At 38.4% G+C, this 540,479-nt stretch overlaps 6 protein-coding genes, 2 long non-coding RNA genes and 1 other non-coding gene across 36 annotated transcripts; 5 read left to right on the plus strand and 4 right to left on the minus strand.

Moving 5' to 3' along the window:
• Positions 1-4,613: 4,613 nt before the first annotated feature.
• HDX (highly divergent homeobox) lies at positions 4,614-52,693 on the minus strand. Of its 8 annotated transcripts, none has more exons than XM_064462853.1 (11): positions 52,072-52,234; positions 48,978-49,116; positions 43,967-44,113; positions 38,289-39,413; positions 33,054-33,107; positions 21,709-21,855; positions 15,604-15,811; positions 12,216-12,295; positions 9,051-9,134; positions 6,295-6,417; positions 4,614-5,268 (listed from the first exon to the last, which is right to left on the minus strand). In XM_064462853.1, exons 3-11 carry the CDS (start codon positions 44,111-44,113, stop codon positions 5,143-5,145), a joined length of 2,094 nt encoding a protein of 697 aa, XP_064318923.1. In that variant the 5' UTR covers positions 48,978-49,116; positions 52,072-52,234; the 3' UTR covers positions 4,614-5,142. The 8 variants fall into 8 exon arrangements, with proteins under 8 accessions (XP_064318923.1, XP_064318922.1, XP_064318921.1 ...); XM_064462852.1 differs by lacking the exon at positions 52,072-52,234 and adding an exon at positions 51,353-52,042; XM_064462851.1 differs by lacking the exon at positions 52,072-52,234 and adding an exon at positions 49,196-52,042.
• A 23,887-nt stretch (positions 52,694-76,580) lies between these two features.
• Positions 76,581-287,632, plus strand: LOC104049411 (connector enhancer of kinase suppressor of ras 2). 4 transcript variants are annotated; one of them, XM_064462859.1, is made up of 23 exons: positions 76,581-76,644; positions 148,972-149,135; positions 173,680-173,882; positions 175,222-175,309; positions 182,741-182,782; positions 187,372-187,491; positions 199,071-199,130; positions 204,153-204,221; positions 216,769-216,915; positions 225,122-225,255; positions 225,844-226,049; positions 230,875-230,961; positions 232,310-232,314; positions 232,424-232,666; positions 261,090-261,151; positions 262,499-262,658; positions 264,151-264,224; positions 271,108-271,179; positions 283,085-283,155; positions 283,909-284,009; positions 285,501-286,008; positions 286,338-286,537; positions 286,923-287,632. In XM_064462859.1, exons 1-23 carry the CDS (start codon positions 76,581-76,583, stop codon positions 287,136-287,138), a joined length of 3,096 nt encoding a protein of 1,031 aa, XP_064318929.1. In that variant the 3' UTR covers positions 287,139-287,632. The 4 variants fall into 4 exon arrangements, with proteins under 4 accessions (XP_064318929.1, XP_064318930.1, XP_064318931.1 ...); XM_064462860.1 differs by lacking the exons at positions 230,875-230,961; positions 232,310-232,314 and adding an exon at positions 228,924-228,925; XM_064462861.1 differs by lacking the exon at positions 216,769-216,915.
• An 8,775-nt stretch (positions 287,633-296,407) lies between these two features.
• APOOL (apolipoprotein O like) lies at positions 296,408-336,812 on the plus strand. 2 transcript variants are annotated; one of them, XM_064462881.1, is made up of 14 exons: positions 296,408-296,500; positions 302,752-302,856; positions 303,463-303,582; positions 304,946-305,000; positions 305,910-306,008; positions 306,951-307,042; positions 308,723-308,809; positions 311,478-311,631; positions 313,414-318,063; positions 319,582-319,749; positions 322,494-322,664; positions 328,094-328,200; positions 330,553-330,786; positions 335,786-336,812. In XM_064462881.1, exons 1-9 carry the CDS (start codon positions 296,489-296,491, stop codon positions 313,509-313,511), a joined length of 822 nt encoding a protein of 273 aa, XP_064318951.1. In that variant the 5' UTR covers positions 296,408-296,488; the 3' UTR covers positions 313,512-318,063; positions 319,582-319,749; positions 322,494-322,664; positions 328,094-328,200; positions 330,553-330,786; positions 335,786-336,812. The 2 variants fall into 2 exon arrangements, with proteins under 2 accessions (XP_064318951.1, XP_064318952.1); XM_064462882.1 differs by lacking the exon at positions 296,408-296,500 and adding an exon at positions 296,791-297,062.
• On the plus strand, positions 335,835-382,921 carry ZNF711 (zinc finger protein 711). Of its 14 annotated transcripts, none has more exons than XM_064462865.1 (18): positions 336,934-341,112; positions 348,131-348,720; positions 349,070-349,202; positions 351,458-351,562; positions 353,113-353,643; positions 360,372-360,530; positions 363,294-363,440; positions 364,044-364,181; positions 365,557-365,604; positions 366,187-366,330; positions 366,803-369,983; positions 370,376-370,463; positions 371,559-371,654; positions 371,904-372,090; positions 372,628-373,557; positions 374,795-374,913; positions 376,471-376,603; positions 377,620-382,921. In XM_064462865.1, the coding sequence occupies exons 4-11, from the start codon at positions 351,484-351,486 to the stop codon at positions 367,978-367,980; spliced, it is 2,424 nt and encodes an 807-aa protein (XP_064318935.1). In that variant the 5' UTR covers positions 336,934-341,112; positions 348,131-348,720; positions 349,070-349,202; positions 351,458-351,483; the 3' UTR covers positions 367,981-369,983; positions 370,376-370,463; positions 371,559-371,654; positions 371,904-372,090; positions 372,628-373,557; positions 374,795-374,913; positions 376,471-376,603; positions 377,620-382,921. The 14 variants fall into 14 exon arrangements, with proteins under 14 accessions (XP_064318942.1, XP_064318935.1, XP_064318940.1 ...); XM_064462870.1 differs by lacking the exon at positions 371,904-372,090 and having other exon boundaries at positions 373,482-373,557; positions 377,620-377,716; positions 380,122-382,921; XM_064462867.1 differs by lacking the exon at positions 371,904-372,090 and having other exon boundaries at positions 373,482-373,557; positions 377,620-377,716; positions 380,125-382,921.
• On the minus strand, positions 375,632-397,138 carry POF1B (POF1B actin binding protein). Of its 2 annotated transcripts, none has more exons than XM_064462880.1 (15): positions 396,546-397,138; positions 390,758-390,796; positions 390,185-390,286; positions 388,119-388,307; positions 386,675-386,805; positions 385,582-385,609; positions 384,511-384,585; positions 381,802-381,894; positions 380,740-380,853; positions 380,416-380,568; positions 380,184-380,294; positions 379,364-379,492; positions 379,019-379,092; positions 378,543-378,657; positions 375,632-376,798 (listed from the first exon to the last, which is right to left on the minus strand). In XM_064462880.1, the coding sequence occupies exons 1-15, from the start codon at positions 397,044-397,046 to the stop codon at positions 376,793-376,795; spliced, it is 1,860 nt and encodes a 619-aa protein (XP_064318950.1). In that variant the 5' UTR covers positions 397,047-397,138; the 3' UTR covers positions 375,632-376,792. The 2 variants fall into 2 exon arrangements, with proteins under 2 accessions (XP_064318950.1, XP_064318949.1); XM_064462879.1 differs by having other exon boundaries at positions 388,119-388,334; positions 396,546-397,137.
• LOC135315336 (uncharacterized) lies at positions 396,009-415,765 on the plus strand. 3 transcript variants are annotated; one of them, XR_010374778.1, is made up of 5 exons: positions 396,009-396,227; positions 398,554-398,820; positions 404,709-404,981; positions 414,535-414,667; positions 415,489-415,765. It is a non-coding gene; the product is annotated as an uncharacterized LOC135315336 (long non-coding RNA). The 3 variants fall into 3 exon arrangements; XR_010374779.1 differs by lacking the exon at positions 398,554-398,820; XR_010374777.1 differs by lacking the exons at positions 398,554-398,820; positions 404,709-404,981.
• On the minus strand, positions 404,887-415,838 carry LOC135315337 (uncharacterized). Its single transcript, XR_010374780.1, has 3 exons — positions 415,760-415,838; positions 412,375-412,413; positions 404,887-405,094 (listed from the first exon to the last, which is right to left on the minus strand). It is a non-coding gene; the product is annotated as an uncharacterized LOC135315337 (long non-coding RNA).
• Positions 415,839-449,227: 33,389 nt separating this feature from the next.
• On the minus strand, positions 449,228-521,628 carry CHM (CHM Rab escort protein). The gene is made up of 15 exons (XM_064462883.1): positions 521,554-521,628; positions 508,759-508,825; positions 499,791-499,863; positions 498,487-498,611; positions 493,722-494,097; positions 491,760-491,876; positions 490,252-490,372; positions 487,597-487,822; positions 472,926-473,003; positions 466,882-466,986; positions 465,955-466,018; positions 464,913-465,009; positions 460,334-460,426; positions 456,763-456,929; positions 449,228-451,354 (listed from the first exon to the last, which is right to left on the minus strand). The coding sequence occupies exons 1-15, from the start codon at positions 521,600-521,602 to the stop codon at positions 451,148-451,150; spliced, it is 1,965 nt and encodes a 654-aa protein (XP_064318953.1). The 5' UTR covers positions 521,603-521,628; the 3' UTR covers positions 449,228-451,147.
• Positions 490,899-490,980, plus strand: TRNAS-GCU (transfer RNA serine (anticodon GCU)). The gene has a single exon. It is a non-coding gene; the product is annotated as a tRNA-Ser (tRNA).
• Positions 521,629-540,479: the final 18,851 nt, after the last annotated feature.

The raw sequence follows: 540,479 nt of genomic DNA on the forward strand, positions 1-540,479 counted from the left end.
CCCCATCCATAGCTTGCGTTTAAGACAAATACATAAAACCAGTACTAAAATAAAAGCCAAGCTGAATGTCTCACACTCAACTAAAAAACAAGCACAAAATTGAAGGATGCGTGTCGGAAATAATTTATTGCCTATAAAACGTTAAAAAAAATGTTTAAGTTCACATTTTCTGTGTGGTTTTAAAGGTGGTGTCACGTTTCAGAGGTAGCGTGTGTGTAAAATGTAATACAGAGTCTGAAAAGAATTATTTACTTAGTTCAGTAATACAGTAAAATGTTCATCAGAACCAAAGCACTGACCTGAAACCATTTTCCTTACAGGAACATTCTTAAGCGTCTCTTTAATCGAAGATGATCGCTCATTTGTTTAAAACCCACAACCACCACGAGCCCAAGTTTCTGCCCTGTTTGTGTCTGTCGTCTTCTGACCGAAGCGTCAGCTGCTGCCTTTCAGGGACAGATAAATGCCTTTAGTCAGAATAAAGCCCTGTTCTGCCACGGAAAGAAACCCCATTTTGTCGTACCACTTATGCTCTTTTTTTTGCTCATAACTTTTACCATTTCACGTTTGGCGAATGTGCGCCAATATTAATTGGGCAGAGAAATCAAACACCATAAACCAGCTCCTGTTTTTTCTAGTAACTACCCGGAGGTTTCTCACTCACCATCCTCTGACTCTGATCAGGCACCTCAGAACCGAGCAACTTACTCAACTGACGATGATTTGGGGCAGAGAAGGCAGAATCTCGAAATGCAAGCAGATGGTTAGACAGCTGCCACTCCTTCCAACACGTCGCGCAGCCTCACGGGCCGCGGGCTGACCTGGAGGACCTGGCAGCGGGACCGGAGGTAGTAAATCAAGCTTTTGATTGTAACGTTACAAGTTACGAATTCTTCACATTTCAGATATTCTGTGCTATTCTGTTTATGCATATTATTGTCTTTCCTTACGCTATCGATACCCTGAGACCAACAGTCAGCTACGACTAGAGCATCTAGGGAAAAATTAGTGCTGTGCTTTAGTTTCTTCTTAATGTTACTAATACGGAAGTGCAACAGAGATCCCAAATCGGATAGCTGATCGATTTTAAGCAGTAATTTCCATGTCTACAACAAGGATGTTCATGATACTGTTGATTCGTCCTATCGTTCCAACTGTATAACCACAAGAGTAGCTATAGCTGTCTCCGTTTGGCGAACGGACTCCATAAGCTGCTTCCCAGCTGAAGAAGATGAAGGTATAACCGGTACATTCCTTTTCTCACTCAGAGGACTGCAAAGCCCCACGATCTACTTGTCGTTTTCAGACTTTTTATTGCCTTAGCGAAAAAGAAATATGTGGAAAGATTAAAGTGCAGTGCTGCTTCAAGAACCAAGCACTCCAGAAAACTGACACTTGTATGGTACAGCTGTTTGTGTACTTCTAAATCTGCCAAAAATTCACCTATTAGAATATTTACTATTACTCACTCCTGTCTATAGACTTGACAGAAGCATCATCTGCAGGGAAATGAAAGGAGGCATAGCTTCAGGAAACAGCTTTCTTAATGATAAGCAAGCTTGCTACCATCAAAGACTTTCATTGCTCCCTAAGGAGAGCGAGCGTCCTGTCTCTAGTTTAAAGTGTCTGTTCTGAACTACTTTTTTCCGCTTTGGTTTCTTCAGAAAGACATACTTCATCATTCATGTTCCGACAGATGCATTAGGAATGAACAACGCCGGGGAAGTCATCTTTCACGGACAAAGCAAATAAGAGCCTTCACAGGAAGACTATAAAAACATCGATATGCGGCACTTCTGCTGTAGCCGTTATTCGAATTACAGAGCCGAACCACTGGAATAGCACGGGGGGCTTATTCCTGTCATCGTAACGCACCGCAAGAGTAGCGCAATCTGTCACGGCAAGTCCATGCAAATGATGAACTGGCACTTAATGCGGGCTTATCGTTACCAGCCTACGAACAGAAGGAAGAACCGTAAACCAGATCCTAACCTGTCATGAGCCCAGAGAGCCATCCCCGTCGTTCTCCCTCACCTGAAGAGCTTTCAGAATTTCATCTGGAAACAGGCGTCGCAGTGACCGCGTATCAGAAGGCGATGCCTGTCAGACGGTTACTAAGATGAAGTTGGAAAGGAACATGCCCAATTCTCTCACCCTGTTCTAAGGCCCAGCTGACCAAGTTACACGGCTCGGGATGCAATCTGCAAACTTGATGAGCACGTTGCGTTGCCCGCTAGGGACGCAAGCAAACCACAACAACCCCCTAAGCTCCAAAGCACGTGTGTGGTGCTCGTCTGACGTGCGATGCTTGGATATGCATTTTTGTAACTCTCAAGGGTTAAGCATTATGTTACAGGACCTCCTAAGCTGCTCTTCAGCCACTGGACTGCAGAGCTATTGTTGCTGCAGTGATTTAAAATACCAGGAATGGTAACATATCATTGAAGTTTTTGTTTTAAATATGGCAGGAAATATACACTGATATAGAAAAAAAAAACCCTGCAGAACAGCCGTACAATATTATCCTATACAGCATTTTGTTATGCAGGAATATAATTTATACTCTTTCTTCCTGAATATCCTGTAATATTGTCAAGTGTTTCAGGGTATGAAAACACAACTCCTCCTCTATGTTTTGTCTTGTCACTCTACCAGAGAAAAGGACCAAAGAACAACATGCCCACAGGGATGACATGGGTGTTGACTGCAGCTCGAGTGTCAGCTGCACGTCCTGAAAAGGATTCCAGCTTCCTCGACAAAAGGGATTGCTTGAATCTGGTAGTAGTTCATTCAAGATTAACTCCTTCGATTTGTTTGGCATATGAAATAGAAGCCAGACATAGCAAAATAGGAATCATCAATGAAAGTTTTCCTTGTATAAAGGCGGATGACTTAATTGACCATAAAAGAAGAACTCTCATTAAAAGTATCTTGCCTTTTGTCATGGGAATTTAAGTGGAAGCAGCAGGAATACAGGGTCCAAATAGTGGCGAATCACAGCACTATTTTTTACTTCACCAAAGCCCACAGAAAACAAGAGGTTTCACTGTCAGTGGCACAGATTTCCTATCTAGAGAGAACAGCAACAGAAAGCATTGTTAGCCCAGTATAGAAAACCCTTTATAAATGTTTTCTTCAGAGTGAGCAGAATTACAGCTGACTCTATCTTACATTTCAAGGATAGTACAGTGATCTTTGCTCACAAACCTTAATGAATTTTAGATTGGTGCTCATTTCAACAGGCGTGTAATATACTGCTCCTCCCTGAGTAAGGCTACAAGGACGTGTCTACCAGCCAGGATGTGACATTTCAGCTCAGGCCGTGAAAGGATGAGTAACCTACCACTTACCTCCTGGTTACACAGCGTGCCTTCCCTCTCTCCTGGGATTCTACTCTGAGTTTTAATACCTAAGCTCAAATACAGGCCCAACAGCTTGCTTTTGCGGGGTTACTCTGTGGAAGAGATGGTAAGAGGTCTTTTGGGAACTGACTGAGTTGTATGGCAGCCACAACTGTGAAACTCTTGTTTTGTTTTTTAAAACAGCTTTTAAAACTGCTACTACCCTTTATGCAGCTGGCATTTAACAATACTGTTAAAAGTTCCCCACACCCAAGGACAACATGGAGACAAAAAAAGCCCTGAAAGAACAGACCTCACAACTGATACTAGAAGTAAAAGCTGTAGAAGTGATTAGGGAGGACCAGACCAGACTGAGAATAACCTAAAATCATGAGTTATTAACAGTATTAAAGAAAAAAAAGTGTTAATTCCCCAACACACTGCATTTTCTGAGCTATACCTTGGACCTCCCACTGAAATCAAGGGGCTTACTTACTGTACTGCATGAATAAGGATTCACCAGAGTAAATGATTATTTGGCATAAAATTGAAAGATCAGGCTTTTTACCAGACTGTGAAGGTATCTGTTTCAAAAATGCGTGCTGAGGAATATTCAGATTAGAAGTCATAGCACATCAATAATACGGGCATGCACCTACATGCCCTACTAAATTTGTCTGAATGTGTCCTCACATCCATTTACTCAGATGCATAAAGGGATTCAATGTCAACGACAGCTGGGAAAGAAGAAATTCATTTCAGCCACTGCCTGCGATCAAGCTCACAGTACAGAAAGGGCACCTGGCTGTTGCCAAAAAAATTCGTCAGACAGGGCCGCTTCACAAACAGGTCACACATTCAGGAAATCTGCAAAACTCAATTCCAAACACTCAAATACCTTCCAGGACGCGATGACGGCTGTGGATCTATGACAGCGTCTTGATAAAATGGAGCAAAATTTGTGGAAAAATATATAACCAGTACTTAAAACAGTGAACAAAACTTTAGCATTCAGACTCTGACAAATGAAAACGGTAACTACATTCATAAAAACCTAAATGGTAGTGTAAACATCTAACCCCACTGCTATTGTGAGAATATCAGAAAGTCGCGCTCTGCAGCAATCAGGTTTCCCATATCCATCTAATTTGTTAGAACACTTATGACTGCTTCTTTACATTAATAATTTATTGATGATAATGCAAATTTTTCAGTTAGCCTTTCAAAGTTTTTTTCAGCTATTTTGGTCAGAAAATGGAAGATTCAACAATCTGAAGTCATATAATGAAAAACACTTTCGTTTAATTTCAGATTTTCAAAAGGGTTCAAGCACAACTCATAAAAAGCCCATCACTCTATTTGGAACCCCAATTTTTAGTCCACCTACCTGAGTAAAAATAGGGAAAAAAATAATAAACAGGACTGGTGAGCAAGCAACTCTGAAGAATTAGCTGTCTGTGTAACAGGACATTTGTTTTCCATCCTTGGATCCCTGCTCAAAAGGACTTTGCTACAGAGCAAGAGTTGTTCTGGAAAGTCAGAAGTTATCTTAAATCAAGGCCAAACTGCTAAAAGCAAAACCTTTCCTCACACAGTTCTTTCATTTACCAAAAACAACATTTGAAATATCTTGACACTGCAAACTGTAGCCATGACATACTACAGTCATCCTTCAGGAAGGGCTACTTCACCTTGGGCTTTCTTTTTTGGACTGAAGAACCCTGGATAGCAAAATGCCGTTCTCTTGAAACCTACGTGTTACGCGGGGTTTCTTTTTCATCAGATTAAAAAAAAAAATAAATCACAAACTGTCTGAGGCATTTTTCTCTGATAAAGACGACAAGCTGAATGAGGTATCATCAGGCTCTGGGGATGCATGATTGAAATCCATTTCTTCTAGTTCCGGAGGTAAGTCTGAGAGCAGTGCCTGTGAGTAAAAAATATTACAATACAATATTAGGTATGTATTTTATGTCAGCATTAAATGTCTGTTAAACATGTCGTGAAAAAAACTCGGTTAAGCTTTTTGGTCAGTGTTGATATTGGATGGGTCAAAAAAAAAAAAGTCAGTATTGCTAGATATTGAAAGAAAAAACATTGTCATAAGACGATGTACCTTGTAACAACAATCCCAGAAGTTGCTTAAGTTATAGTGGAAACAGCTCAAAACAATGCTTCTTCCAAACCAGACGAAACCAGATCATTTGTATTAATTTATTTTATTCATAGATTTAACACGCAAAAGCTTTAAAACACCTAAAACCATGCTGTCCTGTGATCATGCAGACGTAGAACTAGATGCTGCATACAAGATCATAACTGCTACAACGTCGTATCGATTTATCGGAAAGGTTTCAAGTTTACTTCTCTTTATATTCAGTTCACGTGGTTTTATGAAAAAATTATGGAAAACACCCCTAAGCTGAATTTATTTTGGACGTAAAAGCATTCTAAGTTTCCTTCTTGCAAGTGACGGTTTCTATTTTTACACCTGAAAAACCGCAGAATGTGAGGGCAAAAGGAAAAGAGTAGAAGCAACAGAATCTCTTCCGAAATAAAGCACAGACTATTACTTGTATAAGGCGTGACCCAACCAAGCATTAAAAGCCGTGCTATGTATTAGATGCGGTGCAGTAAAACTGAAGAAGCCTGGCTTTCTTCCTAGATCTCGCATCTTAGACCTCAACAGACACATCCCAGTCCCTCAGCCCACCCTGCTGCACCGGTTGTCCCTTCGCAAAAGTCACGCTGCTTTGTCTAGGTCATTGCTTGTGGAGATTGCAAGATCTTTCTTTTGTTTAAAGTTCAGCTTTTCTTTGTCTGTAAGCTGTTCAACACAACGCTGCCCTGATCACGATTCGAGCCTCTGGGCACTATGGAATAAAACCTAAGGGAGTGACAGAACACAAAATGACAAACACCTTCCGTTATTAAAGCCCACTTCAAGACTTACCTGCTGCTGTTCTTTATCATCTGATTTAATAGCAAGTATCAAACTCCGAGTAAATGTCTGTAGTTCAAAATACTTCTGTTTGTGATTCTCCAACTCATTCTCAATGAATCTGACTTCTTCATTCTGGGGGGGGGAATCATATAAAATTCCAGAAATAATAAATAGTACTGCATCTTTTTAACGACACCTAAACGTACTTGCGTTAAAACTAAACGTTTTTAGTGAAAATGAGTGAAAATGTGTTCATTACGATTCCTGCCAAAGCCAGTAGTAAGTAGAACTGAAAGTTCTAAATTATAGAATTCTAGAACAACGCACGTAGGCTTTGGATTCAAACAGAAGTTTCTGATGAGCGACCAGTAGCGCCGCAGGAAACCTGCAAATGCGTAACGCCATTTCATTTCTCATCACCCTCTGCAGGAGACGTGCGACAGCCAACCACGCTACACGCAGGCAGGGCATTTCAGAATTACTGACTGTCATTAAAGCATTAATGACTTGGGCCAAAGTTTACATGAACCTTTTAACAAAGTGCTGCTTGTTATTTTATGAGGATGACCTCTAATTCCATTTTAAAATAAAGAAAAACAAAGCCCAGGTCTCTTCCTAGAAGAAGTGACCTTGCAAAGGCAGGCTGACTGAGAGACAGCGACTAAATTCCATTATTACAGCAGGAGACTTGGCCCAAAGGCCAAGGAAAACAACTCGAAAATTCCTCAAAGCTACCAAAATTAAAATATAGCATCCTCTAGCACAGCCGAGTTTGACATGTATCATGAAATGGCGGCTCACCAACCTCCCCAAGACCTCTCAGGTTACAGAGTAAATAGGAATGTATTTACAAAATGGAGAAGTAGCAACAAAGTGCATGCTGTGACTAAAAGGGCATTTTTCGAACCTTTGCATAAATATGTGTTACTATACTTGCAAATTACTTAATATAAAAATAACAAACTACTTCACTAAAAATTTGGATTTGATACATATTTCAGTTTATTCCAAAACTCTCTTCTCCTCCAAACTTACCAACCGGTTGGTATGCGTGATCAAATCTCTAAATCACTGTAGAGCTAAAATTAATTTTCTCTGGTTATTTACCTTTGCAAAGATCACGTAACCTAAATAAACAGTTCACTTTTCAAGATCAAAGCCATTGTGCGTTTTTGCAAGAGGTGTCTGCATACCAGCACCAAACGTACATCCTCCATGAGGTAATAATGAACAAACCACGCACACAGAAATTGTTAGCAAGGCACAATACCCACAGAAAGTAAGCATTTAGGTTCACAGATAATTCACGGTGAGTGTTGCATTCACCGAGGGGTATCAGAGGCAAGAAAAAACCCACCCTTGCTTATGCAACCATATGATTAATTAGGTTGGCAGTTTTGCATACAAAATGTTCCTTGATGGCTTGTTCTGGTGGCATTAAATCATTACATAAGCAAATTTCAATTGTGAACTTACAAGCTGGCATTTTGTTTTAATGATAAAAGTATTCTTTTTTTAATAACAGAACTGTGCTCTGATATTCATGCTTACATTTGCCAGACTGCCTGTAATTCAGCTTTAGCTGACATAAAAAGGTGAGGCTATGCGATGAGCTGGAAGGTTTATAACAAGCCTTTAAAAATGGTTGTTGGTTTTGTTTTTTTTTTTTTCCTTGAAAATTCACATTTTTTCAGTCAAAACATTGCTCACCATACTGTTTCAGGTTATAACAGCTCTAAGAATGCGAGAGAAATATTTGGGCTGAGATTTTGAGGCTTTCATAAGAAAATGAGCTGAAAGCATTTCTTTCAGATGGAAAGTTCAAAGTTGCCTATTTAGCCGTGGATTTTTCCCAGCCAAAAAGGGATTCAGATTTACGCAGAAAGCACATGGGCAGAAAGAGTAATCACTAATGTCAAACAGCAAACTGGGTTCTGTAGGGCATGCTGTCACAACAAGCCTTTCACTGTGGTGACAGGTGACATTAAGAAAAGGTCATTCCCTCTCCATATTCATTCTCCACTGCCCTTACCGGGAAAACACTGCTTGAGGGAGGATTTTTTGTTCTGGAAAGATGATCTATTTATTATTTTGGTAACTGGTTATCATTAGTAGAACATATGTGCTTTCTAAGTAAAAAAATCAGCTACAAACGTAAAAACATGCTCAATAACAACACAGAACTGTGCCAACCCTCAGGAGAGCAGTAACACACGTCTAACCTTTACCATTTGGCAGAAGACAGCGGCTGTCAGGTATCCAACTGCTTGTCCTGCCCCCCACAACTGCTTCCAGACATGTTCTGCACTACATTGCGAGAATGACTCCTTCTCAGATCCCCCCATTTCATTAGAGGCTTCCAGCTGTCGTGTCCCTTCCCAGAGCTGGCAGCATCACACTGCATGTCAAAGCGTGCCGTAACACTCCAAAGAACAGTTCTCGCACAAAAATAAAGTTTTGGTTTAGAGGCTAAATAAATTGCTTTGTCTGGGGACACGTGGTGGGAGCTGCAGATGGCTACAGCTAGGGTAATGTAACTGCTCTGTAGAAATGGGCTTTTTCCTGCCTCCCTCTGGGTTGAAATATGGGTAATCTGGCTGTAAATGGGCTGAGGAGACGTGACTGAGGGGACGATGTGCGGTACCACGATAAGAGCAGAGGAGTCACAGGCTCCCACATGCCTTCGCTGAATTCCTTACAGATACGCCCGTCTGAACGTTCTGCGAAGGACTATCCTGCTTAACATTTCATAGTTAATTACTCACCTTATAATCCAAAAGAGAACTCATTTGATCCACTTCAGAATTACTTATCATATCGCTTTCTTCATCATCTATAATTTCTATTTTCTGAAACAGAAGCAAACGGTTCATTCCAAATATTCGAATGCATGGATTAGACAAACAAGCAACAATCCGTAACTCAAACTGCCACGAAGGGATGAAGGTAACAGGACCTTTTGCTTGCTCATGAGAAATTTGGAATTGTGGAGCCCCCATTAGATGGCAATCATGCACCTCAGCCACAAGATCCAGGAAGCCTCCAAATTGAAACTGTCCGTGCTCAGAGCTGCTGCCATGGCGACTCAGGCTGTTTACAGAGGAGGAGCTATACGTCACCACGCTTGTGGCATTAAGTTGCATGCTATATCTCATTGCAGCCTACAAAGCCTGCATTTTATTCTGGTAGCCTTTTGTTGAAGACCTCCTGCAGGGTGAAGAAGGTTATGAAAGTTTATTCCCCTGGAGCAAAACAGGCATTATAGTTAAGTGATAGGCAAGTTCTAACTGACCTACTTCTTGCCTAAAAAAAAAAAATGAAGAGGTCTCCTTTGACTCTTTTTGGCTATAGTGCAAGTCAAATGCCCCAAACAGTAGAGGATGTTGATACAAGGGACAGTTCCAAAGGCACACGCATGGACATTTTCACTTAAGTCACAAAAATTCTTGGGAGCTTTTTATATTTGGTTTCTAAAAATACCTAAAGTACAATGTTAAAGGCCGAGCTTAAGACTGTTTAGCACTTAGAAATACATATCAGTGGTATCTCAACTTTTAAAAGATTCACTTTTACATTATTTACTACTTCATGTTCTGTTTTCCTTCCCAGCAGAAAACCTTATGTAAGAAAATCATGTTAAAAGGTTATTTCAACAGGAGAAAGCAAAAAATGTACACAGTTTTAGTGCACCTAGGAAATTTTCATTTTCATTCATATCTAAGCTAGATCTTGAACAGACAGAATGAATTGGAATTAGATAGTAATAAGAATGGCATTTTTCAGCAAAAACTCAGAAGGATGGCTACCCAGATGAAACTATAATTTCACTATGTTTTTGGGAGGGAAGTGGTGGTAGTCTAAGAAGAGGGGTTGGGTTTTTTTTTTTTTACTATTATTCATTGGCAGTTGTAACCATTTATGAGACTCTATATAAGAAGTTAAAGTAAGCTGACTATGTTTTTAGCATGCTGTTTAATTTAATGCAGGCAAAGGCCCAGACTGACACGATACACTCTAACAGTCAGCTCCTGAGGCGTTATTTTGGAGGAGTTTTCTTCTCTGCAGCATGTGTGTGTGTCTCTCCTGTCTGGCTGCAGACCAGTCGTCAGAAATTTCCTTCTAATCACCAAGGAGAAACCCTTCAAGAGAGGTTAACAGTCTCTCACTAGTAGTACCCACCAAGCTCACAAGTATGTGTTGAAGGCAGGGAGGGTAACCCACGTTTGCTGTGCTTCAGTGTCTGACAACCCAGCTGAAGTGATAACATTTCAAAGGCTTCATGTCACAAAGATCTGCTGCTATGTCGTATCCTGAGCAACACTGTGAGTCAAATATTTTTGTTTTTAGACTCAGCTTGAGGAAAGAGTCTTTAAATAAATGCCAAACATTCACACTATTTTTATTATAATTATGCATTTTAAGATAGTAGGGGAAAGAACAGATTAGAATTTCAAATAAGAAAGCAGTCTCTCTTATGCAAGTCCAATGTATGTTAGTCCAATTTTAACTGCATATATTTTAAAAATTTTGTTACAGTGTTTTCAGAACACAGTATGAAAAAGCTACTCCTCTTCCCCCCCTTCTTATTATATCATGTTATATAATGCTGGAGTTCAGGTAGACCGGAGAACCAAGTCTCTCAGACATCATCTTTGCAAACCTTTTACCTTTATCACTTTACATTCTGCATCTCCACAGTAAATGCATCAGCCTGAAACTCAGAGTGGTTACATCTGAGGTCACCGCAGGCCATTAAGGTAAACACAAAGGAAAAAGGCAGCTGTTTCTATTCAGGCAACCACAGAAAATACAGCTGTGAGATTTCAGTTTACGCAAAAGATGATCATGTATTAAGAAAAGAAAGAAAACATTCTCTCCTCTATATACGTATAGAGGGAAGGGGATCTCCTGTTCACTTTCCCACTTCAGGTGCTGTGTGATTAACACAACACAAACGTTCCGTCATGTTCTGAGCTACCGTTGTTTAACTGACTGCAATACAAGTGCAGTTGGGAACTGGAACCATCACCTGTTCATTCTGCAGAGAACTTTTAAGATAAAAATTACCCTACCACTTGGGGTCTTCTCTCCTCTTCCTCCTCTCCTTTCTTCTAATTTGAGAGAAGGCAGGCTAAACAAAGGGGATATATTGCATTATTTGCTATGATTCCTCCCTCTGTCTTTCCTTCCTTGTCTCACTGCAGTCATTAAAAACAGCAAGAACAACTGTGTATGACTGAATGTGAATGCAAGTGAGAAAACAAGAAACATCTAAATAATGCCCTGGCAAGGGTATGGGAACGATGAGGACATACCCACCCCGGTCTGATCTCACATATTTAAGGTTAGCTATAGAGGAGAAACACCAGAGATACCCAACCCCTTCCCTGTGCGGGTGCCAGAGCAGGGGCACAGGCTGCCCAGAGAGGCGGTGGGGTCCCTTCCCTGGAGACATTCACCCCCCGCCTGGACGCGGCCCTGTGCCCCTGCTCTGGGGGTGCCTGCTCACGCAGGGGGTGGGATGGGATGAGCTCCAGAGGGCCCTTCCAGCCCCCAGCAGTCTGGGATTTGGTGACTTTCTTAAAACTACAGAAATTCATTTTCAATTATTATTCTGGGTCTTTCATTCTTACTGTTTTACTACACTAGGTACTTACAGAGCACTACCCAAGCGTTGTGCTTTGCACTCCAGAAAAAGAACACTGGATTGTTGTAACATAGAAAAAGATGTATAATCCAATATCTACTGAACGTGCACAGCTCTGTTTTAGTACTTTTAGTACAATTTTGTTCAGTGCTCAGCTAGTTAGGAAGGGCTCTTAGCACACTCGACTGAAGTTTTCGCCTAGTGAAAAACACCAGTGCTGGACAACCACCACCTCAACATTAGCAATTAAGTCACATTAGTGGGAAAGGAAAGGTATACATACCACATTATCAGTAGATACTGGATTCTGGTCATCGTCTTTGTGACCAATTTCTTCATTTGGAAGAGCTTCATTTCTCTCTTCTGCAGAAATAAATTTGTTTTTCAGATTTCATTCAAATTTTATTCTGAAGGAACGTTAGTAGTCTTTATCATTAAATATGTCACATCTTCTAGATACAAAAGCAAAGTCATATTATCAATGTCTATTCATAAAAAATACTGCATGTCTTACTGAAAAAAGACGTCATATCCTAAGTATTTCAGGGCAAACTCATGCTACCTGCTACCTGAAACAACAGGAAAGCTATCAGTTCCGCTCTTGCAATGTACCAAAGCTCTCCTACTTTTTGGTTAAGATTGGAATATTCAAAGGTGATGAAGAGTTTCACATCAAAAGTGCCCAGAACTTTTTTTTCCATTTTTTAGAATAAATTACGATAGGAAAAATCCTGCATGCCCTGAAATTATAGGATACATATCAGAACGCCACCTCCTCCTTGCCGACACCGACTAGTTTTGAACCAAAAACTGATCAAGCCGATTGTTTCATTGTTGTATGGCAAATGTTTATTCCTAGTGAATCTAAGCTAAGCTGCTCTCTTATGTATAAGCAAAATACACACTTGAAAACAGAGCAAATCTTATCCTTAAATTTCAGCGACAAGCACTGGATGACTCTATCAGTCCTGGCTATGGCCAGCATGACAAAACAAGATAAGCATATTCATCCCTATGTTTCTCAGATTTACTTTATTTCTCCACATATAATATACCATCAAGAAGAAATCAGAAAGTAAGCCGTAACACAGAGGCAAGACAGCTATGACAAAAACCTGAAATGATGTCATTAACAGCTAGGCTATTAATTGGAAATACACTGCTTCTAAGAGCTAGCGAAATTACACAGTTCTGCTGAGGGCAGAGCTTGCATTAAAAGGGTCCAACAGTCCAGCTCTCACACCTAAAGAGGAAAGGAGGCACGGTGGGCGAACGGGCAGCAGGTGCTCCTGCGGGCTACCGAAAGGGAAGGCAGATAATGATGCAGGGGTCTATCACTTCCACACAGACACGGGGGTAATAGGATTTAACTGGAGATTACCAACAGTTGCAAAGAGAGGATAATATTTAGGCCAGACCATACAGAAACAATTATTGTTTTAAATAACTCTTCTACTAGTAAAACATCTCTAAACTGAGCAGATTTTATTTGAAGTTGTTTCAAATAAATTTAATCTGCCACAACTTCAGTGGTAAATTTCTGCCAGCAGCAAAAGCAAACTGGCCCAAATGGGAGAATGGTAAAGCAGGGAGCAATGTACGACCCCATCGTCAGCCTCGGAGCAACGAAGGTCATTAAGGACGTACCTCAGGGACTCCGAAGCAGTCTAAAGCACCAGTCACTCGGTAACCCTGACAGTCACCACTTGGATTCAATAGTTGAAGGAAGCAACTCCCTACAGCACTTTCAACTCTTTAAATATTCATCCGTGGCTAATACAAACCAGCACAGCTATAATGGCCTCCACAGAGCTGTGTTCATTTACACAAAGTATGGATTCAATTAACATATGTTTAAGAAAGGTAAGGCATTATGAGAAACTTAATGCTTAATTTTGTATCAGAGTACAGCTTTTTCTTGTTTTAATATTTACACACTACAGTTTAAAAGCAAGGGACATCAACACTTTCACTTTAATTGGGTGACTAAAAATATCTTCTTCCTGTTTTTGAGAGGTTTTTTGTTCTGCTTTTGGTTTTTTTATAAATTAAGACCAAAAGTTGTAATTCTCAAACATTAAAACAATCACATATCTGTGACTGAATAGTGCATATGATTATTGGTGGAACTATTTTTCAGGAAGTTCACAATAAGCTGAGCTGCAGCAGAGAAACCTAATCCTTTGAATTGGAGAAATGAATAGAAATAATTCTTGTGGTAGAATAAAGGAATGAAAGTGGAATTCCTGGACGCTGTGGAAATCCTGTCGTTCTCTTGCACTTCCTTAAGCTTTGATTCTAATAATCTACTCATAGTCTTACAGCCTTATCCTGTTTTATGAAAGCCTCATTCAATAAGTGTGGTGTTATTCCTCACTTTAAGCTACAGAGAATTCAGACTCTCCCCCGCCACCATTTTCTTTCAAGCAGATCTGACTAAATCAGTTCCTTCCACACCTCAGGCAAATCAAGGACTCTCAGATTCTGCATCTCACTTGGCTTTCAATCACTTGACCCATTTCTTTATCATCTTATTCTCTTTACAGTAGAATATGACAAAGCTATCACAAATTCATTCCCAGTAGTTCTCCATTTTTCTAGTTCTTTCCTTTAAATTGTTCAGACAAAATGACAAGATCAGGTCTGACATATTAAGCTGCAAGAGCATGCACTAGATCCGACTTTCTTTTAGTTCACAGAGCAAAGGCTTTATTGATCTTTTCTAATCAGAAGCACTGGGAGCAATTACTTGAGCTTGTGAAGCGAGTGACTGTGCCGAGCGGCAGTTCATCTGCCCTAGGCCCAGAGCACTAGCGTACAAGAGGGAAAGGGAGAGATCGATTTGACGTGGTCATATAGTTCTGGGAGGTGGAGTAAAAGGCAATTAAGTTCGAGACACTTGTCACTCAAGATCATGCATTTCCCTGAGAACACACAGGCACCCCATGCATGCAGTTCTACGGCTCTCCGAGTGGTCCCCTCCTACTGACTTTGATTGTTTCTGTTGGTTGTATTCGCTTGTCAGAGACCGTACGCGCACCACAGACAGCTTAATGGCACAAGTTCTGCTATGCTTTGACATACTGTGAAGCTCTTTCAGTTCAAGACCAAATCTGAGCTAATATATCTTCTGAACGTATCTCATCAGCATGAGTTTAATATCATGAAAACTGTAAGTACGTAGCTCTGGTCAGCTCAAAGTGAGCAGGTTCGCAGGCACCAGTGCTTGCTTAGATCGGAATTGTTGGTGTGATTTAGGCAAGCAGGAATGGATATTCAAGCTGGCTGTGTAGAACTGGCCAGTTAACAGAGAGCATTTTTTAAAACCTGGCTTCCTAGAGAAGCGAGACTTCGACGTTTGTTCTGTCTGTCTGTCTCTCAGTTGCACCAGCAAATTGTGAACTTGTCATTTAACTTCTGATGAATGTGGCAGAAACAGAAGTCTTGTGGTAAAAGGTTTCTGCAAGCTTTGTGATAACAAAACCAACAAAATTCATATAGAGAGGTAGAAGAAAGAGACCCAACAGTACCTTCAGTATGGCAAAGGTAGGTAACTTGCGATTGTTAGACACTCTTTCAGACATTTTTGAATCTGTACAACAGAGAATCCAAAGCATGCACACTGCACAAAATTAAAATATATGCACAGTAGTAACTGCATTTTCAAATACCTTGTGAGCTTCCTTCAGATAAGCAGATTGATACTTCATCATTCCTATCATTATCATCCCCCACTTCAGTAGCAGTTTCCTCTCCTGGATTAAGTGCTGATTTAGAAACAAATTCAGATTGATCAGAGAAATCAGCAGGACCTCCTCTAGGGGGTGGGACCTCAATCCCCATTAAACGATATTTCCGTCTTCGATTCCCAATCCAAGTCTTGTAAGAGAAATAAACATGAATGCTATCAGAAACTATAACAAAAGCAACAGGCCCACAACCAAGCGAAATTAGCACATCTGTATGACAGGAACAAGAGCGTAGCCAGCAATTCAAAGGAGGTGATTATTCCCCCATATTTGACCCTCATGAGATGCTTCCTGGAATTCTGTGTCCAGACTCAACCTCCAATACAAGGGAAAAGGGAAGGAAGGTGCACAGCAAAAGGAAAAGAAGCAACAGTCACAAGCTGCAGCAAGGGGAGCTGTGACTGGAATGAAGGAAAAAAAAATGCTTTGCAGTGAAGCACTGGAACAGTTTGTCCATAGGAGTTTTGGCATCTCCAGCCTCAGAGGTACTCAACGTTTTACTGGACGACATCTGGAGAAACCTAACTCTGAGGTGACCTTGTAAGGTCTCTCCCCAGCTAAATTATTAAACGAATTTAACATGAGCTCTTTGATTCAGGTTCTCCCACTCTCTAGCTTCCACACGGGACTACAGTATCCAATGACCCAAACAGCCCACCTGTTCTAGGACTTCCTACAGCAGGGAGAAATTGTCCAACGTGGTAGCTCTGCATCACTCCACTTTGATGACAGAACATAACTTGGCAGAATTAAGTTCAGAACAATTTATAAGAGCGTGCTGTAAACAGTGGGGGGAGATGAAACAGGTCCAGGGCCAAGGAGCTTGGAAACCCATTCATGATCAGATAGGTATGGATGCTTGAAGTTCATTTTACATCAATAAAACTGACAGTTTCAAAAAAAAAAAAAAAAAAAAAAAAGAAAAAACCCACATTCAAAATTCTCCAAATGGATCTGTATAGTTATATTAATTAACTTGCTTTCTCCAATAAAATCTATGCTAAAAATTATTAAAGACTCAAAATATAGAATTTAGCACGATGTAACAAGAATTATCTGCAACTCTTCACCTCTTAACTCTCTCCCTTCCCTTGCATTACTCAGGCGTTTGACTTCTCATCCAATTTCAATTCTACTTAACAGCTCTTGCTCCCAGACACTTAATTCCATCCAAGTCAGTTCTCCACTGGCACCCAAAAATCCTTCTCAGAGCCAGGAATCGATTTCTTTGCCAGCTGCCAACTTCCAGTCTTCCTGACCTGGCTCTCCTCCCCCTTCCACACCATCTAAAACACCATGAATAGGAGCACTGGTGGGACCACCCTCATTGCCCCAGGACCTGAGCACATGCTGGCCCTGGATGGATGATGGTGGAGCTTGGCCACGTAAGCTTGGTCACCGTACAGAGCGTGCCTGATCCCTGTGACGACGATGTACGCACAGCATGGTCGTTACTAGGTTCGGAATCATCCTTAGTGCTGGAATTTCTGGACTGCTAAAAACCAAACATATCTCTAGAAAGCATGGGCAGTTCATAAGTTTTCAAATATAGGATCGGGGCATGGCAAAAGCACATCCTTTCCATAAGGTCTATGTCCCAACAGAGTTTACTAAACACATTAAAATATTATAGGATTTTTTTTATTTCAAGATACACTAAACATTGCTCTGGCCTTATTTCAGAAATACCTGCATTGCTCCTCTTCCCCATCACACTTTCTTTAACTACAGTTCTGATATATAGCATGAAAAAGTTTTTTACTAAACTTTTTACTTATAACACCTTGATTATCAAATAGAAAAGTTAAGAAATATTAACAGCAGTTCCAACTACTAAATATAGTTTCATGCTCTGCCAGCCTTGGAAAAAAAATATTTTTTGAAGCTGCATCTCTCTAACTAGCTAAAAGGTGACATGTTTAACACTATTCTTGGCAAATCACTTTTGCTGGGTGATATTTGCTTTCCCAGCTTGCTGATTTTCCTCTTTGAAGGATGCAAAACAGGTACACAGAGAGCTGCCTAGATATTTGTGTACATTATTTACGGATTGGGAAAAAAAATCAAAACCCCACAAGCAGCCCCTTCTAGATCCATGTCTCTTTTTTCCAGTGTATTGCCATTCATTCAATTTTCTCATAACCTTATGATGGTAATAAATAGTGCTAATAACTATAAAATTTAAAAGCAAATCTGCTTCTTTCTTACTAAAAAATTCAGCAAAAATTTGAGGCACTCGGGAAAGGTAGATCTAACTTGTCTTTTTATATAGCTTTCAAAGCAGAAAATCTTTCTTTCAACATACTGAATATGTCATAGAAGATGAACATATTTTTATAGCGTCTCAAATGCAAATGGAAAAGGAAAGTAAGAAGGTTCAACATTCTGCGTGCTACCTTTAACAGTGGATATTCTGGAGCAGTACAATGATGAGTGTAAGAGCAGACTAGCATTTCTAGGTAGGAAACCAGCTTAATAATTCTCATTATATCCCTAAAATATTACCTCCTTAAAAGCCTCAAACAACATCTGTAAAGCGCACGGGATCAGACTCATTAAGCCTACTGACAGCAGCCAGCAATGAACTCAGCAGCAATTTCCCCAGCTGCAGCTGAAGAGGTGACCAGCAAGAGTGAGGGAAGAAAGGCTAGCGCCCAGGCAGAAGGAGCCAGCATATATCTGCCCATGGGCAGCTTGTAAGTAAGTGGACTAGCAGGGAGTCACTTAAAAAGCCTGATTACAGCTCTCCAGATATTGAGGTTCGGGTGTCAACATGCTGGAAAGATTCTAGGCTGGAACCTTCAGAAACCCCACTTAACTGAAAAAAATCAAGATGGAATAATCCGAATTGTTCTTCCAATGTTTCTCTCGATCATAAGCCGGATCCAGACGAGGCCTAGAGCCCCCAACAAGAAGAGCCGTTAGTCAGCTGTGAAGAATGAGTGGCCTTTCTGCTGCAACGGCTTGATTTTGCTGCTAAACTCTGACTGAAGCACTACCTTCAGTAATCCAGCTGTTATCTGATGAGCTGCTAGGAAACAGGAAGAGGTGCCTTTAGCCTGTGGTGGGTGCTTAGGAGCAGCTTTTGCCCTCTTACATATGAACGCTTCATATTCTATTAGTAAAAAAATTAAAAATTGTCATGCATTTTTCTTATATTCTTCATATATATCTGAGGAATTTGAGAGTTGTCATCTGTCTTCCTCAAGTACCTAACGTCTTGCTCCCAAGAAAGTTATTCTGCTTTCAGATGTTATTTTGGTATGAACGAGTAAAATTAGTCAAGAAAAATATAAACAAAAATGTGTAAGTAACTACAAAAATGTAATCAAATGTAATACAAACAAATGTAATCAGCAATAATTATAATGTATACAAAAGAAATATTGGAAGTTTAATAAGTATTGGCCAGAGTTCCCATATTTAAATATGTCATAACTTTTTTGCTGTCTTGGGAATATATGAAAGACCTTTGAGGGTGCAAATGGGCACGATGTTAAGGTACAACCAGCAGTCACTTTGCAGCCCACTCTCCTACTAGAAGTACAAAAACTACGCAATAAAATGCCCTGTTCGACCTTAAAAGATGATATCCTGTGGAACTATGCATAGTGGCAAACGTTATCTTTCCTTGTACTGGAAACCAGATCTGATACTTTCTTTGTACTGGAGACCTTCCAAGCCAGTATGATGTTACAAGCATCAATCATTTGTACTTCTGGAAAAGCAGCATTTTTGGGGACAAATCATGGATTTCCATTATAAAAAAGAAAAAAAGCTATTAAAAGGGAAAAATGGGGGCATGTGTTTAATTGAATTAAAACAAGTGGTATGATATGTATATATAAATATTTTAGTTATTTATGTTGAGATATATTATATAATTTATAGAATATATATTTGTTGGTGTGTTATTCGATATATATGCATTTCCTTGGTGTGTTTTATATATATATATTTATTACTATTTTACCTATGCTACATTTATTTTTTTTACATCACAAATGGAGACACCGTTGCTACTTGCACACTACCTAGAATTGAAGGTACTGTGAAATCCAAAGGCAACAAAGTACAAGTATTGAAAGTGGAAAGCTTTTCCCAGAAGGTTCCCTCAGTCCAACTCTCCTCGGCTGAGCCCCCAGTACAGGGTAGAGACGCTGTGGTTCCCTCATGCCGTACAGCCTCACTGCTGTGTCCTGACTCATCAGGAGAAGACGACCATGCTGCACGCTAACCTCCAGACATCAGTGCTTCCTACTGCAGAAAATGCAGGTTGGCAGGTAAGGAGAGAGGCAGAATACGATGTGCCTATACAGATCCCTAAACAAATTCAGGACAGATCCTCTAGAGCACATGACGGAAAATACCGTCCTACAGCTGGGACACGCGCAGTATGCCTTTGAGGAAGGACAACAGGAAGCGCTGAAGATCATGCATGTCCTGTAGCATCAATTCAGCCCTCACAAACAAGAGAAATAGCGCAGCATGGTGCAGGACCAACCTCCACCTCATTCTTGATATGATTCTCAAGCCTGCCGTATAGAGGAACCAGAGGCAGAGGTAGGACAGATACTGGTAACACCAGTTACTATGAAGAAATCTTTCTGTTCATTCGTGTGTGTATGTTCTACTAAAGGTTATGCTGGAGAGACCTCTGAACTAGATCAGAGCTTAGCACATCTGCCCTGAAGACAAAAGGATTTCAAGCAGGTGGTATTGAAACACGGGTACAGAACTTCATACTGTCATCCTGCGTGTGCCAATAAGGATGTTTTTAAGGGAGCAAAGTAAGGGAGGCAAAGCATGACTGTCAGTCTTACTGTCCTGTGAATAAGGTATTTCATACCCAGGAGATCATTTTGAGGTGCTGTCTGTGGAATCAGCTTCACCTTTCAGAAAGCAAACTGAAGAGCTTGGAAAATATACAGCAGCTTTGATCTCTACAGAGAAAAGAGTAATTCTTTTCAGCCTCCTGAAGTACCATTTCATTTTTTTATAATTCACAAATGCTCAGGAAAGCAAGCAAGTAAATAACCAGATTAGCATTCGATACTGAAAGTAGCTTTGGTACCATTTTGATATACCGACCCAAGAGAGATGTCCACAAAAGAAGAGTTTCAAGTAAGGGCTCCTAGTTCTGCTTTTGTAGCGATGCCAGAATTGTAAGAAAGAGGCAGAAAAAGGGGATGAAGGCTGAAAGGCCTAGTCACAATTGCCATGCCCGTTATGAGGAAAGGAATACTCTAATCGTGTTTTTGTACTGACTGCAAAGACAGTCGGACTATTTTCTGAAGAAAGGAAACACTCTGAGTGAATGAGACAGGTTTGAGAGAGATGATGTATGTCTGGTGATGGGGAATACGGCGGCAAACACCGATGCTGTACCAAAACTTCGCAGCCTCTGGAAGAGATGACGTGGAGTGGTTCTTCAGGATCAGGTTATCTACACCAAACCTGTACTTTCCAAAGCAATCCTTCCTCAACGACACCTATATGGACTATCGAATTGAAGCAATCCAGAATTCTTCGCAGTACTCTTCACCCTCTATCACACCTCAACCTGGCTTCAAGACAGTCTTGAAAAATATTTTTTTCCTATTTTTGATCATTTTCTTTCATACGTTTACAACTATTTTTTCCTGTAGGCATTACTGAGAAATATTTTCCCTGTATCTTTAGAAAGGCTTTTTTGTTTCTTAATAGAAATATAAATAGCACTTTTCGGTCGTCTAGAATAGCCCTAAAAAAAAAAGGTAACACTTTTACTTATAATCTTACTCGAGCCTAAAGAGGAATGTCAGATGGCTCATGGTGCTACTCCTACTGCTGATCAATAAGACTCTTACCTGAGGGCTTTTTTCTATATATAGACTGCAGAAAGAGCAAGAGAGCACTTCCCAACGTGGTCATTCATTATGTAATATGTGAAATCTATTTCAAGCTTCCTCATGAAATTTTTAAAGGCTTTCATCTGTCCTATTTCTGCTTCTACAACAAGATAGGGGAAGACTCTAGATTTCTTACCCGCACTATTTCACAGTCAACATTTAATTCTGCAGCCACAGCTTCAATTTTCTCTCTGCAGACTGAGCCCAGGCTGGTCATGCCATTGTCCCAGTATTTCTTTAGGGTAGCTAAGTCTCGGTCACTAAATTGTGTGCGGTCCTGTAACTGTAAGATAAAAAAAATACTGTTAGGTTAAAAAAAAATTCTGCTTATGCTGTTCATTTAATTTCCAGAGGTCTTGCATACAGTAAGACACACATGTTATTCTGTCTCCATGGCTTTTCTTCTCTTTTAACTCTCCCTTATTAATTTTTTTTTTTTAAGTTTGTTTTCTTATCCAGGGCAGTACAGAGTTCCCTGGGATTTGCTTTAAAGGTAATGGCAGTGCTAACACAAGTTTAAAGTGCTTCAGCGTTGTTTCAACTCCACCTGATTTTTTTATTTTGTTTTATCTCCTTCTATAAGGCCTTACTGAAAATAACTTTTTTTTCCCCCGTGTGCTGTTTACTCTCTCCACCCAATTTATGCAAATTATTCCTTAAGGCTTTTCAAGTTGCTCACCCTCCCCCACCTAAAGTTCTTTTATCTTACTGCAAACTACAATACATGCATAATTCAAAGGGTTCCGAGTTCCTAAAGGGAATACTTTTAACGTTTATTTGGTAAGCTTCACAGTTAAATTGGTTCCACTGTTTGTTTGCGAGTTCCCTAACTCTTTGTATATATTTATCAAAATACGCCATAGTGGATTACTGATACAAAGAGATACACTGAGAAACAGATCCTACACACCCTATCACTTCTTGAACTGTTGTGGGCACACAGTATCATTCACCAGTAGAACTTACAAGCTTTATGAAAAGCTTTTGGCCCAGAATTTTAACCAAAATCTAGTTTCTTTATAGCACCCCACGGTTGCCACCTCTGCTGCTATTAGCAGTACATAAATGCAACAATAAAGTCTGCACCAGTAAGTTGTAGCCACATGTGCCAAATTTGTCAACAGTTGAATTTTCTTAGACATAAATATGATTTCAGTAGTGGAAATGTGGGCTTGCTCATTTAAAAACTGTTAAAAGTTAGAATGAAAGAACTTTAAAATGGAGTAAAAAGGAACTCTGCAGAACTAGAATCATTTGACAATCTTGCACAGTTATCAATTTTCATTTTCGTTTATCTTCAGAATATGGTAATCCTTCCAATTTTCTTCTTTTAAAAATTACTATTTCTCAAAGCGTTAGAAGCACTGGAGTCTCCCTAATATAAAATAGGGGTATCAAAACCTTGTCTCCTTAAATTAATCCCAGGTGGTCCAGTAGCAAAAAGTACCAGTTATATTGAAATATGGTCCATTATTAACTGCTACCCGGCACTGAGATTTTTTTCTTGGCTATCATTTCATACATCAAGCACAGAATCAGAGAAGCTGTTTCCATGCTGCCCATCCATTAGCCGACCCCTTACGCAGGGAGCGCAGGACCCCAGGGGCTCCCCTGCAGAGCGAGGCAGGAGGTGGGAGAGCCCACGGGCACGCACGCGCGGCCGTTAGCAGCCGCAGCACACGAGATGCACTCCCAGACGGCACGCCGTGGTCTATTTTAATCTAAAAGGAATCCAGTTGGCACATTTCAAGGCTGCTCTAGGATAAGCAGCAACGTGCAGCAAGTGGGCTTCACCTCAAGAGCACCCTGCTGAGCAAAGCCAAATCCCTGATGCCTATTCACCCTTAGCAGATGCCGGTTTTCCCTGACGCCTGACCTCAGCTCATCCTACCTACAAGCCATTTTCAAAGAACAAAAGTATAGTTATCTCCTGAATCGCTGCAGCAATATCTCCATTTAGAGCTGTTAGCAAAACGGACTGGAACTTCTGAAAGTGAAGGGAAGAGCTCTGACTGCCGTCGGGGAGCCAAGTGCTAAGGAAAGGGAAGGCAGAGAGGAGCATGATAGCAACGCTCAAACGACACGGAGAAATGAGTCACTCTACCCTATCCCGCTTTCCTGAATGCTCAGGGCAGCTTCACCTTCTAAAGTATACTGAGTGGTTTTTAAACATAAATAAGTAACATTCGCTGATGGTTCTGGAGCGTTCACACTGACACCACCACTGTAACAACCCATCACTCACACAGCTTACTGCGTGTGAACAGAAAATGTCTTTGTATTTAATATGCACAGCTTAAAGAAACCCCTGGAACATGCCATGGAAATTCCCCCTCCCCAGCAGAGGGGTGAAATGAGAGAAGCAAAGGGAAATCTGCTTAATATTACAGCAAATATAGGGGAGTAACTAACCCCGGTTAGCCTTCTCTTCTCTCACCTAGTTTGGTGCAATGGCCAAATCAGAACCAAACGCAAAGAAAGCACAGCTGACGCTGGCATTAAGTTCAGATTTCTGCTTGCCACGTGGTTTTTCAGTTATCTAAGAAAATGCTTCTTCTACTGAAAGAATACAGGGCAAGAATACTTGCTAACAGAAAAGCTTTGTTTGCAGTATGCAAATGGATCCCACATTAGACAAAAGACACACAATAACTGACTCTAGAGTTACCAAAGGGATGATATTGCAGGAAGGGTGCAGGGGCTGCTCAGCTTTTACTTACTAAATACAAGTCGAAAAAACAGTGTTTAGCAAAACCACCTGGCCTTCAAAAATTTATTTAAAAAAGCAGTGTCATATCTTTTCCATTTTAGGTGGAGATATGTTATTTCTGATGATCTTATATGAATGTTTTAATGAAATTGTTATTAGAGAAATCACTGTTCAATGGTTTCCACCTCAACTGCTATACAATTTTGCTACAAGACCAGGGTTGTAGACTCAGTCTCAACAGGTTAGATCAAAGAAGATGCTTTAGAGTTACGGGAGCTGTCCTGTAGCTACATTCCCAAAGAAGTCTTCTGCAGCCACTTACTGTGGAAATGGAGGGGGGAGGATAAAAAAATAACTTTCAAGTTTTTGGTTTACCTCCTTGTCAAAAATTATCCCTAGTGTTTCAGATGGCAATAGGTACGTTTGCTTTTTTGTTGCTCTTGCAGTTACTCCCGCACCAGGTACTTTATCCCTTTACTCGTTCCTGAAGAGCTCGTGCAGCAGCACATGAATCACACTGATACCGATCGCAGATCAGAGAAGGAAATGGAGAACAAGTTTTTTCAGTCAACTGATATGAAAGAAAAAACAAAAAAAAAAACCCACAACACACACCACATGAAAGAGCCCAGAAAGCAGGCACAAAACTGAGGGGAAAACACATGGATGTAAATAGAAGATGGTATGAAAAGTCGAGTCCCCCTCAGGGCTGAGGAGAGCCGCCTTACTGAGATCCTGGCTCAATCCACCCTACCAAAGTCAGCACGTTCTCCAATTAGTACTTCTCATCCCACTTGAACCTTTCTACTTTGGAGTGTGTATCTCGTTTTTGCCACCAAGATCAGCACTGACTAACCTGTTGAACACAGCCAGGCAGGTAGGAACGGAGACCCTGAAAAGCTGAAAGCGCTGTCTTCGGAAAGGTACGTTTTGGCAGCGTAAGCAGTGACTGTAATACAGCTGCTCGGTCTTTGCAGCAGTGAAAGCAGAACCTATTGGGTTACCGGACTTGAATCTTCTGCAGCACTGGTAAAATTTCTCGACGATTAAGGGCACAAAGAAGTTGCTAAGAGGGCAGCAGGCCACCGGGCATGAAGCGACCCGCAGGAGCCGCCCGCCTGCACACCCGCGCACAGCGAACGTGAGCTGCTTTGTGCTATCTCAGAGAGGGCGAAGGAAGATCATTTACTCACACTGCTCTCACTTGCTGCGCGACCGTAACGGGATCGCTCTCAACGCTTACACTCACCAGATGTAAGTAACACCTCAGCTTGTCCAAAGTTTAGATCCAGGCTACCTACCATCGTATAACTGGCTGTGCCATATGCTTGTTCATTAACATCTTGGGGAAATCACAAACTACATTCAATTAGAGGATCATCCCCTTGACAAAGATTATATGTAAGTTTGACTCCTGCATTATAAGGTGCTTAAAAATTACATAATGCTTTCACAAAAGGCAATGTCTTTTGTCAGTAAATAAATGGTAGAATTTCTACATTGAACATGTAAGCACACATCCATCAATTTAGTTACATGCTTAGTATTATCAGAGGAGCTGAGGAAAAAGAAAAAAACCCCACAATCCTACAAATATCATAACTTTGATGGTTATGCATCAGTTAGCATAGGAAAAAAATATCAAAAGATAATACTGAAAAGTTTCCGATTTAGGACAGTAATTTCCACAGCCGAAGACAAGCCTGTAATTCAGTTTATCTTTTTACTTCATTATAACAACTATTATGAATACAATCCTCACTTCCTCTCTTCAGACCCGCTACCTGTCGATTCGAGGCTTGGCTTCATCCTCAGCAGTATTAACTGTTAGCTGAATTCTTTACATTTACCAGTTCTGTTGTCCATAGTTTGAAAAGCAGAGAGAAGCTTCTTCCAGCAGAAAACAGACTATCAACTCGCGATGAAAAGCAATCCTTGGGAGCAAACTGAATCAGCAGTTCTGCCGAGCGCAGGGTTAAACCCTGCTTATCCCCTGACCTCTCAAGTGTAATAACAACACTCTTATAGGAGATGACCCAGTTTATTATAGACATTCCTGGCACTTTGCTGAGCCCCTCGTAACAACCGCTGTGCATCCAATATTTGTGGTGCAAATCTAGTGTCTATAATTGGTATGAATAATTGCATGGCACTGGAGTGTCCTTATCCTGCCTTTTATTAGAGCGTGTTTTTTTAGATCCATTTTTATGCATCAGTTGAAAATGTTTCAGGCCACATGCACGAAAGCAATACACAATCTTCAGATTATTAATAAAACGCAGGTTAAAAGAATGAAAGAGTTACAGCTTTAACATAAATGTAATAACTACTGCATTTATGCTGCTGCTGAGCACTGTACGTTGCTAACAGAAAGTTATGTTTATTTAAATTGCTCTGAAACCATATGAAATCAACAGCTCAGTTCTCATGTTCCTTGATGAAATGTTCTAAGGTAATGGTTATTTCCAGCAAACAAACCTCTCACAACAAATTTTAGTCCCTACCACTCAGACACGCCATCATGGAGAAACAGCAAGAAATCTCACAGATCAACACTTCCTTAGCACCCTTCCAAGGTTATTTAAAGTTTAGTAAAAGCAGAATAGCACAAAGTGACATTTCCTTCTGATACTCCCTAGCGACCCCAGTATCCTAGAAATTGGACACACTTCTTACTTTAAGTTACTCTAAATAAACATGTCCAATCTCCTTTTAGGCCTATCTAAGGCTAGCTTCATTTGATACCCACTTACATGGGAACAAATTACTTTTTACCTGCTTCTCCACACATTTAATATTTTTTAAGATCTCCATCATGATCCTCCACTCCCTCCCAGCCACCTCTTTTCAAGTCTGAAGAGATACAGCCCCTTTGGTTGTTCCCTATACGGCTGTTCCGTGCCTCTGATCACCGTTACTGCTCCTCTGCTGTGTTTTGGGAGGAATGGGAAGGAGAGAAGTGCACACAGCATTCACGGTATGAACAAATCCTAGATTCTTCTAAACAAGTATGGTGCTGTTTTGCCTTGTTCCCCACTCCTAATGATGCCTGCATGCAGCACTCTGAACTTCTGACGCTACTTAATGCCTAACTGATTCTTTCAGAGGATTATCAGTTGATATCTCAAGATCTTATTTGTACATAAGTTGTTTCTGAATCAGTCATTCTACATATGTTCCCCCTTTCCCACCTGTAACATTTAATGTTATTCTTACTCTTTAGTTCATTACTGCCTGATTTCACTGCCCAATACACGTGAGGTCTCTTACTCCTTAGCAAACTTCGTACCTTCTTGTCCAATGATCACCACAGTTTACTTCTTCATGGAAAGGTATGGTCAGTCTTCAGTCATACACATCACTCAAGAGTACAGAACTTGCTTTACCATCACTTATTTCACTCCAAAATTCTGAAGGTCTGTATTTTCCCTTAACACTACCAGAATATTTAACCTCATTAAAGCTACACCAGATTACACGTTCCTTCAGTTTGAGGTTTTAAGTTCAGGTTTCACGACTGTCACACAGCTGTTCCCCCTTTCAGTGACACCCAGTCTCCTGGTGCAGAACCAATCCTGCTGCTTGGGCTAGACGCTGCTGCGCACGCACAGCGTAGCCGCCCGTGCAGGAACAGTGCAGTCAGAAGCATCTTTGAAAGAACTGCACTTTCTGCGGACAGTATGCTGCACACGGTTCCACCCAGTAAAGTTCCAAAAATTCCCAGGCCATACATGATTCTTCCCAGGGGAAGAAGAAATATAAGGCGGCTGGCAGCTGTAACTGCTGGAGTGATTCAGGGAGCTGGTATCTCGACACCGCCCTTCCCCAAGTCTTGACAGGTCCCTTCGCATCGCATGAGCAGAAAAGTGCCCATCACAAGATACCTTCAATCTTCTTACAATGAAACAACGTACCTGAAGGCCCCTAGCAAAGCAAATGGTTAGGAGTGAGTTGCTGCTGCCAGCTTCGTTCACAGAGCAGAAGATACAGCAGCAAGCCGCACAGCCTTCAGGCAAAAAGGTGTTTGGAAATGGACTGCAAGCCGAACGACATCTGAAGGCACCCTTAAACTATTACTACTAACATACTATTAGCACACAAACTGCTGGATTTCTGGAAGAGAGACATTTTGCATCTTTTCCCACTGGTTGGGGAAGCTGGAATTTTGCTCTGATGGAAGCAGGTCTGATAAATATTTCATAGTAATGCAGCTGGAAAAGAACTGTAACTGCTTCAACACCCAGCCAAAATTACATATATTCTGTTAATATGTGCCTCTAAACCAAATACAGCTAAGAAGAAAAAAAGGGAGAAAAAAAGAAAAGATCAGTGCAATAGTCTAGCCAAAAATTACACTCAACTCCAGTCATGTCACTCCACAATGTCTAAAACCAACCTCCAATCCACACAAACTGACAAATCACCCTTCACTTGAGATTTTGAACTATTTTGTTAAATAGTAAAAGTTCATCCTAAAAGTAAACTGATTTTTAGGCAGAGGTTATCATGACTCTTACTTAATCTATTAACGTCTTCCTCATATTTGACTAGAAAGCCTGCTTTTCCAATTCCTGGCCAGATATGACATTCTTTCCAGCCTGCAGGATCACAGTATACAATGCAAATGACGGTGATCGGTGAAACTTTAGTGCAGCATGCCGTACAACAAAAATATGTATTTGGTCTGAATCGATGATAAGCCTTGCCTTCCCTTTGCATTAACTGAAGGATTGGTGTTGGCAGTAGTGAAGAGGGGCCGTTCACAGCACGAAGGTCATGACATACTATGCATGTTATCATCATCTAACGTAAACGTTAACAAAGTGAAATACCTTGAGATATGTGGTGAAATATTTCACAGAAGGAGGAAAAACATTAACCAGTTATCCAAATTACACGGAAGAAAAGGTATGAACAAGGACAGCAGTCACAAGTCAGTCCTGAGGAGATCGTCAGGTTGGCTAGTCAGCCCTCTCGCTGTAGACTGACTTTCTTACTCAGACGTGCTCTAACCCACTTGACTAAGATACAGTTTTCATCCCTCTGCCTTTCTAGGAGAGGAGAGGAATGTCAACAGATGAAGGGAACTGTTAATATTGGTACCAAGTTAATACTGGCATAGTTTTAAAACAAAAGGTACAATTGAAGTGTGCTCTCACTTCAGCTAGTTTTAATCCCTGTGGGTGCTCTTTTTACTTTAAAAGCTGCTCTAAACATCTTTTTCTCCAGTGCATGCAGGCTTACTGCAGCAGCAGCCAGTCTTCATATGATTTTTAGACCTCAGTCCAATGAGGTATTTTCTTCAGCAGTTAGCATGATGTATCTCCCCCACGTAGTTTCTCCACACAACCCAGCTGTCTTCCCCATGCCCACAGCTGTGCCAGCACAACCGGCTGCAGGTCTCACACTGACCTGGGGTTAGATCCTGATTCAATGTGCATCTACAGTACTCTTTCTGTGACAGGCAGGGCTCTGAGGGGAACACGTTAATGCTGCTATCTCCAGAATTTTATTGGAATAGGCAATGTTGAAAGAGCAATTTAAAAAATCAAAATCTAGCACAGGAACCCTCTGCTTATGTCAGGTATTTTCTCCCAGAATACACCCAGCAGACTGAGAGGCCAGAGACCCCAAGCTGCAGCTCTACGCAGGCTCAGCTAACCTACCTACAGTGGGGGTTCCAGGACAGTGCAGAAGTACATCATTCAAGAAGGTATCAAAGCCCTCACTATGATGCAGCGTTGTTCCAGGTAGGGGGGAAAATACAAGCCTGGCTCCCCCTGTGAGTTTCTCCACTGCAAGCAGTGATCCCTTGAAACCTCACACGAACTAGCCCAGACATTAACATGAAAAACAACTTAAGTTTCATTTAAAATCCCATCCAAAATACACAAGCTACATACCAAGCTATTTACTACATCTGCTTCCGAAGGGTGAAGGGCAGAAATAATTCAATGACCTTAATCTGTTATCTTAATGACTTTGTGTTTCAGACTTGATATTAAGACCACTGAAACTATTCTAGTTACAAATTAAAAAAAAAAAAAAAAAAAGAGAACCAAAACCAAATCCCTGCTGTCCTCAAAAAATAAAACTTCACAACTAAGCCAGGCACAGCTTACCCAGAGTCCACACCTATGTGACAAATGTTTTTCATAGTTAGCATACTAAGTGATTAGTACTATAAACACCAACCATTCTGCTAAGAGAGCAGAGGACACACAACTTCAGCACAGTTAGTATGCTCAAGACTTAAATACAAGGACAAAAACGAAGGGATTTTTGCCCCTTTTAATTCTCCTGAAGCAGTATCTTCATTGCTATTTTTGAATACTTGTTATCTTTTCAACACCCTGTGAAAAGCAAAGACTCAATGCATTCGTAAAAGCCAATGCATTGCACATGCACCACGACAGAATGCAGAACTCCGTAATTTCCAAAGACATTCTCATGAATAACTGAGAGGGTGATATTTCTAGACTAATATTCATTAGCAGTCAGGATTACGTCATTTTACAGCATAGCTGAGCAGACTAGAAAGTTTCTGTAGAATTGCACAGTTGTTATTTCTCTATTGATGCAGTTGAAGGACAGGGCAAGGAAAACAAAACATCAAGGCAAAAGATTAAAAATTCAGAGCATCTAAAAGATGATCTTCTCCATTTTAAACAAAATACAGATTAGCCTTTTTACTGTTTGAATGGCAGTAATTGCCATAATCGCAGTTCTACAAATCTATCCATTCTATTCCTGTTCTCTCATGCTCTTTCTTCAAAAGAATTTCACATTCGAAATCGAAGTTTCCTAGGAAGTAGGAGCTTTTTCTCTTTTTGTTTTCTTACACCTGTGTGCATACAGCCGTTTTAGAGCTTCAACTCCTAAACTTGTCTCCTTAAGAAGGCTAATTATGCATCCACATTGGAGAAAGTGAATCCACAAATCTGGAAACAGATGTTGTCAAACTGGACTATATTAACCAATGAGTTTTATGCATTTTATTGATTAAAAGAGACACAGGAGTAAAGGTCTAAGGAAAAAAAGAAATCCCCAATAAACATCCTTAATAAACAGGCATTTTCACATCTTTGAAGGTTTTAAACTTATTGCAGAAATTTCTTCTACAGCTTGTGTCGGATCTCCAGCACGACCACCATGCCTCAACAACCTATGCAGTGCCAGAAAGCTGAGGACAGCATCACACCCCGCTCTCTTCATGGCCCCCAGCCACATGCTCCTGCCGCCCGCTCTGGGCTGGCTCCGGCACTCACTTGATACCTACATTCAACTCATGAAGGACAGCAGGAAGACAAACTCAGCAGAAGAATATGTATCTGACAGGTCAGACGCTTGACCTGGATTACCTGTAGCACCAGCGCTACAATGGGGTGGCAGTGCACCAGCAGCAAGGCAGGGGACAGGAAAGGCTTCCCTATTCAACAGTGATGTGCTGTGGAATCAGCTCAGTCAAAGTGAAACTGTACTCTAGGACACTCGCCAGCTCCCTGATGTTTTAAAGGTCATTAAGTGATAGAGGGAAGGTGCCTTCCAGAAAAGGGCTACATTTAAAAAAGCCTACTCAAGAGAACTAGGACTTCAGAAAAAGGAAAAGGATGGAATGAACAACAACAGGATTTGTATAAAAGTACTGGTTCCTCCGGGAGATGCTCTTATAAAGTGCTCTATATATAAACAGAGATAAGCGATACGACCAAAGTCTGCAGAGACTCGAAGTGTGCTACAGCTGTGACCTAGCAAAAGTCTGAGAGAAAACATGATTAATGTGATGGTCCCTAGATTCCTTCTTATACAGGAAACGCTACCAAACTCACACCCTTTGAAGACTAAATGGAATAACTGAAAATAATGAAAGAAGAAAAAAAGTACTGGGTACAGCAGGGAGAAGGCGGCAAGTAAAGGTTCTTCCATGACCTAGACATCACTGCCAAAGCAGCACACATGATGCTGACAGCTCAATGGTCTGGGGGTTTGATGGGATGTGTTTGGTTATCATGATAGCCACCTCCATAGTTACTGCTTCTGATAGAGCTGGACTAATATGTAACAGCATCTGGAAAGCTTGGTTGTACCATCCAACCTGCAGGTCTGGGGTGTATTTTCATGCTAAGCAAGCAGGATCAACATGTTCTTCAGAGAAGCTGGCAGACTGCTCCTGAACAGAACAGTAATCAAACAGGAGAGTTGGACAGAGGTATTTTCCTGACAAAAGCTGTTTTATACCTCATGTTATGGGTTGGAGTCATTTGTGACTTGAGGACACCAACCTGGCCAATTCTATCTAATGTGAAATGACGTACATGTGGATAAAATTAGACTTGATAAAGTTACTACAGATAGCACGGGCTAATTCTATGCATGTGCAGAGCAGCTGAAGAGGGAGTTACTCCTTTAGCATTCGGTTGCCTCAATTAACAACCATTTCACTTCCAATATAAAAAAAAAAAAGTACTCTGAGCTCTACACTCTCAGTCCTTATCAATTCAGATGTCATTTTACAGCTAGTAGCACAATTCATATACCTGGGAATCATACTACTTGACACAGGATTATGACCTTGACCTGCTTTTAAAGATGCACATCAACTCTACATTAACTGAAACATTGTATCTGCAGATAATGTTTGTATTAGTCAAAGGATAAAGGGAAAAAACCCACACAAGGTAAATAGAACTGACATTTTCAAAAATGCATTTTTATGAACTTTTCGTTCCTTCAACTTGATGTGTTAGGTACTTAAAAGGAAATATACTTACTGCTCTTTTCCTGGAACAACCTGTAATCCAAGGCACAGTAAGGTTTCCTGAAATCTGTAGAGGGGAAGGAGGAAACAGAACAGAAAACAACAACAGCTTAGGTTGCTATGATAGCCAATATCGAGCAGCTTTCACAAGACTTCAGTACCGTGCATTCAATTCTGATAGGAATGTCTTTAAAACAGGTTAAGACTTAAAAGCAACACAAAGTCACACTTAGCCTTACTGTTATAAGACTAAAACCAAAACACTGTTTCTTTGTGAGGGTGAGATAAAATGATGGCAACTTGGGTGTTTTTGTTCTTTTGCTATCTCTAAACCTGTATTTCAGAACACAGGTTTTCATTTTCAGTCTCTCACAGAACTGGTAAGGTCAAGCAGACCGGAGTTAGACAAGGGCCAATGTCTGACACATATTTTTCAATTACATCAGTTAAACTTTCAGAAAGAAAAAAAACCACTATCATGTTAGTAATGTCAGATGTTAAGGATTTGCGTAAAGATTAGGAGAAGAACTAGGGACATCAGGTTGGAGAAGGAAGGGGAAGGGTTATGAAGGCAAAGGTTAGCTGCCTTGATTCCCATTGCTTCTCCATCGTTCCCAGAGGTCAGACTTTATTAAACAAAAATCTTGGACTGTTTTCCCTGGCCATCTGAAACATGTCATAGCCTGGAATATTTCAGGCTTATTTAGGATTCCATGTTCATCTTCTGCTGCAGACAAGCAATGATTGAGAGACTAAACATAGCTCTTGAGAGATTAATCAATCTCAAGTCATTATACACACTATGTATGTGAGGAAGAAAAATCTACACACTTCTGCTGACTCTACCAAACCACATGAATAGTTTTTGTATTTGCAAAGTCCTCCACTAATGAATCTTGCAGCATGAGCATAACCAAATATAGAATACCTGGTACAGTTTGCCTAGTGTACAAGCACGTAAGATGCTTTTATTCGCCAAGCTTTTAGCTGGAAGTGTTTGGAGGTTACCAAAGATCACACACTTTCTCATCACAGCACAAGGCAGGTAGGTTGAGGGGGGGCTAGAAATGAACACCCTCCCCTCCTAAGGGCAAGTCTACATCAGCTTTTGTGTCTAAAATGTTAATTTCTTAGTTGCACACACTCATTTTAGAAATTCTGTATAAACAAGTTATGTCTATTACAATTCTATATCCCACACAACAGCTTCACACCACAGAATCCGCTGTAAATGCATCCTCACTGTCCACCCAGATGGCTTCTCTTCACAAACTTAAAGCGGGGCTACAGGAAAAAGTGCTCTTCTACGTGAATAAAGCAATCAGTCTGGCAGAGCATTAATGGTTACTTGGAAGAAAAATGCACACAAGTTCTGACAGGTATGATGCCAAATACAATCAAGTTTATCTCAATGTAACTACTGGAAAGACACCATGCATGGGAGTATTCTAAACTGGCGATATGGAAAAGGCACAAGGGTTGGGGCTTTTTTTATTGGGGGGGGGGGGGGGAGCTGGATACACACATTATTTCTTTTTTTTTTTTTAGTGAGATGGATAGTGGTCCTGCATCCACAGGTGTAACTCCAGTCCTTGTCCAACTGGGACAGCTACTCTGAGTTGCAAAAATGACAACCTGAAACAGCTGTCTTAGAAACGGCAACTCTGGCAGATGCTAGAGAGAGTTCAAAGGTACTGCAACACTTGTGTATTGCCAATGCTGCACCTTAATCAAAGCGGTTACACTATATGAGGTCCCTACATAATCATTCCCCAATTCATCTGTAGATTTACAGTCCCAAACTCAGTGCACTGGAACAAACCAAGAGCCCCAACCCAGTCCAGGTTGCTCTGTGTCCCAGCATTACTGGAGGCCACGCACTGTGTTTTTGCAGCCTGCTCGTGGCTGCTGTCCTCCCCAGAGCCCCACAGGTTCTCCCCGCTCGTGCAGCTGGAGGTATTTCATCCCAGAAATACAGTGGAGGAATCCCTGTGTCAAAGGTAATTCTGCTTCTGTTACATGAACAGGTATCAGGAAACACTTTTGTTCAGGTCTCTTCAGAGAAGACCATATTGCCTGCCCCAGCAAAAAGCTGTGCTGCCCAAAGTTAGCAATAAAGTCCTCCTCTTGTCTTCAAGTCTCTAGGGAAGTAAACAAATCACCTTGACACGTTAAAAAAAACAACACTAAAACAAAATAATAATGGAGTCCCATTTCCTTCAATAAACTTGCAACTCATTCATATAAAGCAGCTTCCTTAAAATGAACCTTAAAAATAAATATATATCTATCTCCAATTCTGATGTACTGGCTGCAAGGCTTAGGATTTTCCCTTGAAGAAAACAGGGCTAAATTATATAACTGTGGTTCAGTGCGTATAACAAAGTAATTAAAAATACATATACTTTCACCAGAATTTTTGTCCCTTAGGGTTGGGGGGAGGAAACCAAGACTAAATCACGATTCAGCCTTGAGGACCAGCAAGAATAGTCTCTCTAGTTCAATGCACTTAAAGCCAAACCAAGAAAAGTAAATAGGTTAAAGAATTTGTTTACTGAAACTGCTCAGGCATTAAAATTGATCACTTTATTAAATTTACTCTTAAGTTACACTAACATGAATTTGATTAATTGAACCAGTAAGGAAGCTATAACTAATTGCTAATTAGATACCCTACCAATATACGACAGTAATTACTTCATCAAAACACAAATCACACAGTCCTGACTTTGAAGAAGCATCTGCTTGGATATTTAACTACTCCAATGATAATGTAGCTTAGGTTCAGTCTATTTTTAAATTTAGGAAGATTTCCCTAAGTTTAAGGATTTTCAGTCCTGCGCTGATGGATAAAGTAGCTAAACATGGGCAACAAAATTAACAGAAACTGATTACACACAAAAGAAGTGTCATCATGCATAAGTCTAAAAGAATTCAGACAGCACATGTTACAAAATCTATGCCTCTGGAAGTTTAATATATAAATATTATTAAGATGTAAGGGCATTATCTACATGAAATAGCGGTTATACTAGACTTCAATTTAAGGGGAGGACCTGGGGAAGGGGGTTAAACTGGTGCAGAACTGATAATTTTGACAAAATACATTATCAGCCTGGCGGGGTACACTCTTTGTTGCACATGACTCTGAAGGCAGTAAGTGAAATTCTCTTGTTAATGGGATAAATGAGTGTTGAAAGCATCACTGGCATACACTAACACCTCTTAAGATACAGAACCTACTTGTGTATTGTTCTGTAACGTGCTAAAAACTCAGCAAGGAACACAGTGATCTGGAGAAATCCGCACCGTCATTTCTTCAAGGCACTGCGGCATCTGGCCAGGCTGTAGGACAGTATTCCTCTGCAGCTCCCACGGAGCCGTGATACTGTACGCATTGACCCCACAGCTTTTGCCTTCCCTTGTAAATTCTCTGATACTGAAGAGTGTCACCTCAGAGGCTCACAGCATGAATACTTATAGCAGTAAGTGAATGAACAGCCACCTGCCCAGGTTTGCCAAGGTTTAAAACTGGACAGGCAAAGGATACTACAGGGAACAGGAGCTCCCTCAATCCAAGGTGCATTCCCAAATCCAAAGAACATTCCCAAATCCAAAGAACAGGGTCTCCTGTTCCCAGATCGAAGTTATTTCAAATTTCATTTTAAAATTAAAAAAAGTAGTAAGAAATACATCTCTCTGATGCTTTTTCAAGAGTAAAATAAGGTACCAAGAGCACATAGCTGGAGGTATTGATAATATAATTAACTTCATCAAACTTAAGAAAAGTTTCCTTAACTCTATTGTATGCACTTTTGCAGCTTTACCAACCCTTTATTGAACAGATGCGCACATTTACAGCTTTTCTTCTCCTATGAAACTGGGATGTCAAAAGTAAACAGCATTTAATGAATTTTATAACTCAAGTAAGAACAGTAATAGCAAATACTGACAGACTATCTGAGAGAGGGAGAAAAAGAAAGGACAGCTCATCTAAAGCGCTCAGCTTAGAAAAGGTTGTAAATAAGAACTACAGATCTCCCATCTACTACATGGAAACTACTCCAGAGTATATATGCTCCTCAAATGTCAGGTTTACCAAGAAAAGCAGTAATTCTAGTGAAAAGTGGCACTTACTTGAACTCAAAAGCTTTTTTTTCAAATCCTCATGAGATAGGAATACGTCAGAAAAAAGAAAAAAATAAACCATGCTTCACAAAGCATTGCTCCCTACACTAGTGAGCAATGCACAAGAAAAGATGGTATGTTGCTTACATGGTTCACTTCCAGTATAAATTAAAAATGTAATAACAGGCAAATGCACAAAGGTAACACATGCAGTATCACATCCCATCAGTCTTAAGACTTTCATCTCAGTGTCTCCAGACTATGTCATGCCAGAGGGCATAAAAATCCATGAAAAAAAATCAATGTGGATGTTTCCTCTCTTTTCTAGTCATATCAAAAAATAAAAAAATGTAAGCGTGTCAGTGTTGTAGCTTCTTCTGAGCATCTTTTAGTTCTTCAGTTATCTGCATTTAATTTTTCTCTCTCGGTATCACTGAAGGGACACTCTTGCAGGATGAGGAAATAATGGGATTGAATGTAAAACCAATATTTGAATTGGATGCTGTGCGAGAGGAAGAGTATTGCTCACTTAGTGTCTCCCATCAGCCTAACTACCTCGAGGAGGCCCTAAACCCTAACAGAAAACAGATCCAAGAGATTGGCAACTGTGTGGGGGGTACAGGCAGTGATGATGGAAGAGCTAATCCAAGCTGACGTTAATAAGGCCAAGCAACTGCCCAGCACACAAATGATGCCATGATCCCATGTTCTGCCCTGTGCCACACGCGAAGTATGTCTACAGAGGAACAGCCACGGGTATCGCTGTGACACGCGCTGGCAAGCCACGTCCGGACAACACAGACTTGAGCATGCATCAGCAGTCGTAGGTATGACCCTCCTGCAACCGAAGTTGCAGTTCAACCTATGAAGCCCACCACTGATGTTCAACATATGGCTACCCACTGCAGCCACGGGCTCGGCTATCCAGGTAAGAGCGCTACCACACTATAGTCCTACCTGCGCTTTTGTTTAAGGAGGAACTATCGCTACTGAAAGATGTAAATGGAGCACAGCCTGCAGAGGGGTGAACCTATCGCTTACGAGCTACCATCAAAGAAAACAGTACTCATCTCCAACTTTGTCTTCAAGGTTTGAAGACAGAGATAAATTGACAGATTACCTGGTAATTATTTTGGTTTTGTGACAGCCTCAGTTGACTTGAAGATGTAAAATGAGGAGAAAAGGTACTTCTTGATGGATTAGCACTGTTATATAACGTACTGGATGTTGTATGTAATGAGGTCCGTGCAGGCAAGTGGTAGTCTCTGTTATGATACAGAATATTGTCAGGCACGTCCCTGGCATTCACCATCTGTGAACTACAGCTCACATTTCTTCCTGGCCCAGACAAGGCTGCGCTTTGGTTCTCTACTCGAACAGAACTGCTGCTTTCACAGTATCTTGAATAGCTTTGTATTTGTGCTCCCATGGATGCTAGCTCTTCTTCCCTAGCGTATTCATCAACCACGTCTCCCGTTTCCATCGCGATGGACAGACAGCTGCCTTCCCCCGAGCAATGCTTCTGCGTTGCACCTCCTCCCACAATTCTTTGAGGTTGATCTGTAACCGCCAGAGAAAACACTTCACGGATTTCCAGGTTTTGTGTGCTACAAGAAGGGTCCCTGGTGTTAGCCCTTTGTCCAGTGGGCACATGCGATACCAGAGCTGCGTGTTCCGGTTTTTGTAACCTTTGACATCCCACGGGTTCAGCTTTACAGGGTCTGTGGCATATCATCGGTTTCTGAGGTAACACCAACTCCGCAGTCTGGACTGAAGAACCACCGTAGCTTTTTTTAGTGTGACTATATATGGAGTTTGCAGAATTCAGTACACTTGTTTGCCTAGATAAAATAATAGTCTTTTCCCCTACTAATAGGGAAGCATTTTTACAATGTGGTACTTGTCGTCCTATGGGGATGTGCTGCTGTTGAAACTCGGTATCACTTTTTCCTGGTAGTCGTGGAATAGAGGTTTTATGTATTTCTGCCATTGAAGAATTTGTCTGTTTGGTGGATCCTTGCCTACCAGATGAGCTAGCAGGACTGTATATACCAGTAACTATTACATCGTTATTAGAAGAGGTCCAAGAAGACTGCTGACTTTGGGATCGAGCAATATTTACCACATTTCTAACTGCTGCTTCTGGAGGTACTGAGGGAGTAGTAGGGACAGTCCCTGGGGGGGTGCCTCCAGATTCTACAGCACTCTTGCTGCTCATCTTCCTTCGTTTATTGCCAACCCACGTCTGCGAACAACAAACAACAATGACAACAAACACAAAACAAAGCATTAAATAAGCAGAAAAATTAGGCAATTCCATTTTTAGGCAGATCTGATGAAACGTTAAGTATTCAAGCTGAGACCTAAGTTCACAAATATGTAAATCACCTACTGATCATGCAGAGTCTGAACAATGCAGGGTGGAAATCCATGCCTCTTGTGCTTGGGATTTATACACTAACACATGACAACCCCAGTCTCAGTTCCAAAGCCCCAGTTTCTCGAAAACTCTGAAACTGTATTGTGCCTCCTGTCCTGAAGTTATCCTTAAGACTTCATTGACACAGCTGTGACTAACTCCCCCAAATTTAAGTTTTTAATATTTAGCACCTTGGGATCCAGAACCATCACTGAGATATGCAGCTAAACTTCTGTAACCAAGTAAATGAGAGATACGACCTTCAAAACTGCCTTGAACAGAAACTGCCAATTCTTGAACGCAGATGAGAGGAAGAAAAAGAAATCTGTTAGACAATTACAAAATAATTTTGTGAAGCATTCAGACCTATGGACTAACTCCTCCTCTGCCAGCTGCACAAATCAAGATCTGATGTCAAAACCTGCTTCTGAAAGACACTGATAGACAAGATTAGGACTACCGGGATTAGATTCCAACAGAAGTTTGCTATTATGGACATTCTGAAAGTGACAATGACAGTATATGGTTTTGTGTAAAAGATAGTAGAGGAAAAAAATATTTGAAAAATGCAGGTACTATGGCAGTTGTGCACAGGTTAAATGTACTGCTGTTTTAAGCGCTCAGGAAAGCCTCTCCTGCAAATAACACATTAAGATTTAGCTAAATGCATCGAAGGGGAAACATTAACTTCAGTATTTCAAGATAAGGAGAGTTAATCTGGTGGAAGCATAAGGTCTAACACTGGATGCATAAGTGCCACCTCACTACTCTCGGCAACTTTCACAATTAGAGAGACAAGACTTGCTCAACTCTTTCACCACAGTATGTCTGCACTGAACATGAGGGTATAAGCGAGCAGGATACAAGTGCCAAAGAACAAAAAATAAGCTTTTGTATCTGCTTACACTGGTCATGAAAAGAATCAGCTATGCACATAGAGATACAGTGACACAGTTTTCTAGCTTTCTGCACCACTCTGGGTATCATCTGCTGCACATCTAAAACCCAACCAAAGCAAGATCTCAACATTCAGCAACCCAAACCAGTTGATTTTATCAATCAACTCCCTCAATCCACAACCCGCAAACTGCACTGAGTACCTATCTTGGGTTTCCATCTCATCACATGAAAGAAAGTAAGTTTTCTTCACATACCAATACCTGCTACGGAAGTAAACAGATTTCTCTACAGGAAAACACACATCCCTGCCATACAGAAGTATGCTGAAACCTCCATTCCATTCTACTCATTTTTGCTGTCAAATTTTATAAAATGCCTACTTTGAGGCATGATTTATTGTATCCCTCATTTCTAGTGATAAATTTTTTCCTCTCAAAAGCAAGTTTAAATACATAAATTATAGCCACAGGTCTCAAGTTACTTTATTGCATAAAACAAATTTAGATGATCAAATTTACTTTTTCATCATTTCTGCTCAGTCAGTAAACTCTCAAGACAGAAATTATAATTCAATAGAGACATCACAAATTTTGGGCCAGGAAACAAGATTTCACCCCCAACTTTTCCAACTGCATAATACTAAAATCTGAAGTTTTTCCTCATGGTTTTCCTGAAAAGACATGTATTCAAAGAAATGCACTGCTGGACACTTTGGATCAAAATACAGTTTTAGGAGACAGCGCAAGTTAGATTTGCCACTGCTGAAAGAGTCCCATTCTCCTGATCACGTCCCCAGCATCTTGCTCCCACCATTTAACCAAAAGCACCCCCCTGAATGACCAGTGGGAGCAACTCCCCCCAAAGCATGAAACTGAACTGGCACAAAAAAGAACAAAAGTTTTGGTAAGGTTAGCAAAGTTAACTGGGTTAACTCTGAAGTTGAGTGAGTGCAAAAGATGATCAGCGCAAGAAAAAAGTCAGGAGCGAGAGCATTGCACAGCTGGGAGAAGGAAAAGAGTACAAAACCTCCCATTTTTAGCACTGTGAGACATTATCCCAGGGAAGAATTATGTGAAGTTATACTCTTAGACCGAAAGGGGTTACTAGCTTGATGGTTATGGTATTAATTTGGGATGTGACACAGCAGTCATTAAGTACAAAATAGCCTTAAAAAAAGGGCCACAAATCTGTTTCAATCAAGTTCCACAACTAGTAAGTTTGGGGAGCACTTTCATTAACACTGGCAGCGTTACTGAAATTCTTAACTTTTATTTAGGCTGAGAAGAAGCTCCCAGAGGAGATGACAAATGAAAAATCCAGACACTGAGAAATTTACCTGGGATTTAAGAGCCTGATTTTACATTCCCAGTTTGAATCAGGCTGAGCTGGAACTTCAGACTGTCCCACAATCCAGATACACACCCCAGAGGGATTGACAGTGGTCAAAGCATTAGTTTTGACCACAACTTCCACCCTAAATCTGAAAATAAAGTGTCCTCAGGAAACCTTCCAAGAGGTATAAATGAATAACAAAGCTGTGACTGTTCTGACATCTGCTGCTGTGCTATTGGGAGAACCCCACACCACCTCCCTGATCAGTGCTCCCAGACCCAGTGATCCTGTGAAAATCAGATAACTTTTGCAATTTATCAAGTCACATTGCTCACGTTTCATGTAAAGACAAAAAGCAACCAGCAGAGTTATACCAATATTAATGAACAAGACCAGGCTGTTTAAACCTGCATAGCTAGAATGTATCTCTATTAAATTTGAAGAGGGTTATGGTTTTATCCCAAGACTAACTCTACCACGTCTCCTAATTTTGAAAGGGAGAACATATTTTTGTGTACTGCATTAATAAAATCTGTAGAGGTTTCCATCAAATCATAAATAGGACTTTGCTTTCTTCTAACCCAGCTCAAGATTGGAAAAACTGGATGTAGTTCTAGGGGACAAGGTTATAGAAATCCTGATTCGGGGAAAGAATATATTCATAGACTTATGACATTTCAATTATAACAGTTACTTCTAGGGAATTCATGTGACTGTTATAGTCGTATCTACAAGTGCCAGCTGCAACTCAAGTATCATTTTGCTAGACATTGTGCAAAGAAGTACTAATCTCTGTCCAAGACTTTCATAGGGGGGAACAAAAAAAACAGAAAAAAGAAAAAAGGAGGGCATTAGAAGAGGCAGAAAGGTGGGGTGTAAAGAAGAGAAAGATCATAAAAAAATATGACAAATGCTGAGTCCATTTCCATTGCACTTCCCAAGTAGGAAGAAAGTTTAAGTATTGCAGATAAGGGCTCAGTAAGGGAAGAAAACTAAAGGAAAAGGCCATGATATATTATGGCCATAAGGGAAACTGAGAAGGAGAGGAAAATAAGAAGATGGACAGTGAATGAGGACTGCAAGTAGAGGAGAGACGGACTGCCTCCTCTAGGTCCTTCAGTCAGAATAAAAATAGAACACCAGGCCCTGACTGCATCATCAGCATCCAGACTCCTGTTACAACTGTTTGTCTGTTCCAGGGAGCCTGAATGTCTGGCTGACTTTCAGAACTTCCCACCACCTTGAGCTGGGAAAGTAAGTTTTAGTATTTCAGAATATTTTGAGGGAGGGGAATCGAGGTAAGAATCAGGGAGCAGGAGGGGTGGTTGTTGTCAATATACCACTGGTACACCACTTAAAAAAAAAACTAGACTGGTCTTACTTCTTCCTCTGCAGTGTCCAGCGTCGCAGCAGCTCCTGGTAGCTCCACTACCATTGTTATTTTTTCAGCTAATGCTTCATGATTTCTATTTCTGCTCTGAGACAACAGCCATTTTGTTGTCTAGTATTTCACAAAGGGATTATTAATTCCCTTCCCATGGAATTCACAGACTTTGGAAGAGTTCCTGTTAGCACTAGTGACATTCTTCTTTTACAAGAAAAGAATGTACTCACTGTAAATAACCATGAGGGGCCACAATATTTATGATTGTGACACGGAATACAAGCATGACAGAACTCGTCAAAGGAAATACTTCCACAATTATTCCCCCAAATACATTAGGTTATAGAATTTTTTTTAAGGATAGTTTCCTAATAACTTGACCTCTTTGATACAATACGTTGCACAAGGTTTCTGTAGGGCAATCTAACTTGCATTTTAATAAAATTTTTAAAAGAAAATAAAACCAAAACACCACCAACAAAAGACAAACAACAACTAAAAAAACCCCAAACAAACAAAACAAACACATCACTCCTTGTGCAATCCAGGCCCCTGCTAAATACAGCAATCATGTGAAGACATTTCAGCAAAAACAAACTATTAACAGGCTCACTGGATAAAAATGAACATGTCACACGCGCGTACTGAAGTCTGATTTAAAACAAGTATGAAGTTAGAGACTCCAGTCCTCTACAGATATTTTACATAAAGAAATGAATGTGTATAACTTTAACATACAAATTTGGAAGGCCTCAGTACTTACCCTGACTACACTGAAGTCCAGTTTAGTTTCTTGTGCACACTGTAATATGAGCTGAAAGCAATTTTTACTTTGATTTGTCATTCCATTTTCATAATAACGCTGTAATATCCTTTGTTGTTCTACAGTAAATACAGAACGCAGATTCATCTAAAAATAAAAGAAGATACTCTGAAAGTTGGAATAAAAACTGTAATACTTGCAGAATGCACAGGCTCTCAGTTATGCTTGTTGTGATAACGCTAAGTGTTGACATGTTTTCTTTGCAGAGTCCTTTACCAACACTTTTACTTACTTTCCAGAAAAACCTGTTACAGTCAGCATTAGTGATTCCTTTGTGACAGACTCAAGTTGAGCAGGTAAACTACATGTTTGGAACAACACTGACAGTCTTTCATAAATAAGTAACTATTACATTGTGTGGCTAAAACCAAGAGCCTCTAGTTTCAAAGAAAAAGCTTCTCCCTTAAAAAAAAAAGGCATTAGGCAAAAGAGAGTAACACTGGCAGCTCCAACAACATTCGCAGGTCTGTTTCCCCTCCCCTACCAAAAAAAAAAAAAAAAAAAAACCACAAAATCTGAGATAAAATAAAGGTGACTGTTTGGCACAAGTAAAGTTTCCACCACCTCCAACTTCAGCAAATCCTACACTCTGTTATGGCTGGTCATGCTGCTACTCCTGCTGTGTCAGCACCAGCACTTCCCAGCTGCAAAGTCACAAAGATCAAGGACCAGAACTGAAGACCAACGGGGGGGGGGGGGGGGAGGAGGGTGGGATGGGACCCAGAGAAAAGGGCTTTAGGGAGCTCTGGTCCAGCCCACTGCAGTGCTAATGCTCTAATATTAACACGAAGGAGGGACCACCCAAATCACAGCCTGCATTTAGAAAAGTTCAAGCTACTGTGAAATTGTACCCTCAGGCTGTAACTCAGGCTTTTTAAAAACACTTCAGGGTTGTTTCACAGGGGCATAGGCCAATGCTGGCTACAGGACCTCAGGATGCATTCCTGCCCCTTTGCTTTGTCCCAGTCGGTGCTGGACGTTTCAGCACACTCAACCAGAATGAAGAGACCCACGTTCCTCCTGGACCAACAGCAACTCTTCAGGTCTTGTTTTCAGCCTGCTGAGCCAGCTCAGCACTGGGTCCCCCCATGAGAGAGCTTCGCTGTGTGGGGCAGGGCAGCTAGTGACCTGGCAGCCCATGCTGCGGCGACCACTCCACTGTGGTCCAGGCCACCGGGCACCCAGGGGCCCTGCCAGGGAGCAGCGCTCCCTCTGCAAGCCTGCCCTCGGGCCCCCATGCTCCTGATGCGGTGGCCTCTGTGGCAAGCAGCATCACCCCAGGGCAGGCCATGGACAGACCCTTCACGGCATTCCCGCCAGAGCCATGCCCCAGCCGGGCTCAGCACAGGGCTACGGTGGGCAGGAGGTGGCCAGCGATGAGGCGGCCTCTTCTGCAGCAGTTTGATGGACACGTTAAACCAGATGCTGCTTTGTTACGCATCAAAGTTCATGCCCTAGCTTGGAAAAGGCAAACAGCTGAATATTACCAAGTACAGAACAGACTCCCTAATGGCCAACTGAACCTTTATGCTCTTGTTGTATCGTCTATACAGGCAAAGAATATAATCCTCTGGTTTTATGTAAGAAAAGAGCCCCATCGTCACAGGATTTCCAGAACAAGGCGCCTTTATTTTGCCCCACATGGGAGGCCACCAGCAGAGACACTGCAAGCACTGGCCAGGAACAACCTGCCTCCAACTTCATGTCTCAGAACGCAAAAAGTCACCAGCCACAAGGTATTTTTAACACTTTCAGTACATGTATCAAAATAATGCAGAACAAACTGAAGAATAAGAAACCATACCATCATCTTGTAGGAAACTAAAGGGGATGAGGGAACCCTTTGTAGCTACCAAGCTTTTAGTCACTCTTCTTGGAAATTTTGGTTGGAAAGGAGGAGAATAGCAATATACTTAATATTTGCACAAGAACTGCTTCTAATTTAGAGCAGATAACATTATTAAGGGCTCAAAATCATAAGCAGACACCCAACTCCTTTCACGTTATTAATCGAGATGATACCACGCAATGGTAATGGACATTAGAGTTTGACAGGCCTCTCTATAAAGAAAATGATAGATATCTAGAATTTGGAGTAGGCCAGAGCTTTGACTTCAGCATTTACTTTCCTCTGTATGTCAACAATCAGAAAATCATTACCAATCTGTAAAACTTACGGTTTACTTTTCCGTAATACTTAAAACGGAAGATAATTTTTCAATCACATTTTTACCTCTGTTCCCAATGCTTATTTACCCTCTCAAACCAGTGCATTATTAAACACAGCACTACCAGCTGCATTACAAGTCAGGCTTTCCTGAATTACACCTCCCCCAGAATGGGTATTCAGTCACAGTCAGGGATAGGCAAAGGAGACTCTTGCTCCAAATACTCCGCTGTTTAAGGAAATGTATAGCAAGCAACAGAGGAGACAATTATTAGCCCATTAACAAATCAATAAACTTCATAAAAATCTACTTTATAGAGTTAAGAACTGTCTTCAGATCTCCCATGTGGATACGCGTGACAATGCAGCCACCAACTGATTCACGTTACTTTTAAAGAAGACGTTAAGAGTTCATTTTGTGATTCTCCTTCCTCCTGCACGGTTGGCAGGACCGAGCTTACGCCCGTGTGCCTACTACTCTTTCAGTACCAGTGGTCCTGTTTTATTTTGTTGAGATCAGTTCCCACAAATGACCTCATCAGAAATAGTTATGAACCTTCTATCTTTCCAGATCCAGATGAAGTCTGTCACCCAACAGGTCCAGCATTTCTATACATAGGCTTATCAAAAAGAAGCATGCTCTCCAAATAGTTTGTCAGCTGCGATGAGGCCTCCTCCGATTGCAAGATAAATTTTTAGGATCAGACCTGATGACCTGCAAGCAGAGATGCGTGTCAGGTCCTTGACACATTTTTGAATCATGTGGATTTCTGTATCCAAAGTCACTCCTGGGTTGAAATGCTTTCATTGTTGTATTTGACATCTGTAGTTACGACAACAACAGGGTGGAGCATTTTGACAAAAGCTCTTGATCTTCAGATACACCTATATGCCTTGCAGGACAGACTTTGCCTAGCTAAGCTCAAGAAAGGTCATGGTCTGGTTTAATAAACAACTCATTTTTGCAGTTTATTTTAATGACTTGTAAACGACACCTGCCAACCAAAATAGTGGTAAGATTCCTTAGTAACTTCTGCCTTGAATCCAGTCAAGTGCAGCTCAGAGGATCTGTGCAAAGGCCATCAGAAAGTGACTCAAATACATAGACTGCAGGACCCTACAAACACAGGCTTCTGGAAGCTGAGGCATACCTTGAGTTTACATTCCAACATCTAAACTTTCAAATGAGCTGGAGAGAATTTATTAATGATTTCTGTGTTTGAAATATACCGAAATCTACGTCAACAGACAGTTCTGTACCATTTCCCACTGCCCCACCTATCCGCACACATACTGACTAAACCTACAGAAGGGACATTAAAATATTCTTAAAATATCATTAGCTCTACTGCTGTGTCAATCAATCCTTTCATTCTGCTTTGCCAATTAATTAATCCATGTTTTTTTTTCTAAACTGCCTTTTACCAGAGGCAACAGAAATTTAGGGTAAATTGCAGAATAAACCAGACTTGACACATGTTGTTCAGAAGGGCCATGCAGGCAGCTACATCTGCCCAACTTTTAGAAAACTCGGTTCAAATTCTACTCAAAATATTCAACTCAAAGCAAACTAACCGATCCACAGGTTCACTACAACAAGCCCTTCTATCACATCCTGTAATACTTTGAACTACACCACAGTTGTTTGGTACGGCACAGTTATTAATAAATAGACTTTAAGCTCCAGAGTGTGCAGAAGCAACAGATAACCTCAGACGACAGCACTCATGCCTGGCCTAAAGCCCCAGCAAACCCACCCACACCCAGGGAGCTGCAGGGTGGGTTTTGCTGTTTGGGTCGCAGATGTGGCACGACCTCCCAAGGCACATGCTCTGGTCATTGCTGGGCGGGAAACACAACTTTGTGTGAAGATTACACAGCACAAGAGAAAGGAAATTAAGAATCATAAGGGTTTTTGCTTTTTAACTGCCTACATAATAATTTCTAACTAGGTATAAAAGAGCACAAGATTATTACTAGTGTTTCTACTACTAATAGCGATCTCCAAGCACTCAACTCAATCCCATAGGACAAAACAGTAACTGGCATACTGATTTCACACTAGTGTGCAGGACATTTGGTGATACTCCTTCTCTTGCAGGTTAAAAGCCCACTGATAGTATCTTATCTGTAAACTCCAGATGGATAACAGTGTGCTATCAGCAGTTCTTAAGTGCTTATTTAGACTATTTAAAGCAGCACCCTGTGTTGAAGAAACCAAATACTGAATGTTTGGAAGATCCACTTGGAAAGCTACAAAATCCAAAGCCATCAGGTTAATCCATGAAGCGTTGACTCTGCGTATGCCATCTTCACAGGTAACAAGTTTTGGTCACTTTCCACACTTGTCAGACCTCACAATTTATCTACCTTAAAGACACTGAGCATTCAAACATCTATAAGAGCATAACGTTACACTCTCTGAGACTAGATTAATACACATTAATACTGGATTCATCAAAGGATTACAATGGCTTTTCGCTTTTTTTTTTTCTTTGATGAGTGTTAACTATGAAAACTGATGCTAAACAGGCTACACAAAACAAGATATTCTTACGTTTTCTCTAGTATGGGAGATCCCTGACAGTCAGTGGAAATACATACAAACTAAAGATAACTTACAAAGTGCTGATGCCGTGTTAATATCAAGGGAATCAGCAGATCATACACCTTCATAGGGGACTCAGTATTATTCAGAACCACCACAGCAACGTCAAAGGAAATAGACTCCTTTTCCCAATTTGTGTACCTAGGAAGCACTCCCGTTTCTCCAGGATTTCTCACCTTTGTCTCAGACTCCAAGTTAGAAAGCCACACGGATTTTTATCATGATTTCATTTTAATCTTGACTTGTCAAACTTAGAAAACATGCATTTGAGCTTTTGGGAAGCCAGGTATCCAGCTGGTTGGCAACACATTGGCACTGAAAAGAGAGTTTGTTACAGAAGAGCACTCTGTGAAACGTATTCAGTTTGCATATTACTTTGCCTGAATTGAAATACCATGAACACGAGTCTTTTCTTCACTTCAATAAAAGACAGCGGTGGCAAAGCAGTATTTTTAAGGATTCAACACCTGCCTGTTCTGCTAATAAAATAAGGTAGCTTTGGCGAAGTATGTTGCTGCCTGTGTGTCAGGGCAGAGAATAATTTATGACAAACAAAAAAGCAGGTTTCCTGTAAGTACTTCCTTCACCCCCGCTACACGTCCTAGGCCAACTAACATCATTCAACTTTCCCCTTTGGTGGTCTCCCACTCCTCAACCTTCTGTAAATCCATCAAGACAAAGAAGTCGTTCTTCATGCCCTTTCTAATACTAATACTAATTAGAAGAATTTATCATAGCAGCAGAAGAATCCCTTCACTGTACACAGTGGTTCAGGAAACACAAACATAGTCCAAGTGCTAAGTCAGGCACTGGCGACATGTGAGAGATCTGGTAAGAGGAAGACAGGAACTCCGTGCCCTTCAGTTTCCCCAAGACCACTGAGTATGAGCCTCATTAAGGACGATCCTGCTGACACACTGCAACCTGTCACATTGGCTCCTCCTCAGCTGAGATTAAATTTATCCTTAGGGCTGAACTTCTCCAGACTTCTTGAGCTGTTTGAGCAACTTTTCCCACAGTATCCACCTTCTTTCCCTTCCTGTGGCAAAAGTGAGCACAAGTGGAGAAGGGAGAACATAGAAGAACTAAAACCAAGTTTGCTTCTCCAGTAATAGTGCCTTTGCTTCATGAAACAGCAATTAATGTAAGAATTATCTCATACTGTTTGCTGCAAATGCCTAGTCCTTCCACTCTAGTTACTTTATTCAACATCCAAAATTAAGAATCTCTCCAGGGAGACCTGGCAAAGCCCACAGATGTATTTTTAGAAACCAATGAAATCAAATTGGTTCAAGAAGTACCACAAAGGAAAGAGCAACAATAAGAAAATGGGAATAATCCTGTATCAACGAGCCCCTCATTAAAAAAATAATAAAAAAATTCAAGAGTTAGCTGTTCTGCAATGGCTACTTGAAAGATCTGGAGGCAAAAAAAAATAAGAGAAAAAAAAAAGAAGCAGCATAAGAAGGAAAAAAATAATTTCTGTGGTCTAAAGTCTTCCTACAGTGTACAGCAGTATAGTCTAAGTATCAAGAAGTCTCCAAACATTAAGATTGTTGAATCAAGTAAGCTTACCTACAAGGTAAGTAGAATACTACATTAATACTAATTAAATTGAAAGATCAGAAATGAAAACTTAATGATACTCCTCTCATTTCACACAGTAACAGAAACCAGTCTTGGATGTGAAATTATAATTAGTAAAAAATCCCCTCTGAGTACAAGCCAGCACAAAGTGACTAGTAGAAATCTTTATGGTATAAAACATTATAAAACTGTCAGGGATTAACACATAGTGATAAAAGGGAACATATGGTTTCTGAGAGATTATGGTTTTTTTTTAACCTCAGCACCAAACAAGCATTTGTTTGGGAAAAAAGGCATCGTATAAAAGCCTGTAAGCTACGCGTTCAGTCTGTCCATCTGTAACAGGTACAATAAGAAAATCAGCACGCTCCTCAATTTATTTTTTTTTCCCTTTAGCTCCACAGATCTCCAGTGGTACAAAATAACAAGACTCTGCTCCAATATAAATCTGAGACAAACCTGCATCTATAATAAGAAAGCTACCATATACATAAATAAAACAAGACTGCAGCAGTGACACTATTACTAGAGCTTTAGAAACCTGAACTGCATCAGCAATCACCTAATTCACTTTCCACGTCTGCCAAAGGCTCACAATTTTTTTGCACACCCCAAACAGAAAGAAAACAACCAGCCAACCCCGCAACATACACACCACGTGTGGAGATACTGGATGCACATCAAACAACGTTTAATAATCTGATTTTGTAGGTTACTGCCGCTTTCCTACACAGGCCAAAACAGTTACAACTACCCAAATGTAAGTGCGGTAGATTATGCTTACAGTTGGGTAAGTGTAACGTACAGACCAGCTCATAAAACTACTTTTAAATACCCATGACTCGCAGCACAACTGCTTCCCTCTCCACTATTTGTAATATTGTATTACAGTTCTGCCTATAAAATTTAGCGCTTTATTAGGGACAAATTAAGACAGCTCTCAGTAACTTAATAACATACTAACCTATGACCACAACTCTGCAGGTTTATGCATCCCATCCCACTTTACTCATGCAAATGAGACTTCTGCTTCCAACCGTATTAGCCACGTTTTAAATCAAGCACGGGTACACAAGCGTTTGTAAGATATAGGTCAGAAAAAAGGAAAGGAATGCTACAATGCAATTTTATTCTGAAGATGTGAGCTGCTTCAAGACTCCAGTTCGGAGGGTTCAGAGCTGCTTTTGGTTAATTACCTACGGCCTCAGCTATAATACCCGAAGTTCTAGGCTAACAGAATGCACGGGCATGGGGGTTGCCTGCTATTCCCCGCGTGGGGCAAGCCTACGTGGAAGGACAGCACTTCCCGAGGCGAGATCCCCCCTGACACCACCATCCCTGCGGAACGCGGCAGACTGCGCGGCCAGCGCGCTTCTTCCTCCTCATCCCCTTCCAAACGCTTCGGGGCCAAGATCTGACAGCGCGAGGAGGCCCGGTCGACTGCCGCCACGGCCGGCTGCCTTTGGCACCAAAACAGGCCTTTGAGAGGTAAAACTCCTGAGGAGAGACAAGGCTCGAGCTGTTCCGTGACAGGCTCCTGCCGCTGACCGCCTCCTGCCCCACTCACGCGTGGGTGCCCGCCTGCCCCTGCCTGGGCCCCACAGGCCTCCCGCCATGACAAGCTTTCCTCTTACCCGTCCCCCACCGCCGCCCGCACCTCCCCCCAAAAGCCTTCAACTGTACCAGCCCGGACTCGGGGAGCCGCCCCCACACGGGGGCCAGGGGGAGCCCCAGAGCTCGGGGGACAGAAAACAGGAGCAAGCGCCACGGGTGACCAGCCCGCCCGCTGCCCCTCCGCGCATGCGGCCCCGCCGCCCCGCGGGGGCCGCAGAGCAGCGCGCAGGCGCAGTGCGACAGGGGCGGCGCAGGCGGCCCCCAGCCCGGCGGGCCCTGCGGCCGTGCGCATGCGCAGTGCGGCGGCGGGCGGCGGGAGCCTACTGCCTGCCTCTGCGGGGCCGCCGGAGAGGCGCAGTGCGCATGCGCGACCGAGGTGCCTCTGCCAGCGCCAGCCCGCGCGGCCGCCCTCCCCCACACCGGCCCGGGGCATCATCACCATCATCATCATCATCATCGTCGTCGTCGTCGTCGTCGTCCTCCTCCCCTCTCGCCCGCCCGCCGCGCCCCTCCCGGGCGGGGACCCGGCTGCTCCCCCGGGACTCGCCGCCCGCCGCCCACCGCCCCCGCGCGGCGCGCCGGGCTTACCGTGGTGCGCGGGGCCGGTGCGGGGGGCGCGGGGCTCCGGATTCAGCCGGTTTACGGCTGGGTCGGTCCCGGCGTCACACAATGAAATCAGCGCCTCCGATCATTAATTCTCATCATGATCGTGACGTCAGCGCAGACAGCGGCCAATGGGAGCGTAAGATCAGCGCCGGCCGGGACAGTGCTCGCCCCCGCCCCTCGCCCGGGGGGGCGCGCGGGGCCGGGCCGCGCCGTGCTGTGAGGGGAGCGGCGGGAACGGGGCGGGAGGCGCTGCCCCTCAGCCCCGGCCGCCGCCGCCCCTCAGCCAACAGCCCCGTCCTCCCTCACGCCTCCCGCCGCCCGGGGCGGCTCTGCCCCGCCGCCCCCCTCCTGAGGTCCCCTCCCGCTCACCTGCCCGGGGCGCCGCGGGCTCGTCGCCCCCCCGCACCCTTACGCTATCCCCGCCTGCGGGCTGGCAGCGGTGGGCGCCATGGGGAAGCCAACCGTGCGCCTGTAAAGCGATACCAGCGTCTTCAGAGAGAAATAAATCGCGAATAACTGGCTAAATAAAATTTCCCGTGCTTTACAACCTTGTGCTGCTGTGGGCAGGCAAGCAGGTGTGCCGTTCCCCCCCACACCCCCACCACAACTTGCACTTGTGCACCTCTGGTTCCTATATCAGGGCCATAACTTCGTTAATCCCTCCTCACTTTTCACAGTGCCGTCTGGTTGGCTATATATCAACATTCTCCCTCACAATCTCGACATCTGGACAGCCTTAGCACTTTCAGTCCCCTTATTTTTTGTGGGGGGCATCTTCACAGCTCACCCCTCCAAGTGAAGTGGAGAAAACACAACCCAGGTCTAAACATACAATGCGTTGCATCCTAATTCTCATCCTCAGTAACTGCTGAGACAGTTGGCATATATGGGGAATCATTTTGACGCTGATGCACTTTGTTTTCCATTTCCATTCCAAAATCTGAAAAGCTCCACGAAGGATCCAGGTGTAAATGACATAAACGTTGTGGCAGTAAAGAAACAAACTTTTTATCACTTGGGGCAAAGACATTTGGCCTGGGAAGGAAGGAAATGCCAGTCTCTTCAAGTGGGCAGCACAGAGCCGGTGCCCCCGCGGCGGCCAGACACCTCGCCTGTGTCTTGGTTGGAGTTGGTGGTTGTAGCAGCACCACAACACAAACTACACACGCACCTAAGGATTCCACAGCACAATCAGATGTGTTGATGCCAGCCCTCCTTCGGGCTCGGCTTCCCATCCGAAAGGAAACCTAGTCAATAAACGAGTGGGAAGTCCGATACCGTTCATCCATGTCTGATATACATATTTCTATGTGATAGAAGCCATTTATTGGCTCGGCTGTAAGAGCACTAAGTCTGAATCAGAGTCAAGGCTTTGTTGTGTTAATTACAAAGCCTCCAGATACGCCGTGTCCCTGTCCTGAACAGTTTGCACTGTAAATCACAATATTAAAATATTAAAACCAGCAATTAATTTTGTGCAATGACTTTATGACTTTAACCAGAACTATTGGTAAAGATTTCTGCAGGACTGAAATAAAAGAATTGTTACTTGTTATTTGTAGGCAGGGAGGAGAAAAGCAATCAATGTGTATGTTTATTTTAAAATTACAGTAAGTTATTTACATAATTTAAAAATTTTAACACTGACTTGTGACATATTTATCTCTGTTTCTGGCCACTTAAAGTTTTGTCTGTGGTTTTCCATGCAGCTGCAAGATGTGCTGAATGGTTGGTCATCCACAAATAAAACACGCCCTTCTAGGGCATCTGTTAACATCTGTTAATAGTTGAGTAGTAGCTGATGTTCTGTCCACATTGTAACGACATTTCCTTCACCACTCTGGAAAGTCAATCAATCAATTAATAAAGCTTAATCTGAGCTAAAGATCTTAGATTGCTTAAATTGTCTCAGTCAAGTGCCAGTCTTTACTTCAGCTTTCCTGTTTTGTAAAGCAGAGGATGGACCGAGCCAGCTTTCCTCTGGTAATGCTCGTCTCTCCTGGTGTGGCTGACGTTGAGAGCTCTGCACACTTCCAACAAATTCAGACAATATATCAGATATATTGACACTATCTTTCCTTTGTATCACACCCAGTAATTGTGATGCCGAGGGACTGGGATGAATGAGGTGGGCCAGCTGAAAAGACGGTGTTTTTCTGGGTGGGATTGGTTCCCTGCTGGCTCAGCGTGTTGATACAACTTGCCTACTGCAGCACAGTTGCTTGGCCCACAGCAGAAAAGCAGCGTGAGGAAGCAGCTGAGGATGAGGAAGAGGAGGGGGAATCCCTTTGGCTGGCTAGCAGCCCCCAACTGTATTGGATTAGACGCAGTGGTAAACACCCTGAATTTAATAACAGGCTCTTACGGATAGTCCGTGTATTTTAAACCCTAAATCTTGTATTATGTTGCTTCTTCTCCTGGATATATTCCCTTTATCTGTGTGCCATCAACACTCACCTTGTAGAAATTAAATAGAGCAACCATAAAAACCCTACACTGCTTTTATAGAAAATACTGTTTTGGAATTTGCTATGGCATGATTCCAGAGACATTTGGCATGATTTCTTCTCACGTTATCTGGGGCTTAAGAAGCAAAAATTCTGAGACGGTGTCTCTAAAATCCTTTGAAAAAGATACACTGGTGTTTGATAAAATACAGCTTATTAAACTCTTTTTAAATGTTGAATAATAGAAGGTAGTATATCAAGGGCTCTTATCTGACTAACAATGGGCTCACAGGTGCTTTTCCTAGAGTTTATATCAAAAAAGTCATAGAATCTTTCTTAAAGGAGACATCAGCTGTGTATTGAACTCATCAAAGAAACTAATATGCAGACTTGCGACCACATAAAAGATTTATAGATCACAGTAACAGAAATTTCTCTCAGTATAAAAGGTAGGACTAAGAGCTTGAGCAGAAAAGGCTGTACCCAGCAAGCAGAACATGAAAAGAAAAAAGAGGTAAAGGAAATGTGGAAAAATATATTCATGCTAGTGGTAGGAGCAGGGTAGGAGAGGTGCTCTCAACAATACATACTTTACAACAGAGAAGAGTAAACTGAACGTATAGGTTAAAAAAAGCCGCTGATGTTAGCAGCAGTGGAGTGACAAGCTCCAGAAAGAACTTCATACTATTTACCTCCTTCCCTGGTATTGCCTCCAATGAGACAGACCTTGAGGGAGAAACTATGGCAGGATGAAATGACACAAATATTCTGCTACTGCAACCAGATTCACATGCTTTCTCATTCATTAATAACAGATTTAAATTAACAGGGGCTGGCAAATTGGTGCAGTGGTTTAAACAGTAGCCCGGGACATAAAAGGACTCCTTACATGAGGGAATTAGCATCAAAGCGAGACACTCTAATGCAGCTACTTTGTATTAGCTCATTAAACTAATTAGCTCAGCTTACTATTAGTTACTTAGCTCAGTATGGGTTACTGCTTCTATGTGGCAGAGAAAGCATTTCTCCGACATACGTACGCTGGGTTTCAAGCGCTGTGCGTAGGTATTCCCTGCTGCAACGGCAGCTGCGGGGTGCGGCTCTCCCATCATTCCCGCATGGGATATGGAATAGGTCAAAAGCCCTGTTTTGTATTCCACAGTCAGGAACCCAACTGTAAAATCACATAATTCTTCCCCCATCCCAAGATCCCTCCCCTTTTCCAGCAGTTCGCACCATTTTCAGATTTTTAGTAGATGGTGCAGGTAGGAGAGGTCTCTCTAACGATGCCCCAGAAGCATCCCAGAGCGAGGAGCTGGTGTGGGACCCCCGGGCAAGGAATCTGAACAATTTTGGCTGTACAGTTTAGAGCAATGGCTGCTACTTCCATTTCTTGGCTTTCTGTTGAATCTAGAAAACGCTAAGAAAGGCAATAAGGCAAAACCAACCCACTTAATGGAAACTTTTCCTAGGACGGCTCTACTCAGTTCATTTAGCCGTTATTCTGGTGATTCGTAAAGGGCATAATCTCTAAGGCAGACCTGAGAGTGACCTGAGAGTCAGCAGTGTCTCAGGGAGGGGTGAAAGCGGGGTGGAAAGGTGCACAAGAATGTCTCACCAGCAATTTGTGTTGCAATTTGGCGCGATGCTTCCTGATCTCAGATGAGTAATTTGCCTACTGCGTTGCTGTGAGGCATTGAAGGGACCTCATCTTGCCATTGAATCTGTCCCCTTATTCCCAAAAAGAACAGTGTCGAACTTGTGCTTGGGAAAATGAATGGAAGAATCCAATATTGAGAACCGCACAGTTATTCTAGTGCTTGAACATCCTCCCATTAGGAAAATTTTGCTAACATTCCTCCTGAATCTTCGCTAAGTGAAGCCCTCAGAAGAGATCTGTTAAACCTCAGGCTCAAGGCTGACCACAGCAAAACCCCCGCTTGCTCCCTTCATCTGAGCGGAGTTCCTCAGTCAGTTCTGAGGCTTGTTTCACTACAGGAACACCGTGCCTGGCCATGCCAAAAGCTTTGCTCAAGTCAAGACTCTTTCATATCTCTGCAAGGCTTGTTACTCTGTCATGGAGGAAAGTTAGAACGGTTTGACGTGATTTATTCTGGCAAAATGCAAGTTGCCTGTTATTCATGTACATGTTCCGTCAAAACACGTATGCCGTTCTTTTCATATCGACGCCATTGGCTTTGCACAGCTATAAGTTGCTCCGAAAAGTGAGCCCTTTGGTTTCGTTGCCTGCTCTTTCACAGTTTCCTGCTTGATGAACACTTCAAATGACAACAGTGATATTTGACTGTTTTACGGGAAGGTTGTAAAGACATGCTAAAGATTGGGACGCACAAGGGTTTAATTAAATATCTGCTAAATCAGGAGGTTCCTTGTGAAATAGTGATGGAGAAAGGATTACAGTGTGTAAACCTTAGTAAAAATTTTAATATGGAAAATTCCGTGTGGCACCTTTTGCGCATCCAAGAACACAGCCAAAATTAGGGGTCTTACGAGATTTACACATTTTCCATCTTCTTTGCACTTGGTTTTGCCACATTAATTAAAATTAGTTGTTAATGCTCACCCAGTGCATAAACAAAGCCCCCATAAACAGAATCAGCAAATATGTCCCTTATGCTGGTATGTAACAAACAGCCGGTGCTTGTCAAAAAAAAAATATGCAAAAGAGCCTGGCTGGGTATATATTTTAGGGATTTGCTCCACTTTTTTATTTCTTAGGAAATAAGTCAATATTCTTGGCATATTTTTATGAAAATCAGGAATGCTGTTTCCTTTTATTTTTATTACCTTTGAGAATTTTTCTTATGGTGAGCCATGAAAATTATGAACTTGTGGAACACATAAAAATGCTATACATCAAAAACAAAAAAAATAAAAGAGGGAGATAATTACCGAATATTTCTCTTCCACCCATTAATATTCCTAGCACAGAGAGTTTTACAGTAAAAAAAAAAAAGCTAAAATATTTTTAAAATAACAATGAAAACAAAAACCAGTAAAGACAGGAGGGAGCAAAGAACCAGGCAGGGAACCCATCATTTTTTTTCTGCCTATGCAATTGATCTGTTCTTAGAAGCCTTTACAAATTAATCCCATATTCTTCTGGACGGTGGTGCCTGTTGTACAGAGTCCACCAGTCTGCTGCTTCAGACTTCATTACTACAGACTTCCTGAAAGGAGGGGTATTTATTTTCTAAAGTAATAGAAATGTATACTCCACAACCAGTAAATCTTTTTGAAGCCGTTCGGTTTCCGTTGGATGCCTCCGCTTCTTGGCTACACAGGCCAGGACGCAACTATACATTTTCAGTTTGAGTGAACTCTTCAGAGTTTTACTGCTTTTCAGAACATTATAGAAACTTGCTCCATTCCAGTTTTCCTACCTTATAATTCTCACAATTTTCCTTCTACTACTTGAAGGATCACGAGGCCAATCTAGAGACGCATCGAACAAAATCAGACGGGTACGGCTCCCATCTCACTCATGCAGACGTCTATTTGTGATAGCAAGTATCAGAATAAATGGCCTGCAAATCTGTATGGCCCCTCTCTCGGGAATTTAACACCGCACTACAAGCCCCGATTCAGCTGTTAAGGTGATTCACCTAAAGGCGATGCACAAGCAATTATATTTCCCATGACTTTTTGGAAAATCAACTGAGAAATCGTTTGGTTGGAATCTTCAAAGCATTTATTAGGTTAGGCAGTGCTTTCCTTTTGCTTGATTGGTATTTCTCCAGGGATTCAGAAGGTTTGCCTGTTTGCTCAGGTCTCCCACAAGCACACATTCCTCTGCTCCTTTTCTAACTGTGGGTCTGCACCTCTGTTGCCTGTCCACTGAAGCTCGTGCCTATCCCCCTTGTCACTGGCTCCTCACCAGTTTTCTGTACCCCTGCCTGGCCTGAAAGGGCCTGAAATGTGGGCTTTTTTCCTCCAAAAACAGGATAAGCACAATGGTTGCTCTTAGTCCTTGAGAATAAAGGAAATCTCTGTCATCCAGCAGTTTCTTCAAGTGTTTCTCCCTGGTTCTGTTATTTTGTTTGCTTTAGTCAAGCTAACTTCTCCCCAGCCACAGCAAGCCAAAGCAAGGGAAAGAAATGAAATGATAGAATATAGACTAGATTTGATTTGAAAAGATACAGTATCATAAAAACAAAGATGAAGACAAAAGCCATGAGATCAAGTATACAAATAATATTGCAGTACGAAGCATGTCATGTTCCTCAGTAGCTCCACATTCATGTTGAAGAAGGGTGAAAATCTGAGGGATTCAGAGGAAATCTTTTTTTGAAGTAGAAGAGCAAATGGTAAACCTGTTTACTATAATGACTTCCCGAAAGGAAAGCATGGAACTACTAAAACAACATCAACCCCACTATGAGCCCTTCAGTCCTCTTGCTAAACCCGTATCCTTCACATGACCTTCACATGTTTCTAAAAGCGCAAGATCTGCTAAAAACGCCAGTTCTGGCACTACCAAATCTAAGAAGATAAGGAAATCATAGGGACAGTTTCCATCCATGCTCGATGGATCCATCTATCAGTTTGCAGGTGGGAATTCAAGAGAAGGCAAAGAGCTGCAGCCTTTCCTGCATAATCCTGGGATTTCTAATGCAGCTACACCACAACTGTCCCACAAAGCACGTGTTCCACACTGTGAAAGAGCGCCACTGACTTCAAATTTTTAGGCTGCAAAATCAAAGTTTTTAAATTCTTCCTCACCTTTTGTTCAGTATCACGATTAACTCCACTGTCTGCCATCTCAGAAATCTGGCTGTATGTCACACTCATATGCCTCTTGATATTTTGGAAGTGGAAAATCAGCTGCATTCCTGAACTGTTAGTTCCTCAGTTTACTTTTTTTTTTTAACATGGGAATAGCAGGAATTTGGTTTTTTCTTCTGGTCTATAGTAAAACACGTCTTCATCCTTTACTATTTCACAAAATATATTCTTTTGTGAATATTTCTAAAAGCACAGCATGATTCCTGAGGTTTTGTAAGACCAAGTGTCCTGGTTTCAGCTGGGACAGAGTTAATCTTCTTCCTAGGAGCTGATGCAGTGCTGTGGTTTGGATTCAGGATGCGAATAACGTCGATAACACACTGATGGTTTAGTTGTTGCCAAGCAGTGCTTACACTAAGTCAAGGGCTTTTCAGCTTCCCATGCTCTGCCAGGTGCACGAGAAGCCAGGAGGGGAGAGGGCACGGCCAGGACAGCTGACCCAAACTGGCCAAAGCACTCTTCCATGCCCTATGATGTCATGCCCAGTATATTAACGGGGGAATTGGCAAGGGGGTGGCGATCACCGCTCGGGGACTGGCTGGGTGTCGATCAGCAGGTGGTGAGCAATTGCATTGTGCATCAATTTTGTATGTCTTTTTATCATTATTATTATTTTCTCCTCCTTTGCTGTCCTATTAAACTGTCTTTATCTCAACCCATGGGTTTTACTTTTTCCCCCAATTCTCTCCGCCATCCCACCACGGGGTGGGAGGAGGGTGAGCGAGCGGCTGTGTGGTGCGTGGCTGCCGACCAGGGCCAAACCACGACACCAAGCGTATCAGGTGATGTGTCCTCCTTGGGGGAGAGCTGTTGTCTTCTGTAGATGAAATATCCTACTTTGTTCACTCCCAGAGGATCACATATATTTTGCAAAAAGACTGTGTAAGATTAAATCTTGCCACAAACTGCTATCACTCATTAGAAAATTATCCTATTAAGAAATATGTTTACAAAGTAATCTTCCATCTCTGCCTTTGAGATAACAATAAAATTGAAGTATTGATGGTTTGATGCCAAATAATTTTTCCTCTACGCTAACCCTGCTATTTTATTTTATCTACATACAGAGGAATTTGTTTAAAAGCAAATTACTTGTTCTTTCGTGAAAGAAGACAGCCATTTCAAAGCTTTGCAGGCGCTTTTGTATTAATCACTATTTGTTTAACCAATTTCTTTAAATGAAATCCTAATGTAGGATTACATTATTGTTTCCAATCTGTTTTACTTCCTCCATACATAGAATCTTGTTTAATCTCAGTCCAGATAAAATAGACTGATGTAACATTAAAGGGAAGATTTTTTAGGAGGAGGGGGAGGTTATATACTTTTCCCAGTCGCTGCATCTATCTACTGGCAATAGAGTTTGCACTGCTGGGTTCCTAATAGATGCTTCTTCTTGAACAACCATATCTGGAAAATGGCCTTTTATCTCCTTTGAGTTAAGACAGGATGCCAAATCTTTCTTAGATACTGGCCCAGCCGCTGTCACCCATGCTCGTTATCATAAGGCAATGCTGCCGCGGCAATGCACTTGAAAGCAGCATTGGGTGCAGAAAGAGAGTTTTCTCCTTTTTAAAGCAAGATAAGAATACGGGAACACAGGACAGATGTGCTGGATCCTATCAACACCTTTTTAGCCTAATATCCTGGCCCCGACAATGGCTGACAATAGACGTTCTGCATTAAAGAACAGGGGCAACTCACGTGTAGAGTGATCCACTCATTTGTACTTCAAGCCATCAGTGTTTTAGATGATAGAAATTCTGTGTTTATCATGTTTTAATGCACCAAAGATGAGCTGTGGGAGTCTGAGTTTCCTGACTCTATCAGCGTATTGCTGTCCAGGGAATTTCCAGCCATGAAACCTTAATTAATATTAATCACCAGTGCTCATCAGTATCAATAACTAATTTTGACCTCTGTATTTTCCAATGAAAAATCAGTATTTCATACATTTCATTATAAAATAATAATATATTTTACACTCACATCAACATTTTGATCCATTTTCTCCCTAAAGTCTTAGGAATCCGGTTGCTTCATCCAATACAATTCTTCATCACTCATTCTCATTCCACCTTATTCTTTTCCATGCAGTTAATAGAATTAAAGATCAGAAAAGCACCAGTAAACTTCAAAATTAATTCCCTATTTAAGGCTTTGTGTTTCAATAATCTCATTAATATGTCCTTTTTATTATCAGATATATTTTAGGAGAATATTTTATATTACTTGGAATGGCTGTACGTACAACCCAGCAGCATTACATTAGTGGATATGTCAGTGTCAGCCATGGTGTGAGTTGTGTTCTTTTACTTGGTGGTGAATAAAAACTGGGCAACTCTGCATTGCATTAAAGAGAATCTTATTTGCCATATGCTTTGTCCTGAAAACTGACTTTTCCTAAATAAATACAAAACTGCAAAATATACACTGGGACATGCAGATATGCAGATATGTGGAGAATGATGCGTAAACTGCTTCCTCTGTAGCACCATGCCCAGCGACACGTGTGGTCCGGCCACTCTCTTAAATGAAGCCGACACCTGTCGTTTGGAGTATGTCGCCCTTCCAGCATATGCTCAAATGCAATAATTTTGAGTCAGAGGGAGGCCTGCACCACCAACGCTTATGATCTCCTGCCAGTTTGTCAGCTTGGCACTTGGTTTCCTCTAAAAATACCAATAGAAAACTCAAACAAATGTGTATTTGTAAATAAGCACCCAACAAATGTGCGTACGTATATGGATAAATGGATAGTGCTGATTGATGAGGGTGTCTTAGCTCACCCGCAATGACTCAAAAAAATCACTGAAATTAACAATTTGAATCAGAAGAGGTGCAGTGGGACCTGGAAAGAGCAGATGGACTTACATACTCTTGTCTTTCTGAAGTCTTTCTCCTCCCAACCCCATAAGCCAGGACCCCCTGCCAGCCTGCTGGGGCACCTCGGTCCTGGCTGTGAGACCCTGCCCAGTGGGGAGCACCCATTACTCCTGGCCCCCAGGAAGCAGCTGCCTCCACTGTGCCCTAACACATCATATTAAAACAAGCTTTTTTATATAATGTGGGGAAAAAATAGTAGCTGTTAGCAGCCTGTAAAGATCCAAAAGCAAAAGCAGCAGCAACCTGTCATGCTACGTAGCTGATGGATTTGCTTAGCGGACCTAAATCACTGTGTTTATCTTGGATTCACAGCTAATGAAAGGGAGCAGCATGCTGCAAGCCATGGAGCTTAAGCTCCATTAACTAATCAGTTTCTAACTCTGGGACTTAAAAAAACTGAGAGTGAAGCAGTGGTCCACACAATATCGTACTTCTACAATTTCAGAGGAAGCAGTACTTCAAAGCACTGCTTTTTAACAGCAGTGTGAAAACTGGACTACAAAGGAGATGCCAAATATCGCTTTATTTGCTAAGGGAAAACAGGGCAATGAAACAGGCCGATGGATGTCTTGAAGAACTAATGTGCTCTGGAAGTATAAAGCGTGTCATCAGTCAGATGTTGTAGGTACAACCCAGCACACGGCATGTCTCTGATGCTGTGCAGTCAGAGAGATATCCTTTGTATGTCTTAGAAAGGGGAGAGAAAGGTGGCTTTGTGCCACACCGCAAACATATTTTTCCCTGAGCTACTTGATATATCTACAGACACAGTTCAATATTGTGCAGGTATGTCATTGTAGTTTGCAAAAGCAGTAGCGTAGCACCGTTCCCAGGTTAATTAGCTATGCCCTTCAGCAAGGATTAGAAAAGATTTGAAAGCATCTAAAGCCAGGGAGGATTCAAGAAAAGCAAATAGCCCGACTTCTGTGGCAGACTATTGCCAGAGATCTGACTTAATCAGGATCTGTGTCAGCTGCATTGATAGGCCTTCATGTAAGTCATTTTATTTTAGGTAAACATTTGCAAATGAACTTTTTGTACTTGTAGCGTCATTTGGGAAAGGAAAAAAAGGAATATCTTACCAGCAATATTGTTATCTGAACTCTACAGAAACATTTAGACCTTTCAAACTAAATGTCAAGTTGTTCCTATTGAGTCAAATCCGTGCAAAATTTAAGCTAATTAGCATACCCACTTTCCAAGTCAAACCAGGCCCTTAAGCTTTGCTTAAGTGGTGTTAATACATTCTGATTGACACAGCCCATCATTTTATGCCTGTAGGAAGAAAAGGGGAAGTCATGAGCCCGAAGGACTTTTTACTCCAGGCAACAAAACTCTTCATAGACATACAAGTAACTTTATTATGATAATTTTTAATATTATTTTCCTAAACCAACTAGGAAACATGATCCAGCTGAAATGACTGTAAGAGAAGAGACACAACTGATTAGGAAGGAATCCTCAAATAGCAGTTACTAGTTTTTAACCACAAGACTGGCACAAGAGGCCCATAAAGGGTGAAGACCTGAGTTCTAGAAAATGGAAATTTAATTCTGTGTTATTTTCTAACCCCAATCCTCTCCCCGTCATGTCAGTACGCTGCAGAGATGGCCCTGGCAAATGTTGAGCCTTGTGCTTCCGTTAAAACACTTTTCTCTCGGTAGTTGAAGTGGCGAACTCTCAGACTTAGTAAACTCAGGCACTGGGTAAGCTGGTGTGAGGCCGTGAAAGCTTGTCCTGAGTTTGCATCGCTTTCTAGGTGCTACCCTGGCAAAGTGGTGCATGGAAACTGAGATTAAAATCAAGTCATATTTTAGAGCTATTAACTTGATACAGCTAAAATTGTACAAAGGGGAATGCTTATTTTCAGCATAAAATACTTATTTGCCTGAGGAACGTTTTACTATCCAAGACATACATTTGTGATAAGAATTTGAAAATGCTATCTCAACCAGCAGGGTCACGGCCTGTGCAAGCAGTGACACGTCCAAATCTAATCAACAATACAAATCTGGATTTGGTATGAAAAGGCAAAACTCTTCTCTCAGCTAACAATATGACGGGATCACTGCTGGTTGCCAAAAGACCCCTTCAGTTTAGGGAAGAGATCACAAGACTGTTCTTGTAAGCCACACTACATGTGCGTGGAGTACTTGCAATCTTATTTTATATTTACAAAATGTATTATGTTTCAAATTATTCTTAAATGCTGAAAAGTTTCAAATTATTCTTAAATGAAGGAGTTGAACCAAATGGCTTACTCATTTAAATAACAGGAGAATAGAGCTTGCCTGTGCTGGCATGGTAAGAGTGGAGATGAGAAAGTCTTTGGAAAATAAGCTTGGTTTGATATTTTTAGAAAATGTCCTTTAACCAGAATACAGTACTCTAGTTTTGAAATCTTTTCTGTGACAAATAGTGGCAAAACAGTACATTAAAGTCAGATCATGTGCCTGGAAAAACCAGGCACCAGCTGGGTGGCCAGCCAGTGACCTTTTCAGATTCTTCAAGGCAGACACTGCGTCCTACAGCACTGCGCCAGCTGGGCAAGTGTCTGAAACCAAAATATTCAAATATCTTTGCTTAGCTGTCAGTGTTGAAAATGTCCTCAGTAGCCACTTACACTTGTATCCATGGCCCACAAAAAAAAAAAGGTTTAAAAATTTAGATAGAAAACCAGGCTTCCAGCCTCCAAATTATCTATTTAAACTACATGGACAGCTTTTAGATAAAATTCATAGTTAATATTCAGTGCAATTACAAAAATAATTGCACTGACAGAATTGCCATATAAAGTTTTCCTATTCATTAGGCAACTCCAACCACTAGCTCTCCAAGACTTCTTTCTTTTTGCAGCAGGGTGACTTCAGCTATTGAGACCATGGACTGAAGTACTGCCAAGGAGCCTCTCCAGAAAAACACCTCACTTTTGCATATATACTGATTTGAAATTAAGTTTTAAATCTGAAGCGTTCTTTTTGGACATTTTAGTTGTGTTTTATTTGGAGATCTGGAATTGAAACAAAGGATTCTTACTAGAATTGTAAAACCTGTCCCTGATAACTCTTTCCAAAAAATTTATTTGAGCATTTGAATGAACGTGAAAGAAGCCCAGGTTAAATGTCCTCCAGATAACTTGAATAAAGTGCTTGAATAAAGCAAGATTTGCAAAGAAACTTGGAGCCTATGGAGACAAAAGTAAAGCAAATGGGAAACTATGAAGTTATAAAATTACCAAAGGATCCCTTTTTCTTGAGATCAAACTGGAAAGAGAGCAAAAAAGTGAGCCACAGTTTCTGGGAAGTTTTGATGCCAGTGGTATTTTAGTAGCAAAAGAATTAACTTTTACAGTTGAGTGTGTGTATTAGAATTACAAACAGGACAATGTCCTACTAGAAAAGTTCATCAAAGATGTATTAGCAACCCATTTACATGGTTATTTGCAATAAACTAATGTATTTTAAAATTAATCTTTTTTCTGTCACTTTTTCATGGCTCAGAATGATACATATTTTCATTTGAGTGTGAAATCATGTAATTCAGAATTTTAGGGAAAAAAACTTCCAATGAAGCTTTCCGCCCAAACTGTTTTTTATCCTACCATTTTCTGTGAAAAAGGACAAATATGAAAATTAATTGTGCTGTGAAAAAACACTGAAACAGCTTTTCCCCTAGGAGCTTATAAATATCTGTATATATGGGCAGAACATTCAATTAACATGAAAAATGTTCTGCTAAGTTTCATGATGTGGTGTGAGGAAGCAGCGATACAACAAAATTGGGGAGCTATACAAAAGGTGCAAGAACTTTCGGAAAAAGAAACATGACTGTAGAAATGCAGATGTTTATTAAAAAGATACGATGCAGAAATGTTGAGGATGTGGCACTTTTCTGTGGCACACCAGAAAAATGTGCAGGCAGGATTAAACATAAGCAATGGTGTGTGTTTTAGTTTAGAATGCAAAATGAATTTATAAATAATAGATGGAACTAGTATTAATATTTTTAAAGACAGAGGAATGAAATCAATATTTTTTCTAATTCTTTCAAATTAATTTAAGACAGCTGTACAGTTACTCCCCTTCACCAAAGAGCTAAGAAGATGTTAAATGGGTAGCTTATATGATAAAAACTTATTATCCTGAGATAAGCCTTGGAGGAACTATGATGAAAAGCGAGATAATAGTGGAATATACAGCTTCGATTTTTATTTAAATGAGCTTGGTGCTGCAGGTGTGAGCGACATTGCCTTCAGCCGGCCCCTCTTACCCCTCTCTGGTGCTGCGGCTGCTTGTGTGCTGCAGCGCTGTCTCCGGACTCGCATCACCTGTCCCAAATAAAAGAGGAAATTGGCACCAAGTTCAAAGTGAGCGAGGAGGCGGAATATGAGCTGAGTCAAGCAGTGGGAGCCCTGGGCTCAGCTACACCTAGGGAGAAGTTTTTGAGCTACATTTATGATGGTTTATTTCAATCTCCCTAATAATAAAAAGCAGACCCAAGAAGGCATGAGGACTGGAAGCTGAATCCACTCTGAAAATAGAATGAAATAGTCACTAAAATCATTGAGCTTTTCCAGACAGAAGGCACAGGACCTTGCCTACAGGGACCGCGAAATAAGGGTCAAGTTCTTAACAGGTTCCTTGTCTGTCTCACATTTTCACAGCACTGGTTCACAGAGTTAACCACCTACTGAGAGGTTTTGTAGCCAAAAATGTCTGCTGCTGCTGCTACTGCACTGAACTTAAAAACAAAAACACAACAGCTCGAACTGCAGGAGATGTCTTCCTTCAGAGATGTACTGCAGCTGGTGGACTGAATTCAACTGGGAAACTGACAGAAACTTGAGGAACAAAAATAGTAAAACTCAGTGACATGGGGAATTGCTGACAGACACGTTGTGGGACTCCAAGGGCAAGGCTCAGTCATGGTCATCTGTGTTAAACGTGTCTTGGCTCCTTTTTTAGGATTGGCTTTTTGATACTTGCAGCCATTTGGGAGCATTCCTAATCATTCTTATAGGCAAAACACAAGCCCCATTAAGAGAAGCTCTAAAAATGCAGGTTTCTCTTACTCTGAAGGGTCTGTGAAAGAGAAGACAGACTCCTCACAGAGACCTGAAAAAAAATAAAAGCTCTTATAAGGCCTTGGAGGACACAGGTCCTAAGGAAACACTCAGTAGTCTGGATATCATCAGAAACTAGAGAGCATTTGAAGAATTGATGTAACTGTTGAAGACCCTTGAATCAAGGCAAGAACAAAAGACTACTCCCAAATTTTAGCACCAGGGCTGTGGATGGTCTTTGTTGGCTGAAGGACGTATTGTCGAGACTGTCCTCTCACAGGGAACAAAAGGACGACGTCTGGCTGCAGAGCTGTCAAGAGACCTGACAGAAGGGAGGAAACGCCGTGGGCCGGGAGGAGGAGCTGCAGATGGCAGGGGGGTTCTAACAGCTATTGGTATAAACAAGGCTTCTGGGAGGCAGGTCTTTCTTTTGGAGCTGAGCTCATGCAATCTGTGACTGCAGGAGTGTGAGAGAAAAATGAAAGCTGACCCTAAAACACAGCTACAGAGCTTTCCGGTTCTTGGTAATTAGTTTATGTCTACCTCTGCTTGATCAGAGCATGTATTGTCACCATCTAAAATGGTTTCAAATTGTCCAAGTGCATTTTTAAGAGAAAAGGAAAACACGATATTGTTTGCTTCCTAAGCGACCATTGCATGTAAGAGAGGGCAGAGCTGTATGGAATGGAAAGAGCAAAGGAAGAGTCCTGACAAGTGAATTACAGGAGGAAAACTGGTTGCTAATGCAGAGGCTCCTGGTTAACAGTAAAGAGCATGCTGCTGGGGTGTAGTGGCAAACATGACAGAACGTATCACCATCATCTTCTTGGCCTCTTTAAACGTCAGAGCAAGTTAATTTGGGGAGACAAGCTGAAGGGAAGAGACCTTTTCATTCTGCATCCTTCTTTTGTGTTTACTTGTGTCAGTGTATTACTATAGAGAGGATCAAAAACTTCCAGCTCTGCATTTAAACCCGGAGTTTCATCCACCAGTCATTCACAGAATCAAGGGCAGTATAGGAAGCTTCACGTATTAAATTCTCTGGAGTAAACACGGTGACAGCTGCAGCGAATCTTTTGATGTTAGGTTAGTCTGGCAGGCATCAGCGGCCTACATGAATTTTCTTTTTCTAGCTTTCAGGTTATTATATCTTTTTTTCTGTTCACAATATTAAGGCAACAAAAATTTGGCTCCAGTCACGCGCTGGGAATGTCTGTAGTCACTGCACAGCCAGTCCTCCCAGCAAATATTTAGTCTAACTAAACATCATGAATGAAGAGGCTGTTGGAGTATAAAGTAGGAGCATAATCTCTGAGGTTTTAACCAAGGCATTAGAAAGACCTAATAATAGCAGGGCTTTGCAGAGATGCTAAGATAAAGAAAAAACCATCTTGAGAATGCCTTCAAGAAAAGCTTTGCCCGTCACCAGTCACTTGGCAACAGGAAAGACAAGCTTGGACCGAGAATCACACAGAAAAATGAAGACGGCATAATAATAATTGTTGTGATTTTGTGAATCTGGCATTCTCCTTGCCAGCACATCCTGAGTGACCCCGTCAGATATCTCTGCAAGGCAAAACTACTCTTTTAATATTTAAGCCCATGTTCTAATATTTCTGTAAGGCAAATCCTGCCATGGGATGATGGAGAAGATGATGGTGACGCGCAAAAGAATAAAATGCCATTTCTCAGTGGGGTACTCCTCTAGATCACTGCCTGGATTACACTCCCGTGCTCTCCTGGACGCTTGAACTTGAGCTTGTCTCTCCTCTACCACCACAGTGAGCATCCCTCAATGGCAAAACAAGTCCCATTTGCAACGTTGCTGGTCTGTTTTCTTCGAACAATAAATGTTACACAGAATATACAGACCAGGTTCCCTGAATGCATTAGGAAAATCAACAGGCAATTTTGTTTCAGAGCCAACTTTCCAGCCAGCAAATAATGAGTAACGAGGGAATATGGTATCAATAGTTTGGAAGTTTTATTACTGTTGTCAAGTTTCCCATTATTACTGGTTTTTTTCAAAGTAGTATGGTTTATCTAATGTAGTGAGAAGCAGATGGTTTATTGCTTGTAAGTGGTTATATGATTCTTGCAGAGGAAGTATATTGAACACTTTTTCTGTTTTTATCAAATAAATATTTTCCATTTATTTACTAGAAGAAGGGGAAAGGCAAATATAAATTATATTGTATATAAACGAATATGGATATATTGACAGGAAATGAAACATATTGTAGTAAAAAATGTTCTAATATTTTGTTTTCTTAGAAGAAAAGAAGCTAGTGTTAACAGCTGCTCAAATTTTAAAATTCATAAATGCAAAGATGTTAGGGCCAAAAAGAGGAGTTACAAAAATGTAGGCTGATCTATATAATACCTACATAATACAGGCCATTGAGACACACATAATGATTTTGGCATCGCACTGACAATTTCTGTTAAGTTGGAACATATTTTAGAAAGAGAATGTCCAGTTTTGCCTTCAGAAATTCTCACCTTGACCCTGTGGCTGTGGATACTATAAGCCCTATGTTTTGGAAAACTGAATTGAGTGAATACGTTCTGAGTGTAGAATTGTCTGCCCAGTGCAACTGGATCCCCTCTGAAGGTAACAAGGTGCATGTGAAACTCAAATAGACTTGCTGCAAGATATTTTCCTGTTTCTCCTTAATTTAGTTACACTGTCCAGTCAATTCTGGATTTAGCAGGACTTTATAGTTGTTCCTGGAGGAATTCTGTGCAGAAGAATTGGTAACGACAGATCTTTCTGCACTGTTCCCCTGTTTACCAAACTGATGATGGTGAGCTGAAGAGATCACTTATGCAGATGGGGCGCCTGTATTAACAATCCTCTCTGTTTTTCAGCAGCTAAAAGTTAAGTCTTACCCAAACAAACATCCATATCCTCACAAAGTTTACTCTTCCACAGGGAGGAAGCTGCGTCTAGTTCTGGTGGTACAAGTCTCTGTATGAAATCATCCTTTCCCTTGGCTGGGGAGAAGCATGTTTGACAGGCACTTCTTCAAGGTACTTTCTTCTTGTAGCTTTGCTTTGAAGTTTGTCACAGTGATACACAGGTTTGAGCGGGCTCTCTTATTTGGAGCTGTCTGGAAGACTGCAAACATGTTGGTGATATTAGCAAGCAGACTAAAAACAGACCATCCCCTTTCCCTTAACGTGAAAACATTTCAGTATTCTCGGCTCAGAAAAACATTTACAGCCGTTGTCAAAGCTACACCTAGTTCATCTTCTACGGAAAAAAGATATTCCTGTTGTAACTTCACTGTCTCCACTGAAGTCAGTGGATTTCTATTAGAGGAGGACTATATGCTTTATGTTAACTTTTTTTTTTTACTGTTTAAGATACCGTTGATATCAACACACTTAGGGTACATTTCAAACTCTGAATATAGCTGCAAAAAGTTATAATTTTTTTTCCCTAGAGATATGTAATCTAGAGAATCCATCTTATATAAACCACTACTGATGTCGAGGAATTTTAACATACTAAAGGACAACTTCTAAAAAAAACCACCCAGATTAAGTTCTGATACAAGTAGTGGCAAGACCGGATTAAATTTGCACTGCCTCTGTCCGTACTAGATGTGTTTTGTGGCTAAATGGAGGACTTCAATCTCAAGAGATGCTTGAACAGCTTTTTTTGAACGCTAAAATATACTAAGAAAAAGCACTGCACAAACCAACATAATTTCTCTATAATCTTGAAAAACTGAATATTTCTTGCATTTTTGCAATGTTAGCCCTGATTTCCAAACCATTTGTTAAGGGTGTTTTAATACCAAATTAATGTAAGATATCATGTATTATCACTAACGCACATTAATAAAGCAGTTATATCACCTAATAGAGTGTGAAAAATATAAATTTCTAATGAAGCCCCGGGTGAAAACCGGAGTATTAATACAGTACCTCTGACAGAATAGCGGAGACTTTGGTGGGTTCCTATGGAAAACCCCCACCCGAACCAGGGTACCAGGGGACGGCAGCAGTGGAAATTAACCGCTTCCTTCCTGGTTTATAAGGCAAAGAGGCCTGGCTTTGGGAGCCCCAACCCCAGGGAAGGGATCCCGCCCGCCGCCGCCGCCGCCGCCGCCGCCTCAAGGCCGCGGAACAGCCCCGCCGGCGGCGGTACCCCGCGCGCCCCCGCGGAGCCCTGCGCGCCCCCGGCGGCGGGCTGCGGATGGCGGCGCTCCGCGGCCGCCGGGCCGCCAGGTGGCGCTCTGCGCCGCCGGCCGCCGCTGCTCGGTGCCTGCAGGCCTGGCTGCGGGCGGCCCCGGCCTCCCCGGGCACCCCCAGGCTTGCCCTTCCCTTACAGCCGCTGTACGGGCCGCGGCAGGCCTGCTCCAGCCCCGCTGGAGGTAGGGGAGGACAGCCGAAACCCAGCCCTTCAGCTTGCAAACTCGGCGCTAAGTAAGGCGAAGGTTTGTGATTAAATAGGAATGTCCGTTGGTCCTTATGGCAAATGTGAACTGGGGTTTTTGCTCCGGGTAGCACAAGCTTTATTCCAATCGTACAGATTCACCAAAGGCAGTTTTCTTGCCCTCCATCAGAACCACAAGAGTCTTGAGAGTGACAATGCAAAGAGATGCTGTGAAAGCATCTCTTTAATCACGCAGAAAGAGTCCAGTTTAGAACAGAACCAATCAAAACTAATAATTTAGCTACATTGTTTTTTTTAAAAAATGTTCTTTTCCACAAAGAGCAGCTGTATAATACGCGACTGTTACACTATAAAAAACTTTCATGACAACCACAAGTTCAGCGGTCATTTCCTTAGAGATTCTACTTATATTTCCATTAATAATATAAATAATAGATGTCCTAACATTACATACTGCTTTTCCAGGGCATTCATGACTTATTTAACCTGAAACTGCATGCTTATGTTTTCCATAATGGCTATCAAATGCAATGACAAGATTTTCTAAAACTAACCTGCTTATAAAAGACTTATTTCACAACATGCAGGTTATTTCTTCATCAAAGAATATGAGAATAATTGTTACCAAATGAAAACTGCAAGAAATTGCTCTAGTGTTACACTAACTATGTTAACAGGTTTGAGCATAATCATTAATTGGAAAGTTATCACTGGCCATGAAATACACAAGAACATTTAACTGCCTCCCACAGTGCCCATGAAAATACAGAGAATGATGGTTTAATTAGTAATCCCAGAGATACCAGGCAGTGCTCAAAAGCTAAAGAACTACCAGCAATATTGCTAAGAAGGAGGGACTCTAAACCTTCCAACCAGTCTGTTCAGCCTTAGGCCTTCGCTGTCAAAGATGATAGCAGTGATTATGGCCTGTAATTCCCAGATTATCTTATATAGGCCTTTGACAACAACACTACATCATATAGTGAAAGGTCTGTTTCCTTTCACTGTTCCAAATGCCTTACTTTGCTCCAGTGCCTATGCAGAGTTCAGTCAGAAAGTATTTCTCATTTACATGACCTAGATAGAATAATAGTGAGAAAGATGGTCCTTGATCTTATTTTCTGTTGGCTTGCTATATTCAGCCCGGAAGAAAAACATAATCATGGGAATGCATTATTTCTTTTATGTCGGTGTTAGGAAGCAATGCAAGGTAGATTTGGGGATAGATCTAGGAAGATGCCTTGCAATAAACAGACAGAAAAACACATGGAATAGCTTTAGGGGTTACACAGGTTTGCTTATTTTTTGAAAAAGTTCCTTGTTTAGTGTCTTTTCAAACTTGATTTTACTACAGTGACCCATAGCTGACAATAACTGTAAGCGAGGTGTTTGAACCCTAGCACAGCTATGTTTAGAACCACGTCAGTAATAAGGACGGTAGCTCAGTGCAATGGGTGGCTTATTCCACGATTACTCATTTTAGAGTCATTACCTCAGCTGGCATACTGGACTGCCTATATTAAAAAGTGCTATGCACTGACTTGAACTGCAGCTGCAGAAATAGTCTGAATGCGTCTCAACTACATTTGGGCTCAGCTATTGCTGAGTTGTGTCCATTACTGTGGTCAGCCACAGGTTCCTCTTCTGATCTAGACACGGCTTCCACGTTCCTGTGATATTCTTATATGACAGTGTGTGAGAAATAAATCTATCTTGAAATATCAAAGCAAAGAAGCAGAGGAAATACCCAAGCATGATCTTCCATGGACTGCTACGATGAACATACCCATGAGATAAGTGAAAGGACCATTTGTCTGGGTGTAGAATGATTCGTGACACACTACGGCTATGCGCACCAATCCATGCAACGGAAAATGAAGCTGAATAAATCATCTGCTCAAGGAGAGAAACAGAGTTACCGTTTTTAACAACTTTAAATATTTCTTCCAAGAAGTAGTACAAAACATAGACTGTTGCCCAGAAGGTTGTAAAATCCCAAAATATGGATGAACAGTGACTAGTAATAATAAAGAAAACCACAGGAGATTATCTAATAGTCAAGATCTTTCAGATAAATTATAGTTACTGCCAGAACCAGCACCCTGGTGGTGAATAAGAGTATGAATAAACGAAAATGCAAACCATCTTTGTGGTGAGGAGCCTCAGTAACAGGACATCAAAAAGTTTTTTAAAAGTTCTCATTCTGAAAATGGAAGTACTGATTCCAAAGTAATAGTTTTAAGCTACTTTTGTCATCCAAGGACAATTAAAATGAAGGGAAGTATGCCCGCTGACACTGATAGGGTTTGAATTCAGGATCTGTCCTCTTACAAAAATATGTCAAAATATAAAAAAATAGTCTGCCCAGTCAAGCACGGGCAGGAAATGTGAGACAAAAGGACATTGACAGAACGTCTGTCAAATTACAGAAATTAGAGAAATAGTCCAAACAATCACAACTGAAGATTATTTCATGTAATTGTGTCCAAATACTAAATTCATACACAGCATAGCTTATCTCAGATTCTTCCGTACTTGTATTGAACTTAAAGAATTTACAAGAGGTGATCATTTTGTGAAAACAATTTTAAGAAAGCGTAGCCTCAAAACAAGTAGCTTGTACAGTTTCCAATAGCTAACAGAAATATTTATTCTATCTCAATTCTAGACCACTATTGCCTAAAAAGAGAATTATTGTGTATTTGAAATCTTTGCCATTGTTATGTCCATGGTAAACAGCTATTTACAACTAAAGCTACTGAAAGTGGTCTCCCAGAACTCATAGAGGAAGCTGACATGCTGTTCAGCTGGAAACAGCCTTCTTGAAGGAGAATTGATGTGAATCCTTTTGTAAAGGAGATCTGTGCTCTGAGCAGTCAAAATACATCATAGAATACTAATCACACTACTTCCCAAAGCAAAAGAAAAATAAAAAAGGATGGAGTGCATCACTGAACTGAGAATGGTACATCTCTTTGGACACATTTTGGGGGGGGGAGGGAAGGATGCCTGCCTGCATCCTTTTCTATATAGACTTAAAGAAGAACCCTGAAAAGGTATAGCATAAATATTCCATTCGCATATAAAGTTCCCCCACATGAGATAAAAAGGATGGATCTCAGCCCGGGTAAATGAACGCAGCTCTGGTGGAGTGAGGGAGGCAGGGTAAGAATATCATCTTCTTACCCTAATGTGCTGGTGGAACTTGGAGCAGTGCAGGCAGAAAAGGCACAGATGAAAGATTACTGAAAAGAGAGGTGGAACTGCTTTGTTCTGTCTTTTTGTCTGGAATCTGAGTTTCTCCCCCTAAAATAAAATAGCGGGGCTGCATATCTCAGACAATGGATCAAACAGAACACACGCACCTCTTCAACCGCATGATGCAGAACCCGTGCTGCATGAGGTGCCAAGAGTCACAAAAGGGTCCAAAAAGCGCCATTCGGCATGTCACGTTAAAATGTTTCACCTTCATCTTGTAGAAGGGTAGTAAACTTCAGTATTAGGAATATTTAAGACATTCTGTTTCTCCCTAACAAAAGGGAGAGATTGACTGATGGTCCCAGTGCTTTGAATCAAAATACTTGCTATGCTTGTCTATATTAAAGTGCTGTAGTAGTAAAAATTGACTGATGCTGTCATACTTCCACTATAAAATGAGGAGCTCATAGGAGGAAATATATTTGCTCTGCATGTGGCCAGATAAAAGAGTTTTCTTGCAACAGTTTTTTCTTGGGTAAGACTTTTTATACTGTGTTTGACATTCTGAATTACAAGATTATATAGTGTAAGACTCCAGCAACATTTTGCATTGTAAAGATGGAGATGCTCAGCATTTTGCCAGATGCCAAGTGATATTCTGATATTTCTATCTTCTCTTTAAACTGAGTGACAGTCAGCATATTCACAATGAAGCCAAGACAATCTGCTATCAAGTTACAGTAGTGATATTTTCCCTGATGAAGATCCCAGAGCTTGTTGGAATAAAGGTCCTTAAAACTCAGTGTCTGGAACAGCTCCAGCTTGAATTGCTCTCTGTGTAATATAATTTTATATTTGTGCCAGTCTAATAAGTAGATCACTGGGTAGAGGCTTTTGTAAGTAAGTCTATACGTACTGCACCATTTCCTGGCTCCGTGCTCCAGTGTGTTGCAGGCTGTGTGCAGTGGGGGAGGTGCCAGAGCTGATCAAGCAGTGTAATTTTATACATTACTGAATCAGTGCAGGAGAAACCTGGAGGGACAAAGCATCATCTTCTCTTTGGACTGCACTGTAAAATCCTACAGCTCTCTTAGCCCAGCCATGCTCTGAGACATTTTTTCTCTCCTTTTTCTGATTTTGGTGTGAATGATAAAGTGATCTGATGATGGCTCTCGTTATGGAACCTATTAGCAAGTGGACGCCCAAGCAGGTAGTGGATTGGATGAAAGGTATGATCATTTATTGCCATGTATTGTCTGTACTTTGGATCCTGGCAGTTTACATATCTGCTCTTGTGTTCATTGTTTTGGGAAGAGTTTATTCAGTTTTAATCATCTGTGTGCTGCTTTGCACAGTAGTTTTTCAAGACACGACTGAGGAGAGAGGCTGTTTAAGCTGTGCAGCATGTTGTTGGAATTTCTGCTGAGAACTGAGTAGGGATCAAATGCATTTGTTGGTAAAAGCAGGCATAAAGTGTTTGTGTCTCATGGCTCCATTATGCATTGCACAGTGTAATGTTATTATGTTTGGTTGCTTTAAATTTGCCCTGATTAGGTCTGTTTTGCTCATATCAGGTGATCTGATGCAGTGGCTGTGCAGCACTTGTGTGTAGTTTAGGGTACCACAAGGAGCATAAGGTGCCAGTGACTGGACTGAGGAATTCTGCTCCTTTAGTGACAGGTCCTGATTCGTTCAGGCTTCCCAGCTGCTCTTGCTCGTGCCGCTGGTGTGTGTAATGCACCCGCGTCCCCGTCTGTCGCCGGTACTGTGGACAGTGCAGCCCGTGCCGTGCGTGGGGCACGCAGGGGGAACGCACAGGGCTGAGCACGGCTTCGCTGGGGAAACTCTTCCCGATAACTTGACAGGAATGATGATTTCCCAGCACATTCGCAGTTTCACAGCACAGCCATAAGCTGTGACATGTTTTGCCTTACAATGCTCGGCTGTGCTGCAAACAGCTTGGGTTGGATGGGAGGCTGAAGAATTGTTTGTGATGACAAGTGTTTTAAATTTCCCCGGAGCGAGGTAAAATGCATTTCCACAGTAGGATGCATTAGTGTTGTTATACATTGCTTCTGATGAGCTGTCTGCCTTAGAGACAAATAATTTCTACTACGAGGGTTATCCATTATATAAGGAGAAGAGGTGCAAATTTTATTTGTCCATTACTCATGGAAGTAATTTCTGTAATGTGATTACTGAACTTATTGGAGGGTTGAATTGGATGCCCACTGTAACATCCTTAAAGCTTTCAAAGTGTTGTCATTATTAAGGGAATGGTTTTGATTTCGTTTGGCTGAGATACGTCCCCATAATTAACTGAAATTGGGCTGCTTATGTGCTCATCAGATACATTACAGTTATGAGCAAACTGTTCTTTTACAAGCACACAGTTATTATGAAGCTAATGCAATCTAAGGGAATGTATGTAGATTGTTTCTCAGGTGTTTGTGAACTCAGGTTAATTGGGAAGTCTTAAGCAGGTCATTGGGATGGATCCCGAAACCATCAGATATAGGATTGATTCCCATACTCCAGTGTCATTACTTGAAATCAATTCCTAATGTACATGCAGAGGAGAGTTTTCTGATCCGCGCCTTTATTTTCGGTGCATAGAAGATGTAAAAAGTGGCCAGATCATGATGCTATTTTAATTCATTACTTGAATTATAATGTGAATTAAATGCCAAAGTGTGTATAATACTTGTTGCTAAATTTAAAAATACTTCTCCTACTTTTTAATCCTTTTTGATGTAAACTAATTGCATCTTGGGTAACATTATTCCATAACATGTGCAGTGCATGCCATGGGAAGAAAGAAGGTCATGCAAACAAAAGGTTTTTAAATGTATGGAGTTGCCTGACAGTTAAATATCTATACAAAGACTGAATGCTGCATCCGTAGGGACGTCTGGAGTAGGCAGTATTGTTAGTTGTGTGCCTCTGGCCTTAGGCATAAATAAGTATAATGCAGTGAACATTGAAGTATTCACAGATAGGTATTTTCCTTGGTAACATGGATGCTACCGATCCACAAACAGTGAAGTGGCACATTCGTCCACTTTTACAATGCTAGTATTACAAGCCCCTTTTTCATGCCGCTGTTTACCCTTATGAATGCATACTTCAGCTGTAGCCGAAGAAAAGACCTAACAGACAGAAATGGAAGCATACCAAAATCAGTTTAAAACTACTTGTAAATCCCTTACTTTACAGAAATTGCCCAATTGTTGCCACTGTTTACCTGTAATTTTCATATATTCCATCTGTCAGCTCCATTAGCAATAGTCATTCTGCTACACAGCTATTAATGCTTTAGAGATTGAAGGTCTGCATGGGTAATAATATTCAAGTGATAAGATAGCTTTTACGTATGTCTTCTGTACTGAAAGGTACACTTTGACAGCATTAAAAGATATGGTAAAGGCATTTTAGAAAAATTACCACACTACGAATGTGGAATATTATCTTTGCTACAGAAAGCAACATGTTAATAAACAATATAGCAAATATTGCAAGTGTAATATACCTTTTTTTGGCTTAAAAGCATGTAGTCAATTAGTTTTATTTGTAAAGATTGTAAATTATATTTCATAGGGAAATTATAGTAATATGTCCTTTTAGCTTGAATTTATCATAATTATTTAAGCTATCATAACGTACCTTTAAAAACTGTTAGCAAAGTACAGGCTTTGAAATTAACTAGCAGTAAGTACCAGCAAGATCAAGTAATTGAAGAGAAGATGGAAGAAAGCCACAAAAATCACGTTAATAGTTCAAGACCTGGGCCCCCAGAGTGCGTCCTGGTTACAGTGTGCTGTTATCAGAAGGAGCTGTACCCTAAGCCCCGACCAAGAGGAGACGCCCTTCTGTGCTTTTCCTTAAGGAAATGTTACTTGCCAAAACAGTAACAATTGGTAGGCTTTAAGGAACATTATTGTGACAAGTTGGCATCTTGTATTTATCCACAGTTCCTTTCTCAGGGACACATTCAACTGGAATTCAACTTGGGAACGGCATCTGCTGGTGTGGACAACCAGAAAATGCCACGCAAGTCTTTAGAAATTGATTCTGGAGGCTTGTAGAGGATCTAGAAGTTAAGACTCTAGATACCGTTGTGGTAAAGAAATTGTCTTTATACAAAAATATTTTGTAAAGTTTAGCAAATCCACAGAGGAAGGCACTGTGAGTACAAAGCAAGTTTTCAAAGAAGCAGAAAACATTAATTGTGAAAACAATTTTAACAAGAGTTTTAAGTCACTATTCTTTTTTTTTTTCCAAATTTTCCAAAATTGTAAATTTCTCTAAGTGGTTTTAGTTCAGGAAATGAGCAAGTATTACTCCTGGCAGGTACCCACTTCTTACCTAACTTAAATGTTTTCCTGGGCATATGAACTATGGACCCAAAAGGTACTTTAAGAGAAAGAACTTTGCCTTGCTCAAATTCCATTGTGGCATTGTTGGAAAACAAATATTACCCATAAAGCTTAAAAGTACATTAAGAATCAGAGTAGTTTTCAAACTTGGTCAGTTTTACCTTTGATTTTTAACATACTAATGTGAGTGAATGAGAAACTACACTTCAGTATTTACATCTGTAATGCTTCTTCCTGGAGACTTTGAATGCTTTTTGGCCCAGGACCCCCCGCACTTACTGTGAGACTTTGCAGTTGCAAACACATCGTCAGAGTGAGCCCTCCTAAACCAAAGGCCATCTGTTTTAGTGTGCGTGCATGCACTGTGGAAGGTAATCCTGTACAGAATCTGGGGGCTCATGGGGCAGAGGGGAAGTATGATGTCTTACTCCTGACTCTTACTTGCACTTAATAAAAGCATGATGCTTTGCGTTTTCATTGTAAGTAGAACCTAAAAGGTATTCTCTGTACTTCTACAAATAACAGCATTGAAGATTTTGCACTTCCTAAGCGAAGCAGTTTACAAGTAGGTAATTTAAAATGTGAACTCATTTACAGTGAAGTGACACCTCTGTCCAAATAAATACTAACTTTTCAAAACAATGAAAGGAAATACAATGCAATGAAATAAGCTGTGACTTTCAGAGAATGGAATGTTATTAAACAGTTGAAAATTAAAATAGGAAGCTAGTTATTTCTTAAGTACCCATAAGTAATAACTCCACCTGGAGTCAGTTATTCAAAGTCCTGGGGACTGACAGTAAGGTTTGTATGCCAAAACAGCCTGCAGTGGAGGTTTCTCTCATAATGAATGCTCGGCTTCAGATACTCATTTCACAACTGCAGCCCGTTTTTCCCCTTTAAATCTAGAATTTCTCCACTCTCAACAGGAGATGCAGACATGAAAAAATAAAAATTAATTCAGTTGGTAAACTGATTAACTGTGCTGCACTGATCCTGTGCAGAATAATTATATGTTTAGCTGAAGGGTTTTCCTTAGCATGTAATTCCCTGATTTCAAGCTGGCTCATGAAAGAGAAAGGAAGGGAGGGATGGGGGAGCTGAGAGCAGGGAAGCTGATGACGTGAGTGGACTTGTTAGCATTCGTATCACGCAGGGCTCCGGCAAACCCCTTCTCCGTCTTCTTGTGCTTTTCATTAGATCACTACCTGTTCTGTAGCAATATGTCAGAACCAGGGAGTCTCCTCTGTTTACAGAGCGTAATATGTAAGATCTTAAGAGCGTACTGGAGACACTGCTAAATATTATGAACTACTGCAAAAGCAGCCTTATAGGCACTGAGCTGGATGATACTTGGCTTTCTTGATCCCCCTTCACGACCTTAGAATCCCGCAACGCAAGAACTTGACTTCTCAAGATGCAATTTGAAACTTGAGTAGATAAACCAGGTCGTATCTAATTAGAAAAATGTAACTTTTGTAACATCTTCTCAGTTCTTTCTGAAGACAAATAGGTTTGGAAGAGAACTGAGAGCCACAGAGATGCCCTCGGAATTAACGTAGAAATTTCAAGCAGTTCTAAAGTAAAGGTTTCATCATTTTCCTTCTACTCTCACCAGTTTCAGAACTGAAACAATTCACTGGTGTGGCTCCCGCTTGGATTACTGTGCTCCAGTAGTACCACAATCCCAATTGTCGCTAGGAAGTCACTGACTCAGAAGTGTTTGCAATTCCTTACTGATTCCTCTTATGAGGTTCAGTCTGTAATACTTTTTAGTAATAAACTTTGGTGACAATTCATCTGCTGAATGTTGTAAATGAATTGCTTTAAAAGGGTCAGAAGAGCACACCTCAAAGTTGACTACTTTGCAATATAAGTGGTTGAGATCAGATTTCAAGAAGCAGGTTCCCAGTAATAGGCACAGTTAAGTATTGAAATAAGCTGTCTGGGCAGCTTTGGCCATTTCCTTGGTAGGAGGTTTTGAACACAGCTAAGAAGAGCTTAGACAAACATCCCTCTGGAAGAGTTTATGTACCCAACCGGTCCCCAGCAGAATGGCCTAATGTCTTCTCAAGGCTTCTGCCAGTTCAGACAAGATCTTGGGATGGTTTCTAGCATGTATATGACACTCATCTTTGAAACACATGAAGCGGTCCCAAAAAGATGATAGCTCTAGTTTCCCTCTGTATGTTTTATGGTTTATATTTTCCAGAATACCTGTGTGAGAAGGCTGTCCTAGCCGCAGACATAGGTAGACGCCTGGGATGAATCTGCATTTCAAATACTCTGAGAACTCATGTGAGTGAGAAGACTGGGTTTGGGGGCAACTACAACTTGGTTAGGAGAGAATACCAAAAAATCATACACAAACAGTAATCTAAAAGTTCAAGATCTCAGCTCATTGTCTTTTGGAAAGGAAGTCCAGCACACAGGTCTTGCTCTCTCATGACAAATAAACGTGATATGAGGATACAGTGGATTTTTCTTTATTCTCTTTAATTTTTAAATTTATCTTCCATTGACTTGATTTTCTTTAAATTCTTTTTAATTCTCATTTTCTTCTAAAATATATGCATATCACTAAGAATCAGTATTTATAAAAGTTACTGGCCAAAAGACCTGGCAAGCAGGTCATGTTTTTGTTATCACCTACAGTACACATGGAAAATGAAAGCAGATGCAGTCAATACTGACTATGAATTGTAAGTGATAAAGGTATATGTGTAATGTTTAGGCAAAGCAGGAAAAATACTTAACTCCAGTGAAAGCCTAGCAAAACCAAGTCAGAGACAAAGTATTCAAAATCAAATCAGTACTCTGTTCCAAATGACTAAAGTTCAAAAACCTTGATGTTATATTTTATAAGAGGCTAACAGAAACTTCTGCTTCTGAGAGCAGAAGACATAGTATTAATCAGAATTTCAGCATCAGAAACAAATATATACTCATTTTTTACTAACACTTTACAAAAGCCCCAGTCCTTTCAGACTGAGAGGTTAAGATATACAGAGGTCAGGAGACTGGCAGGAAAACTAAGGCCCAGTACCCACAAGGCTGTAACTGTCATCACTTTTAATTCAACCTGTGCACCACTGGAAGCCTGGACAGACAACAAAACACTTTGCCGTTTTGTTGGAGTTTTGTTTGGAGTCCGTTACTCCATTTTCTGCCTTCCCAGTAATAGCACAGCCATGTTTAGTGTCATGGCAGGCTGACCTACAAGCCGAGTAGTGTTGTACAAAGACCTCCATATATCAAGGCTAGCTGTAATATTCTATGGAAATTATTTGGCCAAGGTATTTCTGCATCCCTATCACTATGACCTCATTTTCACTAGGACCTTTTTGAAGACCAATTAAAACCAGGTCTATAAATCTTCCAAGAACCGACCGGATTCGCACTATCTCCATAAAAGATTCCAGCAACATTTAGCAATTTAATGGTCTATATTCATTATCTGGAGATTCAGGGATATGTTCTAAAATTTCCCTATCTATAACACAGATACATTCAGACCTTTTAAATAAATGTAATTCTGCTTGCAGAGGAAAGCCTGAGCTGAATGAATGTCTCTCAAGTCACATTTATCAAGCGTAACGAATCTTCCAGGTCATTAGGTAAAGAATTTATTTTATTGTCTTGAACCTTACTATAGGCAGCCAGACACAGTTGTCATGCATTGCTGTATCTTGTAACCTTACCATATGTTCTTGAGACACATGATGCAACATCCCCAACTTCCTTCCAGTTCTGACCACTGTGGGGAGAACACAGTGGCAATGCAAATTCAGAAGAGATCAACCTTCTCCAGATCTCCATTATTTCACAATGTATTATACTAGAAAGAAAAATTCAGAATAAATTGGATCCACTGGATGACATTTTCAGATCATGTTAAATGAGTCACTGTGTGTCAAGAAACTACAAAGACACTGGATCCTGCTGAGCAATAATATACTTTCATGGTCTCTTCCTAGACATGATCCTGACGGCACTTTCTTGCCCTCCTAATTCCTGATTCTAAATTTTATCTTGCTTTGGCAGGAATGACACCAACACATGTACCATAGCATTGAGAACTCTGTGTGTAACACCTCAGAGTTACTTTTCCAAGTTTATAAAATGTATATTTCTTAGAAAAACAGCAGAACATCTCACTGTTACAGTATTTCTGGCAACCTAAGTTGGAAAGCAGTTTTAGAAACATTACACTGCAAAAAAATGTAGTAGGAATAGAATTTTAGTGTATGCCAGAAAAACACTGGCTAGATGGTGAAGTGCTAAGCAAAGTTCTGTTCCAGTTCCTACATCTCAAAAGCAGTGGGAAGGCAGTTGTGTGCTTTGCGGGTCTGTCCTCAAGGTAGTCTCCTAAATGGATGCTATAGGTCAGACGGACGCTTTGTGTGCTTGAGTAAAAAAATATTCCTACCAAACGAAATTTCCATATTGTCTGTTTCTGACAGGTTTAATGTCTTGCATTTCTATTCGTAACGAAGGAAAAAAATGCATGAGGCACAATAAATATTACAAAGCTTGCATGCACCAGGAAAGTAAAAAGTATGTTACAGTTTGTCCTGAGGTGTTTTGCAAAATTGTTTTAACACCTACAAAGGTTTAAAAGCTAAAAAGGAAAGAAGTTATCCTTTTAATGCCTTTCTTTCTAAGAGCAGCTGTCCTGCCACGCTGGCTTAAATGGAGGTTGTAGTTCTGTGGGTGAAATTAGTGACTCTTGATATTGAATTAAGCATTGCACTTAATAAACTACAATCATCTAGAATATTGCCGAGCAGTAATATACATTCATCCTTGCCCCCCAGAGTAATTTCATAGACATCTTCTAAATGCTACTTTTGTAGTTTAGTTTTTTCACTAAACACGAAACTTTCCCCTGTTCCCTGATGCCATTAAAGTGATGACAGATGAGTTGGAAAGGTGGACCTTAGTGAGTTATCGTTATAAGATTCAGAGAGGAAAAATTGTATGGTTATATTTGTGAAGATCTCTAGTGATGAATCAAAATGAAATTACTTCTGATTAACTAATACTCAGACGGCTCCTAACAAGTATCCTTGTTGACCTTCTATAACGATGCACTCAGAGGAATTCAAGGCCAGTGCAATGTTTGTTTTTTCTTACTCAAATTCTCCACCGTTTTCCAGTAAGAATGAATTATAAAAAGTCTGTGGTGCATGTTAGTTATAACGTGGGTGATATGTTTAAAATAAAAATGTAACAGATAATAATTTTACAAAATATATTCAGCTTTATTCCCTACAAACATGTCCACCTTTTTCGTTCTAAATATTATACAAAGCCTAGAAAAATTCAGTGGATTTCAGGAGTTCTTAATGCAGAAATTGTGTCTTCTATAACTGCACTGAAACTACTACAACTATAGAAAGGATTAATTTGACACATCTTCTTTTAGTTTACATGGAAAACTACCTCTGTTTGAGTTAAGACAGACAATAGTGTTATCAGCCTGACAACTCAGACATAGCAATTATCACCTGAATGAAGAGCATGTTATAGTGCTCTCTCTTCACCAGCTTCTCCTGTTCTCTTTTCATCTCTCCCCTCTTGTTTATTCGTATTATTCTTTAGCAATATGTTTCTGGCCTTTTTCTTAATCAGAGGGAGAGTGAGCATCAGATTGTGAAGGAATTAATTTATTTATTATTAAAAAATTCTAGCTCTGGCCTTATATATCTCAGAGAGTAGAGGGCTGCAGTGATTTGGAAGTGAACTGCATTCAAAATCCAGGTGAAGGCAATGAAGGGAGGGCAATGGGAGAAAGGAATGGAAGAAACAACATGAGGATGATAAATCCCTTTTCTCCCCTCCGCCCAGTATCCTCTGATCAGCATCCAGACCTGCGTGGGAGTTTTTACTGTCCTGCAGTACTGAGTTCAGGTGGTGTGCTAAACGACACAAAGCTCAGCTGCTGGACCTTGCAGTCTGTCCTGAAATGCAAATATTTCTACTTTTTCACAACGTCATTTTCAAAATAACAAAAACACTCCCATTCTAAGCATGAGCAGATAACAGAAACAAAGTGATGATGCCAGCAAGTCTTAATCTTAAGCTTGGCAAACTGAGGGTTCTTCTGTATGTTGAAATGTGTGCAATTCCATCAAAGTATTCCTTTATAAATAAAGGATTACCATTTTGACAGCCTCAGATTAATTAGAGCAAGTTGAAAAGCACCTACCACAAGAGCCCTAGCACAATTTCTGGTAGCTTTAAGGTGCAGCTGGAAGAGGGCATATATTGATGTTTTGTGGATTCTACATTAAAATCACCTGTGAATATCAAGGATGCCTCTAACTTCTCTTTCAGACTATGAAATGTGGCTTCCCTGGAAAACACAGGGGAGGTAGTTCAACAATGGCATCTGTTTAGGAAATTCATTGCAATGGGTAGGAGCATATCTTATACAATATAGGAATATGCTGCACTGGGACATTCCTAAAGCCAGGAAAGACATATGTAGGCATCTGTTATTGATCACTCAGCATGAACAATGAGCTCATAATGAAGATGTCCTAAATTAAAGATTTTAATTGCCCATTGTCAGGAGATTTTAACTGGTCATTGCCAAGTCACACTGAGAATTTTCCTTAGTTATACAGAAAACAACTTAATGGTTTACAGAGGAAAAAACATTCAAAGCAGAGAAAAACCACTTTGACCCTTGCGTTTGAATCATATAGTTGGAGAGAACAGGCAGAGTAATGTAAGAGAAGTTCAGAACTAATAGAGAAGTTTAGAATATTCACTACTTCAATGTCATATAAAAAGAAATGGATCCACTTAATGCAGTAGCTCAGAGACGCTGTATTTCCAGAAATAAATTTTGGAGAATGCAAAGAACTAGTGAATGATTCATCAAAAATACAACAAATAATGAATCTTAATAATAAAACAGAGAAATTACAACCATAAATAGAGAGACATAGGAAACAAAAAGGCAGATAAAGGATATGTTTAGATAATTATAATTTTCTTATGAAAATGGAGGAAAACACTTCTCGAGACTTTCAAAAGGGGACTTAAAAACACTAGGAAATGTGCTAAAGAAACCATCGTGCACTGAAAGAAAGATACGCTGGGGCATCTTATTAGTTATTTCTTGTTTCTCTGATAATTCTCAGAACAAATTATCAATAGCTTTTGTGGTAGCAGCAGAAATCATTATTTGCATATCAGCAGTGAGGAAATAATTTAACTAGAAACCAAATTGCTCAAGAGGTCATTCAATGAAAGTGTTTTAATTCAATCTCTGAATCATTCCAAAAGACATCAATATCACTTAGAATGTGAAAAAAATCTTTACTATTCCCTGTTTATTGTGGGTTGTTCTTTGCATGTTCTTTCCGTTGTTAAGTTCCATAAATTTTATGTATTTAAAGGTAGTTCTGTAGTTATTCATTAACAAGGCCTCCTTCATGAGGTCCTCTAGTGTCAAAATAGTACATTTTATTCTTAAAATATTGTGTATATTTCCATTTTATTTTATGAACAACTTTTGCAATAAAAGAATGTTGATATACGAGGAATCCTGGTATTTGGAATGAATTAATTCCACATAACCCTTGGCATTTTTTCAAAGACATTGGTTTTTGAGGGTATTTAAGTATCCTGTGAATGTCTTTAATAGGTCTCCAGCTTCCATGTCAGACGTCCAGGCAAAAATTCCATGTGAACCAAAGCTGTCTGGTTCTTCTGTGTAATGCCAGACTGGCCTGCTGATTGCTAGGCGTACAAAATTATTCACCCCAGTGCTTTCTTTTTTTTCTTTTGCCATCTAATGTCATACTTGATTTGAATTGCTGGAATTCTCAGAGAATTTATTCTTTCAAATCTCATTAATATCCCATCTTTTGAGGGGAAATGCTAGACAGTATTTCAATTTTTGCTTGTAAACTGGTAAGCTGTCACATAAAAGGACAATGTCACCAGCAAAATTAAACCTTATAGCATACTCTTAAGCCATGTTAACGCCATCCTGGAACAGTCTGTATTTGTTCTCATAAGGAAGGAAACAATGGTGAAAGAGCAGAAGCAACTAAATTGCATCTATGGTTAACACTAGTAGGCATTCATGCAAGGTTGAGTTAACATTATCTGTGCAAGCCTCACCTCGGACTACTGTCCTCATCCTCTTAAGAAAGTTTCATTAAGTTGATTAAGAGAAGGCCACAATTATATACAAAATTCATAAATAACATAAAATACTAAGATAATTATTATAATTTTGTAGCAGTTCAAGATATACCAGCATAAATCATGATGTGTCTATCAGACCATCACTAATTCTTCTGGAGCCAATGGCTTTCTCTGCTCCACAACTACCATCCCCAAAACATGATAATGAAGCTCCATGACTAAGCATTCCCTAAATGATAACAGAATTTGCATTTTTGGGTTTTGGTGCAGGTAAAGAACAGAGATTTCTCAGAAAAAAAGAACCATTTAGTGGACATGTTACAATGTTGGCCAACTTCTTAGTCTAAAAAAGTACATTTTGAAACAGGAACTGTGATTCTTTGGAGAGTTAAGAATAAACAAGGTTGCTAAATTACATCCAAGAAGTATAGGGGAGTTTGAAGGTAAGCTTAGTTCACGTTATTTCAGTCCGAAGGTCATCTTACCACTTTCTGTAGGCAAGATTATTCAGTAAACTTGATTTACATGTCTAGATCACCATTTATGCTCTGAGGCAAATTCATGTGAAGCCTCAGAATTATTGGAAATTGTGTATTTGAAGAAAGCATGTGGTCTTCCCTTAAGGTCCATCCCACAATCTCTTTATCTATAATAATCTTAGGAAAGGGGCATTATCTGAGATTTTTACTGAAAAATTAGAAATCCAATAGTATTTCTAGACTATAGATGCACCATCATCTGTGTTGCTTTCAATCCAAATGACTGTCAGTACCCCTTTTACAGTAAAACAGAACAAGAAGAGCATGTTTTAAGTTTTCTGTAATAGGTATCCTAAAGCTATCTGAAGTTGAGCTCATATTAGTGAATCTTGCATACAGGTAAACCCGCTCCACAAGTCAGTCTATAGATGAAACACATGTAAAAATAACTCCATTATTACAGTATAGCATTCTTTATACAGAAGTGTCAGTGTATCTTGCAGACTGACTGTTCTGGGTAAGGTAATAAAACTGATCAAGCAATATAATTAGGAAATATTCTCAAGGGACACTTTAGATCACAGTACAGTCATGCACTGGTATATTCTAATTTTTTTATTTAGAATTTATAGTGATCTACCAAGAGCTCTCTTGATAGAACCAACTAGCAGCTAGCAAAGAAGCAACTTTTATTAAAGCCGTGCTGATTTCCGTTGTTCATTGTCTTCCATTTTGCCTCTGTGCAATTTCTGTTTCCAGCTCCTCTGTTTTGACTCATTGGTTTGACTCTAAAAATCAATAAATGCTTACAGACAAGGAGGATATTAACAGGAGTTGAAAAAAACCTACCTAGAAATCCATTGAAAGAAGACATAGTGGTCTAGTCCAGTTATGGGCAAATGCAGGTATGACTTCTGATAAAAATATGTAGGCAATTACACCACTGCAATTGTAAATGAAAGTGAAAAGTACTGCTTATCTAAAGGTGCATTGGCCCTTTGTTTGCAGATATATCAGATTGGAAATGCATACACTAATATAAAGGTAAATAGAATGTTTATGATTCAGAAGATTATTTTTCTAAATATATATTGAACCAAGTCATCATAGTGGCATTTCCATTTTTATGCAGATGAAAGTACATGCTAATATGATCTAAACTGAGTTTCCAACAGCCTGAGATGATAGAAAGTGGTCAAAATGCTTTGAAAAATGGTGTTAAAACTTATACCCTCATCCACTCCTATTGAAAGCTAGAAGGTAGATTGCACTGTCTGTTCTCACTGGTTGTACTGCGTGGTTCATTTCTGTTTTAAACCACAATCACGTTTCAGTCCACAGCTGGCATTTCAGTTAAGGATAATGTTGTCCTTGTGCAGCTTTTAGAACAGAGTTTAAAACTTCTGAGACGAGAGGCACTATGTAAAAGCAGGATCATTATTAGCATCCTACTGCTTGTTAGACTCTTCTCTTTTTCAGATCAAGGAACCCGGGACAAAGCAATATTTAATATCAAAGACTAATGGCAACCTTACATACATTGTGGACGGTTAACTTTTTTTAGGCTCTGGGGACTCCCATACAGTGGTATTTCAACACAAATCTCTGCTCTGGCATGGTTCAGGGCATTTTTGCATTGCTAAAGAGAATGCCCACAGTGACAGGCAGAGTTGGTAGGGTCTGAAAGAGATGAGAAGTTCAAATCAAGTATGATGCAGGTAAAGGTTCTGAGCTTTACAGGTACTAAGTATTTCAGGAGCAACAACTCTTTAAAAGTGACAGGGAGACATGGTGAAATGCAGAGAAATGGCAGTTATTACCGTTAGCATCTGTAGCACGTGAAAGTTATAAAATTTCATTTTGGGTGTTTGCACTTGGGAATCACAATCATTGTTCCACAGTGCAGGGAAAGTGCTTCAGGAAAGAAGATCTGGCTGGCAATGGCTTCATTGGGGAAAGCACATCTTCAAGATGGAAGCATTTTTCTGCACACATATAGCCCATTAATCAAGGGAAAGAATTGAAGCATATTATTAATCATATTTTCTGTGTTTGGATTTGAAGTGATGAGTATTGAAATAATGATCTTGACTATTATTATTAAGTAATATGAAATGGTTTGTCTGAAGTAATAAATACAATTGGGCCTGTGAAGGTTCAGACATCTGGTACAACCATATGGGTTGGGAATCATTAGCTAATTGTTACAAAAATACAACAGAAATGACTTTTTAATGATAGAATTGAGGCCTTCCGGAGGACTGCTCCACGTGCTTTCCTCTTGAATGAAAGCTCCTTACTGTCCCTGTTATGCCTTGCAGCTCTCCAAAAGCATATGCAATGCTTGTCAAGTTACTGCGTTTACTGATTTTGAAACATGTTCAAAGTAGAAAATAACTTACAGATCTATTGTCAAAACTAATTATCAGAAAATGCTTTATGTTGCACTGATTTTTGTGTGGTAAATTGTCTTATCTTCTAAAAGTGTGTATGTGTGGATTCATACTGCACTGCAATGTCAAGACTTGGTGTGAATTTACTTAGTACGAATGTACTGATGTAAGTCTTGGTACAAAAGCTCATGTGTATACCGAGAAGGTGTAAGTGGGTACATGACATAATGTACAGACACTTCAGTTTGTATGGTCCAGCAAGCAGTCTAGTCAACAGGGGAAAGGACAAAGGAGGTGATAATTCTGGCACGGTCCCTGAGTCTTCCCTGAGAGAGTTGCTCCCATGGCCATGCTTTCCCACTCCTTGTGCACTTAGAGAGCAACCTGTTTTGCTGAAGGGGCTGCCTCTTATTATGAGTATGTGCAGCATGAACACGAATCTTGATTCAGTAATACATATATCTGATGATTTTTCACCTAATTGTGCTGTGTTGAGTTATTCCCAAGCCATGATGGAGAAGCCTTTACTTGTCTAAGGCCAAACAACCCTTACAGATGTCTTTGATAGGTCACATACTAATTTATGGCCAAGAATTAACCAGGAATCATATATGGAAACAAAATCACATAGTCTGGTCATCACAAGCCAAGTACTTTGTGAACCAGAGCCTATGGGAAGATATAATGTTAATTCTCTGTTCCATTCTTTGTGTATTTCAATTTCATCTTTGATTCTGTTAAGCTAAAACATCTTCACAATTTATTCAACAAGTGTGACTTGGTGCAATTTTCTTTATGCTAGTAATTTAAGAAAAAAAGCCTTGGGCTGCATAGCATTATTAACATTGAGAATGCCTGCTGTTTCTCAGGTAGCTGTCAGTTCAGCGTAAGGAAAAAGCTAATTATTTTAAGCAGGTCAGTCAGGAAGAGATCTGAAATTCTACATAGCAGTTAGAAGTCAGTGTCCGTTGACTTTAGCTGAAATTTGGCACTGCAGAAATATGTGGCTGGAAAGGAATCTATTGGTAAAAATACATAGTGCCAGTATTTAACAATGTAAACTTATCAGGCTTGAAATTAAAGTAATGCATGCAAATTAGCTCCTTGATTTGCATTAGGATGACGCTGAGAAGGATGGTGAGGAAAACAAGAAGATGTGAATAAGAGAAAATAAATCAGAAGTATGTGGGTAGATACCCTCGTTCTTGATATAACGAAGCTTTTCTACAGGAAAAGTGGATAAGAATAATAGAAAACTTCTCAGACACTGGCACAGAAATCCTAGGTAATTATACTCTGATATATTCTGTATTTTTATAAAATATTTATTCATTTTAAAAGGCTTAAATTACACTTGGGAGTGTCAAATCCCTTGGAATTCAAAGGCATTTAAATGCTACAGTCTATTTACTTATGTTAAAGAAATGCTGCTTGATGAAAAACTCAGAAAATTCTACAAAAAACATTAATTTCCTGGATCATGTGGTGCCAAAACAAATTTTAATAAAGTGACATATTTTACTATCCACTGTACTTTTTCCAGTGTTAAATGGTTAGCTTTGATATTTCTTTTATTTTGAAGGATGCAACAGGTTAGACAATTTTACTTTGCAGCAGTTACGATGGACTTTTTAGTAATGAAAGTATTTATTTAGGAAAAAAACCAATTAAAGCAGTATGTTGCTTCATCCTCCTGTCACTCCTACCAGTGTAAATCACTGGTACATTTTCACTATGAGTCACTGCACCCAGCTGTTAATAGATTCATGCTGCATTGCTTATAAAAACTGCTTACAAAAAAAATCTGATTTAGAAACAAAAGGAATTCTACCTTATTAAATGTAAAGGAAAGGCCACTTTCATTCTTCATATCAGATGATTAAAGCTATGTTATTCACCTGCGGGTGACATCAACAGCACGTGCACTGAATGGTCCACTTAAATCAGCAGGACTACTTCCAGGATAGGCTACTAATTAGCATATTATTGTGTCCATGAACAAACAAACTCAACAAATCAATAGTATTTGGTGGAACTGAAGTACCCCAGTGGCAAAGGCATGTTTTTATTTTTTTGAAAAAGAATTAAGGTAAAATTTGTAGACTTACTGAGCCAAACCCCGTGTTGGCTCTGTGAACCTAAAGAGCTCTTGTGGTCATCATTTATCTGTTCCTGTGTACCTCCAGACACCTGTAGGCTGAGTTTGGCTGTAATCCCGTAACTGATTCAAACAGAAGTTCCTTGACTCCAGCAAACTCCCATTTAATAGGGGTTTTACAGTTGTAGTAAATTTTTTTTCAGCTGCATTAATTTCATTTTCACTGCTTCAAGAGAAGAGTCAGATCCACTGAGCTAAACTTGCATGTTAAACTATGCATTATACATATGCTTATGTTTTTTAAATATATACTACCTGAATATTCTTCTTAGAAAGAATAACTTTGTTTTTCCTTTTGAGTGTATAAATGGAGTTTTCCAAAAGTAACTACATCTTAAATATGTCTTACGTGCTCCAGGCTCAAAAGAGATGCAGATACAGCAAAAAAAAGAAAAGCTAATTCAGTTAATGAAAACGATTAACTGTGCTGCATTGATTGTGGCTAGACTGATTACACACTTAGTTTAAGGTTTTCCTTAGCACGCAGTTCCCTGTATTCAAGTTGGCTTGAAAAAGGAGGGGGAATGGAAAGTACAGCAGGGAAGCTGATGACGTGAATGGGCTTCTTAACATTCACATCACACAGGGCTCCGCAAACCCCTTTCAATCTTTGTGCTTTTCATTAAATCACTACCTGCTTTGTAGCAGCTTTTCTCAAACAGCTATTCTCTTACATTTACATAACATAAACGCTAGCAATGTGCTAAGTATCACTGTGGGATTGACGTGCATACAGCCTTCTTTGATGTTATCCTTAAAATTTTACATCAGCACGAAATTCAGAAAGGAGGAGGAGCAGGCTAAGGAAGACATCAAATAAGACAGACGGACAATTCTGGATCGTCATGTTTGGACAGCCAGCTCTTCTGGAAAGATATAGCTGGGTCTTTGCAATATCTTTGATACCATGTAAAAGGCATTGGCCTAGAATGTGAAGATGCAAAGATCAAACAAACGTTAAAACTAAACAGAAAATCTTTCCTCAACCAGCACGTACACTAAGACAATAAATGTAGGCACCACAAGGGAGAGTTACGGCACAATGAAAAATCCTCTGTCACAGAACCGCCTGGACCATACAAAAGCTCTGTCATCCTCTTCATCAAAAATCTTTAGTCTTCCTTTTTAATAGTCCTTTTTTTTTTTTGCAAGGAAATACTGATTTTTTAGGCAGAAAATTATTCTAACAGGACAACACATCTTCTCAGCCAAACTTCCAGTATTCCTTTCTACACTGAGAATCTAACACTTTATCACAAATTCCAACCTTGAATTCTGAAACCTGAACAGGTATTTAATTCCAGACTTCCACATGCTTTGGCTGGGGTGCCACCCTTGAGATGCCAGCAGTAGCTGAAGCCCCCAGGCCATGTGGACACCGGGGACGAGACATGCGCGAGATCGCATGCCTTTTTTGAAGTGACACAGTTACGCTGGTGGTAAAACAGAGCCAGGAAACTTCATTCTCAGGGCAAGGATATCAGGTTATTTTCATATTTCCAGTGAATGATATTTTTTTATCACCATTGAGAAGGTAAAAATAATGGTTTCTTTGTGCATTAATTATAGGTGTGGAACTTCCATAACTAAAGCCATGGGTAATGCCCCAAACCATAATGATTTCAGGGATACGTTGCTTAATATTGCTAAGAAACTTGCCATTTTTCTCATTCTCTTATTTCCCTTCTTAAAACATGGAAGCAGAGAACTCTTTCTTTGTAACCAGTCCTACACTCAAAAATAGTTGTTTTAGCGGTTTAATAAAGATCCTACACTTAATTTCTTTTGAGTTCTGCACTGCACAGACCTTTAAGACAAAAAAAAATACACTCAGTGTTAGGCATTAACTGAATATATACAGTTTGCTCATATCTCTCTTGGTACTCTCTGCAGTATAGATTTTAATTAGGTTATGACTCTAGAAAAGGCACTTTTTTGTGTTTCAGTTCAAAACGGGCTATCCAGCCTATCTCTTTTTTAATTGAAGAAGTACATAAAATATTTTTTTCCTTGTGCTGTAATAAATATGTCGGAAAAGATTGCCATTTCACAAAGACTACAGCTGTGTGCCCTACCATGTGATGATGCCTCTGAGTCATAAGAAAACTCCAGGCAATCCCCTGTGTTTCTTCATATGCTTTACAATACCTCTAATCACAGAATAGATTTTATAGGAATTTCCATCGCATCTCTCCCTCTTGATTCTATTTTTTCCCAGCTGATGTAATCTCACATGCTTCCTTTGCTCTTTGTAGGTAACAGGGGAAAAGAAAAAGAAGAGTGAGAAATTATTCTGTCACTTTTTTCCAGGTTTCTGCCATTTGTCAGACCTTCCACTAATGGTTGTTACAAAATTAGAGGCATGGTTAGAATGTGGAACACTAACACATTACCTCTGAGTTACACAATTTTCACTTCAGTTTTGAATTTCTAGCCAACCACTCTATTTTCAGTGTTCCATCAGGAGAAAATGAAAGTAAGCAATTAAGGAGGGGGGTGGGGGAAGGAATAAAATTACAACAAATTTGATTCCATAAGACATACTTTTTGTTTATTTTACACAGAGTTGCAAGGGCTCATTTCTCAGTACATTTTGTCTCAGAAGACTGGGTGCTTCAAACACAGGAAACAGCTTCCTAGAATACTGACTAAATGGGGACTGGTGTTTATGTTCTCTTCCTAAAATGTCTGATCTTGCTCATCCTGAATTCAGTAGCTGAATTCAGTCTCCTAAGGAGTTCAGCTGAAGCCAAATCAACTCTTGTAATCACCGGTTCATAAAGGTCTTCAGAAACACACAGAAGTCCAAAGTCACACAATTTTTCCATTTTCATGGACCAAGGCAAGAATGTCATCCTAGGCAAAGTCTGCATGAAAGCAGAACCTAATAAAAACATGTGGCTGCTCTGATAGGTAAATACATAAATTATAAATGGGATCTCCACTTTGCAAAAGAGGATTGCTATTATAAGCGTCATAAAAGTGATACCACAAAGCTCTGGGGAGTAACTACAGCAGAAATCAATATATGCAGCAAGTGGGCTTTTATGAGTGAAGCTGCTAAAAGAAAAGACAGAAGGATCATGAGGGGAGGCACAGTCAAACGACTGCTGTACAAAACAAATTATCTGTACTGAGAACCAGAAAAAAAGTGGATTTGAAATATCAGAGAACAACACCTCTCAGAAATAGTACAGTATCTGGCATATTGGAGTTGGGCTTGTCTAGCGGTTCTTTTGGACACTTGCGGTTGTCCCTTCTGATAGATGACAACTACATGGAAGGTCAGTTCAGAAAAAATGATAGAATGTACTTTTCTGTGTAGATTTTATAGATATGCCTTTTCCTAAATCTTAAAGGCTCCCAGCTGACCATATCATTTTTCAATTCCAGAAAAAAACGCAACAGATTTAAAGGTAACCTTCAGTACAGCTATAATCCAGTTGTATGCTTTTCTGTGAAACACTGGCAGGTAAAACAGTACTGTTTACTTCAGAGGCATCTGGTGCACTATTGTGGTCAGCACCTCTTACTGTGTATCTACAACATCTCCACTGTGGTGTTAATTCTTGAATTAATTGGGCTTAATTAGGAACATTTGCAATTCAAAAAAGTACTGAAGTGGCACAGAGGAACTGCCTTACCAGAGCCCAGTTGCTGGGTCCCCACCACATCACTAGTGCCAGACCTACACAGCCTGCCTTGGCAGCTTGAGGTTGGAGTATCCAGTTATCACAGTACTTTCAGCAATTGTGGAATGAATGTGGTTATTATTTAGTGATACATTTACTATGAAATATGAATGGTGAGGTCCTCAAAAGACGTTAGGACCATCTAAAAGAAATACGTTCATAAATGCTTTTATGTTACTTAATGTAAACTGGATCTTTAATTGCCTCAAGTTTTGATACAGTCAGTGTTATGTAATGTATGTGGTCAATGATCTCAGAATTTGTATAAGTATCAAATCATCCATAGCTAACAATCACCAAAACTTTTTCTCCCCAACAGCTAACTTTAGCATTTTACAGCCTCCCAATATTTCCTGTTCACATTTAATTTCACAATATGATTTGGCCAATTTTCAGAATACAGCTATATCTTTTTGCATCAGAAATTACCTTTCTCACCGATAGGACTTGGCTCCAAAGAAATACCTGTGATTTAATACTCTCTGGTGGCATTTGGCTCATCTGCTGGAAAATTAAGATCGGTTTTGCTTACACCTTAAATTCCCAGTAATCACGTTACCAGTTTGGCAGTTAGAATAACTGTTACTGAATTCATTTCCATCTCAGAAAAAGTCTTCTCCCCTGACTTTTTAAGTTCATTCTGGCTGCTGGCAAGAATTCAGTAATGCTTCAGACATGACTGTTTATTTTTTAAATAAGTTTATCCTTTAGGAAAAAAATTTGAAGGTACTTCTCATTCTTTAAGTGTTGTAGGTCTAAATGTTAAGTACGACAGCTGAAAGACCTCTCTTTTTTAGTTTTATGCAGTTTAAATTTGAATTTGTTTAGATGGTTCTTGACCAGTTAATTTGTCTTGACAGCTCTCAGGGTCACATTTAGTTTATCCCCATAGGTGCCTCATTCTGTAGGAGAATAAACTGCATTTGTCTCATCCACTTGCCTTTGATTTCCATATTTGTGTGAATAACTACAAAAACATAATAATAAGAAATCGTTTAAATAATATGTAAAATAGATTAGATAAAATGTTTGTTCTTCCCTAACGTGCTGCCTGAAAGATCCCTTGATGTACAAAAGGACCACTGAGTATACCAAATGCTGAAAACTTCTGATGTTATTGCACCCTTAAAGAAGGAACATATCTTCCTTTATAACCAGTCTCAAATGTTTTCATGGAAATATTTGTTATTGTTACTGGAGCATTTATATGGCTGGGAGAGGACTCAATTTGCCTGAAATGGTGATACCCCAGCATTGGAGGACATCAAGTTACTGTAAAGAAAAAAATCAGAAATCCCATGGACTAATAGCAATTAAATTTAAAATTGGGCAGGCAGAAAGTGTTATGCTTGCTCTCTAAAAAAATACTGAAACCTAAACTAAGCTATGAGGTCATAGAAGATCTTTGAAAAAGAGGTGCACAAAGGTAGGATCTTCTAATATTACAGCTGTTTGTAAAATAAAAGCAAATAATAAGTAGAGTTACTTGAGCCCAGACATCTCATGAAGCTTGTGACAACAGAAAAAGGGTGACTAGAATGGACTGGGTCCACGTAATAACTTTGTAAAAATATATCCGTATATTGATTAAAACCAAAACAAACTAAGAAAAAAAGGTTGATTTACCATTCAAAATGGCAGATTTTTCATACCATGTGCATGGAAATCAGTCAGCCCACTGCACTCTGCAGCCTTTGCTATTACTTTCAGCTGTGTTCTTCCATATACAAAAAAGTGTTGTTCCCTATGACAGCAAACCGCACATCAGCACATGCTATGTAAATCACACCCACTTGAATGCGTATAGGAACATTCAGCAAATCATCTCTTAATAACAGGCGTCTACAGCTGCCAAAGAGGCCTGTTATCACACAACACTTAAAAGACTTCACGATGTCTGCAAAGAAGGACTCCATGGGTTTGCACATGAGTGTCAGTGACATTGGGAAATACAGTCAGGGTAGAACATAAATTTGAATTACATTACAATGGACCTGTTGGAGCTACTCCAGAGGAGGCCACGAAAATCATCCAAGGGATGGAGCACCTCTCCTACAAGGACAGGCTGAGAGAGTTGGGGTTGTTCAGCCTGGAGAAGAGAAGGCTGCGGGGAGACCTTATTGCGGCCTTCCAGTACTTGAAGGGAGACTATAGGAAAGATGGGGACAACCTCTTTAGCAAGGCCTGTTGTGACGGGACAAGGGGTGATGGTTTTAAACTAGAGGGTAGATTTAGACTGGATATAAAGAGAAAAGTTTTTACAATGAAGGTGGTAAAACAAAGGCCCAGGTTGTCCAGAGAGGTGGTAGAAGCCCCATCCCCTGAAACATTCCAGGTCAGGCTGGACAGGGCTCTGAGCAACCTGATCGAGTTGAAAATGTCCCTGCTCACTGCAGGGGATTGGACTAGATGACCTCTAAATGTCCCTTCCAACCTAAACCATTCTATGATTCTATAACTGACAAAAAAGGCTTTATCTTGTGGCCCTTCCAACAGTTTTATTTAGAACAGTTCTACTACAAGAACCCAGACAGTTTGATAGTGTTCCCACCTGTAGGTAAGAAAAGCTCTACATAGACTGAAGATATATGAGTCCCCTGAAACTTAGTGGACTTAAGGATGTTGCTTACACAGAAAACATGAACTTCAACGCAGGTTCCCAGCAGCCTGAATTACACGCAAAGTGAACACCTTTCACTTTTAAGCTGGAAGCAAGAGTGAGTGTACTTAATGAAGGACAATCAGTTCATATCAAGATCACCGCAGCAAGCAAACTGTCCAGACTGTATGCCTGCATGTTTTAAGGGGGGAAAAATAGACTCTACAGAGGATAGGCGTATCTGGCATTTTTCCAGAATAAAGAAGTTAGTAAAAACTGTAACATTTGCCAAAAAAAAAAAAAAAAGAGAACATTAGATAAGTCTTAAGACTATTAATAGCAAGAGAAGCGTATGCATAATGCATGACTGTGAAAGTTGGTAGGCTTAAACAGTGGGACAGTAATCAATAAGATACTGAAAGAGTTGGCTGTAAAGGATAAAAAAAGCAAGATTACGTCATGAGGGCAAGATCTCGGCAGTGCACCTAGGGGGTTCTAACAGCATCATATTTACAACTGGAAAAGAACACACATAAGGTTATGCAGTTAATGCCATAAGTTATACTGTTGCATTAAGTTATCAGCCCCTGAATTGAGAGAAGAATACGTGTAATACCAAAGGCAATCAAAGAGACAGCTGTATTTAACAAAGCAATAATAGCAGCTGACAATATCTGCCTGCACAGATATGTAAATTCTATCAAGACAGAATTTACAGAAACAACTTTCCAGCATTTCAGTCCACTTTTTCTTAGAATGAATACAGAGGCATCAGGAGGAGCTATCCTAACTCAGAAATAGTTAACACTTGGGAATGAACTGAAGAGCTAAAGTTAACTCACTAAGGAAAAAGATCTTGATATCTTTTATTCCCAGCAGGCACAGTGATTAACATAAAAACTTTAAAATGAGAGGCGGTATGTTAAAAAACACATTAATACTTCAGGGATTTACATGCCACCAACTGTAAATACTTGCTGGCTTACACCAGATACAGGGGACTGCCGTTTTCACAAGTAGCTACATATCTTCAGGATTAGTTCCTGTGGAAAGTGAATTCTGAAAATTATCTGGATTAGTTTAAACACTTTTAACCTGGAGTATTTTGACAGTCTAGTTAAGGAAAAACCACACATATGCTTCTACCTAGAAGCATGGGGGAAGGATGAGTAGCCTCTGAAAGAGGGCAAAGAAACATGATGAGAACATGATGACCCACTGGTGTGCTGGGTGGAGTGGGTGCGTCTTAATATGCCATTGAAACACCCAGAATTGCACATCTGACTCTGGACTCAGATCCTAGCTCATTTAGATAGCTTTGGAATTTTACTTTGTTCTTCTAATGTATCTTCAGGCTTGAAGGCTATTTACAAGGTTTCTGATATTCATACTAACACTGAGGGTACCCGATCTTGGTGATGGAAGCTTGAAATCTGACAAGGCTAATCCTTAGGAAGTAACATGGTCTTTTGGTTTGTTTCTCTAGTATGTCAGTGGAGACGGGGAATTATTGCAACCACTGACACAAAAAAGAGCTATTACAGGCAACTGAAATATTTACATAAAATACCAAAGGGAGGAGTGGAAACCCACAAAAGGAGGAATAGAGGAGGTGGAGCTGAGGGAGTCTATGCTGACCTTTTTTGTCAGCTTTCCAGGTAGAGTCAGTGAATGAATTCTGAACACTCTCAAGCTCAGCAGAGAAATGACTCATTGTGCTGTCTTAAGACTACAGAAAGAAAAGCATGCAGGCTGGCTTTTCAAACATATTTGCATGAGAGCGGCTATGCACCAATTGTATGAAGACATCCCTACTAAACTTCATTTGGATCCTTCAGTCCAACTTGGTAAAGTGCATCTGTTTAGATAGTTTTCAGAGGTTACTTAAACACAGTCCAATGGGTTACACATGAAAATTGCTTGCTACAGCCCTGTCACATCCTAGTGGCTCAGCAGCCAGCCTCAGAATGAGGTAGCGGCTAGCAATCAGTAACTTGATCAGGGCTATATGCCTGAAATGCGTTTCACAGGTTGTACTACCATTATTATGCATCTATACCAACAGCTTTTCATGATTTATCAAATTACCAGGTTATTCAAATTATCTTCTTAAAATTAAGTCTACTGGAAAAAAAAACCTGTTCCATTATTTTATTTCATACCTGTTGGCTTAAACCACATTTCTCTTGGTTTATAAGGCAATGAATTAAGAGAGAAGTAGATGCTATGAGATACAAATTCACGTGCATATGTGGACAATTGTATACACGCTATTTTTGCAAAGCTGAAGCGAAGGTTAACAAAAGAACAATTTGGTTTCATAAAGATGTCACAGAAGTAAGAGACAGCTAGTGAATTGTTTAATAATGTAAAAAAACATTGTCTTCTATCCCTATGAAGCCCAGAAATATTAACAGTACAGCCAAGCAGCTTGTAAAATAAATATTGACAAAATATACTTTTCAAAAGGAACATTTTTTTCTTTTCTTTTGTTGCAATAAAATGACCCACAGGCTCTAACAGTTTAGAGTTTGGGGCCTAAATCCCCAAGACTGCATTTGAATAGATCTTTTTTCGTTGACAGAGCTTAAGGCAGCATAACTTGCAGGATCTTATAATAAGGGCAGTATTATTTGCCATTATTTGCCATATCCTAATAAGTAACAATATAAAAAGTTAGGAATAAATGATGCTTAGCATGTGCAACAGAGACAGAGGGCATGAGGGGAAAAGCTAAGATTTTTTTTAGATCATGCTAAGATCTAGAGCTAAGAAAAGTAATGCAAAATAAAATACTGAATTAATGGCAATTTTTTAAATAATTATTTTGTAAGCAGTTCAATACTTAATCTCATAAAAAACCCCAAATGCTCTAACGTGATAATAGGGCCAATGTCCTTTAGTCAATAATTGCTTGAATTTACAACTACACTTAAAACAACGCCCTTGAATAATGCTGAAGTTAGAAAGACCTTCTTTGCATTAAATCATCTTTATGGAATGGGGTAGAGATAATGATGAAAATTATGTTTATAACTATTCTGAGTCAAATAATGTTTGCTTCTGATAAATGCAGAAAATAGTTTGGTGAAAAAGTAGTACTTTTTCCTTGATATACATGAAAATAGTTAACTAGGTCACATTGACTGCATAAGTTAAAGTTTTGTGGGTTTAACATCAGACTGACACTTCACAGCAGCATTGAAAGCATAAATTATTAGAAGTCAGGTTTCAGATAATAGAATTACTTTCTTCAGTTGCAAATAACTGAAGGCACAAAATTATACATATAATTATCTTTGACCACAAAAAATGAGGCTAAGTTAGGGCAAGCGTGAAACCTTGGCCCAGTGATAATTCTATGATTTGCAGTTCTCATATATGGATTTATGAAACTCAGTAAAGGAAATTAGTCCTGAAGAGTCGTATTCAATTTAAACATATTAAAATAGTAGATAGTTCTCCAACAGGACATTCTTCTTCTGTATTCTTGTTTCTTTACTATTTATTCCTACAGTGCAATGGTTCAGGTTCCCAGGATAGAAAAGGAAAGCAAAATAAGAACATAATTCAAATAGTGTGTCTGTATTTGAAACAATTCAATCCTAGGTATTATTTTCTAACGCACTCAACTTACATAAACTCCTAAGATATTTCATTTGGTTGTGTGTATATGTATGTCTCCACCCACTAAACAGTTTATACTTGTGTAAGAGTTCATAAAACTTTTCTTCAAGAAATATTGCATTTCCTACAGGAAAATGGTTTTAAAATTTAGTAGGAAAACACAAATTCCATGATAGACATGTTGTAAATGAAATAGTTTCCTATTTAGTGCTTAAGATCAAGCCATTTATTTACATTTTACATGTATACTATATAGAACAATATTTCATTCATTGTTCTCTGGAATAAAAACTTAGAGTGTCACTCTTATGAAGGTCATATAAATACTCTGCCATACTACATTAGGTCAACACAAGCATAGTATTGATACTGTAGTTTAAAATCAGACAGGCTTTTTAAAATAAGATTTTCTTCTTCAAACTTAAATTTTCATTTATAGAATATTGTAATTTAGAAGAAAACATTTTGGTAAAAAGGAGACTTTTTCAGTGCCAAATCAGCACAAAATGGCTTCTAAGAATAACAACATTACTGTGTGGTAGAAAGATTGTTTCTTCTTTTACCAGGCTCCAAAAATGTAAACTTTAAATTTTACATCCTCAGTTATAACCTCAGGAGTGTGCCAGTGAGGACACATATGGATCATATGTGCTTCATATAAAAATAAATCAATAATTGCAAAGTTGTTCCCAATATTCCAATAATAGTATTGGAAGATACTATTATCCTGGACTTCAAGTGCTTTCTGCAAACTCCTTGACTATGGAGAAACTGTCAAAATTATTTAGCAGATGAGGTCTTTTTTTCATAAAATGAGTGGAGAAGTAAGACTAAATATGTCTTTACTTTTTTTTTATATAATGCCAGTTACTATTCCATCTTGTTACTCCTGACAGCATATAAATATTTAATAGCACTCGAAAGGTAAGTCATCTGGAAAGAAGGACCAACATAAATATATAAGCATGAATTGAGTACTAAGCTACTCAGTATTTGGAAAAAGTCTTACAGTAAACCTAATTCAGTCAGATAATGCACTCATGCCTTATTGATAACTTGCATAGTCATATCCATATCAGAAACTGAATCAATGTCCTTAGAGTTGGGCAACCAAAAGACATATTTCTTGGATTCCTGCAGATACATATATATGTGTGCATTCTTGTATCTCAATAGTGCCGTACATATTTGTGTTTACAGAGATTAATACACATACTCCTGTGATTTGATAATGTCAGATGTTTTATCTTCTTGCTTTTAAATCAAGCAGATTCAATTTTAGACATGCTAGCACAATCTGAACTGATCCAAAGACAAGAATGTCTGTATTTTACTAAGTTGCCCACCATCATCTTTAGTGTGCAGGAGCAATGACTATTTGCAGTGTTTACCTCTCTCTTTTCAGTACAGTTCTTCCACATGAGAGATGGGAATCTTCTGCCTTTTCCTTTTCTGTTTGACAAATTCCTTTCTCCTGAGCTTCCTTCTCCAAAATAATCTGAAAGCAAATGCAATCAAAGCAAGTGAAACATGAAAACAGTGTATAGGTCTCTATCTTATTTGCCTAGCTCTGTTTTCTATATGTCTTGTACCTTTTTGAGTTTTAAAGCAGTATTTAAAAAATCCAAGGAAAAGAAAATCCATGTCAAGAGCCTGACAGCATTTCTCCACTAGGCTAAACTAGGTTGCTGAGTGGTCCTCACCTATCAGCCATTAAATTTCCATAAATCTGTCCATAGTATCTACCCAGCATGTTATAAATGTTAATGTTAGACAAATTCTAATTAAAAAGGCTTGCTTATTTATTTCGTGTTTATTTTCTTCTGAAAAATAGATTTTGTTTAGATTCTCTCAGGCTTTTGAAGCAGATATGTCTGTATGCGAATATTACTATTTTAGATATACAACCAAAATGACTTGGCTACAAGAAACCATATTTTAATGATTATGTTGCACAATAGGTCCCAGACTAACACTGAGCAGCACTCAGGAAATTCAAGCAATCTGCTTTTTGGGGTATACATGCCTTAAAGAGCCAATATCCTGAGCATATAGAAACATTTCAGAGCAGAAGAGAGCCTGAAGATTATGAACCAGTTCTCCCTGCAGCCTCCAGAAAGCTGGTCTGAAAAAGACTCAAAAGAGTCTTTGATCTCCAATACACAGAGCAACCTGTGAGGGGACAGCTCTGTAAAACTCTGTTGTTTCACTACCACCTCCAGCTCTTTTTGAAAAAGCAGTAGCACTCATCGCTGATTAAATAATGCACTCGAACATTTAGTTAATTGTCTCCAAGAAAAACAAAATCTCTTGAGTAAAACCTGCTCCTTATTTTTATATGGATGTCAGGTAGATGGTAGTGCACTTTTTGTGTGTATATAAAATACGATTTTCATTATATAATCTATCTTTTTAAAAATATAGTATTGCACACTAAATAATTCACATTATGCTAACAGCAACAAGATGATGTCAAGACACTTTAAATATGTAAATATAATACGAATACCTATGGCCTCCACATGCTTTTCCTTAAGATTTCCATTCCTACATAATCTATTAATGCGAACAACCACTATGTATTTTGCTGTGCTAAAATATACTGTATAGGATATGGAAAATACAATAGAGACTATACTTAAGAAAACATAATGTGGTTTAGAAATGGGATCACTCCATAAGCAGTTCCTCCCTTCCACAGTTAATTTCATTTTCCTGTTCAGAGAGAAAGGACCCACGAAGCAATTCCATGAGGCCAAACGCACGCCTGTCTTTGAAATGCAGCAATAATTCTGTGCCGTGTCCCCCCGGGAGATGGGGAAATGGCGGCCTGCGGTTCTGCCAGCCAGGCTGCTCGCAGGCAGAGGTGAAAATCGAGGCTCCCTTACCTCTGAGCCTGCCTTAGGGGTGCGATACAGATGGCCCCAGTCACGGTGGCATCACAGGGACTTGGAGAGGAGCATCACAGCTACACTTCCCGCCTCAGAGGGCCTGTTTTGGACAGCAGCCCTGCCCTCCGTGAGGGAGAAGGAGGGTGAGGAGGGGATTCCCCTCAGAGCAGCCTGCGGGACCCCCACACCAGGGACCGCTACCCAGAAAATGGCTGCTCCATTGGAGGATCAAAGCTGCTGGCAGAGGTAGGCCCAAGGGGGCAGGGTCTGCCCCTGGGGCCGAGGTGGGAGGACAGGATGGGGGGCACAACTGCTGCACCTTGGGAGGGGAGGGCTGGTGTGGGACGGGGAAGGTGGAGGGTGCTGAGTGGAGTAGAAATGGAACGCATGCTGCTGGCCATGATGCGGGCCCCCAGGGCAGTACAGCTCGGTGGGAGGGTGGTAGGATGGTAGAGGAGAACAGGAATGTGAGCAAAATGGCAGGGCCTGGGGTCAAGTGGGTCCCTGCAGCTCTTCCAGAGCTTCTCTGAGGCTTCCTCCTTGTGGTCTGGGATGGAGGTTTGAGGGAGGACATTCAGGTTTGTATCTGAGGAGGAGGAGGGTGTATATACATTAGCAGAAAGAATGCCAACAAAGCGTAAGGGCCCAGACTGTGCACAAAATGAGTGGGGAGAGCAGCGTAATGAACAGCTGTGTGGAGGAGGCTTGGACATGGGCCTGGAACGGGAGGATGAGCCGCTGCTGCAACGTATATGTACATGCCTATCTATTTGTGTACTGTGCTAAACAGATATATGACGGAGCTTGCTTAGGGTGAAATAATTCCAGCAAGTGTTTATGTGGGATGAACGCTCGCTGACGAGAGTGGGTGTGAATAGGATGAACAGATGCAATGTGCTGAGACTGAACACATTTGTGCAAATATGTGTGAACGAGATACTGCTGTTGTTTTCCAAATATTGATGAGGAGCTGCTAAAATCATAGTAGTCAGTCACATTGCTTTGTCTGTTTAGTTTCTTAAATTGAGCATAGATTGAGTAAGTACTGGCTGTTAAACAAAAACAAAACCCACAGTCACTTCTAACCTCATCTGCACCTTGATTTCCTACTATAATCTTCTTCCCAACAGTTTTATATGCTTTCTTCCAAAAGGAGCAGCTCACTGAAGTACTTGTAATTTCTCCCTTGGATATTATTGACTAAAAAACTACCTATATTCAGCCCTAGTATATTAGGTATGTGTCTGTTTGTTCATACAACAAGTATGAATAACTCCGTAATTATCTAATGTCCTAAGAGACTGGAATACAATGAAATTCCAAGTCATATTTTATATTCCATATTTGTTGTAAATTTGTGTGTATATAATTTTCTAGAAAGTGATGAGGTATATTCGAGTTAAAAATATACTATTTTTAGCTGTTGAGGAAGGGACTAGTCCATTATTTTCCATTCCTTTTCTAGTTCCTTACAATCTATATGCACTGCAGTTAGGCTTTTGTGATAAATAGCTCTGCAGAGAGTAGAAGCTTGCTCATTTTCTTTGATTTCATCTGCAATCACCTCACAGTTATTCAGGCTGCAGGTGCAGAAACATGGCGCTAGTTCCTCTTGAGCTGCGTGGGTGTGAAAGCAGAGTAGCTGTACTTGATGCAATGCTGCGATACGTGGCTTTTGTGACTTAGGTCAGTGCTCGCTGTGGGATCTCTGCCTTCACAGTCCACAGCGTTCCTGATTCCTCAGTGCTCTGTGCAGCTTAATATGTGTGTGTTTGTGTAACTACTGATTTTTTGCTTCATTTGTGTTACCAGAACTCTCAGTTACTGTGGGTAATTGAAAGGTGATTATGTTTGGTGTTCTGGCAACTTGGTGTGATTTTGGAACAGGTTTTACAGTCATTTTCCCCTGGAAAACTATTGACAGATCTTTCAAATATAGGAGCTGTTGTAGAAGGTTTGAGGGAACTGAGCTAGAACGTCTGTCAGAAACAGCCTGGCATCTTAGGTTCAACCCATATTTCAATTTCACCATTTACCTTAGATAAATTTGAATCAGTTTCAGTCAATGCACATTGACATTTTTGCTTCACAAATAGGTTCTTGCTTCCAAGATGGTATTTTTTCCTTAAAAAGAAATTAAATGTACTTTAAACATCAGAATTTAGGAAACAGTCATGTAGAAAAACAAATATTTTTAAAAGTGAGTTGGGTATTCATAGTCAGACCTGAATCTCTCTTTAACTGTAACAAGTAGTATAAGTGTTCCAGACTGACTCATACTTTGTATGCTTGCCAAGAATGACGTGAGTAAATATATCCCAAAGCCAGCTCTTTTTCAGTAGGCTATTGTTAACTGGCATTTGATATATTATAGCAGCATTCATCACAACTCTTCAGATAAGGTTCAGTCAGGAGTGCAGTTATATTTGTTATTTTTCTTTTTTTTCCCCCCATTTTTTTTCAGACTGTCTCATTCAGCTTTGTTTACAAACTGGAGCACTTGACATGAAATAAAGTAGTGCCACGAAATTTCAGGAAAATGTTGTTATTATAGATATCCACTTAAAGTGTACATTTTAGCATTTTTTCAGCCTATATACCTCAGTAGTAGTGAGTTTTTGAAGCAGTGAATGCCACTGAGGTTGAAAATAAGTTTACCTTATTTAAGATCCAGAAGATAATTCAGGAGTACTTGCATGACTATTCTTAGATATATTTGGTTTCCAGGAGCTAATCCTGGAGTGGGATTTAAAACAAGGTCTGAGTAGGAAGTTAGGCTACTACTTCACAGAGGCTTTTGGGGCAAAATCAATGAAGTTGCATGTTTTAATTCTATTCATTACGTAGATGTAAAATCAAAGCCACGCACCCAAAATCTTTTATTGTTAGAGAATTTCTAAAAGATTTTCTAAATTCAGAATTTCTAAAATACTTCAGTTACAGCTTCATCTTTCCTAGCATATTGTAGGCAATACAATGTTTTAGTAATTTTTTAGGTAAATTATTGGTACAATATCACTAAAAAGCATTTGTTAACAAAGTGAAAGCCGGATCTTCTTAATTTTGGTTTGGGATTGTAATGTATATATTTTGTGTCATTTGAAAACAGGTAGTGTTTTTATTTTAAGCAATTATTAAATGTAAAAAAAATTGGCAGCAGAATGCCAGCATGTGAAAAGAAGGTGTTTGATTCTTATATGTAATTCTTCTAAAATTCTATTGTTATTTCATAAGATAATGAGATGGTAAATCCTACCGAACGCTGCAAACCATGATGTCAGTTTTTGACTCCCACAGTTACTACAGCAGGTTTTCAGATCTCTGGGCACCAGACGAGGAGCTCTTCTTTGAATCTCAAAAGAGATAGCTTTACAGCAGAGATGTGCCTTGAAGCTGGAACATTTATTCATGGATCAATGGGTGGCATTGCTTGAGAGAAGCTAGCAGCCTTGCAGTCTTATTCCTGTCAGTATGTTTTGATGTTAGACTGGAGGACATTTGTCTAACACTTGAAAGGAGTCTTGGGATGGGAAAAAAAAAGGGAAATGAGATCAAACAGAGGCCCGACTATATATTGTTTAAATAGGAGCTTCCGGGGCATATATATAGCAGTTTTAAAATAGTAATCTTATACCCATTATTTTTCTGTGTAAGTGAAAAGGTTATACTTCTATAAGTATACAAACAAGTAATGGCCAAAATGAGCAAGGTGGAGGCCTGATAGGCAAGCCGTTAATTTGATATTCATGGGGGGAGGAAAAGGGCTATTTTACCATATGCCTTGGAGTTTCAAAGGAATGCATCACCTTGGTCCAGTTTACATCCTGGTTAGAGCTATAAGTTACTCCTTTTTATAGGGACAACATTAGCGGGATGTAATTTTTTTGTTATTCTGCTACAGATAGAGGAATATGGAACTCAAGTGCGAGCCCTTTTCTAAGAAAATAACCTACTCAGGGGCTTATACCAGCAGAAGTGTTTCCAGCATAAAATCATGCTCTTTGCTGAAATGGGTACATTAGCACAAAAGCTATGTCTGTATTGGAGCACATGCCAGCAGTCCTGCCAAGAATTTATATTGGGATATTTTTTACTGGAGAAAGTGTATAACAAATAGCTGGTCAGATTTGGTCTGCAACTATTCACTGATAATAGGTCTGAATGAGGGTTACATAGGATTTAAATGTTTCTCAAAGTATTTCCAGATTTTGCTGCGGTGAAAATCTTCCAAATGCAACATAAGGCAGTAGTCTTTTACTGAATCGCTAACAATGCTGCTCAGAGAAATAGCTCTTACAAATCAATCTTAAATGGTGTACAAACTGTAAAGCTAAAATAGACAAAATTTAACACTTTAAACCGCTGCAGAGTGTTGTTGTCAATATCTACTTCTGACAATTTCAGCTAGAACATACTGTTTTTCTAAGACTGGTCTTGGCATTAGGAATTGCTTTTGTCTTTTTTTTAGTTATTTTTAAAAAATGTTCTTGTTTTGGATTTTAGCATTCAGGAAGGAATCCGTGTAATGGAAATAAATGAAATGTCTGTACTGAAAACTGCAGTGTAGCGCACACAAATCTAAAGTAACTTCAGATAAATTGGCAGCCAGCAAAGTTAACTGACCCACAACATCTAGGTTGGTTCTGTTGTTCTAGACAATTTTAAACTCAATCATTTTATTTCTAGGCTACACTGGAGACATCAGTGCAACAGTTTCCAGAAAGACATTAATCATGAACATACAGATGTTGGGAATTAAGACCTTAGCCTTGATTTCTTTAGTCCTGAAGTACAGTTCTCTACTCGAAGTAGAGGAAAGTTTTATTACCTTATGGTGGTAGCAATTTTACATCTTCTTTATGGATTGATCTGAAAAAAGAAGCTGTATGATCTCTCATGTGGAATGAAAAATTAGTTTGAACAGCATGATGGTAACAAGTTGCTCTTTCTTATTTGCTTGGCATCTTATTCTTAAGTTTTTGCAGTCATATCTAACAGCGCAAAAAAACCATGTTAATTATTCAAGAGGTTCAGTGAATGCTAAGAGACTCAATCAAATCTAGGTCTGGAAGCCTAAAACTTAGTTTTTTAATATTAAGATCCAAATGCAACCAGTGATTAACATTCAGTGATTAGCATGTTTTGAAACTTCCTAGTTTTATGGCATGAGCAGTCACGTCCAATTTATTCCTTCAAAGTAAATAAGGATCGCCACATTGGCTGAGAAATTAAATGCATAAGGCTGAACAAAACTCATTCCCAAACAGCAAACAAACTATATTCCGGCTGATTTTTTTGTGTATGGGATATCTGGGGGAAAGGGAGAAGGGGAATAATCTATAATTCACTCAGTGAAGGATAATTTATACATACTTTATGTATATTGTATTTATATATGTGCATGTAATTTATACATAAATACATACTTTGTGCTGCTTGATACATACAGCAACAGTCCCAGATAAGAAAGCTGTTTCAAAACATTAACTGCTGGTTAGAAGCTTTGTCAAGTAGGACTCTGAATGACAGATGCTGACCTATATTTTTTCTGAAAGATCTCTGAAACTTGCTCCCAGTTAGTAGATGGTGGTGATGCCTTAATGGCTTTGTGATTCCAGGAGTTATTCATGCTCCAGTTTTTCCTCTGTGTTCATGCCAGCAGTGGAGCACTACTATTCTCTGAAGAGGGGTTTGAACAACAAGATTTGTATAAATGTAGGTGTGTTTCTATTACAAGACCTTAAACAGGAGGAAATCTGTAATCTTTATCTAGTTTTTTTGTTTCTCAATACATATAAACGGAGCAAACCCAAAATCTAACTTCTATTTTCATGGATTGTGGTATTTTCTCTATAAATATATTAAAGTAACAAGGGAAAGGGTTGAGATCTAAGTAGTTATGCAATTGTTCCAGTTGGTATTTTTATAGAGAGAATTACAGAGAAATTCTAAATGAAATGTAAATTTTTTCCTAATCTCTTTTTTACATTTAGCGTCTATTTGAGCAGATTTTCAGGCTATGTTAAAATAGCTTGAAACCAAACAAAAAAAATGTAAATTTTAAAGCCCATTGCCAACCATTTCAGATGTGTGTTGGCTTGAATCTGAAAGGCTAGGAAGGGGAATGAGCAGATATTTTCCCATTTTAATGCATTTTCTGAAAGCAGGCTTATCCAGGACACAAAATATGAATTAAAAAAATTTATGAAAATATGCAGAATATCAAGTAGAATCATTCTACTCCTCCATATTTTTTTAATTCAAGCCATTTCTAGCGAAGTGATGGGAAGCTGCTGAGTTATATTAAGGAAAGCAAATTACCTGGGCAGTTTTTGGAGGAAAATCAAATAACAATTAATACTGTTTAAAAGCAGTTTTTGTAGTGTTAAAACTCAAAAGCCAGTCTTGCTGAAAGTATTATGGGCTGAATAAGACTTTCTTATTTTTTTAGTTAAGAGAGATTCATATATTTTAATTTTCCGAGTTCATGAAAAACATGTTGAATCAGAATAAAGGAAAATAAACCTAGCACCCATGGTGTTTTTGACCCCAAAGGAGAAAATATTCCTAAACCACATTTATTTGCTACATTTTTTCCTACATACCTATAGCATAATTTAACCACTATGAACTAGTACTCCTGCTATACATTGTTTGTTTCTCCTGCGTGCTGATACAGTGCTTGTTTCAGCCTGTTTATCTGTAAAACACGTAATGTGGATCATACTTGCAACGCTGAATGTAGGATTATGTATTTATTGCTACTGGAAACAATCATGTATTTCTTTTGCTGATGACACTTTTAATTGTAGCCATCAGGCAGTCTGTTCACACTTTGGAAGTGTTGCTAGTTAAAAATGTATGTTTAAAGGAGCCTTGACTGCTTCCACTTTAGAAGTTGGGATAGAAACCCTCTCACTCTATAAATATAAGTCTTCGAGGTGCATGTAGACACATTTACTATACCTCTTCATTTTTAAATAAAATTTTAGGATATAGTGTTTATCTTTGCATTTTTTTAATCATTGGCCTGATAAATGGAAATTATTGAGTACCCTGTGGAAATAGAAAAATTAAGTAGTTTAATTTTGTTGTTGTGAATTATCTGCCTTGACTTAAAAGCAGAATAAAACAGTTGTAAAAAAATGGATTACATTAAGGAAAACTTCTTTTAGCTTCTTACAGTGTGTAAGTGATACAATGCTATATTTTCACATTAAAAATTTTAATTATAAATTAATACATACCAGTGCATGGCATTTACAGTCCATACATTCACTTGTTTCTGGTCAAGATGTGATAATTGGGAAGGTGAATAACCTTGAAAAAAATATCATTCCTAGCATATAAGAGGTGATGCATGCATTTACATTTAATTCTATGTAAATGCAGCAAATTGTGATCATTAAAAGAGTAATTGCCAATTTAATGTTGGTAGTTGGACCTCCCTCTGCAGGGGTCTGTGAACAGGAAGTCACTCAGGCTGACTTCAGGTACCCCTTTTTAAAGAAAAGCAAACCTGTTGTTAATATGCTTAAATTTACAATGCAGCTTTGGAATTTTTTTTAGAATGTAGAAAAGAAATTGAAATCACTGTGGTAGTGTGAAGACTCTGGGCGATTTGATAATTTCAGAGGATTTGTGGGATCTACACAAAAAATCAGATGAAGGTAGAAGTGGGGAATTGGAGTCAGACGGAATGAAAGAATTTAGGAAGAAATAGCTTTTTTACAAGGCTAATGGGAATTTATGAGTGAAAATAACAAAACAGTATAGGGAACTTTGGCATCTTTTCAAAAACAAAGACAGACAGGGGTCCTGAGTAATTGATTTTTCATGGCTGCATTAAATACCGCCTGATTGCGTGGCCAGCAGACATCTGCAGACAATTTTGACAAATTCTACTGACATTTGTGTCCCATATCTGAGGAGTTCTTCTGGACATTAGTTTTAATGCACAAACTGCAAAGCATTATACATTGGAGAATTCTATGTTTATGCAACATTTCTCTGCAAAATATGGAGCACTATGTATAATTTACCAAGTTCCTCATTAGATATTGTATTACTCTTTTCTGTGCTTATTTAGACATGGAACTGAGCCTTGATTTGTTCTGAATACAGTAAACTCATTTTCCCGCTGAGGTACTGACTATTCATTTTTTGGTTTTAAAAAGAAGCTGGCATGAAGCTAGCTTTAGGGATGTGGCTGTGAGTATTTCAGATGAATGCAATAAGCTGGTTTTAGATCTCTCTGTTAACAAGAAAATGTATTCAGGAAGTGTAAATAATGAGCTTGCTAATAATATAGCGGGAAGCTGATTCTCAGGTTGATGTACCTGCTTCTAATAAAAGTTTGAATATAATTTTTGAAATCCTGTTTAATTATGAAAGATGACGTGCTAATGATAAAATCCTCCTATCAGATCAGCTGGAAAATGCCAGATGTAATAGAAATGAAGGACTGACCTTTTTCAGGTGCAAGCTTTTGTCTCCATTATGTGCTTCCACCTGATCTGTTTTTGAGAGGATAAATTCAGGCAGCCCTTTTCTAAAGGTGTGATCATTCTTTAGTAGTTATAAGAATTGCCTGGTGTTTACCCTTTTTAACCACTAAGTGGTTGCTTAGCTGAACTTAGACCTGAGTATGTAGGAGCTTGGAGTAAGAAGGCCTAAACATTTATGTTATGGACATTTTCATTTTTAAGCTGGTTTAAGTACAATATTACTTTGGATGCTTTGTAAAGTAATTCTAGAGATGTTTTTTGTTTACTATTTTTTGAAAATACTTTTTTTCATTCCCAGTAGAGCACTACATACATTTATAACCTTAAAGAGTGTGCCAGTTAGTTTGAGGTTCCTGTGAATGTGTTTTGTTTTCAGTGGATGCTCAGGTGAGTTCATAAACAGGGGACCTATGGTACATGCTTCTGCTCAGAAAATAGGTAGGTTATGTGATATTCACTAGCATTTTCCATTTCAAAGGCTTTCAGTTATGTTTGATAGTCCTAGCTGATGAACAAGGTAAAGTAATTCTAAGAAATATTTTAGAAAAGCTGTGAAAGTGTAAATTTATTTTTGGTTAATTGTAACATCAGAATTAAGTACTCTTACAGGGTCTGGATGGATTTTGATCATTTTAGTGCATACAAATAAGACATTATTCTTCTTTATAATTGCTCTATGGCTATTTAGTTTTAAAAGTGCTTTTTTCAACATATATACATTCATATATTTGTACTACGGTATATGCTATTAGAGAAAAATCTGCTTCATAGTTTTTGAGGTGTGAAATGGATAAATGTTCCTGATCAGCATGTTTGACTTGTGTATGCTAGTTGCATATGCATTATCTAGAAGTATCCTTAAGTAAGAAACAAGCCTTAACAATACATTAAAATAATCTGGTATTGCAATTCAAAAAAATTCTGAAACTTTCAGTTTTCGGTCTAAATAAAGTTCTGTGCTGCTTTGTACTTCAGTGAGAGCATGCCATGTTAATTAACTTTTACTCATCACTGCTAAGTATGGGTTTGTAAGTTCTGTTCCTTTGATCACATATGATAACACTTTGATGTTACTGAAGCATACATAGAGAATATATTTAAAATAACAACTTAGAGACATAAATTCCATTGAAAATGCTAGTTTTCAAGCCAGACTGAGTGCTGATTTAATTAGAAATAGAGACTTTGTTTTACCCTGCATATCACTTGCATCAGAATGCCCTTACTACCTCAGTCACCTGTTCAACATCCAGTTCTGCAAAGGGTCATTTTGCTTTGTTTTGGGATTTTGTCTTTCCTTTAAGAACAGGGGAGTTCCTTACAGTTAAAGTAATTTACTGTGGGGGTTTTGTGGTTCATATCACAGTTAGTAGCAAGAAAGGCTTAGTAAATTTTGGTTGAAATATGAAACTCAGCTACTGCCCCTCTCGGGTATTTCCCATTATTGTTTTAGATTGCGTGATGGAAGTTTTATTGCAACCTTGTTTTAGAATTTTGGATTATGCCTAGGGTTTGCGTGTCTGGATGAAAGGGGATTAAAGCTCTGATTTATTACTGTGCTTGTTGGTGCTTATGAAGGGTCGACTCTAAATATCTCACTGATCTGTTACAGTCTTTTAGCTGATATATGGTTGCTCTAGAACGCCACAGCTCACTAACGCATTTCATTATTTGGAGAAATCCCCTTTGAAGATCTGGAACTCAATGCCAAGTTCCCTGTAGCACGTGCTAAGTATCCTTGTGTGTGTACACCTTTTGCTGAAGCTGTAGGCCTCTGACTGTGGTATTGTATGCAACTGGTCTTACTGGTTCCGTTTGTTATTTCATGAAACCTTACACTTTATCTACTATTAGCCTTCTGAGAAAAATATCTGAAAGTCTGAGCTACTATAGAGTAGAAAACTGTCATTCATTATACACTGGTTGGTTTTGGGTGGGTTTTTGTAGTAACTAGTCCATTACCTCAGAAAGTAAGTGTTAATTATATCAAAGGTACAATTTAAATATATACTATATATAATGTGAATATTATCTCTAGGTATGTATATATTGTATATAAGAAAATGTTATACAATATATTATCATAATATAAAATCTATAATATAAAATAAATAGTGTGGTAAAGAGAACATAAACCTGAGGAGGAATAATTACTATGTAAGATGATAATAGAGCATACAGCCACAAAAACTCCTTTTTTGTGTAGCTAGTAAGCCTCCATTTAGAATTTCATAGTTATGTATGATGTCTGAAAGTCAGATGACTTCATATTTTCTACTGCTGGGTGTTTAGAGCTTGATCTTATGCTTGTTTTAGTTGAAGGCAAATTTTCCTTCTAACATCAGTGATGTTAGACACTGTATTTGATCCCAAACAAAACTAACTGCAAATGTGTGCTTTTGGTTTTTTTTGTATAGGGTTTTCCTAGTCATTGCTACATTTTTATCTTGTTAGCAAATACGCACAATTTATGTTTTTTAGCACCAATGCTGTGCGTTTGAAATTAAATGGGAGAGCAAAGAACATATAGTGAGGAGGCTGGAGACAGTCAAAGAATTCAGCTAAGGAGAATGAGCAAGCACCCTTTCCAGCTTTTTGTCTTTTATTTAGACAATTTGAATTTGTTTTAAGTAATATCTGCCAATGAAGTTTGGTTTTGTACTTTTTTTTTGTACTTTTTTTGTATCAGCCTAAATAGTGCTAGTACTGCTTGTTTTTATATGCTTTTTCTGCATCTAAGTTATGACAAAATGGTGGTTTTTACAGATGATGATATTTCATGCGGACATTATGGTCACTGATGCTTTACTTAAGGAGCTTGGATAGTAAACAATTTTCTCACATACAAAAATTTAGTTTTCACACAGTATTAAACTCAATAGGTATTATTTAATTGAATGAAGTGATTAGTTCCGTAATTCAAAACTCAAAATTTAACTGTTTAACAAAAATCATTAACCCTTTCGGTAACACAAGCGTAGCTATGTTCTGTTTTTGTCATATTCAGTGCTTACTGTAATGCATAGATTTTTAGCATGGATGTGAAATATTTGCTGAAGAGCAAAGATCATCATTTTACCACTGAATGAACACATAAAATATAGTTTCATATATGTTTAGATGAATCTAATTAAAGGTAGATATTTAAATTCAGATTAATCAAATAGGTCCCCATCTCCATGATTGTGCTAGTAACAACTTAACGTAGGGTTTGCTGCAAAAGGCATCACTGGGCTAAAAATGCCTCTTTCCCCTCCTTTTCTTTCTACAGGGTTAATTTTAAGCAAGATCATGTCATTAATCCTGTTTACAACACAGCTTTATGCATACTCTTACAGCTCAACAGATGGCTCATGAATCCTGCAAAGAGGGCAGGGACCTTTTTGAGTGGTTTTGCTGATGGAAGGAAAAAAGTTGCATAGAATCTCTTGGAGGCAATGTCTCTCAGAGCATTTATTTTCATGGCACAGCAATACCAGTTGGGGGGGGGAAGTTCTTTTTGATTTTGTATTTGAATTGCAGGACTATAGATAGCTGTATGCAACCCAGAATTGTACAGATGCCCAACTGTTGGGATACATGGTTAGTAATAGCATAAACTTAATCCTAAACTTCTTGTGTGGATAGAATAGTATGGTCTATACATCTCTGAAATTCTTAAAGTACAGCAGAATTTGCTTTGATCTCATACCACTGCAATGTTTGCTGCTTTTTGCCAATGATGTGAATTGCCTTGCAGAGTTCTGCTTGTCAGCTTGATTTCTGCAGAATACCTGCAGCCTTAATTAGAGCAAAGTCAACATATTTTTTTTTAAGAACTCTGAATTCTGTAAAATTTTGTGCTTTGTCAGCAAATGAAAATTCAAGTTACAGTCTGTTTTTAAAAATCAAGCTCCAATCCTAACCTGAGAGGAAACTCTCTTTCAAAGTGCTGTAAAACTATCACTGTTAAATACTGTATTTATAGTGAACTCTACTTGATTTTAAAAAAGAAAAACAAACAAAACAAACAAAAAACATGGAATAGTGTTGTTGAAAGTGTAGATGAGGATCAACAAAACGATTGAGTCTTAAGTCAGGGAAGAAAAAGTGAAGGTTCTTGATTGAGCAAGGTAATGTTCATAAAAATAAAATCAGAATCCCACACAGCCTATAGAGCACTACTGAGAGCACAGTGTTGCTGTTTGGCTCTTTTCTTACACATCTGATATACTCTCCATCTTTTGGATTTTTTCCCCTCAAACCCAAAACTTTTGGGTTTTCTGAATCTTTTTCCTAAGGCTTGCAGCGGCTGACCTTATCTTCTTGCAGGTCTGCAGTGAGAAAAACTGAAACTGGTAACTACACACACTATTTAAAAATAGTAATAGTAGTAATAATTATGTGATTATGACAAGTACAGCTGATGGAATAACAACTCCAGTTATGGTATTCTGAGATGACCAGTAAGGTTTGTATGCTACATAAAATCTGGTACCCATTTGCAAAGTACTGGCCCAGTAACTTATTTTACTAAAGCAGAAAGGTAATTTTGAAAATATTATGAAACAGATTATCCAGCACTTCTCCAGGGTATTTGTTCTTTTGTTTAATAACATACGCTGATGGGTTTTCAGTGTTCTCTTGTTTGTGTTTAAAAGCCAGCTAATTTCCATCTTTTTGTCTGGCTTTAACTTTCAACCAGTCTTTCACTGCTAAATTAAAGTTCTTCAGTTCCTGATATTTCCTTTCTTTGAACAGGTACTAATATAATTGTAGCTATATGACTTCAGGGGTTTTTTTTGTAAGTCAAATGAATAGAGTAGATTATCTCATGATGTTCCTCTAAATTCTGTACCACTCATATGCATCCTCTCTGATTAGTACTGTTTACCATACTAAAATTGTAGGCATCAAAACTGGGTGTAGTATTTAAGTACCACTTCATCTGGAGGTAAAATTACTTCCCTATTTCTGTCAGTATGTTTTTACATATTTATCCAAGGATCAAGTTATGTCTTTTACCACAGCATTATATCCTGGGACTCGTATTAAGTTACTGGATCATCTCAAGTCTTTTTCAGAGTATCTGAATTCCCTGATGTGTGCCCCTGTTCTGAAAGTACGCCCTACAGTCTTCATTCCTGAATGTGTAAAATTTATTTGGCTGTTTAAAAATGCACTTCTTTGGGTCAAACTTATTAAATGGTCCAGATTGTGCTGCACAATTGCCCTAATGCCATAATTATTTACGCTTTTATTGATCTTTCTGTAATCTGTCCATTTTATTTGCAGTGATCTTATATTTAATACCAGCTGAGATTTCTAATGAAGGACAGAAGGAAATTGTGGTAATTGCTTGTCAAAAATTAATCACCTGCCAATGGATGTGAATAACGAAGATATACAAAAAACTTGGTTCAAATGAAGCAATGGAAAAAAAAAAAAACAAGAAAGGAATTAAATGTGGTTCAAGAATGTCTTGCAATGTGAAAATGAGGATTTTTACTCTTGCAGAAATAGACTAGGTGTAAATACAGGATGCTGGAACGTAACAGGATAGGGAGAAGGCACCACTGTTATTTTTACAGAAAGTAAAAAAAAATGTAAGAAAGACAAAATAACTGAAATTAGACATCTTTGGCCTACTTCTCCCTTTTAAAGGTTAAAATTAAATGTCACCTTTAGTATACTTTTTAAATAAATTTAAAATACACTGAAAAGAGCCAGCGTTCTTTGGATCATGGTTTGGGGATTTCAGGGTTGTTTTTCAGTCATGCATACTATTTCCATGACATGTTAAGCAATGTAAGATTCCTTCCCTGCCTCTCTGTTAATGGAGGAAGCCTGTTGGTGATGGCAGCCTCAGCAATGCTGGGTTTCAGATACTTGGAGTGTGAAGTCACTAGCTTCCTATTTTGATAACTGAATATTTCATATATTGTATGTGTTCAAAGCATGTAATATAGGCTCCAGTTTTATCTACAGTATTTTCTCAATAATTTTCCAGATATGCTTTCTTTTCAAAAGAAAAATAATAAAGAAAAAATCAAATCTTCCCTTGCTAACAGATTGATTATATTCTCTTCGCAACCAAGTTGGAAAGCTTTGTGTATTGTTGTTGAGATGCAATCATGGTTAGACAAGATCATTTCCTAGAGGTGAAGTTTTGCATAATGTCTCAATAGCCTTATTACTCGAACAGGAATCCCCTGGCTTTCCTTTGGAAGTTAATTAGAGTCTGTGCAGGGAATGAGTCAGACTGAATTGTGTGGCTGAGAGTGTGTGTTGATTACAGAACTGAAATCATACTAATGGCTTCTCCTAGTCTGTCGGTAAAAGCAATTACTGGCTGGTATTTTTACAATGAATTTAAAGCTGGGAAATGTTATTTTAAGCAAAATATTTCTTAAAATGACATTATGAAAATATTATACACAAAGAAATGGTGGCCTTCATGCTCTTCCATATTTCTGGCTGCATGTGTGTTGGAGACAATGCTTTCAGGACCTCTATGTGGGAGAGACTTTTGTGAAGGTTTAAAAATTACTTCACTGTCGTGAAAATATTGTGAAGCTGTAAATGCTTTCTAATATTATAGGTCACAGAGATTGGTTCCAAATATTTGTAAAACAGAAGGACATACCTTTTAGGGATGCATGTGAAATTTATTGTGCCCTCTGTTACTATGGCAAGCATTACATTTTAAAGCATGTATTTTGACTCAAAAAAGAGCAAATTCAAGGTTATATCATGAATGAAAATTTTTTGCCATTTCCTTTCTTTCTGTTTGAGAAAGCTTTTGCTTGGGCTTTTTTAGACTCCTGGGTGGCTCTGATTTGCAGAAGTTACCAGTTGGAGACTGTGATGGAAAGCCGAACGCATAAGACTTCTTGGAGCCATGTATTTTACAGGAAGATGAGGATAATTTTCCTATGAAGATTTCACTTACATTAATAATACTTTGAATAATGGTGTGATGGCTGCAGGGCTCTCCCAGATGGTACCAGGATTTATTATCCCATTGATACCCATATATTTTACTTTCCACTGTGTGGTGATCCTCTTCCAGTTTGTCAGTTCTTTCCCTGTATATATCAGCTGTGGTTCAACAAAGGGATATTTATATCTATTAGTGTATTATCAGAAATTCTTTATATATGCATGTATTTTCAAAGAGGGAGAACATTTCTCATTATGATAGCATGAATTTGCACATTACTAATTTCCTCTTATACTAGCAGTTCCTTGGCAAATTAAGTTTCTAGCAAAGTGTATTTAGACGATCCTTAGACCATCACGGCTGTACCAAAATACTATCCCCAGCTTGGACATTATGTTGCTTTGAGTGCTAAATTTGCACTATACTGCAGACAGGTAGTGTTTCTTCTTGTTCAGCCTTTTGCTTAATAATGGGTTAAATCATTACAAGGTGAGAACTCAGGTTAGGCTTCTTTTAAAGAAGGCATAGCCAACTCACAAGCAGCAGGCCAGCCTTGACCATTGCCCCCTAATGTCAGGACCCAGAGGGTGCTGATAAACTTTAATTGCCCTTCCCAGCCTCACCTGGGACTTCCACCCACCCCCTGCCCAGGAGCCTGGGGTAAGCCTGGCCTTGGGCCTTCAGTCTCTGCACCTGCTATGTTGTAGGTGTGCTGATCTCCAGCCCAGCTCCCTAGATGGACCTTGGACCTGTGCTGTAGGTAGCCTGTCTCCTGGCTGGACACCTTGGATCATGTACATCACAATCTTGTCTCTCATCCTGTCTACTTTTTTTGCAACTGGCCTCCCAGGACCTGTTCTTGATGTGCCTTGTCTGTGACTGTTGGTGGACCTTGTTTCCAGCACCCAGTTCTGGATGCTGGGACCTGCTTCCAATTGGTGAGGGCCCTGCTGGTGCTGGGGTCACCCTTGGCTCACAGTTCACCTTCCCTTAGGGAGTAGTTGGGTCTTGTTGCTCCCTGACATATGGGAAAAGTAAAGATCACACTGAAGTACAGATCTGAGTCGGGAAGAAGCTATAATTTTGTAGCACTCACGTAGCTGTAGTTTAAAGGCTTGAAGGTTATGGAATGGCTGATATTTCAGATGAGCCATATAAAGTCATCGTGACATACAGAAGAGTAATTAATATAACTGGCAAATCCACGTTTTCTTCGTAGTGCTGTGATTCATATAAATGCCAGTCAAGGAGGAAAAGGGCATTTTAGGTGCTTTCTTCTTTTCAGAAAAGCGTTATTTTTTTTAAACCAACACTAAGGATTATCCCAGGTTCATATAAGTGGCAGACTGTTCCCTCTGAAGTTTCACTTTGCTGTGCTGCTCCCTGCTCTGTACAGAGTTGCTTCTGTCTAATATTCCTATTTGCTTTACAGAATAAAGAATCTTGGGATATGGATTTCTTTTATCCTCTTTCCAAGCACTGTGGACTACAGTGTCTTAGCATCTGCTGTGGTTCTTTCATCATGCGATCTAGTGCTAGGTTATATAGTCGTCACACAACCCACTACCTATGTCACCCTTGCCTGTTTTTCTTGCCATGTCATGCAGATGTAGAATCTATCTCAGAAAAGTTGAGTAGCTTGTACAGGGAAATCATGGTATATAAATAAAGTCCCTATAGGAGACTTAATTTTAACTCATATTCAGGATTCTGTAATGATTGCATCTTCATATGCAGAGTTTTGGGACATTTCCATATCTGTACAGACCCTTACTTCTCGTGTGTTAACTGGGCTGACAGAGAAACAAAGTCACAAACCTCTGAATTGTCCCACGTCACACTCTGACGCACAGTTTCCACATTCTGTTACATTCCCTATTCCTTCAGAATATTACCTGTAAAACCTCTGAGAGCTAGTGAGCAAAAAAGCTCCATAGTTTGTTTTGCAAAATTTCTGTTTAAAAGTAGGGGTTCTCTCTGTGCTTGCTGGAAAACTCAAATTTCAAGAGACTGCTGAAAAGCAGGGCCTTTTTAGTAAGGTCATTACTATATGTGTTCACTGGAGATTCACTTGCTGTTTACCAAGTATTGGTATGAGGTGTATGTGTCTCTTGATATTTACAGCAAAATTTAGAAACCTTTCAACAGCTGAGATTAGTAATACAGAGGAAATTGGTAATATGTACCACTTGTGCTATTGCTATGTCCCTCTGCCTCCTGCTGCTCTCAAGTTCAGTCATTAGAACAAAGAATTACAAAATAAGCTCAGCATAGAGGTGGGAATGTTGTGACTCAATTTTAGGCTCTCCTTTTTTCCCTATCTTTTCACGTTCGGACCTTGAAAGTACCTATCTCGTGCTTTGCGAAGAAGTCTCCAGCTTTCCTTTTTCCCCTTTCTTCAGCCTATTAATCTGATAACACATTCCCTTGAAACAACTGATTCAGAAATTAAGTTGCATAGCTGAACCCAGAAATTACTTTAGAGATATAAAAATACAGGCAGGTACAAAATAATTGGTGAGTATATGTTACTATGAATTAAGTGTTGTGGCAGGAGACAACAGGTCACAGATGAGCTGTTATTAGATTTTCTTGCTGCAGTCATTTGATCAACTCATTTTTCATATGTTAACAATAGAGTTGCATTTTGATAACAAGTTTAATTTGTCTACTAATGATTCATTTCAGTACTTGGATATCCACATCCATTTAGGAAGCTGTGGCCTGTACGCAGTACAGGAAAAAATATTGAAAAAAGAGCATGATTGAGTTTAAGTGCGGTATTCATCACAACTGTTTTACATGTAATTGCCTAATTTGAGCATTATATGCTCCTCTGTTTAACTGTATTATATATTACATCTTTTGTCTGCTGAGGTGAAAATATAATGTAGAATAAATAACTCTTTACTAGAGGGGATCAGGAGGATATTCTTTACAGGATATGTCTGGAGCAGTGTCTGAAATGGAAGTGTTAGACAGGTTATGTAATAAATTGGTGGACAATAAGAAATTGTTACAAGCTGTTTTACTAAAATAACTCTGAAAGTTCTAAAAACAAACTGAACACCCACAAAACGCAAAGCCTCAAATGTGAGGTAACTGATATATGATCTTTTATTCAAATAAGTCCTAGTACCGGAGGACTAGATGATTGCAAATGAGATACAAATGTTTAAAAGGGATTCTCATGTGACTGTGGTATACTGGAGACATAAATCTGATTTCCCTGCTAGACAAGTTTGGTAGAAACTACTCTTAAGAATCAAGAGTTACAGGAATAAATATGATACAATGGGAAGAACCAATATGGCTTTTATAAATGGACTCGTGGCTCCTAAGTCTGTTGGATATTCTTTGTGGGAGTTGGTGAGCATGCACATAAAGACATCTTTGGTCTAGTTGATGGTATTGCAGATATATTTTTCAGAAGGCTTCTATCAAGACTTTAGAAGATACCAAAATACTTGGGGGGAAGGGGGAAATCCTTCAGTGGATGAGTACTTATTCCTAGTATTCAAGTCCTATATTAAATAAATTATGAGTTTTCAGATTTATGGACTATAACCAATATGATTACTTGAGTTTTGTGTTACGTTGTTTTACATCATCTGCTGGCTATAGGAGAGGGAGGGAGACTACCGGCCTAAGATGGACTTCTAAAGTTGCTGTAATAGGTAATTCTTTCCTGCCTAGCACAGTAAGATTACCTTAACAATTTTTATAGACCAAGTTTAATTGTGGCTGAATGCTGTTAGAATTTTCTTTCACTAAGGAAAGGGAAAAATTTGATTCCATGCCTCACTCATAAGAAAAGGAGAGTCTTTCCTTGGAAAACAGAGTCTGAGACTTTAAAAGACTGGAAATACAAAATTACTGTTTTCAGGTGGAAGAGTTGGAAACCTTATAAAACCTTATATTGAAAATTTACTCCTCGAGTTGTACGTATGTTTGAGATTTTTAATGTATAACTCGTCAGGCTTTGATGGGTGAAAAATGTGTACATTGATGGAAATTGTTCAGAGTCTGTGGGCAGATTTAGACAATAATGCCAATGCTAGATTTGACAATATTGATTACTCCTCTGCAGTTGTAGCTGTCACACTGTGAAGGAGTTTCTGGGAGTTGATCAGGCTTTAAAAATATTTAAAATGAAAATCTGGTTATTTCTCATGTACTTTCTGACTAAGATGTCCTCCAGTTCGGTTTGCTGTTATTGGATTGTTGCATGCTGACTATGAATGACTGGTAGCCTTTAGAAGAAAATTAAAGAATTCAGGATGTGCATAGTAAAAGAATGTTTCAGCCTCTGACATACCTGATAGGAGATTGCTATGAAGACAGTATTACAAACGAGACTAATCGGACATGACTGCCATAGTAACAGATGAGCATTAATGAACTTTCCCTTTTTGCAACAGTAGAATGTCTTTGATGCATAATGGTTGGGTCTCTACAAGTAATGCTTCATAATCTTCTCACCAGTATAGTCCTTAGATTCACTCTCTCCGAAATTTCTCTGGGTGTTCTGTCTTAATGTAGCAGTTATAAGTATCAACTATGAATTTAATTCATCATGTGTAGGGGGATAAAAACCACACGAGCAACTGAAGTTAAATAATCCAGCAGCCAAGTGTACAAGTGTTTGTGTACTGATTATTTTTTTATGTGTCAGACTTGAGGATCAAGTATTTGTAAAAAAAAAAACAAAAAACAAACACTAAATTTTGAAATTACCTTTACATAGCTCTGAACTTGTTTAAACAACAATAAACACAAAACAAAAACCACCTTCTAATTATTAACACAAATATTTGGTTACTTCTTCCAATTCTTGTCTCTTACACTCTGAAACTTTGCTATGTTTTTCCTTCTGTAACAAAAATGCACACTTGAGCAAATGGTTTTGCACTTCCAGGTCTACTTAATGCATTTGTGATATAGTCTTGGTAGTGGTGCACAGTTTCACAAGCCTGAAGAAAGTATACTGAAGTCTGAGGTAATAGCACATAATTTTGTGTTGCGTAATAAGCACTGCAAACTTGCTAGAAAAATGTGTTACCTTTGGTAATCTGATAAGACTGATAAATGTGACAATACTCAGTTTTACACTGTATTAATATAATCTGACATCAAAAGTGCCTGGTTAACCTAGAAATTATGCTAGCAACTTATACTGGTAGTTGTATACATGCTAAATTCAGCGGCAGTGGATTAAATATCTCCTAGGGCACTTGAAACTTGACAATGCAAAGGATAATTCTTCTGAAAGCCTGTATGAGCAGATGTAGCCAGAAGAGTGAACTGTCCCTTTGGGACACCTCACTTGTTATATACAACCCCACTTTATTTTTTTTCTCTTGTGTATAGGTCTGTCTTAAAGAAAAACCTATTGATCCGTAACACTCAAGATTCTGTCATCACATCCTTAGTGCTATTATTCCTTTTTGATTTTTCCAAAGAAGTTTCTTAGATGTAAACCCAGCAATTTCTGATACGTCTTGAACTGAAATCAGAGTTGCAGTGAGTTGTGCAGGTAAATGACAGCACCCTCAATACAAGCATCAAAATTTCAGAAAATTTTTTTCTGGAAAATGAGAAAGTGAAAAATGCTGATGGAGCAGGATGTACTGCATGAAACACCTCGAAGCAATAACTGTGATTCTTCTGAGTGGTGCTGTGGTAAAGTTGTTCTACTGATTTGATTTTGAGCTTTAAGATCTTAGTTGTTAAATAAGAATGAGATTTCATATCCTTTTAGAAATTTAAGCACAATCCTTCAGCTAACAATCCTGTCAGTGGATGGGAGAGTAAGAAGCATCTCCTTCTCTGATTGGGCTGCTCTAGATGCTAGTACTCTTTAGGGAAAGAGGTACTAGAATACTCGAACAAAATGTGGATAAGTAAAATGTCTTGTAGGCTCTGGGTTTAAAAAGAATCCAATGTGGCATTCCAGACTTCTTAAAATAAAAACAGCAAATATAAATATAATGAAAACAATCAGCTTTTAGAGTGCCCTTTAAGTCATTTAAATTTGTGGCAAAATCCAAGAACCATGGTTTTGCTTAGCAGTATTAAAGCTGCTTATTAAGGAAAGGTTGGCAGATCTACAATAGAAAAGGAAATCATGACAGATCTTTGACTAATTTTACTATGAGTAAAATAAAATATTGAAAATATATCTCCTGGTTGGCTTGAGATTTTTATTTACCTTCCTCATTGCTGCCTGGAAGTAATCGCTCAGTCATTAGAGATCTCGGGTTCTTCCCTTTTCACTTCCCCCCCTTCCTCTAACTGATGACTCTCCACACAGTAGCAGTAATCTGTTAATAGTTCCCAGTTGGCATGACCTGTTGTATTACTGTATTTCATTCAATTTCTGGTGGTCTAGTTCTCAAAGTCATGCAGTTCTGTTCAGGCAATATACGAGCCTTTCTATTGGCACAGCCTTTTAAGTTTATTGTTAATGTGTTTCATGAGCATGCCCTGCCTGCTCTGACTATGAAAATGAAAGGGAACAGTTCTGACTGAATGTGAAAGAAGCCAGTTTTAAAAAGCCAGCAGAAAGGAAATGTATGCAGGAGGAAGAGAAAATATGCCATGAGACTTGGAAGGTAAAGTGCTGGAGGAGCTATAAAGAATTTGGAGGTGGATTCCCAGAGAGACTTGACATTTTTCAAGAGAGAAGCTGAGTGTTTGAGATCAAAAAGGACAGAGTAATTAAAGAATAATGAGAGTAAGAGTGGAAAAGGTATTTGTGTGTGTGAGAGAACTCAACTTCACAAAATGGAACTGGGAAGTAAGGGTAAATTTGAGGGAACCTTTAATCAGTTCCTACCGTTAAGTTCAAGAATAGCAGCAAACCCAGCAGCATCCAAATAAAATTCATTTTTAAAGTTCTATAGCAGCCCTTGCTCACGTTTTTACCATTCAGTGTCTGTGAGGTGAGCAGGGTGAAATCTTACAAATCATCCTGGAAGACGAGCATGGAATGAAGAGCCTTTCAGCTGAGGTCTGATGCTCTTGAACACGTTACAGTGACCTTTCACATCAACAGTCATGTTCTTGCTTGTGTTTCTGAAAAGACTGAGCTTGCTCTAGGGTCGGGTGTAGCAATTTGAACGTGAGGGCGCTCTCATCCATGCATGTGGTTAAGAAGGCACTATAACTGAAGAAGCAGCTTATATCTGTTCAGCTTACTGAAATGAGACAGAAACTAGTTTGCTCGCATTGTAGTCCATTTTGGTTTTCAGTTATGGAAACAATGGTGAAATCTTTAATATATTTTTGAGAGGTTATAGCTGTGATTCCTTCCAAAATTTCTCAAACATTTTTTGCTGCAGTCGGAAGCTGACTCTTCTGTTGACTCATCTAGTGATTAGAGATTGAAACTGTACAGAGAGAGTCCTGCAGATTTACTGCAGTAAGAACTCATTGTAGGAGAACTACGATAATGCTTTGGGTTAAAATAATTAAAAACCAAGGACTGAGAAAATTTTTATGCTAGGGCACAAGTAAATTCTATTCTGTATTTCTCCTAAACTTATTTTTTTGTTTTATTAACTTGTTAGGGTTTTGAAGGGGGTGAATTTTGACATAGCATTGGCATGTTCTTTTGCAGGGAGAAAAATGGGAATGCTGCCTACTTGCAGAGTGGAATTAAAATTGTTTAGAAGGGAATAGAGTGGACTGCAAATAGGCATGGGCTGCAAACTGTAATATGTCTGCATTGTTACTGTGCTCTCAGCAGCCACTCAGCTGCACATTAGTAGAAATGGTAACAGAAATGGCAGGTGAGGAAATAGGGGTTAGAGCTGACATTGTGGGATGCAAATGGAATAAGCAGAAGGGTAGTCTAAAAACAGGTCCTGAGATTAAGAAATAGGAGTTCAGAGGACTAAAACAAGACAAGGATGTTAAGATAGCTTTTGCAAAAATGAACAAGAGATGTGTGGGAAAACAAGTCGAGTTAACAAGCGAGCAACAAAATGTGTGAATACATAATACGTAGTCATTTGAATTTTTTGGCATGAAGAATGTGACAAAGATGTGGTAGACCAAGTGGATGTAATTTTCCATGTCTCATTTACAACACTTGGTTGAATTTATTTTATTTATGGAACACTTGTGAACTAAAATGCATTAGAGGAAAATGCGGTTTGAACAGTGCTTATTGCAAATATTAAGAAATTAGTTTCAAAAAAACAGAAGGCAAAGCTTATGTCATAAATTTTCCTTTATTTTCGCAGACCATGAGGGTTTTGGCAGAGCATTAGGTAGTGTGTGTGTTCCCTCTCACTTCTGGTTAAAGAGATTCTAATTCTTCCCAGTTAATCAAGCCCACGCATGAAAACTGAAAAGACATGGGACCTATTTCTGGTTCTCCAACTGCTATTCGGTGTGACCTCATGAACACTGCTTTATATCTCTTTGGTTCAGTTTTCCTACCTGTGAAATAGGGAATTTTAAAAAGCTCTGATCTGTGCTAACAAAAAAAAGTGCTACAATAGGATAAGGCATTATTAATAATACATATAATAATATGCACAGTAATAATACCTATTTAGGTTTATATCTGTGCTCTTTGAGGATTTGTAGGCTAAGAAGCCAGGGCCAACTTTGGAGTATCTCTGGAAAGTAAGTTGTAAATTTAGCAGCTTTGCATCAGGTGTCTAGTGGCACAGGATCCCCGTCAGTTTAAGCTCATCTAACACTGTGCAGTCTCGGATAGGAGTGATTCTGTTGCTGTCCTGGCAATATCCTGCCCTATAACAGGGTTAAAAAAACTTATCCTCACGCATACATTGGTGAACTCTTACAACTCACTGCACAGCTTAGCGATTGTGAGTGTGGGTGCAGGAGAGGGATCAAAATGTGCAGCCAGGGGGTGGAGACAAGCACCACCACCTTTTTCAGCAGGAAGGTGATTGTAAGAGTGGAAGTGCATTTCAGTATAGAAATCTTTCCTTTTTTTTTTTGTTTAGGTGAATTTGAGCTCTCCCATTGCTTTTTTTTGTCTGTTGGACAGGCTTCAAAGAAGAGTTGTCATTTCTGCTGGGTTTAAAAAGATTAACAAAAGAGCTATCCACTCAGAGTTTCTGCCTGTCATTGACTTATCAGAAGAGTTTTGTCAGTATTGTCTTGAAGAAATGAAGTATGGGGAATATTTTGATCAATATTAGACTTTGAACAGAAACAGTTTTCTGAGAAGCTTGTGGAGTTACATGGCTGGACGTTCATATCGAATACATAATCATTGTGAGAAATTATATCCTTAACAATGGGTGAGCTCTGAATTTTGGCCATGCTCCTACCTACCTGGGTTAATCTTCATGCATTTTGAACTACAATTCTAAGATTCTCTCTAAAATAAACTTCAATATTCTCAAAGGGAATTTACTTGAGTCTGAAAACACTCCTCAAACTGGCATGCTTAGATATCTCCATGCAGCAGCAATTGATGGTTTGGAGTAGCTTTAGAACATGTACATGACCATAGAAGCCAATGTTCGATGCCCTTGGCTCAAGGAAGCACAATAAAAAATAAAGTGGTAGATATCACCTTCCTGCTGTTACCTCTGGAAATGGAATTACCTTTCCTGATTTGGTATAGCTGTACAGTGCAGTTTCACACAGATCTTTGTCTGACACTGAGACAAATTCAGCCTTTTTAAGTACAAGAGGAGTTCCACTGACTTGTTCTTCTTCATAAGCAGCAGCTAAATTCAGCTCTTTGGATTAAAAATGAGTAGTGCGAGAACATGGCATATGGCCGTTTGCCTAAGAAACTGTGGCTTGTGTTTACTGAAAGAAATTGTAATGTGTTGGCATTTGTTGTAATTCAGCTTAACTGGGAGCCTGCCAGAATTAAATCAAAATGTGTTCACAGTATATCCAAAATACAGCACAACTGCCAAGTTTGTAGTAGTAAGATGTAACAACCTGTTTCAGAATGAAACATGAAAATTTCCCAATATGCAAAATAAACTCATTACATGTAGTTTTCAGCCTAGGGTTATCATACCCATTTAAAATTTTTTCTAAATGGAACTTAAGTCATATAGAGATACCCCTTACAAGATGACTTCAACAGAAATTGGGTTTGGTTAGGCATTTATAGTTGGAAGGGGGGGTGGGGGGAATGCCTTAACTTGTCCCTTAACAAGCTACACCACCGGATTGCTTGTTCAAACATGTGGTTGATCACTTTAGTGGGTCTGCCCTAAAGGAGCTACTGAATGTGTATCAGTATTGTGGGACACCTGCTCTGCCAGCACAGTAAACAGATACTGTTTTTCCCATCTTTGAGTAACATGAGTAAGAGGTTGTATCTGTTATGATCTGGATACCTGTATGTCACAGACAACCAGAGGTGAATCATCTTCTTGCCCTAGCAATATCCTTATGGCATATTCAGTCCTCATCTAAAACATCAGTATATAGCTCAGTGTACTTTATCTCGGCTTATACACAAAACACTGTTGACCTTGAGGTGATGACATTTACCGATGCTGTAAGACTGAAGTTAAAAGATTGGTTTTGTTTATGGTGTGATTTTTGTCAGACAGTTTTGTGCTGAACTTCATGTTCCAAACTCCTATAGTGCTACTTATACAGCTATTTGGTGGCAATAACCACTGGTACTTCTAAGATGGTGTCCTCCTGGCTCTAGAAGGAGAGGTGGATGTAGTTGAGCACCTGCTTTTTGAAGGTCTGAATGTTCTTAATAAAAACTGATGAAAAGAACATTCATTTAATTACCATCAGTTATCACTCTGGTCTCCAAGGACTTTTCCTTCAGTCTTTGACAAAGCAGCTTTGTGCTGACCTTTTGTGCCTTTCCATATGTAGAGCCAAATCTCTCTTGGTTTCAGTTTGGACTCAGTGTACGTATCAGCCTGACCTTGCAAAGGGAGACTTGTCTAGGGAAAACAGAAATAGTAATTTCTTTCAGCTCTGTGTTTCACGCATATGTCTGTTGGTAGAGCACTGAAAAGTGCAAAATCGGCCAGTTCCGCTTCTCTTGTCTCCTCACTAGCTGTAGTTCTTCAGAACTGACCCAACCCATCAGTCATGGTCTGGGGGAATTTTTTCCTCATCTTCTCATGATCATTATCTTCACTTTGAATGTGACTGGTGTTCTCATGTTTCCCATATCCTGATTTTTTTTCTCAGTCAACAGAAAAGCCATGAGTTCGAGTCCCTAAAAGTTATACAGTATTTTATTGATTAAATTGATATGTACAATTTCAAAGGGTTTTATAATTTTCTCAAAGTATTATTAAAAGGTTATGACAGACGAAGACAACATATAGAGGATGAAATGGAATGAGAAATTTTTAGTGGTTATCTTTTTCTAGAACCAACAACCTACTAGTATTGAATATAATCTTTTTACAAGTAGTTGGTGTTTAAGTCATGTCAATGCCTATCCTAGAGCAGAAGAGACATCAAGAGTGGTGCAACTGTAAGTACTGGAATATGTATATATGCTACCAAAATGCATCTTTACTGAGGAAGTCAGCTCACATGTATATCAGTAAGCATCATGGGAGGCGTTAATTCTTGTAGAGGATTTTTCAAACTGGAGGGAGCTTTAAGTGAGGTATAAATTTTCTGTGTGATGTCCTTCCACAGAGACATGAATTTCGATCTATGAAATTGAATGGGACCATCTCCAAACCTTTAGCCATCGTGGGCTCAGTCATGCAATGTTCAGTGCACTCTGGCGCTGCTCCAGCAATGCACTTAAGTTGGATTTGAATCATGTGAATATTCTTCTGCAAATCAATTGGAGGATTGGCAATATACAGTAAAGTGAGGCTGGCACTTAAGTTCTTTGTTGGATCAAGGCCACACAAATCATCACTATAGTACCTCCTATGTTATATAATGAGTGGTACCAAGAATAGGACCTGCCATGATGGGGCCAGAATTAAATTTTTTAAAAAATTTTTTTTAAATAACTGTGTACCCAGTAATCTTTTTTTTTTGAGAGGGAGTTTCAGTGGAAATTTTAGTACTATCATTTCCACAGACTGCAATTATCTGACAAACATCAAATTGGAGATAAGTCTAATTAGATTTCTACTTTAAAAGGAAGTGTGCTTGTTTTGGTGAGTTAGTCTGCTGTTTCAGTTAGGAAATTAAACATAAGATACATCTTAAGCTGGTTTTCTGTAATTGTCAAGGGTTTAACATAATTCCTAATGCAACACATCAAAATTAACTTCCTTCCATCTTACAGTTTCATTGACCTAGTCTTTAGTTTCCTTCCCTTTTCCTTCATCATGTTTATACAAAAAGGACCACCGGTCCCACCAGAGACACTTGGGACTAAAACAGCTTGTACCTGTTGGAAAAGGGCTCATTTGTTGTGATCTGTGTTTCAGATGCGTTTTAAGAATTTTGCTGTAGTGAGTTGTATCAGTCTTGTACATCAGAATCATCTTTCTTTTCTAAGCCTTTTTATGTGGATCTAGTTGATCAAGCAGCTTTCCTTATCGCAGTCCTGGTTTAAATGGTTGTTGATCCATCCACTTTCTTCTACCTGCATGCTTCCTGTGGCCCTGCAGCTCCTCCTCACCCTGTCTCCTGGGAAAGCTGGCTCTGGTTTCTGTGCCTGTATTGTAAACTGGATCGGAGAATACTCACCTGCCAAGCAATAACCTTTTTTCTTTTATTTCTTCTGGGCTACTGTTCAGATGGATCGGTTCCCCAGTTCAGCTCAACATGCAGCCACAAAGACATTTGGAGGTAGCAGCAAGCGGTGAGCAGCAGAGAAGAGCAGAAAATGACTGCTTTAGCTGCTGAATTTTCAAACCACAGTTGTTTCACAGGCTGTTGACAAAAAAGGTTGAGCTCCCCTTTACCTTCTGCATGCTTCACCTTAAGTTTGCTGAAACAGGCTGGTCTCATTCATTGTGCTGCCATAAAATTACAAATGCCAATGTAAGAAGAGGGGAGAGGAAAAGTTGTTGCACCTTTTGGCAGCAGCACGGTCTGAAGTTGGCTTAAGACCCCATTATGGAACTGCACATTTACTGCCATTTTTATATCTGAAAAGAGAAGAAAAATCATCTTTAGAAGTATAGTTGACACATCAGATACTTGAAAAGTAAGAGCTGCTGAGAGGTAGTGAATAACATATTGGTTAAGTAGTAAGGTAGAAATATAAAGTACAAGTTTTGCAAAAGGATAGAGAGAGAAACAAAGCCTGAATATAGCACAAAATTATCTTGGTGGATCAGGGCCAGGATTTCTGGTGGCAAACATGGAGACAGTAAGGTGATGAAATTTGAAGTCCTGAACTTTAGTTGAACTTTTTATTAGTGTATAAATTATTTGAATCAGGAACTTGATTAGCAAGATTATGAAAATACAGACTTAGAGAAAAAATAAAATAATGGTTTATTTAGTATGAATTTCATATATACATTGTCTTAGAATGTCTTGTTAAATTCTAAATTAGTATTAGTGTAGTATTAAAATAAACTTTAAAGAAAGAAATGGTTTTCCATTGGGAGGAATATTCCAATAAAACATAAAGTTATAATTTATTAACTTCAGCATTTATAGTAAAAATAATCATACAACCATAAATAAATCATAAGTCTCCATCTCATATTTTTGATTTCTTGCATTGGAAGGTGAGACACTAGCCAGGGTAGGATCATCAGACTGTTGTCTCTGCACTTAACTAATCATGATTTTTTTTTTTCCCCAAAGCAGAGGCAATCAGAATAGCAATGAGCCTTTCTGACCCTTAGTAGTGCACTCATTTAGTGCAATATAACTTAGATGACTTGTGAAATAATACAGACCCTGAAGCCCTCTAGAGGAAATAATAATTTTTCATCCTGTCCCTGAAAATGACTAAAGTAAGTCAAGGGCACTCAACTTTTATAAATATAAAGTTTTTAACACAGTTGCAGGTCCCTAGTTTGTTTTTTTTTTTAAAGTTAAGATTTGCAAATTGATCACAGTGAGCAAATAGCAGTTAGATGTGCCTTAAAGGACATCCTAAATTGAATTTTCCCAGTCCTATTTATACATATTTTTTTGGGGGGGAAAGAAACACTGAATAGTACTGTCAATTAATCTGTTATCAAGTTATTTAAACTACATTTGGGAATGTAACTTGTTGTCTGACAAAAGGATAGTAAAGGAAAAATCCAAATTCAACCGTAAGCAGCTACTGTGTTTGAGATCACAATGACACCTCCTTTTAGTTTCTGAAACTCTTTAAATTCTTACTCACAGAGACCATGAACTAGGGAGGGATATGATGATAGTGATTTCTTATCTAAAGTAGATCTTTTGATTCTTGCTTTTCAATGCTTTAATATACTTTATATGTTAAATACATAAATAATTACATGCATTTTCAAATTGAAAAATATTAATTTGTGCTTGCTTCAGAGAAATAGTGCACTTAGCATTTAACCTTTAAAAGATAAAAATTAAGATTGGGTTTTTTCCTAAAATAGTGCAATATGAATAATGCAACCTGAAATTATTTCATACGACTGAATCCATTTCCATAATTTTATTTCATGTACTTGTTTTGCTTTTTGGACTGAGGTTCAAAAAGCCTGGACTTAAAGTACAGCTTGTAAGAATTTTTTTCTGCTGGTGTCAGGGTTTTTCAGGGAGGGGTTTTTCTGTGTGTTTGGGGGTGCATCTTAGATCCATGCTGAGCCAAAGCTGTGCTTCATCTGGAAAAGCATACAATTATAGCCCAACAGTAGCTAAAACTACTAATCAAATCCTCTTATGGCATAAAAATGCATCTATGCTTCTAGCTAAAATGAAGATGCAACTTGCCACCCTTTACCTGTACAATCCTCTTAACACAGGTGTACTGGGCTTCCATTTCCAGATAGCGAAGAAGCAAAGTGTAACTTGAGCTTTGCTAAATCCTCTTAGTGATGAAGCAGCCTGAAATTTTGCTGTGGTCTGTAGAATTAACAACCAAGTTACACTTGCTCTTTGCCTGCTCTTTTGATTGAATATGCCGCGGGCCAGTTGTGTATCACATTCCTCCAAGCAGCCCTGCTCATCCAGCACTTTCCCGAGTCTGCAACACCTCTACTATAGCCTGTTTGTAAGCACTTAATCACTAGTCGTGGGCTGAAACCCTTTGTTATAAATGGCAACATTTCCTTTATAAATTAGGTATTATAACACTCATAGAAAAGCTTTTCGAGTTTTCTTTTTGCTTTTACTAATATATAAAAGTTGGAAAGAGAAAATCTCTTGGATCCAGGGTGCACTGAGCTTTTTTCCCATATTTGCTGAGAGAGATTGGAGTGGCCAGATTTAAGTATTAACTTACCAAGTGATATCACAGGAAAAAAAAATATAGCAGCTATAGGTGACACAATGCATTTTCACTGAGAATTAGTCATATCCTAAGAAATGAAGTTGTCTGTTTCATGTCATATTTCTAGAAGTTCAGAAAACAGCAATTTAGAAAAAGCTAATCATGTAATGATTTAAAGACAATGTTTTGTAAATTTGAAAGTCACATCTTAACAACTCTTCTGACCACTTTGGATTATTTTAGCCTTAATTCCCTGCTTTTTTTTTCCTACCACAGCTTTTCTATTTTATACAGACACCTGCAGTTATTTCTGTACTCACTTCCCCCAGTAACTTACTGTTTCTGTGTTACTCTGCATAACTTGGTCCTGCCCGAGGTTCCCAACCATGTTATCACAGGGTTGCGCTCAAAGACCAGAAGATGATATCTTAGGCATGTCTGTGTCACAGCCTCCTGCCTGTGACTGTGGTATCAGGTGTAGTAGGAAAGTGCAGCAACAGGAGCAAAACACTGTGTGACTTAAGGAGCTGACTGAGCTTTAATGTCTGTCCATGTTTAGTTCTCTGGCATATATGAAAAATAAAGCAGAGTGAACCAAAAGAGGCTTTTATTTTTTTAGACTTTACTGGAAAAGGCTGCTAGAGTAGTGCAGCAGCCTGCTCCCTGAGAAGCCATGAGGAATGTCCCCAGGCGCACTGTTTCATATTCTGCTACTTTTGCTGACATAGGATTAATTTATCCTGCTCAGTTAATAGATTGCATTGCTCCAGGCTCTTGGGTCTGTATTGTTGGTGAGTTAATACATTTACCTTTTCACCAGCAGCTCTGTTTAGAGGTCTTATGGACAGGTCTTATCACTAGCACATTACCATTATGTATCTCTTCCTCCTTGCCTGATGTCTTGAGAAAAAAAGCTACAACTGTTTACCTGTGTAGAACAGAAGAATAACTAGAAATGGTCTGAGAGCTATGTGTGAGTTCTCTCATGTTATCCTTTGGCACTAGTGGGCTCTATAGCTACTCAGTGTTTAGGTCTAGATAGAAACTGCTGGTACTTCCAGTCTGCTTCCTTGTCAAAGAGATTTAAATCTCAGGCACTATCCTGACCTACGACCCTTTTTTGCATGCTACCATGTGAAAGATTTAATCATCTCAATCATATTAAAAAGTAATATTTCAAACATCAGTGTGTGATATCCTATAGTTTTGAAATGTCTCATAATCACTTCATTTTACTTTCCTGTACTGAATTACCAATAACTTTATTGTTTTGCTGGGCAGATTAAATTTTTTATACATCAAGCTGTAATCATATTTTATTCATGGACTTTTGGCTGTATACTTCTTTAGATATGATAAAATTCTTGCTAGTTTCATGTTACTTCATAGAAGTATTTAATCTTGGATAAGCTATGGCCAGATCAAATAGCAAAACATTTAGAATTCAGAATTAAAACAGAAAATAATACTGATTTAAGATGTAGTCATATTTTTCATCATGTAGTTGAAGCCAGGGTCTTAATCTATCTTAATCTGATACTGCATGAAAAGTGGTAATGAACAAAAATGTTTAGCTCTCGTTCTGTTTAATAGCAACTATAATAAATGTGTCTGGCATCATCACATAACATAAATGCCTAGAATAAAAATGGGTAAATGTAAGGGTAGAGAAAAGCTTCTTTTCTCAGTAGGATTTACAGTTTGATTTCTCCTCCTTTTGTGATTTTTTCCTATTTGCCTGGTTTTGCTTGTTTCACACAGTTTGTTTTGATAAAAATAAGAATTCCTAGTATGGGAATTTCCTGACAACCATTGACAGTTCCTGACAACTACTTGACTTCTGAGCTAATCAGATTGCTAGAGCTGATTCCTCCAAACTACTTAAGTAAAGACCCTAATTTAAGATCATCCAGATTTGTAGAGTCAAACAGGACAATGTAAACAGGAGCTGCAGTTCTGTGCATGAAGTCCTCGGTGTCTTCTTGAAATCAAAGGAACAGGAGGTGCATGTGAAACCCCAGATCAGCTGATCCACAGGATTTTCCAAGTCATCAACCAACAGATGCTACCACCAGAGCTTCTGAATATCCCCCCAAAAATCAAATCCTAGCTTTATCTTTACTTCTTGCAACAATCCGAAAGCAGATTCCCAGTGACTTTTGGCAACTGTGTGGGCAGTTCTCAAGCCTACCTTCTGCTTCTAGGATTTGTATCTTGCAGGTGTTTATAAACTATTACTTGTCAGTTAGGTCCTAGACTTGCTGAAGAAATTGTGTTGAGCAGAAGTCATACTTCTTTGGGCTTTTTACTATAAATATCTGCACTGGATTTGGCTGTTCTTTTGATAGCTAGGATTTTTAGTAAAATATGTCAGCAAAGTCAAGACAAAAATTTTGGCACTGAAATATCTGTAGCACTTTCTGTTTGATTCTTCTATGTCGGCTTTCTTATCACCACTCAGCTTTGTAAGCATGAGAGCCTTGCTGACAGAGAACGTGATCTGGGGATTCTGGCTGTCCTGTTACAGGTTTACTTTGTTGATAACATTTTGCAGCTGTATTTATACCTCTGAAAACTTCAGTTTCTTTATACGTGGCTGGTCACTATTCTGAAGCATTTGTGATGCCTGGATAGTTTTGAATATGATTGTGACTGAACTGAATTGAATGTAGAGCCCTATAGGGGTAGGATTCATTTCACCTAACTTTAAATGTCTGACTTACAATTATTAATTTTGTCCGACAATTACTTTTTCTCTCTATTGATTAGCTCAGACTTGTTATCTCTATCTTCAGTATTTTTCTTTTCTTCACATTAAGACAGGGACAAGTAGGGCATATCAATTCTATGAAAATGTGTTTGATGTGATAGTTTTGTTTGATTCTGTATGATATCAAACTGTAGTTTTTTGAAGGTCAGTCTGTGATTAAGACTTTCTTGTGGGGAGTGCGAGGTGGATAAATCCTCAGAAGCTGAAGAAAGGAGCTTTCAGTTATATTTATTCTAGTACTTTTGCTTTTAAGATCAGTCCTTGTATACAAGAACATAGTTAATGCTGTTCCTTCCTTATTAGAATTTCTACCTTTCTAAAATGGAGACAACAGGGGTTTCAGTAAACTCACCTTAATATGCTCTAGTGAAGGAAATGATACTTGATTTCCTAATATTTTTCTTTCCACCTAAGAAGGGTTCCTTTTCGTGGGTGGTTTTTGGTTTCGTTTGTCACTTTTGTTTTTGTCATGTTGTGGTGTCCCCCCCCCCCCCCCCCCATTATCTTTGGCCGCAGGTTAATTGTTACTGCAAATACACCATCTTGGAACTGGAGAACTGGAACAGGCTCTCTGAATCACCTACACCGCTACCCTCCAACCCAGGGAGATGAGAAGACAACCTTTGGCACTTATTGCAAAAAGGAGGAATACAAAACCTGATCACATCAGTTCTCTGCTTCCAAGCAACGCTATCCCTCATGCATGCGGGGTACACGTTACTACTTATAACTGTTATTACTGATCCTAGAGATGTTCAGTCATGACCAGAATTGTTCTGATACAGAGGTATTTGATCTATTTGCTCCTTCATGACTGGGTAGAGAGACTTGAGAATTTGATTATGCTGGTTCTGCATTTTCTTTGAGTATAAATCAAGAAGATTCGTCTAAATATGAATCTATTTCTGCCCTTAAGAATTTATTTTCTACAGTCTTTTTAGCTAATCCTAAAACCTTTTTAAAATGCCAATAGGTATTTCAAGATGTATGGAACAATGGCTGGGATGGTGATCATAAATTTGCCACCTCAGCAAATAAAAGAAAACAAAGTAAAGAATTATTAAATGTGGCTTTCTTATGTGTGGCTTGAAAAGCATGTATGTTGGCAGTAGTGCCAGCTTAAGCACCTGCTCTTTATCCGCTGGTGTATTCCACTTCATTTGTGCCAGTTAAAAATAGCTGATTACAAGAAGGAGATGAGGTAAAACAGAGCAGCCTCTGACCCAATTCACTACGTAGCCGCGCGTGGTCGGACGAAGCGCGAGGAGAGGGATGTACAAGGGTACCGCTTGAAGTTGGAACCAGCGCTTCTGCCAGAACAGGTTCCCATCAAACTGTCTCCAAGAAGGAAAGCAATGCGTTACATGAGTCTAGTGCAGGAAATAGATAGAAGTACTTGTCTTGCACTTGGCCAAAGCAATTCTCTTTTGAAATAAATGTAACAAGGCAGATGCAGTGTCCAACTAGTCTCAGCTTAGTCACACTGGAATGTGGCAGCATGTTATCAAATAAATGGGTGATATGAATGCGCTGGCTTTTAGAGGCTTGCTAGCACTTCCAGGTCATTCTTCAGCCATGCTGCTTCAAAAATGAGTGGAGGCTGTTCATTCACTTGTTATTAATATTGTTTGACACATCCCCTTCCAAAACCTTCTCAGATGCTCTGAACTATTAAAATTTTAACTTCAGCAGAGCTTTTGTCTTGATAATAGAGTTATCTTGGAAAAATGCTGCCAAAAACAGCTTGTAGTTATAGATACTGACCTTATAGGAAAGGCCATGGTTTGGCCATGTTAAATAAAAAAATAAAGTTTTGGTGATGATGTAGTATTCCCGTTGATATCTGCATATGGGATAGAATTTGGGAGGATGATTTGTCTCAGGCGTGTGTTCTTGGCGAAGGGGCTGCGATGTTTGCCCTTATTCACAGAGGAGGACACTCTGGAGGTTGGGGGGGAAGGTATTCATATGCTTAGGAAGAACTTGGTATGGATTTTTACAGTTCTTGAGGATTATGTCCCTTTTACAAAAGGCTCTTGTGGCTGAGGAGATGTGTCATTGCAGGTGAAGCTCTGACCTGTTCTGGGGAGAGGAGAGGAACAGAGGTCAGAAGCTTCCATCTCCCTCCAGCTCGTGCTCTCATAAGACCGCTTCCCTGCTGGCACAGAGGGGAGAAAGCTGCCTAATTCATGCATAGAAAAATACAAGAATAAGGACAATGCGGCAGGAGAAAAAATGTGACAGCTGGAAATGGAAGCTGGCAGTAAATGGTGTGGAAGATACACAGGATTTTGCTAGGGGGAAAAACCTGAAAATTTTGTGATAAGAAACAGGAGGGTGAGAGGACACTTGATTGGGACTCTTGAGGCAGTGATACAGGCTGGCATGTAGGATGTAGCTGAATGATGAGGATGGGTGGGGCTGAGGAGAAGGGAGCCCCCAGTGAAAGGCCAAAAGTGGGAGAACTGGTGTGGCTGGACAAAAGCCCAGCAGTGCTGGCTGGGTGCTGGTGCTTGAGCATGTCTGCAGGGGGCTGACAGGGCAGATGTGGAGCCTGGCCCTCTCGGGAGAGGGGAACAGGAGAATGAGAAGTAGCTTGTGGACGTGCACAGTCTTAGCCAGAGGTGTGAGACAACTGGAAGAGTTTATGTCCGGTAAAGTTCAATCCACTTTGAAGCGTGGAATGGAAGTCAACATTTTTGGTGTCAGTCGATGTCTGGGAAATGTTCATTCAAAGCGCTCATCCTGCTCTAGTTCCTGTTCATGCAGATGATGGATCTGTAAATTCAAGTAGCAGAAGTCTGCCTGTATTTGCATCTAAAATATCCATCTGTCTCTGTGTGAATATTATAGTGACGCAGAGGAAATTCATCCGGGAAGCAGCATTTAAACACATTATACTTGCACAGTCAAGCATTTAAAGGTCAGATAATGCTAGAGCTGGGGGATTTTTTTCAGAATAATTTTAATTCTTTTCTTTTTGTGTGTTTGTGCATTCATGCTGACTTGCAATTTTTTTAATGTAGTTTTTGTATGAAATTTTGTAACCTAACTACTATATTACTATAGATCAGGTTTGTAGCAAGTAGGCTTAAAGATGCAAAATACTGCATGATACTCTCTAGTTTTTAGGTAGACTCTAAACTTCAGGAAATTTTAGGTCCGAAACATTCCAAGCGTGGTGGTTTTTTAGTGTTTCACACACATTCCCTCTGTCCTTTTCTGAATTGGGCGGTGTGGGGGTGTGCAAAGATCCTTTTTTCCAGGCACTCTAAACAGTTTTGTTCCTCCTGAAAGGGCTTAAGAACAAATAGCTAATATTTGAGAGACTACTTAATCCTCAGGACCATGTTCATACTATGCCTTTTCTTTATATGGACTGAATAATTCTTAAAAATCTTTTAAGGTCATTGACAAAAAATACCCACCTGATGATTTTCATTGTTACAAGTTATATAAGAATTGGAAAACATCGGCGGTGCCTAAGCCCAGTGTCATAAATCAAGGGGGTTTTGATCAAGAATACCCACAAATTGATGTGTGTATTCAATCAAATTGCATTTAGGAAAAGGCATGCATTCTCTTCCTACTTCTCTCTGTTAGTCAACTGGTCCATTTCTTCCAGATCTTTCTATCTAGCTGCTAAATACTCATATAGAAAATACCACTTCTTAAAAAAAAAAAAAACCAAAACAAAACCAAAAAACCAAAAACCAAAAACACCACCAGAAACAAAAAAGAACCCCAAACAACTAAGCCAACTTTTTTACTACTGCTTGGACCAAGTCTGTAGATGCTGTTAAACATTGGATGTATTTAAGTAGATCTGCATATGTAAACTCAAGGTTGTGACAGAAGCAGAAATTTGTGCTGCCTTCCCCAATTAATTAGACAATTTCCAGCATAGAAATTAGGGGTTTTTTAACAGTAAATAGCTAATTTTCTGGGTTTGCAAACTGCTTTGCCTGGGAAGAGAAGCCATCGGTGGAATCAGGTGAGGTGTCTTAGGTGTGGTCCTGTTTGGAAGCTCATGTGCAAGGTCATTTGCAAAAACCAGCAGGAATCAAATTATACGTTTCTTCTCTTATGGTTCCAAACCCACTTCAGCAGCCTTCCTCTCTATGCCTTTTCTCAAAGCGCACGCAGTCTCTCATTGTCTTTTACCTTTTCTGGTTCCTTCTTTGCAGTGTTTCTGTTCATGGTTGGTTTGTTTTGGTTTTTTTTAAGCCTTGTCACCCAGAGGCAGTTTCAGTACAGTTAGTTTTCTTTTGAGTTATTAGATGACCCTGGTTGCTCACAACTCGGCTCATGCTCCTGAGACGTATGTGCTGGTGCAGGTGTGCTCCTGTTGTGCATGGTGGTCATATTATACAAGGTGTCTGCCCTCACAGACAAGCGCAGTCACCATTTGCATTTATCTTCACTGAAGGATGCAGCAGCGTTAGTGGATTTCCTCTGACATCTAGCACAACGACATTTGAAAATTCATTTTCTCCCTGTTTCACTTTGGTTTATTGATTTATTTTTTTTTCCGCAAGTTACCGTTTTGCAACAACAGATATGATTGTTGTATAGCTTTTATTAGTCAAATGAGTTACATTAATAGGAATATTAATTTGCTCTTGGCAGACCAAAGTGACAAACAGAACAAATGGAGATAGTGCCATTGACTTTCAGGTTTTGTCCTTTAGACCCGGATTCCAGAGACACTTGTATCTATACCTCGAATTTGCTGTTGTGTATAAGCCTTTGTATAATTGTTAATTTAGTATTCTGCTCTGTGCTTTTTATTTTAAAAATTATTTTAATTGGGAAAAATGTTAAATACTTTCTCAGTCCCTTAATCAAAGTGGTCTTGACTTTGCCAAACTGGCTGTAAGTGGACTCTGACACTTCCTTGCATCAGTGCTAAGCTGCAGAAGTCAGTGGTAAACACATTTCCACTGAGCTGTTTTCCTTCTCTTTCATCCTAGACCCTAAAAGCAGAATGAGCAACGTTGCATTTTTATAACGGAGCGTATCATGTTGTATACCCTCTTCTGTCAGAAGAATGACCTTGTGAGAGCAGTCATGTTTGTGACAAGCTGAACTGGCAAGGACCTTTCCTGTCTGCCCTCCCCGTAACCCCTCCATTTCACAGCCACCATTCTGTTGTTCCTGCCAGCTGCCGTATATTTTCCTCTGGGAATAATGATGTAGTATGAACAAAACCATTGCTTGGTCAGGAATTTTTAGGATAGATTACAAAACCAGCAGAGTTTATAAGTAGTAACAAAAATCCATTAAAATGCATGAAAAAGGAAAAGAGAATAAATGTAATTTATAGAGAAATTTATGAAAAATTGGAAGTGACAGACTTAGAAACTACTTTTGTGACGGATCACGCTTGACAAAGTTACTGTCACCACGTTTCTCCCCTGTGAGAGCTGCCCTGTCTGCATAATTTTACTTCCTGCACAGAGGGCAACAACCTGTGCTTTTCCTTCATTTATTTTTATAGTTTTTTCGATATCCCCGTCTACTGCCAGAGAGAAAGGGACAGATCTTTACGTAACATGGCAACTCTGTTTGTGCTCTTAATGTAAAACAAACCTGATGTTTGTTGACATCAATGGAAAGATTCATTTTCGTCTCAGCGGCTCTTATTGCCCACAATCTGTAGCATCTCTTTTATAATGTTGGCTCGGAGTTAATACTTATATCTGATTTGAGCTAGCTCCACAGAGAATCTTTTTATAACATATCAGTTTGCTTTGTAGTTTTAATGACCCATTTTTTCTTAATCATGCTGTTCAGCAAATAAACATTTTAAAGCTAACTGGCTTTTCTTTTCCTACTGTTTCTCCGTACCTTTTTTCTGCCTCCTTTCTGCTTTGCGTTTCCTTGATTTAAGCAATTTGCTACATGCCTTATTTGCAAAATCATAGTTTGCAGTAAACATATCAGAGATGCTTGTGTCCCTCTACTCCTTGAATACAGAGATAGTTTTCCTAGTCCATGTGGGTGGAATAAAGTTTCTTTATTTTTAAGTAAATGTTTAAGTAAACGGAAAGAAACAATATAAGAGACTTCTCATTGTGGATACTGAGTCTCAGCTTTAAAATAAAGCATACATGTTTAAACCCTTTTCCTTGAATTAATTTATTGCACTGTGAAGGATATATTGGTTAGTTACAAAGTGTACCCCAAACAAGTAAGAACATGCAGAAACAGAACTGCAAGCCTCTGTTTCTTGCCTGATGCTGATGCTGTGTAACTTGGGAATAGTGGTTTAATTTTATTTACTTACATATAAAACAGAGTTAATCCCCCTTACATTGCAGCTATGAATCTCAACTAATTTGTCTTATCTGTAAACAGAATTTATATTGAGAAAATTGCATAAAGAGCACTAATAAGGCCTAAGTGGCTTCAGGAAATAAATATTCCATTTGGCTTTGGTGAGTCAAAGTGATCTCATTCTGTACTCTTTCTAATTGCATCTTTGATATTTCCATGCTAAAAACAATTATAGCCACGATGATAATGACTGAAACTACTGAGAGCTAAATTCTTACTTTGTAACACCTCACATTTATCAAACACAAACTTTTACATTGCAGGAAAAGGAACAAGGGAATACAGTACCTAGCTCCTAGATAGACAAAAGCAGAGAGCAATGGACAAATATTTTTTTTGTGTGTATTTATTAGACGCCGTCATTCAATGAGACAACCTGGTCCTTTAATGATGTATTTCTGTATTCTGTTGTCAACTGCCATACTGTTTGCACCATTAAGTAAATGCCTTCTAAAGATGCCCTGGGGAGCCGTTACAGAGCAGTATGAATACTACAAATTTCATATTTTGCTCTTCTGTCATATATTCTCTCTGGCACAAAGGCACATTTAATACAGCTGGCTACACAGTTTTCATAGACTGTCATGTTCATTTGGTATTTTCTAAAGCTTTCTAACACCACAAATGCTTACTTGTGGCCACTGATACTAAACTTTTAAATTAATTTGCTTCAGTTTTGTTCAATATAATGTAATTTAATTGCAGTTTCAGTGACTTTTTCTGTTGAGTTTTAGGCAAATATTCCTTAAAAGCTAGTTTGGAGTGCATGGGTTTTGGGATTTGCTCTGAAATTGTTTCTAAGAATTGTTCTTGAGCAAGCAGGGAACAGAAACCTGTAACAGTTCTGAATTTCAGGTGATAAATAATAAATGCAGAACTTGCAGTGACCAGTTTTCAACCATTCCAAACTGAAATATTCTTACATTAAATCATTTATTAAATCATTTAAAACCATGAACAGATGCAGAGAAAGTCTCCTGTTTGCAGACCATTCCAGAACAGAGAAAAGGCTTAGGTTGTTAGTCACAAACAGACTGCTGATTTGAGTTAAAAACCAACCAACCAAAAACCAAACTACCTCATACTTATGAATAACAACATAAAATATGACATTTTATATCCCTAATCTAGTTTTGTATGAGATATAGATATGAGTGTCTATAAAGCTGTGTATGTCGCTTGGTAAATGATAAATGAGCGCTATAACTTAACTTTGGACTATCAGTTTACACAGTAAATAACTGAATAATTTTGAAAGATAAGTTAGTTGAAGGAAACTGCAATATACCTTCTTGTATTTATGGAACAGAAGACAAATACATTGTTTTGTTTAATTCAATTCTTGTGTCGTCACAGTCTGTGTGTCTTGACTGGATTATGTTGGCTTAATTGAGATTTAATGTAGTAATATTCAGCCTGCTAAATATAAGGTGTCAGACCTCTCTCTCTCAGGTACTCTGTTTAAAAACCTGAGAAGAGAAAAACATGGACAATATCAGCTATTTTTGTTTACAGGATAGTTTTAAATTTCACCTTTTCTGATTTCAGTTTCCACAAGCTTTCACTTCCCCAGCAGGTGGTTTGGTTACCCTGACCAAGCCCTCCTGTAACTTTTAGAAACTCCCACCTGCAGGCTAACCAACCCGTGCATTCATTGCTGGGGGCTACTGCGTGTTAGTTATGTGGTTAGATAATATTTTCTATTACAATGAAATAGACCAATTTTATTAGTTTGAATCAAATAATTTAATATTATCTAAGAAGGTATGCTTATCAATAGAGTAATAGCTAGTAATACAGTTTTCTAATATGTTTTTGGTGAACTTTCTCCATCCTCTAGTTTAACTCATTTAGCATTTCTGTACTAATTTAAAGCAATATATTTCTGTTCATCATTGCCAAACTGTATCATCTGGTTACTTAAAAGGACCTTTGTGGTTCAAAAAAATGTTAAAATAACTACAGATTTCTCTTTAAAAAGATACTAAGGTACATGATAGAATTATCTGTTTCTATACATTAATAATCCAGGAAGTGAAGACAACATTAACTTTTGCTTTATTTCTGTCTATATGGTATATGTGAGAACTCTTAATCAGACAAATGAGAACAATATTGTTCATATGTCTATTGCTTTCCTTTTCTTTATATACATTGAGTTTTCTTAGTGCTTGCTTGCACATTTTCTCCTTAATTTAACCGTACTGGTAAATTCCTGTGTATTTAATAGAAGGCTGCATGCAGAAATTATATTTCAAAGCTCTATCTTCCTTAAATTCTCCAGCTGGCTATTCCTGTGGTTTCTGGATATCTGTACTTTTTATGGATCTTGGGTTTACCTGCTTCACTGCAGGAAGAATCCAAGTGTTCTACTTACTCTACTTAGTAGATGAAATTATTGAAGCTGAATTTTTGTAGGTCTCTAGAAAATCATATGCATCTCAGGTTTTCATGGAATCTGGTACAATTCTAGGCAGAGTCCTTGAGGGAACTGCATAACCTCACACAGCTTTCATTAGTAGAGTCTTATGTTCAACTAATTGTTCTAGCTGGAAACTTAAAGCATGTGTGGTTCTGAAACAGGTTTGGAGAAACGAAAAATACTTCAATTCATGTTGTTAATCAGTCCCTTCTCTCACCTGAGAAACAGAAAACTGGCAGCTACCAAATCTGTTGTTCTTACCATATCACATTTCAGGGTGAAATGGAATAATTCTTTGTGCATGGGCAAAACTGTATTATTAATCAAAGGTTTTGTAACAAAACCATTTGTAAGTTATAGAGTTTCAGAAAGCAGGATAGTTTGATTTTGGGGGGGGGGGGGAAAATGGCATTGGGTGTAGCAGTTAGCATAGGTGGTTACTGAGCCTGAAAAATCCTCTTCCCAATCAGTGATAGCCCACACCGTATGACTTTGAAGAGCCCTGGAAGAAGGAATACCAGGAAGAATATGCTCCTAATCGCAAGCTAAACTTATATTTATGTCTTCATGATATCATAAGAAAAATGTTTTCTGTAATGTCAGCCTGTGCTTCTTTGTCCTTCCCTTGTCTCCCTAATAAGTACTATGAAGATTTAAAATTAGTATTAAAATATTTAAGAATGTTGAAAATGTCAGTGATGTAAACTTTTCAGTAGTATGTGTTATACTATGTAAGTTAAATTCTAATTTTTGCATGTTTCCCATAATAGATCCAAACAAGGAATTATACTTGTATTCCCAATAATTTCTATATTTTTTAATTTCAGAATTATGATTATTATGCTTCTGTTCTCTGAATGTGTGTTGTTGGCTTTTTTTTTAAATAGGCCTTGATGATTGCCTCCAACAATACATAAAAAATTTCGAAAGAGAAAAGATCAATGGTGAGCAGCTGCTGCACATCACTCATCAAGAGCTTGAGGAATTGGGAGTCACTCGCATTGGCCACCAAGAACTGATACTGGAAGCAGTTGATCTGCTGTGTGCGCTGGTAAGTGATTTCTTGCATCATTCATCTTAATAATCTTGGTTTATAAATTTCCAAACCAAAACCAAATTCTTGTAGACTGGACTCCACAGCTATATGCTTGTACAGACATGGTGGCTTTGCTTCATTAAAGGGCAGACATGTACAGGCTTCTTTCAGCTGTAAAGAAGCCATATATATCCATTTTATGATTATGTATGATGGTCTTTTATTGCTCTTCCTCTAACTTTCTTGGTCTTGCATTCAAATGCTGTTGACTATCACTACTGGCATCCATATGGTTCTGTAATTATATGCCATATGCCCTCGTATTTCACTGACATTTTGCCACGCTATACTAAACCAAGTAGACCGGAGTGTTTTAACCATGCCAGCATTCAAAAGGATGGTACTGAGGAGCCAGAAGGTAATGCTAATTAGACTGGAAGATTGGTTCAAATGAGCTTTAATACAGGATTGGAATGATAAAATTTACTTTGTCTGAAGCACAGACACATGTGTCAACTTAAAGTTGGGTTTGGTTTGGGGTTTTTTTTGTTTGTGTTTTTGGGGGGTTTGGTTTGTTGTTGGTTTTTTTTTTTTAAAAAAAAACAACCTGCAAGCATCCGAATTTGGAAGAAACTGCTTTTTCTTATAACAGGTTATGAATCCAGTTAGTGTCTTAAAAAGTATTTGATGTCAGAAAAATCTTTTTTTTCCTCTCTTATTTAATTCCTACCAGCTAATAAAATGCAACATTTTACCTTAATTCTAAAGAAAAAATTCAGGTGAACAGGTGAAAAGACATTGACAATACAAAAAAGTCGGGTAGTAAAATCACATAGGTAAATTACATATGACAGACCCAACGTTTTACTTCTGTATCAGGAGTTCTGATTTTGTACAAACTAGGTTATCCTGTGGGGTTTTGCTAAGATAAATTGTCTCCAACAGGGAAACTGGCACTTAGCAGTAAAACAGAAAACAAGTGGAAAAAGGCACTTGATGTAAGAAAAAGGCAGTATGAAGTGCCTTTTATTATGCATATGCTTCTTGCAAGTACCTCTAATTGCAAAATACATTTAATGTAGCTCAAGATCTACTCGTACAAACTAAACAACACATCTGTCAGATCAAAGAAATCCTTTTTGGCCTTGATGCAGCCATACCCGTACACTGGTATTTTGCATATATGGCATATTGCATAGCCCAATTATCTTTTATGTTTTGGAAACACAAAATCAAACTCAAGAGTTTCTCCTCTGAAACATTGTTTTCCACATAAAAGGAACTGAAATTCCCTGCAAAGCTACATTATGTTAGCTAAAGGATGATGCAGTGCTGTGCCTTGACACTAGTCAGAAATAGCAGGCCCAAGTTGTTTCCTCTGGAAAAAGAACACCCTTCAGTCAGGTGTGCCCATTTGAAGGACCCTTGCTGATTTTTTTATTATTATTTTGTTTGTGGTTTTTTTTTTTTTTTAAACAAAGAAACTGTACCTCTTAACTTCTGGCCCTGCTGCTGGTCAATAGTGCAGCTCTTCTCTTACTGTGCCATCTCATGACCTGATTTTTTTTTTCTTTTAAAGCACGATGGGGATTTTTCAGCTCCTGGTATAATTTATTTAGCCTCCTGCCTTCAAGTCCTCAACCCTCCTTTCTCACCCTGTCTCCAAAATGCCTACCTTCCCCCCCCCCGCTTCTGAATTTTTATCTTTCTGCCCAGTCCTTGCGCTTTCTGCTGAGCGAGTCTGCTGCCTGCGGCTCTGCTCTTCGGGCTATTCTCTTGCTTCTGACGCTTCTGCCTTGCTGCTACGCACAACACATTCTTCAATTCTTGCAGCTTCTTACTGAGCCAGAATCACAAGTAAAAGTTTTACAAGACTATAATATCGATTTTTTAAAAATCTGTAATAATTTATAAGAATTTTAATCTATATAACCGAAAAGCAACATTAAGAATTTATCTTAATTCATTTAAATTATGACAATAATTGAATGCTAAGCAATGCAATGATACCTTTATTAACAGCTGAAATACACTTCTAAAACATTACAATTGTGTTCTTGTTCTGTGCTAAATCTTGAAATATTAATAGATTATTGCACTAAAATCTCACTACAGGTTAAGTGATCAGTGAAAACTCTGAATTGGAATTAATCACTGCAATGGATTTTTAGCCTATGTAGTCTAACAAAAAAGAGGAAAGACCTTATTTAAAAAGTAATTTAAAAAGGGGGGAGGGGTACTGAGGTATCTGTGTTTTGTTTATGCCACTAAACAGGAACTAACATATAAGAAATTATTTGAATCAGAATATCTTAAGGAGCAGGTCGTTTTACCCCATTTTCCCGAGTTATATTATAAGCAAACTTAATACGGTTAATGGGCAGCTAGAATATAGCCCCAGTCAGTAAGGTGTCAGTACATGAACGCATTGTGTGTGTGTTTGGGTATATGGACAGGGTGCACAGCGTACAAAGTAAGTATATTTGCAGATTCATATAGACATATACTTTTAAAATTTTCTTTCAAAGCTTGTTATGAAAAAAGTTGAGGGGAAAAATCAATTCAAACAATCTGTTGTAAAATTCCACATGTGGCAGAGTGGTAACAGCAGGAGCAATAGTTTATTCTCCCCCTGTCCCTCCATTTGCGCCGTTCAACGTGGCGTCTGTTCCAAGTCCCACACTGGCAGAGCATCCACAATTCTATGCACACTGTTTTCTTCCGATCTGGATCACAGATAGCAGCGTTCCTGTCTGTATCAATATATGTCCGTACTGCTTTGTACTCTGCATATCATCCCCTCGCTGGGCCGGGCCAGTGAGAATTGATTTTTTTTTTTTTTTTTTTTTTAAATTTTTCCATACATGGATTTCTTAGTTGATTTCTGTTTGGCAATTGGCAGTGTCCAAGTTACATGACCTATTTCTTCCAGGCAGTATTAGCAGGATGTTCCACTCCATCTTAGCTAGATGGGTTGTATAATGCTTTAAAAAGAAGCATTTCCAGTGTACTGTAGAAATCTTTCAGGTAAGCTTAGGTTCAGTGATGCATCAGGAATTCAGCTGCACATTGGTCGTGAGTTTAGCCACAGAACAGCTATGTTGCTTCAGGAAACCAGGAGGAATTTGACTGTCTTAGCTCAAGCTCTTGGAATACACTGAAGGTGTGTGTTGTGATGCTGTATTTTCCATATGCGGTCCCTCAGGGCCTGGGCATCAGCCCACTGGCTTTTGCGGGGTGGGGAGTAGTTGTTCAGGGTTACACATGAACGAGCAATGTCTCCGCTTCTGTCATAGTAATGCAAACCGTTACACAGCATATACATAACTAAATGCTGATCCATAATGAGGGTTCTAAGTACAAGAGAAAACAAAAAAATCCTCCTTTGAGGCACCTCCTGTGGTTTTTTCTTCCCTGTCCTAAACCACCTATTAACTAGACTCTCAAATGCAGATTACCAAAGGCAGGGAAGGTTTGGGTGAGGAATCTACTACACATTTGCCTCAGATATTTTATATCCATTTTTCACAAACATGAAAAAATTATAAACTAATATTTTGTCTTGGTTCATTGATTCAAACTGTCATATTATTTCTGAATAAAATTGGAAGAGATGTTGTTACTATGTACGATCACAGATCATAATTTTTGTTTTGAAAGCTGAATTCAGAGCTTGCTTTAGCTACGCCTTACATATGAGAGTCCTATCTAGAAAAGATTCCATACTAGAAGAACTGCAGTAGGAAAGAAGGAGATGTAAGGAATGTAAAAGGGAAAAATACAAGCATGTGATACACCCGTGCATAACAGAAGTGGCAATATGGTGATATAGATGTATATGTATTTTACCTTAAAAAATTAAATAATTTTAAATGTTAGAATAATCTGATTTTTGAAAGGGTAAAATTGAAGTGCAAAAGGTGAGAGTATCTTCCACTGTAAAATGGATAGTACTGGCACTTTCTGGGGTTGCTCAGGGTTGAATTTATGTGCTATGAAAGGAAAAGTCACAGGTGAGCCATACTTTCAGCTTCGATTCTTTGACCATTCTAGAAAGACATTTTTGAGTAGTGTTTTAATTAAGAAGAAAATTGGGAATGATGGCGGGGGGGGTGGGGTGGAAATGCTATCTTAAACATCAAAGTCCTTTCTTACTAGTGTGGTCAGAAGCTGCTCTGCACATATTTATTTGAAGTGACTTAAATAACATCTACAGACTAAAAAGTGCAGGCCATTTAGCATTTAGGCTGTAATTTTATTAAAGCTGAAATCTGAATCTGGGTATATTTTGGAGGACTAGTTGCACAAAGGCATTGGATGACTCTGGAGAAGTAGTAGGGCCTGGGGAAAATAATTCTTTGATAGACATTAAAATATATTGGAAGGAAGGAGGAGTCCTTTTAAGGTCAACATGGGTTGCTGTTCAAATCTATGCAAGTAAATTTAATTTAATTAGGACAGCATTGGAGTCAGTGTGTGGTTAAAGCCCACATAGAAATATAAACAGGCTAGTGGGAAGGAAGACTTTGAGAATGAATGGAAGAAAAAGGAATGTAAAATGAAAAGCATGCTCAAATATAGATTGTATCTGAAGTAATTAAAAGTACTGTTAATTCATAGGCATTCAGCTAGTGAAATTAGGCACTGTGCTGTGATAGCATTCAAGGAGAAATAAAGATTAGAAAACTTCTCTCTCTGCAGCTACTACTGCAAGAGCTAGCAACCTGACCGTGAGAGTTTTTTCTGCTAGAAGGAAAAATAAAGTCACCTGTGGGTCAACATGTTTATAACTGGTGTGAGTTTAATTTGCTTGCAGATTTACTTTTTTTTTTAAACAGTGGCTGGGACATAGCTACCAAACGCATATGATTTGGTTTTTTTCTAACATTTTGCTAACATGTATGTTTATCAGGCATCTCTCTAACAAAATTACACCACTAACAGTATTTTGTTGGTCAGATGCAAAGCAGTTTGCAATAATTTGTCATGAAGTATGCCATGCTGAAGATGAAGCAGCCAGTCTTTCATAGCTGTGTCTGCATCTGTTGTTACGGATGCTTCTTCTGAATTAAAATTTTTCAAATTTTGCTTAAATGAATACTACTTTTTAATGGCCATACCTACAATGATCTCTCTTGAGATCCTTTTCGTCTGTCATTCTGCTGATAAGCTTTTTGATTTGTCAATACTGTGAGTACATTGGGAAGTATTTTCTCTTACTTTACCTGATATGTAATCAAATTTCACCTTTAACAAGTCATTTGATATGTCAGATACTTATTTTCCCCTCGTATTTCAAAGGTTACACAAAAGTAATTATTGCAGACTGAAATCTTCATTTTATTTAGATATTGATGCTTAAATAGCTGGAAATAAATCATCTTTGAAATGGAATGCCGTCTCCCTTAGTGAGAGATGAAGAGATATTCCATCTTCTCCGTATAATGAGGAGCCTGGCACATACATTATTTTTGTCTATGCAAACATATATGCATCCAAAGAGCTTTATTAATCTTAATTGGAAAAGAAGTTCAACTTTTGGCAGTCCGGTGCTATTTATTATCTTGTGCCAAACCACTGAATTGATACCATTGAATGGGTTAGTTAATTATTCCCCATACTAGAAAGGATGGATTATCTTTTGCTTAGTCTAATTAGGTGCTTCATTTTTTAGCCTTTCAAATCATGCAATTTGGAAAAAATAAACTATTTTAAGGATTCTCTGTTTTTTCCCACTTTAAAGTCTGTTGCCAAATTTGCATTTTTTTAAATCTTTCAGGATCAGGATGTTGAAGGAAGGTAATTAAGTTTGTACAAACAGTTCACCGTAGCCTAAAGTTATTTGTGTTCACAGGTATTTTACACACATGTGTGTGTATTAGGTTTGTCAGACTGGTAAGAAGTGAGGAATTCAAGGTCTTGCTAAACTGGTATGCTGAAAAAAAATAACCTGGGATGTAGTTGCATGTAATTTGTGTTGACTACCTAGTACAAATGAAATTCTTTAATTGTGAAATCACCCAGTGTTCCCTTACCAGGTGTACAGGCAGCTACACGAAGTAGAGAACAAGGTTCTCTGTTTTCTTCTCAAGGACCACTACCTCTACACCACTTTTTCCATAGTAGCACATGGTTTCCAAGACTATTGTTTGCACAGTAAGAATATTTTGGAATACTGTAGCATAAAAGCATATACTGTAGTATAAAAGTTAGTATGTAAAATTTTCAGAGGTACCCAAGCACCTGTTTGTTTAAAAGGAATTAAAAACCTAAGTGACTTAAGAATTTGGTGTTTTGTGTGTTAGGCTGCACTAGAAACTTAGGCTTTGGGCTCTTCTGAATACTTTATCCTATATGAATTTATCGTTCTTAGAAGTGAAGGCCGTGTAACTTCTGATGAAGGCACAGAACCCTCTGGTTACATGATGTCTGCATCTCATGTAGCCAAACACAGATTGGAAATGGTCCTATTCAGGCATTCCAATATCTATGTGGTCCCTTGTCGTAAGATGATGTGTATATAGTAGGAAGAGAAAAGAGGAGGTTGCATTCATTTTACTCAAATTTCAGCAGCCTGCATGCAGCCCAAAAGGGGAGGAGAGTAGCAGTGAGTGGACTGCAGGTCAGGTGAATTCCAGTAGACCACAACTAATCCTAATACCACGAGTAATGCATCCAATCTTTGTGGTATTAGCCTATCAAACGTCAGATAAATTACCTCAGACTATAAGTATTTCTGTATTCTTCCTACTGAAGCCTGAGTTTATGTTAAAAATTTCAGGTAAAACAAAAATTTGCTGTATTGACTCCTGTTTTAATTCCCTGAATTTGTGTATGTCATATCTTGCCTGTAGAGCAAGATAATGTGTTTTTCCTGTCTTTTGACATAGTTGAAAGATTTCCTCTTGTCACACAGTAATTCTTTTTCACAAAATAGGGAGGAACATGTTCTATGCAAAGCGTTAAATCTGTTCCAAAGCTTGTAATTTTCTTCTGAAAACACATCTGTTTAAGTACCAGTGAGAATGAGGATCCTAATCCATTGCAGGCTGGGCTGGTGAATAGGCTGCTACAGGAACTACTGCATGCTTGTGAAAAATAAATGTACTTATTTCCATTTATAAATTTCTAAAATAATCCATTTATGATAATCCATCACTGTATTTTACAACTGGTTATGTGTCTGGGTAAACTCAGTGGTATTCTGTCAAGGAATGTTTTTTTCCTTTTCATCTTATGAGTTACTGCACTCACTGGTAGAGAACAGCGCACCATAATATGTGCAATCAAATTGTGTTGCCACATATTAGGCCAATGCAGTAGCAGAAAATTATGCAAATGAATAGGTAGCCTAATGATATGGTGCTGAAAAACCACACGTGTCCAATGCTGTAGACCAGGGCAGGAGGGAAAATACTGGCTGAAATGCAATCCAGATAGTGTTGGTATACATTATAATTTGTGTATATTCTTCTACACCTGCTTTAGGGGATGTTAATGGTACATTCGTTTCTGACATAATTTAGATTTCTTTTGAGCTTTAGATGTGGAAGACAATGGTTTTGTTTGTAATTTCAGCCCTTCTGGATGTTCGGTTTCTTGCAGGCTGATGATAGTGATCACAGTTACTACTAGGGATAAAGGAACGGATGTTTTCCCTGCACAGTGATAAAAGAAAAACCTATATAGGAACACTCTGTTTCACTTCATGGCTGTTTCTGTTGAAGGCCGCTGCCTTAACACTGCGTGTTACAGTGTTAAGTGAATGTTTATTGCTGCTTTTGCTTTGGTTTCTTAGTGTTTCAGAAGGCAGCCTTTATTGCACAGTAGCCTGGTTTGCCGAAATGGGTGGACAGCAAAAAGCGGGAAGGCCAGCTTCTGGTTTTTAACCTCCTTCCCTGCTGCCTTGCTCCAATATTCTGAACTGCTCTGTGTAAGCTCTCCCATGTCCCGAGCCACAGACTAGCCAAGATTTGGATACTTCATTTGTCTGCAGCAACGTGGAGATGCCCTGGGGTCTCCTAAGGATACTTACTTAGCCTTTGAGGCCTAATTAGAATTGACATATCCAATTAATTTATATGAATTATTGCTTTCTCTAGAATTTCGGTGTGAACTGTGTGGAATAGCCTGCTAGTAACACACAAATAAGCTGTGCAGCAGAGGACTCACATCTTCTTTTTCTATCTTTTTCTTTCTACACTAAAGGAATTAAAAAGAAAGACACTTGTAATATTTGTGTCCTGTGTCATTTCTGATCTCGTGATAAAATGTATTGCTAGAGCTCTGCATTGCTTTTGATAACATCAGAGTTTATTTGATTAAAGCTGCCACAGAAAGAAATCTTGTGAGTGATTCTCATCAGTACTACTGCAAACATTAATCTCGGAGATAAAATAGTACTTTACACATTTCTGTTCCATTCCTGAATGATATTTGTGGAGGACTGAGAATGCGGTTATGTTTTCACAGGGCCTTGTGGAAAGTGGGCATTTAATTTTTTGCAAGACTAAGTACAGGAATAAGAGCCAAGCGTTGACCACCTTGAAGGGATGAAGCTCTAAGTTGTAGTGTGGGAACTGGTGTGAGTCCGTTTCAACTTTTTAGGTCACTAGTTTTGTAACGACATTTATTATGTTATAATACCAGTAGCAATGCTGTCATACAAAACCACATGTATGAAACTGGTCAGCTGTCACAGCCTCTTATTTTTAAGAGTCCCTGCATTTATATAGAATGCCATAGGCTACAGAATATCATGTCTTCAGTAAATGTGCTTTTCACATAATGGTATTATGTTATGTGGTGCTCAACACTGAGCAACTGTGTCTTTCATTTCTGTGAAAGTGGGCATGGATTTGGCATTTTTAGAGCTTTATAGCCAAAATGTCCAGATTCACATAAAGGTATACAGCAAAATTAAGTACAGTGAAACTGTTTTGAAAAGTGGTTTAGATAACTGAGCCTTGACAAGTGTGTTTGGGTAAATACTCTAGATTTCAAGAGCTACGGAAATATCACTGGTTCGGGACAGTGCAGAAACACTGGCCAAATTTATAAGTGTAGTCAGACACGTTGATTTGAGATTTGTCTGTGCACTACGTTTAACATTTTGTTAATTTTTGGTAGATGCATTAAATTTTGGAGCTGACTAAAACTTTTCTGTGGTTGAATATAGTGCAGCTCTGACAGTGGGAATTCATCATTCTTCTGCTCTTTATTGGCTGACATATAATTATTGGTGGCTGATGCAAATCCACATTCATTGACTGTGCTCAGACGTCCACGTGTGCACTGACTTGTAAGAACAAGAACCATGTCAGTGGCTTAGATAGTCTTTGTCCTTGTTTGAATTCTTCATGTGCAAGAATTGGAAAACTAGCAGTGGCCAAAAAGTGGTGTTTCAGTACTGGTACCTTTTCAGTTCTATCTGCTGTTGTCTCGCATGTTATACATACTTACTAGACCATTACAGATATATGCTTCCTATTAAATAATTCTTACTGCTGACTTCAAATCATTGTTACAATAAACACATCTGGAAATTGTTGCACTTTTCTCATCATGAGCTTTTGAAAAGTTAGTGCTCCATTCAGTAAAGCATAAAAATACAGATCTTGCAAAGTACACTGTGATTTCACAGAAATGCAGCTAAAACACCATCCTCTGTACAAGAGTTAAACTCAGTAATTTCCAGTTCTAAATTCTGGAGTGCTCAGTTGGTATCTCTTCTGTTCTGATCTTTTATTGCAAACATAGAAATACTTCAAGCAGAGTATATTGAAGGAAAACATATTGTTTTTCTAAAATCATGACTTGCAGCACAGAGGGCTTTTGTGTTTTCCATCAGAAACTAGCTTATGTTTCTGGTGTATTGCTACATAACAACACTTAATTTTCTACTGTTGCATTAAACATTTTAATATATAATTTAAATCCATTAGCCAGCTGAAATTGGTAACTTGGACTTAGCATGCTTTATTACAAGTCTTTGCCAAAGCTGGTTGCATTCCCATACATATTTCGCTGTGAGAAACATCCAAATGTGAATAATTCTCAAAGCAGATGATGTTTTTTGTGATTGTGTTGCCTGTGTCTGCACCAGTTCATCCCTCTGCCAGCCTTAACGGGTTTTGAAAGCTTTAGCTAATCTCAACCCAACTTGATAGAACAGTAAATCCACGAGGATTCCCGCAAGTGCTGCAGTAGTCAGTAGGTCACCAGAGGGGTGTGTCCTAAGCCAGTGACTTTCTGGGAGAAGATGCACTTGATCCTTGGGGTGAGGCACCAGTCTATGGCTAAGGGCAGGTCTGTGCCTCGGGGCGGGCTGGGATGTGGCTCTCCCTGACTCCCAGAGCTTGTGCCATCAGCCTCTATTCGGATGCAAATTGCATGGGAGTCACGTGGAGAAGGGGATGTGGGAATGAACGGGGGGCAGATGGCTGAAAATCAGGCCTTTTCAGTACTGCTGCTCACCGAACAATTTGCTATTCCTTACCCTGTGATTTTAAAGCAGCATGTATAAATATCTGTGTGTGACTACTGGTATGCCAACGTTGCAGGAACTTATGCTTGTGGTGTGCCAGCGCCGCAAACCTTAACTAGAATGTGCAGGCATTGACTGAATTCCGCTAATGGAATATTGATTCAGAGCTAGGTAACTACATTAAATAGTAGGGGAAAGGTATATTAGATTAAGGACATACAGGGTTCTAGTTTTGGAACAAAAAGGAAGAATAACAGAGTGTATTGCAGGAAGAGGTTAACTTTCCCCATGAAATAAAGAGAGTATTATTCTGCTAACATAAAATTTTAATTTCCTTAAAATAACCCAAAAGCTCAGTGAAGTACAGAAATTTTCTTGGTTTGTTCATGTTTTCAAAGTCTTAAGTGTCAAAGAAATTGTCATCTCTGTAATAGTCCATGTGAAATACATTGGTAATGTGTTTTAGTGAAAAATTATTACACTACTATTTGTAAGGTATTTTAAGTAGGTATGAACAATATTATGAACACTTAAAATTAGCTTTTAATGTTTTTCTGAGGCTGTAGATTTTTTTTTTCACTGGAAATGATGACATATCACAAAATCCTCTTCTCTGTGCGAAGGAAATACAGGGAGTACGTCCATGTCAGTTAAGAGTATTTTCCCTATGATGGGAAAAACCTGAAAATTTGCTTTTCTCATTTGCAAGGAGCAATTTCTTCCATAAATTCCCAGTAAGTTATTTTTCATGCCTCTGTGTTACAATATCAATTGCTATAAGCTGCCTGAATACCTGAGTAATTATCTGTGATCAGTTATTGTTATAGATAAATTCATATACATGCAAATATATGTACGCGCACGCATATTTATGTAATGATTGACTGAGTTGCTTGAGCAAACTTCGGCAAATTCATGATAAACATAGATGAACTTTTTTCATACTCTCATTAATGCCCATTCAAAAGAATCTTGTTACTAATTAAATTTTTGTAAGTTCTTCTCTGAATTGTTATGAATATATGTAACATATCTTTCCTGAATAAATATAATTTTTACATGGAATTACCCATTCTGTAAGAACCTAAGCTAAATGTCTGACCTGAATGAAATGGTCAGTGTCAACAATGTATTTCCAAATGACCAGCCTATCACTTATTCTCTGAACATTGAAAAATTCACCACTGTTTAAAATTTCTGATTTTGTGTTACGTACTAAATCTCTTATCCTCTGTAATCTTGCAGTCCTGTCTTATGATTCATTTTAACAGGTACTTTAAAAAAATTTAAGATGATGAGACTTCCTGAGATTGGACAGTTGGTTCTTATACAAAATTACGATTATTATGAAATAAATAGCAAAGTTTAATTGGTCACAAGGTTTTAGTACAAAAATAATAGTTTTGTGGTTATTGGACAGTGCACTACATGTGTATGGCCTCATTAGGTTTTGCTGAGGAGGATGGGAATAAAGATCAAAGGGTGCTGGAAAGGTAAAGGCTTGAGACATTTTGTTCTTGAAGTAAAGCCAGTGGAGTCCCCCGGACTGGCAATAGGAAATTTAAAGAAGATTTTGAGTATAATTTAGGTACTTCTGAAAGAGATGTAATGCATTGGCAGTAGCAGGCAGCGTGGCGCACTCTGGGAAACAGCTGCAGGCATGGTGGTCACAAATGCAGGCAATATTTAGTCATCACTTTTAAAAGTTAGCAGATCATGATCTAATATGTTTTTGGAGGTAATATCTCCTGGGTCATCCTTTGGTCTTGTTTGTTTATCACAGTATCCCCAATCAGCGTATTCCTCATAGCATGTTTTCATACGCATAAGGAAGAGGCCAAGCCATCACAGATGTCTGGCTTGCATATGGTTTTTTAATTGAAGCCATATGCAGATCAGTCCTTACTTAATACTGAAGTAAAGTAATTGGAAACAATTTACCTTGCATTGTGAAAAGAAGCCGCAAAACAGACTAACTTCCTTCATCCTCTCGGGTCTTGCGCTGTCACAGCTTTATTTTCCTACTGGTATTTCTTCTGAGAGTTGACATTGAAGCTATTAAATGTGCACAGATGTCAGCTTGACAGAGGACAAACGATGTAGGGATGGTGCCGTACAGTCACCATTTCATGGTAGTATGTTTATGAGGAGGTGTCGTTATTTCATGCTGCTGTACTATTGAGGTTCTGCTCAAAAATATGAGAAAATGTTAAATGAGTTTTGAAATGGAGAAATTTTTTAAAGTGCAAATTCACTTCCAGGGAGTTTAGATCTAAACTCTTTGTGAAGACAGAGGTGAGCAGAAAATGTGAATTGGAAATATAGTGGGAGAGCAGTTACAAATGGCTCAGAGGGATGCTGCTGAGGTTCAAAGGAAAAGTAGTAAAAGCATTCTCCTTCAGAAAAACTAAAGTACTTTTTAAAGCGTAGGTTAGGATCAGGCTCTCCTGGTTCTGAAACTGCTGGTTCGCTGCCTCTGCAGAAATAACTCTGTTGATGGTTCTGAGGTGTGAATAGCCGTGCTCCACTTTACAACTGAAACGAGACACAAGATCTCCTTTCACAGGAAAACCCGTCTTGCAAAAATTGCCTTTTTAAAAAGCTTTTGTGAGAATGGGCATTAAATAGACAAATAGCCCTTTCAGTGTTTTAGATGATTCTAAGTGGAAAAGTAGAATATATAAAACAGCTGATCTGCAACATGTTTTAGTTCTATTGTTTGAAATGTCAGGTGATTTCAATATGACAGATATCTCTTACATCTAGATCATATATTCTAATCTAGAAAATAAAGGTTTGTTTTGACTGCATATTGTTTCATAAAATCTTAAAACATCATTCATTTCTACGATTGTTCTATAGTCCCTCCTACCCACCTCCAGTCTAGGTTACAGTTTTAAATAGTTATTTATTAAATAGAAATATATATATGAGATATGTAGTCAAGGTACAGGTATTTAGGCTATTTAAAAACAGAAAAATATCGAGCGCTTGTTGAATGACTAATCTAAACCCATGAAAAATATAAAAAAGGTTTTAGAAATTAAAAACCAAATAAACTTTCTTCAAGGGGTAGAGAAAATAAAAGGAAGAAAACAGAAAAAAATGGGGGGGGAATTATATTAAGGTATTCCTTGAACGTGGCCGGCAGACTCGGAGTGGCATGATCTTAAAAAATATATTTGTGTATCACAACAGGAACCTCCTGTATGTTGAAAGTCTCTCTAACCAGTGGCCGGAGTCATCTGGGACCAGATATTGTGGTTGAGGCGTTTTTATTTGCATAAAAGTATGCTTTCTTTATACCTGACATTGTTACTGCAATAAGCAGTCTACAAAATTGAATAGCAGATTTCATGTTTTTACAGATCTTAACCAAAAATTACACCGATGAGGTTTCACAGTGTGCTAGATCATATTGAGTCACCACATAGTTCGGCAAGATAGAATTTTAAAATGCATGTTAAGAAAATACACCCTTCTCACACCGATTAGCCTGACAGAGATACTTGTATATTCGATTTCTGTAGTGTTGTAGGACGTTTTTGAATGCCTGCGCTGTTTGTAATGAATTCATTTTCTCATACCTTTTTGTGTTTTAGATGCTTGTACCATAGCAATACAGTCTCTTTCTCTCTCTGTAGATAGATAAGTATATGTACCTGAACAGAAATGTTGCGATGTTCCAGTTTGTTTAAGCCTGCCCAATTAGAGAGTATTTGGATATTACAGAATTCAAATCACGCTGACTTCATTAGGATTAAGCAGACCAAGAAGGCTTTACCCAGTTTGTTCAGAGATCTGTAGCAAGAGCTACAATGTAAAAGATACTTAAAAACTGTTTAGGTGGGAGAGAACAACAACGATCAATTCCTGATCATCCTAACTGTTTCATAACAGAGACTGGTCTACTGCGCAGATTTAGCCTAGCATAGAGTGGGTCAGGTCTTGGCATAATTAGTGACCCTTCTGAGATCCATGAACAACAAACTGCACACCATGTCTGCGGTCCTCATTTTGTCATCCTTTTTCCACAGCCATTTCAAGGCCCAGTCTAGTCATATATTTTTCATGTCATCAGAGGAGGTATCTGCAGCCCTGTAACTTCATGTTCTGCTTTTCTCTAACTCAGTTCCTCTCACCAGTCATTTGACACTCTTAGCACTTAAAGATAATTTTAACTATTTAAATACCATATTCTGAAAAAAAAAATGTTTCAGAGGCTGGTATTATGGTGTTTTTAAGCCTGATTTTTCAAGGAAAGACTGTCATGTTCTAATTCTTATCTGAAATCAGAAACACATGGCTTTTTCAATAAAATTACTTATCAAGGCACCTTAATTATGCTTGATTTCGCTTATACATATCAATTACAATGGAAATGCTAAAGCTTCTTCTGGTAGTTAAAAATACAATGCAAATGTTAAGTTTTTGAATAAGGTTAAAATATTTAATCTTAGCATTATCTACTTAATGTATCTATTTACAAGATAATAGGAAGGTATATGAAGTGCTTAGAAGCACTGTGACAAGTTCCAAATTATAGACTCGAGAGACAAGAAAGAATTGTGACACAATTTGCTCTGAAAGGTAGGATAATTATAATGGAAGGGAGCACAAGGGGGAGGGAAGCTATGCATAGAAAAGAATTGAGGTGTTTCAGATAATATACTCTAATTTGTATTATGATGTTGCATATTTGCATACTATTACCATAGTTATTAATAAAGTCCATATTTTTATTTTTATGAAATATTGTGTTCTTGAACATGAACTAGGTTATAATACTGCAGTTTTACTGTCATAATAAACTAATAGGCAAATGTTATTAAAGATAGTGAAAAGGATTGTTTTTATTATATAGTGTTGCCAATTTACTGATTTAGAATGAGAAGAGTATTTAAAGAAAAGGCTGAAGAAAGTTTGGACAGTGTTTTACTTCAACTGCAGTCCTCAGCCACTAAGATGGAATGCGTTTTCTTGATAACGTTTATAGTTTGCAAAATGGCAGGGTCTAGCATTTTATGTATTTTTAAAATATAAAAATTATTCTATATTTTAGTTTAAATAGCACATATCCAGGTGTGCCCTCTATTTTTTCCTTTCCTTAACGCAGAGCAAAGCAAATTTATTTAGTAAGCTAGGCTTCTTTTGTAATTTGGGAAATTGATCCTGAGTAATATCAAAATAGGTATAATTTATTAATATATTTTGGTGTGCAGTACAGCATCTCCTTCCTATAAAGTAACTGGAGCGGCCATTATAGTAGTAATTCCACTAGACTTTAACTACAGACAGATAAGTTAAACTGTGCAGAAGTTGGGGTTTGTGATAAGACATTCTGAGAATTAGGTCATGTTGGGTTCAATTGTCTCTTACTCCGATGCCTCACTCCTTTGCTCACAGAGCATGTGATTATGATCATTGCCCAATTAAATGACTACTTTGCAGTGACAAGTCTGACACTGTGTAATGACATCTGACACAGAGTTTCCTTAATAAAACTTACACTGTTTCTTTAATTTATTTTGTTTAACTTTTCATTAAGTGCTGTCATATAACTTGCATTTTACTGTAATTGTCCCATTTTTACCGTTCAGGAAATGTGTTCTGTTTTAGGTTTCCGTCCCTAGGCCTGAACTTGTGTACTGATTCCTATGGCCACTCATGGATTTTCTTAGCTGGTTTTAGGTGGAGGACATTTTTAGGCATCCTCTTAGCTTAAGATTGGAGAGAGGTGGATTTGATGGACAGAGCAGTAAGTGGTTAAGGAGCTGGCTGGATGGCCACATCCAAAGAGTTACAGCCAGTGGCTTAATGTCCAAATGGACAGTAGCAAGTGGTGTCCTTCAAGGGTCTGTACTGGACCAACGCTGTTTAGCAATGACATAGACATGAGGATTGAGTGCACCCTCAGCTGGTCTGCAGATGCCACCAAGCTGAACATTGCAGCTGATCTGTTGCAAGGAAGGGATGTCATCCAGGGGGACCTTGACAGGCTTAAGAAGTGGGCCCATGTGAACCTCACAAAGTTCAGCTAGGCTGAGCACAAGATCCTGCACTTGGGTCAGTAAGGGCCAATATCAGCGTAGACTGGGTGATAAATTGGCTGAGAGCAGCCCGGTGGAGAAAGAGCTGTAGATACTGGTGGATGAAAAATTGGGCATGAGATGGTAATGTGCGCTTGCAGCCCAGAAAGCCAGTCATATCCTGGACTGCATAAAAGCAGTGTGGCCAACAGATCTAGGGAGTTGATTCTCCCCCTCTACTCCACACCCATGAGACCCCCCCAGAGCACTGCATCCATCTCTGGGGCCCCCAGTATGAGTAAGACATGGGTTCCTGGGCTGGAACACCTCTTTTATGGAGAAAGGCTGAGATGCTTTAGCCTGGGAAAGAAAAGCCTCCAAGAGACCTTACTGCAGCCTTTCAATACTTAAAGGGTGCTTATAAGAAAGGTGAAGAGTTTTTAACTGCGCTTCTAGTGACAGGACAAGGGGTAATGGTTTTAAACTGGAAGAAGGGAGAGTTAGATTGGACATAAGGAGGGCATGTTGTACCATGAGGGTGGTGAGGCACTGGAACAGGTTGCCCAGAGAAGCTGTGGATGCCCCATCATTGGAAGTGTTCAAGGCCAGGTTGGACGGGGCTCTGAGCAACCTGGTCTAGTGAAAGATGTCCCTGCCCACGGTGGGGGGGTTGGACTGGATGGTCTTTAGAAGGTTCCTCCCAACCCAAACCATTCTGTGGTTCTTAACCACAGATCTCTAATATCTCAGCTCTGAGCCTTCAGACACCGGGAGTCAGCAGACGGCCACAGGCAATGAAGCACTACGCTCTCCCCGGGACCAGATATACAACATATTTAGTACGGTGACGGGTCAATAAAAAAGACCCCAGTGTGCCGCAGGCGCTAGCTATGCCACAGGTGTAACTGTCAGCAGATTGTAAGTCCAATAGTATTTTCTTCCAGTCTGCACACTGCTCCAGCAGGACTTTAATGCTACCAAATATAATACGCGAATTACAAGGTTTAATTTATTCTCTCTGCTCAATTTATGTCACCTCAGTCCACACAGAATACTGATCTAGATTATCTTCTAGCACTTTGTCTGCAATCTGATAAATACTTAGTGGGTCATATTCTGTGGAACCAAGGCTTAATACATACTTTAATTTAAATGTTAGAGTAAAACATGTTTACTTAATAAGATAATTTCAAAAGAAGGACCTTTGTCATTTACATGAAAGATTTATTTCACCTTGAAATTTCTCTTCATACGAAGGATATTTAGCATGTAAATTCTTTTTAAAGAGGAAAAAATGACGTCTGACAAATACTATTTTGATAACTTCAGTTTTAAGTTGTATCATTAAAATGTCACCATAAAATTTTAACAGATCTACCTGATAAAGTCAAAAAAATGTTTATAGAGTGAAGTATTTTAGAATTAGGTTTTGACTGTGTTTTCTGTTAGCCTCTTAAATTTAAAAATGTACCTTGGGAAAGGAAATCTTTAAAAAAAAAAAAAAAGAGTTTTGATGGTTTTCATTCTATTTAAGCATCAGAACTATTTACGCTAAAATCATAATGTATGATTATTTTGAATTTTTACCTTTATTAAACAGGCTGTGTTTGTTTGGTTTTATTCATTAAGTGCTAAATGACTATCTGCTCTCACAAACACTGTAATTTTCATTGCGAAGATAGGGCCTTTGCAGGAGCAGCGTACACAGCCATGCAGACAGCAGGGAGTTGTTGGAGTCCATCTGGCACGTCATGTTTTCCCAGAGGAGATTCCAAAAGCCCAGAGCTGCTTTGGGGAATTCTCTTTCCCAGTCATCTCAGGGCCCCATGCTGCAACCATGCCTCAGGGAGGCAGGTGGGAAGAGGTCTCCTCGTGCCGTATCGATGGCACGTGAGCGTGTGTCCATGGGGAGCAGGAGGGCTGGCGGGGCGAGCGGGCAGCCCAGGGGGACTGGACCTGCTTTCCCAGCTGAGGAGGGGCAGACTGTCCCCCCCGAGCTGCGTCAGATGTCGTAAGTCCACAATTACTTTAAGTCAATTTACATGTACTCTGAGCATGTGTTGAAAACCAGTCTGAAGTGGGGAAGATGTGCCTGAAGATTAAGGTTTTAAGTTAATTTTCTAATCCTCCTCACTAATCAATGGTGCTGAGATTTGGGAAGAGAGCATGGCAGCATCCCTCTGCAGTGGTTCACAAATACGTCAGCTTAAAGCAACTGGGAAGCTGAGCCCTGAGGAGTGGAGGAGTCCAGGTGTGCTGCCCTCAGGGTGGGTTGGGAGGGGGAGCAGCCGGCTCTGCTAAGCACGTTTGTGTGCCGGGGCAGGATGGCACCCCCAGGGGCAAAGGCACGTTGACCGTGTGGGCTTGTCAGCGGCCCTGAGCTGATCTCTGATACAGACACCTGCAGCTATGGCTACCACAGTTGGACTGGACTGATAAGTTGTGGGGGGGTTCTTTAAGCTTATGCTTGAAACACAAAAATGGGAGTGTAGCAATATTCAGGTTGTGGTACTTTATACGTCTTAACATGGTGAATTTCATGTAAGATGCTTGAATTTCAGTCAGGGTTGTTTCCTTTAATCTCCCCAGTCAGGGTTGTTTCCTTTAATCTCCCCAGTCAGATCTACTGCTCCACACTTTTATCTCTCTGAACCCTACAGTTCAGTGGAAATCGTAATATTCTTGAAATATCACCTGCAGAAAAGGCTGTATATGTGTCCATGTGTTTATACATATTCACACATATATTTATACATGTATCACACCAACTACTTACTTGAATGACAACATCAAGAAAAGCTACCATAATTAAAAATAAATTTGTTTTTAAGGTAAGTTAAAGTCATTACTTATGCAATATAAACCATTTAGCTAAAATTATGTCCTCTGTCAAATAAATTTCGATGTGCATACATGTTTTTTTACCTCTGTATGTCACATTAGAGCAAAATAATTTATATTAGTAACTTTAAGGACATACCGCTGGGTTTTTTTTCCACAGAAGAAATAAACTCTTCTTATATTGCAGGTATTTCTTGCTCTTCTTTTGATCTTCAGGTGTTAGCGTTTACAAAAAATAGATCAGCACTTCTCTTTTTCCCACTGTACTTGCTATTTTTATCTTAATATTTGCTACAATAATTTGGCCTATTTTATCTCAGTAGCTAAAATTTTCATAGATAGTTTTATTTGCATAAAATACTAATTTATGATGTTGTTACATACCTGCAATGAGATACGAAAACAGCCTAAGCCATAGCTGAAGGCTTTTTTTCATTCCACTGCTTTGAATATGTAAAAAACACAGGTGTTAGTGTCAGATGGATAAAAACATACTCGGTTTTTCCGCTGTCTTTTAAAAATGGAACTTCATACCAGAATGTATGTTCAAAACAAGCAGAGTTTTTAGCTGGAATTGTGACACTCATGCATAGTGGGAGGGTTCATAGTCACAGTGTATTTAGCTATTGCTGCGTTTTGGATTTATGACATAAAAAGGAAGAATTATCCGCTTGGATGCAGATTTCCTATTTTTCAGTTTCCAGTGTGTATTTTTAACTATATGAAATACTCAAGCACGTGTATCTTACATTGTATCTTCCACTCTGTACTAGTAAAACCAACAGTCTTTTTCAGGTTGTTCAAAAAAACCCTGGTATTCTCTCCTGTCTTCTGAATTCTGTCAGCCTGACAACAGCCACCTGTGTTTTCTGTACTTCAAAAAAACCGATGGACCGCAGAAGCCCTGGAGGCGATCTGTCCTGTCTCCTCCCTCTCGCCACCCTGCAATAACCATAATCACTAGGAACATCGAAACTGGTGCCTCAAACTGAACAGAGGGGAGCTGGGCGGATGGCAAGGAGTTCTCACTGGTAGTTTGAAAATTGAAGAATTAGAGAATGAAATTGCTAAAATGGAAAACCACATTTTATAGCCAGCAAGCGGACTTGTCCTTAAACCTAAATCAGTTGTACATCTCGTTAACAAGTGTCACTTTAGGCACAGCTTCATCTTGGCATTATTGCTAACGATACTCTTCTATAATAAGCTTGTCTGGATCTGATCTCACATTTGCATTTAATTTCTACCTCTTGAAATCCTTCTTCCTGTCACTGAATAGGACGTCAGGAACTGCTGAGCTCCAACCTAAAATATGCTACCGAGTCAGTCTGTCACTGAACGTGTCAGATAATCTTTGTGCAACTCTTTTGTGTGAAGGTGATAAAGCTATCATATATCACACTCGGTGGATATACAGAATTTCTTACTGTGTGAACAGTGCTTTTCTGTGAAGAGGCTTAAGTAAACATTTAACAGACCTACTAGTCGCATCTTCCTGCGTTCATGATTTGCTGTTACTTTGGCCCTTTCTTCCACCAGTTACCCTTTCTGCAATATACCTGCCAGGCCTGTTTTACTGAAATTCCCACTAAGCAGATCCAAATTCTGTGATAATATGACAGACCGTATGGCTGCGTAGTTCTTCTAGACAGACAGCATTTGGGGTTGCTTTAATAGTCGATATTTGTTCTCTAAACCTATATATCCATTTCTATGATTATGCAACAGCCTTAAGCATCATGAAACAAAATCAGGGAATGGAGCAAACCTCGCTTGGTATTTTTTCCCTTATTCTTGGTATGAAAAAGAATCCTGTCTATGCTAATGGCACCCTCTTGTCCCTTTTAGAGCTTTTTTTCTTTTTTTTCCCCCCATTTTCTTTCTAAACCAGAAATTACATCTAGGATTTACTGTGCAAAAAAGAAATCACCTGCCAGGAGATAGAATTTTACAGGCTCAGGAGTATCATTTCTATGGCGTGTCTCACAATAACAGCACATATTTAACACCGTGAGAGTGGAAGAGATGGCTGTGAAAACTGAAGCCTGATATGGTAGCTGTGACAATGATTTAGTCTGGCAGGTTTGAGACTGTCTCAGTTAGCATCATGCAGATGAGATGCCTACAGGAATTAGAAGAGGTTTGGATACTTGCAGTGTCATGCATACAGAACAAGGCTACCCACCTACCCACTCATCATCAGAAATTGCATCTCTTCTGTCCGTGTTTTTAAGCACTTTCACTGAATCCTAATCAACGCAGTTCAAATTTGTGTGTCTCCCAGCTTCTTTGCTCTTTTCTCCTCTGGAACAATCTCTCTCACATCCCGTCACCATGGTGCTGACTAGGGAAGCCTGAAAGGTTCCTTCATGAACCTTCTTGAAAGCAGCCTGTGAAGCTTCCTTCAAGAGTTTTCTAATGCGGGGCCTGTGGGGCTTCACGGCACCCGAGCTTCAGCCCAGCGAACAGCTTGCACAGGAGGCGGCAGCGGAGAGGGAAGCGTGTGCCGCTGACACGAGGGGAGCTGCAGTGCAGTGCAAGACGAGGTGCTTAGAGGTGATACTTTCAAGAATTATTTGTAACCACTCCTTTTCCCAAATATAGTTGGTCATGGTTGTTTCATTTAAAAATGAAGATCTTGGATTTGAGGCAAGCTTAAATTTGGAGTGTTACAATGTCTCTGTTTTCTACAGACATATTGATTCACTGTCATTTCTGTAATATTTTTATATTTTCCCCTTTATTGTGTCTTGCTAAGTCTTAGCTAACCTGCTGACTTGCATCAGCCCTTTTACTGTGCTGAAAAACTGCAAAATTTCCTTTCATCTCCTGATTATCTCATGGACGTATTTTACCTATATTTTGCTATATTTTAAATTCTATATCAGTATTGATTGAGGTTGCCATCAGCATGTTAATAAAGTTTAAGAAGAAACAAAGAGCTTGGTCACTAGGTGGATTTCCTCAAACACATCTTCTGTTCAATTCTCTGTGTTTTCCAGTGACTTGAGAGGATCGTTCCAGTTGATTACACCACTAGTATCTAGTATAATTTCTTCAAAATTCAGGCATTTAGTCTGTGGTGAAAGTACTGGCTTTTATAGATTCACTGGTCAAACTGTTTCCTTTCCCGCCTGGCTTTTCTTGAAAGTAAACTGACAGCTTCCCAGAGCTTTTATGCAATAATGAATTATTGGGAGAAACATTTTCTGCTTGTTTCCACAGGGATAAGCAAGGTTGGACTTGGAAATAAACCAGATCCTGCTGGTTTTATCAACCTCGTAATTTGTTGTTGAGTGTGCAAAATCAAAGTCTGAGGGGAAACCAAGCACTGAGTAGCTGGTTGCTAGCTGGGAGAGGCATCTCAGTACATCCACTTACTCATCTTGGCACAAGTAGAAGTTGAGAGAAAAATAGAGCAGAGGAGGGCATTACTTCAGTGCTTTAATAAAAGAAAGATTAGCTACAAATATTGAACAGATGGAATATTAATATCAAATATAACCTGCTTTTTAACTTTAAACTTTTCCAAAATAGAATGACTTACGTTAGTGATGCTGTGGCTAACTGTACAGTATTTGTTCTGAAAAAAGATAGAGAATTGTTCTCATCTGTAGCTAAACCAACATAACTTTAATTTGTTTCAGTGTTCAGTCTAAAACTGGATGCTTCCAAACCTCATGGATTCTGATGTTTTAGGCACAATATGTGTATAACAATGAAACTAATTCTGTCCCTAGCATCTAAAATGATTTATTAAATCTAAGTTCTTTGCAGTGAGCTACTAAGATAGCAAAGTGTTTCCATTCCTTGCAGGTTGCCCTCCAAGCTGGAGGCAGGGCGCTTGATTTATTTTTCAGAGTGCACTTTGAGAGGGGGAGTAGCTGGCAGAGAAGGCACGGTCCTAAGTATCAGCTGTAAGCGGTCCAAGCAACTTTACCAGGCATATGTTTGTATTTTGTTTGACTTCTATACAGTCCCATTTCACAAGCTTGTTATTAGTCAGTACATTCTGTAGTGTTTGCGGTTCTTTATTCTCTGTTTTGAGGAAGTAGTTTTGGCAGAAAAATTAACATGTGATATTCATGAACAGTCATCCTCTGTAACATATGCATCGTTGAAATTAGTAGCGGGTAACCAATTTATACTCTGAAAGCCGATTTTGTTTAAATGCTCATTAAATTCTTTCATATGCTACATCCTGTTGTGGCAGCAAGAAATCTGCGTTCGGTTCAGTCTGCTTGAGGCTTTCTATGTGAATTTGAGTGAATTATTTAATGTATATGAGCTGAGATATCTTTGTGCTTGTTACCTGGGTCTGGGTATTGGCTTGATGATAAAAGGACAGAGACATGGATGCAGGAATGTGGGTAAAAGGAAAAGGGAGTTGTGTGTAGAAAACTTAGATTCAAACCACCAGAATTAGAACAATGGAAGAAAATCCATTAAGAACTGTTAAATATGAAGACACCGTCACTGGCTTGAAGCCCCTGAACCGCTAACAGCTGTTACCACATGCCTGCTCTGTGCTCACATTCTTCCCTACGCAGTCATTGGGAGCAGGAATGCCATGTCTTTACTCTGACCTGATTTAACTGTTCCCATATTACATTACATAGGGGACAGCTGCTCACCAACAATAGCAGGGTACAGGAAGGAATTTTCCTGTAAAAGCCTATCACCACGGCCGTATAAAATTTTATAGCTTATTCACAGCGTAAGTGAAAGGGAAGTTCTGCTAAGGTGAAGTTGTTCCAAGTTAGTAGAGGGACCGACACAAACCTGGGTGAGATCTAGTGCAGCGGGACTGCAGAAGACCTGCCCTTAGCGGTAACAAATACACCAAGTAGTGGGTTAACACCCAGCCATAGCCAGAAGGGGATAGCGGCCTGACTCATCACCACTTTTTGAAAATGGAAAGGCCGTCGAGGCCCAGGATATGGGGGTTGGTTTTGCCTCCAGTGACTTAGCTGGACCAATGGGTTTGGGGGCTGTAGCATTTTGAGAGGCTGCCATGCTAACAGGATGTCTGCGTCCTGTATGTTCTAAACAAAGTAGCCTGTTGCTTAGCCTTACACCAGGCATCCATAACCGTCCTATCCTTTCAGCCAATACCATTCAGAATGTTTAACCTCACAGCTTTGTTCATGTAGCAAAGGACACACTATTTCACTTAATTGTCTATCTTCTTCTTTCCCCTCAGAACTATGGTTTGGAGACCGAAAACCTGAGAACTCTGTCTCACAAGCTGAATGCCTCAGCCAAAAATCTCCAGAACTTTATAACGGGTAGGAGGAGGAGCGGCCATTATGATGGCAGGGCCTCCAGACGACTGCCAAATGATTTTCTTACCTCTGTAGTTGACCTGATTGGTGCTGCCAAGAACCTACTAGCCTGGCTGGACAGGTAATTTACTATTCCTTGATCCTTTATGCATCAGAATAATTCTTTGGGTTGTTTTGTATTCACTCAATCTTTTTCTCTTGTACTTTTTTATTCTAATATGAAAATGGCAGTTCTGGAATTCTAGCTCTAAGTTTTGTTTTGCAGATTTCTCCAATTTTGGAAGCAAAATATAGTACCCTTTTCTGTCAGGAGGGTGTTAAAGTTTTGTCTAGTTAATTTTTCAGATTCTTTTCAGTCTGATAGTATTTTGTGAGAAATTAATACTTTTGCACTGCTCCAAGTTGACACCTCACTGCCACAAGTGGTTACGTTGTTGGTAGTTTCAGAAGGAAGGGTAAGGACATAAACGTTGTGGACCTTGAACTGGTCTTCAGCCATGAAAAAGACACAAAAAAAGCTGGAGTTGAGCAAATCAATTAAGACTATTCAAAATAAATTCTAGTACTTGCTTAGTCTGAAAATTAAATTTTCTTATTAGAGTTTTTATCAAGCGTCGGACTGATGTATTAAGTACAGCTGTGGTGTTGGTTAGTGATCAGCAATCAACCACTGGGTTTTTTTAATTTACGAACTGAGAATTTGATTAAAAGTATCTCTCTGAATAAATGTAGTTAAATTTTTGACTGTGAAAAGACAGAAACCAAAACATAAAATAGCATCAGAGCATTTATGGCTTTTTCTCTTTCTTTGGAGTTATAGCAATGGATAGCTTTATCTTGAATCTGAGTGCTCTTGAGTGTATAAATGGCACCTTAGAAATCACAGTGAGAGTGAATCACCCTCCTTTACAGGATTTGTATAATCCTGGTGACATCTTCCTAACCTGATGCCAGCAGTCATATTCTCTCAGGCTATGACCTTGTCAGGTCTTATGAATTCAAATGGGGTCAGATTCAGCTAGATTTTGGAAAGCCTGAAGAAAATCCGAGTGTGCAGGAATCTGTTAGTGACTAAGTAAGCTTTAGTTTGTTCTCTGAATTGAGGTGCTAACTGCTGCTGAAGACTGATGTACTAGAAATGCTGTCTTTTTAATGAGCTGTACAAAGGAAATCTGGAATGCTTACAATTATATGGAAGCTCCTATTTCCACTTTCCACAAGAATGACAATTTCTGATGTTCTGGCCAAAGTCCAGTTTACATCCTTCCTGCCTACATTGTTTCTTGTTTCAAAGGTATATTTTATAGAGGTTGTGTCACTTGCTGCTGGAGATTGTCACAATTAGATGTTTCACATTTCTGTGGTGTAGAACTGGTCTCTATGTTACATATATCTGCTTATGCTGTAAAGATGAGTTATAATCCTTAACGCTGTATAAACCAATCCTTCCCTTGTCACAGGTCTCCATTTGTCAGTGTGACGGAATATTCACTACTGAAAAACAACATTGTTCAACTGTGCCTGGAACTAACAACCATTGTGCAACAGGTAGGAGTGGTTATCTTCTGCTCTGTGTCCCCTTCATACTGTTGCTTAAAAATTGCACTAGTAAAAACATTCCTGAGCTTTTACTTCACCAGAAAAATTGTTTTAGCGTTACCTCTCTGTTATTTGCATATTCTCTTTCTCTGGGAGTGATGGGAAGATTTGTGGACTTTGGTTATCCTCATATGCCTGGATAGATTGAAGGATGGCGTGAAGTTAAAAATCCACTTTGCTTTTGAGTAGATAATTTCATGTCACAACTGTTAAACAAAAGAACAGAGCTTAATTACTGCTAACAGTTTATTACAGATTAAAATATGAATGACCAAAGATTTTTCAGGGACAGATTCTTACAATACATACAAATATATCCAGAATCTGCACTGTGGTGTCTTCACTTAAAGGAGAGCCGGTTACATGACAGCTGTTTAGTGATTAACATGAAATATCCAAAACATTAAACAATCCAATTATGGAACAAATAAGGGTAGTAGTATTATCACCAATGACATTTATTAATTAATTTTAATATAGTACATTCCACAGGTACATAAAACTAATTTATCTGGTCTGTAGTGCTGTGTAATATACAAATAATAACAGCCTCTGACAGTGCCTGCCCCTGAAGTAAGACAAGAGGTGACACACAGGTACAGAAAGACTGAGTGGAAATTAGTTTTAGAAATATTTACAGTGAGCTTCTCTTGCGAGTGGATAAAAATATTGATGAGACAAAATAGTGTTACTGGAATATGTGGAGAGCTTGGAGAACAGGCAGGGCTGTCTTGGAATGAAGCAAAAGGGAAAGATGAAAGTGCTGTAGGAGGGAAGGCAAAGCTTTGCTAAAGCTGTGGTTTTGTAAGCACCTTAAACTGGCCCTGCCTCCAGTATGCAGGGCTCCACTGCCTGCCTCTGTCCTCTGCTGGAACAGTTTTCCATGGAGCATCACAGCAGACCAATCACAGAACTCATTTAATTTAAAAGGCTTCCTGGAGTAGTAGCATTCTGCAAACTGTTGGGTTCCCCCCCCCGCCCTCTTCAATTTCATTTTCGTTCTTGGAAAAAAAGAACTGAGGCTGATAAACATCAGTCTTTGTGTTTTGTGCTATTATCCTTAATTTATAATATTCAGTTTTGTCTTTTATGCATTTCTGCAGTGCAAAACAAAGGTCCTTTTTCTATTCTCTTGGTTTAAAAATTCCAGTGTAGGCATTTAATTATTTATGTATCTTTATTAAGCTTTCTCTTACCAGGTGTTTATAGCACTAGGCTATTTTTGATTTATAGACTAAGCAAAATGTACTTCTCTACAGTATAAAAAGTTCAGATCTGATTCTGCCCTTCAGCTGATATTGCACTTTGTTTGTGTGAGTTTGATTCCCCCCTCCATGGTCTAGGTGAAAATAGTATAATTTTGAATATCTGTCTCCATTTCTGTCATTCATTTCACTGCTTTGGCAGATGAAATTTAGTTCTCCTCTGCCAGCAATAGTTTAGTTCTTTTTTTTTTCATTTCTCCAGCTTCAGTCCCAAAGCTGTCCTCCTTTTGACAACTTAAAATCAATCTATCTGTTACCATAAACTGCAAGACATTCCAAGATGAAAAATGTTGAGTTAGTTCTTCAGGTCAGTTACAAGTTTTGTCTTATTGTCAGATCTGTGTTGTTTGATAGTCATCTATCAAGATCTTTTTACAGTATATTAAACTTAGCACCAGAAACAGCAGATAAAACAAAATCATTCACAGGGAGGCAGTTTGGCTGTTACTAAATCTGAGGAAAACTGATCTTAATGTGTGAAAGCAGAAATGTCTCACCTAAACCAGAATTGCAGTCAACTGTAGGCTAAAATATGAATGGAAAGGCATAACTAATAGCAACCTAGATATCAGATCCTTTCAGATACTCCTTGTTTTATGAATGATATAAATTTTAGATATCTAATTTAGTCAGTGTCAAAGTAGCACTCAAGGCTAGGCATTTGGCACATAAAGTGAGGAATGTCTTCAGCCTAAAGATCTATTTTGTGCAAAATTAACATGCATAACTTACGGCTGCCACTCAAAGTGAGCTTCCTTCTAAATAGGGAGCATTACCACGTAAGCTTAGTTTAATATAGACACTGCTTATGAATCTTCTTGCTAGGAGGTACTGTATGTATCCGTGTGACATACTCTTAGATCTACTCAGGAAGTAGCTTTACTAGCTTTTAGGTCATATTCTTTCTTAGTGTGAGCGTAAAGATGAGCTCTTCATTCAAAATTTAAACCAAACAGATGAACCACAATGTTGAGTATTATTATTTCCATACCGTGTAAATGCTACAATGAATAAGCAGTCACTTGTTTGTCTGTAAATAGTATCTTCTCAGACTGCTTATAAGAACATTGATCTTTATTCTTTAATTTTAGAGAAGTTTTATGCCTGTCCATTTATGCTTGTACTTGGTTCTTCTCGGTTTCCTTATCCCTCATGATCTCACCTTCCCTAAAATAAGTAGGGAAGCTATAAAAGAATAGCATTATGCAGAAAGCTGCAGAAACATCCTGGTTTTGAGGTGCTGTGTCCCATCAAAATGTGTTGATGATAATCTGCAAAAACGCATGTTAGATCAGAGTATTGCAACTGCTTGAGCTCTTTGACTTCATTTTGAAGTATAGCTCTAGCTTCAAGGTAGACTAACTCTCATTTTTGCTCTGAAAATGATCCCCACTAGACTACCTTAACTGAATTTGGATTTGGTCGTGCTCTAGTGCCAATCCTATCCTGCAGGAAAGATAACCGGAATAACTGAGGATGAATAGGTTTGAAATTTTGTCCATAAAATGTATCATTGGTTAATTTTCCATTGAGCAGAAAAAGTTCACTAGTTCTAGAAGTTGGTTTTCTGATTATTTCTTTTCATGATTGTGTCAGGAAAAGCTAGGTGCCTTTGATACGTGCGTTAAACTGCATGAACAAACATTCTCTAAACAAAAAGTTTGTGTCTTGCTAAAGAATGCCAGCGCAACTTAGGCTAATTTTTTTCCAACAAAAGCCAAGCAAATGTTGCTGCTTCTCCCCTTTTTTAAAGTTAATTAATCTCACCAAGATAAATTCAGAGACCATATCAGACTTTTTTACCCTGGTTTTATTCAAGTATTTTGTGTTTAGGATGAAGCTTATGGTTTTTGAAGCTATCTAGGACATACTGCAATTGATAGAAATTGTAGATTCTTCATAGTTGTTTGTATGTAGCCTAACTTTTAAATTAGCCCTCCTCTGAGCAGGTGGTTGGAGCAGATAACCTACAGAGGTCCCTTCCACCTGAATTACTCTGTCATTCAGCAACTGCCATTAAAAACGTGGGTGTTATTTTCAGGTTGAACTTTGCAGACATCAGCGTTCAGCCCCTCAATCTTATTTTGCTTGCATTTTCTGAAGAACATTTTGTTATCAAACATCTGTTCACTGTTTTCTAAATATAGATTATAATCAAGTCTTCACCTTAATTAAACCAAGTAAAATAAGTTACTTTAGTGTATTTGCTGGTGGATATTTGCCTAATTTCAGCATAATCTTGTTCTTTTTAATGTATGAATTCCAGAAGTGTTTGATTTTATGTATGCAAGCAATATACTTTTAAGTATCATTTTGTCATACCCACCTTTCAAAGATTGCACTAGATCTTTACTGCAGTGTTATACTGGGAAATGACATTCAACTGGCAAACACCACAAGGTTTTAAGTTCTCTTCCGAGCTGCTCCTTTACAGGGTCTCTCTTTCTTTTCAGTAGTTGATTTAACTCATGCTGTTTTATTGTACGAAGTTAACGAACTAAATATTTTACATGTATTAGTCTTTTTATGTGTTAAGTGTCCTCAAGACTTGTCATAAAACAGTCTTTATGGTATCTGCAAATTTTGGTAGTACTTGCATTTTTTTCTTTCAGAATTATAAACTAAAATTGTGAATATAGTGTGGGTGAGCAAAAGTCCTGCTGACCTTTTCTCTTTATGAATAGTCAAAAGAATGCTGTTTTACTTTACCAGTTGTGAAGGTGTACTGTACCTTTGAAAGGGTAGTGCAGAAGCTGGCTTGTACGTAATACTGCTGCTGTGACTGTTTTTGCAATTCCTGTATTTTATCATTTTACAGAAGGGAAAGAGAATGCAGCTACTAATTTTTCTAAGTTTTTTAAACTATAAGAAGAAATCTTTTTAACATGTCATCTTGCTTATGGAAGATGTAGAAAGAATATTACTATAACTATTATTTCTTTTCTAAGAAAAATAGATCAAAATTCTATAAATGTTAGTCATGGAAGATTTTTTAAATTTTTGTAATGAGATCCCTAGTGCATTGCTATGTATGAGAGAAAAATAAATCAGAAGAATGTTGTGGCCTACATATCTTAATATTTTAGTATAACAGTGCAAGTGCTTTTAACCTCTCAGTTAAACTAGTCTGATATATTTTTTTAAAAAAGTCAATATGCGTCTCTTTTGGAAGGAATCCCAAAGCCATTAGCATTTTTAATGCTAATGTAATCTTGAATGTGCAACGTAAGTATAGCTAACATTAATTCTGCTCTACAAAACAGTAAAATTTCGGTTTTACCATACATATGTCCTCTATTTTTTGACCTGAAGTAATTAAGTTTGTTCAGAATGAAGCTCATATTGTATTCCTAGTACAGAAATTAAAGGAATAATTTTTAAAAAGGCATTAGCTCTGAAATCAGGCTGTAAGCCCTGCTGTGATAATTTTGTTCTCTTGGTAGTTGGAGGGTTAAAAGGAGATGGTGGATGTGCTGCTTGAAGTGCGTAAAACTTGTAGGAAAAACTGCCTTGGGCATTGCCAACCAAACTGACTAATTGAATTCTCTTTTTTTGTGCTGTAGAAAATAACAGTATGAATACAGAAGAAACATCAAAGGGATACTTGACCATGAAATGCTAATATAAATTCTTCTCTGTGTTCCTTGGCAGTCACGATCTTCTGATTTTAACTTTCTTATTCTGTAGCGATATTCTTTAAACTCTATTCACTTAGAAATTCGTTTATCTACAAAAATGCCAAAACACATATGACCCTCAGAGTTGAGGGTGTGACAGTTGCCTGCTTTCCAGGCTTGTACCCAGGGCTGCGTGGCTTGGACAGGCTGAAGCTGCTCTGCAGCAAGCTCGGAAGGGCTGAGGGACCAGGTCCTCCAAGCAGCACCCAAGGAAGAAGGCTGGAGAGCCGGACACAGCCTCAGTGAATAGAGCATAGCCGAGGATTTGAGCTGCTGGACAAGAGGAGCAGACATCTGCCAGTTAGCCAATATTTCTCTCACAAAGAGTACCACAGCCTAAGCTGATCGTATAGTTACTCTACTTCTAGAGTAAATGGAGTGAGGATGTTGGAATTATTTCATGGGGAGATTAAAGCAATTAACTGTTATTGCAAACATATTAAGATCCAGGAAAGAGGAAATATTGAGAACTATAGGGAATCTTAAGTCACTTGAGGGGATCTTTTAGATGTATCAGTAAGTTAAATTTTATTTAAAAACTTATTCAAGGAAAAAAGATGAATAAACAAGACATTTTTTTTCTTTACTTGTCATATCCCCACCTTAAAAATATGTCCTGAAACCCTTATCTTGCTTTGCAGAATGCTTTTTCCAATGTGACATAGCATTTGGAGAAGTATTTAGCAATTTCCCAACATAACTTCTTCTGTTATTAACCGTTAATTCCCTTAAATGCAAACAGTCAGTGCCAGTACAGCATTATAAACAAGATTGCTATGATAAACGAGGCCCCTGGCGAGGTGAGGATCCCACCTGCCTGGTCCTCAGTGTGTTTTGTGGCGGCCCTTCACAGGGCTCTGGGACTCCCACCAGCCGCAGGTCAGTGTGTCACTTGCCCTGGACACGGGGAGATGCCAGGACATATCAGAAATATTTTTCCCCTCAGATTTGTTATGGAAAAGCACCCCTTTGATGAGGGGTAGGTGCGGCAGGCCCACACTCGCCCTGTAGCAGTGTGGCGGGCTGCCTGCCTCAGGCGAACGGCGGAAGGTTCTGGGGCTGGGGGGAGAGGGAGCCTGACCGCAGGGACTGCGGCTGGCCTCAGAGGTGACCAGGCTTTTGGGGGATTCTATTCTAACCTCACCCTGTCTGGCAAGCTTGAATTTTCTGTACTTTCCTTTTAATTTTATGTTTTAGTAAAATACGGCTAGAGAACCTGTGTGGTGATTTGGAGTGCTGACTGGCAGGAGGAGGGTGGGGTAGAGCTGACTCAGTGCACTTGGGCCATCTCCTGTAGGAAAGGGTAAAATACTGTCTGTGTCTTGCTTTATAGAGGGTTGTATCAAGGAAATCTTCAAAACATTAAAGAGCAATAGAGGCAATAGATCTCTTTTAGGAATCTGTGTGCTTTGTTTCATGAAGGAAAAGTAATATTCTAGCCACGAATCACAGAAGGCAAAATGCAAGTTAAGGGAGTACTGACTCTTTAAGTTAGGTAGCGATAAGATTTATTATTCTTTAACAAAAAGAGGAAAATAACTGCTCTAGAAGTTACAGGTCTTAAGCAAATAAAAAGCTTGATCAGGAGTATTATTTCTCAGGCCTGCTTTAAATTGGTTAATAGCAATGTTGTGTAATGGAAAGCTGGGATGGAGTTGTTCTTTGGGAAGCCTTAAGGCAATGAAACCCCCTGGACATCCCTGCACCAGCGCTGAACACAAGCAGGCCCGTGTCCTTTCTCATCCCTTTCTGGTGTGACTTCTGCCTTCCAAAGTCCAAATATAGAGCAGTTACATGACTTCTCTTAAGAGTTGGGACCACTGCTGTTTCTTGTCCCCTGTGGACGGTGTAGGCAACCAGGGCCTTCAAGCAAAAGATGGAGTGAACCAAACTGATGGTCTGGATACACCACATTTAACATCCTTAGAGTTGTACTTGTCAAAATATTCTGTTTTCTCTTCCTTCCCATGCTTTACAGTAACATAAGCTACCTAGTGGTAGGTCTGACACAAGTGTCTGCACCCCACACAGCTAACAAAAAGCTACAAACGTCCTCCCTCATTTAAGGCTAGGCAATGTATCTCTTGTTCTGCGCATCATTGAGTTTCTGACATGCCAGATTAATTATATTCAATTACTTTTTCTCTCACTATCATGAATCTGTCCCCTCCGCCTTACATTTATATTGTTGCTGCTATTCAGCACGAGGGTGTCATGACTGTAAAGGGAAGAATAGGTCCCTGAGGTTAACCAGCCATGAGAGAAGTCAAGTTTCCTAAGATTATAAAGTAACCTTTTGGTCATGACAAAACTCAAGAGATCATTTGTCTTTTCAGGTACATCTGTAAAAGATGGTTAGCAGCGTAAAGCATTCTTTTCTTTCTTAATAGGAAAATTAAAATAACATGCATTAATTGTTTTGTTTTGTTTTACCACAGGATTGTACAGTGTATGAAACAGAAAATAAAATTCTTCATGTGGTAAGTAATCTACGTACTCTGCTTTGGTATCCTTTAATCCTACCCCATCCGCTTAGATTATTTAAAAAAAAAAATAAATTAAAGCTACCATAGGAAAATAAAGTTCCTTAGTATTTGACACTACTTCTGGTTAATTATATCACTTGCTAAAAAAGTTTTCATCAATAAAATCAAATAGTTAAAAAGTTCAAATCTATTTTCAAGACCAGCAAGAGAGAGATACTCACTTACAGGATGTGAGCCCCTGGAACCAACTAAGTGCAAGTCAGTTGTGCTTCCTACCAGCCAGTTTAATGACTGCTCCAGAGCTCTAGATTTAATAATCCAATGTCTTTTTTTTCATTAGTGTAAAGAAATGGAGATACTCTACCCACACAATATTAATAAAATATTTTTCACCCAAGACATTGTTTCCAGTTTCTCTGAAGATTGGAGGCTTATGGAAGATGGTGTCATTCACTTAAGAACCATTCCTACCAAGCCTTTTTACTCTTTCCTAAATTGGAAGTCTTTCAAGTTTAAGGCTTAAGAATCAGCTTTCCTCTTCTATTCCCAAACTTATGCCTGTTTATTTTAGCAGGCAAGGTCAGATACTCTCTCTCACTCTCTCCTTTCACACAGTTCCCTGGAGGAATGCTCTGTTATACCTACAGTTAATTACAAATACATAATTATTGTTCTCAGAGTGTTTTAGAAGCTTTGCAGTACTCATACTAGTGTAATACTCTTACTAGGATTGCTGGCATGGAATTCCAGCAATGGATCCAGCAGACCTGGTGCATTACTAGCTTCGCTGGTTGTCAGACTGAACACTTCGTGCCTTCAGCACTCAAAAAAATCTAATGATGAAGGGGAATGGAAGAATCTGATACAAAGTTATTGACTAGATATTGGCCTTTAAGTTCAAAAACTTTGTTTTTCTGGTACCAGCACAGAAAACTTTTACTGACGCTGAGATAAAGTTAAAACCTGTGGTTTAAGGGAAATCTCAAAGGATTTACAAGTTCAGATAAGCTTTTGACAAGCTCCAAACAAGTGCCTGACTTTGTTTGTTTGGCTGGTTTTAAAAAAAAGGCTTTTACACATCCTCTGCTTCCAGCGGGGATTAAAACTTGTAAAACATTGATGTGCTGTTAGATTCAGAAAGCATGCAGTGACTTTTGGAAGAAAGCTTACTATTGCAAACCTGATTCTGAAAACAACTTGTAAAAGCACCTGACGTCTTCTGAGATTTGGAGTGCATATAGGGATATATATACACACACACACACACGTATATACACGCACATACATATATACACATCTTTTAACCCACAGTTTTAATGGCATATGACTTCTAGAAATTCATCTTTAGCAGGAATGTTACTTCTTTCTTCTGTACCAGTTTTGGATGGAAGCCTGAAAAGGTAGAAGACAGAGAGAGAAGTTTCAATTTTTAAGTATTCCATAGGCTCAGCAGTGAAAGTGTGAAGAACCCTAAAGAGCCTGAATCCCACAGCAGTAGAACTCATCTTAGCCTGAGCAAAATCACCTGACGCTTCCCAATCCAGAGTATCCACACTCTGAGAATCAATCCATTTATCATCATAACTCTGGGTGAATTGAGAATAACCACTATCTTTCTCATAGCATCTTAAAAAAATAATAAGAATTACTTCAAGGATGCTGAAGTCAAGAATAAGCTTTTTAAACTGATAATTTATTTTATGGTCATTTCAATTAAAATTATTTTCTAAAATAATTTCTAAATTAAATACTCAAGAAAAATAATTGTGATGCTCTAAAGTAAAATTTTATATTTGTAAGAGATAGAATCTATAACTCTTAAACACCATGTGGTGTTTTAGTTCTGAAATATATTAAGAAAGATACACTTAGAAGTAAAGACAGATTTATAAAATTATGATACATGATTGATTTTCTTCATTAGTTACTGGGGAGATTCACTGAGGTGCAGAGAGCTCCGCACTAGGGTGGCACGTGCCCCGATGATGCCAGTGCAGGTGCACAGTTGCCATTCCCTCAGTAACCATATGACCAGGCTGTGTCTGCTCTGCAACTCGGGTATTATGGGAAAAGATAAATTATGGAGGAGTGATCTTCAGGATCACTTAAACCGCACGTGTGAGAGCCAGTTTATCAGGAGTGCATCAGTTCTTTAGACTAATATAGTATACCGATGATAACTAGCAGGTTGTAATTTTTAATTGCTCTTTCTCTCAGCAATAAGTACAGATTATTAACTTACAGTCATTGTACAGTATGGCAGCAGTGGCTGCCATTCTAGTACTTTTTGTGACGTATAAATTTATACGACTTCTTTAAGACTTAGTGGTTTCCTAGACATTCTGTTCTTGTCACGGCCTATTGAGACAAATGTAATCAGTGGGGTCTGGGTGTTGGCCAGCCTGTAAAACTGCATGTAGAGTTCTGCAACAGGTACTGAACCTCTTGAAGAACCCATTTTGTTTGAGATTTTCGTAAGTGCAGTAGTATTGCGCCATCTGGAGAGTGTGCACTTTGCTTCTCTGTGCTTTTGGAACTCGTACACAAGACTTTGGTCCTTTATTTTTTTATGCCAAAAGTACTTTAGCATATGTTGAAGTATCACCTCATATTGCTAGTGCCACACCAGACGTTACTTCCAGAGCCTGTGCTATTATGCATAAATTCTGCTCAGTTGCTCCCATTTACACCATCTCAGCCTTTGCATTATTTATGGTTGGTGTCAGGCCTTTCTTGTAGCTGCTGGACTACTTTTAGAGCACACTGATATTTTTAATTATACCAACATAATTTTCTTGAATATCTACCTGGTGCTAAAATCCTACATAGATTTTAATTAACCTGGGGAGGTCTTAAAGATTCATAAGAGTAAATTTGATTGAAAACTTATTTCTTTGCTGTTTATTTCATTCCAAAGTTTATTTCCTGAAAATGTATTTGCATGTGACAACTATAAAGTTAAAACATTACATCAGAAAGTAGAAAGTGTTGTCTCTGGGATTTGGTCTGCACCTAACTGGTACATATGATCTTAAATGTTAAGGCATGAGAGGTCCTCGGTTCAAAATCATAGTAATATTTTGATATGACAGTAATTCAAAAGCTGGATGAAAGCATATACTCACAGACAGGGTCAGCCATCAGTCGTGTGTAGAACAGCAGTACAACACGTTTTTGAGCAAGCCAGTTTCCATCTCTCTGGCAGGACAAGACAGGACCTAAAGTTTTGTGTCGGGGTTTTGGCCTGAAGCTGAAACTGCTAGAAATATTTGTAAGTTTTGGTGACCTTTAGATGCAGTTGTGCGTACCTGAATGGGATGCCTTGCATCTTTCAGCAGATGTGAAATAGAAATGCCACATCCAGTACTCCAGAGCTGTACTTGGATTTCTGGGTGACTATACAGTGAATTGAGATACAATCTATAAATTCAGCCAGTTAATTTACTCATTGTGACAACTTTATACGTTTAACTTATATGTATAGTGTCAAATGAGATATTAGAAATCTTCATCCTTTTGCAAATGCTTGAAATCCCTGAAGGGATTTCACTACTGTTTGCTGTAATTAGGGAAAATGAGAGTACAGTCCCCAAAGGAAAATAGGTCCATACAGCACAACTTCGACCAGAAGACCGTTCTGATATTCGTCTAAATGAATGCTTTCAGATTAGGTTCAAATATTTTTAGGCGTAATCTTTTTGAAGGAATACTTTAAGCAACACATGCAAACTTGGGACTAAATCTTTAAACATGAAGATTCTCTGAGAGTACAGATCATCTCCCTTCTGATCCACAGACGTACTGTTTGCCTCTGATGGAGAGGGTTAATCTGTCAGTGTCACTGTCACCATCTGTGCAACGGGGTTCCTACTTTGAAGGTGTTTGTGTGGATTGGCATGAAGATTTTGAGACCTTTAGCTGGAAGACAGGGTAACATAGAATTATTGCATAGCTGTAGTGATCTAGAGTATCAGTTAAAGGGTACATTCAAAGGCACGTAAGAATTTTACTTCACGAAATGGATTAACTAAGGCACTTTTCTGCCAGTGAAATTTTTAACAAAGGAAAAATTTTCTAAGCTGTATAATGCAGAATTCACTTAACTATCACTGTTGATAGGATTGCTCTCATTATTTGGTAGCCAAAATAGCTTATTAAGTTATAAAAGTCATTATTTTTTACATATTTCACTCAATTTCCATCGTGTTTATAATGACACATTATAATGACAGACAAGATGAAGTCCATTTTTTTGTGGTTTTTTTTGTGTGTGGGTGGGGTTTTGTTTGTTTTTTAAAAAGTGCATATATTGGAGTGGAGAAGATAGTTTAGATTACAGGTGTTCTCAGTGTACAGTAAAATCTTCTGATCAGAAGAACTGTACATGCATGTTCATTTTCTTGACATTTATGGGTATCTTCTGTTCCTTTAGACTCTTGTTCTTGATGTTCATATATCTAGATTTAACAATGCTAAGAAATAAAATTATCTGTTTATTCTCAGGTAGTTCTCACATTAAGAACTTCTTTGCTACTAGTTTCAGTTTAATATGAGGAATTATATTGACTTGTTTTTCTTTGTAGTGTAAAACCTTGTCTGGGATTTGTGACCACATCATTTCGCTCTCATCCGATTCTCTGGTGTCACAGTCAGCACATCTTGAGGTAGTTCATCTCACCAGCATTATGCCCAGTGAGGGTTTGGTAAGTAGCAAAGCAGTTTGAAGTTTAACTGTTAGAATACAGAATACAAGCCTCAGTTCTTTAAGGTGATCTCTTTTTTTAATTTGTCAAGAAATCAAAATGTATTTTCATCCAGTACCCTACTAGTTCTTTTCTGGTAAGCTGAATCAGATTTCTGAAAGAGGTTTAATTAACATTTATGTAAATAAAAGGATTGTAATTTTTAAAAAAATGAAACTCTATTTTACCTAGGGCTTCATGTGCAACTGGTAACTGTATGAGCAGTTAAAGAAAAATTATAGTCCTTTGATAGCTGTATTGCAGGTTTTGGAATGTACCAAAGTAATCCCCCAATACATACCTATACAAATAAAATTAAGTATCATTAATTAATTAATATGCTTTGAAAATGATTAGTGGAAGGTATGTTTCTTGGGCTTGCATAAAAATAGTTTTATGTTTCCCTAATGATTCAGTTGAAATAAAACTTTCAGAAATATCATCCCAGAAACAAAATTAATCCCTTATATCTGTAAATTGTTCGCTAAGCAGACTAGTCAGGTGTCTTCTGAACATCCCAGCTGCTCTGCATTAGTAATGGATCACACTTAACATTTTCTGCAGAGGTGATATTTTAATATTTATTTGCCTACTGCTTTGAAGCATTCATATACCATCACATTTCTGGGACAAGGGATTTTTGTGATGCTTTAAAGCTCAGTGGGTAAAGATTTCTGTCTCCCCTCTGTAGTCCCCTACTTTACAACCATTCTGATACTGGTAGGCTATAGGAGGATTGTGCTTGGGAACCTCAGATCCTAATAAAAGCTAGAGTGTGAGGTAGCACTGCAGCACTGGGATGTTCTTGCACCTTCTCCTCTAGTGACAGGTTACTTTTCCCAGTGCCATCTCTTACACTGTCTTCAGCTGCCTTCTCAGGATTTTTTAAAACTTTTTTCCCTACAAGAGGAGAATCCAGAAATGTTCCTGGGTTGGACGAAGTAGTCGGAGGAGTCAAGAAAGGGGAAGTGGGAAGAGAAATTGGTAGCCATGAGGCTTACTGCAGAAAATTCCAGAACTGACAAATTAAAATACATTTGAGTGTCACAATACATGTTGTGACATGTTTCTCATGTGTAATTCAGCATGATATACAGATTTCTTTTAAATTTCTGCTAGTTGAGATGTTTTGTATTATTTCAATATCTTACTTTATCTTACTTTTTGTTCTGACATTTGTTAGCAATGAACATCCTATGCAAATCCTGTCAAAGTTACGATAACATTTATTTTGAGGTATAAGTATTAATTTAAGAATGATGTATTTTAATAACATGAGGGGAGTTTGTTATGACTACATAAGTTTACTTTATTCTTAGACTGATTTAGTCAACAAAGAACATTACAGCAGCATAAACTGCACTTAATTTTATTTCTGTGGCATCACAGATGCTTAGCCCAGTATGTAATTCTGAAGATAGACACAATTTGCTTGCTGTGCTACTGCATCCCAGTAGCCAAATGTGTTCCTTTTGTGGCCCAATTTCCCCTCCCAGTCTGATTTCTGAGTTAGTGCAGGGATATCCAGGAAATACTGGGTCAGTATCATTTACAGCTTGAGTAGTATATACGCTGTAAATCTGTTGGTGCTCTCGATTTGCATTAAGACTACCACACCCTGCATGCTAGCAGTCTGGATCTCTGTGCAGCTTTCCTTTCTACCCAGAAATGTAATGTATTCCTGCTGGTCTGTTTAGAGGAAAGCCCACTATCAGTGCTGAAGAGAACACGAACACAGATAGGATGTATTTTCCTCAGAGATGATGGAACACATCAAGCAGGTCTTGGCATTGCCAGTGGTTCCCATTTGGTGATAGCTCTAGATCTAGGGTAGGGGTGTAGGCTGGTAGAAGTCAGAAAAAGTACAGCCTCCTTCAAAAATGGCATGTCCTATAGTGAGCTGAAAATTTAGTGGTGTGCGATGTTAGCCAGGGGCCTTCCAGGAGTTCTTTGCTATGAATGGTGTACTTTCTAAGCAGCTTATCATAAAGTGTCAGAGTATGATTTAAACCCTTAAGGCATGAGCGACCAGGGTGAGAGTTGTTGGCTGCATTGTTGTGGCCTGTCGTGTGGCCCACGTTTTTTTCTGGGCTGCCCTCCTTCCTAACAACACGCCAGGCAGACAGGGCCTGTGCTGTAGTGATGCTGTAGGCTGCACTCTCTCACTGGGTGCAAGAACCACGGTGTAGTTCTCCATCCGCAGTCTACCCCTGAGTTTATAGCCAGTAAGCGGGGCACTGCTGACAGAGGACATGAGACAAATACTGCAGTCAAATATGCCTGTCCTTTTTTTTTCTTTTTTTTTTTCTTTATTTTATTTTAAAATGGAATCACAGTGAATGACTGAGTTTTCTGTGCCTAATTGTGAAGGCGCTATAACATGTTAGGCTGGAAAGTTCCTTATAGTCAATTTTGCTGACGCCATGTTCTGTTTAGAAAAAAATATGAAAAAGGACTATAAATGGGAATAAAAGAAAATCATGTGAAAAGGAAAAGAAAACATTAATCAGAATCAAATATAGAACAGAGTAATGAATTACAAATGGCTTTCTCATGATTGTGTAGCAGTTTTTTTCCACAGGATCTCTGCTCCATTCAAGAGAAAAATGAGTGCTATTCACTGAATGGAAAGTATTCAGAGTTCCATTTTTATCCTTATCATTCAGTGTAGGGGTTGAGGTCTTATTTACCACACTTCAGCTTAGCTCTGCATTCCCTTGAGTTACTAATTTCATCGTGTGATTTGTTTTTTATATGGCCTTACTGAGTGCTTCACAGACACTAATTAATTCATCCTCGCATTTCACAACTTGCAAAAATATTGTAATTTTAGTTTTATAGATAGGACTCTAATGCACAGAGCAATTTGTGTCAAAATCACCAAAAATCTATTTTTCAGGGGAAGCTTACCATATAATTTTTCAGAACACTTGTTACTTTTATAGAATAAGTTTAAAATATCTTTAGATATAAACCAAGTCTTTTGGTTTTAAGTGTAGCTGAGTTTTTCAGAGCTAGTGAGAACTCTAGCTTCAGCTTCATACAGGGTTGGCATCTAGAAAATGAACAGTTATTTGCCATTGGTGAAAAATATGTTGTAAATTACTCAGATTTACATAAGAATTCAGTTATCTGGAATGATATTCAGTTGACTTAATTATGACTCTTTCTCTATTTTCAAAACTCCATCTGCAAAACTGCTTTTATTATATGCCTTCTCATTTCTTCAACAAATGAGCCAGAAATCCTATAGACATTGCATAAGCTTACGCATAAACTGAATTAATTTCCAGGTCTGAGTCTATACAGTTACTACACAGGGTCAGAACTCCTGCGGGGCCGTGTCTGTGTGTTTAATTGTTTAAATAAATTCTGGATCATAAAGCATTTTCACAAAGGCACTGTATGTCATTTGAATGTGTACCTTCAGTTCTAGCATTTTCTGACTTTCTGGCCATGCTTTTACGAGCTTAATAGTCATAATTTTCTTTTTTTCCCTCTCTAAAGTATTATCTTTTTCAGTCTGCTTTATTAAAAAAAGAGTCTTATGCCATGCATTCCCCAGAGCACACTCTCTGCTGGTAGTTTCACGGCAGTTTGCTGGACAGAAGAATTTGCTTGGGAAGCACACATTTTCGGTTCCATTCCAAGTTCCGATGATTGTGTTTGCATCCTGATCTCTGCAGGCATTTGCTGGCCTCAGGAAACATACTGGCTTTTTTCCTCTCTTTTTCTGTTCCTTCCCAAGCTGTACCAGTCACATATACCAGTCAAACTGCTTCCTCTTTTTCCCTATTTAGTCACTGAATTTTCAGTGGCAAATACTAAAACACCTGCCGTATATTTTCCATTTGATTTTGAAGTAACTTTAAGGATTGTAAACCAGTTTTTCTCCTGAATTGTAGTACTAGGTATGGTCATACCATTTACATCTGAAGTGTACTGTGTGATCCGTCTGAATGAGGTATCGAGAAGGCAAAACTTTGTTTCAAACTACCAATTTGACAAACTTGAAATAAACTCTTGTACTAAAAACATATTAGACACTCTTGTACTAAAAACATATTAGACTGTGAGAACCACTGTCAATTCTGACTGTATTGACAGAAAGAGAACATGCATACCTAAGTTTTTATTAAATAGAATAAAATAATTTTAACTTCATGGTTTAAGAAATTGTCAATTGTAGCATGACAAAGGAAATGGGATCATTTTTATACTTACAAATGCTTTTTACAAATTACTTTTCCTTCTGCTTAGAGAGGGACAGGTTTCCCTTCCTTTGCATTGCATGGTAAACTTCCTTTTGAAGTTACAGTAACTTGTGGTAAATGAAAATATGGCATGATTTTAATTTTTAGACCCTGCTCAGTAGAAGCCAAGATTTTTTTTTCTCAAAAATGTGATGTTTGAAAGATCTGCTCCCTCAGAATTTATTGTTTCAAAAGACCCTAGACCAAGTTCTGCATTTACCAGTCCCAACATTTCTGTTCAGTGATTAGACAAAGCTGGTGCAGCAGCACCCACTTTAAAATTCTTGGCTAGATGGACCCGGCTTAAGCAATAGGCCCTTGAGACCAGAGTTTGTGCTGCTGTTTGCAGCTCCTAAGCTTACTACGACATCCTTGAGGGTGAGGGTAGGTGAAAAGCTATGTGAACCTTATGGTTAATTGGCTCAGACTTAAGTCCAGAGCCAGCTTTGGAGCAGTTTTGCTGTCAGATAAACAAAGGCAGGCTGAGGGAACCAGTGTTTTAAGTTAGGTGATGGATATAGAGACCCTCCATAAGATAGGAGCATGGAGGGGTTTTTGAAGTTTGGGGTTTTGTTCTTCCTACTACTCTTGGATGATCAGAGATTGTCAGTAGTGCCAGGTCTGTTTGGTTGGGTTTTTTGTATTACAGCCAATATTATTTTGGACTAAACACTTTATTCTTTTTATCTGCTGAACTTGATGTGCTGTACCTATAGTTAAAGATACTTCTGCATAACATGCAACTTTAATCTTCTTTGAGATCAATGCTTCCTCTTAAGCAGAAGATTCTAAACAGGCAGGGTTTTTAGTGTTTGCTTTTGTATCTTCTGGTGTCTGAGGAACGTTTTGCTTCTGGAATGCAGTTATCACTTTTATTCCTCTTCCTTTCACTTTGTTGTTGTTTTCTCTTGTATCTGAGCTTCCTAATGCTGATAGAAACACTGTAATCTGTTACACTTTAATTAAGATATACTCTGCTGATATCCACAACTTTGTTAATTTTTTCTGCACAGAGGACTTTTCATGTTTCATTTAAGAATTTAAGGAAAGCAGATATTGTGGGATTTAACATTTTTATAAGACCAGCTGTGTATCATTGGAGGAAAAAAAAAAAAACAGACAAGCTGTCAGATGCAAAGACCCTTCTTTTTTAAGGATTATTCATCTATCTAATGGACAGTTACCCTTTCAAATAGCACTGCTCTTTATGTGGAAGTTGTAATTTAAGGTAATGGAAGCCAATCTTTTCCATTTTTATAATAAAGGAATTGTAAGAGAATGTGAGAAGAAAAAGTAGAATACAAAGCAGCTTTTTTGTGGAAATAAACATGTCTTGCCTAAAACTGTTAGGGTGTTAATCCAATTATTTCAGATTGTTTTTAAAGGCTTACAGAAATGTGACAAAGTTACATCATGCTTGACATAGAAAGGTTCTCATACCCTAACTTTTTTGTTGTGCATGGGTTTCTATTTCGGTAGCATTAAGTAAAAGTATTATAAGAAAGAAGAATAAACACTCTTTACGCTCTTTTGAGTAAAGTTGTTCAGATAAATACATAGAGTTGTTATTATATCATATCTATATCTATGCTATATGTGTATTATGCCAGCAAAGAAAATTATATGCCTCTGTCCAAATTTGATAGTTAAAACAAGGTTAAAGAACCATTTTATATTTGGGACAAAAGATCAAGGAGTGTAACACTTCCCTGGCAGTTTGTAGCATTACAAACCTGCATCTTCGCTATTGATGCTTCATTGTGTTATAAAAGTAGAGCCAGCAGTCTTCTCCCTGTAGAAGTGCTGTTGAAACACATAGACCATTTTATTGTAATTTTAAATACCTGAATTTTCCATGCAGAAGTATTTTGTCATATTCCAGCCAAGAAATGGTATGAAAACATGAGTCATCTGATAATAGGTCATTGTTACCCAAAAAGGAATAGTGGCCTGTGGTTGGAAGGATGAGCCAGAAATGCTCATACTGAGAATTTAGTCTCATTGCAAAAGTCAGAGCTCTTCAAACATCATCTGAAACATCCACGGATTAACCTGGGAATAGTTGTTGACACTTAAAAATACACTGTTGTCGTTATCTCCTGGTTAATTAACTAGATGACTCTGCAAGAAATATATGAAGGAAATTCCACTTATAACAGAAACACCGTTTTCTGGGGAATAGTCTCTTTAAAACGGGATTTTAAATGACTGATTCCTTCCCATATGTTTTCAAAGGTCAGATTTTAATTAAAAATCTTGAAGTCATTCTCTCATTAGGGGATGGTGACAGAGTCACTCAGGAACAGTCAGGTTCTTGATAGACAAGCCTGTGAAACATTTCCTTGTTCTGTGGCACCTCCCATATATTAGTAGAATTATTTGGAGTTTCATATCTGACATATCAGAGTTATTAAAGAGCAACTCTGTATTTCTATCCCCCTAACTATTGCCTAGCCTGAGCCACCTTTGCAGAGTTAATGCGAATGCTCAACTCTTGCCCAGAGATAAAGGGTATGGTTTGTCATTGTTCTGCACTCTGCAACCATTTGTGGGATTTAAGAAACTAGCATCAGAATAAAGACCCATTCTTGAAAAAAAGCACAGAAATAATTATGAAAAAGGATTCCAGTGACATTCTTCTTTGAAGGGCAGAAAATAGACCAAAAAGAGGACGGAAGATTGGGAATTGAGGAGGGGATGACGGAGTTAGTTGGGTAGAAAGAACAGAATAGGATGTGATAGCGAAAGATATGGTAGGAAAGCCCTGGAACTGGTTAGAGGAGAGCGGATCTTCATGAGCCAGAAAAGCTGGAAGAAAGGAAGACCAGCCGGGCGGAGAGGGCAACAACTGCAAGTGGAAGGAAGAAGGGAGGAGAAACCTCTACAGCAGGACTCAGTTGCGTAGATGTCGATGCCTGGCACCATTTTAGATGCCCACCTTTCAGTTGCTGCTCCAGAAGGTTCTCTGTCATACTCTTGGTTATTTTGAAGTAACTCAATGTTCTCTGAATATCACTGTTTAAGTAGATGAGTTGCACCCCTTCTGTCTGGATACTGATCCTGGAACTGCATGTGTGGAGGAAAACGTTTGTGGGAAGATTGGGTTTCAGGCACTGACCACAGAAGGAGAGACTAGAGCTGATGGGCAGGGTGGGAAGAAGCTTGTGTTAGAGACTGAATAGGCAAGAAAACTTTGAGAGGGGATAGCCATTCGTGTTGGAGAGGAAGGACCAGAAGACAGAGGGAGGTGGGAGACGACAGGAAAAAAAGCCACTTCCCACTGAAGTCTCCCATCCAGAGCCAAGGCTGGATTCCAGGATTCAGAACTTCCCTTGTTTATGTGCTTTTTGTCTCTGAAACCCACTGACAAAACATTCTTCTTATTTAGTCTTAGCCTGATGTTTTTGCAATCTTTCTTTGACAGCTCATATGGCTGAAATCTATTAAATAGTTTGCAAACAGTTTGTGTAAAGGGTTATATGAGAATAATTAGCTTACAAGAGTATATCTGCATTTCCATCAGATTTTATAACAGAAGTTAATAGGACAAAATAGACGATATGTGGATCCTCTTTTATTAAATTAGTTTACAGGTTAATTAAAGATTACGCCTATGTAAAAATACATTATTGCAGAAGAATGACTCTTGAATATGCTGAATCAATATGACTGCTTTAAGCCACAGGTAAAAGAGAAAATAACTGTAAACAAAATAAATATTTCTAACAGTTCCAGAAGTGTTAGCAGTTGTCACAACAGGATCTACTTAGCTCTTCATATCTGGGCTTGGGAAAAAGAAGCTTGCTGCTTCAATTCTTCAACTGCAGTAATAAATCAGTATTTGCCTGGAACTGACATTATCTGACAGAAAAATTTTCAGAATGTATTTCCATATTTTTTTAGGCTTATTAACCATAAAAAAATGCTTATATTAGTGGAAACAGAATGAAACAATGTTGAATAAAAAGATAGCCAATAGCCCATTAAATTGAAAGCAAGGTCCAGCTCTTTTGCCTAATTCAGACTGTGAATACTTGTGTGCTTTTTCTGGGGTCAGAGAATTAACGGGTCTCTAAGTTTTACAATTTTGGCTATTCCTTATAAGCCAGAGTAGATGATTTTCACTTTTGACTGGAAATTTGATGCAAGTGATCCCCTTAAAGCCTTTCATTTATATCAGTAAACTACTTCATGTATATATATATAGAACTAATTTAAACTTTTGAGGGGGTCTGCTAACCTGTGCCAGTATTGCTTAAAATATGCCTGGAATTCCTAATCTTTCTCTTTACAAATGATAATTCTGAAAAGGAAAATTAGGATGGGGGTGGGGGTGAAGCACACCAGTCACTAAAGTAGGGTTGACACAGATTGTCCTTTAGAAAAAATATTTTTCTAAGTGTCAGTGTCTTTTCATGTTGAAGAATAAATTGTCCTTTAAGAATCCTCCTACCACAGAAAGCAATTGAGAGCTGGATTGAACTGTGCACACTGTGTTACACGCTGCATTATCTGTTGTAAAAGGATAGGCAAGAGCTGCGAGTCAGCATATCGACGACAGGGTTTTTAGGGGAAAAATGTTTACAAGGTTGAAGCAGGGAACATATCTGGCCTGTAGAACAGATGACATAGACTATATAAAGCTGTTTTCAGGATTGGTGTAGGTTTTTCAGGGGGTTCTTTTTAGGAACAGTTTCAATCTTGTTTTGAGTATTACTCAAAACTTTCTCCTGAGTGGAAAAATATTTTTAGAGCTGTTATTTTGTAGATGCTAGATATGTAAAATATATATAGGTAATGCATATCTCTCTTATATTAAATATCTTTCTGTACTATATAAAATAAAAACCTAATATAACAATTTTTGTAGTTTTTAAATAGAAAGTAACCTTTCAAGGTTTTCAGGTATCACAGATATGTCAAGGAGATACAGCGCTATTGTAATGGTCACCAAGAAACAAGCTCGTTATTTTTCTTTTGGGAAAACAGGGATGAAAGCCCTATCTAGGATAATCTGAAGGCTATGAGTCATTCACTAAAATTGTTTATTTTGGTATTTTTTCTTCTTAAAGTTTAATAGCTAAGATGAAAGAAGCAGATAGCAAAATGTAGGGTAATTCTTAGTGATTAGTCAGTTTTTATGTCTCTCAGATGGCATATGCTAAGAGATAAAATTGTAATTTGTTTTTTCCAAAAATACACATAGCTTAACAAGAGGCTAAGAACTTTATGAAGAAATATGTGATAAAATTTAGTGGAAAGTTTAGCACTATGTTCTGTTTTGGCCTTAAAAACCTTAGTCTGTTTGTTCAGTAAGTAGGGAGTGAATCTTGTCAAAGCAAGCAGGGTGTTAGAACTGTGTATTAAATCTGGTATGAAAAGTGTGGCTGGAAATGTGCTACTGAAGTCTACTGTGTGCTAAAGTAACGGAAACCTGTGATGGATGCAGCAATGAGTGTAACACTCTGGTTAAAAGTTCACTGTGGAAATCCAGCATAACACATAGTAGATGGATTCAAATATCTAATTAAGATATTTAATGAAGACTCAATGTCCCATTCTCAGTGAGAACCTTCAGGGTGTTTAATGATCTAGTGTTCTTGTTTATGGCTTTCAGTTGGCAAAGAGAAAGAGAACGAGATGTTTGCCAGTAAGAGCTGAAGGTGCTACAGAGACAATGAAATAGCGAACACTGCTAGAATTAAGCCAGCTGTATAGAAGGGGATAGTGGAAGACTCCCCAGAAACTTCTTTCTTCCAACCAGTCATATTTTATGAAAATGGTTTCAAGCCTTCCAAGTCTTAATTTGGACATCTTTGTTATTTACAAATGAAATAACTTATAAAGCAGTCCCATTTAAAGAGCCAAGTAGTCATAGTGAGGAAAATCTAAAGTGGAGTTTCCTATGCAGCAGAGTTAAGCAACTTTGTCAGTTTTAGTCAGTCTTTACTTTTAAGATTTAGAAAAAGTTAAAACTTGATGAAATGGAACTAGTTTACATTAAGGTAGAAGCCCCATTTTCTCACATTAAAAAGCAAGGCAGCTCTAGGTAGAGCAGGTTGCTCAGGGCCTTGTCCAGTCAAGTTTTGATCATCTCCAAGTCAGAAATTCCACAGCTTTGCCAACCTGTTCCAGTGGTTTGTAATCTTAATGATAAAATTGAATAAAATAAAATGAGATTTCTTCTTTTTTTTTTAACTGAGTCCCAACTGTGTCCCTGGCTTCTCACCCTCCCACTGTGCACTCTCAAGAAGAGTTTGGCTCCATCTTCTCTATACCCTTCCAATATATGTAGTTGTAGAGAGCAATATGATCTTACCTTTGTAGTATTTTTACCTTTTTTTTGGGGGGTGGGGGGAGGTGGTATTGGGGGGGTGTCTGCTTGTGTAAACACCTAACCTGAAGATCTTCATTAGTGTTCAGGAATCCTGAAATTGGCTTCTCTGAACAAAATGTTCTTTCTTATTGCTGGGGGCTCTAAACTTCCATTTTGACAGCACAAGGTGATGCAGAATTATTGAAAGGATAATGAATCAGCAGTACAATGTACCAATTAGATTAATTAGATTTCAAATTTTGATTGATAACCATACTATATGGAGAGATGTGCAGCTATGACTTTACTCCTGAGAGGCACGAAGAGAAGCAATTGAGTCTCACTGACATTTAAGGCGCTGTGTGCGCGTACAGCTAGACAGATACCTACTTAGGTTGTCTCTCTGTATCTTGTCAATTGCTTCCTTGAAGCAGAATTCTTGTTGGACTAATTACAAAGTTCCTGTTAGTTCAACAAGCTCATTTTTCTACATAAATTGATAATATGAGCACTGGCTCACGTCTTTTCTGAGTTAGGCTATGGATTCATTTTTATTGAATGTGTAACTCTCCGAAGATGGGGCATTTAAATTTAAAGACTATTCCTGTTTGTGGCTTTAGTTTTGATACTTCTTTGATGTCACTAATAATAAAAAGAGGTCATGTTAATTATTTCAAATATTGAACAGGAAAGAGCTTTTATGCTGATGCACAGTGTTGAATTCTGCCCAAAAACTTTGTTTGGAATAATAATAATAAAAGCATTAAATGAGAAAACTATGCTTTTTAAAATGGGTCTTGATACATATTTGTATAACTTAGATTTGCAATTGTTAATTGGCCATGGTTCCTTCCAGTCTGTTCAAATGTTACGGTCCTTAAACTGGGATAAACATACTATTTTAATTATCATGCAAACATCATTTCTTTGTTTTCTACAAGTATTAATTACTTCTTTTGCTCTTTTTTTAGGGAATGTATATCAAATCAACATATGATGGACTACATGTAATCACAGGAACAACTGAAAATGTAAGCTTCTTTATTCTAAAAGACTTTTATCGTGCACACAAGTATGTTCTGGATATCTGCACTGCATTTTGTAGTATGAAAACTTGCTCTAAATAAAGCCACTTTATATTAAGAATTTTTTCTTTATCTTTTCTGTACATATATTGTATTACTTGGAACCCTTGAAATTAGACATAGAAAAATATCTATGATTAAGTGACTAATAACTAACAATATAATTAAGTGGAAATCTTAAGCTTCTGTCCTCAATGGTTCTTCCACTAAACCTTTCTAACAGTGTTCATGTATATGTTGTCTCTGGCACAAAAGTGTTTTCCTTTATATTATATAATTTTTTCTCACTTAAGAGCATCACTGTTAGTCTAAAATAATATCTGTTGTTTTTAATTTTTGTTCTTTACTTTAGATAAATCTCTCGGAACATAGGACAGTTCAGGTTCATATAAGAAAGTGTTTTTCTGTCAACAGAACAATAGAAATAATATAACAGGGGGAAAAAATCTGACTCGGGTGTTTATATTGACTAGAGCAATCACAAAATTGCAGTTACTGATAAGCGTAACTTTCCTCTGAGCAGCCCTTAATACGTACAGGCAGATTACTTAATGCAGTGAGTAAATATTGTCATACAGTGATGAATACTTTAATACTAAGAGTTCTTTGTTTTCTTCTCAGAATGAACAGTAATTTTTTTGTGATTTTTTTGGTGTTTGTTCTAATTACGAAATTAATTTTAGAAGAATGCTAGAAAAATTAGACTTTTGGAGATTATGTCTGTCCTAGGATTGACTTGTAGAAAATGAGTAGCTTCTGCATGTCTAAGCAATTCAGTAAAATAGATTGTAAAAGAATAAATTTTAAAATAGTTACAATATCAGCAGTATGATTGGATGTAAAAGACATGGGTAATGGAGAAAGGTAACTTAAGATATTATATTTTATATTAGGCAGGTTACAGAGTAATCTTTGATAAACCAGAAAGTTTTCAAAGCTAGCAGTACTTATGGACAGGACTGTCACTAAGAAGGGAAAAATCGTGGAAAGGAGCAAACAGATTTTGGTACATGAATGGAAGGAGACGGATGATTTCACAGTGTTAAAAAAACAGGCTAACTATCCAAATGACCATTGTGTGAGGATGTACAAAAAGTTATTTTATGAAAATAATCATTCCTGAAAGAATTCTATTAGGACAAGTTAAGCAGCATTGTATTTTCATATTTTCCATCATCCATAGTAAAAATACAGAAGAGACCAAGAAAAATGTGTTGTTATTTTCATTGTAGTCCCAGAAGCGTTAGGCGAATCTGAACCAGAAGCACACAGAAATGCTGCAGCACATAAATCAGTATGACAGATCACAGAAAAACTAAATGCTGTGACAAGAATAATGAGTAGCTTCTAAATATCCTTCTTGTTACTTGCAATTCATAACTATAAATTTGAAAAAAATAAATTGACTTCAACTACTGCAATCTAATTCCTATGACAGGCTTCATAATAGGACCCATCCTTTCTGTTTTCCATACAGTGTTTTAGTCACTCTCTACTCATTCAGCCTTGGATCTATTTAACAGCGTATAGCTGGATAAATTACGAGTTTAGATTTGTAACGCTAATATTGAAATTGTATAATGCTGACACCCAGGGAACATAAAATTAGCCCTGTGCAGCTAACCGAAGATGTAAATACTTGCCGGCGTACGTCAGTGGTCTGCTGGCCCGTACGAGGGAGCTTCATATGTGGTATTTTGTTCTTCTTGTTTTATATATATATTAAGATATTATTGCATCACAGAGATTTTGTCACTCAGTTTTTAGACAATGCAAACCCATGGAAAGCCTGATGATTTTTGTGTCACCATTTGCGATAACAAGTCTAATGCAAATGAAACTTCAACTTTCCTTGTTTGTATTAACGCCACTGGCAGCATTTAGAAGTCTTAAAATAACTATATGTGTATCTTGGATCCTGAAACTTATGAATGATCCATCTTGATTATGTTGTGACAGATATTGTTCATAGATTGAATTACTCATGCTATAATTAATTCACTTTTTTTACTGTAATTCTAATTCATTTTAGAAACATGATGCAGTTTGTAGGGAAAATATTTATACCTTTATAATTGAAATTCACAATAGGAGTTGCTAAATTGCCGGCCTCTAAAGCTTTTTTCCTATTTTGACTAAACTTTAGATGTCAAAAATTTTGGTAAGACACCACCACAAGAAGTTGCTTTTTTGTTTTGCTAAAAGTGTGATCACACATGCAGATAAACCAGCCTCAAAGACCTTTAATTTCTGTCATTTCAGCAAACTGATTTTTTCACTCCTTTTGAAGGGATAATTGACCTTAGAACTAGTGTTTAATTTTAAAAGATAATAAGTAGCTCAGCCTTATCAAAGTCAGGAAAGGAGCTAAAAAGAGAAAGAATCAGGCCTTTGCTTTTAACTGAAGTTACTAATTATGAATGGCAGTGTTTACTTCAGTTTCCTGCTTTCCTTTCTTTCACTTTTTAAAGCTATCAAGTTTGTATTCACATTGAATTCTAGACATATCTTTCTGTTACATGTTTAGTCTTGTGCAAAAGAGCGGTCTGCCAAAATTCTGCAAGTTCCCACTAAAAGGAGAAAGTGACACTGGAGCCAGGTAGTTCTTCACAACATCCTACAAAGTATGTAGGTAAAATCCTGTTCATTTTAGTGCAGAAGGACTCAGATGGCAGGAGTGGATACCTGGCTGTCATGACCAGGCAGTTTAGTTCAAGGGTTGGACTCCCCACTACAGGAGAGGCAGAAGCCCTTATGAAAGAAGAGACCAAGCAGGTGAGGAGTTGGAGCACAGCTTGTGTTGGAAGGTTAGGCAAGGTAAGCAAGCAGCAAGCTGAAGGTAAAAGCTTTGCTTGGAATAACACCTGTACCACATTTGTAATCCCTTTGTCAACTATAGGCTATTGGCCCCGTTGGCTCCTACTGCTCCCCAGCAGCCGTGCAGACTGTGGAATCTGTTGGTTAGCTGGCAAGTGCTGACTATTGGAGAGTGATTTGACCTCCTCATAGATGAGTCTTTTTGGCATTTCATTCAGAAGCAATTGCAGTCATTTCTTACCAGTGGCAATCTGGGGTTTTGTTGTATTGTTTTCTCTTGTCTTTTATTTGTCTTGTCCTTTTATTTGTTTATTTGTTTATCTTAGTTTTTAATCTCTATCCACAAAAGGGATGGAAATGATGGGTGGGATTTGTGCTTGGTGAAGGCTGTCCAGCTGAAGAGCTGTTGCCTGTTTCCTGGAAGTCTTGATTGGTACCCAGTGAGGTCATGAATCTAAGCTTCTGCAAGTCACCTTTCATTCAGATAAATCTTTTCTTCCTTCGCATTTGTACCTGGCTCTCATCCCATGGGCAATTTATGTTATAGGCTGGATCCAAAAGACATCCAAGAGCTGAATTAAGCTTTGAACCTGCTCTGGCACCCGCACAGCAAAGGAGGTTTTTCCTCATATTGAGGTGGAACTTCCCGTGTTCCAACTTGTGCCCGTTGCCCCTTGTCCTGTTGTTGGGCACTAATGAAAAGAGCCTAGTCCCATCGTCCTGACACCCACCCTTCAAATATTTATAGGTATTGATGAGATCCCCCCTCAGTCTTCTCTTTTCCAGGCTGAACAAACCCAGGTCTCTCAGCCTTTCCTCATATGGGAGATGCTCCAGTCCCCTGATCATCTTCATAGCTCTCTGCTGGACTTGCTCAAGGAGTTCCACATCCTTCTTAAACTGGGGGACCCAAAACTGGACACAGGACTCCAGATGTGGTCTTACTAGGGCAGAGTAGAGGGGGAGGATAACCTCTCTCAATCTGCTGGCCACACTCCTTTTAATGCATCCCAGGATACTGTTGGCCTTCTTGGCCACAAGGGCACATTGTCGGCTCGTGGTCAGCTGCTTGTCCACCAGCACTCCCAGGCCCTTCTCAAAAGAGCCGCTTTCCAGTAGTTCAGCCCAAACCATAACTCCTTTTCTGTGAGGAACTTCTTCAACAGTATTAGAGCTAGACCACTCTCTGTAGCTGCAAGTGGCTCTTTTTCTGCCTTTCTTAGCAGTCTGCTTGCTTGGACAGGGAACTTGAGCTGTTACTTGAAGAGTATTTTGCTTTAAACATTTCTGCATTGTTTGAGATGGGACAATCTGTCCTATCTCTGACTCAGTTTCTAACAAGTAGAGTAAGCATTCAACCTTGTCCAAGTCTCCTGGCTGGTCTACTTCCTTAATAGCTAACTTCCACTGTGATTTACTTCTCAAGGTGATGTCTCAGCTCTTTAATTCTTTCCTGATTATTTTCTCTTGAATTTCAATTGGTGTACTCTGTGTCAGTAGAACACTCTTGTAAGCTAGTGCACAATGCAAGTAAGTCGCCATGAATTCCCAGTTCTCCACTCCTGAGTATGACTGCTGATCTCCTGCACACCTTACAGATTTGTCTTACAACTTTAAGATCTGGTTTCACTGAGGCATTTAAAAATGGTTTGCTAAATAGCAGCGGACCATGTTCAAATAGCTTTTCAATGGGTTTGAATCCATTTTAATGTGATTAGAAGATGCTGTCTTTTCTGTTACAGGCACAGTTGATGCAGTCTGGTCCCTGAACATGCAATAAGCTCAGTATTTGTTGACTTTACAGATATGTGATGTAATTTCACTCGGTGTATTCCCAGCAAGATTGTGATTGCTCATACGCCCCACAGAGAGGTAAAGAAGCTAGAATAGTTCAACCAGTCACAAAGGCTGTTCATCACCAGTGGAAGGGGATTCTAGATTATTTTGTCAAATTGCCAGCTATAACCAGGAAAAAACATAGTTCCTTATAAACACAGTTTTTATAAATATGACCAATTATTGTTATTTGATACAAAATACTTCATTGGGCATAGCTTTCTTGTCTCCTTCAACAACCATTGCTTTAATTCCTGCTCTTCCCTTCTCCCTCTGCACCCTTCATGTAAGATATTTATCATCTTTTGTCCTTAGTCTCCTGCTGACCAGTGTAAGAAAATCCATGCTGGTGACGAGGTGATCCAGGTCAACCATCAAACCGTGGTAAGTATTTTGGAAATTCTGCTCTGCAGACTTTGCCTATTCCCACGGCTATAAAGGTAATAATTCTTTCTGGAAGGTAACTTTGCTAACCTAGATTATTATTTATGTATTTTAAGATATGATAAGCTACAGCTTATGCTTAATAAGAAAAGTCACAAGTTGAGTCAGTAATCAGCCCAGGGGGATTAAGTCAAATTTACATTTTCCACAGCTGCTGTTCAACATCGATCTCTTTCTGTAAGGGGATCCCAGAATATTTCACTGAAGTTCTTAGACTTCTCGTTATGGCAAGTTTAACTTTTTCTCTTCAACAGGATTTTGCATTCTGTTAAATACGGGATTCAGATTAAAAATGCAGAAGTGTTGTAATGGCCATATATTCTGAATCTGTTGGGGTGAAAAGCGTAAAGATGATTTAAGTGTTGATAGAAAACAGATTTTGCTTTTGTGCATTCTTGCATGCAGATTTATTTTTAAACAGATGAGCAGTTTTATAAAGTTAGTGAAACATAATTTGTTTAAAATCACATATGTATGTGTATGCACAAGTGTATGCTGAGCTTAAGGTATTGTAGCACGATTTGCGTACTTTTAAACAAGCCTACCATTGCGCTTCTTTCACAGCTGCATGTTCTATTGTATAAGTGTGTACATATAAAACTACATTTCATTTTATGTAGAAATGCAGGAATAATATGTTTCTGCATCATTCATAGAATTGTATCCTCCCTTAAAATACATGTGATTTCACTGAAGAATTAATAATATTTTTTTAGATTAAATTATTTGTCATTGAGCTCTGAAAGCCTATCAGAGTGCCTATCTAAAAGCCTATCAGAGCCTCAACCAAGGTTGATAGATTATATTTTTCTTCCTGTTTTGTGATGACACAGGCTGCTGCCTTCTAACTGATATTAGTTCCAGTGTTGATGATTACTGAAAAAAATGCAGTCATATTTTGTCCCAGCATTATCTTAAGTCACAAGGACTGTCACTTTTAAAAAACTAAAACTATGTTTCAGAAGAATGGAAGCTGTGTTGCTGGAACTGCAGGTGAAAGGAACACTTGTATTTATTACTTATTAGGCATGGGGCAGCATTGTGACAATGATGATAACTTCCTAAAGTGCTTATAATTTAGCCATTTAACTTTGTCTTGCTGAACCCTGTCTACAAACACCACAGCAGCAGCAAAATTAAGAAATCTCTTTGTCATTTTTGTGAGGTGGAAATATGAAAGTCTGACTATTAAAATCTTATGATTAGAGAGCAAATATTTTCTCTCGAAAAGAAGTATAACTTATTCATTTACACTTTAAATGTTAATGCAACACACAGCTCTTATCTGTATTGGAGAGGTTCTTTGAGTTGTCATAGTTACAAGTCAAAATACACATTAGACTGGCTTTCTCCATCAGACATACTCTTCAAGTGACAGACCTGATTTAATCTTCACTCCCATGGCTGAAATCCCCTTATTCAACAGCTCTAGAACTGGTTTTCTGGATAGCAATTCTTTCCATGTGTGTTATTACAACAGGCCCAAGATGTTTGAAACTTGTAAGCCCTTTCCAGCTAAGGGCACAGTACCAACAGCTGAGTCAAGTGCCATAAAATACCTTTTTCTAAAAAACCCCACTATTAATTATTCATTCTGAAGCTTGTAACAAGCTAAGAAAAGAGACAAATGGCAAGCTGTTTCTTCTGGAAATTTATTCTTCCTTTGAAATGGCTGGGAAAACCTCATTCTGTCTTCACTGTGACTTTGGGAAATCAGGCAGTAATACTGAGTGTTTACATGTTTCAGAGATGCACGTCCAACCCCCTCACCTCGTGGATTGGAAGTTTTAATGTTTTAAGTACCCCTTTGATCTTCAGGTGTGCCATTTAAGTCCAGTCACTTCTGGCACATATTACTGCAAACTGCATTTAACTTGGTGAAGAAGGAGCACAGCTATCACAAGTTGTGATGATCAATATCATGCTTGTAATTACCATTCTTTCCATTCATGGACTAGAATAATCCAAAGAAAACAGCTCATTAAATTTCCACGTAATCAATATTTTAATACTAGCAAGACCAGCTCATAAAATGAGGTGTAACCCATTTGAAATTAATGAGGGGCAGAGGGGGCAATTGAGTAACCTTACAAAAGAAAGGCTCGCTTATCTGTGGTGGTCTTACAGGTTTTCCAAAGCTGTAAACTGTTGCTCACCAAGTAGAGGAGCATGGATTTGTGCCTGCACAGAGTCCTCGCTGGAACCCAACACTTCCTCACACAAGCCTTTGACTCCACAGCTTAACAAAAGCAACTGGTAGTAGAAGTAAAATCATAAAAGAAAAATACAAAGCAGTCTGAACATATGCCTAGTCTAGTCTCATGTTATTTTTCCATAGAGACTCTACTTAAAGCATGAAAAGCCTAGCAATAAAAATATAGGTCTTAGTGTTATTTCTTATTCCTACTTTTACCTGTTCATTGGTAAGGGAGGCTCCATGCTTTCATAAAACACATACACAATGTAAAGATGCAGAAGTATACTTTCTTCAGATATTTGTATGCCTCAGAGATCCTGCATCCCACAGATTTTTTTGTTTTCCTAACAAAGACATTTTCTGAAGATTGATGCTTCTGTAGCATTTTGGTAGTCTGTCAAATATAAATCCTGTTCAACCAATGTGTTTTGAAATAATTTGGTCTGCAGATGATTAGATATAGCCACTTTGTATTGCCACGGGTGAAAATACTTTCCTGATTAGAGAAAGTGTGGATCTCCCGTGATAGATTCCAATCCTGTAACTGACTCTGGCATCATTTAATCTCGTGTTGACTGAACTAGGCCAATGTATTTACTAGATAAATTCATATTCACTCATTTAGTAAGATCATTTGAGTTTTAAAACATTCGTTGGTGTTCCCACAACCTGTAATAAATTGTTCCGGTAGTTAATTATTTTTATTGCTGGGGGAAAAAAAATAATTTTATTTGTGTTCTAAGTTTGTCTAGCACAAGCTTCCAGTCCTTTGATCTGGATATGTTTTTATCTATTAGATCAGAAAGCAGGTTGCTCATTCAGGTATTTTCAGGATGCAATCAAATTTTCTCTTCACTGTTTTTTTGTAAGCTAGATAATTTGAGCACTTCCACTTTGTCATCGTAATGCATGACCCTCCTCAGCAGCCTCTTTAAATTCCCAACTGTGATACTTTGCATATTTAACACTGAGTTACAGAGCTGTACAATGAAAACATTCATTCATGGGTAGGGCAGTATTCCTGTGCTAAAACAGTACAAACAACACTACCTTAATGTAGCCATCACCAACTAGCTCTTTACTCTCTTTAAAAGGCTTGTGTTTATTTTTCATTCATACGTAAGCAAAAATGAAACTAAGAGGACTCTTTGATTTGATTTTTTCCCCCTTTTAAAACCAAACCTGACATTTCAATTTGAGTTTCACTCTTTCCATAGGAAGTCCATTTTAAGAGAAGAATCATTATCTGTTTTGAAACTGAGAGAGGAGTAAGCTCTTACACAGGTTTAAGAAGATGTAGACATGGAAATAGTTGTATTGTCCCTGCATTCGAGTGGAGTCAGCACAGATAACAGCATTTCTAATCCTGGAGGCACTTCTCTGGGGTTGTATAACTACAGCAGGGGATTAGGTATGATGACAGTGTCAGTCCCATTGAATTGCTGGATGTGTGGAGTTTAGCATTTTGTGATTGATGTGACTAGAATATTTTGGTTGTATGTTTTAAAAATTATTCTTATTATCTACAATCAATACACTCATTTTATGTAAAGCATTATCTTTATTAAGTAAGAAATATCAGATAGCTAGGAGGTAGTATACTCATACTCATTTTTCCCCTTGAAAGCCGTTATATTAACAAATACATAAAAAATGATAACAAAACAAGACCCCTTGTTTTACTTTACTTTTCAAATAACTTTTTTATGTAGTTGAGAGGTTTTTTTTAAAAAAAAAGAGTTCTGAAAGTATCAAAGGAAAGCAGCTTACAAATTATATAATGCAACAATTGAAAGAGTTAGAAATAAAAGACTTACTATGTGGGATCTGGTCTAACCAAGGAACACTCTGTAATACAATTATAAAGATCAAAGAAAAAATAATAGTACTTTAGGCAAGAAATTAATTAAATCAGGCAATTCACCACTGGCTGTTAAGATCATTTAATCATCCAATTTCCTTATTTGCTTTTCTGCTTGTCCTTCTTGCTTATTATATTTTAATAAAACAGCATAAGAAACTTATAAGTTATATATTCTAAATTACTGCCACACTAACCCTTTCTTTTTTCCCTGCAATAACAACAGGCACCAGTTTGGCCAGTGCCTTGTAGATTTTTACTTCCTCTTTTATAAAATTATACAGATGTGCTAAATATGCCACTGTACATCTGTTTATTTGCAAAATTAATAATTACCTTAGGTTCCATGGATAGTACACTTTCTGCTGCTCAGTTGAAATAGTAAATGTCATATTCTCTGGTTTTTTAAATTTAAGTTTATATATGGGACGCAGTTCTTCTGTCAGAGAATTGGGACTGTCATGCAGTGAAAATAGGGTAAGAGTAGAGCTAAGATAGTCACTAGCCAAGAAACACTTGTTTCTTTCAATTTCACATAACAAGGGTAGTATCAGACATAGACCAAAGAAGTAAACCAGCCATAACAAGTATATAGGTGTATACATATTTGGGATTGAAGCAAAGTTGGATAATTTAATGCTAAATAATCTACATCTCAGTTTACTGAAGAGAATGAAACTTTCAATTGCAAGTCCCTAAGCAAGGATTTTTTAATGAATTGTCTGCTTTAGGGTAACATCGTATGCTGGGGAAATGTAAGCAGGCAAAACTTAGCAGTCAGTACTTCGCAAGACCTTGTATGTGATTTAGAGAGGAAAGGATAACTAAAGACATGAAGGAAAATGGCATGTTATGTGAAATGCAGCATGAACTTATGAAAATTAAATTATGTCAATGTTCTACCTTTGATAATTTTTCAGACAACAGAAATATTGCAGATCCAAACGAGTATTGATCCAGCTGCCTGACCATCTGTAAATACTTAATCTACTTCTGTATAGAAAAGTGTTCGATAAACAGGAGAAAACTGACTTTTCAGAAAACTGTGGGGTTTTTTTTTGGTTTTGGGTTTTTTTTTGAGGATTAGAATTTGAAGGTTATTTAATAGGACAGAGAGCAATAATAATGCTTTTAGTAATTCCTGTTGAAAGCTAGATCTTACTCGAGAGCAACTGGCAAGACTCCAGAAGTCAGAATGTAGTAATTAATCCCAAATCAACTGAGTGCTGTAGAGGCGATGTGACTGAAAATGGCAAAGATTAATTTGGAATTAATCAAGAAACATGTTTCTAGGAGAAATATAGTTTTAATGCCATTGTCCTGACATTGGTAATATCTTGTCTGAAATACTGTGTGATGTTCGGGTCATTTACAGTCATCAAAGGTGTGAAGTTGCATATGAACATTAAAAAAATGTAATGGGTAAAAAAGAAAATATATCATCTGTCTCATATGAAAATAATTTTTTTAAGGACTTCAATTTGGTTAACCCAGCCAGCTAGGTCTGAGACAGAATTCTTCTTTCTTAACAGACAGAGCCTATAAAGGCCAGAAAGAGAAAGAACTCTTTAAGGTCAAAACCAATGTTGTGCAAGAGCAAGCATGCATACAAGCATCTGTAAGTAAATCTGTGGTGGAATTTAAGTGTTCTGCCTAGGATGGTCATTGAAGAACTGATGAAAATGATTACATTGTAGTTGCCTGCAGCTATGCAGAAGAGTAAACAAATGGATGTAGTAGCCTAGAAGGGCTCTTTGAGTTCTAACGCCTTTGCTTTGTTGTGTAATGTATTTATTATGTTACCTCTAAATAGCTCTTGGTTTTAACTAATTTAGTTGCATTTTCATACATGATAAGGTTATTCTTTGGAATTATGGATGCTATGCTTGCAATACTTAAAGGGGGTCTATATGAAAGATGGGGACAGACTTCTTAGCAGGGCCTGTTGCAATACAGCAAGGGGTGATGTTTTTAAACTAAAGGCTGGTAGATTTAGACTAGTTGTAGGGAAGAAATTTTTTACAATGAGAGTGGTGAAGCACTGGCCAGGTTGCCCAGAGAGGTGGCAGAACCCCCATCCCTGGAAACATGCAAGGTCAGGTTGGACGGGGCTCTGAGCAACCTGGTCTAGTTGGAGATGTCCCTGTTCATGGCAGGAGGGTTGGACTAGATGGCCTTTAAAGGTTCCTTCCAACGCAGATGATTCTGTGGTTCTAAGCACACGGTCAGCAGCCTAATGCCCTTTAATACTGTTCATTGACAAATTACATACTTTAAATTAAGTACGACAAGAGCCCCAACACAATGAAGTAATTTTAGCACTGATTTATTGGTCTTAAGATATTTATTGAATTAATATCCTAGGTGTATGTTTCTGAATTGTAAATTTGAGTCTTAATGAGAGCTCATTTTAGATGGAGATAAACCTGTAAATGTAGTGCCAGATAACACTATCTGTGTTTCAGCACACTTTGTGCTGTGAAATACAAGTAGGAAAAGGAAAGACAAAAGATGTCATGAGAATTACAGCTTCTCCCAGAAGATGTCATTCTGTTTCCAAACAAATTGCCACATGTTACTTATCCTCAGGATTCTGCCTTTCAAAAAGGCTTAGTAATGCATGCCCCCCAGTAGAAGATCTTGCATCTTCTTGGAATATTGCTCTATTTCTCCATTAGTTAATGAAAATAACTGTGTAAGATAATGGGAGAACAGTTGTTTTTCCATCACCAATTATTGTTAGTAACAGTTAGGGTATTAATAAGAGTGAATCAGCTACAGGTGTTAATGACGAGCTTCCCATTCAGTGACAGAAAGTAGTCTTATGATCTTCCAGCACATCTTTGTCTAATAATAATTTCTGATTTCCACGTTAATCAAACCAATTCCCTTGATTAATTCCCTAATAAGGCGAAGTGAATTATAGACTTAAAATACGAAAGGATGGTTGTCGGTTCCCTTAAGAAAAAGTTGAGTTTACACAAGCTGTCTTTTTATTTTTTTTAATGCAAATATGAAGGGAGGTCATCATCTTGAGGTTCAAGTAAGTATCCAGATGGCTTTGCTTATGTATTTGAAGAGCCTTGAGGGGAAACATCTGTACTGGTTCATGTAAGGGTTACTGCAGTCAATGTAGAACTACTTGTTTTCAGGTGGTGTGCAAGATAATATGCTCTAAATACTTAGAAAATGTTCTGTACAAGAGCTTTCCAGATCCAAATGCCTACCAAGGTAGTTCTCAAATTCCTGTTTGGTTAATGCTCTGTCTCTCTCCATCCTAGGTAACATTAAAGCTGGCATGTGATACACTGAGTAGAATCCGCAGAAGTCTCACAGACAAATTAGAGTGTAACCTACCTTCCCTCTGTGAGGTGCACTCTGCGTTTTTGTATTTCTTAGAACTTTTTGATTCTTCAGAGTCCTGAGAGACGTTTAGGGTTTGATAAGGCAGTGAAGGAACTGAGGAACCACCTTTCTGCTTTATCCCCAGATTTTTCAGGAAAATCAGAGAAAGGAATATATATATATTCTATCCACTATGCATTCCTAGTTCTGCTACCTGAGCTGTGTCTCCTAAATTTGGACCACAACAAATATGTGTGATGTGTTTTGAAGAAATTGTCATGGCGGTAGATAACTGTGGTGGCGGTTTTGACTACTGGAATCTTCTGATAAGCACCATCATGTTCAACAGTCCAGCTGTTTTTTCAGTTCCTTTTAATAGGCGACCATATCCTGCATTTAATGCCTGTGCAGTCATCCACAAATGCACTGGTTTGTGTTTTCTTCCATCTTTTTTGTGTGTGTGTGTCTATAACATTAAGAATTATTTATGTTTGTTTTTCATACAGATCATCAGTGAGTCATCACTGGCTGGGTAGCCTTTATTTTAAAAGAGGAGAAAAGGTGCTTGTGCAGCATGAACAGAGTTTGGATTTATAAAAATGCCAAAATCCCTATTGCTGGTAGTATGCATTCCAAATCCCATTCATGCAAATCTAGATCTTAATGAGAAGGAACTAAGTAAAAGTCAATATAGGGAGACTCTAAAGAAGATATTGGAGAACTAGAAAGAAAACCTAGTTTACTGTAGGTTAATGAAAGTGAGTTATGTTTTTCTGAACGTATCTGTTTATGCAATCCCAGCTACAAAATTATCAGGTTTAGGTATAAAAAATTACTACAACATTGTGGATATTTAAATCATTATACTTTTATGATACAGGAATTAGTATCATAGGGATTAATATTTTTGGAACTATTATTTTTAAACTTTCTATACTTTTGCAGTTTCCGCTAATTATCTGGCTTGTACTTCCTATGAGGAAACTAAAAAAATCCTTTAACATAGAGAGTAGTATACAATTTTTTCCCTGGAGCCCTTCTTTCCTCACTGAGGATGTAAAAACCAATAAAATTTATTGATTAGAGTGATCCTAAGTGTAAACCACCAAAATCTTAAACTTCCACCTGCCCCTTAACATCTTCATTGACTTGCTTTGCATTCTTCTAGGTTTCTTCCATACTTAGCATCTAAATTTTAAAAATCACAATTTTTGGCTAAAATTAAGCCATGAATCTTTTAAAGCCAATAAGTATCAAAGCTTTGGTGATTCTAATAATTTTACAGACTCTATGTGTATCTGTGGTAGCAATTCTCGTTGCTGGTAGCTGACTGTATTTTGTTTGTCCTTTGAGTTATGAAGACAGACACCTGCAGGCAAGTGATGTTCCACATTCTAGGTTTTTTAGGCCCAGCTTATAAAGAGATGAAAAATAGTGCACTGTATTTCAATATGCCAATATGTTTAGCAGAGAACTGTGACTAGATCGTGACCATGGCTAGAGCTTTACTGTGCTATGCAAAGATGACATAATAATGTCCTTCAGAATATGTTGATTTGAATGCAATGGGTATCCTAATTGCTCCAATTTCCTTTATTCAGGAAAATAAAGAAGTATCACACTAGTATTTTTTTTTTCTTTCATTAGCCTAATTTTAAAATTAACTTTCATAACTCAGTGAAATAGAAGTCATAGAATCGTTAAGGTTGGAAGGCACCTCTAAGGTCAGTTCCAACTGTCCAACCAACACCACCATGCCTCCTAAACCATGTCCCAAATTATTCTTTTTAGTATCTTAACCCATATTGTAGAATCTGATTAACTGAATGTATACGCTAAAAATCTTAAAGGAGCAAAATACCCTTTTGCTAAATACATCTTACCATGGCAAGAAGGTAGTGATTGCTGTTAAGGATGGATTCTTTAAGAATAAATGTCAAAATCTGTCTCAAGGACTGGATTTCAACTAAGATTTTTGATCCAGTGTAATGACTTCTATTTTTCAAAGATATTTTTAGTAATACAATTTATAATAACATGTCCAAATTCCTGAGAGCATTTTATCATAGCCTAGTAGTAATGACTGCAGACTGTTCTCTAATAGATCTTGGTATCTAATGGTTTTGGCATTAAGGTTCTCACTGGAATAATTTATCATTAACTTAATTATTTATCATTCTTTTCTAAAAGGAGCTCACGGAACTCCATCAGTATTCTCAGAATTACATCAATCTATAAAAATTAAAAATAGTTCATTTTTAATTTTATAATTGAGTAAATACATATAGATATATATATATATATAGCGTCCCTGTCATTTCATAAACAAAGTGCAAACTAGAAGAGTTTGTCTGGAACACAAGTTGACACATTTGCACTTGCTTGGCTGTGGCCTGTTTATAATTCCCACCATTTGCTGGTTTCCTGTGGCCAGTGCATTTTTAGAATGTTTTCAATAGAACAGCAACATTAAAAAATAGAATAGAACTTTAAAAAGCTATTAAAATCCTTTTTAGAATTACAACACATACTGCAGTTCTTTCCAAGCCAAATGTTCACACCTGGGATCCCAGCTTCCGGCCCACTGTGGATTCAGAGTAGAACCTTACGGTTTATATCTTAACTTCTCTTCAGCCCTTGTAAGAAGATTTGAACTGAAATCTCTTCAAGGCCGCCTTTATTATTTTCCCTCCACCTTCATGTGTAATCACGCTCCAGGAAGAAGCAATTATAAGCCATACCTGATATAGTAGGTGACGTGTAAACCGCTCTGATTCTGAACGCCTAAAATCTTTTTTTCTTTCTTTAATAGCAGCGGGAATACACATTTTGGTCAGAAGAGCAATGACGATTAAAGTGTTACAGTGAATTCTGAAAGGTCAAACACAGTCAAAAAGCAAAGCAAACATAACGGCACTTAATTCTTGCATATACTTGTACAGTTACTGCTTTTGTGTTCCCAAAGCTTTTTATTCTTAACAGCTCACTTTAAGGCTGCTGTAGTTTGGCCTCGGTACAGTTGTGCCTGGAGAACTGCTGTACGAACACAGCATTCTAATTCCTTTTCAGTACAGCTCTGCTTGACGCTAGGGCTTAAGACTTGTGGTATTTGTAACACTTATGACAGGTCTTTACTATAGTGATTTATTGCTACTGTAAAAATCTGCCATGTTTGAAATAGAAAATGGAGGGAAGAGTCTCATACAGGTGCTGGGGGCTCAGCTTTTATGTGAAAGAAATTGGCTGTTGAAAAAAATATTCTGTGCAGGATTGGATCCATGCTGCTTTGTTTAGCAGAACTGTGGGTAGGAAGTAACCATCACTGTTCAAATTAAAACCTGACTCACTTAAGTAATGTCTTAAAAAGGATGCAATATTTAAAAGGGTAAGTGGAGAGTCTATCTGGTACCTGTTCGCTTGCCTTGAGGGACAAATCTAGAAATCATGTGTGAATAGGAGAAGACGCAAATAAGTAAGGCTAGGAAAATCCTCCAAAGCCCTCCCTGTAAATACTTATGCATGCCTTGCTGTTTCCCAGAGCTGAATGTGAACCAGTAACCTAATTGTCACTTGCAGACAGTAGTTCCTTTCTAGGTAGGCTTGTTCTTGTAATCTGAGTTACTTCAGCAAGATCTTTGGTATACTTGCTGAAGATAAGACGAGACTAAATGGAGGCGATAGCTTAGCCCTTGGGACCCAGGGCTAAGGTTAAGTGTGAGTAACTAAGAGTCTGTTTTAGTCATTCCATTGATCGGATGCCAGTGGAAGAGACAAATTTCAAAATTTGTGGTGTAAGTCTGGTTATCTGCATCAGGTCACAACTACACTGAGAAAAAATACAAGCTTTAGCAGTGAGTGTTAGCAAATCCTGTGAGCATTGCAATATATTTCCATCTGCCAGTACTAATTTGGGTATCACCTAGGATACGTTTTCTGCGACTGTAATATTAAAGAAACTTCTTCAATAATAGAGTTACTTGGGAAACTGGGCAAACCAGCTTTAATGACAGCTCACTGTGAAGTGCCCAGTGGTAGGAATTTCTTGTTTTATTCATAGTGAACAAGCTAATACATCGGTTGCATATAGGAAGGGCAAAAGGACTGCTGAATGGAGCCAAATTTATTCTCTTATTTAAACTAGTACAATTCCACTGATTTCAGTGGTGTAACTTGGAAGAAAGGTTGGTTTAGGTTTAGAACAATGTGAATTTTTATTAATTTCACTTTCAGTTCTGAATTTACATATCTGACTGTGTTGATACCCCCTTTTTTTTTCTCGTGTGTCTGTGGAAATATGGATAGAAATTCAGCAGCACTTAAATGTGTAAGAAACTACTTTTATCATAAACATCTTTATATACTGTCATTTATATTATTATTCAGTGTTAAAGCCTCTTCAACCATTCAGGATAATAGTATAGTGTAAACATTAAAAAATAATCCCATAAAAATACATTTTTTTGTTTTAATGAATAAACAGTTAATGGTAAATTCATATTTAAATAATCAAGAAGATTAAGAAATGTCTTTAAGTAGCTGTTTGCGAGATGGGCTTATAAAATCCTTTCAGTACTACTGATGGGTTTTTTTATGGCTATGTTTGTGATTTATAGGAACTTGAATTGCTCGGCTCTGTGCAGAGGCTGTATAGCTAAATCAGTAAATGATCATTTATCTTCAGTTAGATTCTTAAATCTGCTACACATATGTTACATATGTTGCTTATAGCATAGTCTGTCTTCCTCCTCGGCAGTGAATGTTTCAATCAAGGATCCAGATTAAAATTATATCATGACTGCTAGTCCTCATCTTTTGATTTAAAATGTACAGTGATCTCACAAATTGTTAAAAGAGAGACAGTGTTCACTTATGCCTTATTTTCTTGAGAAATGTAGCTTAAAAAAAAATCCAGCTTCAGCAATATAATTTCAGCCCAACAGAAGTAATAAGAGACACTGTTTATAAAAACTGCTTATGTTTGCAAAGAGTAGGCTGTAACAGACCTTTTCAGTTAATAGAAGACTTCCTTCACATTTAAAGTTAAATGGAAAGCTTTCAAAATTCAATTATGGAATTTTTCCTAGGTTGGCTGGCAGTTAAAGAACCTAGTAAATGCATTGCGGGAAGACCCAAATGGAGTGATTTTAACCTTGAAAAAACGCCCTCAGAATACATTGGTTTCTGCTCCTGCCCTTCTGAAGAACGTGAGGTGGAAGCCTCTTGCACTTCAGGTAAGAAGGCTGTTGCAACACTGGTGTCACGGGAAATCCTTTACCCTGTTCAAGACAAAACACTAGAATTCTTCCTTCCAGTGAAAGGAACAGGAGCCTCTAAAAAGTCCCAAATTCCTTTGAAACTGGGTGCTGAGCTAAGTTTGTGTGGTGATAATTTATGTGTCAATAAGATTGTTTTCCTCCAATGTTTTATGAAGTCGAGAGCCACAAGAATTCATAGAAGGAAAGAACATTTACAAATGGTCTTACTGTAGAACAAGGCAGCCTAGGGTTCAGTAGCTTGCTTTGACTGGCAGAGGCAACATTGCCTCCCTGTTTCCATTATTCCACATTCTGTCAAAACTTTTTGTTTGTAATCAAGTGTGTCAGACCTTTTAAATTTCAGGAAAAATCTGCTTCTGTTCTGTATCTCTCATCAGCTTTGAGTCTTTGGTAGCAATGCTAATAGAACCTCTAATATTTTCTGCATACTTATTCCTTGAAAACCTGTTGACATGAAAAAAAATCAGTTGTGAACATCACAGCTGGTTCTTCCTACAGCATCCAGATGTGTATTAGAAACTGACTGACCGTAAAAAGACCAAACTCAAAATGTTGTTATTAAAGGAAAGTTTTTTGAGTAAGTTAGTAACTAGGCATGTTCAATACTCAATAACATCCTTTAATAAGTTTATGCACTTTCATAATGTGGAAGCTTCACGGAGTTGTTTGGTTTGGATCCCATGATACATGAATGTGTTTCTGAAAAATTTTTAAATTAACAAAACAAAGTAAACCCTTCAAACCTATCCAGGCAAATTTCCTTCCTGCCTGGCACTTCCTGAGTCTTTCATTCCTCCAAGTGCCTAAATCCTACACAGCTGCTTCACTTAAGGAGTTTGTGTAAGCCTTGCAGCTCAGGAGTGCTGACATGTGGGTCTTTCCTTTCTCTGTGACTGCACCTGGGGGAGAGGAAAGGGGTGTTGTGACGCCCAGAGGAGAGTCAAAACTCTTCAGATTCTTCTGTCAGAAGGGTGCAGGAACTTTATTTGCTCTCTAGCAAGGTGATTGTGTATCTACTTGTGAACTTCATCTGAAGCCTCCAGGGCCAGCAAAATGGAAATTGCATTTGCAACAGGACTTCCACAGAGATCCTCTCTTTATATTAGTACATTAAAGAATCATAATTCACAAGCAGCCCTAGTTCTGGAAGTTTTGTCAGTGTGAAAATAATACGTATACATGGCACAGTATTTTCCACCAAACATGCCAACCTTTGTCATGGTAGTCGGGTAAGTGAAAGCGCACCAAGCTATTTTTGTGCAATTATCGACAGTTTCTATTTTTGTGATGTGTTCTCCCTTGATGACCCAGAACACGAGCCCCTGAGGATCAAAGGGAGCTTTAAGTGTTCTTCTCACTAGGATATGTTCCTTCCCTACTGGAGAATAGTGCAGTGAGGGATTTAAATGAAAATATAAATCACTTTGGGAAATAAAAAGAGCATTGCCAGTGTTACTTCTTAACAATGGATTTTGTAATAAGATGTTGGAAACCAACTTTAGGTCTTCTTTAGCATCTCTTAGGTCTTCTTTATTCTTTGTGCCACAGAGTTAAGCTCAAGTATTAGGACCCACATACATTTCAGGATGCAGTTTTTGTTTTGCCTGTTTCCTACAGCTCTCACCTGGATCTAGTATTATTTATTATTGTCATTAATGACTGGGAATAGCATGATTGACTTTCAAGATGATACTAAAGCTTGTGTTTCCTGGACAGCTGACATAACAGCTTGATGCTGGTGGAAAACAGTGATCTCACTTCCCTCTCCCTGTTCTTGGCTGCAGGATGTCCTCGCCTTTGTTTGACTTTGGCATTTTTTAGACTCTCTAGAACAGTTTAATTCGTTGAAATGGTAGTAAGGGTTCTGGTTTTATGTATTTGTTTTGTTTTGTGTTTTTTTTCTGGAGTTTTCTACCACTAATGGATTAAATTGGCTCTCACAGAACAGAGGCCGTCAGAGGCTATGACAGACTTTCAGAAATAAGCACGATATATGCAGCATAGACAGGAGGTTTTATACTTAGACAAAAGTAACCAGCCTCATGGATGTAGGATATGGAATGACCAGTTAAGCAACAATCTGTAGAAAAAAAATCTCAGTTAAGTAGGTCAAAACTGAAACCAATTCAGCAAATGTCAGACTGTCACCAAGAAGGATAACATATATGGATGTGTTATATTTCATGGTGTGTTACATATATGGATCCATATATATTGCTCTGCACGTGTAATTTGTCACGGTGCGTTATTTATATAGATACATATATGGATATACGTAAAGCACCATGATAAATAACACATGCAGAGCAATTCTTCCATTCTGATTTCGTGTTGGTAAAAAACAAAACAAAAGCAGTACATAATAAGGGAAGGAACAAAGGAAGAAGGATTTAAGAACTTGAAATTCAGGGGCCAGAAACAATATTTGTTAAGTCAGGCTGGTGCGCAGCAGGAATGTTTTTAATAAAAGTTTTCATGTTTTCTATTATTGCTTAAGGCACTCAGATGTTATTAATAATTTTTCCACAATAATTATGTTTAAAATTATATCACACATAGTTAATTTATGAATTATTAATGATACAGAATCTGTGAATCCTTACAAAATTTATTTCTTGCTCTCCTTGTAGTATTCCTTTGCTCTATGTAGTTTCCCTTGATGCTTAATTAACAGCAGCAGAATGTTAACATATGCCAAAGTTCCATGCTACAATTATCTTTCAGTGAGACAACATGTCAGTCATACCATTTTCTCATTTTGTCTCTAGTTGGCATTATGTGATATTAGAAGACTCTTTTCATTTTTAAACTCTGTGATTATCTTCCCACTCAATATAAAAGGGTTCTTCCAACTGCAGTGGCGAATAGCGCTCTGTTGTTTTATACAAGTGAGCACACCGGCAACTTCATTTGAATCAAATACAACATCTATTGTTTGGGGTTTTTTTTCTTGACAGAAATTTCCTAATTGGAATAATCCTTCCTGTTATAACTACCTGATCCAGAACATTAAAATTCTGTTATTTAGCTTGAAATATAGAATCTGTTAGGTGATATGAACGGTAAAGCTTACATCAACAGTGACAATGTTATAATAATTCTTACATATTAGAAAATACATGTTATGCTCTGCAGATTTATAAGTATCTTCAGAATAATTCTAGATAAGTAGCTCATTTCAGACTTTGAGAACCATGTGAATTTGGAGAGATGTATCTTTGTACAAAAGAGAAATTCTATAGCATTATGAGAAAAGATGCTTGTAGAGCGAAAAAAGGAGAATAACGGGTTGGTGTATACCACTCAAGGTAGTTGGCAGTTCATAGTTTGGGTACTGTACCCTGATAGAATTGCTCAGATGAACTCTGAAATTATGTGCTGCCCATTTACTTTACTATCTCAGTGAGAAATATCTTGGGCAAAGAAAGACTTGTAATAGCTCAGACAAAGAAAATGCAGCAAGTAAGAAAGTTATGTTCTATTCTCTTAAATGTCTTATATTGGAGCTGAACAGTCATTTCCTTTTCATCTTCATGCCACTCATGCTTTTATTGACTTCTGTATAATTGACAAATATTTCCTTGTATTCTCTTGCTCTGAGGACAAAAATTATTATTTACACATCAAAAAAGCTATATATTTCAGATTTCAAAAAAGGTAAAAATCCCCAAGACTTGAAAACACTGTGAACGTGGCAGCTGTTTCACAGCACAGCTGTACCGACTTAGCAGTATGTGAGAAATACTCAACACTGTTTAGAGTTCTGTTTCTTATTGTGAGTAGTATTTGTGTGTTGAACATGTAATTTATCTGAATAGCAGCTTGTCCAATTAGTCATCTGTGTCACTGGCATGAATTAACCTATTCTGACAAAAATTACACACTACAGGAATTTATAGGGTGGCACGCAGTTACAAAGCCCCATTTTCCCTTACCGCAGGCAACCCAGGTAGAAGAGTGACGCCTGTGTGTTTTCTGTGAATTCACCCATCAGGGGAATTCTGGGGATTGAGTTTATTCCTTCAAGGGAGAAAGCAGAGACTCAGTACCCCATCCTTAATCTTCATACCCCCTCAAAAGGTAAGGGATGTCCATGTTCAAGCCTCTTGTTGCTGTACCACCGGGCTTTGCCACCTTCCTGCATCTTGTCCTGCTGTTTTTTGCAGGATGCGCTGTGGTCATGCTTGTTGTTTTGAACAGCACTTTAAAAATAGGTACAGTATTTCATTATCCCGAATATCTGCAAAAGTCACTCAGAATCACAGCAATGTATTTTGTTTCTGAAACAGAATATTTCTGTTAGGCAAGCATTTGCTTATTTCTGATGAGTGTTGAATTTACCATTTGTCTTTCATTTTTATTCTGGTATTTCAGCATTGCTTAATATTTTACTGATAATTAGCTATTTTCATTAAAAACTTTGGATAACAACAGCAGATACCTAAAGTGTCACTTTTTAGAAGTCCTCTATAAATGAATGTGTGTTCCTTGGGATTTTTTTTCACCTGTGCGTGTATTTGCACACACTGTCAAACATTCACTTGTACACGCACACAGTCGGCATAATCACTTTAAGTAATTGACATACAAGACTTAAAGATTTGATTATGTCTGTTTAATTGGTAGTCCTGGTTGGGATTATATTTACCATTTATTAAAGTTACCTTTTTTGATTTGGTATAATGCTAAAATATTATATTAAATATTCTTATCAAACTGGTGGTTTAATAATATTACAAGACCCCTGTGCTATTTTGCAGATACCTAAAACCACTGCAATTCCACGTCTCATCTCACAGACACATCTGGAGCTCAGCGTGAAGGTGTACATGCTTGTTACCTTCATGCTGAGCTCCAGATCATAGAAGAATTATATGTACTGGAGTGATCTGAATGATAATGAAGGAGGAGAAAGCAGGTGCTCTCTTCCCTTCATTAAAGACTCCCAGGCCAGATGAGTGAAGAAGGTTTCTTGTGAGCAACTAGCAGAATCGCCCAATATGGCTTATTTGGATTGGGTGCATCCTTTGAGAAAGGGATAGAAACTGGAGTTGTTCCAGATACATAAGGGCCAGCAAATTCTTGGAAAGCTCTGAAGACAGGTACTTTTCATAGAGAAGGTGGATAACATAAATGAAGCTGAGAGGGAGAAGGCAGGAGACAGCTCATCTGACAGGAATCATGAAGCAGTGTATTTTCTTAAAAACTTACATCCTTTCTCTAGAGAAAGTAAACTTCAAAGGCACATGTTTCTGTAAACTCAGAGGACGCGCTCTTACGGTATGCCAATCAAAAAGGCAAGAAGAAGAGTGGGTATTTCAGGGTGGGGCACTCTTTGACCATTATTTTTCAAATGCATTTATTGTGATTTATTTAGGAATGAATTGCAGTAAGTTAAAAAACCCAAGAAATATAATGCCTGTCTTCAGGAAGGGGAAATGCAAGAGTCAGGGAATCATAAGTCAGTCGGTTAATATGCACAAACAGTTTGCGAGCACTTGGAAGATAACAGATGAGTAAAATCAACATGAATTTATTATGAAGAAATCATTAAACAGATTTAATGCTCTTATGTGAGCAGTTAACTGGCCTGGTAGATAGGAAAGAAGCTGTATGTCTTACTCTGATATTAATACCTTTTCCCATGATGTTCTCCTAAGTATGGCATAGGGAATTAAGGACTAGGTGAATTTGAGATTGAATGGGTGGAAAATTACTGGAAACCCTTGCCTAACAAATAGCTGTTAATGGTTTACTATCAAACAAGGGATGTCTCATTTAGTATTCAACAGATAGGTGATACGAGTGTGTTTGTTCCGTGTTTTTCTGGCAACCTGAAGGATCTGCTTACTACATTTGCATACAGTGCTAAACCAGGAGGGTCTGCAAATGCAATGGAGTCTTGGTTGGTAGATAAAAATTTGGAAATTCTAGTTTGGAAAACTAGAAAAATGCTCTAAAAATGTAAAGAAATTAAAGAGGGGCAAGTGTAAAGAATTCTACTTGGAAATAATCAACTGCAGTTTTAAAGAATGTAACAATTGAAAAATATGGCAATAATTCCAAATAATGTGGAAATTACAGTAAAGAAAAAGCAAATGTCATGTTAGAAGGAACTCAAATATCTGACTGAGACATAAATAGGAATATGAAACACAAGATAAGTGAATTATAATTGTTGTGCTTTATTCAGTATTCGTACAATCTCAGCTGGGTAATGAGAACACCTACTATGCGCTGGGTTCATCTGGGCTACTCGGAGAGAGAACAGAGCACACTACAGTTCATTAGTGCTTTAGAAAACCAGCCCTATAAGGGAAGAATTAGGGTTTTTTCTTGTTTTCTAGCCAAAATAAAGGGAAACAGATAGTATTCAGAATGTAAACATAATTAAAAAGTTAAAGAAGAGTGAAAAGGGAAGTTCTCACTTTCTGGGACGAGTAGGACAAGAATTTAATTGAAGCAAAAATGATTACATGGCTATAAAGTTAGATTTTTTAAAAAAACCTATCAGGAAGAACATGGCTATCACCCTCCTTAGGGGCAAACTCAACAGTGATATTACCTCTCCACGCCGTTTTTTTCTATTGTCAACCTCATTGACTAACCTGTAACTCTGATGACTGCTGAATATACAACCATGGAAAAGGAATTATTTACAAGAGACTTGGTATAGGTAATTTCTCTTCTGATTCGGAAATGGAGTTTCTGCTTATCTTTCTTTGATGGTGATAATTTATGTTTTGACCCATGTGAAACTATCCAGCTGCAGGCAAATTGGGAGATTACTAGAATATATTTAATCTTTTTACTAATATTGCCACACTGAAATTGCAGAAATAATAGTAGTGTTCTAAAGGTAGTGTTTGATACTGTGTATAGCGTGGTAGGCCCTTATTTCCAAAATTGAGTAGTGAATGATTCTTGTCTTTGGCAGTCACTTCTTACCTATTTATGTTGATAGTATGAAAGAAACCTAAAACATTTCATCAGAGTAGAAGAGGCTTAACAATAAGCACAGAAAAGTAGTATAATTTGGACCTCTGTGCAGACTGGTATTCTCATGAAAAAACATCCTTTTTGGGTATTTAGGATTGCTTTTACTTGGTGAATCACAAAAATAATTTCAATGTTTATCTCTAGAAGATACAAATCCTTGTGTTTTAGAAAAAGATTATAACTGGTCAGCATAGCTTTCATCCTATTTCTAGGTCACTGTGTTTTCCTTCCACCTATAGAAAACTAGTACCTATTTAAGCACAGTTTTGTATTTGAATGGGAATTTTTCATATAGACAGTTGAAACAATAATACTAAATAAAAGTATTTTCTATTTCCTCAATATAAGCACAGACTCTACGTTGGCTGAAAAATATTCTTTGCGTATATATCTTTGTATCCTGCACAGAATATTTCATTGTAGTCCTTATAGCCATTGACTTGAGCCTCCCTATGGCATTTGAGAAAAAAAAAATGTTTAACTTCATTTAAAAATTAAAAAAAAAACCCAAACAAAACACAAAAAGACCCACATACGTTATTAATGCTGCTAATATTTGTGGTGCTCACATTTATTGCTTAGGTTAATTTATATTTCATTGCTAGTCACCACAGAACCTATATTTTTATCATCATGGTACAAGCATCACAGCTATTATTTCAGTAAAAATAGGAAACAATAGATGACTCTGAATTCTCTTTTCTTAAAAAAAATCTAGGTATTCTGTCCTTGTTAACAATAAATCTACTGAAACTGACATTATGGTTATGAACATTTTCATTCAGTGCAAGTATTTCAGAGTTCTGTAATTAATTTTTGTATTAATGGCATTGAATAGTGTATGTCCTTTCTCCCCTTCTAATTGATTTTCTGCATTGGTTAAAAATCATATTTAGATTCTGAGTCCCAGATTTATCTATGAGATGGCTTTTAAATTAATTTCACTACTGGTCTTTCATCAGTTTCTTTCATAACTAGTCTTGAACTCTTCAATAAAACAGTGTTTCAGTAGACATCTTTTTGGCAGAAACTTCAGTAATTCGAAGAAATGGCCACCCAAAAAAAGAGGTCAAGATTCCTAAAATTGTACACGTTGACTTTGTTGTTACTTGTAGCACAGAAAACATTAATTTGTTTTCCATGTGCTTTCCTTTTTTTACAGCCTGTAATTCCAACCAGTCCAACAAGCAGCTCTACAACACCAACAAGTACCATGGGCATATCCTCAAAAATGGAGAACTCTGTGCTCCAGGATGTTTTCATTCTGTCTCCGATGTCAGGACTTTATGGCCCCAGGTATTTACATCCTAATGAATCTGAGGTTTTGAAAAATGAAATTTTACATTTAATTTCACTAGATTAATAAATCAAACAAAGAAAGCACCCCACAATCAAACCAAATCTTTAGTAAAATTAAGAGCTAGAAAAGCATTAAGCAGCATATCATTATTTTAAGAGACTTAACTTTTACTTAGCTAGATACAAGTTGAGCAAAATCTGGTTTTAGTCATAAACCAAGAAAGCATTTAAAGAAGTCTTTAATCATTTAGTTTTGTTTACTTTTCTGTGACCACTTGTATCTTATTCTAAAGCATGCATTTCTGCAAGGGAAACTTTTGCCTTCTCATGTTATACCACTTGTGCTTCCTTTCAGATACTAGAAAACTCCTGAATAACTATATTTTTCTTACAGTTATAATGGAACCTAATTATGATTTCATTAATTTACATTTGTTGTGTTGGGACACTTTTATTAAAATTCTCACATACAGCATTTTAGTTACAGGACTTTTTATTGGTAGTGTTTGGGAGAGACAGTTGTACGCTTTAGCTTTGTCATAAAATGGTTAATATCTCTAGAATCTTCTGGTTTACTCTTTTTAGGGATGAAGTTGGAATAATGTCTTGTGATGACATCAGCAAATTTGGAAAGTCTGGAATGAAAGGCTCTGAGTCTCCAAGCTATTTTCTGGAGCATGAAAGCGGGAAGTACTACACCTTAATTGAAGGTGAAGGCCACCCTGTGGGCTCTGAGTATGAGAGAAGCAGAGCTACAGGAGTGCGGAGAAGAGAAAAAACACCCACTCATGGTAGGCTTGATTTTTTTAACATTTTTAAATTGACTGGATTTACAAACTGTGCTATCAACACTGCAACACCCCAAAATATCCATCAATCTTTGTTACACAGTGACCTGTTGGCTCTGAATACCAGACAAAAGTTTATGAGAAGGAATAATTAGTATAATTACAAGCTAACATTAAGAAGCAGGAGTGTGTAAGTTATTTATAGATTATTTCTGCAGTGCATACTTAAAATTTTGAATGATTCTTGAGTTCATATAATTCAGATAGCTACCATCTTGATTTCCTCGAGTGCGTTGACAAGCTCTTGGAGATTTTTCTAGTTTAAATGTTCTGGACGGTTAAACTTCAGTGGAGGGCCTGAAAAGACTTACTTGTGGTCTAAAAGTATCTATAAGATGCAAGGTCCTCCAAAATTCAGTGCCACATTACATAGATATAATTACATGAGTAGTATCCTGCAATGCATGTGTTAATACCAGAAATATATTTCAAAAACTTGGCATGGGGACTGCTTAAATATATAAGATGCTATTAAAACAAAAAGAAATTCTGGTTTTGTATAGAAATTTCTTGTGTGTGTATATCCATATGGGTATACAGGTATATATACATATGTGCTTGTATATATATTTATCTATATAAAAGGTATTGCTGAAAATGAATTTATGACAATTTTTTTGCTTATCTGTTAAAACTGATTTGCTTGGTGTTTGGTGAATTTTAGAATACTACTGAAATACAGCAGTGTATTCTCCACGTACTTGCAGTGGTTTTCTTTTCAAGGCAGTAAGTTATTTTTGTAAAGTTTACAGATATGAGATAAAAGATTTTTTAAAAAATCTGTAATTATATCTGATTTGAAATGGCATTTCTGAGCCTTGGAGAAAGCAATGACTTCCCCCGATCATAACATACTGTGTGGGTAGGTTCTATATTTGTATATACGCGTGTGTGTGTGTGCGTGATGCCATCAGTAAGTATTTCATTCACCTACTCTAAGTTGGTGGGGTTTTTTTTCCTTTCTTTCATTTTCTTAAAGAGGAGTTCTTAAGTTTTTTTGTCTTAGATATCTAGGAAAGGGAAAACCTCTCACAAGCTCAGAGTAGTAAAGAAAAATGTGTCTGTGAAGAGCACAAGTAATAAAAACATGCTGCAGTTCAATGGAGATAATACCAAAGGCAGATATAGTGGAAGATCCAATAACAGCTAAAGTGGAACACAGTTGGGGAGAAAAAAGAACAATCTTTAAGCACTCCAGGCAGTGATTCCGTTGGTCTGCCAGAGAACTGGTTAGTCTCTGGTGCAGAATTTGATACCATGGATGTTATTAAATGTAGTTTCCCCTGCTGCTTTCAGTTGTTAGTACTTGGAGACGATGCAGCTTTCTCTTCCTTGCTTTCATACTGAGGTGTTCTTAACACCATAGATGTTAGAGAGGGGACAACTGATGGGCCCAGATGCCAAAACAGATTTTGATAGTTAAAATGCACAAGTATTTTCCTCTGTCAATAAATGTGTGCTGAGGTTTTCTTATTATATGTGAGATATCTATGGCATAGTTTACATAACTCACCTGGGTTAAGGTTTCAACCGCATTACCTTTCGGCTTGAGATCAGGTAATGAATGGCAGTTAAATAATTTCACTTGCTGTTTTGAGAGCTGAGAGGGTAGAATTCAACTCTGAAAATATGACAGCTGCAAATATACTCCAAATTATGTCAAGCTGCAGTGATAGTTCACTGCAGCTAGAGAGTGATAATTCACTGTAGTAAGACTTTCCCAACAAAGGACAAAAGCTTTCCACATGTTGTTCTGGTTTTGTCATTCTAATAGTTTTAAAGCAATCTTAGCTTGTGTTTATCAAGTAAACAGAACTTTTGTCTTGTTTTTGTATTTTGCTAACTACAGCCAGATTTATGGTAAAAAATGGCAAAATATTAGTTGTAAAATGGAGGGGATCATGTGTGTGTATATATACACTTACACACACACAACCTTTTCAGACTAGGGAAATTTTAATAGATCTTTGTTACGTGTAGGATATTTTAGTAACTTGTACAACCAGATACTTGATGCTTGAAAGAGCTGTAACACTGAAGAGTAGGATTCAATCTTAAGACTAGTCATATTCAGTCTTTATCTCCCTGATAAGTGACATCATTTTATAATAAAATTAGAATGAAAGATAAATCTTAACTGTGATTAAAATTGGAGCCAGATGGGTGTAACTGGCATGCTTTCATAAATTCATGCTGCATGATGACTCAAAATGTTGGGCTCTGTGCCTGATCCCAGTAATACACAAGATTTTTCTTGTGTTTATGATGGACAGTTCTGATTTTCTGTAACTTAGAAAATTTAGAAGAAATTTTATTTTAAATTCTCAGGAATATGCCTTTCTTTCAAAAGCAATTGTTAAACCAGAATTTTTAAACTACAGATTAAACTAATCTGTCAATTAACAGATTCCCAAATCCAAACTTTGATCTACTATAGTAGACTATTTTGCACTTTTTGACTTAATGTATATCTCTATCTTATGTAATGTATATCTATACATTTGAACCATCAAAGTGACAGTATGTCTTTCAGTGGAAAGACAGGATTCATGGTAGATCCACTAAACACATATCTGATGCTGGAACCAGATAGCCATGGACAAAGTAAGGAAAATAAAACTTCTGAAGTCCTTCATGGCTGAGTAAAGGCTTTCATTATTGCTAGGGCTCGCACAAACCACAGTTCAGAAATTCCTGCCACAGACTTACCAGCATTAAATCAATTATTAGAAAACGGTTTCTGTTGCAGCTGGTAAGTGGAAGGATACCTGACTCTTGGTATTGATAATATATGCAAAATCCAAGGAGGCAAGCAAGAAGTCCATTTACTCAAACCATTTGTGAAAATTAAGTTTGTATTTGTCATTGCTGCAGTGCTGCTTTTTGTTTTTTTAACCAAGAGTTACACCCTGATATTAGTCCAACCCTAACATGCTATGGTATTTAGAGTTCTTGTGGCAATGCATATCAAATCTCTTCTGTTTATATGTTAAAGATGGAAAAACATCATAAATGAGCATTTTTTTTTTCTTTCAGTTTATACTGGTACACAATAATTTTCTACTCCTCAGAAAAATATCCACGTTTCAATGTTAAAACAGTTTATAGGTTACATTTGCCTGGGAAAGACCTCGGAAGTAAAATATGCAGTATACAAAATCACTGGCTCCTTTGTTTGGCTTCTGTGTTTCCTGTCCTAAATTCCTATTTTTTTATGTCAGTCATGCTGTAACACCTGGCATTTGTGTTACAAATCTTTTCAGAGCTTCAGACCTCTTTTCTCTTTACTGAAATACTGCTAAGGTTTATTATGTTGACCTTCATTTGTTATCTGCATTCTTATTTCTTGTTTTTGGTTTGGGGTTTTCTTTTGTTTTAATTTATAAACTTTACTTGTTTCTCATTCTTTTCCATATTACTGATTCATCCTTTCCTTTGATTTGCTGGGATTTTTTATTAATGTTGTTCTTTTAAGACCAAATTTGAGATTAGGAGTTGAATAAAACATCTGTAGTTAAAGACAGTTTCAACTGTTAGGCAGACAGGGAAACTACATATATATTCCATACAATTAGTTATACACTAACTTTCATGGTTTGAGTGACAGTGTAATATGGGAAAATCTCGGTTCTCTCGGTTTATGTTACCCCTTCAATTTTCAGAAAATGATGCTATCCTGAAGCATAGTGGTCATATATACCTGTTTGTTTTTAAATCCTCCTAGCATTTTAGTAGCTAAAGAGCTGCATTTTTGAAAAATGGTGAATAAAAAACCCCTACGTTAACATACACAGAATCCACAGGAAATATTTTGTCGCTCTAATCAACCTGGGGAAATTGATAATGAAAAAGAAACTATTTTCACATTTGAAGTCTATAATTATCCTAGAAACAGAGCAGTAGCAAACTACTTTTAAAAAAAAAATTGCTCAAGTGATAAAGAAACACACTAAATTAGTCAGCTGGCGTACAGAAAAAGGAATCTTTGGCTTTATGGGTCAGACAGAGCTTAACCCATAATCTAGAGGGTGTGTTTCTGTGTTTTGTGATAATAATGACAAGGCCAAAGTGCTAATACTTTATAGTCAGTTTTGTAGCATTCCTCGTTTAATGGCCTGCTCTCGATGTTCTGCTGATGCTATAGTAGGGAATGAACAATGCACAGTAATATCTTGCAGCCACAGTGCCATAAAACCATATTCATTAAAACCCTAATATCCGAATCGGGTTTTTTTTGTTGTTGTTGTTACCAAACTGCACTCTGTGTTTTCTTTTTGAGGCATTTGAAATTAATGTCCCTCAAAACTATGAGATCCCCTCATTACTCACCACGTGATTTACCAGGTCAGATAGGTTTTACTTTTTAACTGACAGATATGTAATGTTGTATCTGTATTAATAATCTTTCTAGTTTTACTAAAGCATATTAAAAACTGCTTCTTTCTTTATTCCAAAACATCTATTTAATGAGTGAACAAGTTTTGACAGAAGAGAGTTTAAAAATAAATTTGTAATCTGCTATAAGATTACAAGTAATTTCAGCAAAGTCAGCAGTACTTCCCTTTGCATTGGCTTATGAAGAGGAGAATCCAGCATCCATGATGTTTAATTGATCCTGAATGCTACAATTTAATAACATACAGGTGCGGATAAAAAGCATTGTTCTGAAGGGTCATGTCATGTCTCTAACTGATAGGCATTACGTACTCTACAGCCTTCTAATTTTAAATTTCAGAAATTGTATTGGTGTATCTTGAATTGTTTCCAGGAGATTTAAGGCCTGTTTCTATGCCTACTGAGTACAGCTGGATAGGGGAGTCAAAAGAGCAAAACATGTACAAGAGGGAAAGCAGAGGTGAGTATTTTTTTTTTCTCTGCTGTTCTCCAAGTTTTTTTTCTGTTACTTAAGAAGCATGAAGGTACCAAACGTATTTTTCTTGATTGCCATGGAGAATAGAAAAAAGCCTTTTTAGTATCTGGGGGTTTGTGTTTCTGTTCCTGAAAATTAAAAAGTTTGTATTAGTAGGAGGATTTACTCTATCTAATTCTAGTATAAATATACATAAACATCAAGGGGAAAAAAATACTTATAAGATTCAGGTATATGTTAATAGCAATCAGTTCTTAATCTTCACGGTTCTAGAAAGCAATAACTGATGTTATAGATGTAATGTCCTTTGAGACACATTTTGATTACTATGAATGAATATTTGAAACCAGAATAAGCAATTGTACTGTCAATGTTCAGACCAGCAGCCCTAATCATATACACCTCTATTGATTCCAGAGGGAATTATGAACTTTGGAAGAAGCATGGTGGTAGAAAAGTTCTTTTTATCCTTTATTTTTCCTCCACTAAAAAGCGAGCATATGATTCAAAAGAATATATTTCAGATATGCAAATATGTTTATTGTTATGCCAATTGTTAAAGATTCTTAAATAAAATATTCTGAAAAAATAGTATTTGGGCACAGTGTGGGTAGCTGAGAGGAGTTCAACTTCACTGCTTATAATATGACAAGATTGAATGATACTGTTGAAAATTAATATAAGATTTTAAACTACCTTTTTTCAGTAATCTTCCATTCCAAGAGAAAATAAATTTCATTTAAGGCACAAGTTTCTTCTGATTTATTCCATATGTGTTGATTTATGTTTAGTTTGTATTTCGCTGTTACAGCCAGATTCTTTTCCTCAGACTTGTTGCCTGGCCAGTTCCCATTTTGACGTTGTGCCCAAGTATGCTGCACATCTCCTGCAGACCATTATTCCACTTTGTCAGGTTCCTTGAAAATTACAATCCTTGTCTCTGGAATGGGCCCAGAGATGCTCCCTGCTTGATATAATTTACAAATACTTTATGTGGACACTCACTTTCACCTCAGATGCCAGGGGGTGCCAGTAAATGTGGTACCGAGTCCAGTGCAAGCCCTCACAATTCACTTGACATTCCCATGACTCTTTCCAATTTAGCAATACCAAGTGATGATCTTTGACATTACACTGAAACCTTTTGGCTGTATTTGTATTTTCTTTGTTATGTAAGCCATGTATTGTGGGCTAGCTTCATACTGTCTGACCTGCAGGGGCCTGGGTCTGCACCACTATCTTCTGTGTGCCCAGGTTTTGCAGCAACTACTTAGTTTGCTCTTGATTGGAACCTTGGCACAAAGAAGTTTCTTTGCAGAGGAAAGAGACTCAGATGAAGTGGGGAATTAACCAAGCTGACAATACAGATGCAGCCAAAATGGTTCTGTTTGTTTCCTCTTACTAATGTTTCTTTTTTCTTTTTTTCCCTCCAACAACTGACTCTGAGAATTCCCTCCTGCGGTATCTGAGTGATGACAAGATACTGGTCATCCAAGAAGAGCCTTTGACACAAAAAGACAACAAAAGGGACACAGGCCGTAGGTCAAGAAAAAAGGGCAAAAACACAAGCCCAAACTACCCTATTAGTCCATCTGTGTTGACATCTACTATTAATGTTAGGATTGAACCTGGACAGCAAGATGTCTTGAATTTCTCACAAGCAGAAAATAATACAGTTCCACTTTATCACGTAAGTACATAACAAAAACATATTACATAATAAGTACATGGAAAAACACCAAAATGTTTTCCTTTTTGGATTGATATAGGTATAAAGGCATATTCTTCTACCTTATGTTTTAATATTGTATTTTATAGTCCAAGACAGTTGCTTGATGTCAGTATCATGATAGCTTTCACGTTAGAGCAGTTGAGACATAATGGAAAAATGCAAGGCAAGGACTATTTGATATCAGATGCTTTAAGTAAAATAGTGCTCTTAATTACTCAGTCTCACTGAGTTTAGTTTAATTTGACTGTATTATTTTTTCATAGGTTCATAAGCATCCCATACTCAGCCTCTGATAATAAATATAGATAAGTTTATATGCTTTTATATTTCCACTTCAATCCTTGTAAAGTCTTGTAAAAACAGACAAACTTAATGGAGTTACTCTTTATTTCAATTGCAGTACCATGGGCACAGTTGAGTAATGTGAATTTGCTCATACTGATAATAGAGGAAATATTTTGGACTAAAAACTATGGAAACAATATAATTCACTGGTTGAATGACTGGCCAGTTCTTATAGCCACCATGAAAAAGCACTAGGTTCTCATGACTGTCAGCTAGTGCAGAATTTCGCTGCACTGATTTGAATGTCCTGAAATAATCAATAGCCTTTCAGAGATCAGCCCTCGCTGTTCATGCTTTGTATGTGTGTATTGTCTTTTATAGAGGCATTCTTAAATTTTACTCATGGTCCCACCTATTGGGAGCAGACTGGCCCATTCTCATGGCACAGTGTAATAGCTTTTGTGCTCAAACCTTGATATCTTCAGGGCAGTTTTTTACTTAAAAAAAAAAAAGCAGCCTGTTTCCTCCCCACATTTGGTATGGAATCTTTTCAAGGTGCATTTGTTTTCTAATCACTGTGAATTTCCTCTTAGAGAGACATAAGTTAAAAAGCAGGACTTGTAGGAAGCTTCTTCAGACTTTTTTGTATTTGGAGCTCCTACTTGCTGTTTCTTTCTCTGAGCAAAATCTTGGGAGATGACTGTATTTGCATCAAGCCTGAGAGCTGAGTAAGGTTCACCTAAGGGGATACATTTGAAATATAGCCAGCTATTCATCTCTGCTGCTGCAAGCTGTCAGCATCTGAGCCTGCCTTCCAGAAATTGAAGTTTTCCTTTCCTATGCCACTTGAAGTTAGTATTTCTGGAAAAGGTGGAAGGTCTTTTTCCCCAACTTCGGAGAAAGTCAAATAGTCTATAAATCAAGTCATGCAGTTGTTCAGTGGGAGTTGTTTATTCTGTCCGTAAAATCTTACAGAGATTATCAGGGTCACAAAGTCAAAGAAAAGGATTTAAAATCCAGAGAGAAAAGCAGTAACTACTTTACTAGGATGAAAAAGAAAATTTTTAAGCAAGTCTGCAAAAAACTAAACAAAATTTAGTAACCTGGTATATAATCAACTGGTTTTAGTTTTTGGAAGTGTGATGATTGTCTGTTGACTCACCTGACTTCTGAAGAAGGGGAAATGAGTCATATGGGGTAAGATGTTAGTTGCACCCTTAAAGTAATGGTAGTTGCTGGTTAAGTTCCCAGAGTCAGGCCTGTTGTCACAAGATTTATTTTTTTATCATCGACACAACCCCTAGTTAAAGCTTCAAGGCAAAATAAATTTCTTGGCAAAGCCAACATATAAGTTGCCATTTAATTCAGATAAACCAGAATTTAACACTTGGAGTTTGTTAGGAAATCACCAAATCAAGTCAGATCTGTTCCCTTTATTGCCTAGCAATGGCAAAAGTTATAACTTCAAGGGAAAGTGTAAGGAGGCAGGTGTTGGGCAACGTATGAGTCTCGCTAAAGTAATCAGAGGTTGATAGTCCTGAAGTGGATACCCTTTCAAAAATAAAAATGGCATTTCTCTTGAAGATTACTGTGTAATACATTCACCATCATTTCAGAACTAAAGATAGATAATCTTGCACGATTTCCATACCGTCATGTGGGCTTTGTGTTCTGTAGAGCAGTTTGCAAATCACTCTATAGAGAAAAACAACCAGTTGCACATTATAGAAATATTAGTTTGTCTTAAAGGTCTGCAATATTATAATATGCAGTTTTAAATTATTTTTGTCAACTGTTTTCTGTTTGTAGGCCACAATTCTGTGGCTTTCACTGTGTGTTAAAAGAAACCCAGCTATTTAAAACAGACATGATAAATTTCAGCCTTGAGAAAAGGAGGCTCAGAGGGGATCTCATCACCGTGTACCAGTACTTAAGGGGCAGCTACAAAGAAGATGGAGACTCCCTTTTTACACGGAGTCCCATGGAGAGGACAAGGGGGATGGACACAAGTTGCTCTTGGGGAGATTGTTGTTGGACACGAGAGGGAAGTGTTTCACAGTGAGGACAGTCACCACTGGAATAATCTCCCCCGGGAAGGGGTTGGCTCGGCCACGTTGGACACCTTTAAGAGCCGTCTGGACAGGGTGCTGGGCCATCTTGTCTAGACTGGGCTCTGCCTAGAGAGGTTGGACGAGATGATCCCTGAGCTCCCTTCCAACCTGGCATTCTGGGATTCTGTGAAATTAGTAATATGATACTGTATGATAACACAATAAATAAGCAAAAAGAACCTAATGACATCATATGTCAACTGTAAAGGGACTGAAGGAAATGCAGGAAACTGGAAGAAGGTGTTGCCCTGGGAGGAGATAACATTACACACAGTGGTTGCTCTATCCAAAAAGTCAGGGCAGCACCTGTTTCACAAACTCTGTTGTAATGTGCAGTAATTACAGAGGAGGACACACGTAAAATGATTATTCATGCACTGACAAAGTGGTATTAATTCTTTTGTCACCATAAATTATTTGAACAGCATTAGAGACAGACCTTTGCAGTCCTTCAGGAGATAGTCATAGGAATTGGAATATCTCAGGCTCTTAGTCAACAGCCTTATAAATATACAAAAGGAACTGAGTCGACAAATATACAGGAGTTGCTGACACAGGTTTTGTGGGTTCTTGCCAGTACAGAATCATTCATATTAGCAACATCTTTCCACTCTGAATACCGAAAGAATTCTGAAAAGCAAAGCAAAAAATTGTTTGGCATATCTATCCTGAAAGATAGCTACCCAGCATGAAAATGTTAAATATCAAAGAACATTTAATCCCATTTTGATATCAGAAGGAAAAGAACAATAACAGGTGGTGGTGTTCCTAGATAGAAATTTAGGTTTTAAGTAGATATCTCATTTCCTTAATATGTGTTACTGGGATTTTCATAAGCATTTTAATATATTTACTTATTTGGATAATGGGATTTTATTCTATCAATAATTCATTCTACAACAAGACTAAAGTTAATCAAAAGAAGATACTATTAAACTTTACCGAACCAAATCATCATAAAACAGCTTTTGCCACTTTACTATTTAAAAAAAGGAAAAAGCATTTGTCTGAGGTCAGTGTACCTTTTCCTTGCTCTTCTAGTCTAGGTTTTGTTTTTTCTCAGCTGCCTGGAGGCCATACTATCAGGTGGCAGAACTGGTTTATATTTTGGGGGGGGGTTGTATATGGAAGTCAAAACTGCAGAACTGTTACAATCAAATTTCCATGAATTCCTCCACACTTAATACATGCCCAGAATGACTTTGGGATATGGTTCAAAATTTCAACCCAGATACATGCTTTGGAGAACGGAGATGATAATGTTAAATAGGATCTTAATCATCTTTAGTAAAGGGAAGGTGATAGTGTCTTGTAAGCAAACAAGTACGGCATGATGGAAGGAGAAATTGAGATATGTAGAGTCACTTAGCCATTGCTTTCTTTTCTAAGTATATTTACATAGATAAGTACCCCAAAAAAGGCACTTACTTAACAGTAGTTTAAATTGCCAGACAGAGGCATAAGAAGTTTTACAAAATTGGTAATTGCATAGATTCACCACTAGATTAATGCTTTGGAAAGAATGTTGATTTGGAACCTAAAATTAAACAATTAGACTGATTTCATAAGTTGCTGTGAGGATGCAGAGTTACTATATAAAATGGATGTTTAGGTAATGCAATATTGGCAGTATGCCCAGGATATAAAATGATGCATAAAGCTATGTTGCAGCAAAATATTACTGTCAAGAAACACTGCCCCTTTCAGGATATATTTATAACTCTAATATAATTGATATGCAATTCGGTGATGCATGTCACAGGTTCTAAGGAAGAGTCATTTACAATTAACAAAGCTTTTATAATTAATTATTATAGAATATTTCTTAGGACCTGACTTCCTATGTGTACTAATGCTTCACTTCTGAAGTTACATTGTTACCAGATTAAGCCGAAATAGTGAGGCATATGTAAATATCACAAAATTGTAGCATTGCTGAAATACACTATTGCAATAGAGTCTGGGCTTACAAGAATAGAGTTAAAATCTGTGTATATTTTTATTCCATATTACCAGAGCCCACTCTGAAGAAAATGACCTTATTGAGTAGGACTCCTGCACAGTAGAACAGATCTGCATGAGAACTTTTTCATTTTCCCCCAAAAATAAAACACAAAAAGTCTCGAATGGAAAACACTCTTCATCTTTAAACTGATATTTGGAATTTTAAAAAACTCTAGCGAACTGCACGTTTTCTGCTACTCAATTACATTTTGCACTATGGGAACCAGCTTCTGTCTCAAAGGAATATTGGAGTTCTTACTCCAGACCCAGTATGAAAATCCACCTGGTGTTCAACTTGGTGCTTTTACAGCCTTAGATTTGCACTAGTTTCTGATGCTCTGAAATTTAATTTTCTGGTTAAGACACGAAATTCTCAAAGATAACGATCTCTCAATTGATTTTACTTGGCAATAAATGTTTTGGGCCTATTATCTACAGAGTAATTGGATGTTTTGTAGTTTCATGTATTAAGAAACTGGATTATGAACTATTGAATCTTCTAAATTTTTTTGTGAATTAGAATTCAGGGTACAGAAGAGACTTAATTCTTAATGAATTTTAAGATTCTTTCATTTCAGTATTCCCTACATAGTAAAGCAGAAATAATGTCTGCTTTAGGGTAGTCATTGAGAATGTTATGGCAGTAGTCACTTTATTTTAAAGATAATTTGAAGCATTATAGTAGGTTAGGGTTAGTCGCTGTTTCACAGCACTTGCTTGACTTGCTTTTTATTTTCTTCCTGCTGATCACAGGAAGTTGGTAATGGATGCCTTTTAGCACAGACTGATGTAAATGCTATTTAATTGTTCTTGGAGCTGCAGAAAGCAGCTTGACAAATGGCGTAAAGTTTAATGGTACATGCTGAGAACTAAAATGTGTGCAAAAACAGCGGAGATCTGTTTTTTCTGTAATGCGTGCATGCTGAGATGCGCCAGATGTTCCAGACGCTTCTTTTTGGATGTTAGGCAGTCTGAGTGCTACTATGATAAGTATAGTCTGGGAGAACCATATGTATTCAGCTCCATATGATCAAAGGAGTCTTTTATTGGCAATTTCGTAGGAAAAGTGCCCATATTTTATTCCTTGCTTCCTGGTTTTGCAGGAAGAAGCAAAGCTGTGCTAAGTGTCAAGGATGAAAATTACTTTCTTCAGAGTTTTATTTCCTTTCTGAATTGCTGAACAAATTCTATCTTTGCTTTTTATTTAAGTATCTGTAATATGGCAAGCACTCCTTCCCTACCTTGCAGGCGTGTTGAGAAATCACTGTGAGAATGATTATGTGGAATCTGGCTGCTCAGAGAAGCTAATGTAAGTCTTCCTGGCTTGTGTAGCTTCGAAGTGATTCTCTCCTGTTGTATTGATTGTAAGATAAGATTATTTTGCATTTGTACTGTACCATAACTGTGTAGATGAAGGCTTGAGCTGATAAGTAGCTAGCTAGCTAGTACTGTAAGATGGATCCTTCAGTAGCAATGTCCAATAAATATTTCTTTATGGTTCTCTTTAGACATGACTCGCTAAACTATGCTCTTCATTAATCTATAGAGTTGAAAAGGGAAAAGGCATTTCACAGTACAAGGAAAACAAAGGGAAATAAACTATGGTTGTCCTTGATTTCTATTAAAACCCCCACCCATCTGCAATTAGGAGAAGCAAGAAGGCATTTGGGTTTGTGTTAGATTTTAGTCCTGAGCAACTTATTCCATGAAGTAAGTTCTGTGAAATGGTTAAAAGTTTTGCCTATGAGTTCCACAGCACTAAGGAAGTGAAATTACTGTTGAATATAAACTTCTGGTACCCTTTATACTCCTGTCTGTAATGCGAATTGAAAGCTGTGTATAGATTCTCTACGCTAGACCAAATTTAGCTCATGTATCTGCACAACGCAAACCAATGTTTGTTTCAGATATACTTTTACAGATCCAGAAGCAACTTAGAAAATTGGTTGATCTTACTCCAGAAATAACATCCAAGCGTAGCATGTCTGTCTGGCTCTGTAGAGCAGTTGTGAAGCTCAGCTGAGGTATGAGTATCTCCGTTATTTGTTGTAGACCTGTCCTGGGCTCTAGCCATGCAGTATTTCAGGAGAGGGCCTGGAATTTTGCACCGAACACACTGCAGTGGTTAGGACTGATGTCTTTGCACTGGCCTGTGATACCTGCTTCAACAATTCAGCCACGAGACAGGCTATGTATTATTGCTTGCTTCTGTTTAGGCTACCTTGTTTGTTTTGAATTCTTTAAACTGATGCTTTACAGCAAAGCAAATATGAGGCTGTCTTATCCAAACATGCACAATATTTTCCTAAGTAATTTTTCTGTATTAGAGCATATTTAAATTACGTTATTCTGCAGCCTTCAAACAAACCACTACAAACTACCTATGAAAGTCAGCAAATGAAGCATTCATTAACCTACTGTATCCTCATGTCTAAATTGCAATTTGTAAAGCATTCTGGACTCCTTTGACTCCAGAAAGTCACAACAGAGCCAACATTTTCTTTATTGTATTATTTTAGCAAATAAATTTATGGCTTGTTTTTATTTCTTTGGGCTACCAAAAAAAAAGTATTTTATTTCTGATTTTGTATGTGTAAAGATAAATTTAACAGCCATTCAGATTGATAAGAGTCAGCATTTGTTTATAAATATTAGCTACAACTGATATTATTGCTACCATGATTGCAATATTTATCACCCAGAAGAACGCACCAAATGCAAATATGCAAACTCATCTTCCTTGTAACACAGCTATCATCTCCTACTGTTGCTGACAAAGGGATCAGTATGCAGGAAGCCAGCTGCAGTACTCTGAAGACTTCCCTCTGAGTCTTCTTCTCTACTCACTGGCTCGGGCCTTGGCCCCTCTCCTTTCCCTCATCACCTTCTCTGCAGGCTTCCTACCTTCCCCAGCAAGAGAACGGGGGTTTGGAGGGTGAGAGAAAGCATTGCACGGCCAAAAATGAGGTCAGTCCTGTTATAGGGCAGGGTCATGGGTAGTCTCTACCTAGAGGAAGGGGAAGAAATTGACTGTCTTTTTCCCTGACCTGTGCCACTTCTCGAGCTAAATCCTTTCAACTTTAGGTACTCCCCATCTTCCCCTTCCCTTCCCTTTCCCATGAAATTCTGTGCAGCAAAATCACTGCTGACTATTGAGCTGCATGTTGGCTGTTCTTAACTTCTCAGCAAGAAAATGCTTGTGCTTCATGACAGTAGAGGCTTGCAGTTCAGAAATATATTCCATCTAACAGCATAATTTCATGTGATTGGATTTCCAACTGTATTAGGGCTCTGAACGCTTTTTTCCTTGGGAAGAATTGCGTTGTGTTTTCCACGTGAAATCTGTAAAATGCCACTGTACCTTTTATTAAATGGCATTAAATTCTGCCTTGTGATTTTTATGTGATGAAATAAAATTCTATTCTCTTAAACTTTAGTGGATACGTCGGTTGCTATGCATCTTGTATTAAATTAAGGTTGCACCTATGCATTCCATAAAACTCAGTAGTTCTGGTAAGTTTATTGCAGGAAAATCATATCTGGTGTCTGTTCCAGAAAAACAAGAGTTTTGGAAAACACAAATCTATTTGCAAGTTAATTTGCTGGTATTCTTTGACAAAAAACCTCCCACCCATTTCTTCGGAATGCTGTATTTATGCTTAGGTTTTGAAGAAAAGAAGGATTTGGGGTGGAGTTTGGGAGTGGTGGTGGTGGATATTTTTGTTTGTTTATTTTTCACACCTTTGATGTTCAGATTAAACCTCCCTTAGATTTCTTTAATTTCCCTTAAATTAAAAGGGTGGATTGATGAAGACAAAGGGTAGGCTTTGGTCAACAGAAAATAAAGTTTATCTATCAGTGTGATTTGTCTTTTTGGACTTTTTTTTGCTTTACTACATGAGATAAATTTTGTTAGTCACAGCACAGTCTTCCTTTAGATATTCTTTTAGAATATCCCTTTCTACCTCAAGTTTAATCTGGGATAGCTTCTCTTTGGGATGTAACATTTTCCTGAAACCAGAACTTCCATTCTGTTAAAAATTTTGCTGCTTTCTCTGTGACTTACGATGCGCTGACATAATGTTCATAATGTATCACACATAATTAAAAATTCCAAGTGGATATTTTTCTTCTGTCTTTAGTTACTTTTCTCACCTGTCATATTGGGTTTTTCAGCATAAAAATTGAGCATCTTTGAACTGTGCATGGATGTAGCTTGCGTGTGGTTATTTCCTGTCTCTGTTATCTCTCTTCTCAACAAAAGCAAAAAGAAAAACCTCAAAGGCTGCTTTCGGTTTTAGCTGGGCATAATAACTTTGCAAGTGCATTCAATGGGTTAAGCATCAGCTCACTGAACAAGAGAGATAAGTACAGCCCCTGCAACAAGGCTGCTGTTTCACTTTTGAACAAACATAATTTAAAAAATGCTTAAGATAATGAATATGTTGAGTTAAGGAAGCAGGAGAAGAAATCACTTTTGTAGGGAACTCAATATTTGAGTATGGAACAATAGTATTTCTAATAAAGGTAAAAGAACCTGTTTTGCATCTGAATAAATGACATATCCGGAGGGGATGAATATGTTGCATTTGACCAGTGAGATTAGTAGCTCTCATTACCAGTCTGTTCTACAACCATTACCAACTATTTGAGTCTCTTCCAGTAGTAAACAACAAATAAACAATGACTTTTGAATGCTTTCAAACTCTTCCTGCAGTTCAGGGTTCTTTTGTTTTCTGTGATCTACACGATTTCTTTACTTATTAGGAGAAAATATTCCTTTTCATTACGAAATCCTCATTCAAGGAAACAATTTCTTTGTTGTCAGCTATTTATAGAAATTTCATGATAAATAGGAGTTTCTACAGGATTTGCTTTGGCAGAGGATCATCAGATCTGCTTGTTAGATTGTATAGGCCTTATTGTCCTTTCATTTCTACCTGTGTAAGTCAGAAGTAGATCCACTAAAATCCCTAGAGGTATGTAAATGTGAAGCTGACTCTAAAGGCGGCTGATAGGTGCCAGTGACCTGAATTTCACAGAATTTGTGCTTTATAGTCTGTGACAGCATGACAAGACTTGTGGCTCCTGAGCCTCCCACGTGACTACTAGTCATGAAAGTGGCCTTTTAGTAAGATTAAGTAAAGTTTTACTTTGGGAACTAGGATAAGGCAATTTCTTTTCCAGATATCGGGAACATAACACTGTTAAGAAGCAACTGCTCAAAAAAAATATTATATATAAGGATGCATAAATTGCAGCTAGGAGTCTACCTCATACAAGTCATTATCAGTATTGTATCTGTGCATGTAATTACAGTTACACAAGGAGATTAATTATAGCTATATGTACCAATGTATAGAAATGCCACTGTGGGGTTTTTTTCCATATATGGTATCAGAAATCCTTTTATAAGGTTGGCATTTGAAGCTAGCAACTAGATTATACTCCAATGATAGCTTCTTTGGGGGTAAAATCTCAGTCAAATAAAAGGGCATACCTATGCGTATGTATGTAAATCTGTAGTAATCCCTAGCACCTGTACTTAAATTGCGGTAATAATATATGTATGCCATTAATGTGTCAGGAGCAGAGATTTTTTTCCTAATAAATTAAGTACTGATAAAAACTTAAACGGTCATAAATAGGTTTTCAATTGCCTGCATTGTAATTGCATTTAAAACAAACACCGTTCAAGTACTCATATTAACTATTTTCCCCCTCTCTGTATCTATACAGATATTTTTTTTTGCCCTTCTCTAAATTGCAGTGAACATTTTGCATAACCTATGAGTAGTTACACGGTTAACTCATATTTTTTCTTTTTCCCCACTGTTATAGAGCCATTGTAAGATTTCCCTACAACAGGCTCTTCCTTAGTTAATTAGATTAGATTATTCACTATATTTGAAAATCGGTGCTCATTAATGCAAAAAATTAGTGGTGTTGAAAGGCCTCTGGAAAACCATGTTTTATTAACAGAAGCACATTTCACTCTAGTACATCTTTTTCAGTCTAATATATGCAAGTTCACAACATTCAGTTGCTTACAGCTGTACTGATGGAATACATCTGACCAAAAGGAATCTCGGAACCACGGCCCACAGTGATCATATCACAGTGATATAGGTGTTCTCTCTGCATTTCTGTGGAAGGAAAGCAGTGCCTGGGCTAGTTTGGGGTGGGTAGTGAAAATCTGTAGTACAGGTGATAAAAAGAAGACGGTCAGCACAGTGTGAACAAGGGATTATTTTAGCTTTGTCAAGGGAGGGAGTGCGGGATGAATCCCATTTGGGAAAGTGAATAAACAGTGATTTGGAAAACACTTTGCTATTAGTTTGGGAACAGTTTTAGAGAGGAAAGGCCTCTACTAATTGAGAAATAGAATGGGAAACACTTAAACTGACTAAATTTTTTCCCCCACTTTCAGTTGCTAAACTCAGTGCCACTAGAAGGCAGCGGGATATGAGAAAATCTGAGCCTTCTGGTATGAATAAATCTTATTTCTATAACAGTTTCATGGGTAGTGCTGCTGTCAAAGTTCTTTTACTCGGTGTGCCACACAGTATTTTACCAGGCTGTCCACAGTATTTTCAGGGATGGTCAGATTGGTTCATTCATATTTAACAGTGCATTAGCAGCAGCAGGAATCTGACATTTATTATGCAGGATTTCAGTGAAGCTCTTCAAACAGCTATTTTGCTGGAGATGTATGCTGTTATCTCTTACAGTCTACTTTAAGAAAATATAAATATTTGTAGAAGGTATGTTTTCATTTTTATAGGTTCTTTGGGCTAGATTTCAGTGTACTCCAAGGAGTATTAAGTTATTTATAGCACTCAGGAAACCCTTTTGTGTACAAAATTGCCCAACGAGGAGCTCCACCTTTCCCTGGTTTCAGCAAGGTCTGTAGAACTCCCTGCTTTAAGCATAAGGGCACCATTTCATTACTTCTGTCAGCTAAGATAATCTTATTTGAATGGTAACCATCTTTGATACTCACATTTGATAGGATATTTTAACTGAATCAACTACCAGAACAAGTGAAAGGCAAAATTTTTTGGTAGTAAATAGTATTAAATGCAGCAACAAGAGGTACTTGTAAAATACGTAGCTTCCTAATTATTGTGGAAGGTAAGAGACAGGAAAGCCTATATAAGTGAAAACTTTTAAGCGCATGCCATTTATGTTGTATCGTTTGCCATGCCCCGTTCTCTGGCTTGAGTGTGGGTTGACTGTGGCAATGTTTTATTCAAAACACAAGCACGTCACAGAACGTTCCAGCTACAAAACCGGGAAGGGTGCTTAGTGCTCTTTAATTTTCAGCCCTATGATTATTACAAGGATCATTATGAAACTTCATGTAGTGATTTAGTGATCCACTTTTGACTTTATAGAGGCTGCCAGTACCTTCGTGTGCTTGATAGTTTGGAAATAAATCTTTGCCATTAACAATCCTACTGCACGTTCACCATGTTCCAGCAGCAGGCTGCTTCTCCTTTGGATATGAGGAACGTTTTGGATAGCAGGAATGCTTGAGAGAAAACAGGAAAAAGTCATCACATAGATCTACATGGTCCTGCTCTGGGGAAAATGTCTTTCTGAACTTAGGTTCGATAACTAGTCTAACCTTATTAGATGCAAGCAGGTGAGGAACAAGAATCCTTGGATGTTTTAATATTACTGTGGTATCATCAATCCTCTCCAAACTTATTAATTACCAGGGTAACTTGATCACTTAAGCTTTTTTTTCACCTGCTTCAACTGGCATATCATCCATTATCTCTAGCAGAAATGGCGTGGTGGAAGGTGATAAATGACTTTGTGTATGGATGCACCAGGAGGATACGTGAAGGAGGGAGGTGGCAAAGTACATGCTTGTCCCCTGAATGTTTTAAAATTTTCGTAGAAGCGCGTGCTGTTAGACTGAACCTGTGCTGTAGCCCATGTGGTTAAATAGACCCAGCAGGCTTCCTGTCTCTTACATGTGCAATGTGCACTTCAGTTTTGTAACTGTTCTCTGAAGCCACGTGTGGTCAAATATCTTACAGTATGCCTGAAGTAGTGATACTAAAACGCAAACATTATATTAAAAAAAAAAAAAAGATCTGTTTCCTATTTGGTTCTTCAGAAAGCATTTAGAGTAAAAGATTTCTCAAGTGTGAATTTCTGCATTTATAAACAAATACACATTAATTGTAAAACAGGCATTTTTGTCATTTCAAGAGGAGAAACTGGTTTTTAGCTGTGGGAAACCTTCTCCATCATAAAGCTTCCTTTAAAGTGAACAAAACAGTCTGAAGATTTTATTTTTAATTCTGAATCACTTACTACTAAAAGACGTGATTATTTCCAAACCTCAGAGGAACAACCAGTGTAGTAAATGAGTTATGTAAAGCTAGGTAAGAATGGTATTAAAGGAAGCTTTGATGACACGTTCATCATTGTTCTTAAAATCCTCTACAGTTCGTTCTTCTGAAATTCTGTATTCTGTAGTATTTGTCCTTTACATTTAACAAACTTCCTTACAATTATTAATATTTTTGCAAACACTGACATTCTAACACACTTTTAGCTCCCTTCTTCTTTTCAAGAGCTTTGATCACAATTATACAGCTACATTACAAGTGCAACTGTAGTGAAACTACATTATAAGTGCAGGTACAAGTTGCTTTAAACATGACCTTGATTGTGAAATAGCACTTAGTTAGAAATTGAAATAAATTTTCCATTTCCTTTTCCTTAGAGTTACAGAATGACTACTGTGGTTTACTTCTGTGACTTCTTTTGCTGCAGATACCGCTATGTTGAGTGCACCAAGGAAGTATGGTCTTTAGTCGTGCTTAATACTGTCTGTTTTTCTTCTGCAGAGAGCAGGGGACACAGTCAGTGGAGATACGGAAAGGTAAATATTTCTGTTATTCTACATTTAAATATATACATAATCTATATATGAATTATAGTTACTTATGTACTTTTAGAAACTTAGTTGAAATATTTGAGGAATAAACTTTCAGATTTTAGTGAGAAAAGCATTAATATAATTTAGTAAATGTCATCACTTTCATTTGCTAACTACATCAATTACAAATTGCAAAGGTTGAAAAGATACTTCAGACATTAAGTTTATTAACGATTACTAGGGGGAAAATTATACTACTACTAAGTAGCAGATGTTTTTCCCCATCTTGTTTTTTTTACTTTTGAAATTTAGTATTTCAGAATCACTCTGAGGCTGAAAAGCATAACGCATGACTAGCACGATTTTTGGAAATAACTGGCAGAAGTTTTCAATGAACATCTAAAAGCTAATTCAGTTTGTGCAGAAGTTACTGTTTGTTTGTGGCGCATATTTGATAAATACTAATGATACTGTTCAGTTTGTTCCTTACTATTGAATTTAATCAACTAATTCTAATGAATGAAATAGTGATTTTTTCTTTACCTTGCAGTTTATCTGATGAAGTATGTTCATATTCTAGTTGCAGCCAATAAGTCATATTAAAAGAATAAGTTTGACTTAACAGACACTTGGGTATCATAGAATGTCATAATGAAGCTTAACTGGAATCTGTTCACATGGATAATTATTCTTTTCTACATCTTTTCATCCTGTATATGGCCTAAACCTATTTAAGAAGCCAAACCATGTACTGAATATAAAATAATTAATGACATTTAGAGTGCTTTCACCAATCTAAAGGATTTACAATTGATGATTATGATTTTCTTCAGTGGTATAAATACCACTACCTTACAGCTAGAAGCCTGAGGTACAACAACATTAGCTGTCGATCACCAAACACAAGCCACCTCGTGCTGGATTTTTCAGGATTGTCAGCACTTTTACCTCTTTATATGTGTATGAAACATTGTAGTTCATTTCAAAGGCAGGTGTAATGGTAAGAGTTTACTGATGTTTCCCCAGCTGTAGGGTGCTGTGCATGTTTAGAATGGCATTCAACTAAATCAAGTAGCACTGCTATCACAGAGGGAAGTGAGGTAAGGGTGGAGTTTGAAAGACTTTTTCTAATGTAAAATTCTACTTTGTCTCATAAAAGACAGTGTTGTCTCTCCATTGCTGCCATTGTAGTACTCCATTACCTCATCATCCGCTACCTCAGCTAAATATAGATTCTTACTTTTGTAATAAACTAAGTGTAGTCCCACTTAGTATTTAGCCCCAGTTCAGAGCCAAAGCAGCATCCGTTGTGTATAAGGCAGGGGTTATACACAGGGAACAAGGGTGTCATTCTCGGGCTCTTTTTAAGTAACAATTGGATTTCACCTTTTGCCCTTACCTCTTACATTGGAGTTTTCAGAACTTATTGTTTTCTGACAATCTTAAGTATTTACCATTTTCAGTTAGTCTCCCAACTCTGTCATTGCAGGTGCTGTAGTCCTGTTCTCCCCACACTCTTGTTTCTCCTTACTTTTTGCAACTCCCTTTCCTCACCGTCCTTCATTCCGGTATGGCTGCTCCTTCCCTCAGGTTCTTCCTACCTGACTTTCTGCAACAGAGAGAAATCACAGTTCGCTCCCCAGAAAAAGTCATACTTGTCACCCTTTTTTTTTTTTTTTTTGTCTTCTTTCTCCACACCCATAGTTTCTTGCAGTCACAAGGAAGAGCTGCAAAGGAGTTTTGTTCTCCCTAGACCAAAGCACACCTAATTATTCTGTGTGGGTTGCACATACTCAGTCTGGCAGGGACATTACCATCCAGATGGAACATCCTTGGTGGATGGGACACAAGTCTCTACTGGACATCTGCCAAAATATATTTTCCAGGGACATATGACTTGATGAAATTTTGGCAAACTTTCGTAGCAAAAGGCTATTCTTTTTTGTTCTTTTATAGAATGTCTCTCCCTTTCCTAATCCTTCTCCCACACATTTTAAAATTCCAGTCTAAAACATGACCATATTATATCTTTTCAATTATGTTGAAAAAATTTTTAAAAGAGGTAGAATGGTATCTTCTTGCTCCCAGTAACCTTTTGAGTGGTTTAAAGAGCTTAAAATCCACTGAGATGGGCACTGGTAGATTTTCACTACATGTAGTTAAGTTTTGGGGAGCTAAAGACAAACTGGATAGATTCACGCACTTGGATGAGATAGCATTATCTTTATTAACCTGTGATGTGATTGCATTCTTTAAAATAAAAAGAAATTAAAAGAAAAAAAAAAAGCCAAAAAGCAAAAGAAAGACGCTTCTTGCATGTAGTAGAATGTACCACATGCTGCAGGGAATATATACCAAAAGCAATAGCAGCTACATGAGAAATCTGAGACTACAAAATGTTACTAGGAATATCTAGCTTTTTAAATGTTTCAAGTGAGTAGAACGTAAAGCAAGCTTAGCAGCGTTTTGTTTTTCTTTTTTTAAGCCTTGACCAGAATAAAAGCTAGGTATTTCTGCATTACAGCTCTGGGTTCTTCCAAACTCTTTTGGCACATTTACCTCACATATTTGCCCCAGCACTACACACAGGGCTAGGCTCTCACCATCCATGCAGAGCGCCCACACCCCTCATTAGAAGATACTGTCCATTCACACATTAAACCCTGCCCCTACCTGAGCTTTACTTTTAAGCAGTCTTGTGCCCAGAGAAGCAGGGCAGCCACAGGCAAGTTGTGACTCTTCACTTCTGAATAGGTGTCATGATTTAGGAAATTACACTCTCTAACTAGATGTGGAAATGTGTGAGTAGTCTGAGGTTTTAGGAAGGCAAACTAAATTAAACGCTTCCTGAAGAAGCAGCCGATTTGTTTTTCTTCGTACCAGAAGCAATTTACCCTGTTTGTTATTATTTCAGAAATGAGGAAGGGGTAATGGGCATCAAACTTGTAGTTCCTGCCGCAGCTTTTTTACAAACATAGAATCCTAGAATCACTAAGGTGGGAAAAGACCTCTAGGATCATAAAGTCCAACCCCCAACCCAACACCCTCAGGCCTTCTAAACCATGTCCCCAAGTGCCATGTCTACATGGTTTTTGAAACCCCCAGAGACGGTGACTCCCCCACCTCTCTGGGCAGCCTGTGCCAGGGCCTGACCGCTCTGGCAGGGAAGACATTTTCCCTCATCTCCAACCTAAACCTCCCCTGACGCAGCCTGAGGCCGTTTCCTCTCGTCCTGTCACTGGTGACTTGGGAGCAGAGACCAGCCCCCCCCTCACTCCAGCCCCTCTCAGGCAGCTGCAGAGAGCGAGAAGGGCTCCCCTCAGCCCCCTCTTCTCCAGGCTAAACCCCCCCAGTTCCCTCAGCCGCCCCCCAGCACACTTGTGCTCCAGACCCTGCCCCAGCCCCGCTGCCCTTCTCTGGACACGCTCCAGCCCCTCAAGGCCCTTCTTGTCCTGAGGGGCCCAAACCTGAGCCCAGCACTCGAGGTGGGGCCTCCCCAGGGCCGAGCACAGGGGCCCCATCCCTGCCCGGCTCCTGCTGGCCACACCAGTGCTGACACAAGCCCGGGGGCTGGTGGCCTCCTTGGCCACCTGGGCACTGCTGGCTCATGCCCAGCCGGCTGTCAGCCAGCACCCCCAGGGCCTTCTCCGCCAGGCACTTCCCAGCCCCTCTGCCCCAGGCCTGGGGCGTTGCCTGGGGTTGGTGTGACCCAAGGGCAGGACCTGGCACTTGGCCTCGTTGAATCTCATACAGTTGATCTCGGCCCATCGATCCAGCCTGCCCAGGTGCCTCTGCAGAGCCTTCCTACCCTTGAGCGCATCAACACTCCCACCCAATTTGGTGTCATCTGCAAACTCATTGAGGGTGTGCTCGATTCCCTCATCCAGATCATTGGTAATGATAATCTCTAGGTGGATGCTGTGGGGAGAGAGTGACAAAGGCTTTGTTAAAGCCCAGACAGACAACATCCACCACCTGGTCATAGAAAAAGATCATGCTGGTCAGGCAGGACCTGCCTTTCACGAAGTCATGCTGGCTGGGCCTGATCCCCTGGTTGTCCTGTACATGACGCGTGAGCTCACTCAAGATGAACCACTCCATGACCTTCCCCAGTACCGAGGTCAGGCTGACAGGTCTGAAGTTCCCCGGATTTTCCTTCTGGCCCTTCTTGTAGATGGGCATCACATCAGCAAGCCTCCAGTCGTCTGGGACCTCCCCTGTTAAACAGGACTGTTGATAAGTGATGGGGAGTGTCTTGGTGAGCTCCGCCGCCAGCTCCCTCAGTACTGTCAGGTGGATCCCATCTGGCCCCATAGACTTGTGAGTGTCCAGGTGGAGAAGCAGAGTATAAACTGCTTCCTCCTGGGTTATGGGGGCTTTGTTCTGCTCTCTGTCCCTGCCTTCCAGCTCAGGGTGCTGAATACCCCAGGGATGACTGGTCTGACTATTGAAGGCTGAGGCAAAGAAGTCATTAAGTACCTCAGCCTTTTTCTCATCCTTGGTGGCAATGTTCCCCTGCCATCCAATAGAGGATGGAGATTCTCCTTGGCTCTCTGACTATACGCTTAGCAGGGTTTGCTGTGTTCTTTGATCTTCATTTTACTTCAGGAGAAATTTTTTCTAGTAATAGGAAACCTTGACATCTGTGGATTCTAGACATGCATGCATAATGTAACCATGACATCATTACAGAGACCTTGGGTTTGAAGCTCTTACTCCACTTAGCTAACCACACAGGCCTGCAAGGGAAAGAGGAGGCAGAGAATCGTATCATTCGTGCACAACTGCTAGGTGAATAAACAGTTTGCACTTAGTTTGCATGTGAAAATGCTGCTTAGATTCTCTCTCATAACATGTTTTGTCTTTGTAAATATTAACGCTTAAAAATTGTTTTAATCATGTCCATAGTGGCATGCTTTGGACATTTTTTTTTTAAGCTCTGGTTAATGCTGGAGAGGTGAGAAGAGATAAATATTTTGAAACTACCTTCTAGCCTTGACATTGTTTTGTCAACTTTGCATGTACAGATACACCTGTACTGCCACGGGTGCATCTGAGCTTGCTGGCTGGTACTTGCAGTACCAAGTCATAGTCTGTAGCATAGTACCGAGCCTGTAGCTGAGCCAGTGTGAAACCGAGAAGGGATTTCAAACCTCACTACAAAATACTCAATAATTAATTTGCGGTGAGAATTTACTTGTTGCGATGGGAATATGTTATATAAGCTCAGGAGGTTCTAGTAATCTAAATATGAATCATGAATCCAGGCAAGGTGGTTGTAAATGCATTCCTGTGACCAGATAGATAAATCCAAATTGCTACATACGTGTTCCTGTGAACAAGCCATAAGGAAGTTTCACATTGTACCTACAATACATTTCTGCAATAATATATTTTCTAATATGTCTTTTTTTTTCTCAAGTTAATGATGGTGGCCTTGACCCTGAGCTGCAACCAGTTTGCAGAATGTGAGACACGAAGGTTGAAGAGAGCTTTGCATCTAGATATTTACATTTCCCAAGTAATTGCCAGGTAAAAAAGAGCAGGTGGAGAGGTGCCATTTTCTAGCTGTTCCTAGCTGCTGTGGGTCAACAGAGCTGTTATTCAGGCTCTCTGTGTTTCAGATTGCCTTATGCTTCTAAGTATCCAAGTGGCAGCAGGGACTAACAGTGTGTTTTCAAATGCAGACTTTGCTGTTGTTCATAATGTTTAACCAACAGCTTTGAAATTATCTCTTCATCATCTGTGCTGTGTGCTTGAGATCCTACATTTATGTAACTTTATGAAACAGGGGCCATCCTACAGAGGACTAACAAGAAGACATCTCAAAATAGTCTTTTTATGGACTGTACATCAACTTGGACTTTCTGCATAAGTCCCCCGTCAGAAGGCTTAGAGCATGCTGTACCTCGACAGAACGTGAAATATGCTGCCCAGTAATTTATACTCAGTTATCTCTATTCCAGGAGTAAATTCTGGTAAATAGTCTTATTTATTTACCTGCTGGGAACTTTTACAGTTCAAAAAATTATTGCAAATTGGAATAGGCAAAAGATAAGTTTGGATTGCTCTGTTTGGTCAAATAAATACAAATCGAAGAAATCACTAGTACCTAAAATTGTTGTTCAATCAATAGTAAATATATATTAGCAGTTTGTTATAACTAGAATAATTTCATATTATTTCCAGTTTACAATCCTATCCATTATTGCCAGAGAAGGATCTTTAAAAATAGTCAACAGTATAGATTGTAACTGTTACAGATACCAAAGATGAGTTGAAAGGTTAAGGAACAAAGTAATTATTCTTGTTTCTAGACTGTATTCGTTCAGTGGGATTTAGTATCTGTGTCCTGTCACCTGGGGAGAAGCCAAAGTGATAGCAATCTAATAAGATATATCAGAGATATCAGTTTGTTCTGATACAGTTCTAACTTTCATTTAGTGACCTTGAAGGTAATAGAAAGAGAATTGGGATGTTATAATTAAGAGCTTTGATAATGTAAGAGCCACTTTATTTTTAATCTTCCCTCAGAACACATCTGATCACGTTGCTTATGTCATCAAGGGATGCTTAATTTGTATGCAGCTGGTTAACATGAGTTCTTGTTTTCAGTAGACACTCTATAAATTTTCCAAGCTACAACACGATTCTTTGTTAGAGTTTATGGGACAATAAAAGATGTCCTGTTATCTTTCTATGGTAGAAAATGAAACATGTTCCTCAGAAGGAAAAGAGGAATGAGCGTCACCATGGAGGCAGTGTTCATAGTTGCACTTTTTTAGTGATGCTTGTTTTGCAAAGAAATGGCAGGACATTTCTGTTCACTGTAAGGGGAATTTTTGTGTGAACAGAAAGTGCAGGATCCTCAGAATTCTGATGACGATGCTCTTAAATCAATATAACTGCTCTGGTAGCAAAAGCACATGCAAATCATGATTCTTATAGCTTTTTTCAAATACATTAGACTGGAATATGGTACTTCTGCTATCCACCATAATTCTAGGTTTTTCCATTCTAATTTGTTTTCTAGAGATTCATTATTGCTATTTTCTAATCATACAACATTGTTCCTCCTTTGAAGTTCTGATTACAAATCTTACCACCAGGCTTGCACTTCATTTGCATGTCCTTTGAGATGAGAGTTGGAAGTTGCCACACCTACCTGAGTCCTTTAAGTTCTCAGTGATTTGCTTCCACCTAGGTCAAAGTCATTTCCATCTCTTTTTTTAGCTCATTCTTGTCAACCTTTCTACTCTAGCTCTGTGCTCAGCATCACCTTTCTGACTGAATACTGAGTCGGTAGGCATCTAGGACTGAGATCAGAGATTGTGTTTTACCCTGATCTGTGCTTGCTTCTTAGTACCTGCATTTCTCAAATTCTTCTTCCCTTTTTATATTTGTTTCAATTTGCGTACATGTAATTTAGTGAAAATTCTGAAGACTAGGTAAGGTGGAGGCAACATTTAGTCCATAGAAATTCCAATATTTGACACACAGCTAGGCAGAGCATATCAAAACTCAGAATAGACAATTGCTAAAGTCCTTTATATTTCTGTCAAATAGGAATTCCTCAGAAATCCGTTACAGGAAAATTGTATGACAGAATAAGTATTTTAGAATGAGCTTTATTATAAAACTAAATTTCATTTTAAGTTTTGCAGTTATTTGCTTAGTATTTTGCCTTTTTAATGCCATATTATGCAATGAATATTTCTGCAAACATCCTGAAATAATTATTTGATTTGTTATTGTCTTTTTTAATTGGTATAAGTTACTCATAAGTGACTGGTCCTCTTTTTTCTAGCTTCTGCAGTTTGTTTCACAAACAGTATTATGCATGAACAAGAAAACAAGCATTTAGTAGAAGATCATCTGTTTTAATTGATTTGAGAAATATCAGTCCAGTCCGTTATAACCGTATCACTGCACATGCCTTCCCCCAACTCCCCCCTTCATTCTTTTCCCTTTCACCTCTGTAACAACTGTTTTCCTAAAAAGAAAGGTGAGGAGTAACTCAACCAAATATGATACAGAATATTTAAACCAGACTAGACAACACACTAGGGTTCCTCTGTGTCTAAATTAATTGGTTCTGTCACTTTCACATGGATAATTTACTTGCTAAGGAGAAGAAAAGGTCTGCATTTCTTCTGTGATTTGTAGATCTGAATATTTAAGGAAGAACTAGGTTTGGGGAGGAGTACTTGATAGACATAAAATCTTTTAAAAAACAAATTCCTGCAGACTGTTGAAAACCCTTCCCAAATAAAACAAAAATTAAGCACAGCGTACATTAGAATGCCTATTCCTGACCTTTCATAAGATGCCAACTTTTGAACGGCTTTCCAAAGCCCGATTGCAGACTGCTTCTATAACTTCACAGCATTTTTTGCTGGTAAGAGCCTGTGATTACAATAAGGAGACGCATTATTGTGTTTGCATGGAAGCAAATAAAACTTGACTAAGGGCTTTCCAGATAAAAACGCAGATGTATTATTCATATTGTATATTGGCCGAGAGAAAGAATGGAAGCATTGAAACAGACACTTTCCAGATGGGTCAAAGCCGTGATTAAAGAAACAGACCAGAAATCAGGGGGAAATGCCCAGAAGGATTGAAGTGCATTTATGGCATTCTCATGGGCAGACAGAAATGGAGCATTAATGACAAAATCTGCCTTGCAGCGCTTTGGGAGTCTGCCCATTCCTTTACCAAATGTTGTAAGTTGAACTTCATTGTTTTTCAGTTGTTTCTTTAGATCCTTGTAATCTACAAGACAGCTCAGAACTTCTAAGTCTTGCCTATTAACTTTTATGATTGTAATTTTAATGTTATGCATCCCAACTTTTCACTGCAGCCTGGGAATTTCCTTTGACTCAGGACCGATGGATGCTTTTAACTGACAATGCAGTAGTTGTTTCTACTGGTATATTTGATTTCCCATGACAATGGAAATCATCAAATGAGGAAATGCCACTTCCTGTCTTGCTGCCTCATGACAGTATGACAGTATTATTATTATTATGACCAACAGAATCTGGGAATATGTTAAATATGTGCACAATCCTTTTATTTCATTTTAGTTTTGCCCTTCAATTTCTTTCCTATTCTTGCACTCCTTTTCTGTTTATATGACATAGGCAAAAACATTCACATTTTTAAGGCTTTCCCACTTCTCTTTTTTTCTTAATTTTTGAAACCTGAGGGGAAATTGTACGTCTAAGAATTTCTGTGCTAGGTCAGACAAAGCTGACCCCGATTCAGTGTCCTGTTTCCATCGACGGCCAGTCGTCTTTGTATTAGGAAAGACCTCTGGTGATGCTTCCCTGCCTTTGGAGAACTCCAGGGGAAAGCACAGATGATAGTATGTTTGCATTTTAAAGTGTGTGTAAATTTTTGGTATCCATGGCATGCTTTACCTTAATGTTATGGAACTCTTTGCTGCAGGATGCTGTTAACACCCAACATTTTTATTGTGTGTGTTAATGAATGAAGGTTGAAAACAAAAGAAGCCAATTGCTAATTTTATATAATTTATGTAGCCCCTTTATTCAAGGAGGCATTGAGTATTTATTCCCTATTACTCTCTTCAGAACACTCCCAAGTACATAAACCTCCACAGCATTGCCCCCAGTTGCCTTGAGAGGCAGATGGAGGAGTTTCTTTCCAGTTTCCCTCTGTCCCCTTTGACACTAAGTGATCAGAACTGTACACTATTAAAAATTTTGGAGGACCACTGCTATGACTGTACTTACCTAACAGCCTTCGCCACCGTAGTGTTTCAAAAGGATTTAGGAATACGACTGCTACTCACTATGTAGAGACATATTAAGGTATGCACAGTATTCATATAAGAAAGGTGTGCAGAAAATGTCCCCTTAATAAGAGAAAAGATTACAAACAGGCCTGCTGAACAGGGGCTCTCTCTGGCTTTTCCCTTTCTAACCCAAAATGTTTTGCAGTACCATTGTGTCCTGACACTAATCACATATCCTCAAAGAAGTAAAACTTTGCCTGGACCTTCCCCAGGGATGTAGAGCTTCAAACAGCTCTCTGCAATAGCCCGTCTGCAAATTGAGCAGTATGCTGGTTTCTCGGATCAGGGATGTTGATGTTAAAAAGCATAATGGCTGAACCGTAGCCACAGTTGGAGCCTACATCAAAGTTAGTTTGGGAAAGTTTACTTCATTCATTTTGTTGCTAAGAGTTTCTGTTCTTTACGTCAGGATTGTTCCCCGGTCCATGGAAAATTGTCACTGCACTTCCTTCCAATAGCAAATGTCACTGTTGTGTTCCTTGATTGCCGGCCCAGAAGACCCTGTTAGGGTATCGGTGTCATAATAATATTACTGTTTTTCTCATGATCTAAATTTTCTAGTTAACCGCTAAATAGCTGCGATCTTCATGAATTTCCTGGTTTTAGGTGCTTCCAGAATAGGAAAGAGGAGGTAGTGGGGAAAGAACAGAATAAAAGAAGATATTAGATTTTGTACCTGGCAAACATATCTGACAGTCATGTCAAATTTGGCCTGAGAGTTACATACTTGTTCACGTCTGGGTGTTTATACACATGCTAACATTAGGATACCCAAAAAGTAACTCAAAGGAAGGCACAAACTAAGCAATTTGGGGTATCCTGGATTTGATTCTGTAATGACATGGGAAGGAACCAACTTGGCAGAATATGGAACATGTATGAGTCTTTCCTAAAGGTCAAAATAAAGTATCAAATACATATATACAATATATACATCTATACAGTACAAATACATATGTTCAAATACAGATCTGTAAGCTGTTACATTTTAAAATACAAATTACTCTTACAACAAAATTTCTGAATTATTTATTTGTATTTCTACCTTTTTCCTGCTTAAAATGCTTCTTTCCTGTTTTAGTCTGGACACTGGGAATCTGTGATTCCTGTGCTAAGTGTTGTTGATGCTGGAAGAAATGCGCAGATAAGAGTTAGCCCTGCAACAAAGACCCAATGATTTGTATGTCCTAAGGCTCTAGTCCCTAGGAGGGAGGAATTGTGTTGGTTGCTTTTGAATCAGGGCTGAGCATTTCTTAGGCCAGTGGTTGAATTGGAACCAGATATTCTCAGATGATTTCTGTGTTTTTAAGTCGGAATATTAAGAATGGGTTTGTTTTTCTTAACAGCATTCGCACTGTTCATTGAAAACATGGTTCAATTTCCAAAGGGCCTCCTGGTTTCAGAACTACATTTTAAATAACTTTGAAACAAAATTACACCTGTAAATGTACATTTGGAAAGGCACAGAGTGTGTGTGTGTGTGTATATGCACTACTTATTCAGAGTATTTTTTCCTGTAGTTATTTAACATCTTTCTTCCTCTCTGTCCTAGATATGCTAGTTCTGCCATTGACCGTCAAGGAAGCACATCCATGAGGAAGGTAAAGATTTATAAATTTACTTAAAAAACAAACACCCCAGCAGTTCACTGTCATATTTTTAAAAGATATCACAAACCTTGAGATTTGTCTGTATTATGAAACATCTGAAAATAAAAAGCTAGGAATAATTTCCACATTCAGAAAAGCAGCTACCGCAACCACAGCAGGTCAGCATATATGCAGTACTTTTGGTTAAGTTTAGCAGGAACCTTAGTACATTTTCTAAGATATGGGCTAGTTTTGGGAGAAAATATAGAAAAGCATAGAAAATATCTAGGTTGGAAGGGACCTCTGGAGGGAAGGTTGCCCTGGAGGAAAAGAAAATTTTAAAACCTCTTAACATATTTAAATAAGATGAATACTACGATAAGGAGATATGGGATTAAGGTTTTCATAGATTTTTGTGGTACCAGCTTTGAAGGTCTTCAATGGAAAATATCTAGGCATCATTTTTTATTTTTTAGTATTTTGAAAAATATTTCATACAAAGGACAAACAGCAAGACCTTCATTTATCAAATGCCTAGTTCTTCATTCCGACTTAGCACTTTTTTCACTAAACAGGTGCTAAATAACTTTTGAAAGTTGCCAGATGTCATTCTACCTCCCAAAGATTTACAACGTGAGGCTAAAGACCAGCGACAATAGGGGAAGATATATGACTAGGTTTTCTGCGGTCTGTGAAAACCTGCAGTTGTGTTTATTGATACGGGGCCTCTCTGCCAATCCCTATCTCACCTGGTGCCTCCACTGGAAAACGCTCCGGCCTGTGGCTGTTCCCAGGCATCCTAGTACCACAAATAATCTAACACACATGGTCTGAGGAAATCAGCACTCTGTGCCCTATGATTTGTGTTCTTTGCTAGTGAATGCACCCATGGCTGTTGTTGGAATTTGTTAATGGTTTTCCTTAAAAACTCCAAACTCTCAAAATAGCAAAGATACACGCAACCAGGTGTGCATTGATAGGTGTGGCTCACTTCACCCTGACAGGTAACCGGATCTCTAGTCTCCAGGGCCTTTGTAAAACATGGCATAACTTCTCATTTGGTGATGCTGTGATAGCGCTCCTACTGCTACACTGTGATTATTCCGAGGTCTCATTGATTTAGCTGCATGCAGCACAGATTCAATTCGATCCCTTTTTTTCTTTTTTTCCATGGTGTGCTTCTTGGTGGGGTGGGGTGGGAGAGCGTGCATTTTGTTTAACATTCTACTTTGTGGTTTTGAGATGAGAACTTAAATGCTGACAACCACAATATGTACTCACATCATCTGTCAGTTTCCCGTAGCAACTCTGAGTCATTTTGAAGTTGCAAGTTCTGTTTTCTTAGTATTTACCACAAAGTGAATTATATAGTGGTTCATTTATCTCTCAGAATATGAAGCCTCGATTTTGTAAGTTAGCAGTGCTAATTAAGTACTGATTCCCAAGGTATCACAAACCTTTCACTTTCTCTAGTTTTCTTGCTTTGAATGCATTGTGTGTGCATAAACAGTCTGGTTAGCAAGCCAATATTAAACATAGTAAGACTAATTAAGTTTTGTTTTTAGAAGAGCTAATATTTTCTGCTCTCCTTGATTTGTTGTGCTTTTATTTTCATTATTTTTAAAACTTTTCTATTGAATGACGCATACCAGTTTCCAGTGAGTATCCTAAGGCGTATATCCTCCAGTTTTTCCATTTTCTTACAGTTCTTCATATGTAATCACAAATGAAAACTGTAGTTTAATTATAGGGGTTTATTTCATCACTCTATTTTTAGCCTAAATTGTGGATAAATTTGCTGATATCTTTTTCAGAAACCTGCTCTCTCCTAATGCATTTTTATATAGAAAGAGGAACATTGAACAGATTGTTTCAGCCACAGTCACCACAGAACTCCAGTTGGCACACACGACTGACCAGTACAGCTGCTGTGGCTTGCAATACATCAGTTTAAATGCCCCCGATGTTGCTGTGCACCTTGAATGCTTTGTCACAGGCTCACTTTTGGTTTTTCATTTTCTGACTGTTTTACTATGTTTCCTGTAGCACAGGAGCAAGCTTTAATCTTTGTCTTCTCTAGTGCTCCAAACAAAGAGATAAATTTGTAGCTATCCAGTAAATGGCGAGCATGTACTGTCTTACGGTGATACAATGCATGTACACTTACAGAGCTTGTCACCTGTCAGAATTACAATATTTTTGTGAAGCATTCACATACTGTGACTGACTGGGAGAACAGTTGGAGATAAACGGAACGCAGAAAGCTGGTGTTCTCTGAGCCAGTGCTCTCAGGAGTCAAGAACTGCTGATTTCTGCAAGTTACTGGAAAACGTTCATGCTGTTCAACACTGTGAATGGGCTAAATTGCAGAAGGGTTACAAATAGGTCTGTGCCTGTGCAAAACAACTCCCTCCTCCTCCACTGTTATTTAACATAAAACTTTGCCTTTCCCATAGTTGGAGTCCTGTTTTCAGCTGTTGCTTCTCTATAGTGCTTAAGCTGTAATCCTTTGTTACCATAAGTATTAATTGAAACAATTTTTAATTTTCATTATAATCCTCAGTTATTTTAAATTTTAATATTGTGACATTTAAACACTTGTTTCATATGTTGTACGACAGTTGTTAATAAGGACTTTTGTAGCCTGTGTTGGCTTTATGGCCACACGGTGAGGAGCTGCCATCAGGTAGGGTAAGCAGTCGGCTGGTCTCTGGGAGAAGGTAATCACCTGCAGTCATACCACTTGTTGCAGTAGCACGGAGTTATCCCCTTCAGTGACTGAGGCGCCCTTCTTCTAGGCCCTCTACTGAGCTGAGTCTTATCTGTCACAAACGAAAAATTAAGAAAACTAAAAAGAGGGCCCTTTCTATGCTAGCCTTTGCCTGGACCTGCTGGTTTATCACCCTGTCAATGCCTGCTCGGTTTTCTACTGGTAATGGCAGCACCAGGCACCAATCGGGCAGCTACTTTGTTGTGTTGACCTGTAATTTTCCCCCTAGCATTCACACGTTTGAGGTAAATCCCTACTGCCTTTTGAGTAGTATCCCTGCTTTTAAAGGGTTTAAATAATGAGATGCTTTTCAGTTTTTCTTAAGAATGTGTAATGATTTTATAGTGCAGCCACAAAAGAAAGTTTTTTCTCCTCAGAGTTCCTCTGTCAGCCTAGCAACCAGCCAAACTTAATTGTTTCCTATGACTGGAAAAAATTAAAGAATGTGACTTCAACAGGTCATTGAACACATTACTTTACACATTAACTGTATAGTGTTTGTGATGGATACTTCTTTTGGATGAATATTTGTATAACTAACGCATACTTGCAACAAACTTCAAGTATCGTTCATTTTTATTAGGTCATTTACAAGTTCATATCCTTTGTTTTCAAACTACTGCATAATCATTTGTGCAAAGAATCCTTAATGATTTTATTGCAATGATAATTAATAACTGAAAAAATGGGATTTTAATTGGCAGATTTAGCTCTGTGTTGTTTTCTTTACAGTGTTTTTAAGAGTAGTAAGAGAAAAATGACAAAAAATGAGATCCTATGGTAACTGATCCTATGATAACTAACCCTAAGATAACCATGGAGATGATAGCGAATGCCAGCTGTTTCTTGTTACTACTATAACCTGCACTAGTTTTTCATAATTTTTTTTTTTCCTTACAGTCATTCCATTACGCTTCCCTCAGGGTAAAAAGCAGAAAATGGTCAAAAGGTAATTTATCTGAGTTAACATTTTTAAACTAGAAAATGTGACTTCTCTGGTAATAAGTGATCTGGATCAAATGCCAAAGTTCAATGTAATTCAAATATTTCTAAATTTGATAGTTAATGCCAAAGTAAAATACCAAATTGAAATACCAAATAAATGTGTTATAAGGTACAATATTGCTAGGTTCAGTGGTAAAATTTCCTCTGACTTAAGTAGAAGAAAGGTAGTATCTGTATAATTTGCCATTTCCTTCTGCTCTGTTTCTTTATCTATTCATGGTCTGTTTGAGACTGTTAAAAGAATGAACATCTGAAAAATAGTTACAGCATAATAAATTCATATGAAAGTATATGGCCAGCGAGCTCTCTTTATTGGCTTAGACTCCTTTCTGTGAAAATTTTCCTTTTATTGTACTATACATTTTTAATACTTCCAAAGCTGACCAGGACACAGCACAGTATCTTATTCCTAAAAGAGTAAAATATTAAGAACAGGGTTGTGGAATGTTGCAGATCAAAGGATGGTGTTTTGATGTTATCTAAATTTCTTCACTGCTTCACAGCTGTACAAATATAATTCTTATAGCAATATAAACTTATTTTCACAGAAAAAATGTCTAATATTTTAAGGAAATTTCCTACAGAGTCCTTTCCAGGAAAAAAAAATACCATAATTAAGAAAAAAACTGTTCTTATTGATTTTACAAGGCACACATAAAATTTTAAGCCTTTCAATTAGGATGTATTGAAATAACAATGAGAAAAAAAAACTTCTCCTGGTGCTGTGCCTTTAAAGAGGATGCAGTAAAGTTAAAATATTGTTGTTCAGTTATTAAATTCAGGATAGAAGAAAAGTGGATGATCTCTTTTATTTATTGGCTATAAATATTGACTATAAAAATTGAATTTAAAAATTCCCAGAATTGACAGGCCTTCTATCACTAAAAGTACTAACAGGAGATATAGGGAAGCAGTAGCATTTACATCTGTGTACAGGTTATGTCATACCCTGAGTTTCAGATTGAGGGCTAAATGAATACAGTTTTACTTTGGAATGATGATGCCCATCTTAATGGCATAGAAATGCAGCCCTAAGAGGAATGAACCCTCTAAAGATCAAATAAACCATTACATAAAACAGGCCCTTTTTATTTTGTATTCGTGCTGAACCCAAAATTGCAGAGCATTGTCGAATCTGGAAATTGTTCATTCAATCCCCTCTCCCTGAAACTGGGGGGGATTTTGAATGGAATCATCATTAAAAATTAGTAGTGTGTTTATATTGAGGAAAGTAGTTCTTTCACTCTTTTATTCAGTGAGATGTCTCACGCTAAGGTCGCATTCTCAGGGGGCTCTCTAACAAGTGGGAGCAGAAGACGGATTTCCTGCAAAGACTTGGGGCACGGAGATTGTGAAGGCTGGCTATGGAAGAAAAAAGATGCCAAAGGCTATTTCACACAGAAATGGAAAAAGTACTGGTTTATTCTCAAGGATTCGGCCTTGTACTGGTACACAAACCAGAATGTAAGTATACCCTGTGTTTGGAGAAAGCCAAAATTAAACCTTAAGCTTTGAATAAAAGCTATTTTTACTACATGAAGGGATATGTTGGTGAACTGCCACTTTAATTGCCAGGTCTGGGTCGCTCTAGCTGGAAATATTTCAAGAGAAGTTATTTTTTAAAGTCTCCATAGTCCATGTCCAAGCTTAATAAAATAGCAGACGTTCCTGGCACTCTTAAAGAAATGAATACGTCAGTAGTTAATACTTTTCCACAGATGATATTTATGTGGACTAACACCGTGTTCACAGGCAGCTCTCCTTAGTTTCAGTTGTGTGGGGAGACGTATACAGTGTAACCTTTCATGTCAGTTAAGCATTATGTGAAGCAGATGTGAAAATCTGAATTTGCAAATCTCTTTATCTGGAAGTTATTCTTATATAGAAGTTCCTCTTGCTTTTTGCCAAATTAGTCTGGAGTTTGCAGTTTCTCATGTGTAAAACGCTGCTCTTGGCAAAATGTTATTGAAAACCACTGGGCCTACGCTTGAGCAATCTGCATATGTGTAGGAAAAAATAATGGAGGGGAGAAGCCAAAAACTGTTTGACTGCTCTTCTTCCATTTGTATGCACTGAGCCGCAGTGCCTGATCTAAACTGTCTGCGTACAGCCTGCTTTCATTATGGATATTTTAGTACATATTTTCCATTTTCTTCAAGAGGACAATTTTACTAGCATAATTATGCTCAGTTTTACTATTTCCTTGTCAGCCCACAACAGTAATGTTTCAGCCTGTGGCTGATAAAGGCCTTCAGGTTTTGTGTTGCACGTTTTGTTTGTTTGACATTGTTACGTTCAAGGTGGTAGGCATTATGTGTCCCACTGATTTTCAGTCTGTTGTTTACAGCCAAGCCATAATTCATAGTACACTTGCTGATACTTTTCAAAACTCTGACTTGCGTTAATACGTCTCCTTGCTTTTCCCGGTAAATTAATTCAAAAGAGGCAAAAAGTGAAAAGAGACACTTCCTAGTTATTACTTTTCCATTTAATCACTGGTGAGCTCATCGTAGGAACCTTCTCAACTGTTATTAGAGGGGGAGATGGTCTGCACAATCATGACTTTAAAGGAGACATCCACAAAACGCTTTAAAAGTGTAGACTGTACAATGAAGAAACTGAGAATTCCTCGCTGTAGTTGTTGATGTCTTGGATGCTATTTTATGTGCTGCGTATGATGCTGAAAGGTTTTCGGTAATCTTCAGCAAAGGGGAGTTTGGATGACTGTGGTTCCTTTAAGAAACTGTCCGTTTAGTTACTTCATAAAAGTTATTAACACAGAATGATGAAGTAAATAATTTTCTTTTTTAAGTAAAAACATTTTGGGGAAAATATGTGCTGTGTTTCAGTGATTGGGTAGTTGTTCTTAGTGCAAGACCCACAAGGCTACAGCTCCCTTCTCTCTTCTTTAACTGTTCATTCTTCTTCACCATCACCTTCTCTTCTCTTTTGATAGGATGAAAAAGCAGAAGGATTCATTAGTTTACCTGAGTTCAGGATAGATAGAGCAATTGAATGCAGAAGAAAACAGTAAGTAACATGTCCATTATGTTTATAAATTAAAGGATCGCATTTGGAAGTACACAAAGTACTGGAAATTTGCAAAGCCCAGAGAAGGAATTTACATAGAAAACCTTGAAATCTGTAAATAATACATAATAGATCCGCTAAAGCTCTAGTGTTTCTCTTTATTATAAAAGATACAACTTAATATAAATGCCATAAACTGTCTTACAAAGAATTGGATAACTCTTTGGTCAGCTTTCCAGAGAGCCCTGTTACAACTTGAGTTAAATAGGAAAGCAAAAACCAATGAGTACGTTAGCCAAGAGATAAAACTTTCTTGGTTCAGTATGGGCATCTTGGTAAGAATCAAGTTTTGCAAGAAACAATTACCACAGGAAATACCATTAAAAATATCATAGCAAGGGATGGTGAATATAATCTCCATTTTCTCCTTTATGGAGGAAGCTTATGTACCCAATATTGTGTTATTCTCAACTGCTAAAATAGTTAGGCTCCACATGAAAAACGAACAGTGCGTTACTGGCACTGCTGCAGTATGGTCCCAGTAAAAAGCATATGCTAAGCTTTGCTGCACTTAAGGCATGTTTAATAACAGACACTCACTGGAAATTGTTTGCAAGCGGTGTTGGGATTGGAATTCATCTCTGTCAAACAGCAGGTTTAACAGAACAATTCTAATGCGTTGAGGCTAGCACTTTACCTGTATCTCCTGAATTATTTGCATGTGTCTTCTGTACGCTGCGCCTGGATTTTTAAAATGTGCTGCCACGAGGAGCTACATAGAATGGCATTAAAGACATTCTCTTACTAAAGCTTTCCTAGTTATAACTAAGTATCCTGAATTTTTGTTGTGATTTTCCAATGACTAAATGCAGTTTTGGTCTGAGGAATACAAGTCCTACAACTACGAACACGTGAACACTAAAAATACTGAAGATCTGAATCACCATAGAGACAGCTCACCAGAAAATCAAATCTCTTCAATTGCTTGTTCTCGTCTAGAGGTATTATTACTGTCTGTCTGAGAATTAGACGACGGTGCATTTATACTTCTATTACTCCTTTCAGCTGAGGGTATCACTATAGAAGTTAAACATGAACTGAGCACTATACAGTCCTCTGAGGAATGAGTAGATATTAATAATGATATTGAAAAAAAATACAGGAAAAATAATACCCTTTTGTTAGGACATAAAACACTTAACAGATTTCAGTGAATTAACCAAGATCAAACAGAAGGTCATTGTGCACAGCTAGAAATAGCTTCCAGGACTTTGCCCAAAGCATTAGAACACATTTCCTCAGAACACTTCTTAGAGAGCAATTTCTGTAGGGTATATGCACAGGAGAAAGTCCCATTAACTAAAACTTTGCACGCTACTGAAAACTGAGTACCTTCGGGCTTTGAATCCTTTCAGAGAGAGGTAGGTCCAGGGGTAAAAGTATAATGAAGATGTTAATATTCCCTTTGTTCACTGAGCTGGATTTCCCTTTGATTTCCTCCTTCATGCTCTCCTTTCAGAGAGCAAGTGAAAGATTTTACAGGATCAGTTCTCGTTTCTTTCCACTTTAGGGTATCTTTTTCATTTAAGGGTGGGGGTTAGTAGGTGCTGGAATGTAACCTGAAATTCATTGCAAGCTCAAAATCTGAAAATATAAATCTAATTGTGTTCTTCTCACTTCTATCTGATTGAGTCTATTTTAACCTTAATGCAAAAGCTAGTAAAGCAGTTCCCTTGACAGTTTATAAGGACAGGGAAAGAAACCTAGTTCTTTCCTGTTTTTTCTTTTTTGTAGGTTCATTTGGTTTTAAATTAAAATTGCTTCAAAAGTACACTTAGCATTTTAGTGCGTAAAGAAGTCCAGCTAAAACCACCATGTTAGTTTTCTTCCAGCTCTCTCAAAAGCAAATCTAAGAACATTTTGGGACTCGCCTTGGATTTCCCATCAAATTTCTGTTAATTTCAGAGCCATCAATGTGAAATGTTCAAAGCTTTTTGAACGAAAGAATTTGAAGTCTTACCAGGATAATTAATAGACTTGTCTTTTCCACTGTTCTATCGGAGGGAGAATGCTGTTCTATAGAATGACTGTTACTGATGTCCATAACATCCACTGAATGAAAGAGCCTTAAGAAAGCTTTCACAAGAATATATAATAATTGAATGCATTATTCTGTATGGTTTGATGATTTGACTCACTAATGTATTTAATGAAGGTACCCTGATTATTATACGAATCATGGCATTATCTCACACTGGTTTAGCTCTCCAGGCTATATTTGGATGTGGAATGACCTTGTCCCTGTGAGAGGAGGTTTCTTGCGATGACGCTGAAAAACTTTCCATTGCTTTTAGGCAACACCTGCATCTTCATGATTAAAAATTATCATACTGTATCAGAAATCTTAGTTATTTAAGTTTGTGTGATGTGGCATGACATGAATATCATGTTATTTTCAGAGATACTGATCATTATAATGCCCCATGATGAAGCTGATCCACAAGACTAAAGATTAATGGAACTACGTATATAATTAATCATTGTTAACTAGTGCTTTGCCTGAACTTCCAAAAATCTCCACCTAGTGAAAATTTTTATTGCATATTTAATGCAAATTTAGGTCTTAAATTTATGAGAGCGTATGCCATCCTGTTGGCACCCCACATCAAAACTGTGCAGTCAGAATTCTATATAAATGTCACTGATACAGTGTAGGTAGACATGACGTTATATCTTCAAGGTTGCTACAGTTTCAGTATTTTTATTACTACTTCTGAAAGGAACTTGGCAGTCTTGGTAGACAGCAAACCAAACTTAAGCCACCCGCGGGCCCCCACAGGAAAGAAGCTAAGTGCTTCCTGGGCTGTGCTAACCAGAGTGCAGCCAGCAGAGGAAGGAAGTGATTATTCCCTTTACTTGGTACTCATTGCACCACACCTAGATTATTGCATCCGGTTTTGGGCCCTCCAAAACAAGCCAAAGGTAAAAATATAGGTATTGCTCTTCTGCATTATTCATATATGTCTATAGATCTAGAATTATTTCCCTGGAGACTTCTCTGCAGTTCTTAATGTTAGTGTAGCTAAATGCTTCCCTGATAATAATCCCTGGGACACTTCTGGGAGATGAAGATGGTTTTATTGTCACATTTTGCAGCCCAGAAACATTTAAATCGAAAGTTTCCACAGAATTGGGATCTCCATTTCATAACAGTAAAGACCTCCTTTCTTCAGAGTATGTAAATACATAATAGCACAATATATTATTGCAGCTGTAAGTGCTCTCCATTTCAGTAAATTATCAGAATATCAGACAAAAAGATATTAAGGAACATTCAGGTAGTAACCAATTATTAAGTGTGTTTGCTGTGACTTAGCACATAGGAACTCCTTTGCATAAGCAGGAAGACCTGCAGCATGTCGCTGATTTATCCTTGAAAAAATTCTTGCTCCCTGCATTTTATGACACATTCAGAAATCCCGTAACAACTGCGACAGGAGTCCTTCAGCGAGCAGCCTCATCCGTTGCATAATCTTGATTCACCTCTCTAGCAAGTCCGCTCTGCACCTTAACTGAGGTAGGATTCCTGTGAGAATGTAATACTCAAATACATAATCACAGATAGTATCACATTACGAGAGCATAGTGGAGCCAAATTTAAGTTGTTTATCACACTAACAGACATATTCTAACTTTTAAAAGACTCTGAAACCCCAATATTGGCGTTTTAATGCTTTTATGTATGTAAATTTCCTGTCTAAGGAAATAATCCTATTTACAAGCAGAAACTCCATCATGTGATATTCCAACAGGATTAATCAAGAGGATTAGAATCTTTAGATCCACCACATAATCCTCTCCACCTCGAGCCAATGCTTACATCTCAGACCTGGAAGATGGTTGGGCAAATGGAACACCAGAAAGAAAGTGGAGATGTTGCACGGAGTTCAGACCAATGGAAAACAGTGCTGTCTTCGCAGCAAAAAAATGTATCTGTGGAAACAGCATATCATGCTTAAATAGTAGAACAGTGCAGGAGTTTTAAAAATTAAGTTCTGTAAGGAACTTCTGTAAGGAGGTATAGTATTTGTTAATTACTGTGTAATTAACAATGTGTCACGTACATAATACTTGCGTGTGCAGAAAGACATATACGAACCTATTTCACATTTTTTTATTCACAGACAGATACCATCTGTTTTGCTAGAGCAGTTGGAGCTGCTGCTAATCATCTGGCAAAAGGGGGGTAAAAAGTTCTGCATTAGGAAGTAGGAGGCTAAGAACAATAAGAATATTTGATGCTAAAATCATATGATTTCTTTTGCCCAAATAGTATAATAAATTTGATTGTACTTAAAACGATATTTATATAATCATCAAAATCTCTTGCATTCAAACCTTATAATTCGGTGCATATAATTAGCAAGCGTATGCCATCTAGTGGGCAGCAGCAAAGTTTCCTCCCCCTCCGGGACTTCTCATGTACTCACTGTTTTCGTTTGCAAAATACAAGTAGCTCAGGAGATGAGGATCTGCAGTGGAAATTATCAGTGTCCAGATGCCAAAACAACACTTAAAGACCTCTCAAGTCTCTTTTGTGGAGTTAAGATGTTTCATGATAACCCTCTATGCAAAGGTAAATTTACCCCTTACATGCTTCTAATCCCGTGAAAAAGGAAAGTGCACAGAAATACAACTCTGCTGTTACCTCATTCTTCTGTAGAACTTTTGTTAGGAAAACCCATTACTGTGCGCATTTGTATTAATAATGTATATAAGAAAATCAGTGTGCCCCAGTGAAGCTTCTTCAGGTTTCGTTTTTGTCTCTGAAAATTGCAATAAATCGTAGTAACTAATAAAACATTCACATTTAAGCTAATATTAGTAGAAACGTTGCATCACAGGTTTCTCATAATGCCATGTGTAATGATTCCTAATCTAATTCTTACGTCTGGTAATTACCATATAAATGTCAGTATTTCAACATAAATGTTATGAATTATAGTGTGGGGTTTTTTTAACATTTTCCAACTAATTGAAATAATAGTCCTTAATGCTCTGAGTTTGTGGTTTCCTTGACAGCAATACTCCTTTTAAATTGTATTCACACGCAAAAAAAAAAAAAAGTAAAAATTATTATTATTGTTCTTAGCGGTTTTCAAATAACTGCTCAACCAAGGGAGAGCTTAGGGATTATACCATATAAAAACAGTATTAAAAAACATTTTTATGTGAACCATAATCATCCATGCTGTAAGATTTTGAGCTTGGTTATTATCTCACACATGTAGCCTGAGCAGACTACGGTGCAATGCAGCGATGTCTGTATACAGCCAGTCCAAAGGGAGAGTCAGACCTTGGCTCGTGAAACCAGTAATATTGAATTGAATTACACTGACCAAGTGGCTGGTGAAGGAACTGACATCTGAGGAAGGAGGAAGATACCAGCAATGCAGAGAGCAGTGTCAGACTTTGAGCTACCTTTTGTCATGCAACTGTTCAGTACCTCAGCCAGTGTAGCCAAGATTAGAGCACACCATGCGACTAATATTGTACTAGGTACGCAAGTAAAACAGTACAGGCCTCTAAAATTAAGTTAAATCTGTTGTGGTATGCCTTTGGAACTATTCCAGTGATGTCTGATTTTACTTACACTTTTCAAACAACTTCAGTCTATAAATTAACCTTTGCATAAATTTAAAATTGACAAGGGGGAAAAAAAAAAAAACCAACCCTCAACTATGACCTCTTGAATCAAAAGCTATCTGTGAGAACAGACCGGGCAATAAAAAACAAAAAAAATCAGTGAGACACCTCAAACTGACCATGAACTATAATGTAACAATAAATACAAAGTTTAAGGCTAAATACTGGCAACTTTGTTATTTGCTAGGTGGCAAAGCATTAGCTGTTAATGACTCTCAGTGATGGCAGAAAAAATACAGAAAAGATTAGGAGATTAAGACGAAAAGTACCTGGGATATATTTGGGTTTAGAGGAACTTGACAAAGCAATTGCTGGAATTAGAAGTGATGTCTTCGAGTTAAGACTATATAAGGAACTTCTTTATTATTACCTACTTCCAAACAAAGCAAACCTGCCACGTTCCCAAGAACTTTCCATATGCTTCTCTTAAACTCAAATTGAATTAAAATGGTAAGTGGGGATTAAAAAAATATATTGTATTAAATTTAGGAAACATTAATTTATTTAAGCTTATTCTAGAGATCTTGCAGTCTTATGACTAAGGAAAGAATTTGAAAGTGCTGTATTTTTAACGTCATCTCCAGTTGAATGCAATTACCGGATGGTTATTCATCTTTATGTTCCTTCTCTTCTCGTTTATTAACGTAAAATGAAATTTTGGATAAACTCATGTACCTCTTCAGAATCAGAATTACAATGAAGCTGTGAGACAGTTATAACGCATAAGTTGGCAGCCCTCTCTATTTCTTTGAGTAGGGCACAAACCAGAGTCATCTAAATATTGGAGAAGAGGTGGGGAGACCAAACTCTTATTCCTCTGGAGATCTTTGGAATACAACTAATATCTACTTAAAAATACACTCAATAAGATTTTCAAACTCACCCAGGAAGTTTTTGTGTGTGTAACATCACTGGTCATTGAAAGGTTTTACATTTCTAAGTCATTCAAGGGCTTCTGAAATTTTCACAAAGTGCCAGTCAGGTTTGCAAATGTGGATGTGCTCAGATCAGCAGGAATCCGTCTCTAAGTTTATCCAGCCAGATTCAGACTGAAGATTCAAAATGCCTACGAAACCTGTAATATGCTGAAGAATCATAGAGCCGGTCAGTCTTGCGTATTTGTAGATAAACTGTTTGAAAGAAAAGGTATTTTTTATTCTTTGTGCTTTTTTCCTAGTGCCTTCAAAGCATGCCACCCCAAAATAAAGAGCTTCTACTTCGCAACAGACTGCCTTGAAGAGATGAATAGGTACGTTATGTTTCCTCTTTATCATGGTATGTTCTTTGTCACGGGCCTCCAATAATTGAAAACAATATTTAATCTCACATAGAAATGATGGAATGCCGATTGGTAGCGTTCTCAGTACTTAGGCCACTTAGTCCTCCGTTAATTTCCGTACCTACATTACACTGTGTGGCTCATTTTGTTTGCTGACATTTTCTGTCATGCCACACGTCTGTTCTGCGAAGGTGTGTCAGGGAAGTTAGTTGTGTTGGTCCCATCTATGTTCATTAGAATTTGTGTTTGTTAATGGGCATCAAGTTTATCACACTTCTAATTTGTTGTTGATCAAGGCTAGAAATACTGATGTGGGATAAATGTTTCTGGTATATAAAAACAACACATACATACCAAAGCTCGTATTTAAGAGTATACCCACATGATGGGATAATATGGGATATTTTAAAGTTAGCCCTACTGACAATCCACAGTAACATGACATGGCCTAAAGACAGGGAAAAGCAATTTGAAGTAATTTTTTTAACAGGAACGGGATTGAACTACTGAGATGCATTTAGTTTTCATGCCAGAATTTGAAAAAAAAAAAATAAAAGAAAAAGAAAAACAAACTCTCCCCTTCCCCACAGGAAAAACCCAACAACAACAAAATACCCAGTAGCAGTTAACTTATTCATCGCATCAGTGTCCCAGTGAGGAAGAGAATCCAGTGCAATGCAATTGTTGGCATTGCTGTGTGTCTTTAAGTGTCCTTGGTTGTGCTGGGAGGGCATTCAGAACCGGACTGGACAAGGCCCTGAACAACCTGAGCCAACATTAAAGCTGGCCCTGCTGGGGCGGGTGGGGAGAGATGACCGACCGCCTGCCAGGTCTCCTAACCTGAATTGCTCTATGCTTCTGTGTTGTCATTCGGTGTTGAAGGCAGAGGTTAGATAAAGGTGGGGAGGTACCTTTGATCCTCAAGGCAGAGTCAAGTCTTCCACGTCCTGTTACTTAGGCAATTTGTTTATTCCCAGCTGAGGTAAAAAGCAAGGACGCATGGGACAATACTTTGAAGTCTTAAATCTTTCCTGGCGTCGACCGCTGAAACTTTGAGATTCAGGTGGTTCTTTCAGTTCACAGACTTAGAAAGACACAACTACCTCAGGATACAGCTGGACTTTTTTCTTTGGAATACTAATGTCTAAAAATTATTTTTCAGTTGAACATTTATATTCCGTGGCTTACATGGCCCTTCAAGAAATACTGTGTTGATGTATAAGACTGCCTGTATTAAAACACTTCAGGCTAGTTCATCACCCGCTGATGATGAGGAGGTTCAGTCCTCAGGAGTATCTCGCTGTGGCTAGCTGTTATTTTTAGGATATAAATTTACTGAAAAAATATTTTTTCTGATGTTAATAATGTCCCATTGTTCAGTTACGTAATGTGACCGAGATTTGTTTGCTCCTAAACTGAAATGAGGGTCTTCTGCTATTTTTTACTAGGCACAGTTTCTCCCTTGGTTTTAGCTACTTTGATAGCTATGGTATGTTGAAGTGCCATTGATCGTATCTCTCTATCATACCATAAAATGCTCTGAGTCAAGGAAAACCAGGAAGTCTTGACATATATTCAATAAACTGCTCTTACAATATTCATTGATTTCCCACACTGGAGAGCCAAGGAAGCTCTCCTTATGACAGTTTACAGCCTTCGTGGAGATTAACGGTGAGGAGGGTGCCAGGATGTATTTTCATATCATACTGCTGTGTTAGTTTGGAATTTATGACAGCCTTTTCCCTGGAGTTTTGGGTCTGCTTCCCATGAGAAAAGATAGCAGGTGAACTTTCTCTTGAAGTATTTTTGGCAGTATTTTTCCTTCAGAAATGCTGTTCCTGTAGAGTAGTTGTAATTCACTCCCCAGCCCAAATGATGGATTACTGTGCCGCCTCTGTAAAATCCCTGGGCATCCCCTGCAGCCTTTACACGCTTCCTGGAATTCCTTCTCCCAGATAACCTGTGTGAAATTTGAAATGAGTAAGCAAGATTCGTAGATGAAAAATGCATTTTTAATACGAATTTCACAAATCTCTGTCTTCCCAGCAAATTGCTAACCATGTAATCTGAGGAAATAGGGCAAATACTCTGCATGGTATCTCACACTCCTGCTGTCACCACAAAATTTAACTGGATTTTCTATGCTGGCAGAGGAGTAAATCTTTCACACTGAAAAGTAAAGGAGTTCTAACATGGAGAGGAGCGTAGCATTTCTTTATTGGCTCTGCGGGGAAAGTGTATAGTCTTCCTTCAACTGCATTTACAACCAGCTTTTGTTTTAACAGCCATTTTTACTGTTTCTTACTTCAGATTCACCGTTTAATAATTTTTTTCCATTCCAGAATATTTTAATCTGCCTTTAATTCTGCATTGCTGTTGAAAGAATCGCATACCAATGGGTAGTGATTGATTTGTACGTAGCAGATAGAGTTAATCTGTTGCAGGTGAATTTTGCCTGCTGTGTTGCATGGTGCAGACAGACTTCGGTTTGCAAAATTAATGCTCATGCTGTTTTGTCAGGTCTTACATGAGCATAGTTGTGTTCTTAGAAATGAATTAATAATGAAATTGATGAGCTCATCTTCTGCTTGCCACGGTCACAGGGTACTCCAGGCTTGTTAAAGGCCTTATTTCCCAGAAGTGCTTCATCTATTACCATACCATGCATAACCTGTTTATGGCTTTAATAGTCCCAAGGAAATTAGCGTTGAATTTCACATTCAGTTGTTTTACAATGCCTACTTTATTTAAAACTTTCATGTGATTGAAGTATGCAGTGCAATGCATTTACAATCTCCTCGTGGACTCCAAATATTAAATTTAAAAAAGTTTCTGTTTTAGGCTGAATAATTTGATCACATTTGATTTGAATAACTGGGTCAACTTTGCAATTTTAAGAACTCCCATAAATCTTTTACATCCATTCAAAAAATATAACAAAGATCTGCTACCCAATGAAACAGAATGATGACTGATTTTGTAGGGGTCACTCCCAATATTTTCCAAGTAAAGACCTGAAAGACTCTAAAACAATATTTCTCTTTAAAAGAAACCATTTGAAAATTGAAGTATTCTGACTTAAGTCTCTATTGATGATAAGCAGATTTCAGGGTGCGTATCCTTTGTATTTCATGTATGGAATATAACTAAGCAAGTTGCTCAAGGCTTTCCCTGAATCATCCTATTCATTACTAAGTTCATTCAGCTGTCTTCCTTAAATTTTGGGCATGTTATTTCCCTTGACAGATCTTGGCCAAATCAGATGGCGGGCCAGTACTAATGCATCCTTTACAGTTCTAATTTACCTTCAATCCTCACTTACAGATAGGCTAACACCTAAGAAAAGATCTGGACAACTGAAAATTTCAGGCCTACGCCCCTTTAGACATTGCCCCTCTTAAACAAGAGTTCCTGGAGAAGTGAGCAGGAGAGTCATCGTGTCAGATCTGTCTTAATTTAACAGCTCTTTAACAAATAGAGCCAAGCCACTTATTAAAGAGTTCTTTCTCCCTGGCCCCTCATCCAATGAAAAGCAAGGAGATAATTCTGCAGAACATGAAAGGTACTTTTCAAACAGAGACCCCTGAAATGGAGATTCCCACTAGTGTGGTAAGTAAACACAGACAGCAAGTTTTCCCCTTCTTCTTTTATGTTCCTATAAACTTGTTTCAAATCCAGGAAAAATAGTCCATGCCCAAGGCCACTTCTGTCCTCTAACTTACTGTTCTTACATAAAAGCTCATAAGTTGCAGCACAAAGTAAAACAATTTTCTGATCAGAATTTGCTGCAGGCCCCAGAGACTGGATGAAACTGTGATGTACCTGGGAGTGAACAGTGCAATAGCAGAGCTACAGTGCTCCATCTGGGAGAACTACCCACCAGGGAAGTACTAGTACGGAGCTGGAAGCCTTCAAGATCTCCTTTTTTTGGCTAGCCACCTAACTCCTCCTTTCTACGGTTTATGGGCTACTTGCCACAAACTCATGAACTACCATCTCCCCCTTAATACAGTTTGAGAACCACTGGCTTTTATAACATTATACCAAAGGAGTTCAAAGGAGTTTACAATGCACAATTGCAATTATCCAATACGCAATCCAAATTAGCATTCAGGTGTAAATTTATCCCTAATGCACAGGAGTTAGGCTTTGCATTGGCTTTCTGTACTAGTTTAAATTACAAAATTAACTTAATCAAACTCTGCTGTTAATAGTACCATTGTGAATTTGTATAGTTCTTCTGGGAGTCAAAGAGTTCAACTGCATTTAGTACAGCAGACTTTGGGATTACAGTGCTGTACGCCTCCATGATCAATGAACATGCATTAGTCACATATGGTGAAGTTATACTGGAGATACTAAGTTAACACTGCAAAACCTGAAGTTTTTAGTAATAGAAATAAGCAATATACCTAATTAAATAAGTCAGGCATTTAACAGTATTGTTTGGTTTACGTGATCTGATTTCTTTAAGAGTATGTGGAAGTAGAATTACATTATTTCACTATAAATCATAGAATCATAGAATGATTCCCCTCTAAAATCCCCAAAACCCCACCCATACCTTTTCAGGCCATACTAAACTCAGTTCTCTTGCTCATAAAGACTGTTCCATTTCTCCAAAGATTTATCTTGGGCCAATCATTGGGTAAAAGCTAGGGTAAAAGCTTGAATAACTAAGTAAAATTCAGCGTGCATTAAACAATAGGAAATCCTGGGCTAAATTAACTTCTACAGCTTTTCATCCCTCTGCTGTACTTCTGTAAGAATGGTAGAAAGCCTGTCCAGAGAGTACTACGTGGTTGCATGTGCTGAAGCACATATAACATCACAGTCGGTGTCAGAAACAGTAGGTGCATGCAGCAGCCAGTACTTGCCTTTAAGCTGGTGCCCAGAAAACTTGGTGAATTATCCAGCGTAATAAGGTAAATCCAACAGGACAAGGTTACAGTAGGGTGAAATCTGGTAGCCATGTTTGACTAATGAAGGAAATACCTTATTGTCTTCTTCACAAGTTCCTTAAATATCAGCTTGAAACTCCAAGCCTGACTTAACAATGGCTGTTCGTTTTTGATTTGCCTAAGCGGTGTTAGTGCTGCCACAGACACGTCTGTGTTCGAAAATTGGCAGAAGTTCCAGTTGAGTGAGGGTTTTGTGACTGTTTTTGAAGATTTCCTTAGTGCTTATTATTGGTTTTCCTGAAATTATAGTCTGTCATAAAGTTATTGTGCGTATATTGTCTGTGATACACAACTATATGTTGGCTGACAGCCGGCTGAGCATGAGCCAGCAGTGCCCAGGTGGCCAAGGAGGCCACCAGCCCCCGGGCTTGTGTCAGCACTGGTGTGGCCAGCAGGGGCCGGGCAGGGATGGGGCCCCTGTGCTCGGCCCTGGGGAAGCCCCACCTCGAATGCTGGGCTCAGGTTTGGGCCCCTGGGGACAAGAAGGGCCTTGAGGGGCTGGAGCGTGTCCAGAGAAGGGCAGCGGGGCTGGGGCAGGGTCTGGAGCACAAGTGTGCTGGGGGGCGGCTGGGGGGGTTTAGCCTGGAGAAGGGGGGGCTGAGGGGAGCCCTTCTCGCTCTCTGCAGCTGCCTGAGAGGGGCTGGAGTGAGGGGGGGGCTGGTCTCTGCTCCCAAGTCACCAGTGACAGGACGAGAGGGAACGGCCTCAGGCTGCGTCAGGGGAGGTTTAGGTTGGAGATGAGGGAAAATGTCTTCCCTGCCAGAGCGGTCAGGCCCTGGCACAGGCTGCCCCGAGAGGTGGGGGAGTCACCGTCTCTGGGGGGTTCAAAAACTGTGCAGGCGCGGCACTTCAGGGCGTGGTTTAGGAGATATGGTTGTGTTGGGCTGACAGTTGGACTTGATGATCCTAGAGGTCTTTTCCAACCTTAATGATTCTATGATTCTATATTTATATGGTAAAATGACATTTCCTTTGTTACCAGAATGGCAATTTATTTGCTACAGAAGTAGTGAACTTTTTTGTGTGTCACCCACTAGGGGCACGGGGGAACCCACCACCACCAAACCAGACATCTGACTGCAAAGGCAGAGCTGTGCATTTGGTTGACAGGGTGAAATTGGGGGGAAAAAAAAAAAAAAAAAGAAAAAAAATCCCATTAAGTGCATGAAGTAGATGCACATGTGAAGAAGGCATAAATTGCCATGGTTCACTTGGCAACTCTTAAGCTGTCTGGGGTTTTCTTCATATTTTTCCAGCCTGACAAATCTAAGAAGACAATGCATGAAACAAGATCAACAGAGTCATGTCAGATTATCAAATCAGAGAGTACTTACAGTTTACCCCATGAATGATTTTACTTAAGAAATTCCAGCAACTGTGACAAATAAAATGGTAGAAATCCAGGCTGCTGAGAGTTGTTACATTTGGAGAGATGAGCTCATTGAGAAGCCTCTGCTCAGCGTTATATCTCACTGTGAGACACCAGTTACGTTGTTGGGCTTCTGTTGTGTTGAGGAAAACCAAGGCATCATTTTAGCCATACCTATTACAGGAACCTTTGTTCTGTTAAATGAATACGTTACCTGTATAACCTTAGAAAATAGTGAAAATAATTAGAAAATAATGAAAATAACATACCTTAAGAAGAAAAATGGGAAGTATTTTGATTTTTTTAGGTGTCCAGTAAGAAAGACTGGCCAGGAAGAGGCCAGTGTAACAAATACAGGATCAATTTTAAAATATAATTCTGTGTTACAGGGAATTTTACAGTGAATTCTGAAATCTGATTATCCCAGTGATGTAAAAAAAAAAAATAATACAAAGGTTTTAGTCAGAAATTAAACATAAATTGCACTGAATAAATTCTATGTATGAAATAAATGGTTCAAGAGAATCATATTTTAACAGACTTAAAGATAACTTGATTCAGTCAAATTTAACTTTGACTTTAGTTCTGGTTTCTACTTTTAACCAAATAACCTCAAGTGCAGATGCAATCTTAAAAGTGAAGAAAGATCTATTCCTGCACTGAAGCATTTATGATACAAACCTGACATGACATGCATGTGCATGCATTAATTGATGAAAAAAATGCAAGAAAGATAGGAAATATGTAACTATATATTTATGCTATCCTTTAATGCTTTGGTATTTCATTGGTTTCATTTTTAAGGGAACATTTAACAGGAAGAAATAGTGAAAGTGGATAGACTCCTGAATGTACACCTTTTCAGGATATATCCTTTATTTACTTTTTCACTTGAATTAAATAGGTTCTTTTATATACCAGCCATCTTGTGTACACAGAAAGTGTATCCAGCTGTGGGGATATTAGCAAATAAAGCTTATTTGAATCACAGACACTCGCTACTTCCTGACCTAGTCTCCATGGGTTTATGGAACAGTTTTAACTATAACCCTAAAAATAACAGCCTTGCACCCCTTTAAAGAAAAAGAAAAAAAGGTTACCCTCTTGCTTTTGGTTTTTATTCTCCTACACTAAATGTAATATTTCTCTCAAATTTATTGTAGCTGAGATTGCCCAAGTTGTTTTGGTTTTTTCACTTGTGCTATTGTACTCTGGACTGTAGGAAGGAATAGCCAAGTGGGTGAAGTGTGGTGCCACTGTGAACATTCTAGTTGCCCTCGACCCCAGAACCTCACACTAACCCTGGCCTGGCTCATCCCCATACTCAGCAGGAGCAAATTCTAACAGTCAGTAAACAGAAACTTACTGCATTCGTACAATGAGTAATGGTATATTCTTGTTTTTAATATAGTGTGTTCAGACAGTGAGGCTATACGGAATTGTTTCCCCAGTTGTTTGGTCCACTTTACCATTTTCTGGTGTTTTTATTAAATGATCAGTAAGAGGCTGTGCTCCTGACCCCGACGATTTAGGGCATTTCAAGCATGACTCACTCTTCAGTATCAAGTTTTGATTATTGCCACAGCTGCTTAGTTCCTCACTGCCCTCAGTGCCTTTGTAATCATCACTTGCCAGGCCCGGGGGTAGAATCGGACGCTCAGAAGAGGCCCTGGCCTGTAATCCCCTGGTACTAACCAGAATTTTCTCAGTAAATTTAACTTCCTACCATGCAACTCTATTTTATCCCAAAGCAATGGCAACAGTTCCTGTTTGTAATCAACAGAATTAATTAAAGCCAAGTCTGATTGAATTAGAATTTAACCATTGAGACAAAGTACAAAACTTACTTTTGTATATAGTTGACTTTACTTGAGGCTTTCCCTGCATTTGGTTCACTAAGGTACTGGCAATAAAAAATAGTTTATATGCTTTTTGGTCCCTTGTAAGATGTTACAGCATACCTCAGTAAGGGAGTTATTGTATCTTATGGAGATGTTGTACAATATTGAAGGTAAAATGTCGTAGCAAAGTATCCTTGGGATATTTAGTATGGCACCACGTCATCACAACTGATTTCTATCTAGAATGCAAATCCTGGGACACGTAGTGAAACGTGCTCTTTAAGTTGTTTAATTATCAAAAGAAAAGAGTTGTTGAAATTATCAAAGAAAAAAGGTAGGGTTTGGTGGGGAAGAGGAGTCCAGGTTTCTGCCTCAGGGGGCCAAGATATATGTAGAGATTTACATGTAAGATTGCTATACAGGTACTTGCCAGAATACCCCTTTTTTTTTTTTGTGGTCACATGAAATTCAAAGAGCTACTGGGTTACAGCTATATAAACCGAGGTAGACAAACGATCTCCTGGGTTTTTCACTATAGCTGCTTGTCAGGTGCGCTGCATGACGTTCAGTTAAACCTGCAGTCATCTACCCCTTGGAGAGTCCGACTCTGGCACTTCCGCTGCCTTCCTGAAACCTGGCATTTGCCTACAAGGCTTTCAGTGCAGAGTTCGGGACCAAATGGCTGAGTTTCCAAGCTCTCCACAGAGAACTTTTTATAACCTTGACTGACTGTTTTCTTAAGAATGAAAGCGGTTTGCTCATCAAGTAAATTCATCAAGTTTGCACAGTGTTCCTTTTGAACGGAGTTTGCATTTCCTTGGGGGGGGGGAAGTTATCTGTGAGAAAAGGATCTGTAATCTTAGCACTTCTATAAGTCCTGATTAACCTCACAAACATCCACCCATGCTTTTTTGAAAAACACAAAACCTAAAATTGAGATTCTTTTTTTTTTATCAGAAGAGATTTTATCATTATAAGCTACTGAATGTCATCAGATAACCTTTTTTGTTGTCTTGACAAAAAGCTAAGTCTAAATTGTGGTAAATGAGGTAAGAAAGTACTTGTAACTATAGCTGAGGATCTTCTTGCCCTTTGGAAGAGAAAAATCTGAGCAGTCTCAGAGGAGGAAGATTACCTTCTGCCAGTTCTATATTTGGACAGTGGGGCCATATAAAAAGCTGATGCTCTGTGTGTGCTAAGAATACCTGTGTTCTCTTGAAGGTTAATATTAACACTTTGACTGTTATCTATATATGCTTCCAAGACTTGAAACCCTCAAATTAATGATGAGCAACAAGATAAATTTGGCAAGAAATTTAAGACAACATGGATTTCCATGCAGTGACCACCAAAATGGCTGAGTCCGTTTTAACTTTGAAACTGGTCATAAGGCCTAATTTATCACTGGTGCTTAATCAGAACCTTCGCTGAAGTCGCCAAGGTGTTCTGCTCAATTGCCAAAGGCATGTGGTAAAGTACGACTAAAACTATTTTGCTCCGATGCTAATGAGTTTGGAAATTCAGGAACAACTGTTGAAAAAATAGTGAATCCCAGTGCTGAATAATGAGCGTGGGTATGATGTCATTTCAATTACTGCAATAAAGAATATGCCTTTCAAGAGAAGCAAATGTGAAGTGATCAGCATGCTGTTTGTTGAATGAAATTATGCTGGTGAGCACTGTGGAAAAGCTTTTCTGTAAATCTGTTAATCCATTTGAAATTTAATTCCCTCGTGATAAAGATGAGTTATTGACCTGCTAATACAAGCAATGTCTCTGTCAGCAGTCCTAACCCCGCAGCTGATATTTGTGAAAACTAATCACCATTTCCATTTTTATTTCCAATTTGCTCCCTTCTGTTTTAATACTGAAAGGCAAAGCAATATTATTGTACAATTCTTTATATTTTCATAGTTTTCCAAGTAAATTAAACCCTCTAACAATTCCCTGAGTAAGGAGTAAGTGTTGTTGTCCCCTTTGGATGCTTGTGAAAGTCATAAGATATGTAGAGTGATTTGCTGAAGGCCATGCAATGAGTCAGTGTTATATCTAATATTACAGATTAAGATCATTGCTCTGAGCAACTGCAGAGCGTTGCTTAGACCAGGAGATCAATACATGCTGAACTGTGTGCTATTTTTAGCGGAGAGTTCACTTGTCCTTCATTTTCTGCCTCCTTGCTGCGTATACCGTCTTCCATACACTATGCTATTAGACATATGTCCTTAGAAGCTGTTTTCCATTCTAGTACAAGTGGGAAAGAATTACACTGACTAGTTTTCTTGTTTTAATCTGCAGAACACTTGTCCTTATGATATATTAAGTATTCTTTACTAATGTCTTTCCTGAAGTCTTTGAAAGATGTTTTTGTCATGGTATGATTCATTAACCAAGAACATAAGTATTAACAAATTTTGTGTTGCAATGTTAAAAAAGAAAAAAAGAGCTGCTTCTACAAAACACTTACGTGCAATGTACTAGATTAATGACATAGTAAATAATTTAGTCACTGAGTAAGGGAATACTTAAGAATGCATCCCAGTCATTACAGATGTCTATTAATAGGGCTTTTTCCTCAGTTGTATTGCCTTGCTGATGAAAATAAGCTGATTCTTGATTTTTCCATTTGCTGAACATTAAGAAGTGAATTTCATTTCTATGTGTTAATTTCCTTTTTTCCTGTCTGTCAATTAGAAATTGTATAAACATCCAGTAATTTTATACAAGGAAAACTCTAAAGGTACTTTCCCCAAAATAAACTATAATGTTTTCCTAATGAAACAATCTTATTTTTGATCAAATTAATTAATTTCGGGACAAAGAAAGAAACCAGAAGATCCAGTGTGAAATGCAAATATTGAAGTACTTTCAATTTACTGAATCTTGTTTTAGAAACTTAAGATTCTGTATTTTTAAAAATCAAAGGAAAATAGTGTTGATATCCCAGCTTGACAAGCCTACACGTTTATGTCACCAGTATCACGAATCTGGACTAGCAAATAACCAGCGGAATATTGTCATAGTCTGTTGTAGCTTTCTGAGTATACAAATTTAATACAACTTATTTCCTACTGCAGGTTTTTGTACAATTATTATCACAATTCTATTTTATCTTATAGTGTTCGGGCAATTCAGGCAAGTTCCTGAAATTAACAGAAGTAGCAATCGGAACAAATGCTGCTTTACACAATGTCTCTGGAAACCATTCCACACAACTAGTTTGCAGATGCAGCTTAGAGAGGATTTGATTCTGCTTAAGGTGGAGACAGAGCTGGACAATCTCTGTTCTACACGGACTATTCTAAAAAAATCGTTTAGTCATTGCTAAAATTAGCATATTAGTATGTATGCTTCACATTTTCTTGATGACATAAGGGAGATTTTGGGTCACGATTCTTCAGTTCTCTAGGCAGCAGAATAAAATACAGTGAGCCTGATACTCCACTGGGCGAACATCCTCCAGCAGACATGACTAGAAGTCCAGAAGCACATCTGCGTTGTGCATGAACTGGAACATCCTTTGCTTAAAATCATTAACCACTAAATGCATCTGAATTGTGATTTTAAGAGCCTAAACAGCATTCAGTTTTTGGACTGAGCATTGTCTCTGTCTTTTCCAAATGTTTAGAATGTGTATGCCCTCAGATTTACACTAGATGTTCCTTTTAAGAATCTCTCTTCCTCATTTTTTCTTGTTCTATTAGATGGATGAATCGTTTGGGTCTCGCAGCAATTGGTTACACACCTGATGAGAAGGATATTCATCCAGATGAAGGTAACACTTCAGAGACTATAATTAGGAGAAGAGAGCAGAGAGTACATATCTGTGCATTATTTGAGCAAAGTTGGAGGTGTCATAACTGAATTTTTGATTAACATACATGTCATATCTTTTAAAATAACAATTTTCATAGGAATCCATATCCTTGAAGAACTATATTGGTGCCACCAAGAAAATAGAATCCTCTGTAATAATTTTAAGAAATATTTAAAAGTGATTAAGAGAACGCAGGGTTCAAGGTGAGGCGTGATCTCCCAGATCACAGCCATTGGGTGGCTCATCACCACAGAGCAAATGAAGACATCACAAAAACGGGTCGATACATGCTTTAGAACCATTCTGCATCTCCTGAGCTCGGGTGCCAGCCTTGCCTTTTTTACCATCACCCATGGTGGGACCTGTTATGCTAACGTAATGAATCTAAGCGTTGAGGCTCAGCTCTGCTTCAGCATCTAGAATGAAGCTTCTCTTTGAAAGTCTGTAACCAGAACCCGGTTTTTATGTATGGTGGGAGTTAGATGCCTAACCTGCTTTCTGTAACACTAGCTTAAAACATTTGAAGGTTCTTCTACATATCTGTGTATCGTAGGTGCCAGACACTTTCACAAGTCTGTTCCTTAGTGACTGCCAAGACACCTAGGTGACTGTCAGATGTTTAACTTTGCATGCCAATGATATTTTTTAAATGTGGGACCGGCTTCCTTGTGGAAAAGCACATGAGTAAATCCCAGAACGCTTTGTTAGCAGATTACTGGAGTGAAAGCGACCAGGATGACATCGAGGGCTCTTTAACCCTGAAGCAGGAAGGCTCTTCCACACTGTGTGACACCTACCATCGAACACCCTCAGTGAGTTATAAATGTTGCATTTACAGTAGGTCACCAAAAAATATCTGTGTACCTTGATTTGCATTTTCCTTGTTTTGGAATATTGAATTACCATAAAGGCAGAGCAAAGACGGATCTCACTGTAAGAGTGAAATTACCGCTGTTGCTCATGAGCTAAGAGCTTGAATGCTTCCAGAACAAGTCAATTACAAAGGAAGGAGAGATCAGTGTCTCCTTACATGGATATGTCACCAGACTGCAAATACGACATTTTTTGTAGGATTTGAGAGATTACACCTAATAATATAAACAGAATATTCAAATGTTGACTTTACTGCAGAATATGAAAAGAACGTGGTGGACGGGATGGTTTGTATTAACTGAGACTGTTTTTCAAGTGTGAATATTGGATACCGGATGCTGGAGCTTAATAACAGATCAAAGTCATGCAGTAACCACGTTTTAGTACAAACACTTTTTTTGAGGACATATCTTTAGAGGCAGGGGGCTTTTTACAATAGGAAGCCTTGTGTACAATACCATAGTAGTTGCAGTATTTCCTGTTAGTGTCGTAAGGTGTTAAGTAGCTGAAAAAATACTCCTAATATATTGTGTACAGACAGGTTTTGATAACTGAGGAATAAAAACCCATTTTGTATATAAACAGGCTCTAGTAGCAAATAAGAACATTTCAATTATACGGAACATAGGCTGTGATAATTATTCTATGTTTCTAAGCGCAGATAGGACTCTTCTCTATTTTTCTTTCAGATTTTTCTTCAGCGTGAATGACACGATCCTCACACAGCCAGAACCAGAGTGACTGAGACAACAGCATCACATGGGTGAAGTTCAGACTGATTTTCACCCATGTGATGCTGTTTTATCAACTGGGATACAGGTTAAGCCCCTCCCTTTCTGTTTTTCCACTTTTTTGCCTTTCTCTTTTTTTTTAATTAAAATTGTACACAGACCCAGCAGAATTAATTTAAATAATTTCAGAAGTTCATCAGTCCCACAAAATTAAAAAATCTTCCTGGGTGCTGAAGTTTTTTGTGTTTTGGTTTTTGATTTTTTTTTCTCTTTGGCTGGATACATATCCCCTAAAAAAAACAAAACAAAAAAAAAAACAAAAAAAAACCACAAAGAAAAGGAAATCCAACTCTGGTTTCTTTTGGGGACTTTCATGTCTTTACAGCACACTGCTGGACTGCATGTAAACTGGACAGGTCTTCAGGAAACCTGTGCCAGTATTACACCGGTCTTGCCAGCAGGAGTTGCTCATGGGCAGAGAATGTGCAAAACAAGAATAGGGAGTGGATAAAACATAGCACTTGCATAAAAGATCTCACTGCTAGTTATGTTCTGTTTACAGAGGTTCATATTATGACATATCAAAACAAACACATCAGCCCATTTTATTAGTATACATCATATAGTGTTCTACACTACAGTAATTTTCTTGGATCTGTTCAAAACGTCTTATAGTCAGATGCTTTTGTGTCTTTTCAGGTGAATTCTTCAAGTCCATTCCCTGAAGCCAAACAAAGCCGACACTTTTCAAGCGAATCAACGTATTCTCATTCTTCTGCCGAGGATTCTCGACAAGATGTAGCAGGAAGCACACACTCATCGGGATGCAGACCTCCCTACCGAGAAAGACGCTCATGGCAGGATCTGATAGAGACTCCGTTAACCAGTTCAGGGCTCCACTTTCTTCAGACTGTTCCTCCCGAAGCAGAGTACATGAGCGGCCGGCCTGGAATGTCACCGGACAAACGAAGACAAGCAACGTTACCAGTACAAAGACGTTATAATTATGAGCAGGATGGGCCTTTCCCTTTGGTGGAGTGCCAAAGGGGACATAGCTCTCACAGCAGGCCGCAGAAGCCACGTAGTCAAAGCCTTCCCCGAAACAGAGATGTCAGGGGTAAGGGACGTGTAAAGTCCATAGAAGGAACAGATGACAAGCTAGAAGAGAAAGTTCCTATTAGAAGACATAATAGTTTCTGTGCAGAAGGTAAGCTTTTGGAGATACTCTGATCCTCTTTACTGCCACTGAATGCCAGAGCAATATTGCCATTATTCTCAGCAAGGTTTTTGTGGTTGAATTGTTGTATGTTGGCAAATTCATCAGTCACTATGCAGGAGTTTGCACTTAAAATGCTTGATGTAGTGCTAAGAATAGAGCTTTGGGGCTGATTAAAATGTTCTTGTTTTATCAAAACAAAAATTGGAAGATGGCATTATAAGGTTACTTTATCCATGAATTTGCAGTATTGCTTGCAGGTTTTAGAGACTTCATTGGAATGATTAGATTTGTTGTTAGGATTCTTTATTTTCTTTCAGAAAACATAAAAGAAATTGGAGAAAACACAGATGGTCTGCAAGAGCTATACAAATCTCTGGAACAAGCTAGTTTGTCAGCTTTTGGAGAGCAGCGTCCTTCCACCAAGCAGGAGTTCCGCAAGTCTTTTGTAAAGCGATGTAATGATCCAGTTATCAATGAAAAGCTTCACCACATCAGAGTTCTCAAGAGCACTTTAAAAGTAAGACTTTATCACTAATTTTGTGTATGAACAATATAAACTAGTAAAAGTATAATCTCTTCATGTTTTCCATGGATGAGACTTTCTTTGTAGCTTAAGAATTGAACTCCAAAGAAAATATTTGAAAACAAACATGTTCAAGCCTAAGGAAAAAAAAAAAGTATTTGGGTCTGTTTATAGGCATATTGTAGACAGTACCATAGGCAGAGCTGTCAAACAGTTTAAGCTGTAATAGTTCCTGAGTATAAGTAAAAGATTCACATGTGCATAGTAGTTTCCCTAGCACTTTGCATTAAAATTTAAAATGAAAGAAGAAAGTTCCGAGTTACAAAATGTGGGATAAATTTCATTTTGACATGTACTCTGTCTTTCTGGAATTTGATAGGCGAAAGAAGGGGACCTCACAGTTATCGACAAGCTTCTAGATGATCCCAACTTAACATCAAAGAAGTTTAAAGATTGGAAACTAAAGAACTATGAGTTTTTCCTGGACATTTGTGAGTACAGTGCTGCTGCGAAATCTCAAAATGGAGCCTCTGAACTCGCAACCCCAGCACCAATGCTGACACATACACACTCATTCATTGAAACTCACGTGTGACAGCACTCGTATCCTGACAAATTGCTGGGTGCCATCAAAAACCGAATAAGACAAACACTGTAATATTTATTGATAATGTACTCAGCAGTACTGTAAATAAGTTGGATAAAAGAATAGAGCCACAGGATGCCTACTACATTGCATGATAAGACAATAATATTCTTTATGATTTTTTTTTGTTTGCTATTATCAACGGATGTCCGTACCAAGCTCTGCATTAGAAAGAAGCAGTGCAGAAGTGTAACTGAAAATAAATACCAGTATATTTAAAGTACTGTACTAAAACTAAGCTTATAGTATGAGCTCCTACAATCCTTTTATATATTTAGGTATGTATAAAGACATATCTATATATATAAAATGTAATACGGTAGTTGACATTTACTTTTAAAATGCCCTGAAGTTCACATTTTCACACATTTTTTTTCTTGAGAAAAATATAAAATGTGAAAACATAAATACACTGGCCGCTCTTAGAGATGAACATTTATTTTTGCGACATTTCCAGGTAGTGACCATCTTTGCAAATAGAAGGACAGAGTTATCAAAATGTAAACTCAATCCCTATAGTGTGCCTTAAAATGTACACTGTACATCTAGCGAATAGATCCCAATCTGGCCCTATGGGCATACTGTACATGCCATTTAGATACTGTGTTCGTAACATACTGTGCCTGCCTTTAAAATGAATGAACATGAGCAAGCAGGTATGGCACAGAGGTTAAGATACGAGTAGAACAATGTTGGTTGTTCACTAATGCTGCAACTTAAACTGATTTTAATATAATTTGAAGTGTTTCACGGTGAAAGAAAAACATCTGCGCTGAATATGGTACATACTGCAGGTTTTCATAATTTCTTCACTGTGAATTTAAGTGACACGTGACTGTGTGTCACAAAATTCAAAAAAGCTCTGATGCTTCAAGGACGAGTATTAAGTTTAAAAAAATCCTAAACTAATCAGTTAAATTCTGTAATGGGCTGACATCTAGAGCTGCGTAAATTATTCAAAATTACATAATGTCTGGCAATAATTTTTAACTGTTAGTAGTACGTTAGCAAGTGGGTGAAGTTATTCAGTACATCATTTGAAAACCAACCTGTATTGATTGGTTTGGGAAGACACAAAAGTCACACAGTGTATTTCACTTCCTTGCCTGGAAGAGAATGATTTCTAAGAATCAGATTTTGTAGAAAATACTTTTATTCTTGGGGGGGGGGAGATTGCTCTGAATGCTACTGAACAACAATTTCAAACACTCATTCACAACTTTCTTTGACTATACTTGCTAAAGTATTTCTAGAAAGCAGAACAAAAGGGATGTGAATACAGCTGACGTCATTTCCATTAAACACAGAGATTCACTGGTAATTTTTTCACAAGGTAAACGTAGTCGCCTCTCATACATCAAGAATAAAATTCATCCAGTTCAGTATAATATAGGAAAGAACGTTATCTCGATGAGGTCCTAGAATCCAGGAAGAGATTTAACTATTCACAAAGCCACAACTGGGTGATGGTATCCTGTTTGTTTGGTTCAGTTCCCACACAGCAGCTGGGGTGGGCTGCCCCTGGCTCGCCAGCAGATGCCCACCAAGATGCACTCACTCCCCCTCCGCACAGGGCAGGGAGAGAAAGTATGATGGAAAAGCTCATCGGTTGAGATAAAGACAGGAGACCAATGACCATCACAGGCAAAACAGACTTGACTTGGGGAAAATTAAATTATTACCAATTAAAAATACAGTTGTATAGTGAGACACAAAGACAAAACTGAAAACACCTTTCCCCCGCCTCCCCCTTTCTTCCCAGGCTTAATTTCGTTCCTTCGTTCCTAGCTTTTCTGCCTATTCCTCCCTCAGTGGTGCAGGGAGATGGGGAATGGGGGCTGCAGTCAGATCATAGCCCTTCATCTCTGCTGTTCCTTCCTCACACTGTTCCCCCGCTCCAGTGTGGGGTCTCTCCCATGGGCCGCAGTTCTTCAAGAACCGCTCCAGTGTCCGTCCCTTCCATGGGGCGCAGTCCTTCAGGAACAGCCTGCTCCAGCCAGGTCCCCCACAACCTGCAGTTTCTGCTAGAAAACCACTCCTGCATGGGCTCCTCTCCATGGGCTCCAGGTCCTGCCAGGAGCCTGCCCCTGGATGGGCTCTCCAGGGGCTGCAGCTCCCTTCAGGAATCACCACCTGCTGAGGTATGGGCCCTCTACGGGCTGCAGTATGGGTATCTGCTCAGGTGCGGTCCTCCATGGGCTGCAGGAGGGCAACCTGCTTCACCATGGTCTCTCCACAGGCTGCAGGGGAATCTCTGCTCCGGCACCCAGAGCACCTCCTCCCTGTCCTTCTTTACTGACACTGATGTATACAGAGTTGCTTCTCTCACATTTTCCTCACTCCTCCCTCTTACCACTGCTGTGCAGTGTTCTTACCCTTTTCAAAAATCTGTTATCAGAGAGGTACCACCAGCCCCCCTGGTGGGCTCAGCTTTGGCCAGCAGCAGGCCTGTTTTGCAGCCAGCTGGAACTGGCTGTGTCCAACACAGGAGCAGCCCCTGGTCTTTTCTCAGAGAGGCCACTCCTGCAGTCCCCCTGCTTCCAAAACCTTGCCACATCAACCCAATATAGCAGCTGAAGAAAGACAATTCCGTTTTTTTACTCTAAATTGCACTGGCATTTATTTGAACCACAGTAGGTGCAGTGATTAAGCAAGTGATAGCCTATAACAATATAAATTGTTATTAGTAGAGAAGTGTTACTGACAGCTGCTTTGAATTCTTTGCATCACACTGGCAATTGAGTCACAGCATCATTGCAATAAATGCATAATGACATTTGGATAGAACATACAAGGTGAAGGCACATTTGGCCTGCTTCAGCAAAGGAATCAGCTCTATGCTTAAGAATCACTGAAGACAATGGCTCCTTAAATGTACGCATCCGGTCTTAGTCATATTTCCACTGAGGTAAAAAGCAAAACTCATAGTAAATAAAACTCAAAAGTAACTAGTGAGTTCAGAGGAGTAGGATCACATTGTATATGTTTTGTTTGAATACTAAACATGCAACTCGCCCTCTGTCTAAGCACCTAAGGTAATAAAAAAGATACAGGAACTACAGAGCAACAATTTGCCACCAGAGGTTTCACCAATATTGGAGTTGCAGTATTCATGCAAAACATAGAACTAAATTGAAAGGTATTTGCTATGTGAACATTGTAGTTACTTGGCAACTGCATAGCAGAAGCATCAGTAGAGGCAATTTGTCTAGTTTTTCATATTGGATCTCTGAAAGTTGTATATTTCACTATTTTTTAATACTACCCTTCATATAAAGGGGGAGAAATATTATGCAGTGAAGCAAGCAACAGGGTAAATTACAGAAGCCATTTAGAAACCAACTCAACATATGAGCAAGTGGTGATAGACGGTCACGGAATCAGTTAAACAGATTGAACTTTCTAAACTCAGGAAGAAATTTAAACATGCCCTTTGTTTCAAACCCAAAAGATGGTTTGTGCTTTCATAATAAAAAGATCTATATGATTTCAAAAATAGCTTTCAAAAAGGATTTCAAATGCTGCTGTATTGTAACTCAAGACAGAAGTGACAATTGTCCACTGAGCATATTCAGTGAATACTCCCTAGTAAACAATGACACAAGATATTTTTCTTCTAAAATGCTACTTAGTGACACAGCTGAAAATGACAAACATCATTAGGAAGATATACATCTCAAAAATCACACGAATAGTAAGGAAAATAGACAATCTCGACTTTAATTTCTGAAAGTGAAAAAAAGTATATTTCTGAAATACGAGTAGATGAATTGAGAGATCATATTTTTGCTCAGCTTATCTTTAAAATCTTTCACCTACTCTGAAATTCTGAGAGTCATGAGTCTGTGTTCACCTCTTGGAGGATTTGCACTGAATAGTCAAGATAAATTATCCAAGAGAGTCATAAGGTGAACTGCAATACTCCGGAGAAATTTCCTAAAATGGGGTTAAGATTAACTGGGAGAAAAGTTGGGAAGGCTTGTCTAGCATTGCGTATGCCTTAAGGCAAGCAAAACCTAATTGTTAAATTAAGCAATACAAAGACTTTATTCTTTCACAAACATCAGCTGGTATTTGGAAGTCATTTCATAAGAATATAGTCATACTTTTTGCATGCAAACTCAGCTCCATACTACAGCCCTTCCCTCCCCTAGTTTCCTCCTTCTGGATCTAGGCACTAATCCTAGCTATGCTACGGAAAGTAACATACAAAGTCACTATAGCACAATTATTTGGAATTTCACTGTCTTTGAAATAACTGGAATTAAAAATGCAATACAGATATTGTATTTAAAAATCCATGCACAAAATACTGCTTACATATTAAAATATGTCAAATTCTCCTGGACCAAAAGGTACTTAAACCCACTGTAGAATGCAGCTGAAATGATTACAGTAGTTTTGATCAGTCACTTAAATGAGAAAAAAAAAATCCTTTGCCGTTGAGTTCATCAAGGGAAATACAGAGCACCAGTACAATACATTTATTACCTTACTAGATTTCCTGCCTGAAGGCTTAGACAAAACTTGGTTCCTAACACACAAAACTACACAAAGAGATTGTTAGGATGTGTTTTATTTATCTGGATGTTATTAAAGGTAGCGTCTTCATTCAAAATTCCTGCAGGCAAAATGTCCCTCAGTCAGCAGACTTTCTCTGTGGCTCCCAAGCTTAGCCTTTTTGTTACTGGCTATTTTTCCTTATCACTGGTTTAATGCTTCCCTTAAGCCACTGATTCCCCTCCCTTTTTAATACTATTCTGTATGCACTGAAATCTCAGATCTTTGGAAGCTATCTTGGTAGCTGTCTCAGCAGCACTTCCTGAGAGAATGGAAACCTTTTTCTTGGTTTCATTAAGCAAAAACTTTCCTGAGCTTACTCTAATTAATATGAACAAGAAGTAATCGGTCTTCTCAATCTCCTTTCTCAAACACATCACGAGCACTTCTTGAACTGCTTTAGCACCATAGGGAAAGACTGATCAATTACTACTAAAAGATTTTGGAGGATGAGATTTTCCGTCTTTTGCAGGCAGGGAATTCTGAATATGAGTCAGTTAATATTTAGATCTGGACTGCTGCCTCTTAAGCTTGCTTTTTCTAAGAAGAAATGAGTGTTGCAGAGAATTGCTAGATGTACATGGACACTTAACTTTATTCTTACTGTCTTCAGCAGTTGGAGCTTTCCAGGCCAAAATACTCACCCTCTGATCCAAGGTTTCATGAAGGACAGCAAAGGCACCTGTCAGGGGTTGCTTTACAGAGGCACTGGGAATTGCTCAGCCTCATCAAAAATTGTAGAATTCTACTGCTGACCTTTAGAAGATTTCACTTTGAATGTTAATAGGACTTCTGGAAGAAAAATTAAGAATCTGGTAGAAATTGCTTAACTTAACACAAATCCAAGGAGAACAAAGAAAATTCTTCTCTCTCTTAGCTTTGTCTCAAGCAATACAAGGCAGACCTAAGCCCATCACATACCTTATTCACCATATTCTTACATCATGTGGTCTTACGTGTCTTCCAAAGTAATAAAAACATTCTTCTCCGCAAAAAAACTAGTGGTACTTATGACCAAGGTGATGTGTATCTGGGGGATGTTTACATCCTGGTAAACCTTGGCTGTGCATCCCTTGAGGCGGGACAGCTCTGCCAGGCAGAGCCATTTCTTGACATTTCACCAACGGTTTGGACAAACTCTTCATGCAATTGGGGATAAAGTGCTTCAAAGGCGGTGTGTTTGAAGCAGCCCTTGGCTAAGGCAAGATGCAGCACAACTGATCAAGAAAACTGAAGCCCCATCTGAAATGCCTTCAGCCACCCCTAAAACTGTAACACAAAGGATGTCTACCGTACAATTTTATTTATAGTTTGAACACTAAATCTGTTAGCATAGACTAATCTTTTATCTCTACAGCAATCCTGACTACTGTCTCTGGACCGAGTCCTGGAGAGATTCCTTATGAAAGAGAGCACAGGTCTGTTCGTATCACTGGCCCTTAGCCCTGAAAATACTGCTTATAGTACACCCAAGTTCCTGCAGCATAGTGTCAGAGAAATACCTGGTAACTTGGTCTCATACAAGGTTTTTTAATTTCCCCTTAGTTTCCACAATAGGGAAACGGGGCACTTCTAGGGAAGACAGAAGGGTGCAGATTATAACGATGCCTTTTTGCTTGGAGCATAGGTTTGTAGATTTCCCGCATACCACATGCCTTAGACCACTGAGCTTAAAAGTCTCGTTAGAGACAACATGCCATCTTCCCTGTTGCCAAATGATGTTTATTTACCAATAGTACAAAAAATGGGTAACAACAGGAAAGACTGAAGAAGCAGTATTAGGTAATTAATTTATATTAAGTAATAAAAAGTTCTTTTTCTTCTAGAATGTTTCCCTCATTAAAGCTAAGGTTCAGAGTAGCTTTTTCAGGCAAGCTACAGTGGGGACAGGTTCCCCATCTCCTCTCATCCCCGACAAATTCACACTGTGTGGCTGAGGCTCTCAATGGGTGTTAACTGGGCATGCATCTGAAAATCAGACCTGAGCTGTATCAGTTGATGAATGGAAAATACATTGTTATTTAAACCAAAACTAGTGAGTCATATTTTCTTAGTTAATTTTAAAAATTCTTTGCTTTACTCCCATTACATACAAGTGCAATGCTGTACTTCTGATCAGTTCCATTCACTAACGTGTAGGCAGGCAACTCTCTATTCCTGAGACGACTAACAGACAAAGTAGCATTTTTTTAAAGCTTAGTTTCTGTGTTTTACAGGTTATACCACACCTCCACATTTAGAAGGATTACAAATAATATTGTTTAGGCTTTTATCAATTTTTGAGATAGCTGATATACTACTGGTACTTACTCATAATTGAAGTATTGAAAAAATTCAGACAGATACTGCCTGTCATCATCTCCAGGAAAAGAACCATATTCATTCTTAATGCAAGCCAGACAGATATATCTTTATCTTTATCAAGCATATACATGTGTTAAAAGTGACAATTAGGGACTTTGCTGTATGCGTTAATGCCACTGTATGAGCAGTATTTGAAAGAAGGCAATGTAAAAATGATAAAATACGTCGACAAACTGTTGTTTGACCAGCTAGGCCCTCTAGCTTCTGTCCTCACATTTCTAGAATATTGTTCATTCTCAGGCATTGGTGAGGGTATCAACATAGGTCTTTTTACTAACTGTAAATGCATCTGTCTGAATGCTGCAGATTAAATAAGGATGCCACATTATACATGTTAACTCTATTGGATTTTTTTCACTAGCAATCACAAAACAAATTTGTCTTAACAAATCGTGTTCACTGGTCAAAATACCAGTAAGACCCTGTTACCAGTTAAGACTTCTGTTTTACTGAGAAACAAGGATTTCAGCTTAAAAATCTGAAAACAGGTTAGGGTATAAGAGAAATGCACTAGTATTAATAAACTTTTTACATTTGACACATACTGTATTGCAAAGACAAATATCCTTGTAAGATCATCAATTGCTGGGCCATAGGTGACTTCTGTCTAGTTTACTAAAGTAGCTAATAAAACTTGTATAGAGAGCCTTTTTTAGATAATGCTTACATGTATGAAAATGTATGACACCCTTGTACTATGGCTTGCACTTTACTTGCATCAAACTGTGAAGTAGGCTGTAGTAATGTCTTTGTATATTCAGGGGTTGAAATACCAAAGCACTAGAGTATCGTACTGCTGGTGTTCAACCTGTACTGTTAATTAAATCTGAACATGCTGACAATGTGTATTTTGAAAACCCCGCTAACTTAAAATCTTTAGCAAATAATGCTATGGGGTCTCCATGGTCTTTGTTTCTTTGTAAATATAAACATTCTTACTGTTTCTGTAGCAATAGGAGGTTATAAACCAAACTTTCACTAGGACTGTTTTCAATAAAAAAAATCTATAGCGCCTTGTATAAAAATCATGGAGACTCCATGACCTGTGGGCATTTTTTGTTTACAAGCAGTATGTATATATGTATTAGAGGCAGAACTGTTATTTATCACAAAGTTATGTTGTGGTCGATTATTTCTAAAATAAATATGTTTTCTGTCGTTACGAAAAATAAGTACTTTAGAGCCATCTTGAAAAGTCTGAAGTGTCAAAGCTTCAAATACTAGAAATCTTCCATGTTTCAGCCTTGTTTTTCTAAGCAGCTGTGAGATGAACTGAGCGGTAACAGCAATCCACCTGCCTACGCCAGGGAAAATGTCCGAGTTACATCACAGTTTATGAGCATTCTGCAACTTTTCTATTATCACCATCCCGCTTAAGCGCGTTTACAAGCAGATGCTGTACCGATATCCATAGTAAAGTCCCTCAGCTCACTGATGCGACAGTGAAAATTAACAGCTCTAGACTAATACAGGTAAAACTAGGTTTCAACCCCTGGATAATACAGTATCTCTTCTGTTTCACAACAGTATTTTTAATTTTATACTTGTCTATGTTGAGAGATGATCCAATAGTTTATATAGGCAATGAAGGTTAGGTTTCTTTTTCCCCTCTTTTCAGATGAGTTCTGTGTGAATTACTGTAACTGGCTGCGTTTTTTCTATCACAGATAAACTTGTTAACTTTTTGTGTGTCTACAATGAAAATTTATGAATGGAAAACTTCACTGTGTGTTGCTCACTGGGCATATACCTCATGGTACATTGCACAGACGTGTAAGTTGTAAGTTGCACTGCAACATTAAAAAAGGAACATATTGCTCTTTTTTCAAAGATATTAACTTATTTAAGAGATATAGTCTGTACATTATTAAAAAGAACATTTATTCTTCCTAAATTCAAACGAAGCTTTTGTTTTTGGGGAAAAAAAAAGTTGTAAACTTCAGTTGTAAATTTGGACTTCAATAAACGAATTACCTGCACTTATATTTAGTGCTTGTGCCTTGCGTGTGTTCTCCAATACCTGTAAATAAGAAGAGTCTCACAGCCAAGCGCCAGTCCCGGGCTTGAGGGGGGCAGACCGGAGGTTCGGGGGCCGGCTGCGGCTGCCTGACGGGAATAACCCTCAGAAAACGCTCCTGGCCGTTCCTTGGTCAAAGCTGGGTTTTTCTCTCCGTTTCATGTTTTTTTTAAAATGGGGACACTTGGGATTTGCCGTTTCCTGACTGGAATGTACCCCGCGATCCCGTACCCCGGGGCAGGTGCCGGGGCTGTAAGCGTTTCCGCGAGCTAACGGGAGCAGAGGCGGGAGCCCCGCCCCGCCCCGCGCGCTCGGCCCTTCCCGCCCGCCCCGCGCGGCCGCCAGGGTTGTCGCTAACATGGCGGCCAAGGTGAGTGCCGCCTTCGGGAGGGAGGGGGAGAGGGCGGTGCTGCGGCGGCCTCCCCCGGCACGGCGCGGCTCCCCCGGCCCGCTCGGAGGTACCCGCTGCCGCCTGGGGAGCCGCGGGACGCGCTGTGGCGCTTCTCGCGCCTTCCCCGCCCCTCGGGAGCTCCCGGAGGAGCGCTCTCCCCGCGGCCCACCCGCCTTCTGTCAGAGCGGGCCCGCCAGGCCGGGGGCTCCGCGCTTCGCCGGGACGCCCCGCTGGCGGAGGGGAGGGAGGGAAGGAGGGAAGGAAGGCAGGAAGGAGCCGCGTCTGCCGGCGGGTCCGAGGGGGAGGTGGCTGGGCCGGTGTGCGCGGCCCAGGCCCGGCGGCGGCTCCGGTCGGGGCGGGAGGCGGCCCGGCCCGCTGCAGCGCGTAGCGCGCTGGGACGGTGTTACCATACACGGCCCTTCTCCGGCCCTGGGCTCGTGTTGGCCGCACAGTTGCGCGACCCCGCCGCGGGGGAGTTACGAGATGGTAGTTTCTGGGAGCTGGGACACCCTTCAGCCCGTAACCGAGGGCTCGGATGAAAGTAAGAGCCTTAGATTTGCTTTCTCCGTTGTAGAACTTGAGGTAGAAAGCAGGTTCAAGAGGGTGGTTAAGTTGTACAGCAGAGAATATAAGAAGTGTTTCTCGTCTGGTTGTCCTTCAACTACTTACTGCTTCTGAAACGCCTTCCCCTCCTTACGTCGGAGACGAAGCATCGAGATACTAGTTTGATAGTAGCGTTGTAAAATGTGGTAGTGCTGTACATGGCTAAAACAAGGATGTTAAAATCACGCTGTTTCAAACTAATAGCGTCACAAGTATCTAAACTATCTTTAATTGTAGAGATAATACAGTTTTTAAACAGGGGAGAATGTGCTTGTAAAGAGCTGGGCTTTCTCAAGTGTTTAGCTAGGTTTTCCAGTTTTCATAATGATGAATAGGTTGCTCTCACATGAATCTTCATATTTACTTTTGCAAAGCATTTAAAAGGTGTATGTATGTGCAAAGATGATGCAAATGAGGACAGCTGGTTGTCATGGTTTTAGCTGGGATAGAGTTAATTTTCTTCACTCTAGCTGGCACAGTGCTGTGCTTTGAACTTAGCAATGGAAACGATGTTGAGATAACACACAGATGTTGGGGCTGTTGCCGGGCAGTGCTTGTACTAGTCAAGGACTTTTCCAGCCTCCCATGCTCTGCCGGGGGCACAAGAAGCCAGGAGGGGAGGGGGCACAGCTGAGAGAGCGGATTCAAACTGACCAAAGCGATATTCCATATCATGTAACGTCATGGCCAGTATGTTAACTGGGAGGGGCTGGCGGCGGGAGGGAGGCAGCAATCGCGGCTCGGGGACGGGCAGCGTCGGTCGGCAGGTGGTGAACGGCTGTATCGTTTGTGTTTCTGTTTTTTTCCCCTTTTCCATTTTATTATTATTGTTATTGTCATTATTATCATAATCATTATTATAATTATTTTATTGTAATTATTAAACTGTGCTTATCTCAACCCACAAGTTCTTTTGCTCTTTTGAATTCTCTTCCCCATCCCGCAGGGATGGGGGGGGGAGTGAGTGAGCGACTGCGGGGTGTTCAGTTGCCAGCTGAGGCTGAACCACGACAGTCCATTTTGGCAGCCAACGTGGTGAAATGAAAATGAGGTGTTTTACCTTAGTTTGTAATGAGGCAAGTGCCTGAATGAAGCAACTGTATTTGGCTGTGCTGTATGGCTAGGTGATCTTGAAGTAGTTTAGTCCATAAATCTGAATGATTCAGTGCCTTTGGTGAAGTGACGTAACTTTATGTGTGTTCTTTATTATTTGCTATGAAAAATTAATGGAGTTTATTCTTCTTAAGTTTTCACTCTCCATGGGTTACTATCTGGCAGACAAAGATTAAAACCAATTCTGTGGAGCGTCAGTAAGTTGAGTTGAAGTGGAAGGATGCTCTGTTCCACTCATATGTGAGTTTTTTGTAGTTGCCATTAGAGACTTATAATTTCGTATCAAAATTGAAATGCTGCATTTGGCCTAGAAATTTCTGACAGTTGTTGTGTGTCATGTAACTTCTGAGAAAAATAAAAGGATCGGAGATGGTTTTCTCTTCTACCTCAAGACATCTAAGTGGTAGCAGAAAACTATAAACCCATGCTTCTTTGAGTAACAGCTCTCCACTGAAAATATGACATGTTGGAGCTGATGGAATTTTAATCCTGCTTTAATCTGACTAGCAGACTCTGATTTTGTGATAGAGAAGGCATATGTGGTTTTTTTATATAGACGCACATCAGGTTTTTGCATATAGCCTCTTCCTTTCATTACCTGTTTTTGTTCTGAGGCTCGTTCCTACCTTCAGGGCAAGTTTCCCTATTTGTGCTCCAGTCCTTGAAGCAAGCATAGAGAGTTTGCAGTTTCCGTGAGAAATACTTAACATCTTGGAGGTTAGCATAAATTATATATTCAATTTTATTATGTTTTAGTTTGTATTCTGCATATTTTGAGTTGAAGATAGTGAATTCTTTGTACTGATGTAGCCTTTAAACTTTTTTTTTATAGAATCTGTATCTTTTATCTTTGATAAGACTCTAACAGTTTGAAGTAGATTGTTTGAAATGCAAAGATTTAAAGCCAAAATTGTCCATGTTCATTTGACAGTTTTATTAAGTTTTACTCTAGTTCTACTATTAAAAGGCAGAGCTGTAACAATTTTCTGGTAGAGAGCATGTAATAAATTTCTTAAGCAAATAATTCCTATTCAGTCTTTTCATCAAAAATAATGCCGTGTCTGTTAGTCTGTGCTGTTGAGTGCTTTGAAATAACCAATATGCTTCTTACACCTGTGAGAAAGCGACCTACTGGTGGTACACGTTGCAGCGTGACACAGTGTCATGGCTGGAAGTTCTGACTCTTGCTGTTGACCTTCCCCCATCCAGAGCATTAAGACTGGTAATTTCTAATATCTGTAATTCTGGTGGTGTTTAGATCTATATTTGTATTGAATTGGTCTCCAGAAGATGTCATCTGGGCTCACGCCTTTTATAACTGCTTGTGTTTGTTTATGGTTGCCGTGAGGGATTGGGTGATTTTTCTTTGGTTAGTTTTGTAGGGTTTAGGTCACAGCATTAGTTCAGATAAAAGCAGAACTAGTAGTAAAATGCAGAGCAGGGGTTGAATTAAACTCTTTCCAATTTAAAAAAAAAAAGTTTTCTTAATTTGTTAGAGAGAAGTTTTGTTTGTTTGAATCAGTTATCGACTGACGTTCTGGAGTCATTCTAATGGTTGACTATGTAATTCCAGCATTTTTTTATGGCTCAAATTTGTTGCAGACGTTCTTCTCCATACTTCTTTCCTAGTCTTTGATATAACTATGTGATCCTGCCACTTCTTAATTCTCAATAACTTCTTTTAGAAGATTTCATAGGTAAAATACCTTTTAATTTCTTTAGTTAAACAGCAGATGGGTTTCCTTGTTTAATTCATAATGTCCTTTGAAGTAATTTTAATAAAATAATTTTAATAAGCAATTCAGCTAATCGAGATATGTTTAATATACCTAGACATTAGATAAAGGAAGAGGATAGACAACTCAGTGTACTGAAGCCTCTTTTATACAGTCAGGGTGATGTTGCTTTTCTTTTACCTTTGTGATTTCAATAGAAAAGAGTGAAACTTTCCTGGAATAATTGTGCCAGTGTAAGTGTTAGTAGAGCTGTTCGCTTGGATTTTTAAACATTTATACATTTGTCTTCAGGTGTCCAAAAATAAAGCAATTACTGTCAGTCAGGAATTGGATTACGTTCATCATTCCCAGTATAGCTCTTCTACATTTAGCACAATAAACTCCATTGTGAGTTTCTAAAACAAATTAATCAAATTTGTTAAGTGAACAATATAAATTTTTCACCGTTTCTCACTCCTAAATTTTATTTTCCTTCTAGTATCTACTGAATATTGGTAGGTTGACTTGGTAGCATCATGTACTGAATTACGATACGTTTTAAGCAGTTTCCCTTAATAATGCTTTAAAAATGCAGACTTTTCTTGGAGGATGGGTGTCCCTCTATAGATAATCTTCTGTAGCTCAGACTGTGGCATTTTGCTCTGAGCATCACTATCAGAAAGACAGTTGTTATGTTAATTGGTTCATGTTTTGATGACTGCCTTCCTCTCTTCCGTCTTTTTCTGTATCCTGGGGCTGTTCACTGCTAAGAGAGCTGTTTTCCTGTGCTGGGGCGCAACTGAGTCAATGGAGCCTCCTGGTGACTTCTTCTGTCGAGATGGTCATGTCAGGCGCTGGAAGGAATGATGTCAAGTGCTCCTCAGTATCGCAGCTGTAACTGATGTGGCACAAAGTGTGTTCAATTGTGGCTACAGCTCTTACAATGCTAAAGTTTTTGTCAGTGTGTGACTGACAACTTTTTCACAATGCTGGTCAACATATGTGGTGTCAGCATGGCTGACACCTCTCTAGATTTCACAGGTGGTATCACATCCATCCTCCTGACCGTGTCCATGCTTGCCAGCGTAGCTAGATCAACATGGGAAAAACACAGTTCAGTAGTAACATGGTTTTTGGGATCTCCCCCTCAGCCCCACTCCTTAACTTGCAAAGTGTCTGCTCCCACACCTGTGTGCAGGTATGGGAAATGTACACCCGCCTTCCCCCAGTGAGGAAGTGGGCAGCATTCCTGCCTTGGAGTCACTGCCCCACCTGTCTGCCTCTGTGGGAAGGGGAGCTCGCTCAGACGTTTGGAGTGGTGCGATAATTACGCTGACTACCAGGGTTTATGCTCCAAGGAGAGGGGAGGGACATATTGGCTGTGTGTTAAGGGCAGGAATACTATGTATTATCAAAGACCATTAGTATAGAGAAACCTTAAGTAACCCTTCTTCCCCTGAGCCCCCCATGCCAAAAATTACAACTGAAGAATAACTTCTAGCTTTATCCTACAGCATTCAGCTCTGGCATTGTCTGCTGGTCCCGTCCATCATAACAGTCCTCTCATCATTGCAGTGTCCTCTTTGTTCTCCAGCCATGTTGTGTTTCGTTGTGATTGTATGATCTGAAAGTTTTGCTATAATGATCGCACAGTTTACTTTAGAAGTGACGGTGTTTTGCTGTCTTGAATAGTTTAATTTGCATGTGACTGATGTGTCATGAACCTGAGCTAATTCAGGGTGATACTTTGGTGTTCCTTCGTGTTCATTCTGTTTTCATTATTATAACTAAATGCTATGGAGTAAATCCCTCTCCTTTGACAGGATATTTCCAATTGAAAGCTGAGATAACAATGAGAATATATTAGATTTTTATACTAGGGACATAAGGTATTTCCCAAAACCAAGTTGTGTTTTTCCCCGCTTTTCTGTTTTTCTGGCACTCTGCCACCATCATCTCTGTGCAGAGCCTGGGAATGTTTTTCATACTTGTTTTCACATTTTTAAAGTTTCAAAAATGCTTAAGGTGAAGAACAGAACAGAAAAGTCTTTACTGATCTAGAAGAAACCGTACTCTACCAAGGTTGGAGATGCTTCAACAAGTTGTGGCATTTTTTTTTTAAATATACGTTACACCAGTGTGCTCAGTGCCAGCTCTGATTGGAATCTTAAAACAATAATTTAAAAGCTATTCTCGTGAAACTGTATTCGAGTGTAAACTCTGTGTAATATCCGGTGTAGACATCAAACCTGTATTTCAGTAATTTGCATTGTAACGTAGGTGATTCTTAATTCCAGTTATTGCTTAGTATTTTCACTTATCGACACACAGTTATTCCAAACAGGCAGTAGTTGAACCGTTCTCTGAATTGGAAAGGAAACGACATTATGTCTGATGTCATGGAGAATTCCTGTAAATAAAATCGAGGTGTGTTTTGCAGAAACAAGGGTCATTCACTGACTTGGAGTACCTGTATGTTGAATAGATCAGAGCTTAATTTACCGTAAGGAATGACGAAAGCATCAACATGGCTTTGAACACAAAGTTCTTCCTGATATTTTAGACATAACTGTTGTTGTCCGTGATTTCTAGCTTTTTCTATACTACTGAAATTTGAGAAAAGTCTCTGTATAAGACAGAAGAGGTTCCTAAAAGGCATACTGCTTTTCAAAGGTTTCAAAAGTGACTTGTTTAATCCCATATTTGATCAAGCACAACGCAACAGGAAAATCCAGATTTTACCACAGTTAAAATTTTATTTCTGCGTTAAGAATCACTCTTTCCATCTGCCTGTCCCAGGTGGCAAAGTTGGCAGCTCTTTCTTCCGGCCTGCCAGTGGCATGTATCACTGTATATGCAGCAACAGAAAAAGAATCAAAAGGTCAGCTGATAAAGCCAAATCAGGTAAGAATCTTACTGCTTGTCAGTCTTTAAAATCATACAGGAAGAATCTGCAGAATGCCATCTCTGTCCATTTAATTATATTACCCAGTAAATAAAATACATAGCTAAGCAATATGTGATAATAAAAATTACCTCCTAAACAACTGACCACTATAGCACAAATAAAATGTGAATTGTTAGAAGTTAGTAAAGTTCGATCTCATTTTCATTATTAAATTGTTTACTGACTGAAGCCAGAAAAGGTAAGAGTATAATACTGATAGTAATAGTCTTTTTCTATTGTGCAATTTCTAGTAACACATGCATGCATTTTCCAACTATTCTTGCTCATGCTTTTTCTGAATAAAATATATTTTTATCATACTCAGTAATTCTACTTCTTAGAACCTATACAACACTTTCAGTTTTAATAGCTAAAGAATTAACCTGTAGTCACACGTCTATAAGTTAGTTTGTAAATATAGAACAACATAATTCAATATAGAGGTTTTGTTTGCTGTAACGGGAACACTAAGGATTTGCAGTCTTGAAAAACACTATTCAGTGTAAATACTAATCAGTATACAAAATTGTCTCCCTGCAGTACAGTTATGCTCTTCTTTTCAGCTTCCAATTTACTGTTCACCACCTCTGAACTCGAAATACATTGAAGAACAGCCTGGTCACTTGCAGAAGCAATTTTCTTCGGTGAGAAAGTCAACTGGCCGCTATATTGGATGGTGCAAAGTAAGAAATAACCTGCATACAAAGTTTCCTACAATTCCTGACAGCACTTGACTAAAGCATTGAAAAAACTGGATACTTCACCCTGGAGATTTTGTTTGCAGTTCCTTGTATTAGCATACACCTATAGTTTAAGATGCAAAAATGAACCCTTTCTAATTTTTCTCTCCTGTGCTTATAACAGGGAACTTGTGTGTTCTCCTTGTTTTCCAAATCAAAAAGCAGTGATATCAAAGAGGTCCCATTCAGTCAGCGCTAAACTGGATCTAGGCCAGCCCATAATGTCAGGTTCAGAAATGGCTCACATAGGTAACTTCTTGCTAGCAGAACCTGATAGCATCTAGGAGTCTGAAGTTCCAGGTACAGTGTGCAGAGAGAGAGGGCTGCTTCCAAAGGGCAGGCTAAAAGACCTGAATTAGGTACTTTAGGAAAGACAAACTAGTGCATCCAATATAACTGCTGAAGCAGGCTGTTACTAACTTGTCATCAAAACCACCGTGCAACTCTGTTATTGAATATTCTAGGCACAGAGGAAAATGTGATGCCTGTCACCATTCTCTTAACTGCTGCTAAATGACAGCTTTTAACCCTGGCTGCTGTTAGTGTAAGAAATTTTATGCTTGTATTTTTTTCTTACAAACAAAATAGACCCTATTATTTGAAAAAGGCAAGGAAATAAAACTATCTTTCAGTATTTCCTGTAAATTTTGATTTACAGGAAATTGGTTGGTCTGTGGAAATTTTGTCTGTGACTGCATAACTGAAATTAGTTATAAATCTGTATCAAACTTCTGCTCACCAGTATTCGTCAAGTGAGTTTTTCCAGATATTGACCGGCAGTGACCTCTGGTGGTGCCAAATGTACATTACTGCAAGCAAGGGATTTCGGTGAAGTAACTAAAGATGATGTCCGTTTTCATTAATCTCTTAAAGAACGTGCATTTACTCAGTTTGCTTAGCAATTTGAGGACAATGACACTAATAATAGGCTAGTAGAAGGTTTTTTTCTGGATAAAGGAAAAATGCGTAATTAAATAAATTGAGTGATGTGAAGGGAGTAATGCAAACTAGTTGAGCACACATCTTAGACCAAATCAGTGTTGCTTATCTTTAGTGAAACCAAGTGCCATTCTTACAAGCTAAAAGACAAAATCATTTTTACTGCGTAAGTCTCTCTAGGGAAGAGGAGATTGTATTTTATAATTGAATTTTCTTATGTTATACAGTTGGTGTCCACATGTTTTGCTACCTTACAGTTTTCTCATTGTTCAGCCTTATGTATCAACCCAGTAGTTTTGTACTGAGAACGTCTACTTTTGCAAAGATTTTTACATTACTTTTCTTTTTGTTGTTTTATTTTTTGTAGGATGCTTTTGTCTTTGTTAAAAATGGAATAATGGATTCAGTTCAATTTGGAAAAGGTAGGCAAGTCACATATTTGTGAATTGAGCATTTTCTGTTTCTCCTTGCTGCTTAGAAAGATGGTTGAAGGAGCAAATTCTAGTTACAGGGGGAGGAACAGGGAAGGGTGGAAGGGGAACCGGAATGCTTTCTGCAGGTGTGGGAGGGGGGAAACCTGGGACCACTGTTAATTGACTATGGAGTTTCATTGCTGATCTCAAATGAGAGACATGACCAATTAAACAGTATTTCTCCTTTCTTTGAGTTTAGTCCTTAAAATTATAGTATCACAGAATCATTGAAGCTGGAATCTCTATAGATCCATAGATCTCTCTGTAGGGGCACCTCCAGAGTTCATCTACTCCAGTCATCTGCTTAAAGCAGGGCCAAAGAAGGTTGCTTAGATGCCTGTCCGGGCAGGTCTTGAACATCTCCAGTGATAGAAATTCCACAAGCTGTCTTAATTATAAAAATGGCTTCTTAAGTCAAGGACAAGTTAACAAACAGTATTTGCATTCAAGTTCAGTATCAGAAACTATAGATAAAAGTTATTTTCCGTAAAAATAGTCTATTGGGAGATTCCAAAATATGTGTTTTCTCATTTAATCTATATTAACTCACAGTTAAATCAAAACTATGCTTTCCTTTTTCCTTTATTAAGGACTAATATTTTACAAAATACAAAACAGTACTAAAGGAGAAAAATTGTTGACTTTGATGCTGTGTTTTGAGGACTGTGATCCTGGTTCTAACACAGACTGCAGAGTGTGCATCTGAAAAATAAGGCATTTTCATTCCTTAACAAAAATCCACTCTTGGACTCTGTTCGGTTTTGGATAGTTGTAATTTTACTTCCATGTCCATTTCTCAAGTGGGAAATAAAATAAAAATATTAATATTGAATTGTTATACTTTTTTTTTATTCTAAGATGCTTATGTTTACCTGAAGAATCCACCACCAGAATTTCTTCCCAAAGTTGGTGTAATTACAGTATCAGGCTTAGCTGGCATAGTGCTGGCAAGAAAAGGTAGGGATTTTGTGCTTATTTTGATTACTGGTGTGTTGAGTCTGTAGCATGTAGTAGTTTAATGATGGAATCAACAGAAGTTCAAAGTAGGATACCTGAGTGAGTTCATTATTGGTTTTCAGAAACAATGTGTGTGTGGGAGGAAATTTGAGACATTAATGGGTAAAGTTACTGAATATAGTGAAAACTAAGGGAATTTAGAGGGAAGAAGCTAAAGAATGTTGGTGTTTGGCTGCACAGGTACAAGAGAATACACAGCAGAAGGCATGATTTCAGCAGCTTTGAAGCCAAAAGGATAATCTGAATAACACTTAAACTGCTAGAAGATATTTTTCAGAAAATGTTAATCTGTAATACCTGAGTGTGTGTCCATCTGAATATTTCACATAGCAAATGGGTTAATCAGAATGTTGGTAGATCAGTAAAAGCCGCCTTCTTGTATCCCTGTTACTTTTTGGAGGAGAGATTTTTTTAAAAAAAAAAAGACTTGGGCTTGAGAATCTGTCGTCAGGGCCCCCTGTCACAATGAGGAACCTGAGCCTGGCCCAGCCGTTCATGTTCGAACAAAGAGGCCCCAGTTCCCAGACTCCTGGCTGCTCCAAATTCTGCAGTCTGTGTCCTCGGGAGAGTGCTCATGGAGCTAGTGAAGAACCACAGCAGCTCCTAAATGACACAGACATTCTTCTCATTTTTCACAATATTGGAAAATCTAGTTTGGGATTATTTCTTATTCAGGAAACCGATGTTCAGAATACCAGTGTCTCCTGCAAATGTGACTGTACTAAACTGTAATCACGCTCTGTGTTCGCTCCTCCAGCCATTATGGGGATAAGTTTGATGTAAGCAATGATTAGGGGTTAAACAATTGCATTTAATTGATACAACTGCTTAGCTTTGCATTTCATTAGTGTCTAATTATTTGAAATATTTGGCTTTATGCAGGTTCTAGATTGAAGAAAATGGCTTATCCATTGGGACTTACTACTTTAGGAATTTCTGTTTGTTACCCAGCTCAGTCAGTGGTAGTTGCTAAGGTAAGTCTACCTGTATTTTAATATTGAAATAACAGTGAATTTAGACATAGCATTTTCATCTCACTTGAATTAAGTGTTATGGGACTAGGAGTTGGAATTCACATGCATCTTCATTAAAAGATATAATGCATCACAGGTTCTAATTGCAGAACTATAAAAAAATTAATAAAATGACTGAATTTTAAAAATGCAGTTGCATAGCCTCTCAGTTTTTAGTCCTAATTTCTCAAATGAAGCTATTTTAGCTTGCTGAAATAAAAGTAAATAAAAAATAAAGCCTTGCCAAACTTGATAGATGAGCGATTTGAGATACTGTATAATTGCATCTCTTGTTCGAATTCCTTGTGTTCCAGTTACTGTCATTTTGCAATTGGCTACCTGATTAGAATGTCTTAGCTGTTTATGTAGAAAAGCAGAACTACACTTAATATTTTGTATGCAAGAACTGTTTGCGCACAGTACTTTCCTACACAAAAAGTGCAGTAAAAAGCAGGGTATAAAGGCTGTATATCTTTTCGTTCTCTCTAGTATTCCAGTGTTTCCCTGTTTAAAAAAACATATGCTGCTTCAGAAGGATGCTTCACGGTTCCTTGATGAGCTTTGTGTTTGTAGTTTCAAAACTGCACTTCTGTGTTAAATTGATGGGACAGGTGAATTTAGTTTAGTTGGTTGAGGTTCTAGGACTTACCAGTCTTTTAGTTAAATGATCAGATTTAAGTTTGGACAGAGATTTATGGAATGTTATCCTGAAATCTGATTGAAAAACCTGCTATTGAATCTCTAACTTTCCATCATGATGAATCAGCTGATGCTAATCAGTTACTAATTTTAGTAGGGTGTTTGTGTTTGGTATTTTTATACTTCTAGAGTACTTAGGAAGATACTGCAAAGACCTATACTGTGGTTAAAATCTTTGGGCAATCTTATATTGCTAAACTGGTATGTTGTTTCTTTCTTACGTGCAAATCAATGAGGATTATAGTTTCTCAAGAGGCAGTGGGAGTTCTCGGCTTACTATCATAAGGCAAGTGTCAGGGTTAGAAGATGGAGACATGAGTAGGAATGCTGCTCTGTATGTTATGACCTAGGTCAGGAAGCTAAATCCTTTTCTTCTGTCTACTTAGATTATGTATCACCTTTTGCACAGTTTTTTGTAGTTGCAGCTGTGAAGTATTCTGTTTCTACAGAGTGTTTGTAAAAGTACTCCATAGTTACTGCAGTATTATAAAATTACTTTTCAAAAATAGACTGAAGGATTTGGTCATTTATAAAGCAAAGCACTGCTTGCTAACTCTGGCTGGGTCATCTTTTGCAGCTTTTTCCATTTGTGTTACTGTCTTTGATCATTTCTAACATAGTGAGACCAATTTGGATCCTTTAATACTGCTGTTCCAGTCTTCTGCGCTCACGTGGCCAAAACACTGTTTGCTGATCAGGTTTTGAGTAGGTGGATGTGGCAGGTGAATGCTACCTGCAGATTTCTAGTAGCATTTAAACACAATTTGGGGTTTGCTTGGTGTAAGAGAACTACGCACTAGATTTTGAAAAGTATATGATTGGAGTGCCTTAGCATGGGGTCAAGCATGTTCTCGTGCTAGTAAGATGCATTTCATTTGAATGGTCTGTGTATCTTAGTATTTCTAAAGCTGTTGTTTAAATTACGTTTTTCTAAAAAACTAGGTAGCAGGGAAAAAGTTGTTTTCTGCAAGCCATCAAACCTATGAAGCTATGCGATCACTATGGGCAAAAAAGGAAGATGTCAACAAGGTAGGCTTTCTGAAGTAATGACTGTAACTCATAAATTCAGAGGGAGGAAGAAGTAAATTAGAAGGTCAAGTACTATTCTGCTGATACTGTGTAAGATCACTAATGGCTTTAGGTGAGGCACAAAAACCCCTCTGATATTTTTGTAACTTCATTAATGCCATATTTGTAATACCCGTCAGACCAATAGTTACTGACATCCCCTATGTAATCTCACAGTACATGCAAGACGAGCAAGAGAAGACAGTTTCTCTTACAGCTCACTTCTGATCCTGACAAAAGTAATCCATTCTGATTCAAGCTCTGGTCCTAAGCAGACCACTGAATTTAAAACAGACACCCACAGAATTACAGTAGGTGTGACTACCTTAATCATAAACATATCAGTGAAAGAAATTCCATAACCCTTCCAGGTAGTCTGTTTTAATTACCCTGTGATATAAATTGTCTGTGTCTGATTTTTTTTTTTCTTGTCCTGTCCTCATGGCAGCCATAGCGAATAAATGGTCAGTAACCTCTTTATATTGACCTTTTACATATGGAAGATTTATCATGGTTTTTCACATTATCTTCTCCCTAGTATAACCTTTTCTTATAGAGCAGACTTTCTAACTCTACTGTAATTCTTGTTCTCCTCTGAGCTTTCTCTAGTTTCTCTCCTATTTCTGTTTTAAGGGGGCTTTGTGCGTGGTTTGTGTTATTGGGTTTAAGTGAGGTGGTCAAAATAGGCCATAGTAAACCAGCTGAAGCCTTGCCAGCACTGGTAGAGGGCAATATCAACCTCCTGTAAATTACATATGGAATTTGGGTTAGTGCATCCCAGAATTAAACATGATGTTGTTTCTGCAACTCGAAAGGGTTTTTCTCCAGTGGAAACTTAAACCCCTGACAAAAATAGTACTTCCCTGAGTAAAATTTCAGCTTTGCACAGTGATCTTTTGATCTTTTTATAGAAAATCAGGGTTTCTCAGTCATATTAAGTTAGTATTTTGCTTTAAATTTATGGTCGTCATTTGTATGCAGTCCTCACCTTTTGTTTCCACTAAGGAGCGCACATGGAATTCCAAATTTTGAAAATGAGATTCAGATAAAGGTAATGAAAATGGTACAGAAACAAGAATTGATATGGTAAAGACAGTTTCTGTTAACTTTATTTTTTTTTCCCCTGAGTGAAGCCGGTTCCTAAAACAATACATTATTTTTCATTACTAGGGTGGTACCATGATATACCTTTCCATCTTCTTTTAACTAAGGGTAGTAAATTGTGGTACAATGACCCTGGTTGGATGCCAGGTGCCCACCAAGCCGCTCTGTCACTCCCCCTCCTCAGCTGGACAGCAGGAGAAAAATACAACAAAAAGCTCAAAGGCTGAGATAAGGACAGGGAGAGATAACTCAGCAATTACCATCTTGGGCAAAACAGACTCAATTTGGGGAAGATAATTTATTACCAATCAAAATCAGAGTAGGGTAATAAGTGATAAAACCAAATCTTAAACACCTTCCCCCCACCCCTCCCTTCTTGCTGGGCTCTACTTCACTCCTGATTTCTGTACCTCCTCCCCGAGCAGCACAGGGGGACAGTGAATGGGGGTTGTGGTCAGTTCATCACACGCTGTCTCTGCCACTCCTTCCTCCTGCTACAGAATGAGGTTGCTCCCACAGGAGACAGTCCTCCATGAACTTTTCCAGCATGGTCCTTCCCACAGGCTACAGTTCTTCATGATCTGCTCCAGCGTGGGTCTCCTGCAGGGTCACCAGTACTACCAGCAAACCTGCTCCGGTGTGTGCTGCTCTCTCCATGGAGCCACAGGTCCTGCCAGGAGCCTGCTCCAGTGCGGGCTTCCCACAGCCTGTGTTGGGCATCCACCTTCAGGCATGAGGGCTTCCACGGGCTGCAGGTGGATATCTGCTCCACCGCTAACCTCCATGGGCTGCAGGGGCACAGCCTGCCTCACCATGGTCTTCACCACGGGCTCCAGGGGAAACTCTGCTCCAGCACCTGGAGCACCTCTCCCCTTCCTTCTCCACTGACCTTGGTGTCGGCAGGGTTGTTTCTCTCACACGTTCTCACTCCTCTTTCTGGCTGCAATTGCACAGGGTTCCCCCACCACCACCCATGTTCTTAGATATGTTATGCCAGAGGTACTACCACCATCGCTGATGGGCTCAGCCTTGGCCTGCAGCATGTCCTTCTTGGCTCTGTCAGACATAGGGGAAGCTTTCAGCAGCTTCTTACAGAAGCCACCCATGCAGCGCCCCTGCTACAAAAACCTTGCCACGCAAACCTAATACATAAGTGTCCTGTAAAAACTAAATGCTATTTCAGTGTTGTGTAAGACTGTACGTTCCTCATCTGTAAATTAACAGTTTCTTCCTCGTGAATTACTTTAAGGGACAGGGGTAAAAGCACAGTATCAGACTTAAGTATACACTCGTGGCAAAATAAACTTCCTTACATGTGAATTTGAAGTCATTTTATCTGAACTGTAGGATTCTTCCATGCATTTTATTTTTTCCAGCTGTGTCCCTTGCATGCAGCTGACTTTAAGATTACTAGTTGAATATTGTTGTATGATGTCATATGTGAAAAAGATAAGCTTTCAGACTTGAAAGCTTTATTTTGCAATAAGGTATTAAGCATATTTTTTAATTAATGTTTGGTTCACAGCTGCAGCAAGAGTCAAAAGCAGTTATGCAAGAAGATAAGAAGAAAGAAATTTCTAGTACTAAACCTGAGTCTGCTATTGAGTCAAGATTGTTTAACAGAACAGAATCTTCTCCAGTAGAGTCTTGGAGTAATAAACATCCAGTGCCTTCATCAGGTGAACTAAAAATCCCAAGCGTAATCTCAGGGCAACTTGCAAATCCAAGGCAAATTCTGAGTTACTTGACTTAATTTTGTGATTACCTTTGCTCTAAAATGGAGCAGACTGTCATATATTCTTGAGAACATATGGTACACAATGTCATTTAATATATTCTTCAGAGCCTCAAGGAGGTGATAATTTTCTCACTGTGGACCCTGTCACAGTATGAGAACTCTTATAAACTTGTTGTTCTTTCTCAATAATGTTTTCTTTCATCCCATATGGTGTGGACCATATCCCATATTGTTAGCAATGAGATGGTATCATCAAGTACTTCTGTTAAATACCTGCTTTAAATTATCCTTCTGCTGTCAGAATACCATAAGTGTAATTTAAAGGACTACTGCTGGAATTTTGTGAAAACAGCTAATTTGAATGATTGCTCATCTCTCTGTACTGGTTCTGTATCTTCAGATATTGGTACAAGAGGAATGCATACTTGATGAATGAAGCATTGGATTTTATTTTGCTAGGTTTTTTGCAGTGATGTTCTTTGTGCTTCTTGAGATGTGGTTGAGATAATCAACTAGATCATACAACAGCATATTTAACCTACAAATATTTTGAGAGGCCCATTGCTAAGAGCAAAAGTGGAATTACCTATTAAAGGAGAACTAAATTTGTTTTAAAATATTGTTATACTTTGTAGGGACAATTTCCGAATTTTACTCATTGCTTAAACTTGCTTACTTCTTCTTACTGTGTTCTTTACCAGGACTTTTGGGTTTGGTTGTGTTTTTTTTCTGGAAAGCAAGCAGAACATATTTGGGGTTTTAAAATTTTTCTCCCCATTATTTTCACTATAGTAGACATTCACATCTTTCTTTGCTTTGCACCTGTATTTTTTCTGATTTAGTTATGTGGAATGCTTTAATCTGTTTTTACATTCGCTTCAGGCCAGACTGTCTGTAATGGTTTCATGTATATAGATGTCTTCCGTCATTGCTTTCATGGGTGGAATTTGTTCATGTCCCTAATGCAGCCAAAAATTTCCATGCCCTAAATTAATCTGTTTTGGCAGAGATGTTCATTTTCCCTAGTCCAAACAGGGCAAAGCTTTCAGCAGAATGTAGCACCCTTTATTAAACCAACTGATGTAGCAGGAAAAGAAGCAGACTAGTAGTAGGAGGCACAGTCCTAGAAAACCTGCCTCTATACTCCCTTAGATTCTCTGGAATTACAGTATCATTAAATACATCAGTCTTTGTGCCTTGTCATTCAGGATGAGTGTGAGGGCTCAATGTTTTAGTAAACTTAGTTCACTGTTTTCTGGAAGTCATGAAGTGAAGCTAGGTAAGCGTGTTTGTCTTAGCTTGGAATTTTTACCATCTGGCAGCAGCTTCAGGGAAGATTCTGATTCATTTGGTTTTGGGATATGGCTGTGCTCCTGGGAGTAGTGGGGGGAGAAACCCTGAAGATTTTTTTTCCACCTGCCAAACTTTCCCTTCCTTGCCGTGTGTAGGGCAAAAGCATCACTATTTCTTCTCTCGCCCTGCTGTGTTCAGGAAGTAGTATTAAAGTGTAGAGAGTAGGAGGAAGACCTGCTGTCCATCCACTGCTGTATGCTAATGATTACAACACACCTTCATTGTCTTGTATCACTTACACCATTTTAACAAGAACATACATGATTTGATCAATCTATTTGGTAATATGGTAACTCAATGGGTCAATCAGGTTTTTTTCTACAGCTCAGATATATATCTATTTTTAATTAAATTTCTTTATCTCTAACAGGAACAGTGAAGGCACCAAAATTTAAGCCTGATCCAAAACTTATGGACCATGGTCAGTCCAGCCCAGAAGATGTGGATATGTACAGTACTAGAAGCTAAGACAAATCTGCTTACAAATCTTTGCAAAGTATTACAAATAAGGGGGAGGGAAGAAGGGAAGGAATAATCCTTACAATACATACTCTGTGAGGTATACTTTAATCAGGTATTTTTCTTATATCCCAGTCTGTATTATTGACCTACATGATTCTCTTTAGTGACTATTTTGTTTCTCACTACTTACAAACAGTGAGAATTCACTCATTGTCAGTGTCATGAGTGGGACACTGAGAAAATGAGATTTGTCAGTGTCCTCTCACAGTGAGGTTTCTCTGTGCCAAGCTTGTTAATAAATGTCACTTCGCAAAGAATATTTGAAAATGTAAGCATACCTCTATACTCGGCTCAGATGTTCATTGATCTAAAGAATGTGATGGATGGCGTTTGCAGAAGCTTCTTGGTCGTTTTTTCTCTCAGCGCTGGAATGAAGTGCAACTTCATAGTGGTCTGAGTACCCTTAAAAAGTCGGGTGTTACATCATACCAATAGTGTTATCTTTAATGCTTGTATAAACAAGTCATTATTTTTTTCATTGCCAAGTCATTTGTTGTTTCCGTTCATCTTTTTGAAAGACATGAACAACAAGTTCTTGTCCAGCATGCTTCTTGTGACATATAAATACACTTAAGCTGGGAAAAGACCACACAACTCATCTCTAAAACATCCTTTAGAGACTATGCATTAGTTCTCACCTAGGTCTAATACTTTGAAGAACTGTATGCAAATTGCTTAATCCGTGAAACGGTTTGAATTTATACAGAATGCATTAGTAATGTGGAAACCTGTAGTTTTAAGGTTTAAAGTGCTGACAAATATTAAAAATGCAGAAGCAGTAGGCAGCCACTTCTCTCCTGAGAAGTTTGTGTGCAATACCCATTGATCCTGGTAGGATTTCTGTGAAATTCTCTCTTTCCATAAGAATGAAATTAGAAATGGATTAAGTTTCCTAGGATGAAAATTTCAAACACTGCTTTTATCATTGTGTATATCACTCTACTTCTGTTTGTCCTCCATTTCTCTTCAAAACACTCTTATAAGGGTTGGAATAGATCTGGTGGTCGTCTTTGAACAAAGTGCAACTTGTTATCAGTACACAATAATAATCAGCCTAGAGGTAATCAGTATCTACTGTGGCACTCCCCTAATATACAAACTATAAAAGGATGCTGTGCTAGTAGTTTGTCCTTCATTCTGCTGAATTTTGTTACCTTTCAATTAATGAAAATACATGCTTTGTTGTAAAGTTGAGGGGGGAAGCAAGAACAAACTAAACAAACAGATAGTTTGGTTGGAAGACTTAAACCTGAAAAGAAATGCTGCTTCACAGGAATGTATTCTCAGCACTGGGATATGAAGGGATATTTGACCCTGTTCTCCATAAGAAGAGATTTCACAACCCGATTCCTTCTTCTAAGGCTGCTAATGCAAAGGCAAATGACTAGTGAAGTACAGGCAAACAGTACTCCGGTGTCACTGTGCGACTAGTAGAAGTTTTGAGGAGATATTGCACAATGGAATGTGCAGAAGGCACAAATGATGAATGAGCAAAAGAATAAGTTAGGCTTATGATGGTTCAGAAACAGATAAGTGTTCATATTTTGGAATCCAAATTTCAGGCAGAGTGTTGGACTGTTATATAGAGTCCAGTGGAAGGTAAAGTCAGTAAATGTAAAGCTTAAAGAAGAATAATTCTATTAGTTAAACTTGCTTGGGACAGCTGACAGAATTTGATGTGTTTTGTTTCTTTAATCATCTCTTAAGGCCCAGGAAACTGTCAGAATTCAGGCAGCAATCAGAGGATATTAAATCAATCTTCACAGAGCCTTCACAGAGGACAAGACACATTTAGTGTTCCATCAGAGAGAGAGGTGTAGAAAAATTAGATGCTGGGCTTCATATACCATTTCCAGGGAAAGAGTTGAAGACATAAGGCAGGAAGTGACATGGTGAAGAAATGATCATTTTCAAGTGCAAGACTGGATGGCAGAAATTGTATTATCTATCTCCCTGTCTGGCCCTTTGATCAGATTCTGGATAGAAAAAAACATAAAGGAAAAACCATCTGCTCTACTCCTAGATTCTATATAAATTCTAACTTAGGTCCTTTGAATGATATGCTGCCGCAACAAGTAAGCAAGAAAGGTAAGGTGATGCAGGTTTGCATGGAATTTGTAGGGGTTTACTGTGATGACATTTTTCAGTACACAGTGGGAAACTACGCACAGGAATGAGTCTTCTGGGAGCAGGGAGCTCTACAGCTACCTTGGCTAGCTGTTAAGGAACATTAAGGAACAAGCAGGTCTGCCCTTTTCAGGCAAGAGTAGGCCTTACAAGACTGACTTCTACCGGCAGTGCCAAAAGTTAGTCTAGTCCCTTTTGTACTTCAGGGGCATTATCAGTCAAGTCTCATAATACAAATGAAGGTGTCTGGTCTACAAAAGGTACCTTGGACTCTTTGGTGGGTAGCCAGTCAAGATTTAAATGTTTCATGCAAGCTATTTGTATTACAACCCCTGATTTTACAAGAAGTCAATGCTGTAAATGAACATGATACACAAAGCTGTCCCTGGGCTGTATTTTAGCCTCAGATTACTCCTTAGGGCAAAATTGTAATAGAAGTATGCCTCTCATATCTGAATTGCCATTCAGAAATCTTGGATATATTTTCTGGGACATAACTTTAAAATTATTGCTCCTGCCCACTTTGATGAATGAACAGTATGGTACCTGTGCTGTGTCACTTCCTGGTGGACAAGAGGAGCGAGCCAGTGCAGGTTTATTCCGATACAGGGTTTGTCTGCTACTGTCACTTTTTAGTTTAGTTTTTTGGTCAGTTGAGATTTCTTTGTCTCATTCCTCTCTACAAGAGAGGGTAATTTTTTTGTTGTTTGTGTTTTATCAACAGTTTTTGTTTAATATCCTGACAGAATTGAAGAGCTGGGACTAAAATTAGAGGCTTGGGTTTCAGCACTGGAACAAATATAGCTGCAAGAGAACTGTTTCCCTATCTGCAGCCAAAGAAAATGGGACAGAAAAAGTATGAAAAGTTTTGCATCCTGTCTGGATGTGTTTTGCTTTCAGAAAGACCACGAACAGTCTCTCAGTTGGTGTTCCTCTGTCCTGGAGAATAGATTTAGTAGTAGTGGGAAGAAATTATTTAGTAAAACCTGGAATATGATGCAGTATAACAGTTCTTTGATAATATGCACTTCTCTTGGCATCAGTCATCGTCTTGTCCACCTGTGTAAGGCACATGATAAGAGAAATTTCTAGAGGTACCAAAAAAGGTGCAGGTTATTTTAGAGAAGGTTGGAATGTATTTACTGAAATGAAGGCAGCCCAAATCAGGTTACTAATCTGCCTTTGTACAAATATCGGAGTGGTGACTGTGAATCCTTATTACTCAGCTGCCATTTTGTGAGGTGTTTCTTTGTTAAATCTGAAAAGGTGCCCACTGTCTTCAGACATCTGAAGCTCCATGTTTTATATGATGCTCTACAGATTACTTGTTCCAGATAACTACAAGGAACTTCAGCCACATCTCTGTATTAATAATTTATAGTAAAGGTGCTATGCAATGGCTTTAAAAAAAGCAAGTCAAATCTACATTAGGCTGTGCTTGTGAGTTCTCATTTTAAATATATGTGCCTGACCTGGTCTCTCCAAGATTTCAGACCCAGTGTGCAAACCTGTTAAACAATGAAAAATTAACATAAGTACACAGGAAGAGTTGTATTATAGGACATGGTTTTATTAATTTATAGTGAAACACTTTGAAATGCCTCATAAATGTATCATTAATAGTCACTTAAACTTAAAGCTTGACCTGAAAGTTCAATATAATTTCTTTCATAATGCAGTAACATAATAGAAGTAAGAATGTATACTGTAATTTTTATATTATATGTTATATATTTTTGAAAAATCCAACATCTTGAAGCACTGGGTCACATGATGATTTTTATAATACAGAAATATTTTTAATTTAATGCATGTTTTTTTATTTCTGATTGACTGTATTCATTATAAAGAAATTTGGAACATGTTGATACTCATTTTTTTATTTACATAAAACTGATTGTAATACTTTATTTTGTCATATTGTTGTGAAGCACCAGAAAATAAAGGGTGATAAGATACTTTTTAAAAATTAAGTTTAACTTCTGTATGTTTTCTCATCTGTAGGGCAAATTGTCAATTCCTTGTCTCTAAAGTACATTTTTAAAGTTAACTGGTAAATATGACTAAGTCACACCTGTTTCACTAATGTTGGGGGGGAAAATCTTCACCTCTGAAGTACTGAAACATACATTCCTGGAAGGAATCACAAAAGTAATATGCAGAGCATATTAATGCTTAGTATTCAGCTATTTATCTGTCTTAAATTTTGAGAAGTGCTTCCATTTTCTTGTAATTTCTTGTAAAGAATGCTGCAGCTCAGAACTTGATAAAAAGGCTTTTACCCATACTGGAAGAATGACGCCTATTGTTAAAAGAATGAGGCAGATGGCAAATATCTTTACCTCAGTATGGCTCCATGATAATCTTCCAGGTAAAGTAATTTGTGAATCCAAGAGTCATAAATAATGTAATACATGGTGTAACCTCCTGTGTACCTACTTAAAAGAAGAAAAAATGCGTGTGAACAAGTGTTGTTTTAGTATTCTAGTGTTTAGTGCTTTAGTATTTTAATGGCAGATTATCCTTATAATTCTTGAATAACTTAGGAAATATTGTACAGATTTTTTAATGCATCAGTATAGCTGTGTTGTAGTGAAAGTTTGGAGTATTTCTGAATAGCATTAAAATACAGAAGATGTATTTTAAATCTGAAAAGGAAGTGGGGTCCTACAAAGCCTATAGTCTTTAAAAGGGAGCATTAGCATGCACTAGATTGTGTGTAGTTTTTATTTTAAATCATAAAAAGCAAACGCAGGTATGTGCTCATGGTAAGCTACAGTCAAGAAAGACTAACCAAAACTATTCTGGAAGTTTTCATAGTATTTGTATTACTGCAGTATTGATACGCTGTTCTTGTAGGCCAGAGCAAGTGTACAAACCAAACTGAAATATGAAGCATAAGGAAATCTAAAAGTTTGAAAATCTTGTTGTCACAGTTTTCTTATTTGAATAAACTTTACGTTTTCAGGTCTAATGGCCAGCTCTATTTTGTGTTGCAAAAATCAGTATACTGGTACATACTAACAAGTTGTAGAGGAGAAGGGAAATAGAATTTTCATCACTGACTCGACAGTGTTGAAAGGGACATGCATTTGGGATTTCTAGTTTACTGCAGGGCAGCGTCAGAACACCACTATTCAAGGTGCAGTTAGTTTTTGCCCTTTCATTTACGGGCTGTAGGAGGTTGCATTTACTGAAATGATCAAAAGTAAGTCCATGTGTTTGCCTTTCTGTGATCAGATAATAGGTCTAAACTGAGGCTATCATGGTTTTAAGTGTTGGTAAATTTTTGTTCTTGATTTGTCACAGTCCTAATACCAGTATTTGAGAAATAGGTTGCTTTCTGTCTGTGCCTCCCTTGGAGCCTCTGCAATACAACAGTAGTACAAAGAGTATTCTCCAAAGCCATCTTGAAGCAGACCTGAAATTAAGATTAAAGCTAATGAGCAGTCGACCAACTTCCACCATTAATTTTGGTCAGTAACTTTGCTGTAGTTATAGCCCTCTATTTGAGGAAATAAAATTAGTCTAGGTGTAGCCTACCTAGATGGTAGGTGTAGAGTGCATAACTTTCCACTTGATTTTGCTGTGTTCCAGAAACTAAGACAATATGAAAAAGAAATGGGCATGCTGTGAAATCCACAACTAACAGCTGTTTAGGCCTATTGGCATTGGTTTAATGTGTTGTCGCCTAAGTAGGTAAAAACCTACTGATGGCCTCTGCAGCCCTTCCTTGAGGCCTAGTCCAAACCTGTTGCATTCAGTAAAATACCAGCATGTAAGAGAAAGTCAATAGTTGGGGGTTTGTAATCAGTTTCATTTGAACAACTTGCCCAAGTGAAAACTGCAAATGACATTTCTGCATCTTTGTTTCAATCAAACTTAAAAGCCCTAGGTAAAGGTGGTGTGTGATTCACGCAACCTGAAGTACCGGCATTCAGCAGCTGTGAGCTGGAACCCGAGGGGAAATCCATGTCAACTGGAAGAACAAAGCACTGGTACTTCACACTACTGCGTTATATCTGAAGAAGGATCATGCAGTATTTTTTTAACTGAGGTATATGTTAATTTTTCTGTTCTTGTGGGTGTGATTCTGGGGTCTCTTGTAAAGCAATCTTCTGGCAGCGCTAAGAACTGGTCTTACCCTCTGCTGTAAAATTAAGTGCTGTTGGGATTTCAGCCAAAGTAGTACTCTTTAAAGAATTGATAGGCATTGGTTTTTACAGGTCTTTATCCTTTGAACAGTAAAGGTTAAAGTTTACCTTTTGCTGTTAACATAACTGCATTTGGCATGTTTTCATAAGCTACTAGCTCCTGTCAGATGAAGAAATCTATGTGGGGATTTTTATCAGTTACCAAGATATTTCCTAAAAACAAAGCTAGTGCTAACTTGAACTTCAGTGCAATTAATCTTTCACAAACTTTGGGTGTGTCCCCATTTCTTCTTCTCTGGTTCTTCAGGATGATGAATCATTCACATAAAGGCCATCACGTACTCAGGGTCTTGTGCAGTGAATGTCGAGAATTTTTAAAAGAGCTTTTAAATAAAGGCAAGGTGACAGTTTGGGGGTGTGCTGCGGTGACAGTTCTAGTTGCTAGAGGGATGTTTTCTACTTTTTTCTCAGAAAGGAAACACAATTGCAAAAGAGAAAAGTTAACAGAACTTAATGGTAGATGCATACGATTACAGGATTCTGTCTTAGCTCCTGTCTCATCCCTGTTAGTGTCAGGACCAGCATGCCTTGCACACCTTTCTGAGGCTACAGTCAGTCCCAAACCAAGGGGTGGAGAAATCCTTCTTTCCCTTTCTTTCATTTGTAACTTGGCTCAGGCTGATGGTCAGAGAACACGTAGCAGCTGAGGCTACTTTCCCCACCCAGACAGAGTCTTCTGAGCTTATATTCCTCCTGTGTTTAAAGGCTTCCTGCTCATCAGAGTATATTTATGACTGTTAAAACACTTTCAATGTTCACTTCACAGTGTGAACCAAACTTGACATCTTGATGTCTGGTAACTTGAGTTACCAAACTCTTGATGTCTAGTTTATTCATAGCTTTATAGAAGTTGCTCAGGAAATAAATAATAGAAAATATTTCAATAATGAAAGAGATTAAGTAATAGAGATTTGGTGTTCAGATGTCTGTTTCTCCCTCCTACTCTCTTTTTCCTTAGTCCCGCAGTTTCTGAAGTCATTGGTATGGAGGAATAGGCTTGTGTCAACACTTAGGAAAATAACAGTTCTGTAAGGAGTAGAAAGGTAGCAGGAATTTTCTTTATGGGAGTTAGGTAAATGGAAAAACTGTGATGCCAGTCATCCACAGATAAACTTGCATATCTGCTTTTGTATTGGAAAAACAATTCAGCAATGTGAGTCTATAAAATTGAGTCCTATGTGGGATGTCTTGAGGGCAGATCAACTCTGAAATTGAAAAAACAGACATTTTAGGGGGAAAAGCCCTAACAAATACATCCCTTCCAGCCCAGAAGAGATGATGAACAGCAAACAAATGCTGCTGTCATGCCACTTGCTGCTTTGTGTTTCCTGTTGACTGATCTAAGGCTGTAACGTTAGTGTGCCCATTCCCTTCCTGTGAATTTTCCTCATATTTGGTACTACTTCAGAGCTATTACAGGTGAATACAGGGTAGAGTAACTGGAGAAATAAATTTCTCTCTAGGTGTACTTGTCAAACTCCCCCTTCCCTGGAGTGTGCATTTGGAATCTTTCCTGTGCAATGAGGTTTCTACTGTGAACTGTTTTATAAACAATAAGCTATCACTACTGTATATTGTCATTGATAATGCTTGTTAAGATGAGTTTGAGTAAAGCAGGTTTTAAGTCAATCGTTCTTGACTGAACCAAGACCAAAATAAGAGCTCAGCACAATTAGGTGAGTTTAAATTACAAAACCCTTTACTGTGGACAGGTGGCTGCATGTAGTACATCGGTGGAAAGAACTTCCAAGGAGAGGGACAGGAGAATCCCTTTATAATTTCATCTTTTTGAAGTCCCAGGAAACAGAATAGCCAGTAAGTGTTGATGCAGAAAACAGCTGTTGCTACAAAGCCAGGATGTTTTCTCTACTGTTATACCAAGTTACTCACAAATACCCTATTCACAGTCTGTGTACGACTACATAGTCAGTGATCTAGAACTTACATATAGGCATCTTGTATAAATAGCAGCATTGTCAACTAAAACCCAGAGTAGTGTAAAGTATGGGTATACTTTGAAGTAAACCATTCAGTTCTAACACCAAATATTTTGTTCACTGGACTGTGTTTATGTATCTTGATCTGCAGTTTGTACTATGCAAGCTGCATGTGAAGCCATAGAAACCAAAGTTCAAAATGTGGTATAGGTCAGCAAAACAGTCTTTATCCTGCCAGCTGAGTACAATTTCCTGTGTTACACGTTCTGGTGTGTTTTGTGGTTTTTTCCATTCAGAAATCTCAAATTAATAGAGCTTTCATTACCTTTTAGAAGATTGTTGCAATGTATAGGTCAGAAAATCATCGGTTTCAGAGGTAAGAGAAGTTGAATTACTGTGAATGTCAGGAGATTTCCTTTTTTTTAATTTAGCCATCTTAAGTCATTCCAGTATTTACACATTAGAAACAGCATTTTATGGGTTGAGATAAATGTTTTTCTATTTCAGAGATTGCTGAGACACAGCTTTCTAATATTGATAGAGGAAGGCTGCACTGGAGTAGTCTGAGAGTCTTTAGGATGGCATTTAAATCATATGCTTATGTTTTGATAACTCTCCACATTTTATTTGCTTATTTTTCCCTGACACAGTTATTTGCACTTGGATTCTTGGCACTTCTGGAAGAAAAAAAAAAAAAAAAATAATAACTTGAGAGAATCAAAAGCATTACAGACCACAGAGAGGAGGACACTCCAGGAGGAAAGGTGGGAATCAACAGTGTGAGGGGCTCGTGGAGGAAACAGACACCAGCTGTTACTGGGGTAGGTAAAAAAGGGAGATAAATTGGCAGTACAAAAAGAAGCTGTGGATGGCTGTGTGGGAGCTGTGAGCGCATATTGCATTCCTGACTGACATCGTGGATTGTTTTAACGGTATAAATGACAACAAAAATACTTCAGCAGTAGCTGGGATAGATGTTCACTTTGGTAATGGTGAACAGGGAAGAGTCCAGTAAGCCTTTAAAAAGTGATCTAGGGAAGACAATATAATGGGAAAAGATGTCGCATCCCTGTCTACGATGTCTGCTGCCCTGTCATTGTCTGATGAGACACAGAATTTCAAGACAGTCCTGAGGCAATGCTGGGCAAATTTGAAAACAGCTCATGGTGCAAATATCAAAGCCAGGCTTGGAAGAAAATGCTGCCATCAGAGAATCAGAAATTTCCAGGTAGATAAACCTCTGGGATGTCACTGGGGGTATGGACTTTCTCATTCCCTTCTCATTCTCCTCTCGTGATGTAATGAAGAAAAAGACCTCCGAGCGCAGTTTAGTCTCTTTTCTGAACTGTGGTCTAGTAAAGCAGTCCTTCCTAGTCTTCAGAATGTTTGTGCTTGTTTTCCTATCTGGCTGTTTTTACCCAAGGTTCATCTCCCCATTTTATGCAGTCAGATTTTTCCTTCTATCCCTTTTCTTTCCAGATGGATATATATATATATACAGAAGGTATACTCTTAAAATGAAACTTGGAACTTTTTTGGTGTTTGGCCTATCAAAGCTACTCCGTCTGGCTCTGATCGTTCCTTCCCTACTTGCCTTGGGGAATTTTTTATTTTAAAAAAATACATCTGAAAGAAAACTAGAACTTTTTCATTTGTGCTGTGTTTAGGTATCACAAAGGAAACAGCACCGAGTTGGGTCACTAGCAAAATCCTAATAAGAATTATCATTAAGTTGCAAGTAGTAGTCTTGGTGTAGTCAACACTATGATTTGAAATATTTATTTCTCCGAGATATGAACAAATGTTCTGGCTTGGTGTCAAAGTATACTGAACTCCTTATCCTCCTTGATAAAAGCTTTCACTTAGCGTTTACTTACACATTACCTCCTCCAAAAGATAATAAGGAATATTCATTAAAGTAGGTATTTAGATCTTTTGCCATTAAATTATTTTTTAATCCTGGGTGGAAAAGCGTGCTATGAAGTAAGATTTTGTTTCAGTTCCAGCTGTGGTAAATTGAGCTGTTGTGACTGGGACCAGAATCTGGTGCCATTATTTGTGGGGAGCAGGCAGTTTTTTACCTTTATACATGCAGATAAAAATATCTAAATAAAACTGCAGTTTGGACTGAAATATATCTCAGTGTAATTCTGTGTTTGCAATCAGGAAACAGACTCAGAGAAATTGGGACAGTGTAAGAATTCATGTCTAGTCAGTACAGAAATTTTAGTTCTAACTTCTTTTTAGAATCTGATTTGAGAATGCATAAATACATATGGCAATGATGAGGAAGAATGTGTATGATTTCATGCCAAACTGTGGGAGAAGTTTGGGTAAAATCATGAGATTGGAAGTTAGGAAATCATGAAAAATTCAAAAAGATTCCAACCATGTTTTGTAATCCAACAGACCAGGGGTTGAAGGAAGAGTTGTCGGTAACATACTATGTGCTGCAGCTGTGCCTAGCAATCAGAGCAGCAATAATTATTGCAGCAAGACTTCATTTGTTCTAGGAGCAGAAATGTCTTAAGACAAGCCTGATAATAACCTTTTAATCACATTTTTATATTCTTGATCCATGTCTTTGACATATCTTTAAAAACAATGTATATTCAAGGAATATACATTTATCTTCAAATACACTCAAAATTTATCTTTAAAAGGTAACATAACCCTAAAAGGATAACAGAAAAATGCTTGTGACAGATTCCTCAGTGTGTTGATACTTAGATTGTTAAAGGAATACTTCGCATATGTATTAAAAAATTCAGAAATAGCAAGATTAATGAGACATTTTTATGGAACTACCCACTTGTCATGAAAGAAAATATGATGGAGAAGTTATTAGGAACTTGTATCTGTTACAAGTTAATTAGTAATTCTTTATAGAGAAGGATGGTGTCAGACGAGCTCAAAATCCATAAGCCTTGACTTGCTACAGCAAATAACAGCAGGAAGGAGAGTGCATTCTGCTGCTAGCAAAATCTGGAAGAAGCAGTCTCTCACCGCAGTCGGCTTCAGGATGCCCATTCCTAAAATCTTGCTTTTCACTCTGTTCGCGGCCAGTGATTCACTGAGTGAAAAAGAATCTTTAGACCATAAGACATGGTTGTGGTTTTGCTTTGTAGCTTGTCAGGTAAGGGGTGGTTCTATCAAATGCCTGGTTTACCTATGGTAGTGCTGCTGTGGTACTGCAGTCCCAAGGGTATTGCTTCTGAGGAAGTACTTATGGTTTAGGTAGTGTTTATTTTTAAATAATGGGAAAACAATGACAATGTTAAGACCTTTGTGTGACAACTGCTTACCTGTGTGTGCTGTTATGGAGCTTTTCGTGGTTCTTGAGTTCTGTGCTGCCGAGAGTATGGTGATGTTTCACACAGACTTAGGTATGCAAGACAAAATGCTTTTGCTTTTACCTGTTGTTCTGTACTTCTCTACATTAAAAAGATTGCAAACCTATGAATTACAACTTAAATACCTGGTATTCTGGTGGTTTTAAACCATTTTGAGTCAATCTGTCAATATCAAAAGGGCGCATTTTAAATGAGTAAGGTGGCTGTGTTCTTTTTCAGTAGGAATGAATGTTCGGTATACGGATTTAAAAAAATTAAAAATTCTTTTTATAGTATTTTTAGAAAAATTTTTTGAGATCAACAGGAAGAAAAATATCAGTAATTAAGACTATGACAGCCAGAATGTATTGATAAAAAGCTTATTTTAAATGAGAAGCTAAGTTATATGGAATTGTCTCTGATTCTGTTAAGAGTATAGAGTGTTGGTCAGAAATTTTTTTTTATGGGTAGATTTCCTACAGATTGATCTGATTTATTTATTTTATTATCACTGTTTCTTTACTTGGTAGCTACCAGTTACTGGTAATTAGCTATCACTAACCTGATGGTGATGTAAACTAGCTGCAATTACTACTTTTCTAATAGAGTTTTGGTTTGTGATTTGAGGATTTTTTTTTTAATGCTACTGTAGCCTTTAAATTGTGAAAAAAAGTCACCACTTTAAGGATAACTTTGCATTTAGATAGACTACAGTACTATGAAGGGCTCAGCAGTGTGTTCCTTAATGACAAGGAATATTACAGCGTTAATATCAAAGGGCGCATGCTACCTCTCCAACAGAATCACAGCTAGGTATTTTCTACTCTCTCAGTATTTTTTGTAACATTGCTAAAAGAATGGTAATTCTGTTACTGATTATATGGGTAACTAAAAAACACTGGTGTTGCTTTTATCTCCCAGATAATAAGATGCCAAATGCTACTAGGCATTTTTCATTGTTCTGTACTTTATAGTCATAACATACAATCTATATTTAGGTTGTCTTGAAGTATGCTTCAATGCTGATGCCCTCTTGAGAGAAAGGAATACGATGTATGTAAATAGATTTGTATGAATGTAAGCCTTGATAGCTGTGTAGTAATCTAGATTTATCTTTGATTAACAGTTAATGTTGGATTAGAATGTCTTGGACAGTGGGGAGGAAGGAGGCTTCCATCTTTTTTTGACATAAAGGCTGTTCATAGCATAGATTCTCTAACTAATAATACATTAGTCACACGTTTGCACATCTACCTGTTCATGGTGCAAAAGCCCCCTTACAATAACAATACAGAGCAAGATGCTCTGATGCTACTGCCTTCCTGTCAGTTGCCACATAGGCTCAGAAGGGTCTTCTCAGAGATCTCTTCCACTTCTGACTTTCTGGCTTAATTCTAAAAGCTTATCTTCTCATTATGAAAAGGTATGCGAAATTATACTCAGCTCTGTTGTGGTTTAACCCCACACAGCAGCTCACTCATTCCCCCCAGTGGGGTGGGGGAGAGAATCGGAAGAGTAAAAGTGAGAATACCTGTGGGTTGAGAAAAAGACAGTTTAAACAGGCAAAGCAAAAGCCGTGCACACAAGCAAAGCAAGCCAAGGAACTCATTCACCCCTTCCCATGGGCAGGCGGGTGCTCAGCCATCCCCAGGAAAGCAGGGCTCCATCACGTGTAACGGTGACTTGGGAAGGCAAATACTGTCACTCCGAACGTCCCGCCCTTCCTCCTTCTCCCCCCAGCTCTATGTGCTGAGCATGACGCCATGTAGTGTGGGACATCCCTGGGGTCAGCCCCAACTCCTTGTGCACCCCCAGCCTGCTTGCTGGTGGGCTGCTGTGAGAGGCAGAAAAGGCCTTGGCTCTGGGCAAGCCCTGCTCAGCAGGAACAGAAACATCCCTATGTTATCAACACTGTTTGCAGCACAAATCCAAAACGTACCCCGGTACTAGTTCCTGTGAAGAAAATTGACTCCACCCCAGACAACACCAGCACAGCTGTGTTGGTGGTTTTGGGGGTTTTTGAGTATCATAAATATGCTTGGCCTTGCAATGTACAGTCCTGGTTTTAATATTCTCTTGCCACGTCTCCAGTGGCATCTTGCAATTGCTTGTTTGGTTATATGTGATAGGTCAAGATTTCAGGTACATCTCTGTAAATCATAGGCTTCAGTGGCTTTGCACCAGATCCTCTGCATCAGCTTGTAGCTTGCTGGTATGAACGATGAGTACGGCGTTCAGTCCGAGTCCTACACAGGAAGGAAACAGGTAGCAAAGAATTGCAGGGTTTGAGTGCCAAACATGGTGGTGACTTTCGATGTCTGATTAAGGTTGCTGACGAGGAATTTATTTTTAGGCAGCTGTATGCCTGGGAAGTACTGTAAGTACTCAACTTCTGGAACATAATTTACAGCCCACAATGTTTACTCAACAAAAGAGATGGAAGAGAACTGATATTATTGCAAAACAAATCCTTTTGTAGACCAAAATAAAGAATAAACCCAATGCAAAACACACAAAAAGGTTTTCACTTGGATTATAATTGGAGGCTTTGAGTCTCTAATGGGTTTTATGCTTTTGGTTTTTTAGCCTTTGCCAACAACGCAGGGATGATAAATAGTAGAATTCAGATACAACCACACTTAAATGATGTGATAGAAATCATAATAATGTAAGCCGTACAATTTACTGGCTAACTGGAAGATGGGTACAAATTCAAGTAAAGTAATATAAGCAGGTAAACATGAATTTTTCAAATTTCAAAATTTTGAAGGGGCAAGGCCTTGGAAAGTAAGATTTAGTATCATTTACAAAATGTCATATGAAGCTTAAATTTCTGATGTAAATAGAAATACAGCCCACTAACAGTATGTTACTCTGTAATTGCATTAAATAAATATTTGTTTTGTTTTCATTTACAGCCCACTGCACTGGAGTTAAGGACATTAAGGCCTGCCTGGTTGATAACAGTCAGCTTCTGTCCTGCCAATATTTCTTGTCAACGTATAAAAGAAAAACCTTTTTGCAGGTAGGATGTGGGGTTGGTTTGTTTAAATATATGCTATGTAAATGCAGCTTGTCAAATAGATTAATGATTAACTAACTTCAGACCCTGCAGTGTGATCCATGAAAGTAGATGTTGATCTTCATCCACGATCTGCATAAGCTCGTAACTCTGCTACAAAGCATCAGATCTGGGAGCTGAGTGCAGCATTTTCTTTTTCAGAATATGTGCAGGCCATGTAATTCATAATTTAGGTAATCACTGTGATCCTCAATTTTCACATGCTCACTATTGTCTCAGATATTTTACTTCAGAACTGAATTATGGTGTGTATTGACAAGGTAATTTTTTTCCCAGATTGATCAAAATTTCTTTAGAGTTAAAAAAAATCTAGTCAACTGAGTAGAAAGGCTTGTTCCCTTATCTAGCATATTTGTTTTCTACATATAGCTTGACCCTTAGACCTGACAGGAAATCAGACAGAAAATACCAGGGCAGTATTATGAAGCTCCTCTGATTACCTGGTAGATTCAAGGCAATAGTTTCTCTGTGACCCAGTCTGGTTTTTGTGAACATGCGCTAGCCTCCAGGTGTAGCCAATATACCACATTCGATAACTGCGTATGCTGTCCGAATGTTAGCACAACTCCAGAGAAATCAAATGCTACATTCTTGAAACTATGTATTATAAATTATATCCACATCAATACAAATATTGCATATAAATTGCAGTAAGAAAAGAATGTTTTCAGTAGTGGAGATCAAGGTCAGACTTCCAGAAAAGGTTTCCCAAATCCAGGATGTTTGCATCAACAAATGTTGCATGATCCCTAGCAAAAGAACCTTCCCGTCATGAGAATGGCTGGGGACGTTCCGTTCTACGGGTATCCTTTGTATCAGAGGAGGAAATAATGCTTGGGGGGGGAAGAAGCCCTGAATTAATTAAAGTAACTTAGTTTTTTGAAAAAGCAACATTCTTATCTGATTAGAAGTCTTACTCTTTTAAGAGTAAGTTACTCTTTTAAGACTCCTCTTTTAAGCAGAGGAGACATATCCTGTCTGTCTGCTGTGGGTTGTGTTGCTGCTTTTCCATAGAAGGTGCATCAGTATCAGCATGATAGACAGCACTGTGACATTTCAGTTTTACCTGCGTAGTCTGCTCTGGAAATTCAGAAGCTTTGCCATGCTTAGAGCTGGTGAAAAGATCTTTGACCTGAATCATACCATGACGTTGGTAATATATCCAATTCTCAACAAAGTTTATTATCTTGGACTTGCTGGAATGCTAACTTGGACTTGGCTGACCCAGACCCTGGCATCAAATTTAGAAGAAGATATGTATTACTAAGATAAGTGACAACTTTAGGTAACCAGGAAAAATATTTAATCTCTTGACCCCTGCAGTATTCAATAGTAAGTAATTATATAGCAAAATACTTTAATTTTTTTGCATTATTTATTATTAAATTAATATAATGGTATTGGTACATGGGTCCCAAATGTAACCACCTTTGGAACACTCTAGATTTGGTTTTGTAATTATTCTTCCTGCAGTAGCACTGGTTATCATAGTTGTTGTAATATTTTACTGTGTACATTTACACTGTAAATGTAAAAAAGCTGGGTAACTTGCTCTGGGTGCAGTTAAAAGGTTTTTTTAATCAAAATGGAAGTAAAGCAAAAGTAGTCTGGCATTCTGATTAATTTTTAACCTCTGGATATTTAAATCAACAAGCTTGCCATATAGCATCCTCTGCCAAAATACTGTTTACACAATTTAAAACTAAATCAAATCATCTTACAAGAGCACTTTAACAGTTATTCAGCATTTTACTGCTGCATGCAGAACTTCGCTCTAAGGCACTGCTTCTCTTCTCTAGGGCTCACCAGTCAAGCTTTAAAGATTGAAAGTACATTTACTACTTTAGCTCAAGACTACCAAATCTGTCTTGCTGATTTATTTGCGATTAAGGGTTGGCTTTCCTTCCACAAAAAAAAGACCAATAAACATTGACAAGAGTCTTGGCCATTAGACCTGATTTCTCTCATTCTTTGGTCCTAGGCATTGGCAATTGGAGCTGCTTTTTCCTTTCCACACTCTTATCTTCCCACACCCACCCCACCCCCGATGGATACCTGTCCCAAGTACATAGACAGTATGTTTTTTTTCCTCTTTCCCTGACCCCCATTTGTGAGTACCACTGGTACTTCCTCTGTCACTGAAAAATTTTAATAATACATAGCTCTCACATAGTGATTGCCACAGTACATCTAAACCTATGATCTGGCTGTTGAATCAATCTGTAGTGCAAAAAGATTTGTCAAGTCTCTCAAAAGTATTGCTAATGCTCTAAATCACATTGTTCCCCCAACCAGGAACCAGACAAATCCTCCATACCATGAAGCACAACTTTAAATGCTGGGTTACTGCATTTACTGCTGCAACGGCTGGTAACTCGGGGCACATTGATCAGCAATTGCCAGGGGTAAGAGATGTTGGCATGTGGGGCATATCCCATGTTCCTAATTCAAGTGGAAGTCAGATGGGATTTTGTGATTCAACAGGAGGATATATGAATAGCAAAAAAAGGTCATCTGGTAAAATTAAAGGTAACCTGATTTTAAAATCTTCCTTCTATTTGCCCGGTATTTGATTTCAAAGATCACCTAAATGTATGTGAGAAGGTGAAACTCTTCATCAAGGATGAAGTGAATCTCAAACAAAGAATTAGGGATTATTTTAAAAGGACGTTCAAATAAATATTTCATTTTAGGCCAATTGGAAGACCAGCGTTAAAAAGGATAGTTTGGATGTAAGCTCAAGTCACACGATACAACAACCTTTTCCCTTGTTATCATCGCTGTGCTGTTCTGGCTGCCGGCTGAGATAGTTCCAGCCTGATCAGTTTGTGAACTAGGCTGCAGAATGCTGTTACTGGTACGAGTGCCCATGCAAGGAAAGGGGCGCGCGTACACAGCCAGAGGGGGAGAGTTTGGTATACTGTCCAGACTTCAGCCGGTTCAGGCTGCTGAGGAGCCATGCCTACAGTTTCATTTCACTGTTTGCTGGTTATACTTCAGCAGAGGAAGGACTGACATATGCTCGTATGAGGGTTTCCGCAAGGTTCCATGAGGATTTGTGTAGTGTTTGTGTAAGAACAGGTAAAAGGCAGTGCCAGTAAGGTGCCACATTTTGGTGATGATGCTGTCGTACTCAAGAGTAGTCAAAAATAAGCCTTACTATGAAGAAGTACAGGAGTAGTATATAATAATGATTAATGGGACAAGAAAATGACAAATGAAATTTATTGTTTATAAATGCAAATCAACATGTGTAGAAAAGCAGTTTTAAGCTTGCGTATATGGCAGTCATCTCTAAATAAGAAATTAGAACTCAGGGCGTCTAGAGTAACGTGTTCTGAAAAAGTTTGTTTTGCTAAGGATTTTAGGAAGAAACTGAAAACAATATGAGGAACATTGTAATACCACTGCACAAATCTTAACTATGCTTACATTTTGACTGTTGTATGTAATTTTGAGCCCCCATCTCAGCAAGCAATGTAGTAATCTAGTGTTTCAGGGTCATCAGTACTGATTTCTGTACGAGGAGAGGTTGTGTGAGAAATTACTATTCCCTGCTTTTATTGTAAGTACTAGGCAATGTCAAATGAAACCAGGCAGAAGTTTTTTAAAAGAAAAAAAGAAAAAGTGCTTTTTGATAAAATGCATAATCCAGCACTATGCACTCACAGTGTAAATTAGTTTTTTAAAAATCAGACATGTATTCAGGGAGGCGGAGGTGTTCAGGTTGGATGTGTGCTTTCGGGTGGGTAACTTCCTGGTTGTTCCACTGACTGTGCTGCGGTTCACGGCTGAGAGTGCACAAACCGATTCCCCTTCAGATTAAAGTAACTAGAATATACGCTTCAGTCTCTGATGAACATTCAGTGCCCAGGCCAAGCTAGACATAGGCCAAGAAGCAAACCCTTCTGAAGTTCATAAAGTGTCAATGAGGGGTCCCACTTGTATTAGTCCACTTTCTTTGCTGCTGCAAATGCAGCCACAGGCTCCACTCCAGCTCAGTCAATTAATAATGTTGTTGTATTGATAGTACTTCAAGTTATTTACACGGTTTACATATTTCTTCCTTATGCTTCCATTACTGGCTGTTCTCAGTGTTAGGTGGCCTGACTCAGTCAGTCTATATTCTATTTGTATATGCACAAAAGGAAGTTTTGCAATTACAAGATGTGTCAAAGTACGAGTAGAGAGGCCTAGTAAAGATTTGATCTATCGTGTTTACTTTAGAGACAAGAAATCAGGCTTATTTTTGTAACAAAGATGTATGTGGCCACCAGCTGGTGCAGAGCAGTGTAACTGCACAAATCAATTAAGACAAACCAGGTGGTACTTGCTGAGAATCTGACTCTGTGTGAATAAGCATCACAATAAACAGTTCTGCAAGCCCAGAGTCCAAGACTAGAACTTTGTGAGAGTTAGACATGTTTGTTTCAAATGCATTTTATTCAATGGGAAGTGGAATGAAAATTCATGGAACGAGTTAAATTGCAATAATGCGACCCTTCTTTCCTTTCAGTGTTGTGAGAGATGACATTTTTGGAGGCTGGGGGGAGTCACTGTAGGTGATCAGAAGGATATGGCTGTACCAAATGTATTTTTTATCTTTGTCATCTCTCAGCTGCGTAACCTATGCATGACAGTACATCACTGCTTGTAGTACATAGCATAAGCATTGTTGGCAGAATTCTAGCCGTATTTGTTTAAAATTCACTGCCTCCAACTGAGTTAGGTTTGGGGCTAGAATGTTTAACCATTTCCTGAGTAAGTGCCTTAAATAAGATCTGAAATTAAATTATCTGCGTCACCCTTGTGACGGAGTATTTCCCTGGGACCTCTGCACCATTCCTGTGAGGTAGACGGGGTCATTTACAGGGTTACGAAGGTAACCAGACTCTGCCTTTTCGACTAGGCTAACCCTCAGCCATGCCAATTTTCTCCATTAGACAAGATGTTCTTCATAGTAGAGATCATCGCTTGAACTAGTGGGTGTCGCAAGAAAAGAGCGGGAAATAAATACAAAGAAATGTGAAAGGGAATATATCGGGGGGGTTCATTTCCTTATTTGGTACTTTAAGTGGTTATTTTACATATATAAGAAGTGTATAGTGTCTGAGAAGAAGACATTATAGGCTGTCTGAGAAAAGAAAGGAAATAATCTAGTCCAATACATTATTAAATGTATACCTGTTAAATATATTTGTGAGGTAGTAATATCTTGGAAATGCTGTGGGGGGCGAAAATGAGGCATGAGCCTACCTTCACCAGGAGATGGTGCTGTTTAATTTTTAACTAGTTCTGAATTTCGTACAACTGGTGCTATAATTTTCAAGGTGTGAATTTGACCAAATCCTACCCACTTTGTTAGGGAAAAAAACCTACTGTAAAAGGAACTGCTTTGGGTAAGGGCTGCTGTATTTACTACTTTGTCATGCTCCAGACCACAAGTTGCAGCCCAGAGGCAGTCCGTGGGATGTTTCTGCCTGCCTCATCTCCCTGCTAGATGGGGTGGTTGTGAAAACATGAGCTTGTAAAAAGCCCGTTGTTAATTGTCTGAGCTTTTGTTTTCGTGCCAACCAGGCAGGCTCCTGCACACATCGCGCTGCAGCCTGCAGAGCCCTCACCAAAGCTGTCAGAGAGGCAGGGGAGGAAGCGGAAATCTGCATCCGAGAGCATCAGCTTTTGCAGATGAACGACCCCAAACCCTGCTTCTCTCCTCAGGGTACCTTGTCTTGAAAATAACTTCAGGTCATTATTTTTAAACAAGGATACCTTTAGCAAATGAATGTCACTTATTAGTTTTATGAACAATATAGAATATTTATTTTGTTTCTTCATTAAGTTTTCCTCCTTCCTCAAGCACAATATATCTGGCAAGACAGCAGCCAGTCTTCAAATGACAATATTCAATGGATCTTAACTCTTGATCACTGTATTTACTTTTAATTTTTTACTCAGTTTTGCATAAATCAGAGGTAAATCCACTGTTATGTATGGAGCGGCCTCTTTCTGAAATGTTTAATCTTAAAAGACTCAACAAAACTTCTAGGCCTTGGTCAGACCCTTAATACCTGGTTTACTTAATTGTGCAGAGACTCACCTGGGTGGGTTTTTCTCTGTTACATCCTAGAAGTATGTTTTCTGCAACGTCCAAATACATAAACATTTTTCTTCTACCGAGTCTTGTAGATAAATTGAATTTATACATTTGAAAATGTGTCTGTAACAAACAATATATTTTGTAACTGATAAATGGGTTTATACATTTTTTTTCCACCAGAGACAACCGCTAACAGACTGTACCAGGTGGCCTGTTTGTTATTTGTTGTCATTTCACTCTGTGTAAGCACCTGACCCTCTATGCATAGGATGTCTGGGCTGGACAAATTCCAAAAGCTGTACTGAGCAGATTTTGATGATGTCCCAACCCCAAGTCAGAGAGTTACAGATACGCTGCTGGTTTGCTGTCTTTTTTTCTCATTTTCACTTTATACTTTGGTTTGGAGACTAAGAATTACTTTGTAGCTTTGCCAGTGGCCCGACAACTGACAAAGATCCAGTAAGTGGCTAAGCTTTTGACTGGATTGTTCACATACCTTTTGTGGCTTGAGTCTTTAATAGAAAGAGGTTATTTTTCTGTTTTTTTTTTTTCTTTATTCTCCTCTACCTTGCATAATTCTAACAGCATCGCTGCAACAATTCTGGGACTATTTTGTACATTATTACTAAATGGGAACTAGCACACAGGACTAAATTTATCAGCTTGATAAGACTTAGTCTGTTTTCCTAATGTATCACCAAAAAGAAGTCAGTGTGTATTTCTCTTGTTTCTGAAGCTAAATCCTAAAATACTGATTTATCCAAAGGTGGGTATGGTTTTCCTCTAATAAGTACAAATGTATTCATTTTCGTTACTGTCATGATTTTAGTTAATTTTCTTCACTCTATCCCAGCTAAAACCATGACAATTACTTTTCAGAAACGCAGTTTCCTTAGGTGTGCTTCCTAACTTGAATCTTCCTCACTAACACCAGCCAACTGTTGCAGCTCCTACCTGCCACTTCTGCAGAGAAGTTGTTTACCATGAGGCAACTAAAGGATAGTAGAGTATTTTCCTCACAAATAACAGGGGTCTGGTGCAGAAACAGACTGGAGCTTTGAGAGTTCAGTCCATCAAGAAGGTCTGATTTTTTTTTTTAAACATAAACACTGAAAATGTTGAAGGTATACATAATCAGAGGAATATAGAAAATCAGATATTATGGCCCTGTTCAGGGTAACAGTGAAAAAAAAAACAAACCTCAAAGAATACATTGCTTCTTCAAACTCACTTTTACCTGTGTTTGCAGGGTGAGGGTTTAACAGCAAAATGAACTTAAGACAGAACATTTAGATGTCTTAATGTTATTGCCTCAATGTCATGCATGCAGTAGTGAGCTTTATTTTTATATTTCAGTTTTATACGTCATGTAATTTGCACTATATTGTTACACATATTTTTAATTACCTCCTTTTTTTCTCTTTTGCGTAGTCCCATGCATCCTTGGCCGTTAAAGAGACCAAATCCAGCAAGAGAGCATTTTTCTAACCAGTGACCTCAATACAAGAAATTTGGCTATCCAAGCAATAATTTACCTTATGCAGGTTATGCAGAGGGGAGGCAGTATCAGGTATGTATTAATAACATACCTATGCATATATACTACATAACCTTCTCTCTCAGTACTCAGTACAAGTTATCACAGTTCAAATTGGTGGTATTTATGTCACTAAGTAAAGATGTGAGCTAATAAAAAGCCTAAAACAACCTTTTACTCTACAGGTGTCTTCTTCAGGAATATTAGACTCCTGCTAATTCCATTCTAGACTGGATAAATTTTGCAATGTTTCAATCATTTTCTGAGTCCTTTACACTTAGATGCTACAACTCACATAAACAGGGGTTTGACCAAACTGAGGGATGGCTACCCAAGACAGCCCCTCAGGAACAGACACTGCAGTCAGTATAGAGAGATTCCTGCAGCTCTGGCAGAGGAATTACTGGAATTCTATGTTGTAACTTACTGTACAGTGAAGGGAATTTATGTGGCTGACATGAAAAAATAAATGCCTAAAAGCTCTGTGCCCATCTCACCAATACTGCTTTTTTATGCCAGCATGTCTTGTGATTTCACTGGAATACTGGGGAAGATCAAGCTATCGGTTTCCAGCCATGCTGAAAACTTCTGCAATGGTGATATGAGAGTGCTAACTGTCATGTAACAACTGTCTTGTAACATTTACTGAAAATGTAAACTTTTAAAAATTATAGTTTTCCAAACTCTCTCCTGAATAATGATACCACCAGATTTCCACTGAAGTGTGAAAAGTATGACTGTTAACAGTTGTGTTAGTACTTTCCTCTTACAAAGCACCTTTCCTTTGGGACTCTGGGATTCTTGTTCCCCTCCCTCCACAACTTCATAATTCAAACTTATTAAAGCTTCATGGAAAGTTGCTATTATGTTTTATGTACAAGTAGTATGATGTAGAGTGAAATTAAATTATTTATTCCAGAATTTATTAAATCATTTGTGTAAATAAGTGTTCTAGCAGGTGCGTGTGTCCCCCACCATCAACCAAATGATTTTATTTACCGTGAGACCTTCCTGTGCCTAAAAAATTGGCCTCATCAAAACCGCTGAATGCACTAGTCAACTACCAATGTCCTGGCCTAGATCATGTTAGATCAGTACTTGTGGTTACAGTTGGTTTATGTAAATGAGCCTTTGGGGTTATTTCTGTACAGGAGGTGCCAATAATTGGTATAAATTGTCAGTAAAAACCAGGCATTTCTCTTCACAATGGAGTTTAAAAAAGACAAAATGGGTAAAGTTTATTGTAACAAGAAAGATGTTAACATGTCACAAAAAGACGACTCACGGTTCAGAAAGGCGTATGTTTCAACTGCAGAAAAATATTTAAAAGGTGGGGCCTTTAGTGTAAGTGGAAAAGTAATTAAATAAAAAGGAGCTGGGATGTCCTTTGACTGTCCCAAATTAAGGTGAGAATATTACCTCTGTATTTTATACTACAAGTAAATCTGTTGCCAGTCGTGCATTATATCAGAGTCTGCAACCTAATTTATGCATCTGAGGTGCCTCCCCCCCACCCCCATGTCAGGTAATATCTACAAAAATAGTTTTGTGGGTAGAAAAATTTTGTAAGTATTCCAAGAAGTGTGTGTGCGTGCATGTGTATTTTAGCCCTGGATTCATAATTGTTTGCTGCTAACTCAGTGGAAAAATGATGAAGGAAAGAAAATACAGGTTTTTTTCCTTCCAGAGTAGTAGTTTTGGTCAATGGTTACTTGCAAAGGATCGCCGCAGGGTCAAGAGAAACATAAGTGGCCATGTCTGGCCATGGTTTGTCTTCCACAATAGTCCTGTGATTTCTTTGGCCCTCCTTTTTAGGCCGCAGAAACTTTGTTCAGTTGTTTGCTTGGGCTTTTTTTTTTAACAAAACAACAACAAAAAAAAACCACAAAAAAACCCAACACCTCAATAGCAACAGAATGTTCTGCTGTTGCTGTTTGCCTCACAGCCCTGCTGAAATATTTTTACATATTTCAAAACCTGTTTCGGTTTGCATAGACAAAATCTTAATATGTTCAGCTAGTTTTTAATTTAAAATCGTGTCTCAAAGCTGTTGGTGAGCACATGTTCAGAAGCAGCACACACATTTATGTATTTCTTTTATTAGTGTCTGAATGTAGTTTGATTAGATACGGATTGTTTTAATACCACACATTCTGGGGAATGTTATGTCATGCTACTGATTTAATTCTAATCTATTTACAGAAATATTAAGTACCAGTGTTCCCTACATCTGGAATGTCTTGGAATGCTGCATGATCACTGGATGGTCCAATTGCTTGAGAGATCAGTAAGACCTTGTGGGCTGGGACATAGAGGAAATAGCCGTAACTATTAGAAAGCAGTAAGTTATTGCAAAGAAAAGGCGTAGGAGATAATTACAGAACAAAACATGGTAGTAGCATCCAATTTTACTGTGTGATTGATGACAACCTAACTTTTTGTGAATACCCGATTTTACAGTTTACATGGCTGCTTCTAAATATTGCTAGAATCGTTGCACACCTTCAGGACATGGTTCTTTTGTGAATAACTGTATGTCCTGTGCCTAACTGACAAGCAGTACCCATCACAAAAAGCTGGCCTTCCTCAGAAGAAACACATAAGAAAGGAAAAAGTCTTCTCAAATTTCAGCATGAGACACGACAAATAAGCATGCTAATCATTACTCTTCCTTGTTTGCTTCCCAGGATGGCTTAAGGGAAAGGGGGGTCAGGGGTTGCATGTTTTCATATTCCTCGGGAAGGCTTGTCAAAGATGGCTTTTGCCGGGTGCAGTTTTTGTTTCTCGGTGGCCGTTTGGCTCAGCCATTTATTTGTGATGCGTGCTCCACTCTGTGGCATGACCTCCCTCCATGTGCTGGTGAGCTGTGGTTCCAAATCTAATACTGTTAGTAGGACCACGAATATCTCTTAACTACAATTATGAAGCTTCTTCAGGGCACTGTAGCACGTAGAGCCTGTTGTGCCCTGACTGACATTGCTTTGTTTTTCCCCTTTAAGAGCCAATATTTAAAGAAAGCAACAAATTACATACAGTTTTGAACTGTATAGTAACAATCTCTATTTGTGTTACACCAGTGACATGCAGAATTAGGCAGAAGGGAAGGCTCTGTCCTCAAGCGTAGCCGCTTAGTCGCACTGGTGCTTGTATGAATATAACCAGGGCACTCAGCTTCCCACTACCCCAAGATGCATCAAATAACTGAAGTATTGACTAATGTAGCTGCCTCAGCTTATGCACCCATTCCACTGTCCCTTGTTTCTTGTTCGCTTTGTCTTCCTTTGTCATGTTGCTGACCCTAACAGCTGAAATGGTTTGCCTTTAACAAGGCAGTGGCTTTCTTCATAACTTGTTTTGTAAATAATGAAAATAAATGAAGCTATGGAAAATGGACTAACTTGCCACTAACAAAATAAAGATACTGAAGTCCTGGATATATTTGTCCATTTTCCAAAAAGTCTCAAGCACATTATTTTAACATTTACATTAAATTATTATTTCCCTTAGTTTTAGGTAGTATGTGAAACTAGAAGACAAAACTGGAATCTTAAGCTTTTTAGAAAGGTGAAAATACTGGCATTTCTTTTATATGAATCAGATTGCTCTCCTTGTAACAGCTCCGCGCCTTAACGGCATCCTGGCACGTTCCGTGCTCTCCACAACTCTGTTACTGCCCAGACTGTGTTGCCTTTGCTATGCAAGTACATTAGTAGAGAAGCCAAAAACCTATTTGGACGCCTTCATTTTGCTTCATGGTCCTTGCAAGTATTTAGTGAATAGGTACAGCTTTCTGCTGGGGAAAAAAGGAAGGGTGGCTCCAAAGCCAGCTCTGTAATGTAGCTGCCGTCCTAGCTGGTATTCTCAGATCTTCAGCCACAATTGCCTTTTTTATTTTGTTTGGGGTTTGGTTGGTTGGTTGGTTGGGGTTTTTTGTTTTGTTTTTGTTTCTCCCCCAGTGTAACGAATACCCAAAGTAGGTAAGTTTCACTGGTTTTTTTACCTCTACTGCTGCAATATACCTGTGGGCATTTAAGTCTAGACCTAGCACATATTGAGGGCAGATCTGCCAACTGTTAAATCGTCTAATGCTGGCAGAGGAATTTCCAATGGATAGTTGAAATCCAAGGCATTAAAAAGAATCCAAAGAATTTCTGACTGCGGACTGCTTGCAAACCCACATTACAGTGTCTCCTGAGACTGCAGACAGCCTAGAACAATGCTTGTACAGATCAGTGTTAAGAGTCTTGTTGCTGATGAAAGCAGAGAAGCCAGACGTTCCTGTTAGTAACATCTGCACGGCCGGCTTGAAGAAGCACCTAGTTCTGGCATCACCAGAGGATGAAGCATGGAAGAATGCCACTGCTTTTAGTTGTCTTGCCCTCTGTTCTTTCAACAGGCATGGGTTCAGTAAAAGCACCCTGCTGTCATCCAGTTGTTTTTTCAATTTCTATCAGAAATATGAGAGCTGAAAATGGTTCTCTCTGTTACCTTCAGAAACATACAGAAACAGTGTTAACACATCTGGTTAGATCCTAGACTAACAGTTTAAACCATTTTGAGCCCAGAGAGTCAGATCCTAATGCGTCAGTGAATTTTGTTAGTGAATTGCTTTTTTTTCCCTGTCACTTTTTAGCCTCCAGTAGTGCCATAATTTAACAAACTCTGCTCATTGTTGACCTCTAGCTCTGTTTACTAACCTGAAAGTGATCACAGAATTTGAGAGTATTCATTCTCATATTCCACCACTCCCTTGAGAAGGAATAGGAGAGAGAGATAAGGCAATCCTGTCAAATATACACAGTGCTGGCAAGAGAAGAGCTATCTGGAAGGTATGCACACATGCTGTTTAAATTGAAATTAATAAAGTTTCACAGAGAATGAAGCTTTCCTCATCAGACTTTTGCTCTCTGCTGTTTAGTCTCTCTCAGTCGGATAAAGAGTTGCAGGACATCAGCCACGTTGATCGGCACTGCTCCTAATACACTTAACCATTCGTGGTCAGGTCAGTGGCATTAACATCAGGCAGTTGTTGTACGTCAAAGAAAACTGTGAAGAAGCTGCTTGAAATACTCTGGTATCACTTCTAACGACAATAATAATATTAAGGAGCACCCTTTTGAATATGCCATCTGCCAAGCATCGTGCTTTTGTTGTTTGCCTCTTACCTGGAGAACAGAGAAGCTCTGTAATTCTTTAAAATCTTTGTGTTCTGAACTAAAGGGTAAGAAGCAATTTTGCTCATCTGCTAGGTTTCATGGGTATGATGTGCTACTTCCCTGTCAAGTATAAACAATTTATATTGATACACAGAGCAGTGTTTTGGCTTTTGTGCGTTCTTCGCAATTCACTGCTGCGCTTTTTGATATTTGGATTCCTGTGGTCATGGTGTCTTGGTAGGTTTGTTCCATCCTGTGCTTCTGACCAGCGCTGTGGATTGATTTCCCCCCCGCCCCCCCTCCCCTGTAATCACTGCCTCACTGCAAATTTGCATGTTGGGCCTGATGTTGAATGTTGTGTCACACTGTTGGCAATAGCCTTGTTGTTGCTTGTTGCTATTTTATGTTTGGTTTACTTTTGAGATTTCCCTTGATATTACTGGAGAAGACAGAATCCAGCACAGATGGAATTTTATTGAAGAAAGGGATAATCAAGCTCTCTGTAGTTCTGCTTTTCTGAGTGTATCACCTTGTGAGATTCTCTCTCAGCTGTTTCCCTAAGTGTTCAGTTTCGTGAACACCTTTTTCAGGTATTTTTCCTCTCATTGCTTAATTGCATTGATCAGTTTGAAACTATTTTCTCATTAGAATATTGATCTTTTGCTAGAGCTGAAAAAAAATGACTAGAATATTCTTAATATTATGTTTACTTTGGTGTGTGTCGTGTTATGAACAGCTTTACCCCACGTTTCTGTTGCTTACCCCTTAAAAGAGGCAAGGAGGGTCAAATGTAGGAGACATCTCCAAGTTCTACACTAAGGAGGTGAAAGTCCAGGAGTAAGACTCGTTTAAGAATTCCAGAAGAAAAACTCTTAACTCTGTATATAGCCACAATTTATAATTATATAGCGCAAAATGAGATTTACTTGCGTGGTTTTGGTACCTGAATACAGGTGCTTTATGCCATTTTTGATGCTCTGTGGCATCCGATCTGATGTCCTGCTGCTGTTTTACAAGAGATAGAGTCTTCTCTAGGTCTTTATGCCTGCCATATCCATTTTGGGCATCCTGTTAGACATTCAGGCAACTGAAACCCGCTGTCCAGGAGCAAAATTAAACTTTGTAAAACAAAGATTCATTTCTGAGCTATCTGTATAATAGAAACTTTTTATGACTTAACTGAAGAAAAAAACTGCTTGTGTGTCCCTAATGGTGTTTGAAGTTTGACCACTGCAGCACTATGATCTGTTCAACACAGCTTGGGCACCAGTTTTAACAGGTCAGTTCCTGAACCCCAGAGGTGTCTGTATGCTAAAAATGCTCTTGGCCTAAAGCAGGTTTACAAAAATTAGCAGTTACCACCCATTTAGTTAAATCAGAGAACAGACCTTACGGGCTTCTCCAGCCCAGGTTTTTGCATATTTGCTCTTGTAAGTATATGCCATTTTTAGGCATTGCACAATTTTAGTGATGTGGTTACTAAGAATCATGCTAATTCTTTAGAAGATTTTTTTTTTCTTTTCTTTTTTTGTTCTTTTTCGCTGGACCTACCAATGTCTTATGAAGGGAACTACTTGGGTGGAGATGCTCATATTCAGAGACACATCCAGAACGATGGAAAAAAAACTGTCAGGAAAATACTGTGATGCGTGCCAGCAGTTTGTTCCCGTTTACTCTCAGTGTTGGGGGTTTCTTTTTGTTAATGGTATTCTTGAGACTGGCAATGCCGGCAAGCACATATTTTAACTACCAAAAACTGTGTCTTTACTGTCATAGTACTGTTCAGTAATGAAGCAAAGGGAGTTACGGCTGCCTCGCCGAGGTGTCTTCTGTCTTTCTTAGGGAATTGAAGGTGGATGGGAGGACAGTGATGCTGTACCCCTTCATTTGCTTGTGTCAGCACTGGTGTGGCCAGCAGGAGCCGGGCAGGGATGGGGCCCCTGTGCTCGGCCCTGGGGAGGCCCCACCTCGAGTGCTGGGCTCAGGTTTGGGCCCCTCGGGACAAGAAGGGCCTGGAGGGGCTGGAGCGTGTCCAGAGAAGGGCAGCGGGGCTGGGGCAGGGTCTGGAGCACAAGTGTGCTGGGGGGCGGCTGGGGGAGCTGGGGGGGTTTAGCCTGGAGAAGGGGAGGCTGAGGGGAGCCCTTCTCGCTCTCTGCAGCTGCCTGAGAGGGGCTGGAGTGAGGGGGGGGTCGGTCTCTGCTCCCAAGTCACCAGTGACAGGACGAGAGGGAACGGCCTCAGGCTGCGTCAGGGGAGGTTTAGGTTGGAGATGAGGGAAAGTGTCTTCCCTGCCAGAGTGGTCAGGCCCTGGCACAGGCTGCCCAGAGAGGTGGGGGAGTCACCGTCCCTGGGGGAGTATTTTAAAACGTGTAGCTGTGGCACCTGGGGACATGGTTTAGAAGACATGGTAGTATTGGCTTGATGGTTGGACTTTATCCTAAAGGTCTTTTCCAACCCTAACGATTCTATTATTTGGCATTTCCAGTAACCTTTCTTGACACCTTTTCTATTTGCATGTGCTTTTGCATTCTCCCCCAAGCGGAACCCCTTGCAGTTCAACACAGGACCCGGCACCGAGGGTGGACCTGGCCTTTGTTCAGCCACGGCTTTCCCGGCTGCGTCCCCTGCAGCACCCCCCTGTACGTCAAAGCCAGGGCCCCTCGCTGGGCCTTGCCTGCGGGAAGGCGCGGCGGGGCCCTGCCCCGGTAACGGGGTGTCGGGGGGCGCTCGGGGCTCCCTGAGCCCGCCGAGAGCGGCGGGGCGCTCCCTCCTCCGCGTCTGCAGCTCCCGCCCGCCGCCCTTTGTGCGCGGGGACCCACGGCTGCGCCCCTCGCTCCTTCCTTCCCGAGGCGGGCGGCAGGAGCGGCGCTGAGGGGAGCGGAGCGGAGCGAGCCCCGCGGCCGGGCCGGGCCCGCCGCGGCGGGTGCGCGCGCTCGCTCAGCGCGCAGTGACGTGCGGCGGCCGCCGCAAGGCCGGCGGCGGCGGCAGCGGGGGGGGGGGGAGGGGAGGGGAGCAGGCCGCGCGCGCTCGCGCCCCGCCGCCCGGCCCAGCCTGTGATTGGTGCAGGCCCGGCCCCGGCGGACCCGAATGCCCAGGCCCCGGCGGCGGCGGCGGCGGCGAGTCCTGCGGCCCCGGCCCCTCCCCGGGCCCAGGCCCCGGCCCGCGGCGCGGGCAGCCCGCACAGGTGAGCTGAGGCGGCGGGGCCGGGCCGGCGGGGCGGGGATGGGGACAATAGGGGCGGCCGGGCCGCGCCGCAGGCCGCGCCCGAGGCCTGCCGGCACCGCCGGGGCGGGCCGCGGCCGCCCCTCGGAGGGTCGGAGAGCCTTGGCCGCCGCCGCGCCGTGCTGGCCCCGCGGCTGAGGGGGCCTTTTCGGGCGGCCAGAAAATGGCGGAAAACAAGATGTCGGTCGGCGGGGCGGGGGGAAGGCTGCGGCTCCGCGGGCCGCCGTGCTGGGACGGGGGTTATCCCCGCCTCCCCCGGCCGCCCGCGGGACACCCGGGCCGCGGGGCTGGGGCCTGGCGGCGGCCCCGCGCCCGCGGCGGGCTCCTTTTGTTTCCGCGCTCCCACCCCTCCCTCCCTGCCTCCGCCCAGCCCCGCGAGGACGGGGCCCCCGGGCCCGCCGCCCTACGGCCGAGCCCAGCGCTCCGCGGCTGCGGGCGGGGGAAGGCCGGGGCTGCCCGGCCGAGCATCGCGGGCCCGCCCCGCCTCCGCGCTCCCGCCGCCCGGCGGCGCGCCCGCTCCGCGGGCACGCGCGGGGGGCCCCGGCCCGCGCCGCGCTCCTCCGCAGCCGCGCAGCCCCCGCCTCCCGTCCCTCCGCGCTGCCCCCCGCCCCTCCGCGGCGCCGGTCGCCGGCCCCGGCAGCGGCCGCCCTTCTCTGCCCGGGGGTTTTGTCACGGGAAGTTTTGCTCCTGCCGCGGATGTCGCGCGTTCGATGTAAATCCGTGCGTTTCATTGATCTGTTTAAGAACCTTTAAGCGCGTTTCAGGCAGCAAGACAAAAATTCCACTGGTAATTCGTCTTTCTCATTTTAAATGGATTTGGAGTCTTTAAGTTTTCAGGGATGTTTTACAGGTGAACGCAATAAAGGACTTTTAAAAGGATATCTCCATTTTTCATACCCAGTCTTTTTTTTTTTTTTTTTTTTTTTGCTCCGAAAGGCTTGTATTAACCCACGCCTTATTTATTTTGCGAATTGGGCTCTGCTGCTCAAGATTTCTGCGTAAGCACGATGTTTCACGTTGCGTCTCTGTTGGTTGCTGCATTAAAAATTAGGGGAGAAAAACTGCAGAACCCTGAGCTGTCTTCAGGGGAGGATAATTCTCTTGTGTTCTTCTTGAACTTGAACGTTAAGAGATAATTAGAAAACATCTGGCTTGGATTTTTCAACTACATATGACTTAGTTCATTGTGGTGCGTTGCTCTGTATCTGAGCTTGGCCCTTTTGGTTTAACTGCAGTGTCGTACGCAGGTTACGAATATCCGAAAACACCTGACAAAGTGTGGTGTTGTGTTTTATTTTATGTAAGTGAGACTTAAACATTTTTTAGAAAAAATTCGTTATCTGAAAGGAGTGTGTAAGGGCCGACCATGCAAATGCACTTGATGTGAAAATCCGTCACCTGACCATACTGGGAATAATTGTACGTGTAAACTGGGGAGACAGTCGGCATTTGCAGGACCACGCCGTTTAGGACTTAACAAAAATCTACTAAATACTCTTTATTTATCTAGATTTATGAAGTTGTCATTGGCATTTTGTAGAAAAATTTTTTTATGTTATAAAAACTCTAAACACGCCTGTAAGCCAGCGTACTGGTTGGAAGCTTCATCATACCTCTGGGTACAAGAATGACACCCTGTTTTTTTTTCCCTGGGAAGGGTGGAATTGCTGAGGCATTTATTTTTTTCCCTCCTCCTTATAATACTTTGTTGAAGATCTCTCAATTTAGGGTGTTTTCTGAAATCTTTCTCAAAGGAAATTAAAATATTATTGGTTATTCTACCATGGTTTTTTGGGAAGAGTAAGCTAAGAATAAATCAATGTGTATGCTAAGAGCAATGTTTATAAGGGCCTGGGCCTTTACCAGTCCTTCAGTTGAGTATGTGTACTTACAACGCGTAGTATTATGTGTTCTTAGGTAGTCCCGAACTGCCAACCATTATCTTTGATTTTAAAAAACACCATTTATGGTAGTAATTTACAGTAGTGTTCCTGGCTGTAGACAGAGAGGTTACCCCTTTTTTTTAATCTAAAATTAGTTGGCTGGTCTCAGCTGAGTCCCGTCTAAGGAAGAGCTTTGACACAAAGAACTGAAATAGGTTAAAATCAACCTGCTCCTGAAGCTATTAAGGAGAACTGTATTTTTTGAAAAAGCAAACCAATATCAGATACAGGTTTTAAAAATCTAGCCTTGTTACACTGCTCTGGGAGACTCAGTTTAGGTTTCATGAAATTCTTCATTTAGGGAGCTCATGGTAATGCACTTATTCCTGGTGCAAGATAGCATGCTGTAATCAAAAAAAAAAAAGAATGAAAATATTAGTAAAACATTGTAAAGTGGTATTATTTTATTGGCTGATGCTCATAAAGCATTTTCACAGTATTTTCTTCTAAATACACAGAGGGAAAGGAGAATTGAGAGGAAAAACTTGAGATCTTAATAGAGGCAGGAGAGGTATGGCAGCATACAGAATTACGGCCTTCTGCCTCATTTCTCTGTCCTTTTTTCAAACATATGGTTGGACCAGTTCTTGTATGATTGTGTGGGTATATAGCATGGCGTACTACAGACGGAAGCTGTGAAGAGCCACAGCTAGTCACTGTACTACATTTTTTGCTGTTTCAAATAATAAGATTTGCAGGCCTATGTAGTGTGTGAAACTAAGTCATCTGCACTGCTGAAATCTATGAGCAAAAGTTGTAGCAAAATTGTAGGCCTTATCTGTTGTTAAGTGTTCCAGCATCAGCAGTCAGGGCTTTTCCTGCTGTCACTGCATTCCTTTAAGACCCAAAAGTTTAAAAAAAATATATCTGATGGCATAGTTGAGGCAACTCTGCCCTGAGGATTTAGAAGAGTATGTTTAAGGAATGGCTGGATACCAGCTGCATCAACCAAGGTACAGTTTCAGCATGTTCATGGCTAGTGTATCATCATCCACCTCTGTTTTGAGTGGAAATTTAAGCTATTCATAGTACTACATGCACAGAGGGTGCCATCCCATAGCTTTGGTAATTTTTATAGTCCTGTTAGCTACTGGGAAAATACTCCTTCTAGTGATAATTTCCCTTCCTTGCAGAGGTTTTAATTTAAATTAAAACTCAGTCTTACTTTATATTGAATTTTCTGTGTAGCACAATATATAATATACTTTTATTTGGGCATCTAATTATATAATCTGAAAATAAATTGCTTATTAAGAAGGAAGAAAAGCCTAGCATATTTTTCCTATAATCTCAGATTTGTATGATTTAAGATCACTTTTTGTATCTGTTTACATTAAAAAAGAAGGATTATCTGAGCTTAAAGGCTGTGGTCAGGAAATTGTAGAGTATTGCATTAATTCTGAAATTGCTATATTAAATTAGCCATTTATGGTCTGGAGCTGTGTCTTATTTTGTTTTAGCAAGTATTCATTAGCTGCCTTAAGAGTTTCAGATGGCTGCAACAATAATTTAGGAGTGACGGAGCATTGCATTAAGGTTCTGGGGTTGCTTTGTAATTCTTAGAGTGGTGAAAGAATTTGATTTTGGAGCTAAAACATAAAACTACATTGAAATTTGCGTGGTTGGAATTGGTTAGCTAAATCTTTGTCTGCTTTCCTCGTCAATAATTTGACTTGCGTTTTTGCGATACTAGCTGGTCTGTGGAACTAGCTTACTCTGTTATGGCACCATCGCGAAATTGCATTACGGAATTCTTGTAGCTCTGCAAGAAGAATGTTATGTTGTTGTTGCCCCAAGAATTAGTATTGTTGATTTCAAAGACAACTTGAGACGAGTGGGTTTGAGCAGATAATAGAGGGAGAAACTGTTGAAAGGGTGATAGTGACACTAGGTGATACAAATTCTTTTGTATTCTCAGTTAAATTGAAACGTCCTCGGGGTGGATCGGTGACTTTTTCTTGAAAGTGCCATCATTGCGGACTGCATGCTGCTTCCTTTGCTTGAGGATTTCAAGAGTATAGAAGAAGGAATAATCTCTGCTCAATTCCTTCCCTGACAATGAAGATGCAGTAAGCATGGATTGTGTTTTCCACATACTACTTCTTTCTCTGGTTACTCTATTTTGTATTTTTCATATAAAAAAACGCCAAAGACAAAATTGTACCCACCTGGCACATGTGTGCCACCTTGGCCTGCACAGAGCAGGCATTCTGCATCACCTGCTGAAGGGAAGGCATTTAACACAATCATAAAAAAGGAGGCAAAGCAACATAGCACCAAAATTGACTTTTCACATCATCTCACCTTGGTGGCTTTGTGCTTTGCTCGGATGACACCTGGAGCATCAGCTTCCACGTGCAGACCGAGCCTGGCGCCTGGCACAGTGGAGAAGGCCTGATTCTGTGGGTAACCCCGTGCAGCGTGGCCCTTGGCGCTGACAGGGTGCCAGCATCTTCCGTCTCGATGGCGGCTTGGTTTGGTACCAAGGATCCAGCGCTGTCAGTTCCGGTGAGCCGCAAACATTGCAGTGAACATAGTAACTAGCATTAAGATGCTGTGGTCGGTTCAGTTTTTAGGGTCTTTTACCCTGGACTCCAGTGCCTGTTACTGATAGAGCTTCATGTTTTAAGAGAAATAAATGTCATGTCTACTGCAAGGTTTAGTTTAGTTCTGGATTAGTGTGATAGTGTGAGTTGCATTAGGTCCTGGCTCTTTCTGGGTCCCTTGAGTCTGGCTTAGATGTATCTCAGAGATTTCAGGCACTTAAGCCATTTATTCTTAGAGTTTGGCGTATTTTATTATTTGACTTACTTGACTATGTTTGCTCTTAACTCTGTTGTGGTGTATTTCATTGCAGGAGGGTTGTCAAAGATATTGTACCACAAAGTACTGGAAGTTCCTGTCATGCTTGGGATTTACATGTGCAGACTTAAACTCTTGCGGTAGGATAGGGGTCAACTTTTCATGAGATCCAGAAGAGCAAAATCAAGGTCGGTACTGCAACAGTAGAAGTACCATATTTCTGAGACTTGCTCTTAAAAGCATTTATACTTCCCTGTTTGTCTCTGCACCCCACCCAGTTCCAGGTAGTTCTGACTTGAGATCTTATTCTGTGTTCATTTCCCACAACTAAAACTCTTTGTTTTCTATGTGGTGCTGTCACTTGTTCCTGATTTTTGGATATGAGAGAGCAGGAAAGTACAAGATTTTAGTCTCGTGTAACAGAGGGTTTTTAAGCTATAAATTTTTCACCTGTGAAAGCCTTGCTCACATTTTATGGAAACAGTCAAAGAAATAAATAAACATCGCATGTGTTCTCTTTCTCTGAAAGCAAGTTTGTGTAGCTGTACCTTACGAAAGAGATTCAGCATCTACAAGACAGATATGATACCAGAAACAGATCTTGATAAAGCTGCGTTTAGTGAGAAGCTCAACATTTACTCTTCGTGTGTGAAAATTCTTGGATGTAATTGGAATTGCATTTTAATGAATGTGAGAATCTCAGAAGTAAAACTCAGAGTAAAACTGGCCAGGTTGTGTGGCGAGGTTTGAGGAACTGGTGTAATTTTAAAAGATTGAGAAAAACAGGCAAGTCTGACAAAAGAGAAATCAGGAAACAGAAGCCCCTAAGCATAAAGCGGAATTAGAAGAGCTAAAGCGACAAAGCAATTGTCAAAAACAAAACGAAAGAAAATCAAGCTAAAGGTGTAACGGTGAAGGATAACAGTGGGGAGTTCACAAATTGTTGGCAGGTCTGTTCTCTCAGAAGCATGAAAGGATTAGTTTTCTGTAAGAGGGATATTGCAGATAGCTGCATAGGACCAGCTTTTCCCTGGCAGCAGAAATGAGGCAGCACAGAAGGGACAGTGTTGGAAGATAAGATTTCCAGAAAAACCTGACAGTTCTGAAATAAAACGTCAACCAATATGGATAATACAGTTCTAGCACCGGAATGGTAGATAGAGGTGTTAGCGCAGAAGTCTGTTGAGCCCTGTCGTTTCTTCAGTCAGTATCACAGCAATGGGGACGTTGAGATGAGTTGGCCTTTCTGATGCTTAGCTGTTGCCTGTTATAATGGGCAGTTCTGCACTGTGCATGCAAATCTAGCTCAGGGCTGATTAAATTTGCTTTTGTCAGACTTTTTTAATGATATAGCGGGGTTCATACACAGCTGCTGGAAGAGAAGATCAGCTTCTGTTCTCATAAATTTAGTGCGCTATGCAGTTTTTTTAAAACTTACCTACATGAAGCATAATGTTCAATTAAATTTGCACATGAAAATTTGTTTTGAAATATCTGACAGAAAATTGTGAAAGAACCTGAAAAATTGATGCTCCCAATACAATTCTCAGCTTTCTTCAGTGCAGCTCCACACATCCATAATCAGCAGTCATCATGATTAGTTGAAGAGTATGTACAGACAGGGGTAGAGCAAAGGTGACTCCTCCATGCGTAGTTGCTAATATATGTTATTACAGCAAGGCATGTAGTTAGTGATAGCACATGTGCATTGTTGATGTCCGACGTGTGTTTCTTGCTTCTACATCCAGTTAGCTACAGCTTGTTTAAGGAAAAGTTAGCTTCCTTCATGCCAAAGTTTCTGCTTCTAGAGAAGATGTTACTTGCAACTAGGTTCAGCCACTTACCAACATGTGTTGCATGGTTCTGTTATGCTGGCCTGGTGCTGCTGCTGTACTGCAGGTGAGAGGTTTGCTGTCAGCGAGCTCGTGCCCTATGGAGAGAGTCTCATAAAACTGCAAAAATATTCTAGTGTTCAGTTTGCAGTGGGGAAGTTGAAGATTTATACATTTCTTGTCCTTGCTGCTCCTGGAAATAGCGTTGAAGTCTGTAGCTCTGCATGCTGAGGGTAACTGGAAAACACTTCCCAGGTAAATTCTACAGAATAGAAACAAAACTGTTCTAGGCCAGGCAGTAACCAGAGGCTTACATAAAAAAATTTTAAATCCTGACCAAGAATTACTGACTTGTTTGGTTTCACTCATGTGTAATTCTTGTGATTACTGTAGGGCTACTTATGGATGAAAACATTTTTGGGGTTTTAGGTCAAAAAAATATGAATACAAAAGAATAAGGCAAAATGAATTGTATGAAGTACCACATGCTTTTGTCTTGAAGTTTTGGGTGAATACTTCTCTGTGTTTGTCAGTGTGACACATTAATCCAGTAAAGCTAATCAACATCGTAACACTGTTCAACATAAATTCTGATTTTGCTTTTATTGCAGTTATTTGTGAATGAACTTAGCTGAATATGGATCCGGGTGGTGGAAGTCTTGGATTGCAAACGCAAGAATCCAAAATGCCTCACACTATGATTATGCAGGATTTTGGTAAACATTTTAACTATTAAAAATAATTACTATAATCAAGTCTTTTTCAGGTTTTTGCTATACGTTTATAAATTATATGAAGATGCAGAGTTGACTAATAATGCTACTTGCATGACTTTTCTTGAGAAAATTCAAATTTTAAGATGGTGTATGATATGTCTTTGTATGCTTTGGTTGCTGATCTTGAAATAGTCACTTATTCCAAAATATTGGAGTAAAGGTGGGGGAGTTAAGTCCATGGTCCAAAGTGCTCTAGATAAGACAGAAAATGTTATCTGGAGTTCAGTGATTTTGTGGTGCCTGTGCTTGTAATTCACATTGACTAGTGGTTACGTCTCCATCATACAGGGGATGTAAATAACGTCCAGTAGAGGATGTAAACAACATCCGAGCTTCGGTGCGCTTACCTTGGTTACTGTCTCCAGTTCTCCTTCAGGGTATTTCAGTAAATGTGGTGGGAAATAATGTCTCTGTGTGACAACAGGTAACTTATTACACAGGCAGCAATTTACCGGTTTAGCTAAATCTGCATGTTCACATGTGCTTAGAAGTCTTCTGTCAAGAACATCAATCCTGGGACTGTACTGGTGTAAAAAAACTTGTTTCTAAATTGATTTTTTTTTTAAAATGAATACTGTTTCTTTTGGTGGCAGTGCTGAATAACCTCGGCAATTTTGACCGTTTAGAGAAAGGACAGCAAGAAATTTCCACTCTTTTCTTTGTGGGTCTCCATTTCTGCATTATGACAGGTTACCTTCTCAAGTATTGGGAAGGACCATGTCTTTGTTCTAACGTGAATTAATGTCCCTCAGAGTGCACCAAAATAATTGCATTTGCAGTACAATGCTGAATATTTATTTTTTTCCGTTCTGATAAGAACCATTTTCTTGAGTGTTTTATTAATTAAGATTAAAACTGCTATTTATGGGTGTGTTAAAATAATTCACTGTGCATTCTTCTTTATGTATAGAAAAGCAGTCTGCAAATATGACCAGCCAGTCAAGTCTTAATGAAAAGCAGGTTTCTACTTCTAGCCATTCCTTGCAACGTGGCAGGTTGTTGGAAGTTGTACTGTAAATATTGCATGCAGCTGAGTATTTATTTTTATCAAGGCCCATGCATTCTAAAGGATAAGAGTCCTTCTATTGTAATAGCAGTTAACATATTGTTACCACACTTCAATATCATGCAAGAATGCTGCGAAGGTTCAAATTGCTACTGTAATCAAACGTTTTCTGACTGGAATTTAAAAAAAAGATGAAATCACAAACTGGCCTATCTTTTTTAATGTAACAGCATTGTAAAACCTAAATTTGGGGCAAACTCCACATGATGTCTTAAAGAAGTGGCATGTTTTGTTTTTCTTAATTTAAAGAACACAGGGTGCTTTGGATAGTCTTTGGGTGAAATGTAAAATGTGGATTGTTGAAAAGTAACAGATTTGTATGTCTGCATTTAATTTATCTGTACCATCGTTCCATTCCTTAGATAAACTAATTGCTAATGCAATAATTTTAACGTTTTTCTCCTCGTTCGTAATTGTTTCATAGTGGCTGGAATGGCTGGCACTGCTCATATCGATGGAGACCATATTGTTGTATCAGTCCCCGAAGCTGTCCTAGTTTCTGATGTTGTTACCGATGATGGAATAACTCTTGATCATGGCTTAGCAGCTGAAGTTGTCCAGGGACCTGACATCATCACTGAAACTGATGTTGTAACAGAAGGTGTAATTGTTCCCGATTCTGTTTTGGAGGCTGATGTTGCTATTGAAGAAGCTTTAGATACCAGTGATCATGTTTTGACTTCTGATCTAATAACGGAAACCGTTCGAGTTCCCGATCAGGTTTTTGTGGCTGACCTTGTTACGGGTCCTGATGGACATTTGGAGCACGTGGTGCAAGACTCTGTCTCAGGAGCCAACTCGCCTACAATGGTTTCAGAAGAAGTTCTTGTAACGAACTCAGATTCTGAAGCAGTCATTCAAGCAGCTGGTACTGTTCCCGGCTCCACAGTGACTATAAAAACAGAAGATGATGATGATGGCAAGAGTACATCTGAAGACTACTTAATGATATCTTGTAAGTTAAACAAAGGTAGATATGCACAGGAAATAATCTGAAGTATAAGTGGCATAGTGGGGAGAAGTTACCGCAGCTGGACTCCTGCTGCGTTCTGTTCTGGAGCTCCCAAATAATAGTCTGTTGGCCAGTTAATTCTTGGTGTCTGGATTTGGCTTTTCTTGGCGAAAAATCTGTTATCACTGATACAGCAAGAAGGAGAATAACATTCATGCTGTTGAGTGAATGAGCGTGTATGTTTGTGTTTTTGAAACTAGATATTCCTGAAAATTAAGACAAACACATTGGAAAGTTAAACATTCTACATATTTTCAGTATAGTGCTTTTTGGTCTTTTTAAGGACACAGGTATATTACCATGCTACGTAGATTTGGTTCAAAATAATGTGTTGGGTTTAATCAGTAGAATCCAGAAAAGAAATAGGTTTTTAAGATATCTCACTCGTAAAGTTTTCTCTTACGTGTCAACAAGATATTGTTTGTTTATCTGTATTAAAAATTATAATAGGCATTTTATGGTATGTTGTGCCTTTCTGGACTGAACTTGACATGAGGTGTTGCATGCATTAATGGATTGTCTCTGTAACACTGGAAAGTGGCTGCCCGTTTCAGTTTCCACAAAGCATCCGACTCTTTGAGGAAACTGTATGGTCTTGCACTGCTTCTGAGCGAGAGCCACTGAAAGGACCTTAGCTGTATTATGCTTCTCCAGTGGTTAAATTACACGAAAGATACCAGTTTTTATTCTTACGCAAATTTGATACAATGTATGATAGTTCATTTTAGATTTGTGACTTCTCCAAATTATTGAAATGTGAGAAGGTCAAAACAGATTTTATTTAGTCAGAAGCAATATGTTAGAAAAAAGGCAATGCCAAGTGTGTCAAAGTGTCAATCTGTTCACAGCAAGCTGCGTTTATCAAAAATCTCAAGACAGAGGACATGACTGATTAGTGATGATAATTATTTCAATATTTCATAGCATTTATGTCCCTTATGCAGTATATTTTTTGGTATTTATTTTTTGTTCAGTATAGGATGGACAGCAATGATTTTTTTTATCATTCTGTCATGACTTGTAATGCCGTATGTCACTAACAGAAGTCAAAAAGGGTTTTTTGGAAAAAGAACCAAAAAAAACTCAGTCTAAAAGCAAAGTAGACCTACAGCAGAACAATTTGTGTGTGTTTGTAAATAAAGGAACACCATTTTTACAGTCAGTTGTTTCACTGAAAAAATTCCTCCTTTCTGACAGAGTACTTACGATGAGTTGTATTCTGTAACTGCGGTATTTCCAACTGCACCTTTGTAATTGTAAGTAAAGTCATCTTTGGAATTCCTTCTAAGATAGATAAGCGTGATTGATAATGGTGATCGCTGCGCATAGCCCAGAGTCCCTGGGACTTTCAGAAAGAGTTACCTGATGACCCCAGTTGTGTCTGATAGGTGTCCTCAAGCCCACTGATGGCTTTTGCAGTGTTTGGAAGCCAGTATGAGACCTAGTTCTAAGTGAATCAGATTTATAAATACGTATAATCATAATATGACTGAATAAGCACAGTTGGAAGCTACATTATTGATCTAGAAGTTTAAGTAATCATTTTAGATAAATTTAAGGCAGTCTCTTGCCTCTGCTGAGTTTTGAGGCTGCATTATGCTGCGCATGCCAGCTTGACCCAACTAGGTACCTGCTATTGATTTTTTCTCTCAGCAAAAATCAATCTTATGCAAGTTTTTCATTTTGGGGGTTTTTTTTAATGTATCTTAAATTACCCTTGAATTTGTTATGTTTATGAGGATAATCTGTTGTGTAGGATAGATAAATGCCTCGGTTAATCAAGCAGTTTAAACCCCTTTATATTTACTTAAATTTTTTAAATTGTGAAATTAAATGTTCAGTAAATGTTGTAGAAAGTTAATTTTGCGCTATTTCTTTTGGTGTGTGTGTATAGGACTGTTGAAGTTTTTATAATGTAAATCACATGAAAATGATAGTTTTAAATAATCACAGAATACTTCTTAGCTGCCTTTTAATGATATTTAGCATCTAAAGAGGAGGGACTTTACGTAAAATTACAGATACGCCCTCAGGGAATACCACCAGCTGTTCTGTGGAACACATTTTGGGAACTTATTAAAATCCTACATTTTAGGGTGTGAAGCTGAGCTGAGGGGAATTTTAACTTATTCTTTTAGGGGACATTACAGTTTAAATATACTGAAAGGTGATTTTTTTTACCATTTTAAGACAACATTCCCATGTAGGTATTCTGTGCACTATTGGTAATTACATCTCTGTGTAAATACTATTTGGAAAAGTTTGTCTTGATAGTTCTGTAAACTGCCTGCGTGTGGTTTTGTAATTGGAAATGTTCACAAGATTATCACCACTCTGCTATCTCAGTGCAGATGAATCTAGCTTTTTTAAATCAGCCTTAGAAGCATAAGACTGAAAAATCTTTTTTTCTATACGTTCACAACGTATGCCATGGGATATGCGCAATCCCTTGTTTTAAATCTCCAGAATACCTGTTTAAAAGGGGTGTGTTAAAAAGGAAATGAATACAAAACAAATGCATATGGTGTAATCATGAACCCAATCCATCTCATACCGAGATGGGAAAATTGTGAACAGCACATCCCATGTTGCCAGGAAGGAGGTAGAACACGTGTAGCTTAAAGCGTGCCCTTTTTTGTTTTTCAGGTTTGCGATATTCAGACCCACAGCGGATTGCCAGCTCCCGATCCGTGTGTTGGCCCTGCATGCACTATGCTGGTGACCTCATACCCACCAAAGAACAACACTGGAGCTGGCCTTTAGGGGTAAGGTACTGTTCCACCACCACCTCCTTTCTAGTGTATTACAATACAGTGTGACATAATTTGCTAAACATTTTAATATTAGTACTCCTATATTGTAACCTACGGGATATAAAATAGTATATCAGACATAAGAAAAATATGAAAAATTGTAAAACCACGGGACTTATCTTGCCCTGATGTTATCCCTACGGGCTCCTATGGTGGGTGTGATATCACCAGCATAGTGCATGCTGAGGCATCACATGAATGGGGAGCTGGCAATCCACGGTGAATCTGGACATCACACACCTGAAAACAGCAAAGCGAGGTAAGTTTAAAATCAGAAGTGTGCTGAGTTTTCCTTTAAACCTTGCTTATTCAGGAGGATTCAGCATATATTTATAAAGGTTCTCTGTTGTGTTTTTTCAGTTAATTTTAAGTGACCAGATAATAATATGTAGTGCTTCTGGTGGATGAGTCAGATCTGGAAGACACTTTCATATTCCATTGACATAAAGTAAGCATACCTGTTCCTGAGAACTATCGCTGGGAAAAGTCGTCAGATAATTTAGCAGTCGGTGACTCAAGTTGTATTACTCAAACAATAGAATATTTTCACGATCTGTTTTTTCAAGAAGTCCTAATATTTTGGAACTTGACAAAGATTAGGTGTCCTGCTGTGTTGACTGTTTTCCCCTTACCTAAATGTGTTTAAAAAATAAATTGAAACGATGACATTTACTGCGTGTAGGAACAGCAATTTAAGCAATAGGAGTTGCCGATTCAGTTTCTTTTGTTGTTGAGGTATTTCAAACAAAAGGCAACATCTCACAAATGACAGTCTGTATCAGTATTGTTTTCTCAGTCTGGTTTACATTTTTCAAATTTTGTTACATTACACTTTTGCTTTTTTTGAGAAGTGATTCCAGAGGCCCTGGATAATACACAGGCTTCCCAATACGTTTCCATTACTTTTGCTTAAATTGTAGAGATTGAACATCTTTGAAAATGCACAGGATGGTTGGTGCTGTGGGAGTAACCACTAATTTTAAAAATAATGTTGTAAGTTGCCCCTCTAAGGCAGGGCTCAATATTTTTTAAAGGATATTGAAGATTTGGGGGCTTTACTTGAAATGGTAAAACACAGCTGTGAGCATACGTGCTATATTTCACTTTATATTTTTAGCTGAAAATATTCTGATGAAAATTGTAGAAGTCCTCATTTTTTTTCTTTGTGTAATCTTTGTATTGCAATTGATGTCCTGGTAAGGCAACTCTAAAATCATGTGGGTTTTTATTTATGTTATTTCACCCAGATGCATAGTGGTGTCATTGTCACCCAATATTAGTTTAATAGTTGGAAATTCCTGATGTAAAGAAAACTTCCTATCACGTATGTGCGATTACTCCACGGTTCAGTAGGAAGTTGCTGTTGTTAAATAATCTTCCAGTACTGAAATACTTATTTTCTGTGTTAAACTGATAATGCATTATGTTTATAGAATTTGTGAGTTTAAAAAAAGTTGATGTTGCTTGACTTGCAGATTTGAAAATAACTTTACTGCCACCTACCAATTCTAAAATTACAGCAACAGCTTACAATTAGTTCTTCCACCCAGCCATTAAATATTCTTTCTGCTTTTTGGCAGCATGTCTAGTCATATAGCTGTATATATAGTCACTCCCACCTTGTACTGTTGGTTACCCCCAGTGCTTCAAAGACTCATACGTGCAGAAGTGTTCATTGTACTGAAATTAAACATATGTATCATTTTGAAGGATTTAGATAAGAAACTTGTGTAAGTGTTGAAAGCCATGCAGAAGAGAAAATGGTCTTTAATAAATTCGAAAGTAGTAGCTGCATGATGTATGGAAATACTTTTCCCAAGATAAGTGTCTCTTCGCATCTTCCCATTTCCTGCTAGCAGAGGATGCGCAATCCCCTCTTCTAACAACTCTGTTCTGGCAGCGTAATAAATTTCAGTTAGCAGATGCAGTGGCACTCCCACACTGGATGTAAAGATGTACGAATAACCTGGTGCCAGTAAAGTTAAGTGTCAGAGGGAGGTGCCAAGTTCTCTGGTGTGGTGTTCATACTCTTATTACTGTTTTCATTGTCCTGCAAGGTGACACAAATGCCATGCAGTACATGTCAGATTTTAACTGATGAAGGTTGATGTTGTTGGCATCAATTTTAATAGAGATGTAGAGCGATTTGAATTAAAACCAAAAAGCTTTTCCTGAGGAAATTTTAATTTTTTTTCTACTGAAGTTTGATATTTTTTCAGCAATGCAATTAATCTCTTATTTAGAAAAAGAAACAGCTAAAGCGTAGCATTTTTTAATGTTTTCTGTTTAATTTTCATCAAAATGCATAATTTTCAGAGGTTCTAAAATGAAGTCAAATACTTACTTGTACTTACCTACATTATATCTGACCGCAGTAACTGCTGTACTCTTTTGATGGAGTCCAGGATTTGTGAACTGGAAATAAGGTTCCTCGATGCAGGGATGAAAGCAGTGTTAGCTGGATAGGTGTGTCTGTGGAATCCTGTCCGTGAGTGGGAAGAGTGGGATTGCTGTGGTGGATTCCCGCCCTGCTGCATCTGCTCCTTTTCTGGCAGGTCCTGAACCACCTCGCGTGACTGCCTGGAGTATTAAGAAAAGCTTAAACTAACTCCAGTTTACCTCAGTACGCCAGGCTGTAGCCTGCAGTAGCTAAAGGCAGCTCTTCGAGAGCAGTCATCCCCGCATGGGGGGCAGGCAACTTAGAGGGGGATTGGGAACCACCGCAGCCATCCCGAGGTCAGCCAGCCTTTCCTCAGAGCCCTCAGTGTCCGCATTGGGCAGGCTCTATTCTTAGTCACGAAACACTACTCTCACTTTAATATTAACGACTTTTTTTCACCTAGTATGCACATCTTTAATGTTATGTATGCAGTAAATCGCAACTTCCCTGGATCATATTAAATTCAGATGTTTGCATATTGTGGAATTCTTCTCTGTTTAGAGGACTTCAGTGGGTGTTAAGTATTGCACAGTTTTGTGTTGACCATCTGCGCAGGAGCTAATTTTATCCACTGAGAGAAGTGTTGGCAATACGTATGTCAGAGAGACGCTTAGTTCAGTGACCTCCTTATTGGCAATTTGGGGTGTATATATGTATTTCTTACGTGAATACCCTTTTTTACCAAAATACTGTTACTTCCCCACTTCTAATAGTTTGGATGTAATTTTTGTTGCATAAATAAAATGAGCATTTTGAATATATAGACCAAATAATTAGAGTGACTAAGTTGCACACATAAAGAGTAAGTCAGTTTCACATAGGAGTATTTGGGTTTATTTTCACTGCATCTTTTAATCAGCTGTATATTATACATGAATTTATATGTTTTCAAGTGATAAAGTGGATAAAATCTTAATTTAAGGTGAAGATGTACTCAAATTTTTGATGCATGCTTCTTTCACTGGGAATATACTCAGTCATCACTCTTTGTAAGAGTTGCAGCTACTAAATTTTAGTCACTGCTATCTTAGCATAGTGAAACTTTTCGGGGCTTTTAGACTGAATTCTGGGTTAATTTTTAACATTTTTTGATAGATGTTTAATTTTGCTTATTGATATATTTTTGCTTTCTAAGTGTAATAGTTTCAGACATAACCAATTAGCACATTCTTATTGACGACAAGCTCCCTCTTGTGTTCCTCATTCTGTAATTCTTGCCATGTTTCCTGAGTTGCAATAAAGAGAGTACTGAACTTCTGGAATCTCTTCTAAGTGTCTTGAGATGAACTGTTTTGTAAAGGCCATTTATGAATACAAACCTTTACTATGCGTGGGGGTAATAGTGGAGAAAATCATGCTACTGATTACTTTGTTAAAAAATGTGTTTGAACCTCATTATTATTCTCTTTTCTTTACAGTGGATGATGTTGGAGAAAAACTGGACCATATAGGAAGCACTCCCTTGAAAATCAGTACCGAGGTGACAAACGATGATGTTGCCAAAGATGACGGTTTTGGTTCAGAAGTTATCAAAGTGTACATATTTAAAGCTGAAGCTGAAGATGATGTCGAAATAGGTACATTTTAAATTCTGTGTATTCTTCCAACAGTATGAAGCGTTTCTGGGTCTTTTTGTTTGTTGTTCTTAATTTCATGTAATCCACTAACTGGAATGTTTGTAGAATGTGACATTTGTGGAGGCTGTCCATATGCAGTAAATACTGGGTGTGTATTAGTCTCAAGTTCTTTTTCGATTAGCAGTATTTATTTTCAGGCAACCAAAGCCCAAATGTAGAAGTGCTTGGGTGTCTACAGCTGTTTCTCAGCTGCTGCTTTTCTCTGATGTTGCAAGACTGCGTGTCAGGGTGGAAAAGCCTCCAGAGTGGATCCCTATCATAGAACAGTCTTTGGAGGCCTTGGCACAGAGGGAGGGGAAGATTGCTGGGGCTTTAGGCAGCCAGTCATTTCCAAACCTAACCAAGAAACTCAGAATTGCTCTGCAGTTCTCTTTTGCAAAGGACAGATCCAGCACTTCCAGGTGCTTTGCAAGTAGAAGTACAGCTAACCCGTGTTCTGTTATTTGTAACTGGTAAAAGCAGAGTCCCCCTTACAGTTGTTCTCAGAGCTGAAACCCCTGGCTCTTTCCACTTTAACCCCTTGCATTTAGGTACTGAAACTCTGCCTCACTGGAACGGATCTGGCCAGGAGCCCCAGAGCCGTTCACAGGGCGAATCAGCCTGACTCTGTTCTTCCTGGAGTGGGAAGGGAGATCATCCCCCATAGACTGATAGCATTGGCCTGGCTGCTCTGTGAAAATCTCAAACCTTAGACAGAACTGTGGGTTAGATCAACAACGTCCTCCAGTTAGTAACAATCCTGGTGCTGTTTTTCAAGTAGCTGGAACTGCTGCTTCAGGAAATTTTCAGCTGTATGATGCCTTTTATTTTTCCTCTCTGAGAAACAAGTAATCTTTTCAGCTCAAATTAACAGCAGGAGAGGATTGTTCAGGGATGATCAGACTGCTAGCTTGTGCAGCATGATACAGTGTAGATTTTGGAGCTTGTTAATCAAGTCCTTCACAAGATTGCCACAGTAGCTTAACATATTTTACTGTCCTATTTGGAACAGACAGTATCTGATTGAGCTGCAAGGTTAGTGAGTACTTCTGTAAGGCCCTGGGATTTTCAGTATTTGATCCTCAATTCCTTCCAAGTATGAGAAAGAGGTGGTGAAGACCATGTGCTTTCTGAGACCATGAGGAAAGGACCTAGAGAAGCAGCATCTTAACATCCCTTATCTTTTGTGACATCTGTTTCATCTGCCAGTTCCTACATGAATTGCCAGGCCCTGTTCTTGAGATATAGTTTCTTCCTCTGGGGATAGGTTGTCAGTCTCGAGGGACAGACTGCTAACGCAGCAGCAGGAAGAATTGGAATCTTTTATGGCTGAAAACTAATTTACAGCAGGGATGTTCTCCTGAGCTACTCTCAGTGCTTCTGGTATAGCCAGGAGGTAGTCCTGGCAAATTACGCCGTTCATTACTGGTCCTTCCCCTTGGAAAGAGCTGATAGTGTTGATCATGTGCGTTTGCTGCTCAGCATTAAGGGGTACAGAAACTGAGATGACAGTCTTCACAACAAATATCCAAGATTCAGGCTTACCCATTAGCAGTGCTCTCTTGATCTGTTTGTACACGGGGGTGAGGTGGAGGGCTGTTCTTACAGGTCAGTCTTTTGCATTGTAGTCTCGTTACTTGGATAAATGTCCCAGCAAAGCCACTTTTGACAAAAATTTTAAAAAAGGACTTGGGTGGCAAGGACGTTTGGCAAAGTCTCCCATTTACAAACCACAAGGAGTGATGGATCAATGTATTTGATTTGGACTCAACCACCTAGCTGAGCATTTTCCCTCAAGGCCACTCGTAGTAGCGAACAGGACTCTTGGGATGGCAGGTGTTAGCTTGTTCGGCCATAATCTGCAGCTTTTCTACTCATTGCTCAGTCCCTGAGATGCATGGAAGACTAAGCATCAATATTTATCTGCCACCTCTCTCAGACTCAAGAATCAATATCAAGTTCCAGTTGGAACTTGTTCTTTTGCCTCTGTTCAAGTAAGTCAGTGGGCTTGTCAGTCACCTGGAGTGGGACCGTGTGGGCAGTTGTTCTCACTTCCTTCTTTCCAGCCGTCACTCTTCCGATTGAGTCGTCTCCAGGGATTCGATGTGGCACCTTACGTCCCTGCTAGTCTGTGTCTCTGGAGAGTGTTCTTATTGTTGAAATAATTAGCAGTGATAATTGCTCTCTCGTGGTTTGGGAAGTGTGACCCCAGTGTAAGTCACTACACAGTCCCGTGTGGTGGGCCTGGGACATACGCATTCGAGTCTTTGTAGGAAAAATTGCCTAAGGATCTGTGTCTGCAAAGTGAGTAAATGGGATTTTGGGAGAGGAAGAGGGATGAGGATTTCACATCTCAAGAGAGAATTTAAAGACTGTGTCCTGAGCAAGGTTGGAATTACAGTCATTTTTTTGGAGGTCATGGGCAAGTGTATGTTTCCAGTCACACCTGAGTTCACTGCTAGTGTGCACAAAAGGCTCTTGATCCTTCTTGGGTAGTGGTTGCTCAGTCTTGAATTTATCAGGAGACACTGAGAAATTTTTATTATCTGCCCCAAAGTATCAAACTTGCATGATTTTATGACAGACATGGATGTCAAAACATTTAATTGGAGTTTTACAAAATAGCTTTGTTGTAAATAAGAAAAACATACTTAAATCTGAAATTATTTGTAATAGTGGCTTTTCTTACCTTTACTTAATGTGTTTAACTTCTTTTTGTTAAAGGTGGGACAGAAATTGTCACAGAGAGCGACTTTCACAATGGACATTCTGTAGCTGGAGTAATCGAACAAGGAGGTGTTGGTAGAATGCAGCGAGAAAAAATGGTTTACATGGCTGTTAAGGACTCTTCTCAGGAAGATGAAGATATTAGTAAGCATAATAAGAAACATTTTTGTTTCTCATGCTGTTTTGCACAACAATATAAACATCATTCTCAAGGACTTTTTTAATTTTTCTGAAGGATTCTTCAGCCTGAAGTAGTAGGAAACTAAGCTCATCTTCCCTAAAAATAAAGAGCAGGCTATAATTATTTTAAAGTGATGTGGATAAATGCACTTTGTGCATACTGTTTGCAATCATTTCATTATTTATATTAAATTTAACATGTCCATGGATGAAGTTAATGAGGTTAGTCAAATTTCTCATTTTTTCTGTTTTCCTACTGTGAATTGCCTTGTTTCATCAGCTTTATGGCAAAGTGGCAAATAAATGTCATCAGTTACAAGTTTATAAGTTTGTATATTTGAATTTATGTTGGTATTTATTTTGGATTTGTATTTATTGATATGTGTTTTCTGTCTTTAAGGAATGTCTGAATAAACAATGATCCCCTAAGGGAAGGGGTAGTTCTAAATGCCAAAGGAAGAAAAGTAATTTATAACGGATAACAATCAGAGTGAGAGCAAATTAAATGAAGGAAAAGTTAGGATGAGCAGAATGAAATTAAAGATTTGTTCTTTTCGTTTAATCCAGGCTGTGCTGAAATAGCAGATGAAGTTTACATGGAAGTTATTGTAGGTGAAGAAGAAGCTACATCACTTCCAGACACGCAGCTTGAAGACTCTGGCGTGAATAAAACTTTTGTCCCTGTTGCTTGGGCTGCTGCTTACGGTAGGAATCTGTATGCTTATATTCTGAAAATCCCTTCCGTTATTTTCTCCCTAATCCAGCTTCCAGAATCTCTGTGCAAATGTGATTATTTCTCACCTTGTCCTAGGGGTTTGGAAACAGCTCCTTCTGAACTTTTAGCAGTGTCAGTTAGTGGAGTTGATTAAATGATGTGAAAGATTTTGACATCATTCATGACCTTTCACACGTAAGGTCCTTAGTTTGTTTGCAGTTCAACATGGAGAAAACAATTCCCTTTTTACAATGGTGGGTTTTTTCCTTTAGTAGTTGGTTGTCTTGCGTATAATGAATGGATTGCTGCATGTTGAGTTTTATGAGGTAGAACAGAAAGCTGTTAGGAGAATTTTTACACCATTCTTGATTCCAGCTCAGAGGAACAGAACACGTGGCTTTTAATGGTTGTTTAAGGTGGCTGTTGAGGATCTTGCAAAAACAAGAATAGCTAGGAGGAAAGGGAAATAACTTTAAAAAGGGAATAACACGAACAGATGTGTAAACATGTTCCTAATAATTCCAGTTTATGTTCCTGTTTTAAGCCTGTTAATCGTTCAGGTTAGAAACAAAAAGAAAAAAGATAATCTGTTCTCTGTGGCCATGCTTCAAATAGTAGAGGTGTCTTACCAGGATTCATTGCAAATTCTGAATATTCTTTTATTTCATACTCTTTTTCTCAAATTTTGGCATGTTAAATGTAATTAAGAGGGTATCAGGTCATCCGTGGTTTATGTTATAATTAAGTAAGCAAGTTAGTCTGCTAAAACTCTTGGTGTAATATTTCTGAGCACAGTAGTTGGGCTGATAAAGTGGTTTAGAGCCACAGAGCCTTGGCACATAGCAGTGAGCAGTTTCAGTCCAAAATGGGGAATATACTCTTAAGGTATTACTTCTCCATCTCCCAGAACTGTGTAGTGCCTCATACAGATGAGCGCTGAGTGGCTGGTAAGGTATAACTCTGCTCATCTGCCTAGTTCTACTCCAGAAAGATAAAGTGTTTCGGTCTGAAGAGCAAATTGTGGATTTCAGATAACCTTGTTTCTGGATTAGTATCTGAGGTTACAGATGAGGCTAAAAATGTGCAGGAACAAGGATATTAATTATGAAAAGCAGGGAAGGCAGTCAGCATGGTAAGCATGCAAACGCAGCTTTAGTGGTTATTAACCATTCACAAAGACGTGAGTTTATTTCCTAGGGCTCATAATTACAAAACACTGAATTGATCGCGAACTGCACATCTCGGTTTGGGTGGAGTTAAGCTGTTAGTTATTAGCTAAGTTAGTTTCCTCATTATCAGACTTTCAAAGCCGTCGTCTTTAAAAAGAGTTCAAATTTATAATGACTGAAATACCATTTTCTGCAGGAGATGAAAGAAGGCTACCCAGAAGATACGAAGATGGTCAAGCGGCAGGTAAGAACATGTAGCTGTGCTTGGTACAGCATTAAAACTAACTTGCTGTCTTTGAAAATGTGCACATTTATGTGTCAGTTCTCCTAATGGGTGAATGCAAAACATTATCCATAAAGTACATATTGAAGGACTCCACAGTCTTTCTGTACTATTTTGAAATGAAGACAATTCTGGATAGGTTGTAGGTCTTCTGAGAGGGTGGGGAAGTTGGGAGGATCTGCCAGGTGTTTTAATACAGTTTTGTAGTCAGAAAGGAGATAATGCAGTTGTTACGAAGTAAAACCAAGTTAAATAGAAGGAAACAACCGGCATAATCCGTAAGGGATTAATGTCTTAACAAGTGTGAGAAATCAAGGACTATACTTGAAAATTAATCAAGCTTTAAACAATTATGTTCTTGACTTTTGCCAGGAAAGATAGATAGCGCTTTATATCGGCGCTCTTCTTTTTTACGTATGTTCATTGTAGGGGAACGGGCAATATTTTTTTAAAATGTAGATATGCTGCTGTGCAATTCCAGTCATCAGTCCCAAAGAAGGAAGTTGTTTAAGGTTTTTTATGGTGTCTAATTTTTGTTTCTAGGAAATAACTTGGATACACGATTAGAAAACAAAAACGGTAATGCAACACAATACCTGCAGATTTGTGATAGCATTAGCACTAATAGAGTGCTAAAACAAAAAACCAAGAAAAGGAGGAGAGGAGAGGCCAGGCAATGGCAAACAGGTAAACACTGTATGGTTATGCGTATTGTCATGGAGTGGCACTTACTCCTCTGCTATTCCTTTTTTTTTTTTTTTTTTAAGCCAACGCAGAATTAAAAAATATAAATGATGATTTGCATATTTCCTGTGTCCTTCCCCCCTCCAGTTCTGTGCATAGAAAATGTAATAGTTTTTGCTGTTCGAAGTCAGTACACTTAGGGCCGATGCAATTCCTTTGAATTTTGCAAGCTATTTAAAACATAATCGTGGACATATTCACTGCACGTATGATATTACGGATCTCTTTGAGCAGTTTCTAAAACAAAACTATATAAGCTATAGGTGCTGTGGATTGGTTGTTTTTAAACTACTGAACCATTCTCTGTCTGCTGCAAGTGTAAGTGCATGAATCTGAACAGCAGTTGGCTGATTTAAAGCTGCTTGATCAGTAAATGTGTTTCCTTCATAACTTGTTTTTGTTTGTTTAAAAACAGCTGTTATAATAGGTCCTGATGGACAGCCCTTAACAGTTTACCCTTGTCATATTTGTGGGAAAAAATTTAAATCCAGAGGATTCTTGAAAAGGCATATGAAGAATCATCCAGATCATATGATTAAGAAGAAATACCAGTGTACAGACTGTGACTTTACAACAAACAAAAAAGTAAGTTTCCACAATCATCTGGAAAGCCATAAACTTATAAATAAAGTTGATAAAACGCATGAGTTTACAGAATATACAAGAAGATACAGAGAAGCAAGCCCGTTGAGTTCTAATAAACTAATACTGAGGGACAAGGAGCCTAAGCTACACAAGTGCAAATATTGTGACTATGAAACTGCAGAGCAGGGACTACTCAATAGACATCTGCTTGCAGTCCACAGTAAGAACTTCCCTCATGTGTGCGTGGAGTGTGGGAAGGGATTCCGTCATCCGTCAGAGCTGAAAAAGCATATGAGGACCCACACTGGGGAAAAGCCATACCAGTGTCAGCACTGTGTCTTCAGGTGTGCTGATCAGTCCAATCTGAAAACCCACATCAAAACCAAACATGGGACCGATCTGCCGTTTAAATGCGAGCACTGTCCCCAGGCGTTTACAGATGAAAAAGAACTGCAGCAGCACACAGAATTATTTCAAGGGCATAAGACTCATCAGTGTCCCCATTGTGACCATAAGAGCACCAATTCCAGTGACCTGAAGCGACACATAATTTCAGTTCACACAAAGGATTTTCCCCACAAATGCGAGGTATGTGAAAAAGGCTTCCATCGTCCGTCTGAGCTCAAAAAGCATAGCGAGACCCATAAAGGTAAAAAGATACATCAGTGTAGACACTGTGACTTTAAAACATCAGATCCTTTTGTACTTAGCGGGCATATCCTCTCAGTTCACACCAAGGACCTGCCTTTTAAATGCAAAAGATGTAAAAGAGGATTTAGGCAGCAAAATGAACTTAAGAAGCACATGAAGACCCACAGCGGAAGAAAAGTTTATCAATGCCAGTATTGTGAATATAGCACTACGGATGCGTCAGGCTTTAAGCGACACGTAATATCAATACACACGAAAGACTATCCCCATAGGTGTGAGTATTGCAAAAAGGGATTCCGTAGACCCTCTGAAAAAAATCAGCATATAATGAGGCACCACAAAGAGGCCATAATGTAATGTATGACCTCGAGAAGGAAGCAATTTAGAAACTGTGATATGCTAATTGGGGAAAAAAAAAAAAATCTCATGAACTGTTTCTCCTGGTTTCAAAGCTTGATATTAAATCATAACTTTACATTCTTTGTATTAAAAGTCTTAAAAGTATTAGGGTTGACAGGGGATCTCATAGCCCTATGATTGTTGCTTATCAGAACCTAAAGAGCACTATAGAATGCAGAAGGATGGATGAATGTCTGAAATTTGCAGAAAGATGGATGAATGTCTTCAAATCAATAGCATTACGCATTGTTAAGCTATAGAAGACAAAACGAAGATGATTGTGTCAACCGTTTTGTCAGTAACAGCATTTGTCTCCAATATGAAAACAGTTCAGATACACGGTGGGGTTATTTACAAATTGTTTGCAAAGGCAACTGAGTCTAACTTCTTGTGCAGTTTGAAAGGAGAGTATTAGTCAGTCGCTTGAGCATAATGTTCGTGCCTGGAAATTAAATTCCAGAACTGGTCAAATTTGGGGGGTTGTCCTTTTTTTTGTCTTTTTGTTTGTTGTTTTTTAAAAACATTTCATTGGGAAACTTTTGTTTCCGTTGTTAGTTTAGGTCCAACAAGTAATTTTTTAATGGTTTTCAAAGCTGCTAACCTATTTTATTGCAGGATACGATGTTTAAAATATAGCATTATGTTATGATCTCAGAGGTGGTGTTCTGGTGCTAGGGTTAAAGATGTGTATGTATATAATTTCCCTTTTTTATCTGAAACTCCAGTTGAATGTTGTTCAGTACGGCACATATAACAAAATTAACGGTGAATTTGACCTTTCTTTTTTTTAAGGATAAAATGGATGCAGCTCATAGTGTTGTGACTCAACACTGATTTTTTTTCACGCTACTTTAAAATCTTCTCTAAAAAGAATATTAAAAACAAAGTTGAAAAAGGTAGGGTGTTGTTTTTTTTTTTATTAAAATTCAGAGGACTTAGGAGTTCTTTAGGGCAGTGTTCTTAACAGGTATGACTATAATTGTCCTACCTCCTCATAGGAAATTTTCAACATAGACATAAAATTGCACCTTTTAATCAATTCTTAAAAAAAAACCTATACCATACTATAAACATGCATTTTCAATCTGTAAGAAAGTATATATGCAGTATTTAACCAGAAAAATATGCTGCCACTAGAGTTTGGAGGTGGATCTTCAGTTTACAGTGTATACATTTAAAATATGCATCCCTTTAAACAATGCTTTGTGTTAGCATGCTGCAGATCAAATGGCGCTTAATATAACGAGCTGGTCTAGGGCTATTTAATGAAAAACCTGTTCATAAATGTTATGCATATAATGTGTATTTTTTACTTTTTTAGTTGCTTCATGTTTGCACACAGCTGTTCACATGATGAATTGTAACTTCATGCTATATTGTGGCTTTGTGTTTCAGATAATGTTCATATTTTGTTTTTGCACCAGATGAGAATCAGTTCCTTGAGAATAAATTTTTTTTATATTTCTAAACTTCAGAAAGTTAAATTTGGGAAATCTCTTAGGAAAAATACGTGTTTTATGTGGCTGTAAAAAAAATGATGTACACGCTGTAAAATAAGATTGTCACTGTTATGTGGGATTATTATTTCTAAATGTGTTACTCATCGTAACGGGCATACAATAAAACGCATCTCTTGCACTCCAAATTTTTTGGAGTTTGCTTTTCATTTATGGTGTTTAGGAAAGTCTCATTCTGTGTAAATTTGCCGAATATTTTTAATTACGTTATTCACTAACTAACAAGTAGTGAAATTTCAAGAAAACAGGTTACCTGAGGTATACTTATCAGACTGTCGAGGGGAGAGTACTGGGGCTTTACCTGACTAACCCTTTCAAGTTACAGGTGATGTGTTTGTGCTTATTTCTCAAATAATGATAGAATGTGATACTGACGTTCCTTTGAAATTTTTTCCTTTAAGTAAAGAGAACATAAAACTTCTCACATATTTTGGGAAAAGCCAGGTAGGTTTTGTCTTTTTATCTGTGTCACAGGAACAGCTTGCAAAATGAAGTACTAAATACACTGCTAGCTTAATTTCCCTCTCTTTTTAGCATACTTGAATTACGTAATCAGTAATAGATTAAAAACTTTGAGAGTGTGATATTAAATGAACTCTTCGTCAAGGATTTCCAACGGGCTTTTAACCAGTGAACTCGCAGGTTTTGTACTAAAACCCAGAAATGATGCAGACGTGAACCTGTTCATGCTTTCAGTTTATGCTACTTTTTTTTGTATGCCCAGCAGTCCGAGGCCGTAGCATTCAAAAATCTTAAAAGTTGTGGGGTTTGACGATTTTAATGCTTTATTCCTGAACATTATATTGAATGCATGGACTGAAGGAGTTTCTTCGTAGCAGACTGAAGATGATCATTCTGACTCTGTGACAGAGCACACGTCCGTGCTGGCTCATTTTCCACCTCACAGATGGGCGGAATAATCAGGTACTCAAGCATTTTAAACATTTTCTGTAGCCAACTTTGTAGAAAGACTTAATCCCCCATTGCCTAAGAGTCCCTCGCAGTTCATGGGGTACGGAATGGGATGTGGGGCTGGAAAAGACAGAGATTAAACTTCTGGAGAGCCAGCGCTTTAGGCAGCGGTATGAAATCTGGACATAACGCTTTTAACATTGCATTCGGGTCATGTTTTGATACCTTTTATTATTCATACTTGGTATTTAGCCGTGAACTATGTTAGCATTCACATTTTACAGTGTATGTTTGAGGATAACAGTGTTTTCTTCCAAGGGGTGCAGTGAAAAGCTTTGACCTTTACGTATCTGATAGTTTACAATTATGTAGGTGGGTTAATTCTTTCTGTGATGAGCAGTCGTTCAGTGTAAGATTGTTGTTTAGTTCAGACTCCGTGAGTGGTATCTGCTTTTCTTAAGAGTGTGGCGCGCTGCGGGGCATCAGTTCCACTACTTAGATTTTCTGTTACATCTAGGGTTTTTTGCCCTAAAACTACATACCATAAAGAGCACAAAAGTTTTTTGTGCATGTTTAATGATAGCAGAAAGTATATGGTGGCTGCTGGATAAAAGTTTAATTCATTTACAGCTTCATCGTTACAGAATGAGTAAGTTCTGTAACTTTGTAATATGGAAGTTGAAATTGATGTTGAAGTTTAACAATCTGTAGGTCCACCCGATGGGATTTCTTTTTAATTAGGAGGAAAAAGGAAAGTTACACCTTTCGGAACAAGACAAGCTGTGAGGAACACGTTTTTCAAGATGTGAGGGAGGGGATAGTGGTTGGAAAAAACATGCTGTAGTTGGTTATTATCAACCAAGGTAGAAACACGGGGCAGCAGGTAGGGCTTGTGCAGACTGGTGCGGTGTGCTGTGTGTGAGCCCCGCTCGTTGCGACACTCGCTGGAGAAGCCGCCTGGTCGGACTTAGCAGGATGGTTACAGGCAGCCGTGTCCGCAGCGAAGCCTCAAGATGAGCTACCGCCTTCCTTTGGTTGGCTTACTGCGTTAGCGTTTTGAACATTGCTGTCTTTGTATTAATTGTTTGTCTCTTCTTCTCTTGGCAGCGGATGGACAGTGAAACCCAGCTGAGAAGAAAAGAATGGAAACAAGGGCTGTCAAAGAGAGGAAGAGCCTTGAGATTTAACCCGCACAGCGTTAAGGTTAATGGATTGCTACCCGTATGTTGTTGAATTTCAAAGAGTTAAAAAAATATATCATTTTGTCAGACTTTTTGCCTGAGCAGCGGTTTTAAGCTACTGAATTTTATGATACCTCTGGGAGAGTGTGTGCTCCTACTTGTCCCTTTGCTGGTTCTCTCCAGTGCTGCTTAGGGGTTTATGACTGAGGCCGGACTCGCGTATTGTTCTGTAGTTTGAAATTCACACCAATGCCTCTGCACCTTCTTCCAGAAGTGGCGTCTTTCTGTATAGCTGTGGGTGTCGAAGCTTCTTCTGTCTGTTGAAGCCGGATGGTGGATAGGCAAGGAGTGGGATGAAGGTGTCAGGAGGGCCCTGGTGGTTTCAAAATCAAAAGGAATATTGTGAAGGATGGAAGGAGGAAGGAATCGCCAAGCGAAGGCCGTGCAGTGCGCGGCTGGTGTGACGCTGGGGCTGTGGAGGAAGGGGTGCAGGAGGTGGGATTAGGGAAGGGAAAATAAAGGAATGTGCCTGCTAGACAAAGAGAAACCGCAGAGGAAGTGCTATTGTATGCAGTGCTCTTACTTTGTGCAGTTTGAGTAATTTAAGATCTTTTGATACATACCTTATGTATGTATTCATCCAACAGGAGATAAGTCTCAGGTAGAACCTTTTTTTTTTTTTTTTCCCTCTTTTTCCTACAACCATGTTTCCCCAGGAACTGAAGTTCGGTTTTAAAGCCAGCAGTTGGCTGGTATTCTTGACATAAGATTTTATTAGGAAGTGGCATTTTAAGTCTTCTTCTCAAATGCAAGAATAGAATTCCACCTGAATCCTCTGCAGTTCGAGGCACAGTTCCTACATTCTTTGCAGTGCACTTTCCCAGTAAATATTTAAGGGAATTTATGATGGCTGTTGTGTTACCATGGAGGGACCATGGTTTTAGAAATGCCTCATGTTAAATCAGTGTTAAATTTGTATCTCCGTGCTTCCACAGGTCCCTGCTCTGTGTAGCCCATCCCTCTGCCCTGCCTGGCTCCCTCCCGAGCTGGCAGCAAACCGCCTTCTGTTACCAGACTGGTGAAGCCTTTAGGATGGGATCAGGTGCTCTGCAGGCAGGTCCTGCTTATTCATTTTCAAAGCAGAGGAGTTCCCAAGTGGTGGTAGGAAGCAAGTGAGAGACAGATGCTACCACCTGTAAGCCTTGCAGGTGTCTTGACTTAAATGTTGAATGATGACGGTTGGTGGAATTGTATTTTATTACGCGTCCTGAAAACCCGAACAATAGCTCCCATTGCTGAGGTGAAGTTGCGTGTTCTCTGTTCTTCTGAAGGTACTGTTCCGTAGGCATGATCGTCTTTCACGCACACCTGCTGTCCTTAGTAAAGTTTTATGTATGCCTTGCCTTCTGCCACATTTTCAGCAGGGAATTTGAGCTGTTCTGCTGAAAACAGTCCTTGCTTCGGTCAAATTATTACAGGTCTCTCCCCGCCGCAGCGCTAATAGGGCGCGTTACCGTTCCCGGCATTTGTGATGGGATGGCGCTCCACCGTAGCAGGAGCAGGAGAGGCGGCGTGTGCTGCGAGGCTGCTCGGTCGCTGCCTGGGAGCGCGCCGCGGGGCGGCACGGCTCCTCCTGGCCGTGTCCGGCTTCCTCCTGCCCCTGCTCCTGTGGCGCTGCGCGCGACGTACAGGCACGGCACAGTGGCTCGAGCAAGCGGCGAGTTTCACGGTCACGTGGAAGGGTTGCTATAAAATGTCAGATGTGTTTATTTGAATGACAGAACTCCTAAAAGCCAGGAGCGGTTACAAGCTATTCACCCCTTGATCATCTGTATTTTTCTTCCTTCAGGTTTCAAACACCTACAATTAAAGCTAATGAAATTGAGAGAGAAACCAGGGAAGAACACCAGCAGAGTACTGCCAGGGTAAGTGACGTTGATATAGTAGCCAAAGTCTGTGTCGACTCTTCAGACAGAATGTTAGAGGTGTCGGTAACTTCCGAAGCAGGGCTCTGTTTGGCTTTTATTTGACAGCTGAGGCGGAGGAACTGTTCCCTGTTGCGTACTGAGTTGTGTGGAAAAGGCAGTAGTGGAACCCAGGCAATTTTCTCCTGCTCTTCAGTGTAAGAACAAGAAACTCTGCCTGCAGCGAGGGGTTAATAACACTATTGATAAAGACAGTCTGACAGGGCAGTATGTATATTGTAAATATACATACATGTATATCTGTAAATATATTGTATGTGTTGTAAATACATGAAGTAAAGGCTGTCTTTGGTTTTTCTAACTTGTTCCTAAAAAATGTACAAGTCTTAGTGGACCTACCTGAAATTGAGGAGAAAAGTTACCTCTCATCTATAGTGCGCTGTTTATCATTAGGTGTTTAGAGAGGTGAGTAAATGAGAAAAATGTGTTTCTGTAAATTCCAGCAGAAATAATGTTAGGGAAATCAATATCAGTTCACCAGAAAGAAGAAATAGCTGAGACCACAGCAAATAACATGGCCTTTTATTATAAAAAAATACATTTGCTTTTTTAAATAAATGTGGTTTGAGACCAAAACCAGCCCCAAATGCCCATTGTGCTTCTCTGCTAGTCTAATTCAGCTTTTTGACAAGTATTTATTGCTTTATGTTATCTGACTAAAATGTGTTGTTACGCCCATCAGCTCTGTAGCACTTGCAGCGTACGGCAGCCATAAAATACTCCAGCAAACCTTGGGGAGGCTGGCCCTTGCGGTAGAGGCAGCCGGCTCTCCTGCTCGGCAAACCGGGCTTTTTTTAAATGGTGGGGGTGTGTTACCTGCCTCTGCACGTACGGGGAACAATGTGTTTTGAGAAGGTTGGGGTTTTTTTGAAAATTTGAGAAGCTTTCAAATGTCTCCTAACGCCAGCTCTGTGTGCAAAGCATTGTTTGCCTAATCGCAGCCTTTGCCATGAAATGGTACCTCCGTGCCCACCAGCTCTGCCGTGCCTGCTCGAGGCTCTCCTGTAAGGGCCGCGACCGCTGGCGCTGCGCTATGGCCTGAAGGCACCAGTACAGGAACACCGGTCAGGGTTACTGGCTGGAGCGGTGAGCACGTACACTGTGCGGCCCTTGCAGCAGCCGAAATGAGCGCACGGTAAGTAGGTCCTTTAGCAATGCGTGTTTCTGCTGCTCGTAGCTTCCTCCGAGCTGTTGGCGTGATGCTTCCCACTAGTCAAGCCCAGCAGAGCTCACGTCAAAGACCACGGTGAGCCAGCACGTTCCTTTGTGGCTCCTTCAATGGGGATAATGGCACAGGTAGGCGCAGGTAACAGTGCGGGGGCATTAAACAAACCTGGTCGTTGTCGGCGGTTATTTCTTGTTAGCGCTCAGGTCACCAAAGGTGAAAAGTCATTAGATGACAGTGTAACTAAAATTACTTCTTGGGATGGACTACACTTAGGCGCTACTCTGTGGCATTAGTATGTTAACCCTTGGTGTATACACACCTCCTGTCCAACTGCTGTACAGAACCGGGGTTATTTAGAATCTGATTATTGATGTCAGTGGGTCAAGGCACTCCTCATGCAGACGAGGATGTTTAATTCTTAACTAAATCCTCTTTCTGTAGAGCTAGGCTGACGTGATAGTGCATATTTAATTTTTGACTAACTAAAACCTCTTTCTGTAGAGCTAGGCTGAAGGGAGGGTCATTTCATGGTGCAAACTCTTACTGGGCTCCCAAAGCTGCAGGGCCTGCCTCGGGCCGGGCACGCGCAAGGGGCAGAGCAGCAAGCGCGTGTTACCCACCGCTCCTTCTCCCAGGTACAAAGAGCGTGAGGTCATCGCTGACGTCCCACCATTAGCTGAGCGGGGGACTGGCAGCAGTAGCAAGAAGAGGGACCTGACGCTACTCCTTCACTTGTAAAGATTCATTTAGAGTACCGAGTTGTCTAAAAAAAAAGGCAGTATTGCACCACCTAAAACAACTCCCTCTAGCCAGCTACACGGATACGAGAGGTTTCCAGTACAGATAGACGTCATTCAGAAAGTTACACTTAGATTTATTTCATAGTTACACATAGGCTATAGCGTTCTTTCACCATTAAACAGTGTTGATGATATATATTATTTGTGAATAGAAATACGTGCCTGCAGAAACAAAGCGAAGCAAGAACCCGGGATAGCGAGCTAGTGCCTTCTGACCGCATAGTTAAACATTTCCCCTATCATTCCCTGCACTGTGTTGCTTAGACAACCACTTAATGGTTAATACCAAATCACTTAGAAGTTCTGTGGTCCTACGGGGAGCAAAAATTGAAAGTGGAAGGTTGGTCTGATGGTGAAATTTAGTCTATGATCTAGTTTCATACTAAGTTTTTCTATATAAAAATGTACCAAGATGTTGATTTTCAAGCACAGCAAATACATACTTACGGCTGGTTTGGGGGCTTATAGAGGTTCACCTGACAATACATCAACTCTGAGGTCAACAACATTCTTTAAAATGAGCGTTTGCCCCGTCGTTTTACTGAACCAGGTAACTGGCGGTTGCCTGTTCAGTAGCCAAGTTTGAGGATTTGTGTATCCGGAGTAAGTGAAGTAATTTCCCTTCGTGTTTTACCTTCCCGGCATAGGCAGGTGCAAGGTAAGCCTTTCTCAGTGAGGTATTTTTTGAAGTTGTTTCTGGGGTTCACTTCACCGTCAATGGGCAGCAGGAGGTAAAACGTCCATCTGTGAATCCGTCTGCACTGAAACCAGCCGCGCCGTGTGCCTGGGGCTTAACTTGGTATCGTTCTCAGCGTGAGTGGACAGAAGAATAGGGCTAACAGTACAAAGAGAAAAAGGTGTCACACGTCTTCCTTTGTCCCTTAGGTTGCTTCAGGCCTGGCGGAAAACAGAAGCCCACGGAAGCATGGCCTGCCGCTCTCCTCCGAGCGAGAAGCGAGCGCGTGAGCAGTACAAGTAACGTTTGTACGCAGATGTTAGTGGCAGACCGTGGACACAGGTAACCGAGTTCTTCACAGTGAGGATGAGACACTCTTTTCCATTATCTTTGTGCTTCCATGTCCTTAGTGTGTTCCCAGCCTTTCTCACTATCAGACTGAACCTTTTTCTGATGCAAAATAGCAGAAAGTAAAGCAGTTTTAGTCGTGGTGAACTCCTTTGAGCAGCTCTGGTGGCTTAGGGATTTCTTTCACTCCTGAAAGAAACAAGGAGCTTGTTAGAAGAAAAACACACAAACTTATTTCTGTGTATAAAACCAAACTGGTCTATAAAGCATGCCTTGCTTAATTATATATTTGTTTTCTCTACCAGCCTGACTTGTGAAGTGTCTCAGGTGGCCAGTGAGCCTCTGCTCCTTCACAGACGCTCAGCGCGTCGGCGCTCACAGCGGCTGGTCAAAGCCATATCACAAAGCTGTAAATGCCTTTGCTCAGCAAGGGGCAGCTGTCAGCACTGGCGTGATTCGCGTCTCCAGTGAAGACAAACCAAGGACAGTGGCTTTTTTTTGTACTTGGTTTTCCTAAGAGCAGGACGTTACCAGCTACCTAAATAGTAGGTATTACAAAACTTCTACCGAGAGTTTTCTCTCCTATAACTAGGATCAACGTTAAAAGGAACATTTAGGTACTTTCATGCGAGTATCCCAAAGGCCTGAGCATGAAGGACTGTCAGCATCACTATCCAATCATGAGGGCAGATATAAAGATCTGGCTGATGGTACATGGACACAGAAGCCATACTTGGGAGCCTGAGGTGAAGGTGAAACTGGCACCTTTCACACCTACCAAGGTTATCTTGCAGCAAAGTTATTTTGTTTCAGCTGAAACTTGCACTAATGATTGAGGGAGAGCTTGGGAGACTTAAAATGCAAACACTTCTCATTATTTCATGATACTGATCTTTTCTGTTTTTTTATAATGGAGAGCATGACTGACTTTCCAAGTAAGCTAGGAGGGAGGGGGGTTGGGCTTTGTCTAATTTCTTTATTACTGTTTAAATTCCTTGACATTTCACTAGGCTGCCATGGAACTGGATGAGGCTGAGATCAGTAATGAACCGCTGCTGCTTGCCAGTGACCTCTACCTTCTGTTTTCTTAATCCTACTCCAGGTAACGTATCCTTTTAGAACATGCCATTGCTTTACCCTTTGTCTACCCAGGCTGCTCCTTTTCCTGGCACTGTCCCCCCCACAAAGCTACTCTGGTGACACTTGGGTTGCACGTGTGCGGCTCTGCCACCCTCTGCCTGCAGCCAGCGCCCTCAGACTCCGTTGCCCCGAACACGCGGCTGTGGACTGGCCACGCTGGTCTTTCTCACGCCTGTAGCTTGTGTTCAGACTTGGCAACGTTACCTTGTGCCCTGTAACATAAATAGCTTCTCCAGTCCTATTTTCTATTTTGACTTTGAATCACACCTTGAAAATCACCTCTCTTCTGCGTTTCTGGGGTTAGTCACTGCCCTGGCTCAATGGAAGTTTCAGGGACGGGGTGCTCAGTATGTTGTAGTACTAGTTTGGCATTAATAGTGGTGATTCAGAGGAATACTGCCCACCCAAAACGCTCCATCTCCTGAGAGCACAGCACGGAAACCGTTCCTACCAACCTAACTCCCCTGTACAGCGATGCCCGGAAGACTGCCGTGTGCGGGGTGGGGGCAGAGGCTGGCGTTCGAGCAACGCCTCTTCTTTTTTTCAAGGTACTTATGTGTCAGAGGATAATGAAAGGCTGTTTTGTTTATCCTCCACCCAACAATTACTGCCTTCTCGCAACAGACAGTACAATTCCTTGACTTTAATCAGTCACTTTGCTTTTTGCAGCCAAGTTCAATTAACACTCTGGCTTCCTCTCAGATGTCAGTTTTGGCTATTACTGCCTCTGAAGTTAAATTGAACGCTTTTAGGAATTTCAGAGCCTGTGTAGTTGATCTCTAGGTGAACTTACGTGTTTCCATATCTCCCCGGTCCTCTCAATCACAATGGTTTGTGATTTATTGACAGGTGATGTAGCCTTGTAGTCATCGGACAGGAGACCCAGAATAGGGTACTGATTCCTGTACCTGTATTAAAGAGAGGTGCGAACCTGTGAGCTGAACTCTGCGGACCCGTGTCCACATCACTAACTGCTCTTGCCACACAGTCCTGCCAGTCAGTAATCCCCAAACAGTTTCACTAGTAACTAAAAAGCTCATACAGTCATTTCAATGTCACTTGCCCATGCTGGCCACCCCTCCATTGCTATTACAGTGCTTAGTAGTCAGTCCTCCCCAGATAGAAAAACCTCTCTCGACTTTCTCCCCTCGAAGTTGAGCAGGTAGTGTTTGTTAAGACATTTCCAGAAGGCAAGAACTTGGTTAATAGAGACTATACAAGGGAAAATCAAGAGGATGTATTTTTAAGAAAGGTGAATAACTACGTTACTTCTTTGTGATGATAGCTGTTACACCAGGGGACTGGCTGCCTGATAATTTCTCATGCTTCAATCTGAAGAGGTCCTGAGAAAACCAAAAGTAAAAATTCAAATGAAATAATGTTTTCTGAAGTAGTAGTTCACTAAAGTAACAACAAAATACTTCCAGAAATTCCGCTCAAAGAGCAAAGTGTCCTTCCAGAGGCTGGCAGAGGAACAGCATTCAGTTAAAAACCCTAACGCTGACTCCTGAACCAGGAGAGTACAAGTGACTTCCTGGGAAGTTTCCACCTACACAGTACGTAGAGGCTTAAACATAAAAATCCTTAGAAGAGCAATAAATTGTATTATTTTACCTCTTGCTGCTGTTTAATAAGAGCATCTTTCTCCTCCAGCATCGACATCAGTTCATGTAACCTTATTTGCAAGTCACTGTTACTTCCTTCTCTCTTCGATATATCTTGCTGGAATTGGCATAACTGAGACTGTAAAACACAGGTTAAAGAATATTTAGCTCTTTGGGGCTCCGTGCAGGTGACCCCGCAGTACGTACCTGGGACTCCGGATGTATTTTTTTAATTAAATTACAAACAGTAAGATTTTAATTAGTGTAACGCAAAAACTGCTATGGACGTAGATGCATACATGGACATGCACAAAACCCGACGCTTTTCAAGTAAGAATGTCGAGCTGCACAGTAAATTCAGAAAGTGCTAATTGATGCTGGTAGAATTCAGTCCCATTTAACATGTTCAGAACTCGATAAAGCTCATACAACACTGAAGTTGAATTCATTTCCAGGGTGTAAAATATTACTACAGTGCTGTAAATGAGAGGCACTTCCTGTTTGTAGTTTTGGCTGGGACTTTATGTTGTGTTGGGTGGCTTTTGGCTAGTTTCTTACTTTATCCGGACACACCAAATAGCCCTTTAGGAAAGGCTGCTAATCTGGGTAATCCCTAATTTCTATTGTGGTTTTTTTAAATCACAGTTTTATGTTCTACCACGAGGGTTTCTGAGTCAGCATTAGCATCTATGGATACTGTAACCGTAGAACCAAAATATATCTAAAAGGTACATATGGTAGATCCTTCCTCTTCCTTAATTACAAAAGCAGCTATTTACCTGCCGTCGTACAAGGCGAGGAATACACACGAGCAAAGTTCATCAACTTACCCTAAGGCTGCGGATCTCGCGATCTTTATCCTCTCTCAAGTTATTGATCATCTCTACGTAACGGCTGGAGAGTTCATCTGTGGTGGTCTGTAGTGTTGGATTAGAGCAGGCCTACAGAAAATTAAATGGTTTTTTATTTTAAAAGGGACTTTTCATCATTAATTTTCATGCGTTAATGCAGCTGTATCTGTGAGTAACAGCTGCTGAACACAGAAGAAGGGAGCCTGTTAACCTGCAGCCTGAGGCTCTGGATCTCTTGCTCCAAGGTACGCTTGCAGTACTCCAGTTCCTTCAGCTGACAGTCCTTTTCTCCCTCGGTGAGCCGAAGGGAGAGGAGCTGTTCTTCCAGAGAGCGACATTTTGCAGTGCTCTCTCTGAGTCCTTGCTGGAAAGCACAGAAGTGGAATGAATGCGTGGTGGTCCGTAAGGACATGACAGGGTCACGCGCATGCACAAACGTATCCCAGGCGGCAGTTACTCAGAATACTCAAAAGTCAGCATACAGGCTAGTTTTTGGCTGACTGTAATTACACTGAAAATACATTTTTAGATTTACCTGCTGCTGACGATTATTCTCTCTCAGAGAAGTCAACATAGTTTCATATTCTTTTACTTGAGAAGCTTTAAAAGCCAAATCCTTCTTAAGTAAGACACAGTCAGTTTCTAACTTCTGTAAGACAAAAGTGTTTACAGTCAATAGCTGCAATTTTTCCCATATTCAAAGTGCAACATACTGAGTAATTGTGATGTTTTAGAACTGAGAAAACACTCCATTGTCCTGAAACTATGTCTTTTTTAACTACATAGCGCACAGGTGCCCATTGCTGTAGAGCGTGTGGCTTTGTGTTGTGCGGTATGCACTGGGATCCTGGATGCTGCTCTGTCAGTCTGTCCCAGAAAGAGTAATTTGTAGCTATTAAACAGAAGCCAACAAAAAACCAACAGAACAGAGGCCACTTCACCGCACAGACTCCTTGTTCTAGCATAAAGATGACAGTTAAAACGCCCTCTCCCCTCCCTAAACTTCGCGCTTTTCAAGAGAATGCTGCGATGTTTCCAGTGGCGCCGAGTACCGGGGCTGGTGCGGGGAATGATCCTGCTTTCCTGACAACAGTTACGGGCAGCAGCGGAGCCCCCGCGCCCAAGCGGGGCTGCCCTGCCCCGGAGCACTGCTGCCGTTGTTAAAGCACCAGTTGACAACGGCTTCCCCAGGAACGACAGCTTTGTCTGGGTGAATGGACCCAAGGCCTCCCGATTCCTGGAACAGCCCTACTAAGTAGGCGGCTGCGTGCACGTCTTGTCCCCGTTAAAAGTAAAACCACAGTTCCGTACATTTACACCTAGCTATATGCCTTGTATAATGGAATTTCACTCAGCAGGGTCTCTTCTGCCTTTGCAAGTGTTTGGGGTTATTTTAGGCTTCAATTGAACACTTGAAAACCACTGCTAGAAGGAAATCTAACCTCATCTACCGTGTGAGCCTCGCAAGTCCTTTAATAAACCAGCCACTTCTATCGCAGCACCTGGACTTCATGATTTAAATTTCATCATAACAGACCCTGCTGACAGCTAGAAACAAGTGGATGAGGTCATGGGACGTGAACAAACCATGGCTTACCCCCAAGTCATCCTGCAGATGGCAAAGTTCTTCACGTAAATTTTTGAAAGTGGAAAGCACAAGTCTCAAAGATTTATCTGACGTCACTCTCATCTAGGAAGGGAAAAAAGGAAAATGGCTACTTCTGCTTAATTAGTGCGCTTTGTTTACAGTGTGCTGGGCAAGGACCAGCGAGCTGCCACGCAGCGGAAAGTAACTTCTGTTAGAACTACCGCATGGCGTTCTTTGCGGTGCCCACAGGTTCGACAAAGATGCACGTTTTCATGCAGTTGGTTCTGCCCATCGCACAGCTTTTTAATGGCTGCCTGGTAACCTAGGATAACATTTTTAAAATGGAAGGAACAGGAGAGTAAAGAACTGCCTCTGTACACCAATAAAAGGAAAAATGTGTTAATACTGCATGATCATTTTTTGAGTATCCAGAGCTTTGTGACTTACGCCGATTTAAAGAAACAAGTACCCTACCTGAGAAGCCACAGAGGAATGAGTCATCATCTTTGAGATCTGGCAAAGCCCGCTTTCAGCCCAAGGGCAAGAGAATTTAATTAAATTTTTTAAATTTTACATTAAAAAAAAAGCCATACAACCAACTCTGGCCTTTAAAAGGAAAGATCCAAAGATTAACAGCATCTACTGGATGAAAAAGTCAGTAGTTCACAATAGCCTAACACCGTTCTCTTTTTTCTTTTAGTGCACGTTAACAGCTGTGTATTGCTTCATGTTAAAGCACAGATTATTGCATTTCATGACACATTTCTAATATATGAAAGAAGAAACACTGATTTTGAAAGAACACAACTCACAAAATAATTCCTCGACTCTTTGACTCATCCAGAAGGGCTGAATATTCTATGCAAAAGACGATGTATTTTTACTATCTGGACAAAAATTAAATCTTCCCGTCTCTCTTCCTCTGATACTTTCTCTTAATTTTGTTGACCATTCAAACTGAAGAGAGCCATCGCGATCTCTGTCAATATGATGAATAGCCCTTATATTTTTTATCCCCACTGGTGCTGTTACCTGACTGAGGCTTCAAAAATAACATTTCTAGTGTATCATCTCACCTGTTTGTTTGGGGTTTTTTTAAATTAAAGTGGAATTCAAGTTTTGACTTACAGTTGTGTTGGCTTTATTGTGAAATCTAGTGTAAGATTAGATTAAAAGGAACAAAGTCAAACTGGGTGAATTTAGACTACAAAAATACTAAGTACATCCCCACTTAGCAATCACTTAGTGCTAGAGGTTGCTAAATTCCAGAGGCGCCATGTCCTTCCACAGTGAAATTTTTCCATGCTTTTAGACTGGAGCCCCTGGGCATACCCTGGCCAGTCTTTGCCTGAGCAGTTTGACAGCTAGCTCAGAGGCCTTCCTGGATGTAAGAACGCACCACACAACTGTCCGAGCGGCCTGAGGGGGCTGTAGTCTGCGCGTGTGCTCTGTGTGTACACTGACAAAATCCAGTTCCCCAAAAGACATTTTAGCTGTGTTTCTTTTTAAGCATAGCTGTGAGACTGTAAAACCAGCTGGACTTACAGAAAACAGGTGATTCAGCTCTTTCACAGAGGGGAGCCTAACAGCTTCCTGGACAGGGCTCTAACACAAGGTCACAAAGTATTTTGGTGTCAGTGTCTGTCCCATTGTAGAAGACTCAAAATAATTTGGGTTGGAAGGGGCTTGGGAGGTCACCTCATCCAGCCTTCCTGCTTAAAGCCGTGGAGTCAGACCAGGTTGCTCATTCACAACTTCCCTGAAATGTGGCTTTTACCAGGAAGTGATGCTAAGCCACAACTGCTGGGTAGGATCACCTCACCCAACCTCCAGGAGACCAGACGGGCCTGCTGAGCAACACAGGCTGATTTGGATCCTGTTGTAACCTAACCTACATGTCAGATGGTTCTGGAGTCGACAGTGGGATTCATGCTGCAGCACCGGTTTTTATGTTTTACCAAAGGCAGGGGCCAATTCCAATCGGCCATCTTCAAAACACTTCACAAAGAGGTCAAGCGTTTCTCTAAAAAACACACTGCAGACTCTTACAGTGCTGGGAAGCAACAAAATGACCAACAGTTACCAGAACCTTGTATTCGTGTCTGATTTCCTTACAACCAAACCCCTGTGGCTGGAAAAAGCAGGTTGAGATCGTTAGGTAGCTAAAGAGCAAGACAGAAGAAACACAAAAGCCTCTATAAACGGAACCAAATCAGAAATGGTTATGTTTTGTTAACATAACGGCGTAAACACGCTTCAGAACTTAGTGCTAACGTTAGAGGCTTTTAACCAGAATGTTTGTAAAAGGTAAGACCTCAGTTACAAGCATTATATGTAGTTGGCAATCGATAACCAACTCAGTGTTCAGTAAAGGACTTACGGTTTGCCTTTAGCTTTTAAAGTAAAGCATTAATATACAATGAAGGGTCTGCGTCCTCCTATAACTGATCAAAAGCCAAGATGGTTTCCAGTGAAACTGCAAGAAAGCACCAGTAAAGCTCAGTTCAAAATACACAAGTAGTCTGTGGAACCAACTGCCACAACACGTCACCTGGAGCCACCTGCATGGTTCCGTACCCTTTTATACCAGAAAAAACGGAATAAGCAGAAGAGAGTCAAGTTATGTTACGTACAAACCCCCCTGGTGCGTGTAAGCCACCTTCCACTGTTTCAAGCTAGGAGAGGCTGCCACACATCCCCTCCAGCCCGCTCACATACCTGGAGGAGATAACGAATCTGCTGCTTTGTTGCCTCAGACAGTCCTTTGGGAATTAGATCTTCAATATCTTCAGACTAAGCAAAGGAAGGAAAGCGGAGACATCTTGATTAAGAATTTTGCCTGGTAGATCGTAATGTGGTTTCTTCATTAATTACACAGGTCTGCTATGAAAAACATGTCTAGTACAAGGCAAGAATGAAAACAGATCAAAGTGTATCCAGAAAGTTTCCAAAGCCTCATATATGTGTGGCATATAAAAACTGAGATGAAGTGATACATGAAGCATGTATTCAAATCCTTGAGTTCAACATTTATTTTAAAAGCAGTATTCAAAACAATCCTCTCTCAAGAAAATACCAGCTGACGCTAAAACAGAACTCCCTGCAGTTTATGATATGAGCAAATCTCATGTTTCTAAACAAAGAACAGACTCAATAAACTAAGGATGACCAGTGCGTCACAGGAGGTACTGCCAGGGAGCCTGTGGCATTGCTTCATGCAATTCAATCCTAGACAAATACTTCTGCCATATACACGATGCCTGTAAAATAACAGAGGCGCTGACGATTCTGTCATGGCCCAAATCACAAAAGTGAGCTTTCTGTAGCCGTCGGAAGTCTGTTCTGTCAGCTTGTGTCCCTCTCCTTTCTGAGAGAGGCAGGATTCTGCACTTCCTGCAGCGCGTGGCAGCAGCAAATGTTGCTGAACAGCAGCTTTCCTGGCAAGAGTGAAAGATCCTTTGCAAAAAGGCAGAGCGAAAGTACATGCAGCTGCCTACGTTTGTTTTACAATGAAACCACTATTGGCACAACAGGAAAGACTTTACAAATTTGACTCTCATAATGGAATAATGCAAATTATCAATGTTTCCTTTCAATATTATCACATTTGCAAATACATGCCTAGCAGTAGCTTTCAGGCTCTAAATGTTGTTAACAAGCAGGAATCATTAACTAAGGCCAGCATCCTTCACTTAAACTGGCTTGGCTTAATTTGCTTGAAGATCCACACCACTGTTACTAGCACTACACGTCACAGAACAGCTTGCTGAGAGCATGCCTGATGCTTACCTGACATGTAAATTCGATGTCGTGGTTTCTGTAAAACAGACAAAATCCAAGGGACCGGTTAACAGAAACTTTGTTGAGAATGTTAAGAATTCATGCCCGCGTTCGCAACTATAAAAAGATTATCTTTGAAAGATGGAGCAAGGAAGGTTCTTTATTAGATTAAGAGCTGTTACCTTCCTTTTAAGGTGCCAGGCAACACGATTTTTTGAATATGATTCCATGTAAAGATAGGAGAGTGGAATACTAATAGCAGTACAGTTAACGCAGGCTAACTATCTCCGTTTCTTTGAGCACTTATCCCAATCTGTTTGCTCAACCCAATTACATTCTTAATTGGCTGGGTAATGGTTTACCCAGAACTACGCTGCAGTGTATTGACGTGCTGCAGTGTTTACCTTGCAGTGTCACGTTGTGATGCTTAAATTCCCCTTTTCCCCTGCTGTGGGACCACTTTTCTAATATCAGTGAACCTGGAAAGCACCAAACGAGACTGGGAGCGAGCGGGGGGAAGGATGAAGTCACAGCGATGGTGAGGGAAGGGTAAGAACACTGGGAAGGCTCAGGTTACTGGCTGCTGTGATTCTGCATTCCTTTTCAAAGACAATCTGTAGGACACTGCAGAATACATGCTTAACAAATTTGCATGTAGATACCAAGCTTTATACCTTATGGTGGCCATCTTTTAATCCACAACATAGAATAACAACGTGACAGAACAATGGAAATGGCAACTTGGACATTTGGGTTTTTTCTTCAGGACATAACAACAAAATGGTGTCGTTCAATAAATGTCAGAGCATGCTGTGTACTTGTTTGCTCTGTGTGCAAACAGGCGTGGGATACGTAATTCTTACTGTGTATTAGTCTGAACAATTTGAAGAAGCTTCAAATTCAATAAATTACTTGGCTTATGGCATTTTTATGCCATCAGTTACTCAGCAAATTAGCTGAATGTGTAAAATACACAGTCAATTCTAGTTGTCGGGGCGGGGGGGAGGTGGAACATCCCAACTTGCAAACAGTACTGTCCTCCCACTGCCAGTGCTAGGATTTCTGGGATTCCCAAATGACAGAACAGATACAATGCCAATACCTTCCTCCTATCTTTTCCACATGCTGCAGTAAACAACTGTACAAGTCACTGGTCTTGCGGTTCAGTTCAGCAAGGAGCTCACCGAAGTAGCGGCAGTCCAGCTGGTCGTTCTTTTCCTGAGAGCAATTCACCTAGCAGAAGGAACGCGAGAAGATCATAATTGAGTTCACTTCTTCGGGATGAAAGCTGAGCATGAAAATCCTACAAGTATGATGGATCTGGTTTTGTTCGCTCTTACTAATTTGTAATTTGTTCACACTGTTGTTCTCCTCAGTATTGAGACGTCCGTGTATTCTGGTTTTTGGCAAACTGCACAGAAATAAATTACTTCCTTTACATCAACAAGAAATATGCAAAGTATTGCCTTCTATAGCAATGTCACCATCATTATTCTAATATGGAAAGTGTTGAGAATTAGGAAATCCTTCATTAATATACATGCTTCCATAGCTGTAGTGGACGAAATGCCTGTGGGCAACACCCAGATAACATCAGCCAGATGAGAGACTGCCCACTGCAGAAACGGTGTTTGTGTTGCCACAGTTCAAAGGTTTACGTATGTGCACACCAAAAGAATTTCATCAGCAACCCCAACTGAGCGTACTTGAGTTGGTTTATGGGAGTATCTGGCTATGGATCCCACATAGGTCTAACATGGAAGTCACCAGGTATGTCTGTCTTGCCACCGATATATTGAATAGGTGCATAGGAAGGATGGCAACAGCCCCTCCTCCCCAACAGTGTACATGTACAGGAAGCCTCCTGCAGCCCTCAGAAACTCCAGAATTTACCAGCTGCTGTAAAACGGGGCGAAGGAAGCTAGTTTTGTGCTTCCAGTGAATCTATGTCAAAGAATTCCATCAAATTGAAATATATTTGAAATCCTTATTGATCAGTTTGGATAGAAAGCAATCCTGAATCAATGTACGTCCAGTTTGTAAAGTAACATGTCTCTTCTCCAAAACTAGAGGCATAAGCCTGACATTGATTACTCCAGCTTTGTTGTACAAAGACCGACAGGTGAAACCTGACTCAGTCAGTGGGTCACACTCGCAGATAAGGAAAAAAACCAAACAAACCAGCAAGACTTAACATATTCAAGGCACAAGAGAATTATGATCAGTCAGTACAATTAAGCGCAGGTCTGTGCCAACAAGAAACATGATACAACACCTAAAACAGCTTTTTTTTTTTTTTCCTTAACAGCACATGACAAAGTCTTGGACAGTTCCAGACAATGTCTGCCATCCCTGCGTGCAACAGACACACAAGCTCTGCTGTTTGCTTACCACGGGCACAGGGTGCTCAGTGACCCTACTATGAGTTCGAACAAAAGCTTCTGAGCCTGGGGATTAGCAATTTTATGTATCTGTGAAGTTCTGTACTCTGCGTATAGAACAAAAATACCTCATGAACAGTAAAACATTCAGCAAACGATTCTTACCGGTTCACAGGTTTGAACTGTCACCCTCCTCACAGTATTTCCTCTGCAGTCATCGCTCACAGAGACTGGAATTATTTCACAGGGGCTACCGGTCTGTGTCTGCTGGCACTGGTGAGAGACCTGGGCCGGCTCAGCGTGCTGGCAGGGCTGGACAACATGGCACTGGTCGGCTTGCTGGGGACTCTGACACTGGCGGGAAAACTGATACTGTTTCTCCTGGAAACGAGTGAACTTTCTTAAGCTGCTGGACACATCTTAATGAGACAGAAGCTTAATATGAATATATAACTGAAAGAAATGTGGTTTTGCATGGAGAGACTGATGGCAGTTTCAGATATTTTAATAATCCTAATAAATAAGATTGCTTTTTTTCCCCTAACTGGATGAGTTTGGCTCACACTTTCATACTTCAAGGCTGGAATTCCCAAATTTGAGGAGCTGCAAACAAAAAGCACAGAAAATACACCTTTCCTAACTGAGTTGCATGTTTTATTATGGTGTTACTCTTAACATAGGCCACAGGGACCTCCGTTATTTAATTTTAAACATGTGCATATCCTGTTTCGTTAAGTATTTTAGAGATAAAAAGAGCTCCAGTTAAACTGAGGTTTCACCGTTTCAGTTAGAAAAAAATTTAGTACAGGAAAAGGCTCGAGACATTTTCCTCTAAAAATGCTTTCAGCAATTCCAGATTCAGAGTGTACAATATATAAGGGACACGCATCTTCTTTTTAAATCAAGAAAAGTGCTACTCATAAAACCACCCACCAAAACAATAAACTCAAAACTAGTTTATGTTCCAGACAAAACACTGGAAGTTACTGATTTCAGCAAACTTAATTGTTTCTCTAGATTGTGACTTCTACAAGTTTCCTTCCAAAAATACATATTTTGTATTCTATGTAGAAGTGTATACATGCCCATCCTAGGCTCTGGGTTATTTTGATTTAAAATTCACAATGCAGTTACATTTAAAAGCTTAAAATAATATCTGATTCTGCACCAAAATCAGAACACGGAGGCTGCAGTACATCGCATTCTGCAGCGGCACAAGAGGAGCAGAGCGAGGACCCAACACTGACATTCTACGGATCTGGGGTTTCACATTGGGTTTCGAATGCACTCTTTCAACAGATTTTGATTTCACCTAAAAGGCATGTAGCCTGCATGGTCCAAGACCACGGTGCAGCGCTAATCGAAGAGTGCTGTGCAGTAGGAGACTGGGAAATTTTCTTCAAAACTACACTCCTGATATGCCACAAATCTAGATATTCCCTGGGTAACAAAAAAACAGAAGCAGGATGTGGTTTCCAGGACTAGACTCCACACTTTATTCTTCAATGGGAAGAAAGAAGCTATTATTCATCATTAGCTCAAATTCTTTTGCTTTCCACTTTAGGGTGTGGATATCACACCTACTTTATCTATTGAAAATCAGGAATGGAATGAAAACTTCAGTTAAAAAAATAAACACACAAAACAGAACCAAAAAAACCAAACCAACAACCAACCCGAACAGATAAGAATAATCACTCTGAAACAGTTTTAATTTCAACATTTTTCCTGTTGAAAATAACAGTATTTCAGAGCAATAAAAAAGGATTTTTGCTATTGACAACTGACCAATTCTAAGATAAAATTTCAGTCAGCTTCACCAAATACATTTTTTCACAAAAGAGAGAGGAAAAAAAAATAAAAGAAGTGCTAAAATTTGCCTTTTAATGTGTAAAAATTTGTATTGGTTATTCTGTTGTGGAGCTACTGCAAGAAACTAATTCTCAGTCAGTATTCAAAGATGACAGTGCTGGAGATACAACAGCAGTTTTCATTATTAGCCTGAAGTAATAAATTCTTACTAAAAATACAGCAAACATTCCAACTTCTGCTCTCCTTGCTTACAGAAACTGTTTCATTTACTTTGAGAATGTGTCCTATACCTCAACACAGCAGTTCTCATGTTGGCAGTAGTTCCCAACTAAAAAGAACCAAAACCAACCCAGGAACATTACTTTTCTGCTACCATCTCAATTTTCTTTTGCAAGAGGTAATATAAACAACCGACTTACTTGTTGGGGATTTAATAGCTCATATTTTCTTATTGTCTTTTCATAGATGACATTATTTCCAGGACAGAAATTCGCCCCTCTAAGAAATGGGGATAACTGTTCCTGTAAAACATTTTAAGAAAAACATTCATACATGTTGTCAAACAGCAAATTCAGAATTAGGGTAATTTTGACTAAAAAATGTAATTTGAAGACACAATCACTTAGGGGCAGGTCTTTAAGATATGAACATTTGCGTTATATGTCCATTTGGAAACACAGTGACAACTCTTCCAGCGAGACATCATTTGAAATACGCACAGCAGAAACAGTTGGAAATTCATTTCCATTAGCGATACTGTGTGGAAGCTTATTAACAGAGACTGAACTGCGGAGCGGTGGGAAGCCTGACTGACGATCCTGTGGTATTTTCAATCCCTAATAATTTCATCTCTCACAATTAGAAGTAAGAGCCACATGATTCCAAAATATTTAACATCCCCTGATGGAGACAGCTGAGCACTTTACGGAATCAGGATAATTAGGGAGGAAGAGTTACGCAAGCAGAACTCAAGCACTCAACAGTTTTCCTACCTGATCAGCATTCTCGATAATAATCCTTCGAAGAGTGCCCTGCAAGGAAAAAAATAATGTTTCAGCGATTACTGGACTTCCATCTCTAAAACCTTTTAACTCTTAGAGCTCAGGCTTACATGGATTCCCAATTTAATCTGAATATGGTCATCAGCTATAAACATGTTGAGATCCACTGGGTGAACTCACCTGGAAGTGTTTTAAAGCCAGGGCCTTTCCACCCCAAAGGAAACCACCCGCATACAGCGCGGCAGTACGCAACCCGGACTCTCAGTTTTAAAAGGTGGTTTTTTCTCAGTCGCCTCTTTGCAGCTCTGAGGGAATTAATCCCTGTTTTCTGTACGTGCCAACAGAACAGGAAACAAACCAAAGCTGACACACTGGACTAGGTCTGCAAGGACCACACGTCCCTGTGCCACAGGCACGGTCTTTCACTCACGGTGGTCTTTCATGTTACATATCAAGGTCAGCTGGTGTAAATGGATGTACAGCTAAACAACTTCTTCTTTCACCAAGAGAAAAAAATGTCTGTTTTGCTTAAACACCAAAATGAAAGGTGCAGAGGAACTGCTGACAACCACATCAGGTGACTATCCAATGCGGCAAGCGGTGGCAAATATTTCAAAAAACTCCATAATTGACACCTATGAAGAAGATGCCCATGTGGCACATTTGCACATTCTTGAATGAAAAACTAAATAGGCCTTTTTAAATTACAGAAGCCATAAGTGGCAGCAGTTTTGTTCGTTTTCAGATAGATTCTTCCACTTTTTTTCCCCAGCTTTGTCTACAAACAATTCCAGACACTGCCTTCCATTTTGTGGACCACGACCAGTTATAACAAACTACACACAGCTTGAAGTCCCTACGTCCAGTTCTTTACCCAAGTAAGAAAAATTCCCACAGAACCTAATCTAAGGATTCGGCAATTTGTTAATTCACAGCATACTATTTAGTCTTTCTCACAATACAAATTTCCAATTTTCATAACAAATCATTTCTTCCCTTAACCCGTGGGCAGTGCTTGGGAAGCTTGTATTGCTGCAGTTCAGTCTCGGAGACACGGTTAACTGGCTAAGAGCAGCTCTGAAGTAGGTCAGATTTCCAGCTGTGAACTGTTGTGTACGTTTACGAAGCCTGAAGCGGTTTTCCAAATCTCCCAAGAGTGAATCATAACAGCAGCACGAAAAGAAATCAAGGTAGAAAAGAAACTGTTTTAGCAGCAATCATAGTAATTAAGAAATCTCAAAATTATAACTGCTGCAGAAAACTTTGAAAGCTGCTTCCTCCTCCTCCCCCCACACACTGTGCACTTGAGGTAGGTCCGTCAGGGAAGGGAACCCACCAACACCAACAGAACTCTCTGTATCAGGATGTAACACCAAAGAGACAATATGGAGGTCTAGAACGTACAGCCCAACTCCTACATTGCTCTGACACTGACAGAATTTGAACTAAATGTTAAATACTTAAAAAAATGAATGTCCACTGCTATTTCCTCCTCGCCAGTTTCACAGCAGGCACACCCCTGACTCCCAGGGCCTCCTCCGACCCAGGCGAGGCTGAGCCTCGTAGCGCTGTCTGTCCGTCCCGGAGCACTCTGGTGCTACAATATGAGTACCACGGGAGAGCAGTAATTGTGCAAATTCAGAGTTGACTACCATTGTGCGGCACAGGAAAACAAGATGAGCATTGTGCACGAAATTAAAAGCACGTTTTCAGTTTACTGGAAAGTTGGACAAACCCACCTGAACTAAATCACGCTGCCACAGGGCTGTGGAATATGGAACTCACACTGTCTAGTTTAGAGAGGATAACGTGTAAAAATATTGTATCTAGTTACCTATGTGTTCTCAGAGGAGTACGTTCAGAACTCAAGCCTAGACCATTTTCAGTTGAAATATACTTTTATAAAATTCAAAAGAACAGTCTAATCATATGTGGAATATAATATAGAATCTAAGAATGTTTTGCTTGGATAAAATTATGCTTATTTTTAAGCTACCCAAACTCTTTCATTTCCGCAGAACTTTGATGCAGATGCGTTTCCCTCGCCCCATCAGAAACACGGATTTGCCTGCCCTCCCTCCCATACCAGCCAGGCAGGCTGGACCCGCACAGGCGGGGAGGCGACCAGAAAGCCTGTGACTCTGCACCAGCCCGAACTACCCAAAGGCCGTTCCTTGCTCTGCACAAGGAGATGCCTTCCCCAGGGCCTCCGAGCTGTTCCCTCGGCAGCGCGGGCGTGCTGCAGGAGGGACGCTGCGATGGAAGGCGACCTCGGGTTATTACAGGTTTTCCATCATTCCCAAGGGGCACAGCTCAGGCTACTCTCTTATCTCCTACATGGCTTCGGAGATGCAACTTTTTGTAACTGGGAGAAGGAAGGGAAGGGTGGGATTGTAACGGGGAGAGCCCAGTGCTGTTGTGGATTTCAGCAGGGTGACCAGGTTTGGGGTTTCTGATCAGCGGTTCCAAGTCTATGTTTATAAGGACAGCTTCAAACAGCATATGCAAAAATCATCCTGACAGTGTTAGCTAGTCTTTAAGATCTTGAAATAAGATTTTAAAGTAAGCATTTGATTTATCCAGTTTCTGTGTGCAAATTTTATGAAAAGCTAATCAGTACACTAACTTTTATTTCAACAGGTTTCCCTTCACTTCAGACAAACCAGAGATTAAGATGAGAATTTAATCTAAACAAACCTTTTATCCATAACATATTGTCTTGTTCATTACAAACAATCCAGTCATCTAACCAGCATTTGAGAGTTACGTTTGGCAGCTGAAAGACGGAAATGGCAAGCGAGGTCTGAGGGCTGTTTCAAACAATACAGAGTAACCTTACAAACTGGTTAACATTATACCATTTTCACAGCGGGAGGCAAAAGCCCTGAGCACTTCACAAAACCCAGACCAGCCATGAAAGGGTCTTACTCACGAGATTCCTCACACGGATAGAAAACTCCTACAAAGGCTTTCAGGATTTTGCCTCTGCACTGACAGCAGACCTCTTGTGTGTGCCATTTCATATAGTGTTTTTTCATTACCACAGTGAAAGGGTTCATAGTGTAAGCCATAATGGAAGAGAATTTATTCTAAACAATATTCTTCCTTTACATCAAGCAGGTGAGAGCAAAATTTGCCATGGATTACTCCACATGAACCTTGCCATGGTGGCGAGTAGCATTTGGCTTCTACATCAAGGATAAAACAAAGCTAGACTAAAAAAGAAGACTGAATCCCAATCTATAAAAAAAAAATAAGATCACGTCTAGTATATGCACACACCTGTTTCAAATTTTCCCTCCCTCTAGCTTGTTAAAAACGCACAAACACACAACAGAACACACCAAGCCTGCGACTACGTAATAAGACACTGTACCAACAATGATGTAGGGGTTTTTTATCATTTATCTACAAAAGCTCTGCAGAAGTAAAATATTGCGCAAAGGTAGCCCTTTGCCTTATCAACAGTAAGAAGCTTAAACTACAGCTCTAGGCTGCCACTAACTGAAAATTCTAGTGTTAACACACCTATGCAAGTTAGGTATCATTACGTTATTCAGTTTACGCAGCTATGCGTGATCTGCTCAAACGGCAACTGAACCAAAACAAGATCTGTACTTCTCCACCTTGCAACTCCTTAGAAACTTCCTACACTCTTCCCAGCACTTCTGACAACTCCCATTCAGCACCAAGCATGCAATTTCTGTCCACTCCCAGCTGACTTCCTTGTTTGTTACCGTTTTCTTCTTTAATAACTTCCTAATAATCCTTATTAAGCACCTTCCCTCTCCACCATTAAAACTGCAACCCACAACACAAAGCCTGATTTGAACTACGCCCTCTTTTGTCTTTTAAGTCAAGTCCAGCAAAACACTTCAGCAAGAAATTATTTCATCAGCACAACTTAATGGATTCAGTGACTAAAACAGATGTTGAAAATTAAACATACTTCGTAGAGCAAAGACAGCGTTTGAGCCTATAATCAAATTGTTCACGTACTTATCTGAGTAGGGGAAGCCTGGGACTGAAGTATTTATTCTAATGAATATTTAATTAATTGAACGCAATTCAGACTATCATCTAGCCTAGTTGCGCAGATCACTTATCTGGGAGGTGAGAGACTGGTGTTTACACTCCTGCCCCACATCTTGCAAAAGAGGGATTAACAGCTTTGGTACAGCGGGAACGTGCCTGTCATTCCCAAGCCATGTAACACCGCCAGCGAAGCGGCTCACGGTCCAGAACGCTTGGAAGCCACCCTGCAGAGGAAGGCAGCCCTCAAACTGTGCAAGTCTGGCTTTGAAAGGAGATCAGAGTTCATTTTGGTCTTAATCTCTATTCTTTTTCATCATTAATTATTTTTACACCACAGGAAAGAAAACTACATAAGAGTTCAACTCAAAACTAACATTCCTATATTGACGATACCAACCCTGCTTGATGTTAATGACAGTCCAAAGTGTAAGAGAAAAAAATGGTTTAAAAATAAATTCTTATCTCTTTTCTGTTTTCTAGTCAAGGCTGTTCTTAAGTCATTGGTTTCTAGTTCTGTTTTTAAGATTGAGCTAAGATGTTAATCAGAGATGTTAAAGTTACATTAAATTCCATCAGTTCCTTCAAGCCATTCCCAGAATCCACACACGGCAGCAAACCTGCTGAACTACATTGCAAAGGCTTTTCAAGCAAAGCTAAATGAACTCTGCGACTTCCCTTCCTGCTATCGCACACGTGTAAACAGCATCACCGATTTAGAACTATTAAACACGCACACCTTATATTATATTTATAGGAGCAGCACCAGGTAAGCAGGAGAGTGGTTTTGCGTACGTCCCACCGGTGGGGAAGCGGCAGCGCCTGGCTCGCGCTCCCGCTGGATTTTTACTGTTCCGTTGACAAAGTAGGCAAAAATACTGCAATAGAATGAGGTATTTAACGTTTGGGGGAAAAACTGCAAATTGCGGTTGCCAAACAGGAAACGAAGAGAGGTTTGACCGATCCAGTCAAAATCAAATGAAACGGAGACGTCTGAAGGGAAATTCGTTTCACGATTCCTACATTAAAAGGGGTACTGAGGTAGGAGGCTTTCCCCGCTCGGCTGAGGCGGGGGCTATGGCGGTAGCTGCCCATGAGGAAGGAGAGCTCCCTCCCTCCCGCACTGCCCTGCCCCGCGGCGGGCCGCCCTCCCTCCTGCGGGCTGCCAACCCACCCGCCACGGCAAGCGGGGGGTAAAGTTACGAGTTCGGCAGCGCGGCCGCCGCCGAAGGGACAGCCCCGGGGCGGTGTAATGACCACCCGTTCCGCGGCCGGCGGCCCGCGGCCTGGCCGGGCCCCTCATGAGGGGCAGCGGCGGGGCGGCGTGAGCAGCCCCGGCCGGGCCGAGAGGGAAGAGCCGTGTTCGCTCCCGGGCGGGCGTTGCCGAAGCCCGTCAGGGGGACGGACGGGTCTCCCCGCTCGACCTGAGGTAAAACGACTTTTTCAAAGGGAAACCTCCCGGGCACAGGCAGGCGGGCGAGCGGTGAAGGGCCGCGGGCCGGGGCTCTGCGCACCGCCGCGGAGCCCGTCCCGACCCGACCCTCCTCTCCACCGGGCAGGAGCGGAGCCGCAGGCTGCCCGCCGGCACCAGGGCCTCTGGCTGACGGCCCGGTGCCGCTTTTGCACCCCGGGGCGGCCTTTGCCTTCGACGCCGCCTTAGCCCGGGAGGGAGCGGGGCAGCGCCGCGGGCAGGGCCGCGAGGCGGAGGGGAGGCGGGCAGGAGACCCGGCGGCGCCTCCCGCCGTACCTGTTGCGGCGGGTCGCAGCCAGAGATGACTTGCTGGTAACCGTGCGAGCACTCCAGCGGCGAGGCCGCCCGGGAGGAGCAGGACGTGCTCACCCGCCGGCAGCCGGGGCCGTAGGTCCGCACCCGGTCGAACGGCACGCTGCTTTCCTGCTGCTGCTGGTGGTGGGGCGCGGGCTCGAAGCAGGGCAGGGGCCGGGGCAGCGGCTCCGGGCAGGGCGGTGGCTCTCGGCACGGCGGGGGGCACGGCGGCGGTGGCGGAGGGGGGTCCGGGCAGGGCGGCGGCTCCCAGCAAGGCAGCGGCCGGGGCAGCGGCGCCGGGCAGGGCGGCGGCTCCCGGCAGGGCAGCGGCCGGGGCAGCGGCTCCGGGCAGGAGAGGGGCCGCCGGGCGGCGGGCAGCGTGCTGTAGTGCTGCTGGCGGCGGTAGTAGTGGTGCTGCTGGTGCTGCTGCTGGAGGTGCGGGGGCAGCGTGGGGGGCTGCAGCTGCTGCTGGCCCCCCTGCATCCCGGCCGCGCTCGGGCTGCGCCGGCTCCGGGGGGAGCGGGGCGGCAAATGCAGAAAGGAGCCGGGGCTGGGCGGCGATTAGTACCTGCGAGCGGGCCGCGCCTAGGGCAGGACACACCTCGGGGTGGCCGAGCCCCGCGGCCGCCGCCCCCGCCGCGGGCGGGCAGCCAGCCGGGAGCGGGCCCGCCGCTGGCAGGGCGCGGGGCCGCGCCGGGAGCCCGCCGGACCTCGGGACGCAGGCCCCAGGCTTGGTTTGTAGCAGATGCATCTCTCTCTCCCCTTCGGGCCCGGCCGTGGCGAAGCACTTCTGCCAGGAGCAGACACCGCCCTCCGGTCCGGGCTTCTGATAGAGCGCCGTCAAAAGCGCTCACTAATGGAAAAAGTAGAGAAAAATAAAGGACAATGCTCTTAAATAAAGCCCTTTGCTATTAATCTGTTTACAGCGTGTGTAGGGGGAGCGTATGTACATACTTATCTGTTACTCAATTAAATGCCTCAAACACTTTTTGCAGGAGGTTATGAACCTTTGTGTCTGCAGGAGACATCACCTTCTCCCCCATGCCAAAAAGCTCTGCCTGTAGCAGCAGTTTTCTAAACGTGTGCGTTCCTGCAGCGCAGGGGATGGGCAACCGTAGGTAACCAGACTGACCATTGCGGCTGGGCTGCCATACAGCGCTTAGCTGTGAAGGAGGGAGTTAAGTTACTTAACCAAAATCTCACTCCATAGAGAACATGAACTCCAGTTAATTTCTCAATCCAGCATATTTTGGTCTGGGTTCCTTTGCCTGCATCAGGCAAGCCCTAACTCAGAACTTAACTTTGTTCTGCAAGGTAATGTAGCAATAACATAATTGTAGAATCTTGTGTAATAAATATTACCCTTAATAAATCTTAGATTCTTAATTTTGTCAATTTGTTTCCCCTACATACTTATATGCTTTCAGGTTACATGGTGCAGTCACACAGAACAAAAAGTGTTTTCTGTAGTACCGTGTTATGGCAAAACACCTTTGATGTCATGGAGCAATACCGGCTGTGCTGTTCTTCGTGGCGTTACACTGGCCCTTCACGGAAAGCTCTGACTCAGAAATTAAAAAGCGCTTTCCAAATCTGTTCAGCAGGCAGCGGGGAAGGTATGGATTTTAGGATGAGGTCCTACAACAATTCAGCATTTGAATGTGCTGTGACATCTGGAGTCACGCTCATCAAATATAAAAAGTTTCACTTTTCCTTCAGGCAGTAAACCCAATCTGACATCTAGTTTACATATAAGTGTATATAAAAAGCATTTGAGGTAAGTTCTATCCCACTGGTTTCAAAGAACTATATGCAAAGAAAACCTGTGTTCTCTTAAAATCTCACTCTTTGTTCACCAGCTCAGAAAAGCTGTTGATGGCTTCTCACAAAAAAATTTTAAAAAGACAGTCTCTTGCACAGCAATAAAATATGGTTACAACAGCCCAGTCTCTGTTTTACACAAACCATAAGAAACTGTTTTATGCTTCAGGAGGAAACTACAGAAACTACAGTAATACTCCTTGGGGGGGAAAACAAGTGCTGTCATTGAAAATACGGAAAACGCTGTTGGTTAGCCAGCTCAGGAATCTCACCAGCATGCAGGATGCTGCCCTCTTCAATGACGAGTGTTGGGAGATTTCTTACAAGGGTCAGCAGAAAGGAAGCCATAAGTCATCCTATTGTAATGGAAATACCAAATAATTTCCAGAAAACTTTGTAGATGCGGCAAGGATTATTGGAGTCATAAATAGTAACAGTAAGTAATATATGCATGGTGATCTGTACCAGTTAATGAAAAGAGCCTCAAACAAAGCACTTGAATTTTAATGTGACCAAAGTTTTATATACATCCAAACCCAAGAATGATACCACATTCTCTACCTGTTCAGTGTGAGCTCTTGCTGGGACAGCTGTGGCTAGGAGCAATAAAACTGTGTTTTGATATAAAATCAGAGAGAAAAATACTCACTTGGGAAGCCACAACAAAAAGTGTTGTATTCTGGTGTCTACACATGAAGTCTTGAAACTATTTGTCATATGGGGTTCAGAAACTGACTGAAGGGGTTCAGGAAGAGGGTTAAGGAGCCAGGAAACTGGCAGGCAGCTGCACCCCATAAGCAACTTGATGAGGCAGAGATAAAAATCTGCTTTCAGCTGAAAGGAAAGCTTTAGAGATTGAAGGGGAAGTCAGAACCAGCTTATAAGGAGAGGCTTTGGTTTTCTAATCCTCCCTTTGAAGGAAGAGCCATAATGCACTTGAGGTTTGGTGGAAGGTGCCCATCTGCAGACACTGATCCGGACAGCCCAGTGCGGCCACTTTGTTCCTGTTAACCTCGTAACCGTGGGCTACCTGGATCAGACTGTGCCGATAGTGTGACGCTTGGCAGAGAAAGCAATCTAGGCAGGAAGGCACCTCTCTCCTCGCTCCAGATGGCCAGGACAACCTGGCCACAGAGCTCTTGTTTAACCAGCAACAGCTTCACGCCATTAATTGCATATAAAGAAGCAGCAAGGTACTTTCAGACAAGATGGCAAGTGTCTAGAACTCGCTGTCTAAACCACAAAGAGGTCATTGCTTTCTTAAAAGACCAGCTCTGTTTGATCAGAAGTTATGTTTATGTCAAAGATTACATGGTGGTGCTCACAGCCTATTTTATGCAGGTCAGACTTCATGACCTTGCCTTTTATGAAACTACAAGCAAACCACTTTCTGATTTGAATGTTGTCTTAGTTTTTTTTCTAAAGCTTTTGCTTCTCAGCTGCCTTTTTTCCCTTAACCCTGTATGGATATGTATGTAATATTTGTCATCGGGCAGAATGCAGAGTAATACTTTACTGGAAGTACAGAGACAGAATGAATTGGACAGAAGAAATAAATCAGCCTGATTATAATATGAATAAGGATGGAGAAGTGGCTGGTCGGGCAGAGGGCGAAGAACGGAAATGCTTCTAAGCAATGACTTTAAATCTACTCTTTTGCAAACACAGGTGGCAGCCTGACACCTGGGAAAACAAAAATTTGATCTTTACTGCAAAGCGGGTGCACTGCGTAGTAAAATGGGGCTTACCTGGATGCAGAGTATCTTCTGTCCTCTAATTCCTCTCTCTTTCATTAAACAACTACAGATGCTCTGCATACAGAAACCTCCAGAACACCCGGATCACAGATCTCCTGCTTGAACACGCATACATTTGCGTGTACCTGTCGTGCAAACGCACACTGGGGTAGAGGCCGTTACAGGGGAGCTGCTAGGGAACTGGGGAAGGGGAGACAACACAGGAGTATTGAGCACAGGTCTGACGGGGGAAAAACGAAATCCTGGCTAGTATAGAGGGAGCACTGGTTCTGTGGCACCTGGAGCCCCATCTGCCACATTTCCACAGCAATTTCAGGTTAGAGAATACTGAGAGAAGGGATGGCAGGTGGTTCTTAGTACTGCCCTTCTCGTTTGTACTTCTGCAATCACAACATACTCTTATTTCCCACAAGAAAAAAAAAAAAAAGCACTCTTAGGAAATACCTTGATGTTTTAGGACAGCACTAGTTGGCTATTTACATTTTAATCAAGAGGTCTCAAGCAGTAGCAGATGCTAAAGAACCATCAGCATGTTCCAAAAAGGGTCTGAAGAGGACAAGCCAGTGAAGCATTTCTCTCTTGCCACTCTCCCACTCACCAACCATTTTCAACTCTGGGTATTTCATAAGGATGTGTTTTTTCCACCAGTAACCTCCGATCTCACGTACACGGCCTTGCTCAGTACACGCCCTGAACTTGCAGCCACAAAGCCCTCCAGAACTTCAGCAGATCCGCTACTGCTGCAAGAAGAACCTCCTTTTGGTTCTGACTCCTATTTCAACAGGCCCTAGTTCTTCTGTCCAATTTCATCACTTCTCCATTAAATTCTCTCTCTTCCAGACTAGAAGAAACCAGTCCTATTCAACCTTCTTCACTGAGATGTTATTCCATGCCGTAGGCTATTAATGCCTGTTCATGACCCTTCTCCAGTTCTAACAGATCACTGCACAGTACGCCAGATGTGGAAGAATCATGGCTTTATACAATGATGCGATGATGTTTATTTTTTTGTTCTCTGTTATTTTCCTCATAGCTTCTAATGTTGGATTTGCTTTTTTTGACTGCCACTAAGCTGATGTTTTCTTGGAGTTACCTGTCACGACCACCTGGCAATAGAGCAGTACCAGGCTGCTCAGAGCCCATCATTTCATATGTTCCATATAAGCATTACTGTATACTCATCCAAAATGACTTTTCATCTGCTGTATTAATTTATTTAGAAATGTATTTTAACAAGGTATCTTGCAATAAATAGCTAGCAAGATTGGGTCCGCAATGCTTCTTACCTTATTCCAGAATTTTAATTGCCTTCATACATTACAGTGTTCAGTGGTCAGAAAGTTCAGCAAGCCGAAAGGGTTAAACAGGGTTTAGGGTATGTTTTAAAGACTATCATTTACCATGCTGGCATTAACTAATGGTCAGACCATAAAGTGACTATTGCAACTTTGAAGCAGAGCTCTCTTATCCCATTAATATGTTCCTTGTTATAACTTGTGAGATCAGTTGAAGTTTATACATTTCAAAAAGAAATAAAAATCCTTGGAATATACCAAAAACATGTAAAGTTAAAAATTGCATCTAATGATTAATAGCTAGGATGATTTATAACCTAAAATTGTCAAGGAACATGCAAATACACTCCTCCTACTTCAGCCACACCAGCTGAGGGGAAAAATTATCTTTGTATTGTTGTATAACAAGAGTACACGGAGTGACAAAACAGAATAAAATGACTTTGTTTTATAAGGACCCTGTTTTTGTGACGGCCATCAGTATCTTCAACAAAACTCAAAGCTCAAAAGATTGTGTTTCATTCTATGAAGCGAAATAATACAGTACTGTCCTTACCCTTAAGCAGAAGTCACTCTTTTGTTCTAACCATTTTCCTGTTTGAATTGTTGAGGTTATTAAACAGTCAATTTACTTTGTTTCAGATAATTAATACTATGCATGAGGTCGGTGATCAAACAAAAACACGTTGAGCAACTTTCCTCCTATCCATTAAAGCCCTTATTCAGCATGCTAAAGAGCGAATGCCTCATTTTAATGGAACCATACCAGTCATCATTTACCAAATATCGACTGCAAAAAATAACTTAAGAATATACCATTGTATGCTAAATACAGAATTCTGTCCAATGATAAGGCTTAGTACAAAATAAATAGCAAAAGATGGTGCTAAACTTTCCTGTCTTCATGATCCTGCAAAAGTCCTCTGAGCAGCTGTCAGTGTTATCTATATTACGCTGCCAGTTCTAATTTATAGTTCAGTGATGCTCTAAGAAAACTGATAAAGGAAAAGGGCCTGCAGTCATGTGGAACACAGTAAGGAACAGCCGATCTGAGGAGCTAGGTACTTTTAAGTTTCACGCCAAGGCAAGACATCACATTCATTATGACCAAAGAGCAGGAAATGAGTTCCATTCCAAAGCAGCAGTTTGCATTTCCCTCTCCTGGACAGACTGCCTAAGGAACAGTCCTCCTTATTAAAGGAGATAAAGCAGCTGCGATTGTGACATACTTATAAATGTTGGTACCTTGGATTTTTAGGGAGAGCAAGACAGGGATTTGGGTGCTTATTTATCTTTGCTTTTACTTGTACTTGACTAAAAATGTGTCATAGAAACAGCTGGTCTGTCTTTAAAGAAAATCTGCAATCATTAAGCAAATCACACAGAGAAGTGTTTAGAATTTGTCTAAAAAATTAAAAATTGGACAAAACTACTAAAAGCAAGGGAATAAGTTCTTAACATTTGTAAATAAAATAAACTATAGATTTTATAGGCTATTTTTCCACCCACTAACCTAGCAAGAAGGAGGAATGGTTTAAGATATACTTAATTTTAGCTCCACATTATTCAACTGCTATAAAATTTGTATGGCCAAGTACGAAGGATGATAGGCATTTAAAATAAAAAGTGTAATTAATAGAGTTCTTTGGTCAATGTGTGTCATAGCTACACATAGATTAAAACATAACGTCTAAATAGCTCAGGCAATCTGGTCACAGAAACTGGAATAGGGTCAATTTAACCTGCCCCGCGCTGCTGTGGCCACGCTGTTCTAGTACCCCAAGAAGCTAATTGAAATACGTGGTCTCCATACTGTGACCTATGTAGCCTCTTTTATACCCCATTATTTGGTTAAATATGTTTAAACAGTTAGGGGTTATAAGACCTACCTTTCTGTCATGAAATTTAGGGGTTCCCCACCCCCACCGCCGCAGTTCCTCTCCCTTGGAGTCACCTAAATTTTCTTATATTCCTCTAATTTATACATGAAATTGCAACTATTTCTGTGAGTACAGAGTTCATGCTGTTTTGTCTTTATGTAACATGGAAACGTTTCCAGGTCACGGATGAATTTAGCAAACAATTGTTTTTGCTGAAGTACAACATTGTGCAGAATTTAATTTAAAAATATTATTCCATTTGAGCCCTTGAATTAGGCATTTCTCTTCTGAGGAAGCTTACATGTCTAATTTGTCTCTTACTGGTCAGGTAGAAAGCAAGAAACCAACTTCATGGCTTCCCCCCCCCCCCCGCAATAGATCTGTAGTTGCTTCTCTCTGATTTCAGAAACAGAGCTCATGGCAATCCTCCCACATCTGTTTCATCAGCTGATTAAAATGTAGATCTCCTACAAGGTAACACATTTTTGGATGATGGGTGTTCCTTGAACCAGCTCATTATTAAGGGAACAACTTTATGCACGATCAGCAACTTGGCAGCGTAAACAACATGAAACACTTCTTTTAAGTAGGACTTGATATGTTGTTTATGAGCGCTTTCATTTCATGGAAGGCTTTATGGCTTTTATAACCCATTTAAGCATAAAAGTTTTTGTTATCTTTTAAAACCTTTTTGCAGTAAAGTCTTTATCTAGCACAAGAAAGAATTCAGATATAAGCCTTATGTAAAGCAATAAATATTTGGTTTTCTGATTGTGTTGTATGATTTGTGGTGTGTATTGGAGTTCACTGAAGGGCAACATTTATTTTTTTTTTAAGCCCACAAGACACCTGATGAGTTATAACTTATCTGTATTCTTCAAAAAGTAAGATTCTTGTGCTGATAGGGACTGTGTGTGTTGTTATGCTTAGTTTTATAACTACTCTTTATTTATATTTAAAGTTGGAAAAAAGTAAAAATCAAAACATTTCACTTAGGTGTGTATTTTAATTTTCATTTCATGATTAGAAAGATTGCATTTCAAAACCACAACTGCTGGGCTTTCTTGAGGAAGGCATTTTGTTTTGACCCAGTTCCACTACCTGTCTATTCTCAGACTTGCTTTACTCATACCAACTGCAAATGTAGCAGCTGGCCAATCTGTTCTGCCCCTCTACCCAAACCACAATACCAGAACTAATTGTGCCGAGGTAGAGCTAACCCTATGCCATGCTGCTAGTAGTTTTACTAGGCACTACTGCTAGCACTAGTAGTTTTACTCACTGCCCCGAGCCAGTAAAATGCACCCAGTGTTCAAAATGGGCTTTAGGAAGCACAAACATTAATCCTGTAACTCTTTCTAACTTCAGTATCTCACCCTTATTTACGTACAGTACGAGCCTGTGACAATGAAAGCTGAAAGAGGAAAAATTAATGATTGGTGCGTCAGAAATGTGCATCAGGCAAGCGAACCCTGCATTCCTGACAGAGAACGCTGTTCTCCTGTGCTGTCAGCTAGCAGAGCTGCTTCTACTTCTAACTCTCTGAGAGGAGCACTAGCTTCAGAATTTGAAAGATCATACTGGACTGTCAAACTTCTTTGATTTTAACAATATTTCAGGCACCGTGTGGGTTCACGGTAGGGTAACATACAACTCACCACTTTGGTAAGTACTGTAACTCTGACGCAGAGAGCATCTTCTAGTTTTAACCTCTCAAGGGGATTACTCTTGTCTTGACTTCTGTAAATTTCCTTCCGGATCAGAGATTCAAAGAGGTCCTACAAAATAATGACAATTTTAATTCTGTAAGTGCAACCTCCCCCAAACACCACCTTCTAGACAACCACATTCAGCTGGGTTGTAAATGATGTTTTAAAACAACCTATCATCATATGAATGATGTTATACTTTACACCTTCCTCCAAGGTAGGTCGTTTTACACACATATTCCATGTAAGGCTACAGAGTAAGAACAAAGTCCATCGAGCAGTGAAAGATTAGAGAGTCTTGGCTTTCACCAACTGCCTTCCCTTTCTTCATTTAAAGAAGTTTAACAAATTAGTAGTTTCCTGTCATTTCTGGATATTGGTTATTCTAAGCAAGTAGACTCTGAAGAAGTTCCCTGTGGTGGGAATACTGGTGATTTACATAGGTACATGAGTTTACATGTGCACGATACAAAAAATTCATGCTGTGATTTCAATCTACCTTAGGTGGTGCTTTTATGTTTATATCAGGTTATTTACTTTTTCCTCAAACATTTTTCCATTTTACAGAGATGCGTTTGGGTATTACCAGATTCTGTTTTCTACTTTAACTTATTCACACATAGGTCATACTTCAGCTTTCCTGCTCTGCTTTCTGCTGTCTGGTTCACACGCGATTGTTCTTTTACAACAATTTTCATTTGTGCATTAATATATTTGTCAAGAAAAGTCTTTACTTGCATAACTTGTCAGGAGTACATGTACTAAAAAGCAAGCATACCTACACACACACACATTAAACAAGCCTATGCGTGATATGTAATATTGCTGCATTAGTTAAGGTCTGAAGAATCTGCTTTAACACTCAGTTTCTTTTGTCCTGTAACAATGGAATAACATAAGCCCTTCGTACAAGCTTCTCTAAAATTAACAGCTTCTAGAATGTATTGTGTGAAACAGTCGTTCCATTCTGCCTGAAGTGCATTCTCACTATTCAGAAAGACATAACTTTCCCATCTCAATTTATCTGCTACACAGGCAATTTATTAACCACGTGTTAAGCGATGGCTGTTGGATGAAGTGTCAGGTTGTTCCTTCAATACTGGCATGCTGAACAGCACTGAAAGAAGCGACTATGTATCCAAAGGGGTGTGCGTGGCCCAAAGCTTAAGGCAGCTGACGTTAGCAGCAACATCTTCACTCATGTTTAGTCACTTCAGTCAGTGACCTACATGAATTGATACAAGTATCTTAGAATATTTTTCAGTGCAGTCAGTTCCACACTTCCTGTTGCTGTTAGACCAGGGAACAAGCTAGAATCTTCAGTCATAAACAGGTACAGGCTTTAAGCCAAATTAAAAGGGCTTTAAAACTTAAAGGAGTCTGGTTTAAGACTACTCTGTTTTCATAAAGTCTTAAAGGCAACATAAGATATTTTGTAATACCAGTAATGAGGGCAGTCCTTACTTGAGAGGCTATTGAAGGCAATCAACCTTAGAAATTTTACTTCCTTTGCAAGGGAGATTCTGGTCTTCCATGCTAATTTATACCATCTGAAGAACAAGATTTATTATTTTAAAATGAGAATATTGATTTTTTTTCCTAAAGTAAAAACAGAAGGATAAGTAGGAGGTGGTAAGTTTCAGACACTAGGTCTTTGTCTGTGTGCATGGTCTCTACTATGTCTGGCTTTGTTCATTTATCAGCTATTCTTATCAGCCGTTAAAGCTACTGATAAAATTCTCACCTCATAGCCATAATAATAATGATCATCTTAACGGCATCAGCAAAGATGTTCCCCCCATTCTCAGCAGCCCAACTTCTCTGTCTCTAAGGAAGATTATCCACAAAGTGGAATGAAAGCATTCTACACCAAAGAGCATGTGGCTAAACTAAACTCAGCGCAGTAGAAAGAGGGATGTGCTTTGCAGACAGTGAGAGTGAAGAGGGAGAATAACTGTGTTCTCCCCCACAAGCTACTGCTTCACAAACTACTAGTTCTGTGGTCAGTGCAATTTAGACTATCGCTTCCAGAACTCTTGCCTTAATAACTGCCTTATTATTTTAATTGCAAATCAGCTGATAAGCCAACCGATCAGCCAGAAAGACACAGAAGAACCTTCTACCTGTGGCCAAAGTAGAAGGTAATCATCAGGAGCCTTTCATAAATGATCCATCAGTCCCCTATCTCTCCCACCTACCATGCTGTTTCAGAGATATGACTGGTCCCTGAGCATCCAGTCTGTAGTTTTATGAACTGGGAAGAGTACTGGAAAATCATCAACTATCAATAATAAGTTTTTCTAACGACAGGAGCAGAAGAAAGCATATTCTTTAAGCAGGAGTGACTGGTTCAAACCAGTTCTGCAGGAAGCTTCGTGCACCAAAGATCAAGAAGAATGCTAATGTGCAATCATTGAACAGAACGGGAGCCAAAAGTTGATATAAGGCACATAATGAATAATGCTATACAATCAGCTCCTATACACCCACAACATATCTAAATTTATAAACCGTACACGCCATTGGATAAAATTGAAATGCATTTCCCATCATTGAAGTGTACTATCCAATCTGCTCTAACACAGGACCATATTGGGATTGAGCAGACCATTCTGTTTGTTAGAAACTTACCAGAATGTGCTGGTATTTATATCTCATCAAAGCTGTTCAGTAAACACAGTACAAAGACCTCTGATTTCACCGAATGCATAAACACATGCGAAGAATTTCATTCTAGAATTTCGGACATGAGAGAGCGCTCTCTGTCAAATGAGCTTAACTGCCATTCCCCCATCCCAGTGAATTAAACCTCTTTCCACCTGGAAGAACTGTCCTGGCTTACCAGGTAAGAATTTCAGAGTTGTAATGGCAAGCTCTGAATTTGCCTGTGACATAGACTTTAAGGGAAAAATGCAGTATAGCTTCCTAGAGCCAACAGTTTGGGTTTTTTTGCCTCCCAACTAATCAGTTTTGAGGGACAGGATTTTGAGGATGCAAAACTTGTCTCTGTTCCTGTTACATTTCTGTGTGGACTTACATATGTGAGTATATTTTTTATGGATATGACAGTTCAAGCCTGTAAGAATGACTGTTATAATTTCATTCATATTGTAAAGATCCTTTGTCAGTCTTAGAAGAAAAGTGAAAGAGAACTACAAAGCACCATGATTATCTTTGCTGCATACAGTTGCAAAACCTGCTTCTCCAAGCCACACAAACCAAATAGGTAATAAACCAATAAACCAACAGAGTAAAAGCATATCAGGGTCATAAATTCTGCCTTGACAAGGAAAGGAAAGAAAATTAAGTCAGCCTCTGCTGAGGCTGAAGAGGATTGAGGCACACTTTATTTCTTGATTCAGCGACAAAGGAAGGTGGGCCTTGACAGATCATTCAAACATTTGCTTCTGCCAAGGCAGGATCAGCTATACCTAAATGCTTCTTAAAGTTTGTTGGTCTCTTTCTAGCAACAACATAACCTCTGTAGACAATCTATTTCAGTGCTTAACTGCTGTCATCAGAGTATTTTCCTCAAGTTTAGCTTAAATTTCCCTTGCTGCCACTTCAGACTGTTATTTCTAGAACTGTTTATGGTGAACAGAGAGAAAAATGCCATTTCCTTTCCCTTTCACAAGTTAAAGAATGTAAGATGACAAAGTTGTTAATCTCAATGAAATATATGCTTTAAAAGAAAAAAACAAACCACACAAAACAAAACAAAACGGAAACTCTCTAGAAATAGCCAGAAGAGTACCAAAAGGAGAAAGCAGCTGTCTTGGTAGGCTATCGCTCTTTGGGCAAACCAAGCACACCCATTCACAGTTAGTCAGGGGTTGCAAAACTACTTAGAAGAATCCCCAAAACTCTGCATGTAGCCTGGAAGCTGCTGGGGTTTGCTCAAGGAGTTATGAACCTCCCTCAAGCCAGACAGGCTGTTTGGGAACTGATTGCATGGGATAGGTTATCTGGTTACAGGCGATGTTACCTTCCTGCTGGGAGTGATCCTTCCCTTCGCTGGGAATGACCCTTCCCTTCGCTGGGAGCCACCTACAAGGGACTGTAACACCAGGAACTATCATCATTTGTTATAAAAAACCAGCAAGAGCCCATCGCCGTATTAGTGCGAAGTGCTTTATTCCAACTTGCTGTCTTCAAAATGGGAGCGAGGATGACATTTCATTTCATATTTAATATTGAAAACTTTGATATAGAAAGTAAAGGTCAGCATGGGGCCATGATTACTTTTATAAATTCTTTCACATGAATTGAGAGTTTGTTGCAGAATGCTGAGTTCATTACCTCCAAATGTCATGTGTGTGCTAAGAGAGTCTTATACAGTAACGCAAACTTACATCATCATTGTAATTATGACAGTTTTCACACTGTTTGTGTAGCATTTGAAGACAAACAATAAAATACAATGTTGAGAATCTTCAACTTTTTTCCTAAACTTTACAAATTATGCTTTACCTTTTATGTCCTGCACCTTACTTACTTACTGTCATTCAGATCAACTTTGTATTATAGTTTATGGAAGTTACCTGGTTCTGAGATCCTTAAAATATTAACAAAATTTAAAAACTCGAATTTGAAGTGGCTTTGTCACTACTGATTGAGCTGATGGCTGAGCAAAATATAGCACAAAGGGAAAGTGAGCTTGCAGAAATCACCCCAAAAGTTTTTATATAGAAAATACAGAAACTTTACAAAATAAACTAATACAGCACATAAGTGGTCTGGCTAATTTTAATGAAATATTTTGATGTAATTTAGTTTCATAATTTAAATGTTTATAATCTGATAACACTAGAATGGACCATGCTATGTAACTTTCATTGTAGACTAGAGCAGAAATATAAGTATTTCAGAATCATCTTTGCCCACTGCACTGGGAAAGATAACTGACTAGGCAATTTCACTGTGACTCAGATTCAAAGAGTTTTGATTTGTAACTTTGGTGTTGTTTTGAATGGATGGCAATACACATCCATCTTGTGCAAGCATTTTTCAGAGAGAATTATGGGTATAAATCAGGAAGAAGGTGCTTTGTAGGGTGGAGTTAAACTTCAAAGTCAGTCATCGCTACACCTAACAGCTGTCCTTCTATTGTAATTAAATAGAACATTAATTTCCAAGTGTTATGACATTTAATCAGCTATATAAAAATAATAATAGTAATAAGGATGATAAGCATCATCACCAAAGTTGTTGTGAGAGCAAGCCAAGATCACATGCCCAATGTTTCTAAAAGTTGTTATAGCCAAGGTGTTCTAGACTGTAAGTACTGTCCAAAATATTTTCTTAGAACTTATTCTGAAAAATTTCTTTCTTTAAAGGGAAACTTTGCAAAGAATCCCACAGTTCCTACTCATTAAACAAAACAAAGACTATACTCTGCCATTGTATTGCCTCTATGTATCCTTATAAAGATGTGAAATAATTTTTTTCTTTTTAGTCAGTACACATTCATGAAAAATTGTCATTTTCTACCATATTACAGGAGCCAGACTAAGCAAAGGGATGTTAAATGATTCATCCCAAAGCATAATATTGTAGCTGCAGACCCAGAACAAGAATCTTGACTTGTCCAATTTTTATCCCATTTCCCTTTCCTGCATAGGAAACTGGATTAGATACATACATTCCTTTCTTCTATAGTACAGTAATTATAAAATAAACTCTCCTTTAATAAATGGATGTCTTAAACCTTATCCCTCAGATATTTTCAGTAAAACAGTACAACAATAAAAAAATACAGGGAAGTAAATTAATACATTTGATCAGTTTTCCCATAATTCGTGTTCTAAAAAGCAAAAGTGCAGATTTTGAAATACATGGGGTGGAAAAAGAAAGGATGAGTCGATGGACCACAGTAGTTCCTACTGCAGGTTTTGTATCTGCCCTTAAGTGGCTTTATGGGCAATCAAGCACTGACACCATGCTGGAAGCTTTCAAGCTCTTCCTGAGCCATATGGCTCAGAAAAGGGTTAGCACAGTCCACTAGAGCTACACTTAAACTACAGCCACAAGTGACAAGTGCTGTTCCTGTTATGATAAAGCAGACGGGATGATACATTCTTTTCCTTGAGTATTGTCACTTGGTTACAGCCTCTGTAACAGCTGGTTATTTGAAGTGTATTTCTGTTGTGAGGTTTTGTATGTTTGTTTTCCGGTGAGCCACTTCCAACAAGCACAAAACCCACCAGTGATATTCTTATTACCGGTTAGGAAATCCTTCTTAGACTATTGTGAAGAGTTCTTGGAAAAGAAAGGTATCCGTTATGTTCCAACCAGATTTCATAAGGATAAAAACAGTAACAAAGAAGAATCATTTGAAGAAACCATCATGGGTTTTTTTTGTTGTTTTTGAATGCAGAGATATAACATAAGCTAACGTCTGAATTCCAAGAGAAAATTCACTCTCAGAATAAACGAAGGAACACAGTCACAAAGAGCTGCAAGAGTCTCCCAGCTTGGTCCACGTAACCAACCAACCATGCTTCTGCATATTCTACATACATGTCCATCATCCCCTTTGATATATTTGAAACAACAACTAGTTCAGCAGCTGGCAGTTAGGCACAGAATAGTGACTGGTGGGAAGGAGGTGCTTTTCAAAAAAAAAAAAAAAGGCTTTTTCAATTATTTTAAAGAACAGCTGATGATCAACCTCCCTTTCTTATATTCTTGCCAAACAGTGACAGGAAGGAATCTTCTAGTGAACTTGGTCTTATCTTCAAGACTACTAATTTGGCAAAACAGTTACCTCCAACCCCTTCCTAACAATCTCCAAGTAATTAATTTTTTCTTGTATTCTTTTGTGCGTAACAGCCAAACGACAGTCCTACCAGCATCGGTGTTTTACTGGATGATACGCGTTGTTTCCCACACTTTGCAATGGTGTTATATTTGTTATTTAGAACAAACCCAGATTGTTCCTGGAACTGTGCCTATAGAAACTACTGCTGTAATGTGTTTATATGATATATAATTATAGGCGTGTTGTAACCTGTCCATAGCCACTGCAGAACAAGTTGCATTATCAAAAACATAAACCAGTCCCCGGATTAACTATTCAATCTGATACATTCCCTTTCTTCAGTAGCTAATGTCAAAGAAATTAAATGAACACAGGTTACATTTTTGAGCTTCAGTAGAAAAGATGGTAGCTATATAATATTCCAAGCCAGTAATATGACAGTCAAAACTACTGAATACTCCCTAATGTAGTATGGATTTCAAACCACTACGTCTGAAGATTTGGCCACTTAGTTATACATCAGGCATTTGCTTTTGAAAATACTTGCCAAAAACCACAAACAAGATGTAGGAAGAAAGACGGTACTCACCTACCAATGGAGTGAGTCACGGTGTTCAAGCAGTTGAGCCTATGTATGCAAATAGAAATAGTAAAATCTGGTTATAATCCTAGCAAACAACAGATTATTGTAGGTTTTGAAGTACTGTGTCAAGTTAAATAAATAGGGCTGTCTCTAGTACATATTACCTGTAGGGAGAAAAAACTTTATAGAAATAACATTTTAGTTAAGCAGAATAATGGAGTATATGAAAGTTTAATTACTAGAAGAATTACTTTGATGTACTTCCCACATAGACTTTAATACCGTTTCATACCCGGTATGTTATACTTTTCTGACAACAAATATCTAAACAACTATTTTCTTGGTAGGAATTGTAAATACATGCCAACAATTTTCTGTTCGTGCATCCTTTTTACCTCAGGCTTTCATTCAAGCCAACAAGTTATCAAGAAGAATTTTTAAATCACTGTAATACTTATGAAGACTTTTTATCCCATATATGAAATATCTCTCTCCTTTGTGATGTCTAAGACATTTATAAAGCCTTGCTCCAATAATATCTAATGAACATTTTTTAGCATGTTATTGTATAACCTGCTGCTATATATACACCGCAACACCACAGTTAAAAAGTGGTTCTGATGGTATTTTTGTATATGCACTCACATTTCCAGATGAGTCAAACCAGAAGACAAGGTGTAAGAGCCACTGAATTCAGAGTGGAGAGGGACAAGCAGGGTAGGGTCTGGTGTCGCAGTTTGTAATTTTATTTTTGCTTTACAAATTTTATTTTGGATCAAATCCAAACCTAAAAGATTAATTTTGCAATTATAAAATGGATGTGGTCAAAATAACACAAGAACAGCTGGTCTCACTAAAAAGAGTTACAGATGGCAGAAACCTTGCAACAGCAATCTTAAAAAATGGGTAGAGAGATTGTATGATCTGTCTTATCAATTCACTGCAGATGTGGGGGGAAAACTTATGCTCTCTCATATCTGACAATTTCTAATTTGTTACTTCAGTAACCTTTTTTTGGTGTGTGAATTAAATACGATTTTTTTTATTTAGACTTGCTCCACACACTTATAATCAAGTGCAAGAAATAATTATACAGTGTTTTCATATGGAGTTCCCATAGTGTTTTCTGGGACATCTAATACTATTACATCACGACATTATTAAAGATTATACAATAAGTTAATGCAAGCTGTTATCCTGTACTGACTGATGAAGTGGAAGAAGGAGAAAGTAAAGAAATACACTGGCAAAGTACCTTACTGAGGTAACCGTGATTATACAGGCATTACAAGACATGTTTGAAATTTAGCCTTCCAGAGAGAAATCCCAAAAGAATCGCACGGTAGTACCTCAGCTCTGTGCTCCTATGGCTCCAGCTCTCCTTCCAATTTCTGTGCAGGTTGTTATAATACAAAAAGTGACATGATGCTTCAGTCAGGAAAATAACTCCATCTTATAACTAATTTTTAAAAATTAGAGAGTTTTGTACAACTGCATGGTGTCCTTTTGAAGGATGTCTGTCTTGCATTTTAATATTAACGGCATTTGAACCAATATAGAAAGTATAATGCATGTGTTTTCACTAGAGAATGTTACTTAATTACAATATATCCAATTATCTCTTAGTTACATGAATTTCTGTTTATGAACATGGGTAATACTGTATATTTAATATATCTAGGTTTGTTCTAAACACCAGTAACAGCTCAATATGTAAAGTATAATATGCCATTTCTACCAAAAACCCCATTATTTGAGCCTGCCGGCTGGTAAGCATGATAGATCCATCATTAAAACGTTACGACAGCGGAGATTCTTAGCTGATAGGAAAATGTGTGTATGTGGGATGATCCTTTTTTCTCTCAAGTTCTGTTACGAATTTTAGGTTACTCGAGGTAAAACATTTATATCTACCGCCTGCACATTATTACAAAGCACAGAATTTCATTTCAGGTAGTCCTAATAGTAAACTATCGTTTCTTACATAACATGCTCTAGGCAAAGCTGATCCCAGCTTGTCAACAGTGGCTTGAATTCTATGACTTTTGATGTCCCTTTTTCTATGATACGTGAATATGTAAATATAAATGTATGTATGCATAAATATGAATTTATAAATAGATTAGGCAAATTATTTTCTGAAATATCCATTTCCCCCCATTGCAGTCGTCTGTGGTGTGATCTCACAACTGTTTTCTGTGTTTTCAAACCTGAGGGGGCACATTCAGAACTCAGTTACATGGCAGTAAATACTGAGTAACTGCCCTGAAGTTAATGGAATTACTCCCGTCAGAACAATGTAAGTGAAAATTTATCCCTTCTCTATTACAGAGGCAACTGAATTTTACCGATCGAGTGAAGATAGGAAACTCTTTCCAATTACATTTTATACCATGAATACAAATGTCATGTTCTCCTGGTATATCCAGAGCATTTAACACTAAAGTACATTTGTTACATGTACTACAGGTACAAAGAAAGAAACAGAAAAGCCCCCCTCCCACGTTCTTGCACACAAGTAGCTCAGCAGCGCTGAAGCTATCCTGGCTCTCTAACCCTGCCCTTTGAATAATTCTGCTGACGTGCTTGGAGGGTTCACATGAACAGGGAAAGCAAGTGTTGGCCCCTTGTGTAAAGGCATATTTAGATAGAAGGTCATTCAAGATAATTCTGCTTATGAAGAAGACTGTTCATTTGAGTCAACCAATTTTATAATTATGTGTTACTCTTAAAGTGGAATTTTGGATGTTATTTTCTTTGATATCTTTATGACTCATACTTCAGTTGAGCAAAGCAAGCTACAATTTGCTAATGCAAGTGTGTACAAATTTGAAACTGGTTAGGTCGGGTGTGTCTGCCTATAGAAACATGCATTTTCTTATAGTTCTCAATAAATGTTACCGGTGCAAAATTATCTGGCTACATCTTAGTTGAATTTAAATATTTCATAGTTTGAATACCATTCTTTAAAAGTTAATTTAACTGGGTAACTGTTGAGGTTCAGAACAGGGAAACTGCATTAATTATGAAAAAAACCAGTAACTGAGTAAGAACGCGTCTCTCTTGATCGGGTCACATAGGTTATATAACCGGCTGGCATCACGTCTTTTGTACATGCAGGCCCACTTCCCTCACACGTCCTGTGGAAGGCAGGGGGCAACTGGTTTTCATTTGAGAGAACGAAGAAATTATTCCTTTTGTTTTCCTTGGGGCTGTAGCTCATAGTTTGGAAAGCTTGGAGTGGACCTGCTCCTTCCTTACCATTTTGCAAAGACGAAGGGGAGCACAGCCCACCACTCATTGCTACGCTGCGTGGAACGCCGCCAACGTCATTTTCAGGGGTTCATAGTCCATGTTATGTAGGTATTTAGTAAAAGCTAGACAAACTCACCAGATACAGGAAAGAGTAGCAGCACGTAGGCACTCACGGCTCTGCTCTCCCATTCTGTGCTTGTGGGGTTTGGCTCAGGCGCTGGAAGAGCAGACAGGGCACTCCTCATCTGAGAATGGGCATCTCTGGAGCAGACGTAACCTATGAAATGCAAGCGAGTCTGTAAACTGCTCTGGTTATGTCAACAGACAAACAAGTCATCAGCAATCCCCAGAAGAAGGGAAATAAAGAGGTAGCTTGATCCAACTCTGTTAGATCCAAGTAGCTGTCTTCTAGCTGAAAACCTAGTCTTCAAAATCTTTCTGTCTTCCCCTCTAAGCTAGTGCAGCTGTGGACCATTAGCAGTTCAGAGCTGGAATGCAATCGTAGTTATCACAGTATAAAAACCAAATTCAAGTCTTTTTGAGGAATCTTACTGACAGACTGGGACTTTGGGGAAAAAATATAAAAATATAGCTTGTATTTAAATGGAGGTAACTCTCCCCAGTGCATTTACTTGTACTATTTGAAATCCCACTTTATCAGTCATACACTTGCGATACATTGTATGAGAAAAATAAGGCTTACAAATCAATATTTCAGTTTATTGCTTTGCAATACAGTTTGTTTATTATTTTTATATTTATAAATATGTAGAAAATAATTGTATCATTTGCTTTCTCAAAATAAATATGCTTTTTGATCTACCAATCCAAATGTTTCAGAAGAACTGAGTGATTAGTATCGTATCTAAAACTGTGATTATTTTAATAAACACAAAGCAAGATATTGGACTAAGTAAGACTCCAACTGTGAGGGATTTATAGTGATAAAAATACACAGATGCCATCTGTACCAACAGAAGAACACTCATCACAAATTTGTCTTACGGCAACACTTCCCTTTCATTTATACTGAAGTAAGCGCTATTTCTTTTAAAATGATACTGACAGTAAAATACAGCCACTTTTAAAATGAGTAACCTAACAGTAGGAGAAATACACTGAAAACCATGAATTGAAATACTCATTTGATTTGCTTAAGGCCTCCATGATGTATCACGGAATGCTCACCAAATATTAAGCGAGGTTTGCCAGACTAGCTATGCTAGCTTAGTAGCTGCTTCCATACAAAGAGGTTTTGTTGGGTGTAACATCCCTTACCCCTCCCAGAGAAAATCAAAACAAAAAAAAAAAACCTCAACCAAAATGGCAAAAGCTTTAAGTTCAGAACCCAGCCTAAGTCATTAGTCTGACTTCATCAGCTTGTCTATGATACATTTGCCAGCATCTTTGCCAGTTCAGCATTAAGCAAGAGGGCCATGGGGTATGCACCAGGGAAACTAGGGCAGGCAGTGAGAACAGTGATAAATATCAGTCAACTTCAAATACTAACAGCAAGATCAAAAGAAAAGTAGAATTTAAATAAAATCTGCACACAGAGAACTTCATTAGCAGCAGTTGCAGAACCAAAGATATGACACCGAAAGCATTATTAATTTCCAACCATGCACCAGACACTGAGAGTTTTGAGAATGGTGAGGATTACCATCACCCATATACGCGCAAGAAACTGATGCAAGTGCAGGACACAGGATAGGTTCTAGCTTGGTCCCCCTGTTGAGGATGCACAGCCACAGCAGTGTGATCTTTGCCTTGCATTCTCAGTTCTGCGTTGCCTCTGACCTTCACTGGATGTAGTGAGGAAGGTAGATTACGTACTCCCACAGCCTTTTAAAAATATTTTTTACTAGCAGTGGCCTTAAAGTACCTCCGTTCTGCTTTGGGTTCTAAAATATGGCAAGAATGTAAATTGAAGTGCAGAGTAAATCCGTATTTATTTCTGATTTTTGTTCTACAACTGTGTCTCCACCCCCACTTCTGTCCATGCTCCATCCCTTCCAAATTTCCTTTGTATCAAAAAGCTGACAGATCTAGCTTCTGAAAACTTCAAGCTAGTTTTCTTGTTGTAATTTAGGAAAACAGAACAGCTGTCATTCAAACATACTTCAGCAAGTGGCAAGCCTGTTCACTTTCAAATGTTTATACCCCCAAAATCAACACTTAAATGACGTGTCCTACTGACATGTCCTACAAAACACATTCAGATCCGACAGACATGTGGAACAAACATACGCCGGGCCCCAGGTTCCAGAGTTCCTACACACCTGATGTTTGGGATATTTTTAATATCTCTTTCTTTATTATTTTAAACTGCACAGAGTTTTCTGGTCCAGTGCTCTCTGTTAGTCAGGTTATGAATTTGCCTTCTTGGAGTGAGACTGGGTAATAATTCCACCTGAAGCAATTTACCACACGCAGGCACAGCCAACAGCAATGGATAAGCACCAACTGTTGCCACAAGCTGAATGACTGAAGCTGCTTCTTCCATGCAGATTTTATGATTCTGGTGTCCAAACGGGACCGCACTAGTATGCCACACTCAGATCCAAGATCTTTTTCCTCCTTAACCAAATTGTGGGATGAAGAAGCCTTTACTTACTAGCTGGCTAGTAAGCATTTGTTCATGACAGTACTATGAAGGTCCTCATTAAATCTTCTAAAATGAAGTGCACTGAATGCAACTTCAACAAATAAAGTCCAGTTTATCACGGACTAGGGAAAGACACAGTTAAAACTCAGTTCCTGATAGCTTTTCCTGTAAGAAACCAAACAACTTTTAGATTCCAGAGAAATATCATAGAAATTAAAAATAAGTTTACCGTACGACATACCAGATAAACCCCGGCAGCTTGGTTTCCATCATTTAAGCCCTGCTACTCATTCTAGGGGGTGGATTTTTAATTCAAACTTTGATGCTGCTATGTTCATTATCAGATTTTCCACACTGGTCAAATGCCACTTACGTGCCAGGAAGAAATGCAAAAGTAGCTGATCTGAAATTATTTTCTCTAATGACATTTTCCTTCCAGATGCAAATAAAAATTGTGTATAAAGGTGTGTCTGTATAATGCAATTACATGACTTGTATCAAGTAGATACGATAAATACAATCCAAAATTAAATAACTGCACCTAAAAATTCTATAAAAATATATTCTTGCCCTTTAATAATCCTCTTCACCTGTCACCAACCACATTATGGACATTGCTAGTTTTTAAAAGTCAAAATAATGTAATGTCCTTTCTAAAGTCATAAGCATTGCCTCTTAGCATGGTTGACCATTGATTTTTCACTAATGTTACCAGAAATAAACCCAGCAAGCAATAGACACTTTTCTATAAAAGGTGCCTATATATACTTTCTGCTGATTAAGTAAAAGTTGCCTATATCTTTATGATGTCCATGCTGCAAAATGCTTTAATCTAAACCTTTTTCTCTCTTTTTCCTCTTTTGAAAAGTGGTGGAAGATTGCTTCAGGTATCTGCACCCAACAGTACTCCCACACTGAGAACAACACAGCAGGAATAATATAAAAATGTGACCAAAGACTGGGGGAAAAAAACTATTTTATATTTTTCACTATCAATTTACAGAGATTAATGGCATCCACGTACCAACAGTTTTCATACCTTCATACCCCAAAATTAATGGGAGAACATGTCCTAAACATCTTTGTGTAAAAACACCTGTAAAGGAAAGAACAGACACTTGAAAATAAATGTGACACTATAATTTGCATATAAAACAGCTCATAGCTTGAAGAATAAACAAGGTTAACAAACAGTTTGTTTCTATCTTCTGAAAAAGCAAAAACCAAAGGTAATAATTCGTTAATCTATACAATTCCCTTATAGTACTCGTTACAGGTATGTAATGTCATGCTATTATCAAAAGTTATACTTCTCAGAAATACTGCTGGGCCTCCAATTTTTTACCCGTTCTGGAGAATTTCAGCTGCTTGCTTACTTCACAGCTCCTACAGACTTCACCTTTTATCTACAGACGGACACTCTTAATACTTCTGTTTAAAATCTGACAATTTTCATTTAATTGAAAGAAAAATGCCTAATCAAAGCCACCGAAGCTAAGCAATTGCGACATATGGCTCCCCAGCTGGGAAAGTGTCTGACCAACGTATCAGCAATTTGAGAGACAGAGACAAACAGCCCCATCAAACACCCTTTCACCAAGGGACAGGTGCACTGGGATGGAAGCCAAACGACCATGCTTCAAAGACCCAATTATTGAGCAAAACCATACGAAGGCAGCAGGTATTGTTCCCCCATTTTACAAATGAGGTTACCGAGAGGTTGCACAAGAACCCTTTTGGAAATAGCTGGGAAGGAATCCATATGTTTGTTATGACAAAACCTATTTTCATCCACTTAACTGACACTCAGAAAAAAACCTCATCCAAATGTATGTTTCTGATTACGCAAGGCAGGCAGACACTTACACTTTTATCACCAGCCTCAGTGTACATATTTAGCTTATCACAAACTATTACAGTTTTAATGTGAACATTTCACTCAGGATGGCCGGACTCTGCCCTCCTGTTTTTGTTGGGATTGAGACCCCACACCTTGCAACAACGTGATGCCGTTTCCCGCAAGGTTCAATGAAAGCAAACCTGTTGTTAGGAAATACGGCAAGGAGGTGGTAGAGAGAAACATGAATCTGAATATGGAAGCAGTTGATAAGAGGCTGTATCAAATTGAGGGCCCTCATCTGTGGGAAACGGCGTACAACAGAGGACAGCAGATGACCACCACGGCACAGAAGGCAGGGACAGGATGGGCGAGACAGAATGAGACTGCGAGCCCTGAAGTAAGCGTGTCCAAAGGAGAAAGCTATGTTCAGATTAATGCAGGGAGACTGCAGGAGAAAACAGAGTGTGGGCACGATCGGGGGGGGAAAAGGATGCACTGGATTGCTGGGACAGTGAAAGAAAAAGGCAGCAGAGAAGGACAGTAATAAGGAGGGGAAAGAATTGCAGCTCAATACATCCTGAGATATATGACAAGTGTACAGAAACTGGCCCCGCGAGGCTACAAGGAGACCAAAATTTGGAATTATGGTTAAAAAAACTTCAAAAGTACATTTAAAAATAGTCACAGTGATCACATTTTTTTTCTAGAGACTCAAAATTTAGAAAACACACCAAAGTCAGTTTCATTAAAATGTATCTCTCAAAGTCAACCTTGGTGTGATTTTTTGTATTTATGGAACCAGAACTGTCTCCTTTCAAATGTGTGTATATATATATAAAGCCTTCAAAATGTCTGAGTAAATACATTCAGATTTAGTCCCGGGGCATATGCTAAGTATCTTGGACACTTTTAACGGTCTTTCAATCTCTGTTTTCAAACACAAAGTTTTTAAAGCGCAATGTTGTTGTACTCAGATATCATTCAAATCACATGGTAAAACTGATTTCCATTACATACTTCAGAACAGTTGATAGTAAGAAAGTTAGAGAACACCTCCCTCTACTGTTCCTTTCTTATAAAAAAAAAAATGCTGCTTAAGTACTTTTAGATCAAAAGCTGAAAGTAGAGGTACATTCAAGAGAAGCACAAAACTGTATTTTTCATGTGACACTTTTTTTTTAAAAAAAGAAAACACTAAGTATAGTAACCTCCAGCTGAGCAAAAAAGAGGAGATTGTAAACCATATTCAAAGGGAAGAGTATAATCTGAGAAGGAAGAAGGGAAGAAAACAACCAAAAGGCATACTGAAGGGCATATGCCTCTTGTATTTGGATAGAACAGATCTAGCAACACAGTGTCATCTGTGTATGAGAACCTCAGGTGAAACAGCCCATGTTCAGGTTGTATTGGTACATCAGCGATAGGTCGTTCCAATTTTCTTAGGTACTAAAAAAATTGCAAGTATTTCTATTCTGACTGTTTGGGCTTTGGATCTTAAGGTCCGCAAGCCATCTGCATCCCAAGCCCATGAAAACTATATTCCAAGCTCCAAGAATTAAACTTCAGGAACTAGCATCATCAGTGAAATAAGGGCATCAGAGAAGTGCCATACTGCATCTATCCGAGTATCCTGTCTTCATAATGTCTAGTAGCAAATCCTTAGGGAAAGAGTGTACGGATCAGGTTAGACAGGGTGGTCTTTCCTCAGGTACTCTGCCCTAGCTTCTGATAACCAGGAGTCTGGGACCGAGATTTCATCTAGACCATTGTATCTAATAGCAACTGAGCAATTCTGGCTTTGTTAATTTTCCCCAAACTCTTTTGTTCCTTTTAATCCTAAAAGTTTTGCAAATTTGCAAAAACGTACTTCCTTTTACTTGTTTTAAAGCATCACGCTGATAATTAACTGCTTTTTTTTGCTTAAGCAAACCAGCAATTATCATCCTGCATTTACTTTCAAACCCTTCTTCATTATATTGACCATTATCATATCCCCCTTCTGTCCCCTCTCTCCCAGGCTGCCCTCATACAGAAGCCATTTGTACCGCTGTTGGTCCGTGTTGTTCTCTGGCTCTTTTCTGGTCCCGCTACATCTTTCTTAAGCTGAGGTGACCAGCACCACAGTGCTTACCACATGGACGCGCCGTAAGCAGTTACAGTGGCACAACGATGTTTCTGAGTTCTGCTCACAAAATACTTTCTGTGTGATTCTAAATCCATGGGAAATTTGCCCATTGATTAAGCTGAATTAGAAATTAACCACAAAAGCTAATTTAGAAAAAAAAATCTGAATAAACCATCCACACGCTTTGGATATCTTTCCAAATCAAATCTGAGATCAATTTGAATTTTATTATGCTTGTCTATACCCATCTTTGTCTACGACGAAAGTCGGGCCTAACTGTAATAGTCCCTAAACGTTGCATCTGCTTTCCTAAAAAAGGATGCGGCATGTTTCAACAAACTACAGTAAGTTCATGCAATAAAAGACAAAAGTGTAAGACACATAAACACCTATGGTACAAATTAATGATTAGTCTTTCCTGCAACTAGGATTGTGTACCTTATAATCTGTCACGTTTGAAAGTGCATTTTATCTTATGATTCAGTGTGAAAAAAGAAATATCAGAAGTAAGGGTCTGCTTCCCTCCACACTGGTTATATACTCTAATAAAAACTCCAGTACCTACTTGTAACAGAACCATTCTTCGGTATCAGTGTGAGTCGTCTCTTTTTTTAAGATGTTATGATTAGGCTTTAAATGTTTAGAATTCACAATCTGCAAAGTAAAATCTTGTGCATGACCTATGATAAGAGCAAGCTTCCTACTTAGGATATAAGCATGTGCTATCTCATTGTCTGTCAGAAAACAGTTTTGAAAACGTTTAAGTGCTACATATGCAGGGTTCTGGTTTCTTAAATGAGATTTTTATCCAATATGCCTGGAGGCAACTCACACTTTCATCAGCTGCAGTATCTGCAATCACCCAGTTATTCTGCTAACTAGTGGATTCCAAAAGAACAGATTTTGGTCAAATGAAAGCATAGTATTAAAATGCTCTCAGTTCTACAAGTGCAAGCAGGCTGCTTTTCGCTGTGCTAAGCATTCCCAAAACAATTTTAAAAACCAAGCAAAAAGAAATAGGATTTGCTTTGCACCTTCAGGGGTAGGAGATATCTCATTTAAAGACACACGACCAGCAGTGATACAGGCAGATCTCGTCATAACAGTCTGCTCCAAATAAGCAAAACTTCACCTCTGGATAACTGGGAGGATTCCTGCTTTACATGTTTGTTAAAAAGGGATTGAGAACAGAATTTCAGCAGCTAAACTTTAACTACATGTTGTAAGCAGCGGCATTACAGAGCACGAATAACTTAAAATCAAGATGTGGCCCATGAGAAGTTAAAACTACAATACTTGTCTGCTATTTTTGGGGTCTTTGCTTTGTAAGTGAAGTATATAGGGATATGTTCATCATCCTTAAAGGAAGCAAAGAGACTCTTAACACGTAAAAATACTTTGAATTCCTGGTACACCTTAGCTTTAATTTGTGAGGAACTCAAAGAGCAGAGTGAGGAGCTACTGCAGGCTGTTTAGCGTGTCGGGATGGGAGGGCGCTGGGAAACAGGATATTGTGGAAGGGGCACAGCAAGCCTAGCGCTGCACAGAGGGGCAAAAAGACATGTACAGTTCAGTCGTTCAATTTTCTTGCTTTGATACCATGGCTATGTAATAGTCATTGCTGTTTCATAATGCAGAGCTCTCTTGTTCATATACTTTAAATATTCAAGACAATTCTTATTAAAGAATAAACCAAAATTTTGCCCTCAGTTATCTTCTCATGCCACTAGCTGCCCTTTTGAATCTGATTATTTAGAATTTTAAAAGTTAGCGAGTAATTTTCAATATTCTTTGTGTTTGGTCAAACTACTTCTTACTCTGTTAGCCTTAAATTACTTCATTTCAACAATTTGTGTTTGCTACTAAGCTTTTCCATGGAGATATTATAGAGGGTACATTTAGTACAGTGCACTTACTACTTGTGGCCCATAGTGCAGCAGAGAACCTTTCTTGGTATTATGTGACCTAATGTCGTTTTGTTATTTTTGTTTCAAAAATCCACTTATACTTTAGTCCCTTCAGTTAACAGATTATGGAACTAATTTCATCATCAGATGTTTATCGTTGTTTCTGCAAGAGGTAGGTATATGCACTGAGTGTTTTTCAACTGTCTTACCTACGAATATCAAAGGGAAATTTTATTCTAATCTATGCTTGGTCTTTCAATGAGCTACCTAAACTACTGCAAATTTATTTGAAACACTGTTAGAGAAAAAAAAAATAATCAGCCTATCTACAGTGGCCAGCCAAATAACATCTAAACCCTTTTTGGTATGTTACATCTAACTCACTTAATAGCTCATTAAAGCCCAAGTCACTACAATTTTTTACTCATTTACCTTTGCCTTTAAAACAAACAAACAAACAAACCCCAAACCAACCATAAAAGCACAGTCACAAATTTCAGTGTAAAATTAAGTTCTTCATCCTCTACCAACTATTTCAAATGTACCATTCGCAGGTTGTGCTTAATCACTTTAATACACTAAATTAAATGAAAGTAAACACAGAAAATAATATTAAAAGATACTAAGTGGTATAAAAGACAGTGATAAACCTGTAGCATGCTGTTTAACCTGAGTTTGCATGGAGTTAGATTTTCTGTTGCTGTGTTTTTAACTTATGTCACTCAAATTTGTGCTTTTTCTCACAATCCCTTCCAGAAGCACCACTCGTACAAACCGCGTTGTATTTCTTGCTCATACAAGCGATAATTCAAGCAAATCTGGATTCAGCTACACTTCTGGCATGTATTTGGAGAAACCCAGGGCAGCCCCAAAAGCTGGGGACGGTGATGCCCGAGGCGCAGCCCAGCCCGGCCGCCCCCGGCGCCCTTCCCGGCAGGTGTCAGTGTAAGGCAGCTCTGCCTTACACTTTATATGCCTTTATATGCCTTTATATGCCCAGTTCTCCCAGAACATAAAATTACATTATGAATCCCATTTGACAAATAAACTGAGACAGAGAGATACGTCCCAAAACACAATGAACTGCTGGAAACGCGGAAATGGGAATCATGTTTACATTTGCCTCCTTCCCAAGAGAAGCAAGGATTCACAACTCTTACTAAGTGCAGTTGCAGACCTAAAAAATCTAGTATGGTGCATCCCAAATTGACTGCTCTTTTCCTAGGTGACAACCTGCCAAGATTAAACATTCGCTGGGTTCGCTAGGAAAAACCTGTTATAAGGAGAGGACGTGACCAACTTCACTTACGGTCCTCTGAGGTTGTTTGGGGTTTGGTTTTTTTGGTTAGTGCACTGGCCACTTCCAGTGTAAATACAGGACTGTTCTCACAGGCAGGAAACTCACAGCATAAACGTCTGTCACTCTCTGAAAACCACCTCCCCGCACACAGACTGAAGAGGCCCCCTGCTACAAGACTGTTATCTTTACATATCATGTATTAACAGACGAAAATAAACAATGCTTATACAAACATTCCCCAAATAACAAACACTGAACTCTGCAACTTAGCTTTCTAATACGTCGGATTTTTTAAATTAGTTCTTTCATTTCATTAAAAACAACAGCATGAATAAATGCCTTCAAACAAAGCATCCTTATCAAGATTTGACTCTGAAAATGCCAGGTTGATATACATCAGCAGTCATATCACTAGCTTAGCTATGCTGGAAGCAGCAAAAGATAACTTTAACCTGTTGGTGCAAATGCGAAAGGGGGATACCTGAATAGTCTTGCATTAAAGCACAGCCAAAGACAAAGTTATGGCATGTTCTCTGTCACATGCAGCGTGTCCTGTGGGTGTTGCATGTCCCATCCTCTCAAACAGTAACTCACTGGCTTAGCGGTTAGGCAGCCAGGAGGCTGGCTACTGGAACCACGGGAGGGGTCCTCGTCTGGCCAGCACTGCTGCAGACGCTTTCTCCTTCTCGAAGCTAGAGGGGTTTAGTCAACAACTGGGTTCTGCCTTTCTCCAAGAGTCGCTGGCTTCCCGCACGCTGCCAGGGCTGCCGTGGTAGACTGACCACCCGGAGAACGGCTCAGGAATTTTGCCATGCTATCAGAATTACACTGAACAGTGTGAGAGTGGCATAAACAGTGTCTTTTAACAAAATAGCAAGAAACATCTCTCTGCACTTTTATCACCAGAATGGCCTTACGGTTAGGGCACATCAAAGGTAGATAAGAAAAGCTCTTTCATATTGGAAAGCCCCGAAGATTCCTATCAGCTTCCCTTATCTGCCAATAAGTGCCTGATGACCTATTGCCTCTCCTTGATACCGTATGCTTAACTAAGAGCTCTTCTTTTTGGAAAAGCAAGTATATCCACTCCTCCCTTATTTTACCTTTCTTTCATACCCTGGCTAGTTTTGGAAAACTACTTTTAGGACTGCCAGACCAAGGAAAACATTTCAAAATAATCCAGGGAAATTCAAAGGCAGCCAATATCTCTGTGCTATTTTTTAACATTTTCCAAGCCACCATCTATAATCTCTTTTCCTATGCCTACCTCTCACTGGATGCAAGTTGAGAAAACACAGAAAATACTGTACCACATTATCTGAAGCATTAAAAGCAGTGCCAAAACTTCTACAATTAAATGAATTAGAGATATTAAAATATTAGGTATGTTATAGATGTTCAGGAAGTTTCTCTACGGTAGCTGCTTAGATTACATAGCCTGGTCAAAATTTACCATTTTGAAGAAAAATATGGCTTTCTTCTTAAGCTCTTTGGTTTCCTTGTTATCAAGATTTTAAATTTATTTCAGTAAACATGATTATAAAACAAACTTACTTTTAAAGAAGCACTGGTTCAAACATATGATCAAATGTGCAATAATTACATCAAATGAAATTATTACTTCACTGATTCCAGTATTTTTTTTTCTATCGGGCTTTCATGCTTCTATGCATTAAATAGAGTACTTAATGCATTTTCCTAGAATATAAAACTGTGGCAATATTTTTAACATCTTTTGCATGGAAGCATTCATAATGAAGTATTATTTTTAATGTTATATGTAGCATATATAAGGAACAAAAATGCTGCAGTTTTGTGGCCTTATTTCTACATAAAGGATAGAGTAATTTATAGGATTTATTAAGGCTACCATTATTAAAAATAAAGGCAAGATAAATTTTCAACGTAATTTATGGAATGCAAGCTCACATTGCCTACAGGTAGCACAGAGAGAAATGTTTATTTTGTGAAATCTAGTAAAAAGAGTTTGGAGTTATTTCTAAATGCTAACGTTATGCAAAATGTGCATTTCTGAAAATAAACCTGGTTTTTATGTTATATTGCAATAAAATCAAGACACACATTGTGAACAAGACTTTCAGACCAATTAGGCATACAATTACATGTGCAGAAGGCATGCACAATTGTGCAGCTAATTTGCGCATGAAATTACTTTGATTGCACATACTAATTGGATAAATGTGTGTGCAAATGCCAGTAGTCATTTGTGCTAGCAATTATCCAATGCGCATACATAGTCATGGCAACTGCATGCATAAATTAGATGCAGTCTTGCATACCTAACTGGTCTTGGTTTTTAATCAGAAATCCCTTTTTTCCTCTACCAGGTCACTTGGACACAATATTTTGGGGCATTTCACACTTATTTCTTATCCAGGTGAGCCAAAACAATGAACATCATCAGCATTACCAAATAATCTGATTTTTTTAATGAATAAGAAAAAGAAAAGAAGGGAGTTCTTTTCCCTAGATACAGCACCTTGTATCTTCCTTTGATAGGAGAAGACAAGAACTATAAAGCAGTATAAAACACAACAGGAACATGTAAGTATACTTTCATGACACTTACCTGAGTAAGAAATACAAAATATATTTGTAGGTCACAATATAAAAAATAAGTGTGAAAAATGTTCTGTATTCACATGGAGGTTTAGGTAATTCTTCTAGACACAACTACCACGCTTGCACACTTAAAATCGGTGTTCACGATCTTCAATATTAAAATTAAAATAAATTCTTCTACGTAAAAGCAATGGATTGGAATTAAAATACATATCCATACATACATATAGGTAGGAGCCCAAACCCTGAATGAATCCTTAAAAGAAATAGTTGTTTATATTATTGCTGTCAAATCTAAGGAGCTCTTTAAACATACATAGATAAATAATAGGAAAATGTCTTTCAGTAAGAATAAGCTATTCAAAGGGGTCTAGTGGACTTTGAAATTCAATGGGAGAAAGGTACCATAAAGTCCTCTAAATCCTTGGAAAATCCTAATCTAAACAGATATGGAGCAGCAAAGAAAAAAAAAGTGCAAGGGCAAAGTTTGGGCAAACTCAGTATTATAAATCTACGAAGAACACTAAATTGAGTGCTTACAAAGCGGGTTTGGGAATTTTAAAGATTTTTTTTTTCTTCAGTCAAGCAAGTTTATTTTGCTAGCAAAGGTATGTTATTATGAGTCTGTCTTATAAATGAGCAAAACAGCTTCCTCCCTCAATTACTGTGTTCAGTTCTGGTCATACTTTTTTTAAAAAAATGTACAGAACAGGCCAAAGGGCTCTAGAGAAGAGCAACAGAAATGATCAAAGCTACAAAGAAATATGAGAATGAAAAATAGGACATTTTTCTTTAAAGTCGAGATGAGTAAGAGAAGACATGATAAAGAGATAAAATAGTGAACATTTAAGACAGTAAATTGAGTGCTTCTGTTTACTCTCGTAACAGAGACAGAAAATTGAAAGGAAGAATATTAAAGCTAAAAATGCCTCACTCTTCTTAAACAAAATTGAACTGTAATTAATCTGTGAAATGCACTGCAAACAGATAGCACAAGAAACAAGGATCTCTATAAAAATTGCTAACATCTGCAATTGTTATCAACTCATTCTTATTAAGGTTTTTTCCCCAACCCAAAAAATCTACATCTCTTCAAGATAAGTATTTTGTTAGAAGATGATTATAAGACATCCTTTTAACAAAAACCCTGTAATCACTTCATAGAAAGTGTTTCTCTGAAGTGTTGTCTCCACACAAATTCTACTCTGGGTGATCAGCATCTTGGTAGCTCAGAGGAGCGATAGCTCCCCAACTAGGAGTTTCAGAGAAGCTGTGCTTCTAACGTAGATCTTGATGCTAAAGATAATCCGTCTTAAAAGTATTTACTAAGCCCCAGAAAAGCACCTCTGCAGATTTCAGTATGGAAGCATCTGATATCAGCTGTGACTGACAACAGGATACTACAATACATGAAAGATTCATATAATCAAGAATGACAACAGTTATCTACTAGCAGTTTGTCTCCTCAGTGGCTTTTTGTTTGTTTGTTTTAAAAAACACCCAGCAGCTATATCACTGCACATTCTCCCCTCCCTATTTCTAGCCTTCTTTTCATTCTGCCTCCCAGTGTGGTCTGATAATGCTCTGCCTAACACAAAATTATTTATTTTACCTTTAAGGTAATCAGAAAACACGCTCTCTTTTAGAGCTATCTTTAAGGTCAAAGAAGTGAGGGTAGGGTAAGATAGCTTAAAACCTGATCTAACACGTTTCCATCGCGGCCTGAGAGCAGTCCTTACACCTCATACATGGCAGTTTCAAGACAGACATATTCCATCTTTTTATAAGCCACAGCTTTCAACATCCCTTCATCCACTCACGCTTACTTTAAAAAAGATGGTAATCTGAACCAAACAAAGTTTTAATCTTCTGTGTAGATGTCATTAAATCTAAAATTTCCCTGAAAAATTACCCTAATCCTGTAGTGACTGGAGCACAGAAAGAGCTTTTGCTTACGTGGAAGGCTATGTGACTTCTCTGACATTTGACAACTCAACTCCAGAACAAATCATTTCATTGCTCAGTTTAATACAGTAATAGCAGCCGTATGTTTGAGTCCACTGGAAAAGCACTGTTCATAAGTAATTTGTCTGATAATCATATGGTGGTAATCAGTATATCCATACCAAATTTATTATATTACTGTACGCAAGCAGAGATTAATAGTTAGCAGGTACTTACAGCAATTAAATATTCTTATGGTGGAATTTTTCATTTCTCTGAATTACTACTTAAGGATACTGTAGCTGTCATAAAGAAGACTTGAAAATAGAAGAAAACGATTAGCTAGCTATCAGTCCTAAATGATGTATGTCCTATGTCCTTAGAAGTAGATCTAACCTGAAAGGTTTAGAAAATGCCTTCTGTAAACTGAACGAAAACTTCTTAAAAAAACAAACCACCCTTACATAAGAAACGCAGAATCTGAGTTTATGATCAAGATCCAATACACTAACATTCTTACCACTCACAGAGGAAGGAAAAAAAAAAATGTATCTACATTGCTAACAGCTTTAAAATTCTACTGGTAAAGACAGAATGAAAGAACTAAAAACAGCTTAAAACTGATTGCCTACTCACATTCTCCTGAGCAGACCCTTAAAATGATTCCACTTCTCTGGGGGACACTACTTTTCCGGAAGAAAAAAAAAGTCAACTGAACCTCCCCAACAAACTCACTCGGCATTTACAGACGTTAACCTCGTTCACGCCTGATAACGCCTTGGCACGCTGTTATCTCTTGTGTTACGAAAAATAACTACATGTTGTTTTCAAAACAATTTCTCCAAACCATTCATGATGCTACAGGCCGCCTGCTAGGCCGCCCTGCGTGCACACCTTCTGCAAGCTATAGAGTTCTGGTCTATTCAGTCTATCCTTGTAAGGAACCTGCCCCACACGGCTGATTGTTGCACTGTCTCCTCACAACTTTTCTGTTTTTCCAAAATGCTTTGGGAAGAAAGGGCATTTCTGAGCTGAGACTTAGGTGAACTTCATAACTAGTAAAGCCTTACTTTTGCAAAAGGATGTCTTTGGTTTTTGTTTCCCAAGCTTTACATTTCTCTTTCCGAGTGGCCGCTGGGCATAGCAGCAACACTGAGCGGACAGTTTCAGAGGAGTATCAAGTCCTCTGCCTTGACTGGTTAGAACCGAGCTACAACTACCATCCGGAAAATTTACTTAACGTTTTCCTTCCCACGACCAGCTTTACTTGAAGTTTTTTCCTTAAGTTGAAAACTCTTGATTTTATGGGCTATGCAGCGGTAAATCTGCGGACTAAGCCAGCCTCTGGTACCTAAGATACTGAAATCTTGTGCGATTTTGGGCAGGTCACAACCTCCTTGTTGAGTTTTCTGTCCTCACAAATGGGGATATCAGCCCTATTTATGAGGTTCGCAAGCTTGCATCATCCCACAGACGGGTACTAACAACAGTACTACAGCAATACTATCAAACTAACAAACTATGCTATGTGTTAAACTCCCTAATGTTGAAAGGAGGTGGGAGAGGAGGTATTTGGATTTTGATAGCTTTTATATCATAATAAAGATGGAGGGATAGTAGTTTTGGAACTTGTTGATATGCATGGAACTCCAGAAGCTCCTGTTCTTTCACCGCATAGCATCTATCATGGCTATTCTCTTCCAAGACATAGAAAAATGATTCAGCAGAAATTGAAGTTCCTCATTTCTATGCTGCAAGGGCTCGTATTCATTTTCAGGGCAGTTCACAGCCTCAGAAAGACGGTTATTGTTAGCATGGACCATTCCTGAAACCTGAGATGCCCTGCTGAGGACACTCCATCAACAAAATCACAGTTGTCCTGCCCTTGTGTAAGTGATGCCCTGCTGTCCTCACAGCCTATTAGATTGCCCCAAGAAAATGTGTCCTGTGTCACTTAGTGCTTCTGAACTCTGAATTTTTAGTTGTTTGCTGCCATCAGGTGTAATATAATTCTCTCCCTTTTTTTCTCCAGATGGCAGTGTTCTCTACATACAGTGGAGAAAGGAGGACTCCAAAGTAGTCTATTATATCTCTACTGGTAGAAAGAGCCTTTTAGAATGTTTAAAAGTCTTATACCTTTACTCAGAAATGTAACAACTTACAACTACTATCCAGTTTTAGCAGACGTAGGAAAAAAAAATTCAATCCTCCAGCACTGATTACAAAAAAACCTAGTGGTTTGGGTTTGTTTTTTAAACAGATTGATTTTTTAGCATTCCTTCCATGGAAATAATGTGAAACAATAGACGTAGTTAAAATAAATGCAACAGATAGACCTTGTGACTATTTACAACTAAAGCTGCAGTCATTGTTTTTCTTGAATTGTGAACTTTAAAGTACTTGCACAGAAAAGACAACCTAAGCATCTTCAGTTCTAGCATTACGTTTTCAGTCAAAAAGACTAAAAGAGTATGGAGGAATTGAAAACAAAATGGAGTAACTGACACCGGCCAACTTCAGTCTCTACCCGCCCATCGTTTCATATTCAGAGAATTTTGTGTTTCTCTAAGTTTCAGCCCTGAGCCATAATTTTGTACGTATCCAGCGTCAAGTCTGACTACATTTCAGCACTTGTACTTTTTTCCTCTGGAAATCTGTATTAAGTGGTATAAAATGACATGGTAATCCTCAGAGCCAAAAGTCACCTTTAGCAGCAGATATAAAACTAAAAATATTAAAACAATAAATGATCTAAATGCATATTTTTCTTATGTTCCAGTTTAAGCACAGCTTGCTTCTTTAGGCAATCTCAGTGGAAAGAATAAAAGGAGAGGAGAGAGCTATGTTTCAGTTTAGCTTCACTTCAGTGACTGCTGTTTCTCATTTAACAGAAAATCTCTTTCAATTCAGCTCAGTTTCTTGCACTCTTTTATGTCCATCAGCTCTTTCCCGGTCTAAGCAAAAACAGTTTTGTAGGTTGTTGTAAAAGAGGGTAAATCACCACAGCAAATAGTTTGGGCATTTTCCCTTCAACTCCTCCAATTTCTCCTGAGAGACTGCTGTTTTGAGGCGCTATTTTTCTCCACCCATTTTTCAGCACACCTTTTCAGTAAGTTACCCAATAAGTTAAAACATATCTCTAATCAGAGCAATAATATTCAGAAATTACCAAATATTTTTACCTTCAAGGGCAGAAATTTATTTAAAATGAGCTATTCTGATTTCTGTGTCACAGCCATAGGATCTTGGTCTTTAATTCCAGCAAGTTTTTATATGCCTTGTATGGGCTCCCATACTTTACAGTAAGGCAATACAGACTTTGCCTGAGGAAAGAAAAGCCATCGCTTTCTCTGGTTGCTTGTTTCACAGTTTTCAGTTATGAATTTACTTTGCTTGAGGTTCTAGGCCTTGCTGTGTTTGCGCTGAAGAGACTTTAGTACACCACCCTTGATCCAATGAAGTTGTTTGTATGCTAACAGTTATCCTGTAAAGTTCTTTTTCAATAGCTCAGCATGCCAACCTTGAAGTCTCTAATTCACAGGTGTTTCTCTAGCCTGGTTCACATCTGAAGCGCTTCTCGATGTTCTGTAAGTTCTTCAACATTGTTTACAGTTTGAATACTAGAATTAATGAGAAGACACTGCAGAATCAAAAATGAGAACATACTAGCCTCAGCAGTGTACACAGTAAATATTATATTATTATCAAATTTATGCTATATAACATAGCATTTGCTGGGAGTTTCTGTTGAGTCATTTACCAGCATTACTTTTAAAGCCTTTTCAAAGTCACTTCCTTCCTGGACATAGTGTCCATTCTGTAGTTATAGCCTAGTTTCCCTGTTCTACAAGAATACATTTGACTACAGCAGCATTAATGTGTAGTTTATTGTAATGGCCGATGCTTACCATTACAAGCTCTATTACTATGCATAATGGCTCTGTCCTTGTCAATGCTTATTAAGCCATAATCATTTTGTCAGTGGCAAATGTTCTGAATGGTAGTACAATATTTATGTTACATTATTGATAAGAATATTGAAGAACATAATACTTTTCTACCCTGCTAGAAATACTGCCTTTCAAAGGCGATTTCCTATTGTTAGCTCCTTTGTGAGGTCTCTCAGCTGATTTAAATCCATTTTACATCTGTTCTATTCATAATACTCTGATAATTTGTTGTGTTCTAGCAAAGCCAACAACTTGCCTCTAAAATATATATTACAACTGTAAAATACTTTTATGAACATCAATCTTGAAGAATGATATAAAATGCATCTAATGATACTTGTCATCTATAATACAGTGCTGACTGTCAAAAGGAATGGAATTCCTTTTAAACTTTTTCTTTTCCATTCTTTGCCTGGGATTACTCAAGTAACTCAAGTTAATTATCCTCTAAGTAATTCCAAACCAATCAAAAACAATACCATAAAAAAACCCCAGAAATAGTCTGGTAGAAAAAGAGCAAATAAACACTTAGAAAATATCTAATTTACAATGATGGGACTCATAAAAATTGGAAATATAGTCACTAATTATTTTTGTGCTGCATATCTATTCCATTTCAAACAAGGTACAAAAATGAACACATCACAATAAAGCTAAATTCTATAAGCTAAGTTTATATCTGAACAGGACTTAAAAAACTAAGAATGCAACAAAAAAAAAAAAAGAGAGAAATACTGCAGACAAGACAGGTTATGTGAAATTAGGTGAGAATAATTTCCAAAAAGTTACAGTAAGATTTGAAAGCTTTTTAAAAATAGAGCAAGCTTCTTCCTAAAAAGTTTTACACATTTCAAGAAAAGCTCACTGGAATCAAATTCACTAAGCTTGTTCTAAAGCCAGAACTGTGTACAGACAAAATGTACTATAGACGAAACGTAAATTGAACTACTCCAGCACTTGTATATGCAATTCAAATGAATATTAGCATTTACAAAAAAGTTAGTATTAAAAGATTTCCTCATTTTATTTAAGATGCACCTTTCTTTTTTTGACCAGCTTTCAGTTTTATATTAATCCTACTAAACTACTGCCACTTAAATGGCTGTGTGTGATGAAACAAACCTGGTGCATAGACTGAGAGACAATATTTTCATATAGATAAAAATAAGCAATACATTCAAGTTTGAGAATTTTGTGGTGGTGTTCTGAAATGTCTAAGTGTTCTTTTTCATTATCGGAATACATACAAAATTGCTGCTGAAAAATAGAGTTAGCCAAATCCTACCCAGATGACACTACGCATCCGTGTATTTTCTCATTCTCTTTGATGAACACCGAGCAGACAACGCAGCCATCTGGTCAGGGAGAAAGAAATTGTGTAAAAATGAGATATGTGTGTGTAAATAAAAGATTGATGAATGAAGCCCTGAAAGCTGAGATGAAAGTGAAGCAGAACAGACAGGTAAATCATTCTGATACTTATGTTACTGCTGAAATTATGTTCCTCTACTTTCTATTTTTTTTTCTGCTGACAGCAGTGCAGGTGACAAAAAATACTTTCAATTTTGCTGCTGACACAAGTGCTGGAGGTTAGCAAACTGTTTTAGTTCTATTGCTGAGAAAGCATGCTTTAGTCAGGAAGAAGTGGGAAAGTTTTGTTGCTTCATTTTTAATTACTTGCGATGTATCCACATAATAGTGTGCTGATGGTTATTTAGCTACAAAGCTCCAGCTTCAACACTACCTACAGAGCAATCTAAGACGGCTTGCGAAAATTGAAGCCAAGTTTAGAAAAACGTAATAGTTCAGAACCTGTTCATTTTAACTCAGACTCAAAGGGCCAAATATATCTTCTTGCATAAAGTTTCAGAAGTGTTTTTAAGCTGGATACCTTCCCTGACAAGTCTCTGGTTTTTATGGCGTTAAAGTATGTTTAAATAAATTTTTTTACAGGCAAGCTTCACCTAAGAGCCCACTAGACTGAAAGTGTAATTGGGATCTGTTTTTTCATATGAAAATCAAATGATACAATATCTAATGAACAACTGGTTTAGAAACTGAAGAACCCTACTTGATGCAACTCCTATTTCAGCAGGAGGTCAACTGGCTCTAAACCCACTTTGTCATTGTGTAGCTCAGTGTTTCTCAGCCTTCCTTTTCACCATAATTACTCTGTGAGACTGTTTTTAAATGGTAAGTTTACGTTTTGGCAATGAACAAAAAAGATGGCAGTGTGCAAAAAACCCACTACGACTAATTTTTCACGTAAATAATCATTGCTTGACATTACACAAAGCTTACTGAGTACACCTAGAGCTACATCACTGTAAGGAGAAATAAATATAAATTACTCATCTAGCATCTGAAATATCCACTGCTTTTTTGCTGGTGTATTGGGCATTGCATGAATTGAAAGCCAACAGCAGTCTCAGTTCAGTGGTCTTTTGCATACCTTTCGTGAAACAGACTCATTTTGTAGATGAGCAGTATCAATCTCATTTCTTAGTTTATTAAGTACCTCATACAGTGCTTGATATTTAGTGTAAATTATATAACTATGCAAATCAACACATTTAAGAAGTTAAGCCTTTTTGATTGACATTTTCATATTCTGTGGATATTGGTTCCCTTATAGTTTAGGATAAAAGTCATATTTCAAAGAATTACCTAAGCCAAATCTGTACCACATACAATTTCCAAGATGCAGGAGTCTGAAAATCAAGGTACACCAAACTTCAGAGCTGTGAAGTGACAGAATTCAGTCCTCCTGGCTCAAAAATCACAGGCCTCTATCATTAGATCTAAAAGATTTTTTCCAGCAGCTGCCTGCAGTAGCACATCTACCGCAACTGAGTGGCTCTGAGTCAATTAAAAAAAGCAAGAACATATACTATGCATATCATTTCATTTGCCAGAATAGTTTTAGGGGTAAGTTTTCAAAGGCAGAAGCAAGCATTTGATACCAGCCTCTTCTCTGACTGAAGTCAGGCATCTAATTCTAAATTAGAACTTTGGAAAAAAACCTTGTATTTTATGTTTTTTACAAATTAGATTACTGCGCTTACTATAGCTATATTCATTATAAAAAATAATAAAGCCAATTACTGGCCGGGTTAGCAAGATAACTAAATATATCAAAGTTAAGCTTATGCATTACTAAGTAACATCAGTAATAACTTTTAAAGATTGTTTTAAATATACCACAGTGGTAGAATCATAAAAGATTCCGAATGCATACAATCATTTAAAAAATACGCTGTTACAGCAATGACTTGTAAAGAGATTTCAGTAAGGAGTGCATGATTTTGCCATGTATCTTGACATAAAATGAATAAATATATTTTCTCCTAAAACCAGTCACATAACAATGACCATATCTCAGAGGGCTTAGCTAAAAACTCAATTCTACCTGCACTTGTTATATACACTCCAAACTATAAACCACAAGTGAAAAAGGTAAACTTCAGAATATGAAGCCAGCACTCCTATCCATACATCCATTCTGAAGATATGATGTACAGAATACAGTATTACCCATCAACAACAAAAACATTTTAAAAATGATTGTTAACATTAGCTAGACAAATAAGTAATGTTCAGAACGGCAGTGCTTGCATGCTGAAGCCTACATGACGTGGTCGTGCTGCGAATGCACTACGTGCTTGCAGGACCTTCACGTATGTCATAGCGCCACACCAAGAAGGAAGAGAAGACCTACTGTGAATAACTAACTTAGCGCGTAGGGCTGCTTCCTCAAGGCCTTGGCACCGGGGAGAATTCAGCATCAATGGTAATCGCTATTTTTATTTTGAACTGTTAGGAAAGAGGCAACAAATAAAAACACATGGAAGCTTATTACTGAATGAACTGATGCTATGGAAGGGTGAAGAGCAGCTGTCATGCTGTACTGCTTAGTGACACATACAACAGATAGCTGTGGATGACATTTAGCAATGCATGAAATGCCAGAATCGTGAAAGAAAAATGACTTCCATGGATGTCAATCAGCTACTGCCTCCTCAAGTTTGCATTTTCTTTTAGAGATTTTAACGCACATTTTCATTTCACAGTAAATATCAAACACTGTCTTACTCTTTAAATGCAACATGCATGCTCCTTTCGTGCTGCAAAGTGTCAATAGGAAACATAAATCTCCCAAACACTAAGAAAAACTTGCATCTTCACAACTAATTGTTTAAGCTTTTCAGTACCAAACTCCCTATGCCTTGAGAGTTCATTCACATCTATGAGAGGGAAAAAAATACCTGAGTATGTACATGCTCCCTTGCTTACGATCGCTACCAGGACAGCTAACAGGCTTTACCTTCTTTTCAGTAGCTCACACTCCTACCAGCTGCTGCTTAAAAGACAGAGCTGAAAAGCTGCAGAACCCTATGGCAAAAGAACGGAGCACCCGTTTGCACACTCAACACACCACTTAGAGCCGTGGCTTTATTTCTGCCCTTGCCACAGCTTTTCCAAAGTGTAAACATGGCATAACATTTTCCCCCTAAAAAGAAGTAAATATTTGTAAGATATGTCAGTACAAATAAATACTACAGTTGGTTATATTTAAACAACAACAAAAAAAAACCCCCACCAACCCAACTTTTTACACTTGGGAACAGGCATTTACCATACCAGCTTCCATCTAGGCATTAACATCAGTGGTAATGCAAAGCTCTTGAATAAAACATACTACAGACTTCTCCTTGATCAAGAAATGCTAGGAGATCACCACATAAATTACTATAGAAATAAAAGGTATAGAGTAATTTACTTCTATAATTTTAGCTAGAAGGAAAAAATGGGAACAATGCTTTAATCTGGGCTGTACCATTTGCTCCTCCTCTGGCCATAGGGAAATCAACTAACTTCTTCAATTTGTTTTTTTCAGTTATAAAATAGAGATACTACAAATCAGTCATCATGTCGACACAAAAATCAGAAGAATGATAAAGGTGGAAAAGAATCATAACTATCATTAATGCCATAGAATGAAAACGGACTACTCTCCTGAACTTCCCAAAACAAAAATGAAAAGGATTATTTCCCTCAAGAAAAGAAGTGGCAAACCACACAGTTAACCACTGAAAATGTGTGAGACACCTGGCACATTATTTAATATAGCACCAAGACGTTTATTAGACATTACTGAAATAGAGACATAGTCACAAGGACTTGAAGAACTCAACACAAGTCAAATGGACAAGAGGCAGGCGACAACTGAAGCAGCGAGGGCAGGTGGCTGTAAAGCGGCTACGTTACCCTGTGAGGGCTGGAATGCAGCACAGGAGGAGCACAATATTTCTTTGTTCCTGTTAGACAATGCAATAAAAGTTACATCTAGTTTAGTTAATATCTTGATTCAGACACGATTTTACTAAAAAAATTTAGTAATCTTTGAATACCCTTTTAAAACTGACTTACAAGCTTAGGATAATGCATGAAAGGAAAATTAAAAACAGGGCAAATTAGATCAAGCTGGTGTAATTACAGTAAAAGGAATTAACAAAGCCACCCAGAGCTTCTAGGAATGGAATGGAGTTGAAAGTTGTGCAAAGCTTAGAAGATTCAAGTAGTTAACAGTGCTATGAAGAGGAAAGCAAGGCAAAACTTGCTATTGACATTAATGAAGCACTCAAAAACTCTGTGACCAAAGAGCCCAGCAAGCGACACATGGTCACAGCCAAAGCACACTACCATGGATCAAGATCAAGATCACACTATCATGTGATCAAGAGCCTGATAACAGCCAGCCATGCTTTGAAATCAAAGGGTATGAGTGGAAAATAATTTTTTTTTGTTGTTAAAGGTGTTCTACTTCAGTTCTATTAAATTTCAGTTTAAGTCAGGACCTCCGAGACACCAATTGTCTAATTCAATCTTTTGTGCCCCTCAATCTCCCAGTTTGAGACCTTTTTATACAACTAGAGGTCATCCAGTTGCTCCTTGAAGCGTACCCTAGGACTGGGAAGGGAAATTTCCAAGAAGCACGTAGGAATAAGGCAAGGAAAGAGCAAAGTAAAGGTGACTGGAGGAAGGCTGAAAATATTGGACTAAGTGATACTGAAAAGCTTGTAGCTAGACAACGCATGAGCAAGAAGGGAGTCTAATGGGATTCATTAAGCCAGTCTGCTGCCTCTAGGATGGCAGTGCCTAGAGGCTGAAAGCGGTAGCACGGCTCAGCACTCCCTTTGCTCTTCCTCTGTGTTCAAACATACATTAAAAGGAGAAATGAATGAGGAACAAAGGTGTCCTCTTCCCTTACTGGGATTTCTTTCCCCTCTGAATCAAAGAAAATAACAAACCCCAAACAGTCAGAACAACCAACACACATGCAAACCCAGCAGCTTGTCAAGCCTTTTGCTGTTTTCTTTTTCTCCTTCACAGAAGGACTTCTTACCCTCTTTTTGCTCACAGGCACATGAAAAATATAATAGAACTGGTATGAACATGTCTTTTTTATTTAGCTAGTTTTTGCAGAGTATACAGTAAGATGAGACGCGGTCAAGAAGTAAACGCAGCCCGGGTAGAAGACTGAACCAGCAGAAGAACTAAACACTGTAATCTGATACTGCACAGCAGTTCCTGATAAATGTGTTTTGATGATTTTGAGCAGTTGCTTTCAAAACAGAATGTGTTGCTGAGAAGGATGCTGTAGAAACACATTTTACATTGAAAGGCTTTGCGAAATTTTATAATCTGTAAAAACTGAGAAATTTGGCCTCTGTTTGCTTTCCTTCCGTTCCTCATAGTTATTATTGCCTCATTATACAGTCATTTGTACAATGTTTTGGCAGACATTTACTACTGCATAAATTAAAGTCACTGAATCTAGTTTTGCCTACAGGCCTTTATGAAAATACCAGCAACATTTTTATTTGAATGTCAAAGTTTGTCAACCATTAAACTGATTGATTTTTCATTATGCAATTCAATAGAAGAAGCAATCTTCAGTCTGTATGCAACATTACTCTGAGAAAAATACGCATCTCTGAAAAATCCTTCCTGCTTATTCTTTAAAAAAAAAAAAGTCTGTTCACAAAGGAACTACATTTTAAGGCTAGCTTCATACATTTTATTAATATACTAGCAACAGATACGATGCTGTAATTCAATTCAGTGAAACAGAATGAATTCATCTGTGGTAATCCAAAAATTCCAATAATCCTTTAAAAACCTTTCCAAGTGGCTTTTTAAGAAAAATATCTATTGATTTCAGTAAGAATAGGTTTAAGCCCTGCAGTGTGAAGCTACCATAGCATCTATAACACCAACCAGACTCAATACTGACAAGAATGCTGCTTCAGAGAGCAGCACAGCACGAGCTTTCCTGAAGGAAGCCTCTCTCAGCTCAGCATTGTGGAGACCCCAGTCAAGTCTGAAGAAGTCTTCTTAGCTTGTTTTGTTCTTAGTCTTCTTTTCAAAATCACCAAGGCTGACAGCCACAGAAGAGCCTAGAAGAAACTCAAAACTTACCTCAAATGCCTCTAAAAATCCACAAAATTCCCAAATTTACATGCAGAGTTGCATTTAGTTTTCCCTGGGCAGGTTGAGCTGGTCAACAGTGGTTCATCACCTCAGCTTCACAGGAGCTGAAAACAGTGAGTACAGGCTGAACGCTGAGGTGCCGTCACAGCACTCTGCACTTGGCAGCAACCATCCTTGGTCAGAGAAACTATTATTTATCGACTGCAAAGCTTCAAGAGATTCAGAGGAGCCACCCAAAAACCCCAGGCTGTCACTTGTGCCATCCTGCATTGCACCACACCACAAATCTAGTTTACTTGTTTGTATTTTCTCAAGAAGGAAGTGACAAGTTCAAGCGTAACCACCTAGGAAGAAGGGGATTACTTCTCCCTCTGGAGTAACTGAGTATGTAGTGGAGCGAAGAGGCATCACGAATGTAAGATAGATGGGAGAGTAGTGCCAAGTCCTTCAGCACAACAGCTGAGAGGAGCAGGGAGCAGACACATGCAGAACCCCTTCCTCAGCGCTGCCTCCAGACATACCAGTTCCCACCGCGCAAGGGCTCTCCTCCCTCGCCGCTGAGGCGCCCCAGCCCAGGCCTCCTGCTGCTGGTGCCACAGCCCAGGCCAGAGAGTAGACAGGCCACAGCGGCCGGCAGTGGCCTTCAGCCCCACCTGGTGAGCGTCCACCATCAGCCTCGTGGGGAGGACACCACTGCCTCCCCGCAAGTCCTCTGAGCCCATGAAGTACAAACTATTTTATCACCTCTCACCAAATTTTATTCCCACCACCAAGAACAGCCCATGTGTACTTAACAGAGGTAGGGAACAGGCAGTACATAAATATATTTTCCTTACCTTCTACTACTTCCCACTTATTATTCAAGTATTATTCATTAGCCTGGTACCACTAAGCCTCCTTGATCCCGTTTGACTCAAAGATTAAAAACCGCAGAGCACACAGTGGAAACACCTGTTTAATTGAACTGGGACATGCACAGTATGATCGCCGTGTATATAGTGTATTTATCAGTTAAGTACAAAAGGACATCAGGTGAAATACTATCCAAAATAGGGCCACAACACAATTCTAGGAGTTCCTTGAAGTGTACTTCATTCACATTTTTGTTCTTACTCATTTTTGTTACAGGTATCCCACAGCTTTTATTTAAAAACCTTTCTAGAAAAGGAGGTCATTTATGCAAATAAGATATTAAAAATGCTCAGAAAAAAGCCATGTAGAAAGAAATCCATAGAATTCATTGACCATACTAAAGAGATGACATGGAGTACAAAATTCAGCAGTTATTTTGCACTTTACAATCACAAAAAAAAGCACACACCCATATTTGTGGTAATAAACTGAAAGGTGAAGTGCTGCCTAATTACCTGATTTATAAGCAGTACCAGAAAATAGAATTTGGATAAGATTCTGATTACTTAAATTCAGTGTTGTAACTCCAAAGAGTCTTCAAGGACAGTATTTCAAACTTCAGAGCTTAGTTTTTCTGAGATTCCTGCTTAATTTGATCTATATCTTCTTTCTCAAAGGAAAGGATGAGTTAGGCTCTATTAAAAAAAATAGTAATAATTAAACCCCCCTACTTCTAGTGCATGTAGCAGTATTTTTCAGATTCACTGGACCACGGACAAAGCCACTGAAAGCTAACATCAGTTTAGAGTAACTTGAACGTTATTTTTAATTTAATAGCCCAGTCAAAAGCACCTTACTAAAAAAAAAAAGTATGACTTTCGCTATGTCTATAAATAGGCAACCTACTGAATTATCACATAGAATGTTAATGACATTAGCATTACGTCCTAATTAAACAATGAAGCAATATGCATTACAATCTGCCAGCAAAATATGCTTAATCAGAAAAAGATTTTTTTTTTTAAAAAAAGTTAATGTTATGTTATTTTTATTAAGTGGTAAACAGAGAGTTTGTGCTGATTGGTGAAACCTTACTTGTGAAACACAGAAAATGTCAGAGACTTCGCTAATAAAACATCTGCTATCCCAATCACGTTATAATAGCTATATTTGATTTTTTTTTCTCAGAAAATCATTTGCACCTCTAGTTAAGTATTACTGCTATTCATTTTCACAGTTATCGTTAACACTGTTCATTTTCTTTCTCAAATACCTATACTACTTTTATATTTTATTGACGTCTCGAAAGGCTTCAGAAAATATCTGTCACCATTTTACATCCTTTTAATATGACATTAAAGGGAAATGACTCAATCAAGTTCATTGAGGAAGCCAGTGCCAGAGTCAAAAAAATATACCCACTTCTCTTGAATCCCAAGTTGATACGTTATCTACTGCTTGTTGTTACCCTTCATTTGAGTACTGCTTTGCCCCTCTTCATTACATTTGCACACTTGCATGCACTTTCAGACATCGCTTCAGAGATGATGCTGGAATGGGCCAATTGAAGAGATCTGATGCAAACCAAATTTTTAACTGTATACTCTATGTAGTACGCACTTCAAGTGATATCTTAGCAGAGATGAGTATGTCCTTAAAATGTAACTGAGAGGGCTATTAGCTTTCACCATGCTTGCTTTTTCATTTTAGATTCAGACTGGGAGTCTGGAAAGTAATCTAAGGTTTCCTGGCTTAAAACTTCTATGGAAACAAAATGCAAGCATCGTGTACAAGTATCACCAAAATCACTTATTTTATGATGGCTTCCTTAATGGTAAATAATGTTTTTGTTGTTTTTCATAAAAGTGGGTTTTTTTGTCTTAAAAATGTACGATGTCATAATTAACATACCATTTTAAAAATTAAGTTTTATGTATTATTTCAGCATCCAAATATGGAGCAGGAAAATGCCACATGACTTAGCTAATAAGTTGCTGTAAGAATCATATAGTGGATTGTCTCTGAATAATCTATAGTCTAAACATTATTCCCTGAAGGTACTTAACTAGGGCATACACAAATTTTTGAACAGGAAAAAAGGCTAAATTCACTGGATAATTTATTCACAACAAAGGACTCAACCGTGACTTGCAGTGACTTTCACGCTGCTGAAAAGTTCCCAGAGCAGAGAAATATTTCATTACATTGCTCTGACAGCTGGTCTCTCATCATGATTAAAAGGCTTTCCCTCGGGTGAGCTCCAGAAATATGCTTGGGTTTGAAACAGAATAGAGTCAGAATTCCACACTGGCTATTACGAAGTTTCCCATGTACTCAGAGTCTAAAACACAGCACAGGAGTGTTTGGATTTGCAATTATTTTTTTATTTATTTATGAGAGAAGACTCCTGTAAGCTATCCTTTTCTAGACTCAAGTTTCTTGTATGATGTCAGCCAGTAGTAAAAAAAACTTGCTCCTCTGTCTGGACATTCAGCTCAGGTACAGAACACCTGCTTGCCAACAAATACCACACTGGTTTTACGGCTTGCGAACTAGGCCTTGAGGTATCGGTGAACTGCAGTCTAGCACAACATCATCCACACGTTTTATCATTGTGCTAATATGATTTACTAACTTAACAGCTTCAGGATTGACACAACAATCACTTCCAAAGGAGAAGCATTTCTTAATCCAGCTCCATGCTCAGAGAAAAAGAAAAGGAATGAGATAAAGCTACCAATACCCAACTAAAGAACAAGCTTCCTGAGGTTGAAGCAGCAAAAAAGCAGCTATCGAAGCCGAAGCCACATTTGTTAGCCATCAGTGGTGACTGCTATCATGCAGCAATACCTCGGAAGAGAAACTTCTGTCTGAGAAGACAAATGGAGTGTCCATAGCCTTTGGCATGCCCCACTTACTGAAGTCTTAACCACACAGAATGGAGGAACAGCACTAAAGCCTTCTCCAGACACCCAAAGATATTACAAATTATGGGGTGGCACTTCAGAAGGAAGTATGAGGTCCTGAAAATCTGTATCTAAAAATGTGGGTGTTCTGAGATTTCCTAAAAATCAGCATTATCTGTAGTAACAGCACAACTTCCTTGCACCATGCCTCTTAGGGCGATCAAAAGATCAGACTGTCACTAAGAAAGTATTTTAGTTCTACTTGATGCTTAAATCTTTCGGAGGAAAAAAATTCTGATGGGTAACAGGAAAACTAAAATCAGGTGAAGTAGTATACTATTGAGGTCCATATACTGGCCAGTTATGAAACTCGCAACTGAAACTCTCAGCGAAGCTTTTCCCTAAGATTGAGAAGACACCTATGTAGAACTGCCACTTAAGCAGCATTATATACACTGGGAGTCAACCATTGTCTACGCAACCACTGTTTACTCCAATACATTTGGGGCTTGATATACACTTAGGTGGATACCTTCCATCTTTTTTGTCAATGTATGCAAGTAGTGTAAAATATATTGTCTGTTAGAATTGTGACAGGAAGAGTATTTTCTATTAAAGTCTCCTCTGATCAGAACTCCCGTGAAGTCAACAGGTGCATCTTCCTGATACTTCACTGTCAACTTTCTAAATCTCAAATGTCATCGAGATTTACAACATTCCTGCCTGGCTCCCCATCCAGATTTTGAAGAACCAGTCACTCTTTTAAACAGCACCTGGCAGCCTGTAAATAAACATAACGGTGGAATTGCTAATAAGCTCTGCTTCCACCAAAAGTAATTTTTTTGCTAGATACGAAGCTAACGACATGAATGCCACATGGCTGACCATTTCGTACTACTTACCTCTACAGCTGAAAGTATCCTTCTATAGTAACTTTTTATCACATTAAAAAAGTCATTCTTGAAATCATACACACCTAAGTAAAGACTTCCGTCTGGTTTACTGAAGCAATCTTACTATTAAAGTGGGTTGCTATAAGTGAACATTTTATATCACTGTCTCCAACTTCCAGTGTGTCAACTACTTCTACAACTTACCAAAGATATTTTGCATTACTTACCCAAGGAATGCAAGCAACTGCCCTGCCACCACAACTCTCCTGCTTATTTTTGCCAGTTTTGGTAACAGCAGATAAATCTAACTTTTGGACATTTTATAGTGCTTGATTTCTGCAAAAGTTTAAATGATAAACTTTTATGAGTGAATAATGTTGCCATAATATGTATATACACACACAGCTAATTAATAGTATTTGAAAAAAAAAAACTGTTAAGAATTGTATACACACACAAATCAAGTTTTATGATGTGATCTCAGTAACTAGCTCCCTTAATTGGAAAATTAGCAACTGCATTAACTGCAGTCACAGAATCCTAAGGAAAAATGAAAAAGGGCAGATAACCCACCCGAATCTGCAGAGTGTACTGTTAATTAATGGGTGAAGAGAACATTCATTATGGCAGAAAAGCTAAGAGAGCATTCTGGAGCAGTTTAGGGTAGTTCTGACACCATCATTTTCACTCTTTAATGGGAGAACTTGGAACTCTTCCTTAAGGGAGAGTTTTTTGTTTTTCAAGGGAGTTGCTTTATGGTTACCACTGAATAAAATCTAATATCCGTAGCAGGCAAATTGATAGAAACTGTCATAAAGAAAGAATTACTAGATATGAACAAGCATAATATTGGGGAAGAGTTAACAAAGCTTACAGAGAGAAAAGCTATGCCTCAGAAATTTACAACAGCTTTTGAGGAGTCTAATTTGATGGATCTGTACGGAATATGCAGATTATAGTGATGCTAGCCTTCCCTGAAACTTCTGACAAGATCCTTCAAAAAGACTCTTCAAAAACACCAAACCTAACCATCAGAGGTAGAAGGAAACTACTGACTGACAGCTAGCAAAGAAGTAGGAATCATCTCAAACCTGAGCTGCTGAATAATTTCACAAATTATGTTAAGAAAAGGGGTGATAAAATTTGCTACTGATATAAAATCGTCAGATAAGTAAAAACCTAAAATGTACTGCAGAGGATTATATGAAAGATCCACAGTAGTAACTGAGCAATAAAATAAACAATAAAGAACGGACAGACATGTCCACAGGTAAACAAAAAACCCCCAATATTTTTATTTGTACTGCAAAGTCCCCAGTGCATGTGCTGGTTATTACTCCATTTATAAGTTATCCATTCTTGGTTAATTGTTGTTGCCTCACTCCAATTAGCACATACATATTTTTCCCCAGAGCCCATAAAATGTTAGAAATTGTGTAGAAATCTCAAATAGCAGAAAGGGAAATATAAGTGCAAAACTCAGTTGGTCCTGGACCTTGAAGGTCATGACAAACAGCCCCATTTTATCCTCCTCCTCCCGCTACAGCAATCCGGCCTTAGCTACTTCCATCTCTGTGTCTCTCCTTTCTTCTTTCCACCCCTCAAGTGGTGGTTCATGTGTTTTCCCACTCCAAGCCTGGAAGAGTGCTGAGGAAATTGATTTTATCCTTTCAACAGTTGAGATTATGGATTTTAAGTGACCTACTCTCTTATTGTGTGAAAACAGTAGTTTAATACTTCTGACTTGTCATTAACCTGTACATTATTAGCAAATTCTTCTTGAAATTAAGCTGTTGCAATTCACATTGCTGATGTAAAGAGATTTGGAGGGGAGAGAGAAGGCCCTAAAAACAATGAGAACCAGAGCAAAAGGAGCCATGCAACCTCCTGAGTACAGCAAGTAGAATTGATATTAGCTACATAAAAAGAATCGTTAGAGAATTTGGAAGTGTATGGAAAGTACAAAATAAAATATAAAAGATAAAACCCCTAAAAATTCCCCAAGTCCTCTTCAGAGTATTTCAGTGAAATGGTACAAAGCACATGCTCCCTCACATTTCCACACAGGAGCTGTCAGTGCCTGGACGTTTCTGAATCAGCAAGTCTAACATGGAGATTCTTTTTTTTTTTTTCCAGGGGTCAATTTTCCCATCGATGCAAGGAGGATTTACACATGCAAGTCTCATTAGCATTAATAGGAGTTACCTACATAAATCCCTCTGCAATGATAGGAGAAAAGACCCCATAGTCTGCAACGATCTGAGTTCTAATGATTACCTGTCAAATGGCCCTAAGCATCATCATCACCAGAAAAAGCAGACGTAGCAGCTTCATGGCTGAGAATACTTCCAAAGGAACAGTACCTACCTAATTGCAGTCATACAGATAAGGCAATACAACAGCAGAGGGGAAAATGGCATAAAATTGACTGAATATTAAGGGTTAATCCAATTAACCACGTTAAAAAGAAAGTACTCATTAAAAAAGGAATTCAAACATATCAAAGCACTCCTTTGGAAAGAAAAAAAAGGTGTGAATATTGTATGAGCTCCAAGGTGCTTGAAGGATAATACAGCTACTTGTTTAAAAATTCAATTAACCTTATCTTTCTTTAACTTGATTTATTAATAATCCTACAGATAAATTGCCAGTTTTTAAAAAGTCATGTTATCTTTTGAATACATCCTGTATGACAAGCCTTAAAAACTACTTCAAATAAGCCTAACCCTCACTTTGTATGCTTAAATCATTTAAAGCAAGAACAAAAAGCAGTTCAGTGCATGACTTCTGTAAAATACAAAGATCAACACTCTTATCTACTGCTATTGCAAGTGAGCTATTGGGTACTCAAGTACCATAGGAAAAACATTTTATGTTTCCATTCACCATACCCACGAGACATGAAAACAGTTTTTAAGCAATCAATGTAGTGTAAAGTCATAGCCTACAACTTTCAGATTATTCCCTCTTATCTAAAATCAAATTTGCAGTATTTCCAAACTTTGCTTTACATGGACACGAAGCACTAAGATGGTACTTTATATAAACTTGCTAACTGATACAAACACAGTCACCCACATAAACTTCCATCTTATTACAAATGTCGACATGATGAAAGTAGACAACAGAATTATCAGGAAATCTCAGCTCAGCTAACAAATGAACTGCTTTTCTTGTGTAATTGAAAGAAAACACACTAAAATGCACTTGCAAGCAAACCTTTAATTTTCATCAAATTATTTCCTTGTAAACACAGAAGATGAAAAATTCAACTATGATCCCTATTATTGAAAGAGAAACAGGAACTAGGTCCTCCACTTAGTTCTTTTACAGAGCTGTAGATGTTAAATACAATTAATACACTCATGCTTTCCAATACAAGTAAAAATTACAGCTAAATGAAGAGGCAGCCTGCTTATTACTATATATAAATAACTGCTCCATCACAAGCATCCAAAGATAACCATTGTTTAACACTGGAAACATTTCAACCACATATTTTTGAGGACTTTGGGATTATACACACAATGGTACCTATCCAATAAACAGGGAATGTAAACACTAACAAACCAGTTTGTGAAATGCAAATTGGACAATGTATTATGGTGCAAGACAAAGCGAAGTTAACTGTTCCAGTTGTGCTGTATAAAAATAAATAAATAAACCTTTATGGCATAACACCATTTTAAAGGCAGGCCCGTGCACTGCGGAACTGTACAAAACCCTGGATATGTCAAGTTCAGGCAGTGCTGAATACTCACTATTCAATGGCATTTTTTTATTTATGTACACTATTTAAGCACTGCTAGAACTATATCTAAGTTAATGTAGAATTTTAAACCCTGACTCATCAAAATTCACTGATCACTGTATTTAGATATACTACTGATCTACTGGGTGTACATTTTAAGGTCAATCTTTAAGTAAATGCTAAATATTTTTCATCATCTGAATATCTAATTTCAAGCATTGTTCAGAAGAAGTGCAAGGTTATCACGGTCATTTACAACAGCTTTCTCATTTTGTAATTTTTCATACAAACTAGGCTTATAAATACTTCAATAAATTTTATTATATAAACGCTTTATGATTTATCATTACAAAACGCGTAATTTACAGCTATCGCACTATTTTTAATCCTATTAACCGGGATCAATATAAACCTTTGGAATTACCAGTTGAACCTTCTCCCCACCATAAAAAAAACATCAATTAATGATCATCTAAACTTCTCAGACACCATACTTCAAAAAATTAACTACTGGCTTATTAAATGCCCAAACACTGCAACAAATCCAGGGAAACTAACAACAGGTACGCTCCATTAATGATTTTAAGTTTTGCTGGGAAACTAGCATTAAGTTTAAATTGTGCTGTTTTCCTGACTGCAGTAAATCAAGTCACTAGTGAAAATTTGTGATCTATTATATCTTATTAAAAAAAAAAAATTGAATGTAGTAGAGTTTCATGTGAGGAACACCTATTGGATTATATTTATTTCTAAATGACAGCATCAGTTTCAAAGCCATACAAGAAATTTTCATTATACACATTAAACACGACATCTGTTATACATTCTAAAGCCACTCCAGAACTGTGAATATTGATGCCTTTAAGTTCCAGCCATAAACCCACTTTGAAGGACAGTCTGTGAAGCTCACCTTCAACTGTATAATTAGCACAGATCCAATGGTTTTTAGTGGAACTGTGATGCGTTGTATCAGAAGATCATCCTCTAACTGGTAAGCAAGCTTGCACTTTTCTTTTGATTGGTTTCGACTTGTTGCCTGTTTAAACGATGGAGGATTCCTTCCAAGATGTAAAACAAAACCAAATTCTCTCAACAAATCATGAATCCTATTTTAGCATTTTAACTTCAAATGCTTTGTTCTATGTTTTTTATTTAGCTACAAATACCCCTGGATCTGGTGAAGCTATGACTATTTAGAAATGTCTCAGCTATCAATGAAACTATCTGACAAAGAAAGATTATTCAAGCTAAGGACAATAAGGCAATCGCAAATAATACACCTATGATTTTTTAAACCTCTTTTTCTTACCCTTCCTCCCTTACATTTTAGTTTGGGTCAACCTCCTCTTCTACTAAAAGAACACAGATAATTCATTCTTCATTATCTTCTTTCTTAACAGCAATACTACCTCCATTACTGCTTTCCTCAGCTGAGGGTTCAGGTTTTGTATCTGGTGAATTGCTGAATCCAGACTCTTCTGGCACAATCTCATCTTCATCATAGATAATATCTTCTGGATTCGGTGGTGGTGGGCAAAATTCCTCTGTAGGAAACATTTCTTGGAAAATAGTCTCAGCCTATTCAGAAAAATAAAGCATAAAATAAACTTCACCATGAAATGTAATACCTTGCAGCAATATTTTACAGATATTTAAGATTACTCTCTGTTCTTTCAAATCAATAGCGATTTAAAACTTTGACAGTATTGTACACACATGGGAAATACATTCCTTCTTGCAGTCCTCAAAAAAGAAAAAGCAATCTATCCTTTTACATCGTTCTACTATAAAAGTCAGAGCATAGGGCTTTTTAAAAAGTGCTGGTCATTCTACATTGTATTGAGACCCACTAAGATGATTTTTTGCAAGCAAAATTATCTTTTCCTCTATCAAAATATCCCTAGCTTCAGTCAAACGTGAAGTGTGGGAAAGATCATGCCTCTTTCCAGAGACAATAATCCACTTCACATAACAAGCAAACCCAGGAAACTGTTCATATGTACAGCTTACATCACATCTATACGCGTTTCCTTCTTAAATTTAAGAATTACAAAAATAATTTCCATTTCTGTTTTTCTGAACAGCTCTAAACAGCTCGGCTGAGACCTATTCTCATCCAATGGAATATTATAATTGAAAATATATGCATATTTGTAGACATTTATAATATATTCAGAAAACATGTCTATCATTTCAATGTATTATCTGCGTACAACTACGTGCAAAATTGTGCCTTTCTGAAGAGAAAGTTGTATAAGCAACTTTCATTTAGATAAAGACAGTTACTCTTTAACATATAGCTCAGGGATTTAATTCACAATGCCACTTACTCCTCATGCCATTGAGGTTTAGAAATTAAGTACATACAAAAGGTCAAGGTTTTTGACCACTGCAATGAAAGATGTTAAAAAGAAACGTGTTCTAGGTAACATCAGGGTAGTTGTTACTACAACATGCAGAATACAACTACACAACCTGGGAGAAAAAGAACCAAAACAATACCATCTTAGAATTCTTGAGAACCAGACACTTTATAAAAACAAAGGAGGCCAAAAATCCTTTAAAAAACCAGAAGAACGCAAGTAACTTTGTTAACTACTGTTAAACAGTTTTACATGTTCTTGTGCAAATAACCTATCTCTAAGCTTATAAAGCTAAAGACACTCAGGAATTTATTTACTGAATCAACATGCACTTCACATTTCTATAAAGGTTTTTTTTTCCTGAAGTCCTTAAGCTTCTAAGGCAAACGGAGACAACTGATGCAGATCACAGTTATGTTTTGGGCTTCTAAAAAGGCAAAAGGAATATTGCCTCTCAATTTTGTCTATTCAGTAAACTATGCCCTAAAGACGACCTGTGATGAGAGCTCCCACATAGGCAAGAATGCATTTAATCTTTATATTCACCAGACACTGCACTGAAAAAGCTGACAGTAGGGTCAGTTAATGCCAACTGCAAAGGCTGATTACATGATGCGGATTCCTGGACAAGCGGGAATTGTTTTCAGATTAATACATCATTGAGCATGTACCAAACAGCTTTCTGTGATAAACTTCACTGCCCACCTGCTATGGATTTGTATCACCAGCACGTGGCTGTAGGACTCCATTATTAACTGCTTAAATGACCCTGTCTACTCTCAGTTCAATTTAATTTTTCATTCTGCTTCCTAAATTTCACTCTTCCATACCCATTTAAAACTGTTTACATCTATTTACATTAGTATCACAGACCGGTAAGGGCTGGAAGGGACCTCTGGAGATCATCTTGTCCAACCCCCTGCTTGAGCAGGTACACCTAGAGCAGGGGGCACAGGACCATGTCTAGGCGGGGTTTGAATATGAAAGAATATACAAAAAAATTGTATTCTCTACTTCAACCCCATGGTTTTGTAATTTGAAAACCTTGCCTAGTACTCCTAGGGGGCAAAGGAGTACAAATATCCTACAAAAAGTTTACAAAACTAAATTTTTGAAAGTAAGAGAAAGAATTTTTATTTCAAGTCTGCACTTGTCCTTAAAACTCCAAAAATATACTTAAATTATATTTAATAGAATATTGAAGAAAGGTGTCATATTTTACACTAAATATATGACAAACTAGAGCAGACAAACATTTCCTATGCAGTTCTCAACAATTATTCAGTCTCCAGCTAGTCAGCAAATATCCACTTCAAAAATGGTCAAAGGATTATAAGGCTCAACATGGAAAGAAATCCTCAGTATGTTATGTAGGACATGATGACATTGATTATAATTGAACAATTTAATGGTATAGAGTGCTTTCAGGTCTACCAGTTTTTTAAGCTAACCTTATCCAGCTGAAATCATGCTGAATAACCAATAATAATTTAGCAGCTCCTTCATTATAACACATTGATACTTATTGTAACTGATTTAGTAAATAGTTCCTTCAATATTTAGTAAAGTGTACCAGCTTTCAAGTGCGTAGGTTGGAATTAAGCGTTAAGACATAAGCATGTAAATCACTTGCATACTCTAATTTAATAACTGTTTGAAGTTAAATAAAACTATGTTTTGTTCCTGTTTTACTGTATCCCAGCTACACACCTTGATGGCATGCAGGCAAGCTGTATTGGCTTTCACAGCAACTGTTACAGAGAACGCCACCAAACTAACAGTAGTTTGAAATACAACACACTTGAATAACTCTGAAATCCTTCCAGATATAGACAAAAAAAGTAAACAAGTTATAGACAAATACTGGCATGACAATTTTAATGCTTCCTCTTACGAACATGAAGATGCCCCGTACATCTGAAATACTTGAGGGAACACACTAAAGAACGTGATAATTCACGTCAGGTGGTAGCAGTGAAAACACAGAAAACTGGAAGCCAGATGCTTTACACGGCCCATGCATATAGAATTTGAAGGAATCATAAATGGCACTTCACATTTTATTTAGCCTCAGGGCAAGTAAATGCAGACATCAAAATGAATTCAGTATTATACTTGGAATAAATTAAAATAAAACAAGAATGACGTCATTTGTATACTGAGCTGTAGATGGATAATCGTCTGTAAAAGCTGCAGCATCTTGCCTTCTAATACAATCAAACAGCACAACATATAGAAGTTAGTAATACTAATGGTAATGAAAACTAAATCATGGGAAGTATCATTAAAACAGTAAACACAACTGATTAGAGACATTAGATTCAGCTTTCCAAGCCATCTCCAAGACTAATACGCACAGTGGTTATTTGTGTGTTCTTTTTTAAAGTGTGCTGATCCTTTTTTTTTTTTTTTTTGTAATATATTTTGTTAGGAGACTTCCATCCCATTGTTAGGAAGATGGAAGTGATTTGGGGGCAGAAGGCACACCAACTTACATATATTTCCCTCCTCCACTTGTCCAGAAGGTACCTGCATGCTACATAGGAAGGGTGTATTCTAACTGTGAGTCCTGCTTTATCTTCAGCCTGTTCTTCACTTCGTTCTGACATATGCTCCTCACTTTCATTTACCCTTTCGACTTTTAATTATGGCCATGTTTACACTGAAATATTTTTCACTCTAGTGACCAGTAGTTTCAAAATTTAAAATAGGTTCCAAAAAATGTAGCTTCTACCTACTCTTCTGAAAGGCAGTGTTTTAGGCTCTTGGTTGTTTCTCCTCTGAGATCTGCTTGCTTAACATCTATCTCACTGATGGTCACCACATTTAACACAAAGGCTACCTACAGCACCTAGAATATTTAAACACAACTTGATCTATTATACCATTACTCATTGGTAAGAAAAAGAGCTCTTATGGTAGTAAGACAAAGCTGAATGCCACAAAAGGTGGCTAGCAGAATTAGAAATAGGCTGGTTTAAGTGTACTTAAGCATCTTTTAACTTGCACTGTTTTAAACAACAGTTAAAAAAATGCCATTTAGAAAAGAACTCATTTACAATTTTAAACTGCTACCATAATAATTGTCTTGCATTATTTTTTGTCTTTACAGTTCTTTACTCTCTTGGGAGGCAAATGGTTGCCTTGTGAAGCACAATGAAGGGTACTATTAACCCTTAATAGTACCATTCTGATGCTACAATTGAGGCTGTGTCAGCCTTTCCACTTCAAAATTCTTATTTTTAAGAGGTTTATGACTTAGTCATAAAAAATCATGCAACTGGTTAGAAGACAGCATGCACATTCTCTGAAGATGGCTATTAAAATAAACAGATCTAAAAATTACTAGCACCAGATAATCCTACAAAGATGTAGAAGTGTTCTCACATTAGCTCTAAAAGCACCCTGACACCACAGGGACTGCATTTGTCTAAAAACTTACACGTTCCTTATCAAGGTGGATCTCTGAATGGAAGAGCAAAGGAGACGCATTCCTGTAGTTGTCTTTCGTTGATCAAGCTGTAACCTACATAATCGCATGGTGTTCTTGTCTCCTGCACAGTAGTAGTGCACAAGGCACAAGGAGAGGTATGATATGAAGTTCTTCGTGAATTTCTATGTACCTACCCTTGAAGATCTGGTGTCCCTGTGTATTCTGCCTATTGCTGACACAGAAGGTGACTATTTCACGATCTCTCCATCTACCTAGTTTTCTTTAGGGAGCTTTCAGTCTTCATCTCCAAATTCAAAGCACTAGTAGTTTGTCTTAAATTGAGTACTGGTATGGTGTTACTACTAATAGGCAAGTTGCAAGTGGTTCTCGGTTCAGGATTGTACTTGGCAGGAACTAGATATGTAGGCACCCAAATACTGAGAACTGAAAATCAGAACACAGTGTGATTTGGTGCCAAATACTATCTCAGGTCACAGATAGAACGACATTGCCCTCAATTCCTTCAGAGACACAATTACACCATGATTTTTTAATATGATGACATTAAGGCAAAGAGAAGGTAAACTGAGACAGATAGCTTAATGTATGAGATTAATAATAATGCTGGGGTGTTTTCCCAATAGGTTTTAGGTTTGTGACTGTGTCCTGCAGGTATTCAACTACCTTGATGATCGTTCCAGCTTGAACTATAGATAGGCTTTCCTGACCTTTGATTTGTACTGCTTCTCTACTACTATACCTCCTCCTTAACCTTACAAGCGAAAGACTATATATTTTGGGGACTTATCATCTATTTTTCTGAATTATTTGACAGTTTTTCCTTTCCACAGTATTAAAGCAAGTAACTATTCTGCCAAGATCATCATCTTCAGGTACTGCTGCCTTCTAGGTTCCCTCTACCTGTTCAGATTAACTATCTGCTACTCCTAATGCGAAAAGGTCAGTTGATATAGTAACAAGTTTCCTCTGTTCTCAATCCCACTGACATTCACTTTGCTCATTAAGTAAGATTTTTTTTTAATATATGTTTAGCTGTGAGGTTTTATAGCTCTATTAATACTAATTCCCTAGCATAAAGCAGATTAACCCAGAACAAAAGTCAACTGTATTGGACTTCCTTAGGTCTTTAAAATTAAATTTCTGCAACCAAAATAATTGATCTGTCCAACCTGTTTGACAGCACAGTCATTTCCTAAAGCAGAGTCTGGTCCAGAACAGACATAAACATTTGAAGGTAAGCCATCATATGAATTTTTGTCAACTCCTGAAGAATCTCTCATGTTGAAGTAGACTGCCCAGAGGACTCTAGGTTTTTCCAGTTCTTCATTGTCAGTTTCTGAAAAGAAAAAAAGGTGTTTCCAGTAATCAATGTTCCTGTGTAATAAGGGCAAGATGGAATCCAGCATACTAGAAGTCAGTTTATTAACATTGAATTACTGTGATAAAGTTGGTTTTTTTCCTTTAAAAAGCCAATTAACTTTACTTTCCATTCTTGTCTGAGGCAGTCTTTCATCATACTTTACTTTTCCTTTACAACCATAGGTATGTAAACTCTACCTATTCAGTATGCACTAACCCACACAAGAACCAATTATCACCTAAAAACATACAACCAAGAAGCTTCGTCTAAATATAATGCCTTTCCACTTCACGTTATCTAGTTTACTCTGGATAAACTCCATGAGCATATGACGGTCTGAACAAGTCCTCCATGGGCTGTGCCAACTTTGCACATATGCAAAGATATTTTTGATGCATACTTCAATCCCCGCGCCCGCCCCCCCCCTTAATATTTTGTCTGTGTATGGGAACTCTTCTCATAACAGACCTCTGTGTGCTTTAAGATCGAGCATCCTCATGCCAGTCTAAGGAGAGTAACTAATCCTCATGGTTTAAATAAAATAAATTTTAAAGAAAAATTCACAAAGAATACCTCCCCCCAAAAGCAACTGCAGGTAAAGCATTACCAAAACCCAGAACTACTCTATTTGAGGTGTGTGTTACGCGGTGTGTAGAATCTCTAAACTGTCAAAATACTGCTAAATGAAAATAAATGATTAATTTATACTAATCTACGTTTACTGAGGATTTGTACTGTGCTACAATACTCATTATGAATACAAAATGATCATAAACTACATCTTGTGTGTTCATTATCTGTACCTTCTTGCAGTTAACTTTGCACATTCATATAACCCCTCTGCACACAAGCAGAAAAACCTCTGGGAAGATGAAGGTCACTTTTTAACAGTGCAGAATGCAATGGAGGAATACACAACATAGATTCTTAGCTTAATAGATACTATTTGTTTGGTGTATTTGCTGTCCCCTTTTTGGTATTTTACCTCCTCTAAAATAAATGAAGCTTGTAAAAGACCTTGTGAGATTTACTTCTTTCCGAGAAAGAAATTTCTAGATAACAACGGCATTCAAAACAGTATTTTAAAGCAGTTGAATTAGAAAAAAAGAGATAAATCTATGCTATTCCTTCAGTATCTTTTTATAACTGTCAAATATTTTTAAAAAAATAGGTGCTAACCATACTGATCAGTTTGAAATCTAAATTAAATTCATCAGCCTGTGAAAGTCTGAGCCTTAATACAGGGCAAGATGCTCTTTAATATATTTAAAAGTTCACATTGCTCATAAAAGTTACTTCTTCCTCATTTAGGCAGGAAAATGAATGGAGTCCTCTTCTCCAGGTGACTTTGCCTCTTTGACCTGCCATGGCCCAGTGCTCACTTTATCTGGTGATTCATTTTCAATAACTCCAACAGTATTTGTTCTGACATTTTAATTAAAATACGACCACTACCTCATCCTGATGATAAAAAGGCCTATGTGTCAGTGAAAACTAGCTTTTCAGTGCCTCAGTGCACCTGAGGACCCCTATGATCACAGAATTTCTACAGAAGAATTTCAGTCAGGTTCTAAACAATATATCATTTCAAAACTGGATCACTTTTGACATTAAGATTAATGCTACCCCCCCCAAATGATTAGAAGACACTGAACTGCAGGCTAATCTTTTCTTCACCAATTGAGCCTTCAAAACACATGGTACTGCCTTGAAAATTTAAGGCACATGTTAAATATTAAAAGTTGGAAATCAGTGGGCTTTAAATTGACAAATATCAACATAAAAAGTGTTTGTTGCTCTCCAGTCTAATAAAGTTTTCTATTTACAAACCCTAGTTGCATTCTGTACATTTGTTTTGTAAAGGCTCTTGTACTACAAGCCTAGTAAAAAATCTACATCTTTGGGACATCAAAGATGCCTTTTCTGTAGGCAAAAAAAAAAAAAAAAGAAAGAAAATGCTTATTATTTAATACTTTATTTCCTAATAAAAGCACTTTGTTGTCCAGTAAAAACAGTAAGATATTTCTTTTTCATTGGTGTGGGGGGGAATGTAAAAATGGAAAAGAACACAGAAAAACAAAATTGTGGAAAGCTGAACTCAACCCTTCATGAAACACTGCTCTTGGTTACAGAGCACTGAGAGGAAAAAGACAGATTGCGCACATAAAAGACTGCATTTATTTTATTAATGGGAGAAAATTCTACCTGAATTCATGTTATGCCTTATTAATAAAGCATACGCGCAAATATTATAAGCAAACCGATTATCAATATTATAAAATAATTCCACACTTCCTAACTTGTGTATATACGAACATGCACGCTTCCACTGACAGCTAACTATTGTTTTCTCATAGAACGACTATGATATACTGTATTTAAGTATAAGCACACTATATTTAAAAATGCTTTCCCAGGGTCAGAACACCACAGCATCTTCTGTGTGCACAGTACCTATTCTGTGAGCATCTACCAAAAATATGATTAAATTCAAGATCTTGGGATTAAATATCAAAGACTTCTGTGGTACTAGCTCAAAGTATCTCACGGACAGTTTCTTTCTAGGCAACAACTGCTTTGTCAACAGCTACTTTCCTCTGGGACTGTGAAACTGTCCATCTTGAAGTCAAAGTTAATCAAAGTAGCCGGCAACGTTCCCTTGCATTTAGGGCCAAATAGTTCATTATTGGAAATTACTGGAAATCTATCTTCCTGAAAACACTGCGGTGTGTAACAACTTTATGCTTCCACTGCTTAAAGCAGAATCCAGAGAATTTTAACTAAAAACAGCAAACAAGGCAGCACCTGAAGAAGACAACAGGAGGATGAATAACAGTCTTAGAATAAGAGAAGGCAAAAGAAAATAAAGAAGTTTATAACACTGAGCACAACTGGCAGCTGAAGGAGAAAGAGAGATCACCAACTTTTGGGGTTTTGATAAGTATTGTTAGGGATACCCAAGTGAAAGAAATCACTAAAAACAGGACAGTGTGAAAAAACAGATTCAGAAATACTTAATTCCACTACTCCACCTTTGAAAGACATGCTGAGAAGCAAATGTGTTTCCATGAAAAAGAAAGCATATAGAATTTTAAAAGTCCTAGACACTTATAGCCATGGTCCTTGTATACTGAAGTTAAACCACAGCTGAAGAAGACTTGGAACATTAGACCATGAAATACAAAAAACCTGACATCTGTCTAATCAATCTCACTCTCAAAATAGATTCCTTTACTTTGAGAGGTTGATATCTAAATAGCAGCTCACCATATGCTGACTCTGATGACAGATTCAGATATTCGGTAACAGATACTTTACTTACAAAGGTAAATTATATTTTTGCAAAATAATCTCTTAATACTTCATTTATTTATTCTTACCTGTTTCTGTATTCAAATTGAATAACTTCTGTACCACAGGCTCTAAGTCTTCCCTAGCAGTTTTAGTTGATGGACAGGTTAAATGGACTAGATCTGTTAAAAGAGAACACAAACTAACTACAATCATGAATTCACAGATATATAAATATCATTTACAATTTTTAAAAGGCACGGCAGACTTTTAGAAATCACTGCTCATATAAATCACTTCCTTTAACCCAGGGAAGTATTGTGTTATGGAAATACAGTATATATACACCACAGAGAAATTTTCTTAATACATCTCATAATTATCTCTCTCTTCCATGTATCTTGGTAAGATGGAAGTGTAACTTAACATCATCAGCAGTGCAGACAGAGTATCAGTCTATGAAAAGGTGTCTATTGGTACCCAGAAAAGCAGCAGCAAGAATCTGTATTACACAACATATTTGCTGTTAATGACCTGTAGAAGCCCAAGAACATTCTATCAGTGTTAGCAGTTGAATAGTTCAACAACATACTAAGCCCACAAATATCACTTTCATCAGTACTCTCCTTTAAGAGCTAAATTGGGACTGAGTGGGAATTTGGAAATTTGCCTACTCACAGTTTAAGCCTGGCTGTACAGGAGTAAGTAGGAAACTATCTTTCTCCACTGAAGTAGAAAGTTTGAGCAAGACTTCAATTTCTTTTATTTTACTAAACAGTAAACAGGAGATGAAGTGAATAGATGCATGTTCAAATGGGTGGCAGTTAAATATTTCTCTCCAACCACACAGAGAATGGAGAGCAGTGGGGAACACTGTCGTGTTTTGACAAACTAGAGAGAATTTAAAGATAGGCACTGCTGACTATCAGAGAACTGTTTTGCAACGTTGGTTATGACACATGCAATCCCTTGGTACAATGTAACAAAAAAGCTCTACAACATTTTATGCATCCACCTTCTTATAGGATGGGAGAACCAAGTTTTGGGTTTGGGTGTGGGTGAAATTAGGTTAGGCGGGCCAGTAAGGATTTCAAGTATTTGATTTCAAGAGGTGCCCTGTACACATCAGAAACAAATAGCAGAGTACAGTAAACCCATACTGGAAAGAGATGACATGAAAAGATTTCTGACCACAAGAACACATTTGTGGAACTGTGTAATTAATAAAAATTCACCTTACAGCATGGACAAATCAATGTCACTAAATCTAATTTTGTATTTGAGAAAATTCAGTTTTGCTTGAAAAATGGAGATCTGATACTTAGATTTCTTGCTAATGTACTTGTTTTCATGAAAATAAAGTTGCTAAATAGATTCCTCATAGAACATACTATTGCTTTATTTGTTCTCTTTTGCAAACTAGTGAAGTTATTGACTCCTTAGAAAAGATGCAGCTCTTGACCTCTTTTCTGTTCCACTGGTCTCCATCCAGATACAGAACTAGCTACTCTGCTGTTCTCCCACCTGATTTTACATCCATTCATTCAGATATTTAAAAGCCTCATCTTAAAGCTTTTTATGAGACCACCCGAACGGACTCATTTGCTACTGAACAGTTGTCTGGAAACTCATCAGCAGACAATTATCTGTCAGACTCATGAAGTTTAACATACCTTCGTACAACGTTGAAGCTGATTAACTTTTTCTTCATTACTGTACATTTCTGATCAATTTAACAGCAGTGCATAGCTGTGACGTTTTTCTCTTTCACTCTGAAGTCTAGCTATATTTGTGTCATTATTTACCAGTACATCACGTGTATCTTGAATGATTTCCTGGCCACAGTTATGCCACACAAAGTTTGACACTGACTCCAGAAGGACCAGAAATTTAACCCTTCATGCTCCTCTTCTTTCAGATTGCACACACAGAGATTATATTCAAACATTAATACTCTTTTTTTTTTCTTCACCAAAACCAAACCTTATGTCTAAAATGAATATGTACGGGGAAAAAAGTAAAAGAAAACAGGTGGTGATAATAAAAGTCTCCCTGTAACCTTAACTGTTTGCAACCCTAAACACTAATACAATCTTTTCTTTCCTCAGAAAAAACCAGCTACAAATCACTAAAGTTCACATAATATACTTTCTATAAAATCTTTATTATCTTTAAGGTTATGGCTATGAGTCACAGTCATCAGTACGTATTTTGATTATATTTGATTTACTCAGGTATAACTGCATTAGTTACAGTGGTTGCCAACATTTGTCTTCAAGTAATTCTTCTAGCAAGAAGAACGATGAGTTTAGTTCATGATTTCATCATTACGGTCTCAATTTTTAGGGCAAGTGAAGGAGTTTGGTTCCACTCAACTGGCAATACAGATTATGTGCCTGTCATTTATGCAGTGTGATCAAAGAGTAGATGTATTTGTATACTTATCTTAAATAATTGTTTGAAGGAGAAATCAGTCAGGTTAAAACCCATTTACAGATAATGATGTAAAGGTTTTTTAAAAAATTATGAAATATGCCCCATAACTAGGATTCAGCTATACCTAAAATACAACTGTATTATTTCAATACATGAAGAAAAATTTCATTAAGGAATGTAGCACCTTCTCTTCGGATACTGAAAGAATTTATGGGAAAAAGTAATTAACAGAAACCTTAATTTTTCAGCACCCCAGAAACTCTCATGGAACTAATAATTTATATCTACTTGAACATCAATCCTTCTTTAATTTCATTTCCTGCAATATGTATTTTGTGAATCCTTAAAGTAGAACAGCTATTTGAAGGATAAATATTAACAATATGCTTTATAGCACTAAGTTCTTAATTACAGTGCTGGGGTTTTTTTCGTTAATTAAGTAGGAAATAAAACTTTGAATGACGTAATCATTTAGTTTGCTCTCCTTTCATATGCAAAGAACTAGGTAACAGTAAAATAATCTGGTTATTATTACAGATACTTATTTTTTTGGTAAAAAAAAAAAAAGCATTAGGTCAGGTAACCTCTAATTCTGTTTATCTTCCATAGTGTCCCAAGCTGCTAATCGATTTAACCAAATTTAGAAGAAGAATTTGGAAAGAAAAATAAATACCCGATAAAAACATTTTGTTGCTCATCTATTTCAAGTTCACATAAAATACCAGTCATAAAGCTCTGTACATAGAAAACTGTTACTGGAAATACTGGGGCATCCCTTCCAGAAAGGTCATCTCTCAGATGTTTTTGGAATCACAGAATCTAATGCAGTTGATGACAATAAAAAAAGGTCTTAAAAGAATTTTTGTAACTTTACCGCAAATGTATCATGATGCAACTCCTTCCCTCCAAATCTCATAATGGGACATAACCTCACCTCCACCAAAACTTCCAGAAGATGAAAAGCCCCCAACCATAGTGTACTTCAGGTACTTCGATTTAATAGTTCAGCTAAGGTAGTCCGTTTTCAAAAAAAGCCGAACAAACAACAAACTACCAGTAAGATTCACGTGCTTTAGAATTTTCTTTTAATCTACTAAAGGAAAAATTCATTATTGTGTAAGTGAAAATAAGTCTATTAACCTACCTATTAATTGTTCTGTATATGCTGATTAGGGAAAAAGCAGAAACTGCAGCAGAAACAGGAACAGATGCTCCAAAATATTCTCCTAGACATCATACTGAAATATACCTGATGCTTGTACTGAGAACCTATCCTTACGAAAACAAGCATCTGTAGCATTTTTTATGAGGCCACAGAGTCCCATGGCATAAAGATACTCTTGAATTTTAAAGGTAGTCTGAAGGAAAAAAAACCCAAACCCTAACATGCAGCCATGTTAACGATCCCGCTCTTTTGCTGACAAGTTTTTTCCAAAATTATTTGACAAAATATTTCAGGTGGGTTTTGGCCCTTCAATTATAGTGGTAAGAGAAATTCTTGGCATGAAATTTTGTTAGAATTTTATTAGAAATGTTATTTCTAAGTTTGAAAAAAAAAATCTTAATATTTTGACTTGAAGACTGTACAATCTTAGCTAATTACAGTGGAGAAGCAACAGTCTGCTAGAGCTCTCCACTAACCTTATCTGCCATTCTACTAAATCTTCAGGTGTCTTAAAACTCTTGCATAACAAACAAAATGTGGAACTCTAGTACTTTTTTTATTTAAAAAAAAACACCCCAAAACAGCAGTCATAACAAAAAGCTCTTTTTTGGTGCTATTTTATAATTACTGTACAGTACACAGACTATTGTCCCAGTACTAATAAGACTACAACTATCAAGCTTCTAAATCACATAAGTGTTAAAAGGAACATTTGATGTTTGACCCGTTTGGAAATAAAGAAGAATATACGTTATTACCTTTAAAATTTTGTTGTTATTTTAAATAAATAATTACCACATGTAAATTTAAAAAAAATGAATGCAACAAGAATCTTGTAGTATGATTTCTAAACCATATGGAACAGCACACAACTGCTATAGAATGAAGACGACTGACTACTACTCTTGTCTGCTGGTAACAGTAACCTAGTACACGCTGTTTTCTCAGGTAACAGCCTGATCATTGTGCTGCAGAGGAACAATACACACATATTTTAAATCTTGTTTCAGAGTTGATAGAGTCAAAGCAAAAAAATATAGTTAAGATTTCATATACCGTGTACTTACAAGTGTCCTTCATACACGTCATGGTTGAAGAACACAACTCAATGATGCAAACTGCTGGTTTTCCTAGATCCACTGGAGGCACTGTCAAAATGGAAACCTATCAAGCAGAAAGAACAACTTATGTGAAGCACAGAGTAACATGGATGATGAGGCAACCAACACAATTCTGAGTGAAGGTGAAAAACAACTGCAGACATTTATGCAATTTTGTTTTCTGGCTTATTAGTAACAATTTGTGCAATCAATCCTGCAGGATTTGAGCATTCAAGAATTTCCACCAAAGTTAGTAAGACCACCTTTGTTAGGAATGAAACAGAAAGAGAACCTCTTATCACAGCCCCTTCCAAAACGATGAGAGTTTAGAAACTCTGTTGGGAAGAGACTGTAAAATTGTTTCTGAACACTGGGCAGAGCACTGTTACGTGAGAATGACTGGAGTACTTTTAGGCAGGACTGGTAGTAGCATGACTTAGGAAGAACAGACTTCTCTATCATATATGTTTCTATTTTGTAGATCCTATTTAACCTGTAAGAATACAGGAAGCGTACACAAGAAACACTTAACACACATTAATGCCCTTTAAAATTAAAGTCTGCAAGGGCAGATGAAGCAGAAGAATTGAAAGGATCTGAAACTGTACAGTAAGGACTTTGACCAGTAAAAGTGAATGTTAAGAAAAAAAAAACAACAGAAGAATTTTGAACAAAGTTTAGACAAGATGAATAATTAATAGGTAACAGCATACTAAGGGTAACAGTTTATTGGAAAGCAAGCAAAATTAACTACCTTATAAGACAGCAGCTTAGAAACTCTGTTTAATTAATATAGTGCCAACCAAGTGGCAAAACTCAAGTCCTTGAATTAAAACAAAATAAAATTCCTAATAGTTTTACAGAGACTAAAAAATTAAACACGTAACGGCAGAGAGATGATTAAAAAGCTGATTCAAGCAGAAACAAAAGCATGAATTAACCCCTCCCAACAACTAAATATTAATAAATACATTCATAAAGAGACAAGTGATACAAAATTGATAGATACCTGCTGCTCTGAATCTGTGTTTAGTACAGACTGATCTGTAATGAGCACTGCTCTGGAGATCTGCCTACAATTAAATCAAACAATTATGACATTTCACAAAAACATAAAAAATAGCAATTTGGATTCATAGTTTTGGCTATACCAATCGAAACATAATACTGTGGAAAGACTATTAAACATATAATCTTTATTAATATGATTGTTAGTGGGATATTTTGCCTGTTGCTAAAGTAGGAACACATCTGGAACATTAACGAAGTATTTTTAATGACCAAAATAGATGACGAATAATGAGCCAATACCATTATATAAAATGGCTTGAATATCCTACTGATTTTTAAAAAATTATTTTGTTTATTTGATCAAGATTAGTAGCAGCGTGTTACAGGACTTTTTACGTTCCAAATAGCATAGGACACTTTGGATTAAGGGGAAATACACTAGAGCGGAGCTCCTGAATTGAGATTTCTAATCCTCCATTGCCTATGATTATTTCTGCACTGCACCTATTACTACAGTTTGGCTTATCTCATCTGCAATATTTTGAAGACAAAGGCAGTATATGTCCAATGCTTTTGGCAAGAACAACAAAAATCAGCGAAAACAATGACTTAATACTTTTCTAAACCTGAACAAAGTTAAAGTGAAAGCAGCAATAGGCAAGTCCACCTTCCAAATACTTTTAAATAAATTTGAAATCCCTAATGCACTTAGAGCTATTGGGGTTTTTTTATAAGGAAAAGAGGAATCTGCACATAGAAAGTATAGAGTATGCCCTCAAATATATAGAAGATAAAAACTATACACAGAACTAAGCTGTACTGCAAAGATAAAACAGGAGACAAGAACCTATTAAGCTTAACTTGCAGCATACTTTATACACTATTATTTGACACAATTTACTATGTTTACTGTTTCACTACATACCTGTAGCACACATTTCTACACATGCTCTCTGAAAGGTAACTATCTTCCACAATGAAATAGTTCGCACTTATTCTTTGTCCAAAATGATCCACAATAGCTTTGCATCTGTTAAAAAAAAATTGAGCCAAAATAAGAAATTTAGGTATAAGGTAACAAAATCATGCCTAACTTTTCAAAATTGAGTTATGTAGCACATTGTTTATATTTTTCAGGTAAGTTAGATACACATTTCTTTAACATGTGAACCCTAAAACAACTCAACTGAAATGGATAACTAAATCCTAGAGTTATACATTCTACCTGGTATATGCTAAATATAAGCTAATAACACTGGCATTTGACTGCACGTGAAAATGGCATACATTCTTACCTCGTGATACATGGAAAAGTAATACTGTGAATAATTTTGTAGGTGCTACCCTATTGAAGTGTTATTTTTCCCCAGTCAGCAACTTTTACCAAAGACAAGTTTATTTTGGCAATAATATTTGACAAATTAAATGACAAATTAACTTGAGATATAAGGAAAAATCCCTGTGAAATGCTTGTATTAGACTGCTCCAAAAGAATATTTCTGAGTTTCTATATTTGTGACTGAATACACCATTTATCTCTAAGTTGCACACAGAAGGATTAACTAAGTCACACTGATTTAAGAGCAACACAAAGTTCTTGATAGATACTGTTTGTCTTCAAATATATACAAATTCTACCATAAACATGTATTTATCTGCCTCAGGCAATACTTGGAAAAAAAAAAAGTAAAAAAAAAAAGGGAGGGGGAACCAACCAAGACCCCCATAAAAAAATCTGAATGCAAGCAGGTCAAAACAAAAGGAGAGTAATTACAAGTTGGGACTTGGCTATAGAAATTTTCGAGAGTCAAGTGTAACACAACAGACTAACACTCCTATACATGGGACAGAAATGCAAACCACATGAAGAAGCAATTTAGAGAGCTTAAATGAAAACAGGATACAAATTTCAGATTTTAAAGGGGGAAAATCTTTATGAAAGAACCTCAGACTTACATATGACATACATGAAGCCAAAGCATACATATGAGAGAAATAAAAAGGAGGCTGCATACAGACACTAACTAAAAACAACCTCTCCTGCTCATTCCTATGGGCCACGATCTATGTCCTGTTCAACTGTACGTATTTTCCTCAAATTGAGACATTGCAAACAATTTTAGAAACCTGTACAGGTTTAAAGAGCTCGTGACTTTACAAATGCTTTCCCTCTCTAAAGCGCAAACAACATATGCGCACTACAATTTCTTTCCTTATAGCTTATTTCCATATCCTAAGGAACTTTAAGACTCAGGACTGATTTCTAAAGCAAGATTTTAAGGTTTTCTACACTATCAGAACACTGACTGTAGAAATAAATAAAGTAAATCAGCTTTACTTAACTTTGGCTGGGTGTATGAAAGTTACCTTATTTTTTTAAAAATGAAATTCTTCTGAATCAGCATCTCAATGTTTCAGTTTACTTAATATATACAGGATTCGAACCAATAAATTCTCTCACACGCATTTACACACACACACGCGCATATGTGCACTTGAAAACATTAAAAGAAACAAAAGGTGGCCTAACAGAGATAGATCCCTTACAGATTTAAATGTGTTTTACTATAGTGGCACATTGATACATCCTGTATCAGCAAATATCTGACATGCAAGTTATGCCTCACAAATAAACAGCAGTTCTGTAACTTCAAGTTATTCATTAGTTTCTGTGATCAAAATGATCTATAAAATTAGAGAACTAAACCTAAATAAGTAACAGCCATCAGCCACCACTACCTTTATTTAGTAAACCAGTTGCTTCTGTAGTCTGAAATGAGAATTGCAAAAGGGTGCACACAAGGCTTATTTACAAACATAAGAGGTTAATGACAATTAAACATGTTTTTATAACACCAACTTCTAATGCTGATATCATAGGGATCTCGATTCTTTATATATACCTAGATTCAAATTCAACAGGTAACTTGAAAACAGTACTTAAAAGTCTAATGGTACAAGCATGGTTTAAACATGTAGTATTCTTCATACAGCTTCAATCACATTCTATTCAACATGTGCTTCACTTGCAACTTTACGAAGTTTTTTCTTAACATTACCCTGATTTCATTCTCCAGTGCTCATTTTAATACTGCAAATAAACAAGTAAGTCGAGCTGCTACTGTTCATTTCTAATTATAACCTTTCTTATTGTTTATGAAACAATTTCCCCTGCCACCCCCCTAAACGTTATAGAAGGGGAAAGGTTGATTAAATGTCATGTTGCATCACTCAAAGCCAGCAAAAGCAACTACACACTTTTTATTTTCTTGCTAAGTGTTGTTTCCTCTCCTTTGTTTAGGAATAGCTATCAGGTCACACGTTTGATAAGGTTTTAAACAGAAAAAGAGATAGCACTTCTAATTTCAGCCTCCACTTTACTTCAAAGAATGATGCTGAGAAAATTTCTTTCAAGTACTGCTTCCAAATATGGAAAACACTTATGCACTGACATTATCAGGTCTCTGTCATCTGATATGTGTTGGGACAATGAATCATACAGAACCCTCCATTGACCTTCTTTCAATGTGTCTAGATAAAAGGATGAAAATTAGAATCCATCTCCTTGCAGTGCCACGAGTTATAAATGTACTTTATAGGGCTCATTATCCAAACTAATGGACTAAGGGCGACATCCTTGAAATGGACTTACCAGCACTGACAAAGCCAGTATGCAATATTTCAAGAGAGATATGTAAATTACTATGTGTTTGCTATACCTTTTTATTACAGACATATAAATTTCCATTCATCATATCTTTTCCATTTTTGAGACAGAATTATGTAATTGAAAACATATGTAAAGTGTGATCAACATAAAATGCCTACCATTATTATTAATGCAATCCATGTAATTAATGCAATGCACGTAATGCAATTCATGTAATTTAAGATACTTCAAATTTTATCATATGTACCCAGAAAGTGACCTACAGTAAACATCGAGAAAACAAACAACAGAAAGAAAAATATTTATCATACATACATTCAGTGTGCTTTTTGCCTCAACCTAAGGAATACGATGTGGGTTTTATTTTCTAATAGAGCATCAGAGTTCTGTCAAGAACTCAGGATATTCTGCATACGTATTAAAAGAGCAAACCTAATCTGATACAGCATGTAAAAAATAGAGATTTTCAAGTGGATTACTAAAACCTTAAAATAGTTATGCCTAAAAGTTTCTGTGCTTCACACTGTCTTCCCTGAATCTTATTTTCTTGAACTACAAAAAGGGCTATAGTAACATCATAAAAATAATTGCATAGTTGGGGATTAAATCTTCTGTTCTCTGTGTATACAGTTATGGGTAGTAAAAAAGTAAAAAGGCAGTTCAACTAGATATTGAATGGGTTATTCTCTCCAGCACAAGAAAAAGAAGGTTAGCCAAATCTAGAAAGGAGTTGGAATGAAATTTGGTGATATTTAGGGACTTCAAATTAAACTCTGAACTACCAGCAAAAAGTCTGACAAGAAAACCAAGGCTGTAGCTATAAGTATAGATTTTCCTTACATGTACTAAAGCAAGAATACTAAAAATAGTGAAAAAATAATGGCACTAAGATCTTGATAAAGTCTGGAAGCCTACGGAAGACGCCTATAAAATAGTAATGAATACTGCACAATTTTACTCAATTTCTACTGATGTGAGTTTAACCTATTTGTAACCAAGGTAAGCTGCCTCTGAAACTACAGAGACAGCTGTAGTGACAGCGAGGTATGGGTTTGGCTATTACCAATTACTATTAATGGCCTGTTGACTCAAAAGCTCAGTAACTCATAAATATCCTCATTAACAATTTGATGGCTGATTTTTATTAGGCAAAACATCGAAGCCCAAAGTCAAGAGAAAATTAGAGCTGGTGCAGGAGGAGAATACACAGTAAAGAAAGATAACATGAAGAAAGAAGAAGAAAGTAAAGGAAGTAGTGAGGATCGTAGGAACAAGCTGGATAGCTTGCTAAGGAAGGCTCTAAGGAAAAGACTTAGCAAGTAAGAGCGGTATTGCATTCAGATGAGAGAAAAGAAAATAAAGAGAAAATAATATAACTGAATAAAAACATACACCTGGTTCAAAGAAACCTAGCTTTTGAGAGACATTTTTGCTATGGTGAAGAGGATGTTTGAAACTTCTTAAAATTATTAGGGGGAGAGAACATTCTAAGATCATTTTCATTGCAGAAAATACTCTTTAAAAATTCACATTTTATTCTAGGCTGCATTATTTTCATCATCTCAAAGAAGTCTGACACTTCCCTGATCTTCTATACTGTTTTGTTTATTTTTATTTTCATGTAGAAATGCTACTTGTTACAATACCTGCTTTCAAACTATGGGGGACTTAAAATGAGACAACAGCATCAGGCAGCTCTGAGGAAAAGGCAGGTGACTAGACTTGGGAAGCTGAACGTGATGTGGTGTTGCATCTTCAGCTTCAGATCATGCCATTATTAAAATACCAATGTTTTTGGAATAATGAAAGTCTGGTAAAAATATTTCAGTAATTCTGCACCTCAGAAATCTACCCTTCAGTTTTAAGTGAAGGTGGCATAAACGCACTACTAAAGCAGCCTCATAGACTAAAAAGGACACTTGAAACCTATCTGGAACCCTGAGGAACTTATTACACCCAAAACATAAAAGCAGGTTAAAGGAAAAGCAACACTCCACTTCTTTTAGAATACATATAACCTTAACAAAGAAAACATTTACTTCAAAGGTCCTCAGAATGTGCAAAACAACTTGGAAACTGGGACAACCAGCACCACTGAACAGTTAAGATCTCCACAGAGTGGTGTTTGGAAGTTGCTAACAACTAGGAGTTTTGTCCCTCAGAAAGAGCAAGTTAACTATTTAAACCTTATTGGAGAATAAAGCACCCTGTAGTAAAAGTTCAAATATTACTGTTAAAAAACCCTACGGTTTATGAAAGGGACATAATTTCATTTGCATGTGAATCATGCACTTAAGAAACAACACACATGATGAAATACCATCACATTTGCATCTTCAAATCTAAAACTATGCAAAGAACTTCAGAACCGTAAGGAACTGGCAGAAAGCTAAAATTTGTTGTTTATGGAATTTCAGGAAGAACAGATGCTACTTGACCATGTCATGACAAATCTAGCTACAAGTACCATGCTCAGAGAATCAAATGTGCAGTGCAACTGGAAAGTAAACACATTACACCGATGATTTAACTACTAACTTCCCTAATAAAATCTTACTAGGTATTTTCTAGTTTAAGTTTCAAAATTTTCTACAGAACATTTTGAACTTTTCAATTACAGAAACTAAGCTGAAAACAGACTCTTAGGAGAGCCAAAGCCTGTAGTTAGAATAACAACTGATAGAACACATATAACAGAAACCACGACAATTCAGAGAGGTGTGAAAAATGCCACTATGGAAAAAACTGTGGGTCGATTTTTCTTAGCTCAACTTTAAACTTGCCCACAGGCCTGATATTGTAAAAGAATTTATCCTAGGATAAGAGGGCAGCATAGTTTATGACAACAATCTACCTAAAAACTCATTAAAGTCTTTTCTCTTAGAGTGACATGCATTATCAGCAAAGATTAATCTGATGAGTCTTTAGGTGAGCTCCATTTTTAAAAATGCAATAACAGAGGGCTTTGTTGTCATCTGATGAAAATCAATTAGAGTAGGTAAGGCCACAAGGAAAACTAACATCACTCATCACCAGCCCCCCGGCAGCTGAAATGATTTGTCTTCCAAGCTTGGGTGATCAGGAGCTGTAGTAATATCACAGGGAAATTAATTTAGTTTCTATATTCTAGACCCACTTTCCTTGTTCTAGAGGACCTATACACAAATTACTTTTAATCAAGGTTGATGTGTTATTAATACCAACGAGGATCTTTGAAGAATCATTTTTTTAAAATTGACTTAACACATTTTTCATCTGTATTTTGTATATAAACAGAAGGTTACTTATATTACACTTACCGTCCAGATTCTTTGTCCACTACAAGGCACTGCACAGAATGGCGAAGACAATAGACACCACCAAATACAGCACACATCCTAGGAACATATTAGGGAAAAAAAAAAAAGACCCACAAAGGTTACTCCAATCACAACTAATCGTAATCAATGTGAGGGCGTGTCATAAGCAAGGTGAAGTACTGTGCACACTGTAGTACATTTTTAATGACACATCTTAATCTCTGAATCAGACAATCAAAACCCAATCAAACTAAAGCATATCACATAGCTTTTGTAAAGGATACATTAGTAACTGTTTTTTGTATTAGCATTTATCTCGATCCTTTAAATTGCTACATTAGCTTGAGCGCTCATTCTCTGCTACCATCTTTAGTCGTTCAGGATGGAAAAGCACCTATTTGCTGGAGATACACAGCATATCTACTGATATTCTGACCATTGCATGTGGTATAGAATAAAAACGTAAGAATGCACGATGACCATACCGACTTCCTACTAGAACTCCAAGTATGATTCAGAAGTTATTTCTCTAATCTTACAAAATGTACTATGGGAACTTCATTGACTACAGGCACCGAGAAGTGCCCCAACAGAAGGAAGACTCCTTACAATCTAAAGACGATCTGCTACAAACAGTTATTCCTCCAGGGTGTGCCCATGTTACAATATAGTTGCTTAAGATATCCTGTGCATGGACTAACGATAGAAAAATTGCCTACATGAAAAAAGGAACCAGCTTCACAGGTCAGTTTTTCAAAAGATAGAGCACACTAAGCTATTTAGCAGTCTCCCACTTACAAACGAAACCCAATACTTAAAGAAAATTATGCTACCCAAACATTAAGCCAATATCACAACTCATCTGTTTTCAAACTCTTAGGAGACTCAGAATTTAGAGAAAGTAGATTATGACATTTAAATATGCGGGACTCCATGTGAAGACAGCCCACTGTAAAATTTCATCACTAGCCAGGCTGTTTTATCACCCCCTTGAAGATATCTCTGACTAAAACTCTTCACCAGATAAATCTGTCTTATGCACAAAGTCTGAGACCACTCTCCCGTAAAGCTGCACAGTAAAAGTTCAGTTGGGCTGGTGATAAACATGATCCCAGATTAACCCCCACATCCAAACTTCCTAAATCTGGCAAAAGCCAGGCATCGTCTCTGGGGATTACTTTTCTGTTGATCTGATGTGACACAAGGTAAGTTAATTCACAAAAAACACAAGTTTAATTTCCATAAGTGATACCTAAATTTTTTCGTGGACCCACATTAATACTGAAATGACTGTGATTTCACTAGTTTTAATTTTTTTTTTTATTCTAGCTCTTGAAAGATTTTAATAAGCCCATTCTTCAAAATTCTGTCAAGCAAGTATAAACAACTGAGATTCTTTAAGCTTTCTGTGAGACAGCACTGTAATGCAGAGAAATTCATGATCTTACAGAAACAGGATGTATGTTAGAGATTCTCAAGAACAAAGCTTCATTATTGACTGTGAATAAAGATAAACTTCAGTCAGTTTTTTGCTTACAGTGGATTATTTCAGGGGCATTCTTTCTAAAACAATAATACAAAATGCAGAGGATTAATTTCTCTAGAACTTGGTGTGACAAAAGGTAAACCAGTAGTAACATTTAAAAAAATATTTCTCTTTATAATTTCCAGTCAGCATGGAAATTACTCAGTGGAAAAAGGTAAAGAAAAAAAATAGAGGAGGTGTGTCTGATCCCTTACAATTTCAGGTTTGGACTGTTTGCAATGTCTGATCTATCTTGGGAATCTTCAATGGTTTTTTTTTTATTAAGAATCTCCAGCGATTCTTTCAGATCAATCAGCTATCACTGACCTCCTCTCGTGTATGCTGAAGAGAAAGAACAGAGAAACAATTTGCATATTGACCTAAACACTGCAGATCCTTTTTTCAGAGAGAACCACTCTTATCAGAGACAACTGATATCAGTGACATTTGACAATTCTTCCTTTGCCCTACAAGTTAAATACAGCTGTGTTCTTCACATGATCCCTATTTTTCAGAAGTAAATAGCCTCTTACAAGTAAATCATGAAACAGTCTGTAGCACATTGAAGACAGTGACACACTCTTCCATTTACCATGCCGGAGAAGGATTCTGTGCATTTTCTCAGTTCCTGTTACTCGGCTGAGGCTTAGTATGACCCCACCATTTCATGTTCAGCTCACAGACAGGACAGAGCTGAAACTGGGAGAGCATAAAAATCAGAGGTTACACCTACCACTTCATGAACAGAGCCTGCCTAGCTATTGTATTTAAAATAAGAATGTATAATTCTATTTATCTTTTGGTAGAGTTTACCCTGTAATTTAACAGATTAGTGTGACTACATTTCTAATACCTGCCTAGCATTAGCTAGGCATCAGACTGGCCAAAGCAAACACCTTGGATGAGAAAGGTAGGCTTCTCAGTTCTCCCATATTTCTGGGATGATAGCAGCATTTTCCTGGTTGGTGTTTGTTGGGTGGTTTTTTGTTTTGGGTTTGGGTGGTTTTCTTGTTTGTTTGTTTGGGTTTTGTTTTATTTTGTTTTTGGTTTTTTTTGAACTTAAAGAACTTCAGGTATCTGTTCATAGGTTATGAACTTGAAAACTTTCATTCTGCGAACCCGGCTTCCTAAAATGGAATCCATATCGGCAGTCAGAGGTCAGATTGGACAATTCAAAGACAGTACCACAATACCTTTTAAACTGCATAAATGACACAGCACGGCAAATGGCTGAAGTGTGTTACCAACTCACATCTCTTCTGAGCTATACTCCAAGAGGTAGCAGTCTAAGGAAATGTCAGCAATATCACTTACTACTGGCTGAATCAGAAGATCTGGTTCCCTAGAAATACCCCTTCTACCCATGCAAAAGCAGGGAGAACATACACAATGTTGAATCCCAACCTTGGTTGTCTGGAGATTCTTGAAGATGACACAAAGGTTAAACATCCACTGAAGAATTATAGAGCCTTGAGCTACAGCCTTATTATCTCTAATGCTGCAATCAATGGCTTCTTCCCTGACAAAACATGTATTAGGATCTTTCAAACCAACTCAGATGAATTTATTTCATATGCGTGTAAAAGAATAGCACTATTAACCTAACTATAACTAAGATTCTTTTGATAAAAACAGTAATTTTTTCCTTTGACTTCAACCACAGTCAAGGGCTTTTTGATATATGTACTTTATTTTTCTACCGCGCTTTGAAAGAATGTTGCTGCTTGGCTGCGCAAAAATGTGAAATACTTATTTTCAAGAGTAGCCTGCTATCCAGTGGAAGGGGGCATGACCTGTTTTCATAGTAGGCCAGTGGAGAACTTCTGAAAATTGAAAGGAATTTTGATTGTGTTGTGTTAAACAATTACAAAGAGCCAAAAAACCTATTAAAACACCCTAGCATGAAAAATTATATGATTAGGAAGAACTTGCCAAAATTATTTAAATATAGAAATTGAAATATTAAACTAAATGGCATTCCAATAATTTATGACAAAGTAAAATCATTGTGCTAACATTACTTTCATACAGTAGGCTATTCAAGATGATTTGACTGTACTTCAAGTACAAGGCAACTCTTTGATACCATTAACCCTAAATGACAGACATTTAAACTGATATTACTCTAATTAACTGGCGACTGCCTACACCAATAATTCAAGTTTTGCTGAAAGACAGCAACAACACTGTACTCAGCTTCAACTTTGCCCTGGTGACATCAAATCATATTGCAGCTAAATTAACAGTTGTGAAAATTTTTGGCCTGGTAGCCCTCCATCATACACAGCCTTTAAATGCCATTTCAGTCCTCATCAAGGCAGGAATCGGCAGCTGTAATTTTTAATACAGCTGTGAAACAATAGGACATATTAAACACTGAATTTTTGACAGCATATTCGTGATGATTTATGAGTTTGTATATAATTTGATTATTCTATTAATTTTACTGATTACTGATTCAGCTAATATAGTGAAGGTCACTTACAAAATAAATCTTCATTACATTTCACAGAAAGTAACTGCCTCCAACTAGTTGTTTTCTTTAATTAAACACTAATGTAACAAGAGAGAAAATAGGCTTCAGGGTTGCTGCATCTGTTGCTACAAGAGGAGTTTACTGCTTTGATGTAATGCTCTCCGATATTAATTGAACAAAAATAGAATGTCTCTCCATCTGACATCTTGATTTTCAACAGAGAGATACCATAAACACTCTTAAATTACAGGCTTACTCATAGTTTCATTCTGAAACCACATAAAAGAACTGGGAAACCATATCACATTGCTTCATACCAAAAAAGTAGTTTTTATTTCCAGCATATAGTTTGTCTTCTATATTTTAAAATGCACAGAGTCATTACTTAAAATATTGAATATTTTTCTCCCCAACTGTACAGTCTTCTACAGCAAAAACTATTTGCTTCCCTCCTTACAGATGAATACTGCATGTACAGCACAGCAAGCTTTGGAGAAAGATCAAAGGAAAACATGCCAAGTGCTGAATTAATGAATTGTCCTCTTTCAATTTATTTTTACACACAGAGCAAGCTGTGACCTGGTTCTTACGTTAAATTATGTGTTTAATGAAAAGTCCCTAGAACTTCAGCATTTCTACAACATATAATTGCTTTGTGTTCTAAAAACATTAAAAAGTAGAATGCAGACAAATCAAATCAATAAAATGGCTACAGTTTAAAAAATAGTTAATTTTCCCAACACAGAGTTTCCACAAAAAAGTCAAATCTCAGTATGTGTACCCACCCGGATGAAGAAGGAAAAAAAATACAAAAAAACAGCACCAAAGAAATAATGAAGATAATCACCAAAGTCAACCAGAATTGTTCTGGCATTTGGACAGCTATTGGAAAGGACCATATGTGACAATAAATTCTTAAGGAAGTAAACGAAGCGTCAAATATTTTGACTTTTTCCTGGAAGCTATGTTCAGCATTCCTGCAAAATTTAAAAAAGGTCCTGCAAGATTATAGGAACTGCCCAGTTTATAAATCCAATTAGCAAAATGACAGTTTTAAAACTGTTAGAAAGTTCCTGCATAGTTATCAACCAGCAGTTAGTTAACTTCCAAAAAATATTTTGTAGGAACCACAAATCTTATGCTTGTACTCATATAGCAAGATAATTGCTTTCACCACATGTTCACTTCTGTCCTAGCATGGTAAAACAAGGAAATCCTAGTGCTGTGACTGGGAAATGCTATAGAAAGAGATGCTGTAATGGCAAAGCTCCCAATCAAAACACGGGGCTGGGGGCGGGAAACAAGGTCTTCTGCTCATTTCAGTTTCAGCAAACTCTTTTCATGGAGAAAGACACAGCAGGCAGGAATAGTGACAGCTGAGGGAGGAAATGCCACAGATGATAGAGGGGTTGGGGAAAAAAAAGTAGCACAGTCAAATGTCATTTTATAGCAAATTTCATATTTTTTCTAGGGTTGAAAAACCAAGTTTCCTTTTGAAACTAAGAAATTGCTCCTTTTTATTGTATGGGATTTAGACTGTAATATGTAGAAATATACATTCACATACCATGAAGAGCTGTAGGAGAGCATATAGTATTTGACAGTAAAATAGGTAACAAGATAAAAAAAAACAACCTGGTGTCCTTGATTTTGTTTAGAGCACAAAACTCAAGAATTTGAGTAATATACCTACTTATCACTTACCCTAAGATGCATTAGGCCCTCTGTGCACTTTTTTCCATAATTACAAAACAGGGATAATTTAAGTCTATCTCATGAGATGAGTCTGGCAAGGATTAATCCTTACTGTTCGTGATATCTGAATGGCCAAATCTGCACTGACGTGCAACTATTTCAGGAGTTTTAACATTTTAGTTCCTATTACGTGATGTGCAAGTTTAGGGGTTTGGCAAGTCAATGTTGCCTTTTATGGGCTCACGATTCCAATTCTGTTTTCCAAAACTCATCTGTTAGAAGACATTACAATAAAAATCTTAGTTAATCATACATTTTTATATTCCTAGACTGCCAGTTTTGCTTCATGTAAGTGTAGATTTATTAAGCTGTTTCTAACACCTGAGAAACTTCTGTTGACAAAAATAAGACCATGTATGAGCTCTGTTTCCAGTTATCAAACTGTTAGTAATTTAAGCAACTGCACTAAAGGCAAGCTTAGTACTAATATAAGAGCTACGTTCCTAATGACTCTTGTAGAAGAGCTGTTTAGAGAGTCTAAAAGTGGTGGAAAATAAGCTTAGTTGTATCCGTTAATAAATTCCTAATATAAATAAATGAGACCAGTTTATACAATAATTCACCTGAAAGTCATTAAAGCCACAAAAGTTTTCTGTAATTATGTACACTTGCTAGCTATCCTCTTCTACAAGCCTTCCACTATGAAACTAACTCGCTATCTTCCACATCTAAAATAACCACAGAACAAAAAACCTCATATAAGAAATATTGAAGGTGCACAAATAACATAATTGTAGGCAAAGCTGCTAACGCATATGTGCATGGTATTTTACAAAAGTTTACTTTGGACTAGCAGCTGCTTAGCTTTAAGTCATTTCGGAAGCAAAAGTCTACTTCTGTTCACAGCCAGCGCTGCACTTCGGATTTGAAGAGTTTTGATTCAACACCACCCGCGTACAGACTACATCAGCGTGGCCAGTTCAGCCTCTGCTTGCCTGGAAGTGTTACGTAGGCTGGTCTACTGCACAGAGCTACTGATCTGGCAGACGTGATATTCTCTTTTCTGCTATATCCTTACTATTCGTAGAAGTAATATTTAATGGATTAGATGTGCAATTTGCAAGCAAGTGTACAACCCACCCAAGGATTTTGAAAGCAAAGTCTTTTATGTAAGATTTAATCTAATTTCTTGTCTTATGAGAAAACAAATTGAATGTGACACCTTAAAACTTGAAACACTTAAGAGGGTGAAAAAATATCTGTGCAAAAAGTAGATCTCCCAGTACTTATGAAAAAAGAAAAACCCAAGTTTGACCATAAACTCTTGATGACTACTCCATGATAACAGGTCTCTTGATCAAGTAAATTAAAAAAATAATGAGATTTCTGTCAAACTTTAGATTTGCTCTCTTGAACACAATTGCTCTTTCCAGCATAGGGGTGGGATGGGGTGGGTGTTTGGTTGTTATGTTGGGTTTTTTTTTAAATAAACGGTCTGGGATTTAGCCTTCTTAAATAAAGTATTTAGAAAGAATGAAAAATTTACTTTAAAGTTTACCAAATCAACCTAAGTTATTTACAAGAAAATCTCAGGAGGAGTGAAAACGATTAAGATTTTAGCACACAGTTACAAGTCATAAAGAGTTATGAAACTTTATCTGGGTAAGAGTACAGCCAGAAAAGGTTCCATAAAACTATTAAGGGAAAACTACTGTAACTTGTTGAAGTAAAAAGGGATATTATTAAGTTCTGTTTCAGAATAAATTTATTGTGCTTCCAGAAACTGCAAAGTAAGTCCAAATGCTGTTGAAAGATGAGGGCTGATATGATGAAATATAAGGCTACTGACTTCTCAGCCAAAATTCAAAATTTGAGGTAAAGAATTTGAGGCTAGGTGTAAAACAAGTAGTTCCAGAGCCATGAAGTTTTGTCAAGATTGTGAATGGTCATAATCACAGCGTTAAAAGTGCTGTTTCTTAAAATAATGGCATTGTTAACCCTAAACAGTCTGTTCAACATATTTAGTCAGTACACTTGCATCTCACTTTACAAAATTATCTAAAAACAGACCTCAAAGTGAAGCTCCTAGAAAACTGAGTTGCACTTAAGTTGCATGGTGTACCCTTGACTGAGTTTTAGGCCAAGACCTGAAATGAACAAGAGGATAAACACCACATTTTAAACATCTTGTAGATGTACTAGCATAGCTGCTTAAGAAAAGCTTACTGGAATTTGAAAGAAAAAGTTGCTTAATAGTGGTTTATTAAATAGAAGAATTATAAAAACAGTTTTCAAGGATATTGCAATTAACACTACTTCTTAGTGGATCTAGGTTAAGAATCGCTCTCAAGGATGCTAAACTCAAGAAACAGATGAATTAGAAGAAAGGTGAGGATCCATCAGGCAACATATTCTACTATCTAACTAGTAAGTGTCCTAGACATTATGGCTAAAGCATTGTGGAAACTTAAGAAATTAATACACAGCAGGAGCAAGGGGAAAAAAGAAAATGGAAAAAATCTCAGCGGTTCCTGTACTACTGGGATAGTAGTGAAGTATAAACACACTCTGAAAACTAAGCTCTACAGAAGGTAGAAGTATGAGACCTGCCTGGCTCTAAGTTCGATTGACCTTGTAAGAAGCTGTGCCTTACACAAGGTCCTTCAGCGGCAATTATACAACAGTTCTGCCCTCAAAGAGGAGCTTGGGAGATCAGGACCATAGGGCAGAGACACAAAGCTAGAAACCAGTCACTAAGCATTAGCTTATCTATAAAATCCATTTACGTGCTCTCTGCCTCCAGAAAAGACATAAAAGTTCAAGTTATGTTAACCCTCAATTAAATTCAAGGATTATTTTACTAATTCAGTAATGTTTTGGAAGCTACCCCTTCTCCGTCTTCTAGTTTAATGAAAAAGGACTCTGCTAAACTACATTTGCGTTACATCCCAGATTTGCTCCAATAATAAACATTCATGTCACTTCCATAGATCTTCTGATGCTGTAACATATTCGTATGTCTGAGTCCTGTTTCTCAGGAAGAAGATATAAACCAGAATCTGCACATCCCCACACGAGCAGAGGGTAATTTACTTGTTAGGAGTTAATACCAAATAACCTATCAGATATATTTCCTTCATATTACCATTGTCTTCATTATTAAAGCAAATAATTACTGAAATATCATGTCATTATAGCATTTGCATTTTGAGCTTTTAAGTTCCAAATATGTTTGTAAAATGCAGTAAGAATGATCAAGGATAGACAGTAGGACAATAGAAGTTATTTTCAGCCTTTTTAAATATGAAATGTTACATTTCTTGTTCCTATACCACAGGGTATATTCTAATCCCTATAAAACAATTTCTTGACTGAAAACTTTCCCATGCCTAGTTAGGGATCTGAAATCTATATACTTTGACAACATTAATATGATTCAGAACATCTTGTGATATATTCTAATAGTTGAAGGCCTTCACGAGGTATAAACTTCTGAAGAACACTGTATTTCTAGTCAGTGAAATTATAAGGAGCAGAAAAGCTCTCATATTTCTAAATACTTTTTTGAAACAAAGAACTGACAAACATCTCACTGAGAAGATAAAATCTAAAATGGGAAGGTATTTTCAAAGTTTCATACACTTAGAATGCATTTCACAACAAAGGTTATTTCCAAATTAAAAGTCTTTTCCTGTCACATTCTGAGAAATAATGTGGGCAAGGACACAAAAGCATTCCATAGCTTTATTAACGACAATGCTCACTGATCTGTGAATAACCTGAAAAAAATGAAGATTATTGAGTTACTTTACCAATCTATCCATCCATCACTAGTGAACAGGTCTCAGAATGATGGATTATTTCACTTCCCTGATGTTTATCCCAAGAAAGAGTTTCTCCTTAGAGGTAAAAACAAACAACTGATCCTACAAACACTCATACTAACTATGCTTGCCCATTTTGCATCCGTCAACAAAGTGAAGACAAATATAGCAAGTTTGTCTTTAGAACATTGTTTGAGTTTTTCATCAATATGACAAATCATACAATTAACATACAGAAAAGTTACGCATTTTGCTTATGTGTAGGAACATGACACTCATTTATGGATTAGAATGAAAAAGATGTTACACTAAATTTTTAATATCTCAATTCTAAGTGCTTATTACAGTCAGATTTCCTAAAGCCTGGTCTTGATTTCAGAACACTAAAACCTCCCTAGAGGCTGTAACAGGGACATAATTGGAAATGTTAAAGTACCTGAGACTACCTCAGAAGATTCGACATTTGTAGCAGATAATAGCTCAAATGTAAGGGTAAAAACTGATCATTCATTTTTGAAATATATACAGGAACCTTCCAAATCAATCACAAAATCCATCATATCTCAGCCTGGACTCTTAATCTTCTTGTAAATATAGGGATTGAAAGAGATGAACCGTCTTAATCAGATCTTTCCTCCATCACAAAATTACTACTGTCACTGGCACTGACACAACGATTACTAATTGCAGCTAGATTCTGTAACAACTACTAAAAAAATGTTACATTGCCCACCAAATGCATACACAATGTAAAGGTTCAAAGCCTATTTATAGGCAATGCAAGTCATTAACTGACTACCTATAAAAGTCAGTGAATCACTAATTCCTACGGCAAAGCAGCCAAAGACATTCTATCACCTCAGCACCAATTACCACGACCACATCTGTCAGTTCTGGGATGACTCTTAACAAAGAGACGACAGACACCATGTGCCACCCCCCAGAACCTTTATGAGGTGACGGATGATGTGCAGCCTTCAACTCCCTCTAGAACTTCAAATGGGAAAAAACTGCACGACTACTTCTCAGAAAGTCTTGTTTCCATTTGGATGTTCACATTTGCAAGAGTCCAGAAAAAAGAATCTGGAACCAAACTGAAGGAAAACTATGCACCACCTCCCCCAAAATTCTATGTGTTCACAAAGGAAGCACTTAGAAAAATCACGGAAGTGAGGGCCACGACCTACAGCCGACTTCTCAGCTGTCATTCATTAAATAACACTGGTCATGGGTGAAGGGAATCACAACTGAAGGCTTCCAGAAAGACTTCCTCTCAAAGGAAATCTGATAATAAAGAGGCATATTTCACTGAGGTGTACTGTAAAGGTGAACTATATGAAACAGTATTTGTAAAATAGCACTTCCAAACACTCAAAACCGTAACAAACTCAGAAAGTTTTGGCATCTAAGAACTGTAAGGAAAGAAAGGAGATTCAAGTTACAGAAGAGGAATTTTGTACAACATGCAAAATCAAGTATGTCTTCATATTTGACAACTATTTTTGATTTTTAAGTCAAATACCTTTTTCTCCCCCCAGTTACAAAGGAAAATTTGGAAGATCACAATTTTAACATCAACCTCCTGGATCAGAAAACATTTTGGGTATTTCCTAATGTTTTCTAAAAAACAGAAAAACCCCTCAAAATCACACTAAATATTCTAAATGTTTTATCACTGAGATTTTACAGTTTAGAGTGATGTATGTCCAATTACAGTTTTACTTTAGTGACATTTTTTCAAGAAATGAAAGCTGTATTACAGATTTGCAACAAATATGTTAACAAACAGCAAAACGTACGTTGATTTCCCCAGCTACCATACATACTGAAGTTTTGATGTCTTATGTTTACCATATCAAATGCAAAGGCTTGCTTTGATTTTCCTCAAGAATGAGATATTACTACATTTATTTTTACAAAGCATAATACTACTAATACTTTGTTAGAAAGGAAGAGATGTAACAGTTTTATACCAAGAAGTTTGAACCAAAGGAAGCTGTTATACAGGCCAGTAAAGTTTTGCTGCTTGTCAGCTCGGAAGAGCATGAGGCTTCCAATGACCTTCTTTGTACCACGAACCCAATTTATGGAGACAGAGATCTCACATCTGTACCTCAACATATTGGGAGGTACATTACAGTGATATAAAAGTTTAATTTTCTCTCCTAAACCATACCTGTTTAAACCAATAAAGAACTAACACCGCTTTTACTCACTCAAGTGTCGTCAGTAGTTATAAAACGTTGTACTGTTTATGCAGAATTCATTTAGAATGCAAGGATGTGACTTACAAATGTCTTTGACTCATTCACATAAATATGCATGCACACCATTTATAACAGTAGCCTTGATGAGAACACACAGTGTAACTGGCTGCAAGAAACGCTTAAGAGGTTTACATTAAAACAGAATACAGAACGGTGGTTAGAAATCACAGAACAGGTGACACCTTACGCTGATAACCTGGTGATAAAAACTGTAGGGTATGATGTATAGGTTGTGGCATTACCACTATACTATACAGTCTGAAAATAGTATTCTTCAGATACTGCTCTGTTTTAGCAAGACATAATATGCAAGGCAGACCACACATAAAAACTGTGATTAATCTAAAAAAAAATTATTATGATTGCCTCCTAAATTGTTCACTTAAAAACTAAGACATTTAGACTTTCCTTTGTATTAGAATATTTGTAATATAAACTTCTTAAAAGTATAATTACTTCTTAGTTTGACAGAGTAATCTGCTTCAACTATTAAAACAGTCCTTATTGTAAGACTTACAATTTAACAAGAAAACCCCAAAACAAAACAAACAAACCCCAACCTTAAAATGCAGCAATCAATGGGCAAAAAGATAAAGCTCAGGCCATCTGAAGAATTCTTGTGATCACAGAATGTTTTTCTGATTAAAATATTGATAATACTTCTAGACACCACTGTTGCTAACACTTTAAATATACTGCTGTTACAGATCAGAAAATTGCGTGTGCTGGATATTAAAGTAACACCAAAGGGCTTTCAAGAAAAATTATATTGAGAAGAACCTACAGTGGAAAAAATAACTACAATTCTAATTTCAATTTTAATTATTAAATTTGCTTTTTTTTCCCAGGTATTTGAAGCCAAAGAAGGTCTAATTGCAAAACTTGCACTGCTATAATGGCTCTGATAATATTTTGATTTATTAATCCATTGGTCACATACAGATCTGTACTCCCACACGAATTCCTATGAATACAGAAAGACATCTGTAATATCTACGAACACTAGTTCTATTGCACGACCGTGTCCAGAGCACTTACCTAAACCAATTCTTTTTCACAAATAGTCTGAGCACTTAATTATGTAAGTCCGCATTTTTTTTAAATCTCCATACAAATACAGTTTAAATTACAGATGAAAGACTATTGACAAAAGATGAAGTTACTAAATAACATTTCTTTTCAAAGTAGTACAGAACAATGCTTAGTTGTCTAAGGACTTAATGGTAATGTTGGGTAATCTACGTTCGTACATCACACAGACAATTCCACGTGGCCTTCATTAGTTGCTAAGGCCAAAGACGACCTTGCACAATACGGGCAGCTGCTGGTGCCAAGCAGCTACTTTGGAGATACCTTCCACAAACTACGATAAGTATTCCTGAATGTTTCTATCAACAAATAACTGCATCCATCCTATATACTGCCAAATAGGCTCAAGCTGCTAAGGCCACTCTTCTAGCAGTAATTTATGTACCGTTATAAAGAAGAAAAAGAGAATCTATCATACAGACTAGACTGGAAGGAAACGTCCAACAGTGTGCTGTAAACCAGAATTTCTTAATAGTAGCACTTATGTAAAAAGCAGGACTTGTCCACCAACACAGAACAAAGCAGGTAAGACTTTGCACTGATACTTAAATGAATGATATACAAATATATCACTCGGACAACAAAATGGCCTCACCAAGCAATATTGCTTTTTTAAATAGAGCTAATGTTTACTTCAGACCTACAGGTTATTACATTTAAAACCCACATAAAGCAGATGGAAGGGCTGCTTGCCAGCAAAAGAAAAGATTAAAAAAAGCCCTCAGCCTTTTAAAAGTCAGTTGAACTGTTGGAAACAACTGAAAATTAAAACCGCCCACCCTCTGCACATGTATTCTTGATGGTCCCCAAAAGCATCCATCAACAACTCCTCTGCTAGAACTAGCACACCTCAGGAGTCACGATAAAGACTACATTATCGTTGCCCACAGTTCAAGTAAAGGGGCTCAAGCGGATGTTGTTTCATCCTGGAATCAAGAGGGGGTTTTTATTTTAATTACTTTCTAGGGCTCAAGTAGTGGAGAACATATGGCTACTGTTTAAGATGTTAAGAATGTAAAAGTGCAGTCTGTATATGGCTCAGTGTAATGGGGCTTCACAACATCTTTTCTGCTGCAGGTCATAGATGGAAGCTTGTGGTCTATACAGGTCTACCAAATGACGCCAAGAGAATAAGATTATTTCACATCGGTTGCCCTGGCTATCTAAATCTGATGTAACACAGGTGAAAGAATTATATATTTTTTAAAATTTCATAATAAACTGAACATGTGGCACAACTTTGCTTCGTTCAGAAAAATCCAGTTCATTATTAAATATCGATCTATGAATGGCAGACGCACTCTCAGCATTAATTAGTAACACAAATTGAAAACATATATCTTCCTGTAACTTCAGGAAGACTAAAACACAAATTTTCTCAACCCACCAAAACACACAGTCATCCTTTTGGACAGACACAGCTCCAAATTTCCTCTGTCAGTTTTGAAGAGGGATCGCCACCTATGAGTTAAATTATCTCTTATTTCCTAGTACTTATTACCACAGGCAGCCACCCACAACAGCCAGCTATTACTAGTTGCGCTTATAATACAATGAAAATTGTTTCAAAGTATCAGAGAGGCATAATTTCCAACATTTTTCCCCACCCTTTTTTTGGCGCGGGGGGGGGGGGGGGGGAAGAGAAGGAAAGAGTAATTTAGTAGCCAATGAAAATGTAAAGCAAATAAAACCAACACGAAATTGTTAACAGGATGATTCCTATTGAATGATATCTATTAGTGTTAGGTTACAAAGGATTGCCTTTTTTGAAGATAGGTAGAAAAGTGATGCTTACCTGCAGAAACACTGTGGAATCTCTCCTTGACCATAGAGAGGAAACAAAAAAGGTGTATTGCCATAGCGGCCAAGGCACTGAAGAAATTTTTTTGTTGCCTGAAGACCTTCAAGAGTGCTGCAATCAGCCTCTGACACCATTGCAATAGAGTGAAGAATGAAGTGCTGCAAGCTGGGCGTTAACTTCCGTGTTCTTAAGAACTGAGCAAATGTACTGTTCTCATAGTCTGAGGAAAAAGTAAATTTACATAAAGGGTATAACGTATTTATTTTCTCATATGTATCAACTTAAACAAGTACTATTGTATGCAAATAAACAAAAGCAATTGAGTCTTTCAACAAACGATTTGCTGAAAGTGAGTTCTCTCAGAAGACAGAAATAACACTCCATTGAAATATTTAAAAATAATGCAAACCCATTGTCCGAGCCTGCAACAGTCTAGAAAGCGGCCTCTGAATATGGCTTCATCTATTTGTTATCACTGACTTGATCTAAACCCATTCCTCAACCATGTGAGAAAAGTGAGAAACTGTGGACAGAAATCCATTGAGGTGCCTTGGGACGATGCTCCTGTAAATTACTCAAAATATTATCCCTGAAGGGCACTGGTTCAGGAAGAGTACTGCTGAATCTACACTGACACAGTCAGAGTATATATTTATGCACAGCAAAGCCATTCACAGTGTCTTAATCCAAAGACGAGAGGCCGCAATATTTATTTCAAATGAATGACTTGCTTGCAACAAACAAGTATGGATGAGACACAAAGACAACAGGGATGAGGAAGTGTATCTCTCCTTTAAATTAATACTATTGCTGACCCATTTTGGAATTCAAACACAAGTCTTTCAGGAGATGTGTAACTCAAGTGTTGCATGTCAGTGATACACCTCTGAAAAACTATAGTTATCTTAGTAACTAAGATTTTTTTTTTTCTCCAGGAAAAGATTGTATTTAAGTAATAACAGACTTTCATACTATTCAGAAATCTGCTCTTATGCTTATTTCAGTCATAGGTAAATTCAGAAACACTCCCATCAATGCTGCGACTAGTATTATCAAGCTATAGGTTCTGTTCAACATTCAACCACTGTTTCATCACAAATGTATCTTACTACCCTTCGTACAGCCACGCAGCAGGTCATAAAATGACAGGGTTTTTTTGTTTTATCATTCTACAAAAATTCTCAAGTTTTTCCTCACTTCAGACGTCCTACATAATTCAAAATTTTACAGAGAAAAGCTTTAAAAAAATTCTTCACTATCATGAACTCTCCCAATTAAAAGTCTGCCTTCCCACGAATGTAATGATCTCACCAAGAGCAATTTTAAATTTCTGGAGTCTTTACATCAGGGTAATCTGGCTCAAAATATTCCATATTACTTTCCAGGCTATTTTAAAATGTAGGAACAAAATCTGTTTAACTACCTCTGGAAGTAAAATAATTTTAATTTCATTTAGGTACATGAATCAATGAATTAATTTAAAACTGATGTGGCATCTCCTTTCCTTACTTAATTAGTTTTCTAAATACCACCTATATTCTCACTCTGAGCACCTTCATTTCTTCCATCAGCAGCAAACCTGAAATTACCTGTAATCTATAAACCACCTCACTCTAATGAGTTTTTTCCCCCTTCAGGATTTTCTGGAGTTCATCACAGACTCTTTCCCCTAATCTTACCACATCATTTTCAATATCAACCAACTGTTTCTTGCATATGTTTAAAATACCTTTCTCTAATGTTTTACCTAATGTAAGGGTCTTGTTCAAGTAATCAAACCAATACCAGTATCTTAACAATATCTTCTTTTTAACACTAGATTCTTTCAAAAATACTGCCTAGCCAAGCTACCAACAAGCTACAAAAGCAAACGCATGCTTCAGTCTGAAACATACATCAATAGTTTAACTATTCCTCTTTCCTCACTGTTTCTTTTTACAGTTTTTTTTTTCTCTTTTTTTTTTTTTTTTTTTTGCCTTGGTTTACTTTTAGGTGCCAAGAACTGAGAACATCATTTTTTGTACCCTGAGGTGCATAAACCCAATGCAGAGAGTGGGTTTCCATCACCTTCCGTTAGCCGATCTTCCTCTTTGACCTGATGCTCATTATTCTTCGCACACTATGGCTTAAATCTATTCAGATTTTCTCTCCTCTAAATAAGCCATCAGTTGATAAAGGCACTTTGAACTTGCCCTCTGCAACTATAAGGTATTAAATTACATTTACTTTCGAAGTTAGAAAATTCCAGCTTCTCCATTTCTGATTTTGCGGCAACATACTGTGAAGATCTACATATTATCAAAAAAAAAACTGAAAAGAAAAATCAGGTACATCCCACCATATTAAAAATATCCCTGGGAGGGGGAGGAAACACCTAAAAACGCTAAAAAAGGTTTTGCAACCTTGCTGTAATATATAATTTTGCTGTTAAAGAAAAATGTAAATAATAAATGACATGGGAACTAGAAGAGCAAGTGCTTAAGTAGAAGAATTTAACATTGAAGGAAAAAGGTCATGAAAAGGTCAAAGCATGCTTTGAAAATGAATCTATAAAAATAAATTGTGTGAAAACACAGGAGAGCTATCAAAATTGTGCATAACTGAATGAACTCATAAGAAGAGAGTGTACACTGTTCAATGAAACACTACCTTGATATTCATCAGGGTGTTGTTCATAGTCCAAACAAAATGTCAAAAATTTCATTAGCATTCTCTTTTCCACCATAGCGAGCTGTCTGCTGTTGAAGACATCTGCTCTAGAACAAGGTACCTGGAAAACAATTTTTAATAATTTCAGATACTTTCCATACTCTGGGTAGGAAAGGCATCAAACAACACTATAGGTTGATTACCTAACAAATATTTTAAATTACTATTTTCTATTACTATTTTCTATTGTCTTGTCTACTTCTTTCCCTTATTTTCTATTATAATAGTTACCAATTTTCCACAATAAAAATAATTTAGAATCTTTAAGTCTCTTCCCCTTTTCATTTCCCTTCAATTTCACTTGCATCTCTGAATGCAGAGTTAATCAAAAGAGTTTGTATTAATTAACTGTGCCAAAATCTCCTGTTGCCATTACCAACCAATGACTTCCCCTGTAAGTAGCAGAGAGAAATCAAGTGTACACTAGGAATCTGAAATCCTACAACCTGTGAATCTTTAAGAATCAACCACAAAGTTGATCACAGTCTAAATATTTTACATGAGGCAAAGATTTACATCAATAATTTACTGGACTGCAGTAAATTTAGGTTTGGGTTTTGGGTTTTTTTGTTAATATTCATATGGCGGACGAGGTGGCCGAGTGGTTAAGGCGATGGACTGCTAATCCATTGTGCTCTGCACGCGTGGGTTCGAATCCCATCCTCGTCGGTAAGCTCAGGTTTTGCCCAAACCACCCCAACCTTTTTTTTTTTTGCATCAAAAAGGGCATTGCCAGGAGAGAGAAAGAAGTCATCATCCTGCTCTACTCAGCGCTTGTCAGGCCACACCTGGAGTACTGTGTGCAGTTCTGGTCCCCGCTATACAAGAAGGATGTAGACAGGCTGGAAGGGGTCCAGAAGGGCCACCAAGATGATCAGAGGACTGGGAAGCTGCCATAGAGGACAGGCTGGGAGAGCTGGGTTTGTTCAGCCTTGAGAAAAGGAGGCTCAGAGGTAAACTCATCACTGTGTACCAGTGCTTAAGGGGCAGCTACAAAGAAGATGGAGACTCCCTTTTTACAAGGAGTCCCATGGAGAGGACAAGGGGGAATGGACACAAGTTGCTCTTGGGGAGATTCCGACTGGACACGAGAGGGAAATTTTTCACAGTGAAGACAGTCACCACTGGAATAATCTCCCCAGGGAAGGGGTTGACTCGGCCACGTTGGACACCTTTAAGAGCCGTCTGGACAGGGTGCTGGGCCATCTTGTCTAAACTGTGCTCTTCCTAGAAAGGTTGGATTAGATGGTCCCTGAGGTCCCTTCCAACCTGGCATTCTGTGATTCTGTAAGCCACAGAATCCCCTTTTCATTCCAGAAATGAAATAAAAATCAAGATCTTGATGAAAAGCACAAGCTTATTGTTACAAAACTCTGAAGAAACCAATTTCAACCTTCTTGACTTCAAAATATGACATTAAACATATTCAATACATTATTTTACTATACCTGTTCTACTTTTCCTTCTCGAAAGGCAAGAATTCGCGTTGCATTTTTAAACTCTGCGTATCTGCTAACGTTCGACTTAATCAGCAGGTCAATTAACAGACCTCGGGAGTAAAGCAACTGCACAGCGAAGAAAAAAAAGAAAATTGTGAATAAAGAGAAAGCGCTCACACTAAAAGAAAACAGTGATACCAACAGTATTCATTTGTAAGGTGTTTTTTTTTAACTATTTACAAGCAGACACAGTGAAGTAAAAATCTGAATAAAGGAATATCAAGACATAGTAAATGAACTGAAGTGACCGCACAAATGGAGGAGACAAAGCAGTCCACAGGAGAGAAAGGCAGAAGGTGTCAGCCTACTGCTCATTTAGTTTTATTAGTCTGAAAGTCACAGCTTAAGACAATTTTTCTTATTGTCATCTTGGATAATTTCTTTGCATTGTATGCTGTATACCCTTGAGCACTGTATTTTACAACCTTCATTTCCCCCAATATCAATAAAGTACACAATGCTGTCTGTGTAAATCATCACTAGTTGTTTCTTAAATTACCTGAAATGATAATGTCACATTTTCTAAATGTAAATTCCTCAAATCCCCAGTTAAAGTTTTGTCATATCTTTTATATTAATTTATACTCTGTCTACCTTTACTCTTTCTGTAAATATATTAATTAATAAATATATTAAGAAATACTGAAAGGACCGAAATGTAACTATTAACAGAAGATGTATGTCTGAACTGAAAAGCATCAGAGGTAAGTTTAAACATGCTTCAAGACTTGTGGCCCCGAGTAACAGAATTTGCACAATCCCACAGGAGTTTTCAATATAGAAGTTTACTGGAACAAGGACACCACGAGAAAGTCTGTGTCCCAGTGCCAGAGAGAAAACAACGTAAATTACTACTCTTGCTTTGAGGACTACTCTTCTGTCAGAATTTCTGGAATTCACTGCCTTTAACACCACGTAACACAGTGGCACAGAAGCAGTATAAAAAGGATACTAAATAATATTTTCTGCTTAACCACTGTTGTTTCCATGATGTCACTCCAATGATGCATGAAAGAGGTATCTACATTTGGAACACCAAGACAAAATTTGAAATAATGCATTTGGTAGGGTGTCCACAAGGAATTTAATAGATTACTGAAGAAAGTGTTTTTTTCTGGTTTCCAGAAGTTTGAAAAATCTTTTCATGCACAATATGAAAAATTATCATTCAACTTTGAAAAAACTTCCCATTGCAGAGCACACATATAGTCCAAAGCACAGAATAAAAACTTCCATTTAACTTGAATTTGCAAGGCCATATCCATATACTGTGAAGTACCTAAAAGGCAGACTTTAGAGTTGAAATAGTATGACATGTGTCAGACTAATAATTTTTCCTTTAAGTAAACCGCACACTAGTAGGAATTCAGTACAACAATTCATTTTAGTCAGCTTGTATGTTATGGATTAACTGTAATTATTTTTTCTTTCCAATAAGATATATTACAGTTCAGTGCTTTAGCCACCAGAGAACCAAAACTAGTATAGAGGGACAATAAGGAGAGTTTCACAGGAAAATCTAAAACCCAGGAAGCACTCCAACAGGAAAATTATTTTTCATTTTAAAAACAACAAAGACCTGCATAGAGATTGTTTGTCCTTGTTTAAAAATATAGTCTTAATGGTACTATTTAGAAAGAGCAATTTTGCGGATATTACTTTAATTTACTTATATGGACATATTTCTGAGCTATGCTTTATGGTCTCTCTGGTTATAAACAAACACTGAAGGGCATGTATGAAATAGTTCTTGTTTGTTTTAAGGGTACTAATTCTTGTTTACTTCTCAAGAGTGTCTTTTTTGCCCCAAAGGTACTGTGTCAGCCCTCAGCAACATTAAAGATTTTTTTAAATTACAGCATTTTAAGAAAAGTAAATGTACTTATATGAAGAGAGTCATTGAGTTCCTACCTTGGAAACTAAATCAATATTAAACCTTCTGCCTTCTCTAACAATTTGGTAATACGTGATTTTCTTTGGTTCTTGGGCAGAAATTTCTGAGGGTGCAGCTTCAGTTTTTCCCGATTCTGGAGCAGACTCGCTTAATGTCGTACTATGAGAACTTTCATTCTCAGAGGTTATTTCTGTGTCATTCCCTTCCGTTGCACTTGCTGGCTCAGTGCCTGTAGCCTTTTCTGGTTCCCAGCTCTCCGCCTGCGGTAAGGCGCTCTCCGTTGGTGGGCACTCTTTTTCTGATTCCTGAGCAACCCCCTCAGCACCAGAGGCTCCAAAGACAGGCAGCTTTGGCAATGCACCAGCTTCTTCAACATCTTCAGCTGAATCCTGACTGATTAAAAACACAAGGAGAAGAAGGGGGGAAAAAGTCTTTTAAAGAGTCTTAAAAGCTTGTTTAAAGTTTTGAGTCAGTGCCAGAATGGAAACCTCAAGCGTTTCTATGAAAAACATTAGAATTTCTTTATCCTGGCCAAATCAGGTATACCACCCACTAAAGAATTCTGGTTCTTTGACTGCAAAGCTATAATTCAAGTGGAGTATTTTTACTGAGAAGGGAAAAAAAAAAACCCAACAAACCAACCCACACCAAAAATTTGGGTTCTTATTTTACACAGACTCAAAAGATGGAATAAGCTTAAAATGAAAGTCAAAACTCTCACGGTGAAACACAATACACAGCTATATAAACAAAAGAAATCCAATATTTTAAAGGAGAAATAGTAAAGCAATTTGATTAGGTTCTTCCTATAGATTAAAAAAACCCAACCTTTAAAATCAAAATGCAAAAATGCATTAAAGTCATTAAGCTCAGATATTTTAAAAACCAAAATCATTGAATAAAACAGAAGTGATTTATGCAACCGAGACTCCTTTGCATCTATTATAGCAAGGCCGTAAGAGAAGCATGCAATTTTGACCTGGAGTTTAAGCAAAACTTTCAGATTGCTTTTTCATCTCTGCCCTTGCATTCTAATTAGTTGTTCAAGTAACAGCCATACAGAACAAAAGTTCCCTCAGGTAGCAATGTTATTTTTATGCACGTTAGAAATTTGTGCACAGCAGATGAAGGCAGCCAGTCAAAAGGAGGGGCATTACCACACAACATTTACTCTGCATAGTCCACTTCCTTTTCATGACACAATTCTTTAAAATTCCTCTTTTAAAGCAGACCTCCACTTTTAATCTCATCTACTCTTTTTATATTGCACTTCAATGACAGCTACCTCAGAAACCAGTACTTTTGAACTTAGAATTTTAGTTTGTACTACCAGCTGAGATGAATCAAATCAATGTCATTGTAAGTGAAAGGAGTTCAGCAATAATTTCACACTATCTTTTTATCTTTATACCACAAGACATTAATGCACTGAATAAACAATTTAATCTTGGCTGAAAACTAATGAACTATGATTTTAAAGGTGACCTGCAAACGTACAGCACAAAATTTCAATAACTAACAGGACTGTTAAAATTCACTGAACAGAAAGGAATTATTCAGTACACATAAAAATGCTCCCTCACACATCTGTAGCCTTACAGATGGAAGCAGGGGGCAAGATTTCTGTTAAACAAGGGAACAAAAACCCTGTATCCTTTAAATGTTGCTCCTCACTTACGAACTCGGGGACCTCATATGGGCTCATGAAAATAGGAGTTTGGTGTACGTCTGTCAGCCTGTGCACAGCCACCAGGAAGCACTTACACATGAACAGGGTAAAATATTGCCCTGGGAGATACAGAAACTGCTATAAGGAAGCACTAATGAAAGAAGTCTGTTTCTGTACATTAATTATGTCTTTTTGCTTCACATTACAAGTGTTAAATAACTATAAAATATGAAAGAAAAGTATTTTGTCAAATTTTTTTTAAAAAAGTAATCTCTTCTTAAAAAAGAGCAAATGAAAGTCAGTTGATTTTGAGACTGCTGTTTGGATTTTTCTTTTTCAGGAATTTGGAAAAAGATCTTTGTGAAAACTGCAAGAGCTGCTGCCATTAATGCAATAACTAAGAATGGAGCTTTTATTTAATCCATCCTACAGCTTTTTGTAACACAAAAATTCAGAGGAAGTTTTTCTTTCTACCTTATCCCAACCTCAGTGTACAGTTCAATCTCAGTTTAAACATACTTCTTATTTTTTAAATCAAAATAAAATTTTGATTCACACTACATTATCTTTTCTTCTATACCGCTCTGAAAAAGCAGTGTAACAGAAATGTCATATTTACATATTTTACATCTCCATTCAATTCCCATTAATGAATACGTAAATCTGCATGATTTGCAACTCTACCCATTTTATAATGAAAGCCTAAAAACTGTATATAATCTAAATTCATGACATCCTTCCTATAGGAACAAATATCCCTGAATAATGTAAGAACTGTCTATAAAAATCAGTCAAATTGAACTTCTGTACAGACAATTCTTCTCCTAATTCAGAAAAAAAATAATACATCTGCAGACAAATTGTTGTGTAAATTTGGAATATTATCTTCCACCATTCATCAATTAATGGTACTAACAAAGGAATATCTTAAAATGAATGTGTCTTATTAATGCCTTGTAACAGCAACCCCTTCAGATAGGTCAAATGAAAAATTGCCAACCAGCTGGTTAATTTATTCAGCACAGGTGTTCACTATTTATTTTTCAGCCATTTGCCTTTTTTCAATACAGCTTGTTGTAGACACAATATTCTTTTCCTTTGATGGATGCACTTTGTTCTAAGGCCATTCATTTCAGATTTGCACTGTGTATATTATACTGCTACCCAGCTGTTTATTCTTTCAAAATAAATGTTTAATGGTAACTTCATAGGAGTTATAAAAGTTAAGCAAAAACAACAGAATCTAGCCAGAACCTGTAAATTGTCAGAAACACAATAACTGACTCTCTCAAAGTTTTAAACTATTTTGGAAAACTTTTTCTTTTCTATGCTTATTAGTCTTACCATTCTTCCTTATGGGGTTTGGGGTTGGTTTTTTTTGGTGGTAATTGAGAGACAGCATTGTACTGCCAGGCTAAGTCAAATGCTTAAGAGTACAATCTTCTATTTTGTGCTGACTCAAGTGTAATGCTCACTTCTACAAAGTGTGAAATCTTCGTGCTAGGGGACTCATTTTTGAGCCAGCCATCAGTAAGGATCACATCTTAGGAAAATCATATGCAAAGTTAAGAGCCTACGAAACTTTTAATCTGATTTAATGCTGATCCTGAACAGTATTTATTATGGCAACAGAATTACAGTTACAATATTCAAGTTATATTGCTTTAAAACAAGCATATAATTTTACCTGCAATAGAGTCAAGCAGCCACTACTGTGCAATATAGAACTCTGGAATATTCTGAGTCTGTGACCTTCAGACTGTATTAGTATAAGTCACCCTTCCCTCCCCTCCCCCCGCCTATGATGTTTACAGAAAGAAATACATGCTTCTATATGAATATCTGTCAACATTTCATTCAGCTACCCATGATCTTATCTATGGGATTCAAGGTTAAACTTACATAACTATCCCTAAGAACCTTTCAGGAATTCAGAATAGTGTTCAGTTCAGTGCAAAATCCAAAAGATAAAACTGATGAACAAATACAAAGAAATAGTTCAGTTTTCAGTTGAGGCCCTTACAATTTCCATTCATTATTACTATGCTTACGGGCTATTCAACATTACTGCTTCACAAGGTTACTTTTAGATGTTCCTTGATTTTCAATAATATGACATAGTGAGAAGCTTACCTTCTGCATGACTTACATATAACAAATATATATGTTTGTATTCGATGCGTATATCATACATATATATTTGTGTATATATATAGAAATATATATATACTTGCATTTAAAAACAAAAAAAAGAAATTTGTATTCTTAACCTCTGCTAATGCAGACATAACTCTACAAATATCTAACTAAAAGACATTTACCACATACTCAGTCCTAAGATGGTAGGTATCATAGTATGAAGGTATACTATTCTTCACATGCTTAGGCAACAAATATTCATTAAAGGTGTGTATTTCTAACTAAGCATGTATTTTCTGCAAGTTGTATGTAAAGTAAGAGCTGAGTTACCTTACTTCAAGAACAGAAAGAAGGTGACAGACCAAAAAGGCTAACTGTTAGTATATTACCAGGAGTCTCTGACCATGCAATTCCTTCTAAAGCATCATGGGTAAGCAGTGTTTAATGAGCAAATTAAATCCACTGACTATAAAAATGACAAAGGGCAAATATTACGTTATCATTTTAGCACAATTAAATATTTCACAGTTACAGTGCTACTGTCCATTTGCGTTCCTATTCTTGTGTACTTATTTCATTTTAAATGCACTTGGGAATTTATATTTTTGCTATGAGAATAGCAGCTTTTAGCAAAATTAAGAATGGAAAAATTTAATGGATGGCAGTGCATAGCTACCTACTACTAACACAATACTTCTGTTTTTTACTCAGAAGTAAATTACCAACTCACAAAGTTGGCTAACAAATTATACTGCATCCAGATCAGGCCATTTAAGAAGGACCAGACCTTCAATGAAGTGCAAGTGATTTCAGCAAAAGCACAAGGACTATAGGAATGTTTTAGAGCTCGTGCTTACTTTTTGAGACAACATGCAATACGATAGCATGGTAAAATGCTTGAAGCCAAAAACACAATAGGATTATTTATCTCTGGGCAGCTAAAATTATTTGTATATTTCTGTATTTATACTTACTCGCCAAAACAGAAATCTTCTACATGTTGAATAGTTTTATCCTTCTTGCGAAGAGGAATAACTTCTTCATTCTCAAGGATCAGTTTTCTCCAGTCTTCACATTCATCAGTGATATCTGTCTTTTGCTTACGAAGAACAATTATAAAAATTACATTTTATACTGTGCTAGCTGCTCTTGAACTATAAACACCTATAGTCCCAAATAAATTGATGTACCATCTTATATTGAAGTGTCTTTATATTTTTCCTATTCAGATTTTTTTAGTTAAAATAGTCAGAGCTGGTTACTTTATTATAGCATGCCAACATTTGCACTACATTACTAGCTCTAGTAATCTGAAAATGCAATGTTAAACGAAATACAAGTTTTAGTAGAGAGTTGAATATAACTTCGAATACAATCTACTAAAAGACGGGTTTGCTACAGCCACGTTAGTTCCAAATTTTGAGAAAAAAACTCTTTGAATGAAGACCATATGAAAAAAATACAGTGACTTGGGTATTATATTAATCTGTCCACACTGGAATCTCTAAATCATCTAACAGAACCCTGAGAATATTAGGTTCTGACACTGAGCAACTCCACTGGTTATGCCAGAAGGTAGCACCACGTAATAAGTAGGCATGCATGAGACTGAGCTGAAAAAGTTCCATCTTCTACGGACCAACAGGCTCATAAGGCTTCAGTAAATAATACGAACATCCATTTGCTAATATAGTCCAAGTGCTCAATCTCCTAAGTAAATATCCTCTTCAAAAGATTTCTAGTGGACTGTCATGAATTAGATTAACTTTGGTCATTGAAAAATACACTATCAACATTGATCTTTTTGTCCCAGTAACAGCACAATTCAATGGAAGGATCCAATAGTCACCTTTCTCACAGTTAAGAAGCATCAGCCAAAAGCACACAAGAAAAACAAAAGGGACTGAAACATTAGGGTAGAAAAATAATCAAACAGGAAATGGAAAAGACCAGATTATCATTTACAGAAGGTACTGGGAAAGGAAACTAAACAATAGGGTAGTTGCTTCTACATAATTTCAAGAACCCAAAAAGTATGACTGATCACTTGACTGACTGGTCTCAGATAATAATATTAATAAACCAGGCATATCAGAATCTTAAAATGTTAGGCCAGACAGTTAAGTCTTAACCAGTAAAGCTGGAAAGTAGAAACCTCTGATCTGTCAGATTACCAAAAAGAAAGAGCATTGTGGTAATTTGCTGCGTAACAAATTATGCAAACAACAAAGACTTGACATTAAAGAACATTAAAAGAAGTCATTTGGGAAATTTTTACCTGATTTTCTTTAATCCAGGACAATAATCCTGAAAAACTGAAGCTGGCCCAGTTTCCACCATAGTAATTCCTCCTGCAAATAAAAAACAACAATGAAACTTGATGGACAGATAAAACATAGCTTTTCAGCTTTGAACAAAATACAATCAAGTTTGAGACGTTCAAAATAATTTCCATGACAGATTTTACAGATGCAGAACATAAAAACAGGTATAATAATTCACATCTCTTAATGAGATGTAAAATTTCCATTTTCACTGATTTGTATGAATCTCTGACCCAACAGACTATAGACCAGAATCAAATTATTTAGAGGGTAAAATTAATAAAGCTGAGAAAAGCACATGGAATGCTATGAGTAAAAGGAAAATATAGATAACACTGCTTCTTGGCCAAGACTGACTCTACACCTCTAACTCAAACATGCACATCACTACAGACATCTTTTCTTAGTGTGGAGCCAAGCCAATGAGCCTGCCAGTTTCAACTGAGTTCTCAGAAAAGCCAGTTCAAGTTTTCTGCATCTGTACCATACTTGGAAGTTTCAGGCTGTGGCAGGACCTAACGGCTTTGTCACATGCACATAGCTACACCGCTTCTGACTGAAGCTGATTTGGAAGTTAACATAATTGCACTGCATGGCACTTCTGAACTCACAGTGCTTCATGAGGTGGCTATGCAAAGGAGGGTTAAGTAAACTCAAATTGGGTCCAGACACTAGAAACCACATCTCTGGTATCCATTATGTCAAATAAAGGAAAGCTCACTCTATTATTTATCTACTGCTTAGAAAAGAGATTATGCTTATTATAGACTGTTAAGATGCTCTGGCAAAATTCTGCATATACTGTAGGTGGAGCCAAAGGAACTGATTTGTACAAAATGATTGTACCTCCCTGACTACTTTTCAGTTTACATTTAGCACCTTATTCCTTGAAAAATATTAATTTACATCTTCCAAATCACAGAAAATTAATAGCTCGTTGTTAATCAGAGAAAGTACCTGCTCTCCCTTGATTTTTCTATCAGTATTTTTCTAAATATCAGTTGGATTAATTAGTTTTTGTTATCATGCACACCACATCTTAAACAACTCTGATAGGAAAAATAATAGAGCAATTACGATTTTAAAAATGACTAGTTTTTGTAAAATAAAAAAAAGTCATTTCAGGATTTAACTCTGTTTTCTGACACTGTATGCTGGCACTTCAGAAGCGTGAAAGATACCAAAAATACCCTCTGGAATTGATATCTAATGTTATTACATACGCTTTAAAAAAAAACCAACAAAAACCCACAACAAAAACACACACACACCCCCCCAACATTTAGGGAGAAAGATGGGGTTTGCATTTGACAGATTAATGTGAAGACTGCTAAATCAAATGAACTTAAAATCTTATCATAACATCCTCCACTTTGAAATTGTAGAGATAAGTGTGATAAAAGTGAAAAATTAAATTCAGGTTTGATTCTACTGTTTAAGATGGGCTATTTTTGACAAGGCTTATCTGCACTGACAAAGACTTCATTAAGAGTGTCAGCCCCTTTACAGCACCAGAGGGTGATACTCTATACCGTGTTGCTTACAGAACATGGTGTTTAAGGCAACAAACCGGGAGGACTGGACCTATACTTTAAGAGAATGCACATAGTCTACCCTGCAATTGGGTTACTCTGAGCAGAAGAGCTCCATCTGCAGATCTGTTACCAAGCAGAAATTCCAGTCACCTGTAAAAAGGAGTTCACGCTTACCTCATGATGTGAATGACATGGGTGAGGCTTAAAAAGCACTACTATTTGGTATCATATAGAATACAAAGCAATGAGGATTGAATATATTAAATGCCTAATTCTGTCGGATTTCAAATTGTAAAACAGTAACTGATAGTTGCACGCAATGATAACCTCCACCTTTGTTTTAGCTGTCGATGGTGCAGGTTTATTTCTTGCTGCTTCTTAAGATTCCACTGGATAAAAAGTTCAATGTCCATATATTATCTGCCACTTCTGGGATTTCCAAGAGACACATCCATGAAGATTTATTTTTAAGGGAATCTGCTGCTTTACTAGAAAGTTTCCTTGAATATGGAATACAATCTGGCTGTCAGGGCAAGCAAGGCCATTGATCACAGAAATCGCAGAAAACACCTGTCTAAAATTAGGACTGGGTTTCTTGAATCTATAACAATATAAATTGATGCATATTTAGACTATTTAAAATTAAAACTTTCAGTAAAATGAATTAATATGCTATTTTCACCGAAAGTTACAAAGCTTATTTGTGAGCTGTCAGACATCTTTGATGTAAACATTCCTCTGTTCATCAGGTGGGTTTTCCTTTGAAATTGCTTTTCTTTTTAACCACCGCTGATGTGAATCAATCTTTTCAACAAAGCACTCTATAATGCTGTTCTGAAGCTCAATCAGTTTTGAGAAGACTGTATGGCCTTTCTCAAATGGAAAATGAATCGCAGCTGTCCCTCCTTTCCCCTGGCATCTAAGCACCTTTCCCAAGTTATGTTATACCACCACAAACATTAATCTTCTCTTGAAGCATCAACTTCCAGGTTTTTTCCCTTGGAATTTTAACTAGTTTACCCTGCATTACATGATGAATCAGGATTGCTTAATTTTTTCATCTGAAAACACTACATAAGGGAGATAGACCAGACATGATTACTGATATAATGAGCACAGTTTTTAGTGAAAATCTTGAAGAGGAATTCTGAAAAGAGCTGACTAATGGTTTTACAATTAGGAGTCCTTTGTAACCAAATATTTTTGTTATAAATGCCCTGAAGATGAACCCAGGAATTCTTTAAAGTAATGGTCAAGATCAAAGACTAATTAGAGCTAAAATAATGTCCCAAAATCTCAAGGACTAAGCTCCTCTCTTCTCTTGCTATATTAGCAAACTACAAAGATGGATATTCTCTCCCTTTTTTAGGGTTATAATTCAATTATCCTCTAAGTAAGAACATGAAACATTTTGAGGGTGTAACAGCAGAGTTAAAAATTAATTTTCTACCAAGTTAGAGCACAGATGTTTTCTTTTTCTACCATACATTTTTTCCTAGCTCGTATTTGCTCAAAACTTCTCCTGTATTACCTGGATTTTCATATGAATTAAAATACTTCTGGTTTTAGTTCAACATTTTTCAAATCTTGAATCTGTAGTTCAGCACTAATGGCAGAATTGCTGAAGCCATTTTTGCAAAGTTTTGGAAATGTAACTCAAGCATAGTTTTATCTCTGCAAAAAGCTTAATTCTCTCTTCTCCTGCGTTAGTTTGATTTTTCTCTCAGTTACCAGCACCATTTTTTCCTTCAAATGCTTTGAAAGCAAATGCCAGTCCAGAAAACTGAAACTGCAAATTGTTTCCAACTAATTAACATTCTTGGAATCTGAACTAAGGGAATATCTAACATGTCCTTTTGAAGACTGCAATTTGAGAAACTGAGCACTTTTGAAAGCACAAGATACACAAGTAAAACGTAAGTAAAAAGTATTTAATGGACTACGCCTGGTACGTAGACTGCCCTTCTCAATGCCAGGTCGTAACATCCATGGTGTAACAGTCAAAGCTGGTGATGTCTGAAGAAAAGCTGCTGATGCCTCACGATTGCTCCCAAGAGCTGTCTGTACGTGTGTCTCCTGCATTTGATCTTTCAGAAAGAAGTCTCGAACCATCAGAGTAGCTGTCTTTTGCAAAAGAAGTTACTGCCACATCAATTTTAAGGATCTGAACACAAAATGACTTATGTTTCAAAGCCATAAAGTTTCATGTGCTACCTATTAATTACACAGTCAGATGTATTAAAAATCCCCATTCTGGCACAGTAATGGTGTTTTGGAGGATGAGAAGCAGACTAAGCTTCCTTGCTTAGGGTTTAACACAAACAGCTCTTCAAATCCTTCAGCTCAATAAAAGGGTGACAGTGGCACTCACTTGTACCACATTACATTATATCCTGGGATATGAACATGAGCAAAGGTAATCATCATGGACCAGCTGAGAACACGTTTCACTCTCTAATACCTTTGCTATGAGATCATTTCCTAAAGGTACCAGAATTAAGAATATTTGCTTAAGTTTCCTTACTGGAAGTTAAACAATTCCACTATTTTTCTTGCAAGAAATTGGCCTGCTTTGAGAAGCAACCTTTTCCCTCTCTGGTTGCTGTACTTATACAGCTACCTCACTTCACAGAAGTTAAAGATCAAAAAGAAGGCTATATGAAGACACAGATTGTATTACATTATATATTTTACAAGTTCTGAAAGAAGTGAGACAGATTGTCTAACAAGAAATGGAACAAACTACAAAAGCAGGTATGTTGGGGGTAGGTACAGGGAGGGTGCCCAGCATTTTTTTGGATGCTCAGATAAAACAGATTTTTGGACACAAGGAACACTTAAGTACTCTACAGGCAAAGTAAGGTCAAAAAAATAAGAAAGATAAGAGGTGTCAAGAAGCAAGACAGGAGAAGTAGACAGAGCAAACTGGGCACAAAAGAGGAGTTAGAATCCTGCATCTCGACATTCTTTTGCCTTTGAATTAAACTCTACATGGAAAGATAGTAAGTCAACGTGGAAGGATGTAAACAATGAAACCAGTCTCCAAATGCTGTAGTCTAGATGCTGAAAGTGAAATACAGAATGTAGCTAAACATACGTCACCTCTAATTGCCCCATCCTCAGTAACCAAACTAGTACGTACCTATATATATATATAATTATAAGCAGCATATAAGAAAAGACCAAAAGTAGGAAACATAGGAAGCCATCAGGAGAAAGTCCTATGTGTACTAACAATGTATGGAAAGTATACTCACTTCAAGTAATGAACTTTTAGACTTCATCTACCTTTCTTCAGCAATTTCAAGTTTAAACTAAGTGCCAATCTCCACATTTTAAATTGCAAATTACTTTTCTAAATCACTTAACAAACATCCTTGAAATTTCACATGTCAACAGCTCATTAATGTCTACAGTAAATGTAGCTTTCTGAAAAGAACCACAGATTTTACGTTTATTGAGACAGATAGCTGGCACAGAGATATAGAGCTCCTTCAATTACTATTTGGCAGAAGCTAACTTTAGTTTAAAATCCGTCTACAGGAATTTATGGCAACACTGCAGTGAAGTGACTATTTTGAATAAGATTAGCTACTGTTGATGGCAATGCTTGGACAATGTTTATAAATCAAACTTAGAACTTAGTATTTCATAATATGCCACTGCAAAACTATCTTCCATAATCACCTGTGTAGTATATTATGATAAATGCAAACATGGCTGGAGATTAGAAGTAATAAAATTATGTACACAAGGTAATGAGTCCAAGCAAACTATAAACAAAGACTTCATCCATAGATGTTTTCCTTACCTTGTGCCTAACTTAACTCAGGCCTTTTTAGAGAACAAAAGATTAATCAAAGTCGCACACCTAACGCAAAGTAGTATTACAGTAAGCCCATATCTTATTTTCTTATACTCTGAAAAAAAATTTAAACTTATGATCCTTCAAGAAGGGAACAACATATATTGTTAAAAAGTTATACTGGGAATATTAACAGATTTTTGTGGATTAATTTTCAACTATATTGTTAACTCAGTAAAATGAAATTTGAAAATTCAGCTGGAAATGAGTATATTAAACTAGACATAGAGTAGATAAAATGAAAATGTTTTAATTCAGATGAATCTCTGGCAAGCTTTCTAAGACTTAACTTTTCACTTAAAATTCAAAAGGCATCAGGGTGGGGGTTTTCTGTTGGTTTTGGTAGGCTTTTTTTCTTCCCCCCAGGAGTACTAACTTGAACACAAAAAGCAGATGGCTTGAAATGCTTCCCTATTTATAGGGAAGGGGTTGTACAGTATAAACATTCCTCAGGTTTTTTTTCCAAGATATGGATTCTAGGCTGTGATTCAGTGAGAACATACGCCCATTAAAATGGCAACTATTAATATGTGAAGAACACCTTAGTTAGGAACACATTCACCTGACCTGAGCTCGTGCTAGAGCTGGAAAATAACTCCATAGGAGAACAGAATCAAATGTGGAAGCCTTCATTTTCATCATAAAAACAAAAGCATGTGTGAATGTAAATGAGCATATTTAAGTGAAAACAGTAATAAACAAAATCTGTATTCCACACTGCTAATTGCCTGCTTCTGTGAGTCTTCTGGAAGGCTCTTCATCATAGCTAAAAATAGGCATGGATAAAAGAAATCGATGTTCCAGTGGCTAAATGTTATTACAGACTTTGATTGCCAATGAATATGAAAAATTGAAATAACAGAAGTGGTTAATTTAACAAAATCTAAGTAGTCTACCGCTAATATATGTATTAAGATTAAAATAAAAAAATAACTATTTCATTCATTCTGTATCTGTTTACTCTAAAATAAGGGTTTTAATATTTTGGTTAGCATTCTAATAGCCAAAATAAGAATTACTGTACCAAAATGTTTGAAATTAACATATCCTTATATATTATGCTATGGTTATATATTTATAGTAACTTCAGCAATATCTGCTTGACCTGCATCTAAGCGTTTTTTGCCACTACAGCAGAATACCCAATGCATTTTTCCAGTATTTCACTACTATGTAGCTGCGTATTTCTTTCAACTTACTACAATATGAAGAGCTGTCTTTGTTTCAACTGAATCATTAGTTACACAAAATACTGAGCATCAAGTACCGCCTTAGTGTGTACCATTCCGTTGTGATGTAAAATGCTAGAATATTAGCCCATTTAAGGACTTTTTTCCTTACAGTTTTGGGGAGTTTTCCATAGGTTCTGAGAGTAAGCCATTCTAGACTCATTAATTCTTAATCCAAATGCCCTCTGCTTGATAAAAACTACTGACTCCGAAGTGCATTGGCTGCCCTCACTCCAGTCCAAGACAGGAAGCCAGAGACTTTGTGGGCAGTATAGCAGCAAACTGAGCGACTGCAAATCATATCTCATGCAACCAAGTTAGTGAGCCAATTTTGCAAATTCTGAAATTGTGTATGATTTCAAATTAGAACTAAATGTATGAAAGATTAATAGGTCCTTTGAAGGGCTGTAGGCAAAAGAGATTACAGAAGTTATATCTTGAACTGATGATGTTCAGAGAAAATGAACATCAGAAAGCATATCCTTTTTAAGCTCTTGGTACAAGACACAAGAAAGATGGAAAACATGTATACTGTCTCTGGGAAAAGACTCTAAACCTAGGTGCCGAACACAGGTGTATACCACAAGAATTTTCATAGAAAGGGGAGAGCTCAAAGAAATGGTATTGAATGCTATGCCAAACTTGTAATTTTTGGTGAACAATTACTAACAATCTGAGCACCTAATCTCACAGCACTCTTGCTGCTACCATCCCTTCAAAACTCCGCATCACACTTCTCTGCTGAAATCCAGCAGGTATCAGCTAAAGAAGAGGCAGCAGATTGCCTGAAACCAGTCTCCACATAGACTTCTACTGGTTATTAACAGAGTTATGATTTTACAGTTAAACAAGTAAGGTATTTCACACACACACTCTTTAGGTCAAATTTTACCAAATTATCCACTTAGGTTGCATGCGCAAATAATACCACAGCTGAACTGCAGAAATTTGTTTAACCTTAGGAAATTATTATGCATTTTAGGCTATGACAATGTTTAGCAGCAGCAGCACTGCTTAGGTAGTCCTTGCTTCCTGCTTAAGAGTCTCTCCCAAAACCGTATTAGCCCAGGAAGTTGCATAACTGCACTGAGAATGGGACTGAAAAACTAGCAAGGGGTCAGGAGATAGCTACAGCCAATATTGGTGGAAGTGCTGCCAAAAAAAACCCCAAAAAATAATTTAAAAATCAAAAAATCTGTATAATCATACCTTGATCTCACATAATGAACTACAGCTGACACAGTGCAGGTGTCTAGCACAGAAATCTCATGACATACATTCAACTTGTTACCTTCCAGAACAACACACAGAGTAAAGCAGCCTCAAAAGCTGCTTAGTAATGATCGATCATCTCAAGAGAGTATGAGAAAATTAGAATTTTGAAGTGGCAGATGGGAGAGAGAGGTATTCTAAAAGTTCGTCTTGGTCAGCTGAGGCTCCAGCATTTGATCTCAAGCTTGCCTCAGAAACGAGAGCTTTAGGCTTGAGTCATGTTACTAAATAACAGGTGTGCAAAAGACATGGTTCAAAGATCCAGATTTTTATTAAAAAACAGCATGCATCATAGCATATAGCTACACCATTTATTAAAAAAACCAACTTCAGCTAATTAATAAAGAGAAGTAAAACAAAATGTTAATCTCTTAAAAGGATGCAATGAAATGTGCCACTCCAAGTGCTTCAGCACATCCTTCTATTTCAAAGTGCAACACGAGTACTTTTTGAATCAACTGATTTCAGTGGTATTCTGTACTCTTCCTTCAGACTGATTTGGCAGGAGATAGAGAGAAGACAGCAAACAAAGAGTGCTATGTTGGTCTCCTGCTTTATCAGCCAGATTTCACTTGTCTTCATTCTGATAACAATTAAAATGCAAAAAAACTTGTGTTAACTTCTCTAGGCATTGAGAATGGATACAAATGAGATACCAGTAAAACATTTTGTCATTAAATGATAATGGTTCAAGTAAAAATTCTCACAAAACCAGAATGGGGTAATTACTGCCAGGAATGATAATGAAGGGCACTGTAACCATTCCTGTCTGTACAAAAGAAGGAGCCACCAACAGCATCCTTGACCACATCCCTTATGTTCCAAATTAGTGAGCTAGCATGCAAAAATTGCATGTTCTATTGATGGAAAAATACCCCAAAAATAAGATTGAGACAGAAGCGCAAGATTACTTGATGCCAGATGAACACAAAACACAAGTCCTGAAGGGCACACTGACACAGATACAGAACACTTCTAGCCAGTTTAGCTCTTAGAAAGGAAAATTATTGGCATAACTTACGAATCAACATGAAGAACACTCTGGCCACTTCTGGCACATGCTGCTGCAATAATAGATTCAGGCAAACCTGAAAGGACACATGTAATTTTTAAAACTTAGTATGCCAAGATATATTCAAAAATTAAATAAAGTTAGAACTTGGGCAGAAACAGGTAATTCAAACAAAAGGAAATTTAAATGTGAGTCACTAAACATTTTAATACTCTCATGCTACTAAAACAATGAACACTATTTTGTGTTCATTAGCATTTCCCTATGACCCTCTTGAATTTAACACTTTGGGGTTTTTTTTTTAAATAGTTGCACGGCTGATGTCCCTTGCAAACACTACCACCTCTGAGTTAAAGCTTGTCACCAGTGTCTTCTCTAGACACTTTGCTATCATAAACAGATTGAGCATTTGCCAGCACAAATTTTAATGAGATGCTCTGTAACTGTATCCCTCCCAGTACAGACAGGTATTATCTGAGGGCATTTCTATTACTTCAAAATGTATGCTGTAATATGAAGACTGTGTAATAACCCATCAAAGTGGTGTTTTAAAATTAAGACATTTATGGAAAATACTGGTATATTGTCCAAGGATGTACTGGAAAGCATGAGGGTATGAACCTGTTGGGTTCATACAACTGTGTATGACAGTCTCACACGGTGCTGTCTCCTCCATATCACCTGTTGGCAAAAACCTCTAGTGTGAACAGGTCTCAGAACTGTATTTGGACTTTGCTCCAAAAGAGTGCCCAGGAGCACACTCCATATTCTGCATGCAGACTGAGACCTCAGTGTAAACACAAAAGCTAAACTGACAGTGCAGGTGTACTTTCACTTCACATTTAAGAGTAGTGTTAGGGACAGAATGAATCTGTGATGGTTGTCCCTAAAGTAGCATCCCTATCAAAGGCTCCCATGTCATGCAATTACGCTCTGCCAAATCAGTATGTTTTCTTTATATTTAGAAAAGATATGTAGTAAAAAAAAAAAAAAGGCTAGTGTTATTTCTCTACCAGCAATACCTACTTGGAATGGCACATGATACCAATTGGAGGTTTAATAAACAAACTAGGCTGTTCTCCAACTTCTACTCCCACTCACCAGATTTTTACATGCACAATTAGATGACTTAGATTTCTGACTCAGAAAAGAAGGCTTTCTTCTGATAGGAAGCTACCTAAAAGGCTGTACGACACTAGCTGTGCTGAAATATTTTAAATCATCTATTGGCTGTTTAAGCAGGTAATTCAGTAAAAGCAATTAAAATTCTCAGGGACTGGTACTAGGAGACACTTAAGCTACATATTCAATTAAGGGATGTGATTAAACAAAGTGAAAGGAGTGGTTCACTGATCTGATTTACAGCGCAGCGCCAGAAGCAGCTGTACTAGTACAACTGAAGAGAAACAGAACTTAAAGTGGAAAAAGCAGGTGTGGTAGAGCACAAACTTCTTTGGCTATCTTCACTCCAAGCATCTTCATGAGAATTTCAGGCCTGCAGTTGGCTATTTCTTTAGAGAGAACACTGCCTTCGCAACTGAATAAAAGGTCAGCATGTTCCCAATCTGATGATACATTTAAAACATATAACGCAATATGTTAAAGGTTACTGGACAACTATTTACTACTTGTAAGGTATCAGTTTTCACTTACCTAGAGTAAGAAGCTGTTAGACTTCAATGGGATATTAAGTACAATTTAGCACTCACAGAGTAGGAACAAGTAATTTTAAATGATTGAGCTAGTCTTTATTAATTCTAGAATGGAAACATAGTCTAGTCTAGAAAACACCTAGCAGGACTTAAGATACACGAGACCATAGTTTTCATGAACTCTTTAAGCCAGTAAAGGCAAACACAACCATCAAAATACAGGGGTCCAACCTCTTTATCCTTATCTTCAGCCATTCCTGACCTCAACCCACATGAAGTAGGTGGTCAGTTTTCGGCAGACCAGTTCCATGGTAGAGCTGATGTCCAAAAGTACAAATGTTTGTATCAATACAAGGAAGGAGGTTTTAGACAGGCATGACAAATTTTTCAGGAAAATAGCTACAACATCCCCGCAAATCTTCCATTTAACACTTAGTATTTTGATGGATTAAAATAAAGAAAATAGCTCTCTGAATTGATGAAACAGAAAAAATTACAATAATTTTGCACTTCTGACCTTCCCCAGCAAGTGAAGACTTATCAAGAAATTACTCTCTGGGGGTAGAAAGAGGGACAGAACAATTCTATCAGTGCCTGGGACATTTGTTTTACAGCCTAAAAAGGCCAACAGAGTTGAATTTTTTAAAGTAAGGACTCAAAACAGACCACTCTGAACAGAGACAGGAGAAAATACGTAACTGTAGCACGCACTTCAGGACTGTCACAAGATCCTGGTTGCACACAGCCTTATTATGTGAAAGCAACTCCACATTCAGCTGGCCTCGAAAGTGTTATATATGTTTCATTTCTCTCTGTCTATAAACTAGCTGGAATAGCATCTACAACTACTATTTTGTTTGTAGTTCCTGAAAAGGTTTCCTTTCCCTCATTTGGGTACAGAGAATATTACTCTGGAAACAGAATTGAGAAAATTGTTTCTCCTTCCTTATTGATAAAAGCCACTGAGAAAGTGTTGTAAAACATCACCAGTGCTGCCTGGCTGACCAGGACTGAAGTTATAGCTACTAGGGCATAACTGATTGCTTTAAGCTTGATCCAATTGATACTGTGTTGGAGGTCTGTTCTTCCATTAACCTTGGATGAAATTGTTCCCTGAATTAGCTTCCTTGCTCTTGAAAGCCGGCATCAATTTTCTTCACCAACCCTTTGCTTCCAAGGTACTGTGGCCCCCCAGGTACCCCGTGGCAACAAAATGAGAAAGTGTAAGAAAGGCAAGTCCCATGCATTTTAGGTTTTGGAGAGGCTCTTAGAACAACTTGATGGAACAAGACGCCATTTATTCTTATGTGACAAAGCCTCGGTAAACCAAAGAAATAAGACTGTGCCTTGGTACCAGTTTCTGAATTCTCTTCTCCAACAGGTATAAAACCACATGGAAAACAGGTAGCTTTGTCAAATGCAAGTTACTCCTAAATGGGGTCTGGACTGCATGATGGTTACTTTACAAAAGCCTTTTCCAAGAAAGAAGGCTCTGGTAAACAGGCCCTTATAATACAGTCAGAGAGAGCCCCTCTCTACCTAAGAAAAAATAATTAACCTGGAAAAGCCTCCTTAAAGAAATGGTAGGGATTTATTCAATGATAGCATGCCAAGCTGAACTATCTCCTGCAGGATGCTGACATAGTTGTGCAAAACAGGTCCCCTTCAAATGATTCAATAACGAAGAAATATATTATTTTAAAAAATTGTTCCTATTTTAAATACTTCCAACTCTAACTTTCATTTGCCAAAAACTCTAAGCTGGGTGAAATATTAAAATTTTGAAATGCGTTCAGACGGTAGTTACAGGGCAGGGCAGACTCCAAAACTTCTCACTCACCGTTTGGTTTGAAGGTGATTTAATACAGAATTCAAGTGATTGCAGGGGAAGGGCTATATCTCTAATATTGACTCTGAAGTTTCACTTATGCCTAATGAGTAAATAAAGCTGGGTATCTCGTGTTAAGTTGTTCTTCTCATGAAGGATTATTCTAACACTTCCTGCCACTCATCCCTCTTAGGCAACAGTCAGCTTCTGTTTTGCCAGCTTAAGGGATGAAGGACTCAGCGCTATAACCTGTGTCACTCCTGACATTTAACGTTTTTGAACAGGCAGTAATGATTTGGATCCAATAACTTGGATCAAAGAACAGCAAGATCTAAATGAGATTCTACGTTTCCTTTTAGATTATTAAAAAATAATTCTAAGATTGGACTGCTTTTGAAATCAGTAATCAAATTAACGAATCATCAAGAGATCTGCCTTCTGGTATAATTAATAGTAACCAATATTTTCCTAGTAAGTTATTATGCATATTAGTTACTGTGAAACACTGCGCACATCTTATTTAATTGTATCTGAAATGAAAACGGCTACTGCAAAAGAACATTGTCTCAAATAAGGTTCCAAATCCAGACAATTTTTAGATTTCCAATGGTATTAGCAGGAAATAGAAAGTCTGAATAGGAATCGTATGATCCAACCACAAGAAAGCAGCAACAGATCCAGACTTCAGTATGTTATACATAAACATCTGGCAGCATAAAAAGGATTAGTGTAGAGGAATAAGGAGTCCATACAATTTCTGTATCAATTTAATACGCTGACTCAGAAGTTCTTCATATTTGAGGCAGAATCAATTCAGAAATAGCAGTGCTTGTTATCAAGAAGCATAAACACTTTCTGCGCTTCCTGGCCCTTTCATATCCCCCTTTAGAATGCTTACACATGAAATATTTGCATTATGTTGAATTGTCTTGCACCTCATTTCTCTCACCAGGAAAAAGAAAGACAAAGAGTTTTCCTTCATGAAGGAGGACTGCTTAGTACCATTCGAAATCTATATCGTCATTCCTTAAAGCTGTTGCCTTCATTCTCCACTTACCAACCTCCGTTTATCAGACGCAGTATTAGGCAAATTAGCCTCTTTGGCTTTCTCAAGGAAACATTAATTTAAAATTTCAATGAAGTAGGACATTACATCTGCAGACAGATATAAAAAATAAGAATAAAATCAGGGATTTTACTCATTAGTGATCGCTGGGTCACTAACATGTTCTGATAGGTAGAATTTCATAGGTACTTCTTGACACCTATCCAGAAAACTGATGCATTCTCATGAATCCATGAGACTGCCTCATTGAAATATAAGTGCAAAGTCAAAATGAATCAATTTCTAAGTCTTTCTAGTACTGGTCCAGGAAGAGTGCTGACTAGATACTTGCTCTTCTGTGTTTGGGCTTCTTGCACCCTGTTGGAAAGACACTGGGAAAAGATATGGCAAGCAGATTAAATTGCAACAGGCTTTCTCTAATTAGACTAACAAACATGGTGGCACAGCTCACTTCAGCATGTAGAAACTGAAGTTAGTCCTACAAACTTATCTGTTTCTCTGCTATCTGCATAATGCATCGGAAACTGCTGCAAGAGATTCTAGGACTGCATCAGAAACAGTTGCAGCACCAGAATGAAGTACCGCAGCAAGCAAACAGTATAAACACTAGGTTCACGACCATCTTATGATGAAGAATACAGTCCACTTTTGATAGCACTAGTTTTCAATGCCAGCTGTCTAAGCATTATCTCTATTATAGCCTTCTTGGATATGTCAGAGGCAGACTACTCTCAATAAATCTTGCAGATGTGGCTGCTGCAAGCTGACCTTGAAGTCTACATCTGGTTGTTTCCAGCAACCTCTGACCAAGATAATGCCCATTACATCAATTTTCAGACCTTCCCTATGAAGCAAAATCAGCCATACTTTCATTTTCATTAATAACATGTTTTACAAGTGCATTAGCAAGAATTAGAGGAATTAGCTACACATTATGTACAGTTATCAAGATTCCCTTTCTACTTTTAGTTTCAACACAGCAAAATTAAAATTAGCGATAACTGCTAAGCTAGAAAACACTTTTCTTCAGCTTTAAAAGCCAACTGATGTTAAAATCTTTACAAAATAATTTAAAGTTATAATTCACCTCTGTGTAATGACAAATTAATTTCAGGCTTACACATCCTGTCCTCTGATTAGCAGCTATACATAATGCTAGAGTGATGCACTGCCTCTTCAAGTGACTTTAAATGGATACATTCACTGCCCCAAGCAGTTTATAGACTAAACAGCTTTGTATGTGTGGAAGCATTTTGGTTCCTGAGTGGGTCACTGTAAACTATTTCCCGTTAGCCAGCTGATAAGCTTTTACTGAATTACATAAGCTTCTTCTTGAAAAGGTTTAAATGTTTAATTTGCTTCACTGTATCTACTAAATAAATCAAAAGTGGCTTTTTCATAATATAAAATGTTGAAGCGAAATGTATTAAAAATGCTGGAACACAGACAATTTCAAAACAATCTTCTAGAAGCAGACAGTTGACCAACTGCAATAAATTTTGTTTGTATCCAAATTTCTAAGAAGAGGAGAGCATCTCACTCTGGAGAAGCTCACTACAATCTTCATGGTATGTTACTGGTGGATGTAGAACTTAAAAGGCATTTTATAATTCAATTGCAAACAAAGCTGAAATATTTATTTTATATAATATTTTAAGTTAAAGCTAGCTAATTAAAATTGATAATAGGTTTGATTCATTTTATTACATGCTTGTATTGCAGAATACTATCAGAAATTATTTCTGCATTACAGAATATGGTAGTGGCATAGAAACGACAACCCACTAAGACAAGTAAGAAATCATAACTGGTCAAGGAAGGAGCCACAACTAAAAAGTTTCTTCTCTGACATTAGTACTTCCATATAGTTATCTGTGTACCACCAGAGGAACATGGCAATGAAAAACATGTATTCTCACAGTTGGTACAAATAAATGTTATTTAGAAAAGGAACACAAGCAGACACTTATGCTCCAAATAAAAAATTTATTTTATTACTAAAAATCATGCTCAATCCAAGCCATGTTCTCTGAAGAGGAAGTGGGGCGAAATCAGTAAAAGAATGCACTTTCTGAATTTGTCTGCTAGTCATTACAGCCCAGGAAAATGAACATCCATGAGATCTAGACAACGTCATCAATACAACACAAGTTTAGCCTATTAAACATTTATATAAAAACTGTATCGCTGGATGAGTCACATTGTGTGGCAAAGTTCTACTGTACCTAAACATTTCACTCATAGAATGTCTAAGACACTGAATCAAGGTAATAGATTAAAAAACTAGCACCAAATTTGGCAGACCACTTTTTGAACTACAGGTGAAAGCAGATTACTTCTGTGACAGATGTGAGTAATTCTGTTAACTGGAAAGGAACAGCAGCTTTACTTTTCACTATTAGAGGGCTACCTTCCAGTAGAATGGTAACTTTCAAAGAAATATCAAATTTGTGTACTTTTACATAAACAAATATTACCTATATCAGTACATCCCCTTAAATCATATCTATTAAGGAAGATGACAATTAAAATCCAGAAGATTCTTTATGTCTTAAAGAAAAAAATAAAGTTGTATTGAATAAAGCCGGTTTGTAAATAGACTTCTCAGACCCATAGCTGTGGTATGTGCTAATCTTTGGTTTACAACCAATAGCAGCAGATAAAGAACAAGCAAAGCACATCTATTAAAAGACCTGTATAGTTAGACACACATTAAGTTTCATTTTTACTCAAGCCTTCTAATACTTTCACTTCCTTTTCTGCCTCCCTGCAGGAAGATAGCTTGCTCTCCATGCTCCTTATACATTTTTAAACAATCCATAAAAGGAGATTTAAAAAGCAAAATGTTTCTTCTCCTACATTAGTAATTCAACATAATTATCTGCGTACCAACAGAGGCTCTTATAAAATGCTTGGGCTGGCTCTAGAGCAACCTCAGTGCACCAGTGACGTACAAAGAGATGAGCTCTTGCAGAAGGATTGAATTACCCACTTTATGACCATTCTCCAAACAGTGGAATGACATTTTCTACTGCAGACAGACAAACGTGTCTTTTTGATTACTGCTGATTCAGACTAGAATTTCAAAGTACCTTGCTAAGACTTTTTCTAAAGGAGTTTTTCACCTTGATAGGCAGATGACCTACTATGTTTTTCACAGTAGGATCACAGGAATACTAGTGTCTCTTATTTTGTAAGATCAGCAACATAATCTGTAAAACCTGAAGAACACTAACAAGCTGAGAAGGACAACACAATATTCACAAAGTAATTAGTGCTCTTACAAGAGCAGTTATGGAAATTTCACAGTATCTGGGAAAGAATCCTATCTGAGATATCAGTGGGAGTCCAAGCCTCCAAGGTGGCTGTCAGAGCACCCGTGCTACACACAAAAAAATTCAGACTAGAAAGCATGCCACAAAACCACCCCTCAATTTTAGTTAGGTTAAAAAAAATTCAATAAGATAAAGGTGTGTTTACACTTGGAGAATATTTAAAAAAAAACAAAAGGGGGGTGAGGAGAAAACTGCTGAGTCAGTGTTCATTTTGTTTGATATTTACATGGACAGGTAATGACTTACAAATTATAATAATAATATAGGTCTATTTCCTCCTATCAGACATCAACATTACAAGCCAGTGCCACTGTATTAGTCCACAATGACACTAACATAAAAAAAAAATAAATTCCATCTTCAGCTGGTTTTCCATCTAGCTTTTGTTGTAATAGCTACTGATGTAAACTGAAGACCGTGTACTTATGTAAGATAACATAACCAAAATATCAGCCCAGAAGATGTAATATGAAACATTTTAGGCACACCCTAAAATTATTCTGCAACAATAAAAACATTAGGAATTATTCATTTTTTGATTTCTTTTTTTAAAAAAAATCAATCTTCAGGGTTAACTTCATAATTCACATCTATAACATATAAGTTAGTTTTTCATGGAAAATTTAAAAAATTATATTAGTATCGGAAAGTGATTTTTCCTAACACTATACTTACATAAGATAAACATAAAGTACTTAAACCACTCCCAGCATATCGAACAATAAATAATAGATTCTGCTGACAGGACTTTGATGACCTGGCAAAGCCCGAGTGCTTTCAGCCAAAATCATATGAAACCATAAATCACTCTTTATTTTATAGAATATTTCAAAATGGATTCCTGCTTTCTACCTTGAAAGTCATTTCATGTGTTATTTATAACCACTGAAAACCAGAATGGAAAGAAAATTGCATAGAACTAGAAAATTTACTGTGACTGCTTTTATAAAGAATAACTCCTTTATAGAAAAAAATTAGAATTACTGGCAGACAAACTTGTGAATACAACCACCTTTTAAAGAGCCATATCCTTTATTCTACAACTTTACCAGCAGTTAATACAGGCCTTCTGGAGTATCAGAAACAAGTTTAAAAAGTTAAGACTGAATATAATCCAATCAACTGAAGAAGTTCAAAGGTAAGGATGACCCTGAATCCTTATCCACACCACTTATAAATATGCACAGCCACATTGCAAACCTTTGTACTTACAGCGGTTTCTGCCATAAATTCAATATTGCTGAATGTTTTGCCCCTGAATTTTCCTATTTGACAGCTGCATAAAGACAAAAGCTCTGTGTGTCACTCTCAACTAGATGCCTGGTTTCTGAGATAAATATTTATCAAAGAACTCATAGTGTTCCCTCTCACTATAAAGGTACTACCATTTTAATGGCTGCACTAATTTAAAAGTTGACCCCACAAAAGCTGATCATGAATTAACTAATTTACATGAACATGACCAATGCCCACCTTGAATTCCTGAAGCAAGCACTTAAATCAGCCCTCCAAACCTAGATCCTACAGGCTTTTAGACAAAAAAAATCACTGAATATAATTTTCCAAAGAACAGACTTTCCAAAATACCAGGACTGCTTTGAGGATCAATGATATTGCATAATATCTGCTTTGGCAGAGAATCATCCAATAAATCCATTCCTCTTTGGTTAGTGGGTAACTTGACTACAGTACTATATTCCAAAAGCAGGGAAGTAGGAATATGAGGGGCCTGAGAGGGGAGGAAGGAAAGAGTGACTTCGGTGCTGTGACAGAAAAGGGGTAGAACAAAGAAAAATATCATAACAGCTTTAATTCTCATACTGGGTTGTCATCAAAAGCCTCAAGATACACCCACCAATTTTATGTCATACAATAATCTAGTTTCCTTTAGAACTATGGATATAAATTCCATGACAGTAGTGAAATTTTTGCTGCTGAACCCACCAGGACTAGTATTTTTGTACTATGCATCCATCTTGCTCTACACTTGCCTGTGTAAGAAAATGTTTAACCTCGCTTAAAGAAAAGCGGTTTCTTCAACAAGTGAATTTACTTTTGTGTAAGCTTCCATTTTCATTAAGCTTACTACAGGGAAACAGTTAAATGAGCCTGAAATAAAAACAAATTCCAATTTAATGTTACCACTCAATCTAATTACTAAAATTAAGCGATGCACAAATTATAAAACCAGAAAAAGGCCACACATGCAGAAAAGAATGCAATTACTACTATGCAGTTAAAAAGATCACTAGCACAAACACTGTAGTTATTACAATATGACAATTAAATATCCACAGGTACACTCAGCACTGATTATAGCGTTAGAAAACTAAGGGTTAAAGACAAGGCTAAGATATTCCCTCAGGAGTAATTTCCCAAAAGATAAGACAGATGAAAGTTTTACTTTGAATAATCTCCCATATGAAGTACTTCAATACAGATTTTTAAAAGTCAGTCAACAGTCACCATTTATGTATGTTCTTAGTAAAAAGGAATGCAAAGGAAACACAAAATAATTCTTAAAATGCAGAACTCTGAAAATACTGAAAATAGTTACACCAGTACTCTCTACAGGTGGGCAAAACCGCATCCTTTAATGCAAATCCACACCACTACCACCAAATACAGCAATACTTCAGAGGTAAAATTTACTTCAAAGAATTTCCTTGCCCCAATATCAAAGCTCTAATATTACAAGATCATTCTGAAGCAGGGAAGACCACATTTGGTGGGCGTCGCATGATCAACTCTCAGTGGCACAGACAGTTCAGCCAGAAGTGCCTTGCTGGTGAACTGCCAGTTTCAGGTGAACTCTTCTAATTGTGCACGCCTAGGCGTGCACAATCTCAACTGTCTGTGACACCCTACCACCAACCACCACTCCTCCGCAGTGAGCCGCCTGGTATTATTTAACACACGTATCCAGCAAGCACAAAATATCGTGGGCCATGAAAGTGCACACAAGAGTAGGCTGCCACTGCCGGGGCGATTCCCTTAGCCTGCACTCTCTGCATCTGAGACCCTCAGCACAAGGATTGCCAGAGCAAGCTGGATTATGTTCTACCTTAATCAGAAATTGCAAAATCTCTGGAAGAAACATTTTGGAAGCACTGGGAATCATGAAAAGACCAAGTCTTACTTATGTGAGTTTTATAGTCAGCTCTTCTAAAGAGGTAACACCTTCACTAGCTGCTTAGTAGCTAGAATAGGTACTGCTACTATTACTATTTTCACCTTCTAGTTTCCTCAGTAGCCAGATGTGCTAAATAGCCTAACATCAATTTTATAAAACTCTGAGTTTCCTTTAATTGTCTACATCACTGCATCATCTACACAGATACTATTTTTCTTGTGGCAGTAAAGAATGAATTATCCTCAGAAGTCACAGAAGTTATGCACTTTTCAATATTTCACTGGTTTAGTTTGGTACTTCAGCATTTCATTGTTTACCATTCTTCTCATACAAAGTATTCACAAATCTGAACGCATACAAAAACATCAGATTCATTACTAGGCCTTCCACGCCATATGACTGGGTTAAGAACACAAAAGGGATCTCCTAATTTGCTCAAGAACCTTAATTTTGCATTTTTAGTAGACTTATGATCAACACTGGGAACAATATGGTTTTATAATCTCTCACGAACTCCAGAATTAAATCAGAAATCCTTTGAGCAGCTATACGTACACTGAAAGGGGATTACTTTTTTCTGATAAACACTGAAAACAGTAATTACATTTAAAAACTCACTCATTCTATTCCAAATTGCTAGAAAACTAGTCTTAAATCTGAAGGACACAATTTGACAGATCAATGAACTCCACAAACATAGGTCCTGATTTCACACGGAAAACAGCAACATTTAGAAATGTCTTCCTTTACGTGTTCCAGTTAACATCCTGGGCTGACTGTGGGAGCCCTTCATAAATGCAAACAAAATTTGAGCGTAAATTTGGGACCTACAAACAGTAATGCATTTCCAACATTTTAAAACCAAAGATAATGCTGAAATTAAGGCAGGGGTCTTATCAAGACCAGTTTAACCCAGGCCACCGTCACTGGGTTCTACAAAACAAAAATCTATTAAATGAAACATTATTATCATACACAAGCAACAAGTATCTTACTTCTGAAGGAATATTTTAGAATTTGTCTGGGCGTTACAGCGTTGTGGAATGTTTCAGAGACATTTAAGATCTCTGTCATTATTCACCAGAACAGGAAACAGAATGAAGTTGTGCAGGATAGAGAAAGTACAGAGTGAAATCTCCAATATGTGCAATCATGCAACTCTACATCTATTCATATACTGAGAAATACACTTTAATGAGGGGGACCGCGGAGGGGAAGGGTTAAGTTTTGGGTTATTTGTAAGCAGGCATAGAGATCAGAAGAAAGTTTTAAGAGATAAAAGTTCCTGTATTACAGGATACAATTTAAAATTTATATTTTTTTCAGCATATACCACATACACTGCAACAACATGGAGTTTAGCTCTTCAGAACTCCACCAGCAGGAAGGTATTTCAGCAAAAGGGCTGCCATGGGCGGCAGAGTCAGACCAGGCTCTGTGAAAGACCAAAGGAGCGCCTGACCTGAGGTGTGCAGGGGCAGCAGTACCTGACCGGCTACCGGCTCACAGGGACGGGGGTCTCAGAGATCCCCCTCCCAGCTACAGCCCCGCACCACGCCTACCTCCCTCACACCTCTATTTCTAAGCAAATCTTGACACTTAGTAGCAACCCGAGAGAGACCCGCCAGTCCCGGGACGCTGGCGCAGCGCTGCCCACCCAGCTGCCCTCAGCCGCCAGCTCTGCCCCGCGCCTCCCCGCTGCCCCCTCTCGAGCACCGGCACGTTGACACCCCCCACCCACCCCCTCCCGGGACGCTGCCTCCCCCTGCCGCCATCCCATCCCCTCCTACCGGTCCCTATCACCACCACATCGAACTCGGAGGGCAGGTTGTCCGCCATCTTGGGAGGGACACCGTCACCTGGCCGGCGCTGCAGGAAATGGCGGGCGCCACCGGCACAGCCTTCCGGCCGCCGCGCGCGGGGACTGCCGGGAGATGTAGTCCTCCCGCGCAGGGCGGGGCGGCGGCTTCGTGCCTGTGGAAGCTTCGCTCTCACTGCGGGCCCACAGAGGTCTGTCTTTACAGCCTTCCCGTAAAGGGTGCGGGGAAACTCCAGACTGCTTCTGTTCTGGTTGGCTCTTTGCAAAACACTTGAGTGAAGAACAGCATGCTCTGGGTCTTGCCCCATGGCCTGCGGCCGGCCATGGCCGCTCACTCCCTTCCGTGTGCCAGGCTTTGGCCCTGCCCTTGCCCGGTTCCCCGAGGTCCCTGCTGGCCCCCCCTCCAGCCCGGCTCAGTCCCTCCGAGGGGCGGCTGGCGAGCAGGTGGTATCGTGGCTCTGGCAATGGGGTACATGCTGTATGCGGAGCTCAGCACCTCCGGCGGGTCACCATGTGTTAAGCAGGAGGATGGACCCCGTTTGCACTTGCTTCTCACCAGCAGCCAGCCAGACCCATCAACCACTCTCTCAGTCTGATGACCCACCCAGTTTCTTACCCGTCTAGTTTTCTGCTGAATCAGAGAACAAGCCCTGAACTAGGATACAGGAATACTGTGGGAAACAGCAGTGAATGCAGATGAACTCCTAGCATCAACCAGTAAATTTCTGAAATACAACATGATTGTGTTCCTCCTGCTTACTCAAAATGCAAAATACTTCAATGCAAACACCCATTTTCTTGTACAATTTATGTGTCGATTCCACCGAAGTTTCTTGGATGACCAGTTCTTCAGTAACACACAGTAGAGTTCATTTTTATTTCCCCCTGAACATGCAGTGTTTCCAAAAGTACTCCTATTATTCGTTCAGTCTCATTGATCACTGCACTTTATTAATATATCCAAGAAAATATTTCCTGTATAATTTTTAAAAAGTCCCCTTACTCCCCAGTTGTGGTAATTTCTTTCCTTTATCCACCATGTTGAAGACAGATTTTAAAATAAAGAGTATTAGTTCACCTATTCCTAATCATTAATTTAATGTCTTCCCTTGTTAATTAACAGCCATATTATATGTTGGATGGTAATTCGTTCTCTGCATTAAAAAACTCTCTATTTTACTCAACCCATCAATTACTATTAACTCTTTCTTTATTTTCCTCTGAAACCTTAAGTCATACTTCAGTCCTGCTCTGCTGCTTCCTTTACCTTACAAAGAAATGAAGGGGAAATTAGGGGTGAAAAACGTAGAATCTACTGTTTCAGAGTTGCCTCTCCTGTATTACCAGGCAGAGTAAAAGAACAGCAAGAATAAAAACACATATTTGAAAAAGCCAGATACAGCAATGTAGGCAACCTAGCAAAGACTGGCTGTGCCAGAATGTGCTGGAAACTTCTAGAAAGTTTTGTGTTTTATTTTGCATTTAATGGCTTATATGGCTTTAAACTAATCTTTTAATATTATTCATTGTGTATGATTATATTAAAGTCTTAGCACCTTAAATCAACAATAACAATAAACCAGCTAGCAGCCTGTTAACACCTTATTACAAGCTGCTTGTTCACATAGCAAAAGAATAGCGAAAATAGTATAAAGCGACTAATAGAAACCAGACACCACCTTACCCCCAGTACTGCCAGACATGCTAAAACAAAGTACAGCACAGAAAAGAGTCCAGCAGGAAACACCAAACAATGCAAGAACAACAAATATAAGCATCGGTACTTGATTACCATGCTCAGAAATATGTAACAGAGAAAATTAGTAGTTATGGATTCAGGTATAACAGTAGTAAGATCCAATCTTATGTTCCTTATATTTATGCTTTCAACAGTCCCACAGACATTTTTTTAAAAAATCTATTCTGCAGCTTCCATAGTGCAACTCTGTTAATGAAGGTGCCATTTCTACTTCTTAACCTGTAACAACAGAAATTTAGCTCTGGAATTCTCAAAATGCTGGATCGTCCTGACCTAAATGTCTTTGAGGAACAAAGCATCACTCTGTTGGTTAGATCAGATAGGACAAATTCTCCTTGCGCATCCTTTTCTTACTGAGGGAGGGCATGCTCATAAAAATATAATTTCACTGTGAAAACCTTTTGTTATTGTTTAGTATAATTCTAGGACTGCACCAGAACAGAACTATTTCACTGTCAATGTCTCACTGTTTCTCAAGTGCTTAAGTATTTATCCCACCACAAAATGCTGTTGTTTGGTTCTGTGAGTTCCAGCTAGCTTCATTCATAAGATGCAATCAGTGCAACCCTATTTCATGATGACAGTCATTATCCACTGGACCAGAAATTCTTCTTAGTACTATTTATTTGACAAAAATGATTATTCAGGATCTTTAACTGCAAGGTTTGTCAGCCCCATACAACATAAACATTTTTCTCTGTACTTTAAAGTTTTAATATCAGGAAATGTAGAAGTAAAATATGTAAGTATGAATAATTTTTACGAGAATTTCATGGACCTTGAGAAAATGTCTTACCATGTTTTTCCCTTTAGCTATTTAATTGCAATGTCATAGTAACAGAAAGCAGCATACCCAATTCTGCATGGATGAATAAGCACATTCAATAAAGAAGATTTAACAGAGTAAATCAAACACTGGATTAAACATTTTCTGCATAACAGACCACAAAATGGGCATTCATTTTACCACTAGATCCTCTACATTAGAAACAAATAGAAATGCACACCAACATAATTAAACTGCACATCTTGTGGCCTGATTGCAGAATTTCACTATATTTTCTTAAACTAGGTCTCATCAATTAGAATTGCCAAAATGCATTCACGAATGCATGTTGGAAAGACTAAATGTATTTTTTAACCAAGTGTATCAAATAAATTTTTTTTCTGTGTTTTATTAAATAATTCACAATCCTCTGTATTGCAAAGGATTCATACGGCATTTTTTAGCAGTAACAGTTCAGAAAGACACATGCAAAGATCGATTTAAGATTCCACATTTAGCAGTTCTAAAAATTTTTTTTCTGCAAGCAGCTTCTCCTGCTTTGATTTCAAGAAAAACATCTCTCGTAAAATCAGGGGGGTTTGCTTGACAGGTTCAGTTTGGGATTTTCACATATTCATGGAACTTCCTTTCTCACTTTAAAGTCTGTAGTTAATATCAAAATACTTTACCAAAATATTGTTTAGAAATACAGTAATCTTAGCAAAACCCCAAAAACTATGTAAGTGTTTTTATTTTCCCACATACAAACACTCAAACCCAAGGCCGTAGAGAAAACCAGGAAGAATAATCATTGGAATTATGGAGTTTCTAGTTATCTCAAGATCTAGTCTCAGATCATTTGATCAAATGGTTAAAATAAAAAATGACAAATACTTTCAATTCACTAAGATTTTTTTTTTTAATAATACAGATTATCTTTATCCTGCAGTGACTTCACATGTGAAATCTCATTACTCATTCTATTATTCACTCAATGGATACAGAATTTAATTCTCCTTGAGTACCAGTTTGCATAAAGATCAGCAGCCGGATCGGGCCTATTAGCTGCTTGAAACATCTATTGAATAACCTGATTTATCCCAACTAAATGGCTCATTAGTTCAGGCAGCAAGAAAATGTTTGTGTGTTGCTGAAGTTATGCATGGTTGTCGTATAGAGTTTGCTGTTATGCAACTGTCACTCACTCAAGTGTGCACAAACTAGATTGTTCATTAACTACAGAAACAGCCACTTCACATTCAAGCATGTTTGGAAAAAAAAATCAGTTTCCAAATTTCTTCTAAATTCTGATACACCTTTATTCTAACTTCTTTGTGACCACTATCTGAACTTTTCTTTCTTCCTGTCATGGCTTGCAGCGGTCAGTCCCAGTCATGCCCATAAAACACATTACTTGTGTTTTATTAGTGACATTAGACCCTAAACTGACAATTCTCAATCATATGTAGACACCTAATTCCCATGGATGGTATGAATATTCCTTTGATAGAGTAATCTTGGCCTTGGTAGATCAGTCAACTAAACATACTTTAAAAACCCGGAGTAATTAAATCTACATTCTCTACATAAAGAGCACTGAAACTACTTTTGAAGTTGCCCTTTTGATTACTAAGATGTGAGCAAACTGTAGGATTGTTTAGAGAGATGGGGAAAGAGAACTACATTTCACTCTGCTTCTGTAAGCATGCAAGGCAAGAAGTCTATTTTTCCAATCGTTAATTAATGACGTTCTGCAAAAATTCTGTAGTGCTCTCTCATTGCAGTCAAAACTTTCTTGTATAAAGTGAGCACAGAGGAGAAAAAAACAGGATCATAGCTTTGATCAGGCTGCTCTGCCCAGCCTAAGTGGGTCCACGACAGCTTCATTAGGGATTGCCTATGAGTTTTACAGGTTTCCCAAAACTACAGATGTGGAGGATGAAGTGGTAGTCTTTGTGGAGTGGACTCTGTGGAGTCTTTGCAGTAGCCCAAAAGTTCAGTTATTTTTTATGCTACAGGCTAATCTTTAATGCTTAAAATAGCTGATGAACCTAGGATGATGACTAATATACTGCAGTTTTTATTGCTTGTCTCTTAGAGACATGTAGAGGAAAACTTAGTTTAGGAGTTGGAGACCTGGAGAACTACCAATAGTAGAATCAGACTGTATCTTGATTTACCTTGACATAAACCCATGTTATTAGTGCATTATATGCAATATATGCTGTCAGTTTAGGTTTTTATGTGGTTAGATTACTTCTCTCAGTGCTCTGTATCAGTGGCTAAAATAATTTGGTATAGTACATGAATTATTATTGCTGCATCTTCTTTTATAGAAGGGGGTGTTTTGAAGCAGTGAGGCATGTTTGTAAAGCAGCCTTTTACCTTCCTAATTTTCATTCTCCATCTTTTTTTTTCTTGATTAAAAAAGTGTACTTTTTGGGACTACTAAGATAGAGACAGAATGGTGTAACTTATTTTTGAAACAGAAGTAACATCAACATACTTAAGCAAAAGACTAAAACTTGTTTGTACATGTTCAGAAAAAAAAATCAGGAGTTTGTGCTAGAAATTTTTTAAGGAATCTGATCTTTTTCAGAAATTTCCTTCACTTCTCCAGTGGATTGAAATGTGTTCTTCACTGTATCTAAGAGGTCCTTGAGAAGACACAGCGGTATTTCTGGCAGAAGTCTGCACATCAGTTTTTAACACTTTTATTTCAGACCTTACACTGTGGATTACCAGTCTGTCCTATTCAAATGAATAAAAGAATATGCAACTTACCATCATCGTGTCATCGGCCTGTAAATGACAATTTAAATGGTTCTTCAAAGTATTAGAACTCCCAAATTCCAGATTGGTCAATAAGACGGCCAAGTCAGTTACCTGAGCAAATGCTTTCCTGTGCTGATGGCAAGATGATTTTGAAGTGTGGAATATCCACACAGCAGACAGGGAGGCAGCAGCCAGCTCCTGCCTAGCATCAGTGAAGACGCTGATACCAGAGCCAAATAGGGGATCTAGAAATGCTATGGACTAATGCAGGATAAGTTATACATGAAAGCCAGCCACAGAGCTCCAACGTACACAGACATTCACAAGTGAACCTCACCCATGCTAGGAAGGATTTAAATTATAAACTCTCATAGAATATATGGATTTTGTATATGCATCAAAGTATGTTTGTATAGCTTAATTACATGTTCTAAGTGATAACTTGGCATTTTTAAAATATTCTTTTAATAACCAGTGTCTTCTGTTTCTTATCTGCTGAAAATGACACTGTTAGAATAAAATTTGGTCTCAATAACATTAATATAAATTGGGAAGAATTACTGAAATGATGCCATTATAAAACAGGATGTTACAAAGCAGAGTTTAATGCTTTGTGTCCTGGCAATTCCATTGCTTGTCTATTCCAATGTCTAAATTTCTTGGAAATTATGCCAGTAAAGAACAGACAAAAGAAACTGATTGGACATATATAGAACTTCTATATGAAGTTGTGCAATAAATCAAGATTAGTAAATATGGACGAGTGTGTCTGGTGGTATTCAGTTGCTGCCTGATTTCATTTGCAATTTTACTTGAAGCATTTTTTTTACTGCATAGTAAGGTTTTCAGACTTGTGTTCTCAGGATTTAGGGAAAATATGCCTTTTCCAACACATCTGGAGACTGTAGCTTATGTAAGAAACAAATCTCTTTTCTCTGGAAATACTCCTGTTCTTTTCTATATTGGCTTTCTTTTATTCACCTCTTTTGACTTGTTGCCAATTTATAAATACAGATTCTTTAGCCATTAGGGAATACTCCTACTTCATTACAGTCAACAGAAATTTTACCATGCGAAGTTCAGCCTCCACATCATGGTCTTTTCTGACTTATTAACAAACAATAATTACCCTTATAGGTGAAATGCGTTTTGCTTTAAACATGAGATAGGAGTAGTTATCTCATTTCACTGTATATACATATTTAAAACTGTGCCCATTCAAATACTGAAAAAAAGAGCAACCAGTCTGGGAGCTGGATAATATGGCACATGAAGCAAAAAGCGCCAGCCAACCACAGAGTGGAAGGCTGTAGTTCCTTATTTGAGGAGAATGTCAAGTGCAAGATTCTTGAATATTTTTTTTAAACATGTCATTCTCCAGTCTTGGCAATCATAAATGACACATGGCTGAAAAGGAAAGAGAGGATAAAGCAAGACTTTAAGTTCCAAAACTGATAAAGCTCCCTTAGGAAACTCACCATAAATATTATCGTATAATTAAAAGGGTTTAAAGTAGTCCATAAAGCTAAGTGAATTGATGTGTCTCATATGCAGTATTTTTACCTAGACGTCACCAGAGAAACCATAAACAAAAGACTATAAAGGCCTCAGATGAAATGAGTTCTTGCAAGCTCAGATTCCTGTGAAGACACACTTATCATCAAGGACTCAAACGTGAAACTGTATCCAAGAGAGATCTGAAAGTTAGGAGTGAATAACAGTGGGGGACCGATTTCTAGGTAAAGAAAGCTATCAGTGATAAGTTAAGAAAATGAAATAAAGTGTAACAACTACGTTTGAAATTATGTGAGTAGAGGAATAAAAATGAAGTGAACATTATTTTCACTTTGAGAAAGTCTGTGTTTGAGGTTGAATTTGCCTCAGTTCCAATGTGCTGGGTCTGTCAGTGCTCCACTTAGAGCTCTGCATTAAGAGCAAAGATTTAGTTCAGGCTTTGCAGCTGCAGTGGTGAAAACTTACTAACATTATCTGAGCCGGTACATACAGCCAGTGGAGGAGCTGCCAGACCCTCTATCTCCCTCTGAAAGGGCATGTATGAAAATATCTGTCACTTGTAGAAGGGTGATTTTGGGAGAAATTTTAGTGTTACAAGGGCTGTGATGAAAAAGAAAGCCATCAGCTTCTACAGCCATCAGTCTTGTTCATAAGGAAAAGGAATATGTGTGATCACCTCTTATTTTTAGTAAGTGCATTTACTAAAGCCATATACAGGAAAGGCCTCCTTACCAAGCATTTCCCTCACAGTGTTACAGTTTAAAAAGGTTTTGTATTTAAAATATTCTGTTTAGAACTTTAAAGTCACAGGGTAGCAAGAGTGGTCCGCTGAAATTTTTAAGACATCTGAAATGAGATTACGCGCAGGATGCCTCACAGAGATGAGAATAGGTCTTGTTTTTCTTTCAAAAGTTGTAAGGTGGTGCCAGACTATATGTAGTGATGCTTCTGAGAATTCAGAAAGGACACTTATGATTTAACATCTATTTTTCATTAATCCAAACATTGTACACTCCATTTAAATGCTAGCTTTTCTTGTGCAGAAAATAGACATCCATATTGTACTTATTAAACTTTAATTAAACTGTATATGTCTAGTAAAAAAACGTTCCTACTGTAAACATTATGTGGGTCACCTATATAGAAGTATTTAATGTTATTTAAAAAATGTTTGCATTTCAATCTGTTTTCAGGGGATGATGCGATTGAGCATTCTAGCATACCTGAAACTTGAATTTCAACACCATTGCCTTGACAATAGGGTGTTCTCCAGTTCATGCATTCTTAGAACATAAATCATGTATAACATGAAAACAATAGAAGGTCAAATCTGGTTGCAGTCTGAGCAAGAATTTTAGGTTTGAATCTAACAAATCACAATGCAGAGTACTAAATAGAAGACTTTTTTTTTGTGTGTTCCAGCCTTGGCATCCTCTCTTTTAGGGTAACGTCTAGGCTGGGTGGTTGTCAGTCTTAGCAGATGTTTACATCATACAATACTGTTCTTTGATAAGGTCATTTCTCCAAGAGCAGAATTGTTCATTGTTCCCCAACATCCGACTATTCCTGGAACTACAACCATCTTTCTCAGGGCAATTTTGCATCGCAGACTGTCTAAGGGAAGGGAGGAAGACTTGGAACCATTAAACTTTACTTCTGCTGTGTGCCTAAAGTGACTCAGAAACTCTAATGGAGAACTAATGGGAAAATGATTTCACTCCCCTTTTTTTTGTGTCTACCTAGCACCTTATGAGTGGCACTGCCTCCTCTGTTTGATTAAGTAAACAAAAGGAAAGGATAGGCCATAGCTCCTCACAGTCTGAGGCAGCTATATGAATATTAATTCTATATAGCTTATGTGGCCCCTTATATCGACCCTTTGGTTAAGCCAGAAGAGAGCATTTTTTCCCCACTTCAGAATAATTCTCTGGCGTTGTAAATGTTGAGGCAGATTATTAGGAAGATTTGCAAGAATAACTACTTAAAATGGTCACATTCATTTTAAAGAAAAGAAATATAATTGGTATTTGCATAGAAGAAAATGGATGAATTTAAATTTTAGTTGATTATAATTATTGTCATCATAATCATCATCATTATCTTTGTATGTCTAAATGACTGATTCAAAGAAGAATTTTAACACATTTCACATGTCAGTGCAATTCTTTTCTGGTTTGTGCTTTAGTGCTTGGGGTTTTTCATTTGCTTTTTTCAGTCTGAACTTTTCATGGAAGCTATTGTAATCTTTTTAAAAGGTGGAAAAATGTTTCAAAAGAAGTCAAATATAGAAGTATTACATATGTACCTTTTATTTTTTCAATAAAATCTAATCAAACTGTAAAGAAGAACTGATACACAGATAGTGTGCGATGGCACTTCAAAATGTTCTTAAGAAAGAGATTCCAAATAGTAAGGCTCTGCTGCCTGAGTCTGGACTGTTTGACCAGGTAAAGGATGTTAAACAGTGACATTTACATACAAATTAGTAGGTGAACTAACTTAAGTGGTAGTGCATTCAGATGAAGATATCATTCAAAAAGTCCGTTAATAAATTAGACCTGCATGTAGACATTGTGGTCTTAAACATATTTTCAAAGCTACTAATAATTTTTTTTATTTCAATATTTTCCAGATTTTGATACAGCTGATATTTAATTATGTGTTCCACGTTATTGTTGCTACAGTAAAAAGCAAGCGTTCTACTAGTAAATCCATATTGTGTGAGTTTATCAGCATTGACAATCACAAAGAGTTCAGATCCTCAAAATCTGTTGGTGAAAGCAGTTTCTTTGTTACTGAGTCTATATCACACCAAAACAGAGATGAGCAATCAAGACTACAAAGGCGTTATACTGTGCATAGCAAAATAAATAAAAGTTTTATAATTCCTATTTCCCTGATAACTTTGAAATTACTATGAAAAGCATGCATTTTGCCACAGAGGGATCATCATAGGTGGTGTGATAGGTAGAATTCTTGATACCTAGCATCTTAGAAAAACAGGACTTGGTTTTCCCATAACTTAATCTTTAGTGTTAATTCATTTTATTTGGTTCCTTTACTCTCTAAACTTTTAATAGATACTATTGTTATCATGAAGAGAAAAAAACGCTTCTGAACTAAAACTTATATCCCTAGCAGAAAGTAGATCAACGATGTGATTCTCCATTGTCCTACATCCCTGTAGTTGTTAGCCCTGTGGAAAAGTGCAAGCCGGAAAGCTAGCATTTCACTTTATGCTGTTTGGTACGAGGCATGAAGTGTAGAGTGGCGGATACATCTTTATTATCAGGAACTTAAGCCTCCATTATATAATTGTTTATGTACTGTGCACATCTTTCTCGGGTGGTCTTAAAAGGCTATAAGTAAACAATGAAATTGGATGCAATATTAAATAATGCCAAAGAGTACTTTAATGTCAAGAGAGTACTGTTATGTGGAAGAAGAAGAAAGATTTAAGTCAGCAAAACTGAACTCCAAAACAATGCTTTTCAGTCTTCTATTATGTAATGGCTAGCATGAGTAGCCTCTTCCGTAAGGACTAGTAAGCCAAGTGTTAAAATCTTGTTTCTGACCAGGGTTACTGTGACTTGTGAAAACAATTGCTCCCTGAAGTCTTGCAGATGGCAGAGTTTCCTGATAGTCTGTTTTCAGATGGTTTCCTGCATGACAAGGAATTCCCTGAATAGGAATAAGGAAGATATATTTTAGCAGAAGCCTTATTTGTCTTTGTGAAATTGAATTATAGAGTCTTCTTTCTTACTTCCTTGGGATGAATAGAAGTAGATTCGTCCCACTACACAGAAAGACACTAGCAACTTTTAAAAAAACATGCTTTGAGCTGTAAATAATCACAGAATAGGTGCCACTGTCTAAGATATGGGCTGAGTAAGAGATAACCTATTGTAAGGATTTCCCTGAATTGCTTGCTATTAGAAACACTGACAACTGGTGAGTTGCAACACAGATACGTAACACTTCTGGCCACAAGACAGACTCTGAAGTTTTGAAAGCCTTCTGTTTCCTTGCTGTGTCCAGCAATTAGAATTTTTCACCCATGCGTTATATGCAAAAGGATTGCACTACAAGATACTAGATTCAAATAAGTTTCTCTTAATGGAGAATACCTAGCAAACCCAGAGTTCCTGGATAACTTCATGCACTGAAGTGACAACAATATGTTCAATCAACTTTAATTATTAAAATAGCAATGAATATTGGTGTCTGAAGCTCCTTCTTGCTCTATCGCTTCTAAGCAAAAACTTTTTTTAAATTAGATTAGATTCTAATCTAATCTATTAGATTAGATTACATTAGATTGATTTGATTTTGATTTTTTTTAATGTTGATTGTTTATATCCTTACTTGGTGATTAAACAATATCTAAAATATAAAAGAACTCACAGTCCAAAAATATTTTTTTGGATTTAAAATTATATTCTACATTACATTTACATTTTAGAAAACAAATTATTTAAATTACAAAATCTATATTAAACTACGCTCCGTTCCGTATTCACAGACTTTGTGAAAAAGAAAACAACCAGAAGATCTTGTCATAGTGTATTTAAAATAATCATGGGTTTAATTTAATCAAATGGTAACACATTCCTTTAGAAGAAAATTCTGAAGAAATGTATTTACTTTACAGTCTTCCCAGTGCAAAACATCCCAAAATTCACTGCATCATAACGCAAATGAAAGATATTGGTAGTGATCTCATAGCGTACTGAAAGGCTTCAGTGTTATAAATATGGGGGAGGAGAATTTATAAAAACTCAAACTCCAGGAGGGTTACGCATTAAATAATAATGATCACAGGTGTTTCAACCTGTACTTTTAACTTGTGGCCTGATCATCCTTATGCCTCCACAAGTCACCGATAATTCCATCAGAAAGTCAATGAAGTTAAAGAATATAAAGCCAGTTTTATGCAAGACCACATATTTCTCTGTAGGTTATCAATGTAAGTCACATCAACCTTGACGTGGAAGTAAGAAAGAGGAAAAAAAGTAGAGAAAGTCAATAACAGCTCCTGAAGATGAAGAAAGACTCTCTTATTCTTCACGTGGCTGTTTTTCACTTTATCCAAAAACCCACAGAACATAATGAGAGTGATTTTGAGACACCGAAGATTGGCCAGGTTAAAACCAAAACCTACTCTTAAATATTTGATTCTGATCCCACTCTGTATGCCTTTGACTGAGATGCAGAGAGACTCAATTCTATGATGGATTCAGACTCTCTGGGTCACACTTCTTTAACAATAGGGAATGAATGAGTCCTCGATGAGGCCTTCCCTCTGCTTCCTATAAAGAGCTACAGAATATACTTCAGATTGTTTCATGAAGTAGTTACTTTTATTCAAAAAAAGCATTAGGTTCCTTATATTTTCTTTCAACCTCCTTCAGAGGTGTGAAAAAGTATGACCAATAACTAGCAGACAGTGGGAGTAAGGCTTCAGGACTCCTTCGGGAGTTGAAAAACAGACGAGAATTCTGAGGGAAGGGCTTTTGCAACATCTATGTGAAATCAGGAGTTGGGAGTTGTACAGATTGCTGGCCTTAACTTCCCTAAACATCCTAGGCTGTCTTCTAAAGAGCTGTTTAGGAGTTTTGTTCTTCTATGGGAGTGAGAGGCAAACATCCTGGACTTTATAAACGGGAAACAGTATTCCAACTGAAAGCATTTACAAAGTTTTTAATTTGCATTCTAAATGAAATGTCTCTAACCTTCTCAGGAGTGTGGATTAGGGATCAAAGGGTCAAAATAGCATGTACTACCTCAACCAGTTTGGTCCAGTTCCATTGATTTTTCTGAGAACTCCAGATTGATTTCGATATGAAATGGCTGCACAGATTGATATTACTCTATGGCTTTCAGAAGAAATGTATTTTAAAACACAGCATCATAAAAATTGATGTACAATGTAGAATACCCATTGATGCCAATTTCTGTCAATAAGATGTCTATAATTTGAAGATAGTAAGGCACTGAAATGTCTAGTAGTATCTGAGGCAAAAATACCATTCACTTCCATGGAAACAGAAGCAGGCCCAAATTCTGAATTCTAAAATATTATCTGTGCCATGAAGTATTTAAATATTTGTTATTTCATTACTGTTTTAGGTATAAAAGTATCAAATTAGCTATGGAATTTTAAAATATGGTAATTTCTTAATATTTACTCTCACGTTTATGAAAGGTATGTACTGCTGAATGATGTACATCAATTATCCCTGTATGTGTGAAATGCTGTAACAAGATCAATGAGACCTGAACACAAGGAGGCATCTTAGGATAACAGCTGCAGATGCATGCATTCTCCGGTAAGAAAAAAAAACAACCAAACAAATCAATACACACTGCTCATCCTTATGTTTCTCCTGCCCCCATACAAAAACCCTGCCATTAACCTTTCCAATTGTTAAGTGCATAAAAAGAAAACCAAATAAGAACTGGTAGCAATCCATGTATCAGTACAGGCAAAGTACAACGAATGGTCACTCTTAGAGCCAAGGTAAAACAAATGCTTCGCATTCAGGTTTGAATTTGTTTTTGATGGGACTTAATGTTTGGTGTACACTTACAACCAAATGCTGCGTACTTAATGGCTGTATGGAAAACTGCAGCTACGTATCTTTACTGTCAAAACCACATATTGGTTTTAAAGAGGAGCTCAAGATAATGACTTTCACAATATTAATAATTCTGTCAACTGGATTTCCACAAAGTAGATTCAATAAAATACTAAAAATATTCATTCAATAAATCAATTACACTTTTGACCGAGTCTGGATAACTGTAAATTGGTTTCTCATAGATAAAATTCTGTTTATGAAAACCTATTTTCATGGAAATGACTCTTAAGATTTTTATTTGAAAATGCTTTGCAGTTAAATAGAAGATATGAGGATTAATGAATGGTCCACACGAGCCTTATACGTTTAAATAAAAAAATAAAATTATTCCTTTTTTATTGTTGCTTTAAGTAGAATGTAATGTCCATGTTTAAAAATACCAAACAAATATAAAGAAAAATTAAATACCTTCTTATCCCACTAGATGGTGGTACCTCCAGATTAGGGCTGGGATTCTCAAACAGACAGTACAGGAAAACTTTTGCTTTCTTTAGCTGACCTGCAAATATAGAGAGTGAGAGCTGAGGTTAATCTTGTTCCTCTGGGGATATTAACAAGCGTTCAGGTATAATGACTTACTGAATGTATTTGAGTACATAGTATCATGTACATAGTTGTTTGCTATAAAGTGTGTTTCAACTTCAATACACATGTAATAGTATTAATTTTTCTTCCTGAAGAAGAAAAGGTGCAAACAATATTGAACCTTAATGATGATTGTATCTCATGTAATAATAGCCTTATTATACTAAGGTCCTGGCTTTGCAATTTCACTGCACTCTATCCTTAATCAAAATCAAAATCCAGATTAAAGTAGCAAATCATTAGCAACAAATACATCTTGTGGTCATCTGTTTCACTGGAATGATCTTAAGAGTACTCCTCGCTTCAAGGAGAAAGGTATTTACACATCATTTAGGCAGAAAGTGACGGTGTCTTCGAAGAAGAAGCATCGAAGCATCGAAGGGCACACCTCTTCTGATAACAGTCAAGTGAATTTTAATGAATAGCAAAAGTAGACAGGACCTTGTTTGAGAGAGCATTTTTGTGCTTTAATTTTCTCAGGTTCCTGCAGTAAATAGTCAAGTCCTTCATGCCTCAAGTAAAGCTTGAACTGTTAAGTTCAGTGCAGATTCTGTCATCTAGAGAGCTTGCCTCGAAGGCTGTGGCTGTTGAGGACTGTCCAAAGAGTAGGCTCAAAATCACACTCACCTCTTGGGCAGCGAGGAAGCCTACAGGTGCAGACTCACAGGTGGATGGAACATGATGTCAGAGCATTCAGAGAATTCAATGTCTAAGCATTGCAGAGAGCTAGCCAGCTGTCAGTCACGCCCAGGCAGGCAGTCCAAAGCGAGTCCAGAGTTTGCCAGGTACTCGGCACACAGTGTGGACAAATCGCTGTATGCACATGGTTGCTCCAGAGACCACTCTCTCAAACTTGCACAAAGTAGTCAGTGATTGGTTGAAAGCAATTTGTGACACTTGGCCTGAAAAGAATAAAATAATTCTGAATCGTTTTAATTTTGCTTAAATATGATGTACATTTATAGTATGTAAAATTTAAGATTAAAATGAAAAGCCATTTCATGGATGAAGAACTCCAGTAAAATAAGCCCTAACACTAGACTTTCCAATGGTTCTTTTTAAAGATGACGTACTGGTACAGAACAGTTAAGGATGTCCATAAGTGTCTTGGAAAGGACAGCGTTAACTAAGAATCCCGGACCTCCACTGTAGCCCACAATTATTGTTGCTCAGTGTATTTTTGTTTCACGTCACCCTGCTCCCAGGTGATCACCCAAATTATAATACCTAGAGTCATTTCAGAAATAGCCCTCTTTCCAGCACAGTGTGATTCATGTTTATTTGCTATACGTTCCCCTCCATTTATTCTATTCCTCCTATTCTTCTCTTTCACTTTTCAATTCCCATGTTTGCAACATCTACTCAATTGCCTGTTTCTTTGCAAGTCAAGTACATCAGTATGAGTAGTATCAAAGTGCTGACATATGCCAAATTAGTATGATTTCCAAGCAAAGATTATAGACCCAATAGTCCAGATACTTCCACGTAAGAACATCCCAGCCAAAAAAGGCTTAGTCTGTGACTTCTTAATGAGCACCTAGCAGGGGAATTCCTTTGTACATGCAGAGGGCTGCGGCAGAAAAATGGATATAGAAATGGATGTGGATGCTCACTTCTTCCATAGAGTGTTAATTATTTTGCACGTTAGAAACTTCCCTGGCTGTATTAGGGAGAGAAGATCTACTCTTGCTTTTTGTAGAAAGGGGGGTAGGATTTTCTGAAAGCCTGAAGAAGCAAAATTCACTCCAATCAGTGTTACTCGCTGCCATTAGGGGTTGAAATGCAGCGCTGGCCAAGAGTGCAAGTTCCTTTATTTGATCTCTCTGACTGTACCAGTATAACTGCCAATCACAGGAAATACCTCTAATAACTCTTCCTTCTACTTAATAAGGAATACCACATCTTTAAAACATTAGAAACAGATGTCACTGCATTACTTCACTGCTGATGTATGTAATAGAAATGACACACTAATTAATTTAATGCAATATAAATGTACTGATTATTTATCATGGCTGACAATAAAATTATGAAAACATTCAATTACAATCAGTGGTAATTCATTATTTATTGATTCTGCATTATGCACACATTAATACAATACATTTAATTACATAACAGAAGGGATCATTTTTCTATTGATACTTAGACATTTAGATTCATCAGTTTTATTTAAAATCCTTGATGTTTAGGTGGGAAGTTTTAATCCACAATTCCAAAAAAAACCTCTACTGAAATGTCAGAAAGAAATGGAATGCAAGTGTCAAGTACTAGTGCATCTAGAAGAATGTGGGCAAGAAGAATGACATTCTAATTTCAGTCTCTTCTTTTTCTCACATCAGTGGCCTACATTTGTTAGTATAATCAGTTACCCTTTCCCAAGTAAACCAAGGCATTAAACACTAAACTAGCAAAAAATTAATAATGCTTTTTCTTCCTTTTCAAGCCTTTACTCAGAGTTAGCAGTACCAGTGGTTTGCATCCTGATGATATAACCTCAAAGACCACTAGGGTAAGTTAAGAGCTTTAGACTGGGCCCCGAGTAAATTTTTTGTTAAGGACTGGGAGAATATTGTTGTCCCTAGGACTTGAGCCCGGCTGGAATTCAGCAAAAGATGGTGTTCCATTTTGTTACGACTAGGGTGCATTGTAAATGCATCTTTCAGTTATTTTTTCATCCTTTGTTTTGGGCCCACAGTTACCTCTGACCCTCATAAGTCTATGTTCATATTTATGCCTCACATTTATTTTAGTGAAGATCCAAGTTGTTCACTAAAAACTAGCATTTTCTCCTACAACCTACTCACATTGGACATGCTGATATCAAGTCTATAGAAAAATTTATTTATACTGAAAAAAAATGTCACTGGGAATCTTTACATCGCAATATCTATGGAATTCCTTTTTTTATCATCCTGCCTCATGTTTGGCTACAGTAGACTGAAATAAAATACAAACACCACTATTGAGCTTTCCAGTCTTCTAGAAACAAAAATATTTATTTTTAATTAATTCCCTACTGTTTCACTTAAAAAGCTGTCATTATTTTTTATCATCATCTCCTCCTAGTCAATTGTGTCACCCATCATTTTCTCTATAGGATCCCTGGGAGCCAGTAGCCACATTTATGCCAGCTGGCAGTAAATAATTTCCAGAAAGCTGGTGACTGGTCCTATCCGGAATGACTGGGGCTTTCCTCTCCTCCTGTGTCATGTCTTTCAGTTTTCACTCTGATGGGGCATATGTAGTAATGATAAAACCAAAATCAAACAAATATAACTCAACTTTTGCTTAACATTTTGCCACACAAACATGGCCAATTTTTAATATACAACACACCAATATTTCTATAGCTGACAGCGTTAAGAAAACAGTATTTTGCACACCAGTCTAAAATATGCAAAACTCTTCAAACTTTAATGTTAAATAAATATTATAAAATCCTTATTTCAGCTATAGGGAGGCTCACTAGTTTGTACACATACAAATTACATACTGCTGGACTCCATTAATTTAAACCAACCAGATACTTTATAAGTGACAAGGTATTACCATATAATTGTTAGGCTTTAGTAACTTTGCCTTGTCTCAAATAAAATTACAGAGAAATAATGATATTAATTGATATAGTTGATTTGTATATGCTTAGCTGAACTGGACAGCTGCCTGGTATTAATTCGCAAACCTTGAACATTTTCTTGGTTTAAGAGCAGTTCTTCTCTCCATGGATGGTCACCTCTCAAGGGTACTGTTTTTACTACAGCCTTTATGATTTTATATTGCTTCATGCCACTCCAACTTGCTGGGTGCTGATGCGCAAGGCTTCCTCTGGCCTTGCAAAAATTCAGTCTTATTTAGAAATATGTTTAGCTTATGGAAGACATTAAAGTCAAAAAGGAAAAAGAATTCTCACAGTGGAATTTGAGTGTCACATTAATCTCAAAGCAAAAAATGTCTTTAAAAGGGCAAACCCAATGAGAAATGCTAAATCTGGTTTATTAAATCTCCTAATAGCAATTACATCCAGTAAATTAACACCCAAAACTTTCTGTTTGAAGTCAGTTATTTGTTATTTCTATCATTTCCAGTATGTAAAAATTTCAGTTGAGTTCAGGGCTCAATTGTACTAAACTCTTTGCCAAAGTAAATAGCCCCTGCTCCGCAGAGCTTCCAGTCTAAAGTTCTGATCCTAGAAAGATGCATGAACTAGTTTAGGAAATGTGAGCATTCTTACTGAAAGGTATTAATTTAAACCAAGCTTACGTGAAAATTCTGCCTTGGTTTTAGGCAGCTAGGCTAGGGGCCTAAAACAAGTGGCTAGTCTTCTCAGAACACATATACAATCAACAGAGAGAAAGCAAGGTTCCTCCAGAGAACAATGTAGATCATAAGTTAACAAATATAGCAAGTTAGTCAGCATACAGTCATCGCCCCTCATCTAAAATGGGATTAGCCATAATTTGTCTGACCATCTTTTCAGGTCCACTTGTTCAAGAAGAAGGGATGGACGAAGCTTAGCAGTATCAACTGACCTGGTTCAGGTGAAGGAGACCTAGGATCCATCTGGTTCCCAGGACTGCTGGGTTTTACTTCTATGCAACTAAACGAGGTGCCATATGGTGCTTCTGGAGGCTGCCTTACGGTTGGGCATGAGGAGAGGACTGATGCCGTTTACCTAAAACACAATTGATGCCGCCCTTGCACCTGGAAATTTCAAGCAATTACACGCAAGACCTCCTGAGAACAGGCTTTGCCTCCCGTGACCGATCGCCAACTTCCACGTCTTCCACAAGTCGGATGTGTTATTGACCTAGCAGGGGTTTGCACTGCTGCCTTCTCTCACCGCCCCTCTCACT

Source organism: Phalacrocorax carbo, chromosome 11, assembly GCF_963921805.1.
Source record: "Phalacrocorax carbo chromosome 11, bPhaCar2.1, whole genome shotgun sequence".
In the NCBI taxonomy this organism is placed as follows: Eukaryota; Metazoa; Chordata; class Aves; order Suliformes; family Phalacrocoracidae; genus Phalacrocorax; species Phalacrocorax carbo.

What these genes read in the sequence shown, in the direction of transcription:
- HDX (XM_064462854.1), bottom strand. Translation starts at nt 44,113, where the DNA reads ATGAATCTGCGTTCTGTATTTACTGTAGAACAACAAAGGATATTACAG. An exon ending in AAAACCAAAATAATTACCAG is followed by an intron (nt 33,108 to 38,288) that starts GTAATCTGTCAA and finishes TCCCCTCTACAG; the next exon opens with ATTTCAGGAAACCTTACTGT. An exon ending in ATCTGAAGGAAGCTCACAAG is followed by an intron (nt 12,296 to 15,603) that starts GTATTTGAAAAT and finishes TTATTTCTGCAG; the next exon opens with AAGAGAGAAATGAAGCTCTT.
- LOC104049411 (XM_064462859.1), top strand. Translation starts at nt 76,581, where the DNA reads ATGGCTCTCGTTATGGAACCTATTAGCAAGTGGACGCCCAAGCAGGTA. An exon ending in TCAGGACTTTATGGCCCCAG is followed by an intron (nt 225,256 to 225,843) that starts GTATTTACATCC and finishes TACTCTTTTTAG; the next exon opens with GGATGAAGTTGGAATAATGT. An exon ending in ATACAGTTCCACTTTATCAC is followed by an intron (nt 232,667 to 261,089) that starts GTAAGTACATAA and finishes TTTTCCTTACAG; the next exon opens with TCATTCCATTACGCTTCCCT.
- APOOL (XM_064462881.1), top strand. An exon ending in AGTCAGTGGTAGTTGCTAAG is followed by an intron (nt 307,043 to 308,722) that starts GTAAGTCTACCT and finishes CTAAAAAACTAG; the next exon opens with GTAGCAGGGAAAAAGTTGTT. An exon ending in ACATCCAGTGCCTTCATCAG is followed by an intron (nt 311,632 to 313,413) that starts GTGAACTAAAAA and finishes TATCTCTAACAG; the next exon opens with GAACAGTGAAGGCACCAAAA.
- ZNF711 (XM_064462872.1), top strand. Translation starts at nt 351,484, where the DNA reads ATGGATCCGGGTGGTGGAAGTCTTGGATTGCAAACGCAAGAATCCAAA. An exon ending in TATGATTATGCAGGATTTTG is followed by an intron (nt 351,563 to 353,112) that starts GTAAACATTTTA and finishes ATTGTTTCATAG; the next exon opens with TGGCTGGAATGGCTGGCACT. An exon ending in CGAAGATGGTCAAGCGGCAG is followed by an intron (nt 365,605 to 366,186) that starts GTAAGAACATGT and finishes TTTTGTTTCTAG; the next exon opens with GAAATAACTTGGATACACGA.
- POF1B (XM_064462879.1), bottom strand. Translation starts at nt 397,046, where the DNA reads ATGCAGGGGGGCCAGCAGCAGCTGCAGCCCCCCACGCTGCCCCCGCAC. An exon ending in AGATTCGTTATCTCCTCCAG is followed by an intron (nt 381,895 to 384,510) that starts GTATGTGAGCGG and finishes TTCCCTTCCTAG; the next exon opens with ATGAGAGTGACGTCAGATAA. An exon ending in ACAGCTATCATCACAAAGAA is followed by an intron (nt 378,658 to 379,018) that starts GTAACGTAGTTA and finishes TCTTTAATACAG; the next exon opens with GTACAGGAATCAGTACCCTA.
- CHM (XM_064462883.1), bottom strand. Translation starts at nt 521,602, where the DNA reads ATGGCGGACAACCTGCCCTCCGAGTTCGATGTGGTGGTGATAGGGACC. An exon ending in TGTAGAAATGTGTGCTACAG is followed by an intron (nt 466,019 to 466,881) that starts GTATGTAGTGAA and finishes ATTTAATTGTAG; the next exon opens with GCAGATCTCCAGAGCAGTGC. An exon ending in GACGTGTATGAAGGACACTT is followed by an intron (nt 460,427 to 464,912) that starts GTAAGTACACGG and finishes CTCTTTTAACAG; the next exon opens with ATCTAGTCCATTTAACCTGT.